The sequence below is a fragment of the Lepidochelys kempii genome, chromosome 4 (genome assembly GCF_965140265.1).
Source record: "Lepidochelys kempii isolate rLepKem1 chromosome 4, rLepKem1.hap2, whole genome shotgun sequence".
NCBI lineage: Eukaryota > Metazoa > Chordata > Testudines > Cheloniidae > Lepidochelys > Lepidochelys kempii.
The window spans coordinates 89,839,854-90,416,569 of record NC_133259.1 but is presented as its reverse complement, the minus strand read 5'-3'; the positions used below and the strand labels follow the sequence as shown (position 1 = coordinate 90,416,569).

The 576,716-nt window shown below is 41.4% G+C and overlaps 4 protein-coding genes, 2 long non-coding RNA genes and 1 other non-coding gene across 14 annotated transcripts; 3 read left to right on the top strand and 4 right to left on the bottom strand.

Annotated features, from left to right (window-relative positions):
- Positions 1-123,357: 123,357 nt before the first annotated feature.
- On the bottom strand, positions 123,358-159,117 carry USP46 (ubiquitin specific peptidase 46). 5 transcript variants are annotated; one of them, XM_073342058.1, is made up of 10 exons: positions 158,586-159,117; positions 157,294-157,415; positions 141,149-141,229; positions 140,076-140,289; positions 138,537-138,766; positions 133,683-133,759; positions 128,527-128,610; positions 127,669-127,866; positions 126,083-126,161; positions 123,358-124,702 (listed from the first exon to the last, which is right to left on the bottom strand). In XM_073342058.1, exons 2-10 carry the CDS (start codon positions 157,372-157,374, stop codon positions 124,601-124,603), a joined length of 1,146 nt encoding a protein of 381 aa, XP_073198159.1. In that variant the 5' UTR covers positions 157,375-157,415; positions 158,586-159,117; the 3' UTR covers positions 123,358-124,600. The 5 variants fall into 5 exon arrangements, with proteins under 5 accessions (XP_073198159.1, XP_073198160.1, XP_073198161.1 ...); XM_073342059.1 differs by lacking the exon at positions 157,294-157,415 and having other exon boundaries at positions 158,586-158,655; positions 158,967-159,117; XM_073342060.1 differs by lacking the exon at positions 157,294-157,415 and adding an exon at positions 154,629-154,813 and having other exon boundaries at positions 158,586-159,116.
- Positions 159,118-175,503: 16,386 nt separating this feature from the next.
- Positions 175,504-175,621, top strand: LOC140911018 (small nucleolar RNA SNORA26). The gene has a single exon (XR_012158811.1). It is a non-coding gene; the product is annotated as a small nucleolar RNA SNORA26 (small nucleolar RNA).
- A 4,061-nt stretch (positions 175,622-179,682) lies between these two features.
- LOC140910626 (uncharacterized) lies at positions 179,683-181,811 on the bottom strand. Its single transcript, XM_073342053.1, has 2 exons — positions 180,882-181,811; positions 179,683-180,305 (listed from the first exon to the last, which is right to left on the bottom strand). Exons 1-2 carry the CDS (start codon positions 181,456-181,458, stop codon positions 179,785-179,787), a joined length of 1,098 nt encoding a protein of 365 aa, XP_073198154.1. The 5' UTR covers positions 181,459-181,811; the 3' UTR covers positions 179,683-179,784.
- A 60,858-nt stretch (positions 181,812-242,669) lies between these two features.
- On the top strand, positions 242,670-247,498 carry RASL11B (RAS like family 11 member B). The gene is made up of 4 exons (XM_073342064.1): positions 242,670-243,021; positions 243,301-243,357; positions 244,645-244,721; positions 245,654-247,498. The coding sequence occupies exons 1-4, from the start codon at positions 242,877-242,879 to the stop codon at positions 246,119-246,121; spliced, it is 747 nt and encodes a 248-aa protein (XP_073198165.1). The 5' UTR covers positions 242,670-242,876; the 3' UTR covers positions 246,122-247,498.
- A 2,578-nt stretch (positions 247,499-250,076) lies between these two features.
- On the bottom strand, positions 250,077-562,618 carry SCFD2 (sec1 family domain containing 2). 4 transcript variants are annotated; one of them, XM_073342054.1, is made up of 9 exons: positions 561,634-562,616; positions 555,072-555,240; positions 515,401-515,528; positions 488,134-488,309; positions 443,985-444,234; positions 288,851-288,996; positions 281,711-281,845; positions 257,879-257,998; positions 250,077-251,874 (listed from the first exon to the last, which is right to left on the bottom strand). In XM_073342054.1, exons 1-9 carry the CDS (start codon positions 562,466-562,468, stop codon positions 251,782-251,784), a joined length of 2,052 nt encoding a protein of 683 aa, XP_073198155.1. In that variant the 5' UTR covers positions 562,469-562,616; the 3' UTR covers positions 250,077-251,781. The 4 variants fall into 4 exon arrangements, with proteins under 4 accessions (XP_073198155.1, XP_073198158.1, XP_073198157.1 ...); XM_073342057.1 differs by lacking the exons at positions 250,077-251,874; positions 257,879-257,998; positions 281,711-281,845 and adding an exon at positions 338,547-338,660 and having other exon boundaries at positions 288,927-288,996; positions 561,634-562,618; XM_073342056.1 differs by lacking the exons at positions 250,077-251,874; positions 257,879-257,998; positions 281,711-281,845; positions 288,851-288,996 and adding exons at positions 407,417-430,908; positions 434,713-434,837 and having other exon boundaries at positions 561,634-562,618.
- On the bottom strand, positions 497,469-499,919 carry LOC140910625 (uncharacterized). The gene is made up of 2 exons (XR_012158674.1): positions 498,841-499,919; positions 497,469-497,907 (listed from the first exon to the last, which is right to left on the bottom strand). It is a non-coding gene; the product is annotated as an uncharacterized lncRNA (long non-coding RNA).
- Positions 530,487-540,662, top strand: LOC140910630 (uncharacterized). Its single transcript, XR_012158675.1, has 5 exons — positions 530,487-530,613; positions 534,351-534,433; positions 538,045-538,189; positions 539,128-539,224; positions 539,936-540,662. It is a non-coding gene; the product is annotated as an uncharacterized lncRNA (long non-coding RNA).
- Positions 562,619-576,716: the final 14,098 nt, after the last annotated feature.

The window sequence follows — 576,716 nt, the reverse complement described above, 5'->3', positions numbered from 1 at the left end:
ATGGTTGGCACTTGGACTGTACTACATAATTCAAGTCTAATGCTTAACAATCTGCCCCAACTTGAATTTAGCTCTGACACTCTGATTTTCTTTCCCAGACCTGAAGAAGAGCTCTGTGAGCTTGAAAGCTTGTACCTTGCACCACAGAACTTAGCTCAATAAAAGCTGTTACCTCACCTGCCTTGTCTCTCTCATATCCTGGGACCGACATGGCTACAACAACACTGCAAACAACTATGGGAGATATGGAATTTTGTGGTTTAAAATGGAAACTTCACAACATGAAGTAGAGAGAAGCCAGATTGGACAGTGACATCTACTTCCTGAGAAAATGCAAGAACCAAAACCTCTCCAGAAGACTCAACATCTATAATCCTCTGACGACTACATACAACTCCAAATATGATGAACTGTTCTGCAGAAGGATCTCTGAAAACATGAGAACCATCTCCTGCACCTCACCTGCTCCAGAAGAGACCACCTTAAAGAAGAAATCATCAGATGCTCCCAGAGATTGGAAAGGAAAAAAATCAGGGAACTTACAGGGAGATCAGGCAAGAAACCCAACACAATTATCAAAAAAACTTAATGTCAGCCATCCAACACAAAAACAAAAAAATGGAACCAACTACAGCAACTCCTCAACCAACAGAACATTGCTGCTGGGGGAAATCAAGACACCACGACCTACCACATGGACACTACATGACACCCCAACATCATCAACCTATCAAGACTACCCCTAACCAGATCTGAAATGTCTGTACTCTCCAAAGGACTGAACTTCTGCCCCACCAGAGAACTTGATATCATGCTAACACTTATAAGAATTCTGCCACTGACTCTGCCTCAAAGAATTATTTCACAACAAACTCACCACCAACCACAACTATCACATCCTCACTGACTGTCATAAGAAAAAAGAATCATCTGACTGGACAACCCTATGATTCTAAGAGCATCCCAATCCCATCCCAGAGCAAGGAGCTCACTGGTATCAGGTAATGAGTTTTGTGACCAGTTCAGTGTACCCTAATTCATTATGTCAAAAACTGTATCTAATAGGTGTCAAGTAATGTAAGAAACAAATTGGAAGACTAATAACTCACTGATTACTAATATTCTTGCATGATGTATGTATATGGTGTGTATTAAAAGTTATGGATATTTGCTGGAATTATGACTAAAGTGTGTTTACATAAGGCATGTCAGGAGAGTTGGTAAATAGGACTTAATAGACAGAGAAATATGTATTTGCTTCTCTGAGCATCCCAGTTGTCAGGCAGAGACAATGAATGTCCATTTGCATATGAGCTTGATAGTTTTGTTTACCTAACAAGTGGGAAGGACAGCTTCCAGCAGAAAACTTTATCTGGGCTATAAAGATGGGGGACAGACCTCTATTGATAGGTAATTGAACTGATTGATTGTATACACTATCTAAATTGCAATTGACCTTGGGTAAGTGACTGGGAGTAACCTGAATATTATTGTGATTTTTGATGTAAGGGACCATCTATCGCAAAGGCAGTCTAACCTGGGTGGCATGATAGATCAGGATACCAAGGGGACTGTCTGTGACTACATGTTAAGGTGGTTGTAATGCCTGTGGAGTTCACATTTGATACTTGGTACCAATTTGGGGTGTGTGCCCTGCTTCTTAACAGCCTGCCAAGGTCAGTACTCACATTTCTGAGCCACTCTAGACAGCTTGACACCCATGTTGGGAGACCACTTAAAATTAAATGGGCAATTAAGGTTAGCAGGCAATGAGGTGTGTTACAAATTGTTGTAATGAGCCATAAAAACCAGTGTCTCAGTTGAATCCATGGTTTTTAATGTCTAGCAGAGTTATGAATTAAACTCCCAAGTGTGCCTTTTGAAGGTGTTGTGCATGTTTCCCTTGAGGATAAGGACTGAGAGGTCAGAGATGGAGTGATTGCAAAAGTGTTTTGCCCATGAGTGATATGGTGTTTTTATCTTTCACCATTTTTCATTGTGAGTTCATTCGAGAGTGCATGGGTTGTCTCATTTCACCCACATAGTTATTTCACCCACATAGTTGGGGCATTTGGTGCACTGGATGAGGTACACTATATGTTGTGACCCATGAATCTTGAAAGGTATAGTGTGGGGAATTTTGATCATAGCATTGGAGATATGTCTGTAGGTTTTGCATCTATTCTGGCAGGGCCTGGCACAGCTTTGAGTTGGTGTGTTCTGGTCTGTGGGGAGCTTGCTTCTGATGAGGAACTTAGTGAGGTTGCGGGTTGCGTGAAGGTCAGAAGAAGGGATTCAGGAAAGATTTCTTTCAGGATGTGGTTCTCATCAAATATGGGTTGTAACTGGTAATTCCTCATCCCAGTTCTAGTGTGGGCTGGTAGGTGATAAGTACGGGTGTACTTCAGTGTTCCTCCCCACCCACTGTATTGAAGTAGGTTCTCCCAGGGTATTTGGTTGGCCCTTTCTATGGTGCGATCTACTTCTCTGGTAGCACTTTGTGGCAAATTCTGTGGTAACTGAGTGCCTGGATGTAGATAGCTTCACAAATCCAGCAACCACCAGATTTTTTAAAAAAAAAATCTAAGTGTGGTGGTGCATGGGTTTCTTGTATATAGTCAGTTGTAGGGCTCCATTGATGAAGCTCTTCATGGTGTTCAGGAAGTTGATGTTGGTATAAGACTGTTCTATAGAGAGTTTGATGGCTGGGTAGTGGTGGTTGAAGTTGTGGTGGAAATCTGTGAGGGTGTTAAGTCTCTCAGGTATACTGTAAATTTCATGGTGCATTTTCCCTAAAATTCTTCCTCAAGATGGCTAATGAAGAGTCTGACATACTGGGGAGCCATCCTAGTACCCAGGGCTGTTTCCATGATTTGGGGGGGGGAAGTGTTTGTTGTTAAATATAAGTTGTTGTGGATGAAGATGAAGTGGATAGGTTTGGCAATGTGTTTAGAGTGGATTTCTGAGCATTGTGCATTATGTTGTAAGTATTTGAGGCAGGCAGCAATGCCATCATGGTGAGGGATGTTGCTGTATAAGGAAGTGACATCTATTGTTGCAAGGATGGTGTTCTGAGGGAAGTTGTTAATGTTGTAACATTTCTGGAGGAAGTTGGTTGTGTCCTGGAGGAAGCTGGCCCTTTGTGTGGTGAGTGGTTTGAAAACAATTTCTAGGAATTCTGATATTCCTTCAGTAAGAGTGCTGTGGCCACATATTGTGGTGTGTCTGGGATTCCTTGTTTGTATATCTTGAAAAGCATGAGGAACATCCCTGGGGTGGGCTTGTGGGGGATCAGATTGTAGAGTTTCTTTTGGAGTTTGGGGAAAGATTTGATGGTAACTTTAAATTCTTGTGTAAATGATGGTGCGGGGTTCTTTGAGTCCTTTATAGTAGGTGGTGTCAGAGTTGTCTGTTGCTCTCATTGACATAGTCATCATGATTAAGTATCACCATAGTGCCCCCTTTGTCCGCTAGTTTGATCACTATCTGATCGTTTGATTTCAGGGACTATAAGTTATCCTTTTGGTGGAAGAGAGATTGTGTTGGATGAAATGTTTGTTGAGGTTTTCACTGTGATTTTTTTTCCTGACGCAATCAGTGTAGTGATCCAACATGTTGTTTCATCTCCTGGGATGCTGTCACACTTCTGGGATGAAATGCAGACCAGTGAGGGGTTATGCCACTGCCTGCCCTGTTACCCTGAATACCTGAAATGCCCTGCTGCAACGGCTTACAGCCTGGACACTAGCAACCAGCAGAGAAGCATGCAAGTCACACCCTGAGTGCCTGGGTTAGCCCTCAGGGACATATTGATCTTGCTTATTATAGAAGCTTCTATCAGCTTTAGAAACTTAAGGGTGGAACTCATCTGTGTATATGTTGACCTGCCTTAACATTGTAAATAACTCTCATTTCCTCTTCCTGTAAATACATCTGTATATAATTTATTATAGTATTGGCTACAAGAGTTGTCTTTGGTGTGAGCTTTAAGGGCAATTGACATGGGGTAACTGACTGGCTCTTTTGGACTGGGATTAACATGAATATTATTGTGATTTTTGGTATAAGGGATCATCTACCACAAAGGCAAGCTTGCCTAGATGGCAAGATAGATTGGAGTACCCAAAGGGACTGTCTGTGACTCTATAGTTAGGCTGTTATAGTACCTGAAGAGTTTACAAATAGTGGTTGGTGAAATCTAAGCATAGAACTCACATCCAATTTGGGGTTTGTGCCCTGCTTCTTAGCTGTCTTCCCTAAGATTGGTGTTCATGCTCTTGAGGACAGCTTGACAGACATAGCTGGGCCCACCAAACCTAAGATTTTAGTGTAGACCTGGCCTAATTTTTTGTGTATTGTATTTTATCCATGCAGAACTTAATAAGCTGTTTGACAAAAAATTGTAAGACTAAATCTGCTTCATTACACCACTATAAATGTTGAGTAGCTTTATTGATTTTCATGCATTTACTTCAGATTTACACCCACGTAACTGGGAGCAAAATTTAGTCCTGAATCTGTTTAATCATTTACAGAATTTAAAACAACACAGCATTGAACTTGATTATACCTACTCAGCTATGCATTATAAATCTAGGCCAAAACCATAAGGTTCAGATACTGAGTTATGTGCAAGCTTCCTCAGTATTCAAAGGGGTGTTTGGATCCAGAGTTCCAGTTCTGGGTCCATCTATCATGCTATGCTTACAGCATGGGCTAAAATGTTACCATACTTACCTGAATTTACCAAATTAGTCTTTTTTAAAAATCCTTAGATAAATTATTTAAGCATGTTTATATTTATTTTAAGTGTAACAAACATGGCTGGCTCTAGGTTTTTTGCCGCCCCAAGCTCCGAGAGCGCAACTGCCCAAGCAAAAAAAAAAAAAGAAAAAAAAAAGGTGGCCGCCCCAAGCACGTGCTTGCTTTGCTGGTGCTGAGAGCTGGTCCTGGTAACAAAAAGCCATTTCACAAAGCATCATTGATTCTAAAATCTCTACTTATAGGTGAAATTAAAATAACTGTGGGCCTGATCCTGTAGCCCTTTATTATGTGAGTCATCCCGTTCTTGACATTCTTGTATTTCAACAGGACTACTCGTGTGAGTAAGGAATGTAGAACTGAGCCTTGAATGGGACACTTTTAGCATTATATATCTTGAGCTAGATGATACTAGGCAAGTAGATGACTCATAAGAATTCATTAAATCTTTTGTGCATATTTTCAGGGAAGGAGGGGTGGGTGGAAACCTGACTTCTGCAAGTGTCTATCCTCATGCCTTATATATTTGTCTTCTACTTGCATTCCCCCCCTTCCCCGCAAATCATTTGTCTGATGGTCGAATAAGCAGTTTAGTGGATTTTGTTTGCTGGCAGATGGAGGTGGTTAATGATCTTTCTTATGTATTGTGGGTAACATCCATGTGCTTAGTTTGGTGATGTCTAGAAACCAAAGCAAGGCGTATTGAATACATTTTTATAAAAATAAATTAGTAAATGATGGAACAATTAGTTTTTCAACATGCTTTATTCAGTACTATTCTTCCCAAATTCAATATGCCTAGCCATCTGATTATCATAATGATATTTACATAGTTCTTTTTTCATCAAAATATCATGAATCATTCAGCAACCTATTACAAACTGTATACAGAACTCCCTTTTATCTGTCACTGAGCGCATCACTGATACGCAGTCATTGCTGGGGTGGAACAGAGTGTTCTTAAAAGAATATAGCGGCACTATGCAAAAGCTTAGAACAGAAAGTGAAGAATATTTTGTTCATTTGAAACTATGGGGGAATTTTAGGTAAAAATAATATAAACACCTAGCTAGAATTTCAGTTGGACACCAGGATTAACGCATACAAAAAGTTCTGTGGAAGTTAAAAACAAACAAACATGAATGGTCAAGTTTTGATTTTAAGTGTCAGCCAAAATACTTGACCTATTACTAAGTACTGTATTTAAAAATACCCATATTATGATATTTTTCCAGCCAATTATGAGATGCAAAGCAAACTCTATTCTACTTCAACTTTTCCCAGACTTTAGAAAAATTGCAAAAATCATCTTGGGTTGTATTAGTTGCCAAGCTTGTCTGAATCACCTCACAGGGTATGACTCAGAGACAGCACATTTCCCACCATTTAAGCAGAGCTAGTTGAGCAGTGTGAAAATGCATTATTAAAACAATTATTTTACAAAAGCTGAAGTGATCACCCAGTGCCCTGAGACCTTTCAGTCAAGGTGAAACTATTTAAAAATAGAGAGGGGGCACAAACTGGAACATTGTATTCACCCCTGAATTTAGATATGGATACTTCATAATGGGCCAAGACACCTTCTTTCTGGAGAAGTTTACACCTCAGGCTGAATCCAGGTCCAAGCTATCTCTGATTGAATTGGGAAGTAGTTATTTCTTTCACAAATAAGAGGGAAAGTTTGTTGACAAACCAAATCTGATTTGATTTCTTGGAAGGTCCAGAATACATTATGGAAACCACCAAATATAGTGGGGCCCCACTAGTCTTTCTGTCTTTCTTTCTTTCTCCCCATGGAGAAGGTTAATCTGACAAGAAGTTCTGAATATGTTTAAGATCAGTCTTCTCCAATCCCATGGTAGCTAGGTTTTTCAAAGGATTTCTTCACCTACATCCCTCAGAGATCCAGTTCCTCTGGGGGGACCTTAACATGGTCTTAGCAGCCCTGATGGGTTCTCTGTTCAAGTCCCTAGCATTTTGTACCTTTCCACTCTTGTGTCAGAAAACTGCGTTCTTGATAGCGATAACATCCACAAGGAGAGTACATGAGTTGCAGGCTCTGATGGCAGAACCTCTTTATACACAATTCTCCAAAGACAAGTTGACTTTATGACCACACTCAAAATCTTTGTCTAAAGTGATCTCTGTTTCATTTGAACCAGGCAGTATACTTACTCGTATTCTTTCCTAAGCTGCATTTGTCTCTGGAGGAGCAACATCTCCATACATTAGATGTCAGGCAATGTCTAGCCTTCCATCTGGATAGGACTAAACCATTTTTTGCTTCACCTCAACAGTTTGTGTCATATGCAGATCACATGAAGGGTCTCTTCAGAACATCTCTAAATGGATTAAATCCTGTATCAAGACTGTATATGAGGCCTTGTCTACACTACGGGGGTAAGTTGACCTAGGTTATGCAGCTCCAGCTATGTGAATAACTTAGGTTGACTTACTGTGGTGTCTACACTGCGCTGGGTTGATGAGAAACTCTCCCAGAATACCGGAGTCTACAAAAGAGTGATCTGTGGTCGATTTTAGTGGGTCTTCACTAGACTAAATTGACCCCCAGTGCATCAATCGCTGCAGCATCAATCCACGGTAAGTGTAGGCGTGCCCTCTGAGAGCTTCAGCTACACTTCCCTCAGCGGATTTGAGCTCATTTGACGACAGGGCAAGCCATGTCAATAGCATTCCTCAGTGACATTTCCATGTTGGACATTTGCAAGGCTGCTACATGGTTGTCCATACTTATATTTATGAACCATTATGTTATTACCGCATCTTCCAGGGCAGATGCAAGCTTAGGAAGAGTGGTCCTGCAATCCTTGTAGACGCCGAGCCCCACCTCCTGGGGTGGGTACTGCTTATGAGTCACCTAAGTGGAATACACAGCTGCATTTACTTGAAGAAGAAATGGTTACTTACGGTTACAATGGTTCTTCGGGATGTGATGCAGACATGTATTCCATGACCCACCCTCTATCCCCACTGCATCGGATTCTCGTTTCATGGGTGTTCCATGCAAAGGAACTGAGTGGGGTTGGGGCAGCACAGCCTCACGTAGCCAGGGGAGGGGCTACGGCCAAGAGGCATGATGGCTGCCCCCCTAAGGGTACTGCTAGGCAAAATTCGCCAGCTCCAGCACGCTTGGTGCACACACACCTAAGCAGAATACATGTCAGCATCACATCTCGAAGAACCACATTTACAGTAAGTAACCATTTCTTTTTGCCTGTGTTCCTGTCTATACTTTTATCTTGGCTGGGATTTTCAAGACAGCCTAAAGAGAATTAGGTACCCAAATCCCATAGGCACCCATAGCTGGGTGCTTAACTCCCTCTAGGCTCCACCTATAACTCTTTTTAATCTGAAAGCCTGCTACTTTTTGAAATTATTGCTGTGTCCTCAATGTGCCCCTCCCCCCATTCAGCTGTAATTTCCATCCAATCCTGTACTTGCTGCAGAAATACTTTTGTCACTAACACAGAATTATCTCTGCATCCAGTACAGGCACACAGGGCCTAATCCAAAGCCTGAATCAACAGGAATCTTTTCATTTATCTCTGAGAGTTTTGAATCAGGCTATAGAGCTGGTGCATATGACAGGCCCATAGAAATCCCATGCTTTGGTTCACTCACCTTGCACTCACATTTTCTCTTTTAGTAGCTTTTATCTCTTTATAAGCTGTTGGCCCTGATTAGAAAAGCCTGATCCTGCTTGGTACCTGAGTTACTTTTTGAAAAGAGATGAAAACTTGAACCTGTTTTAAGATGTTACCTTTCAAAGATACATTATGATTTTACTTCGTCCATAGCCTGACTTTTTAATACAGTGTGTACACACTGATCTTGTAAAAAGAAAAGGAGTACTTGTGGCACCTTTTCTTTTTGTGAATACAGACTAACACGGCTGCTACTCTGAAACCTGTCATTATGCAAGGCACTGATCTTGTAGTTTGTCCAGACTGGAACTGCACAAGGAGGCACCCACACTGACACATCACCAGTGACTTATAAACATGTGGCAGAAAGATGACGAGCTTTATGTATCAAGGAATGTAAAATCCAAGTGATGGAGAAATCCACTTCCCTTCCTCTATTTCTTTGGATATCTTAGCTTCCAAACCAATATGGTGATGGCTGGTAACTTGGAGAAATAAATTTGTTAGTGACAAATAAATTTAAAGTAACACCAACAAAATAAATTGAGCAAACTTAATACAACACACCAAATATCTGAAAATGAACCAAGTGAAATAATTAGGTATGTTACAGTCTATCCCTCTACTGAAGCCTTAGGCTGCTGCCTTATCAGCTCCTTGTCTCATTAGGTATGCCTAATACTAACTCTGTTTCAAAAAGTATTTCATGCTAACAGGGCAGGGTGCTACATCATTACACCCTGTGGGGAAATAAAACTAGAGGTTGTAATCTGTGCCCTGTATTACTGATTAGCCAGTAGAGAATAACATCCCTGAGTCACACTGGGAGGTAACAGAAGATCTACTGTTACTGAAAGCAACCTTTTATTGTAATGAAAAAATTACTCCTACCTTCTGCATCAGATGCACTGTTCCTAATTGAGTATGGTCTTTTCTCACTTTTGTTTTAAGGAAAGTGGAAATGTGTCACTGGATGATGTGGCATGCACATTACATGTAATACCATAGAAAAGTACATTCCTAGCTCCAGCTCAAGATTTCATGCACTATGACCATCTAGAGTGAGCAACCAATATCTCCACTTTAACATTTCTTGTTGTAAAGCATGGCAAAGCGCAATGTGAGTGCTAATTATTATTATGAACTGTTAATAAAAGCAGCAACACCAGGAAGCCAACAGCAGGGAGAAGTCAGTCATAAAACTGTAAACCAAATGATGGTTCTTCCTTTCCCTTCTTCAGGTGAAAACAGACAAAAGTCAGATCTTCAGCTGATTGTAATTGGTGAAGTCAACTGACTTCAGTGGAGCATAATGCTAAACCACACCAGCTGGGGAGTTGGCCCAAAGATTTCCCATGTTGGAGCATGCTGAAATGTCTCAGAGCTTTTCTGTTGTTTTCCAGGGGAGCAGTAGTGGCCCCTTGACGATTTCTGCCCACTGTGGATGCAGGGACTGCAATACAATTGGGCTTCAGAAAAGAGCAGCTGCAATCAGAGGTTGCCGGCCCTTTCACTAGTAAGATAATGTCTAAAAAGGAGACTGCAATGAGTGGCTTTTGAGATTTGTCTTGGTGTAAAGGAGGCCTCAAATGTATCAGGAGTGGCACTGTCTCTCTTGCCATTTCCACTCTGGCTTGGTAAATATTACAGTAAATAATACACATTAAGGTTTTATTCTTAAAACACTTTTTTTCAGTTGGAAAATGATTATGTTGGCACATAACTGACAACTCCTGGCAGCCTATCTGAAATGGGAACCAGCCAGTTCCCTAGCTGAAGTCAAATGTGCTCTTGAAGGAGGTGAATGAAAATTGTGAGCCAGAACAAATGGTTGAATGAAAAGATCAACATAATGTGGAATGTTGACTCATCTTGTAACTGGAGAGAGCCCAAATATCAAACGTAGGCCTTTAAATAGATGAATTGACTAAAATGTTTTGAAGTAGCTGATCTGAGTATTTGAAATCCTTACCTTGAGTAGTATGAGCCCCATCTTGCAAACAGTTATGCTCCTGCACAGAGGCTTAGGATCACCCACTATGCTTATGACAGAGTAAGCTTTCATCCAAGGATCTCAACGTACTTGACAAAAGTATTAGCATTTTCATTTCTCAGAGAAATTGAGTCACAGAGTGGTTAAGTGACTTTCCCGAGATCACAGTGAGTCAGTGGCAGAGTGGGACTAATTCACCTCCAGATACTGATGTGTCCCATTTCAATCAAAGGATTGCTGGAGAAGGTTTTGTCTTTTTTTTTTTTTAATCAGTGCTCTGAGAGCTGTTGAGTGTAATTTTACTGTACACTTGCTTTTAAATGTGCAGCAACAATGATCTAAGGCCAATGTTTAAAACAACAGCAAAACCCTAGTAATTTCTCATGCCTCAGTTTTTGGGTGCCCAACTGGAGACACCTTATAGGGGCCTGACTTTCAGAAGGTGTTGATCACCTAACCTCTGAAATCATGGCAACTTTAAGGTATATGAAGTTGGGCACCCAAAAATAATAACAGAGGAGAAACTGTAAAATGATGCTGAGTTGATTTCCATAACCTATTTTCACAGTCTCTGTTTCATGAATCAACTTTTTTCATGTCCGTAAATTAGAGCTCTAGTACGGCATAACAGCAGCTCATTGAAGGATAAAAGTAAAACTGAAAGGAGGAAGCTCCTTGGTAATGAGGTGTAGAGTTGAAAGATATGCTGAATATTGGCCTTGGAGAATAAGTGCTGCTGATACCAAGTGCTTGCATTTATAAGATTTACAGCATTGTTTATCATTGACCTGCTATGTCAGCAGGCCCTCTAGCAGCTGTAATTGAATCTAAGTCCAAGCACACCATGTAAAAGAATAATTGATATGCAGCTTAAAAAAGAAAAACCTTTGGGAATCCAACATCTGGGTTGGAACGGTCCTGGCAGGCCACCCCCTGTGGGCTGGTGTAGGAGAGGAATACAGGAAGCTTTATGCATCTTGCTTTCTCAGTGTTCCGAGTTATGGTCTCCAGCTGTTTACATCAACTTTGTTTTCTGAAGAAATGACCTTTGTAGAGAATCATAAGTCACAAACTTTCTTTAAAGTAGCCCTTTGTTGAAACCCGCTTTGTCCTCTTTTTAATTCCTGAGTAGTCTTCCTCAATCTTTTCTTCTTTTCCCAAAACAAACATCTCTTACTCAACTTCCTTCCAGTCTGAAAGATAACAGAAGAAAGCAAAGAAAAGAGAGCGAGATTGGAGGAAAGTACGTTTGTTTATATCCAAGAAATGTGAATATGTAATGCCAGACCTGGGGATTCTGCCAGATGTGACAAATGAAAACTCACTAGTGCAACATCTGTTGGCCAGCAGCGAAACTGCAGCAGATGTGTGAGGACTTTTGCCATTGGTCTAAAATTAACAACATTTTACAGACAATATGATATAACATTCCCAGATAAATACAGACTGCAGCATTTATCCTTATTACTTGGAACCATACGTTCCTTGCCTGCATAAAAATACTTAAAACCACATGGATTTTCATGTGCAGAAACTGGGTGCATTCTGTACTTGCTTCCTTTGCCCTGGGGTAGGCAAAGGCTAGGGCCAGAAAAGGCTGCAAAAGCTGGGGATTTATGAGACACCTTGTTCCCAACCCTTGTAGAGCAATTGGCTCCTGACCACCAATTGCAGTCTTTGACACCCCTGATGGAAACACTTAATGCTGCAGTTTTCTCCCCTCTACCTGTTCCTGTTCCTGTTCTATTTTTCTCATGGATCCATGTGCAATCTTTGTTTTTACAGAATATCTAGAAGCATCTATAGGAGGGGTAAAAGAGCAACCTACATAGCTACCTTCTCCTTTTGTACATCCGGTTCACTTTCCTTCCCCCCCCCCATGTTTTTGTTCTCAGCTGTGCTATAGAAGATGAGGAAGAGCATGGGAGTCATCAGCTACAATACTCCACTATTTAATCATCCAGTGTTAGGGCAAAATTATAAATTCCCTTGTATGTGACTTTAGTAGGAGTGCTACACATACAAGTAAAGGTGAAATATGGCCCTTAAGGTTGTATCTGGGTTTTGATGCAGCTTATTTTCATATCTGTTCTTACTGGAGAATGTTTAGATATTGGAGCTATCATGCAAGGATTTATGCCTTGGATTTTTATTCATATTATAGGTAGGGCCGGTAGCATTGTTCAGGTTGCCCGACACTTTCCATTATAGTTGCTTATGGTTTTGCCAAACTTTAATTGTTTGGGCTGAAATTTTCCATGCCGGGTACTTGCCTCAGGCTGAATTATTTTGGGGAAACTTCAGCTAGAATGGTCCAACCATTTCCAAGAATGAGGCTAGGGAAAAGCATGTTTTGCCCATCTTGAAAAATGAAGATCTTTTCTTTGAAAAGCTCTAGCTCTCCCAATGCTTTGGAGCAGGAAGTAGATATCTGACAGGGATGGCAGCCTTAGCACAAATGTACCGTTGACCTCAGGAAAATCCACCTAAATTTGGCCAAGTAATCAGCCTCTGAAAAACTGAAGTTTGTTCATGCTCAGGTTAGACTTGCTAGAGCTTAATAGCTAAAAGTCTCTGAAGATTCCACCATCCCCTCCCAGCTCTTAGTGTTGACAGACTGCACATGCACCATCCCTAAGAGCAACTGCGCATGCTCCCTGCAGCACAGGGCGACAGGAATGAACCCAGACTTTCCCTGTAATTGTTGCTCCCAGTTGCTCTGGGCTGGGGTGAGGCTGGGCATGGGGAACTGACAAGACAGCCTGTCTTTCCTGTATTCTCAGCGATCCTCTGCTAGAACCTGACAGCCTGGAGGAAGAAGTCATCTGGTTCAAATGCAGAGTAGATAAAAAATGGACCACCAGGGAAGAAAGGAGTAGATTGCAACAAGGAATCTGGTGTGAATGGTATTGGGGTGGAGAGAATGCTATGACTGAGAGTTTAGGTGTGTGTGATGGGGTATAAAACCCCCACACTGGGATGGAAGAAGTTAAGGAGCAGTTCTGAGCCCTGCCCCACCACACCTGTGACAGCTGGAGGAGGAGTTTAAAAGAGAGTCAAACTGCTGTGGGTGGTGGTGGAAGAGCACATAGGGTAGGGGGATGGACCTATTCTGATAGTTCTTCAATTAGGGCACAGTGGGAGTTCTTGCTGCAGGGAAGTGGGGTCTGCAAGTGGCAGCTACCCTGGGCCCTGGAAGAGAGACTAGCTTGTTCTTAAGGTTTAAGGAACTCTTTGCTGTATCTTTCCTTGGATTGTTTGTGAGATTGTGACCAGGTCGTGGACTGGGAAAATAGGTAGTAGGAATTAGCCCAGGGATGCAGCCTTAGAGCACTCCTGGGTGCTTGATATTGCTGCTACCAATAGGGCCCAGTAGAGAAGGAGGGCCAGGATGCTCCAGCCAGCCGTGACAGTGACATAACCTTCCCCACTTTGAGATAAAGCTACTTGAAAGCCATGAAGTAAGGATGTGAGGCTTTCAAGAGCTGGGCCAGAAACCCTCTTTTGGAGGACCCTGAACTGCTATGTTTTGTTGGACTCTTTTACCCCAGGAAAGAGACAACTTCCATTGTAACCTGGCTGAAGGATCTAACTACTGAAAGAGAGACCGTTACCATGCTGGAGCAAACACTGGCAAGGGACACTGGAGATGGTGGAGAGTTGTGACCCAGGGACCTAACCACTAAGTGATACCACTGGTAAGCCTAGCTCCATCACAGGAGGAGACTAGGACTGGTTGGACAAAAAAATCAGGGCCAATGACAGGCAGTGGGAAGGGGAATGGGAGCCAGTTGCTTGTGGGGAGGAATACTGAGATTGGATGAAGAGCTGGGGGAGAAAGACTAGGAACCAGTGTTGGGGGAATGGAGTAGGGGGAGGGGAAATGGACCTGACATGGAGTTGTGATAAGGTGGGGGGTAGGAACTGGGTTGGCTGTGACGCTCCCCAGGGGTACCCAGGGTTGTGAGACACCTCAACACCACCTGCCCTTAGTGTGAAGGGGTCCTGTCTGTGCCTGCTGTGGATCAGCTCCCTGAAACCACCAGCCTCTGGCAGCACAAGCACTGCCTTCCAGGCCTCCACAGGCCTCACTCTCTCTGTACAGGTAGCGATAGGCACACAGCAACCTCTGAGTTCTCAGAGCATTCCCTGCAGCATCCAGCCCCTTATCCACTGATCAGTCACAGAGTTACCAGGTCTCCTGTTCCAAACAGTACACACCAGCTTATAAGATTCAACTTATGTAACTTTCTCTTTGAGATCAACTATTTGCATGAAAGTTCTACCATTTCAGGCTATATCCAACCTGAATGAAGAAAACAGATCTTTGTTTTGAATCTGACATGGAGCCAAAACCATATGGGCAGGTTTGGATCCAGGGAGTTATATCTAAATGCCACTACTATTTGGTCAGGATAATGGGGGTGAGAGTCATATGGGAAGGCCTGGTTTGGGCTATTCTCTACTTTTAACAATGATTTGAGACTATTTAAAAAAATTAATCAGCTGTGTATAATCCCCATTTAGGCAGTCTTTGCTTAAAGAAGCCCAAGAGGGGGAAAGGAGGAATGTTGAAGGTCAGGAACAAGGTACCAGAGGCGGATTACAGTTTGGTGGGGCTCTGGACCAGAGCAAGTGAGGACACCTCCCCACCCCTCCGACTGCAGTCCGCTCTGCCCTCCCCCGGTACTCCTGCCAGGGAAATAGGGTCAGGGCATGGGGGCTTCCCCCACCTGCACGGCACTTCTGCCGGGGAGCAGGATTAGGATGCGGGGGGTGGAGGGACTTGTTCTGCCTGCCCTTCGCTCCTACTGGGGAATGGGGTCGAGGTACAAGGGTTCTCAAACTGGGGATTGGGACCCCTCAGAGGGTCATGAGGTTATTACATGGGGGGGTTGTGAGGTGTCAGCCCTCCACCCCAAACCCGCTTTTCCTCCAGCATTTATAATGGTGTTAAATATATTTTAAAAGTGTTTTTAATTCATAAGGGGGTTCTCACACACTGAGGCTTGCTATGTGAAAGGGCTCACCAGTTCAAAAGTTTGAGAACCACTGACCTAGTGCAACGTTGTGCTAATAATCCTTCATATTAAAGAGCCATACAAAACAAATTAACATTACAAAAATAATAAAACATTCTCCATAAAGTCTTCCATTTGCAAAAACATGATACAGAATCCAGGTCTCTTGATATGGTGAGCCTTGACACATCTTCCATGTTTCCACTGTCTTGTTGGACAGAAATCAAGAGTTAAACAGATTCATGACTATGATGTGTGTTTTTAGTGTAAGAGTGCTTTTGGCAGGCATGCTTTTTGGTATTTCTAGTCTAATGTTTTATTGCCTCTCCGTTGCTGTAAGCAAATCTGGAAGGAAAAGGAGAGGCTTTAGATTCTAACTAATGGGCATGAAAGCTAAAGAAAGGAAATTAAGATGAATAGCTGGTGACCTTGCTTTATTCATGCGCTCTCTTATAAGTCAACTGTGAATTATTCAACTGATAAAACTGCTTCATTATATCAATCCCAGGGTGGAATTGTACAGCAGTTGCTTGGGGGCCCACCGTTTCTAGTAACTCGTGGGAGGCCGATTCATGCCCAGCAGTCAGTGTGGCTTGACTCTATCTTGGAATCTTCTGCAATAATTTTAAGAACAGACTTCGGTTAATTGCCCGTTTGGGTGAAATTGAAGGATCTCAGCACTTTGGATGATTGTGTTTGGTTTTGAAATAGAGAAAGTGGGAGGATGAGCATCTCAGCCAAAACACTCTCAAAAGTGGATTTTCACCTCCTGTACTGCATTACAGCTAACTTTCACCACATTATGTAGAGATATCACAACATCTTGTGTGCTTTGTCTAAATTTTATTCACCAGCTGCTGTAACAGTATCTCCTTGTAATGTGTTGATCCAAGACCATAGCCAATGCCCCTTTTAAGCTCTAACTAATAGAATAATGATTAAACAGCGTAGGGACTAATGCTCATCTCAGTTTTGCTGGTGTGAATCTAGAGTTATTTTATTGACGTCAATGGAGTAACTCCAAGTTTACACTGGAGTAAATGCGATCAGGGATGTTTTTGGCCAGTAATTTATTAGTTTGGGTATTTTACTGTACATAGAATGGCTCTACTGGGTCAGACCAATGGTCTGTCTAGTCCAGTATCTGGTCTTCCGACAGTGGCCAATGCCAGGTGCTTCAGAGGGAATGAACAGAATGCACAGTGTTGTCCAAGTGGTTTCTCTCCAGAATTTCAAACCCTTTGTGGATTAAAATGGTACTGGGATTAATTATTATTAATTATATGGCTTGACAAAACAATAAAAAGAAATAATAAATTATGCATCATTGAGGTACATTCTGTTAAATTTCTTTCCCAACTAAACAGTAGATAGTGAAAAAACTGTCTCTGGGCAGCTCCCAAAACCCATTTCCCTTCTGCAAATAGTTGAAGGTCTATTAAAAAGCATTGCGTTTTTGTTTTGTTTTGTTTTTTAAAGAAGTACCAGGATTTCATAGTAGAAATTTAACAAAATATCTCCTGTGTTTACTCTCTCCCTTTGCCATCAACTGCAGTTTCGTTTGCCTTTATCAAAGTCAACTCATGTAAGAGAGTTTTTACAACATTTTAACATACTTAGCTTCGAGACTTTCCTCATGGAGGACTTGCCTAGTAGCTCTACTTTTATGATAAACATTTTGAGTTATTGGTGAGCAAAAAATTACTTCATCTGAAAGTGTGTGTTTGTATGAGGGGGTGTATGTCTGTGTCTCATACTCCAATAACTCAAAATTGGCTGAAGGGAATTTTCTAACAATTTCCACAGACATACTCTCATTTCATCCCTGAACTGTGACCAAGCATGGAAATGTTCATCCTCAAAGGAGAATCTGGAAAGCTTATGAGTAACATGTGAAAATAGAGGATATCTGAACATAATCATAACCAGTAGAGATATTGTTATAGGAAAGTCTGCTTTAGTAAAGTGTGTTTTGGGTTTTTTTAACTGAAACTGTTTTATGTCTAATGGGGAAAAGACCCATATTCCAAAAGCAGTGCTGTCTCTAAGGAAATATATGGGGTAGGCAAAGATAATATGGTACACAATAGTTTGTGACTTAGTTGGAGTGTGGAAACTATTGAGGAATTGCCTTACTGTCTACAGAAGGGAAAATTCTTGTCTGTATCCTCTTAAACCAATTACTTTCCCTTGCTAAGGAAATATTTCCAGAATCTCAGTACGGTTTTAGACCATCCCGTGGGACAACCGACACAATCTTCATTGCCCGCCAAATCCACGAATCTAAATCTCGGAAGCAAAATCAGGACCTATACATAGCTTTTGTTGATTTTGTCAATCATGAAGCCCTGTGGAAGGTGCTGGTCAGATTTTGGCTGCCCTCCAAAATTATTAAGGTCCTAAGGCTTCTCCATGATCAGATGACTGCCATGGTTCTCCGTAATGGCCTTGAGACAGAATCTTTCATCATCAAAACTGGGGTTAAGCAAGGCTGTGTTGTTGCCCCAACCCTGTTTTCCATCTATGTAGCAGTCATTTTGGTCCTTGTTAAAGATCACCTCCCCAATGGAATTGACATTCAGTATAGAATGGATGGGCAGCTCTTTAATCTTCAATGTCTCCACTTCAAGTCTAAAGTCTTCAGGGCATCCATTACTGATCTTCAGTATGCTGATGACTGTGTCATCCTCACGCACACTGAGAATGACCTTCAATTCATTCTGGATTTTCTTGCTCGAAGCCTAGGACTCTCACTCAATATTGGGAAGACTAAAGTGCTCTATCAACCTGCTTCAGGCCTTGCACATGACCCACCACAAATCACCATCAAGGGTCACACTTTCAATACAGTTGAGCACTTTTGCTACCTCAGTAGCCAACTTTCTCAAAATACAAAAATCAACAGTGAGATCCAGCACAGGATCCAGTGCGCAAGTGCTTCCTTTGGGAAATTGCTCTGATGCGTGGTCTCGGTCCGTGACCTATGGCAGGTCACTGAGATCCAGGTCTATAAGATAATTGTTGTTCCTACACTCCTGTATGGATGCAAAACCTGGGTGACCTATTGACAGCACCTCCAGAGAGAGGTATCACCAGTGATGCCTCTGGAAGATCCTTCGTGTCAAGTGGCAAGATCGCCATACTAATGCTAGCATCCTTGCTGAAGCCAATGTCACCAGCATTGAAGAAATGATCCTCTGGCACCAACTTTGCTGGGCTGGACATTGTGTGCGGATGCCAGACTCTCACTTCCCAAAACAAGTCCTCTACTCTCAGCTCACCCATGGTCAGACATCCTGTGGTGGTCAGAGGAAACGCTATAAAGACACATTGAAAGCATATCTTAAGAAAACTGGTGTGGACATCACAAGCTGGGAAGAGCAAGCCACCAACCGACCCCAGTGACACCATATCCTCCATCAGGCAGTGGCTCACTTTGAAGAGAAGCGCCTTGCCCTCGAAGCTTAAAAGAGAAAGAGGAGGAAGGAAAAAAGAAATAACTTTCTGCCAGCAGGCCGCTGGCCTGCTACAGAATATCTGTACGTACTGTGTACGGATTTGCGGTTCCAGGATTGGACTCCTGAATCATCTCTGGACCCATATGTAAATCCGTGGTAGAGATCATCTTCGAATCGAGCGATCGCCAATCAATCAATCACTCAGACCATAGTATTTAAAACATGTATAAGTGATATTGTACCTCACCACATTCTCTTTATTTGTATACATTATGTGTTCTTTTGTTGCTTTTACAGCCACCCCCTGCATTTGGGGTGGGTGAGAGGGTGGGTGTTTGGAGGCAACCTGACTCCGCTGCGGTTCCTAGGGATAGTCTGGCTTTGTGTTTGAGTTTCCTGAGGGAGATACAAGAGCCTCTAAAAGGGTGCAGTGTGCCTGGCCTTGGCTCAGTATCCCAGCCTTGGATCACTGGCCAGTGGCCTTGGCTCTTTTTAGGTGTCACAAGCTACCCCCCTCCCACCCCTGCCCCTTAGCCTTTACATGCCAGGAGAGCAAGAGAGGAGGAGGACAACTCCTTACTCTCTATCCACCCATGTACCCACAAAAGGTTAGCTCTAGTCCAGCCTGGTCTTCCAGTAAAAATAAATGAATCCCAAACACAAAGCAGTAGTAGGAGCAAAAGGGGAAGGGAGTTGTCATAACTATAAAGGGAAGGGTAACCACCTTTCTGTATACAGTGCTATAAAATCCCTCCTGGCCATAGACAACATCTTGTTACCTGTAAAGGGTTAAGAAGCTCAGCTAACCTGGCTGGCACCTGACCCAAAGGACCAACAAGGGAACAAGATACTTTCAAATCTTGTGTGTGGGGGGGGGGGGGAAGGCTTTTGTTTGTGCTCTTTGTTTATGTGTTTGTTCTCTCTTGGGACTGAGAGAGGCCAGATAGAAATCCATCTTCTCCAACCCATCCTAATCCAAGTCTCCATATTGCAACCAGTATAGGTAAACCAGGCAAGGCGGATTAGTTTATCTTTTGTTTTATGTGAATTTTCCCTGTGTTAAGAGGGAGGTTTATTCCTGTTTTCTGTAACATTAAGGTTTTCCCGAGAGGGGGATCCTCTGTGTTTTGAATCTGAATACCCTGTAAAGTATTTTCTATCCTGATTTTACAGAGATGATTCTTTTACCTTTTCTTTAATTAAAATTCTTCTTTTAAGAACCTGATTGATTTTTCATTGTTCTTAAGGTCCAAGGGTTTGGGTCTGTGTTCACCTGTACAAATTGGTGAGGATTATTATCAAGCCTTCCCCAGGAAAGGGGGTGTAAGGCTTGGGGGAGATATTTTGGGGAAAGACGTCTCCAAATGATCTCTTTCCCTGTTCTTAGTTTAAAACACTTGGTGGTGGCAGCATACTGCTCAAGACCAAGGCAAAGTTTGTACCTTGGGGAAGTTTTTAACGTAAGCTGGTACCAATAAGCTTAGGGGGTCTTTCATGCAGGTCCCCACATCTGTACCCTAGAGTTCAGAGTGGGGAAGGAACCCTGACAGGAGCGGAGCTTTAAATGTATTTACCCACCATCCTCCTCCTGTGGACCAAATAGATCCCCAGCAATTGTAAAAAGGAAACAAGTACTTTACAGTGGGCTCTGTTTAAAAAAAAAAGAAAAGTAGTTTCCTATTGGTTCCAATGGGAGGTTTCCAGCATAGTCTGTGAAACTAGACCTAGTGTTTATAAATCAGCATTTCTATTTTCTGTATTTATATCATTTCAGGAAAAAACAGAATGATTAGTATCTTTAGTTTTGCTTGAGAGCATCTTAAGGAAAAGATCCAAGTGTTATAAAGTGTTCTGCTTGATGACTTGCTTCATTTCTTTATCGGTAAGATTCCAGTCTGTTCAATACCATCATAGCAAGATGGATCTCCAGAATCCTGCCCAATATCTGGCCTTTCTGCATTGAAGTACACAGTCTAGAGAAAAATCAGGCTTGTTCCTGAAACAATATTATCATTGGCTTTAATATGAATTATGATACAGGATTGGCTGCATTAATAGTAACAATAAAACCAAAATGATTTTTACCCAAAAATAATTTATGCTGCTAAAAGAGCAATGGAAACAATGAATATAAAGCAACTGATGATAATATGGGATTAGAAAAGCAAATTAAAGTACCTTAAAATATGTATTAAGGAACTTGTATGTTAAAAAGAATGACACATGAAATCACTTAAATTCTGCAGCTGTTTTATTATCCAGGTAGTAGTACCCAAAATAGATATTGTGGCTAACCTCATTCTTACTTTGCAGAGGTGCATATGCCAAGAAGAGTTGGCCAAGATGAAGCAGGTCAATTCTGCATGCAACTTCTTCTTAATCATAGGAAACATTCAGCCAGTGAGCAATGATGCTTGTGCAAATGTGAATTACTCTTCCAAGGATTGTAGTAGTGTTTCCAATATTCTTTAGCAAAAGCTCCACTTCAGCACTTTTCATATAGTGTGTCTCATGCCTGGAAAAAAATATAGGAATGAAACCAAAAGAAAAGAGACTAACAATAACTAGACTGGCATAACAGTATTTTTATTATGTGGTTTTGGTAGTGCTGAGAAGCGAGGGCCCTATTATGCTAGGTCTCATACAAACATATCAAAAAGACAATCTCTGTTCATAAGAATTTGGCTAGTTTGAAGCTTTAACTTTGAATGAATAAAAGGATAAAATAATCAAAAGTCTCTAGTGAGCATGTGCAAACTGCAATTTTTCAAAGGTTTATATCTTGGATCAGTTTGGGAAAATATTCACAGGAACAACAAAAGGCAAAGCTCTGAAACAAAGGCCACCCCTGGCCAAATTTCAAGTCCCTCTTCCAAAGCACAGGGGCACTAATGGTGTTCAAAGAAAAAGTTGTAAGAATTTTTTAACATGGGCAAATGAATGCATTTTCCTCTCACCTCAGTCTTAGAAATGGCTGAACTGTTTTGTCTGAAATTCCCCAAATATATTCAGCCTGAGGCATAGCTAGCATCAAAAATTGTTGCCCAAATGGTTAAAGATTGAAAATTTATAAGTAACTGATATCAGGGTCCTATAATGGAAACTGTCAGGCAACCTTAAGGAGAGGCAGCACTACCAGCCACCCTTACAATAAAATTAAAATAAAATCTTTTTATTTATCATTATTTATATTACAGTAGTGCCTAGAAGCCACAGCTGAGGTCAGGGTCCCATTGTGTGAGGCACTGTACAAACATATTGTAAGAGATGGCCCCTGCTTTGGAGAGCATAAATGGTGGGAGAAAAATAGCATTATCCCCACGTTACAGATGGGATGCTGAGGCACAGAGAGATTAAGTGACTTGCCCAAGGTCGCACATGAAATTGGTGATGGGAAACTGAATCCCAGTCTTCAAAATCCCAATCCAGTGCCTTAGCCACAAGACCATCCTACCTCGTGCTTTTTAAATTTAAAAAAAAAGAAGTGAAGATGGAAAGTGTGTTTCATTGGCGTCCAGCTAACAGGCAAAACAATAATAACTTTCTTGCAAATATTCTACACCTTTGTAAAAAAAATCTAAACATTAGAATGTCTGGGAATGAACATTTTAAGAAACAATTCTCCACTGCCATCTAATCCTTCATTCTTCACTACTACCATACCCAATTTACACTGCCCACCCAAACATCATAAAAAATATACACGAAGGTCAAAATAATAAATTACTAGGCAAAGAAGAAATGTACTTTTTATAATCTCCTCTTGTGACCTTTTTATGTATTTGAGCTTCAGGGCATGTTGTAAGATTCACCTGTTTGCCATGGTATTTTCAGTGAGTGGGGATGGTTGTCTGGTGTGAAGGTGGCGGAGGTCTTTTTCAGGAGATTCTTTCAAATATCTTCACCATGTCGTATATCTGATTATTGTCTCTCTTCTGATGTATGTTTGTATATAGAAAAGCTCTGCTGTAAGCAATATATAAATTGAAATAACCTGAATGTTGCAGGCCTGCATGTATCCCAGTATTTTCACTGTTACTAAAGACTTCCACACCGCAGGTGGGCTGTGATATTTTGTAAGTGTGTGTGTTAGGACACATTTAAAAAATAACATTAAAAAAGTGTACTGCAAAATAGCCACAGTTCTTTACACAAAGTCATTCCAGTCACCAAATTCATTTTCAAAGAAATGGCTTTTGTCAGCAACAAGAGCAAGGTGGTGTCATAGTAAAGGCAAGAGAACTGACTCAACAGGCTGCTAATTGTGATTCTCTGAATGAGGCTGCCATTTCTGCTACCTCTTTGTCCTCTGCTTTGGTGCCACTGAATGCTTCCAGGTATGGCTCCAAGGGGTACACTATGCAGGGAAGGATTGCTGGTGCAGTTGGTTACAAGTATGAAAGGAGAACACAGAATTTGATCACTAGGTGTTTAAATAGATAAATAGGTATTAAAGTTATATTATTGCATTTCACAAGTATTAGTTGATAAATACCAGAAGAAGTTTCAATTTTCCTGTGGGTATAAATTCCTCTTACTGCCTGAACCTTGTGTTTTTAGCAGGGCACATTGCTGATTTAAATCAAGCAGAAACCCTTGATTTAAATTCAGTTTTAATCTTGTTTTGCATTTGTACACTTTGGTTATTTTCCTAAAGAAAGGTTGATTCTCACTGGTTGGTAATGATTAAAACATGTTGATTTACAATTAAATATAGCCTTTAAATGAAATATGGTGCTTTTTTCCACTAACTGTGAATATATATTATATAAATATACATTTATGTAAGCAGTTATATAGCTTCTCACATTTATTCAGATTCTTAGTTTTCATATTTTGTATTATGTTAGAAAATGGTAAATGATGCACTTCTAAGTTAATTGATGAGGACTTTTTTTTTTTAAGCTTATGACTTGATCAGCATGTCCTTTCAGATTTTAGAATTAGTAGATCTCATCCTCTCATTCCTGATTTTTATTCATCGTTGTAAGAGGAAAACAAAATTTCCTGCATTTATTTAACTCTCAATTGCTGTGTTTTAAGTCTGAATGAATTAGTTATTGAACTGAACTAGGTGAATAAACTGAAATGAAGAAAATATTCTTCTCACCTGCAGAAGATGCTACTGCTATCAAAAGCTAGTTTAGCACTTCAACAAATGCTGATTCCAGGTGCTTAGCCAGTGACTTCAATGATTTTACTTTTTCTTTAAAACTACTAGTAAATATGTAGTGCTTAATATTACTTTTTTAAAAATAATTTAATTTTAAAGCGTTTATAGTAAATTTAGTCCTTAATATAGGTTGCCATAACTTCAAATTTAATTTTAAATAGGTTACATACAAAACTGTATTCAATTTAAATAAAAATAATCTGATTTAAATAAACTGATTTTTTTATTTAAAGAATTCATTTTTATCTGCCCTGATTTTTAGCAAGAGATGACTAATCCAAGGAGTTTAGGATGCTGAAAGGGTGCACTTTTCAGTCTTCACATAATTATATTTGCTAAAGAAAAATAGAAAGTTACTTGAACATTTTGTATTCATGTGGTAGAAATAACTGGATTGATAGTGTCGGAAGCATTTAGAAACATTAGCTTCTTAACACAAGACTTAATCCTGCTGCAAGGATTCCTGCAAGGTACTGAATGCCCCCTGCGAGTTCCTAAGTGGTCTTGATTCCTAATGAGCTCTCATAGGATCAGGCCTCTAGACAGCAGTGCTTGCACATTCCATGCAAAACCAAGTATTCAGCAAGAAAAGTAGCATATGCCCACGCAGGAAAATCTTCAGAGCTATTTTATAGTAGTTGTTATTTCAAACCATTTTGCTGGCTTTAGAATCTGCTGATTATTTGGATGGACTCAAATAGTAAAGTTTGTACCTGCAAGTGGATCTGAATCCCAGCGTCCCCAAAGTTTAGTAGTAGTTTGATTTGGTGTTTGGTACCGCACATTATAGAAGGCTGTTCAGAATCAAAGTCTGGATGTGGATCCAGATCCAAACTTCCCCACACTTGAGGTTTTCCAATCTGAGCTCATTTATAAATGAATGTTCAAGTGTAGACAATATGAGTGACAGCAGAGGGCAGCAAGAGACAAAGATGACAATTTTATAAATAAGGTCAAATTTGTTTTCTGAGTTTTGCTCGTAGAAACATTAGAATGTAATAGTTAAAAAAATTGTCCATAAATTCTGGTGCATGTTTACAGTACATTCAGGGCTCTGTATCAGTCAGGCTGAACTGTATAAACTGTGGGCCTGAAGCCAATTTCTTCCCTGGTGCAACTGTTTAAATCAATGGAGAGAGTTTTTGGCTCATTGTGACTATTATCTCAGCAAAAAGAAGTTGCACTGAAAAATAAACCATGTTGAATTCAAAGAATATAGACTTAACTCTGTTACAAAGACACCATGTGGCATTTTTTTACGTTCTCATGCTGAAAAGCTTGTAGAAATCCTAAATTAGCTTTGGATAGCATTCACCTCACAGTAAAACGTATCATTTTATTTTCCCTGCAAACAAATGCTTTCTTATATCATCACAAGAGTTGCTGAATTGCATCACCTTTCTACAACCCTTTGCAAATGTCTGAAAATGTTTTTGTTTGTTTAGTAAAATCCAATCCAGGCATTGCAAAGTTGAGATGAAGGCCCGCTACTGTTCCAAGGTTTTAAATAACAAATTCCTCTGTTCAGAAAGGTTGTATAGTTTGTCATAGTGCTCATGGAAACTGACATCTTCTATTTATTTAGCTACAGATCACACATAGCACCAGCAATGCCATTTATATGTGCCTTAACCCTGACCTGGAAGCATCATCTCTAAGCAGAGGCACCAACTCATTGGGTGCTCTATGGAAAAAAAATTAGTGGGTGCTGAGCACCCACTGGCAACCAGCTCTCCCCTCCCCCACAGTGTCTCCTGCCCACTGGCGGCCCTGCCAATCAACTCCTCCCCTTCCCTCCCAGCTCCTGCTGCAATCAGCTGTTCCATGGTGTGCAGGAGGTGCTGGAGGGGGAGGATTGGGGACGGGGCACACTTGGGGGAGAACTGGATGGGAAGAGGTGGAGTGGGGGTGGAGTGGGGGCGGGAAGAGGTGGGGCGGGGTGGGGGTTTGGGGGAAGAAGGGGTGGAGTGAGGTGGGGGTGGGGCCTGGGGCAGAGCTGGGGGTTGAGCACCCCTGGGGCCTTGAGGAAGCCAGCATCTGTGTCTCAAGTGTGACAGGTTTGAAGGGTGAATCTCCATTTCCCCCATTCAGTTATTGTCCTCTTTGCTGACATAGTACTAATAAAATCAGCAGTTTTCATTTGGGATGACAATTTTTCTGATGAGGGTACCTGTCCACTAATAAATGGACTAAAACCACCAGTTTGTTTCTGCTCCACTCCCTAGCAGAGACCTTGTCTTTATATTCATCTTTAAAGTGTCTAACATGCCAGTGATGATATATAGATAAGAAATAGCACCTCCCCTTAGAGGCACATAAGCTATTTATACTAGAAAGCACCTACGATAAATGGGGTGTTTTTGTTTGTTTGGCTGATTTTTTTTAGCAGAGAGCAGGAATTTGTGCTTTTTCATTTACTGGAGAAAGGGACTAGTAAATGAAGTAGATGACTTCAGCTCTTCCCATGATTAAGCTTTTTTTGCTCAAATAAATTGTTGCACTGAGCAAATATTTATTTACTTGCAAAACACAAGATAAACTGCATGTTATAGACATTGGAACTGACTGTCATAGAATCACAGAATCATAGAATATCAGGGTTGGAAGGGACCCCAGAAGGTCATCTAGTCCAACCCCCTGCTCAAAGCAGGACCAATTCCCAGTTAAATCATCCCAGCCAGGGCTTTGTCAAGCCTGACCTTAAAAACCTCTAAGGAAGGAGATTCTACCACCTCCCTAGGTAACGCATTCCAGTGTTTCACCACCCTCATAGTGAAAAAGTTTTTCCTAATATCCAATCTAAACCTCCCCCACTGCAACTTGAGACCATTACTCCTCGTTCTGTCATCTGCTACCATTGAGAACAGTCTAGAGCCATCCTCTTTGGAACCCCCTTTCAGGTAGTTGAAAGCAGCTATCAAATCCCCCCTCATTCTTCTCTTCTGCAGACTAAACAATCCCAGCTCCCTCAGCCTCTCCTCATAAGTCATGTGTTCTAGACCCCTAATCATTTTTGTTGCCTTTCACTGGACTCTCTCCAATTTGTCCACATCTTTCTTGTAGTGTGGGGCCCAAAACTGGACACAGTACTCCAGATGAGGCCTCACCAATGTCGAATAGAGGGGAACGATCACGTCCCTCGATCTGCTCGCTATGCCCCTACTTATACATCCCAAAATGCCATTGGCCTTCTTGGCAACAAGGGCACACTGCTGACTCATATCTAGCTTCTCGTCCACTGTCACCCCTAGGTCCTTTTCCGCAGAACTGCTGCCTAGCCATTCGGTCCCTAGTCTGTAGCGGTGCATTGGATTCTTCCGTCCTAAGTGCAGGACCCTGCACTTATCCTTATTGAACCTCATCAGATTTCTTTTGGCCCAATCCTCCAATTTGTCTAGGTCCTTCTGTATCCTATCCCTCCCCTCCAGCGTATCTACCACTCCTCCCAGTTTAGTATCATCCGCAAATTTGCTGAGAGTGCAATCCACACCATCCTCCAGATCATTTATGAAGATATTGAACAAAACCGGCCCCAGGACCGACCCCTGGGGCACTCCACTTGACACCGGCTGCCAACTAGACATGGAGCCATTGATCACTACCCGTTGAGCCCGACAATCTAGCCAGCTTTCTACCCACCTTATAGTACATTCATCCAGCCCATATTTCCTTAACTTGCTGACAAGAATACTGTGGGAGACGGTGTCAAAAGCTTTGCTAAAGTCAAGAAACAATACATCCACTGCTTTCCCTTCATCCACAGAACCAGTAATCTCATCATAAAAGGCGATTAGATTAGTCAGGCATGACCTTCCCTTGGTGAATCCATGCTGGTTGTTCCTGATCACTTTCCTCTCATGCAAGTGCTTCAGGATTGATTCTTTGAGGACCTGCTCCATGATTTTTCCAGGGACTGAGGTGAGGCTGACTTCCCTGTCATCTCACTTACACCAGTGTAACTCCATGGATTAATTCCTGGTGTACATTAATATAATGTAGAGGAGAATTGGACCCTATCCTTTCTAAAGGCCTATCTTCTTTCATTTTAAGGGAACAGATGCTTAAAGGAATAAGTTATATAGATCATAATGGAAGAAATAGAATATACAAAACCAAATATGGCATGGTGTCTTACATTCTTTAAAATAATATTGTGAAAATAAAGCTTTTGATTTGTTTTATTGTATTTCTCTGCAGTGCTGGAAACTCTGAAGTAATCAGGCTGTACTAGTGCTTAAGCCTCTGAGTGCAATATTCTATAAGCAGAATGTGAAACTGGCCGTTCTAGTTTTATTAAGCAGATTTAAATGATGTCTACGCTTGCATTTAGGGATGTGATTGCTAACTCCGAAAGACATGTATCGGCTGTCAGTGAGCTAGCCTGCTAAAAATAATCGTTTGGACGTGGTCGCACAGGAAGCAGTGAGCATCAGCACGGGCCGGCTGCCCCAAGTACAACCCCTCTTGTGGGTATGTACTTGGGGCGGCTGCATATGCTGCTGCCAGTGCTACCCTTGCTTTACTACTATTTTTAGTGCACTAGTTCAATGAGAGCTAGTGTAAGTATGTCTATGCGAGCCTGGATCCCCCACCCCAGCTCTGAGTGTACATGTAGCCCGAGTGAAATTCAAGTAAACAAATATCCCTAATCCTTAAAATCAGTACAATTTAAAAATATCTTTCATTTTATGTAATCTAAGATGGCTTTTAGTATGAATTTTTTAATGTGTGCCTTTTATCTCTACAGTTGCTGTCTCTTTCTAAGACATGTCACTGGCACTTTATTGAGAAGGAGCTAGAAAATGTGGACTATAAATAAGTGGATAATACATATTATTTATGTTCCTAGTAAGTGTGGTAATACCATTGTGTTGCTTTGAAAAACAGCATACCAAATCATATTGTCTGCCTTCACGGTGAACAAATGCTTATTGTCTGATCCATATCTATTTTATTTTAATGTGACAGATACCAGATGTTCAATATTGAGCACTTCTGAGATCGGTCTTTGGTTTTGAAACTGCAGCAATCAGATAAGACACATTAGTCTCACTTTCCTTTAAACTTGAAAATTGAGTAAATGTGCAAGTACAAGACTTGGGCTTTATTAAAGGCATCTTTGAACAAACAAGTGACATGCTAGAGATTCAACATGACAGAGCACACGTCAGTGATATACAGAGACTATTTTTGTACCATTACACATGCAAAAGCCTATACACATGCTTACATTGATTCCAGTCTATGGGGACAAATGCTGTACTTACTTACATGGGACCAGATTCTGATAACCTCACTCATGCTAAATAGCACCTTACTCCATGAGTGATGCCACTGAAATCAATATATGTCAGTTAATACATGTTGATTAGCACCTTGGTCCACTCATGAAGAAGTATTCTTATAATAGTACTATACAATAACAGGACTAAAGGTCTCTGTATCTGGCCTTTAGTTTTTATTCCATTCTTACTCGGGGGAAATGCCTATTGAAGTGATGGAAGTTTGCTTAAATAAGGGGCTGTTCCAAGGCCCAAGGGAGTCTCTTCATTGACTTCAGTGGCCCTTACGAATGGAATAAATACTAAGTGGGATTTCAGAATCTGGTCTCTACACTTTATGAATAAGAATCCATCACTAAATATTAATTCATTTCTTACACATCCACATGCAATGCTATTAATCTTTGATCGGTTTCCATATCTCGCTGTTTGTTAAAGATATTGCATGGATGAAATTTACTTTATTAAGCTTCGCCATCAGTGTCTTTAGAGCTCCCGAGATGATATGCTGAGGTCATTACATTCTCTGAAGAAATACCAGTTTTAGAGACTCCATTGCATCCAAGAACTATTAATAATCATAAAGGACCTCTCACAGTGCTATTTACAACACTGGGTCCCTGTCCCAAAGAGCTTGCAAGCAAAGGCAGTTTTGTCATTGATCTTATTAGGAGCAGGATTAGTCCTAAAATCTGACAGTGACTATGCGCTGCAGACACATGGTGATGATCCAATCTTTTAGCTTTAGGATATTGTGTGTACTTTTAAATGTATCTATTATTGGTAGATTACCATGAAATGTCTTTGCAGAACAAGTGAGTGTCACACTGTTACACTAATAAAAATGATACCCACAGGATCTTGTAAGAGGGACAAGGCAAATTGCCACGTTTATTGTAAATACAACAAAATATTCTTATATGCAATTTCTATATAGATCCATTCACAGACACAGACATTCACACACAGGTTCTGCAAAAAGGTTGTTGTAGTTACCAGCCTAGATGTTGCTCGTGTCAAGTTACTGGCCAGGTGGCCTGGACACGAGAGTGGAGCCGAGTCATTGTCAGATGCGCATCCGATGCTCCTGGAGGGTGGTCGTAGAACCAGACTCAAAGAACACAGTCCCTGGACCCAATTTTTATAGGTCTCTGGTTCAATACAAGCCTATGGAAGTTGCTTCATCATGCTGAATTTACAATTGAGATGACCATCAATCAGCTCAATCAGCAGGTGGTACATCCATGATGGCTCCATGATGACTCCATGATGGCTAGGTGTTAGGTCTTGTTCTTCCTTGATGCGTTTTGGATGGATTCCGGTTCGCCCTCCGGGGGTCATCCAATTATCTCCACTTCGAATATTCTTTGGCCCATTGATACCAACGTTGAAATTCTTAGGATTAGGCTAGCACCATTTACTAACCAATTATTTCCCTGCTTCAGGCTCTCAATTCCATGCACTCACCATTCATTCTTTTACTTAACAACACAATCTATGACTCTTGATTCATTTAATAAGTTTTATTCCACTATCTATTTTTCCCTCTTTGGATACCAAGATTTACGGGGGAAGAGCATCAGGGCGTTGTTTTAAAGAACAGCATTGTTTCCTCAAAGTTCTTATCACTTTCTAGCACAGACTCTTTGTCATGTAGGGTCCTGAAATAATTAGCACTTTGGCCTTGCATTTGTTACAGGGTGAAATTCAAGAGCATGGAACTGATGTTCATACCTTTTTACAATACCTATATACTCTTTTGTCTATCTTTATTTCTACTACTACATAATTATAATTCTATCATACTTATATAACTTTGAGGGCAACCCAACATCACACTGAAGTGTAAGGGATGTGACCTAGTGTCTAGAGCAGAAGTCTAGCCTAATGGTCAGAGCAGAATCAGAGGGCAGAACCAGAAGTGTGGTCAGGAGACAAGTCAGTGGTCAGAGCCAGGAGTTAGGAATTAAGAGGAAGGCTGGGGCTGGGGCAGAGCAGGCAAGGGGTAGAGCATGGAGTGGACTGGAAGGCAATCTGGTGCAGCTGTGGGCTTAGAATGCATTAAGCAGCCACTATGCTACTGTTGCTAACCATCTTAAATGGTGATCTATTGTCTCTTCTGACCAATCAGGGAGCACAGTTACTTAGTGAAGGTTTATTGGGCCCAGCTGAGCTCATTGGTAGGTACTGACCTTGGAGGCAGCTGAGTTCCTGACAAGTTTTAAGGAAGAGGTTAAATACAGAGAGGATTGTTGCTTGGTGAATGCAGGTAGGAGTTCCAAGTATAAGTGGCTGTATTTCACATTTTTACCCAAAAACATACTCTTCATGAAATTAACTTTTTTAAAATAAAGAGATAGGTATTGGATACTAAGCATTGCTTAGATGCTGTGATGAATAGGCTATAGAAAAACCCTTAGATGGGTAGATCAGACACTCAAGATATGAGATGAAAATAAATGAAGTATGAAGTGAAAAAATACATATTTAGAGTCACTGTACACTTTCAAGAAGTATTTGACATTTATGCTGTACTGTATGTATCTATCAAGAAATAACAAATAGGGAGTCTCTCTAATATAATGGAGACTTCCTTGTCTTGTTCAGGAACATATTTAGAATGCCAGCAGTGATGTAAGTTACAATCAATTTTACAAAGCTGTTGGTAGAATTTTATGCAGTAGTCTGCAAACAAATAAAAGATGCACTGACTTTTTTTTAAGTTAAAAACCAAGAACAAATAAGAGCTTGAACTCAAATGGATGTTAGATAAATGTCCCTGTCCCCCTGTCCTCCCCTCAAATATACAATGTGTCAGGTATATCAAGTGATCTTACACACACACACACACACACACAAATTTACTATTTTTGCATGATCCTTTTCATTATTTGAGTAAGCCTCACATCATCTTACCTATTGCATTAATATAAATTTCAATGTTCAGCAAGTTTGTGGGGTACAAAATTAACGTTGGAAAGTTAAATACTACTTTTCTATTTGGCTGCTAACAAATGAAGGGGAAAACAAACTAAAATTGTGATTTCATCTTTTTAGACGCTTATGGGTGAATATTTCTCATAAATATGATCTATATGGGCAGAGTTTCTTATACCTTTGAATAAGATACAAGAAGAAATTAAAGAATGGAACTTAATTACTCAGAGTTTCAGGTACATTTCTGAAGACAGCGTTTGGTTCTAGGAAAATGCTCCATAGATTTTAATCCACTCTAATATTTTCCAAAAATGGATGCAAAATCCACCAATATTTCTTGCCATAATTTTCCTTTTACTGAATGTATCCCCTTAATAATGTTTTACCGAGTGATTTCCATGCCTGTCTTTTCACTGAAGTATCTTTGCATGGTGAAAGACCCTCCATGCTATGAGTGAGATGGAAGAAGTGAAGTCTTTCCCTGCCTTGAGGCATAAATGTATAATATCACTCCATGCTACTAACTGCTTACAGAATGTTCCTTGCTCTCCCTGTTCAGGCCATAGATTGCTTGCTGAAATTTGTCTTCTCACCTGAGGCAGGAATCTGCTGCTTGGTAAATCACCAGAACATGTCCCCCGTGTATCAAAATAGATTTATGCCACTCAGCTACAAAAATGCCTTTCTCCAGCTGGAATTTAACAGTGATTGATTTCCTACCTAAAGCAATTAACTCCAAAGTGAATCAGAAATTTGACTGGCCTCCCTTCCAGTTAGAAACCATGTGGAATAGGCATTTTAATAACTAGCCCTTTGTGTCATGCTAGCCTTCTGAACAAATTCAGGTTCTCTCCCTTATTGTGCACATCCTTACCAAGCAGCAATATGTTAAATGCTAAAATCTGCATTAAATCTATGTGAAAGGTCAGACTTAATACATACCAAAGCAAAAAAATTCAGACTAAAGTCAGAGCAGTAGCTTTAACTGCTCCCATTCTGCTTATTGTAGCTCGTGGAATGTGAAAAAACCCACACTTTTCTGGTACCCCCTGGGTATGGTGAGGGCACGGGGCTGTTGTGTAGGAGACCTGGGTTCTAGCTTTAATTCTGCCACTCGCTCACTATGTTGGTTAGTGCAAGTCACTTAGGCCAAAAAAAAGTTAAAGTGACTAATTTTGAATGCCTCCAGTTTTGGGTGCCTAACATGAGACACTTGGGGCCTGGTTGTCAGAGGAGTTGACCAATGAAGCTCTAGGTGCTCAGCATCTCTGAAAATTGAGTCCTAGTAAAATTACTAACCCCTTTCCCAAACAAGGGGGAAAGCAAGGAGAAAAATGTGCACTAGGCCATACAAAGGGCTTTTGGCAAAGCCACATGCTGTCTCACGTGAGTTAAACTGATTTATGTAATGCAATTGGCTTTGTGATTTTTCTGTTGCAAACTGTTAATGTCAGATTGAAACCCGTTCTCCCCTGAAAACTATTCTCCTAAAAAAATTAATTTGCCCTTCTAGATTTAATATCTTAAATGGTGCCTAGCTACTGCAGTGTTGAGTACATTAGAAATATCTCTTAGAGCTGGTCAAGAGAGTCTTGGAGATGGATACAGGAGTTCTGCTGCTTTATCATTATAAACATATCTTAATGGATTACACATCTCAAGCAGGAAACATTTTGCATCTGGACTGACAATTTTTATACAAAGTTTCATTCTGATTTTATGTAAAACCGTTAAGATACAAAACTCCTAAAACAACAATTTACAATAGAAATTATGTATTTATCTATTGGAGCTATGTGCCACAATGTGCTAGTTGTCTGCCTTACGGACAAAAAGAGTTGACAATCTAAGGATGAACATACAGATCAGGGTTGGGATGGAGATGGATGATAGGTGAGCTCAACAGATGAGGGGAATGCTCAAGGTGGTGTTTGGGAAAGCTCTCCAGAACTCAGCATCACAAATTCAGAACTATAATATGGTATTCACCAAGTTTTGCCCTCAGTTACTACCCTTCAGGTTGCATAAGGGATAAATGAGAATGGTCTTTGGCCTGATGTCCGCTCCCAGGTAAATTGCTACACATGCTGGGCCAAAATCTGATCTCATTTACATCTCTGCAATTCCATTGGAGTGAATAAACTGTGTAGCTTTTGGCCCATGATTTTTCTGTAAATTCTATCCCATATCAATGATAGCGGCATTCTCTTCCTACACCGTACAATGCGTACTGTGATCTTTTTCCGTGTGTCATGCACTGCAATCGCTTCTGCTTTTGTACTGGCAGATTTGAATGTATAAATAACCTTGAAGCTGAGTGCTGATGGCTACAAACACCGCTATGTGTGAATTGCAAGCAGTACATTGTTTGCAATTCAGTGCTGAGGCAATCATTCATTTTGGAAATTCTCTGTACCATACATTCCTAAACCACTATAGCATATCCTCAAGACTAATTATATAAAATAACTCCACGATGAAGTGTGGGACTGCAAGGTGTAGGACTCCATTGCTGCCCAGCCAAGATTCCAAAGAAGTCCCTTATTAAACTAAAAGATTGATTAGAAAATATTAGAACTGATTGGGAAATGATTTTTTTCCTGTAATTTTATTTTTCACAGGAAATTGTGGAATGAAATGAAAATGCTTCTTTCAGGGCAGTTTTTGAAAACTTTCAGGTTTTGGATTTTCAAATGTTCACCGTATGTTTCTCTTCCTTTTTAAAATTTACTTTTTTTTTTCTTTTTAAATCTTTTCCTTCCTTTGTTCTACTGGAAAAAATAAAGGGATGGGGAAAGTTTAAAAAGAGAGAGAAATTAGGGGAAAACATTTTCAGACATTTTTCACTTTTTTTCCACTGGAAAAGTGTGAAAAGAGTTAAAATATAGAAGTGAGAGAATGTGTCACCTTCTCTCAGTTTTAAATGATTTTATATATTTTAAAATCTGAGATAAACTAGTGCTTTCCCCTCTCATTTTTTACTTTTTGCACATTCTTGCAGTGGAGACCAGTTTTTTTCCGCCCCTTACAGTAGGGGTTCCCCTCCTCTTCCCCCCCCCCCCCACTGTCCCTGATTTTTACCTTTCCCATACCCATTTTGCTACTGGAAAAAGGGAAAATAAGAAAAAAAAGAAAGGGCGAGGGAAATAAAAAGCCCACCAAAAATTCCAAGTCTGGACTTCAAAACCAAACAAAAAAATTAACATCAAATGATTATTTTCTTTTCATTTAGAAATGTTATTTGTTTTTTTTAATTAATCAGAAACAACATTTTCTCCACAGACAAAAAAATTGTTTAATCAAAAACTTCATATTTTGGGAACATTTTTTTAATTGAAAATTTTTGACTATCTCCTGAAAATATAGCTCAGATTCATGTTAGGCTCTGAAGGGCTGGAAGCCATAACAGAACTTAGCACAGGACCACCAACATCAGAAAATCCAACATGGGTGGTAGGGTGGGGCTAGAATGGCAAAGGTATAAACTGGGTCAGCCCAAGCGTAATTTCAACTGAGTTTCCATGTGATCATCCCATTGGAGATGCAGGTGCGCAACACCAATAAACAGGAAATCTTTTACTAACCAAAATCAATTTGCTAGAAGAAAATTTGACAACTGAAGCATGAACTTCTGAATTATTTTATGATAACATGGAAATTAGTTAGTGTCACCATCCTATGCAGCTTGCATTTAAAAATTGCAAATTCTAGGAATATTTTCTAACTGGTGTGAGTGTACTGTTTTGGTTCCTCTTGGTTTATAAATTCATAATTTTGATAGGTTGCATATTGCTTTAATTGAAAATGTTTGATTCTTTGCATGGTATTCTAAAATAGGTAATAAACTGAGCAGAACACTTAAAATAGTAATATAAAGAAATAATACAGAAAGGAGGAAAATATGTATTTCTGGGGAGGTGAAAATGTAATAAATAAAATGAAAGAAGACAACTGTGCATATGATCTGGATAGGCTGCATGGTGTGTAAATCACATGCCCTCACTGTGCCCTGTGGCTTGCTTCACAGCCCATATGTAATATATGTGGCAACATGATGTACAGAATATGGAGTACATTTATACGCCTTTTTCAAATGGCAAAACCTCACCTTCTTGCTCTTCAACAGACAAAAAAAAGTGAGTGAAACCCATACTGCTAAGATTTCAGAGTAACACCCGTGTTAGTCTGTATTCGCAAAAAGAAAAGGAGTACTTGTGGCACCTTAGAGATTAACCAATTTATTTGAGCATAAGCTTTCGTGAGCTACAGCTCACTTCATCGGATGCTGCTCAAATAAATTGGTTAGTCTCTAAGGTGCCACAAGTACTCCTTTTCTTTATACTGCTAAGAGTCGCTCTCACAATATACCACATTATTTGAGTGAAGCTAATCCCTTGAAGGTAGCTTCCAATTATAAGCCTGATTTAGGGACTCTCTTCTTGTTCTATATTTGTACAGCACCTAGCAAAATGGGGTCCCAGTCTGTGACTGGGTCCCCTAGACACTACTGCAATACAAATAATATATCATTCACTTAATATCAAAAACAATATAGGACCAAAGGGAAGAAGGCGGGGGGGAGGGGGGAGAGGTGTTAAATCCCCAGCTGCCCAAGGGGAAGGAAAGAGGAAACTAGACCACATTGTGACTATGATTTCCATTGACATCAATGGTTGGGGTAGGCCCTTAGCCAGTTGCTCAGATACACTGGTGATGTTCATAGTATAGATGCTTATGTACATAGAAAAAGTAAAAAAAAAAAAAAATGCTTCTATTACCAGCAGGAGAGTGAGTTTGTGTGTGTATGGGAGTGGGGGGAAGAGAAAACCTGGATTTGTGCTGGAAATGGCCCACCTTGATTACCATGCACATTGTAGGGAGAGTGGTCACTTTGGATAAGCTATTACCAGCAGGAGAGTGAGTTTGTGTGTGTGGTTTTTGAAGGGGGGTGAGGGGGTGAGAGAACCTGGATTTGTGCTGGAAATGGCCCACCTTGATTACCATGCACATTGTAGGGAGAGTGGTCACTTTGGATAAGCTATTACCAGCAGGAGAGTGAGTTTGTGTGTGTGGTTTTTGAAGGGGGGTGAGGGGGTGAGAGAACCTGGATTTGTGCAGGAAATGGCCCAACTTGATTATCATGCACACTGTGTAGAGAGTTGTCACTTTGGATGGGCTATTACCAGCAGGAGAGTGAGTTTGGGGGGGGGGGGGGGGCGGAGGGTGAGAAAACCTGGATTTGTGCTGGAAGTGGCGCAACTTGATGATCACTTTAGATAAGCTATTACCAGCAGGACAGTGGGGTGGGGGGAGGTAAAGTTTCATGATCTTTGTGTGTATATAATGTCTGCTGCAGTTTCCACGGTATGCATCCGATGAAGTGAGCTGTAGCTCACGAAAGCTCATGCTCAAATAAATTGGTTAGTCTCTAAGGTGCCACAAGTCCTCCTTTTCTTTTTGCGAATAACAGACTAACACGGCTGTTGCTCTGATACCTTACAAATGTATCTCATCTATAGTAAATAAATATATTTGTATTTCAGAAAGAAGAACTCCAAAAAAGTTGATTAAAAATTATCTTAATCTGTCTCCTCTTCAGCCCATCCCCCCTCCACCAAAATACAACTATAAGAGACAGTTATTTACAATAGCAAACATACTGGATGTGCATGTGGTTGATATTTATACACTGCATAATTTTAGAGTAGTTGGCCCATACTTCTCTGTCCCTTGCCCTCTCCTGCACAAAAGATTTTTTGCTCCTGGAAATTAATCACATCTTGGGTCTTGATATATTCTGGTACACAAATATATTAGGACTGTGTATCAAGGACTGTGTATATTAGGACTGTGTCAAGCATATGACATATAGCCTAAAGCACTCTAGGTTAATGGCGTGTGAAGCTAAAACACTACTCTTACAGATTCATCCTGCTAACCTTGACCAGAGGGCAACATTAGTGTTTTGATGAGTGACTGGAAATAACTGTGTGTTTCTGAGAATGCTGAAGTCATACGTCATCTGCATGCTACGCTATTGCTATGATTTGCATTCTGGAAGAGCAGTAGACAAAACTAGGTCAATAACTTACAAATAGATTTTGATTTTAAGTCCAAAAAAGGACCAATGAAGACGAAATCTAGGACACTTCAGATGTCGGCTACGTTCACTTGGCCACTGTCAATCATTTATGTTTAGATTTATTTTTCCTTCAAGAGATGATGAGTTTGAAGTCAGGGAATGTTTAGAGGGTTATTTCAAAATGTTTGTTCTCTGTACATGGCTGTCTTGTTGTTTCTGATTCTGTTTTTAGTACTAAGTGTTCCAAGACTCCAGTACAGAGGCAATTTGATTGCTGCTTAATGCATAAGTGTAAGTACATTTCAGTGTAGTGTACGACAGATTTCATGATAGATTCAGTACAGCTGAATTAAAATTGCATGACACTGACTCCTGGATACGCAAGTAGTTTGGAACGTTACCCAATCATCCATTAAAATTCCAGCAAAACAGTGGAATCTTATTTCTAAGGCTGTGGCTATAACAAATTACTGTGTATTTTTCTCAAAGGAGAGCCTTTCTTTGCAATTAGAATAAGCCTTTATCCTGAGTAGATCTGAAGATTTTATCACAGGAGATATAAAACAGATGATCTTATATTCTACTCTTTTATTACATTACCATCTAGTCATACCCTAACCAATACCTTAAATAGAGGCAACACTGTGAGCTAAAACTGGATCAAAGAGAGGTCAAATGGAAGCTAATATCACATTGAAATTCAAGATGGAGCAGACCAGTAGTTGTTCTGCACAACCAATGCTAGGGGCTGATCGGATCCAGAACCCATTTACCTGAACTGCCCAGATTCAGAGTAGTTCAGCTAAATGGTTACAGCTTTGTCCCATATCTGTTCCAATAGGTTGGAATTTTAGTTTGCAAAGCAAAAAGCAGGGGATTCTGGTCCATTTCTTTGAATCAAAAAGTCTGAGATTGGAGAAGCTTGGATAAATGGTCCATACATTTGTCCATCACTTTCAAATATAAGAGTGGCAATCTTTTAAGGGTAAGTATGTTTTTATTCAGCAACCACTGTTAAAATTGCATGTACATTGTAATGAACTGGCTGGAGTGAGTGTGCACCACTGCTCTCTATTGAATGGAATCAAAACTGTTCAACAGTGTTTCGTAGGCACCTAAACTGCTAGTAGCTAATGGAGATCCTCAAGTGCTAGGGGGCCATGTTTTTGAAGCTGGCGGGTTTGGGGGTTATGCTCACTGCTGCCAGGAAGTTCTGAGTGGCCATTGTGTTCAGAATGATGACTGTAGCTGCACACATTGCCTATGGGTCAGCCATGGGTAACTTTGCTTGAGTAGACCAGATTTAAATGAATGGAGAGGCCTGTTTTTGGCCCTCAGTGCTTTGCCCCTTGACTTTGAACATTGTTTTGATTTGAAAAACTTTTAGGTCTGCATTATACTAAAGAAATGATCTCAGCAGTTACTCTAGGAATGAATTTGGCTTAATCTCACTATGTTAAACTGCTAGTCAAAAATAAGTGGAACGTCAATTTGGCAACTTTCACTCCCCTGTGCCATACATAAGTAGAGTCCTTACTGGCATGGCAAACTTCCTGTTGCACTAATGAAGAGTGGGAGGAGGAGGAGATGAGGGTTTAAAGGTCCCCTCCCCCACAGTCAGTGGTGGAAGAGGAGGACCTTGAGCAGATTGATGGGGATGTAGCACAGTACCTGGAAAATGGTGGTTAGTGAGGGACACAAACATGCAGCATGGCTAGAAAGTGCTGCCCCCACCACAGGTCTGCTGCCTTTCCATTGGCTGGGGATGTGGGACCAGGTTAGCCAGTAGGCTTTTGCATGTCACTCCTCAAACCCCTGCATATTTGAACTATCCTGGGCTTTTCAAAAGCCTCTTGCTCCTTCTAGCTCCCATGCCCTCCCTCCCCTTAGGCGTAGCATAGGAGCTGTGTTTTTAGAATGTCGCAAGTCTGATTGATTGCCTGTTTCAGGATGAGGAAGGAATTTTTCCAGTTGGACCAAACTGGCAGAGGTCTAGTGTGTTTTTTTTCTGCATTCCGCACAGTATCACTGAGGCAGAATTGGGTTGCATGCAATAGGACTTGAAAGTTGAATATTCGGAAAGATAAGAATGTTGAGCTTGTCGCAACTTGTATCCAGTGTGGATAGAAGCTAAAAAGGCCACTCCCAAAGGAAAATGAGACCTGGGATTTAACTTGTAGACCACATGCCTATAAGAGAATGGGAGATCTGAAGTCTTCATGGTTTGAGGTCACCCTCCCCCCCTGCCCCCCGATTACCCCTAGGTGGAGGGGATTCAGAAATGTATATTAATGCAAGAAGTATGGGGAATAAGCAGGAAGAACTCAAAATGCTAGTAAATAAACACAACTATGAGATAGTTGGCGTCACAGAGACTTGGTGGGATAATACGCATAACTGGAGTACTGGCATAGAAGGGCACAGCTTGCTCAGGAAGGACAGGCAGGGAAAAAAGGGAGGAGGTGTTGCCTTATATACTAAAAATGTAGACACTTGGACTGAGGTTGAGATGGAAATAGGAGACAGGCTTGTTGAAAGTCTCTGGGTAAGGATAAAAGGGGTAAAACACAAGGGTGATGTTATGGTAGGAGTCTACTGCAGACCACCTAACCAGGAAGAAGAGGTAGATGAGGCTTTTTTTTTAACTAACAAAATCATCCAAAGCCCAGGACTTGGTGGCGATGGGGGACTTCAGCTACCCAGACATTTGTCGAGAAAATAACACGGGAGGGCACAGATTATCCAACAAGTTCTTGGAATGTATTGGAGACAACTTTTTATTTCCGAAGGTGGAGACAGCTACTAGGGGAGAGGCTGTTCTAGATTTGATTTTGACAAAGAGGGAGGAACTGGTTGAGAATTTGGAAGTGGAAGGCAGCCTGGGTGAAACTGATCATGAAGTGGTAGAGTTCATGATTCTCAGGAATGGTAGGAGAGAGAACAGCAAAATAAAGACAATGGATTTCAAGAAGGCAAACTTTAGCAAACTCAGGGAGTTGGTAGGTAAGATCCCATGGGAAGCAAGTCTAAGGAGAAAATCAATCGAAGACAGCTGGCAGTTTTTCAAAGAGACATTATGAAGGGCACAAAAGCAAACTATCCCACTGCGTAGGAAAGATAGGAAGTATGGCAAGAGACCACCCTGGCTTAACCAGGAGATCTTCAATGATCTAAAACTCAAAAAAGAATCCTACAAAAAGTTGAAAGTAGGGTCAAATTACAAAGGATGAATATAAATAAATAACATAAGTATGTAGGGACAAAATTAGAAAGGCCAAGGCACAAAACAAGATCAAACTAGCTAGAGACATAATAGGTAACAAGAAAATATTCTACAAATACATTAGAAGCAAGAGGAAGACCAAGGACAGGGTAGGCCTGTTACTCAATGAGCGGGTGGGAAATAATAACGGAAAATGTGGACATGGCAGAGGTGCTTAATGACTTCTTTGTTTCGGTTTTCACCAAGAAGGTTGGTGATGATTGGATGTCTAACGTAGTGAATGCCAGTGAAAATGAGGTCGGATCAGAAGAGGCTAAAATAGGGAAAGAACAAGTTAAAAATTACTTGGACAAATTAGATGTCTTCAAGTCACCAGGACCTGATGAAATGCATCCTAGAATACTCAAGGAGCTGACAGAGGAGATACCTGAGCCATTAGCGATTATCTTTGAAAAGTCATGGAAGATGAGAGAGATTCCAGAAGACTGGAAAAGGGCAAATATAGTGCCATCTATAAAAAGGGAAATATGAATTACAGACTAATCAGCTTAACTTCTGTACCCGGAAGGATTATGGAGCAAATAATTAAGCAATCAATTTGCAAACATCTAGAAGATAATAAGGTGATAAGTAACAATCAACATGGATTTCTCAAAAACAAATCGTGTCAAACCAACCTGATAGCTTTCTTTGACAGGGTAACAAGCCTTGTGGATAGGGGGGAATCAGTAGACATGGTATATCTTGACTTTAGTAAAGCTTTTGATACTGTCTCACATGACTTTCTCATAAACAAACTATGGAATTGCAACCTAGATGGAGCTACTATAAGGTGGGTGCAAAACTGGTTGGAAAACCATTCCCAGAGAGTAATCATCAGTGGTTCACAGTCATGCTGGAAGGGCATAATGAGTGGGGTCCCGCAGGGATGGGTTCTGGGTCGGGTTCTGTTCAATATCTTCATCAAAGATTTAGATAATGGCATAGAGAGTACACTTATAAAGTTTGTGGACGATACAAAGCTGGGAGGATAGGATTAAAATTCAAAATGATCTGAACAAACTGGAGAAATGGTCTGAAGTAAATAGGGTGAAATTCAATAAGGACAAATGCAAAGTACTCCACTTAGGAAGGAACAATCAGTTATACACATACAACATGGGAAATGACTGTTTAGGAAGGAGTACTGTGAAAAGGGATCTTAGGGTCATAGTGGCCCACAAGCTAAATATGAATCAACAGTGTAACACTGTAGCAAAAAAAGCAAACCTCATTCTGAGATGTATTATTAGCAGGAGTGTTGTAAGCAAGACACAAGAAGTAATTCTTCCACTCTACTCTGCATTGATTAGGCCTCAACTGCAGTATTGTGTCCGGGTCTGGGCAACACATTTGAAGAAAGATGTGGACAAATTGGAGAAAGTCCAGAGAAGAGCAACAAAAATGATTTAAAGGTCTAGAAAACGTGACCTATGAGGGAAAATTGAAAAAATTCGGTTTCTTTAGTCTGGAAAAGAGAAGACTGAGAGGGGATGTAACAGTTCTCAAGTACATAAAAGGTTATTAGAAGAAGGGGGGAGAAGACTTGTTCTTTTTAACCTCTGAGGATAGGACAAGAAGCAATAGGCTTAAATTGCAGTAAGGGAGGTTTAGGTTGGACATTAGGAAAAACTTCCTAACTGTTAGGGTGGTTAGGCACTGGAATAAATTGTCTAGGGAGGTTGTGGAATCTCCATCACTGGAGATTTTTAAGAGTAGGTTAGATGAACACCTGTCAGGAATGATCTAGATAATACTTAGTCCTGCCACGAATGCAGGGGACTAGACTAGATGACCTCTCAAGGTCCCTTCCAGTTCTACGAATTGTAGGGGTGGGCCTACACAGGTCTGCACAGAGTGTTCTTGTTTATACAGTGGGAGCCTGGTAACCCCACACTGGACCCAATTAAATGCCTGGTATGTGAAAGCAGGGCAAAGACACAGAGGTCCCCTTCCAAATGTTGAGTTAATAATGTTGCAGCCTGCCTCTTAAATCCATTCCATATGTCTGTCATTTATTCACCTGCATGTCCTGATCAAAAGATAGAAGGGTGACTTGTCTTTTAAAGATACCAGTAGTTTTACAAGTGTTCTTTTTGTATTTTGCAAAACAGTTACAAATAGCTAGCTGAGCACATTCCTCTTGCTCATTTTTTTTATAAAATACAACCATTCATAAGGGCAAATTGTACACCTTTATACAAGTGTCACAATATGAGATAGCTTGGTGTGCTAGAAGGGATTTTAAACATGTTGCATAAGCTGTTGGTTTTTGGCAAACAAATTAGAGTGATCCATGTCAGAAAGGGCTACAGTCCACTTGGGTTGTAAAGTGTTGTGCTTTGTACAAAAGTATTATTAGTCTTACTTTTTATATATACAGCCTCCTAACAGATCATGGTGCTTTACAAAGCAATTAAACTCTGAATTCCTGTTTCAAAGAACTGACAAGAAAAGAACAAGAGAAAATAACAATACGGAGAGAGAATTATGGAAATACTCTTCCCCATCAAAGCACTTTCATATGTTCCCAGTTGATTTCAATAGGCCTACTCACATGCTTACAGTTAAGTATGTGCTTTGCTGAATCGGTGCTAGTGTGGGAATGTGGTCCCTTAAGAGAATAATGCACCTATCTTAAGGGTTACATGTTTTGTTAGGTTTTTTTAAATTATTTGTGTATTCATTTTTTGTACTTAAAATTTTTGAACCTGATTCTGATCCCTTATTATTAAAAATCAAAAATAACTCCATATCAATAGGATTTTGCCAGGTTGCGAGAATCGGAATCAGGCTCAGAGATCGTAAGTCCCCTTGAACAAGCAAATCTTATAATTTAGTGGGCAAACAGCATGCCCACACCAAATCCAGGAATAAAATACTCTACACTTTTAAAAAAAACAAACCAAACACAAAAACCCCAACAACTATGGGGAGTAAATACAAGCAGCTATATAAACAGCAAAACCAATGCAAGCTGGTGGCTGAAATATGAAATTGAGGTTTGTTCCCTTATTTATGCGGGGCTGTTTAAAATAAATTGCAGGATTGCATAAATGTTCCTTTGAGGACATAGTTAAAATGTTAATAAAGGCTTCAGATTGTGTGAAAAACACTTCAATCTCTCTGGTCACTTGGTTACAGACCTAAAAGTGGCAATACTTCAACAAAAAAACTTCAAAAACAGACTCCAACAAGAGACTGCTGAATTGGAATTAATTTGCAAACTGGATACAATTAACTGTGGCTTGAACAGAGACTGGGAGTGGATGGGTCATTACACAAAGTAAAGCTATTTCCCCATGTTTATCCCCCCCCACACTCTCCACTGTTCCTCAGATGTTCTTGTCAACAGCTGGAAATGGCCCACCTTGATTATCACTACAAAAGGTTCCCGCCTCCCCCCACCCCCCCCCGGCTCTCCTGCTGGTAATAGCTCATGTTACCTGATCACTCTTGTTACAATGTGTATGGTAACACCCATTGTTTCATGTTCTCTGTGTATATAAATCTCCGCACTGTATTTTCCACTGAATTCATCCGATGAAGTGAGCTGTAGCTCACGAAAGCTTATGCTCAAATAAATTTGTTAGTCTCTAAGATGCCACAAGTCCTCCTTTTCTTTTTGCGAATACAGACTAACACAGCTACTACTCTGAAATTTACGTAACAAGAAGTTTACTAAGAACTGGGTTGCACAATGTGTTGATGTGTTTCATTGATCTGTTCCTCTTAATCCCTTAGTGCTGGAGCTGGAAGCTTTGACAGTCCAAATGATCTTTATAAATTTTTTGAGCATTACGTCTGAGATTTTTCAAAGGAACCTAAGGTAGTTAGGTGCCCAACATCCAATGAAACTCAATGGGATTCAGGCATTTTTCAGATCTGATAGTTTGCACCCTTTTAACTCTGGATTCAAATGTATCATGTTCACCCAAATGTCTTTTCATGGCACTTAACTTACACTAGTATTACTGTCCCTAGAAGGCAGTATATACATTCTTCAGCTGAAACAAAAGTAAGTAACTTGAGAAAGAAAAAGGTAACAGACACCATATCTACCTACTTGAGCAAGCTCCAGTAGCCCGGCTTGACAAGCTCTGATAATAGAACCAATGTGTGATGTGACATGCATGATAAAAAATAATTATTTGTTCTGTTTTGTATACTTCCTGAATTTGGTTACAAGTCTGTGGAAAACAGGTCATGATTACCTCAGACTTTCTGCTAAATTATGGGAGAATATAAATGGTATAGTGATTTTTTTTTTAATTTTTATTTTTTTAACCATTTGGTCAATGGTTCAAACGTTGTCCCAGGTGGTTGGAAACTGAAAATTGTTAACGTTTGATGTTTTCTTTCATATTTAGTAGCCAATTGCAAAAGGAGTTTGTGGCTTTTTTGTTTTTTGTGTGGCTTTTTTTTTTTAACTCTAATTTTTAGTGGACAAGAATCCACATCACAAAAACTACTAGTGCCTCTAGCACCATTGTTGTGGCAAGTCTCAGCAAAGAGATGGGGGTGGATAAGTGTAGAAATATGGGTATGAAATCTCCTTTGCCCCAAGAGGTGGTCATTTTATGTGAGGATTGAGGTGCACTGCTGTTCCTTTTCTGTTGCTAATTAGACAACTTCATTTTCCTGTACCATTACCTGTGTAGGTTTCATGAGCAATGAGTTCAATGTAATTACTTCTTTTAATTAATAAAGAAAAAAGTTGAAGTAAAATGGTAAGCTACTGTACAGCAAGAGGCAATTCTCAGCTGGTATAAGTTGTCATCATAGCTCCAAATGAGTTCTGACCATTTCATCAACTGATGATTTACCCCAGGCATTTCCATCTGTAATAAAAAGTAGCCTTTTAGTTTTGATGCACTTTAGACAAGTGAAATCTATAATCCCATAATGGACCACAGTGCATGACTAGCATGCAAGAGAGCTTGCTTTGGTTTATGGCTAGTGTTTGATTATGCATTATTTGATGCTAGATTTCAAGATATAGAGGTCTCTCATAGATGAGAATAAGTGTAAACTAATTCAGGTCTTGTTCTCCAGTTTTATTCCTTTGATGTGCCATGGCCTCCTATTGAGAGAGTCATATCTTGTCCCAGGAGATGTGATAACATTTTTTAAAAATGTCTGAAAAGAATATTGCTTCTTGCCTTGACCTATAATCCTCCGCTCCATAGCAGGATTGCTATAATCAGAGGTTTACCATCTTGAAACAAGTACACTATAAAGAAAGTTAAAAGTGATTGAAACAAAGTATGATGACCACCCGCATTGCTAATCCACTGTTTTGCCATGGAAATTGAATGTTTTATACATTCTCATCTTGTAGGAGACCACCTTAGACTATCTGAGATGTAAAAGCTGAAGTGCAAGCCTTGCTTTCCTGAACTGAAAACTTCAAAGAGCACAGAGAAAGTCTTTGAGTATTTATTCATGTGTTTCAGATTCATACCCACAGAGTGGGAGAAGCTGATAGTTTTTGCTGCAACAGACTACTAAATGGCTTCTTTTTCTCTGTCACTAACTGTTCATCAATCAGACCGTCCCTAAAAATTCAACTTGATATGGCAGAGACAGAGATATGATTGATATATACGGGGAAACGCTCCTCTTTTTACAAACAGGAAAAATTTGTTGCTTGGTGCTAACTGTTGACTTTCTTTCAAATAACTGACAGAAATTACTGTTTACAGTGAAAGATAACAGAAATTCCAGTTAAAATACAAAAGAGGTAAGGGAGTTTTAGGATAAGATAGTTTGTAGGAAAGATGAAGTGCTTTGATTCTTTTTTTTTATATTCTCCAACACACTGAAAGTTTTAATTGCCTGTCAACTTGTTTTTTATTGGAGTTTGAATATTCAGATATATTATATTTTAGATTGATTACATTAATTTGGATAAAAAGAAAAGGAGTACTTGTGGCACCTTAGAGACTAACCAATTTATTTGAGCATAAGCTTTCGTGAGCTACAGCTCACTTCTTCGGATACATTCAGTGGAAAATACAGTGAGGAAATTTATGTACACACAGAACATGAAAAAATGGGTGTTATCATACATACTGTAAGGAGAAAAGGAGTACTTGTGGCACCTTAGAGACTAACCAATTTATTTGAGCATAAGCTTTCGTGAGCTACAGCTCACTTCATCGGATGCATACTGTGGAAACTGCAGAAGACATTATATACACAGAGACCATGAAACAATATCTCCTTCCACCCCACTCTCCTGCTGGTAATAGCTTATCTAAAGTGATCACTCTCCACCAACAACCACATACCACACAACAGAACCACTAACCCAGGAACCTATCCTTGCAACAAAGCCCGTTGCCAACTGTGCCCACATATCTATTCAGGGGACACCATCACAGGGCCTAATAACATCAGCCACACTATCAGAGGCTCGTTCACCTGCACATCCACCAATGTGATATATGCCATCATGTGCCAGCAATGCCCCTCTGCCATGTACATTGGTCAAACTGGACAGTCTCTACGTAAAAGAATAAATGGACACAAATCAGATGTCAAGAATTATAACATTCATAAACCAGTCGGAGAACACTTCAATCTCTCTGGTCACGCAATTACAGACATGAAGGTCGCTATCTTAAAACAAAAAAACTTCAAATCCAGACTCCAGCGACAAACTGCTGAATTGGAATTCATTTGCAAATTGGATACTATTAATTTAGGCTTAAATAGAGACTGGGAGTGGCTAAGTCATTATGCAAGGTAGCCTATTTCCCCTTGTTTTTTTTCCTACCCGCCTTCCCCCCAGACCTTCCGGTTAAACTTGGATTTATGCTGGAAATGGCCCACCTTGATTATCATACACAGTGTAAGGAGAGTGGTCAGTTTGGATGAGCTATTACCAGCAAGAGAGTGAGTTTGTGTGTGGGGGGGTGTGAGAAAACCTGGATTTGTGCTGGAAATGGCCCACCTTGATTTTCATACACATTGTAAAGAGAGTGGTCACTTTGGATGGGCTATTACCAGCAGGAGAGTGAGTTTGTGTGTGTGGTTTTTGGAAAAGGTGGGGGGGTGAGAAAACCTGGATATTTGCTGGAAATGGCCCACCTTGATTATCATACACATTGTACAGAGAGTGGTCACTTTGGATGGGCTATTACCAGCAGGAGAGTGAGTTTGTGTGTGTGTGTGGGGGGGAGCAGCGGAGGGTGAGAAAACCTGGATTTGTGCTGGAAATGGCCCAACTTGATTATCATACACATTGTAAGGAGAGTGATCACTTTAGATAAGCTATTACCAGCAGGAGAGTGGGGTGGGAGGAGGTACTGTTTCATGGTCTCTGTGTATATAATGTCTTCTGCAGTTTCCACAGTATGCATGAAGTGAGCTGTAGCTCATGAAAGCTTATGCTCAAATAAATTGGTTAGTCTCTAAGGTGCCACAAGTACTCCTTTTCTTTTTGTGAATACAGACTAACAAGGCTGTTGCTCCGAAACCTGTCATTAATTTGGATGGGATTTGATGCAGGCACAGATCTGATACATGCTTAAGTATTTAGATTCCAAGTATGTATAAAGACAGATCATAGCTGCAAATATGTCATTTACCTGGTACCTGTTGTTACACAGTAGAGGGTACATGAGACGACTGTATTGATGATTTTGCAGATCAAGGAAGACTAGAGTCTAACTTTTGTTTTATGTATTTATTATTTGGTGCAAAATTTCTAAAAAGTAATGGTACAGTGAAACCCACCTTCAGCGACCACACAAATTATCAGCAAAAATTGATTGCGTAGAAGAGGTGGCTTTGGTTAAACAAAATTGTGCTGGGGGTGTAGTAGGTGAGAAAGCAACTGCCTTATAAATTACGACAGAGCCACAAAAGTTAATGAAAAAAGAAAAGGAGGACTTGTGGCACCTTAGAGACTAACCAATTTATTAGAGCATAAGCTTTCGTGAGCTACAGCTCACTTCCTCAGATGCATATCGTGGAAACTGCAGCAGGCTTTATATATACACAGAGAATATGAAACAATACCTATTCCCACCCCACTGTCCTGCTGGTAATAGCTTATCTAAAGTGATTTCCAGCACAAATCCAGGTTTTCTCACCCTCCACCCCCCCACACAAATTCACTCTCCTGCTGGTGATAGCCCATCCAAAGTGATAACTCTTTACACAATGTGCATGACAATCAAGCTGGGCTATTTCCTGCATAAATCCAGGTTCTCACATCCCCCCCACCCCCATACACACACAAACTCACTCTCCTGCTGGTAATAGCTCATCCAAACTGACCACTCTTCAAGTTAAAATCCAAGTTAAACCAGAACATCTGGGGGGGGGGGTAGGAAAAAACAAGAGGAAACAGGCTACCTTGCATAATGACTTAGCCACTCCAAGTCTCTATTTAAGCCTAAATTAATAGTATTAATTAATTAATAGTTGGTGAGTATTTGCTTCAGGTTGCGGGGCTGTCTGTAGGCAAGGACTGGCCTGTCTCCCAAGATTTGTGAGAGTGTTGGGTCATCCTTTAGGATAGGTTGTAGATCCTTAATAATGCGTTGGAGGGGTTTTAGTTGGGGGCTGAAGGTGACGGCTAGTGGCGTTCTGTTATTTTCTTTGTTAGGCCTGTCCTGTAGTAGGTAACTTCTGGGAACTCTTCTGGCTCTATCAATCTGTTTCTTTACTTCTGCAGGTGGGTATTGTAGTTGTAAGAAAGCTTGACAGAGATCTTGTAGGTGTTTGTCTCTGTCTGAGGGGTTGGAGCAAATGCGGTTGTATCGCAGAGCTTGGCTGTAGACGATGGATCGTGTGGTGTGGTCAGGGTGAAAGCTGGAGGCATGTAGGTAGGAATAGCGGTCAGTAGGTTTCCGGTATAGGGTGGTGGTTATGTGACCATTGTTTATTAGCACTGTAGTGTCCAGGAAGTGGATCTCTTGTGTGGACTGGACCAGGCTGAGGTTGGTGGTGGGATGGAAATTGTTGAAATCATGGTGGAATTCCTCAAGGGCTTCTTTTCCATGGGTCCAGATGATGAAGATGTCATCAATATAGCGCAAGTAGAGTAGGGGCTTTAGGGGACGAGAGCTGAGGAAGCGTTGTTCTAAATCAGCCATAAAAATGTTGGCATACTGTGGGGCCATGCGGGTACCCATAGCAGTGCCGCTGATCTGAAGGTATACATTGTCCCCAAATGTGAAGTAGTTATGGGTAAGGACAAAGTCACAAAGTTCAGCCACCAGGTTAGCCGTGACATTATCGGGGATAGTGTTCTTGACGGCTTGTAGTCCATCTTTGTGTGGAATGTTGGTGTAGAGGGCTTCTACATCCATAGTGGCCAGGATGGTGTTATCAGGAAGATCACCGATGGATTGAAGTTTCCTCAGGAAGTCAGTGGTGTCTCGAAGGTAGCTGGGAGTGCTGGTAGCGTAGGGCCTGAGGAGGGAGTCTACATAGCCAGACAATCCTGCTGTCAGGGTGCCAATGCCTGAGATGATGGGGCGCCCAGGATTTCCAGGTTTATGGATCTTGGGTAGTAGATAGAATATCCCAGGTCGGGGTTCCAGGGGTGTGTCTGTGCGGATTTGATCTTGTGCTTTTTCAGGAAGTTTCTTGAGCAAATGCTGTAGTTGCTTTTGGTAACTCTCAGTGGGATCAGAGGGTAATGGCTTGTAGAAACTCGTGTTGGAGAGCTGCCGAGCAGCCTCTTGTTCATATTCCGACCTATTCATGATGACAACAGCACCTCCTTTGTCAGCCTTTTTGATTATGATGTCAGAGTTGTTTCTGAGGCTGTGGATGGCATTGCGTTCCGCATGGCTGAGGTTATGGGGCAAGTGATGCTGCTTTTCCACAATTTCAGCCCGTGCACGTCGGCGGAAGCACTCTATGTAGAAGTCCAGTCTGCTGTTTCGACCTTCAGGAGGAGTCCACCTAGAATCCCTCTTTCTGTAGTGTTGGTAGGGAGACCTCTGTGGATTAGTATGCTGTTCAGAGGTATTTTGGAAATATTCCTTGAGTCGGAGATGTCGAAAATAGGATTCTAGGTCACCACAGAACTGTATCATGTTCGTGGGGGTGGAGGGGCAGAAGGAGAGGCCCCGAGATAGAACAGCTGCTTCTGCTGGGCTGAGAGTATAGTTGGATAGGTTAACAATATTGCTAGGTGGGTTGAGGGAACCATTGCTGTGGCCCCTTGTAGCATGTAGTAGTTTAGAAAGTTTAGTGTCCTTTTTCTTTTGTAGAGAAGCAAAGTGTGCGTTGTAAATGGCTTGTCTAGTTTTAGTAAAATCCAGCCACGAGGAAGCTTGTCTGGAAGGTTGGTTTTTTATGAGAGTATCCATTTTTGAGAGCTCATTCTTAATCTTTCCCTGTTTGCTGTAGAGGCTGTTGATCAGGTGATTCCGCAGTTTCTTTGAGAGCGTGTGGCACAAGCTGTCAGCATAGTCTGTGTGGTATGTAGATTGTAATGGATTTTTTACCTTCAGTCCTTTTGGTACGATGTCCATCTGTTTGCATTTGGAAAGGAAGATGATGTCTGTCTGTATCTGTACAAGTTTTTTCATGCAGTCAAAAGTTAATGAGTTTTCTTAATATTTTGGGCAGTAGGTGGCAGTGCTGCTACAACAAGGGGTCTCTTACAGAGAGTAGAGAAACTTTAAATAGACTGATAGACAATAGCTCAGAGGCATCTCTGTGCTGTCCCTCTTTTTTTTTTTTTTTGGTAAGAAATAGTGAGATGTAATTCACTTTAACTGTGTGTAGTTAAGTCAATTCAGCAGAACCGGCTCCATTGAAGTCAATGTGACTCCTTCCACTGACTTCACTGTGTGTTAGATTGCCTCCAGTTGTGCAAGAGAAACCTTGGATTTACTCAGCTGGCTGCATAAGACAAGAGATACCTGTTAGGAAAAGCACTAGCACAAGGGCCCGTGTTCCAATTTCATTTCATTACCCTGCTCCATCTATGCTCCCATATGAAGAGATCAGGGGCACATTTTGCAACCAGAGTGCAAAGACTGGAAAATGGCTGATTATTACTTAATATATTTCACATAGATCATTGCAACATTAGCTGTTTTTATACAACTGTTTCTCTGATACTTGCATTTGAGCTTTAAACTGCTATAGTAATGATAACAATAGACACAGCAGTGTATCCTTGACATTGATTTTTGCATAAAGCTAGGGCTGTCAAGCAATTAAAAAAATTAACCATGATTAATCGCACTGTTAATAGTAGAATACCATTTATTTAAATAGTTTTGGATATTTTCTACATTTTCAAATATATTGATTTCACCTACAACACAGAATTCAAAGTGTACAGTGCTCACTTTATATTTATTTTTGATAAATAATTGTACTGTAAAAAACAAAAGTAATAGTATTTTTCAGTGCACCTAATACAAATACTGTAGTGCAATCTTTTTATCATGAAAGTTGAACTTACAAATGTAGAATTATGTACAAAAAAAACCCCTGCACTCAAAAACAAAACAATGTAAAACTTTAGGGCCTACAAGTCCACTCAGTCCTACTTCTTGTTCAGCCAATCGCTCAAACAAGTTTGTTTAGAGTTGGAGAAGATAATTCTGCCCACTTCTTGTTTACAATATCACCTAAAAGTGATAACAGGCATTCGCATGGCACTGTTGTAGCCAGCATCGCAAGATATTTATGTGCCAGATTCATATGTCCCTTCATGCTTCAACCACCATTCCAGAGGACATGCGCCCATGCTGATAATGAGTTCTGCTTGATAAACATCCAAGGCAGTGCGAACCGATGCATGTTCATTTTCATCATCTAAGTCAGATGCCACCAGCAGAAGGTTGGTTTTCTTTTTTGGTGTTTCAGGTTCTGTCGTTTCCCCATTGGAGTGTTGCTCTTTATGTTCGTTCCTCTCAGATTTTGGAAGGCACTTCAGATTCTTAAACCTTGAGTCAAGTGCTGTTGCTATCTTTAGAAATCTCACAGTGTCACCTTCTTTGCGTTTTGTTAAATCTGCAGAGAAAGTGTTCTTAAAACAACCGATGTGTGCTGGGTCATCATCTGAGACTGCTATAACATGAAATATATTGCAAAATGCTGGTAAAACTGAATAGGAGACACACAATTCCCCCTAAGGAGTTCAGTCACAGATTTAATTAATGCTTTGTTTTTAGCGAGCACCATCAGCATGTCCTCTGGAATAGTGGCTGAAGCATGAAGGAGCATACGAATGTTTATGAATCTGTCATGTAAATACCTTGCAGTACCAGCTACAAAAATGCCATGCTAATGCCTGTTCTCACTTTCAGGTGACATTGTAAATAAGAAGCGGGCAGCATTATGTCCCATAAATGTAAACAAACTTCTTTGTCTTAGCGATTGGCTGAACAAGAAGTAGGACTGAGTGGACTTATAGGCTCTAAAGTTTTACATTGTTTTGTTTTTGAGTGCAGTTGTGTAACAAAAATAATCTACATTTGTAAATTGCACTTTCACCATAAAGAGATTGCACTATGGTACTTGTCTGAGATGAATTGAAAAATACTATTTCTTTTGTTTGCCATTTTTACAGTGCCAATATTTGTAATAAAAATAACAATATAAAGTGAGCATTGTCTACTTTCGATTCTATGTTGTAATCAAAATCAATATATTTGAAAATGTAGAAAAACATCCAAAAATATTTAATACATTTCAATTGCTATTCTATTAACAGTTTAATTAAAACTGTGGTTAATCGCGATTAATTTTTTTGAGTTAATCACGTGAGTTAACTGCAATTAATCAAAAAGCCTACATAAAGCTTCCATTGACTGTAATAGAAATTCTGCACATGACACATTGGCAGTATATGGCCCTTGGTTACCTTTTTGTATTTTACACAGTATAGATCAACCATATCAGACTTTACCATTTTTATTTATTCTTACCTAAATGCACATCAGCATTGCCTGATTAGATTACTTGATGCTTACTTAATATCCCAATTTGTTTAGGAAGAAGAGGGTTGTGTGGATTGTCACTTTTTTGTGTGTTACATAGAATGATAAAATACTCCAGTCCTATGCATTGTCTACACTGAGATGATACCACTAAGGGTTAGCAATTCTGTATCTATCGTCCTGTCATTCAAGCCTATGATAAATAATCAGCTACTGACATGAAATAGCATGTGGCTCTTATTTAGACTTTACTGCACAGGGACACAGGAAGCTGCATTCAAAATAAAACTACTTGGATTGTGGCAAAAATGCAGATGTGGGAAAGTTTTATGTAAATCCCTGGAATTTCAATTATCATCAAAATCCTTCAGGCAGATAACATTTGTTCCCTCTTTAAAACAGGAACCAGTTTAGCAGACTGGGGGAAATAAATTTAATTCCTTTAAAAACAAAATTTCTCTTTTGAAGTGTGAAGGTTGAGAATGTGTGAGCTCTAGAATGTGTGGACAGTTATCCTGGCTGTAGTTAACCTTGTGCTTCTTCTACACCTAACGATAGGGTGGTGCAGTAGCTTAGAGCTTTCACCTCTGGAGAGCTGGGTGCACATCTTGCCTTAGACCATGTGTGAAAATGAATTTGGTGGTTCCCTCTCACTCTTCATGTATTACTGATGCAGACCTGGACTAGCACGGGTGCTATAAGTCATTTCAATCCAATTCAATGGAAGTCAGTCCACTTTCCTCCCTCCATGGTCTCTTCCCTTCAGCCTCAGGCCACCTGCCTTCTCTTTTCCTTTCCTGTCAGTGTCCCATTTCTGTTCTTCTAGTTCCTTCCCAGCAAAACGCCCCCACAATTTTGTTTATAAAAAACAGATATTGTTCAGCTGCTTCTGTATGGTATCCCTTCCCGCAGCCCTTTGTCTGCCTGGCGTGTTCAGACTTAGGCTCTTCAGGCCAGAAATTGTTTCTTCCGATGTGTTTGTACCTAGCACAATGGGCTCAAGCCACTGCTACTAGTTCCTCATTTCTAGCAGTATTACATTTACAGACACATCCCACTCTGTCTATGTGTGCAATTAGGCCCCGGGACTGCACAAGTCGGGGCTTGCCCAGGGCAGCCTGTTCTGGAGAATGCCAGACAGCTGCCCTGTCTGGGGAACGGTGTTTTGACATGTGGCTGAAGGGCTGTCACTGAGAGCAGTGCAAGTAGGGTGGTATGGTCCCGCACGCCGTACTAGCCGGATAGCTATAGCTGGTACGGCGTACCAGAAAGAGGAGGAGCAGAATACAGGGCCACAGGGTGGGCCCACAACTGCAGCTCCTCCGGTCCGGCTGTACCGCCCCAGCCCTTCCACGCAGGGTCTCCTCCCTCCGTACAGCAGCCCCGCCGGAGGGCCGGGGCTGGGGGGCAGGGCTGGAGCAGTACAGGGGCTGTCGGTGTTGTGCTCCTTTCCCCGCTGCCGCTCCCAGTGGGGCACGGAGCAAACCCCAGCCCCACCCCCTGCCCTTCCACGCAGCTGCCTCTCCCCAGCTCCCAGCAGCAGCCCCACCGGCGGCCAGGGCTGGGGGCGGTACAGCTGCCGGAGGAGCTGCTGGCGTTTCTGCTCCTTGCCTAAGACCCGCAGCCGGGAAAGGAGCAGAACGTGGGTCCACCGGGCGGCCCCGTGCCGGCGGCTCCTGCGGTGCGGCTGCTGCAGCGCCCCCAGCCCTGTCGCCCGGTGGGGCTGGCTGCTGTACGGATGGAGGAGCCCCTGCACGGAAGGGCTGGGGGCGGTTCTGCTCCTTGTGCCGCTGCGAGACCAACGTCTCCAGCGCAGCGGCGGGAGGACAGAGCCCCCCCTCCCCAGGTAAGGGGGTGGATCATGGGGAGGGGACGGGGAGAGCGTGGGGGCCCCGGGCTGAGGTCAGGGAGGAGTCACGTGCCCCCTGTGGGGGGCTGGGGGTGGCCCGTACCGGTGGCAAAGGGATTCCACTTGCTTCACTGATCACGGAGGGCCGTAAGGACTGCAGTCTAAGGCCATTGAGTTTGTTTCGTGGGAGTGGCCAGCAACAGCTAGACAGTCAATGTTTTTCCTGCACTGGGGGGAGGAGGGAAGCATGAATGGTGGCTCTGGAGGTTTCTCAGTGCGAGCACATGGCACAGAGACTGAGTTATGGCTACACTTCAGAGCTTACAGTGGTGCAGCTGCGTCTCCCATCGGCTTCATTACTCCCCAAGAGGCTGTAGCTATGTTGGCAGGAGACGCTCTCCCATCGACATAGCGTTGTCCACACCGGTACGTAGGTTGGTGTAACTTACGTCACTCGTGGTTGGCTTATTCACACCCTATGTGACATAACTTATACCAGTGTAAGCTGTAGTGTTTACGTAGCCCGAGGCCCAATTTAAGAGTGTGGTTCTGCTCTGTGCAAGGGGCCACATCCTACATGTCAGAAGGACGTGCCGGAGACAGAATGTAGGAGGAAATGCTGACAAACTTCAGGCTCACAGCAGCAGTGAGATCAGACTGGGGAGGGGGTGTCTCAGGACTTTTGTTATTTTCACACATCTGTAACTCTCAAGTGCTTTAAAAGGGAAGTCACAGTGGTTAGGAAATTCTTTACTAAGCAGATGGCCCTTGCTTTTCTGCCACATTGTCCCCAAAGGAGTTAAACTAATAAGCCCAGAGAGCCCGGAGCTTAGATGGAACTCTGAGGGACCATGTGTAAGTGACTGGGTTGGCTAGGGAGGTCTGACACTGATTTTTGGGGTGCAGAATGGCTAGTTGATGACGTCTGTGACGAAGTGGGACTGTTCTTAATGTTTCCCCTGAATAGTGTGCGGGTGCCTCACTTTCCCCTATGCAATTCTTAAGTATCTAAGGTTGTGGGATAAGGGTGTATGATCGTTGCAGAGCCCTAGAGGGCAGGTGTGTGCAGGGGTCTGGACACAGAGAATGGCCAACACCCTGTTTCCTGGCAACTGATGGCCTGGACAAAGGCCTGGGCCGCCCCCCCCCCCTGCAAGGACCCAGATAGACCCGCAAGGTGAGAGCTAAAGGGGTTGGAGAACAAAGGAATCAGGTGCCCTCCTGGCCCGGGAAAGGGACAAAGCCCAGAGGAGGAGCGGCTGGAGAGAGAGTCAGTTTGGGGCTGACTGGGACATGGAGTGAAGTGCAGACGTGGTTGTCTGGCTCACTGCCCCCCAAAATGGACCCAGCTGAGGGGTCCTGTTCTGTGCACCTGCAAGCTCTGTTTTAGACCATGTTCCTGTTGTCTAATAAACCTCTGTTTTACTAGCTGGCTGAGAGTCACGTCTGACTGTGGAGTTTGTGTGCAGGACCCTCTGGCTTCCCCAAGACCCCGCCTGGGCAGACTCGCTGGGGGAAGCGCACGGAGGGGCAGAGGATGCTGAATGCTCTGCGGTCAGACCCAGGAAGGTGGAAACTGTGTGAGCTTTGTGTCCTGAAGACAGGCTGCTCACAGAAAGGAGACTTCCCCAGAGTCCTGACTGGCTTCATGGGGAGCAGTTCCAGAGCATCGCCCAGGGACTCCGTGACAATGTCCCGCATCCCAAAAAAGGGGTCTCAAAAGATTTGAGTCTGGGAATGTGTCCTATAGTCCCAAAACTAAAAACAGTGACTAGATTCTGACCATTTAGCTTGGAAGCATGTGGAAGCCAGTGACTGAGTCCACTTGCAACAGACTGGTGACCATACACTGCAGTAGTGGGCCAGTCTGTAACACTCTTAAAATTTTAGAGTCACAAAAGACAGTCCTGACAGGTTCCAAAAAAAGGGTCTGAGCCTGTTCCCAGTGAAGTCAAAACCCTGTTTGAGGCCTCAAATAAATTATCCAGTTATTACAGTCTAAATGTGTACTTATTAGCTGATAAACTACATATAGGTAAAATGAGACAGAGCTTAGAACAAGATGCTTCAAAGCATAGACGTGTGTATTACTCTACACTTGGCTGGTTGGGAATAGGAGGGATTTGTCACCTCTCTCCCTTGCTTTCTCACTGCCAAACACAACACTGACGGGTGTGCTTTGAGCCAGTCTCCTCTCCACAAACAGGGATCAGCATTCGCTGTGGGGAGGAGCTCCTTAAGTCGACTGTTATCCATGAAAAACCTGTTTTCCACAATGTTTTAGGAAGGGGTGTGAAGCTGTTTTTCTTTGAGACATCTGAAACCGGGCTCAAACGTAAAATAAGCAGAAAACCATCTCAAATGAAATTAAAAAAGAAACATCAGTAAAAGGCACATCGTGAATGGGTCAGGAGGGAGGCTAATGAGTAAGCTGAGATTCTGTGTATTTATTTTGGGATAATAGAATTAAGAATTTCTCAGAAGAAAGCAGTCAATCAGAACAGAGTCTCACTGTGGTAAGGGGAAAAGACTAGACTTTGACCCATGCCTCAGAGTTCAGATAGACCCATGTTTCCCCAAAATTTAGCTGATGTTTGGTCTGGATTTAAGTTCAGCCCATAATAGAAAGAAGAGCTAGCTATAAAATTTGGATCTGGATCTAAATTTTGGGGCTGTACAGATCTGGACCATCTCTATTAAAGATAAGTCTAGATTTTCTCGGCCTTGTATTCTGAGCTCCATTGTGCCTAACTGGGACAAAAGAAACTCAAAAGGATCTCCATGAAAACTAGGCATTAGTCACCATCCAGGGAAGAGGAAGGTCTCTGTTTGTCATTTATGGAAACAAATCTTATCTGGGCAGTCTCAAATGCCTATGCCACAAAATCCACACACAAACCTCAAATCTTCTTGCAGTCCATTACACCAAGCTTTCATCTAGCTACTTTTAAAGATAATTTTTTAGGGCTGTTAATTGATCGCAGTTAACTCGTGATTAACTCAAAAAAATTAATCATGATTAATCACAGTTTTAATCGCACAATTAAGCAATAGAATACCATGTGAAATGTATTAAATATTTTTGGATGTTTTAAGATTTTGGATGTTTTGGATTTTAAAATGTATTGATTTCAGTTACAACACAGAATATGAAGTTTACTGTGCTCCTTTATATTATTTTTACTGCAAATATTTGTGTTCTAAAAATGATAAAAGAAATAGTATTTTTCAGTTCACCTCATACGAGCACTGTAGTGTAATCTCTTTATTGTGAAAGTGCAACTTAATATAGGGGTTTTTTTTGGTTACATAACTACACTCGAAAACAAAACAATGTAAAACTTCAGAGCCTACAAATCCTAGTTCTTGTTCAGCCAAGCGCAAAGACAAGTTTGTTTGCATTTATGGGACATAATGCTGCCTGCTTCTTATTTACAATGTCACCTGAAAGTGAGAACAGGCATTCACATGGCACTTTTGTAGCTAGCATTGCAAAGTATTTACAGACATGCTAAATGTTCGTATGCCCCTTCATGCTTCAGCCTTCGTTCCAGAGGACATGCTTCCATGCTGATGACACTCAATTAAAAAAATATGTTAATTAAATTTGGGACTGAACTCCTTGGGGGAGAATTGTATGTCCCCTGCTCTGTTTTACACAGATTCTGCCATATATTTCATATTGTAGTAGTCTCAGATGATGACCCAGCATATGTTTGTTTTAAGAACACTTTCACTGCAGATAGGACAAAATTCAAAGAAGGTACCAATGTGAGATTTCTAAAGATAGCTACTGCACTCGAAGGTTTAAGAATCTGAAGCGTCTTCCAAAATCTGAGAGGGACTAGGAGTGGAGCATACTTTGAGAAATCTTAAAAGAGCAGCACTCCGAGGCGGAAACTACAGAACCCAAATCACCATAAAGACAATCAACCTTCTGCTGGTGGCATCTGGCTCAGGTGATGAAAATGAACATGTGTCGGTCCACCCTGCTTTGGATCATTATCGAGCGGAGCCCCTCATTAGCATGGATGCATGTCCTCTAGAATGGTGGTTGAAGCATGAAGGGACATATAAATCTTTAACGCATATGGCACATAAATATCTTGCAACGCGGGCTACAACAATGCCATGTGAACACCTGTTCTCAGTTTCAGGTGACATTGTAAACAAGAAGCAGGCAGCATTATCTCATGCAAATATAAACAAAATTGTTTGAGTGATTGGCTGAACAAGAATTAGGACTGAGTGGACTTGTAGGTTTTAAAGTTTTACATTGTTTTTTATTTTTTAATGAAAGGTTTTTTTCATAATTCTACATTTGTAAATTCAACTTTCATGATAAAGAGATTGCACTACAGTACTTGCAAGGGGGGAATTGAAAAATACTGTTTGTTTTTTACAGTGCAAATATTTGTAATCAAAAATAAATATAAACTGAGCACTGTACACTTTGTATTCTGTGTAATTGAAATCAATATATTTTAAAATGTAAAAAAATACCATTTATTTAAATATTTTTGTATTTGATTATTGTTTAACAGTTTATTTTTTTTAATCACGTGACAGCCCTCATAATTTTATGTGCCCATAAATACATTATTCCAGCGGGGAATGTTAAGTGTTATGTTGCCATTTTTTAAAACTCTTTTTCAGAAGCTCAGAACACAGGAATGAAAATGAATGGGTGGTGAGGATTTTCTCCATCTGTTTCTTCCAATCAGACTTGGTGGAGTAGTGTGGATTTTTGTTAACACTTTGCTGATGGTACCATAATTGTTAAATAGGGCAGTGAATGCAGAATTTTGTACCAAATTCACATTACAAGGGCACTTATTAAACATGTCAGTGGCATCATTTTTCTTAAGAACAGATAATAAACAGAAATCTCTTCTACTAGGATGAGACAGCTTATAACCATATTCCCTGTAAATAAAAATAGCCCCTGACTTATGCAAGCATTGGGATGTGTCAGGTCAGGCATTCATTAATCTTCTGAAAGATCAGGGAGAACCAGAGGAACTTGGAGAAACCACAGGTATAAATGACAGAAGGGAGAACAAAGATCTTACCAATAGTGAGTGTTACTCTACTACACAACTTGACCTTCCCTCCTCCCCAAATGAACATCGGTGATAGCCATTTTGCATCAGTTGCATTTCGCAACTTCAATGATATTGTCTTGGATTATCTACTGTGGGTCTTTGACCATAAGGCATGTAAAGGGAGCAAAGTAACCATGGTAAATAAGTGTTTAACTGCCCCAGTGTGTTGCCCAGTAGGCACTTCCGATGCATTGTGTAAATTAAAATGCATGTCAATTAATATAATAGTTGTATATTGGAATTCACCTGTGAGACAGGTATTTGTACATTCAAATTTAAAGCATTAAACAAATCTGAAAATGTATTTGTAACTTTTTAAGATAATTTTGTTTTAAATGGGTATTTTCAACTACTGCTCCTTTCCCTGGGGGTCACTGCTGACATTTTTGGTTTACAGCTGGTTCTTTAGAAATCCTGCTCTCACTTTTGCTGATGTAAATCTAGAGGCATACTACTGAATCATGGGAGTTACATCCATGTAACTAGGAGCAAAATTTGCCCCAGCCCCCACCATCACTATAGGCATTTTAGGATCACAGTGAAGACTACATGGGGGTGAAAAACCCTTTTATTTTCATTTCTATTTAAATATGGATTTGTGCCAGTTTAATGAGTTTCAAATGGGTCTAGGATGTGAGCTGCTTTGAAGTTTGTCCCATAGCTGCACCTATATTTACATACTGGGAACATGCATATTTCAGTGGTCACACCCAGGCAGGAGAACATGATGAACTGGAAGCAGGTATATACATGGTCTTACTCCTGTATATAGCCCAGTAAATTGATATAAGGAACAGTAGGTAGTTTTATAAGATTATTACATTCTTCACAGGAAGATATAATTGATCTGACTCTCAGAACCAGGCCTGGAGCAGAATATTTTATGTGGATGGAAAGGAGAATTAGCAGCACCAAGGGATTTTCTGAGCAACAGCAAAAAGAATGACATGGAAAAGGTATAGAGTTGAAGAAAATGAGCAAAGGAGGACTTGTGGCAGTTTAGAGACTAACAAATTTATTTGAGCATAAGCTTTCGTGAGCTACAGCTCACTTCCTCAGATGCATGCAGTGGAAAATACAGTGGGGAGATTTATATAAACAGAGAACATGAAACAATGGGTGTTACCATACACACTGTAACCAGAGTGATCGCTTAAGGTGAGCTATTACCAGCGGGGGGAGGGGGGAAGGAACCTTTTGTAGTGATAATCAAGGTGGGCCATTTCCAGCAGTTGACAAGAACATGTGAGGAACAGTGTGGGGGGAAATAAACATGGGGAAATAGTTTTACTTTGTGTAATGACCCATCCACTCCCAGTCTTTATTCAAGCCTAAGTTAGTTGTATCCAGTTTGCAAATTAATTCCAATTCAGCAGTCTCTCGTTGGAATCTGTTTTTGAAGTTTTTTTTGTTGAAGAATTGCCACTTTTAGGTCTGTAATCGAGTGACCAAAGAGATTGAAGTGTTCTCCGATTGGTTTTTGAATCTTATAATTCTTGATGTCTGATTTGTGTCCATTTATTCTTTTACGTAGAGACTGTCCAGTTTGGCCAATGTACATGGCAGAGGGGCATTGCTGGCACATAATGGCATATATCACATTGGTAGATGTGCAGGTGAACGAGCCTCTGATAGTGTGGCTGATGTGATTAGGCCCTATGATGGTGTCCCCTGAATAGATATATGGACACAGTAGGCAACGGGCTTTTTTGCAAGGATAGGTTCCTGGGTTAGTGGTTTTGTTGTGCGGTGTGTGGTTGCTGGTGAGTATTTGCTTCAGGTTGGGGGGCTGTCTGTAAGCAAGGACTGGCCTGTCTCCCAATCACATTCCCACACTGCTCCAAGCAGTCTGACATGCTGTATTAGTGTCTAATTTGTCCTCTTCCTTTGATAACAATGCAACTATTAACAATAAAAACATGAATTTAGCCAAAGCTTTCTCCCCGGGCCTGGTTGTTCTTGTAGGACTCTTCCCTCTGCCTCCAGGGCCATGCCTACCTCCCTTATATTCTATCCAGGGTGGGGTTAACAAGCCACACCTGCCACAGTGAGGAATAAGGAATCAGTTAGCATTTTTCAGCAGGGCACCTGACCCTGCCTTAGAGGTTGGGTCAACAGAGGATCGCTGACGTCTGGTACAAGGAAACAAGCCCTAACACGTTTTTTTTTTTTTTAAATGGTAAAAGCCACAGAAAATGACAGAAAGGGGAAGGCTATTGAATTGCTTGTAATAAAGATTATGAAGAGCTTGTACTGTGTGGAAACATTGTAGCAAAAATGACTGTACCTATGGAGCAGATACACGGCTACATCAAATCCGTGTCCTCTATAGGGGCCAGATCTTATTTAAACAGAGCTCCTATTGAAGCAGAATGGTTAGTGAGAGAATTAAGCCTGGAAAAAGAGACGGTGATTGAGTTCAATTTACAAGGGAGGAATTGTTGTTAAAGGTTAATTCTTGAATGTAAGTGTGTATAAATAAGAGTGCTGCTACCTTAAATTTCACAGGCATAATCTTTGCTTACTTGACTTCCTTGTGCATCAGCATTTGTTACAGTATTTAACTCCATAAAATATTTTGGGATTATGTGAAAAACTCTATACCAAGCAAAGTTGTGTAGCTCTACTTACCTGAGTTATCTCAGGGAACTTGGGGGGAAAGGTGTCACCTGTGTTACAGTTTGATCCAACTTATAATGATGGCTATGACCCTTTGGCTCTTATTAGAATATTGAATATTAAATAGGCACAGGGCCTTCAGGAAAACATGCCTCAGCCCAGAAGTTAGTGAGCCAAATTCACTCATAGTGTGACTACATTGATTTAATTGGATTCGGCCAAATCTGTATGAAATAATGCACCAGTGTACATACCAAATGTTGTGTTCAAATTTTAAAACTTTACAATGGGTTGAGATATAAATGGTCTCGATCATCAACTTGTGTTTTAAAAGTTATGCCTCCTTTCCGCCTTTCTCAGCAAAGCTAGTATTAATTTGTATCTTAGACACAATAAATATAGCAATTAACTCCATTATGGCATCTTCCAAGGGACTTGCTGTACCATAGTTGACCATAAAAATATTCAAATTAAGTCCACTTATTATTTAAGCAGTACAAAGCATGTCAGAAAGAATGGTTGTTAAAAGCTAGTGTTACACAGTTTCCATGGGGATTTTTCAAACAGCAATAACAAAAGGCTTAGATTTGCTTTTACTTAGAACGATCTTTAAGTATGCTTATGGATTAGAACATACTGTGTTTGAACTGTAATGTGTCCCAAGTGACCAAATAGCATAAAATAACTACATGTAAAATGTACAGGGCAGTGTTCAAATATTTCAAAAGACCACCAAAATAGTTCTAAACGTGATGCTCAATATTGTTTTTCACAGTTAACGCACACGCTAGAGAGGAAAACTAGTTCTGCTAGTTTAATATCTCTTGTAATCTATAGGTGGTGCCATAATTTTTACATTAGGCTACCTTCTGGAATGCATTTTGGCTGTGCCATTTCATAACAAAATTAAGAAGTTTATCATGAGGCACTTAAAGCTTCCTGACAACGAAGACTATACATTGGCAACCACGCAAGAGCCCCAGGGCAAGTTGGAGCTATAAGCTTACCTACCGTGTTAAAGTGGAAAAAAACAAGGCACGCAATCATACTATTTGCTCATACTTAAGGCTGGCTAAAAAAATAATAAATTGCTTCTTGTTTGAGTTTGCTAGCAACCAGCAACTTCAGGCAATAATGTTTCTGCAATTACAAACAAAGGCCAACTTGTACAGGCCATGTGTTATATATGACTTCAAAGATTGAATTTTGAGGCCCCCGGACTTAATCCATCCAGGATAGCCATTTGTAGTACATTGCAGGACGAAGACCTTTCCACACACCCTTGTGAGTTATTTGAACAGATTCTCACTATACTTCCTCTGCATGGTCTACAAAGCATTCAAGCATGTGCATAACTTAAAATGTGAGTAAACCCATTTGTGTCAAAGGAACTGTGTAAGAGTTTAAGTTATGCACATGTTTAAATGCTTTCCTGGATGAGGGCCTAAGTATTGATGGGGCTAGCGCACCATTAGTGAAGTTTATCTTTCTCTCCACTTACAACATGTTGTACTGACAGGGCTTGCTATCCCCAGTGAATCAAAAATTTGGGAGTATTTATTGCTGTGTAATCAGATTTTCACAGGTCTGATTTATCATATACTTAGGAGATTTGGGACTTGATCCTTTAAGGGGCTAATTGTCCTTCACCTCTGCCTGAGCATCTTGCAAGATTGGGCCATTGGGCCCACATCCTCAAAAGTATTTAGGCGTCTAACTTCTATTGAAATTAATAGGAGTTAAAAGTGCCTAAATACCTGTTGAGTATCTGGGCCTTAGTTGTCAAGAATTACCTCAGGTTTGTACCCAACGCACCAAAACCCTAGCAAGTTTCTGAAATGGAACAAAAATGGTTAGTGTTCTTTAGTTGTGAATTACAAATGCTGCAGATGGAGTTTTTTCTACAGCTAGACTGCAAGAAAAGCTACAAGCTTGTACTGAGATTGACATCTATTTTTGTTTTTGGACTGCTGGTGTTAAAGCCTGCTTCTGTGGTCGGCTCCTGCCTATTCCCACTCCTTTGGAGGCTGCTCCTACACAAATTGCACTCAGAACTGCGAGTTGGCACAGAAGTTTTTCTTTTGTTGTATAGTTACTTGTTTACTTTGGATGGCTGAGGTGAGGCTAGGGAGATTACAATACTTATATTAAAAAATTTTCTGGATGCCTTTCCTTGTTGGGAAAAACATAGTATTACCTTCCAACAGAACTCTGGGGCAAATCTTAATCCATTTGGGATGAGTGCATAAGGACAGCAATTCTGCTGCTGTGGAGAGGATACACAGAAAACTCCACACTGTTGTATATTGCAGAGCAGTGCTGTGTGACGGTTTGCTCCATGACTCCACAAAGGAGGGGCTAGAGATAGTAGTATAGCAGGGAGGGATTAATGGGCCATGACTACAGAGATCCTTAATCAGAAACCTCCATATGGAGGACTGTAGAGGCATCTGTGTAGGGAGGATTCTTTCCCCCTTCTGAGCCTGTAAAGATCTCCTTTTGAAAGCTCATTTACTCAGACTTCACACAGAGGGTCAACATTTGGTCCAGGACATTATGTGGGTGGTATGTAGGCCTTAAATCTGTTCAGAAGTGAAAGCCTGATTCTCTAGTCCATACACCCATTTTATGCAGCTGTGTTTCTGCTGATTGCATTGGACTTGCACTTGCATAAAACAGGTGTAACAGAATGGAGAAATTTTGCCAAATCGAGTGTGCAACTAGCACTTGTGTGGAAATTCCCCATTCCCACCAGGAAAATTTCAAGCAGTAAAATATGAGGATTTCACTAAAACTTTCTTTAATTTAAAAAAAAAGGGGGGGGCACATTCTCACCCAGGGAAAGTGATGAGTGTTTGATGACCATGACTGGCTTCACTTTAGTTATCTGCTCCCTCCCTTTCTTCAGTAACTAGTTGGATATAAAATTTGTGCGAAGCCTGGGACTGAAAAAAAATATAAGGGAATTCATGAGACACTTTACATGTGTGTGTGGAACCGTCTTTTGAATGCTGCATCTTCACTTTGAGCTGGCTTTATTGAAGGGCCACCCAGCATTCTGTAAATATTGACACAATTATTTGTCTATTTCATCTATTCAACTGCATTTCTAATACTGCCATGTTCATATCAAAGTACCATACACAGAATTAAAAATTGCATCATATGCGTTCCAAAATAGTCTTAAACTCTCCATTTCTCTCTTTGTAGCTGCTCTCCTGAGATCAGCTTTGATTAAGGGAACTGATACGAAACTCTGGACTGTAAATATGTTGGTCTTAGTGGTAACCATCAGTCCATGAACTTAAACTGATAAATAGTATATACAGTATATGTATTTTTAGCATAATAATCTATGGCTCAGAAGAAAGGTATTGCCTAGGATTACCATATTTGAACATTCAAAAAAGAGGACAATCGATGGGGGAGGGGGGAAATTTGCTTGCCCTGGCCCTGCCCCTACACCACCCCTTCTTCGCCCCCATTCCAACCCCTTCCCCAAATCCCCGTCCTGGCCCCACCTGCTCCCCTGAGCGCGCCACGTTCCCCCTCCTCCCCGCCACACTAAACAGCTGTTTCACGGTGCAAGTGCAGGGAGCTAGGGGGGAAAAGCGGGCACTCTCTCGAGTGATCAACATTCACTTTCTTTCTCGAATGATCAACATTCACTCTCTTTCTTGAATGATCAACTCTTCTTTGGGGAAAAATAATAATGGCAAAATCCCGGACATTTTTAGATATTTAAAAATTCCTCTTAGACGGTGATTTAAGAACCAAAAAGCCGGGCATGTCCGGGAAAATACAGATGTATAGTAACCCTAGTATTGCCATAAGGAGGTCAACTGTTACTTCTAGGGGAATTCTGTGCCACTGTGCACACACAGAATTCATGTCCCCCACAGATTTCTTTGCATCCCTGTAGAAAAATTACTTTCTGATGGGGAAAGCAAAGGGACCCTGCAAAAGCGGTCACGTTCCCCGTCCCAGCAGTGCAGGAGTGCCATTTTGCACAATCGGTGGAGAGGTAAATCATCACAGGGGTTAGGGTGGAGCTAGGGACGTCCTGGCTGGTGGTTCCTACCCTGCGCCAGGCTCAGCTGCTAGTCCTGTCTGGGCTCGGGGTGGAGGAGGATGGGACTTCCTCTTCCCCTGCAAGGAGTGTCTGCGTCTGAATCAGATCTGCCTCCAGAAACCTCCCCCGGCTGCAGGAAGCTCCATGCTCCCCCTGTTGCTTCCTGCCCCCACCTCTCCTCAGCCATAGAGGAAGGGGTCCCTGAAAGGGGAGCTGATCCCCTGCCTGCCCGACCCCCACCCCCACCCTAACCCCCCCACCAAATGCCCTGCACTGGAATCCCAACCCTACTGAGCCTCACTCCACTGCACCTTCACCACCCTGATTAGTCCCTCGCGCCTGGACCCTCACTCTGCTGATCCCCAGCCCCCAACACCCAGACACTTTCTCCTGAGCCCCAACCATCTTCATCTGGACCCCCCTGCAGAGTCCTATTGCCCCTTCACCCAGACCCCCCAAACACAACGAGACCCTGTGCATCCAGATCCTCTCCTCTGGCCCCGCACCCAGACCCCCACTGAGCCACCTGCACCCAGATTTCCTCTCGCCCCATACCTGGATCCCTGCACACTGAGCCCCTCCACACTTGGATCCTGCTGGGCTGAGCTTGCCTGCCCACACCTGGTGCACCTGGCGTGGAGTGGCAGGACTCTTGTGCTGTGTCAGGGTCATCACTGCTGAGTTTCTGGCCTGGGGGGGTGGGAGGGGCTGCAGGGTGATTTTCTGCCTCCATGCAGCCAGTGGCCTGTGCTCCCCAATGCCATGCTGGAGCCTCCACATTTATTTATTGATAAATAAAATTTGCAAATTTTTTTTAAGTGCAGAATTTTTAATTGTTTGGCACAGAATTCCCTCTGGAGTAAACTGTAGAAACGATGACATACAAATCATTGTTGGTTCTTAGAGTACTTAATTTTAAAGTACAGAGGAACTCTCTTCAATTAAACAGAAACAAGAAGCTCTGGATTGTTTATATAATGCAATATGTACAGCCGAATACTGCAGCTAAATTTACCTTGACATTACACCAATGCATAATTGTAAATAGCAGAGGCCAGTTATAATGCCCTGGCCTTGTTCCCTTCATAATTATATGGCAAAAGAGCCTTCTGGTTTGCTTTGCTGTATGTCTATGACACTTCAAATAAACAATGCAAAAATCTCCAAGATTAATTCTTATCCTTTTTGTTCTTATGAAGGTTTTATTATTGGCAGTCATATAGATATTGTTACTCGATACATGAATGTTAAAAGGCGAACAGCAAAGCAAATACAAATAGCATTTATTTTTGTCTTTTTTTTGCTTCAAAGAATTGGCTCAAATGTATTTTAAAATGTTCTGTTTTGTTTTTTTACATTTGAAAGATCAGCTCTTCACATCGTCATTTTTGCCTGAGGACCTTTGCAATTTACACAGAGAATTTGACCCACTACTTCTGATTTACTCCATTATTAAACCTGCAGTGTTGCTCTGCTTTTTTCCGTGTAAAGTGTTGTGCTACCACAGTTTGTCCAACCCATGGGCTTGATTCTCACTTACACTAATGCCCCTTTGCATTGCTGGAATTCTGTAAAGGGAATTTTCTCTTCATGAGAATCAGGCCTAGTGCCAGTTTTTGAGATGAGCACGTGGTACACTTAGCAGTTTGGAAGACAGGCCATAAAACAGAACTCCACAAGTAAATACAGTAAGGTCTTTAAGTAGAGGAGAACAAATGGAAATCATGTAAGTTGTAAGCTATAGTCTTTATGATCATTTATTTTTAAGAAAAAATCTTATTTGAGATCATTGCTACCAGGCAAACAACTTCAGTTACTAATAAGAGAAACAGATGGAAATGAGTTGGCTCATTTAATAAAGCAGCAAAAGTTAGTGATCTCTGAAACAGATGATCGTTTTATTTTACATTAAACTCTCAGCATGATAGAGATCATTGGTTTTCTTCTGAGGACTCAGGTGACATTGAAATGTTAGCAGTTTTTCTGAATGTTTTGTTTTAATAATGCAACACAATAATTACAGTTCCTCTGGTGGTCCCTGGCTCAGTCTAGATTTCCAAAGGAAACAGAGGTAAAATTGGATAGACCTGTCCTTGGCTGGCTTCTGCTGCAGGCAGGAGAGATTATATTCAAACAATTTTCAGATGATATATCCAAGTACTGAACTTGCTGAATGATCATGTTGTGCCTGGAGGGCTGTAGAGAACAAAGTTCTTAAACGTTTTCAAACAAAATAAGGAAAATGTTTTTGTTTTTAAGTGACCTTGTCAAGGTTTTACAGTCCCATCACTGAACTACCTGAAAAATGACAAAAATCTGACTGAAAAAGTCTTTGTTTCTATAGTAAATATCTAGGAGCAGATCTTAAGGTAGTGTAAACTGTCATCACTTCTCTGAAGTCAATGGAGCTATGAGAATTCACACCTGCTGAAGATCCATTTCCTAGACACTAAATCTTCCTGCAGCTGGGGGGAGAAATTTCGGGGTGGGTCTGACCTAGCCCTGGATGCCGTGCAGGGGAAGAGGAAGTCCGTCCTCTCCAGCCCAGCTGGGAGTAGTAGCTGAGCCCAGCACAAGGATAGGAGCCATCAGCCAGGTCTTCCTGAGTCCCACCACCTGTCCCATAGTGATTTACCTCTCTGCCAGCTACCCTGGGCACCCAAAACATACTGCTGGGGAGGGTCACACGACTGCTCTTGTGGCTTCCCTTTGCTTCCCTTTCAGAAAATCATTTTTCTGCGGGGAAATAAAAAAATCTGTGGGGGACATAAATTCTGCACATGTACAGTGGCACAGAATTCCCCCAGGAGTATAGAGTGCATGTGTGTATGAGAAAATCAGAAATGCAAATGATCTTTCACTTAATGTTTCTTCACAACATTCCTGAGCTGCTGTGTCACCTGTTATTCCAGTATAGGGTATCTCTTGAGAGAAATCCTATCAGTTGTGTCATATTGTGCTCTGTTGCTTGTGTACTGTTGTCTGCTGTTAGTGTCAGATCATATTTCAATATTTCTAAAGCTCGGACCTGCATAAGATACACTTGGTAGTGAAATCATATTAAATACTTAAAAATGGAATTGACAATCTTAATCTCCAGTGGACAGACTATTGAAGAAACCTAATTTTTCACTGCCAGTATCAACTACGCTATTGTTTACAAGCCTTATGAATTTTAAAATGACAGATTGTTTTCTCCTTATATGTGGTGTGATTAAAACTTGCACAATATTATCGTCTTTGCTGAATCAACAGCATTTGGTTGGCTACACCGTTGTGATAATCTGAGAAATCCTTAAAGCAGCACTGCGGTTGAAGTTACAATATCCTACATCCATACAGCAGTTACTGCTGACCTAGCAGTGGCATAAAAAGATGTAAAAAAGGGAAAAAGGTATTGTGTATGGGGAAAAGGAGATAGTTACAGAATTTTTAAAGGTTATAAACAAAGATACAACTTTATCCATAAGAAACTATTTGGTGTCATGAAGAAAAATATTTCCAAGCTCGCTTTCAAGCAAGTGAGTGGATGATGGTTCTGTAGAATTTGGACTCCATGCCTCTAAAAACTCTAGAAGGAGAGAGTAATATCACTTAGTAATTTCACTTCTAAGTAGGAGATGAATAGGGTGACCAGATGTTCTGATTTTATAGGACAGTCCCAATTTTGGGGTCTTTTTCTTAAATAGGCTCCTATTAACCCCCACCCACTGTCCTGATTTTTTACATTTGCTGTCTGGTCACCCTAGAGATGAGGAGCAAAAAGATGACAAGGACTGTATCAAAGTGGTAACAGCAGAAGCAGAGAAGACAATCTATGGCCAGTAAATATAGTCTAGGAGACAGTGCATGTTTCATGCTGTACTAAGGCCTTGTTCCTGATCCTTGTGTGAGCAGGAGTCTGCCAGCATAAATCAGCTTGAAGGACCAGGGCCTAAGTCTATGTGTTATACCTTCAAAACAAAGCGAGATTCAAGTCTTCTCCTTTTGTGGTGCTATTTTTTCCCCCTTAGCTAATATATGTTTGGGTGATTTTTTTTTTCCGCCTCAGAAGGAAATGTTTGGGGCTTGTCACAACCGCAAGGCTGCAGGCACTAACCAGGAGGAAAAAGTAGCACTGACTTGTTTGGAGGTTTTTGGAGAAAAAAACATTAAAATTGCATTGAATTTGCAATTGCAAACAGATGTTAAAAAAAATGGGTCAAACTTGGGGCATTGTAGGTTTTTACTAAAAGGGCAGCTAACTAGAAAATATTTCCAGACAAGATATAGCACTGGAGAATAATTTGGCCCACTGTTTTTTCTTAGTAGAACATGGTCATTTCCATGAAATAGTTATTGGGGAAATCAGAAAATCCTACATTAAGATTAGTTTTTTTAAAAGCCCAAAGGTTAGAAAATTTAAAAATTCAGACTTACAGTACCCAAGCAACCTCAATTCTTGATATCCTCCATTTGAGTTATGCATAGACATCATGCTGATCTCATATACCTTGATATTCAAAAGCTATAGCCTCTGTTATACTGTCCCATACTCTACATACTATGCACCCATTACATATAAGTATTATGGGTAAATGGCAATACAAAGAATTAAATATAGAATAAAATTGTGTAGACAGTAGAACAGATTCCATTTTCTTGTAGATGAACTCCATGCTTTTTTATTCTTACTGACAGTGGCTTCCTTGTAATTCATAAAGTGTGTGTAGCTATTATAACATCAAACACATGTTGCATTCCTATAGCTGAGGTCAGAGAGGAGCCTCCCCACCTTGCTGGAATTTTTTTGCTGCTCAGCTGACCAAATGTATGATTTAGGTTCACTTTCCCTTTAAATGTTAAGTATAGCCACAGCTAGAGGCAGGCCAGACTAGATAAACAGTGTCTTGTCTATTACAACATGACAACCCTCATGTTCCTGTTCAATGCTAAGAATTTTCCACTTTGATTCAAACAAGTATCTGAGTGTGGAAATGAACAAAGTTTTAATTTCTTTTGCAGATATCCCAGAGTTATAAACAATAATACATGCTCTAGAAAATCTGCAGTGTACATCACGGACCATAAGGACACTTTCACGCTAAATATTTAAGCTGAGATGAAATTTATTCTAAGCTAAGAGAGAACTTGACAGTAGGATTTGTCCTCATACATGTATTTACCCCTTAATTTGACTCCCTATCTGATTAGTGATGTATTTCTGTTATAGTAGTGCTCAAATACCCCATTATGCTATGCATTGTATAAACACAGACATGATTCTTTCCCAAAGCTCTCACAATCTAGACTTGTGAATTGATTTGCTGTTACTAGCCATAACCTACGAATACTCTCACCACACCAATTCTGGGTTTTAGTGTTTTCTTTTCCACCATCTCCAACTTCACTTCTTTTAGTCTCTCTTTTATACTGATCCCACCACCGTTATCACCTATTCTCTCTCCCCCTCTTTTTCACTCCCCTACTTCCCCACAAATCCACATCCCACCTCCACCCCAGCCCTCCCTTCTCCATCTCTCTCAACCTTCCCCAACATAATCTTTCACCCTCCCTCCAGCCCTTGCCTTTCTTTACCCGCCTTGTCCCTCCTCTTTTCCTGATCCCTCTGAAATGCTTATCCCATTTCTAGCATCCAGGTCCTCCATCTCCTCCGTTCTCCATTGCTAGGGGCTCACTGAAACCTGGTTCCCTTCTCTGGCACTGCCTTTGAGCTGTTCTCTCTCCTGGTGGTCTCTCCTCACAAACTCCTTGCCTTGGCTTCCACTCCTGCCACTTCCAGACAGTCCTTATTTGTTCTTCTCTTTGGAAGAACGTTTCATTACATACGGCTCTCCCCTCTCACTCCATGTTGCTAACTACTGACACCTAGCTGACATCTCCCCATTCTCTTTTCTCTCTGACTGTGATACCTGACTCTTTTCTTCTCTTCACCAAGCTCTACCCTTCACATTGCAGTATGTACTGTACGTAACCAAGAACTAGGCAGTAACAAGCTGTAGAGGGGTTTGACCGGAGCTCATCCCTCTCCAGGCAGTGGGGAACCACACCATCTCGCTACTTCCTTTCAGTTGTAACAAAGAATTAGCCTGGCCACGGGAGTCTCTCTCCACAACAGCAGTAGAGGCAAAACACAAACAGTTATTCATGCCTGGTCGGTGGGCAGTAGTGAGTCACAGGCTCAGGTCCTCAGACAGGAGCTCGGCAACTGTTATATAATGAGCAGGCCCAGGCCATAGATCTGGACGGGGCCGCAAAGAGTCAATGGCTCAGGCCCTCAGGCAGGGGCTGAGCAAAGGCAGGTAAACAGCAAGTCCAGACTCTTGGCTCCGAAAGTCTGGGAGAGGGGGAGACTGCCACCCACAAGTTGGGTGGCAGGGGGGACGCAGGCCCACCCACTCCACTGTGTCCCAGCCCGGGGCCCTAGCAGCGGCAGAAGGCCTGCTGCTGAGTCAGTGGGGATCCTGGCCGCAACACACTGACATAGGCACTGGCGGTGCTGCAGCCAGGCTAGAGTCGTCTGCCCCCGGGCTACGTCCTAACTCCCCCTCTAGAGGTACCTGGGTCCGGACGGTGTCCTCCGGGGGGGGCGGGGGGGGTGTCAGTGTCAGTTGCCAGCAGGTCAGGTCAGTCTCTGGGTCCACCGCTGATTGCCGGGGTTTCCCAACCAGGAACTAGGATGCAGGCGTCTGGCCTCTCTGGCAGCTGTTCCTTTAGTGAGCTCTGGGGTTGGGCTTTTATACTTACTCTCCTGTGCCTTGACCTCGGGGGGCGGGCGCAGGATTCACTGGCTCTGCCCACTTTGGTATCCGGAGAGGCTAGTCCCTCTCCGGGGCAGCGGGGAACCACACTGCCTCACTACACAAGCCTAGAAGAGGACTCCCTTGAGTACACTGGTGTATCGTAAATGTCACCAGAATCCCTCAATGGAATTATAGTTTCCTTAGGTACATTTGGCATAGTTCAAAAGTATTAGAAATGAAACAGGCCTGCTCAGGGTATTCAGTCCAACCTTTTCCACTCCAGGATTATATCCTACAATATCTTTTCTATTATGTTAGCTGGCCTGGTCTTAAATGTCTCACACAATCACTCCCTTTGAGTCTTCCACAGACTAAAAGATCTCACTGACAGGAAAGACTTCCCAATATTCAGTTTAGGTTGCACTGTTATGGACTATTCATAATTAAGGTTGGTTTCTATGCTTGTTTTTAGTTGGCCTTACCTAATTACTACTTGATATCAAATTTTGCTTTTATTTTGCTTCTCTTTGTAATTTGACTTCACTCCTCTCTATCTTACAAGCTTCTCAATCAGCACCATTTTCTAGGGTTTGAGCAACAGGGGCCTCTGGAGAACCAGATATGTTTGCTGTCTTGCTTAACAAAGCACTAGTTGAACAGCAGTGGTATGTTTCCATTGCAAATGTCACTGTTTTTCCTCCACCCACATGATGAAAGAAGGGGGTAATTCTTCAAATCCCAACCACCGCCAGTTGCCACTGCATTTCCTTGAGGCACAGATCCATTAGCAATGGGGAAAAAATGCTTCAGTGACCACAATCACTGGGGATCCCATACTAGACATTAAGGGAGACAACCAATGAATACAGTAAAAAATTTCAAATAAAATGAAATTGCAAAATGCACAGAGGGAAATAATTATTTTTATTCATGTTTTTAGGCTGGACTGACATGGCCCCTCTTGCTACAACGTCTGTTGTAGATTAAAGCTGAAATGATGCTCTGCATCTCTGAAATGATGCTCTTACATAGTGGCCACAGCTGCAGAACTAGCCAAGCCTACTAATCTTTGGTCAGTCCAAAGATGTCTTGACTTAAGATACATATTTTTGAATAAATATTTTAGAAATGGGGTTGAACACCAACGTGCCTTTCTCCTGGTCCCACCGGCTGATGATAATATCACTGCTAACAGCAGACTTTACCACTGCAGTGTCAGGAAGGAGGCTGATACGAGTCTGCCTGGCTGCCTGTAAAGTGTCCTCTTACAATAAAACTGCAATGGATTGTACTTTAGCTTTTAAGCCTTTTGTTGCAAATTTTAATTTAACTACTGATGGGTCCCATCAGATTGGTTTGTGAAAGGGACATTCAGCATGGAAAGTGGGATAAAGCTGTCTCCATGATAGCATATGCACCTTCCCCATCAAGTGCTGGTATCTCAATGAATTACATTCTGGCCCTTTGCATAAGACAGAAGGAAAACTATGGACTGGATCTATGAATGTTGTCATCAAGAAGTTTAACAGTTGTTAAAAGCATATGTACAGGGATACTGTGCACCACTCAGCAGTCACCGTTAAAAACATCTCACAAAAGACACAGCACTGTTACCATTTCCTGTTCTATGAGGTCTGAATAGTGGCTCCCTGTTGAAAAACTGAGGTATGTCAGATACCATCATGCAGTAACTGTTAGGAAAAGCTGCCTTTATAATGCCTACTGCTCCATGTCCAGTTCTGCTCCCACTGATTTCAATGACAAAACTGCAGGACTGAATCTCCTATGAGGAAAGGAAGTAGTGATCAAATAGGTGTATTTATTCATATGACTAGGCAACTAGGTGCACTGCCATAGGATTCAGACTGCTGACTCAAGACACTTAAAGCCACGTCTGAGCCCAGCGGCAGTGCACTTTGTCCATCACTGACCTGAAAAAAAAAAATACACCATGATAACAGAGAGCCACTATTCAGACATAATTTACATGGGCCTCATTCTAATATTGGACTGTCTGCAGGCATTTCCCACCTTTGAGCCCTTATGAGTTGGCAGCTTTCCTCAAATCATCCCCAGGTGAGGGGTTTCTGAAAGACCTAATGCTGTGTTGCGCCAACAGCAGGATCTTCTACACCAGAGCACTCTAATTTGAAAATCTCTGTCTTGCAGATTTTAATGTAACTACTATAGGTGGTACCTAGTAAATGAATTACCTGCTTGGCCCAGAAGTTTCTAACAAGTCCACTTCTTTGGCTTATGAAGATTCTGCTACCTTTGTATGTAAAGAAAAAATGTTCATTTCCTATATCTTACTTTAGTTAGGCCAGTTTTCTATTGCTTTCACTGGAAGTTTACTTTTGCTATTTGTCTGGAAATCTTTCACTGTACCTTGGTTTATGCTTTGGGTTGGAGCACAGGAAATGTCCGGACTCCAAAAAAAAAGAAGACTAAATATTTTACAGTTGTCTAGAAAGCTCCTGGCCAGTGCATTGACTTTATGTCAGTTATAAAACATCCTAATGCATCCATTGTAGTAAGAGAGCATGGTGCAGTTTAGCTTTCTTAGACAGATAAAAAGGCCCATTCCTGCAAACACTTAAGCATATGAGTAACTTTATGCATGTGTGTAGTCCCACTGAAATTAACAGAACTGCTTGTGAGCAAAATTAAGCACATGCATAAGTGTTTGCAGGATCTGGGCCAAGGTTTGGAATGCACACGTAATGTGGGGGGGAACAGATAGCTGATTAGTAAGGTAGAGTCAATCGTGTGTCTGTGCTGACCGCCATGAAACCAGCCTGTCCCCATAGGATTTTTGAAAGATCCTTCCATCAGGCTGTGAGTCATGAATGAAAATGAATAACAGAATAAATTTAATGTAGGTATATGAATGACTTTTAAAGATTATTTAGATGCTTCAGGCAATATTTCGGATACCACTGAATGTTCATATGTATTTAATATGAAATTACTGTCTTTAAGATAGCATTTTGGCATTAACTAGGTAATTAATTTGGCATGATCCTCTTCCCAGTAAAGACAAAGGGAGTAGAATTGGGCCATTATAGATAAACATGTTGAAGTTATGCCAACCCACCATCAATATAGCCAATTTTCTGCACATCTGCATTCTCAGCATGTTCCTCCAGTGTGTGTTTCCACATTTCTTTCCTGTTAATTAAGGAGGAAAACAAAATGTATAGGTTAGTGGATTCGCTCAACATGCCAAAGCAAAACACTAATTCTCACCCTGGAAATTCATAGGCATTTCTCATGAATGCCCTGTAATAACCAATTTTTTTTTCGTTTTACACTGTCATGTACCTGTGGTGATCTCGAACTTTGATTTGTTGTAGGATAAAATGGGTTTGAACATCATCTTGATTTTTCTCTCTCTGCTTCCTGGCGTTACTTGCTTCCTAAGAAGAAAAATAACACTACTTATTGCCGATTCTTCCACATTTCCAACCATGAAGGTTAGTCATTCTAGTGTTCCGAAATTATTCTCAGATTTATCCCTTACGCTTTGGATAGGACTGTATTTATTTCTTATGCATTATCAATCTTTATTATACAAATTCCACTAATTTTCCTTTTGTGTATTTGATTTCTTCCTACTCTTGCTTTTCCATTTAATTTTTAAAAAAATCTAAAATAGTTATTTGAACAGTTCTGTTATGCAGGTGGGGTTTTGAATCTCCAAACTATAAAAAAGAAGACATATAAAAATCAGATCTTGCTTTCTGGATAAAGTAACAAGATTTAATTTAAGAACCATTTCAGAAAAATATATAAATTAGAATGAATGAATGAATGAATGAATGATCGATCATAGGGCTCTCCGTGGGGATGCGAGCAATTCTGAGCATCAATAAGGTGATAAAATCAACATATGGGGTGGGAGGGAGAGGGGGGAAGCAGAATCCAGATTACTCCCCAGGGACCAGTAGCATCAAAGGCAGCATTGGAGGTAGCTAATTTAGTAATGACTGAGAGATGGGGAACAGCTTAACATGGAATTAATTATGAAAGAGAAAACCAGAACATGACACCCATGTTGCAGCATTTAAACAGAGACTCATTCATTCCCAGCACACACCAATATAAGCACAAAAGCAGAGCACCTGGAGCTGGTGTTTACCTTAGTCTACCTTCCCCATGGATAAGTATATTTTTGCCTTGCAGACATACAGTTCTCAAAGCATGGAGAGTTTCGTACATGAAACACTCATTTGTCTATATCTACGGAACACAATTCGCTCAGAGGTGAATAAACAGAGAGAGAGAGAGAGATGATCCTTTTTTGCAATTCTGCTGTGAAGGTCTTTGTCATTGAATGAATCTGGGATGAGTGTTAGCCAATGCTCAAGTTGGCATTAGTTTACTGCATTGCTCAGCAGAGTGGGCCCCATTTTATATTATTCATGAAACATTATGTGTCCAAGAACTTGCTTTTATACAACTGTTTACTACCCTTGTGAGCCACACAGCAGCAGCTTTCTAGAACACATGGACTGTCTCTGAAAAGCTGCCAAAGGCGCATTTTTAAATGTCATAGGAAAAACAGAGCATGGTGGTCGCTGAAAGCAGAGTGAAAGAAATGTATGTGGGGGATTAAAGTTCTTCTCTAACAAGTCATCTATCCAGGTCTGCACAAAATCAAGGAGTGAGGTAAAAAATGCAGCTTTGTTTTCGTTTCCAGTGGTTGCTTTCCATTATCTGTTAATTATCAAATGAGCATTTCCTACAGCTGGGACATTTCATTCTGTGTTTCATGGCTCAGTACAGGAAAGTACCAAAGGCAAGTGATAGACTTTGGTGAGCAGATGGAGGGCACTTCTGCCATCAGATCACATAGAATATGACAAGGACAAGAGTCTGGCAAAGCTGGTGTCTTATGTCAAAGTCCTACACATGGTGTGAGGGAATGGATATCCAGGCATATGAAGTCACCTGAGAACCAGGGTGTAGTAGAAAGTACAAAAACATACTCACTCATAAGATGGTAAAATTATGGCTATTTTTGGCAGCTATGAGTGGTCAGAATAATAATGTGACTCATAATATTAATTCGAGTCTCCCAGATTACCAGGAAGACAGGTATGTACAACATTAGTGGTTTCTAAAAGCTAATCTTGTGACCTCAGCAATCAAGCCCCATAAAGCTTTGTTGTAGGATGGAGTGAGGGCTGGAATGAAGGATTAAAAGAAAAAAACTGTGACTGAACTGAACACCGTCTAGTGTCTCTAGTCACTGCCTCAAGGAGCCAGCGGTCCATTAGGTAATATTAATCGAAAAGACAGTTCACGATAAGACTAAGATGCCTGAGGCCACTTACCACAAAAAGTTTATTCTTCAGAATAAAATAGCTTGATACACTATATCTGACTGTATCCTATTGTCCGTCATATACACCACTGTACAGTTTCAATAAAACATATATCCCATACCCCTCCCCCAACCCAAAAGGTGCTGTTTATGTAAAGCTTCTACAACTCTTTGAAAAAGTAAAGTTATATGAGTGGATTCTAGATATCATCTAGAAATACCTAAGATATGGTACATACATTCGCTAGAAAAAGTGCACGGCACTAGTCTTGTATACATGCCATAACATAAAACACAGGACATATTGTATTCTAGGATGTAAATTAACTTCTGGTCTTTATTGCTTACTTCTGTTGCTCTGAAGATTATGTCAAAACCTAAAGTCCACCTTGTGCTCTTGTAGTGAATGTCTCCTGCCCCAGCTTCTTTGCCATCTCAAACGTTACCTGGAACACAATACCCTTAATCACTAGTCTCTAAATGACGTGTCTAATGAAAGTCTTGCAGAAGCCACCATTGCTCCTCATCCTCCTCTTAAATTGCTCTGTGCATTCTTTGGATGAAGCTGAGGGTCTGGACTGCTTTCTTTTTTTTTTTCATTTATAACAGATTTATTTGTAAAACAGTTCCTCACACCCACACATACAAAACCACTCTTTAGAATACAACAAAAGACTCATTTAACTATCATTTTTTAAACTTTCGTGAAGAAATCCCTAGCCGAGCTACCTATGAACACAAAATACAATGAAACCTGTTTTTAGCAACTACTCAGACTAAAATGTGCTTAAAGGAGATGTCCTTCTATTAGATGTGAAAGAATTGTACACAGAAAAATCGGGGATACGCTGGTGTTGTCAACTAAAACAGAAGAGTGCCTAATAATCATGTATAGGTTTCTCTGCCTAAGAAAGAAGGATGAGATTGTGATTATCATGTATATTTCTTTTTTCTTAACCCCAAAACAGCTGGATTTTTATGAAATTTTAAATTTACAGGCATAGATGTCTAATCTTGAAGTCTATACTCCAGCAAAATTCCTGCTGATCTCAGTGGAACTATTTAGATGCTTAAAGTTAACATGCTCTCAAGTGCTTAGCTGAATTGGGGCCTTAAACGGGCAAATATAATAGCAAAAATTATCTAATTTTTCTCAGTGTACCCTTTAATCTAAAACATATTTTTTTAACAATACCGAGCAATAAAAACTTTAATGAAATTATTTGGAATACACCTTTGTAGATCTTTTTTTTGAGAAGTTTCTTTGTTTATACAGTATGTTACAAAATGCCTTTCAACTCTACAAAATGTTCCTAGAAGTCTTAAAATAAACTATTTGAAAGCTGTTTGACAGAATAGTGCTGAAAGGGGAGCAGAGGTTGAGGTGGAATGTCATTTATTCTAAAAATTTCCAGGCATAAAACAAAACGAAATTGTCAAGTTATATGTGCCGGGTCTAATCCCCAGACAGTATTAATCACCCAGCATGAATTAAACCTGTTACAGAGTGCTACTTGGTATGTGGATTGTTTTTCTTCTCATTCTGATCACCCATCCTGCCATTCTAGCTGGACTCTCTGCATGGCACCCACCACTTTAAAGATGGTGGAAAGTATGTGCTTTCCCCTAAAAGGTCTCATTCTGGAACAGTGAAATAGTTTGGACTGTTGGTAGACTTAGGCAAGAGCTGCCTACAAAGCAGACACTTAGAAATAGAAAAATCAAGTAATGGTGTGGCAGGCTTAAACTCTTGGGAGCCTCCTTATGCCAGTCATCTCTCCATATGAAGTGGAGTGTACCAACGTCCATGTCACCTGAATACAAAAAAATGGAATAGGTGCACACTAGTCATAGCCCATCATCAGTATCATTCTTAGAGCTGCTTGGAAATTTTCTGACATTTTTCCATCAGAAAATGCCATTTTGTCCAAATTGAAATGTTTGTGGAAACACGGCTATTTCACATACATTTCCTAGTGAAAAAAATGAAAGCAAAGTGTTTTTAATCATGCTGAAACATTCTGGTTTGACATTATCCATATGGAACATTTTGATTTCTCATTTCAAAACAACTTTTTTAAAACTTTTTTTAATTTAAAAACATTTACAATTTATTTTCAAAAGTCAAAAAAGGAACAAAAAGTTTTGATTATTATCAAAACAAAACATGCCAATTGACCAGAAACTAGCTTTTAACATATTTTCATTTCGCAGGAAAAAATTGTTTTTGTTCTCATTTGAAATGAGAACAAAATTTGAAATGCTGGAAATTCTGAGTTCTGACCAGCTCTAACCCTTCTAAAGTTCTAGGCTGGTGTCTGATTTGGCATTCTGCAATTTCTGTGGGGATCCACAGTGACGTGAGGACCTAGTTAGTATAAGAAGAGAGCAGGTGTTCTTTGGGGGCCTGTGTGAATTCCCACTGCTAGGAGTTGCCTCCTAGCAGTGACTCCTGCAACTGTGAATGCACAGAGGTGATTCTCAAAGAACCAGCAGTGGCTGGTAAGTGGCTTCTTCTGAATAGACAGAACTAAATTAACTCTTAATAACATACTTTTGAGGGCTGAAAATCACCCATTTTAATCTGAAGAATGAAAGAGAGTGATACAGTATATTTACAGGTGAAGGGTTGGGATGGATGGCAGGAAGCAGGCAATCTAAGGACATGAAGTACCAATGGAGAGCACCCCGATGGACGGTTAATCCATTATAGTATGTACAGAAATATGAAAGGTGTTGGGACAGCTGAAGGATCCTTGGCCGGAATTTAGGGTTTTAGGACACAAATCAATAGTTAGAAATAGCCTGATTAGACTATTGGTCTCTTGTTAGCAAGTGCCAGACAGGCTTTTATGAAATTTGATCCTCCGCACAAAGTCCTTCCTTTACAATGGCTGCCTCAACTTTGCCATCCACAAAGTAGCATTCACAGCTTTTAGCAATCTCCCTCCTATGATGTGAGTTGGTTAACAGTTTAGTAATTTCTGATCAGATAATGGCTTTGGCAGGAAGTGTAGCTTCTGCATGTGTATGCAGAGGGCAGTTGTTTTTCCCTTCTGACTCACTGTAGCTCTGACCTTGATTGAACCCTGAGCTCAGAGAAATGTTCTGGTTCTGGTTCCAGGGGAAGCTTTAATCTTTCTTTCTTTTTTTTAAAAAAAATAACAACACATAATTGTTCAGTAGTTGTTGCAAGAAAAAAGGCAAACATCAACGAATTTCTAATGCACTTATTTTAGTTTTTAATTGCAATTTCTCCTTACCCTGTCCACTGTTTTAAAAACAAATATAAAATAAGGGTTCAAGCAGAAAATGGGAAAAACAGGTATTATCATTTCCCAGCACACCTAGAGCAAGATTTTGTTTGGCCGTATGTCTGCTCCTGAGATGCTGGACATGGAACTCCAACTGAAGTCACTGGGAGTTTTGCACACCAAAGCAACTTAGGATACTCCTCTTTTTCATTATTTTTGGAGGGCTTTTGGTTTTCGTTCTCTGAGCCAAAATGGGCTAGATCCTCAGCTGCTGTTCATCAGTGCAGCTCTATTAACTTTTCGGGCCTCAGCTCTTCAGCTGATGTAAACTGGCATAGGTCAACTGGCTTCTTCGTCCAGATTCTCTGCAGCTGGTGTAAATTGGCACAGCTCCAGCAGAGCCAAGGATCTCCATTTTAAAATGCCCTCTTCTGTTGACATTTGATTGCACCATCATGCCAATCCAAACATCTCAAACTGGGGGGTATTTGAAATCTGGAATCAGAATTTTGTCCCTTGAGCCCATCTCTAAATTAAACACAGCTCTCTGGAAGTGAATTACTTTCCCCATAGAACCATTCCTTATTTAATTCTGATTCTAACTCTTTGTTATTTATCAAAAAAGTCTGACCTGCAGACTTTCCAATGAAATTTCCATCTGTCTCTAATAAAGCACCAACTCCCTTCTGGGGCAGTATACATTTGGGGTTTTGAAACAGAAACTATTTGTTTTCTAGACAAGTTAAAATAAGGTATCAGAACAACAGTGCTTCCCTGCTGCCAGGTCAACACAGTTAAAACTTCCTTTCTAAACTCCGTGAAAAGGCAAAACTTATTATTCTTCCAAAACCATATTACATTGAAAACAACAACAAAAGTATTGCTGACCTTGTTTAATAAAACCCAACACATTCCAGTGGAAAACATACTGAGAAGGATAGTGTGGATTAGAGGAAAGGAGCAAGGAGGGTAAATTAAAGACCTTTCATTTATACCACCTAGAGAAGGAATGTAAAAGGGTGGATTTGAAGGAGGGTTTAATTGAAGTATATGAAAATGTTAAATGGTTTAAGATAAGATCAGCAAGGATAACTACTTTCAACTTTCAACATTCCCAGAAGTCACCTACTACATTATAGGCCCAACAAAGAAAATAACAGAACGCCACTAGCTGTCACCTTCAGCCCCCAACTAAAACCTCTCCAGCGCATCATCAAAGATCTACAACACATCCTGAAAAATGATCCCTCACTCTCACAGATCTTGGGAGACAGGCCAGTCCTCGCTTACAGAGAGCCCCCCAACCTGAAGCAAATACTCTCCAGGAACCACACACCAAAACAAAACACAACAAAAACACTAACCCAGGAACCTATCCTTGCAACAAAGCCCGATGCCGACTCTGTCCACATATTTATTCAAGTGACACCATCATAGGACCTAATCACATTAGCCACACCAACAGGGGCTCGTTCACCTGCACATCTACCCATGTGATATATGCCATGTGCCAGCAATGCCCCTCTGCCATGTACATTGGCGAAACCGTACTGTCTCTACACAAAAGAATAAATGGACACAAATCTGACATCAGGAATAATAACATTCAAAAACCAGTAGGAGAACACTTCAACCTCTCTGGCCATTCAGTAAAAGACTTAAGGGTGGCAATTCTGCAACAGAAAAGCTTCAGAAACAGGCTCCAGCAAGAAACTGCTGAGCTTGAATTAATATGCAAACTAGATACCATTAACTTGGGTTTGAATAGAGACTGGGAGTGGCTGGGTCATTACACATATTGAATCTATTTCCACATCTTAAGTATCCTCACACCTTCTTGTCAACTGTCTAAATGGGCCATCTTGATTATCACTACAAACGTTTTTTTTCCTCCTGCTGATAATAGCTCATCTTAATTAATTAGCCTCTTACAGTTTGTATGGCAAATTCCATCTTCTCTCTATGTTTTTTTTCTCCTGCTGATAATAGCTCATCTTAATTAATTAGCCTCTTACAATTTGTATGGCAAATTCCATCTTCTCTGTATGTGATTTTTATATATATATATATATATATATATATATATATATATATATATAAATATATAATCACATACAGAGAAGATGGAATTTGCCATACAAACTGTAAGAGGCTAATTAATTAAGATGAGCTATTATCAGCAGGAGAAAAAAAACTTTTGTAGTGATAATCAAGATGGCCCATTTAGACAGTTGACAAGAAGGTGTGAGGATACTTAAGATGTGGAAATAGATTCAATAAGATAAGATATATATAATAGATTCATATAATATATATAATAGATTCAATAAGAGATATATATATATATATATAATCTTCTTACTATATGTTCCATTCAGTGCATCCGATGAAGTGGGCTGTAGTGCACGAAAGCTTATGCTCTAATAAATGTGTTAGTCTCTGAGGTGCCACAAGTATTCCTGGGTTTTTTTTGTGGATACAGACTAACACGGCTGCTACTCTGAATACTTTCAACACAGAAAATATAATCAGGGGTATACACAGAAGTTCCAGAGAAACAATTCAGAACAGACTTAGATGGGGAAGAATCCCAAGAACAGTGAAACTGTGGAATCCCTGCTGTACCAAGGATTTTAAGAGAAAAATACCAGTTGCTCAAAAAACCAACTGTCTGCTATCACATGGGAAGAAAGTGAATTTAAATGGGAGCAGAGGCAAAAAGAAAAATGGCTCTTTCTTAAAGAAAGAATTTAAAACACTGGGTGAAATTTATGTTATGAAGATACCTTGATTGTTGTTTAAAACCAGCCACATTAATAGTGAAACTTCGCAACAGTAGGAAAGATAAATACACAGCTCTCATAGAATCATATAATCATAGAATATCAGGGTTGGAAGGCACCTCAGGAGGTCATCTAGTCCAACTCCCTGCTCAAAGCAGGACCAATCCCCAACTAAATCATCCCAGCCAGGGCTTTGTCAAGCCTGACCTTAAAGACTTCTAAGGAAGGAGATTCCACCACCTCCCTAGGTAACGCATTCCAGTGTTTCATCACCCTCCTAGTGAAAATTTTTTTGCTAATATCCAACCTAAACCTCCCCCCGCTGCAACTTGAGACTATTACTCCTTGTTCTGTCATCTGCTACCACTGAGAACAGTCTAGAGCCATCCTCTTTGGAACCCCCGTTCAGGTAGTTGAAAGCAGCTATCAAATCCCCCCTCATTCTTCTCTTCCGCAGACTAAACAATCCCAGTTCCCTCAGCCTCTCCTCATAAGTCATGTGTTCCAGTACCCTAATCATTTTTGTTGCCCTCCGCTGGACTCTTTCCAATTTTTTCACATCCTTCTTGTAGTGTGGGGCCCAAAACTGGACACAGTACTCCAGATGAGGCCTCACCAAAGTCGAATAGAGGGGAACGATCACGTCCCTTGATCTGCTGGCAATATTCCTACTTATACATCCCAAAATGCCATTGGCCTTCTTGGCAACAACGGCACACTGTTGACTCATATCCAGCTTCTCATCCACTGTAACCCCTAGGTCCTTTTCTGCAGAACTGCTACCTAGCCATTCATTTCCTAGTCTGTAAGGGTGCATGGGATTCTTCCATCTTAAGTGCAGGACTCTGCACTTGTCCTTGTTGAACCTCATCAGATTTCTTTTGGTGCAATCCTCTAATTTGTCTATGTCCCTCTGTATCCTATCCCTACCCTCCAGCGTATCTACCTCTCCTCCCAGTTTAGTGTCATCTGCAAACTTGCTGAGGGTGCAACCCACACCATCCTCCAGATCATTTATGAAGATATTGAACAAAACCGGCCCGAGGACCGACCCTTGGGGCACTCAGTTTCTACAACTTTAAATTACTTAGGCTATACTGGATGTTTCTTTTGAACATGTTACATAAAAGAGCTTTTATTGACTCAAATATGCTTTTAATTAACTTAAATGTGAATGCAACAGGGACGTAAAAGAAAAAACCAGGATGACTAAAATTATTTCATCTTCAAAAGAATGTAGTTTCATTAACAGCAAAAGAAGTCAAAGAGAGAGGGGTTTCTACAAAGAATCTCTCTCTCTCTCTCTCTCACACACACACACACACACACACACACACACACACACACACACACACACACACACACACACACATTCTCTCAAAAGACTAGTCCAGACAGTTGCGCTGTCCATATACTCATGCTTCTTGTCAGGAGCACTTTAGGGTGACCAGACAGCAAGTATGAAAAATCAGGATGGGGGTAGGGGGTAATAGGAACCTATATAAGAAAAAGACCCAAAAATCAGGACTGTCGCTATAAAATCGGGACTTCTGGTCACCCTAGGAGCACTGGCAAATCTTTTTTTCCCTCCCTCTGACACAACGAAATAGCAATACCTATGTCCCCAACCTGCGCTACTGCGAAACTCTCATCCGGTCCTCAGATGTGTTGGGTAGAGGAATCTATCTGAGCTTCATGCACATGGTTTAATTCAGGGTCTTGCGAAGCCAAGCGCCAGTCCTTTGGCCCCAGATCCTTAAAGGTATTTAGACACTTAAGTCCCATTGATTTCAGTGGGGATTTAGTACCTAAATGCTTCTGAGGGTCTGGGACTTGGTTCCCATTTGAGCTGTTACATAGTATTTAAAAAACAAATGAACTCTACTACAGATGAGTGAGTGGCTGCAGAACTACAACATTTGTCGTGTTGTGTCTGAGACCTTTTGTGTGAGACATAGAATAATTTCCCACAATAAATATTTTCTGATGATTCTGAAAGTGAGCAACAACCTGAACAGTTAAAAGGATTTTACCATTTGACTGACTTATTGGGGTTTTTTTTGTTTACAGATACTGAAATAATTCTGCCCTTACATTTGCCACTTACCTGATTTTGATATATAGCTGATCGATTTTTCTTTTGACACACTTTAGCATCTGAGATCTTTATCAGCTGACTGACTGATCTTGACATCTGATTATTTCTTGCTGTGTAACTGATTCTGCCATATTAACTGATCCCCCTCCATCTGATTGATCTGCCATTTATCTTTTATTGTGTTTAACCACTTTACACATTGATTATTGCCATTTGATCACTTTTGTCAATGAACTGATTTTGCCATCTATTCTTTAACGCTGCCATCTGCTGCTGTGATAGTCAGTGAAATTGTAGCACAAATTAGACAGTCTCTCTCTTCAACTGGTCCTATCATCAATTCCATATTCTAATCTTTCTGTTCTCACTCCAGCATACCAGCCTTAACAGTCATCTTTAAAAGCCAACTAGCCTGTCCCTATATTGTGCTCGTCTCTATATCCTCTCCTCTATCTTTACTTGCCCTATCCATCACATACCCCTCCACTGTATCAAAAACATTGCAGCTCATGTAATAATCTTTTTCATTCACTGCTTGGACCATGGTTGGAATCTAGACATTTCAAAGCTGGTGTGTAGGTTGCAAACAATCCCCCGGGTGATCTTGAATCACACGAGTCCTATCACTGGAAAAGAAGGGTTGTTGCAGGTCACATTTTAGGAGCATTGGTAGAACTATGTAAGGAAGGTTATATGGCGCCTGGCTGGCTCTTTTTAGTGCACCGGGTCCATTTACTTCATTAGCACTTATAACCTCTTTTAAAGTATTTATAAATCTTTATTGGGTGTTTCCAAGAGACACACATTATATAATTGGTCTTAAAATAAATCTGCTACAATATGTTTATAAATGTTGACTTTAGCTTCTCCGGAAATTTCCTCTTGGATGACAAGAGTTTATATTGAGGTAGAAATACAAAATAAAAGAAGAAGCCAGTTATGCGAGAAGTTCTATTTTGGCTTGAAATAAACTAAACACTGAGTGGTTTAATTAGGAAAGGATTGCTAACACAGTGTTTTCCCTTTTGATTCAAACTGTAACTTAGGCAGAAGCTTATTGATAAACATCATGTGCCTGATTGCTCGGTTTCCATTTTTTTTTCGTCTAGTTAGGCCAATGCCTCAAGATTCACATCTGGATCCTGAAAGACCTTACCACCCTGACCATAAAGCTTAGGGACTTAAAATCAGGGAGTTAGCATAAGCCTGTCTCTAGTTTTTTGTTCTGCAAGCCTAAAAATACACCCGTTCCTAGAACATTTTAAAACAGACAGTTTTACCCAATTCCTTTTTGCCTCTATACGGATATTTTGAATCTGAAAAGTTCTGAAAAGTTGTTTGGTGCAGTAGTTGACAGATGGTCTCAGTTTAAATTACAATGACAGGGGCTTTCAATTCAGATAGCTAGCACCACCCACCACTTGAGCAGGTGGATTAGGTGGGGTGGGAAATAGGCAAAGTTTATCACTGCTGGCCAGCACACCTAAGCATGCTGGTATAGATACCAGCAGTGAACCCCACTACTGTTTCATCTTGCCTCCCCTGAGAAAGGAGGAACCAGGGGAGATATAGTGATTCAGTTTGTGTCAGAGGCACAATGCCTCCCAGGGCTGCTCCTAAAGTGGTGCAATTTGTGCACCACCCTTGCTCAGGGCTGTGCCTAAAGTCAGAGTCTTTCCCAAAAGTAGTTGTAAACTGTTCTTCCATAAAGAAAAGGAGGACTTGTGGCACCTTAGAGACTAACCAATTTATTTGAGCATGAGCTTTCGTGAGCTACAGCTCACTTCATCGGATGCATACTGTGGAAACTGCAGAAGACATTATATACACAGAGACTTGCATAGCTTTTCCACATATAGGCTTGTCCTGCTATGCCCAACCATGACTGAGAGTTTCCTCATCTTCATTAACTTCTATCCCAACCTTAATGTTCTTTCACTGCCCTTTTTTCATGGTAAATTTGTTCTTTGCCCTTGGTTAAACAGTTTCAGAAATTCAGTTCTGAAATTATGGGAATAATTTTTGTCTTTTTCTCAATCACTTCAAATATTCAAACCCTGCCCTGAACAAGAGGATAATTTATACAGAGCACCAAGGGTGCATTGACTATTACAATCAGATAAAAAGACTACTCTGTGGAGTATGGTGTATTCACTGTGAGTAGAGGCATCATGTCCTGGCCCTAAAATGCTGGTAATAGACATTTTATATAGATTAGCGAGATAACATGCCTCTGATCCTGCAAACTCTTATGGGCCAGATTCTGCCATGGTTACAGTGATTCTGCAACTTTAATTTCAATGGGACTAAGTCATGGTGCAAGGTACTACTCATACTCAACATGAGTAAATGTGGCAGACTTGGCTCTGTGTGGTTAGACCTTACACCAGTAGTTCCATCAGCAATTGGGCTGCAGGAGTTAGATCAAGAGCACAACAACAAAAATTACAAAAGACATTTTGAGTAGGAATAGGGAACGAGGGTTGGGAAAGACATCTGTATACACAGTGAGCAGTGATCTGGTCTTGCAGGAGGTGTAGAGCAGATCACTTGAGGAAATTAGTATCACATTTTTTGTTAGTTACTTGGTATTATTAAATGTTTTATTTAATATAGGTTAAATAAATTTTAAAATTCAGTATTTGGTGGGACTTGATTGGAAAGGCCTTATGGTGTTTTAAGGGAGAGTAGCCTGAACTTGAGATGGAAAGCAAGCAGGGACCAGTAAAGGAATTTGAACGGGCATGTGGTATGGTCCTAGATTAGGAGAGAGAGAGACTGTTTTGGTAGAAACATTTGGGTAAGCTAGATGGGAACAAGATGAAAGAGATGATAATGACATATACAGGAAGATTATTCCAGAGTGGGGGCAGAATAGTAAAGCCAATAAAATCTGAGGTTAGTGGAACTCAGAGCCTCCCACAGAGATATCCAAAGATTTACTTTTGAAGAATGAGCAGAAATGAAATCCTGGGAAGCACCATAGCAACTGTCACCAGGGATACCATCACAAATCAGAAACATATTTATCCAGAAGAATTACAAGCTGTGGATGGGATGACAAACTCAGAAACAGTATTTTAAAAGCCAAAACATTATTACCTGGTAATACCTATGGTATGTGAATGTGATGCTTGTGTGCCAGAATGAAACAAAGTTATTTTTAACAAGATACTGCATTAAGCTATTACATGCCATAAAATGTGTCTGACAGAAAAACCAGGATACATATACAGAATTGCCAATGAACAGAGGCCATGTCTGCACTATGGGTGCTACCGCAGCATAGTTGATGGTGCTGTGTATTTTCGTAGGACAGCAAACTTTAGGATTGTATGAAAAAATATAGTAATGATAAAATAAGAGGGTGCATGTACTGATATCATCTCAACTATCACTGCTAATAGCAATCTCCCTAATACAGCATCCAGACTTAAGCAAAACTGAATAATTTTTATAATTATTTTTATTTATTCATTGATTCATTTTGCAGTGTCCTTCCTGAATTATACAAAGACAGGTTTAATCCAAATTCAGCTGCAATTTTTAAAAAAATGAGACATCCCGCTCAACAATATACACATTTATATTAGACTGTTTTCTTTTATGTAAAATATAGTTATGACCTGAAAACCAACTTGGTAAGAAGAATAGTCTCATAATCAACATACTGAATGTTGTTCCCTGTGTCTTTGCTGCTTACTTGATGAACAAAAATAAGTTCTTACTACTCCAGAGCCAATATAGGTATTGGAAACCAAGTGAGGTTCTGTTTTGCTAGAGCACCAGTACATTTTGGTGATATAACAATAATACTTGACACTTTACACAGAGCCTTTCATCTGAGGATCTCAAAGCACTTTACAAAGGCATTTAAGCATTTGGTTCTCATTTTACAGATAGAAAATGGAGACACAAAGCACTTAAGTGATCAGCTTTATAGCACACGGTAACTCAGTCGCAGTTCTGGGAATAGAACCAAAGTCTCCTGACTCTTAATTCTTAGAGGTCTACTTAAGTCATGGAGATATCATACATTTTTCATGGGTTGGTCATGGCATAAATAGCAAATTTCACAGATATGTTCATACCAAGCCACCCTTACTCCTGCACTGCCTTCAGAATTGGGAGGCCGGTCAGCAGCAGCTGCTAGCCAGGCGCCCAGCTCTGAAGGCAGCCAAGAAGTAAGGGTGACAATACCGCAACCCCCTTGCAATAGGCTTTCAGCTTCCTTTCGGGTTGTGATCCCCAGTTTGAGAAATGCTGTGTACTTTTGTATACTTTTACAGCTGCACATTTGGTAGGGCTTTACCAATTCCGTACTCTAACCCAGGGATCAGCAATGTTTAGCCCGTGGCCTGCCAGAGTTTACCTGTCATGTCTGCAGGTTTGGCCGATCGCAGTCCCACTGGCTGCGGTTTGCCACTGCAGGCCAATGAGGTCTGTGGGAAGCTGCAGCCAGCACATCCTTCTGCCCACGCCGCTTCCCGCAGCCCCCATTGGCCTGCAGCGGTGAACCATGGGCAGTGGGAGCTGTGATCAGCCGAACCTGTGGACGTGGCAGGTAAACAAACTGGACCAGCCCGCCAGGGGGCTTACCCTGGTGGGCTGCTTGCCAAATATTGCCAATCCCTGCTCTAACCACTAGATAACATTGCCAATGTTTGTTAAACATTTAATCTTGGTTGAGACCTTCTATAGCAAGTTTCAACAAAAGAGGTTTAGTTTGTGTTCAGGTTATACGCTTCTGATTTTAGGAGTTTATAATGAAAGTGCTGGCACAAAATATTATATCTACTTATAGGCTTCCAACATAATTATTTCATTGCAGAGTTTAAAACTTCTCTTACCTATACTATTAAAATAATCTTTTATTTCCCTCACTCAATTTTCCTTGAAAAACTATTTGATTTTGACTGCATGGTCAGCTGAGATACAATGAGAATCTAAAAGGATATCCTTTAGTTTAATAGCTTTCATTTTATTATCAAGTCATCACTAGAATAAACAAGGAATTGTCTGCAGTCAGACAATTATAGAATCAAAAATATTTTCTAAAGAATTGCCTTTCTGACTATAATTGCATGTTAACCTGTGATTCTCTAATATTTTAAACCAAACCATCGTTTTGGTGAAGCCCACATTTTTGTTAGTGTCTTGAACTCAATGCTGCTCCCACTGAAATCAATTGAAAGCTTGTCTTTGGCTTCAGTGGAAGCACGATCAGATCCATGGTCTTGGTAATTTAATAAAATTACTAGAAATGATGTGAGCAGTGTAAAGATGCTCACTGTGTAACATGGTAATACTGTTAAATAGGGAGATCCAATGATCATATTACTGTATAATGTTTCTCTGTGCAAAAGTTCACTCTTGTCTCTGATATTTAGGTGACTAAGATTTCTAAGCCTGTTAAAACTTTGTAAATAAAGAAATGGTTTAAAACTAAATAGTTCTGGAATATAGGAGTTCTGGGTTCTATTGGTGTCTGTCACTAACTCATTATGTGACCCTGGGCAAGTCATTTATTCTGCCTGCTTCAGTTTCACTATCTATCAAATACTTACTTACCTGCCAGGTCTGAGGTGGAATGAATTAATACTAGTAATATTGATGATCTTGTAAGAAGATCTGCTGATGCAATGTACCTTTAGAGGTACCGTCCCTGCCCCTCAATGGTCTGTAATCCAAGGATTACATCCAGCCCAACTGCCATGGAACCCTTTTGCCTTAATCCCCTTCACTTGAGTTTAATGTGGGGTTCAGGATTTGAACCTCACTGCTTCTCTTCTAGTTGCAGAACCTGCAACAGCTGCTGCCTTTGTCAAAAAAGATAACTAATGAAAGTGACCTACCTAATGTGCTAGCGTGTAAAAACACAGGTTTATACTGAATATACACAGTCAAAACTACAGGTTTGTATGTTGCTATAGAGATGCATACAAAAGACTTTTGCAGAAGACATTTTTTAGTGGTTAGTTTACAGGCTTGTGATTTACTTGGTAATGTGAAAATAGTTATAAGATAACCAGAGGTTAAAGACTAGACATCAATTTCAGTTTAACTATTTGGCTTTCAGATGCCACAGTAATGAAAACTGGAACTTTAAGCAACACGAAAGAAAAATACAGGGCAATAAAACAGAAGACTCAGATTAAGAAGGAATTATTTTTGAATGCATTTATGGCAGTGGAAAATAAACATACGGTCTCAGAACAGAAAGAGAGCTTTGTATATTTTGTGAAAGTTTAATGCCGATTTCCACTAAACTCTCTTCAGCCCTCCCCATCACCCAGACCAAAGGTGATCCCTTCATTAAGCAGATTCTTGACTAAAAGACAAGCTGCTTTGCTTACATAAGACAGGTGAGAGCCAGGCACAAAATGATCCAAAAATACTGACCTCCAAAACCAACTCCTCAATGATGAGCTGAACTGCTCTTTCAAATGACATTTCCTCAAGTATCTTGACTCGTTTATCCTTTTCACACTCCGGTTGTCTGGAATTTGTCATGGAATACACAGGCAGACATGATAAAATGTTTATAACCTACCAAAAGCCATGTTCTGCTGAGGTGCCAAAAATTCTGATTGCATTGTGTGTTTCAGTTTACTACCATATACCAGTTATGAGCTCTCATAACCAGTTCTGGCACCACAATGGGATAAGTTCTGTCCACATTTACACCATTGAAGACAGTGGGGTTGTACTGTGGTTTTGTCCCAATGTCTGTTCACTTGTGTCAAATAAACATTACATGAGTGTAGGGGACTAACTGACTAATATAATTTTGGGGGTATTTGGATTTGAGGTTCTGGTTTGGGCCCTTCTTTAATCATCACGTTTTCATCAAAACTGTTAGATATATTTTGTCCCTTGATTTTGTGAAATTCAGATAACAAAGATAGGGCAAGCTGGCTTTTCAATGGGGAAAAGAAACACTGAAAACAACCTCTGAGGTGATAAAAATACATTAACAATGTGAATTAGTTTTTGACATTGGTCTATCTCCCACTAAGGAAATATGTTGCATTGGATAAATAGGACAGCAGTTTTTCCTACAACTATTGTTCTCTTTTGATTGATATTCAGTTGTACAATCCAGAGGAAACCAAAGCAGTGTGGGAAGCCACCATTAAAACACAATTGGACATACAACAGGCTTTGAAAGTAATCTGCCAAGTATACTCTGATTAGCTCGAAAGAATATTCTACAGTGCAAGGATACATGTCTTGAGGTACATGTATTATGTAGTCATTAATCAGATCTTCCACCATTTCACCAAGTAGTTCTTGAACCTTAGAGACAGGATATTTCTTATTTGTAAAATTGCTAACCACATTGTTAGAAAAAATCTTTTTAATTCAGAGGTTCTTGTGTTATGTGATTTAATTATTCTTCTAAATTTACCTATTATATCACCATTTATCAGATTTTAAAAAGCTGTCTTTTTCTAAGTTTGATCAACATTAGTCCTAAAAGCCATTCAGTTAGATTCCATCTACAGTTTTGGCTTAAAGACACATGCAACAGCCTTACTAATGATTAGCTAAAGGCACAAAATTTGGATTGGGATATGAATTTTTCCAAAGTTCAGGAGTCCTCAGATGAATATTTTGGTTCAGGACCAACTCTAATTCTTAGTTTCTCAAATGGAATCAAATGCTGGGTTTTCTAACAGTACAAAAAAGTCATAAGAAATTCAAAGTACAAACCATTTTCATGTCTCATAGCTGATAGGGCTCAGCACCAACTGACAAAGACTCTCCAACGTAAGGCCTTAGCTTCTTCTGATCTTCTCTATAACACTCCTCTCTGTACAGTAACATATCATCATTTAAGCTTATTTTGCATAATCAAAAATATTAAAAAAAAAAAGTTCTTGCTACTCATGTTAAATGCCCCTTTCTGTCTTTTTAAATAAAGAACCAATTGCCCTCTAAAACCAAAAAACTTGTTCTGGCTAAAATATCTATTACCAGCTATTGGAAGCCCGTTCCCCTGCCAATGTAGGATGGGTCACCACAGTACATTTTCTAGCATTTTGTCCAGTCCCAAGTAATGGGGCTTCTTTTGGAAGGCTATTCTACAGAGCTGGGTGGGCAATGTTTCTCCTGTCCCATGAAAATTTTCTTGAATTGGAACAAAAATTCTTTCCTGGGTATCTGACTGGTGAATCTTGCCCATATGCTCAGGGTTTAGCTGATCGCCATACTTGGGGTCGAGAAGGAATTTTCGTCCAGGGCAGATTGGAAGAGGCCCTGGAGGTTTTTCGCCTTCCTCTGTAGCAGGGGCACGGGTCACTTGCTGGAGGATTCTCTGCTCCTTGAAGTCTTTAAACCACAATTTGAGGACTTCAATAACTCAGACATAGGTGAGAGGTTTTTCGCAGGAGTGGGTGGGTGAGATTCTGTGGCCTGCGTTGTGCAGGAGGTCAGACTAGATGATCATAATGGTCCCTTCTGACCTTAGTATCTGTGAATCTATAAAAAGTCAAAAATTGGGGGGGGTGGGGGGGGAATTGTGATCCTCCTCCACCCTCCAAAATTGGTCTAGGTCAACTGACGTTTCATTTCAATAACTTCAAAATGTTTCATTTTGATATTGACATTTTTTCTCTATAACTAGCTACAAATTCTATACAAAAAGTCATTTTGAACTGGAAAACCAGCATTTTTAATGTAGAAAATATTGAAACAGGAAGTTTCAACAATTTAGAAACTTTTTTTTAAATTTCAAGTAGAGATATTTTTCATGGGAAAGGACTGGTTTTGACAAGTTATGATTTTGACAAACCGTTTTGTTTGAATAATTTCTGACCATCTTTAGTATTCTATGGCCTAATTTATATATTTCACTATCCATCTCTCAGAGACTTTAATTCTCTCATTGCCAGGATAACTTCCTAATATTCAGCCTAAATTTTTCTTTGTAAATTTCATGCCATAGTTCCTCATTATACTCCCATATACCACATCTCTCACCCTGATGTTATCATATTTCACATATTTACAGTCTTACACACATTGTGACTTAGTGTATATTTTATGTGTTATAATATAAAGAATACAACTGAGATTTATCATTTTGAGAAATATGTGCATATTCTTAGCTACTAAGTCAATTGTGACATGACTATGAGGTGAAATGGTAAAATTAAGATATGAAGTGAAATCATAGATCCAGAGAGCCTGAAGGCAGATGCACAATATAGCAAACATCAGTTATTTCTCAAATGAAATGGAGCTAATGCTTACAGCAAATATTTCTTCAAGAGGCAACATATAACAAAGAAATGGTCCCAAGCCAAGATCCTGTAGCCGCTTGACTTTGGGAACTGCTGTTTACTTCAATCCAAGGTCTATGCACAGAGATAGCCATTGTGCAGAGGATTGGGCCATAAATTTGGAACTTGAATTAATAATTAATCAGAAACCTTCATAACAACTTTTAGGGAAGTTCTTAGTAAAGTAACGCTCTCCATGGAGATGTAGTCTTAGAAATACTGCATTTTTGCCCCAATTCTTATTTTACATCAGTAGAGAAAATCAAGTAGAAACCTACCTGAGGTTCTGGACTCTGGCCTCTAGTTCAGGCAAACACTCCATTGTAGAGTGGATTTGATTCTGAAGAGTACCTTTATTTTCCATATCTCGAGGAGATACTTTGAAATCTGAAAGCACAACATAAATTAGTAGAGGGAGCTTCATCTTGTGCAGGATCCTACAAATTAACCACACACATTTTCCAGAAATTTCATAAACATGGACATCACAGACTATAAGATCTCTACAGCATTCTGTGTAACTAATAGTAATAATAATAAAATAAAATCCAGCCATGAGATTTAAAAAAAATAATTTGAAGTCAATATTTGTGAAAGGTGACAATTTAACAGCCCTTAAGGCTAATGTTCTTTACTCATAGAACAGGTAAAGCACTGTGCAGCTATCCAGATTTCCCTGTTGACAAACTGCTTCAGGCTTGCCTCAAAGGAACCATTTCTGCAATGCAAGAGGATCTCTCTCTAGACTCTTCAGTCTTTGGCCTCTCCACTGAAGCTGCAAACAAGCCTGCCAGTTAGTACCACTTCTGGTAGGATTTCCTGAATGGTTTTAGCTTGTCTACTGGGAAATTGGAGTGTGTCCACCAAATTATTTCATCCATGAGATGATAGTAATATGTGGAAACTATTGACAAGCTCTTGATTTCAACTGGCAGTCTAGAGGTGAAAGCTCTCTAACCCATTACAAATCTCTGGAGCCATCCAGTCCCTGCAAACTAACAACTTGATTGCAATAACCTTTTACTAAATTTATAATCAGAGTGGGCTCAGCTGTGAGTCATGCCACATGGCCATGCAGGGGAATAAGGGTGATTACTGCAAATTTTTAGACAGGTTAACAAGTTTGCAGAAGTACTGCCCCTGGTTTTGACTTGGTTCAGAAAGCCCAGCCGATAAAGAACTGAGCATTGTATAAAGTGGACAGCCTACTACAGAGGAGTGGTGACCTTCACTGGAATCAAGAACTGATACAAGACATTAACCAGCATTGGCAAAACCCTGCTGGAAAGGTGTGAAAGACTTTGAAACCTACCAGGTTCTCCACATGGAAGATGGGTGACACCAGGTGGGACAGGCATGCATCCAAACTGTTTATTGTTTTCATGATATGTTTTCTCTGTACTGCTTTTGTCCTAAATAAATGTACTATGTTTTGTGAAAGCTAGCTGGTGACTCATCTCCCTGTCATAGCTCTTAGGAGATAACAGTGCTGAAGTAACATGCTAAAATGATCACTATGAAGAAGAGAAGGAATGGCAATCTAAATCCGCAATCTGCAGGGAGAGGGATGTGAGTTCCCTCCCAGAGAAAGGTGGTGGCCAGAGGCCTAAATAGGGATGCTCTCAATGAGGCCATGAAGAGGTCAGAGGTGTAGTTATTCTGGGACTGTGACAATGTGCATAAATGTTTGCAGGAGCAGGACCATAGGGAGCCCATATATTAGCACATCAAAATGCAATCAGAAAAAGTTTTTAATTTAGGCAGAATAAACAACAGAAGAAACCTATTAACTTAGAAATCTAGATCAGGGTAATCATATTTGGTATTCAAGGCTCTATATAAATGTCATGTAAGCAGAGTCTGAATGAGCTGTCCCCTGACACGTAGTGGTGAGCTGTGGAAAAGACTTCAGAAACTGATCTCATTTGCATGGACACACCCACCCTGCCTAGGTGCTCAGCATGATGGGATTGCTTGCCCAAATTATCACTTGTGGCTGGTGTTGGATCCCCAGTCTTCTTGTTATTGGGGCAGGAGTAATAAAGGGTTGTTATCCTTGTTGTGTGAACCGAGGGCAGCGGAACTGTGCCTGGCATACCGCGATGAAGGGACTCATGCTCAACTGAACAGCACTTGCTAGGCAGGGGACATGGGTTCCAAAGCCCAATGAGCTGAGAGAGGGTGGGTCCTGTTTAAGGGTCTTAGACACAATTTAATCCTTTCTCTCTCCATGGTATAATAAGAGCTAATTTAGATTCAATTGGGAGTTCTGTTACATGCTGTAGAGCTGAAATCACTGATACCTAAGTCTAAGTATTAGACCTACTTTGGGAGAATGTCTCTATTGCAAGAGACTGCCCAATGTGTACCAGCAGTGAGGCTCCCCCACTAACAGCTGGAATCACTGAGAGCTGTGTTAAATTATGGGGGCCCTGAAGACATCTTGGTGAGCAGCCAGCAGGGTGGCTGGTGGAGAGGCGCAGCTAATAGAGCGCTGGTGGAGAGGCGCGGCAAGCAGACAGCGGAGAGGTGCGGTAAGCAGCTAGCAGGGCCGCTGGTGGAGAGGTGTGGCAAGCGGCCAGCAGGTAGTCTGGTCGAGAAGGGCCAGAGCAGAGGCCTGCGGAGGCATGGCAATCAGCCATTGGGGCAATGAGTGAGTGCCTGAGCAGTGGAGCATGCAAGATGCCTCTGTACCCCCACCCCGCCTCCACACAAGGTGGGAGGTGAATTCTGCGGATGAACCTCTGAACAGGACAGCAACTGTGAGTGGGGTACAGAGAAGGGATGATCACGTTAAAGGGACTTTTGGGTTGCTGGACTTAAGAATCTGAGGGGAAAAGGACACTGCCCAACTTACTTGGGGGTGGGTCTTTTGCTCATGGTTTGTGTTTATGAACCCTAGTTGCGGTATTTTCCCAAATTAATGCTGAGTTACTTCTCTCCTTTTATTAAAAGGTTTTGCTACACTCAGACTCTGTGCTTGCAAGAGGGGAAGTATTGCCTCTTAGAGGGTGGTGTGTAATTTCCCCAGGTCACTGGGTGGGGGCTTGAGCCAGTTTTGGTTTGTATTCTTGAAAAGGACCCCCTAGATACTGAACCCAGCCCTTATTGCTGCTGGCTCCACCTGGCAGAAGGGTTACAGTCATGTAATTTGAGTGATACCATACCATGCCTAAAGGATTTCTTTTCTAATTGTAACTCCTGGAGCATTTTCTCCAAACACACTTTTTCTTCATTCCGCTTTCTGGAAAACCAAAACAGATGATATTTTCTTAAAAGGTTGCATTCTGGTTCTTCCTTAGATTTTGACTGAATACTTCCACTATGTCAAATAGACTCAGTGTTGTTGGGTTGTTTTATTTTTCCCTGTTTCTAGACTGCTGTATAGTTTTACTTTGGTAGGATTTACGACAAGACTAATATTAATCAAAAGCCATTGCTCCTACAATGCAAAAAGAGAAACATTCTCCTGGAAGAGATTAAAATGAAAAGTGCACACAATACACTTACTGTCGGATTCTGCTGTTAGTCTTCTAGCCCCTTCAGAGAATATTTCAAAGGGTAAAAACTAGATTAAGAGCAGCAAATTTTGTCTTAAATTACTTTAGAGCTCCTTAGTCAGGATGCCAGTAACAGACTACACAAGTTTATTATGGGATCAAACTATTTTTTTTCTGATTAGTATGTGACCCATTTCTATACTTACTTGCTATGTGGGGAAAGCTTAAAATTTCTCTTTGGACCTCCAAAAAGGTGCTTTCTTCCAAAATGGAAAACTCAATTTCTTTTCATCCTTTCAAGAAAAGACTAGGCTAAATAGATAAGATCTAGTATATCAAAGTTACATAAGGTATCTGTAGAGATCATAAAGAATTAATCATGGGGGTATCAATAATATAAAGTGTCATAAGTAACTTTACGGAAAGCTTGACCAAAACAGATATGTTATTACTTGATCATTTTGACCGTTTGTTTTTTCTTGTCAAGCCGTTAAATGCTTCTCCTGGCCAAAATGTAATCAATCATCCTCTGGCTGGGGAGTGAAACTGCTGTATTTGACTGGTTCCCTAAAGGGAAAATATATATTAAGTAACTTTAAGTTAGTAGTGGGCCTAATGCTATTATATTCCTTGTGCACGCAAAACTCCTGTTGACTTTGCTGAGAATGTTGTATGCACAGACAATGCAGGATCTGGCCCCATTGGTTTGTTTACAGATCTATATGAAAAAGACAAAACAATTGATTCTGATCTTGCATTCTTAGGTGTAAATCAGGACTAACTCTGTAGAGAAGTCAGTGGAGTTACACTGGTGTAAAATCAGCATAGATGAGATCACAATCAGATGCTATAACTCTACAGAGAATAAGTGCAAAACTGAAGAATGGAAAACAGAAGTTAGCACTTCTCATCCTCCAAACCCTTCCTTCCTAAAAATTAACCATTTGTTCCTCAGTACATCCCATAAATTAGCTAATAGCTCTATTTTTACAGCTGTGGAAAGTGAAATAGAAAGATTAAGTGAACTGTACAAAGCCTCAGAGGGAAAAGCTATGCAATATTGTAATGAATTATCTTGTCCTCTTTTGGCTGATTTTGTTATTGTTACAATGATTGCCCTTGAAATCTTGTCTACTGTGTAAGGTAATATTATAAGCAATACTGTAAATAACACGGTAACCTCTCATTATCTAAAGCAAAACCAGAATGCTTTTCAGGGCGACCACTGAAGATTGTTTAAATTAAATTCTACAGACAACTTCTAAAAAGGGCATGAGCTAAGTAGAAAACATAATGGACCAGAAATTACCACAAGAATAGCCCAGTGAGTTTATACCTGTACTTGTGGATACAGCAACAATTAACTGCCTAGGCTTGGGAAGAAATTTCCCTCCATAATGGGGTTTCTTATCCATTCCTCTGAAGCATGTGAGCTGGCCACTGTAGGAAACAGTATGCTGGATTTGATGGACCACTAGTCTGATCTGATAAGACAACCCCTCTGTTGGATTGCCTGTTATTCCTCACTTTGGGCCTGATCCTTTCTCATTGACTTTGTTTGGAATCAAGATTGTAGACCATGGTGCTTAGAAACAAATTTCAATACCACTAACCTTCTAGCAAATGCTCAGAATATATTTGCCTCAGTGAGTCCACTCCTGACAGTCCATAGTGCTTTTTGATCTCTTTTTGTAAAGTTCGTTTCCTGTCAAGTAATGGTCAACTATCTTTGCAGGCTGTAAATCCCCATCACTGAAAGCTGTGTTGTATTTCTGAAAAGAAGGCATCTGAAAAGAAAAAAATAGCAATAATCTGAAAATCCCTATTTACCTTTCCCCTTGTATTACCAGATTTTTAGATTTCTCCTGCCCACAGAAACAAGCTGCAGGTCCCCAAATATTGGCTAACCACTTGGCCTAAAAATGGGTAATACTACCTTAACAATAATATCTTCCACTTATATAGTACTTTCCATCCTGAAGAATCCTTAAGTAATTTATAAACTACCGTATATACAACTGTAGATTCAAATACAATGGGTGCATAGAACTTATTCAGTTTAATGACATTTCAGATAAATGAGGAACTTTTCAGTGCAAATGATTCCAGGTTGACGATGCAGCATATTTTGAGATAGTAGTGCTGTTTGGATAAACAAATTTATTACCATATGAGTAATAAATAGTGTGCAGTGGAATGCTTGTTCCGTCCTCCCTGTTATTTCAGCGTGAGGGATGGGTGTTAGCTCAGGAGAAGCAAAGCAACTAACCCAGTATAACAGGAAAATGTTTGCTCTCGGTGGATCTCTTCCCAATATAGTCACTACTAAATTAGCACAGTAAGCCAAGCTTGTCTATTTCATAGTTCCACTTGCACATAGACCAGGTTCTCCTGCAGAAGTGAGGGACTGGGGGGGAGCTGCCTAATCTTGTGATGGTTCAATTGGCCTTCCTCATCCAGGGCCATTTTGTAATTGCATCAGTGGATGCTAATTGAGTGAGAATGCACATTAACTTTTCTAGCTAAATGCATGTATAATATTGCTGTCAAGTAAAACTGTCATCTTTTTTGTTTGCTGTCTTCTCTGGACCATGGTAATAAACACAAGAGTATAGACCTTGGTGGTGCAGTTGACTGTAGTCTGCACCACATAAAATAATCCTCTTAGCAGTCAAGATTCAATGGCAGAGAAAAGGGGGCAGAGGTGACACAATAAAAACCCAAGTGGGTAAGTAGGGAGGGGCAAAAGGGTGAGGGGCTTGGAAGGTGATGATAAGAAGCTTCAACTTCATGTAATGGAGAAGAAGGAGCTAGTGGAGGCATTCAAAGACTGTGGTGACACAATCAGGACAATGGGCAAGAAAGATCATAGCAGAAGTGTTCTGTTGATGGCAGGATGCCCTGTCGGTGTCAGGGAGGCTGGAGAAGAGGAGGTTACAGACCATAATCAGAAGATGATGCACCCCACCCATCCAGGTCTGCATAGAGTTTTTCTGCTTTCTCTAACCTTTCAGCCTCTACTCTCCAGGTCCTCCTAAAAATCATCTTTTCCTCAGACACTACATCCCCACTTTTTTTCTCTAGCTGCCTCCAGACCTTTTAAAGATTAACTTCAGTCTAGTTTCCTCTGCACTGTATTCTGGTGTGCGCTTCTCTGTGCGGCTGGCCTCCTCCTATGCTTCAAAGATAGGATCCTGAAATGACCAGGGCAAGGTCTCCTCTGGCTGAATAAGTAAATCTTTCCCCTTAAGAACGGGAAGCAACCTTTTGGACCTCAGGAGGGGAAACTCATGAAAAATGGCCCATGACTCATGGGACATCTGCTACAAAGACTGTTTGGGACTGGGCTGTGGCTTCTGATGATAAAATACTGCAAATGTACAGTGATCTACAGTGGAAAGAACTAAAAACTGTCAGGTTACTCCAGAATAAAATACTGCAGGGCTAGGTGTAATGTGTGTTATTACAGAGCTCGTTGAAGCCCTAAGCCTAGTGCTGCAATGTGGATATGTGGTTTTGTTCAGAGAGAGCCTCCTTTATGTAACCAAATGAATTGCCAACCAGTGCTTAAACACTTTAAAAAAATCCTTGCTGTAACGGATAGTTACTTTTAGGTTGTGCTTTGTCAGCAAGGCCAGCTTCTGATAGATGGCTTGGACTCCAGAATGGTCTGGTGGTACTGGTTGGTCTAACTCTCTGCCTGGGTCACTCATCTAGCAGGAACTAGATCAGTTGCTATTAAGGTCACTATACAAGACACCAGAGTACTTGTGCAGATCTAAAAATAGAAAAAGAAACATCTAGAACTGAAAAATATAAAGAAACCAAATAGATTGAGCTAGGCCATCTCATTTAAAATGTCCATGTAGGTGCCTGTGATGTGATTGGTTATTTCAGGGGATACAGAATTCTGAACTCAGGCTTCAGAAAGTAAGGGATTGTTAGCGTAAACTGCCCAGCTGACCTCAACTGCCATGGCAGATTCTTGGGTAGAGAGGTGGTTTCTTGGATAGCCAGGGATCAAGTCACATAGTGCTAAATAGAAACACAATCAACACCTTGAACTATATCCAGCAGCGAATAGGACACCAATGAAGCTGTTGAAGAACTGCTGAAATAAGTCCCTCTTGGCTAACTGACAGGCAGCCACATTCTGCACTAGCTGTAGATATATTAAGACATGTTACTTTTAATACAAATGATATGGTTTCTATGGTTTTGATCAGCTTAAATGGTACATTAATTTAATTACTTTGTAGGCTACTTTGAAGGTGGAAAAATGCTGCATAAAAGCCAAGTATAATCATTAACTCAACCAGTGATTTAACTAAGTGTAAGGTTCTGTATAAACTCTGAGTCTTGAGTTGCATTTTCAAACTGCAGGGCTAACTCCTAGTTTCAGTTTGAAATCTATTCCAGTCCTCACAATGTTACACATATTAGTAAAAAGAAAAGGAGTACTTGTGGCACCATAGAGACTAACCAATTTATTTGAGCATAAGCTTTGTAGCTCACGAAAGCTTATGCTCAAATAAATTGGTTAGTCTCTATGGTGCCACAAGTACTCCTTTTCTTTTTGTGGATACAGACTAACACGGCTGCTACTCTGAAACACCTATCAGTGTAACTTATAATTACATACAAATTAGAACTCTCTGTACCTAAAGCTTTGTGTAGGTTTTGTAAGAAACCATGTGCTAATATCTTCTCTCATTTACCCTGGTACAAATGTATAAGCGTGTATGGAGTTAGTCCAGGTTTACAGTGATGTAACTTAGAACAGAATTTGGCCCCTATCTGCAAATACATTCTTTCCTGGTGATTGATCGCTAATGCAAGTGATGTCTAGTTTGTAGAGCTGAGCAGGCACCAGATTTTCTATTTCCCAGAAAGCAACACAATTTCAATGGAATAAAAACCAAAACTGTCAAAATGTCCCACAAAATGACAAAGTTCAAAATGACAAAGTTTAAAAGTTCAGGTCAGAATGTTTTGGTTTAATAAACATCAAAATGTTTTATTCTAATTTCCACATTTTATATTATATTATACAATTTTTTTAAAGGAAAGTAATTTCACAATGGAAAACAAAAATGTTACATTCCGAAAAAGTTGAGAACAGAACATTTTGACCTTATCACAACGCTCCACTCCATAGTTTTCCAAACAAAATTTACTCAAAATTAACACAGTGTCACAAAACATTTCACTTTTGATTAACTAGCTTTTTCCAATAAAATATTTTTACATCAGAAAATTTTCAACCAGCTCTACTAGTTTGGTTATTTACTCTTTAATAGTTAGACACTTTGCAATCTTTCCACACAAACGATCTCCTTCAACTGAAAGTAAATAGGCATCAGAAAAGTTCACAGTGGTTTATTATTTCATTAGTTAGCTCAACATCTGATGACTAGGTTTTTCTCTAACAAGTATTTTGCATTACCACATCATAAAATCCCACCCTGTGTTGAAACAAGACCAAAACATATAAAACAGAAGCAGTGATGATATGGTATTGCCATCTGTGCAAACAGAAGTGTGAAATACACATTTTTCCTTATTTTTAAGTTCCAAGCTTGAGAAGTCGGAATAAAACTGGGGTTGTTGTTAAAATAAAGACAACTAACATACACTTTGTCAGGAAGGTAATAAGTATCCTGCCTGACTGGGCAGTGTTTAGTTGTTATGGGTGTGAAATGTAACTTTGAGTTAGTGTCCTTGTGGTTCTATTGCCTGAGAATATTTGTTACGATTTTTTTTTTTTGAAATGCATGTAGATTTGCAAGGAAATTAGATGTTGCCATGAGGCTCTTGGCAAGTGTAATCATCATTTCAAATGTTTGGCTGGTCCTGATGTGTGATATTTTAAGTCAGATGTGTACACTTAACTGACAATACTAATACTTTCCCCAGAATTTGTTGCATTTTTTAGCAAAATAACATATTTTTCAGCATTTTGTAAATTTTGCTAATATGCATGAAATAGACACCATAATCTAAAAGATTAATCTAGCTCACATCTGCAGAAAAAAATAAAAAGCCCTCCAAAAACCATTTGGTTAAGCATCACATCATAACCAAGGGGCCAAATTCTCTTCTGTAAGTGACAGCAATTCTATTTATCTCAACAGAATTGTGCCTACATACTACACCAGTGAACTTGGTCCCAAGTCATCTTGTGTGAATTGCTTGGCTAATTTATGTTTTATACTACACATTTGGCTTGTAAAAAGTGTTTCTCTATATTGTTGAGATTGATTCCAGTCCTCGTTCTTCATTAAACTTCAAAATCTCCTTGGCTCACTCAGTTAAAAGTTTTCTTTCTAATAATCTAAAAAAGAAATTTGAGTCTGATTCTAGGTTTTTGTCTGCACAGAATTTCTGTGCCTTAGATGTGGAGTTTCTCACTCTCCAGTCCTTTGATAATCCATAAATCTTGTTGCATCTTTGCTATAATTTTAACATAGTCTTACAGCAATGTTTGAATTTGGTTCTCCAGAAGAGTAACAAGAATCCATGTAGACAAGGAAATTTGCCTGCCACTATAGAAGGTAAATAGTGTTTGCTAATGAATAGTTTCAAGGATATGAGCCAACCGAGAGAATCTTTCACTTCTCTGACATGATTTCAGACTTCATTAGCAAGCACTTTCCCACTCTAGAAGTCGCAGGAAAATGAAGGTGTTTGGATCCTAGTTGCTCCCCTGTTGATATGGGTAGCTTCATTCTGCATGGTTTTCATTCTGTTCAGTTTCAGCTGTTCTCAGCAGCAAATGTTCCTGTTGGCAAGGTCATCATGTGATTTGAACAGCTACTGCTAGGTGATGGAACCGTGTGTGTCTTCCACCAAAACAACTAAAGGGCTGCATACGAAAATTGTTCACTACAGACACTTTACAAGTTGTTAACCCAAGTGGAGTTATATTCTCTCGCAAGGAGAGACATTTAAAAGTCAACAGTACTGCTGAAGGAAATAATTTTTTTTTAAAGTCAGGTGCCTTCATATTCATAACAGTTCATAAACAATCTACATTGAGATTTGAGAAGCATGTTACATCTTGAATAAAGTCCATCTACAGACCCAATTCTACTCCTGTTGAATTCAATGCAAGCTTTGCCACTGTCTTAAATGGAAACAGGATTAGGTCTCTTGTTTAAACATACCTGCAAGAATCCAAGCAAAACTAGCCAAGATAATCAACTTAGGGCGTTCTTTTTATTTACAAATGTGAATACAGTTAGCAAACAGAAAACACCTGTTTTCCTGTGTTACTACCTTGGTATCAAACCGACATGTACATCACACCTCTGAGGATATTTGCAGGTTGTGACACACATGAATGACTAGAGCAAACAGACACAAAACATTAATGTTACATCAGAATTATAACTCTAATTGTTACTCCCCTGTGATGCTTCCCAGAGTTACTCAGAGTTGAGAGAGACCTTGCTGCCACCTGCCCTTAGCATGAGAAAGCCTTGTCTGTGTCTGCCATGCGTCAGCTCCCCAACCCCACCAGCCACTGGCAACACAAGCGCTCCCCTCTAGGCTTTGAAGACCCTGCTGTTACTCTGCAGGTTAGTGATAGGCACCTACTAGCTCTCAAGCTCTCCAAGTGTCCCCCTGGAGTGTCCACACTCTTGTCCACTGGAAACTCATAGTTCAGAGGAACAGGACAGCCCAGCTTACTGGTTCCACCTCAGACCACCGCTCCGTGTAACTCACAGCACTTATATTTGTTTATAGCGAATCATATATAAGTTTATTTAACAAAGCCCAGAGATTCAAGTGACAACAAGTAGAAATATTGGCAACAAATGGATATAGAAAAAATCATAACACATTCTAGAGTCCGGATTTAATACTCTCATGTCTAGTAGGATATTGCTCATCCAGAATCCTTGCAGCACTTTACAGCTTCTTCTTTCATGACACATGCATGCTGTTAGCTAGTCGCCTAGGTGAAGGATTCAATGTGTGTCTTTGCATTCCATATACATCGGACCAATGCTTCATCTTTATTCATAAACAGGACACCCTTCCCCGCCTTTGCTTTGGCTTGTAGATTTCCTCTCTCTTAGATTTTGCCATCTCTCAATTTGTTCCTGGCCCAGTGTGCAAATAGGCATACAGCATGAGGTGGACAATACACAAATGGCCAGACTGGGAGATCGGTGTCAGTTACCGCCTGCCTGAAAGGAACATCTCTGAGGTATGTCACCTTCTGGTGACCGGCCTAAATTCAAGACTTAAGAGCATAATTCGCAGAATAGATACATAACTGTGATATTGCACTCCATATGCTTTATGGAAATATTCTTATGAATATGACATAACTGGAATATGCTTTACGCTGAATACCCCTTGTATGGTTGTCATTAGAAAGCTTGTAATCTACTAAGTGTGTTCATTCTATTTGTTTACATGTATTTCTATATCTGGAGTTAGGAGAATAAGATATAAAATTGTATCACTGATGTAAACATATTAAATGGAGGCCATTAAGGGTGCTCCAGAAACAATCAGTTGTAAATGGCCTTAGATACTTGAAAGCCTTCCTGTGTACAGGTGGGCCACCCCAGGGGGAATGGAGACTAGAGGTCTTACAGTGACATGTGACCATGTCACCTAATAATGAAATCTGTCTTAAATCTGATACTTTTCCATTTTAGAAGGAGGGATGGGGACCAGAGAGACAAAAGATTCCCGCCTTGTGCCAAAGCTATAAAAGGGGGTGGAGCAGAACAAAGGGGGCTGCCAGTCATGAGAGAACCCCTGCTTATCACCTGAGATGGCTGCTGGAACTAACAAGGACTGTACCATGGGAAAGGATTGGGCCCAGATTAGGAAGGAGTCTAGTCTGTGAAACTAGTTTATTGGAACATCTCTGAGGGTGAGAGAGTACCGGTAATCAGTTTCTTAATGTATTAGACTTAGACTTGCATGTTTTTTGCTTTATTTTGCTTGGTGACTTACTTTGTTCTGTCTGTTATTACCTGAAATCACTTAAAACCTACTTTTTATACTTAATAAAATCACTTTTGTTTATTAATAAACTCAGAGTAAGTGATTGATACCTGGGGGAGCAAACAGCTGTGCATTGCTCTCTATCAGTGTTATAGAGGGTGGACAATTTATTAATTTACCCCATATACGCTTTACACAGAGTAAAACGGATTTATTTGGGGTTCAGGCTCACAGAAAGGCTGAACACTGGGTGCTGGAACAGTCCCTGTTAACTGAGAAGCCACTGGGCTGAGTGAATCTCCGTTTCAGTGAACAGCAGAGAGGCATGGCCCAACCTCTTGATCTGTGCTGGAGCTGACTGGAGTGTCTAACTCAGCAAGACAGGAGTGGAGGGGAGCCTGTTCTGGCAGGAGGGCTGCTCTCAGTGGTATCCCAGCTCATCGAGTGACAGTCTCGGGAGCATCTCTGTGACTGAACCCATCACAATAACTCCTTCAATATTATCCATATATAGGTTTTTGCCATGATTGTGACAATCAGTAGGCTACCTGCCCTCAATAGAGACCTCACATGTCACCCTTCAATGAACCATTATGCAGCTATCCGACCCAGGGATCCCTGTAAAACCCTATATACCCCCTGTACCTTTTGACATCAAGAGGTGCCTGGGTCACATCATCCTCCTAAAAATACCTAGCTCTTATATAGCACTTTTTATCAGTAGATTTCAAAGTGCTTTCTTGAGAAGGCACAGAGAGATAAAGTGACTTGCCCATGATAACCCAGCAAAGAGCCAGAAATAGAACCTGCGTGACCTGAGTCCCAGTCTAGTGCTCTATCGAGTAGGCCATATTTGGGTTATGTATGGTCTATTGATGATATACCCACACATGAGGTCTCACCATACTATTTTTAAAGTGGATCATGACTACATGGTAGTACTTTAATACTTCATACTCCATTTATAAATTAGTCAATAAGAAAGCTATAGTACATCAAAAGTATTGTAATAACTTACGGGTACTTTTCTTTTTAAAAGAAAGGAAAACCCCAGAAGTAAATAACACGGTTTCATCCCTGCTACTTTCTTGTCTCTGGCCAGTCTGGATCATTCCCAAATTAATACTTCCCTTTTGTGGAAAATATAATAAAGACAACAATTATGAAACATAAAGAATTGAAGCAAGATCAGTCTTTGAAGCAGCAGTAAATAGTCTCATGAGGGAAATTATCTCTTGATGTGTATCTCCGTTAAGGATTCATCTTGATTATAATAACTAAACCTTCCACATCCTTGAAATAGTTAATTCTGAAAAGTATTATTTCTCTTTAAGTTTGAGATGCTGAATTTTATAATTAATCCTAAAATATCACAAGCATGTTCAATGCCCCAGAGTGTACAGTTTTCTACTGTACACTCTAAGTTTGGTATATTTCCATTGTTAACATTTTTTAGTTTGTCTTTATAGTGTAACACATAGTAATGCTCATGTTCACCACTTCAGATTTGACTAGAAGTTTCCAACATTTTAAACTCATTTTCCTCACGCTCCACCTAAGTGAATGATTTTGGAGTAGGAGCAGCATATACATACCATTCTATAGCCTTCAACAATACCCTTGTCCTACCTCCCTTCTTCCTCTGTATACATACAGTGGCTGAACTCTCAAGGTCAGCTAACAAGGCACGTTGGAGTTATGTAATTTCCATTGGTCAGTATTCTCTAATAGAAGCCACCAGAGCTGAAAGAGTGACTCCATGAGAAAAATCACTTGGGCCTACAATATGCAGACCTCATACTGATGCACTATTGGGGAAGAGAAGCTGTCACCAATTACTAGGCGAATACTAATAAACTATATGGTGTGTGAATACAAACCATATTTAGAGCGAACCGTAACAAAGTTGTAGTGTTGACAGGGTACTGCACTCAGGAATTTTGAAAGTACCTCTAAATAAAGTACCTTTATTGTGGCTGACAAGTTGTTCATTGGAGGACTGCAGGTACCTTCCTAAAAAACTTGCTTCTACCTCTTGGGAGTCCTCTAATGGAATACATAGGACACATTGCCTAGTGGTTAGAGTAAAGGTCTTAGTTGGGGTAGGAGTTTGCCGTGAGAGCCCTGAGTTCCAGGTCCTGCCCCAGACTTGCTTAGTTATCATAGATAAATCACTTTTTAACATTATTACATGTGCAGGAGCTGCCATCTCCAAGAATCCTTCAGCTGAAAAGAAGTGTTAGGCTATTAAATTGACAGTTGTGATTGGCCCACGGATGTTAATTTATTTTACATTGTGTGATCATCTAAGCCCTGCTAGTCCAATGAAGTGGAATGATTAAAGAATTATAGTAACTAAGACCATTAATAAAGGGAGTCAAGTTTGGTCTCGTGTCTAAGCACTCAGGCAAAGCCAGCAAGCAAACCTCCTGGGGGGAAAAGAATCACTAACTTGTAAAAAGACTCAAGATTAGCCCAGATGGCCATACCAGGAGGGTGAACACCTTCTAATAGGTATTACCTGACCTTATATGCAAAAGGAATATGTTTATCTAACTGGTTCCTGTAGCCAAGTTCAAATAATTCCTTTGAAGTACCTCTTGTTAACGGGAAGGATATTAAAAGCCTGTTTTGTCAAAGCTTTCTAAGCATCATTTAGCTATTGACTACTATCTTAAATTGTGAAGAAAAAACATCACATGAAGAATTTACTCAAAGCTTTTGCAATTGAGAAATAGCCTGGTCTTTTTAATGACCACAAAGAGGACTGTCTAAAATGGTGACGAGGTTATTCTCAGCACTGGTATATACAATAAGTGCACACCCATACAAGAGGAGCTTTCTTGACAAGCTTGGTAGGGGCATGTTACAATAACCCAGAGATGCCATGGGCACTGACCTAGAAAGAAATGTAAGGTGTTTACAAGACTTACCCCTACCCAGTTCTCTCTTTCCTTTATATGGGCACAGCAGGTGGGAAGGAGGGAGCAAAGTGACTTATTCTCCCCCCAACATAAGGGCCAGGGATAATTGCAGCTTGAGTACATTAAAGATTGTGAAGTGCTTGGAAGTTATAGCATGGAGGAAGGGGGGCTTACAGGTATGACTCATTGATAAGGGGAGTACAGGAACCAGTGTAATGGGGGAGTGGTGGCAAAGGGGAGAGGTAATCCTTCATTTGGAGAAAAGAAGGAAACGTTTCTGTAGCAGGTGTATTTTTTATGTGGTGGTCATTTATATTCCCAGATGGACCAGTGGGTGGAAGTAGCTGTCAAATGTGTATGACAAATACAATTTTTCATGTAGATGCTACAACCACATATGTGATTTCTACTGTATGTATTATTCATTTAGATTTTAGACATGAAATCAGTTTTTGATTGGCTAAGCAAACCATGCTAAGCCATATGTCAAAAACTTAAATCTCTTTGTATACAATATGCAGTGTACTTGTATCTGTGTTCAGCCCAGGCGCTTAGAGAGACCAGTTGGGTGAGAAATATCTTTTATTGGACCAATTTCTATTGGTGAGAGAGACAAACTTTTGAGCTACACAGCTGACCCAGGACACACCAACTCAAAGCAGCACCAGATCCTGCCAGAACAACAGATGCAAAAGCTGCAGACGTATCTCCACTGCTACACTGATCACCACTCCCCACAACACACCTTTCAAGATCCATGGGTCCTACATGCCTGTCACATGTGGTGTACTCTGCTGGTGCACTAAATGCCCCAACAACAACTATGTGGGTGAAATTAGACAATCGCTATGCTCTCGAATGAACTCACACAGGTTGTGTTTTTTTTTTTTTTATCATTTTCCTGTCACCTGTGGGTGAACACTTTTCACAAAGCAATCACTCTATATCTGATCTCTCAGTCCTCTTACTCAAAGGAAACTTGCACAACACATTCTAAAGATGAGCCTCGGACCTAAAATTTGTTACTCTGCTAGTTACTAAGAAATATGGAAAAAGAAAAGGAGTACTTGTGGCACCTTAGAGACTAACCAATTTATTAGAGCATAAGCTTTCGTGAGCTACAGCTCACTTCATCAGATGCATATCGTGGAAACTGCAGCAGACTTTATATATACAGAGAGAATATGAACCAATACCTCCTCCCACCCCACTGTCCTGCTGGTAATAGCTTATCTAAAGTGATCATCAGGTGGGCCATTTCCAGCACAAATCCAGGTTTTCTCACCCTCCACCCCCCCACACAAATTCACTCTCCTGCTGGTGATAGCCCATCCAAAGTGACAACTCTTTACACAATGTGCATGACAATCAAGTTGGGCTATTTCCTGCACAAATCCAGGTTTTCTCACATCCCCCCCACCCCCATACACACACAAACTCACTCTCCTGCTGGTAATAGCTCATCCAAACTGACCACTCTTCAAGTTTAAATCCAAGTTAAACCAGAACATCTGGGGGGGGGGTAGGAAAAAATAAGAGGAAACAGGCTACCCTGCATAATGACTTAGCCACTCCAAGTCTCTATTTAAGCCTAAATTAATAGTATCCAATTTGCAAATGAATCCCAATTCAGCAGTTTCTCGCTGGAGTCTGGATTTGAAGTTTTTTTTTGTTTTAAGATAGCGACCTTCATGTCTGTGATTGCGTGACCAGAGAGATTGAAGTGTTCTCCGACTGGTTTATGAATGTTATAATTCTTGACATCTGATTTGTGTCCATTTATTCTTTTACGTAGAGACTGTCCAGTTTGACCAATGTACATGGCAGAGGGGCATTGCTGGCACATGATGGCATATATCACATTGGTGGATGTGCAGGTGAACGAGCCTCTGATAGTGTGGCTGATGTTATTAGGCCCTGTGATGGTGTCCCCTGAATAGATATGTGGGCACAATTGGCAACGGGCTTTGTTGCAAGGATAAGTTCCTGGGTTAGTGGTTCTGTTGTGTGGTATGTGGTTGTTGGTGAGTATTTGCTTCAGGTTGCGGGGCTGTCTGTAGGCAAGGACTGGCCTGTCTCCCAAGATTTGTGAGAGTGTTGGGTCATCCTTTAGGATAGGTTGTAGATCCTTAATAATGCGTTGGAGGGGTTTTAGTTGGGGGCTGAAGGTGACGGCTAGTGGCGTTCTGTTATTTTCTTTGTTAGGCCTGTCCTGTAGTAGGTAACTTCTGGGAACTCTTCTGGCTCTATCAATCTGTTTCTTTACTTCTGCAGGTGGGTATTGTAGTTGTAAGAAAGCTTGACAGAGATCTTGTAGGTGTTTGTCTCTGTCTGAGGGGTTGGAGCAAATGCGGTTGTATCGCAGAGCTTGGCTGTAGACGATGGATCGTGTGGTGTGGTCAGGGTGAAAGCTGGAGGCATGTAGGTAGGAATAGCGGTCAGTAGGTTTCCGGTATAGGGTGGTGGTTATGTGACCATTGTTTATTAGCACTGTAGTGTCCAGGAAGTGGATCTCTTGTGTGGACTGGACCAGGCTGAGGTTGGTGGTGGGATGGAAATTGTTGAAATCATGGTGGAATTCCTCAAGGGCTTCTTTTCCATGGGTCCAGATGATGAAGATGTCATCAATATAGCGCAAGTAGAGTAGGGGCTTTAGGGGACGAGAGCTGAGGAAGCGTTGTTCTAAATCAGCCATAAAAATGTTGGCATACTGTGGGGCCATGCGGGTACCCACAGCAGTGCCGCTGATCTGAAGGTATACATTGTCCCCAAATGTGAAGTAGTTATGGGTAAGGACAAAGTCACAAAGTTCAGCCACCAGGTTAGCCGTGACATTATCGGGGATAGTGTTCTTGACGGCTTGTAGTCCATCTTTGTGTGGAATGTTGGTGTAGAGGGCTTCTACATCCATAGTGGCCAGGATGGTGTTATCAGGAAGATCACCGATGGATTGAAGTTTCCTCAGGAAGTCAGTGGTGTCTCGAAGGTAGCTGGGAGTACTGGTAGCGTAGGGCCTGAGGAGGGAGTCTACATAGCCAGACAATCCTGCTGTCAGGGTGCCAATGCCTGAGATGATGGGGCGCCCAGGATTTCCAGGTTTATGGATCTTGGGTAGTAGATAGAATATCCCAGGTCGGGGTTCCAGGGGTGTGTCTGTGCGGATTTGATCTTGTGCTTTTTCAGGAAGTTTCTTGAGCAAATGCTGTAGTTGCTTTTGGTAACTCTCAGTGGGATCAGAGGGTAATGGCTTGTAGAAACTCGTGTTGGAGAGCTGCCGAGCAGCCTCTTGTTCATATTCCGACCTATTCATGATGACAACAGCACCTCCTTTGTCAGCCTTTTTGATTATGATGTCAGAGTTGTTTCTGAGGCTGTGGATGGCATTGCGTTCCGCATGGCTGAGGTTATGGGGCAAGTGATGCTGCTTTTCCACAATTTCAGCCCGTGCACGTCGGCGGAAGCACTCTATGTAGAAGTCCAGTCTGCTGTTTCGACCTTCAGGAGGAGTCCACCTAGAATCCCTCTTTCTGTAGCGTTGGTAGGGAGACCTCTGTGGATTAGTATGCTGTTCAGAGGTATTTTGGAAATATTCCTTGAGTCGGAGATGTCGAAAATAGGATTCTAGGTCACCACAGAACTGTATCATGTTCGTGGGGGTGGAGGGGCAGAAGGAGAGGCCCCGAGATAGAACAGCTGCTTCTGCTGGGCTGAGAGTATAGTTGGATAGGTTAACAATATTGCTAGGTGGGTTGAGGGAACCATTGCTGTGGCCCCTTGTAGCATGTAGTAGTTTAGAAAGTTTAGTGTCCTTTTTCTTTTGTAGAGAAGCAAAGTGTGCGTTGTAAATGGCTTGTCTAGTTTTAGTAAAATCCAGCCACGAGGAAGTTTGTCTGGAAGGTTGGTTTTTTATGAGAGTATCCATTTTTGAGAGCTCATTCTTTATCTTTCCCTGTTTGCTGTAGAGGATGTTGATCAGGTGATTCCACAGTTTCTTTGAGAGCTTGTGGCACAAGCTGTCAGCATAGTCTGTGTGGTATGTAGATTGTAATGGATTTTTTACCTTCAGTCCTTTTGGTACGATGTCCATCTGTTTGCATTTGGAAAGGAAGATGATGTCTGTCTGTATCTGTACAAGTTTTTTCATGCAGTTGATAGTTTTCCACTCCATACGGCTAAATGCAGTGCCTTGCATAATGACAGGTTTCAGAGTAGCAGCCGTGTTAGTCTGTATTCGCAAAAAGAAAAGGAGTACTAGTGGCACCTTAGAGACTAACCAATTTATTAGAGCATGAGCTTTCGTGAGCTACAGCTCACTTCATCAGATGCATATCGTGAAAACTGCAGCAGACTTTATATATACAGAGAGAATATGAACCAATACCTCCTCCCACCCCACTGTCCTGCTGGTAATAGCTTATCTAAAGTGATCATCAGGTGGGCCATTTCCAGCACAAATCCAGGTTTTCTCACCCTCCACCCCCCCACACAAATTCACTCTCCTGCTGGTGATAGCCCATCCAAAGTGACAACTCTTTACACAATGTGCATGACAATCAAGTTGGGCTAAGAGATCCACTTCCTGGACACTACAGTGCTAATAAACAATGGTCACATAAACACCACCCTATACCGGAAACCTACTGACCGCTATTCCTACCTGCATGCCTCCAGCTTTCACCCTGACCACACCAAACGATCCATCGTCTACAGCCAAGCTCTGCGATACAACCGCATTTGCTCCAACCCCTCAGACAGAGACAAACACCTACAAGATCTCTGTCAAGCTTTCTTACAACTACAATACCCACCTGCAGAAGTAAAGAAACAGATTGATAGAGCCAGAAGAGTTCCCAGAAGTTACCTACTACAGGACAGGCCTAACAAAGAAAATAACAGAACGCCACTAGCCGTCACCTTCAGCCCCCAACTAAAACTCCTCCAACGCATTATTAAGGATCTACAACCTATCCTAAAGGATGACCCAACACTCTCACAAATCTTGGGAGACAGGCCAGTCCTTGCCTACAGACAGCCCCGCAACCTGAAGCAAATACTCACCAACAACCACATACCACACAACAGAACCACTAACCCATGAACTTATCCTTGCAACAAAGCCCGTTGCCAATTGTGCCCACATATCTATTCAGGGGACACCATCACAGGGCCTAATAACATCAGCCACACTATCAGAGGCTCGTTCACCTGCACATCCACCAATGTGATATATGCCATCATGTGCCAGCAATGCCCCTCTGCCATGTACATTGGTCAAACTGGACAGTCTCTACGTAAAAGAATAAATGGACACAAATCAGATGTCAAGAATTATAACATTCATAAACCAGTCGGAGAACACTTCAATCTCTCTGGTCACGCAATCACAGACATGAAGGTCGCTATCTTAAAACAAAAAAAACTTCAAATCCAGACTCCAGCGAGAAACTGCTGAATTGGAATTCATTTGCAAATTGGATACTATTAATTTAGGCTTAAATAGAGACTTGGAGTGGCTAAGTCATTATGCAGGGTAGCCTGTTTCCTCTTGTTTTTTCCTACCCCCCCCCCCAGATGTTCTGGTTTAACTTGGATTTAAACTTGAAGAGTGGTCAGTTTGGATGAGCTATTATCAGCAGGAGAGTGAGTTTGTGTGTGTATGGGGGTGCGGGGGATGTGAGAAAACCTGGATTTGTGCAGGAAATAGCCCAACTTGATTGTCATGCACATTGTGTAAAGAGTTGTCACTTTGGATGGGCTATCACCAGCAGGAGAGTGAATTTGTGTGGGGGCGTGGAGGGTGAGAAAACCTGGATTTGTGCTGGAAATGGCCCACCTGATGATCATTTTAGATAAGCTATTACCAGCAGGACAAGTGGGGTGGGAGGAGGTATTGGTTCATATTCTCTCTGTGTATATAAAGTCTGCTGCAGTTTCCACGATATGCATCTGATGAAGTGAGCTGTAGCTCACGAAAGCTTATGCTCTAATAAATTGGTTAGTCTCTAAGGTGTCACAAGTACTCCTTTTCTTTTTGCGAATACAGACTATCACGGCTGTTTATAAGAAATATGGATTGAACCAGACAGTGGATTTTGGTTTATTACAATAATTTGTAACCTACCACTTACCTCTTTTTGTCCTGTGACTGCAGAGAGGTTAGCGGGCCACTCTACCTTGAATGCTCCCTCACAATATGTGCTCACTACTTATCCTAAACAATCTTTTCCACTTTGCATTTTGCTGTGATGCTGAGAGTACCTTTCCCAGACCTGAAGAAGAGATCTGTGTGGCTCAAAAGCTTGTCTTTCTAAAGCTATGTCTACACTACTGATGAAGTGAGCTGTAGCTCACGAAAGCTTATGCTCAAATAAATTGGTTAGTCTCTAAGGTGCCACAAGTACTCCTTTTCTTTTTGCAAATACAGACTAACACGGCTGTTACTCTGAAACCTACACTACCGCAGTAAGTCAACCTACACTACACAACTCCAGCTACGTGACTTAGGTCGAGTTACCGCAGGGGGTCAACAGGAGAAAATCTCCCGTCGACTTACCTTGCTCTTCTCGTCGGGGGTAGAGTACAGGGGTCAACTGGAGAGCAATCTGCAGTCAATTTGGCGGGTCTTTATTAGACCTGCTAAATTGACCTTGGGTGGATCAATCTCAGAGAGTCGATCCCTGCCGTAGTGTAGACCTGACCTCCCCAACAGCAGTTGGTCCAATAACAGATATTACCTCACCCACCTTGTCTCTTTGTATACAATATTCCATAGACAATTCTCCAGATAGGTTTTTGTGTGTGTTTGTTCTGAAAACTTTATTTTAGAGGCAAAGTGTTAAACTGATTGAAATTTCACAAGATTAACATTATTGCTTAAAGTGCTTGGATCAATTTAAAAAATCAAAGTACATAATTAAAACATAAGGTTAAGCAATATTAGCTACACAAATAATTATAGAAATACAGTAAATAGTACAGTTACTGAGAAATAGAAGACAAATAAATTAAAACAACACTGATAAAAGGTACTAGAGTAAAATAGGTATAAAGAATCCCCTAAAATTCTAATACACATTAAATTGTAAAAGATAGTGCTCAAACTCGTTGGCCACAAAACAGAAAACAAGAAACAAAACATTAAGGACCTGTTGCCGAGTGGTGCAGAGTCGCTGGAAGTTGCAAGTGGTCAGCACCACTCAGGATCAAGGCCCCGGTGCACAATATCATAACACATAGGGGTGCAAATGTATATGAAATGAACAGTTTGAAGATAAAAGCCATGTGTAATAAAACGCTAGAATCCATTGTAACCCTTGCATAAATTCCAGTTACATCTTCATTCAAGTCTTATGCTACGGCTACACTGCACCACAGGATGGTCTGTGGGGATATGTATTGTAAAAGCAAAGCATTTTGATGCAATCAATTGATCCTTGTGGACACTGCTGGTGCAAACTAAAAGGTACCAAGTTTGCATAAACGTAGTCATCTTTCAAACAGGAGTACATTAATGCAAACTAGCCTTTTAGTTTGCACCTACAGCATCCACACCGGGCGGTTAGACTGTAGCATTTTGGTGCACTCTACAATTAACACCCCTGTCGGCAGCACTGCAGTGCAGCAGCATAGACAAGCCCTTAATGTCTTTGTTAAATTCAATGCATAGGAAACATCTGCTGCTTTTTAATTTTAACTGCTAAGGGAGTCAGACGTTAAAATGTTAGTTTATTGAACCACATCTGTACCCTATTGAAATTGGATGAGTATTGGGGTGGTTGTGCACATCTTATTTTCAACTAGATATTCTGCTTTCATTGATCCTTCTTCCTCACCGATCCCTTCTTTTGTCCCCATCTACTATGTTCCAAAAATAGAAAAGGTATAATATGCTGACAGCTTGTTCTGTGATGCATAAAATTTGGGTCTGAGCTTATCCTCCACGATACCTAATTTACACAGTGCACAGTAACAGTTCCTTGGGTTTAGCGGAATACCAACAGAGAGTAAAAATGTTCTTTTCTATCAGTAAGGACATGTAATAAATTGTGGAGATGAACAAGTAACAATGTTGCACAGAAAATACATCTCATGCAATGGCACACAAAACGAGTAATGAACTTAAATTGTTCTTGGGACTAATCCAGTTAGAGCTCAATAAACTAAAGATCACATTATACAGGAGCACAGATGATCTGCTACAATTTTTTTCTAAAATTGCTGGCTAGAAAAGTCTTGATTGTCCCAGATTTTCTCCATTCTTTTCATGATGCACTGGCAGTAAAAAATATAAGTATATAAAATGTCTGAAAAATGTACCATGCATATATTAAAAATCCAGGTAAAATAAATTTACATCATCCTGCAAGGTGCTGAGCCCCAATCCAGCAAAGCACTTACAAATGTGCTTAACTTTAACCAAGTGTATAGCTTTATGGACTTCAATGGGGCAACTCAGATGTTAAGGTTGAGCACATGGTTAAGAGTTTTGCTGGCTTGGAGACAGGGTGGTGGATGGAGTCTGAACTGACAATTAGGACTGCATCACGATTGCAATTTTTTTGATTGACAGACAAAACAAATACACAGTAATTTAACTGGTGCTAAAATATAGTTCATGTTGACATATGTACTTTGTAGTCTTTCCATGATTTTTCCTAAGTTGAAATTCCGCCATTGATTTTCTACTTGTGTTACATCATTACTGTAAATCTTTTCCTGAGTTAGCAAAACCCTCTGATTTAACAACCCTGCAGAACTTTCATATAACTCCTCTGGGTCCCCCTAATGTATCAGAGAAATGTTGATGGGCATTTTTTTTAACCCATAAAGTATGAAAAAAGCCTGCCATAATAATTGTACTGTCAAGGAATAAATTGTAATTATCTGAATTTATTATCCAACATAAAGTCTTGTCTTCCAGCCTGGGAAAAACAAAAATGTGCATATGCTGAATCTCAGATGTTAGTGTTTAACTATTGCTGCAATACCCAAACCTTAATAACATAAAAACCATTTCCTAGAATCCGACTCATTTTAAAATAATCTCTTTATGTACAATTGTTCTTTATACAAACATCAGTCCTGAACACTCAAGTTATACATTGCTGTTTTGTTGTAAAGTTTCTCACACATCCTAAAAATGTATGGCAGCAAATTGCAAAGTACAGAATGTTTGTCTGACCTTGGTTAACTTTGATCTAAAAAGTGCATTTATTCACAACCAGAACACCGTCTCACTTGCCAGGGAAAAGATGGCCACATTTATTAAATGGAAAGATGTGAATGTTCAGAAATATTCCAGTAAAGAAAACAAGTGATTTTACTGAATTTAGGGCCTGATCCAGGCTCCATTAAAGTCAATGGACTTCAGAGATTGTTGAAACCTCTTATTAAGCCAGTCTAAAATTAAGAAACATCATAGTCCTCAATGGTGAAACTTCCATCCCACTGTGAGTAAAAGAAAAAAGTGCACTTGTTTGGACTCCAATCCTCCAACCTTTACTCATGTGAATGATTCCATTGGAAACACTTGGACTACTCGCATAAGAAGAGTTGTAGGATTAGATCCTGTGTCTGATCTGTTGGATCAATACAATAGCATGATAAATTCACAAATCTTTGAAGATGAAAATCCGGTTTTGTTTTTCTTCCAAGGTAAAGTGCTATACTCCTTAGGTTTCAAAATGGTCACCGATAATTCCAAATAAATTTCAAACCATGTTATACCAGAGGCTAACATTGCATGCTCACTAAAATGTAACAAAAACAAGTTCACTTTCACAGTAGATTGTAACACAAGTAAGTCGTCCCCCATCCCCCCAGCTCTCCCAGGAGAAACGGAGCTATCAGATTCAACATTGGTTTTAAACAATATTTGTTGAAATAAAAGGCTCAGTGACAAAACTACAGTTGGACTTCTAAAAAAGTACTGAAAGTGACACTTTCTAATAAATATACAAAGTTAAAAACACGTAACAGTAAATATTGTGAGATGATAATGCTTCTTTCTAGAATTCCTCCCCCTCTCTTTCTCTCCTCTCCCCCTAATAGGGCCAAATCCTGATTCTATTGAAGATAACAGTAGTTTTACCAATTGTCTTCAGCGAGATCAAGATTTGATCCTTAAAGTCCATACACTAAATGGTGAAATATTATTGTCAAATCCACCAAGTCAGCTGTCAGACAGAAAATTACTCTCAACACACTATCAATCCCTTCTCATGCCCTATTGATACTTCCTCCTACCCTCCTTCTTTGCCAAGTATTTCCAGTATTCCTTGTATAGCAATTTATTAGCCAAAACATGACCAGTTGCCAACCAACTTTGAAAATTAAAACAAGTCACATTTTGCCTTTTGATATCTCTAGAACCATGTACTTTTTAACCTTTCTGATATCACAGTGATTGAGATGTTGACAAACATGACTACTGATGCTGAGCATGGTCAACACATCACTGCAGGTGTAAACTATGGATTATTACATAACAAGTGTTCTACCTTGATAAGCAATGGGCCTTGTCCTAGGTGCCAAGTACCTACCATTGCCACTGATGTCATTTGGAGCTGTGGGTGCTCAGCACATTGTGGGATTGAGCCCAGTGATAGTTGTTGTATCAATAACATTACTTAACTACACTATGTAATGCTCGCCCTGATGAAGGAGATGTTTTGTATGCACAATATTGGAATATCTGCAAACTCAATAAGCATACACACACATTCTGTTCTTTTTGGCAGAAACATATGATCACTCCTTAGAAAAGGACCTCATATGAGGAACCTCTCCCTCCACTTTTCCCCACAAAACCCTCAGTGCCTCTGTAGCTTTTAGAATCAAAATGACCAGCTCAGCTTATCTGTGCTTTCTCATCAGAATAAACAGGAAGACTGGACACATTGTATCATCTTGCTCCAAAGTGATTTAAATCTCCTTATGTGAATTGTAGTCTTGAAGTTACCCATTTAAAGTTTTTAATAACCCAAAGCTCAAAGGATTTGGGAAGAATGGCTTTCTAGTGGTGGAGAGTAACATGTGACAAAATCCCCGATGAAACCACAATTCCAATGGATATAAAATAGATTTTTTTCTACACCTAAAACGGATAACAATACATATTAGTACATATTTAAAGGAATGCTTCATAAAGAGATATCCCAAAGCTATTTAGAAAGTTTAAACAATTTGTCCTAAATGTAATGCACACTTCCATAGAAAATACTATTCTAGCTCAGCTGGATTTCACAGATGACCCCAAATCCTATTATCTGTAAATGTTAGTCCATATAAATTTTACTAAGAGCTGACTGCAATTCATTCTGAGTCATACTAAAAAACCAAAGTGCTGCATGTCAGAAATGAAGGGTTATAGTCAAGAACACAGAAACCATTTAGTAAAAGAGAAGACATATCATTGTTCAACTATTCAGGATGTGCTCTGTGTAAAAGTCAGTTGACAGTGCTGATCAGTTTTCTCCACTTGCAACATTTCACAGTTCTCCAAGTCACTCTCTTGACTGATAGAATAAAATATAACCAGATTCTGAATTTTTTGATATATCAGAGGTCAGACCATAGAATTCTTCAATAGCTTGAGCATCTATTTTCTGCAAAAACAAACAGAGTTGTTTAAAATGTTTGCTAAGAAAAAAAATTAAGCTTGGATTAAATGAATATAAAAATGTGAAAACACATATGTAGTTATTTGCCTCAGGGTAATGATTAGCAACTTTTGTTAGTGATTCAAGAAGTGAATAGGCAGTTTAATAGTTTAGGAGCCAAATCCTGCTTGCTTCACTCATTGAAGTCAATGGGACTACTTCTCTGAGTAATCCAAGCAGGATTTGCCACAGGTAAATGGAGAGAATCTTTTCTCTGTTACATAATAGCAAACACAGGTAAGATGTGATTTAGTTTTCTAGAAATGTAATGGTAGAACGGTGCTAAAATAGCGATACTGCACTTAACTTTTGCCTTCCTCTAGGGGTCCTCTACTCCCCTCCTTTTATTTTCCTCATCACTGTGTCTTTGGGGACAGATTCTGCTACCCTTATATTTAAGAAGTACCATGCTCTCTCCTTCCGAACAACTGGTCTGATTCTGATCTCGCACCAGTTTTATCCTGCTATAACTGCAATGAATTTACTCCTGACTTACACTAGTGTGAGATCAGAATCAGCCCCTAGTCTTGGCAACATACTGCAGCGATTTTTAGTGTCTGCTTGAGACACTACTGCACTATGAGCAGAAGGCATCTGCACCAACTGTAGGCCAGATTCTGCTCTGATTTATAGACAATAGGTTGTGCTGAAATGTGAACTTTCAGACTGGGGGGAGGTTACTAATGGAGTTGTGAGGCACCATCAACACAAAGGAGTATCTGAACATTGTACATGAAGATCTGGATGACCTTGAAGATTGGAATAACAAAAGGGATAAAATTCAATAGTACAAAGAGCAAAGTCACACAATTAGGGCCTAATAATAAGAATTTCTGCTACAAGCCAGAGATTCATCAGTTGGAAGTGACAGAGGACGAGAGAGAACTGGGTGTGTAGGTCAATCACTGGATAACTATTAGCCACCAATGTGATGCAGCTGTGAAAAAAGTAAATATGATCCTAGGATGCATCAGGGGAGGCATTTCCAATAGAGATAAAGAAGTATTAATGCCATTGTACAAGGCACTGGTCAGACCTCATTTGGAATACTGTGCACAGGTCTGATAAGCCATGTTCAAGAAAGATTAATTCAAACTAGAACAGGTGCAGAGAAGGGCTATTAGGATGATCAGGGGACTGAAGGGCCTAGCTGATGAGAGGAGACTGAAAGAGGTTGGCTTGTTTATCTTTTCTTAAATTGGGGGAAAAGGGAAGAGGGAAATCAAGTCACTACCAAAAGCTGATGATCTCTGAATGGTAAGCCACACCAAATGGACATGGGAACTTACACACCAATAATCTTCTCATGATCATCAGCATACTGACCTCTACAATGTCATCATCAAACAAAAGCCAAAATCCGTGACTTTTCACAATGGTAATATAATGCCCACGATTAGGTCCACTAGAAAAAAAAGTAATTAAAAAAAATCAGATATAAATGGGCTGGTTTTGATAAGTCATATGTTAGATAGATATTATATTTCCACTGAAGTCCCTTGTAAGCCAGCTTGCAGTGTTAAGTAGACATGTGCATTCTTCTTTCTCTTATACTGGGTTATCTAAAATGGGTGGTCAACTGAAAACTGAATGCCCTCTCATTATTTGCATTATGGTAGTTTATAAATCTAACTAAAAAGTAACTGACAATTAGTTGGTGGCAGACATAAACGATGACATATTTTCAAAATTGCTCAATGGAATTTAAATAGGGAGAAAACAGGCTGATATTAAACATGGAAATGCAATTATATATCTTCTTCCGGGTGGGGAGAACAATTGTTCACATTCTTTTTGAGCTTTAAAAATTCTTCCAGTTTTTTCTATGCTTGACAATCCCTCATATCCAAGAACTCCTATTATAGCTACGATTCTTCATTCTAACCAATCATTACCAGTCCTTAAAATCAGCCAGCTGAAGCAATAACCAGTTAGTACAGAAAAAAAAAAATACAACCACTGCCTCCTGCTAGAGGCTGAATACGCTGTCTCCACATACTTCCAGCCCAACGGAAGTAAGACACAGAGGGCCAGATTCTAATCTTCGTCACATTGGTATATAAACAGAGTAACTCAGTTTAAATTACTTGGATTTACACCAGCTTACAAAAATCTGAGTGAGATATAGGTATTTCATATGGCAATGCAGAATAGTACTGCTATGAGTCTGGGCTGGCCTATAATTATATATTTTTTTGTCCTAAGTATTTCATCATAATCCAATTTTAGGTAATCTAAAGTTGGTCTCAACTATGTAAACAACTTGGCACAGGCAGACCCTGGCTTTCATATGCTATCCCATTGACTTCAATGTGACTTTGCACAGTAGTAACCGTCTGTTTGTTCAAATTTGTTGCAAGATCAGGCCCAGAGTCAGCATTCTATATATACATGTATTGGAAGATAGCTGAATTAGACAGCTTGATTGATCCTTTTCCATGTCTCATTTCTGTAGTCCTATGATACCAGTTTCAAGCAGAGGTGGTCAGGAAACGGAATTTGACATCCATGAAGAATTTGAGGTTTTCGGAAATTGTGTTGTCTTAAATTAGGGCAAAAAGTCAAAATGTTGAAATTTTTCTGCAGAATTTAAATTTTGTTAAATCTTGTTTTGGAAACAATGAAATGTTCCCAGGAACCTTTTTGGTGTTTCCCAAACAAGTTGCCTTCCTGGCTCCCGGGGAGCCCTGCCTCTACAGTAGTTTGTAAACTCCTCACCAGGTGGGCAGGCTGGCTGAGGAGCCTGGGTAAAAAGCTCCAAAGACAAAAGAACCCAAAATGCATTTTTAAAATCTTACGATTTTTAAACCAATCTCAATAGATTTTGAAGCCTGACAGATGATTTTTGAGTGTTCCGAATTGGCAATACCACTGGTCTAATAACAGGTTAAATACACCTGAACGCACTTTACCTGCCACAGTGAACGACAACAGCCACCAAGTCATACATGCGATCCAAGTTGACAGCATCGCTGGATGTGTTGAAGAGACGCAGCTCCAGAGGAAACACCACACGGTAAGAGAGTTTGGTGTACCTGTGTAACTGCTCCATGTACTTGAATCTCTTGAGGTGCAATGCAAGGATCATTGGCAGCTTTTTTACTCTCATCCTGTGAAATCATTAATAAGGGTGTATATTAGGAAGTGCTGCTCAGGTCAGTGTCATTCTTTTCTTGCAATCCTAGGCCTGCACATTAGAAATGCACTTTGTAAACAGAGGTATTCTATCAGCAGTAACTGGAGACCTAAGAGATGTATGAAGCAGCTGTTGTGCCACCTCTAGGTTTCAAGGTCCATACGGAGGGTACGTGTGTGGGAGAGGGTTGCAGCCACCAGAGGCCAAGAAACTGCAAACAGGTTCAGAAGGAGGTTCACTGCAGCAACAGGGATATCACAGGCAGGAGACTGGGAAGGTTGTACAAACACAGAAGTTGGAGGACTGGACTGTAGTTTAATGTATCAGTAATGCACTGAGTGAAGCTACACTTCAGCAGTCATTTAAATTTCTACTAAAAATAGGTCTACGCTATGATTAAAAAAAACAACCCATGCCCCAGAGAGCCTCAGACCCTCCGCCCTTGTGGGAATCTCAGAGCCCAGGCTCCAGACCAAGCCCGAATGGCTACATTGCAATTTTATAGCCCCATGAGCCCAAGTCAGCTGACCCAGGGCAGCTGTGTCCATGCTGCAGGTCTTTTATCGCAGGGTAGATGTATCCTAAGAGCTCAGTTTACCTGAACAGGGATTGAACTGCACTATTCTTTACCCACCTTTTCTGTGCCTCTTGTTTACTGCAGCAAGTTTCACAGTAGTACTTCTGTTCACTACATAATGTTTCTGTGTTGCTGAAGTCTCTGTAAATAAATATAACTATCAGTTCTTAGGTTTCAGAGTAACAGCCGTGTTAGTCTGTATTCGCAAAAAGAAAAGGAGTACTTGTGGCACCTTAGAGACTAACCAATTTATTTGAGCATAAGCTTTCGTGAGCTACAGCTCACTTCATCGGATGCATACTGTGGAAAGTACAGAAGACGTTTTTATACACACAAACCATGAAAAAATGGGTGATTATCACTACAAAAGGTTTTCTCTCCCCCCACCCCACTCTCGTGCTGGTAATAGCTTATGTAAAGTGTGAGCATAAGCTTTCGTGAGCTACAGCTCACTTCATCGGATGCATACTGTGGAAAGTTCTTAACGTTTCTTGAAACTTCCTCCAATATCACACTTGGACTGATGAGCTGAAAAGCCAGTAAGACACAATGGGTGAAACACTGGTCCCACTGAAATCAATAGGAGTTTCATCCAATTTCTAAAACATGCTATTTACATCACAGCTTATACTTAGAAAGGCCCTGACCCAGCAAAGCACTTAAACCGTATTTAAATACCTGAGTAGTCCCATTGACTTCAGTGTGACTGCTGGTGCTTAAACTTGAGCATGTGTTAAAGTGCTTTGCTGGTGGAATGTTAAGAATTACTTTTCTTTGTGAGTACAAAGAGTTTTGTGCTGCTACTTGCTTCCTCTGGCAATTACTTCACCAAACGAGACTTTTCAACATTATTCAATTCAACATGCAGGTTCCATCCCATACATGTAACTCACACTGAAGTTCATGCCAGATGTGTGTGCATAAGGTACTCCTGAGGGAATTCCCTGCCAAAAAACATAAAAATTCTGTGCACAAATTTTATTTGTCAATAAATAAATGTGGAGGCTACAGCATGGCAATGGGGAGCAGAGGCCTCTGACTGTGCAAGGTGGGAGATCAACCTCTGCCTCTCCCCCCAACCCTGGGACACGGACAAGGACCCTGACACAGCACAAGGGCTGGGCCTGACCGAGGTGCACCATGTGTGGGCAGACAGGATCTAAGTGGGGAGGGGCTTAGTCTGGGGGGGGATCCAAGTGTGGGCTCAAAAAGGTACTGTGTGGGGCAATCTGGGTCTGAGCAGCTCAGTGGGGGGTCCGAGTGTGGGGACATCTGGCTGCACAGGAGTTTGTTGTGGGGGTTCCAGCTGCAGCAGCAACTCTGCAAGGGGGTCCAGGTGAACGTGTCTCAGCGGGGGAGGGGATGGGTGTGGGGGGATGGAGTTTGGCGGGGGGTGTCTGGGAGAGTGGGGCTTAGTGTGGTAGGGGTCCAGGTGTGGGGGGCTCATCGGGGTTGGGGGCTCAATGGATGGTAGTCTGGGTCTGGGGGTCCAGATGTAGGGGGGTGAGACTCAGTGGGGAGGTCTGGGTGCAGGAAGGTTCCAATGCAGGTGGTCGGTGTGGGGGTTGGGTGGATGGGGGAGCAACTCCCCATAGAGTGACCCCTCTTCCTGCGGAGGAGGAGAGATAGGGGCAGGAAGGGGGAGCGGAACTTCCTGTAGCCGGGGAGGTTCCTAGGGGTGGGTCTGACCCAGCCAGGCTGCTCCTTGCAGGGGAAGAGAAAGTCCTGTCCTCTGACACCTCCAGCCAATCTGGGACTAGCAGCTGAGCCTGGTGCACGGTAGGAGCCACCAGCCAAAGCATCCCCAGCCTCCGCTTGATTTACCTCTCTGCTGGCTGCTACGGGTGCCCAAAACAATGCACCTGCACTGCTGGGGAGGGATATGTGACCGCTCTTGCGGCTTTCCTTTGCTTCCCCATCAGAAAGTCATTTTTCTGTGGGGAAGCTAAGAAATCTGCAGGGGACATGAATTCTGTATGTGCACAGTAGTGCAGAATTCCCCCAGGATTAAAGAGCTCCAGGACTGGGTAAGGTATTCCCAACAGATGCAGCACTTAAGACACTCCTAATTCTCCCTCATGTGACTGAACCAAAAAAGACTTTGAATTCTCTTTGTGTGGTTTTTCATAGGGAGCAGAGGGGAATTTTTAGATACCTACACATGCACACTCCCCACTCCAAACTATTTCCGGATTAGCCCCATCTGGATAATTAAAAAAAAAAAACCTACAAGTTTCTCTGCAAGATTTATCCAACAGTCAGAGAAGTGCCTTCTAAAATAGAAAGTGTGTTGGTGTTATTTAGTCATGTAACCAATATAAATATCTTTTAATGGGATAAAAAAATTATAACAAAGAGATTGGAGTTGAAAGTTGGGATCAAATTGACTGAGTCAACTGGCCTTTATAACTTGGAATGGAAATAAAAATAATTGATACATAATTCATTTTGTTGTTAGATGAATTCCTCTCCTGCTCTTTGCCAGACCTTATACTCAGGAGAGAAAGACTATGCTGGAGGCATGTATTTTTTGGAGCACTTAAACACATAAAGACCTTTTCATCTGACCAAAGACAGAAATAACTAGAAAAGTTTCATCTGCAGTGGTGAAGAAATACGTTTTATTGAAATACTGAACAATTTCTATTTACTTGTTCCTCTTTTCAACATTACAGTATCTACATCATGAAGATGCAGAAAAAGCAGTTATTGTTATAGAAAACAGGCAGTGAAATTTAGTAACATAATTTGAAGTTCCCTGCTGAAAAAGGCTGCCAGAGGCGTTTGTCCATTTTATCATGAGTGACACAGTATAATAAAAGCATCAAAGAGTCCTGTGGCACCTTATAGACTAACAGACGTTTTGGAGCATAAGCTTTCGTGGGTGAATACCCACTTCGTCGGATGCATGTACATGCATCTGACGAAGTGGGTATTCACCCATGAAAGCTTATGCTCCAATACGTCTGTTAGTCTATAAGGTGCCACAGGACTCTTTGATGCTTTTACAGATCCAGACTAACACAGCTACCTCTCTGATACGTAACAGTATAATAATGCAGCTATGTAAGGCCCGTGTTCTAGCTTTACAAATGTTTAATTAAAATAGGGTTTCTCTTTCTTCCAAGGAGGGAGTTGTGGTCCTTCTAAAAGGCCATCACAAAGGATAACAACTGTGGGTTCTCTGCCTTGTGTGTTTTGTAGGTAACTATCTGTAGCCACCTTCTCAAAGATTTGGAGTATTTTCATCCTGTTGTGTTCCTGCAATGGAGGATGGAAAGGCTACTTAAAAGCATGTGGCTGTTATACATACGCTGCTGGGGTTTTAGTTATGTCAGTACTGTAAACTACTGTATGTGTATGGGAGGTTGTCCAGCAGGGCTACTCAACTTTCTAACTTCTGTTCTAGCTGAAAGACATATGATACTGGCAAAGTGTAGAAGGAAAGGAATGGATTGAACAGATTCAAATCACAGCATTAGGAAGGCTCTCAGTTCCAGACTGTACCCTTTATTGAAGAACTATGTAGCCTGGAAGACGAGGGGTCCTTTTAAACAATATATTTCTTATGAGTTTAACAACCAAGAGGTTAGATAAAATATTAAGCTGTTTAGAATATCTAGTATAACTTATTCGTGCAATTTGTTTTTTACATATGGTTGATTGTGATACAATTTTTTGTTTAAATCTCACAGGCAGGCACTCAGAAGTATAGTTTAGGGTACTTTCACATACAGGTATTAGTTTTCTAGAACAGCAGTTCCTGACAGGTTTTCCAGATTTTGGCTGCAAAAGTCAGTGCCGCCTGCCTCCTATTTACAGTCTTTGTATACCCTTCTATTTGAAAGCATACAGCTGAAGGAGAGATGATCAATGGTGGCACATTTGGGCCCCAACCAGTGATGATGGTCAGGAGCCTAAAGTATCAGTGACAAAAGACTGAAGTACCAATACCAATGTGATTACCAGTGGTCAAGAACACTGCTCTAAAAGAATAGAAAAAAAAGACATCCTGTTTTCCAAGGCAAAGTCCTTTACGGTCACAAACTAGCTCCACTGGTGCAGACATATTATGTTGATGCGCATCAGTACAAAACCCTAAAATAAACTGGCCTGAAACTGAAAGGGAGAATTCTCCAGAATCCCGAGTTTTGAAATGAAATGGTAGTTACTGAGCAAAGCAAAGCATAAGTAACATTCCAAAATGCAATAACAATCCCCCATCTCCAATACTCTGCGGAATGGTTTACTTGCATCTGATTCAGGAATCTGTTTATATCCTAGTTGCTGCTCTTTCGGTGTGTTTTTAGGTGTGGTATACTATGTAAGGAGGTCTCTCCGACACTTAGACTTCATTTGAAATGTATTTTTAAAACTTCTAAGTAACTTTAGACCCTGAAAGACTATTTTGGCCTTCTGATATTATTTAATTAAAATAACATTGTTTTGAACATAGATACCTATCTATCGTAGTTGGTGCCAGGACTCATGATATTTTAAATCCATCCAGTGCAGTCAGTCCATGTGAACCTGGAAATGGTATTTTTTTTAAAAATCTTTCAGGAATAATGGTTAAAAAATTGTCGGTTTCTGGTGCACTGCAGCTTCCCTACACAATTGGAACTTGCAATAAAAGTCAAGATTCCTTTCCCTCTATAATTTTAGGATTACAAGCAGAGTAGCAGATTGCAATTTACAAAGCAGAAAATTAGATTTTTAAAACGCCTTGTTTCTAAGGACTCTGGGACCAATTAAGCAAAGCATATGCTTAACTTTTAGTATGTTTAGGACATAAGTCCTAAAGCACTTGAGCATGGGCTTAAAGTTAAACACATACTTAAATCCCACAGAAGCAAACGGGTATTCAGCAGCAACTCTTCCAAGTGAACCGGATGATCAATTTTTTACCCCAATAGGGAACAGTATTCTCTCTCTCTCCCCCCCCGCCCCCCTCACACAATGAATTTAAAGTAAATTTCTTATTAAAGGTTCCATTGCAGCATGAACATCCAAATTATTCCCTTTTCCTTTTGCTCAGCAAAAGCTCAGTTAACACTGAACAGTTTGTCTTGCATGTCATCACTCAGGGATATTCCTAGAACTTTTACTTTCAATCTTTACTGGTCTTAGAGAATCAGAAAGAAAACATGATTTAGGAGAGTGGTAGAAATGTTTCCCAAACAGATACATTTATGAATCTTCCATTCATTTACCTTAGACAGTGCGTAATAGATGTGTTCTGCTCCACGTCAACAGAGAGGTCAAGAAAATCCTCATCTTTGCTACTAACCTGTAGGAAAAAATACGTACGTAAAAGATAAACACATGTCTAAATGCACCTGCATCCCATACACAAATTTTCCACTTTAATCAATCACTACAATACAAATTGTACAAAATAACTAATTTGAATATTTTCCAGACAGATTTCTGGCTTTGTATAAATAGATTCCCCATGTCGGTCAGCAAGTCCATTAATCCACCTTTCACACGATTTCAGTTCAGTTTCTGGCACTTATCCCAACTACCTGACCAGGACCAAGTGACCATCTATCTCTAGTCCTTAAAATGGCATGGCTTTTCACCACCATATATTTGGAGCAGCCAAATGTTAGTTCATTTGTGGTTTTCAGATGCTCGTGCAAGGAAAAATAACTGATGTAAATATAAAGAATAAGGGTATGTCTACACGACAAACCTAAGTTGACCTATATTAGTAATTACTGCAGTGGTGCATGTCTACGCTACCCTTCTTGCATAGGCTCCGGGGCTGGAGCACCCACAGGAAAAAAAAATTAGTGGGTGCTCTGCACCTACCGACAGCTAAGCTCCCTGCCTCACCCTGCCTCACCTCTTCCTCCGCCTCCTCCCCTGAGCACCCACTGGCGCCAGTAGAAGTCAGTGCCTCTGCCACCCTGGGTCAGTGGTGTGCATGCTCACCAGGAGCGCTTTCACCAACCTAAGAGGGGCAGTGTCGGGGCGGAGAGGCCAGCCCCACAGGCTCCCACTAGGCTCCCCTCCCGCCCCCCCCATTCCCTGCACAGAGCATGGGGGAAGCCGCCTGGGACTTCTGGTGCCCTCCCCACCCTTCCCCAGTGGGAGCTAAGGGAAGCCACCTGGGGCTTTCCTGCTGTGAAATTGACAAGGCAGCCGATGTAAGGGGGACAGATGTAAGGGGGGCAGCCGATGTAAGGGCAGACATTGTGTTGATTTCACTACACTGACATAAGCCTTATGCCTCTTGTGGCAGTGGAGTTATGATGTCGGTGTAGTAGGGCACTTACACTGGTGGCAGCAAGGCTGTAGTGTAGACACTGACATAATTAGGGCGAAATAAGCTGCCTTACGTGGACCTAACTGTGTAGTGTAGACCAGCCCTAAGTGTTTCACCTCTTTCCCCTTGAGATGCTCCTATAATTTATACACATTGTTCTGTGATGAATTTTAAAACAATATGAAATGACTTTAGCTGGTTTTAAATTTTTTAAGTGTACATTGTACCAGAGCTTACTTGCATCTTTTACATATAATATATTGCATTATATGCACACAGCTAAAGATCTACATAATTATATTCACCTCCTGTGGACAGGACTGAAATGAAAGTGCAGTGGTTGGTATAAATCAAGAATGGGCATGCATGGAGAAATATTGTGTTCACCAAAATGGATACCATGTAATTTTGTGTTCTTTCATCTTCAGGGACGATCACAGAGGTAAGCATAGCATGTTTGTACCAAATTTCTAGTTGCTATTTTTTTATCTTTAGTCTTGCAGCTAGATCTGGTTGGAAAAAATTCAATAGAATAGTTTTCCCTCAGAAAATGCAGTTCCATAGAAAGTGAAATGCTTTGCAAAATCATGCCTATTTCATCAAAATTTTATTTCAGACAAAAAAAGGGGGAGGGAGGGAGTTCTAATAATATTGAAATGTCCCATTTAATTTCAATATTTTTAATGAAAAATTTCAATTTTTCCTTTAAAACAACTTTGTTTTGAATTTTTTTAATTTTGCATTATACCATACAGTGACATTAAAATTGAAATGAAATGAATCCTGTAATTGCGCTAACATTTTTGATCAAGCTCAAACAATTTTTCCCCTGTCATTTTCTTTCATGCATAATTTTACATGTTCAGGTTTCACTCCAAGCCAAATGAAAACAAAAATTGAAATCTCACAATGCTCTGCAAAATGGAATTTCTGTTCTCTGCCCTGCTCTGCTCAGGTCCTTTATAGGCCACCTTAAAGAATTTCAGTCAATTACAGGATTCAAATTTGGGGCAATTGTTGGAGTGGGAGGTGTTTAGGGCCATGGTTTTAGTTTAGCCTATTTTAGAATTGCCAGCTGAGAAATCTGGATTGGGATCCAGACTTCTCCAAAATTCAGGAATGATCAGGTCTTAGGTTTTAATTGGGACCCATCACCAATCAACACAGAATATGCCTTAGAAGAGACTTGAGAATGACAGACATGAATAAATCTTCCTAGGATCTAAGTTTATTGCAAATAAGAAAAAGACCCCCCCGGCCTTTGATTCATCCCAGATCAGCAACCACAGAGGTTCTTCAGTATATAAATACATATCACATGTTTAAGATTTAAAATATGCTCTTTTCAACTGGTCTCCAATATTCATGTGTTAGCCTCTTATTTCATTATAAGTACAAGAGGTTTAGGCTGGTGGCTGAGGGAAAACTTCAAAATCCAGAAATGCAGCCATGTATTCGGCAGCTCTGAAAAACATTGAGTTTGAAGCAACATTGCCACATGAACTGATTTTGGGCATCTTCATGAAAATCAAATCCTGTTTATTTTAAAAAAAAAAAAAAAGTAGTACACACTGATTGAATACTTTAAACTGTTAGTAATACCACGTGTGTCTGCATCTCATTAGAATAACTTGAGATGGGACTGAGAAGCAAAGTTCAAATCTAGATCTGGATCCAAACTTCTCCAAAGGTGGAGAGGGTTGGATCCTGTATTCTGCTGTGGATCCATATCAGAGATTTGGATCTGAGCTTGGATTCAGATCCCCTAAATTCAAGGGGTTCTGGAATTAATGTTCTGGTCTGGGTCCATCTTTAAAGTAACCACCAACCCCTGAACCCATGGGAACATGTTTTGGGATGAATTTTAATATTCTCAAAGATGTGGTTAGCCATAAAATATGTCCAAATAAAACTAACAGCAACTCTTCAAACAAAAATCCCCTCTGTGACCAACTCCATGCAAAATGACAGGAAACAACAGGACTTTAACAATTGTCTCTAGTGTAAACACACAGCTAGAATTAAAAAAAAACAGAGGAACAAAACTTTAGAGAACATTTTGTCTCTGCTGCTGAAACTAAGAGCCAACTAAAGTCTGTCTGGCTTATGAAATTTTAAAAATTCACGTAGATACCCAGTCTTTTGGCTTGATTCTGTTACCACTGAAGTCACTGGGAATTTTGCCATTGGTTTCAATGGGTGCAGTTTCAAACGATTAGAGAGCCTGGGAGGAAAAAGCCTGTTGATCTGGAAGCAGAGTGATATATACTGTACTAAAATTAACTGGAAAAGTGGATTCAATCTGCATTCATAAGTAAGAATAAGACTGCCTGTATCTGAATAACTCTATGTAGATTGTATACTTGTACCACATCTTTTAATCCATTCTATTGCTTTCCAAAAAGTATGAGACAGTAAATAAAAAAAAAAATACATAATCAAACTAGAAAAGTGTATGAATATATTTTTCCTGTAGTCACAGGAAGCTATAGGATCAACCTTCCTATAACAACATTAGGAATCCTCAGAAGTTAATTTTTCCACCAAATCTTGGACCAACTGCAGGGCTGACAACAGGAATGAGGGAAAGGGGGAAAATTGTACCAGGATCCCAAGCTCAGGAGGCCCTTCAAAACATCTGTAACGTCTGTGTAAATAAAATGAAATGGGAGTGAGTGGGACCCCAGTGAACATGATGTTCCAGGGCCCCAAATTTCTCTCAGTGGCCTGACCCACTGTAAGATTTTACAAATAGGGTATTTTGTAGTTCTGCTCAGCTAGTTAGGGCAAAATCCTGGCTTAAGTGGGAATTTCCCTGAGTAAACACTGAATATAAATTTAGGATTTCATCTCAAAAGTTTAAAGGGACATTGTCAATTTAAAAACCAGCCTTTGGTATTTTTTTTAACCTACTATTGTTACTAGGGTTATTATAACTTAAATACATTAGAGCAAAACACTGTTTTTCAGTTTTTCCCATTGTTTCTTCACTTTGTGCAAGATTCTGATATTGTTACTCTGCAGGTAGTCTTATTTAGTTCAAGGAGACTTTCTGTGGAGTACAATGCTACTCCACATGAACAGGGGCAGCTGAATCTGGTCCTCTATGCATTTGACAGCACTTTATATCAATTTCCACTGTTCTCCCAGAATAGCCAGTTTCCCTGTTGTTTGCATGGGTCTTTCACACAGCAACAAGGGAGAGCAAAACATTTTTTAAATAGGAAAGTGTGATTGAAAAACTACAAAAATTGGCAGGGAACTCACCCTCAGGTATATTAGGTGGAACTATTTTACTCATTTTTCAAACTGACTAGTTTTCAAGTTGACATCCTTTTAAAATACTGAAAAAAAGCCTGATAATGTACAGTGTGTTGTTAGCAAATACTTTGACCATTAATGACATTCTTAGGGATGCATTAGCACTATTTGATCTTAACTTTGCCACTTGTGAGTTATGCAGTTATCCCTAACTCATGGAATAATGAGGCAAATTCACTGTCCACAGTTGCAGCAGCCTCTATATATACTTAACTGTTTATAAATACGATGGCTTGAATGAAAAGGGTGTAAGATTAGTTAATGAGGTGTCTAACTATATACAATAACTGCAAAGTTTGGGACAGGTTAGTCATGTTTACAAAAATGTATTTTTGGAAAATAATATACTCAGTCCAAGAAGTGAAATTATACAGGAATATCCACATTTCTCAGGTGGCAGAACAGATTCACATATTTATACATATCTATCTATCTATTAGCGTGTAAAAATATCAACCACCCCAATGCTTACGGTTTCACAGTTCAAACATCTAGTTTCGTTAGTCAGTGTTCCCTGAAAAATCTCATGCACCCAGGTGAGTTCTTGTTTATTGTTCTCTTCAGCTTCATTCATGATGCCATTTTTTAGTTTCCCATTTTGCTTTTCCTGCTTCTTCTCCTCCTGCAGGATGTCTGCAATGGTGTTTAGCAAGTAATTTAAAAATTCATGTGCATCTTGCTGCATGTAGTTGTCAAAGAGATCTGCAAAGGAGAGAGGCAGAATTGTCTCTTTCTAAAGTCCCTTTGCTCCGTGCAGGAAAGGATATACTGACATTCAGGTTTTGCTCCCAAATACAATTACAAGCCCCAATTCAGGAACGTACTTACAAACGTGCCTAATTTAAACTTGTGAGTAATCCCACTGAGTTCGTGCTCTATATTAGGAACGTGCTTAATTGGGGCGATAACAAACATGGGTGAGGACTGAGGGTGGGAGAGTCTGAAAGATGGGGGGGCTTTTTCAAAGAGATATTGTTTTCCCACAGTAATTTGGTGAGTGCATTGCTCCTAAAAACATTTCCTGAATCTTTGTTTCTGTCAATAAAGCTTAATAAATCATGGGCCAGATGGTGCGCTCACATGCCCAGTCACAAACCAGAAGGAAACTCATGGGAGGCATCTCTGTGGTGATGTCATATGAGATGTTCCTATTTCAGAATTTCCTTTGAATTTTTCCATCAGCAGCTTGGTTTGCCCCTATCCCGCTCTCTGTTGAAGAAGCAGGAACTTCTGTTCCCCAAATATATGTATTTTTATCTCCTACAACCCCCTCCAGCCAAGATGCATGTGAATCCCTTCCCAGGGCGTTCCTTCAGAGGCACAGGGCTATCTGTGTGTAGACCCTTTGCATTGGCTCTTGGGCCACACCCACTGATATGGCGACCGTGCAGAATGAAGCTATGTTACCAGGACTGCCTCCGCCTCTGGTGCCCTTGAACCCACTTAGAAGGGAATCTCCCCAGAAGGAGTGGGCACTGTTTCTCCTGTGAAGTCACTATTTCTGGGAATGGGAGGAGCAGCAGATGCAGCTCACTGCATGCGTGCACATACTGAACCCCAGGATGTTTTGGGCTACTGGATCTGTACTATCCACAAACCTACTGGTCACAGCACATTCATTCTTCTAGCTGCCCAAAATATCCATCTCCATCGTACTATATAGAAAGTCACTGCAGAGCACTCCTCTGCAATGTGCAGAGCCCCTCATCCATACCCAACTGTCTGTTGCTGGCTTTCTACAGCCTGCCCCTCCATGCAGTGGAAATATCAGTAGGGCAGCTGTGCACCCATGGAAGATTTGGCCCTTAATTGCAAATCCTAGTATGGTTATTGCCAACTACAACATTACAGACACACACACACGCACACGTATATGTATACACTAAATAATTAATATTTAGGAAACAGAGAATTAAAAGCTTATTACAAATCTAACCTGATTGACTGATTGATTTGACCACACTGCTAGGTATTACTTGAGTCTCTGAAAAGAATCAGAGTTTGCACTCACCGTTCTCCTTTCGTAACCTTGAAATGAACTTCTTTGGTGGAATCACTCCAACTTTTTTCTTCTGAGTAGCAATACTGTGGAAAAGGTCTGCCAGGCATGTCAAGAGGTTTTCCTTCTTTTTCTGTTGGGCCTTGTATGCCAACACATTCTCCCGAAATGGCCGGCAAAAATACAATGCCTGCAGCACAGAGTTACAGTAGCAGGTGTTCCCAAACTGCCAATGTAAAAGCAAAAATGCCCTGAATCCCTATGCAAGGTAATATAAACTAATCACTTCATCCAGCCTCCGCAATCTGCATCCCCAGTAGAATACCCCACCAATTACCATGCAGCTGTTGCCTGAATATAGGTTCAGTACCATTTACTGTTGTCATGCAGCAAAAACAAACTATAAATATTAAAAATTCTTAACTCGCTAGGACTGACCATAAAAGCTCCAAATGTAGGGCATTGGTTAGATGGTATTCATTGCAATGAGAGTATCTTTGATAAGAGTTCCTATAAACCAATATGCTCTGGAATGGCCCACTCCTGTTCCTGCTGAAATCAATGGCAGAACTCCCAGTGACTGCAGTAGGAGCAGAACTTAGATCAGTTTCATTCGGGACACGAAAAACACCCTTTAGACTGGATGCTTTCATCAGGTGAATAATGCTTTCTGACAGATACACCTAAGCATATGCCAAATTTTAACTCCATTCCCATTGACTTTATGCATCCTGATTTTAAAAAGTAAATATCAAAGTGGGGTTTTTTAGCTAGAAAAAGATATTATTTAACTTTACTTGGGGTCAGGGAAAGAAGTAGTTTATAAAATGTTAAAACTACTCGGATTTCACTAAGCTGTTCTCCTCAAAGGGTAGATGTCCTAAAATGTTTGACTTAGCAGCAACCAACTTTCAACATATTAGCTAAAATTTCCCCTGGAACACTAGGAGCACCCTCCCAAATTCTAACCTTAAATCAGTGCTGCACTGGAGAGCATTGAAATTAAAGCAGCATCAAACCATAAAAGAGTCTATATGTTCCTCATCACAATCGCTCAATATAAAACAGGAAGTATATGTACTTACATTGACCAACCCAAAGTAGTGTTCATTGATTGGAAACTGCTCTGGACCAATGTCTTTTTCCAGAGCAGAGGCATTGGTGCCCTAAAAGGGGGGGGAAAAGCCAATTATCCTCCATTTCAGATTCCAAAATAAAGTTATGAATAATCATCAGATGGAAACCATTTCCCCTTTCCTGGGAAAAGCTAATCAAGCTAAAGCTGGTGTTAGGAATGGACAATCTGGGAGCTGCTCAGGCCAACAAAGATATTTGCATTTCTAGATAATTGCCTGGCTGTAACTGAGGGGAGGGATAGCTCAGTGGTTTGAGTATTGGCCTGCTAAAACCCAGGGTTGTGAGTTCAATCCTTGAGGGGGCTATTTAGGGATCTGGGGCAGAAATTGGGGATTGGTCCTGCTTTGAGCAGGGGGTTGGACTAGATGACCTCCTGAGGTCCCTTCCAATCCTGATATTCTATGATCCTGTAGTCTCAAGTAATGGTTGATTTCAGGTGAGCAGGACACTGTATTGATAGTCTCCCCACCATAACTTCCCTGCATGAAGGAGTTCATGCGGTTTGAGGAGAGGCAGAGGAAACAATGTTCATTAGTTATATTCCCACTGAGACAAGTAAATAAAAAGCAGAGTGCAGGATCCTTCCTTTCTGAGTTGGAACTGACAACCACATAGTTCCCTCTACCCTTATCTATTGATCATTCTATCATCCAAAAGCCCAGTCTATCTCCCTGCTGTATATAACATGCCAATATTTTAAGGCCAGGAGGAACCACTGTGACTGCCTCATCTACCTGCATAGTACAGGCTATGGAATTTCACCAAGTGAATTCTGCATCAAGCCCATAACTACAGCACATCTTTAAGAAAGACATCCAGTCTTGATTTAAAGACTTCGAGTGACGGAGAATCCACCACATCCCTAGGCAACCTGCTGCAACACATAATAACCCTCACGGTTTAAAAATTGCACCTTATTTCTAGTCTGAATTTGTCTAGTTTCAGCTTCCAGCCATTAGATCTCATTGTGTCTTTTTCTGCTAGATTAAGCAGCCCTTTATTAGATACAGTCCTCTAATATCAGGTACTTAAAGATTGTGATCCGTCACTTTTCAACCTTCTTGTGGTTAAACTAGTCTCATTATAAGGTAGATTTTTGTAATTATTATTGTAGTTCTTTTCTGAATCCTTTCTAATTTGTCAACATCTTTTTTGAAACTGTGGACGCCAGAACTGGACACAGTTATTCCAGCAATGATCTTATTAATGCCATATGGAGTGATAATGCCACCTCCCTTTTTCTATTCGATATTCCTGGGTTTATAAATCCAAGGATTACGTTAGGTCTCTCAACCACTGCTTGGCACGTGGAGCTCATGTTCAACTAGTTATCCACCATGGTCCCCGAGTTACTTTCAGAGTCACTGCTTTGCAAAGTACAGTCCCTGGTTCTGTAAGGTGACCTCCATGGATCTATCTTGCCTGGGATCAGTGTCAGGCTAATCAGCCTATATTTCCCCGGGTCATTCCTTTTACCCTTTTTAAATGTTGGCACAACATTAGCTTTTTTCCAGGCCTCTGGAGCTTCCGGAGGGTTCCAAAATTTGTTCAGTACAAATATTACTGCCTCAGAGAGCTCTTCGGCCAATATCTTTAAATATGCCGATTATAGGTTTCAGTGATTTTTTTAATGTTACTTTTTTTTCTAAAAAGTCTGATCTAAATTTCTGTACTACTCCCATCATCAGCCAATTCCTTGTCATACTGGATTATTATCTCCTGTCACTCACTGCAAGAAGCTGTTTCTTTTCAGATGAATCAGCGGTCTGAAAATTGACACAGATGTTGTTGGTGACCCTGAAACCTTCCAAGTAAAACAACTTGCTTGAAGTTAGTAGCTTCCAATACAGTTTCAAATAACTTGCATGTCATATCCCTTTTTCAGACCCTTCCACCTCCCACACCGTTCATCTTAACTCGTGGGGGGCAAGTACATGTTTGAGTGTGTTAATATTTCCCAAATGTGCCACCTAAAAACAAAATACTTTACTTCATTTCTGTCAAGCCACAATGGGGCTCAGTTCTCCAGTTCGTTCTAGCAGAGCTCAGATGTAGAGGGTGTGTGGGTGGAGGAACAGGGAGCCAATTGTGGTTCCTTGATTGTCAGCCACCTTGCCGCAGCAGAAGTTAGAGCAATAGGGGGTGTACTCCAACTTCTGCCACTAGCATGCAGTCACATTACACCAGTAGAGGAACAAGGGAAGTGGCCCCCTTTTGCCCCCCACAATTCCAGACATGCCTTTGTATTCTCCCTGTACTGTGGGGTGTTAAGAGAAGCTGGCACAGGAAATATCAAAATGAATTAAGTAGCTGCAATGCATTCACTGTTGAGACAGACTCCTATCAGAAACTCACATTTAATGACAAAAAAAGAGAAGTGTTCATATGAAATTGTTATTGGCTGCATCTCAAGGCAGAAGAAAATATGACATGCTGCATACATTGCAAACTCCACGTGAGGATAAGTGTACTTGCTGGGAATGACAGCCTCCATTTCTCAGCTACTACTCAACAAAGACACACTGATTTAGCAAAGCACAAAACAGCTGTTGCTGAGAGGGAGGAAAAGGTATTAATCTAAGATATATAAAAGGCTAGTAGGAAAGAAAACTGCCATCATTGTTGGTCGTAAATCTTTGCCTGATTTAAAAAAAGGTTCTCATGAGTAAGTCTGGAAGTATAACGTTTCTTTTGGAACTAAATTGTCTTTGGGTTGATAAGTTACTCAGATCAAAGCACAGGTATAAGGGCTCAGAAAAAACTGGCAGTTTAAGTTCATCTTATTGTCCAATAGACTTTCTTCTGTTAGGTGACTAGCATTCAAATCACCCCTGGACAAAGACAGTTCAGAACATTGTTTTAGCTTTGCAGAAAGTTTCTTGACCTATTAAAAAAAAAAAGTCTAAAAGGCCTTAGGAAATAATGACCTGTAACATCCCACTTTTTTTGTAACCCACTGTGTAGAGGGTAGGTGTATCATTAAACCTGTAGAGGGCAAATGCTATGCTTATAAATTACTCCTGTAGGGTCCACTTGTCAATTCTCAAAGACCTGACTCCATGGTTTCTTATTTGAGAGAATGCCCAATGGCTTGGACAGATCTTCCTATTATTTAAAATATCTCCTAAACATTGTGAGAAACTGCAAGAATGAGGATTTAATAGATGAACCACCACTGAAAATCAAGTAGTCCATGATGTGCACTATCCAGCTGTGTATTGTGCAATCTGAGCTACCCCCTTCTGTTTCAAAAGTAGGCCTTGAACATGGCAATTATACACTATACTCTACATCATCTTTGGAGAAAATAAAACAGGGAGAGCCAAATTTAGCCATCGGGTAAGCTAACACAACATCCACTGATTTCATGGGGAGTTGTGCCAGCTTACATCAAGGGTGAATTCAGCTTGGTAGCTACTACTTTAATGTGCCTGAGAAGGTACTGTCAAAATTACATAGAGAGACTGGAGGCTGTAAACTGCTGAAAAGTCTAGAGAACTGATTTTTAACAGCAGATGCATTTCCCATATAGAGGAAGAAAGATCTATACAGCATACATTTAAAAAAAAAAAAACCTCCGACTTTACATTGTAAATGTTTAGGATAGGAAGGCTCCCCAATAAGCAATGGAGCTCAGAGAAGAAGGGAAAAGTTTTGACATATCTACACTAGGAACATGTATCATATTACAAGCATTTAACCAATGTTTCAACTAACATGATGTTAAACATTATTTCACCCCAGTGTAGAAATAGACAAGTCATGTTTAAAAAAACATGTTAGTCATTGTGATTAACCTACCCTAGAGTTATCCATAACCAATTAATAATTTTTAAATTATTACTGTCCTGGTTACACAGAGTTGCTAACTTTGGTTGGACAAATTCATGGAGATTTCTTTAATTAAAGAAAAATCTTTAATTCTTGGAGACTCCAGGAAAATCCTGGAGGGTTGGCAACCCTATGGTTTATACTCAAAGCAAAATCATATTTATTAATATACTAATTAAACTGTATAATACCTTTTCCCACTGTAAACATGATCCTATTCTGTATCTCCACCAGGAATTTTGGCAAAGTTTTCCTAATATTGCTAATCCAATTCAGTTCCATCAGAAGTAGCAACGGTGGGAGTCCTAATTATAGACAAGGATCCTGCACTGAGGAGGCCCTACAGAGACAGACACAGGACTGGGATTTTAGGGTGTTAATTCCCAGACAGGATTCAGAGGCAACAGATTTGGTGAGCTGAACATATTTAGCTTAAAAGAAGAGTATGTTGCTAAAGGGGGCTGTGGTGACCAGAACTCAGGGCATGGAGCTCTTGGGAAACAGACAAAGTACGCTTATAGTTTGTAGTCTGGATGAAATCCTGGCCCCACTGAAGTCAATGGGAGTTTTGCCATTGACTTCACTAGAGTCAGGAGTTCACCTTTAGCATTTTGAAATTTACTGCTCATAAACCAGCATGGAAGGAACACAACTAGAGACTTTTGTCAAGTTTGTGTCAGTTTGCGTTAAACCAAGACTTCTGCAATAGAACCATAGCCCATGAGTGTGCTTTAATCTTTTCTCTTGTTTTGTCCCTGGCCCTATTGCACTTGAGTTTGCTAAATATCATCTCAACTCAAATGGCTGATAATGATTTTTGCACTGGAGGGCCACGTGAAACAAGAAAGAATAGAAGATTTACTAAATTATGATTGTTCATTCTCAAAATTATTGTGGAAATAATGAAGCAAAGACCAATGTTTAGTTTATTGCATACATAAACCAACAGCCCCAAAAAAACCCAAACTGATGAACAGGATTAAATCAGATTAGATTGTAAACTCTGCAAGGCAAGGAGAGAATCTTCTCATTTGTTTGCAAATACCTAGCATAGTTTTCAGAACTGTATAGTTAATTAGTTGTAATTACTTTGCCTCCTATTTTGATTATGAGTCTTCACATTCTGCCCCTTATTTTATAGATTACCCTGGAACACTATCCAAGTATGGCAAATTTTTGATATGTACTCCTTGGAAGAAGGGCTTATCAGCTACCTCCAAGGCACAAAATACTGCCTTTTGGACAATGTAGTCTAGGTCATTACTGTACATAAGTGCAAGAGGCCAATTAGTTGAGAATCTCAAGAACAAGACTAAAAACTGAATTCTTCTCATGGAAGTATGTGCATAGCTCCCACTGACTTAAATGGCAAAGAACAGCTGTCTACGGAGATACTGCAAGATTTGTGTTATGTCTAGTCTGATTTCTTCGTTAATCATTTAGAATAGAGTAATACCAGTCATGATAGAAAAATGATATAAAGAATCTGATATTAAAAATATGGGCAAAAATATAACAAAATATTTGTTTTTGAAAAATATAAACTAATGTATCTTGGCTAAAATAATTAAAATCCAGATATTTATTGGGAGTTAAAAAATGGAAACCAGTGAATCTGAAAAACTAGGGACAGAGGATGCAAATTAGATATGATTTTGTAGTGTGATAAAGTTAAGCACATGCATATTTGCTCTAAATACATGAATAGTTCTACTAAAGTCAATCCAGAGGGAAAATTAAAAGTTTTTTTAATGTTCACTTCAGGGAGCCCAACAAATAGATATTCTTCTGAGAAAATAATATATTAGAACTGTAAACTCAATATTAATGACCATGGAGAAATAAAAGGGAAGATGAGAAATAGTAATAGGGTTGCTACTGCAAGAGAAATGAAAAGTATAAGAACATAAGAAAATGATCATGAAAGACACAGATAAAAGTAAATTGTGAAAACAAACATTTAACAAATAAATATATAAGGAGCAAGAGATTAATGAAAAGAAACTGCCACTGAGAGGAAGTAAGGGTCAGACATGGCTAGGAACGAAACAACACCTTTTTGCCTTACTGTTCATTAGGGAAAGTGAACAAAACATGCTAGAAGTCAAGAAGTTTCCTGGGGGGAAGAACATGAAAGCTTAAAACAAATGAAGGGTGACACCAGAACTGGTAAAAGAGAAATTATAATAAAACTAGAAATGGCTGCAAGGCCAGGCAGCCCTCATCTCAGAATTTTGAAAATGGTAGTCTATAAGAGGGGAGGAGAAAGAAAGAAAGAGATGTAGACCTTTCTTTCTGTGTGTAGCAAGCCAGCCTTGTCTGCTAACAGCAGTGCAATGTAATAGGGAGGAGAAAGAGCTATTGTGTGTAAAATCAGAGCTCAGCTCCCAGAGTCAACATGAGCAGAAAGGGAGTGCAGACAAGAGAGAAAAGGAGTACTTGTGGCACCTTAGAGACTAACCAATTTATTTGAGCATAAGCTAACACGGCTGTTACTCTGAAACCAGACAAGAGAGAGTGCACCTTACATCCCACTCAAGCTATTCCTCCTAACAGACACACAAAGTAGCACTGACAAGAGTTAGGCCTCATCTACACTCAGGAACAACTCATTTTCACCCATCAGTGACCAGCAATCGGTATAGCAGTAGTAGCACCGATAAGGGCAGGCTGGAGTATAGCTGTTTGAAAAACAGAATTCCCATACCACAGGAAATTCCAAGAGTTCCAGATTTTATTTCATCCCAAAATGGAATGGAAAGTTGAAATTCAGAAATTTTCATTGAACAAAATATTTCAAAAAATTTCATTTCAACTTCAGAGCAATGTTCCATTTTGATAAGATCCAAAGGTTTTGTTTTGACTTTCATTTGGACTTTTATTATACGATATTATAAAATATAAATGTCAAAATTATCAAATTGAAATGAAACATTTTGATAATTTCCCATATAATATTTTGATGAAATCAACACATTCAAACAAAAGTTTTTATTTAATCAAATTGGCATTTTCTGATGGGAAAACACTCCAATGGAAAATTTTCAACCAACTCTACAACTGAGTGATTTGGGGTTTGCCTCTGCTGGGAGAATGAAAAGAGATGAGCCAAACATATTTCAAATGGGTGCAAGGAAGGAAGAAGTGAACTACAGATCTATAAGGCGGGAAAGCTGCAGAAGGAGCTTGATCACAATTGGTCACAGGCAGCTGAACAGTCTCCTGAGCAGCTGTCACTGCCTGGACTCCCCCAGCTCTGGTTCCAACAGGAGGCTGCTTCCCAATGTCTCCTTCCCCATCCTTGATGCCTCTGAGCCCAGCAGAAGCAGGTTCAGCTGCCTCTCCCCTCAATCACTGCTCTCTGATGCTCTGAGATCAGAGGAGAGAGTCTCCTTCTCCACTGCCTACTGCCACTGCTGAGCCTGCAGCACCAACATCCCAGAGGATAGGTAGCAAGCAAGCTCAGAGACCTAAGGCAACTGCCTAAAACTGGGTGGGGAAAAGGGGTGGAGAAAGAAGAGGAGTGTAAGTGTCCATAAGGAGAAGGCAAGAAATTCACACGACAGGGCAGGGAGGGAAGGTGGTCATAGTGGGAATGCACATGCACAGAAAGGTAAGTTAATGAACAGATTTCAGAGGAACAGCCGTGTTAGTCTGTATTCGCAAAAAGAAAAGGAGTACTTGTGGCACCTTAGAGACTAACCAATTTATTTGAGCATGAGCTTTCGTGAGCTACAGCTCACTTCATCAGATGTTTACCGTGGAAACTGCAGCAGACTTTATATACACACAGAAATCATGAAACAATACCTCCTCCCACCCCACTGTCCTGCTGGTAATAGCTTATCTAAAGTGATCAACAGGTGGGCCATTTCCAGCACAAATCCAGGTTTTCTCACCCTCCACCCCCCCACACAAATTCACTCTCCTGCTGGTGCTAGCCCATCCAAAGTGACAACTCTTTACATAATCAAGTCGGGCTATTTCCTGCATAGATCAAGGTTTTCTCACATCCCCCCCACCCCCATACACACACAAACTCACTCTCCTGCTGGTAATAGCTCATCTAAACTGACCATTCTCCAGGTTTAAATCCAAGTTAAACCAGAACATCTGGGGGGGGGGGGTAGGAAAAAACAAGAGGAAACAGGCTACCTTGCATAATGACTTAGCCACTCCCAGTCTCTATTTAAGCCTAAATTAATAGTATCCAATTTGCAAATGAATTCCAATTCAGCAGTTTCTCGCTGGAGTCTGGATTTGAAGTTTTTTTGTTTTAAGATAGCGACCTTCATGTCTGTGATTGCGTGACCGGAGAGATTGAAGTGTTCTCCGACTGGTTTATGAATGTTATAATTCTTGACATCTGATTTGTGTCCATTTATTCTTTTACGTAGAGACTGTCCAGTTTGACCAACGTACATGGCAGAGGGGCATTGCTGGCACATGATGGCATAGATCACATTGGTGGATGTGCAGGTGAACGAGCCTCTGATAGTGTGGCTGATGTTATTAGGCCCTGTGATGGTGTCCCCTGAATAGATATGTGGGCACAATTGGCAACGGGCTTTGTTGCAAGGATAAGTTCCTGGGTTAGTGGTTCTGTTGTGTGGTATGTGGTTGTTGGTGAGTATTTGCTTCAGGTTGCGGGGCTGTCTGTAGGCAAGGACTGGCCTGTCTCCCAAGGCTTGTGAGAGTGTTGGGTCATCCTTTAGGATAGGTTGTAGATCCTTAATAATGCGTTGGAGGGGTTTTAGTTGGGGGCTGAAGGTGACGGCTAGTGGCGTTCTGTTATTTTCTTTGTTAGGCCTGTCCTGTAGTAGGTAACTTCTGGGAACTCTTCTGGCTCTATCAATCTGTTTCTTTACTTCTGCAGGTGGGTATTGTAGTTGTAAGAAAGCTTGACAGAGATCTTGTAGGTGTTTGTCTCTGTCTGAGGGGTTGGAGCAAATGCGGTTGTATCGCAGAGCTTGGCTGTAGACAATGGATCGTGTGGTGTGGTCAGGGTGAAAGCTGGAGGCATGCAGGTAGGAATAGCGGTCAGTAGGTTTACGGTATAGGGTGGTGGTTATGTGGCCATTGTTTATTAGCACTGTAGTGTCCAGGAAGTGGATCTCTTGTGTGGACTGGACCAGGCTGAGGTTGGTGGTGGGATGGAAATTGTTGAAATCATGGTGGAATTCCTCAAGGGCTTCTTTTCCATGGGTCCAGATGATGAAGATGTCATCAATATAGCGCAAGTAGAGTAGGGGCTTTAGGGGACGAGAGCTGAGGAAGCGTTGTTCTAAATCAGCCATAAAAATGTTGGCATACTGTGGGGCCATGCGGGTACCCATAGCAGTGCCGCTGATCTGAAGGTATACATTGTCCCCAAATGTGAAATAGTTATGGGTAAGGACAAAGTCACAAAGTTCAGCCACCAGGTTAGCCGTGACATTATCGGGGATAGTGTTCTTGACGGCTTGTAGTCCATCTTTGTGTGGAATGTTGGTGTAGAGGGCTTCTACATCCATAGTAGCCAGGATGGTGTTATCAGGAAGATCACCGATGGATTGAAGTTTCCTCAGGAAGTCAGTGGTGTCTCGAAGGTAGCTGGGAGTGCTGGTAGCGTAGGGCCTGAGGAGGGAGTCTACATAGCCAGACAATCCTGCTGTCAGGGTGCCAATGCCTGAGATGATGGGGCGCCCAGGATTTCCAGGTTTATGGATCTTGGGTAGTAGATAGAATATCCCAGGTCGGGGTTCCAGGGGTGTGTCTGTGCAGATTTGATCTTGTGCTTTTTCAGGAAGTTTCTTGAGCAAATGCTGTAGTTGCTTTTGGTAACTCTCAGTGGGATCATAGGGTAATGGCTTGTAGAAACTCGTGTTGGAGAGCTGCCGAGCAGCCTCTTGTTCATATTCCGACCTATTCATGATGACAACAGCACCTCCTTTGTCAGCCTTTTTGATTATGATGTCAGAGTTGTTTCTGAGGCTGTGGATGGCATTGCGTTCCGCATGGCTGAGGTTATGGGGCAAGTGATGCTGCTTTTCCACAATTTCAGCCCGTGCACGTCGGCGGAAGCACTCTATGTAGAAGTCCAGTCTGCTGTTTCGACCTTCAGGAGGAGTCCATCTAGAATCCCTCTTTCTGTAGTGTTGGCAGGGAGACCTCTGTGGATTAGTATGTTGTTCAGAGGTATTTTGGAAATATTCCTTGAGACGGAGACGTCGAAAATAGGATTCTAGGTCACCACAGAACTGTATCATGTTCGTGGGGGTGGAGGGGCAGAAGGAGAGGCCCCGAGATAGAACAGCTGCTTCTGCTGGGCTGAGAGTATAGTTGGATAGGTTAACAATATTGCTAGGTGGGGTGAGGGAACCATTGCTGTGGCCCCTTGTAGCATGTAGTAGTTTAGAAAGTTTAGTGTCTTTTTTCTTTTGTAGAGAAGCAAAGTGTGCGTTGTAAATGGCTTGTCTAGTTTTAGTAAAATCCAGCCACGAGGAAGTTTGTGTGGAAGGTTGGTTCTCCCCTCCAACGCATTATTAAGGATCTACAACCTATCCTAAAGGATGACCCAACACTCTCACAAGCCTTGGGAGACAGGCCAGTCCTTGCCTACAGACAGCCCCGCAACCTGAAGCAAATACTCACCAACAACCACATACCACACAACAGAACCACTAACCCAGGAACTTATCCTTGCAACAAAGCCCGTTGCCAATTGTGCCCACATATCTATTCAGGGGACACCATCACAGGGCCTAATAACATCAGCCACACTATCAGAGGCTCGTTCACCTGCACATCCACCAATGTGATCTATGCCATCATGTGCCAGCAATGCCCCTCTGCCATGTACGTTGGTCAAACTGGACAGTCTCTACGTAAAAGAATAAATGGACACAAATCAGATGTCAAGAATTATAACATTCATAAACCAGTCGGAGAACACTTCAATCTCTCTGGTCACGCAATCACAGACATGAAGGTCGCTATCTTAAAACAAAAAAACTTCAAATCCAGACTCCAGCGAGAAACTGCTGAATTGGAATTCATTTGCAAATTGGATACTATTAATTTAGGCTTAAATAGAGACTGGGAGTGGCTAAGTCATTATGCAAGGTAGCCTGTTTCCTCTTGTTTTTTCCTACCCCCCCCCCAGATGTTCTGGTTTAACTTGGATTTAAACCTGGAGAATGGTCAGTTTAGATGAGCTATTACCAGCAGGAGAGTGAGTTTGTGTGTGTATGGGGGTGGGGGGGATGTGAGAAAACCTTGATCTATGCAGGAAATAGCCCGACTTGATTATGTAAAGAGTTGTCACTTTGGATGGGCTAGCACCAGCAGGAGAGTGAATTTGTGTGGGGGGGTGGAGGGTGAGAAAACCTGGATTTGTGCTGGAAATGGCCCACCTGTTGATCACTTTAGATAAGCTATTACCAGCAGGACAGTGGGGTGGGAGGAGGTATTGTTTCATGATTTCTGTGTGTATATAAAGTCTGCTGCAGTTTCCACGGTAAACATCTGATGAAGTGAGCTGTAGCTCACGAAAGCTCATGCTCAAATAAATTGGTTAGTCTCTAAGGTGCCACAAGTACTCCTTTTCTTTTTAATGAACAGACTGACTGACAAGGTAGTTCAGCCCTCGTCACCCAATGAGTTTGACACCCCTGTTTTAAACTAACTGATTAGGGACAACATAGAACAATTGCAGAGGAAAAGTATGGATAGTCTTCTTATCATATGCACAACATGCCTCAGGTGGCACATGACCAGGATTCATCACCAAATTTGATCTGCTGGTTGGCTCATTAGCTTCCCCAGCCTGGGCTGGGTACTGACAGGGAATGTGACGTGAACGCTGATCCATGCCCCCCAGTATGGATAGTGAAAATTATTAACATGGAATTATACAAGGTCTCTTATTTTTCCCTCACCAGCATCCTTCAAAAATGTACCAGTTTTTCCTTTCAGTATCTCCAAACTATATCTCTACCTAAAATGAAGGGGCTGGAGAGGGAAAAGTAAGTTTTTAAAATAAAGTTGTGTCAAAATTGAGGCCAAAGTTTCTAAATGTGGTTGCCTAAAATTAGGGACCTACTACATGTGGTTTGATTTCTCATAGGCGATAAGCATATACGTGTGAGTGTGAGAGAGAGAGAGAGAGAGAGAGACCGACCAGAAACCTGGGCAAGGAAGAAAAGATGCGTAATTATTTGTACTGTACTCTCATTTATAGAGATGGCATTCAGAATAGTGGCAGCAGAAGTATACGAGGAGTTTTTCTATCTCAGAATCAGAATTCATGACAGAGTAAAGTGGACTGTATTATTTACAATCCAGAAAAGAATATAGCAGATAGTGAAAAAAAGTTAATCAACCTTCAAAGTATATCAGCCTGCTTTTTTCTAATGTTATAATAAGTGCATTTTATGGCACTTATTATAATAGCTGCAGCAGCAAAACAACTAACCAAAATAATGTAATTTCTTTTGGCTGAGCAAAGCTCATCAGAAGAAACAAGTCGTATGTATAAAAATTATGCACACTGGAGACCACACTTCTAAAAACTGGAATCTAAATTGTGCCTGCAACTATATTTTCACAACTAAATGTTCACAGTGCTTCATTTATCTACCCATAAATAATTTCAGATAGCTAGTTTATTGCCTAGACAGTGAGAGATTGCCCAAAGTTTTTCTTGTTAGAAGAAATTTCCAAAATTAAAATGGTCACATCATCTGTTCTATAATAATTTTAACCACTATCAAGTATAATGTCAATTTAAAACTCATGGTACTAACCTCTGCACCTCAAGTATACTTGTGTTGCAGAGAGCAGAATCTGGCTCAGAACCTGTGTTTATAGAAATAACTAGAATTTACATTGTTTCCAGAATCTAACATTTTTCAAACTTGTCTCTGTAGCTAAGATCCTGGTATTGCTAACTCCCATCACTCAAACAATCCTGACACTTTTAAAAAATAATAAAATATTGAGTTATTTTTAATCTGACTTCTGGGTTTTGAGCTTTTCATGGTTTCAAGCTTTCCTCCACAACCACAAGGGCTAGAAGCTTAGTTTTTTAATGAAAACTGGGATTCTCATGCATTCACATAACTCCTGGAGCTGGCCTGGGACTTTAAGAAAAGCACCAGTTATTGTGAGACTTGATAAAATCTTGAGTTGGAAAAACTAAAGCCATGCTTATATAGAGTAGAAAACCAAATTAACTTGAAGGGGGTTTTTTGTACTGTAACTTGTTACTGAACTCATATTTATACATTGTATAGGATTACCAAACAAACATGTCAGAGTCTACTGTAACTACAATGTATGTGACATCTGTGATACATTGTATGACAAGAGATCCTCACAAGTTGTGTCATGCTACCAGGATGCATGAAACTGACACATATCATCTTTCAGTGGAGATCAGGTGGTTTCAAACGCTATTGAAAAATGTTGGGAAGGGGATATAAAACCTGCTTTTAGCAGGACAACACAAAGGTGTATTTCTCTTGTTCAGAGCAGAACAGAGCTTGTCAGGTCTCCCTATACAAAAACAAACAAACAAACATATACATTTAATAAATTATTAGATGTAGTTCTTACACAAGACAGCAACATTCTCTATGCTGCAGCCTGAGCTGAACTCAGAGTCCTAGGCCGAATCAGAAGGCCATCAACAGAGAAACGCACTGCAGAGGATTTCAGTAACAGTCTAAAAATTCCAACATGCTTATTCACCTCTGGACCAAACATTCGATGCTCTAGTCACACTGGTTGTCTTCAAGGAGCTTTACAGAAGAGGATTACAATGCAAGTTTAATATGGGTACAATATGAGTAAATACAGGTACTAAAAATAAAAGTCCCTAATTTCACCTGGACTCCCTTCAGCTGGGGTATCATTAAGGCATGGATATTCCCTAGAACCAAGTTTCTCAAATATATCATACTATTCTTCCCCAAGCAATATTGCTAATAAACACTTTTATATCACCTAACATGATTAGAGCACTGTACACACATTTGACTAACAACTTTTCATAGCATCTGTCAGGCATGTAAGAAGAGAGAGTTGGACTCCCCTACAATACATCTGAGCAGAGCGGGTGGATCCCACCAGTCACACAAGAGTCCCATTCACTTCACTGGAGCACCATGTGAATGCAGGGGTACACCTGTGCAGAACAAGTTGCAAAATCAGGGCTTTAGACCTCACCTACCAGTGATGACAATTTTGTTTCTAATTGTGGGGACAGTACAAAGACAAAGCACGTGGCCTTTATTGGTCTGTTTTGGAAGTTGTGGGTTTATTTGTTTAACACCTGGACAGGGATATCTGCTAAGTTCTTTTACTGGGTCACTTCTGCTCAGTTAGTGTTGCCAACTCTTTTGCTTTGGGCTCAATAAATGAGGACTCATCTATTGAATATGCAGTACTAGATTTTTATTTTTTTTTAACAAGTTAAAATATTCTCCTTCACACACTTGTTTCTCTACACCTGTTTTGGCCTTCCTGGAAGAGGTCAGTGCCTCGCCATAACCAGGAGACCAGACTTACAATTTGACATACTATACCCTCAGGCAGCCAATTAAATCATAACAAGCATTCTTCCTGCGACTCTGACTAACCCAAGTTAGATCCAGCCAATTTCACGCTGTTAATTCTCACTGTATTCATTTAATCTAGAGACCAGCATTTAAAAATTTCCAAACAAAAAATCCTTGATTAATAGAGGATTAGAATCCAAAACCTATAATCCATCATTACATGACAAATATTTATAGCAGTGTAGGTGAGCAAACACCAAGTAAGCAAGGGTTTTTATTCCGTACATTCTGTGTACACACCTTCAAATGGAAGGGGAACTAGAAGGATAAAGGGAAAAGAACAGAGTGAATTTTTAAAATTCCTTTCAACTAGGTAATGAACTCCAAATATATTTCTTCTTTAACTGGTTAATTCTTAGGCCAAAGAAGAATTGAGCCATTTGGTGTCAAGCACTGAGATATGGTCTGGGATTAAGACCTGGGCATTAATAGTTCTAGCTGGAATTTATAATAACCGATCTCTAGGGTTGACTTAAATCAATCTTCATTCACCCTTCTCCAATCCCACTCTTAGTGCCTTTTTCTCTCCTTTGGATTTTATGCATTTTGTTCTTGTCTTCCCTCCATTTTATTTGTGTCAGTCTCTCTCCTCCCTACTTCTTACTTCTCTTGCCCCTCTGTTTTGGAAGCCTTTTATGATCCACATGTCTCCCCCTGCAACAGGCCACCCACTGCAGCAGTCCTCCCATATGGGGTTGACATAGCTTCCTCTGGAGTCCATTGATAGAGCTCCTTCGTTCAGCTGAAAGTCATTGGTAGAGAAACAAAGCATTGTTGCAACCCCAATACCATGAAGGGAGCAAGAAACCAAACTTGGTCCTGAACATGAGGCTTCACTAGACCATCCCCTTCTTCTGTTCTTGTGTCTCTTTCCTGTTTGAGAGCCTAATTCTCCTCTTTAGTCCTACACTCGTAGGATGCTACTTGTACAGCTGCCTACTGATGGTGGCAAGAGCAAGTAAAACTGATGCAAGCCTAGTTGGTTTTGCTCTGTGGTTCTTCTAGACCTTGGGGAAAGCACAAATGCATCCCTCTAAAATAATGTGGGTAGGTGGGGGTGGAAACATAGGATTCTTAAGACATCATGCCAATGTTAAACTCTTGTAGCCCTCTAACAATCTCCAGCTTTGTTTCATGCGGTGCTGTAGCATGCAGTCTAGGCGTGATCGCACCCACCATTCATCAAACACTGAAAACTGAAGCCTGCCTATAGGGTAAGGTAAGTAACTCCAGGTTTTCTCCCCAAATACTGTATGGTTTCCTATATATTTCTTTGTAGTATACTTGCCTCCTATTCCACAGGATTCAAAACAAGAACAATGAAAACTTTAGGAAACCACATTGGGGAGGGGAGGCAAGAACTCAGATTATTTTACCCTAGGGATTCTCAACCTTTTTCATAATGTGACCCCTAAATTCAATCCTCCAGTAATGCACCTCAGAACAAGTGCTCCAAAGGTGGCAATGAAGACCTTGGAAAAGTGGGGGTGGGGACATTCCTAGCATCCAAGAATGACTGGTTGCAAGTGACTTATCAAACCGACTTCAGCATAAGACTGGAGACATTGAATGGGAGCAGACTTACAACCCTCACCCCCTTGGACAACTGCTGTTGGCCCCCAAGGGAATCATGAGTCACAGGTTGAGAACCACTGCCTTACCCTATAGGCAGGCTCCATTCTCCAGTGCTGATGAATGGTGGGTGTGACATCACCAGCAAAGGGCATGCTGGGGCACCACATGGAAGGAAGCTGGCAACTGCATGTAACTGTTCTTGCAGAACCTGAAAACAAGGGGGGAAAACATAAACTACAACAACAAAGGGTGTTGAAATGTGTTCTTAGCCTATTTATTTTGGGCATTTATCACCTACCCCATAAATTGCTTTTCGCAGCAGGTCCATTAAAACCTTTGAGCCCTTAAACTATAACCAATCGAATCTTAAAAATCCAAAGACAATGTGGTCTAATAAGCAAACCCCAAAATCTGTAGAGTCAAAATGAAAACCGTATTCAAATGTGTAAAGAAATCTTCCTGTCATATCTTATAGGGGCTAAAAGCAGCAAGACCCAACACAAACTGAAATGAAACAATGTTTTAAATTTATTTTTCTTACCTTTTAGACTGGGGGTGGGGGGCCTTAAGTGTTTCAAAAATATAACAGAAACATCTTGGGCCAAAGCCAATTCTCATTTACTGTATATCCCCTGCAATCCCCATTGGTGTATAAAATCAACAGATTCTGATCCTGTGGCCGTTTTCAAAAATGGGTGCCTACGGCTAGGCTCCTAAATCCACAGTCATAAGCCTAAATAAGTGGCTTGATTTTCAAAACAGCTGAGCACCACCTGCTCCTGTTGACTTCAGCAGGAGTCTTTGGGTGCTCAGTGGATTTTAAAATCAGGCCACTTTTTTTGGAGCCTCAGTATGGATTTAGGAACCTACTTGTAGGAATCCAGTTTTAGAAATATTGGCTCAAGTGTTTAATTTGGGGCCACAAGGTGGGGACACAAGCTGCAAAGTTGTCAGCCTGTGTAAATGTCACAGGACAAAGGATGAGACCCTCCACTGTTCTGAACTCCTTGCCATACCTAGATCCAGTGGGGTGGCTGGACAGCTGAGCTCTGAACTCTCCCATCCTTGGGGTTTGGGGAGACAGGATGAATGTCTCCATTCAATGCAAGGAGTCAGTAGAAGCTCTTCAAGCCATTGACTACCCTGTTTTGAATTAAATCTCATGCTTATCTTTACATGGCCTTCACCCACTCCCAGATCTCACCAGCCTCCAGCGAGGGGATTAGCCAGGAATAGCCATTAACTTGACTCCCCGGTGCACCTGGAGAGGAGTCTCCTCCCTGCCCCTTCCCTCCGCCCATTCTGATGTTGCCCCCTGGGGGTTGTCGAGTTGCGACCCCCGCCCCTGAAGCCAGCCTGCAGGTCAGCGAGTACTCACCATATTACAGATGGAGGCGATGTTTCTGACAGTCATTAGTCTAAAGGTTGCAGTGATCCCACACCGCCATCTTTATAAGGTAAAACCAGACATGCTCGTGGTTGGAAGATCGCGAGGAGGGGAGGAGGAGGACCCGAGGTTACGCTGGGGGGGGGGGGCTGGGAGAAAAGTCGGTGCAGGGGGGTAAACACCCGCTAAACCCCCCTCTGCCGCAGGGAGGCAACTAGCGGAAAGCGCCTCGACTCCTCCCGCTCCTGCCTCAAAGCCCAAGAGCCGGCGGCGGGCGGCGGCGGCTGCTCCTCCGAAGGGCTGGCCGGCAGATTTAACAGCGCTGCCCCAGCAGCATCCCTCCCGCCCCCGCTCCGCTCGCTCCCCCTTTACTGCATGGGGAGATCAGCCGCGCCGCTGCGCCAGCCCGGGCCGTGTCAATCGCCCCCTTCCTCCGCCTTCCCCGGCGGCCGCTGCTGCCGCTCTTCGCTCCATTGCAGCGCGGCGCCCGGTGATCAACTTTGACAGCGCCGGCGACGGGCAGGTCGGCGCTGGTAATTGGCGTGCCCCGGCACCAACCGGCAGAGCGCGTCCCGCGGAGGCGGCTGGTGCGGCAGCCAATGCGGTGCATGGGCGGAGAAGGCGATCGCTCCCTCCTCGCTCCCCGCGGCTCTGGCGGGGCTTCCGGGCGTTCCGCACTCCGCAGGCTGAAGGGGCCCTGGGCCCAGATCCGTCGGTGCTGGAAGTAGGGGTGGGGTGCGGGAGGTGCTGCAGCACCCCCTGACTTGAAGGGGGGTCCAGTCCATACAGGATTTACAGTTTGGTTCAATGGGGCAGAGCGCTCCAACTATACACATTGTCCCAGCGCCCCGCCCAGATCCTTTAGTTCTGACAAGTGCAAAAGGAAATTCCCGCTGAATTGAAAGGGACGAAAGGATCTGGCTGAGAGCCCCAGGAAGGGGAAGAGCGCCCCGGTCCCCATTTGCGTCTATGATGTAACAACATAAAAGCAGAAGGCAGAGCTGCTGAGGGGTATTAGCTGGGGAAAGGTCGTTTGCTTTTATATTTATTTGCTGCTTCAGTTGAGTTGTTTGTGATGTGTGCTAAGAGAAATACAAATTTTATTAAAGCTAATGTTAAAATATATATATATATATATATATATATATATAATACATAGGTTGGGAAAAGTGTCTGTACATCTGGGTATAGTGCTTAGATTATCCACAAATATAAAGTTAGTTTTTAAAAGTCATACAATACATAGAGTACGTAATCAGCAATAACCCAAATTTTAGGTGACTAGATTTAACAATACAGTTTAGATATTATAATCTGAATACTCGGGTACATCACTCATGAGAAGTTGTACAGAGACTTGCTTGTGGAAAGCAAAATATATCAATGAGTGGAGATTGTCCCTCCGTAATTGAGAATTAGGTTAGTTGTCTGTTTAGAAAATACAATCCGTGCCTACTTAGCTGACCTATACAGTCCACAGATATTTGTGTGAAATACAGTAATATGTACCAATGTTTTGAAGGCTTAGGGGGCAAATGTATAGATTGCAATATATAGATGTATAATGATAATTATTAGGGCTGTCAATCACAGTTAATTTATGCCATCAATGCAAAAATATTAATTGCAGTTTTAATCACACTGTTAAACAATAGAATACCAGTTGAAATTTATTAAATATTTTTGGAAGTTTTCTACATTTTAAAATATATTGATTTCAGTTGCAACACAGAATGCAAAGTGTACAGTGCCCACTTTATATTATTATTTTTATTGCAAATATTTGCACTGTAAAAGTGATAAACAAAAGAAATAGTATTTTTCAGTTCACCTCATACAATACCATAATCCAATCTCTTTATCGTGAAAGTGCAACATACAAATGTAGATTTTTTTATTATGTAACTGCACTCAAAAACAAAACAATGTAAAACTTTAGAGCCTATAAGTCCACTCAGTCCTCCTTCTTGTTCAGCCAATCACTAAGACAAACAAGTTTGTTTACATTTATGGGAGATAATTCTGCCAGCTTCTTCTTTAAAATGTAACCTGAAAGTAAGAACAGGCATTCACATGGCACTTTTGTAGCTGGCATTGCAAGGTATTTACGTGCCAGATATGCTGAACATCTGTATACCCCTTAATGCTTCGGCCACCATTCCAGAGGACATGCTTCCATTCTGATGACGCTCATTAAAAAAATAATGCATTAATTAAATTTGTGACTGAACTCCTTGGGGGAGGATAGTATGTCTCCTGCTCTGTTTTACCCACATTCTGCCATGTATTTCATGTTACAGCAGTCTCGGATGATGTCCCAGCACCGGTCGTTCGTTTTAAGAACACTTTCATTGCAGATAGGACAAAATTCAAAGAAGGTACCAATGTGAGATTTCTAAAGATAACTACAGCACTCGACCCAAGGTTTACAAATCTGAAGTGCCTTCCAAAATCTGAGAGGGATGAGGTGTGGAGCATGCTTTCAGAAGTCTTAAAAGAGCAACACTCCAATTCGGAAACTACAGAACCCAAACCACCAAAAAAGAAAATCAACCTTCTGCTGGTGGCATCTGACTCAAATGATGAAAGTGAACATGCATCGGTCTGCACTGCTTTGGATCATTATCGAGCAGAGCCCCTCATTAGCATGAATGCATGTCCTCTAGAATGGTGGTTGAAGCATGAAGGGACATATAAATCTTTAACCCATCTGGCACATAAATATCTTGCAATGCGGGCTACAACAATGCCATGTGAACACCTGTTCTCAGTTTCAGGTGACATTGTAAACAAGAAGTGGGCAGGATTATCTCCTGCAAATGTAAACAAACTTGTTTGAGTGATTGACTGAACAAGAAGTAGGACTGAGTGGACTTGTAAGCTCTAATGTTTTACATTGTTTTATTTTTGAATGCAGTTATTTTTTCTACATAATTCTATATGTTTTTGTACATAATTATATACACAATGCACAGTCAACCTGTGGAACTCCTTGCCAGAGGATGTTGTGAAGGCCATGACCACAACAGGGTTCAAAAAAGAACTATATAAATTCATGGAGGATAGGTCCATCAATGGCTATTAGCCAGAATGGGCAGGAATGGTGTCCCTAGCCTCTGTTTGCCAGAAGCTGGGAATGAGCGACAGGGGATGGATCACTTAATGATTACCTGTTCTGTTCTTTCCCTCTGGGGCACCCGGCACTGGCCATTGTCAGAAGACAGGATACTGGGCTAGATAGACCTTTGGTCTGACCCAGCAGGGCCATTCTTATGTTCTTATATCTGTAAGTTCAACTTTCATAATAAAGAGATTGTATTACAGTACTTGTATGAGGTGAATTGAAAAATACCATTTCATTTGTTTTTTATAGAACAAATATTTGAAATCAAAAATAAATATAAAGTGAGCACTGTACACTGTGTTCTGTGTTGTAACTGAAATCAATAAATTTGAAAATGTAGAAAACATCAAAAAATATTTAAATAAATGGTATTCTATTATTGTTTAACAGTGCAATTAATCATGATTAATTTTTTGAATAATGCGATTTATCGAGATTAATTTTTAAAATTTCTTGACACCCCTAATAATTATACATTCATTGTACTATAAGTATAACATTTAGCTTTATAAATATTAACATTTGGTGAACATGTATGTATATACACATTCATATTTATACAGATATAGATAGATAGATATAAATGAAGATTAATATACAGGTTCACATACTTTATAGCACCTTCTATCCAAGGATCTCAGATCACTTTACAAGCATCAATAAATTAAGGCTCACAACACTCTGTGAGGGAGATTAGCACTGGTATAACAACTTTGCAGATGAGATAACAGGTACAGGATGTTAAATTACTTGCCTAAGTCCGCACATTAAGTCTGTAGGAGAAGCAAGAATGGAATTCAGTTATACAGACTCCACATCTTGGGCTTTAACTCTCATTGCCTTCCTCTCCATTTTTTTAATTAACACACATTGTATAAACGATCACCAGAAACATTTTGCCATCTTATTGTTCCTCCTCTCTGTCGAGGGAGTGGTTCAAATGCAGAAAGAGAACTTTAATAAAGAAACCATACACTGCAAACATCACTATGCAGATGTGAGGACATGTTTTCCCTATGCCCTCATTTTCAATGATAAAGAAATAAAAATCAGGAAATTAAGTATGGCAAATTTGCACTAGGGTGCCTTTTTGACCACAGATACTGGAGTATAGCACCTTCAATCTGTAGAGGCCTGAACCCGGCAGACCTTGCTTAGGCAAAACGTTCTGAAGTCAAAAGGAGTTTTTCCAGAGTAATGTCTTCAAGCATAGCAAGATCAGGCTTTAGATCGTTAATTAAAATCTGACACCAGTCAATAGTGACTGAAAAATTAAATCTTACCATCAAAATGCCATTAGGTGGCCTAAGTAAAATAAGTTGCTGGCCTTAGTCCAGTTTCTAGTGGACAGGTGCCCACGTTACAAACGTCACCATCAAAACTGGCATAAATTGTCAGTCTTAGCCTAGGCCAAGGATTAAGTAATTGTGGAGACAGAACTACCTTTTTATCCATGGTATCTTGAATTAGTCATTCCAAATCATGGTGGATTTACATTTGAAGGGCAGCGTGAGGAAACCTGCACTTCTAATGTCTACTCTGTGGATAAAGAGCCAAGGTTTTCAGGCCACCTTCTTCCACAAGCACTAAATTAACCTCATAAAGAACGTCACATAAAGAAACACTGAAACAAATTCATCTTAAGTGTAATTCCATTGACTTCATGGAGTTACACTACTGATGAATTTGGCCCCATGTCTTGAAGTCCATTAAACTTTGAGGGCTGGATTCTCAGTTGCACCAGGCTCTGATTGGCACAGCTAAGGGGAAGTGGAGGAGAAGCAGAGGTAGCATTCTACAACCCACACCTCAATCCTAGGGCAGTTGAAGCCTGAGTTAGCCTCCAACTCACATTAGAGCAGCCAGTGAGAAGTTCTAATACATACTAGCTACATAGGGGTCATTTCAGCAGCCCAGGATCATTTGTATGCTCTATGCTTTGGCCATGCCTTCCTTCCCCAACCCTCTTTTCCCCCAAGCTGACTGAGGTAATTAGATAGTCAGGCTTGAAAGCAGGGTGAGACAGAACCAGTTAGCCCATCTGCTCAGAAGGATAAAGAGACACAGGAAGGGAGTGCTGGGTGAGAGGAACAGGGCTAGCTAGTCTCAAAGGCCTCCGGGAAGAGACTTCTGCTTATCTCAGCTCCTGATGTGTGGGCCAAAAGTACATAGGCTATATTAAATAGACTGTTGTGTGGGGACTGTAGTGGTGTTGGTGGAGGGAACTCAAATAAGTGGTACAGTGAATGCACAATCAGTGGAGTCTGTGCAGTTTCTGTGGGGCAAGTTGACAGGCGCAAAGGTGCACCCGATTACACACACACACACATGCAAATAAAGTGCTGATTGCCACAAACATACAGCCCAGATAGAATGAAATGTCTTTAAAAACAGAAACTACTAGATACCTGTGCAATTACAGTCATATTGAGCTTAGGTTTCAGAGTGGTAGCTGTGTTAGTCTGTATCAGCAAAAAGAACGAGGAGTCCTTGTGGCACCTTAGAGACTAACAAATTTATTTGAGCATAAGCTTTCGTGGGCTAAAACCCACTTCATCAGATGCATGCAGTGGAAAATACACTAGGAAGATATATATATATACAGAGAACATGAAAAAATGGGTGTTGCCATACCAACTCTAACTAGACTAATCAATTAAAGGCTATTATCAGCAGGAGAAAAAAAACTTTTGTAGTGATCATCAGGATGGCCCATTTCAAACAGTTGACAGGAAGGTGTAAGTAACAGTAGGGGAAAAATTAGCTTGGGGAAATAGTTTTTAGTTTGTGTAATGACCAGGGGTGAAAGTAAGTTGAGTGACTTACCAGTACGCTGGGGCCAGCTCTGGCCCCCGGAAGGGGTGGGGCCTAGGGAGGAAGGGGCAGGATTGAGGGGGAGTCAGAGCCAGCCACAGCCCACCCTGTAAGGTAAGTGCCCCCCCTTCTTCTCCTCCTCCTCCCCAACCAGGGTAGCAGCAGCAGCCCCCCGGCGTTCTGGGGGCTATTTAAAGGGCCTGGGGCGCCCCTGCTTCTACTGCCCCGGTCCTTTAATTAGCCGTCGGAGGCCTGGGGAAGTGGCGGGGCTCCAGCGGCTATTTAAAGGACTGGGGTGGCAGAGGCAGCTGGAGCCCCAGTCCTTTAAATAGCCCCTGCTACCCCAGGGTTCTGGGGGCTATTTAAAGGGCCTGGGGCTCCCCTGCTTCTACTGCCCTGGTCCTTTAAATAGCCCCCGGAGCCCTGGAGTAGCGGCGGCAGGGCTCCAGCGGCTATTTAAAGGGCCGGGGCAGTAGAAGCAGGGGAGCCCTGGGCCCTTTAAATAGCCACCGGAGCCCCGCAGCCGCTACCCCAGGGTTCCAGCAGCGGGCTCTGGAGGCAATTTAAAGGGCCAACCACTGGGGCTGCAGCCACAGGCCCTTTAAATTGCCCTCTGGGGAAGCCGGGCTGCCCCAGTACGGTGCACTGGCTCTTGCCGGTACGCCATACCGGGGTGTACCGGCTTACTTTCACCTCTGGTAATGACTCATCCACTCCCAGTCTTTATTCAAGCCTAATTTAATGGTGTCCAGTTTGCAAATTAATTCCAGGTCTGCAGTTTCTCATTGGAGTCTGTTTTTCAAGTTTTTTTGTTGAAGAATTGCGACATTTAGGTCTATAATTGAGTGTCCAGGGAGGTTTGTGTTCTCCGACTGGTTTTTGAGTGTTACAATTCTTGACATCTGCTTTTAAAAAACAAAGCAAAACCACAAAGCTGAATAACAGCATTCCACAACTCTTGATTTAGCTTTTAACATTCAAAAGAAAAATCCAAAGCCTGCCTCATGTTTCTCCCAATCAGAATTGTTCAGGTGAGGGGTGTTTTTCAGGAACAGGAATTAAGATGGAAATTAATATGAAACATTTAAAAATAAAAGATACTATATTGATATAGGGCCAGTTTTATCTGAAGGTAAAGCAAGAAACATGAAAGAAATCAACCTTTAAAACTTTATATAACAGAAATAATGGGGTGAGGGAGCAGAAGGCTTGAATGAAAGATGAAAAGATCATCTAAAAACCATTTATATGACTGTAGTTGGTACCAGAGAAAAAATCATGGGGTAGCAGGACTGTGAAAGGAAAGAGTGAAATGTTTATCGTTTACTAAGAAGTGATACCACAAAATGGAAGTCCTCGTTATATCTGTAAATTCCTCTCAAACCAAGGCTTCCAATCAAATTCCCCTTTCTAACCTACAAGGCATATTGTTATCTGCAGTGCAGATCTCTATCGGATATTGTATAATCATTCTGTGCACCAAACTTGCAGTGACATCAAAGAGAGTCCTATGGACAGGATATAAGCAGAAAAATAAATAGCAACATCTGGAATATGATTCAGAGAGAACTGTGATTCAGTTGACTATCTCAAAGATTTTAAACAGACATTTCACCCCACGCTCATTTCAGAGTGTAGGGTATTTATTTATTTATTGGTGGATTTAAGAAAATAAGAGAATAGTGCAGATGCTCTTGCTCCACTTTAGTTGCAGGGTATCACTGACTTTATTGCTTTTCAGCTAGAGATAATTTTAAACAAGAAAAAAGCAAGACAATATAGTAGTTAGAATGGTGTTTTTCTGGCAGATCTAGAAAAAAATATTCTTGTGGCTTTTTAATGATAAAAAAATGATGTGAAAAGCAGCCAAAACTAGTTCCTTAACAGTTTCAGAACAGTACAAATAAAGAACAATGAACAATTGTTTCCACTGTATTAAAAATGAAAGTACAAACTGCTCTATCTCTTCATAATGAAAAACTAGCTGTGTTTCCCTTCTGTAGTAAAACAAAGAACTATTTATAACCCAATAGTGCTTACATAATTTATGAACCTCTGCATTTCCTTTAGATCAATCTTGGTCATTTGGCTACAAAACTACTAACAAAAATGCTACCTGAAGCCTCTTTTCTGTATAAAAATAAATGCCAATAGCAAATATCCCACTGGGCTAACAATGCTTTGGACTTATGTAACACTCTCCAGATGACATTTGAAAGGTGTGTTTTACAAACATTACATTAATCTCACAACACCCATGTGTACCAAGTATTAGTCTATTTTACAACAAGGGAAAGTGTGGAACAGAGAGATTAGTGACTTGCCCAAGATCACACAGGAAAGTCTGTGATGACGGCAGGAAAAGAACCCAGATTTCATCCTGTGCTACAATCACAAGATTATCCTTATCCTCTAGAACAGTGGTTTTCAACCTTTGGAAATCTCACACAGAGTCTGCAGAACCCCAGGGGTCCGCAGACCACAGGTTGAAAACCACTGTTCTATGGTAATGACAACTGTCAAAGTTTGACTCAGACTCACAATTTATCAGACCACTCTGTTTTATTAGCAAAGCTTCTCTGCTAATACATTTAGAAGTGAGCCCCCCGAGTGGGGCTTGTGTCTCTTAATTTATACAGCTTGCTGGAGAACAAGTTACAGAGAAGTTACAGACAAAAGAAGAAAAAGATTTTAGTCACCACCCTTCGAGATCCCTGAGACCAGTCACGTATCTTCAATTACCTGCCACCCTTACCAATCTCCTTTAAGAGCTTCCAGTTAACTTAACTAATTGCCTTTCACACCTTCCATTCTGAGGGCCTCCAAATTGTCAAAGTTTGACTCAGACTCACAATTTGTCAGACCACTCTGTTTTATTAGCAAAGCTGCTCTGCTAATACATTTAGAAGTGAGCCCCCCCCCCCCCCCGAGTGGGGCTTGTGTCTCTTAATTTATACAGCTTGCTGGAGAACAAGTTACAGAGAAGTTACAGACAAAAGAAGAAAAAGATTTTAGTCACCACCCTTCGAGATCCCTGAGACCAGTCACATATCTTCAATTACCTGCCACCCTTAACAATCTCCTTTAACAGCTTCCAGTTAACTTAACTAATTGCCCTTCACACCTTCCATTCTGATGCCTGCTTCTTAGACGGTGCTGGCTCTATCTTAATTGCTTCTCCATTCAAAAGCTAACTGTCCCTACGTGTGCTCCCTCAGATACTTTGTAACATATTTTGGCATGCCCTCTCATATACAATGTATCCAGCATGTCCCCTTATACAACGTTATACTTATACAATGTTATACTTCCACACAACCTTTTGTGGACCCCTTGGACATAGTCTGCAGACCCCCAGTGGTCTGTGGACCAAAGGTTGAAAACCACTCCTCTAGAAGTATTAGAATCTTCTACTGAAGGATTTTTTTTTAATTTTTATTACAACAAAACATGGTTCAGAAATGGGTCAGCTGCTAAAAACGTGCTAAACAAGAAGCAAAATTAGCCCCTTTCATACTAAAGGATTTGTTTTCAAGCTGTTAAAAGAGCATTCATTAGGAGTTAGCAGCCAAAATCATGTACAATATTTACAAATTTAAGAGTAAGAGAAAGTGAACATTGACTCGTTACACTAACAATACTGAACGTGTGTTTGGATTTTTTAAAGTTTTCAGGTTTCATATCTTGTATAGAACATCAATGTAATTTCAGTTAAAATAGTCAGGGTTTGTTGGAAGGAGGTGAAATATGTATACTAACTGAAGTACCAGAAGGACTAAGAATACATACATAAGATGAATTCTTTGGAATACAAAGGTTATTTATATTGGAGGCTGACTTTTTTTGCTGGGTGAGATTTTTCCAAAATCCATCTATTACTTTACCACTAATGTTCATAAAATTTGTGTCAGAGGGACCATCAGTGTTAGTGGGGTCTGAGTTGGGTGTGGCTCCTATCACTCAGAGCATCAGTTGAGGGAAGTGGGAGAGGCACACTTCAGCAACACAAGCCATTCACTTATGTCCTCAAATCTAGATTTTTGTCTTGAAATAGAGGAGTATCTAATAGTCTCTTACTAGTCCAAATTAAAACAATCAAAACATAAACCTATATGTTATATAAATATTGGACCAAATCCTTTATTGCCTCTTATTCAGGGCTGTATTATGCCATCAGTTTTTAAGTACATTTCATCATTAATTTCAATGGGAAAGACTACTTAAAAATTATTGGTATGATATAGCTCATACTACTCAGTTTTTAGTCCTCCTAAAGTCAGTGGGAATTTGAGTAAAGGCTAATATAAAAACAGCAGGTGGAAAAATATATGATGTTTTCTTCATGATGTTTCCAACAGATTGTTTTTGGGTATTTAGTCCCACCATGGAGCAGGCCGGGAATCCATTGGAGGATAGGGTCAACTTTATGGCAGTTCCTAATCTCAACTGCCTTTCTTAAAGGGTCTGAAAAGTGAATAGATATTTTCCCAGATGCAAAGGGTGGTTATCTGCTAGAGTTACATTGTCTTTCCAGCTATTGCTACAAAAAAGTAGTAAGTCTTACCACCACCTCTTATAGCTGAATATGATGCACAGAGAATTAAACTCTACTGTTAGAAATATTGGCCCAAATTCATCTCCGAACATGGCCACCTTGGTTAACTGGTGCCATTAAAATTACACTGGGTTGTAGTGAGAAAGTATTGACAGTCTTTTGAAACAAATGTTCTTTTTATTCTTTCCCTTTGAGACTGCTATTTCAGTAAGAAAACAAAACAAAGCCGAAGCACCTTAGTTTTTTGTAGTTAAAATATAACAAGATTTTTTAAAAAATGAAAGATTACAAAATGAAATAGATGCAAATATATTCACGCCAAATATAACCCGGCCTGGCTAAGTCAATAAAGTGGATTTATATTTTTATGGCAGTAACAGTTATCAGGTTTATTCAATAAACAGTCTGTTTTGAACAGCCTTTACAATCAGTTTGGTGCAATACCCTAGGGGTGCGATTATCCAATAATATACCTACTCCTGCTTCTACTTTTCTGCTTAATTACATGTCATAAATCTTTGTTCCTTATGTAAATTAGTAATTTTGTACAAAACATAACAACAAGGCAGCTTTTGCATATGGAACTACGCTTCATCTGTTTATATAATATTTATCTTTAGTGGTGCTCCACTCAATTAAAAATATTCCCTGGTTTCTACCAGGTGGAAGCTTGCATACTGTTGCAAAAACAGTCTCTTCACCAGGTAGTTTATTCAGCAAAAAAAAGCACTGGTGAATTTTACAAGTTTGTTTCTTAGATATGCAAAATGTGCTTTATAAGTGCTAATTATTAGGCATTTTGCACAAAAATCTGAGCCAAACCCTTCAAAGTCATTAAAATATGCAATTTACCAAACAAGAACAAAAATAACATAAAATTAAAATTTGTAACAAAACTGCAAAATGCTGTTTGTCTCTGGAAAGGCCATCCGATGAAGTGAGCTGTAGCTCACGAAAGCTTATGCTCAAATAAATTGGTTAGTCTCTAAGGTGCCACAAGTACTCCTTTTCTTTTTGTGAATACAGACTAACACGGCTGCTACTCTGAATACTAATGTTGTTTGCCCTCTTCTCCTCCTCCAGATTTTTTTTCACTCTAATCTATATATGCTAATTGTAGGGAATATAACTTCTGGAAACAAAATTAAGAGGATATACTGACAGTATGTGGGCTGTAAATGGAACCTGATCTATTTTCAGCATGATTTTAAAATAACCCTGTAGTTGCATGCAAATTGTAATATAAATTCATGAAATCATTTTTTATTACAGTAGCATCTAAGGGTTCAAATCAAAATCAGGGTCCCATTGTGCTAGATCAGGGGTGGGCAAACTTTTTGGCCCAAGGGCCACATCTGGGTATGGAAATGGTATGGTGAGCCATGAATGCTCATGAAATTGGGGTTGGGGTGCAGGAGGGGGTGAGGGCTCTGGCTGGGGGTGAGGGCTCTGAGGTGGGGCCAAAAATGAGGTGTTCAGGGTGCAGCAGGGGTCTCTGGGCTGGGGCAGGAGGAGGAGGAGCAGGATGAGGGACATGCCGCTGCTCCTGGGAGTGCGTGTACGCACGGAGCGGTCCCCGACCCTGCTCTCTGGCTGGAGCACGGGAGCAGCTGCAGCTCCACTCCCCAGCGGGAGCTCGAGGGCCGGATTAATTCGGCTGGCAGGCCAGATGTGGCCCACGGGCTGTAGTTTGCCCACCCCTGTGCTAGATACTGTAGAAACGTATATGTAATAGACAAGGTTCCTACAATGAATGTCCCAGTCCTACAAATTATTCCATGTGGGTATATCCCTGCATTCATCTATCTGAGCATAAGGTTTGCTCACATGGTGCAACTGCCGAGACTAGGCCTAATTTGAAAAAAGATGTAACAAATGACCATGACGAAGTAAGGAAGTAGGGAGATAATGAATATAATATCAAATAGTGGCATAGTTCTTGCACAACTTGGTGGTTCCAACTCATCTGAAAGACTTTTTTTTAAATACATAAAAGTCTGCAGCACTTTCTAATCATCATTTCATGTCAGCAATTAGGACATATATGGGTAACTTTCTAATCTATCTAACTTTTTATACCGTCACTGTAATATCTGAGTGCCTTCCAGTACTGCATTAAGCTACATGACTGCAAATCTGTCACATTGTTTGTGCTCCCAGTGGAGTAGAGTTTCTTGTTTTGGTAGTGGTTTTTTAAAAATACACCTGTTTCTATGTGTTATATTAGAGAAGGTAAGGTCAAAGAAATGTGCTTTGCACATGAAGCAGAAAGTGATGCAGTTTATGATAGTCCTTAATTCCCAGAAGAAGGTTGTTTCCCACAGATAAGCTTTACTCTTATTACTAAGGTTAAGATTTTGTCATAGTTATTTTTAGTAAAAGTCACGGACAGGTCACAGGCAATAAACAAAAATTCACAGAAGCCCACAACCTGTCCCTGACTTTTACTAAAAATAACAGGGGAGGGACTTCCCTGAGGGGGATGGGACTGAAGCCCAAGCCCTGCAGGGGGGATAGGACTGACAGCCCGAGCCCCACCATCCGCAGGGGACTCCAGCCCCCACTGCAGCCATTGACAGCTCCAGCCCTGCCATTGCAATGGGGGCCGAAGCCAAAGAAGTCATGGAGGTTCGTTATGGAATCCCTGACCTCTGTGCCTAAATCATATCCTTACTTATTACTGTTCCTTCGTGCCAGAGGAACAAAGTTTTCAACTGTCTTCATCACAGAGCTTTAAATAACCTTTTAGGCATCCTGAGCCCAGGCCACAGAGTGCTTTGAAGATAAGGACTGAGACCTTAAAGTTGATTCAAAATTCTATGGGAAGCCCATGCAAAGAGTAGAGAACAGGTGTGATGTGCTCATGGTAGCCTGTGTTGCTGAAGAGATGCGCTACAGCATGAATAACTGAGGCCAGATCCTTGTCCTCCAGGATGAGATGGAGTCTCCTAGCTAACCGGAGATGGTAGAAAGTGTTATTTGTGGCTGTTATAGGGTGAGAGCTCAGCTTCGGCAAATCCACGAGTACACCTGACCATGGATTGACCTGACCAATTGTGGATGTGAAAACTTCAATCACAAGGGACTGCAGGATGGCTGCAGACTCCTCAAAATACTTTCCTCTGCTGACCAGCATCACTTCCTTCAGTACTATTCAGCTGGATTCAAATCAGTGACTTAAAGGTGAAAGGTTTCAGAGTAGCAGCCGTGTTACTCTGTATCCACAAAAAGAAAAGGAGGACTTGTGGCACCTTAGCAACTAACGGATTTATTTGAGCATAAGCTTTCGTGAGCTACAGCTCACTTCATCGGATGCATTCAGCTGTAGCTCATGAAAGCTTATGCTCAAATAAATTTGTTAGTCTCTAAGGTGCCACAAGTCTCTCTGCTCCACTAGGAGAGGAAGGCTTGTCCAGTAGTTAGGGCACTAGCTTGGGCCTTAAGTTGGGAGACAGGTTTCAATTCTCTGCTCTCCCACATGCTCCCTGAGTGACTTTGCATGAGTCACTTAAACCCAGATCTTAAATGGTATTTAGGTACCAAAATGCCTCGGTGGATCTGGGCCTCAGTTCCCCATGTGGGGTGAGCGAGAGCGCCTGTCTGGGAGAAGAGGTAATGGTCATTACCCCTTCCTACCCACAAGGGGCCTCTGAGGATAAATACATTGGGAGCCTCCTGCAGCAATGGGGAATCATACATGTACTTTAGATTGACAAAAAGAAAAGGAGTACTTGGGCACCTTAGAGACTAACCAATTTATTTGAGCATGAGCTTTCGAATCCGATGAAGTGAGATGTAGCTCACGAAAGCTTATGCTCAAATAAATTGGTTAGTCTCTCAGGTGCCACAAGTCCTCCTTTTCTTTTTGCGAATACAGACTAACACGGCTGCTCGTCTGAAACCTGTCATTAGACTGACAGACACCGATCCCCAGCTCGTTTTCAGAGCTCTTGCAGCCTCTGCTCCAGGCTGAGGGGCGAGCCTGACCGAGGTCTCTTCCTCAGCGGCTACCCTCGGGCTCTTTGCTGCCAGCTCCCTCTCGGCGGGGAAGGGGAAAGTCCTGTTTTCCCGCCCCTGGCGATCCCCCGACGCCCGACGTTTGTGTCACGCCATTGGTGACCTGGTACGTCCCAGGCCGAGGCCCGGCCCCTGGCCGCAGCCAGCCCCGAGCAGCATCAGCGAACAGCCTAGCCCAGCCCCCCTCTCGGCGGTTAGTGCCGGGGGGGGGGGGGGGGGGGCGAGTCTGCGCGCGCGCGCCCTCTGCAGCGGCTGCCGGGCGGGGCGATGAGTCTGGCGCCAACTAACCCCGCCCCGCGGGTCTCGGCCGCTCAGACTCCGCCAGCCCCGCACTCGCAGCAGCCTGAGACTCGCGTCGGGCGGGGAGCGGGCAGGACCATACTCGCCGGGTTGGCTTAGGTCACGTGCCTCCTCTCCACCAATAGTTGCGCACTAGTGGACGGCGTCTCCCCGTGCCACTGACTGTTCCCCAATGGTTGCCCCGCCCCCAACGCGCGGAGCGACCAGAGAGAGGATGAGAGTGCGAGATCTCGCGGTAACTGCCCGCCAGTATTTAAGCTCTGAGGAGGCATGGGCTCGGTCTCTGTCCTCGCTCCCCGTCCTGGTGGGTGAGGTGACTCCTCGGTCCTGCGGCCCCGCTGAGGGCCGCGCCGGCTGGGCAGCAGGGACCGTGCGGCCTGACTCCTCCATGGGGAGCTGGGCCCGGGCCGGCGGCGGAGCGCCCCTCGCCCCAGCCTGGCGGGGCCGTTCCGCCCGGTGGGGGCGGGGGACGCCGCTCCGGGGACTCGCGTGCGACTCTGCCCCGCCGCCCCGGGTCGCCGGTGGATGCGGGAGCCGGGTGAGGCTGCCGCTCCGGAAGCGCGTCCGACGCGGTGGCAGAAAGGACTGAGCTCTGCGGAGGTAGAGACGGGCCGGCTCGCGTGGGCCGGCGCCTTGCCGCGGTGGGGGGGGTGACGGGGCTGGCGGCGAGAGGCCTCCACCCCAGGCCGGCTCGGGCTGACCGATGCGTCCTGTGCCTGCCCGCGCCTCGGATGGCTCCCTGGAAGCGGGGGGGTTGGCTTGTGCGCTGGGCGTTGTTAGCGGGACTGTGCTGCCCAGCAGGGCCGTGGTCTTTCTCCTAGCAAACGCTGGCGATATTACCGTAACAAACTAAAAATCTTCACCCACTGATCTCGCCCTGCGCTTGGCTCCCTGAACAATTCGTTTCACAAACTGCGGAGCTAACTGTTACTGCAAAGTATTTAGCATCTTTTTTTTTTAACGGAGTCTAGTCCTGTGTCTCTCTTCAGAGAGACAGTGGCACATTGAAATTAACATTTTGATAGATAAAGTGCTCAATCTGCGTTAAATTACTGTGTTGTAAACACTTGGAAATCACGGGGGGAAGCAACTTGCACAATTAATGTTCATTTAACAAATTGCATTTTGTCTCCATGTGGACAATTAAAATTGAGTACTGTAAGCCGTTTCATTTACTGGTTCTTGTCTATCACACGGTGGATAAATTCTTCAGCAAAGCTGTCCATTGATCCGTTTTTGTTTTTGTTTTTAAAAAAAGGATCATTTCTGCTGTGTATTGGGTGGTGGTTTTTTTTTGGTTTTTTACTCCGTTTAAAAGTGTCCCTGAAACCTTTAACAGTGTTGATTCTTGTGTGTATCTATTGCCATGTGCTTTAATCGTAACACTGCTTGAACACTTACATGTATGCTGTTACAATATGTATCTGTGATTATAGTGAAAAGTTACTAAGTTTTGAAAGGTGAACTTTCACTTTTTAGATATTTAATAGCCACATTAAGTATGAATTAAATACAAAATTATCATCTTTAGAATAAGAAATCTATTGCAGAAACATGGCTATGATTTTTTTAACTTACTAGGGCTGACCATGGCTTAAATGGCTACCAGTTTAGGAAAACAGATATTTTTTTCTAAACTTGAACCATTGACTTTTTGCTTTAGAATCTGAATTGATTATTAATAGTTGGATTGTATACAAGGGATTCTATAGAATAAAACCTAAATTATGGCTGGCTGTTATCACTAATTTTAAAAAGTGAACTTACATTACTTATCTATTGAAAATGTTGAACTTTACTATGTTATGTTTAAAACATATTTAACGTGTCCTTTAAAATATTGTGTAGATAAATGGTCACATGTGACTGAAATGCTCATGAAGACACCTCTTAGGAATGAAGAAATTCCTCTGCTGGAAAGTAAGGGATTCTAATTGGATGAAAGTTTGCCTTGATGGTTACTTTGTGGTAGATGGTTGGTTGATAAATTGTAGGAATTTTTATGAAATACCTACAAATCAACACTAAATTACAGTGAGTTTGTTGAGAATAATATGTTAAAGGAATTTTATGATTAGTAATATTTCCCCTTTTTTGCTTTGCCCTCTTAAGGCAGACTGTGCTTTAGGTGGCCAACACAGGGGGGTATAGTAGTTCTCTCTAAAACCCAGAGGTGAGATTAAAACTCTTCTCTGGATCCTGTCGGGAGGAACAAACTCATGAGAAATCCATTTAATGTGTTTCAATTCCTTTTGAATAAAATTGTATCTGTTTTCTTCAGGTTCATTGACTTGAACCATGGGTGCTAGCATCAGATTACCATGCTTAGCTTTACTTCATGGTGTTAGGGAATTTCTTGTGATCACATGAAGCTTTTCCTGGTTTCAGAGTCCTCCAGAATATATCTACAATTATCGGGTGCCTAGATGTACTTCATAGAACTTGCAAGACACTAACATGAATCTCCTTGAACATGAAACTACCCTTAAAGAGTGACAAATTCCCCAGGTATGTAATGTAAATAGGAGCATCACACTGAGGTGGGTGGGGACATATTTGTCACCAGTTGAAGTAAATTTGTGTACCTAGCCAACTTTCCAAGGCGCTTTCATGGAAACTTCTCTGTGTCTCAAGAGAATAAACATTTCAGTGTAAGATTGTCTGGGAGTCCTCTGCATCATAACTTTCTTTTGCAGTGACTGTTTACTAGTAATAGCTGACAGTGTAATTCACTTTAGAGCTATAATTCATGTCACATGACTACTCAATTCAATTTATTGGCATAAAGTAAGCTATAAACTTGGTAGCTTGACTTTCATTCTTGGCTCTCTGAATGTTGTCATAGCACTAAAAGGCCTTGTCTACATTACAGCTAGATTTGCTGATATGGCTCAATTTTAACATGCCTTATAGTTTAAATCCTAGTGTGAACACTCTAAAATTGAAACCTGGCTTAAATTGATTTAGCTGACCTCCACTTTAATTGGAAATGGCTGAGGAAAGCTGGAGGCATGATGACAAATATATTGCAATTGTGAATTATTTTGCTGATGATTAAATTTTTTTTCTTCCACAGGGAAAAACGAACAAAATATAAGGGATTCAAACTTGCAGCTCCTGCTTTGGTGACAGTGTGGTAGTGATTAGAGTACAATTAAATGATTATGGATGAAATCAGTAATGTATAATGTGTAGAAAAACAGTAAGATAAGTAATGGCTAGAAAAGCACAACAGTTGATCACTTCAGTTTGCATGGTTAAATTTTTGACCCAGCTCATGTTTCCATTCTGAAATGGAATAAAACTAGTCATTCATCTTTGAATTTACTTTGAATAAGTTGTCTGGGATTTTGAGACAAAATTAGTGTTTGGGGAATATTTTTTACACTATATTCAACTAATAAAGAATTTTGAAGTACAATGTACCTGGGCATTTTTGCATACAAATGCAGCAGAGCATTTGAAGCATGAAGAGGAGGAAGCGGATGAACCTGAAACATTAGATACAGTTCCTATCCCAGCATCTCATTGCAGATGACTCAGACCTTTTCAGGCATTAGTATTTCTGCTTACACCTTGCATATCTGGGTTACAATCTAGGCAATAGGCCACTTACACACTGAGACAAACAGGTCACTTGTGGTCCACAGACTGAAGCTGGAGTAATTTATCAGTTGGGGCAGATTCCACTAATTAATGACTTGGGGAAACCCTGTGTAGTCAAAATATAAAACAAATTACAAAAAAGCATAATTTACCCTAAAACGCTAAAATTAACCTTTGTTTTAGGGTAGAAAGACACACCAACCTTAGTCACCTTTTGTGAAAAGTCAGTCTTCATAAAACTTGAGGAGACCTTAATGTTTTCGTGCGAGTGGTTTCCTACAGACATTTATGTAGTAAAATAGAGAAATGTTTGCGAAGTGCTGTCCTTACACTTATTCCAGTTAGCAAATGAAGATAACCTGTGCTTCAATCCTGTGTTCTTTGTAGTGGCAGGCCATAGAAGAGTGAGTTACAAGCCTACTCTGTCACCCTATAAAGAAAGGGGTGGAGCATGCTATTGTATTGTCTTCCTAAGGGTATGTCTACACTACGAAATTAGGTCGAATTTATAGAAGTCGGTTTTTTTGAAATCGGTTTTATATATTCGAGTGTGTGTCCCCCCACAGAAAGTGCATTAACTCGGCGGAGCACTTCCACAGTACCGAGGCAAGCATCGACTTCTGGAGCGTTGCACTGTGGGTAGCTATCCCACAGTTCCCGCAGTCTCCGCTGCCCACTGGAATTCTGGGTTGAGATCCCAATGCCTGATGGGGCTAAAACATTGTCGCGGGTGGTTCTGGGTACATAGCGTCAGGACCCCGTTCCCACCCTCCCTCCCCCCATGAAAGCAAGGGCAGACAATCATTTCGTGCCTTTTTTGTCTGCTGCCAGCCAAAGATGTAAAGGATCGATGGAGTGGGTCAGAACAAGAAATAGACCAGATTTGTTTTGGACTCATTTGCCTCCTCCCCTGTCTAGATCACACTGCAGTCAGTCACAGAGAAGGCGCAGCGAGGTTAATCTAGCCATGTATCAATCAGAGGCCAGGCTAACCTCCTTGTTCCAATAACAACGATAACTTTGGTGCACCATTTCTTATTGGAACCCTCCGTGCAGTCCTGCCTGAAATACTCCTTGATGTACAGGCACACCCTTTGTTGATTTTAGCTCCCTGAAGCCAACCCTGTAAGCCGTGTCGTCAGTCGCCCCTCCCTCCGTCAGAGCAACGGCAGACAATCGTTCCGCGCCTTCTTTCTGTGCAGACGCCATACCAAGGCAAGCATGGAGGCCGCTGAGCTCATTTTGGCAATTAGGAGCACATCAACCACCACACGCATTATCCAGCAGTATATGCAGCACCAGAACATGGCAACGCGATACCGGGCGAGGAGGCGACGTCAGCGCGGTCCCGTGAGTGATCAGGACATGGACACAGATTTCTCTGAAAGCATGGGCCCTGCCAATGCATGCATCATGGTGCTAATGGGGCAGGTTCATGCTGTGGAACGCCGATTCTGGGCTCGGGAAACAAGCACAGACTGGTGGGACCGCATAGTGTTGCAGGTCTGGGACGATTCCCAGTGGCTGCGAAACTTTCGCATGCGTAAGGGCACTTTCATGGAACTTTGTGACTTGCTTTCCCCTGCCCTGAAGCGCATGAATACCAGGCTGAGAGCAGCCCTCACAGTTGAGAAGCGAGTGGCGATAGCCCTGTGGAAGCTTGCAACGCCAGACAGCTACCGGTCAGTTGGGAATCAATTTGGAGTAGGCAAATCTACTGTGGGGGCTGCTGTGATGCAAGTAGCTCACGCAATCAAAGATCTGCTGATATCAAGGGTAGTGACCCTGGGAAATGTGCAGGTCATAGTGGATGGCTTTGCTGCAATGGGATTCCCTAACTGTGGTGGGGCTATAGACGGAACCCATATCCCTATCTTGGCACCAGAGCACCAAGCCGCTGAGTACATAAACCGCAAGGGGTACTTTTCGATAGTGCTGCAAGCTCTGGTGGATCACAAGGAACGTTTCACCAACATCAACGTGGGATGGCCGGGAAAGGTGCATGACGCTCGCATCTTCAGGAACTCTGGTCTGTTTCAAAAGCTGCAGGAAGGGACTTTCTTCCCAGACCAGAAAATAACTGTTGGGGATGTTGAAATGCCTATATGTATCCTTGGGGACCCAGCCTACCCCTTAATGCCATGGCTCATGAAGCCGTACACAGGCAGCCTGGACACTAGTCAGGAGCTGTTCAACTACAGGCTGAGCAAGTGCAGAATGGTGGTAGAATGTGCATTTGGACGTTTAAAGGCGCGCTGGCGCAGTTTACTGACTCGCTTAGACCTCAGCGAAACCAATATTCCCACTGTTATTACTGCTTGCTGTGTGCTCCACAATATCTGTGAGAGTAAGGGGGAGATGTTTATGGCGGGGTGGGAGATTGAGGCAAATCGCCTGGCTGCTGGTTACGCGCAGCCAGACACCAGGGCGGTTAGAAGAGCTCAGGAGGGCGCGGTACGCATCAGAGAAGCTTTGAAAACCAGTTTCATGACTGGCCAGGCTACAGTGTGAAAGTTCTGTTTGTTTCTCCTTGATGGAAACCCCCTGCCCCTTGGTTCACTCTACTTCCCTGTAAGCTAACCACCGTCCCCTCCTCCCTTTAATCACCGCTTGCAGAGGCAATAAAGTCATTGCTGCTTCACAGTCATGCATTCGTTATTCATTCATCACACAAATAGGGGGATGACTACCAAGGTATCCCAGGAGGGGTGGTGGAGGAGGGAAGGAAAATGCCGCACAGCACTTTAAGCACAGCACTTTAAAAGTTTACAACTTTACAATTTATTGAATGACAGCCTTCTTTTTTTTGGGCAATCCTCTGTTGTGGAGTCGCTGGTTGGCCGGAGGCCCCCCCACCGCGTTCTTGGGCGTCTGGGTGTGGAGGCTATGGAACTTGGGGAGGAGGGCGGTTGGTTACAGAGGGGCAGCAGTGGCAGTCTGTGCTCCAGCTGCCTTTGCTGCAGCTCAACCATACACTGGAGCATTCTGGTTTGGTCCTGCAGCAGCCTCAGCATTGAATCCTGCCTCCTCTCATCACGCTGCCGCCACATTTGAGCTTCAGCCCTCTCTTCAGCCCGCCACTTACTCTCTTCAGCCCTCCACCTCTCCTCCCGGTCATTTTGTGCTTTCCTGCACTCTGACATTATTTGCCTCCACGCATTCGTCTGTGCTCTGTCAGTGTGGGAGGACAGCATTAGCTCGGAGAACATTTCATCTCGAGTGCGTTTTTTTTTCTTTCTAAGCTTCACTAGCCTCTGGGAAGGAGAAGATCCTGTGATCATTGAAACACATCCAGCTGGTGGAGAAAAAAAAAGGGACAGCTGTATTTAAAAAGACACATTTTATAAAACAGTCGCTACACTCTTTCAGGGTAAACCTTGCTGTTAACATTACATACATAGCACATGTGCTTTCGTTACAAGGTCGCATTTTGCCTCCTCCTACCGCGTGACTACCCCCTCAACCCTCCTCCCTCCCCGTGGCTAACAGCGGGGAACATTTCTGTTCAGCCACAGGCAAACAGCCCAGCAGGAATGTGTCCCTGAAGAAAAGCACCCTATTTCAACCAGGTGACCATGAATTATATCTCACTCTCCTGAGGATAACACAGAGAGAGAAAGAACGGATTTTGGTTGAATGCCAGCAAACATACACTGCAATGCTTTGTTCTACAGTGATTCCCGAGTATGTGTTACTGGCCTGGAGTGATAAAAGTGTCCTACCATGAAGGACGAAATAAGGCTGCCCTCCCCAGAAACCTTTTGCAAAGGCTTTAGGACTACATCTAGGAGAACCGCAAATGCCAGGGCAAAGTAATCCTTTCACATGCTTGCTTTTAAACCATGTATAGCATTTTAAAAGGTACACTCACCAGAGGTCCCTTCTCCGCCTGCTGGGTCCAGGAGGCAGCCTTGGGTGGGTTCGGGGGGTACTGGCTCCAGGTCTAGGGTGAGAAACAGTTCCTGGCTGTCAGGAAAACCGGTTTCTCCGCTTGCTTGCTGTGAGCTATCTACAACCTCCTCCTCATCTTCTTCGTCCCCAAAACCTGCTTCCGTATTGCCTCCATCTCCATTGAAGGAGTCAAACAACACGGCTGGGGTAGTGGTGGCTGAACCCCCTAAAATGGCATGCAGCTCATCATAGAAGCGGCATGTTTGGGGCTCTGACCCAGAGCGGCTGTTCACCTCTCTGGTTTTCTGGTAGGCTTGCCTCAGCTCCTTCAGTTTCACGTGGCACTGCTTCGGGTCCCTGTTATGGCCTCTGTCCTTCATGCCCTGGGAGATTTTCACAAAGGTTTTGGCATTTCGAAAACTGGAACGGAGTTCTGATAGCACGGATTCCTCTCCCCAAACAGCGATCAGATCCCGTACCTCCCGTTCGGTCCATGCTGGAGCTCTTTTGCGATTCTGGGACTCCATCATGGTCACCTGTGCTGATGAGCTCTGCATGGTCACCTGCAGCTTGCCACGCTGGCCAAACAGGAAATGAGATTCAAAAGTTCGCGGTTCTTTTCCTGTCTACCTGGCCAGTGCATCTGAGTTGAGAGTGCTGTCCAGAGCGGTCAGAATGGAGCACTCTGGGATAGCTCCCGGAGGCCAATACCATCGAATTGTGTCCACAGTACCCCAAATTCGAGCTGGGAACGTCGATTTAAGCGCTAATCCACTTGTCAGGGGTGGAGTAAGGAAATCGATTTAAAGAGCCCTTTAAGTCGAAATAAAGGGCTTCACTGTGTGGACGGGTGCAGGTTTAAATCGATTTAACGCTGCTAAATTCGACCTAAAGTCCTAGTGTAGACCAGGGCTTAGTCTCAAAACTCATCTAATGGTCTTGCAATTGTCCACTGAATTAACTAGATAAAGTAGTATAACCAGGCATTTGCCTATGACCAACAGCTTGGGATAAGGGGTTCAGGTTGTGGGAGGGAGCTCTGGGCTTGGGGTGCAGGAAGGGGCTCAAGGCTGGGGCAGGGGATTGGGGCATGGGCTTACTTTGGGTGGCTTCCAGTAAGCAGTGCAGTGGGGGTGCTAAGGCAGGCTTCCTGTGCCCTGGAAGTGGCCTGCAGCAGGTCCAGCTCCTAGGCACAGGGCCCACAGGCATAGGAAAAACTATTCTCCCCCTACTGTTACTTGCACCTGCCTGTCAGCAGTTTGAAATAGGCCACCCTGACTACTGCTACAGAAGTGATTTTTTTCCTCCTGTTGATAATAGCCCACTGTAATTGAATTGTCTCATTAGAACTGATCCCCCCGCCCACTTAATAAGGCAACTCCCATCTTTTCATATATTGTGTGTATATATATATCTTCCTACTATTTTCCACTCCATGCATCTGATGAAGTGGGGTTTTAGCCTACAAAAGCTTATGCCCAAATAAATTTGTTAGTCTCTAAGGTGCCACATGTACTCCTTGTTTTTGCTGATACAGACTAACACGGCTACCACTCTGAAACTGTGACCCCTTTCACACAGCAAGCCTCTCAGTGTGACCTTCCCTACTCCCTCCCCTTATAAATTAAAAACATTTTTTATATTTAACACTATTATAAATGATGGACACAAAGCAGCGTTTGGAAGTGGAGACAGCTCATGACCCTTTGAGGGGTCGCCATCCCCAGTTTGAGAACCCATGCTATAGAGCAAACACATCATTTAGATATGCAGTCTTGACTTAAAGGAATGGGGAAGCCACCATATCCCTTAGATAAATTGTTTCAATGACTAATTAAGCCAGTTTATAAAAATTCATCTCAGATTTGTTGTGCACAGTACAGTTTTGGAGGGCTTGGCTGGATTATATATATTTTTTCTTTTGGGCACATGTTCCACTTTAGCTTCTTATATAGAGTTTCTGAAGAGGTTGTGCACCTGATGAATAAACTGTTAATGAGGGGATAGTGCATTTTCTTTTCATGTCCACATTACATCCTAGGTTATATGCAAAAAGAAAAGACAAATCTTGAATAGTACTTCAAAAAAAATTTTGGGGGGAGGAGAAAGGACCATTAGTAGATGGAGACCATACTAGAAAAAATGTAAATTGTTGAAAGCAGTGTAGGAGAATCACCAAAACGTAACACTTGAGAATTAAGACCTAAATGCTCAAAAATAAGTTTAGTTTTTAAGTTTCAGAGTAGCTGCTGTGTTAGTCTGTATTTGCAAAAAGAAAAGGGGTACTTGTGGCACCTTAGAGACTAACAAATTTATTTGAGCATAAGCTTTTGTGAGCTATAGCTCGCTTCGTTGGATGATGAAGCTCACGAAAGTTTATGCTCAAATAAATTTGTTAGTCTCTAACATGCCACAAGTACCCCTTTTCTTTTTAATTTTTAAGTTTTTTGGGCCCAAAATCCAGACCCCTTCCCTACAGTACTGCTGGGAGCTTTTGGAGCAAGTATTCAGCACATTAGCTAGCGCTGCCATATTGTGCTATAGATTACCTTTGCTGGCTATAATGAGAACTAAAAAGGGAGCTCTAAAATATCTTGTAATATTGGGTTTTACCAGCTTGAATTGATGTCTTCTAGCATAAGATCCAACAATCATGCAAGTAGTTAGAGTTGGACTTTGGAAAAAATACCTTTTAAATGTTAAACTCTAAGATACCAACTCCATAACTGAATGTATATAGACTTAAAATGCGAGTATTTTTAAAACCTATTCCTCTCTCTTTATTTACCTACCAAGACCAGAGTCTTCACCTTTTACAAATGTTTATTCTTTTACTGTGGTGAAAGCATTTTCCGCCCCCAGTTATCTGCCTCCTTTGAACCTTTTTTGCTCTCGCTATAGGACTTTATTGCTACTTCACTAATGTACAAATTTCTGTACACTAATGGTGTACTTAAAGCAGGTGTTTCTCAGTAAGCTCCACTCTACCACTAGCTAACTCTTAACTTTTCAGTAATTACAAATGTCAAATGCAGATGATGTGGCATGAGAGGGGTGTGCAGAGAAATAGTAATCCAATGAAGTGAGCTGTAGCTCACGAAAGCGTATGCTCAAATAAATTTGTTAATCTCTAAGGTTCCACAAGTCCTCCTTTTATTTTTGCAGATAAAAGGAAAACCTTTGTTTCAGAACATACTCCTTCTAGAAGGGATTGTAAGGATAAGAGTAGACAAATATTCCTTTGTAACCAAGAGAACTATAGTTCAGAGAATATAGTCACCCACAACTTAGTTTATTGCTCCAAAGTCTTCAGTGCAAATGAGTATTGACTATTCTTGGAACTAATGCACATGTAAGTTAAATGAAACTGGCCACTTTCTATATACGGAAAATATCTGCCAACACTTGTTTACATGGAAACTAGAGTTTTTTAATGCACAGCTTTTAGAATGGTTGACAAGGTTTACAGTAAAATTGGTTTTATTACAAAATCAAAATAGTTTTAGATTGTAAACATTAAACAGAAATGTCAATTATACAGTGAGCACTTTTAGTGTTCTGGAAAATTAATACTTTACAATACGTTAATATAATTATGAGAGAAATCCGTTAGTGGCCTTTCTATGTTACATGCATATGGTTTATATTTTGTAAGAAGTGCTGTGCATAGATTGTGGTTTTGAATTGGTGATGTTTAAAAGTATAATACAAATTGATTGAAAAAACAGCTGACTTCAGTGAACATCCAGTGTCTTAGACAATTTACTCATTTAATTTTGGAGTAATTGAGATTCATGGAAAGCTGCAAAAAATATTGTATTAAAAATAATGGAATGAACGGATGTTGTTTAATTTTTAGGTACATTTACACAAACAAAAGGAGTCAATGACTTATTCCTATTCATGCAAAATTATAACCCCCACTCTGATTAACTGATTTGGATTAATTATATTTGTATGGCAACTTTAACATGTAGAGCAACAAAGTATGATATTACGTGGATATTGTGACTTGACATCCAGGAATAAGCTGGAGCAAATGCAATCAGTGAGGAAACATAAAAACTGTTGGACTACATAGGCTGTGATTCTGCAGGCAGATCCTTCCAGCTGTATAGTGTGCCAGTGACTAACTGGATAGTGTCTTTTTAAACTTTTTTTTATATATATAGTTATATTTTATATATCTATAAGAATTTCCCAGGCACTATGATAATACAAAAAATTTCATTTTTCTCTAAGTTCACTGGAAGAGATATAAAGGAGAGGTGGAGGGCATACATTCTCAGGTGGCACTGGAAAATAGTTACTCTAAATCACAAAGAGCCAAATACTATTATCAGTCACACAGATATAAATTTGAAGTAATTCAGCTGAACTTAGTAAAGTTACGCTGGTGTAACTAATGGCAGATTTGGGCTTGATATGTGTTTTCTTACATCTTGTAGACTTTGCTAGAATGTATAGCTTGTGCACCTGAGATCACTACTGCTCCTCTCCCTCCCCCCGTTTTCTCTGCACTCTGAGTGTCTCCTGTTTTGAATCTGGTTGGTGATTGCAAATTTAGGTTAGCCCTGACTGACTGCTCAAGCATCAGCTCCTGCTTTGAGTGGAATTGACTGAACATACAAGATTGCTGTGAAATTTATTTAGCAGATGTTTCTCCAAGTCCAGTTTTAGGAGCTAATGGTCAATCAAATAGACATTGAGAAAATGATAGCTGAACATCCATTCATTTGTTTTTTTGTGCTGGCAGCCCATTAATGAATGAAAGCTACTGTGTCATCTGGCCCACTTTCTTTAAATCAGTGGCTGTTACCACCAGTTTGAGAACCACTGATCAAAACCAAAAAGGGTAGATTAAGAAATTACATTTCTTTAGCCTGATTAACAATGCTCATAATCTCTGCAGCAAACATATGGGGCAATTAAAGAACTTTTTTAAAGGAGGTAAACTAAATGGTAGTTCATCTATGCCAGAGGATTTTGCTTAATCTGGCAGTATACTCGATATTGTCTTTTGATCAACAAAAAAAATACAAAACTTTTGAACAACTTATTTATCAGACTAACCATTCAGGCAACCATTTAATTTGGGGCTCTGACAAATACTGTATTGACAACTCAGTTCCACAACTGGGTTCAACCTGTTTTTATTAGAGATGGCCAGAGCAGAGAAACTCAGATACAAACTTCCTGAAATGTGAGCTGGCTTAGGTATGGTGTCCTGGTTAAAGTCTGTCATTAGTGTTGTTTTTTAATGACTGTATGAAAGTAATAAAATATTTTAAATAATATATTCAGTTTGTTTAGTTTTAAACTTTTATAACATACTGAGAAGGATGTTCCAGTTCCTCCTACAGATGTATAAATGTTGCATGAATGTGAATTGTCTTTTTTAGACCTGTAATATACAAAACTACAGGCATGCTTTCAAAAGGAAAGTATACCCCTACATACTGCATATTATGGTGTTTGTGATTTAGTCCTTACAATAATACTTTAATTAGTCCACCAGTTAGTTTTCTTCACGTTGGATACTTTTTGAATTCTGGATAATGGATGTAATAGGGAACTGGTTTCCCCAAAATGTCAAATCATTCCACACATCTCAGTCCCGACTCTGCTTCTTGGCTTCTTTTTTGCACTAAGGAAAAAGATACAAAGCCATGAGGCTTATGATTGTTGATAACACTATGATCATTTGGGTTTCTCACTGTCCGCATATAAACCCTCTTCAAAGCTAATGTTTTGGGGTGTTGTTGGCATCTTGATGTCAAGTGCCTATATTGACTGACTTTTGCTCCTGACCCTGATGTCAAGTTATTCTGGATGTTTTCAAAATCTGTTGCCTATACACCAGCTGCTTTGGCAATGGGTGTGTCAGCCATGAGCTTTTCTGTGTTATTGCCTGGGCATCGGGTATGTGAGCCTCAGGCGCTGAGGAGTTGGGTCCAAGTGTTGACAACTACCCATGTCATCTCTACCATTAAGATAAGCACTGGCCATGGATTGAGCCCCATTGGAAGTGGCTCTTTCTGTACCTCTTCTTAGTCCTATTCTTCCTTGGGCCTGAGTAGCGGAACCTCTCATGTTAAAAGTGCCTAACTCCTGTTGACTTTCAGTGAGGCTTAGGCTCCTAAGTCACTTCTGAAAATTTAGCCTATACCTGAGTCCTGCAGTCTTTATTAAAGTAAGATTCCTCAGACTTTAGGTCCTGGGACTGCTTATTAATTACCTAAAGCAGGCAGCCTTGCAGGCAATGCTTGAGGGAGAATGAGTGGTTACTTACCATAGTAACTCTTTATTCTTTGAGATGGTAGGGAGAATCAATGCAACCAACCTGCCATGGTTCCCCACTATTTTCTAATCTTTCAAGAGATGCTTGAGTTTGTAGAAGGAACAGAGTGGTGGTTGGGCAGTGAAGACATAGGCAGTTGTGCAAGAGTTGTACACTTGTCTGGCCTGTACCATGGCAATGCCTGTAGAACCACTGTTTCTGTGGCTGGAAATGTTTCTTTTGCATACATATTAGATTTTTAAAAAATGTATAATGCTTTGTTCTACATCCTTTTTACATCTCATTTCAGAAGCAGCTAACAGTTGATGCTTTAGCAAGTCAGTCCTTCACTTTTCTTTGTATAGACAAGCAAAGCCTAGAGGCTGAGTGACATTAACTGAAATGTAGTGCTGTGAAGGTTTTTCTGTTTAGAGGTCTTTGAAGTAAAGATCAGAAATGATTCTCTTTCACACATATGCTTCTGATGTTTTCAAATGGTACTGCTCTGATATAACATATGTAAACACTGAACATAAAAAGTACGATTGTTTTCAGCATTATCTAATTAAATGAGAAATCTCTAGAGAATGAACAGAATGATTTGCTACTTCCAGATTAATTATGCATCTAAATATGTATTTTAAAACTCAGACAAGGTTAATTTAGCTGAAACTCATAGCATTGATCCTAATAAATACCAACTATTTTAACCTGTTTAAAATGTTGCTCATAAAGAACTTGCCCTGCTGTACCTATTAAAAAGCCGGGAGGCGGGCAGGTGCAAGCCCTCCTTGCCCTGCTATAGTTGAAGGTAACATAACTATTGAAAATGCAATTTAATGGAAACTGTTAAATTAAGATACGCAAATCCTGAAGTAAGTGAAACTAACTATAGTTATATATTCCATCCAAAAGTCTATGTTAAGAATGAGAGCACATATTAATAATTTGAGTAATTGACATCCTTGGCAATGAAAGTCTGCAGATCTATTACAATGGGTTTTTCACCTGCTTGCAGTTCCTTAGAGGCAGAACCAGACCTGTAAATCAATGCAGACTGGGATTACCCACACCCCTGAAGACTTCATCAGTTCAGTCTGCCTCCAGCAGCTGCAGGCAGGCCTAACTCACCCTCCTGCTCAGAGCATCACCAAAAGGAGATCTTATTCATAAATTTCAGCTCATTGGTTCCAAGTTTGCAACTGTGCAGCAAGCTTATTGGGAACACCTCTTCAGCCACTAAAGTTGCTGGCTGCAGCAGTTTCTAGCCCAGCATATCTAGGCAAACCTCTCTGATGTCAGCCAGGAAACCAGAGGAATAGAGAGGTAATCAGGAAAGCCCCTAGAAACACCCAGGCTACCTTCACCCTGCCAATTACTTACCAGATTATCTAACATACACAAGCCACCATGTCCACCTACTATGCTATCCACCTCAGCTGCTCACCCCACAAGCCACCACATCCCCTTGACTGCCAACTAGACTACCTGGCCTCTGCTCCCCCTGTGAGCCATGATGCCCTTCTGACTGAGCTATCCACTGCACAATCCCACCGTGCCCTGCTAATGGAGCCATCCAGCCTCTGCACACTGTGTAAGCCACTACACCCCACCATTGGCCATAGAGGGAGGAGAGTGAGAGTAGCCCAGAGCTGGAGAAACAAGCAGATGGTAAGGGACCTCTTGGTCCACCATTTACTTCCATAATAGGGGTGGGGGAACTGGATAGAGGTCTGGGTTAGCTTTTATGTAATCTGTTTTGCTTTCTGTGGGATTCAGTAAGACAAAATAGCTGCTCAGTGTGAAGGCTTCCGCTGCCCATCACTCTACCAAGGCCTCTGGAAGCATCTTTAAAATTGAAAGAGCCAACTAGGGTTCATCTCAAAGACTGAATGCTCTGAAGTGTTACATTTTACTGGACAAGCAAAGCAAGGGCCTACGCTTAACTTGATTCCATTTGTCTGTAGGTATCCGGATACCTATCTCCCCCCTACCTGCACACAGGTGTAAATCATGCTTATCAATAATTTCTCAATTCAAGGGTAGCTAGCATGTTTCTAGCACAGTTTCTTCTCCAATGAGTGTGTGGGTACATTTTTAACACCTAACTGTGTCTGCAAAAACATTGTTGGAACCTGATTTGTAAGTGTGCTGGGTGGGAACTCAAGCCTTGTTACAGTATGTTTGGCTATAACTGTTTGAAAACTGTTTCAAACAGGATTACAAGCCCCACCATGGATAGATTCTAAAACACTTGGACACCTTCTCTTGCTTGGTGATTGATCTGGGTTTGCTCACCTACAACCCTCCGGGATGCTTCCCAACTTGCAGTGGATTCTCACCCAGGCACCAACATCCCCATACTACATTACCATGCCTACTGGTGACCTTGTCGCCCAGTGTTGGTGTATACTCCACCCATCCAGTGGCCTGGGTGACTCTAGGTGCATGCTTCCCAGCACCTGGTAGCCTTATGGACCCGTGGTTGCATGCATTTCACCCTCAGATGCTCCCCAAACAGTTATGGTAGGTGCCCCACCTGTACAGTGGCTTCTGCTTCCACAAAAGAAGAATGCTTCACTCCCTCTCATCATCCCATCCTGCATTGGGAGGAATCTCACCTATCTGCTGGCCTCTGTGTCCTAGCTGTTACTCCGCTTAACCCTTTGTAGCCTATGATCCAATGTCTTCATGGATTCTGGGTGGTAGGCAGCTTTTGCTGGCTGTGCTGGGGCTTTGCTGATCATGATGAGTGTACCTCAGTGGTTCAGGGGCTTCTCCCTGTCCAGAGTAATCTTCCATTCCTGTCAGTGCCAGCTACAGGCTCTGTGCTGCCCCTGAAACTGCTAACTGAGGGATGGGGAGAATAAGAAGGTAGCCAGCCAGCAACTCTCATGCCTCAAGATTCTCTGGTGCAGGGTGAGCTCCTCTCAGTTCTCTGCAATCCCAAATCTACACCAGGACAGGAAGGTCTGGAACAAAGAGTGTCCTTCTTCCCTCTGGTGACACAAGAGAGGTACAGCTCTTAAAGATCAGAGCCCCTCAATGCCATCAAATCCATCTTCAGCTATATGTTTGAGAGCTCACTCCAATGAGCACTATGGAATGGGAACTTGCAGAAGTAATAATTTCCTTGTCCTATCTCACAACTCTGACTCAGCATTGAAATGATGGCATAGAGAATTGACACCCTCTGCTGGCCTTTACTTGGCTGCATGACCATGACTTCTGGAACAGGGGCAGAGTGCTTTGTCTTCTCTTGCCATCTCTGTCTCACAGAGTTCTCCTGTCCCCAACCAGACATCTCTGGGATAAGTGGCACTTGTAAGATTCAAATACCACAGTGTGGCTCTGAGCCTCATCATGGAAATGGGTTTGGGGAGCTTTCCTCCCTCTCTCTATGTACTGCATGTATACCCCTCCCCCCGTTGGGAAGTGACAGATGAATGCTGTGCATATAATCAGTCAGCACTAAGCAGAGAGATCAGAACATAGGAATTGTCATACTGGATCTCAGTGAGCTGCTTTTTCAAGAACAGAGTTCCCCTTCACTCAGCTGCCAGTCCCCTCGCCCTCTGGAGCAGGGGCCGGGAAGAAGGAGCTTGGTTTGTTTGCTTGTAAGGCTGATGGACCTTTTTTCCTCCTTTCTTCTGTGACCCAGCATGGGCTCCAGGGTCCTTCCCACCTCGGTGTGGAGCCTAGGGCATCTTGGGATTAGCGTCACTGCCATGACGGAAGTCAAATTCCCTTGGCATGTCACTGATGAAGACCTCCCAGGAACCACTAGCCCCAGGAGGTCATGTGCCACATGTATGTAGAATTCTTGGTGGTTTGTCCCTGCTCCAAGCTCTTCAGCCGGCTACAGGATTGAGGTGGCAATGTGGCAAAGAAATGACTGGTGGACATGATGATAATCATTCACCTCAGCAAATCATAGTGCTTTAGAGAAATGTCTGCTCTAAAGTCACAGGAATCAGTGGACAGGGTGCATGGACCATTGGAAATGGCAGCACCATCATTTCCCTGCTATGTTTTACCAGGAATGCTAGTTAAAGAAATTGCCCCCATAATGAGACATATTGGTAACTTTGTGTAATCATCTTCCCTTCAGTGGGGTTGCCAGAGTGATACACCAGCTTGTTTTCAGACCCAGTACTTCATAGTATGCCAGGTGTACCATGACTCAGGTTAAAGGTACTTCAGCTAGTAGGCCCCAATAAGCACTTGAACTGCCTCCAGAGATCACACTCCTCCCAGGCCCCTCAGAATCCTCATCAGCCATCTGCAGATGTTGTAATTATCCCCAAACCAAGCATTATAAAATGAGGACATTTTGAGATAAAGTTAAAAGTGTGAATGTCTTTCAAGAAGGCTTAATTCATGGACTCATTTTTGGGGAGTCATCAGATGATGCTGTTGCAGATGGTCTTGCTGCTACTAGCATTTATCTGAATGTACAGGCATTTGATCTTGGGTAATTGCTTATTGTGACCTGGGGTGCAGTTCTTTTAAGAAGCTGAGTTTATTCCCTGTAAAGCTTGTTTCCTGCTTGGATTTCTCTTTCTAAATAACTTTCTTAGGACTAGAGCTGCTGCCTGCAGGTTATGCCCACACAAACAGGGCAAGCATAACATTTCATGGCCAAGTCGAAAATCAAAGTGATCACTGATGACAACACACTGTACTGAGTATTTAATATTGGTTTTGCACAGTGAATTGTATGGAAGCAAGGTGTATAGCCACTTTCAAGAGACAGTGTGTGTTTAGTGTCATTAGAGGAAAAAATAAAGAATGGTCCTCGAATCAAACCCTTTAATTGTAAGTAAAAAGCAGGCAGACCTTTTTAAAGTTAAGAATAATGAAAGAAGCTCAGTTACAAGATGATGTCCTGAAAAAACTCTAAGAAAGTTCTGAGGAAGAGAAGGGGGAAAAAATCTTACCTGATAATGCACAGTCACTGTAGGGGGAGATGCTGCTATTACAGTATTATTTCTGTAGGTCTGCACATTTCTGAAGCTGGAAAACTACAACTTACTTAATTCAAATATTTTTGGCATGAACTGACAAAAGATGTTCATAGGATTGTGTGAATGATGCCAAATAATGAAACCGGAAAGCAACAAAGCAGTGACTTCACATAGTTTACAAGAATCCTGAGCACTAGATTTGGTTTCTCCTGACTTCAAAATAAAGGAATACTTCACTGAATACTGCAAACAGAATGTCTAATTTCCTCCCCCACCCCACCCCCCCAGGAAAACTACCTCGAAATGGGATTACACAATCCACAGTAGCTAGTAAATTCCCATGTTTTTGCAACTGACTATAGCCCATAATTTATAGGCAGTCAGTTGGAGAGAGGTATTGTTTGTGATAATCCAAATTGCACCTTCTAGTCCACCCACAAGCTAATCATATAATGTGAATTATAACGTCAAATTCATCTTAAGAACTGATGTGGGTAATCAAAATTTATTCAGGACTAATTTAAAGTTATGTTTGCAAATAACAAAACCATGTATTACATCTTATAATGTGGACTAGACTCTGAATCGTCTTTATTTTTCTTACTACAAGTGTTTCATGTATAAAAAACAAATTAAACATACAAAATCACACATCTTCTTTACACTATTGAGCCCCAGTTCACCAGTGTGTGTTTACAATAGATGGTAAATTCAGTAACAGCAAGAGATACAGGTGATCATTCCCATCCCCAGTTTCAATGAAGTCACACAAATGTGGGTCATTCTTGTCAGTTGCCAGCTTGTGCAGATCAAGGAGTGACTGGTTCACATTCTTTTCCAGGTGCAAGGCACACTCCATTGCTGTCAACCCAGGAGTGGGTTAAAGTACAGAAATAGAGAATCGTGCTTTGTTCACAGCCACAATCTAACAAAGAAATGTATTAAAATATACAAACTATATTCATCAGTTTGTATGTATATAGTCCTCTTTGAACTTCTCTAGGGCATTACATCTTTTTATTCACATAGTATGTCAAAAGTAACCTCACAGTTACATCAGCTCATAAATGTATTTTTCAGGCTCTCCTGTAATTTGAGGTATGACTAAATGAACATCTCAAGTGTTAGCCCATAAGTCCTTTTCTAGGTTCATTTGGTCTTTTTGATCATGGATTTCCCACCCACTACCCAAAAACGTTTACAGTCAGCTACTCCCAGGAAATAAATTTTGATAATTTAAAGTTATTACTCTCAATTTTCCAGGCAGCAGCCACGATAGCAGAACTGCTGCATCTTACAGAAGCCATTTTCACCTAATTCATTAATTTTTTTATCTGTTCTTGGGAAGGAAGAACAATGCCTTTGAGTTTTCAATAAGATTATTTTTCTGGCTGCCTGTGTTGTGTCCTTATCTCACTACTCAGAAGCAGTTGAGATCACAGGTCCTGATCCCCCACTCCTTACTTAGCTACAACTCCTTTTGAACATGATAGGAATTTTACCACAATTAAGAATGCAGGAACAGACTTTTTTCCCCCCCGGCATCAGTTTCCCTGAAGTAACTTGGACTGGATCTGTAATGAGCTCTGCATGAGTGGAGCCCTGCTGATTTGTAGGATTGGCTCCTGAGCAGTGTTCCTTCCAATTTTTTATGTCCATATGGGAATGAATTTTGTTATGTGCACCAACATGGAGGTGATGTGTGGCGGGGGTGGGGCCAAGGGGGTTCGGCATGTGGGAGGGGTTTCAGGGCTGGGGCAGAGGGTTGGGGTGCAGGTGGATGAGGGCTCTGACTGGGGATGAAGGGGCCAGGGTGGGGCTGGGAATGAGGGGTTTGGGGTGCAGGCTACCCTGGGGAGAGAGGAATTCCCCCAGCCCTCTCTTGCCACAGCAGCTCGGGACCGGAGTAGAGCAGCTCTCTCTGGCTATGGCAGCTCTGGCTGGGCTGAGCCGGGTTGGGGAAAGGGCGCCTCTCCCTGGCCACGACAGCTCCAGCGGGGCCAGGCCGGGGGAGGGGCACCTCTCCTCGCTGCGTGGCCCTTGATAGTCTGCTGCGTGGTCGCACAGCTTAGAGGGCACTTAGGTCCTGAATGAATAATGGATTTACTTTGAGGGATTGATATTGCTCCCACTGGCTTCTGTGGTGCAGGATCAGGGCTGAAGATCCAAAGAAATGAAAGAAACATCCAAAGAATTGAAAGAAATATTTCCATAATCAAAATGGTCTTTAGATTCTCCTTCCTTTCCAGGTTTCTCATTAGGCTTTCAAAATATTGGCAAATTGTTGATTCTCAAGCATTTCAATATGCCTTTCCCATGGTAACAGATGTTTAACCATTGTAGTTTGTACACAATCCAGTATGTACAATTTATATATATAATCTCCCTCTCCCCCAACTTTTGCATTTTACTCATGCCCTTATATGATAAGCTCTTAGTGGCAGGGACCAAGTCTTCTCTGTTTGAACAGCACTAGGACTTCTGGTTGAGACCTTTGGGTTCTCGTATAGTAAAAATACTAAATAAATAATTACAAATTTGCCAGTAGTTCCCCATTAATAATCAAACTACCCTTTACTTTGCTCACTTCTGCTGCATTTTCCTCTGCTGTTGTGTCTGGTTGTAATAGTTCCATATTGGGCCGTCAGTTTCCCTTTGAGACACTCTGTGCTCCCAAGGCTCCCTCTGTGCTTTTACTTTTAGAGCTCTGTACGTACCACAGAACATTTTGATTAAAACACTAGACTGATATAAAATGAACGTGGCACACATTAAATGGATTAAAAACTGGCTAACTGATAAGTCTCAAAATGTAACTATACCTGGAGTAACATCAAGCAGGTCTGTTTCCAGTGCGGTCCTGCAGGGATGGGTTATTGGCCCTCTGCTGTTTAACATTTTTAACACTGACCCGGAGGCTGGAAGAAAACATAAAATCTTCACTGATAAAGTTTACAGGTGACACAAAAATTGGCGGAGTGATAAACAATGAAGAGGACAAGTCACTGATTCAGAGCAATGTAGAGCGCTTGGTAAATTGGGTGCAACCAAACGTTATGCATTTTAATATAGTTAAATGTAAATGGACACATCTAGGAAGAAAGAATGTAGGCCACATTTATAGGATGTTGAACTCTGTCCTGGGATGCAGTGAGTCTAAAAAAGAATTGGGGGTCATAGTGGATAATCAGCTGAACATGAGCTCCCAGTGTGATGCTGTGGCCAAAAGACCTAATGCAATCCTGGAGCCATTAACAGGGGAATCTCCAGTGGGAGTAGAGAGGTTATTTTACCTCTGTATTTGGCACTGGTGCAACTGCTGCTGGAATTCTGTGTCCAGTTCAGGTATCCACAATAACATAATCCACATAACAAGCTCAATCTATTTAGCCTAACAAAGAAAACACTAAGGGGTGCTTGTTTACAGTCTATAAGAATCTACAAGAGGAACAAATATTTAATAATGGTATCTTCAGTCTAACAGAGAAAAGCATAACACCATCCAACAGCTGGAAGTTGAAGCTACACAAATTCAGACTGGAAATAGTGTATATTCTTAACAGTGAGAGTAATTAACCATTGGAATAATTTACCAAGGATCGTGGTAGAATATCAATCACTGACAATTTTTATATTAAGATTGAATGTTTTTCTAAAAGATATGCACAAGGAATTATTTTGGGGAAAGTTCTATGGCCTCTCTTATACAGGAGGTCAGACTAGATGGCCACAATAATGATCTGGCCTTAGAATCTACGAATCCATGAAATCATGGTAAGGTCCTCCTGACCATGAAGCCTGATTTCCATGTGTAACATTCATGAGACTGTATCAGTTTTATTTTTATTTTGGAATTGTGACTAGATTAATTTTAAAAAAAAAAGATGCTTGTATGTGGGAACTGTGGGTCTTTTTTTTTTTTAAGTACAACAGCATCCCTTCTGGCCAGGCGGAGGGTTGCACCTCAGTTTGGCAGGGCAGTCGACTCGAGGACTCCAGCTGAGTTCTGAGCTCCTTTCTACCGCCCCTAGTTTTTACAGGCTCCTCAGCCTGTCAGGCCGGTTGTCCCATTTTAGGGTACTCTCTCTGAGCAGCTTTTCAGCAGCTTGCTGGCAGAAGTTCCCTCCTCCAGCCTGCTGGCTCCTCTGGCAGCTGCTCTACCCCTCTGCTTCCTAGCTTTTTTATCCTCGGAGCTGCTGTGAGGCTGCCAATCAGCACGGGCCGGCCGTACTTGCATTAATCCCTGGGTTGCTGGTATATACATCCCATGACAGAATGACTAAGCCATATGCCACTTTTAAAAGAGAAAGGTACAAGCCCTTACAAGAGTTCCATGAACTGATGTCACCTGTGGCAATATATCACGAAGGGATTGTCACAAAAGCACGGTCTTACTGTTTCTCAGGAGGTCAACACTCTGCAAATTGATGCTCATTTTCAATTCCTTCTTCTTAGTGACCTGCCTCTGATACTGACGGTGGCTATTTTCTGCAGGACTCCTCAGAGTGGCCACATTGAATCTTAACAAATATTTCTTGAGTGGGTGTTGAAAGTACAAATGCAACTTGACAATGAAATGGAGATGACCACGATTTCAGAAATAGGCTTGTGACATTAGGCTCCTAAATCTATATTTGTAATAAATGGTCAGATTGTGGCCCATCCTGCACACCTGCCCCAAAAAGTAAGGGACGTAAGGCACCTCTTTATGCTCTTGCATGGGTTATCCATACCATGCATAGCCTTTGTGAGCTGTTACATCCCTACACGAGGGAGGGAGCAGGCAGGAAAGGATGAGGAATGGGTGGAGTCCAGCTGTGCCAGTGCATCGGAGACATATGCTGTGTCACGTAGGGCCGGCGCAGGGTTCATTCTCCCCTCTCACGTCCTGGGCAGTAGGGGGGATTAGGGCTGTATATGTGTTGGGGGAAGATTAGCTTCCTGGGCTGCCATGGCAAAGCTGCAAATGAGCCCTAAGTGACTTGAATTGCAAAAGTGCTGAACACTCAGTAACCGGAAGATACAACAACTGCGCTGTAGTGGAGACTTCAATCCTAAATAGCACCGCAATTATTTTTAGTGGCTAAAGTTGTCTTAATGCAATATGTGCAAATGTGTCTCCTTATCATCCTGCCACTAAGAAGAAGTAGATTTTATCGTGATGAGCAATTCAATTTATTATTGTTGTTACATGAACACCACTGTGCAACTGTCGTGACTACCAAGAGAGGAATATACCTGTTTATTTCTAGATGCACTATGTTCCATTTATATAGGACATCTTAAGTGTTCACTTCCCTGAGTATAATAATAAGCTGCTTCTTACCCAGAGAGTTTTTACAACTGGTTTATTATGATTTGAAGCAACATCAAAGAAGTCTCATCAGGTTCAAGGAATGTAAAATCGTGGATTTCAAGACTTAATGAACTGGAACATAAAAGCTTTTTAGCCTCTGAAAAATATATTTAGTATATCTAATCCACCATATTCATTATACTGCCATTGCCTTGCCTAAATAAACTGTAACACTTAAATCACAGGCTCCAAGATTTTCCTAACATTAATATATTTCTTCTGTTGTGATGACACAACAAAAATAAGAATTAAGTTGTACATCCCTGAAGAACATTCAGCAGTTCACTTGAAAGACATTTGTGCCATAATTTATGGCAGCAAAAGGTGCCAGGTATTTAAAGAACTTTGTGCCAGGGGGTCTTATCGTAGGGTTAAGAGATTGGTTATGAAGCTTATGCCAAGCCATTGGATATGAATTCCAGATGTGCTTCATCTATGACCCTGTTCTTAGAGGATGGCCTAATTTAAAAGACACCATGTAAAACAGCATATTTTGTACTATTACAAGCAAATCTAAAAGTGTTATTCAGTTTACATAAGCTTACACTTGCTGGAACTGAATGTTGCAGTGCTGGAATGTTTGGAAAGGCCTAAGTAGTTGTGTCATGCCCCATTTCTCACCACTGCTGGCTGAAAAGGAGGATGAAAAGTGGTGGGAAGGGAAGAAAAGGGGAAATAAGTGGCAAAAAAAAGCTTATGAAAATCAATGATTTTTGCCCTTAAATAGTGGAATAATAATGAATAAAAAGGGCATAAGAAGGAAGCAAAAATGTTCTACTGAGTAGTTTACCAACCAAGCAAAATAAAGAGCATAATATTGATTGCTTTAACTTACTATAACATCAGTTTTAAGAGGGGAATATTTTCTTTGGAAAATTAAACTTTTAGAATAACACTTGAATTTTTAGTATTTAAAATCTTTTGTTGAGAAATACATTAGCCAAAGTACACATAGCAGCGGGGATATTTTGGAATCTACAGAGATCCCTCGGTGGCCATAAAGCTGAAAGTGATCTATAGCATCCAAACCCAACATTAAAAGCAATTTAGGATTAATAGTAGATTAGCTCAGAGTTTGCAGTGTGATATGGCAGGAAATGAGAACAACAACAAAACCCACAACCCACTCATTTTGCTGTATGCGTGTATATGCAAGAAGCAGAGAGGTGATGGCCCTTCACTCTAGCCCTGGTAAGGCTGCATGTAACTGTGTTAAGGTTTAGGGACCTCAGCACCGAAAGAGACAGATTAATTGGAAGGAATACAGAGAAGAACAATGACAATGATAAAAAGTACTTGAGGGGTTGATTCATGAAGAAAGAGTAAGAGAATTCTATGTCCGCCCCCAAAGTCACCATTTACCCAAGCTATGTAACTAGCTATAAATACTTGAAGGGTATAACCACCATGAAGGGAGAAGAATTGTTTCAATTGGCACAAGGGTAATAAGATGATATAAAGGAAAGGAAAGGAAAATTTAGACTCCGTAGCACTTCAGAGCCATTGGACTGTGGAATAGCTTTCTAAGGGAAATAGTAGAAGCTTTGTCAAGACTAGACAGAGTACTACAATTATTAGTCTAGACAGAGTACTAGAAAACTCACAAAGGAAAGGACTTAATGGCCCAAATTCAGACCTGATCTAGGCAGATGCAGCTTCAGTGAAGTTAATGGAGTTGCAGCTGCTTCAGTTAGGTTTAAACTTGGCCCAAGTAGTCACATCCATATCTAATTTCTATGCCTAACGCAGGGTTGTGAACATCAGGGCACCTAAACAGGCTGGATACTGCAACACTCTGCATTGCAGTGCCTGAGTCCCTTTGTGAATCTAGCTCCTAGGACACAAATGGAAGATTGACCTCTGCTCTTTTCTTATGAAATGTGCTTCCTAAAATCTTATTTTGTATGTTCTATCATCTGGGTTTGGACTCTTCCTCCCTCACACCCTTACCTGTTCTGGCTAGGCCTTCCTGCATGCTGACATCCCCACTTTACTATGGTCTGGTTCCTCTTGGTGAGCATTGCTGCTACTAGAGACTCTTATGGGGAGGACTCCTAATGTCGCCCCCATTTAGGCATCTGATTTTAACTTAAAAACATATCCGGGAGATCTAGTACCATGTCTGATTAAATATAAATTTTACTCTTGCATCTGCTGTCACCAGGGCTGAGTTTCACCTCTTTTGCCTTTGTTTATAGCCCATAACTGCAAGAGCTTGGTGACTGAGGTACTTGGTCAGCATGCTAAATAGTCACTAATAATCTTATCAGCCCCATTTTAGAACCAGTAGGGATTTTCCCTAGACCTTTGTGGTTAATTAGACCATCCCTTTTATTATGTGTTGCTGCCCCCTGTGAACAGGCTGTCTGAATACATGGGTGCTGTTTTCCACTCTCTGTGTCCTGCAAACCCAGCTTAAAATAACCCAGGGAAAGAAGTTACATCTTCGTTCACAGAGTCCCATTTAAAAAGAGGACACAAGTCTCTAGGCCTGGCCCTTTCACTGCGTGAATTCAAGGGTCTATCCTGAGCCAACCTGAGAACTATTTTTTCCCATCCATAACACATATCACTAATGGATGGAAAAAACAATTCAGGCTGTTTTCCTTCCTGCTGTGGCATAAGGACAGGGACCTCAGCACCATCACACTGTAACACTTATGATTATTTTTCAGTTGACATGTTGAAGTATTGAACAATGAAAGTAAGAACTGACTGCAGGGTGCCAATAAATCAGATACCCAAGTCAACCTGTTTTCAAAATTTCTGATGACTTTTCACGTATAATTCTTACTGGTTCAGTAAAGTTCAAATTAGGATTCCATTTTAAAATGATGTCTACTTATATTTGTGACTAGAGTGCTTATAGACTCCTCTGTAAGAGAAATCTCATTTGAACATTAAGGTGAAGGATACATCAGAAGTGAACTCCCATTTGTGTTCTTGGGGCTACCTTCACAAAGGGGACTTAGGTCCTGCAATGGGGAGTGTCACAGCACTCAACTTTTTTAGGGGCCCTGATGTTCACAACCCTGAGTTAGGCACCCAGGTTTCCTATACAATTCTTGGAAAGAGTTAGTCACCTAAGAATGGGATTCGCAAAAGCCAGCCTGCTGAGTGAGGAGCCACCTAAACTACCCAGCAGGAAATGCTGAGGAGATGGGTGTGGCCTAAGGCCAGCCCCTCAAAAGTAGTTAGGTGCCTCTTTCTGCCCTGGACTTAGGTGCCTATCTCCACTTGGGATTCACAGCCATGAACCCTCTCCTGGATTTGGGCACCTAAGCTGTTGTTTGCAGTAAACACTGGAGGAGGCGGTGGTGGTGTACTTCCCACTCTTATATCTTTAGTCCAATGGTTATGGCATTCACCCAGGATGTGGGAGACACATGTTCAGTTTCCCCTTCTCCCTGATGTAGAGACGAGATTTGAGCTTACATATTTTGCCTCTCAAGTGAGTGTCCTGCCCCTTAGGCTATGGGATATTCTAGTGTGGGGCTCTCTCCCTCTCTCCTGCTGAAGCTGTTCCACTTGAAATAAACAAACATGCACAGAGCCAGAGAGAGACTCCAGTGGTTAGGTCACTTCCCTGAAGATCATCAGGGGTGGAAGGCAGCACCACCTCCTTCTCCAGCCATTTTGCTGGATTCACATGTGCTGAATACACCTACTTACCGGGTCCCAAAGGCAAGAAGGGCAGGGGAATGCCTAGTTTGTAAATCCTGCTGGGACTTGAATGTGAGGTAGACGCTGAGTTGCTGAGTGGCTTCAGGACTTAGGTGACTGCGCATGTTCAGCTACTGAAATTTAGGCACCGCGGGAACTTTAATGGTGGAAATGTAGGTGCCTGAGGTGTTTAAGTGCCTATAGGGTTAGGCAGTAGCTGAGGGGGGTTGTGAATCCCAGTGGAGCCTAAAATGTTGGACTTCAGCACTTTGTGAACCTAGCTCTTGGTGATCTATTTTTCTGTCTGACAGGTTTCAGAGTAAAAAGCCGTGTTAGTCTGTATGCGCAAAAAGAAAAGGAGGACTTGTGGCACCTTAGAGACTAACCAATTTCTTTGAAATTGGTTAGTCTCTAAGGTGCCACAAGTCCTCCTTTTCTTTTTTCTGTTTGAGTAACTCTTCTGGTTGTTGGTGTACAAATTAAATGTTCCAAGGGTCCAATTCAACACGCATTCCATTCCAGTGAAGCTTCTTAGACATCTTGTACTTTTTACATTTTTTTTTATTTAAATGTTCAGTTCTTGTGAATGATGTCAGATTGTCAGTGCTGGCATTTGAAACCTTCTGTTTGTCCATAGAACTAGAACAATGTGAGCCTTCTCCTACTGTTCCACAAGGGTATGTGCTGAAAACCTTGACTGGGATGAAGATAAGGAGCCAGTTTGTCCGAAGTGTGTCTACTCAAACTACTGACCAGTATGTCTACTGTGGTGATTTCTGTTGCTATTATTTAACTGTACTACAGCAGTGCCATAGGGACTGATTCAAGGATTGCACTAGATAATGTACAAATACTTCGTAAAACGATCCCAACCCAGTCCCAAAGAGCTAGGTTATGATAGAACACAACAGGTCCATGAAACAAACAAATAGGATGGTGGCGGGAAACAGATGGAGGAAGAGGAAATGCAAAAATAAACACTTTCCAGCCCAATGAGCATTAGTTCTGATGTGGCCAACTGCTGGAGACTAGACTGACCACCAAATTAATATCAGTTAGGCCATTAGTCATCTGCTGGTAACAACTTTTGGCTTAAGCAACTGGAACTGGAAGACTTTGATTTATACTGTGTTTGTCATGAATAACTCTGATTCAGTCATCAAAATAATTTTCTTGCTGGAGAACTGCTTTAAGGTTCACATGGCTGATATCCTAAGGATTGAACTGCGCCTGTGCCCAGAGACTGTCCCTTTACAGAAGAGGGCGCTCGCATGCTGAGCCCTAGTTCCTAGTGCTAATAGTCAGCTGGAGAGGAAAATATATGTTTGCTGTTAATAAAAGACCAAATTATCTTTGGGGGGTTGAGGCAGGAATTAAGTATAAAAATACGATAGCATGACAGGGTAAATCGGATCTAACTTAGTTGTAAAACATACCCGTTTGATGCACAGTGTAATATGCTTAATAATAATAATATTAATTGTAGCAATTACTAATGCGTTGTTATTGGTTCATGGTATATGTTATGACTTTCCAAACATTCAAGAAGGATGAACCCTGCTCTGGGGATCTTATAGTCCAAAGCTGGATGGACAGACAGACAATTAGACAGATGTTAAGGAGAGCGGAACAACAGTCTGCAATTTATGTACAAGTTAATATAATTCACTGAAAACAGTACAAGTGAGTCTTTAAGAGGGACTTAAATGTGGACTTAAATGTACCCCAAATTCAAGTGTCTGTCAGAAGTAGCAATGAGGTATGGTGGGAAAATAAAGTTAATTTTAAAATGATTAAGATTTTGATCTCTGCGTCTGTAAAGTAAGCTTTTTACCTGCTGCTTGTTTTCTCTTTGGCTACAAAGGTTTGTCTGAGAGAAAGCCAGAGGGGGAAAGGCACTACAGAAGTTCCTAGTGTGGAAAAATATAAGGGTCTGATCCTGCAAGGAGGTATTCATGGGGGTGCAGGTTCTCTCGCACGAGTCTCTTTGGATCTCCATACAGCTGTCTGCAGGATATGGCAAGGGAAATAGGCTGTGTGCAATTGTGAGCACCAAAGTTTCCCCCTTAGTTTTTGTTTGTAAATGTGGTTGTTTGTATCCACCCGAAGTGCCAGTGAACAGTAGAACACACAAAATCCCTAATTTTAAAATTGCATTAGACGCTTACAAGGATAGCGCCACCTGCCTCCTTAACTACATTTTTCTGAGCACCTAACCTGTCTGCACTCAGAAAATGATTGGTTGGTAACAGTGATTCTTCCCAGACCCCCATCAGATGGTGTCCGGAATAGTTTGACTGCTAAGGCAGATGCTTTCAATGACTTCCCAGAAAGCATGCTGGACACCATGTTCCACCAGGGCTCTTGTATGCTTTTGGTCTCAGTGGGTGAAAATAACTCTAGTCTGGATAATAATATAGGTAGGGCCAAACTCTGTTCAGCACTGGTTTGGGAATGGAGTGTTCCTGAGATCATTTACCTGGTTTAGACAGGCAGTTAGAGCACTAGACATGCTTTACTGAGGGAATGGAAAAGAGCACACTTGAATCCAGTCCTATTCATTATCTATCCCTATCAGGGGCGCAGCTTCTTGGGCCTCCTTGCTACCATATGAGACCTTACAGGCACTCTGCTGAGTGCTGGTGCACATGTTCCCTCTGAGCAGACCAATAACCTCTTTCTGTCTCTCCTAAGCTATCAGCATGAGGCGTCTTCTCTGCTCCTGGCCTGACCTTACAATGTGATCTTTCTTCTCCGGCCTTCATTGTTCCCATCCTGAGCTGCCAGCAGGTGGGGATGCCAGCCACAATAGGCATGCCGTGGAGGAGAGAGGTAGAGGGTTGGATTGGGTTGAATGCTCTCCTTCCAAGAATCCCAACATTGCCCCACCTCCCAAACAGAAATTCTTCCTATCACAACACCCATTACCCACTCCCAGCAACCCAGCTGAAATAATGGGAAACTGGCTAAATCTCCTGGAGTTAAATGTCACCTGGGAAATCGCGACTGTGCTAAGAATTATCAGGTGTTTTTCCAAACCAATCTTTGGCAGGTTTTGTGAGTAAATTTTAAATTTTGTCTTACTCTGTTGCCTTTGCATCTAATTATAAATCCTTTTTGCCATGGATTGTTCAGCAGTGGAATGTTCCTATTCAAGTCTCTTGGCAAGGGCGAAGAGATGCAGTCTGAGTTGAAAATCATTTCTGTTCACCTTAGAAAATGATTTTATTTGTGGACTTTGGATCAGAAAATAGAGTCTGTTGTGTGTGTTTCTCAGCAATTGCTGTGTAAATTGGGCCATGATATGTGAGAAGAATGCTGCCCCGTCATCGCTGTAGGAGCAACATGTTCTTCTGTGCACCTGCACAATTCGTCTTGATAAGCCTGATCTTAATTCCTTTACCCTATCGCACCTGAAGGAATGTGCATGTCAGCATGAAATCTGCAGTACAATGGTTCCACTGAAGGACTAGAATTAAGCTGTAACCAGTATATAAACAGGAAAAACTGCTTTGCCTTTTCTGTTTGTAACAAGCATGATCAATGTATGTTTAGGGTGAAATAATCCAATTTAGCAATGCACACAGGTTGAAAAGTCTGGATTTAGAGTTTGAAATGTCAGGAATGTTCAGATCCAGGGGTTTGGTTCAGACTTTATAACAATGGGGACCACTGGCAAAGTTTTTATACAGATCTGGATCCAGAATTTGAGAACTCTTGGTTGTTTAGATTTGGGTTATACTGACGGCCCAATTCTAATAATTATTTTAAACGTTTTGTCTCCACAGTCCATAATACACTAATAATTAGAGCTATTAAAGATATAAAGCAAACATTCTTATGTGATTAAGACACAGCAATATTTTCCCTCCTCTATAAAAAGCCGTTTTAATTTTTCAACTCAGAGCCTTATTCTTTAAATTGTTCTGTGCCTCTTCATGCTGAGAAAATACCATATTGAATTTTAATATGACTCAGAGTGACAGGGAGCTTTTCCTGTGTTTCCATTTAGGAACCATTGAAACCAGTATTCTAAAGTCTTATCACCTTTGTTATGCACACTAAAAACAATTATTTATTATTATTTGTAATATACCAGCACCAACTGAGATCAGGGCCCCATGGTGCTAGATTCTGTACGTACTTGCAGTCAGAGACAGTCTCCACCTTGAGAAGTTTACAGCTTTAAATAGAACAGACATATAAAAGATAGGGGCATTTTAGAGGTGGGGAACCGAGACTCAGAGACCCTGATTCTATAAAGTACTTGAGCACATGGGTAACTTAAGCACCAGAGTAGTTCTGTTACATTAATGGGATTACTCTCATGCTTAACTACCTTGTTGAACTGGGGCCAAGGAAATTCAGTGACATGATGAAGATCACATAGGAAGTCCATGACAGAGCTGGATTTGAGCTCAGGTTTCCTGAGTGCCATCTTTTCTCTCTGCAGTCCTGTGAGTGGGCCTGCCCTTGCCCTAATAGAAAGGATGCTAACAAGCTTCTTTGGGCTCAGCCAGCACTAACCGGACACACCTGCAAGGCTTGCTTTGCCTGGAGGGAGGAAGTTAGAAGGGGAAAGCCCCTACAGGAAGTGGAGGGCTGACTGGTTGGGCCTGGGGCAGCTGCTGGCTGTAAACTGGGGCGTGGAAGTCAGGGGCAGTTTGGGCTGGTGGCTGATTGACTGAACAGAGCTGGAAATACAGGCTGAGAAGTTATACTGGAAAATGAGGGAGAAGACATAAGGAATGGCTTCAGATTAGGAAGAAGGAAAAAAAGAATAAAAGTATCTGTATCTGAAGAAGAGGGAGCAGGTGGAGATGAAAAAAAGAGTGAGGAAAAGGAATGATGTCTTATAATTATCAAATCACTGGCTGAAGATGTAAAGATAAACGATGTTAATCCCTCAGAAACAGCAGAATGGATTAGGCGAAGTATCAGAAATATATTAAGAGCTATAAAAATGCAGGGAGGAGATTTATTAGTAGAATACATAAGGAACTGGTTGAGAAACTTCTTAAAACTACAGTACAGGGAAAATAAAAGTAAATTGTCAGCTACCTAAATTTATGAAAGAAGCAAGAAGGGTAATGTATGAGGTTCCACCAGGCTTGACTGAGGGTGAAATTAAAAGGGATACAGGTAAAGGCCTAGTGCTGTTTGTTAAGTGACAAATTTGCAGGAGAAGGGGAGAGTAAAATCATCCAAATAACATTTAAAGATGCAACACTACCCGATACGGTTACTATAGGATATCAACTCTTCTGGATTAAATCATATAGGCCAACCCTGTTGAGATGCTGTAAATGTCAAAGGTTAGTGCATATGGCAGCTGTCTGTCAGGGGAAAACAAGGTGTGGTAAATGTGGAAGAGAAAACTAGTCTGAGAACTATATGGAAGGAATAGAACTAAAATGCAACAAGTGTGGGGATGCAAAGCCTGTGGGGCAGCAGACTGAGCTAGAGAGATACAGAAAATTAAAACTAGCCATAAAATAGCCTATGCAGGAGCTACCAAAAGATATTCACAACAGAACGTGGAGAAGGAGGAAAATGCCAGTGAGGGCAAAGAAGTACTGGTACAACAACACTCAGCTCAGGGCAGGGGATGTACTGTACGACTGTTATATACAGCAGATGAAGACGTACTGCTTGTGGGCAAAGAGGAATGTATAGCATGTATGATAGATGTGATTAATTGCCATTTACAGACTAGGACGAAGACTGAAAGAATAAAAATTATAACAAAAGCAGAAGAAAAGTATTCTTCACACAACGCAGTCAACCTGTGGAACTCTTTGCCGGAGGATGTTGTGAAGGCCAAGACTACAGAGGGTTCAAAAGAGAACTAGGTAAGTTCATGGAGGATGGGTCCGTCAATGGCTCTTAGCCAGGATGGGCAGGGATGGTGTCCCTGGCCTCCGTTTGCCAGAAGCTGGGAATGGGCGACAGGGAGTGGATCATTGCCCGTTCTGTTCATTCCCCCACCTGGCACTGGCCACTGTCGGAAGACAGGGCACTGAGCTAGATGGACCTTTGGTCTGACCCAGTATGGCCATTCTTATGTTCTTAAAAGTATTTGCACATAGGCAATCTTTCAACAGACCACATTCATGCAATTTTAAACGAAAGTAATAATGTAGTTTAAAGGGCATGGTTCTAGCTTGTTTTGCTGGAACACACATAGTTTAACAATACATGATCAGGAATTACAGAAAACCGGTTTTGAAATGGAAAGCAAACCTGTTGCGATATGTGTACAAGAAACATGATTAGTGAGAAAACTGATGTTTTAAACTGATGTAATCAGACGTGACAGAGAAATAACAAGCAGAGGAGGGGTCTGTATATTTATAAAGGAAGGTCTTAGTTACATTGACATAGATGTACAGAACTTAAGTTTTGAGTATAAAGCTGTTGAGATTCCTCTGCAGAATAATAGCACCTTTATACAAATCTATAATGTTTACAATCCATGTAAATAAAACTAGATCATCTAGAATTGGAAGAGTTAGTTAAGGGTGCCAAAGGCCTGCATATTATTTGTGGAGATCTTAACAGCCATAATGAAATATCGGGAAGCAGAAAAACTGATTATAATGGCAAATGCCTGGAACAGTTCATTGACATGCACAACTTGGTATTGATCTGGCGGATGGAACCTTTTCATGTTTCGATCTGGGAATTGCAACAAGCAATGCAGCAAGTAAATGCAGCTGGGAAATCTATAAAGAAGATGGAATGGAAAGTGATCACTTCCCTATGCTAATTATTTATCAAGGCCTAGGTAACATTGGAACCTGGAATCTTAGAAAAACAAATTGGGAACTCTTTAAGAGTCAGTGTGCTGAGTATCAAAGCACCAATTGTATAAGTGATAATCTAGATGAATTTCATGATGATTTAATAAAGGGAATTGTATCAGCAGCCATCCTAGCTATATGTACAACATTGAATTTCCACAAACTCAGAAATCCAGTCTTATAGTAAATGATAAAGTTGAAAGTTCTAATTTAGGAAGGGTGAACATTTTATCAAAGGAGTTCCAAAAAGTTAGTAGTGACACAATTAAAAGGAAAGAGTTTTGTGAACAAAAACTAATACTTGTTGAAGAAAATTGTGAGCTCTTACATGGTTGGGTAGAACATAAAGATGATGTATTGAATGAAAATTTCAGCATACAGGAACTCAAAAAAGCTATAGACAAAAGTAAAAATACATCCCCAGGTAGAAATAGCATATGTAATGCAATGCTTAAGCACCTACTGGAAGGCAGTTTAGCAGTTTACCAGAAGGGAGTTTATTGAAATTATGTAATAATATGTGGGGGAAAGGAATACTACTGGCAAAATGGAAGCAAGTGATGGTTATACTGATAGGAAAACCTGGCAAATTACGAACAAGACCTGATGCATATAGACCTATTGCCGTCCACTGTGTGTGGGCAAAATTATGGAAAGAATGAGAAATGAGAAATTAGTAGCATGGCTGGAAAAATATTAAATTATAAATGTGTACAAAGTGGCTTCAGGAAAGAAAGATGCACAGTTGATCATGTGGTAAGATTAGAAATAGAAATACAAAAAACCATGAGGAACAGAGTTTATGACAGCTGTCTTTTGGGACATTGAAAAAGTGTATGACATGCTATGGAGGGAAGGCTTGCTGTATAAACTGGTCACAATTGGAATAAGAGAAAGAATGTTCTGGTTGATAAAAGGTTTCAGAGTAGCAGCCGTGTTAGTCTGTATCCGCAAAAAGAAAAGGAGGACTTTTGGCACCTTAGAGACTAACAAATTTATTTGAGCATAAGCTTTCGTGAGCTACAGCTCACTTCATCGGATGCATGGTTGATAAAAGACATCTTAAATGATAGAACCATACAAGTCAGAGTGGGGGGCGGCTTTGTCAAATATTTATAAACTTACTAATGGCACACCACAGGGGAATGTTATCAGCCCAACCCTGTTTAACATTACGATTAATGATCTCCCAGAGAGTATAAGAGCAGGCATAGGTATTACTGTATTTGCAGACGACTGTGCTGTTTGGGCCAAACACAGAAGACTTAAGATAGCTGTGGAGAGAACCAATCAGGCACTCAGGGATTTCAGAATGGGAAGATACTTGGGGATTTAAGTTCTCACCTGCTAAAGCAAAGGGAACGATCTTCACAGAAAGGAAGATTGAGAAGAATGGAACTTATATCTCTATACAGAAAAAAATACAGGTAGTTCAAAATTTTACATTCTGAGGAGTTATTTCTGGTAACAAACCAACTTGGAAGGGTCAAAACTAAATGTAAAGATAGGATGAATCTGTTTAAAAGTTTTGCTGGGAACAATTGGGATGCAGATAAGAACAAATTGTTGATGCTGTAGAGGAAATTAATAAAACCAGTTATACATTATGGATGCCACTCCTTTAATTCAGCTTCTTAATTAACACTAAAAAAATTAGAGCTAATCCAGGCCCAAGCTCTGTAAATCACATGTGATGAGAGTATTTTGACTCCATTGTGTGTGCTGCAGCTAGCAAGTGGAGAAATGTCTGTACATGTAAGGGTGAACTGGTTAGATTTAACCTTTTGGGCTAAGGTTAATGGAAATAGTGAAGATAAGAGTATTAGCCGAATATAGAAGGACTGTTGGGAATTAAGTAGACAAGAAGTAACTGGGAGCCACAAACTCCTCCATGCTCCTAACAGGGTCAAAAGGCGTGTAAAAGACTTAGGTGAAGAGCCAGGTCTGGAAGAAATTAAAATCTGTAGTCATGGGAAATCAAACTACAGCTGGACAGCTGTCTCTCCAGCTGTGGATTTGGAATTATACGATAAGACAAAGAGAAGAGCAGGATTGTCAAATATGACGTCTATGATTTGTGAGTTTATATATGACAAATGGGATCAGCATTGCCAGATGTATACTGACAGCTCTAGAAATCTAGAGATGCCAACACAGGCCTTAAAAAATGAGGCGGTTGATATAAAGATCCTGCTGAGTGAAGAGGATTTCAAAGGTTTGGTTAAGAGAGAATTTAAGAAGGAACGGCAAAAAACTATGGACCAAAGAGCAAAAAGGACAAAGGTTCTATGAAAAATGTCCTAAACATGAGGCTAATGGTACACTTAATAGCTATGCTAGAAGAAATGACATAACTGTACTTAAAGTGCTAACAGGTCACTTGTAATCTGAATGGTAATTTACATTTACTAAATAAGCACAAAGATGGGTTTTGCAACACATGCAAAATCCAAGAAACAGTTGAGCATCTGCTGTGACAATACAGGGAGAATTACACAGAAAGAAAGACTCTTTATGAAGAACTGAGACCGCTGCAGTTGAAAGAAAGTAGTCTTAAAGGATTGGTGAGAGCACCGGGACAGGGGAGTAGCATTAAAAAGCATTACTTCCCTTTTTTAAAGACACAGGATTGGCTGACAGGACATGGATATTTACTTATGCAAAAACTGCAGTACGTGGTGGTCATAGCCTCACATGCTGAGACTGCTGTACCATGAAACGTGGAAGGAAGGAAGGAAAAGGCTGTAACTCGGGGGAAGGCTGCTGTGCCTGGGAGCTCAGTGAAGAGGAAGATCGTTTCAGAGCACCCCTTAGACTTCAGGGACCAGATACAGAGCAGGGGTTACCAAAAGGAGGGGGCTTGAAGACAGACCCTAGCCCTGATCAAGGACAATAAAACTTACCGATGAGCTGAGCCCTAACAGGGTGCCTGAAATGCTGCCTGAGACTGAACACCTTTTTTAAATTATTATTTTGATTCTCCCTGGCCCTGGGAGGGACAGAGGAAATCTCTTTTTCTTTGTTTGGAGAACATCTTGTATACCACAAGCAGGGGAAGGACTCTGTGAGTGCCAGAGGAAAGAAGCAACCCCAAATCATGTTCTGGTAAGGACGCAAGGGGGCTTCCCCCACCACAGCCCTGCTTTGGGAATGCAACCCTATTCAGGGCAGCACTTCAGCCCAAGCTTTAAACATCAGCATGTGCTGAAGGGTTGTCTTGACGAGGGGTGGACTTAAGCACCTGCCTCATTGTTTTCCTGAATCAGGCCTCAGAACTGCTTTTGGGCCTTCGTACATCTTAATAAGGGCAAATAAAAGTACAGTTATTAGCATTTATCGCAAATTCACTAAACCCAGGCCTGACCTTGAGTGCTTTCCTGAATAGAGATGCTTTCCTGAGTCGGGCCCAGAGCCGTGCTGCTGCTGCTTGGTTCTCTGTCCATCACCTTTCGACCACAGATTCCTCTGTAGCTGAGGATGCTGCTGCTAGCAGAAGAGAGGAATCTATCCCTGCAAGGGTGGAGAGTTTTGTCACAGACAGAGTGAAAAGAGAGTCTGAAAAAGGCTATCTAGTCTCTAATTTATCTAAGGTTCTTATAAGGCCCCCTATTATTATAGTGTCAGAGAACCTCACAATCTTTAATGTATTTATCTTCACAACACCTCTGGTTGGCAGGGAGGTACTATTATTCCCACTGAGGCACAGAGAAACCAAAATGATTTGCCCAAAGTCACGCAGAAAGCCTGTGACAAAGCAGGGAATCGAACTTGCGTGTCTCAGGCTAATGCCCCTAATCATTAGACCGTCTTTCCTTTTAAAAGCAAGCGACAGCTAATACATTTTTAATCTTGTTTATCAGCATTTTCCTAAGGGGCTGTGTGGACTTCTGACATGTTCCAGTTTGACATGTCTTTGGTGTTTAAAATATGTATGTAAAAGGTTCCTCACAGTTAGAATCGAGTCCCTTGAGTCCCATTTTTAGCTTGTGTTGTTTTAAGTGCTAGAGTACAATTCAAGACTCTTTTATTAATGATTTGTTCTTCTGAATGGCATCTAGAATAACTCATCATTTGAATTGCAGGTATTTGTGTGCTCCCTTTGTGAATGTCTCAGGTGCTCTTTATGGCAGACACTAAAGAAAAGATTTCAATGCTTCTGTTTGGTCTTGTAGGAATCTGTGTACTGCCCAAATATCCCTTTATAGTCCTTGAGCCAGGAGTAAGAAGGATACTTAGTACTTACATAATGTTTTATCTTTAAGAAAATCATAATTGATTTTTTTTATTGGTCTTACAGTAGCATCCAAAAGCTCCAAAGAGGATTAAGGCCCCATTATATTAGGTGCTGCCTCAGTCACTGAGCACTATCCAAACTGTGCACTGAATAAGCCAAGAGTCCTGTGGTATATATATAACTAGCAGAGGTGAAAGTAAGCCGGTATGATGTATCGGCAAGAGCCAGTTCGCCGTGCCAGATCGGACCGGCTTCCCCGGTGGTGATTTAAAGGGCCCGGGGCCTCAGCCGCTGTGGGGAGCCCCGGGCCCTTTAAATCACCGCCAGAGCTCCAGCAGTGGGGCTCGGGCAGAGCTTTAAAGGGCCCGGGGCTCCCCACAGCGGCCGGAGCCCCTGGCCCTTTAAATCACTGCCGGAGCCCTGCCGCCACTACCCCGGGGCTCCGGCAGCGGGGCTCGGGCGGTGATTTAAAGGACCCAGGGCTACCCACTGTCAGAGCCTCAGGCCCTTAAATTGCCCCCCAAGCCCGGCTGCCGGAGCCCCGAGGTAGCAGCAGCAGGGTTCCAGGGGTAATTTAAAGGGCCCAGGGCTCCGCTGCAGTAGTGGCGGCCGGAGCCCCGGGCCCTTTAATTGCCCCTGAGCCCCGGGGCTCCCAGCCGCCTTGGCAGCTGGTAGCTCCGGCGTGATTTAAAGGCCCTGGGGCTCCCAGCTACAGCTGGAGCCCCGGGGCCTTTAAATCTTTTTAAAGGCCCTGCCTCTTCCGGTCAAAGCCACTCCTCTTCCAGTTGAGGCCACGCCCCCGCTCAGGACACCGGCGGACCGGTAAGTCCTTTAAGTTACTTTCACCCCTGATAACTAGTGACTGTATCATAATGCACAAGGCCAGAGAAATAAAGTTGTAGAAGAACCTTAATTCTGGCATTTCTTAGCTCGACTTTGCAACTTCAACAATGTTCTTTTAACAGATTTTTTTTGGAATGGAATTCTCCAGGTTCAAAAAAATCTGAAGAAAAAAGAAGTTCCAGCATATGGCACTGTAACATCCCTCCCCTTCCCCTATGGATCATCAGCGAAGTGTTTACTAGACCCTTCAGACCCACAGCACAGACCTCTACCACTTAAGCTAAGGGAGCAACTCTATTAGCAGGTAGCTGTAATAGGCTGTTATCCTTTGTTTGACTCTCCTGTTAGAGAGGGGCACGACAGACATTTTGCTGTTGGGTTACATAACTATTTGCTAGGAAGCATTAGAAAGATAGGAATCAGAATTCCATGTATGTTCCTGGCTCTGATAGGGGAATGTTGTCTAGTGATTAAAACAGGGGACTGAGTGTGAGGCCTCCTGAGTAACATTTGTTTGTTAGGACTCCTGTGTGCTATTTGTTTGTTAATGATGCTTTGCAGTTGAAGAGTGTGCATTCATATGTGTGTCTCAAAACAAAATGTCAGTGGATGTGCAGGAGTAGCCCCATATTACAGATGCCATAGACAAGCACACAGATTTGGAGTATTCATTCTGAGAGGCTGGATATGCAGACAAGACTTGAGTCTTTCATCCCATGTGGTTATGTCTACACTGCAAATAAAAACCCACAGCTGGCCTGTTCCAGCTGACTTGGGCTCTCAGGGCTCAGGCTGTAGGGCTGTTTAATTGCAAGGTAGGCTTCCAGGCTTGGGCTGCAACCTGAGCGCTGGGACTCTCCGCCTCACTTCCCAAGCCCAGAAGTCTACACAGCAATTAAACAGCCCTGCCGCCCAAGCCCCACAAGCCCAAGTCAGCTGGCATGGGCCAGCCGTGGGTGTCTAATTGCAGTGTAGACACACCCTAAGAAACCTGGGTTCTCTCTTAGCTCTGCCAGAAATAGTCCATTGGCTCTGTGGGGAGGCTTGCACTGCTTTTGCCGATGGTCTATGGATAAAGAGAGCTCCTTTAGTTTCCAGGGCTGTCAATTTGTCACCTTTCACAAGCACTAAATTCCCTTAAAAATATTATATAGTCAAATTGGTTTTAATTGACTTTCTTACCACTTGTACTTCTGTCTATATAAAATTGTGTGTATGTGGGAGGGGCGGCGGGTTCCTTGCTTTCCTTTTGGAAACAATATCCTTCTGTGTGTCAAAACCAAAAAACTTTCACAATACAAGTTTATCTTTAAAAAGAACTTTGAAAAAAGTGGAAAAGGATGCCATATCTTTTGGCTTTTTAACAGAGAACAGGGCAGGGTTAGAAGAGTTGTGATTTAATTTGGGTCACGAGGAATTAAAAAACTGTCATTTAATAAGAACAAATGTACAATGTTTATATGTATTGTACTTATTTATAGTGGTATGTTGCAACATGGCAAAGCATGTATTTCCGAGCCCTAATTATTAAAGCTCATAATGGACTGTGTCTCTCTCTCTCTTTTTTCCCCTGAATGAATGCCAGTAATCCAGCAACAAATGAATGCCAGTAATCCAGCAACTAAATGAAATTATTTTGTACGCTTACTCAAAACAAAAACAGCAACATTTCCAGTTATTTCTATTCAGGGTTTTGCAAGATATGTTACCACCCCTTTTAAGTAACATGAGGCACAAGAGATGAGAGGTGAAGCAAGACAATAGAACACATTGTTTTACAGAATGTTATTCCCCCCATTATGCAACCACAACCAGCTGTCCCAGGCTAGGTTTTTTTAAAGGGGCAGGATGAACTCTTGTTTGAAAGTGACTTTAAAGGAGTCCTGCTGTGAAATGCTCTCTAGGTCACAACCTTTGTGGCCTCAAAATGTGTAACACTGGATTGGATCAATCCAGCCCCCCACAAACTTCTTGTCCAACATACACATCTCTATGGTTATGAGAGTTCAAAGAGATATAAGTGACGGAGGACATGACAGCAAAACTTGTATTCATATGTGACCTATAAGCCCTCCAGAAGATTCCAGCTCAAAATCAGTTTACAAGGGAGATTGGAAGAAATCTTAGGGTCATTTAAAAAAAAACGGGGGAGGGACTTCCTAGAATTACAGGTCCCCTGAAGAGTAGCCCATACCAGACATTTTCTTTTCTTATGATGGGCCTCTGCAATACAAATAATAATTTACATAAATTAGAGTGGCTGCAGGGCTCTGAGACTGCTCTAATTTATGCCAGAGGTTGACCCTGGACTATGAGTAAATGGAAACTCATCTTTGCACACTTCTTTTCCTGCATAAACTTTAGCTTGGTTGGCACAGAGATTTGGGACCCATAAATTGTAAACAAGCACATTCCTTTACCTGGTTATTAATTACATTTGAGTTATTAAACATAAAAATGTACAATTTAAAATTTACTTGTCACCAATCATGCTATTTAGTTGTCACAGTTCTCTCAGTTTGGACAATGAACATTTAAGGGAGTCCGTTTCCATTGTATTTGTAGTCTGTTTCCCTTTCGTGTTCTTAGTGCTGCAATTTTGGGGCTTCAAACACTTCAGGGGAATATTTGTTTTAAAACAAATGCTTTTAAAATGGAATTTAAAACCAACCATGAAAACATTTCTACTGGGCTTAGGTTCTAAAACTTGGGCCAAAGTTAAGTTGATAAATTCCTTTAAAAGATCAAACTACAGCACATATCCCGTACATTACGTACTGTTACCCAGGGACCTGATGATATGACACCCAATATATATCCACTTTCCTGTACCATGAAGTTAAATAAACTTTTAAAAACAAATGCTCCATTAGCTCCTGACTATTAATCTTAGTGTATTAATGGAGGCTGTTTTAAGCCAGATAAACTTTTTTTCCTATTCTATTAAAATATTTACATTGTAATAACTCAGTGAGGTTTTTTTTTCTAAATGGAAAGCCCATAAGTGGGTGAAAGTATTTTAGATCAGGGTGAGACTGAAGGGACATGACATGTTATTGAATTGAGGGCCCTAGAAGGTGAGGTCTGTGCAGTCAGAAATTCCAGGAATGCGGATGTGACTCTCTCAGTGTGTATATGAAGTTGACAGCATTTGACAGCTACCATCTGTGAACAATAATGTATAGAAAAGCAAGGCTGCATGATGCAGACTGGAATGTACCTATCAGACTCTGAGGACTATAACAATTTACTACTCATTATCAGTGACCATAGTCATGATTAGCTTCAGGGCTTGGAATGAAACTTGGAAATTATGAGAACAAAGTCCCCCTTGTTAAAACAGAGTAATTAGTTTAATACATATGATGAGAAAATAGGCAGGAGACTTCATTTCCCCCACTTTTTTATTAAGTGTTTACTATCCATGCCCTTCACAGGAGCCCTAAAAAGCCTGCAGACTGAAAATGGACAGAATGTTGTTCCATTCTGGATCATAAGAAAATGGCTTTTTTGCATTTTGGGACTTAGGGCTACCGATTCAACCCTTTACTGGCATCATGCATACCTCACAGCAGAAGATTGCAAAGAGGGACCATGATGATAAGTGTATTTGTGTCACATTAGCTGATCAGTGTTATTTTCCTGCTTGTCCATGCTTTCCAATGTTTCCTGTGATCAGAACATTTTGGCAGTAATGCCTGCATTGAGGAGGAAGTTTTTGTAAGGACACTCTCAATCCTATGGGTGATGAAGAGATATTTCATATTTTCTCAGTTCCTTATATTATCAATATTTCTATGTTCATCTGCCAGATTGCCATTTAAACTGATATTTATGGAGTGCTAGATACCATGGTAGTGAATGCAGCATGAGCCCCACAGAAAATTCAGCTCACTTACAATCAAGTTTGCGCAAGTGCATTTCCCACCAACACAATCACAAAGGACCAGGTTCTCAGCTGGTATAAATTGGCACAGCTCCATTGAAGTTAATAGAATTTTTACACTAGCTGAGAATTGGGCCCTAAAAATCGAGGAACTCACTAGCTAGGAAACATTCAAGCCAACCACCTGCTCTCTATCTTCACCCCTGAGATAATACGTATGCCCACTCCCACCCTACACAGCATATGCCCTTCCTATACAAATGACCCCAACACACAAATTATACACATCTAATTGTCAATATCAGAATCAAACTCACAATCTTAACTCCAACACAAAGTGCTCACATTTTTAAGAAAGACATTTGATTTTGAAAAGTATCTATTTTGAACTACAAATCAAAAGATTTCCTGCTATTTTTTTAATAGAAAAGTTATAATACATTCTTTTTTAATTAAAAAAAAAGTCAAAATTGGTTTACAGTGAATGTGTGAACAGACAAGAAAAAGTGCAATATGATTCTGCTATTTCAGTGGTGAAGAGATAACATGTCAGACCCTGGCTACATTAGAGAAATCTGTGCTAGCATAACTTTTTCAACTGTGGGACACCAACAGACCCTGGTGGACCTCTGGAGTTAAATGCATGAGCCTCTACTGCATGAGGTAAAAGCCACGTGGCCCTTACCTAAGCCAGTAGCAGACTCCTTAATCTCTAAGTGGTCTTGGAGCTACTAGAAGGGACAGCACACCACACCAGGAGGTGTGTGGGCTACAGTTGTAAAGCCCTTAATGTAGCCTGATGTAAAATGAGGTTTACGCTGATGTGACTGAGTAAGCCACATTACTGTAGGCCTCTTTTTACATTGGTGAAGGACAAACCCATCTGGGATTTGCACATTGATAGTTACCCAAGTACAAATTCCTTTTATGTAAACAGGGCTCTAGTAGTAGATAGGGCTGGCTGAAAAATTTCCACTGAAACTTGTTTTTGACTAAGGTTATGTCTCTACAGCCTATGTTGGCAAAACTTATGTCGCTCAGGGTGCAAATATTCAACCCCCTGAGGAACATAAATTACACCGACATAAGTGTTTGTGTGCAAAGCGCTATATGTTGGCGGGAGAACTTCTCCCGCTAACATAGCTTCCACTGCTTGCGGGGGTGTTTGTTTATGCTGACAGGAGAGCTCTCTCCCATCAGCATAGAGCGTCTTCACCAGACGCGTGCAGCTGTGCTCCTACAGCGCTGTAACCTAAATGACATTTTTGGGGACTGCTTTTCTCAATTTTTCTCACTAGAAAACCGAAACCACAGAAACCAGAAAAAAAGGGGTTTGTTTTTTTCAATGGAAAGTTGAAATTTTTCCATTGGGAACAGAGGGGGACCATTTTCTAACCAGCTCGGCTTAGTATTGTAAAAGACTCTTGGCTCTTAAAGGAAAATTATGTGTCAGAGCTAAGGCTGTCCATTTGAGTTTGATGCTGATATGGCTGGGAATGTGGTGGTGCTGTTTTGTGATTGGGGTATGTGAAGAGCGTTCTAACCTGTGAATTAGCTTTTATATATAAACAGAGTTTTTAGGACAGGCCTGATAGTCCTCTGAACAGGCTCACTTCAAACAGCGAGAAGAGTGTGAGATTTCCCTTCCAGTCCTCTTTATACGCTTCTGCACTGGTCTATGCATGATACGTCTCCATTCACTTGCAAGCCTTGATTTCTTTGCTGAGACTGTCTGTACGGATGCCAATTAGTGCAAACTTGTGGTGGCCATGTTCTCTCTCATCTTACACTTAGGTGTAAGCTCTGTGGGGCAGGGACCATCTTTTTGTTCTGTGTTTGCACAGCATCAAGCACCATTGGGGTTTTGGTCTGTGACTGTGACTCCTAGGCACGATAGTAATGCAAATAATACATAATCAATAGACTACTCAGCAGCCATCAGCTAGTAACAGCTTTTGGTCAGTACTGACTTGGACCAGATTTGAACTTGGTGGCCACAGGTAAAAAGTTCCATTTACCGTTACTATTCCTCTCTCCCATCCAGTGTACTCTGCAATGGTTTTGATTTCCTGGTAGATGTCAATCATAAAACCTCAAACTGACATGAATCCTTCAATATGTATTGGTCAGGGATGTAGAAGGGTCTTTGCATCCCTACTTTGAAAATTGTCCTTGACAGGTTCCATCCTTTTGGCAACACTGTTAAGATGCTTTCTGAAGAGGGATGGTTACTATTGAGTGCTTGAAATATTATTAGATCTTGAAAGAAATCAGTTCTGTCTATATCACACCCTGAAATGTCTCTGCTCAGACTTCACTCTCTTAGAGGGAAGCTCAGTTAAGAAGTTAGCAAGTGATTTATTTCTAAACATTGTTTGAGCAATTTCTATATTTAGACATTAAACTTTTTCAGGCACATAGTGTTTTTTAAGAGAGGATCGTTTTCACAGCACTCCACTCTAATTCAGGTAATATAATGCATTCCCTCATAATTGTAAAGAAAATGGTGATGGGAACAAGATTGCCTGTAATTTTCTTCCCTCCATTTGATAGCTAGTTACATGGTTACTTTGTTGTTTTACCTCATTTTTTTAGATGGGAGCAGTTTTTGAGAGTCCAGGGTCACACATCTCTGAAAATTCCTTCCCTCTGTGCCTTAAAATATTGGTATTACACCAAAGTTTTCATTGTTTCTCACACATACTTTCTCATATACATGAAGATGTGGAAAGTTTTAATAACAAGTTCTAAGGCTTCCTATTCTTATCCTGCTTCTTAAAAAATGAATTGCCTTCCCTTTCCTCCCCCCTCAAACCAATCTGGGTGATCTGACCTCATTCTCTAGTTTTGCTTCTTGCATGGTTCAAAATCCATTAACTGTCAGGCAAGAATTCATCTTTTAAGTTCCTTGGCCTTCCAGTTCTTCTGGGCATTGTAGCTGTCTGGGAGTGATTATCCAATGTATAAACACAGTGGAGAGTCTTTATCATACAATAGTGCTGTCGCTTATCACTGATAATGGGCTTGATCTTGAGAAATGGTGAACTCCATGGGAACTGGGGCTGCCCCACACATCTGAGCATCAACAAAATCCATAACTAACCTGTCTATTTCTGTCATGAGTTTTTTGAGATAGTCATTGATTTTTTTCTAATGTGCTTGATTGCTTTGATTAAGTAGAAAGTCCCAATAAAGTGCATGAGATTTTCAGAAACACTCAGTATTGTCCTAACTCTGCTCAGTGGTAAAACTCCTGTTGATCTTCTATCTTCAGTGACTTTGTTTCCCTTATGTCTTCTCACAGTAATAGGCAGTGGCTCTTGTAGTGGTTTTCCCCCCTGCTCTTAAATAGCAGCCACCAACCCATCCCTTGTCCCACAAAACTAAAGGTGACACATTCTCATCTTTTAGATGAACAATGGAGCTTAATGTTCCAAGATAAGTGTCTTGGTTCATATGAGATTAATAAACTCTGGAGACTTCTCTGGGAGCCCAGCATGTACATTCAAGAGTAGAATTTGACTCTTTGCTTTAGCAAGAACACTGACAATGAAAAAATGACCAGCCTTCAAAATAAGGGCTGCAACAGCATTAAAAGTCCAGCTCCTTAGTTTGGCAAGCTGACGCCCACAATGACAAATCCAGGGTCAGGGACACATATTAAGCATGTTGCCCTGTCCCAATGCTCTCTGTTGGCTCTATTTTCATCCCTGAGAAGGGAATTGATCTTGACCTTAATCCTGCTCTCCAAGAATTTCAGAGGTCCGTAACATTGCCACTTTCAATCCCATGCTGGATCTTGAGAATGGAGCCAGTAGGGGAGAGAAAATGAATGGTGCAAAATGCATGTACATGCCCAGAACCTAATAAATTTGGTCCCCTGCTTGGGTTATTGTTGGATGGCTCTAGTTGGAAGAGTGAAAGTATAATATTTTAAAGCACAAAATTGATCTATAAAAGCTCTGTGTTTGTGTGTGTGTGTGTGTATATATTTGACAGTATGCCTCTCCTCCATCCTGTAAGTTCCTAAGGTCAGGGACCATATCTTCTACATGTTTGCATAATAACCAGCACAGTATGGCTCTGGTCCTGATTTGGGTGTCTGGACACCACCACTATACAATTAAATCATAATATTATAATGATAAAAGCTGACTCAGCCTTAACTATAGAATCATTGCTATAAAAAGAGATAAGAGGCTGAATTCATCAACAGCATACAAAGCTGATATTTTTCAAGTTATGAATATAAATGCGTCATTGGCTTGTTTCTGTTCAGACTGGTTTTCAGACTAGCAGCATTTACGGAATTGTTATATTTAGAGAAAATCTTGTATTTTTCAGTAAGGCAGGATTCTATTCATGCTATTACCCTCACAGCTGGGATGAGAGGTTACAGTAATCAAACTCCTGTTCTCTCAAAGTTAGGAATTGGCAAGTGCCAATGGTTGTGATCTGGGTTTAGATTTAAAGGGGAAAAAGCAACTTCGTAAAACACTGCATACAGATGGATTTTTCGTTGCTTGATATTTAATATTTCACCTATCTCAAAATGGGAACTGCAACTTCAGTACCAGATTGATAAGGTCTATTCTATATTAGTTCTTATCCTGCCCTCATCACTGCCCTGATCTGAGCACCTTCCAGCAGTGCATTAAGTGGTGTGACTAGCATCCCTCACATGTGGTTTGTTATCTCTCTCCTCCTCAGTCCAGGATGAGGATGAGGAAAACTGTGCTTGTGAAGTAACGCTTTGTTTTGGTAGGGTTTTGTTTGGGGGATTCTTTTTGTTTATATGGACAAGCTGCTTCTATATTAAAGAAGGCAGGCGCCTTGCACCTAGACTGGAATGTGATGAGGTTTGTGACGGTCCTTAGAAAACTCTGTCTCCTGCACAGATGAACTTTACCCTTATGGAAGAAAGTTCCTGTAACAGGGCAGGCTGCCCCTTTGAGGGGGAGCAGTCACGACAGGTAGCAATTCTGGACAAGAGCTCAGCAGCCAGGTGCTGGGAATCATCAGATCCAGCTGGACAGTATCAAGTGATTGGATCTGACGATTCCTAGCTAGGGGATATATATATTTTTTTTTTTTGGAAGCAGAAAAGAATTTTATTTGTGTAACACTTACAAAGAATCACCAAAGAGAATAAAGCAAAACTATGCAACAAAACAAAGCAAACAGAAGGTATAACACAGCAGCCTTCAGGAGGGAGAAGTGTTCAGGCTAGCCTGGGCCCCGGGGGGGGAGGGGGGGGCTTCCTCGACACTCATGGTCTTCCACCCTCCTGAGTTACCTGGTGGCCTAGAGCGGGGGGGCTTCCTCGACACTCGTGGTCTTCCACCCCCTCGAGTTACCTAGTGCCGCACCCAGTGTCACCGATTATAGCTAGGGGATATAAAAGAGAGCCCCAGTGCTATCTGGGAGCCTGGAACCAGGAGAGGGCTGGGAGTAGACTCTCCTGAGGCTGCAGCAGAAGACTGCAAGAGGGCAAGCAGGCCCTGCAGAGTCCCTTAGACTGGTGAAGGTCTGAACCATTAAGCTGCCAGAGGGCCCTACAGCCTCAGCTGACAACAGGACTGTTGCTTTTTGTTATTGTTTCAATCCCTCACCCCGCCTGGTGTGCATGCACAAGTGTAAGTAAAGCCCAGAGGTAAGGTCTACAAACTGAATTGGGGGTGGCTGACTGTTTTCCCAGGCTGGTGGTTAGGTCCACCAGCCTACAGTTCTGTTGTGCCAGAGGAGTGAAGTTGTCAGCTGCTGCCATTATCTCTGAGTTTTAGGTGATCTTGTATATACCCTGAGCCCGGGCCATTGAACACCTCCAAGATAAGGACCAAGACTTTGAACTTTATTAGATATACTATAGGAAGCCTGTGTCAAGAGTGGAGGTTTGATGTGCTAGTGGTAACTTGTGTTACTGAGGGGACATGCTACAGCATTCTATACAAGATGGAGTTTCTAGTATAGGGCTGATGGCTTCATGCCCAGGCTGTCATTGTCCACTGTTGATTTGGAGTCTCTTAGCCATGCATGGTAGAAGGCATTAATCATCGATGCTCCTATATAAGAGCTTAGCATCAGTGAGGAATCCAGGGGCACCTTGAAACACAGACTGAACTGACCAACTGTGGGTGGGTGTTTTCAACCAAAGGAGACTGGGCTATGGCTTCAAACTCCTCAAAGTGCTTTCCTCTGCCCACCTGCATTACCTCTCTCTCTTTTTTTGGTCAGGGGAGGGATAGCTTGAATCAGTTGTTCTTTATCCATGAGCTGAGCTCATCCAAGTACTGGGCTGTCTTGATGGTAGTGATATGGATGTATGTGGTGAAGAATAAGTAGAGTTGTGTGTCATCTGTATATTGTGGAGGTGCAATTTCCCATCAATACTCTGTGGGTTTGTCCCTTCAGGAAGGACTTATCACAGTTTAGTGTATTCCCTTGCACCCCTGCCACCTCACTCAGGCAAGACAGCAGTATCTCATAGTAGAGAGTGCTGAAAGCTGAAGAGAGGTCCAGGCGAATGAAAATGGATGTCCGATTGCTAACCATTAACAGCAGATTATCATCCATCAGTGCCACTAAAGTGGTTTCTGTCCCATGTCCTGACCTGAATCCAGATTGTGCCAGGTTTGAGATAGAAGCGTCAAAGAAATGAGCTTGTAGTTGGTCTTTGGGTAGCTTTTCTGTGAGATTGCTCAGGAACAGAAGGTAAGATACTGGGTGATAGTTAAACAGAACCAGTGTATTCAGGGTAGATTTCTTCAGTTTCTGGTCTATTATGTGTCTGAAGGAGGAACGGAAGATTCCTTCCCTGAATTAGGCATTGGCTATTTCAGTCAGGAGTGGCTCCAGCTGTTCATGACTCTTTCACAAGCCAGGAAGGGCCTGGATTAGATTCACAGGTCTAAGGCGGAGATTTCTTGAGGGTATCCACTACTTCTTGATGAGTGAATGTGAACTGTGGGAATGCAGATGCCTTAGCTGCTTGTTGGTTGTTATAGAGGGAGCAGATTCATGCTGTCTGAGAAGCCTTTCCAGTTGTGCATGATCTTTTCAGCAAGTAGGATGATAGTTGTTCATAGTTCTGGGTTCTGTTATGGGCTGCAGGCACCAAGGATTGATAAAGTGGCTTACTACCCTGGGTAGCTCCTTCAGGTGGGGATTAGACAGACAAGCTGGGTGACATAATAAGGGATTCAATGAAGAGTCAATTGAAGGCTGATGGGAAGGTTCTCTTGGCCTGTAATACAGCCTCAGTATAGGGCTTGGAGATGTTCTTTGTTTCCACCCATTGGCACTCAAGTTTCTGCCCCTGTCGTTTCATTGGACCATCCTCCCTCACGCCATAGAACCTGCAGAGGGATCTCCTTGGAGCCCAAGAACCATCTGGGCAAAGGGGGTGAAGCCAGGAGGCGGGAGGGGGAGTAGGCTGTCAGGGGGATTGCACATCTTCCCCACACACTCTGGCCTAAAAAAATGTGTCCAAAAAGTTACTGCAGCTATAGGATGTATTCACTTTCCTGTGGATCCTCCTATCGTTGGGGGAAATTGCAGCAAGAGAGTGGCTCCACTGGAGGATGGTGCTGTTGGGGACCAGAGCCACTTCATGCTTGGTCCATGAAGATTGCCTTGTCCTCCCATGGATCCCCTGGCCTGGGCTCCAGCAGATGTGGGCTGTGGCTTTTCCACAGGGGGCAAATCCTGCCTCCCCAGTGGGATAAGGCATGAGAATCTCTGTAAGGAAAACATGGAATTTCCTTTGCAAAAAGCTCCCCTGAAACTTTTACCCCTGGACAGACTAATCTGATCCAAAGCATACACTAAAAACCACTTATTAACTTTTAAAAATCCACCATTTTAATCATGACAATACATCACACTTAACAGTGTAGTCTCCCACTTTGCAAAGATGGGTTAGGATTAGTATCCTCAGTTTGCACATGGAGAAACTGAGGGCCAAAGCAGTTAAGCTTGATTATTGGAAATACTACAGGATTATGGAATAAAATATTATGAATGTTTTAATACTTCAGAGCAGCTGAAGTCACAAAAATGTTTTAAAGCTAAATGAACAAAAGATGGAGTGTTTGAAATGCACACTCTGCTATGGTCACAATCCACATGTGCTTTTTAAAATCCAACTGCAAAATTATAGGCGGGGGAGGGGGGAAGGAGCCTCTGGAACAGTGAATAATGTGTTTCTGATTTTCCTGAGACAAGGAAATGCTTTATTTCTAATGTTCTGTTCTTGTTTAGTCAGTTTCCTCTAGATTGAGTATTGGGTAGTCAAGCCTCACAAAAAGACTAGCATCTAGCAAAGATACTAGTGGTGTATATAAAGTATATTCCAGGGTACTGAAACTGATCCAAACATTCATATGGTTCTTGTATCATTGGTCTTGTTTGGAATTCCTTTCATTGTCTCACTTATCCCACTGTGGTTTTCTTGAAAAACAAATATATATCATGAAGAAAAAACCCTTGTACATAGAACTTATGATACAACACATGCTGTTTCTATTTGCCTACATAAAGGATCTTGTATATCTTTACCTGCAATTTGTCTTGTCTTTTTGCATATTCTGAAACACTTCAGAGGTCACGAGCTTGCATTAGTTCTGCCTCCAAAGGATGCCAGTTAAGTCTGCTCTTTCTTCCCAAAGGATTGCAAGGCAGGACAAATCAGCTGAATTGGCAGGCAAACAAAAGCTATTTGGAAACGATAAGGAACACAACTGCTACACAGCTTAAAAGCCCTTTCTAGAATGCGCAGTGTGATTCACTACATGTCCCTTACAATTTCACAACAGCTCTCTTCTTTTGTGAGCAAAGTCTAATGCCGAAGCCAAAAATAAATCTTACAGTATGGGGATTGTAATATTGTAACAGATTAATTTCCTAAAAATGAAGTATTCAGCCTCAAGTGTTCGGCCTTCAAGACTTGTGAAGAAATTTAATTTGTACTATATTTTATATTAAATCTTGACACCCTCTGATACATAGCAGCATGGTGGCATCTCTATGCAGGAGCCACCAGTCCTGCACCCTGCTATTCCAATTTTCCAGCACAACACCATATCCTGGCAACAGCCACACTTAAATCCAGCCCCAGTATCCACAAACCATTTGCAGTTTCTTGCAGTAATCACAATTCCATAACCCTGTGTGCCAAGAAACCAGGAGTGGCTTTTGTGTCCGGGGGGAGAAGGAGAGGGGGGACACGAGTTGAGACCCATTGGGCTAGTGGACTAAAACATAGTGCTGGGAACTAGGCTTTCTTGGGCTCAGATCCGGAGTCTACCACTGACTTGCTGTGTAACCTTTAGCAGGTCATTTAACCTCCCTGTGAGCCTGATCCAAAGACCACTGAAGTTAGTGGGAAGATTCCTAATCTGAGACTGTTGGGGAATTTTTTGATGAAATAGTTTTTCATTGGAAAATGCCTCTTCATCAAAACAAACTTTTTGCAGGACTATTTCAGTTTTCAACAAATCCTGAGTTGGGAAGGATTTCTCATGTCCGGTACAGAATTTCAGTCAAAAGGCAAGAAAGATCAAGCCCTCCTGGAATAGTCAATAGCCCAGTGGTTAGGCTATTCATCTGGAAGGGCAGAGACCTTGGTTCCAGTCCCAGGTGTGTATCCAGGGACTTAAACCAAGGTCTCCCACCTTACAGATGAGCGTCCAATCACTGGGCTATTGGCTGTTCTGGGAGGAGGGGTGTTCTCTTTGTTTTTTCATAGAAAAAAGTCAAAAGGTCTTGGTTTCACCCTGATGCAGTTGTGAAAATTTTAGTGGTACAGGAAAACCATATCCTGCCCAGCTTCACTTTTAATGATTTCGGTGGATTTTGGATTAGGTCCTTTGCTGAGATAATATCACTGTATCTTAGAAATAATACAATGTGAACAATATACTTATGTACCTCAGTGATGTCACAACAATTAATTGGTGGTGCTTTGAGGATATAATGCCTGGAGCAAACATTAAGTATTATCTTCCTGGTACAATATTAATTTCTGTAAGAAACCTAGAGATTATAAAATGCAAACAACTATAGATTGGAACTGTCTTTTTCGGGACTCCTTATTTCTATGTATGCTATATAATTTGGACACCTCATTGTGGTCTTTCTTCCCCCGCCCCCAACCCACCCCTGTCAAATTGTTAAAGCAAGTGGATCACTCTTTCATTTGTCAAACATTGGGAAGAGTAGAAAGATACATCTACACACTAAAATACTATTATCCTCTCACTATGACTGTACACTTTGGCAATGTGGTATTTGGTGTGGGTACATCAGAGGAAGCTGAATGCACCAACATAGTTGAAGATGACTCTTGGAAATTCATGGGAGAGACTGTGTAACCAAAGTGGAAGTGGTGCGGCACACAGGTCAGCAGACTCAATAATTAGACAGACAGCTACGGTGGTTTGGCCATGTCATCAGGCTCCCCCCTGGCAGAAGCACAAGGTATGTGTTAGACTGGATTCCATGTGGAGGGAGGAGGTGGTGTGGAGGATAAAGATTGACCTACCATAGGATCGACAAGGATGCCGCCATCATGGAGACAATGTATGATGGATTCAAACATCTTACTTTGGACAGAAAGCAGTAGGGAAAAACTAGTTTCCTCATGTGCTACTAGGTACATGAGACTCTAAGTCTAAGCCCATGCTGGTCCTGGTTTGTTTTTATTGCAGAACTTTCTTTCCATTCCCCAAATTAGATTTGTTGCCCTCGTCTTCCCCAGTGTTTGAAAAGCTTATCCCTGAAAGTATTTTCGAGCACTTTTTCAAATACAGTGGGGCTACAAGCCCCAAAACAAACCAAGGCTTGCATCATCTTGACGTACTTTTTGAGTTTGTATTTGATTTAAAACAATAAAACATGATAAATAAAATATCTTGCTTAATTTTTAAACTTCCTTGCTAACTACAGGACAGTCTGTTCCTGCATAAGGAAAATTCATAATTGAAGACATCATAACTTTGCTGAATATTTGCCAGGTGCTTTTGTTAAAACTCCATGGTTGCTTAATATAACTCACAACAAATCTTTCCATTTGGCCAGTCAGATGATATGCTAACCAAGGAACAAAGGACAATGATTATAAACAATTCAAATGCTAATTTAGAGAATACTACATATGAATTAAAACCAATCATATCATTTTATAATCATGCCCAATACTTTTGTGAGTACTTTCATGCTGGACCCTGATTTTGCAGAAGTTTTTATTTTAGGGCTATAATTTTAACCTTATATTCTGCCACGAATAGGGGGCAGCAGGTAGCTGCATTGCCCCATGAGCAGGTCAGGAAATGAAGTGTAACTTGGACTCTTTTCTGGGTGTATCATGCACCACAAGAGACTGTGTGTCTTTTATGTATTCGGTGCCGTTTGGTATTTTGAAAGAGTACATCTTTTGAAACCACTGAGATAGCACTTACTGTTCAAATATATGTTGGAAAAGCATTCTAGCAACTTTTTAATGTTTTATTCATGACTGCATGCAATATTAATGCAAAATATTTAGCAATACATAATGTATTTTACTACATAATACTTTAATATAGTAATGATAGTACTTTGCACTTCTGTTGACCTTTCATCTTGAACTCAAAGTTCTTTATATTTCAAGATTACAGTTAATTAAGATCACAACTCTACTGTAAAGTATGCATCCCCATTTTACAGAGGGCTAAAAGGAGACACAGAAGTTAATTTGCCCAAGGACAAATAGTGAATTACTAACAAAGTCATTATTAGAATGTAGGAATTGTGACTCCCACAGCCACCTTACAATCTGCTCTAACCACTCGAACATACACAATCTCGGTGGCAGAGCATACTAAGTAGTAACTTGCTTTCATGGATGCTGAAATGAAGCTGTGACATTTGCTAACTTCATCATTCTGCTTGTACTCCAGGGCATTGAATCATAGAATATCAGGGTTGGAAGGGACCTCAGGAGGTCATCTAGTCCAACCCCCTGCTCAAAGCAGGACCGATCCCCAATTAAATCATCCCAGCCAGGGCTTTGTCAAGCCTGACCTTAAAAACTTCTAAGGAAGGAGATTCCACCACCTCCCTAGGTAACACATTCCAGTGTTTCACCACCCTCCTAGTGAAAAAGTTTTTCCTAATATCCAACCTAAATCTCCCCCACTGCAACTTGAGACCATTACTCCTTGTTCTGTCATCTGCTACCACTGAGAACAGTCTAGATCCATCCTCTTTGGAACCCCCTTTCAGGTAGTTGAAAGCAGCTCTCAAATCCCCCCTCATTCTTCTCTTCCGTAGACTAAACATCCCCAGTTCCCTCAGCCTCTCCTCATAACTCATGTGTTCCAGTCCCCTAATCATTTTTGTTGCCCTCCGCTGGACTCTTTCCAATTTTTCCACATCTTAATTAAATGCATCCGATGAAGTGAGCTGTAGCTCACGAAAGCTTATGCTCAAATAAATTGGTTAGTCTCTAAGGTGCCACAAGTACTCCTCTTCTTTTTGCGAATACAGACTAACACGGCTGCTACTCTGAAACCAGTACATTAATAGTGTTTATATATTCTGAATATTTTATATCTATAAATCTCTCCAAGATATTAAGTGTAAGCATTTTTTGGTTTTTGTTTTAAACTAAGATTGTAAAGAGCTAATGAAGTCAAAAGGGAAGGAAAAAATCTTTATCTCTGAGCCAGTCAGGAAGCAGAAATGTACATATACACCTTCTTGGCTCAGCAGTGAATAATAGTTTTTACTGAATTTAGTTACAGCCAATGACAGTGAAGTCACTTACATGTGGAATTGGAATGGTAAATGTTGGTCCATTGTTGCTGACCTCTGAAATTTCCTGGCTGGTCACATGACTTTTCAGCCATTCACAAGCCAGGATTTTCTTTCTGTAAACTGGTGGTTCACTACAAAGTTAATTTTTTTCTTTCATGTAACAGCCTTTGTTGCTATGGAGTATATTAAGAAAAAATGGGAATTTTTTTTCAGTTGTAAAGTCAAATTGAGATATTTACTTAAAGAGCAACTGAGGTTACTCCTATGGTTCAGTGAGTAGGGGACTGCTCTGGTGGTCTATTCCTGCCTCTGCCAATGGTCTGCTTTGAGACCGGTGATAAGTCACTTCACGGCTCTGTGCTTCAGTTACCCCCTTGCAAATAGGGGTAATGATACTTACTTTCTTTGGCAAAGTTCATTGACATATATGAATGAAAAGTGTGATATAGAGTTGAGTGCTAACAGACCATGGAGCTGAATAACTAGGGTAAATGTTAGAGTGACAAGGTGAGTGAGGACATATCTGATCAACTTCTCCTGGTGAGAGAGGCAAACTTTCAAGCTTACACAGAGCTCTTCTTCGGGTCTAGGAAACGTAATCAAGCTAACTACAAGGTGTAACAGATTGTTTAGCATAAGTAGTTAACATATTTCATGGCACCATTTAAGGTGAAGTGACCCATTAACACCCCTCCAACCACAGGGAGAAAAGGAAGGAGGGGGAGGAAGCAACTGCGGGGGGGGGAGGGGGGAGGGGTTGGGTTGGGGGAAAGGAGTTATTCCGTACTGTCCTTTGCTCAGATCCCTCCAGGGGGTGTAACTTACATGAATAATTGTTTGAGAGTAGGTTGAAAAGGGAAGCACTTTTAATGGGAGCTGCCTATGTGGAAAAGAGATAATGTTAATAGACACAGTGGGCCTTACTTGGATTGCACTCTCACCAATTTTATAGTGGTGTAAATTCAGTGATTTTTTTGGAGAGTCAGTCCTAATTTACATTGGTGTAAGTGAGATCAGAATCAAACACCGTTATTGTACTTGGGGGTTTCCGTGTCATTTGTGAAGATACTATTTGGGTTTTTGGACTGTGAATGGCTGGAATTTCTCTTTTGTATAACTCTCAGATTATGTCTACACTACAGACTTTACAGTGGCACAGCTGTACCGCTACAGCTGTGCCGCTCTAAGGTCTCCTGTGTAGCCGCTCTATGCTGGCGGGAGAGAGCTCTCCTGCTGGCATAATTAAACCACCCCCAACAAGTGGCAGTAGCCTTTGCTTTGATCCCTCCAATGAATCCCCTCCTAGGAATATGGGAAAAGGGGAACACCTTGTTTTCAAAGATGCTGAGTATTTGGGGGAGGAGGAAGACAAGAAGAGAACTACATGGAAAACGAATGGTTACGTCTTCTTGTTGTCCTTTTTTCTTTGCTCTATTTACTACTTGCTGGCAATGGAGCAGATGGGAAAATGTCCATGAATTGAGCATCCATCTGATAAGGTTATACCCTGCTTCCTAAAAGAGATAAAGACCATCTTAAAAAAGAAAGAAAAGAAAATGACTAATCTCTTTAAATGTAGTGTTGTAGCTGTGTTGGTCCCAGGATATTAGAAAGACAAGGTGGGTTAGGTAGTATCTTTTATTGGAACAACTTCTGTTGGAGAAAGGAACAAACTTTTGATCTTACAGAGTTCTCACTCACCTTGTCTCGCTCATCTCTTTAAATGTTACTAAGGTGGTTATATTTTATTTGAACTCCTAAATCTTTAAAAGTCTGGAATTTAATATATGGCTGCTATCATGGGGCAAAAAAGTGTGAGTTCTGAACAAGAAAATGAAGATCATAATGTTCATGAAAGTGGTATAACCAGTTAAAACTGGTTCTAGCAAACAAATGAAGTTATACATTGAGACACTTAAATCCCAAGTGGGACTCGATAGCTTTACATTCCAGATGAAATATTAATGGCTTTTATACAATATTCTCAGCAGAGATGCCCTAGCATACCAACCTTTGTTTTTTGGTACTTGGAATTTGTAATTCATCCAGGAGCTGCATTCTTCTAAGTGTTACTTCTATTTTTGGACTGACTCCATGTTTTATACAGAAAAACAGTGCTCTTGTCACACCATATGAGATTATTTGAGCCATGTCTCTATTATAGCACTGAATTACCCTTCTCTGTTATGGTACACTTCATCATAATCACAGAAGGATTTATGGAATACCAACACTTTTGACAGTCCAGTCTCAAGCTTCCTGTGTTTAATTCCTGTTCATGTTTAACTGTCTTCACAGTATGTTGTTCAAAAGTGGCTTGTTTTAGTGTGCTGGATGCTGCGATAGCTCCAATTTCTCATTTTTGCCAATAAAACTGAATAGTGAGGTTTTTTGTCAACTTTTGGCTGCATATCTGTAGTCAACTGCCTGAATAATAATTGTATGAATACTAATGACTGTCTTTGATGAATAGAGACTATTTGAGGCTGTTATACAACCTTGTAGGCAGCAGTGCTGGCTCATTTACATACCGTAAACCGCATCCCTCTCAAATTATAACAATGAGGCTCTTGCCTTAGATGAAAGGGGATAAAGAGAGTTACTGAAGGAAAATGGTTCATATTCATATAAAGCACAGCCATGTTTATCCAGCCTCATTTAGCCCTATCTGGAGTGTAGTTATGTCTCCCTAGTGGGAATCACTTACCCAGTTAGTCCCCGGGTTGGCTTAACTCCTGTTTGTTTGGCTGTTTTTGATTATCCTTGAAATGCTTAATGTGATCTGATTTCTGGAGGCAAAATAAGTGGGCATTTTTCCAGCCATTAATTAGAGCCAATTAGTGGTAATTTTACAAATATATATTTTTGATACAGGGTGAGATTTTCAAAGGTTCCTACAGAGGTCAGAGTAGGTATCCAAGTCCCATTGAAACAGAATAGGAATTGGGCACCTAATTCTTGATTCGCTTTCGAAAGTCTCACTCATAGAGCCATTGATATACCTGGTGCTTTACAACCAAAGGACATGGCCCTGCTCTAAAGAGCTCACAATGCATGAGTTCAACTTTGGAAACACTTCCTCACACGTGTAGTCTTTTCTCACATCAGTGGGCCTTCCATATGTGAGTGGGCAGCAGCTGATTCCTTCTGGAGCACTGCACCCAGGTTTGTGTTTTCCATCAGTGTACCTGATGGGCCTGGGAATATTGGAATTGGTGAAGTTATGGGGTCAAGAGTTTTAAATGTTTTGGTTTGAGCTGTTTAATGCCAGCTTCTTCCCCACTGTTAACTAATCAGCCCCTTCCCACAATACTTACAGGCCTCACAGAAGAGGGTAAAATTGGGATAATAATCCCACCTCATAGGGGTGCTGTGAACGTAAATTGTGAAGAACTAAGATACTTCAGTGAGAACAACATAGAAACCCACCCTCCCCAGAGGAAATTAATAATTCTGTATTCAGTACCAGGTTTGGATGGTGTGTAGTAAATAATGCACAGGGCCACACGTTGTGATGAGGATAAAAATGAACATTGAATAATTAGTTACCCTTTCGTTGAATGAAGTGGGTTCTGTGGGAAAAAATAGCATAAGATCATATAATTATAGAAGTCAGGTCTACACTACAGGCCAATATCAGTATAACTACATTGCTCAGGGGTGTGGATTTTTCATCCACCCCTCTGAGTGATGCAGTTATATTGACCTAACCCCCCATGTAGACATCGCTATGTTGATGGGAGAGCTTCTTCCGTCAAAATAGCTGTCTCTCAGGGAGGTGGATTTGGGCTCCTAACACCCAGAGGGCAGGCCTATACTTAAAACTTTTGCAGCAATAGTAATGTCAGTTAAGAATGTCATTTAAAAAAACCCATTTCCATGCCAGTAAGTGTCCTACTGTAGATACAGAAACACCACCACAGAAGTGTTTGCCCATGTAGCCTTCTTCACTTAGGGAACCAGTATAAGCTATACTGCCAAAACACTCTTACCAATAGAAGCTGCAGCTCCAGCTATACAAGCAGACCTTTTGCAAAGTAGATTCGGCCCTTGGATTTTAAAGGAGCCTAGCCTACTTGACACCAAAAGAGATGAAAACAGGCAAGGGATGGCACTCTAATGCCGTAGTAATACCAGCTTATAGAGTTTCATGTAGACCCCAAGGCATTTTTGAAATAAACAACAGAATGGACTTATTGCTAAGAAAAATCCTGCTTACTGCTCACTAGTAAGTTTTGCCTGAAGGTTAGTCTGGGTTTACTTAGAGGCTGTCATCAGCTTCTTCCTCAAACAAGCGTTCCATGCTCTGAGAATTACGTGTACTGTGAAAACACAAACAAATGCAATAAAATGAGAGGCACATGGGCTGTTCTGGATGGGAAAGAAAAAAACCTTCTGTTTCACTTCTTGGCCCAGAATTTGCATGTACATAAGGAGGGGAGGGGAAGGGGCAATGGGCAGAGGGATGGGACCCAAAAGCATAAGAGAAGATAAAATCTGATTAAAATGCAGACTAATATAACTGCAGAACATTAGTCAGTCTTCCTTGTGGAAAGAGAAAAATGTCTGCTATTATGCTGCTATAGAAACCAAGTAGGGTATGTGGGTGAGTGAGGGTGTGAGTGTCTGTATCTTTCTCTCCTCCTGCCTCCCTCTTTCTTGGAATGAAGATCTTATCTTACTCAATAAGATTTGTGCTTTGTTGCCCAGATCATTCCCAGTATAAAGAAAAGTTGTTTTCCTATTTCTTGAATTTCTCTTAAAATCTCTGCTCTGTCCCTCTTTTGTTCTGTTATTGACAACGATGTATCTCTGTGCCAGAAGAGCAGTTAAACTAGTCTCCATGGTTTAACTGTCTTCCCCAGTGGTTGGAACATGGGTACTCTCCCATGGAGGTACTACTGGACCTTTTGACTGTGGTTACTTGTACATAATTGTACACATGGTCAAGGATGCTTTGGAAAGTAAACACTGACCTGGGAAGAACACACATTGTGTTCTGAACACTCTGTTCACACAGCTTTTTTTGCTTTAAAGACATACGTTAGATGTTAAATGCCACACACATTAGAAAAAAAGACAGAATCTGAGTTATAAAATTAAACTCTGCCTCATTGTCAGCACTGCCAATAAATTATCATCTTTATGAAGCTGCAGAGAATTGCGCATGAACTGTTACTCTGAGTAACAACACAAAATTGTATTTAAAAGACCCTACAATGGGAAGCATTCATAGGAACATAGGACTTGCCACACTGGATTAGACCCATAGTCCATCTAATCCAGTGTCTTGGCTTTGACAGTGGCCAGTACCAGATGCTGCAGAGGAAGGTGAAAGAAACCTGACATTAGACCACTTAATAGCTGGGATAATCTGCCTCCCTAATACTTAGAGATTGGTTTAAACCTTGAAGCATGAGGTTTCATAGCTCTTCCAAAAATCATATTAGCATTAACTGGTATTCTTGTTATCCATAGCAATGTCTGATCCCTTTCCAGTCTGCCGAAGTATGTGGCCTCAGTGACTGGCTATGGTAACAAGTTCCAGAGTTGAACCATGTTCTGTGAAAAAGTATTTCCTTTCACCAGGTTTGAATTGTCTACCGTTCAGTTTCATTGACTGGACCCAGGGAGAACAGCAGCTCCTGAGCTGCCTTCTCTAGACCCATCATTATTGTGCCTTTTGTCACACCCAGTGGCGTTGGAACAATTTGTATAGTGGGGGAGCTGAGAGCCATTGACTGAAACCATAACCCCCATATAGGATGGAAACCATTTCAAGCCAGTGGGTTCTGCTGCATCCCCAGCACCCCTAGTTCCAGCACCCTCTGGTCACCTCCCATTTTAAGCATCCCCTTCCTAAAGGTAAACAATCCCAATCTCTTGAGGGTGGGGTGGCGGGGGGGGGGTCTTTCACTTCCACTTCTTATGCATTTTCCTAGCTCCCTTCTCAGCCTCTGAATCCTTCTCCAAACCCTCTGAGTCTGCAATATCCTTTTTGAGAAGGGGTCACCAGTACTGCACACCTTATTCTAGCTGAGGTAATGTACTGATTTATATAATGGCATTATAGTCTCTGTATTAGTCTCCATTCCATTTCTGATGCACCCCTAACATTCTATTTCCTTTTTTTGATCACCGCTGCATACAGTAGAGGTCTCAAGTTAGCTGGCTACGATGATGTCCAGCTTACGATGATGTGCTTTTCGGAGATGATACAGTACTAGAGAGCCCTTTTCCAAGATGATACAGAATCCTCCTGTAAGATGCATCCGATAGTAGAGGAATGGTAGATTACTTAATCCCCCCCCAATGTTGTACAGCCCCTGAGCCTGCTCTTGCACCAGTTGAAGTCAGTGGGACCAGGATTTTCAAGGTTGGCTAGATGTGTAAATATGGAGGTTTGCACCTGACCACATATGTAAAGGGAACTGATGTAGTCATGGAATTTTCAAAAAGGCAGCAAAGCAAAGTCTGACTTCAGTAAGAGTTAGCTCAGGCCCTAAGGAGGAGAAAGTGTACATTCCTGGGGGGCAGTGGGTGTGGCCATGAGGTTAAGTGCCCTATAGCAGTGGTTCTCAACCAGGGGTATGTGTACCCCTGGGGGTACTCAGAGGTCTTCCAGAGGGTACTCAATGCATCTAGATTAGTGTTTTTCAAGCTGGGGGTTGCAACCTGTCACAGCACAGGTTCAGGAGAGTTGCAAGTGCAGGACTGGCAGTAGGGGGTAGCAAGCAGGGCAGTTGCTCAGCACCCCCACGCCACTGGGGGCTGCGCAAACCTAAGGGACATGCTTCAGGCCTAGGTGGCGGGGCTCAGGCTACAGACAAGGCTCACGAGTGGAAAAACAGGCTCAAATATAGGGTGACCAGATGTCTCAATTTTATAGGGACAGTCCCGTTTTTGGGGTCTTATATAGGCTCCTATTACTCTCCACCCCCGTCCTGATTTTTCACACTTGCTATCTGGTCACCCTACTCGAATATCACACTCAAATGTATATTTATATTTCAATTGATTTATTGTATAATTATATGGTAACAATGAGAAAGTAAGCAATTTTTCAGTAACAGTATGCTGGGACACTTTTGTATTTTTATGTCTGATTTTGTAAGTTTTTAAGTGAGGTGAAACTTGGGGATACACAAGTCAAATCAGACTCTGGAAAGGGACACAGTACTCTGGAAAGCTTGAGAGTACAATGGCAAGAGTAAGCACCTGCACTAGTAGAGACCTTGGTTCAATTCCTTCTTGGGCCTCCTGAGATGAGATTTGAACCATGACAACACTGATGCTTTCATGTTAAAAATATTCTACTTTAATTATCTGTTAATTGGGCCAAAGCAAAATTCCAGTGTGGAAAGCCCTCTATAGGGTTAGGAGCACTCATCTGGGATGTGAAATACTCTGGTTCAATTCCCCTGTCTGCCAGCTGGGGCAAAAGGATTTGAACAGGGAGTGCTGTCTGCTTGCCTGTTGAAGCTGTTCCACTTTAGCTATTTGGCCAAAGCAAAAGTTAAGTACAAGAGGCCTTCGGTAGTAGAGGGGCTAGGGTAAACACTAGTAATGTGGGAGCCCTTGGTTCAATTCTTCTCTGGGCCTAGTATGGGGAGGCATGAGACATCTATGACAGGGTTTCTATATATTCCATTGACACAGAGCTGGCACAGTGCCTGTTGGGACCATGAGCAGTTGAGCAAAAGGATCCCGAACACTACTTTTACACCAGGGATCAGCCTCCTCTCTAGGCAGCCCAACAAGAAGAAGAGATGCATAAAACTGATTTAAAGCCACTGTAACAACCCTGCTGTCTGGAATGGTGCAACGTGCATCTTGGACACAGCCCCTGATGTAAGCCCCCCCAGTTCTATAAACCTCAGCTCTCATTTATCCTCCTGCCTCATTTTTTTCTTTCCTCCTTCTTGTCACTCCATCAAACCCTCTGCACCCCTACCTCCCAACTGGCTCCTATTCCACAGTTATAGTTATTTTGCGGGAGTTGCCTTTTTATCATGAACCTCCAGCAGAAACATATTGTAAAGAACACAGGAACGACTGGCTGACACTGTGTAACTAGCTCAGTATTTCACACAGCAGCAGCCAATGACATTAACAAACAAAAAATGCCTGAAGGAAATTGTGCACTTTGCTGGCTTTTTCTGCCCTCCCCTATGGGAAATAAGTTGTATGGATTTAGTTCAGTTCCCAGTGGACTGATGGTCTGTATCACACATCCAGCTATCATTGCCACATGTTGGCAGTCTCCGCAGACAGGCCAAGAATTGAATGGCTATGGGAGAGCACTGCTTTCTCTCCTGTAGAGCTACTTCCTCCCGTTCTGGTGGGGTAGATTGGCTTCATTGTGAGGAAGCTTATTGCTGCTTGTCATACTCTACTCAGAGGTGGATTCAGATTGACTGGGATCCTGGGCACAAAGAACTTTTGGGCCCCCCCACATTCCTCTCACCGCAGGGCCCTGCCCCCTGTTCCTTCTCTCCCCTCCCAACCCCAAGGCCCTGGCCAGGCCAGGAGCCAGGCCACGGTAAGAACTACCCAGGGCCAGCCTTGGGGAAAATGGTACCTTGGACAAACTTGTATTTTGTCACCCTTGGTCATGTGGACACGGTGCCCTCCCATTGCCCCTGGCCCCCATGGGTGCCTCCCATTGCCTCTGGCCCCTGCAGGCTCCCCCCCATCACATCAGGCCACCATGGGTTCTCGCCCCCCCCCCCCCGAGGTCCCCACTGTCTGCCCCCAGTGCTTAATTTGTATTGAAAGAGGTGCCAGGGCTCAGCCCCAGCAAGGCCTGGTACAAATTAAGCAGTGGCTGAGTGGCAGGAGAGTGGCAGCTGCTGTTTGGGGACCTAGCTCTGAAGGCTGTGCCGCTGTCAGCTGCAGGGGAGCCGTAAGAGTGGCATGGTATATGCTGCATTGCCGTTACTTCGTGCTGCACTGTACCCCCTTTGCCCCTAAGCCCTTCAGCCCTAACCCCTGCACACTCCTCTTGGGCCCCAACCCCTGCGCTCCTCTTCTGCACCCATGTGGGGAAACCGACTGGGATGCACTGCTGCTTGCTCCTCCCCCCCAATGCTGCTCCCCTATAGGTGGCTGTGGGGGAAGGGAGGGGCGAGGCGCAATATCTGGGCTTCCTGCCTCCAGGTCACTTTCCCCACCTGGGCTTTGTAAGGGGAGGGCAGGAACTGGAGAGCAGCAGCTCCTGATGCTCGCCTCAGAACACAGCCCAGGTGGGGACAGTGACATGGCCGCAGGGAGCGCTTGGTGTTGCTCCTCGCTTCCCCCCATCCCCCTGGGGAGGCGCAGAGGAACGTGGGGCGGGAGGCAGTATCTGCGTCACTGCTCCCACCCCATTTCTCCACCAGGAAGAAGCAGGGAGAAATCTGCCCCCCACCCATGTTGCCTCTACGCATTTACAGCATTCCCCTGCCATCCAGCAGTGTGCACCTCTGTGTCGCCGCATGGAGCCCCACTGACCATGGCACTCTGACAGTCACCCTAGTGGCCCACCCCTGAGGCTGTTCCTGGAGCTGCCCAGGGAGCCCTGGCTGCTGTGGGGAGCCCTAAACCCTCCATCTTCCCTAGCTGGTGCGCCCAGGGAGTGGGGACATTGTTATACCAATAAAATAAAAACCAGCAGGATCTTATTAAAGGGAAAAAAGGCAAAATACCACATTTATTGTGAATACAGAAAGAATCATAGTAAGCAGTTAGTTATAGCTATAACATTCCATTCAATCTCATATTTATTCACACATTCATTCATACAAACACACACACACACACATACACACCCACACACACAGGTTCTGCAAGGTTGTTATCATAGTTACCAGCCTTAGAGTTGCTCATGCCAAGCCACTGGCCAGGTGGCCTGGACATGAGGAGGGAGCAGGGCCTGTCAGATGCTCATCTGATGCTCCTGGAAGTTGGTTTGCAGAATCAGACCCCAAAGTTCTCACTTTTTAGAGTCTATTTTTATAGGAATTTCTTCCTATGCCAGTCTATGGGAATTGCTTCATCATGCTGTTGCTGAATCAATCAGCAGATAGCACATTCCTGACGGCTCCAAGATGTTATCTTGTTCTTTGGTTCTCCCATCCTTGAGGCTGTTGGGTGGATTCCAGTCTGCCCTCCGGGGGGGTCCTCTGGTTATTTCCACTTGACGCCTTCTTCAGCCGATGGACACTGGATTCTTAGGCTGGCACCTCCCTGATCATTCAGTTATTATCCACACCAAGCATCCATCCACATACATCCTCTATCTCTATTTTAATCACAATTGTTAATACAACAAAAGGGTGGGGAGTCTCTGGGTGCTGTTTCTGTTGTTAGAGTATTGCTTTGAGTCTCTCTCTCTGTGAATTGCTTTGAGAACAGACTCTGTCTTAGAATGTACTAACACAATTAGCAGCTTGCAAGTTTCACACATAGAGGGAGAGAAACAGTACCAAAAACCAAGAGACCTCTTAATTAGTAATACCCTGGAATTGAAACTATGGGGAATCAAACTCATTTGTGATTTTAATACAGAACTTCTTTAATATGATCCAACAACATGGGCCAGGGGCTGCTCTCAGGTCCTCTGGCCTCCCAGCTAGGGCAGGTGGAGGGTCCAGGGCTCACCACAGCAACCCAGGTTCCCTGGGTGACTCTTACCAGGGCCTGGCTCCGGCTTCTGGCCTGGCCACCAGGAGGCAGGGCTCCAGGGGGAAGGGGAGAAGGGGGGGCTGGGCCACACTTCTTCCTATGTTCCAGTGTTCACGCAGGGGCCCCTGGGCCCATGTGTTAATCCACCACTGACTCTACTTGTTTAATGGGTGAAGAAATGACATTGGTCTCTAGGGTCGTTTCTGACAAATGACCAGGGAAGAGTATGAAAATATTGCTCGGGCATGCAGGAGTGAAATCAGGAAGGCCAAATCACACCTGGAGTTGCAGGAGACATTAAGAGTAACAAGAAGGGTTTCCTCAGGTATGTTAGCAACAAGAAGAAAGTCAAGGAAAGTGTGGGCTCCTTACTGAACGAGGGAGGCAACCTAGTGACAGAGGATGTGGAAAAAGCTAATGTATTTAATTCCTTTTTTGCCTCTGTCTTCATGAACAAGGTTAGCTCCCAGACAACTGCACTGGGCAACACAGCAAGGGGAGGAGGTGACCAGCCCTCTGTGGAGAAAGAGGTGGTTAGGGACTATTTAGAAAAGCTGGACATGCACAAGTCCATGGGGCCGGATGAGTTGCATCCGAGAGTGCTAAAGGAGTTGGCGGATGTGATGGCAGAGCCGTTGGCCATTATCTTTGAAAACTCATGGCGACTGGGGGAGGTCCCGGGCAACTGGAAAAAAGCTAAAGTAGTGCCCATCTTTAAAAAAGGGAAGAAGGAGGATCCAGGGAACTACAGGCCAGTCAGCCTCACCCAGGTCCTCAAGGAATCCATTCTGAAGCACTTAGAGGAGAGGAAAATGATCAGGAATAGTGAGCATGGATTCACCAAGAGCAAGTCATGCCTGACTAATCTAATTGCCTTCTATGATGAGATAACTGGCTCTGTGGATGAGGGGAAAGCAGTGGATGTGTTGTTCCTTGACTTTAGCAAAGCTTTTGATACCGTCTCCCACAGTATTCTTGTCAGCAAGTTAAGGAAGTATGGGCTGGATGAATAGACTATAAGGTGGATAGAAAGCTGGCTAGATTGTCGGGCTCAACGGGTAGTGATCAATGGCTCTGTGTCTAGTTGGCAGTCAGTATCAAGCGGAGTGCCCCAAGGGCTGGTCCTGGGGCCGGTTTTGTTCAATATCTTCATAAATGATCTGGAGGATGGCGTGGATTGCACCCTCAGCAAGTTTGCAGATGACACTAAACTGGGAGGAGAGGTAGATGTGCTGAAGGGTAGGGATAGGATACAGAGGGACATAGACAAGTTAGAGGATTGGGCCAAAAGAAATCTGATGAGGTTCAACAAGGACAAGTACAGAGTCCTGCACTTAGGAAGGAAGAATCCCATTACAGACTAGGAACCGAATGGCTAGGCAGCAGTTCTGCAGAAAAGGACCTAGGGGTGACAGTGGACGAGAAGCTGGATATGAGTCAACAGTGTGCCCTTGTTGCCAAGAAGGCCAATGGCATTTTGGGATGTATAAGTAGGGGCATTGCCGGCAGATTGAGGGATGTGATCGTTCCCCGCTATTCAACATTGGTGAGGCCTCATCTGGAGTACTGTGTCCAGTTTTGGGCCCCACACTACAAGAAGGATGTGGAAAAAGTCCAGCGGAGGGCAACAAAAATGATTAGGGGACTGGAACACATGACTTATGAGGAGAGGCTGAGGGAACTGGGGATGTTTAGTCTGTGGAAGAGAAGAATGAAGGGGGATTTGATAGCTGCTTTCAACTACCTGAAAGCGGGTTCCAAAGAGGATGGCTCTAGACTATTCTCAGTGGTAGCTGATGACAGAACGAGGAGTAATGGTCTCAAGTTGCAGTGGGGGAGGCTTAGGTTGGATATTAGGAAAAACTGTTTCACTAGGCGGGTGGTGAAACACTGGAATGCGTTACCTAGGGAGGTGGTAGAATCTCCTTCTTTTGACATTTTTAAGGTCAGGCTTGACAAAGCCCTGGCTGGGATGATTTAGTTGGGAATTGGTCCTGCTTCGAGCAGGGGGTTGGACTAGATGACCTTCTGGGGTCCCTTCCAACCCTGATATTCTATGATAAGGCGTCATCAGCACTAACTTCAAAAGTAGCCCCCCCCGCATTCACAGTGCTGGCGGCTGGAGCAGGAGCCGGTCCCGCTCGGCGGCGGCCAGCAGCGAGCCAGCTAGCGGCGGAGCCGCGGCGCTGCAGGGGCGGGGGCGGGGGCGGGGGCGGGCGGCTCGGGAGCTGTGAGTGGCGGCCGGAGGAGGCGGGGCGGGGTTTGTAGCCGGGGAGAGAAAAGAGCCGGGACAGCGGCGGCAGCTCAGAGAGCGGCGGGACAGAGCGAGCGAGAGAGACGCGCCAGGCCGCTCCAAGCGCGGACACAGCGGGTCCTGCCGCCCCCACGCCCCGCCAGCAGCAGCGAGCCCCCGGCGACCTCCCTCCGTGCCGCTGCAGCGCCCGCTCCCCGCCGCCTGCTGCTCTGCTCCCGGGGCAGCTGCGATGCGCCTTGTCCAGAACATGTGCACCATCGCCGAGTACCCCCAGGCCGGCAGCGCCAGCGGAGACGGCTGCAGCGGGGGCTCCTCCGGCCGCCCCCGCCTCATCAAGATCGCGGTGGTGGGAGCCAGCGGCGTGGGCAAAACCGGTGAGTGCTGCCCGCCCGGCGCGCCTCTTAGCGCTGGCGGGGCGCGATCGCTTCGGGGGGTCAGCGGGGCCAGAGGCCAGGCGCAGCCAGAGGGCCGGGCGATCGGCGAGACCCGTGCCTCGCCTGCCCCACTCCCCTGTCACCTCCCGCAAACTGGGGTGCCGCCGTCACTGACCCTCTCCCAGCCCCCTACGAGCCCCCGGGCTGCGGGAGGGGGCTTTGTGCGCACGCATCCCACGAGGAGAGGTTGTAACCGGCTTTTCCTTGGGTCCATTGCAGCCCTGGTGGTGCGATTCCTCACAAAACGCTTCATCGGAGACTACGAGAGAAACGCAGGTAAGGGGGAAGTGGCTGGGCGCCTTGAGTCTAGGGCACAGCCTCAGGCTGCGCGGTGGTACATTGATACAGGATAAACGCCCCCTTGCAGGCTCCCCCGAGCACGTCAGGAGGTGGATTCCACTTAGAAAATGTAATTTGTGCAGTAAACAGTGACAATCTAATACCCCTGCCCCCAATAACCACCGAATCTGCCTGGCTAACTGTCACGGTCAGGGGCCACGCATCAGTTTATCAGGGAAGCAAACCGTATTCTTGCACTGTGGTATGCTGAATTCTGGCTAAAAGCAGCGAACTAGGAGCATCCATTCCTCCTGGTATTGTGATGGGGATAGAGGCCTTTCACAAAGAGCGTTTGATCTGAAATTTGACTTGTTAAACCCATAAGGCACCTACTTTAGCTTGTTCAATGTTGTCCCAGCTGAGTGATGTTGGGGGAAATCCAGCCTCATTCTTTGCCCCTTTCAGGGTGCTGGAACTGGGGTTGCTGACACCCCCCTGCTTAAGATGGTTTCCATCCTCTACAGGGTTTACAGTTTTGTTCGATGGCTTTCAGCACCTCCACTATAAAAACTGTTCCAACACCACTGGACCTGTTCTCATTTTTTCTTTTGATTTTAAAAGTAAATGATCCAGGGAAGACAGACAAGCAAACAAACTTAGCCAAACTAGGTAAGAGGTATGAGTGACAGATGGAAACATTAAAAAAAAAAGTGTAGATCCAGGTAATACTATAGAAATAAGGGAATATATCCAAGTGTTTCTAATGACATCACAAACCAATCAGACATTGCTGTTGTTGTAGGGATATGTGACTTTAAACATCTCAAGACTATATAGACTCGAAATGCATCCAATCCAAAAACATTTCAAAGAGAAAATATTTGCTCAAGTGCAGAACCCCTAATTGTCAAAGCAACTGATTTCCTATAATAAAAGTTGGTTTGTCTTTGCCGATAATTAAAATTGTCCAGTTCTCTTGAAAGGTGTAATGAGCTCCAAGTCTTTTATAAAATTAAACTGAAAACTTGCAAGCAAGTCAATGCAAAACTAACTCCTGTGGGTTCTGATAACCACAAACCACTACAACCTTCTCTCTGTCATTATGTTAAAGTTGTCAGTCTCTTATTGTAGTTGCTTACAGTTTATAAATTGAGTGGTTAGCGATAAAACACTTTTACTGTCCTGTGCTCTGAAGTGCTGTCGTACATACCATCCCTTCAGGCAATTTTTGTGTCTGTTCATATAGCTGTGAGTGTATTTGTAACAAAATGATGTTGTTGTTAGGTAACCTTTATAGCAGGCAGATCCAAATAGATGGAGAGATGCTTGCTATTCAAGTGCAAGATACACCAGGCGTTCAGGTGAGCTACACATCCATATATCTCTTAAAATAGTAAAATAAGCTTCAGTCTTTGTCTTTTGCCAGATGAGCTATTCTACCACTTATCAATCTTTATAGAAAATGGTTCACTATCCATTTTAGTATCCAGTGTTTTGAATGGGGGAACTGGTAACCTCGTTTATAAACAGTGAAAGCTCTATCTAGTGCAGGTATATAGTGCATTGACAGTAAAAGTAAACAACCCACTATTTCGATTAATCTTTTGTACTCTTGGAGATACAAGCAATCTTGTATGGGAAGGCTGATTTATCCAGAACGGATTTACATGCTAATGTGTTAAGAACACTAGCTATGAAGAAAGAACATTTTATTTTTGTGTCAACAAGAAATGCATTGGAAAAAAACTTGGAAGGAAAAATGTCATTACTACAGCCCTAATAAACTCTAATATTTCACAAACGTACACAATAGAAACTAAAAACCGTAGTATTGTGGCTGCATTCATTAAGATTTGTTATGACTTAATCTTGTATTATGGAAAGTTTGAGTGTGTAGACAAGAGTAATGCTGGATTTTGCCTTTCTGCACTGGGCAACTCTCCAGGTTTAAATGCTTCCAGCTCATATCTTTGCTTCCCTAGACTTACTGTCTAGCCAGTTAATTTCCCATTCTGTGGAACTACAAAGCTTTCTCTGCGTGCAGAACTACTCAGGTCAATTTTCCACTGGAGTGTGGCAAACTCTAGTGTTGTTTATTCCAGATTTCTGCAGCTGGATCAACATACTTTATGAAGGTGCAAAAATAAAATAAAATTATAGCTTTATTTACAATACAAAATACAAATCTATCATAATATAAAATGCATTTAGCATTACAGGCTTTAAATGAGAGTCAGATTACTTTAAATTTTATGTCATAACCATCTAATTTAAAACAATTCCTCTTTCTCAGATTCATGAACACAGTCTGGACTGTAATGAACAGTTGAACAGATGCATTCGATGGGCAGATGCTGTTGTGATTGTTTTCTCCATCACAGATTATAAGAGCTATGAATTACTTAGTCACCTTCACCAGCAAGTTCGACAGTTACACCCAGGAAACAGAGTCCCTGTTGTTGTTGTAGCAAACAAAGCTGATCTCCTACATATTAAAGAGGTGGAGCCACAGCATGGACTTCAACTGGCGAACATGCTAGGTTGCACTTTTTATGAAGTTTCTGTCAGTGAGAACTACAATGATGTCTTCAATGCCTTCCATGTCCTGTGTAAAGAAGTTAGTAAACAACAAATAACTAGCACCCCTGAGAAAAGAAGAACCTCTCTTATCCCAAGGCCAAAGTCACCAAACATGCAGGATCTGAAGAGAAGGTTTAAGCAAGCTTTGTCTGCTAAAGTTAGGACTGTCACTTCTGTCTGAAAGTAAAGCTAAGTGGGGATTTTATCTTCTCAACCTGTTGTTGTTGTAAAGTTCCAACTTTGGAATGTTAAACACTGGCACTATGGAGTCTGAGGCAGTGTGAAAGAAGGATGGTTCAGAGGTTCTTTTGAACTGCTGTAGAAATAAACCATTGCTTAAAGGAGAAACAAGCATGAGGCTTGAATAAGCTCCTTCAGTGATTCTAGTAAGTGAATGGTAGAACATCTATCTTCATTTTAAAACCAAACTTTTAGTAATTGAAAAGAAAACAACCCACAGAACTTCAGTCTTGCTTTCCTAGAATGGGACACATTGGCTTGATGTACAACCACATCACTTAACTAAGTTTGGTGACCAAAAAAAATACCCTGAACTCCAGCTTACTTACTGGAAATAACCATTTGAGTCTTACAGCTGTATGCTTGTTTTTGGTATTGGATGAAGGACAGCATGTGTATTTTTATTGCTCAGTAGAGCTTGATTTTATCCCTGTATTCTGAAGCACAAATGAGCTTGTTTTGAAAAGTCAGTGTAAAATGAGTGGCTGTGACTGGGTTTCATGACTGTAAAAACAATGCTACACTATTTTTACTTGCTACATTATTACCGGGGGTTTGACCAGAATTTTAGTACATAGAAATATTGTGCACAGGGTCTAAGTGTATTTTATCATTACAAATAACTTTTTTTTTTTTACTGCCTGAAAAATATTGTCTAGATTAATTTTAAAATGTTACACTACTGCTGCTTTTCAGATGCAAGTCCCAAGTTGGAATGATGGTCCTTGGTAACTGCTCAGTGCAAAACCTTTTCCATTTCTCTCTTAGCCCCAGTGTGTGTAGTAAGCATGGAAGGAGCTCACTTTATCAATTCAGTATTGTATGATATACACTGTTGGTTCTAGGCAGTGAAGCTGGTTGGATTTTTCTTAGCTGAGCCCTCTTTCTCTCTCTCTCTCTCTCTCTCCCCAAGTTCAGTGGGATATTCATCTTTAATGACACATAGCAGACTTATGCATTTTTACATTGAGCCAATGGATTTTGAGAATATAGGCTAAAGGCCTTATACAAATGCACTTTAAAAAGCCACTTGTGCTTTTGCTTAAACTGTAACTTATTTATTTTGTGTACAGTAACTCCTTAATTGGAGCAGACTTTTCACACTTGCAGTCTGTTTCAGCATTAAATTTTTTTGAACTACACATTTTCTCATGTAGTGTTTTTTGTTTTAAACAGAATTGGAAACAACCTGTGAACCTTGGGGACAAAGCATTGCTTTACAAGTATCTGTTTTTCTCACAATTTCCTGTGTGGTATATACTAACCACTCTTTAAAAATCAATAGGCAGAAATATGAATTAAGTCCTCCTCCTTTGCATATTTTATGTATTCAGTTCTTACAGGCACAAGGACCTTAGGTATTGGGGGAAGTACTCAGAACCTTTTATGTACCAGATATTGTCCTTCGATGCAATTATGCAGGAAAAAATCAAGGCCTTTCAAACTAGGGTTCAGGATCCATCCCTCCCTCTTCTGGCATAAAAATCCTAATAATGGGGCCATAGTCAGTGAGTGAGGCTTGATGTTACTTAGATATGAGCTAAACACCAGCCTCTACCACTTTCAACTCTTCTGTTAGAAACTGGCAGTATTAGCATAATCTGCACTACAGTTTTGCTTAGCGATAAATACGATGCCTTGAAGAATGGAAGTGAACTTGATCAGTGTATTACTGGGTAAAGTAAATCAGCACAAACCTCTGACTTCATTCTATTCACATAGAGAACTAGACTGCTGAGACATACTGATTGGAACGAATGGCACCTAGGCCCCAACTTTATCACACAATAATAATCATGGGGAAACACAGACTAATTCTTGAGAAAAGAGGTAGCTGTGGCTGATCTAACCACAGACTACCCCGCAGACCCAGCCAGCTGGCTTAGACAATAAGCCAGCAACCATTCTGCCTTCTTAAAAAGGGCTACAGTTTTCCTAGGCCAATCGCTAAGAGCTTATAGCACTGGGTTTCATTGTCCCGAAACATCAAAATTCTCTTCTTCTCTATCACCCAAGCAGGAGCCAGTAACCATTTACCCCAAATTAATTTCCAATTGCTTACAAAAATGTCACCTGCAAGACTAGCCTGCCCCAAGATGCTACTAGTCATTGCTTGGTGGTCACCTGGACAAAGTGTTTGCCTGCAGCCAATCTGCCAACCAGAAGGAAAGTGCTGTGATCAAAAGCCACCCCTGGGAGTCAGGCTCCCAACTTCGCTCCTGACCTAGGGCATCCCCACCTAATGCCAAGCTAAGCTATACTATCTTCCACTTATCACTTACAATAGGGGAGTTGCTTCCCCACCACATCTGCTGCAGTAATGTGCAATTATACAAGCCTGGCCAGAAGGATCACAGACCATAACGTAATCTAGTCTCATTTGAGCTTTAACACAGATGTGTCAACTAACTCATTGTCATCCAAAAGAGTAATGTCCACGTCAGACTGGCCAAAGTGCCATATACAAGCCAAAACCAGGTCAGGTGCTAGAGGGTTGCAAGCATCCCACCTTTTCCCTGATGCTAAATTGGAGCAGGTTCCTGGCATGGTGCTGGTATGGCAAAAGGGGTGGTGGTGGGGCTGATGGAAGAGGATGAGAGGTGCTGGTGAACACGATGCATTACCAACCATCTAACCAGACCGCTGCTTTCTTATTTTCAAAGATCCTCTCCCTTCCATCCACTTCTACAACTGCTAAGATAGGGAAGCCTTCCAAAAGCAACGAGTCTTGTATAATATCCTTTGACCTCCCCATTTCTTTGGCCAGCATCCTACACCTCCACATGCAAAATTCAATCCTCTACTGCAGCAGAAAACGGCCGTGTCTCGTACCATGTAGATGAGGTTTGCCTGATGAAGCAGCAGCATCTGCTGAGCTGTTCCTGTTTGCAGATGACTGGAGGGAACTCTAAAAGGCCCTTGAATCCTGTTGTGTGTGTGTGTGTGTGTGGCTGGAGGAAGACGAGAAAGAATCCACCAAGGGAAAAGCAACAGACACCTGGATATATGCTTGGCCTTCACAGAAAATTTGGGTGCTAGCCATGACCTCACTTTGGGACAGCAAGCATCCTCCTGCAAGTTCACAGCATGCAGTGCCCATACTGACCCCCACATAGGAACTGGTTCTCTGCCTTAGCTCTCTCTATCTCACCCTCCCTCAAAACTTCTGTTGCTAATACAACCAAAAACCACTCACCCTGCCCTCCTCCCCCAAACTAGGGGACATAGTCCCCACCCTCCTTTCCAGAAATCATCCCCAAAGGCCCAAGGTCTGCCTTGTTGCCCTTGAACAGCAGCCAATAATCTTTGTCTCCTTTCAGCCCCTGGCTGCTTGACTGCTCTAGCCTGCTGTTGCATTCCACCATGGCAAACTGGCTATGAAGGTTCCCCCAAGGTGGGTGTAGAAGATTAGGCATCCCCCCTATACAGGGACCCGTGGAACCACAGGAGCTGTGGGAACCTCCAACACCAAAGTCTATTTAAACCCCAACCCTCACTGGTTTGCTCCACCCAATAATTCATGCAGCGTGTCCTCAGATTACCAAGTCAGGGGTCTGAGAGTGTTCAGCTAAGGGGGGGGGGGGGGAGAGGAAGAAGACAGAAACTGTCACACTTGCAACAGCTTCTTAGGACTGGTGACCACTTCCCTGAGGGGTGGAGGGTCCTCTGTGCCAGGAGCTCCTGCCTAGAATCCCTGGGGCAGTTGAAAGACGCGGGAAGGGCCATACGATGTGGAGGAATTGACAGCCACACAGCAGAGCGGACACATGACCGAGTGCCCCTTTCTGGTTATGTTGTGGGTGGTGTGGGATGGGGTGGTGTGGGGGAAGAGCAACAAAATGTATCTAATAAGATGAGGGGTTGGTGTGTATGAAAAAGCCAGGAAGATGAGCCGATTCTGTAATCTTTGCTTTATTGTTAAGTAATTTCCAAAACATCTACATTCTGATAATGTAAACAGTGCAGAAGAAGAAGAAATGTAACCACAGAGACAGGCTGTTTGCTGTCATTTCTCTAACTTGCTCAGTCAAAAAGACTTCATAAGCTTTTAGCATTACATATGTGTTTTGTTTGATACGTTACTTTCCTATCAAGTACAGTGAAACGTAAAGTTCCATATTCATCATCTAAATCTGTTTTCATAAAGGCAACTTTGTCCATGCTTCAGTCTAACCTTTATAATCAGGCCTTTGTTCCCTTCTGGTCACCAAAGTGCACCATAAAAACAAAATGAAGGGTTTTCAGAAAAAAGGTTACATATAACAGAACTTAAACTAGCTAGTGAGCAAAAATTAAAGAACTAGTTTCTATTTAACCTAGCCTCTGGGCATAATAAAGAATGCTAAAATGGGGGAACTTCACTGTATATATAGAAAGAGGGCCTTAAAATGTAACTGTAAATAATCTTCCAGTGTAGAATGTAGTCTTAGCATCCCTGGGATGAACAAACTGAGACAATATGCGGCATCTTTGGGGCACCACTATTTTATGCTGCATTTTTATTAACCTCAATGCTGAACACAGTTGGAATCCTCAAGAACTTATGTTTTTCTCCTCCAAAGATTAAAGCAAAATTAAAAAAATAGAAGTTACATAACTCAGACAGCTTGCCTTGTTAAAGGCTGTTGCCTAATCATAAATTAAAATCAAAAGCTCTTCCTACCCTTGTTATTCAGAAATACAACTTTAAACGAGTGTTCTACTTTTGGAACCCTAATGTTTTTGCAAATGGGAATATGTTATTTATTTGATGTGCCTGAGAGAATCATTCCTCTCGGATTTATAAAGTGAAACATCCAATCATCTCAGCCCACATGTTCTCCTGTGCAAAATCATGCAGAGGAGAATGTCATCAAAGAAAGTGACTTTTCTCATGGGACTATGACTGAGGCAAACAAGAGAGGAAACCAGGGACCTGTGAGAAAGCCAGTAAATGGCTCACCATCTTGATTATGGTGGGATTCTCCATCCATGCTTCCCTCCGCCTCTACCCTATCAGCAGTAAAGCCATCGGTGGGCTTGTAGCTATTCTACTACTGACAGATCAGTTCAGTGCTGTGCTTCATGGCCTCTCCCAGGGGTTAGGGTCACAGAGTTAAACACTAACTAAGGCACATGTGTTTTGCAGGGGGACAAAACAGACCAGGCCTAGGTTCTGCTACCTTTACTCCCACTTTACACTACAAGGATTCCCACTTTGGGAATAGTAGTAAAGTACTACTCCATGAAGGTAAGGTGGCAGAATCTGGCCCTTTGCAGCTGTTCCAGAATTACCCCCTTTCCGGGGAACTACTACAGGCAGCCATCGTTCTCTGGGCAATGCGGTGGGGAGGGCCCATGCTAGCAGAATCGTTCAGCAGGGAGGAGCTGAGTGTCAGCTTGATGTCACTGAACAAATGAACGATTTTTAAGTGTTCCCCCACAATCCATTCAAGTCCCCTTGCAGCCAGCTATCAAATCACTCGACTCAGTTTTCAGTTACAGCCACAATTAGTTTTTAGACAAATTCATTTTTGGAAGAATATCAGAAAGGATGACAGGCAAGAGGGTGGTATTTCCAGTGAAGGCAAATCACTTATCTTCTCTGCAGATCTGCACTCTTCAGAGGCCTATGTCTGGCTGTAGATGGTCTGTTGCAAACAACAACTCAGGAATGTTAAGTGGTGTCAGGAGTGTTGAGGAGAGCACAATTACCTGAAGACAGAAATAAGAGAAATACAATTCAGGAGACTAATCTTGTCTGCAATCAGAACAAGGTCTCTAAACACGTACCGTTCATTTACAGAACGGCAGAGGAATCACTGGCGTCTTACGCTCTCTGTGAGGTGGCCCTACAGCTTGTTCAATGCTACCACCTGCTCAGCTAATAATTATAGTTGAACCCACCAGTGGCAGCACAATGGTGATTACTATCCCACTCCTAATGCATTTGTAGTTTGGCTCATTCATCCCACACACTACTAGGGCAGCACAGTGATTTGTTATGTTTCACATTGCCTTCACTTGTGTTGATCAACCAGCAGTTTCCCTTGCACCAGCACTGAATTTTGTCAACAAGTGACTCAAAATTGCAGCTGTTTCTTCTTTGTTTACGCTGAGGTGAAAATTACAGAAAGCATTGTCTGCCTGCTGTGGCTAGTCAATGAAATACAGTCAACTGTCAAAAACTTGCCACTTGAGACAAGGAGCATGGTGTTCCAGCCAGCAGGATCGTGGTTCAAGCACAGACACAGTTTGGATTATCGTTGTTACTCTTTTCATAAGGAGAAAATATGACCCTAGTGAAAGGCAGCATCACCCATTACTATAGCTGGTCAAAACAGTTTTAATAAAATCTTTTTTCCATTGAAAAATACTGTTTTGTCAAAACCAAAAGTGTCCTGCAGAAATATCTTGGTTCTGACACAATATTCATTGGGAAGGTTTCTCAGGTCAAGGAGGGAATTTCTAGTCAGAGACAGAGGTGTGGAAAACCCAGATTGAAGCCTGTTTTCTGCCTGATTCAGAGCAGGGACTTCAACCTGACAAACGCCCGAACCACCAGGCTTTAGAGTCAGCCTCTCTCTCTCTCTCTCTGGATCGATGAATATTTAATTCTTTACACATATCAGTGCCAACATCCAGCATTGGAACACTTCAAAAACTAGTATTTTTCACAGAGCAGAATTGTTGTTTTCATCCTTTAAGCAGCAGACCATCACAAACGGATTTTTGTACACAACGTATATTTATGTATGTTTTTTCTCCCCTAGGTCCCTAACTAGATTTTATTAGCTACTAAATTCTCAATCCTGCAGATCTAATGGAGTGTCGGGCTTTTCTACCATTAGAGCCAATGGGACTACTGAGTATAACAAGCACTACTCTCAGCAGTGTTTGTAAGATCAAGCCCACAGATTAAGAACAGGACAAACTGGAGGGGAGGGTTGTACCAGACTTAAGAATGAACTCGCTTTCTCAATGTAAGGTTAAGGATATCTAATTTAGAAAAATCCAAAATGAGGAGGCATAAATTATGGCAACTGTAATTTAAATGCCAGCAACATGGAGTGTGCATGTACCTATTTTCTTTTAGTAATTGATCAAATTGTGCACACACTTCATCTGAGGTAAAAAGCAACACGCATGAATGTGTCGTTATCTGAATATTCAAACATTGCAGGTGATTTTAGAAAGAAAGATATTAAATACCAAATGCCCCAGATCTCAGCAGTACTACACGTATGCCTGCTTCACATTCTTTCCCTTTCTTTCATCCTCGCTTTAAATAACGAAAAGAATCTGGACTTAAATTACTACACTTTCTTTTGTGCTAACAACCGCCTGTGCTCTCCCACACAAACTGCAGCAAAATGACACTGATTATCTCTTCTATTTCCCATTGCTTAAGGCCGTCTCTGTAATTCGCTGGTGCCAAAGGCTGCCACTTTCCTAGTTATGTTGTGGAGGAATCAGAGTACGGTACAGTCTGTGCACTCCTCTTCCTGTGTACTCATCTTAAATCTAAGAAATATGAGGTGACATATTACTAATGTTTTTTGTCTATGAATATACAGGCCAAACCACCACCACCACGCACAGATAAAAGCAATTTCATCTTCATAATAATATCACTAAACTAGAAGGATAGATGTGCAATTGATAAAATGAGTCCACACAAACAAATGAGAGTGATGATTGTAACTTATTCTGACATTAAGACACAGTCTTGCTGTCTCCCTCCATGCACATGGATATCAATAGTGGTTTCAGATGTGGATGGAGGACAGCATATGGCCCTCTGTTTCTATGGAAAGCAGATGATCCAGTCTTTTGTACAATTGCCCATAAAATAAATGTCCAAGAAAGTCTCTTTAGGAGGATAAATTTCCTTTGCAGATCCTTACTCATCTTAACATTTGTGTCCTTGTCTGTGGCACTTTAATTGAGGGCTACATTTTGTCATGACAGCCACCATAAAGTGGCCAGAGGGTCACTCCATGATCCACTACAATGTAATGAGTAGCACCACGGTAAACTAAGAGAAGGAGAGGAGAAGGTTTGTGTAAAAAATGAAGAGAATTGTGAAACAGAAACTAATTAATTTGGGAAATTAATCATCCCACAATGCAAACATCCCATGAGATGGTAGCTGGTAATCTTGGACATCACCAGATATCTGGCTTGCAAGGAGGCTGAATGCACATGCTGTGACATTTCAGACTACATTGCTCAGACAATATGATGCAAGCAGCAATACTAATGAAAATGCAGTACAACACTGGGTGAAATCCCCTGCGCAAAACTTCCTTTGAGTTCAGTGGGGCCAGGATTTCACCCAATATTTCAGAGCGGCTAAAGAACACAAACCAGTCACACCCAAATGATAATCATGGTTGCCAGGGGTGATAACTGTACTTCATAAATAACCATGCTGTTTTACAGCATTTCATGTAAGGCATGTGTGAGACCTCACAGAAATAATCTGGGCCAGCAGAAGTAAATCACTGGAACTGAGTTTCTATAAACTGGGCATGTCTTTATATTTCTGTTCTCATCTGTGTCATTGTTTCATTGGCATACAGTAAACAAGGTGCAGGACCCAGGGATTGTCATATGTCACCATGTTCTGCTGTAGATCAGATCTCTGGAGTGTGTGTGTATGCGAACATGTACCAGTACTGGTACGTGTTCAAACATTTGTGGGTAGTTAGTGATGTGACACAGGGAAGGGATTAAAACATCCACTTTTTCCTCTTTCCTCCTCTTTAGTTTCTTATTTTTTTTAAAGTCATTCTCCTCTCGTTAGTTCAGTTGTTCCTGCCTCTTCCCAATTTAGATGCCTCAGAGGTACCAATTCATTACACCTATGGGGTGGTATCTGCGAGGAAGCAGTAGGCAGAGCTATTCAGCTTCATCTGAAAACAAATAATGCCTGAAACACACTGTTCTCTTTTGTGTCTCACAATGAGAAGAGATGATCCAAATGTCCCCATATCTACACTAAAATATATATTTGCGTATGTGGATAAAAATATATGTTTCCAATCTCCAGACTCAATTCTCATTTGCCTAAACTCCAAACAACTGTTGGAGCAATTGGTGGGGAAACCAATCTGCTGACAGGTTGTCTGTTGTTGTTTTATAAAATTCTTTACTTTCACATCCACAGCGCAACTCCGATTTAAAAGAAGTGCCAATAATTAGTGCAAATGTCAGTGTTTTGTTTAAGTGGAATGGAACAGGGAGGCCAATGTTTTCATCTTGCCCTGATGTCTGAAACTGATCGCCTGAACATCACAAAAACAGCTCTGTTAAACACTGGCTTGTGGTAGATGAATGCCTGGCTCTTTGAAAAGAGAATAATCCCAAACAGGTGGTGCATATTCACAGCTGAAATCCAGGTAAATCCAACTAACTCAGACACTTTTATATGTGAGACTCAAACAACCATTTCTTTTCTTCCTTTTACCCCCCTCAGGACTCTCCTCTAAAGCCCATTAGCCCCTAATGTAACAATTTTACACAAAGGCAAGGGGCAGTAAAAGCTGCGTCAACTCTAAATTCTTTGGGAATCTGCCTCAAAGGGTGACCTGCCACCAGGGTCAACAAAAGCAAAGCAGCACCAGATTCCATGTCACCACTGTCAAACCTCAATCCCTTTTAGAAAGTTAGGCAAAAGAATTCTTGCATAGTTTTACACCATCTCCCTCATTAACTCTGTGCTTATCTTTCAAGCTATATTAAAACATTTAGAGTCTGGATTAACTTGTCCATCAGTACGTCACAATTCAGTCCCCGTTCTGGATAGCAAAGAATTTGACTCACTGTGTTAAGGAGACAAGTGAGAAGCTAATTGGAGAGAAACATATTATCAGATGAAAAAGTGCTCTTGGAAAGGGCTTTTAATCTTATAAAAATATTGAGTTCTCAACTCAAAGATGCTGTTAAACTGTGGAAAACATGCTATCAATCAGGCTGCTCTGCCTTGGTTGGCTCCATTTTGCTACAGACTTTTCATTAGTCAGAGCTGTATTCTGCAGGAATTAAAACAAGAGAGTTTACATTTAGCTGTTGGAACAAGACTTGTTTAATGACACAGGCAGCTGGTTATGGAGTGTTTCTTTGCATCTCTTTTGCAGCTATAAGGATCACCCTCTGTGCCTGCTCCACCCAGGAGAAATCCAGCTGCTCCCATACACCTTCCTCCAAATTAACAATTATCTGTATCTTAGACCCTGCCAGAAGTAACCCCTGCCCTCCCCACTCCACTGGAATGACAGTGAATGCAGCCAGGAGCCTGCCAGAGAATGAAAGGGGCAGGGACCAGTCAGATGGACTTTTTATCCCCTCTCCTCGGAAACCCCACCACACAGAGCTACCCCGCCTCTCAGAGGCAGTCAGTGTGTCCAGGAGCAGCAGACCTTCAGATGCTTGCCAACAATCTTCCCTTCCCCTTAACTGACTGAGTCCAAAGTTCTTTTGGAGGGTGGACAGGGTCAATGAATGGCACCTTGGTGCCAGGGGCATGTGGACAAGAGATGGGGGGAAGTTGATTTGGAGAGACAAACCTGGAGGGAACATAAGTACTATTTGACAGGTTGCCTGTGTGGTTGCTTATAGTCTTTGTCTGTCTTGTTTATTCATCTGTAAACTCTTTGAGACGGGGGTTTTTTACTCTGAGGGATAGGATGGCAGCCAGGTTTTTGTCAACTTGAGCACAGCACACTGAACTGCAGGTGGGAGGGGGGACATTTTAACCTAGGAAGTTGGAATAAACTCTTACAGAAAACGTCCTGGGATCTGAGGTCCACACAAAGCAGCTAGGACCTTCCCAGGCTCACTATAAGAAGACTTCCCACAGTGTTCCATTCAGCCAGAATCTGCCTGTGAGTCCTGCCCCTGCTCCAGGGATCCACACTCCAGGATCAACACTCCTTTTGGGCTTACTTTCCCCTACCTTCCCTTCTTCCTAGGGGCTTCTGCACAAGCTCTCCTCTAATTCATCAGGGGTTCCCCAGCTTTGGCCAGTCCTCACCAACAACCTTTTGCTCTACCTCATGGCTCTCTGTAACAGCTCGCTGCTGCCAGGAACTCTCCTTTCCTCCTCAGGCAGCTCTCATCTGCCTCTCTCAGGCAGCTCTGCCTCACTAGATCTCTCTCCCATGTGGCCCAGGTGCCCTCTTTTAAGCCCAGTTAGGAGGCAGCTGAGCAGTCACAGGTGCACAGGCCTTTTCCCTCTTAAAGGGCCAGCATCACCCTGTGACATTGACATGTAAGTCTCTAACACCATCCCTTTCCACCTCTGAGGCCCCTAATCCGAGCCATTTTCTTTCTGGCTGAGGAGAACTGAACATTTTGGGAAGAGTCATTACTGCTCCGCTTGGTGGAATCGCTGCTTGCAGTTCAATTTGTGTATGCAGATTCCCAAGCAAATGCTCATTCACAGAAAACTGCGTGTGCAAATTCTGAGGTCCTATGGAATGATCTGGGTCTCACTGAATCTACTGCACACAACAAACTTTAAATAACTTGCATCTGAAAGCTGCTTGCCTGCAGATGTTCCACAACAGAGACCTGACACCATTATTAACCTTATTTATTTGTTATGGTACGTGTTCTGTACCTGGGCAGTATTCAGCACTATAAAAAGCATTTTCTTTGTTACTCTTAATTTGTCCTGGCTCAGACAGAAATCACAGTACTTAAGGTTTCGTACCTGAATACCAGGTTTGTATGCTGATATTAGGTCTCTCACCATTCTGACCTCAGAGACTGTCACTCCACCAACCATATATAAGATCAGGAGAGGATGATCACTGGGGTGAGGACGACTCACCTATAAAACAACAGAAAGCATTATTCACATTGCTTCAAATTTATTCTGTAACACAAGTGCTCTTGATACAAAGCCATGTAGGGCATACGATTAATAACATAATGCAATGACTATTTATGACTGGTGTCATAAATATAAAGGGAAGGGTAAACCCCTTTAAAATTCCTCCTGGCCAGAGGAAAAATCCTCTCACCTGTAAAGTTGAGAGCGGAGACCAGAACGGACAACCCCAGACCACACCCTATTACCGGGGGCCGCCCAAGGCCCCACCTACCTCCCAAAGAACCCTCCAGACACCTTATTGTCCCACCACCCCGTTCTCCAGCAACCTGCCTTGCCCCAGTGACCCATCAGCTGGACGATGTTTTAAATGTAATGAGCTGGGGCATGTAAAGGCCAACTGCCTCAAGAACCCCAACAGATTACAATTCATTGCACTGGAATCACACCAGAGATCCGCAGGCCCAGATACCTCCCAGATACCCTTGGAGCGGAGGGAAACTGTGAGTGTGGACGGGAAGAAGGTCACCGCGTGGAGGGACACCAGAGCACAAGTGTCAGCTATCCATGCTTCCTTAGTGGACCCCAATTTAATCAACCCAGAGATCCAAGTGATGATTCAACCCTTCAAGTCCAACTCTTTCAATTTGCCTACAGCCAAGTTGCCTGTCCAGTACCAGGGCTGGTCAGGAACGTGGACTTTTGCAGTCTATGATGATTATCCCATCCCCATGCTTTTGGGGGAAGACTTGGTCAATCATGTGAAGCAGGCCAAGAGGGTGGGAATGGTCACCCGCAGCCAGGCTAAACAAGCCGTGACGCCTTGCTCTGTTCCGGAAACTTCTATCAGGACCCGGTCAGAGGAGATGGACCTGTGTTGGATCATATTAAAGAAGTTCTGTATTAAAATCACAAATGAGTTTGATTCCCCAGAGTTTAAATTCCAGGGTATTACTAATTAAGAGGTCTCTTGGTTTTTGGTACTGTTTCTCTCCCTCTATGTGTGAAACTTGCAAGCTGCTAATTGTGTTAGTACATTCTAAGGCAGAGTCTGCTCTCAAAGCAATTCACAGAGAGAGAGACTCAAAGCAATACTCTAACAACAGAAACAGCACCCAGAGACTCCCCACCCTTTTGTTGTATTAACAATTGTGATTAAAATAGAGATAGAGGATGTATGTGGATGGATGCTTGGTGCGGATAATAACTGAATGATCAGGGAGGTGCCAGCCTAAGAATCCAGTGTCCATCGGCTGAAGAAGGCGTCAAGTGGAAATAACCAGAGGACCCCCCCGGAGGGCAGACTGGAATCCACCCAACAGCCTCAAGAATGGGAGAACCAAAGAACAAGATAACATCTTGGAGCCGTCAGGAATGTGCTATCTGCTGATTGATTCAGCAACAGCATGATGAAGCAATTCCCATAGACTGGCATAGGAAGAAATTCCTATAAAAATAGACTCTAAAAAGTGAGAACTTTGGGGTCTGATTCTGCAAACCAACTTCCAGGAGCATCAGATGAGCATCTGACAAGGCCCTGCTCCCTCCTCATGTCCAGGCCACCTGGCCAGTGACTTGGCATGAGCAACTCTAAGGCTGGTAACTATGATAACAACCTTGCAGAACCTGTGTGTGTGTGTTTGTATGAATGAATGTGAGAATAAATATGAGATTGAATGGAATGTTATAGCTATAACTAACTGCTTACTATGATTCTTTCTGTATTCACAATAAATGTGGTATTTTGCCTTTTTCCCTTTAATAAGATCCTGCTGGTTTTTATTTTATTGGTACAACATTTTGGTGGAGAATTGCGAAAGGGGGAATATTGGTAAAAAACCTCAGTTATTGTAAATATTGGTGTGCACACCGCCAGCTCTAGTGAGCTAGGCATTTCTATTAGGTTAACCAGACCTGCTGGCCTCCGAGAAGGTAGCAGGGGACCTGCTGGCCTCCGAGAAGGTAGCAGGAAAAACAGATTAAACCAGACCTGCTGGCCTCCGAGAAGGTAGCAGGAAAAACAGATTAAACCAGACCTGCTGGCCTCTGAGAAGGTAGCAGGAAAAACAGATTAAACCAGACCTGCTGGCCTCTGAGAAGGTAGCAGGGGACCTGCTGGCCTCCGAGAAGGTAGCAGGAAAAACAGATTAAACCAGACCTGCTGGCCTCCGAGAAGGTAGCAGGGGACCTGCTGGCCTCCGAGAAGGTAGCAGGAAAAACAGATTAAACCAGACCTGCTGGCCTCTGAGAAGGTAGCAGGGGACCTGCTGGCCTCCGAGAAGGTAGCAGGGAAAACAGATTAAACTAGACCTGCTGGCCTCTGGGAAGGTAGCAGGGGACCTGCTGGCCTCCGAGAAGGTAGCAGGGAAGAACAGGTTAACCGGACCTGCTGGCCTCCGAGAAGGTAGCAGGGAGAAATAGGTTAACTGGACCTGCTGGCCTCTGGGAAGGTAGCAGGGGACCTGCTGGCCTCCGGGAAGGTAGCAGGGGAAAAACACATAGATTAAGCTATGATTTCAGAATCTAGGCTGTGTCACTTGCTAAGTAATACCAGCAGTGACAAAGAGATTGAAATATCCATGTTAAGATGTTTAAAAGAAAACAGGGTAAGCCAGTACTAGAGGGAGGAATGGAGTCAGAAGGAACTCCAACCTCACCTTTTGTTAAAGAAATTACACCTTTTAAACAAATCCTTCAAAAAAAAATTTGGGCACAGTCCTTGGACTAAACAAGCCCTAGCTGATGTCTGCACTATTTCGGACCTAGAGGATAGATTGGCTCAGTATATCCTCATATACAAACCTTCTAGTGCTGCCAAAAGAGATGCAGCAGCAGTTTGGTTGTTGTGGGAGGCATGTAAGGATTCTTCCCTCCGCTTGTCTTCATGTAAAGAGGAAAAGGCACAAATGGAAAAGGGAGCAGACAATTGGAAGGTGCTGGCTACAAATATCCAAAGCCAGCTGAAAATAGTGAAAGAGGCACTCCAGGAATACAAAAAGAGTGAAAAAGTTAACTCTGCAGAGGCTGGAGGGAGGCAGGTAAAGGGGGAGAAGGTCCTATGTACGGCACCCCCAGGCATAATTACAAAGAGAAAAGAGAGTAAAAAAAAAAAAAAGTTAACTCTGCAGAGGCTGGAGGGAATTAAGCAGTTAAACTTTGTATTTCACCCAAACAACTTTTAACCCAAAAATGTTAAAAAGGAAAAGTGTTAGAGCATTCTTGGTTTCTTTGCAGCCATTCTGAAAGAAAAATGGGCCCTTTTCCAAAGGAATGTCTGTAAATTAGCCAGGCAAAAATAAACTGATTAAAATCATTTGACTGGACAATTTAGTCAAATTTGCTAAAAGAACATAAGAGGGTTCTATTGGAACTTAACTGCCTCAAATGTATAAAGGGAATGTAAGATGTAAAAAACAGAGCAGTGTGGAAGGGATGTTAAGGAAAAGAAAATGTGTATGTATCTGTCTGTGTGTGTGTAAATATGTAAAGTTCTAAGGACCAGTTAGTTTTGTTTTTGTTTTAAATAATGCCACTAAAAATCTATTTGACTCTTTAATTCAAAGTTGCAAAACTGACAGACCTTTTTGCTAGACACAGGTAATTAGTGTTGTTTGGCTTTGGGATTTGGCATTTAACCCTTAAAAGGTAACTCAATGCTTTACAAAATTTAAAATGTTTTTAAGTTGTGGCTGCAGCAGGGCAGTCAAAATCAGGAGAATATAAAAAAAAAAATTTTGGATTCTTTTTGTTTGTTTTTTGTTTGTTTGTTTTTGTAACAAAATAGCAGATGAGAGTTGTAGTAAAAAAAAAAATTAAAAAAAGAAAGTGCCTCTCTGAAGCAACAGCAGGGGTGAGGTGCACAAAACAAAAAGAAGCAATGTTAGAAACACTGAGTCTTAAAATGGCTCTGAGTAATCAGACTGTCACTTTGATAAAGGTACATGAAAACTCTGTAAGCAAAAAAAAGAAATAGTGACACCTTATGTAAAAATGGATCTGGATAATGTTATAGAAGTTAAACTATGGAAGAAATGTGCATTTGCCCCAGAACATGTGCAGGGTATATTGTAGAAGGGTCAAAAGAAATGCAAACATACCATGCTACTTAATTAAAATGCTATTAGGGCTCCAAAGGGAGCCACAATAGGTTGGGTTTTCTTTTTCAGATTGCTGTGTGTTTTGGAAGCAGAAGTTAAAAGTAATCAAAACTCTGGTGAAAGTTGATTGTGTCCCTAAGACAGAGTCTCTGAGCTGCTGATGGCTTTAAATCCAAAAGCAGGAAGTTTCTGTGAAAATGCAAATTACCTAAATGATAAAGGAAGGAAAGAACTAGCAGCACAAAGGAGCTGCAGATAAAGGACATACCTGGTCAGCAAACAAATTATCTAAATAAAAGGCATGGGATAACAAGATAATTTTAATAAATTTAATGATAATAAGTATCCCTGTAACAACGTATAGTGTGTATGATTTTTGGAAAAATCCTTTAAGGTCGTGTGGTAATGATGCTTCTCAGTTATTACCTGTAAATAAAACTTAAAGCTTAACACAGCAGGAAAAACATTATAAACTTGGTCTGCTGTATAAGAAGGAAAACTCAGGGATTTAATGACTAAACAGTGGGATAATTTCCCCATAACCCTTAAAAGATAAAAGCCTTTGAAACCTGGCCTGCCTATAGAACAAAAACAGGAAAATATGGGGGCAATTTCTCTGTTTTGCCTGCAATCAGCAAGGGTATTTGTAAAAGAAATATTTTAAGCAATAATCTGCCACCCCAAAAGGGGTAGAAACATGTTCTTTTTGTCTTTCAGAAAATCAGGAAAAGCTGCCAGCTGAAAAGCAACCCAATACCATGAATCTACTGTCACAATAGAAATTGTGTTCTGTGTTCTATGTTTTGTCTTGTGTTTTGTGTTGTTGCTAGCACTGTTGTGTGTTTAAAAAAAAAATACTGAAGACCTGCAGGAACTTAAAAATAAATTAAGCTTTCTGTCCCAGCTACAGGACAGCCTGATACAAAAACAAGTACATGCCAATGTAGACTTGGTCCAAATTGGTCTGGGTAACCTAAAAGGCCGATGGAATCTTTAGTAATGGCTTAATACTACCACATGGCTTATCCATAAGAAAAAAAAAATATTAGAAATAGGAAACTACACAGCCATAGCTATGGGATGCACTGAAATGCAGATACTTGCACTAGCTACTTTGGAACACAAAATGTTCTGGGTCATACTGGGAAATATTAAGGGTTTGATGCATTTGTTAAAAAAGAAAGAGATCATTGTTTGACACTTATCAATATGAATGGATGCAATATGTTTCCAGTATTGTAAACCAGACTTGTTAATGGGAGAAATTGTTGTCAAAATTGCACACCAACAGTCCCTGGAGGCAAAGGTATTGAAGGTTAACCCACTCCCCATATTACACATGGGATCCTTTTGGCTACCCTGGACCTTGAGCCAGTGGGCTGGGGAGGGAGGGAAGCTATTGGACACTAGAGGTTGTACCGAATGGACTCCTCAAAAGTGGGTGTGCCTCACCTTGCCTGTTGCCCCAGAACCTTGTAGTAAAGATACATCACTAGGATCATGTATGTGGCATGAATTGGAATCACAAACTCAAATTGCCTCACAGTACTTTCTCTTGAATAGGCTACATAGAAAGTGACACTGACGATTATAAATCTTAGTGTCAAAAGGGGGATTATGTTGGATCATATTAAAGAAGTTCTGTATTAAAATCACAAATGAGTTTGATTCCCCAGAGTTTAAATTCCAGGGTATTACTAATTAAGAGGTCTCTTGGTTTTTGGTACTGTTTCTCTCCCTCTATGTGTGAAACTTGCAAGCTGCTAATTGTGTTAGTACATTCTAAGGCAGAGTCTGCTCTCAAAGCAATTCACAGAGAGAGAGACTCAAAGCAATACTCTAACAACAGAAACAGCACCCAGAGACTCCCCACCCTTTTGTTGTATTAACAATTGTGATTAAAATAGAGATAGAGGACGTATGTGGATGGATGCTTGGTGTGGATAATAACTGAATGATCAGGGAGGTGCCAGCCTAAGAATCCAGTGTCCATCGGCTGAAGAAGGCGTCAAGTGGAAATAACCAGAGGACCCCACCCGGAGGGCAGACTGGAATCCACCCAACAGCCTCAAGAATGGGAGAACCAAAGAACAAGATAACATCTTGGAGCCGTCAGGAATGTGCTATCTGCTGATTGATTCAGCAACAGCATGATGAAGCAATTCCCATAGACTGGCATAGGAAGAAATTCCTATAAAAATAGACTCTAAAAAGTGAGAACTTTGGGGTCTGATTCTGCAAACCAACTTCCAGGAGCATCAGATGAGCATCTGACAAGGCCCTGCTCCCTCCTCATGTCCAGGCCACCTGGCCAGTGACTTGGCATGAGCAACTCTAAGGCTGGTAACTATGATAACAACCTTGCAGAACCTGTGTGTGTGTGTGTGTGTGTGTGTGTGTGTTGTATGAATGAATGTGAGAATAAATATGAGATTGAATGGAATGTTATAGCTATAACTAACTGCTTACTATGATTCTTTCTGTATTCACAATAAATGTGGTATTTTGCCTTTTTCCCTTTAATAAGATCCTGCTGGTTTTTATTTTATTGGTACAACGCCTTGCTCTGTTCCGGAAACTTCTATCAGGACCCGGTCAGAGGAGATGGACCTGGACCCCAGGCCAATGTCTGCAACAGCAGTAGTGGATCCAGTCCCAGAGACCCAGACAGAACCAGTCCCAGAACCAGCGGAACAACCAGCACCAGATCCATTGCCAGCACTGAATCCAGTATTTGCAAACTCAACACCAGAGGGCCCCACCGAACCTGAACTGGCAGCAGCCCATAACCCTACACAAGAGGCTCAACCGGAGCCTGAACCCCAACATAATGTCCCAGCGGAGAGCGGTTCACAGTCAACGGAAACAGCCCCATCCCCTACATCGCTTCCAGAGGGACCAAGCATAGGTCCACAAGCCAATGAGGAACTGATGTCTCCAGCATCAAGGGAACAATTCCAGACCAAACAGGAAGCAGATGAAAGCCTCCAGAGAGCTTGGACAGCGGCATGGAGCAACCCACCGCTTCTCAGCTCTTCTAATCGATCCAGGTTTGTTGTAGAAAAAGGACTTTTATACAAGGAAACTCTTTCTGGTGGACACCAGGAAGACTGGCATCCTCAGAGACAGTTGGTAGTTCCAACTAAATACTGGGCCAAGCTCTTGAGCTTAGCCCACGATCATCCTAGTGGCCATGCTGGGGTGAACAGGATCAAAGACCGTTTGGGGGAGTCATTCACTGGGAGGGAATGGGCAAGGATGTTTCTACCTATGTCTGGTCTTGTGAAGTATGCCAAAGAGTGGGAAAACCCCAAGACCAGGTCAAAGCCCCTCTCCAGCCACTCCCCATCATTGAAGTTCCATTTCAGAGAGTACCTGTGGATATTCTGGGTCCTTTTCCGAAAAAGACACCCAGAGGAAAGCAGTACATACTGACTTTCATGGATTTTGCCACCTGATAGCCGGAAGCAGTAGCTCTAAGCAACACCAGGGCTAAAAGTGTGTGCCAGGCACTAGCAGACATTTTTGCCAGGGTAGGTTGGTCCTCCGACATCCTCACAGATGCAGGGACTAATTTCCTGGCAGGAACTATGGAAAACCCTCTGGGAAGCTCATGGGGTAAATCACTTGGTTGCCACTCCTTACCACCATCAAACAAATGGCATGGTGGAGAAGTTTAATGGAATTTTGGGGGCCATGATATGTAAATTTGTAAATGAGCACTCCAGTGATTGGGACCTAGTGTTGCAGCAGTTGCTCTTTGCCTACAGAGCTGTACCACATCCCAGTTTAGGGTTTTCACCATTTGAACTTGTATATGGCCGTGAGGTTAAGGGGCCATTACAGTTGGTGAAGCAGCAATGGGAGGGACTTACACCTTCTCCAGGAACTAACATTCTGGACTTTGTAACCAACCTACAAACACCTTCCGAACCTCTTTAGCCCTTGCTAAAGAAAACTTATAGGATGCTCAAAAAGAGCAAAAAGCCTGGTATGAGAAACATGCCAGAGAGCGTTCCTTCAAAGTAGGGGACCAGGTCATGGTCTTAAAGGCACTCCAGGCCCATAAAATGGAAGCATCGTGGGAAGGGCCATTCACAGTCCAGGAGCGCCTGGGAACTGTTAATTATCTCATAGCATTTCCCACCTCCAACCAAAAGCCTAAGGTTTACCATATTAATTCTCTAAAGCCCTTTTATTCCAGAGAATTAAAGGTTTGTCAGTTTACAGCCCAGGGAGGAGACGACGCTGAGTGGCCTGAAGGTGTCTACTATGAAGGGAAATGTGCTGGTGGTGTGGAAGAGGTGAACCTCTCCATGACCCTTGGGCGTATGCAGTGACTGCAGATCAAGGAGCTGTGCACTAACTACGCGCTGACGTTCTCAGCCACCCCAGAACTGACTGAACGGGCATACCACTCCACTGACACAGGTAATGCTCACCCAATTAAAGTCCAACCTTACCGGGTGTCTCCTCAAGCTAAAACTGCTATAGAACGGGAGATCCAGGATATGTTACAGATGGGTGTAATCCATCTCTCTGGAAGTGCGTGGGCATCTCCAGTGGTTCTAGTTCCCAAACCAGATGGGGAGATACATTTTTGCGTGGACTACTGTAAGCTAAATGCTGTAACTCACCGAGACAACTATCCAATGCCACGCACAGATGAACTATTAGAGAAACTGGCTTGGGCTCAGTTCATCTCTACCTTAGACTTAACCAAAGGGTACTGGCAGGTACCGCTAGATGAATCCACCAAGGAAAGGTCAGCCTTCACCACACACGTTGGGCTGTATGAATTTAATGTACCCCCTTTCGGGCTGCGAAACGCATCCGCCACCTTCCAAAGACTTGTAGATGATCTCCTAGCAGGATTAGGAGAATATGCAGTTGCCTACCTTGATGATGTGGCCATATTTTCGGATTCTTGGGCAGAACACCTGGAACATCTACAAAAAGTCCTTGAGTGCATAAGGGAGGCAGGACTAACTGTTAAAGCTAAGAAATGTCAAATAGGCCTAAACAGAGTGACTTACCTTGGACACGAGGTGGGTCAAGGAACTATCAGCCCCCTACAGGCCAAAGTGGATGCTATCCAAAAGTGGCCTGTCCCAAAGTCAAAGAAACAGGTTCAATCCTTCTTAGGCTTGGCCGGTTATTACAGACGATTTGTACCGCAATACAGCCAAATTGCCGCCCCATTGACAGACCTAACCAAAAAAACAGCCAAATGCCATTCAGTGGACCGAAGAGTGTCAGAAGGCCTTTAACCAGCTTAAAGCGACACTCATGTCTGACCCTGTACTAAGGGCCCCACACTTTGACAAACCGTTCCTAGTAACCACAGATGTGTCCGAGTGTGGTGTGGGAGCAGTTTTAATGCAGGAAGGACCGGATCAAGAATTCCACCCTGTAGTGTTTCTCAGCAAAAAACTGTCTGAGAGGGAAAGCAACTGGTCAGTCAGTGAAAAAGAATGTTACGCCATTGTCTACGCCCTGGAAAAGCTACGCCCATATATTTGGGGACGGCGTTTCCACCTGCAAACCGACCATGCTGCGCTACAGTGGCTTCATACCGCCATGGGAAATAACAAAAAACTTATTCAGTGGAGTTTAGCTCTCCAAGATTTTGATTTCGACATCCAACACATCTCAGGAACTTCTAAAAAAGTGGCTGATGCACTCTCCCATGAAAGTTTCCCAGAATCAACTGGTTAAAATCGTCCTTGAGATGTGGAAAATATTGTTAGTCTTTATGTACTTGGTAGTATATTTAGAGGTGCATGTGTCTTATTAACTCTGTTTTTTCCTAGAACTCCAGGAAGAAATCCCAGCCAGCGTTTCACCCTAGCTGAGATTTGGGGGGCGTGTCATAAATATAAAGGGAAGGGTAAACCGCTTTAAAATCCCTCCTGGCCAGAGGAAAAATCCTCTCACCTGTGAAGGGTTAAGATGCTAAAGGTAATCTCGCTGGCACCTGACCAAAATGACCAATGAGGAGACAAGATACTTTCAAAAGCTGGGAGGAGGGAGAAAAACAAAGGGTCTGTGTCTGTCTGTATGATGCTTTTGCCAGGAACAGAACAGGAATGGAGTCTTAGAACTTTTAGTAAGTAATCTAGCTAAATATGTGTTAGATTATGATTCCTTTAAATGGCTGAGAAAATAGCTGTGCTGAATAGAATGAATATTCCTGTCTGCATGTCTTTTTTGTAACTTAAGGTTTTGCCTAAAGGGATTCTCTGTTTTGAATCTAATTACCCTGTAAGGTATTTACCATCCTGATTTTACAGAGATGATTCTTTTTTACTTCTATTAAAAGTCTTTGTGTAAGGAAATTGAATGCTTTTTCATTGTTCTAAGATCCAAGAGTTTGGGTCTGTGGTCACCTACGCAAATTGGTGAGGATTTTTACCAAACCTTCCCCAAGAAGTGGGGTGCAAGGGTTGGGAGAATTCTGGGGGGAAAGACGTTTCCAAACTACGTTTTTTCAGGAACCCAGATAAAGTTTGGTGGTGGCAGTGGAAGTCCAAGGGTAAAATAGTTTGTATCTTGGGGAAGTTTTAACCTAAGCTGGTAAAAGTAAGCTTAGGAGGTTTTCATGCAGGTCCCCACATCTACATCCTAGAGTTCAGAGTGGGGAAGGAACCTTGACAACTGGTCAAGACAGAGTATTGAAGGACTAGGAGGAAACTCAGAAATGATTTTTTAAAATGCTGGTTTCTATGGAAGTTGGATAGAAAATTAAAGAGATGCTGGCAGGTTAAAAATCACTGGAATGATATTCAGGTGTGGCATATTCACATGTCCCACTGAGGTCAAAGGGAGTTGTGTGTGCTCAGCAGACCTGAGAATCAGGCCAATGATTTTTTAATGAATCAAATGTGTTTACATATATTACCATATACAGGAAAAGCTTTGTTATCCAGCATATTGGGGGAACAGGGGTGCTAGTTAGTCAAAAATTCTGGTTAACTAAAGAGTTATACTTATCAATGGAGGGAGGGAGTTTGGGTGTTGGCTCAGGACTAGAGCTTGGGGTGCGGGAGGTGGTGTGGGCGTGGGCTGTGGGAGGGGACTCGGGGCAGGGGGTTCTGTTCACAAAGATGAGCAATTGTTCACAAAGATGGTAAACATGAATGTTGGCCAAAGTGCTTGGGCTAGGGTACTCTTATGCAGTATAAGAACTATTAGCTTTAAGATGTCAGTCCAGAGGCTAGCTGTGAACAAACTTTACGTGGCTGCTTCCCACTTCCTAATGTTATTTTAGCTGCCACCCAGAACAAAGGTGGTGATCAAAGAGTTAGATTTGAAGAATTTAAACTTAGATATTCGCCTCAGAATGTCCTCAAGAACTTTACCAAGTGACTAAGAAACTCATCGTAAACATGTACGTATAAATCTGGAAACTTATTATAAGGTTACCTAACGTAACCTTTCATGGGTACAGAAAGGGAGAAAATATTTGACAAATCATTTCCATCAGTCAAAATAAGCCTCTATCCAAACACATGGTTCATATATAAAATGTATTATTTTTCAGAAAACTGAAATTCAAACCACAAATTCCAGAAATGCAGATTAAAAAATACCAACCATTAGGCATGCAAGCTCTAAATTAAATTAAAGTTGCCATGAAAAGGGTTTGGAACCTGTAATTTTATTATGCTATGCACAAGTGTTTTGGAGGAGGACAATACTTTGGGTACAAAATATTTGGCTGTGTTAAGAATGTGGGTTTCTGCCAACATATTTCCATTTGATAATACAACCCCCCAAGGCTCTCTCTTTTGAAGAGGCTAGCTCCATGTGGCTAAACACAACTCAACCCTGTGTTACAGAAGAAGAATAAAAGTGAACTGTAACAAAAAGCAACACACATTCTGTCATGCTTCTGCAAACAATGCCTAGTTAAAATTGGAGATTTTTTTCCTTTTCCAAAATAGCACACACTTTTCACCAGTTTGTTTCACAAGGTTTTCAAGTCCTCAAAATCTCATTTTTAATATGAATTGTTAGTGACCCCAAAATGTTTTGCAAATCACCTATCACTTCAAAACATCTTGATTTAGAAATTTTGCCCCAGTCTAAAAATCATTAGAAATTACCATGGCAACCATCTTTGGTAATTTAGGTTGGTGGAGAGAAGACAGGAGAAGACAAGGTCCCGCACAGAAAGTCTCCATTCAGAGGCACATGCCGAGACACATATTTGGTGAGATGGTGACAGACGTGGCCAGGGACACCTTTTCTTTGGCTCCACCTCCAGAAGTAGTGCAGGAACACACACCCAGCCCATGTCTTGCAGACACCATGGACCAGACATATAACTTTACACCACAAGTTTGGGCAGATAAAGTATGAAAAGAGAGATTGACACTGCAAGCATGATGGTTATGGTTGCTGGCATTATTGATATAGCATGGCATCAGAGAAGCCAGCCTATGTGCCACCAGGATTCTATAGTGTACCCAATACTCCTAAGACTAATATACTATAACTACAAGGAGAATAAAATAAACATGAAAATCCCAGCATTAATGTAACCAAACCACAGATAAAGATGCGGAGTGAATCAGCTTCAATATAGCCAGACTTCATATAAAAACACATTGTAAAACTACATCAACATAGCCAAGCTAACAAATAAATCTAGTGAAGGAGGAATCTTGGAGTTTGGATACTTATCTGAACCTAGCTGGTCATGAGGACCTTTGTCCCTACAATCGCCAGTCCTGGTATTTTCTCCTAGGGACTTTAGTGGTTGGAGTGCTTTCCCTTTGGTGTGTTTTGGGGATCATCAGGCAGGGCCAATGCCCCTCGACAACACTGTACGGACCACATGAAATGGGGAGGCAAAGCAGGTTCCCAACTGCAGCAGGAAGTGGCTCAGTTGACAGGTTTGTTTTTACTAATTTAGAGGTCACAAAAATGCAGACATTTCCTCTGAGAAAAATCAGTTAAAATGACTTGTCTAACCCAGAAGGGTCACAGCTCAGGCAACCAGGAAACTAGACCTAATAGATCACTTCTGTGACCATCACAACCAACCAACCCAGATCAAAATTGGAAAAAGTAAAATGGAAATGTGTCATAATCACCTGAAAATTTTAAAAAAAGTTTGCATTGAATTTTGTCCAAAAATTTAAGACTAAGTAAAATCACTTATCAGCTTTGCAAAACATCCATCTATCAGGTGATTTTCCATTAAATGAATTTTAATTATAAACATTTTACCCACTTCTCTATATAAGCATTTCTAATAATTTGTTATTTTTTCTTCTTAATTGAGCTATACAGTATTAGTCATCAGATAGTCAACCAGTGTGAATCAGTGCGGCTCCATTGACTCCAATGAACTTCAGCTAAGGATCTGGCCCAATACCTTGGCTTGCACTGATAATTATGCATCAGCTAGCATGGTGGAAGAGTTAATTTGGGATCTGGATATCTGAATAGCTGAGCCTCTGGTCAGGAAAAACAGAAGGCTGACAGTTATCATGCATGCCCATTTTCTGTTGATATAAAACATATGAGGCAGGCCCCCTAAGAGATATTTTGGGATATGTGTAAGCCAAGAGCCATTTTATTGTGTCCAATGACATGGTTCCTCATACAGAATGAGCACAATTGAAGTGCCATTAAGAACTGATTAAACTGAAGTTATTGACCCTGATTACATATCTACCCATAGACAGCAGCTATTATACCAAACAACATACCAAGATAAGAAAATATCATTAATAAATTAAATAGTTTTACACAACACACCATTACTATTCAAATGAGAACAGACCTCATGCTCTGGCAGGATACAAAGTTCTTTGAATCAACTGCTGAAAAAAAAGCAACTCTCAGAGGCAATAATTTAACACCAAGAAATATAAATGCAGAAAAGGTGGCTGTAGTGGTATAGGGCAGGCCTCTGTCGCAAAACAAACCTGTTATTCTGTCTATCTAATAGCCTTGGGATATAAGGCTTTTCTTTCAGTGCAGCACAGAGGTAAAGGGATGGGGATCCCTGTGTGCACCAAAGGGGATCCCTGTGTGCAGCTGTCCACAGAGGGGGCAGGGATGGGCTGGAGGATACATCACAGCACAGATCCCCCAGACATTCCCCATGACCATTCAGACAGGGGGCCTCTAACGTCATGGAGGCTACTCCAGCCACTGTCCTTTGGTCTAGGAAAAAGCCTCTCCCTCCTTTTCCCAAAAAGATGCTCAACACCCAGCTGAGTAACTGGGCTGGGCACTAGGGATAGGACCTCCCCTTGAAAGCTGTGACTCATGAGATGGAGGGAGGGAAAACATTTCTGAATATCCCTAATAGGAAAAAAAGATGCAGAAGGAGCTCAATTCTGAAAAGACTATCTGTAAGCCTTCTGGGCAGAACAAGAGCAGAGGCAGACAGTGATGTGGGATTGTCAATGCAATGGAGAGAAAAACCCACCCTGAATGGCTAAAAGGGAAAAGCTCCTCTGTAGGAAGTTGTGGAGTGGTTTGGCAGTTAAGAGAATGTATGGAATTGAGCTTTTTCCACCTACACTCCCTCATACCAGTCTTTAAACACCTCACTGGGGCCACACAGCCCATAGGAGTAACCCACTTGCAACGTTCTCTGGGAAGATATTCCCAAGTTCCAGGCCTTGGGAGTACAATTAGAATAAAGACAGCATCTATTTATGAGGGGAATCTCTCCTGCCCATGAATGAAGTAGGGAGGTAGCCAAGGTATACTGTTGTATAAGGCAATTGATATAAATGAAATGGGTCCTCTTTAAATCACCATTTGGTTTGGAGTACCACTAGAAAAGGAGGAATCTTGGACACAAAGGAGCCCTTCCCTGTCTCCTTGGCTGAGCTCCAGAACAGACATGTCAGCCAGAGACACAAGTATTGGGTGAGTGGCATCTTTAATCTTCTCTGGCTGAACAAATATCATTCAGCCAGGCAAGGGGATACACTGAGCGTGGTAATATGTGGTTGGATCCTTCCCTGACTGACTACTGTTGAGTCATCCAGCATGCTTGGCATGTCCCCAGATGTTATGTTCTTAAAAGACGCAATTGAGAAAGCAAGGTCTATGGAAAGTAATTGTCCTAGGAAGACGTGAACTGAATGAAGAACTAGTCCCTTCGAGTGTGGCTGTATAGTCCAGGAGGGTGATGTACTCTACTGGACACGGGCTAGGAGAGGCTGCTTTTGGCTGGACTCTTAACACATAACAACTCAGCCAATTTAAATTTAATGATCAAACTTCACTTGTTTGATTTGTTTGAGTTGTCACACATTTAAGGGACAACAAATTTAAGGCTGCTTGTGAAATCATCACGAAACGTGATAGTCATGCAAAAAGGGGGAAATCTGTGAAACATCTCCTATGTGATGAATACAGATCACTGGCTGGCTCAGAATCTCTCACACTGTAATGCAGCACCCTGCCAACCAGCCAAAGGTCTAAACAACATGCAGAGGAGAAAATATGAGGGACGTGATGACAGTTTTGTGTCCATGAAATATTCATACCTGCACATCTGTTATACATTTATATTTGCTTTATATTACTAGCAGAGTTAGAGGCATTTAAGGTGGTAAGTGTATGTTGCTGAAAGACCATAAAAAGAAAACTTAAAAGCCTAGAATGACTCCAATATAGCAAGGTAGAAAAAGAAAAGCAGAGGAGACAGAAATCGAAGAAAGGAGATAAAAGTGAGAGAAGACAGAGAAAAGTGGCAAAATCTTCTTTTCACATACCCTTGCCTCTTTCTTCTTTTTCCACACTTTGTGAAAGTGGCACCCTTCTGTTTGACAGGAGTGCAATCAGGAGACTGGAGGGTTAGCCTGGTAATTATATTGACCAATGATACGCTGATAGGTAATTTAGTTTATTCATCTACGGGAACTTTTTAAGAACCATGACACAGTCAAGTAAATTTTAGAAGACTGGATTTTGTTAAAATTATGTTTTAACTAACATGTATAGAAATAAAAAGAAAAGGTGTACTAGTGGCACCTTAGCCCTGGTCTACACTAGGACTTTAGGTCGAATTTAGCAGCGTTAAATCGATGTAAACCTGCACCTGTCCACATGATGAAGCCCTTTTTTTTTTTACTTAAAGGGCTCTTAAAATCGATTTCCTTACTCCACCACTGACAAGTGGATTAGCGCTTAAATCGGCCTTGCCAGGTCAAATTTGGGGTACTGTGGACACAATTCGACGGTATTGGCTTCCGGGAGCTATCTCAGAGTACTCCATTGTGACCGCTCTGGACAGCACTCTCAACTCAGATGCACTGGCTATGTAGACAGGAAAAGAACCGTGAACTTTTGAATCTCATTTCCTGTTTGGCCAGCGTGGCAAGCTGCAGGTGACCATACAGAGCTTATCAGCAGAGGTGACCCTGATGGAGTCCCAGAATCGCAAAAGAGCTCCAGCATGGACTGAACGGGAGGTATGGGATCTGATCACTGTATGGGGAGAGGAATCCGTGCTATCAGAACTCCGTTCCAGTTTTTGAAATGCCAAAACCTTTATCAAAATCTCCCAGGGCATGAAGGACAGAGGCCAGAAGAGGGACCCGAAGCAGTGCTCTGTGAAACTTAAGGAGCTGAGGCAAGCCTACTAGAAAACCAGAGAGGCGAACGGCCGCTCCGGGGCAGAGCCCCAAACATGCTGCTTCTATGATGAGCTGCATGCCATTTTAGGGGGTTCAGCCACCACTACCCTAGCCATGTTGTTTGACTCCTTCAATGGAGATGGAGACAACACGGAAGCAGGTTTTGGGGACGAAGATGATGATGATGATGATGAGGTTGCAGATAGCTCACAGCAAGCAAGCGGAGAAACCGGTTTTCCTGACAGCCAGGAACTGTTTCTTATCCTGGACCTGGAGCCAGTACCCCCCGAACCCACCCAAGGCTGCCTCCTGGACCCGGCAGGCAGAGAAGGGACCTCTGGTGAGTGTACCTTTTAAAATACTATACATGGTTTAAAAGCAAGCATGTGAAAGGATTAATTTGCCCTGGCATTCTCTCCTGGATGTACTCCCAAAGCCTTTGCAAAAGGTTTCTGGGGAAGGCAGCCTTATTACGTCCTCCATGGTAGGATACTTTACCACTCCAGGCCAGTTGCACGTACTCGGGAATCATTGTACAACAAAGCATTGCAGTGTATGTTTGCTGGCGTTCAAACAACATCCGTTCTTTATCTCTCTGTGTTATCCTCAGGAGAGAGAGATATCATTCATGGTCACCTGGTTGAAATAGGGTGCTTTTCTTCAGGGGACACTCAGAGGTGCCCGTTCCTGCTGGGCTGTTTGCCTGCGGCTGAACAGAAATGTTCTCCGCTGTTAGCCACGGGGAGGGGGGAGGGTTGAGGGGGTAGCCACGCGGTGGGGGGAGGCAAAATGTGACCTTTTAACGAAAGCACATGTGCTATGTATGTAATGTTAACAGCAAGGTTTACCCTGAAAGAGTGTAGCCATTGCTTTATAAAATGTGTCTTTTTAAATACCGCTGTCCCTTTTTTTTATCTCCACCAGCTGCATGTGTTTCAATGATCACAGGATCTTCTCCTTCCCAGAGGCTAGTGAAGATTAGAAAGAAAAAAAAACGCACTCGTGATGAAATGTCCTCTGAGCTCATGCTGTCCTCCCACACTGACAGAGCACAGACGAATGCGTGGAGGCAAATAATGTCAGAGTGCAGGAAAGCACAAAATGACTGGGAGGAGAGGTGGTGGGCTGAAAAGAGTAAGTGGCGGGCTGAAGAGAGTAAGTGGTGGGCTGAAGACAGGGCTGAAGCTCAAATGTGGCGGCAGCGTGATGAGAGGAGGCAGGATTCAATGCTGAGGCTGCTGGAGGATCAAACCAATATGCTCCAGTGTATGGTTGAGCTGCAGCAAAGGCAGCTGGAGCACAGACTGCCGCTACAGCCCCTGTGTTACCAATCACCCTCCTCTCCAAGTTCCATAGCCTCCTCACCCAGACGCCCAAGAACGCGGTGTGGGGGCCTCCAGCCAACCAGGCTCTCTACCAAAGAGGATTGCCCAAAAAACAGAAGGCTGGCATTCAAAAAATTTTAAAGTTGTAAACTTTTAAAGTGCTGTGTGGCATTTTCCTTCCCTCCTCCACCACCCCTTCTGGGCTACCTTGGTAGTCATCCCCCTATTTGTGTGATGAATGAATAAAGAATGCATGAATGTGAAGCAACAATGATTTTATTGCCTCCATAAGCAGTGATCAAAGGGAGGAGGGGAGGGTGGTTAGCTTACAGGGAAGTAGAGTGAGCCAAGGGGCGGGGGGTTTCATCAAGGAGAAACAAACAGAACTTTCACACCGTAGCCTGTCGAGTCATGAAACTGGTTTTCAAAGCTTCTCTGATGCGTACCGCGCCCTCCTGTGCTCTTCTAACTGCCCTGGTGTCTGGCTGCGCGTAACCAGCAGCCAGGCGATTTGCCTCAACCTGCCACCCCGCCATAAACATCTCCCCCTTACTCTCACAGATATTGTGGAGCACACAGCAAGCAGTAATAACAGTGGGAATATTGGTTTCGCTGAGGTCTAAGTGAGTCAGTAAACTGCGCCAGCGCGCCTTTAAACATCCAAATGCACATTCTACCACCATTCTGCACTTGCTCAGCCTGTAGTTGAACTGCTCCTGACTACTGTCCAGGCTGCCTGTGTACGGCTTCATGAGCCATGGCATTAAGGGGTAACTATAGGCATTTCAACATCCCCTGCTGTAGCTCACGAAAGCTTATGCTCATATAAATTGGTTAGTCTCTAAGGTGCCACTAGTACTCCTTTTCTTTTTCCGAATACAGATGAACACAGCTGCTACTCTGAAACATGTATAGAAATATTTCCTTACTCATCATAGCCGGTCCCCATATCTGGGTGCACATAAAAAGCTCTCTCCTTTATAATTCACTTGCTTCATTCAGTGATGTCTCAGTAAAGTGTTTGTGACATCATAATTTGTTATCATGGGAGAAAGTGTGATACCATAAATGCTGAACTGTAACAGCACTCAATGAGTCATGCTGGGGACCATATTGATTACACCGTCTTATTTGCCTGTAAAATGCCAGGCATATCTTGGTGTTGTGTAACTAACAACAATATCTTGGAGTCAAAGCAACTGCTTGCCCTACTGACATGGGTGATTCTGGCACCAAGAGAGCTTTGTTGATACAATGCATTTTGAAAGACTAACTGGTGGCTGGGTACTGGTTCTTAAAACATTGAGCAGACAGATGAAAAATGTCCAGAGCAACCGACAGAAGAGACCCTTGGCAGAACAACAGAGAATGATTCATGACAGCTACGGAGAGAGTGAACACATGTATGATTACAAATCTCTTTTAGTGTCTCACATTTTTCAGAAAAAACGTATTTCAGGAGATGTCAACTTACAGCTCAGTCACTGGCTGTGCCCATAACTCCCTCCCTTTCCTGCCGTTTCTCAAGGATTTCACTCACTCCTTTTCCCCACCCCCCACTCTTTTCCCTCCCTAATCCCATTAGTTAGTGCCCCCTCAACAAGTTACATCTTGCCTTAAGCAATCCATGGGAATTCACCATTTATGTCAGCATGGAGCAATGGGGCTCTCTGCTTCAGGGTTTGCCTGCACAGGTCCAGCTGCAGGAGTGTGGTCTGAGATCATCCACTCTCTGGAGAAGAGACCGATTTTGGTATATGACTGTACAGCACCTAGCACCATGGGACCCCGACTTAGATGGCATATAGGTGCTAGTGTAACAACAACAACAACAATTGGGTAGACCTAACAATTGGTCAATGTTGAAAATGGCTCTATCTGAATGTTATACTTTCTGGAGACCACACGTATGTTTTTAGAAAAACTAATGATTGTTCCTGCTTCAAAAAAAAAAACCAAACAAAACCCAAGCAAATAAAATCAAATAAATGCAGGTGTGAATTACAGGGAAATCTCCAGTAAATAAAAACAGTCATTTCAAACATCATGTGTGCATCAGCTCGTTTATACACTTTGATAGCGGAATGTCTGTTCTCTTTCTTTCTTTCTTGGAATTACAGCACGGATTGTTTTTCAGACATCACACAGGTGTGGAAAGATCTTCCAGAGGCAAAGAACTGTGGGTCAGTTTTTAGGGCTGCCAACCCTGACAGTGTATCTTTATACTAGGGCTCTTGATTAATTAAAGTTAACTCACACGATAAACTAAAAAAAATGAATCGTGATTAAAAAAATTAATCATGATTAATTGCACTGTTAAACAATAGAATACCAATTTAAATTTATTAAATATTTTTGGATGTTTTTCTACATTTTCAAATATATTGATTTCTATTACAACACAAAATACAAAGCGTACAGTGCTCACTTTATATTATTATTTTTATTACAAATATTTGCACTGTAAAAATTATAAATAAAAAATAGTATTTTTCAATTCACCTCATACAAGTACTATAGTGCAATCTCTTTATCGTGAAAGTGTAACTTACAAATGTAGATTCTTTGTTTCATAACTGCACTCAAAAACAAAACAATGTAAAACTTTAGAGCCTATAAGTCCACTCAGTCCTACTTCTTGTTCAGCCAGTCGCCAAGACAAACAAGTTTGTTTACATTTACGGGAGATAATGCTGCCTGCTTCTTATTTACAATGTCACTTGAAAGTGAAAACAGGCATTCGCATGGCACTTTTGTAGCTGGTGTTGCAAGGTATTTACGTGCCAGATATGCTAAACATTCGTATGCCCCTTCATGCTTCAGCCACCATTCCAGAGGACATGCTTCCATGCTGATGATGCTCATTCAAAAAATAATGCATTAATTAGATTTGTGACTGAACTCCTCGGGGAGAATTGTATGTCTCCTATTCTGTTTTACCCACATTCTGCCATATATTTCATGTTATAGGAGTCTCAGATGATGACTCAGAACATGGTCATTTTAAGAACACTTTCACTACAGATTTGACAAAATACAAAGAAGGTACCAATGTGAGATTTCTATCAGGGATCTGAGTACAGTGGAAGCTGCTGGGTGCTAAGCACTTTTGAAAATCTGGCCACTTCATTTAGGCACCTAAATGGGCTGCTGGCTCTTTTGTAAATGTAGATCCAACTGTGGGGCAGAGACATGAAAACAGGGCAAAAAAATAAAGGCATGTTACACTTTCTGGCTGATAATAATTTACTCTAAACTAACACAACAAGAATCCTCTTATAAACTGATAGCAAGTACAAAGCATTTTTGGCAGAGTTTCTGAGGTCTTACACTCAACTCTGACATTTCTATTTGTCTGTATTTAACACAACAACTTTTGAGCAAAAGTTTCCATGAGCTACAGCTCACTTCATCGGATGCATCCGATGAAGTGAGCTGTAGCTCACGAAAGATTATGCTCAAATAAATTGGTTAGTCTCTAAGGTGCCACAAGTACTCCTTTTCTTTTTGCGAATACAGACTAACATAGCTGTTAATCTGAAACAATAACTTTTGAATACCACATCTAATCAATTCCAAAATTTCAGGGGATGTTCTAGGCAGGGCCGAATCTTTTGATTTGGGGAACATTGGAAAACTGAATGAGGGAAAAACGGAAACACACGGAGCTCTGGCATTTGATTAGCAGAGCTACAGATTAAGCACTTCTGCAATTGTGTATCGATCAAACAACTGGTTGATGGAACCCATTAATACCTTCCAGCATAATAATACCCATGCTCATCCTCCTGTCACAGATCTGGTCGTCCATCAGATGGCTGAGAGGGGAATCCAAGCCTCTAGATCAGGGATGGGCAAACTACGGCCCAGGGGCCACATCTGGCCCTCCAGCTGGTTTAATCCGGCCCTTGAGCTCCTGCTGCGAGTGGGTCTGGGGCTTGCCCTGCTCCTGCGCTCCAGACAGGGATTGGGGTTGGAGGCCACTCTGTGTGTGCACGCCGAGGCTCCCGGAAGCAGCAGCATGTCCCCCCTCCAGCTCCTACGTTTAGGAACAGACAGGGGGCTCTGTGCACTGCCCCTGCCCCAAGCGCCACCCCGGCAGCTCCCATTGGCCAGGAACTGCGGCTAATGGGAGCTGCAGGGGCGGTGCCTGCGGACGGGGCAGCGCACAGAGCCACCTGGCCACACTTCCACATAGGAGCTGGAGGGGGGACATGCCGCTGCTTCCAGGAACTATTTGAGGTAAGAGCCTCCTGGAGCCTGCACCTCTGACCCCCTCCCATGCCCCAACGCCCTGACCCAGCCCAGAGCCCCCTCCCACACCCTGAACTCCTCATTTCTGGCCCCACCCCAGAACCCTCACCCCCAGCTGGAGCCCTCACCCCCTCCTGCACCCCAACCCGATTTCATGAGCATTCATGGCCCTCCATACAATTTCCATACCCAGATGTGGCCCTCGGGCCAAAAAGTTTGCCCACCCCTGCTCTAGATCACTGGATGGTTTAAGACTCTTGGAGCCTGAATGGAGTCCAGACACTGCCCCAGTCTCTGCAGTCCCTAGGCACACTATTGGATTGCAGACCCTGTGTCTGGAACTCCCTGTCCAGCTGCCTAGCTCCTGGGCTCAGTGCTGACCCTTCAGCCTCCCCGATTGCTTAAACACACCCTCTTCCAGGACTACCCCCAAGATGTGAGCCTTCTGGTTTACCATATAACTCTCACAGGAAGCACATTGCAGTAGTGAAGCATGTAAAAAACACACACACACACACACACAGAGGCAGATTCTAACACCACCGCTCTCTTGTACTTAATCATAGATGCCTAAGAAAGAGTACAGATCATAGAGAACACTAGCCCCTCACTAGCACCCCCTTCCTTTGGGAGTCCTTGGAGACCATCTGCGTTTAGGAAGGTAGGCAGGGTCCCCTGCCTCACCCAGGCTTCTGCAGATTGGGTTAACCCTCCCCCATCTTGAGCTGGAAAAAAATGGCCCCCAGAAGAGCAGCTCTTGCCCTTTTTATAACTTTTTGCCCTCTTTGTCAGGTGACATCCTCCTCAGCTTCTCCCAGTGATCACAGCCTCCTGCCTGCTGACTTTGTTGCCAAGACGACCTGTCCACGGTTAACCTAGTTCTGTGGGTTGGGAGCCAGCCTATTGTTTAGAGTTATTCCATTTTGATAGGAGAGCACTTAATGTCAATGGCCCTCTCTTGTTATGCTTTTGCCACCAGCCTTTTGAATTTCAGCCCAACATGGAAGTAACAGACAAGGGAGAAGGCAAAAGGCTACATCCTTCAAAACTGAGTTGTTACGGTTTGGTCAAGATACATACACGGAGTTCATAATTCATGAGTTGCTTTTCTAACATAGTTTTTAAAAACTGAAATAAATACATATGTGTAATAATATAGACCCACATTTATATCGTTTCATATAGATATATTCACCTATGTACATACATATGTATATGTATTACTGGAATAATTAGGTCTTCATTTAATTGAGCATTAGTCTCATCCAGTTATTACAATGACAAAGGCAAATACAGTTGTGTACCACTTCCTGGGCAGCTAATGGAAGTGATACATGACTGCATATAGTAGCAGTGGCTGAGATGTTCAACTATGGACAGGTGCAGATTTTATACATGAACTCGGGATGGTTGCTTTACCTTCAGGAACATGCTGAATCCAGTTTTCAGGAGATCAGTGAGACCTGCAGAGAGGTGCTCAATATCAACAGGGTCAGGTCGATCAGAATTGAATATCTCCTCTACCACCTGCTTCAGCAATGGCTTGTAAGTGGCCTGCAAAAGTAAAACGTGCTGAAAATAAAAGTGCCTGTACTTGTGGCGAGTTGCTTTTCTTAGCGTTTCATTACCATTAAAGGAAACAAAAGCTTTTGTCACAGAATGGAAATTGGACACATTTAGAAGGTTGAAGCAACAACTGTATTTGCAACATTACATAGCAATGATGTGCACAGAATTCTCATCTAATTGAAGAGAGAGATACGTGCTATATTTACCCAGGTGCTGTGTGTACTCCATGTGTAAAGGGAGGCAAGGAAAAAAGTGTGAAGATTCTTGTGGGAGAAGAGGTCAAGCGGCCAGTCAAGGCTGTTATTATTAGCAGAGTAGAGCATATGGGCTTAGGTTTCTCTCCAACCCAAAGCTCCTTTAGGGTCATACAGAGAGGGCAGCGAACTGTCACCATACCTGTAGGTTATCTTGAATCCAGGCATAATTTCAAGGAGACATGTGGCTTTGTTGAACACTTAAACAGAAATGAGTACTATGATTTGTTTATTTTTAAGAGAATTTAGTGCACTTGAAACAGGCTGTCCTGGCAGCTAGAGAAGGGCACATCACTTAAAGTGTGAAATAATAATTCAGCTCCTACTCCTAGGCCAGGAAGAGCTATAGGAGGAATGATCATGTACCTCTAGCTCTCCATCTCTGCACAGCCAGCCACTCCTGCCTCCTAGCTACATAGGAGAACGGGGACAGATTAAGACAATCTGGGGACCGAGGGCCATAATGACATGCATAATAATGACATGCAGCCTCCTGTGGTTCTGTCCTCCCAGCCCAACCCTCCATTTGGAGTGATGGTGGCAGGGCCAGGGGCCCCTTTCCCCTGCAGGTGTTGCAGTAGGAGCCCCCATCCCTTTGGATGCAGCAGGGATCACTTATCCCACACAGAGTCAGGGGGCAGGGGAGGGAACCCCCATACTTCCCCTGGCAGTCAGTTACTTAGGTGGGCATGTTTGCCACACACAAAGGCCTGCATGACACCTAAATCTCAGATCAACCTAGCTATGTCGCTCATGTGAAATTCACACCCATGAGAGACATAGTTAAGTTGACCTAAGCCCCGGTGTGGACACTGCTAGGTTGCGGAAAAATTCTTCCATTGACCTAACTACTGCCTCTCGGAGAGGTAGATTTATTACAGGTTTCAGAGTAGCAGCCGTGTTAGTCTGTATCTGCAAAAAGAAAAGGAGTACTTGTGGCAGCTTAGAGACTAACAAATTTATTTGAGCATAAACTTTTGTGAGCTACAGCTCACTTCATTGGATGCATGCAGTGGAAAATACAGTGGGGAGATTTATATACACAGAGAACATGAAACAATGGGTGTTACCATACACACTGTAACCAGAGTGATCAGATAAGGTGAACTATTACCAGCAGGAGAGTGGGAGGGCGGGGTGGGGGAGAGAGAGGGACCTTTTGTAGTGATAATCAAGGTGGGCCATTTCCAGCAGTTGACAAGAACGTGTGAGGAACAGTGTGGGGGGAAATAGTTTTACATTGTGTAATGACCCATCCACTCCCAGTCTTTATTCAAGCCTAAGTTAATTGTATCCAGTTTGCAAATTAATTCCAATTCAGCAGTCTCTCGTTGGAGTCTGTTTTTGAAGTTTTTTTGTTGAAGAATTGCGACTTTTAGGTCTGTAATCGAGTGACCAAAGAGATTGACGTGTTCTCTTTCTGGTTTTTGAATGTTATAATTCTTGACGTCTGATTTGTGTCCATTTATTCTTTTATGTAGAAACTGTCCAGTTTGGCCAATGTACTCCCCCGCCCCCCCAGCTATTCCTCAGACATTCTTGTCAACTGCTGGAAATGGCCCACCTTGATTATCACTACAAAAGGTTTCCGCCCTCCCCACCCCCACCCCCGCTCTCCTGCTGGTAATAGCTAACCTTACCTGATCACTCTGGTTACAGTATGTATGGTGACACCCATTGTTTCATGTTCTCTGTGTATATAAATCTCCCCACTGTATTTTCCACTGCATGCATCCAATGAAGTGAGCTGTAGCTCACGAAAGCTTATGCTCAAATAAATTTGTTAGTCTCTAAGGTGCCACAAGTACTCCTTTCCCCTGGAGTTAGTGAGTCTTGGAGTGAACACCCTGCTGTGATCCTAAGGCTGTTCACATCCCTTAGAGCTATTATTTCAGGTTGTCTGCAAACTCATAGGTTTTATTCACACACATGATGGCTAAAAACTTAGTTTTGTTTTTCTAAATGGAAGTGGAGATTCTGATGTCGTTTCCCATGTGGGGAAAAGAAGGGAAAGACCCCTTCATCTCTGTTATCTTCAGGGTGTGGACAGCTGGTTCCCTTCCCAGAACTTCAGGGTTAGTTGAGTGACATGTCCTCACTGAAATCTGCTCTGCTCTGCCTTACCCTGCCCCCTGCAGCAACTGCACATGGAAGCACGCCTCTTGCTTCTGCTAAGCTACTCCTTTAACTCATATGGTCTACTAGGACACACAAGGTGACATTGGACCAATGGGAAACCTTGTCTGTTGACTGAGTCTCTAGCACACTCTAGGATGGCCTGAACTTCCAAGTGTTAAGGGGTCAGTACAGGTGGAGTATTTAAAGATGTAAATCACTTCCTGTTCTCCCGAAGATACTTATTTAAATTTAGGGTGCAGTGAGCCTACGGTCATCCCTTGAAAAGGACAGAAAGAGGAAGGGGTCTGCCAGCTGCCTTTGAAGACACAGGAAAAGTCCAGCAAACTATCCCTGATGATCTGAGAGTAGAGGAATCCTCCCCTCAACAGAAGAGAAGAGATCTTCAGCAGAGGTGGTGGGGGAAGTGCTCAGACTCAGCTCTGCTATTTAGAGGTCTGAGCTGGAGAGTATCAGATCCCTCTGAATATGAATATCATCCAAACATCAAAACACCAGACACGAATACCACTCACACTCTGTAAACACGCCCTCAACCATTTTGAGACACTGGGTCTGATTTTCTTTTTATTTGCATCAACATAGATGAGAGGAATGGTATTTTTTGTGACATGGACAGCTGTCAATTAGTGAACGGACTGAGACCACAAATTCTTTTCATGGTACACCAAATAGCTATCAAGTGATAACTTTCAGTATCTATCAACCTGGGCTGAATTTGAACCGGTGATCTAGAGATGAAAGGGTCCATATTCAGTTATCAATGGCTTGAGCCATCCAGTCATCCTAAAGATGATTTCTAAGGGATTGTCCTCATGACCATTTAGTTTGCAGCAAGCAGTAAATCTACCCCACACTAGCCTGCCATGCACTAACTGTCCACGTGGGTCTTGCTGACATGCACTAACTAGTTCTTCTTTTACTGAAAAATCTACCTTACTCAATTTATAGTTGGGGATAGCATTTTTTGTTTTCATAGGTTTGCTGAAGATTAAAACATTAAAAAGTAACTGTAATAGTTTCAGGAATGAGTGCAATGATCTTAGAAAATTAGCTGGTTCCAAATCTAGTACACAATATTTTCCTACTGTGCTATTCCAGGAATGTCACTTCTCTAGTTTTCTTAGAAGATTCATGTGCAATTTCACTCATGCTTTGCAAAGATGAATGACAGAAGCATCATTTATGACACATACAATAAAAAAAAAGTAAAAAATTAGCCATTTACTATGCAACTTGGATCTTTTCAAGTCAATACTATAATTAAAGAGATTTTTTTTGTCCAGCAGTTTACAATGTAAGAAACAAATCTTGCACTTTGGTAAGCAATCACATCAAAGAAGATTTATGTATCTCTTGTAGTTCTTCTACAACAGGTGAGAATTCTTTTAAATTAAACCAAAACCATAACAGACATTAGCTATATTCTTTCCATAGTAGGACATTCCAAGACTTGTGTCAAAGCTAGTTATGCAATGAATAAGTGCCTTAAACACCACTCACAAGCTTGAAGTCCAGTGTAAAACTCTATGTAATATCCACTTAAAGCCACATATAAGCAATAGAAATGCATAAAAAAAGGAAACATTTGGAGTAGAGATCAAAACCAATGTTAATCAGAAACCTATTATATGAAATAGAGGATAGATATCATCTGTATGCCATCAGAGATGAATACTTACCAGCTAAGATTTTCAAAAGTGACTAATGAGTTTGGGTAGAGCGGGTCAAAATATTTTTGAAACTTTTTTCCAAGCAAAAAATGACGTTTTGTGGAAACCAAAATGTTTCATGGAGCATATCAGCTTACAGGAAAATTTCCCTGTGAAGGTTTCTCAGGTCCAGGATGGAACTACTAGAGAGATCCACCCCAGAATTGCCAATGGCCCAGTGGAGAGTGGAGGGCACTTATCCGGAATGTGAGATACACAGGTTCAAGATCCCACTCTGCCTGATTTAGAGCAGGGACTTGAACTTGCGTCTCACACTTCCCAGATGAGTGCCCTAGCTACCAGGACACTGGCTACTCCTGGGACAGGTTTCCTTTCTTTCCCTTATGTTGGTTTGTGAAAAATTTCAAAGGGTCACATTTTTGTTCCACACTGGAACAAAAACAAATGTCAAAACCTCAACTTTTTTTTGCAAAACAGAATTCTTGTTTTCAGGCCAGCCCTAATTCTGGGTGCCTGGATACCCAGGCTCTGAAAATCAGGGCCCTTCGAGCGTCTCAGGCTGGCCACCCAAAAAATGAGAGCCATGAAATTACTAGTCATTTTTGAAAATCTTGGCCACAATATTTACGATGCTTTTCAAAAAATAATGTAATCTCTTTTAATTTCTACATTAGACTGACAATAACAAAACTTATATCCTAACGCCTACACTAAAATCGTGTCTGGAGATTTGACACTGCTAACATTTTTGTATAAAACTGTGTTTAAACACAGTTCTTGCTAGGAAGTCGCTAACAAGTGGACCTGTCCCATATAGACAGACCAGGTTACCAAAAATTGTGTATGTAATCAGGATGAGGAATGACAGGAACAGAGCAGCAGTTACAAGAGCAGGCAGAGCAGAAACATTAGTTGTGGAATCTTGTGACACATGTAACCACGAGGATAACTGATTGGCTAACTTTGCATAAACATTCATTAGCTTATTTAACACAGGACATTCATGGTGATAAGAAAAGTCCTCTTAAAAGTTTCCTAGTAACTCTGTTAGCATCAGTATATTTTGGGATATGAACTCAATCAGAATAACTGCCCCAAAACTTATCAATGCTGACAAAATGTCTATGAAATATCAAGAACCCTGCATAGGTGCTAACACAGTTTCAAATCTCAGTATAGATATGGACCCTGGCAAGATGGGCTGAACACTGGGGACTTTATCTGTACATAATAGAGATTAAACTAGGGGTTTTAAGGCTAGGCTCCTGGCTCAAGAAGCCACAGGCTGGGCTCTGTTTTGTGGCTTAATCAAACCTGAGGTGGTAAACAATAGTCTTACCCAGAGAAGAGCATAATGCTCAAGAAGCCACTCAACTCCTCCCAGTTCATGTTTTTGTCCCACCTGGAAATGCAGTGCCTCCCGATTCCCTGCCGTGGGTTTCTCCTCTCCGACTGACTGACACTGGGAGGAATATATACAGAGCTGTGCACCCCTATTACATCACTCCTTGGTGGTAGCTCTGAAAAATCCCTCTACTCAGAAAACCCAGAGCGCCCCAACTCATAAAATGGCAACTTTTGTTCTTTTCCATTTAAAAGGAGAGGGGCCCTGAGTCCCTGCAGCTCTCTCTCTTTATAACAGCTTTAGCATGGCAGTAAACCAACTAAACACGGGGGGAGAGAACTTGGGATCCATCCACAGAGGGATGCTTGACAGAAAAGGAGAGTTGTTTGTATGTCGCAGCCACCCCACAGCTCCTGACCACAGTGAATCTGCAGATCTCTTCCTAATCTCCTTCTGCATGATCAGCTAGCCCAGTACAGAGCCAGGTTAGGCAGCTGTAAGGATTCTTTACCTCCACAAAAGGTGTTCCAGGACTTGGCCCTAAATGAGTAGAAGTGGGCTAAAAACCAAAGAACATACTGATGCTAACTACATTTCTAGGAAACTTTCAGAAGTACTTTTTTTTATTATGCTGAGTATTCTGCACAGAGCTACCTAATGAATATTTTGATGATATTAGCTATATCAGCCATCATTCTGGTCACAAGTGCCAGAAGATGTCAGCATTAGGTTTTATGTTTTGACAGCCATTGAATTGCAACTTGATCCCTGTAACTCTTTCACTTGCCTCTCCTACAGTTTTTCTACTGCAAGGCCCCTTCAGCAATGTTGTGTAATAGCCAAAGCTCCATTGCTACACAGCATTGTTTGACTCACCACTGGAGTAATTTTATCCATTTGTTAGTCTGCGGTACACTGAAGTTTCAAAGGAATCTTTCTGGCTAAGGACCAGGGACAAGTTTAATGGTCTTTTAAAATCTTAAATTACTACATGTGCTTTCCATGTGGCAAACGTCCATTTCCAACTGAAGAAGTTATGTAATTGGGGGGGGGGGGGGGAACTAACTTTGGCCAGGATGACCTATGCTAAAAGAAAATCACACTACTTTCAATAAACAGAAGCTGTATTATCAGGCAATTTTTACAGCAAGACACTTGCAATTGTGGAAATCTGAGAAAAAATACTTTGAAACACAGTCCCATGTAGATACCTAGACATCATTTCAATATACAGTAGTGGATTCTGGCCCTGTGTAGTCTTGATCTAGCCCTGCCACTCACACAAAATATATACAATATCACAACATCATTGTTAACCAAATCCTGAAGTCCTTACTCAGGCAAATTCCCACTGAAATCCAATAAAATCAAGGGGAATTTGCTTGAGTCTGGACTGACTAAGGACTTCAGGAGGCTGCTGCTGATTAGGTCAGTTCTAAAACCTATTTCCAAAAACATTCCGTGGGGTTGCAGAATACGTTTTGTATTCATACAAAAGTAAATTAGTCACAGCTGTGAAACTGTAATTTTGACCGTATGCTAGAACAATATAACACAGATGGAAAAAGGATTATCTACTTACCTGGCAGGTATTACTTCCTGGGACATACACAGAATTAAACTGTTTCATGTGCATTCGAGCTTTTGTAACATCCCTGAGGGACTTAAAGATATTGTCCACTGCAACCGTGGCCTTCTGAAATGTCAGGTGAAGAGACGATTCACAGCCTGAAACAATACAGAAACACATGGCTATGTGAGTAAAGGTCTTTCATTTTTTGATAATGAGCAGTGGGAAAAAGATGATGAGGAAGACATTTTAAATTAGTTTAATATTTTTAGACTTTAGAAATCAACATGTATATACAACATGCTCCCAGCAATAGAACAGCTTGGTAAAGCAGTCACAAATCCTAGAGAGTAAACAAAGCCAACCATGGCTGAGTTACATGTGTATCTTGGATTATGAAACAATTTAACAGCAATACCATAAATTCTGATTGCTACAGCAGGCAGAAAAGGTAGTTATGTCACTAGATCTTTAAGGGAAAGAACCCTTCATTTTTCAGTCTGCTCACTGTGACACAATCGTGCAAGGAAGTTTACTCACAGCACAGTACCTGAACCTTTGCCTGCAGCCCAGTGACTGAGAAGGCATTTCTTAGCTGTGCAGAACTAACTGGATGACTTAGTGACAAGTATTCTGACTTGCCAAGGAAGATGCATTATCCAAAAGGAGATATGTTCCTCACTAATTCATAATTACTACATTTTTAAAAATTTATTTGCTTAAAGCAGCTCAACCTAAGATGTGAATGTTAATTTTCATAGAGGCCTTACTTTTTAACCCAATTCTCTCCACCAGGTGGAGGCACAAAGGAGTGGATGGTCAAATGATTTCCCCAAGCCATATCCAGTTGTAAGCCCATGACTTAGTAAGGAAAGATTCTAGTCCTTGGAGCTAATCACCATACCATCTGACCTATATTACAAAAAGGAATGGAAACTGTGCTTTCTAAACTTAAATGGCTCAAGTTAGAGAACTGCTGGATAATTTATATTGAAATGTTTGGTTTCAGAGTAACAGCCGTGTTAGTCAGTATTCGCAAAAAGAAAAGGAGGACTTGTGGCACCTTAGAGACTAACCAATTTATTTGAGCATAAGCTTTTGTGAGCTACAGCTCACTTCATCGGATGCATACTGTGGAAAGTGTAGAAGATCTTTTAATATACACACAAAGCATGAAAAAATACCTCCTCCCACCCTACTCTCCTGCTGGTAACAGCTTATCTAAAGTGATCACTCTCCTTACAATGTGTATGATAATCAAGTTGGGCCATTTCCGTTGGAGGAGGTATTTTTTCATGCTTTGTGTGTATATAAAAAGATCTTCTACACTTTCCACAGTATGCATCCGATGAAGTGAGCTGTAGCTCACGAAAGCTTATGCTCAAATAAATTGGTTAGTCTCTAAGGTGCCACAAGTACTCCTTTTCTTATTGAGATGTTTGTCGTTCCTGCCAAATGTCTGCACAACTCTCTCCCTGCCTTCTTTTCTGCTCTCATTTCTTCATTATTCTCTCCACCGCCCCTAATAGTAAAGGACAAAGAGAGTGTGAGACAAATCCCCACTCTCATCCTCACAAATAATTTGCCACTGGGGACTCAGGGTGCATTCTGTTTTGCTGATTTACATCCAGATTCTGCAATATGATCCACATGGGTAGGCCCTTACATCTGCCTGCAATCCCATTGGCATAAGTGGGGCTCCCTCTAGGCATGAAGGACTGCCTACATGCATCAGTCTGCAGGAATGGGCCATTCTTAGATGAAAACTCCTTGGGATGGTGTCTTGTAACAATACTTAATCAATACCAATGTCAGGAAAGAGTTAAAATTCAGCCAGCAGAAAAGACAAACTGCTGAGAAGCAAGGACATCGTTTCTGTCAATACCTGATAACTTAGCTCAGCTTATATGGTCAATGCCTGCCCAGCAACTCAGCTCTTAGAACAATGCTAACCCTCCCTTCACAACCCACTGGATGTCTGTAAGCACTCAGGCCTATCCCCCCACCCCCACCCCGCCTCCTTCCCCCGTAAGGTAGCCATAGACGTTTGATGCAATTAGGATGACCTCTATATGTACGTACTGTTCTTATTTTTATCTTTGTTCAGGGTTCTCTCTTGACTTGTAACAATGTCTGACTCTGTATGTACAGATAAATGCAAATGAATTGATAAGAGAATGTATATAACTGGCCACTATGACACCATATCTTTGAAGCTGCTTGTCAGTCTTCCCGGTACCATGACTAAACCCTCTTCAACTCTGTGCTTGCCTGATTCTGGGGAAAAGATTCTTTTGCCTAACACTAAAGACTTTCGTTTTCCATGAATGGAATAGTGGCCAAATGTTCCTATACAGAAAATACAGACAACAAGAAAAGCAAAACTGTGTAGATTTAAAGAGATGCCTAACATTAAGGCCTTTGGAATCATTACCTGTCAAACCACCAATGACACAGCAATCTTTGTATTCTGCACAGCAAACATTAAGAACTTTATAGGGCTGAAGATATTCCTACAAGATTATTATTAGATATTGGGACTGAAGGATCGGGTTCTTTATTTGTTCAAATACTAGCTGAAAAAGAATCTGGGTCAGATCCACAGCTGGTATATCAGGGCAACACTCCATTGGATTTTCATTTGTGCTACAGCTGAGGATCTGGCTCTAGCCATTGTGTGGTCTAGTAATGCACTGGGACTGAGAGACAGCAACTCCTGCATTCTAACCCCAACACTGACACTCACTCAGAAGTCCTTGGGCATGTCACTTGAAATCTAGTAAATTTTAAAAAAGTGAGTGAAAAGTTGTTTTAGGTACTGTGTTTGTTCAAGTCCCCCTGCAAACTACTGTGATTTTACAATAATGATTTGCTGTTCTTAAAACATGCTTATCTCTCTCGTGCACAATCTGCACAGACAAGGAAACTAATTTAGGCCCTAATCCTTCAATTGACAAGTGTACCTGCCTCCTACCAATCACAGGCCTGGGGTCCCAATCCTTCAGACAGTTATATATGTCCACATCTTTACTCACATGAGCTGTCCCATAGACATCAGTCTACTCCTGTGGGTAAAGTTAAGCATGTGTGTGTTTGTAGGAATGGAGCCTAACTGATTCTATAGTGAAACTACCAAATACACAAATTTGTGCTACTGAATGTACAAAGTAAACTGGAAAAAAAAATAGTTTTTTTCTCTAATATCTGTTAGCTGTAGTAAGTTTTAATATTATTTCTAACAATAGTAGCTAAAAAAATTCAGAGAGATTTTAAATTGACAATGTCCTTTTAATCTCTGTCTTGTTTTCCCAGTGAGTAAAATGAGGGTCCTAATACTTCAGTGGGGTACTCAAAATGTATCTGCCTTGATGGGGGTTGTGAGGGTGGTTTCCCCTCTCTCCGCTATATTAAATTCTGTAAGAGCCAAGCTTTTTCCTGGTATGTAAATGCTAGAGGTAAGCTTTTTCTGACTAGCACAAGTTATTTTTCCTTTGTATAGAGTGCTTTTTTCAACCCTTTTTGAGAAGAAAGCCATCACTTTTGGCCAAAACACATCTGGAATGTTTTCTTTTGCTAGTGAACCTCAGCACTCTTTGTTAAGCAAGGTCAGGTAAAGCAAAACCACATGAGACAAAGTTGGTTGCTTTTGCTTTGGACATTTTCTTTTTTTTCTTTTTTAAAAGAGATTTTATCTTTTGTCATTTCAAAGTTCATTGTCTTGTTCTTATACTTATTTTTCTCATTAGCAGAGATTGCTCTGTATACAATTTCTTCCTTCTTCCATTGACAGCTTTTTTACTTCAAAAACGATCTTCAAATAAGAATTTTTAAACTTTCCACCCTCCACTTCTTCTGAAATGTAATGACCAGTCACTGAGGCCCATTGCCTTGCACTCTGTGCAGCCATTTATGCCTGTGCAAAATGGGCGTGAAATGCTACCACAAGTGTCTGTGAGTGCAGAGTTCTTATTTGGCAGCATATTACAGCTCCATTGCATGGGTGCAAATGACTGCACTGGGGGCAAGGCAGTGAGAATCAGGCCCTGGATGTATATGGTGCCACAGGATAGGGACGCCATATAGATACACTAAGACAGTCACAAACACTATCAATTATCATTTTGTGTTCTTTTGCTTTTAATGAATCTTCTATTTTCATATTTTTTAGCCACAGTTCTTTTTGTTTATTTATTTATTTTTATTTGAGCCTGGCAATTGTCTGTCTGGTTGTTGTTCTCTGCGTTTGGCATATAATCACAGCACATCCTGTTTTGCTTTCTTTGTTGAGATCAACCTTTTGTTAATGCATTTCTTGATTAACTGCATGCCCTTTAATTACTTGATTAACTACCCATGTTATTTATAGAGAAACATTGATTTTACATGTACCATTACTTTTACAGTTTATGTTAACAGAGTCATAGATTTTAAGGCTATTAGATCACTTAGTTTGATGTCCAGTATAACACAGGCCCTATAATTTCATTCATACTTGTATTGAGCCCAATATATATATATATATATATATATATATATATTTTACTAATGCATGCTTTCCAGAAAGGTATCTAGTCTTAATTTAAAGACTTCAAGAGATGGAGAATCCACCACTTCCATTGGTAGTTTGTTCCAATAGTTAATCATCCTCACTGTTAAAAATGAATGCCATATTTCGAATTTTATATTTGTCTAGCTTTAACTTCTACCTATTATAAAGATGGAATTTTAAAGGACCTTATTTTATGAAATATTTTAATTTGTTTAGTATAAATTCCTGTGTACTTTCTAGGATTCACTGGCTTCAAAATTAAAAAGGAAGCATTAATTTTTATACTGCACTTCTGATTCCAGGAAAGGAAATAAGGAATCCTTCTGTTCAGCCTAGAAACAGATTCCAAAAATTCAGCCAAGAATCTTCAAGACAATTTACAGTGACCTAATACGTATGCAATCTGAGACACCAAGAAAACCTTATATTATGAAAATACTTTACATAAGAAAAATTTACATTGTCGAGTTCAAACAGAGAAACTTGCTCATAATAAATATTCTGCTCAGGGTTATGAGGAGTCAGGTTGATTACAAGTATTTAGTGAGTACTTCCATTTCAAGCAATCATTTTCTTCCTCTGACCTTTCCCATTTTAGAGCTATATTCTTTCACATTTAGAAATCCATGGCATACTGCACAGCTGGGTATAGATTATAAACCACTGTAACCTCCCCTGGGATGGAATATAGTCAATTCTAACAATTATTCTAATTGGATTAAAATGCATTTAAGGCACACAGTTATGAAAACCATCTTCCTGACATTCTTTAAACTGTTACAATAATTGTTTTTCAGATCCCACCACTTCAACCTTTAGAGTCCTGCAGACTCCATGTTACAGTCCCTAGCGTTCAATGCATCAGCGTCAGAAGCTTCTGCTGTAAACTAGAACCACAGGCATTCAACGCTCTGGGATAATTTTTTCATTAGCATGTTGGATTGTTGAAGTGCACCATACATATTAGAGAGAGATGAAGAACTAATGTGCAAAGTGATTGATATATGACGTGATTAGTGAGGGTGGTAGCTTCATCTCGTAGCCCTGTGAAGTGGGATGAAATGGAAATGGACAGTGGGGCTGAGGTAAAGGCCTGTGGGCCCTGAGAAGAAAAGAGTGATGAAAAGCATGCCTTGGGAAGGATGGGTACTGGGGGAGTATTTTCTGCTTTCATACACAGAAGTAGAAGCTGGCATTTCCCGGGTTTTGGATCCAGTTTAGAGTCTGAGGGCGCTTGGATCCAGAATTCCAGTTCAGGGCCATCTCCAATCTCTTTCTTTCAGCTATCCTCAATGGTATATATTCCTTCTGTGCCACCCGGAAAAACCTCCTTTCACATGGTAGTAAATCAGACAACTCCCGTCAAGTTGGACTTTTTTCAGATCGTTCTCTCTTTGGAATCAGAGTTTGGCTTTGTCCTTGTTAGCGGTTTGGGCACCTTGGCACCAGCAGGCCATAGTCTTCTAGATAAAAATTGTTCACGCCACCATTTTATGGAGTAACAGGAAGTGCTGCAGGGATAAGAGGGGGTGCAGGCCTGTGCTGGACAATGAATATGCATGTACTCTTGATCTACAGTAAGGATTTGGTATTTTGTTCCAGTGTTCTGTGGCAGAGCCTACAGAAAACATTTGTCTGTCATGCCTTTCTTAATTGCCCCACAGTGGGGGAAGGAGAGACATGGGGCTTAAAGCCCCATGTCCATCAGAAAAGCCCCCCATGTCCATCAGAAAAGTGGCTAGTTTGGGACTCTGTTGATCCAGAAAGCTCAAATGCCTGGGGAAATCAAGTCCTTCTTTTCTCTGTTTGGCAGCATAATAGTTACATTCTTCTCCTTTTAAATGTATTTTTAGTTTTTTAATCCCTTATACTAGGCATTAATAAAAAATCCCAGGTTCTTTGAAACTTGTTATGTATTTGCTGTACTATAATATGTCTGTAAAATGAGAGCAACTTTGCCCTGATCTGTTGCCAAAATCTGGAAAACAAAGGCAGTTGCGTTGTACAAATGACATGCTCCGACAAATCACGTCCTATTCACACCTTTCATGTCAGCGGGAGCTGCGTGTGTGTATGGAGAGAAGAACAGAATATTTATACTCTAGCTTTCCGACGTTATCAAGAAATATGTTCCTTTTTACAATAATGCAGAGGTGGAATGTATTAACTGGAGCATAGCTTATGTGTTAATTAAAACAACAAGGAGTCTGGTGGCACCCATGCATCTGAAGAAGTGGTGTTTTACCCATGAAAGCTTATGCCCAAATAAATCTGTTACTCTTTAAGGTGCCACCAGACTCCTCATTGTTTTTGTGGATACCGACTAACACGGCTACCTCCCCCCCAATACGTGTTAATTAAAATAACCTTAGCTGTTACTGAATTTTCACTATAAAATGAAGGTAATTAACATAGCATATCAAACTTGTTACATGCGGAGGAAGGGGTGTAAAAGAGTATCTACTATGGGAAAGTTTTGGATATTGCCTTATTATTGGCAAATATAAAATAACCCCACTTGTGAAAATGGGAAAATTCCTATTAATGGCTTATGGGATTGGAGATCTTCAAGAAGTAGAATTTGTCTAAAAATTCTGATATTGTACAGGAAAAAGACTTTCAGACTTTGTGCTAATCTGAGCCTGCTCAACTTCCACTGACTTCAACAGGAGTTTGAGGGGGTTTAGAACTACACAGTCTGCATTCAGCAACTAATAGGATTCAGTCAGTGGTTGGCCCATGTGTTGTCCTACTTTTGATTTTCCCTAGATCTCCTTCTGAGTCATATCATGGCTTTTCTTTCGTGAATAGCAGAACTATGAGAACTAGAACCAGTGGATTGCCACAGAAAGCTTAGAACAGAAGAAAAATGGAGATGTTCTTCTTTTTAACCTACAGTAATTACAGAAACCAATCTGTAATATGTTTGTTATTTGACAGATTTCTAAAACAGAAAAAATCAATAAAAACCTACTTTAAAGGAAGACACAACATAGATCTGTACTGTGAACCTATCAGCTTTGTCAGTGGTTCTTTAAGTATGTCACTGTTTTATTTTCCTTTATGGGGATAAACTCCCAACTGAGACTTTAGAGAAGAGCCATTGTGTATCAGAAAATCACCTTCACACATTGTCACTATACTTTGTGTCTGTTAATATATAGTACAGGCATTATAAGTAAGCTTTTGTTTCTTCAAAAATAATACACAATCATTGCCATTTAGCCGATGTTCTTTCTGAGAGATGCCCTTAATAAAGATAATGCTATTTTCAAGGCTGCAAACTCAGGGAAAGATCAAACACTCTTTTAAAGCTCATGAGTTCACTTAGGTTCACAGCGTAGGCCATTGTTCGGAACAACTGAGGCAGAGTGCAGCCATAATCAGAATTGTGACAAGTGAACATATAAAGTACCTGCAAAAAACAACCAACAAAATGCCCTGAAAACCATGCTACGGGGCTGGTGGGAAAGTTAAGCTGTTCTAAGAGCACAAGCAAAATGATGCGTTGAAATAAAAGTCATCACTCAGAACAACAACAAATCCCAGCACCAGGATCTCATTATGAATGTTGCTTTTTTGTACATGTGCAAAGTTGGCTCACTTGGACTGTTATGCATCAGCAAGAGACAAAGAAAGAATAGCAGGTAGAGGGCCTTGGGGGCCAAGACATTGAACACCACACCATTTTTTAAACTAATGAAAATCTCACATTTGTTCTTTTACTCTGTATTAGAGGAATATTATGCCTCTCATTTTCTAGCAGATTAATATAAAAACATACACACACCTCCACTCCCATATGTTTCATGATAGTTATTGTTAGATATTAGAATATGAAAGCTATTAGAACATAATATTAGAACATGAAAGCTATTAAGAAATACGTAGGGAATGTGTATCTAGGTATCCATACTACATGTACGTAGGTCTTTATACCTAACAGCTAGGAGAAAAGAGGCATAATAATCAGAACTAAAGTGGTATTAATGGGATATCACCATCAGCCCTGATGGATTCCAGCATGCTTTACTATCGTAATTATACATAAGAATTAATTCACTCCTTACTGGGGTCAAACCCATAAGCTGTTTAACATTGCACAATGACACTGCAGGACAATTTAGGAGAGGGCAGGGAGTGAAGAATACCACTATATCCCAGCTGAAATTACAGGAGAAATGTAGAGTCAGAATTTAATTACACAAATTAGTACTTAGTGAATTAAGTGCTTGGAAAGGGATCAACTTGACAGCCTGGGAGAATGAAATCATCCATTTTATCTACACAGCACATATAGACAATGCAAGTGTAAGCTTTTCCACACTGCTCACCCTAGCCCTGCCTCTAGGGATGAATGTTGTTCATTCTCAGAGCTCATTCAGCCCTTGGCTTCTTTGCTAAAATTGTCCACAAAGGTGCCATTTAGTGCCAGCTGTGGAAGTAATTTTTGTGCTCTTGACAGCTTTCCCCTAGGAACTAAACTGAGGCCCACTAACTTATTGCACATAGGCCACCGAACAGCCATAAGATGAAAAAGACTGAGTCACTGCCAAGATGAGGGGGACTCGGACTGGGCTTGCTCTTCTCATCAGCGATCAATGATCAGTTGTGATACGACAGCAACCAAGAGTGGCTAGAAGGAAAAGAAAACCAAAGAAGTGGGGGAAAAGGGGAAGATTTTGCAAAACAGGATTTAGCTTTCAAGTGTGAACTTTAAATTCCCCCTACCCCCACAGCTATTTAGTAAACAAGAATCAGATCTATGAGAACACATAGATCCATGCTGCCTCAATATCCAATAATGAGAACTAGGGGTGAAATCCTGATCCTACTGAAGTCAATGATGTTTTGCCATTGACTTCAATGGAAGATTTCACTCTAACTCCAAATGAGGGTGCCCTGACAAAACTGATCACTATATCTTGTTGTAATTAGTATTTGAACATCAATAATGAAAAGAAATCTAACGAGTTAAAAATCACTAATAATTTGTTCCTATGTAACATTTTTCATCTTAGAAGCCATTTTAAACATGGTTTAATTGATTGACCCTCACAACACCGCTTTGCAGGAGATAGGTTATCTACCATTTAAAGATGTGACGCAGAAACTACCCGAGGGCTCTGAAGGGCTCAGTATCACAGTCAGAATTATAGCTCAGGAGTGCCTGGCTCTGAATCCTGTTGTCAGGCCGTTCCTTTCTCGAGTATATAGACTACATTTAAATAATAACCAACAACACACTGTGAATGCTAGAAAACAGACAGATACTGTAAACAGAGTGGATAAGGAAAGGAAAGGAAACCAGGGTACAATGGAGAAAAAATGTAAGAAAAGAGAGAGAAATTGAGAATAGTAATAGATTTGATGTAGAAATGAAAGAGGAGAAACAGTACTTTTTTCTGTTCTGGATTACAAATGAACATTTGACATAAATACGTTTAAAAACTGAAGTCTGTATACAGGCTTATTTATAAAACACCAGTTGAATTACAGCTTTAGAAGAAATCAAATGGGATCACTTGAAAAGCCACAAAATGGAGACAGTCAACTCTACACTTCTATAAATGTCAGTTTCCAGGCTGACCAGCATATAGAGAATGAAAACAAAGTAGCGTGCAGAAACACTTTGGAGCAGTCAACAGTATCAAGGAATTCAAATTAAGGCATGAATGTGGTTTCTGTGACTGGAGGAGGGAGCACGAGGCAGAGTTGAAACCTTGCCAAAACAAACACTGCAACTTTTTGGACTAGCAGCGTGAGCAGCAAAAATGCAATATGTGGTTTATTTTTATCACAACAAACACCTCCCATTTGAGACATGGGCAAAGATTTTTTAAAAATGGGTAACTAAAGCTTCTAAGTCTGTATTTATGCACCTAAATAAGTAGCCTAATTTTCAGAAGTGCTGGGCACTGAGAGGATCTCTTTGTCACCCACTGAACAACACAACAATATGCATAACTTTAAGATTGTGAGTAGTCCCATTTACTTCAATGGAATTACTTGCATGCTTAAAGGTATGCATGTGCCTAAGCACTTTGCTGATTTGGGATATTTACATTCAGTGGGAACTGCTGGGTGCTCAGCACTTTTGAAAATATGGCCATTTATTTAGGTACTTAAATATGGTTTTAGGAACCTGACTTTCGGGTCTGATTTTTTAAAATCTTGATCTTAGCGTTTATTTCTAACACCGTGTCTTATTACAGCAAAGTTTCATCCCCTTCCCAATTCACTGTATTTTAATCTACCATACCATCTAAAATTAACTTTTATGTAGTACTGACAAATTCCATACTGGAGGCTCTTATGTTACATGAGATTAAACCTATCAATTTAATGAACAAGTACAGAAAAGACTACAGTACTTACTAGAATAAATTACATAAACTGATTGCAGGAGCAATTAAGTTATGCTCAAATGGGGTTTCTAAAGAAAATTATTGCAATAGTTCATTAAGGAACAACTGAGTTGTTTCCTCAAGTAGTCTATATCTTAATTTAAAAAGCACACACTTTTAGAATATTAAAAAAAGCAGCTATGGTAAATGCTTTATGTATCTAAATAAAGTTTCTTAATAAGGTTCTTGAAGGATATCAGTAAAACTCCACATACTACAAAAGGCTATAAACCCCAATGACAATGTCGCATTCCAGTTCCTGGACAATTGGTTGTTCTCAGCCTATTGCAGTATAAAAAAATCCTTATTTTCTTGAAAGCTTTGGCCTTTTTGCAGCCCAGTGCATGTATGATATGGTTAGGCTAATTTTTCTTCATCAAGGACCCTACACAGTGAGTGACCTGCCTGTGACAGTCAGTATTGATGGTATAGTTCTGAGGTTCTCTCTGAGATTTGTTGCCTCTGACCTACATACAATAAGGTGGCTGGACAATATCTAGAATATTATAGGGGCAAAATTATGCCTGGGGAAGGGGAAGAGGTGCACCATCCAATTAGCAACAGTGAAGGCAGTATGCCTTATAAGGCATAAGCCCTCTTGGACACTGGCTGGAATGTACAATACAGGAATACGTGACACACCTGTACAACAAGTGTAATTATTCTCCTTTGGGACAGCTTTACTGGCACAGAGGGGGCACAGCCTTAATTCTGCTTTTGCCCCTCCAACTATATCCTCCCTGGGGGTATTAGCACAAAGTCTTGCACTCCACAGACCATCCAAAGGCCACAAAATCCAGTTCTAGCAATTATTATTATTATTACAGTATAACACACGACATCTGTTGAAGAAAACCTTGTGTTCAGGGAAAGAAGTGTTTCTTAGTAACTATGTTAAAAAAAGATCTTAATAAGGAAGACCTGTCATAGGCCTACCCAATCTTTGTATTGAAAAATCAGAACAGTAGGAAAGAAGCTTGAACAGATTTTTTCATTCTGAAAAACTTATGTATGACAGAGCCCCATCCACTTCACCTCAAAAACAATTAAAGAGACAGGTCAAGATTTTCAGTAAGAGAGGCTAGTGATTTTAGGTGCTTTACACAGAACCACATAAAGGGTCCTGATTTTCAGAAAGTGCTGAGCAACTACCTCTAAAAATCAGGACCCCTTTGTGTCAACTTAAAATTAATTTATCTTAAACAAACTAACTTCCTTATCTATGTTAACAACAACACCTCAGATCGCTAATACTAACAAAAATTGTTAATCTAATTTATTATTAATGTTTATTTTTTCCATCTTTTTCAGTGTGGGCAATGAAAATTAATGCTGTCAATTACATTTGTGTTCATAGTCCGTTTTGATTTTACATTGTCCATGCTGGCAAGGTTTGGGTTGCAAGCACAACGGGGGTATATTTATTTTTTAAAACAACAGTTCCACTTGGATTTTTTAAAAATCTTTTTAAAAACTCTACTGTTGTGATGGTTGCGTAGAAATACCTAAGAGAGGCAAGTCTTCCATACAAATCTAAATTCTGAGCCAGATTTGAACTGACAGCATTCTTTAATTAATAGTAGAGCTATGCTCAATAATATAAATGTATGAAAAAGATGAGATCACATTGCTATTTTCCCCACAATAAAAATAAATAATTGTAATCTATGTATAAAGTAATGAGATAAAACATTCTCAACATGAAGGCAAAAATAATATTTTAATGCAGTGCACAACTACCTATTCAAAAAAGCCTCTATCCAACATGTTATACAATCGTGAAAACCCATTTGCAAACTGACAAGGATAACAGGCACTAGGCTCCATTTAATGGGATTTACTTAATAGTAGATAATAATTGTAATTTTGAACATTTTATTTTCCCTCATTCAGATTAATGGAATTACAACAGGTCCATGAAATGCTTTTTTGTCTCTAGTCCATAGCAATGCTGAGAATGATTTTCTTGTTTTTTTTAAAAGCATAAACGGCATTTTATGTGTATTCTAAAATTAAAATTTTATCTGCATGTAGAAACAGTGTAAAAGAGCTCAACATTCTCCAAACACTAGAAGGCCATCCTACAGGAGAGAGAGAGTACTGAAGAGGCTACAAAACTTCTGTGACAGTATTGTATTCTCCTGTGCTGGATGGAAACTAACACTTGGTAACATGTTTACAAACATGATCGCATCAAGAGGTAGGACTGTCAAATAAATAAAAACATCACAAATTACAGTATTAAAATGGTTTGAATTCAGTGCATGAAAAATCTGTTAAGTAACATGTCATCCTTGTTATGTTTTAAGTGCTATTCTTAGTACCATACTTCTAAGCAGGGATAAAATGAAAGAATGAATGCCAAGTTTGCTATGATTAAAACAGAACAAAAAATATGCCTGACATTAATAAACACTAAACCTTTCAAAGTGACGCTAAAATAGTTACTCTAGTGACATTAAAATTTTATACTTTAATAATGTTCTCAAAGGAAAAACTACTGTTTGCTCTGCACGTGCTGATTTCTGAGGCCCAATCCAGGAAGGGTGTTTAAGCATGCATTTAAGTCCCACTGAAAGCCAACTATAATAGCCTTAACTTTTTAGTAGCATTCTTAACTATACAAGAAATAAAATCTTTGCTGTTCCAATGTTGTTGCTGTCAAGTGCTGTACAGCAGTATTTTTATGAACAAAAGGAGACCCATACTAGTGATCATGGCCAAAAGATACCCCCCTATTTTAAGTAACCAGTTTAGCATAATGTTTCCTACAGACATTGGTTCAAATTTTAGCTGAGGATTCCTCTCCTAGATTGTTTGCTGGTTCCCTTATGACACACGGTGCTGATATCTTTTTATTCACAGTATAGTTAACCTGTGGAACTTGCTGCCACAGGAGGCAGACTATTCATACTCTGTGGCTGAATTTCCCAAAGGCTTAATAACTTTATGACCACTGTGTGGCAGGATAGTCTTGTGGATAAGGCAGTAGCTTGGAACGCAGAAGCCACAGATTCAACTCTCAGCTCTACCACAGATTTCTTGTATGAACTTGAGCAAGTCACGCAGGCCCTCACTGGGCAATGAGATATGTGCAGGCAGATTTCTGAACTTGTGTCCCACTGACTTGCAGTATAGTGTTAAGTCAGCATCATGGGGGTGCAGGAGCCAGCCAGCATGCATCCATCTCATTATAGCATTGGAGACTTAATCTCTCTGTCCCTCAGTTGCCTAATGTGGGGATACTAATGCTTCTGTCTTCCCACCCTTTGCTGTCTTATCAGTTTGGACTGTAAGCACTTGTGGGTAGGAGCTCTCCCTCTTTATGTGTTAGTAACACAGGCTATAGCACAGTGAGGCTCTGATCTCTGACAGCGTCATTAGATGCTCTGTAATCCAAGTAAATAACAACAATGCCACCTTTTGAAAAGGCTAGTGGCTTGTCCGCATGGCCCTGCAGTTCAGACTACGGGGCTGTGAACTGCAACATGCAGTGGCGTGCTGTGCTGTAACTCCCCAGTGTCGACCCTGTGGATACAAACTAAAAGGTACCTAGTTTGTGTTAGCGTAGTCCTGTTTGAAATAAGACTATGTTTACACAAATGAAGTACCTTTTAGTTCGCATCAGCAGCATCCACATAGGGCAGTTACAGCGCACACTAACATGCACTGCAATTCACACCCCTGTATTTCGAGCTGTGGGGCTGTGTGGACAAAGCCCAAGAGAATGACAGAATAAGAGAACGAGAAGGATAATGAAATATCATGCTTTCAGGCATAAACTGATTGCTAGAAGAAGTCAAGTTGGAAATTCCTTCCTCATGACATACTGCACTGTGCAATGCTAAGTGCCGGACAAGAGGAGGAAGAAGGGTTTGTTTTTTCCTGAAAGATCAGGTATTTGCCATTGGACTAGATGGGCCAATTTTCTGACACGGCAGATCTTCTTATATTATTTCCTGCTAAGCTTCCATCAGAAGCCTCATCAGAATTTTCAAGTGCTACATTTAATTATATATAAATATAGATATATACACAAACAAAAATGTTGGAAAAATTCCTGAAAGCATTACAGCAGCCAAGTCAAAGAAAAGAGATACATTGCACCTAACTTCCTGCAAATTAAAATCACCCTCAATGAAACAGAGTAACTCTTGGGGGAAAATATTGGAAGCTTTATGGTAGGGGACTGCATTGTGTAAAAAGAAGACTATATCTAAGGCAGCCCACAGTATAGAAATAAATTCAGTAGCCATAATTTTCACACTAAAGACTTTAGCTGTAGCTTAATTGTCATTTACTACAAAATAAGTCAAGTCAATATGACACATGTCAAAGTGTACTGTAGCTATGTTGGATCAAAAACTTGAGTACTACAAATCTTCAAATCTACATCATGACAACTGTCGACCCTCAGTTGAACCCACTAGCTTCAATGATGCTGCATGAGTATAACTGAGGGCAGAATTTGATGTACTGCATCTCCCGAATTCTGAATACAGATCAGGGAAAGTAGCGTACAGCTTTCTTGAGCCTTTGCATTTTATGCTTTTTGCTATTATATTTCATACCGAAGAAGGGTGATTCTTAAATTGTTTTTCATTCAGACTTTTAGAAAAACAAAATTTTCTTCTTTATAACTTGAAGAGTTACAACATTGTCACATAACAGCAGAAAAAGTGCTGGCTAACGCAAACATAGCATACATTTTTAACGTACTAGTGACATCAAGTTTCTATTATTGGACCAAGTGTACTTTATCTTCTGCATACAACACATAGGAGACAAAATTCTGTTTCCAGTGAGGCAACATATCAATCTGACCTGATTAAATGCAATGCCTGTGGTTCGTCATGCTTTTCTATGCACAGTACACAGAGGAAATCAGTCATCATTTTTACAACTAACTGCCTGCCTAAAAAGCAAAATACTGTACATATGGATTCTGGATGTGTCAGTCACTTTTTAAAGATATGAATCATGAAAATTAGCTTCCAGTGTGGAGGAAAGCTGAACTGTCATTCAAGGAGAGTTTAATATTAAAGAGCTTTCTGAAAAGATAAAACGGTAGATGACACATTTGCCTAGTGCATGGGTGATTATGCGAGTTGGAGTAAACACTGCACCTTGATGAGATTACAAAAACATTTTTTGCAGGGGTGTTTACTCTCGTTTACATACATCATGAATCTCAAGAAAATATCCATTTGAGAAACTTACTACACTTTGACAGAGAATTACAAAAGAAGAGGTCTTGTGAAACTCTCTTGACCTTTTGTCTATACCTTTATACTCTTAGATCACTTTCAGTGCAGATACTTCATTTGAATTTATCACTTTGGAATAACTGGATTTTTCCCTCACATAACATTTAAAGCTTCACATGATAGCCTATTGTTCCTTTTTTTTGGGAATTCTTCAGATCAGCAGCCAGAAAAGCATCTCATAAAAATTGCACTGATGGAAAATTTTTGTTATATATAAAATAATTGTCATTATAAAAGACTCGGATAATTCTGAAACAGCTATTGGACACAAATTAATCTTTCTGTATTAATGAACTCTATTAATAACGATAGATTTGCATGTTACTTTACAGAGATTGAAATGATACATGGTTCCAGTCCTCAAAGAGCTAACAATCTACAAACAAATAGGAAATGAAACCATGGAATGGAAGTGAGAGACCGTAGTTAAAACAAATAAATCATGTGTGAATCTAAGTTCTGTGTTAATGAATTTAAGTTCTGTGCTAATTCTAAATGGAGACTAAGGCAGAACATAAGAGTGGAGGGCAATGGTAAAAAGCAAGAAGAAAGAAGAAGATTTTGAGGAGAGATCTGGAGGACCGGAAGATGGGTGACATGGTCTTCTTCAGTCTCAAAACATTACTGTGCCATGTTACATGTTAACCTAACAGAGTGTTATAGGCATTTTAGCTGTGTGCTCATCCATTTCTAAAGACTGTACCCTTTGGTTGTCAATCAGTGAACACAATGGCTTGTATATCCATAGCAATTGTTTTTCCACACGCACAAAATTATGATCCTTTGGTCTATATTAAAGAACAAACACAAGCACAGAAGTGTTTTGGAACTTTATCTTTCTCCTGCAAGTTAGTGGAGAAGTCATTTTAGTTCAGATTACACATCATTTTTTCAAAGCATGCAAACGTCGGGTGATGAAGAAAATGAAACTTCAGTAAGTGCTGTAGACAAGTATGCAGGGGGAGAAAGAGGCCAAAAGTTTTAATGGTCATAAAAGAATTAATGGAATAAGTACAAAAGACATAAAAGGTGTCAATAAAGGCCCCAATTCACCAAGGTACTTCAACACATGTTTAAGTTAAAATACGTGAATAGTCACTGCGAATTAAAGTTAGGCCCATGCTTAAGTATCTTGGTGAATCAGAGCCAAAACACAGACTATAATGTCAGAAGTAATAGTGCTGATTTTATTTCCCTAATGTCTGAGATGGCTGTGAAACCAATTTATAATATTTTATTGTCTCTTGGGGGGTCTTATGAATTAATATTTTCTGGATAAAATAATCAAATATAGCTACAGAAAAATGTACACCTCAGTGGAACTACTCTTTTTCAAATATGCTCAAGTAGAATAAAAAGATGGAAAATGTGCATGATTTCCAGTCAAATAATCATTTACTGTAAATTGTTAATATTTCCAGGAAAAAGTAATAATGAAAACCACTCATAATGTTGTAGTCACATTTTAACACCTGTTTGTTTGTTCTGCCAGAGAGAGTAATGAATAAAAATGATTTACGCGTCAAGTATATTACAGTAGTACAATTAAAAATTTTTTCATCAAATTGTGCTTGCATAATTCCAAAAGGCTATGTGCAGTTTCAATGTTAAAATGGATTTTCTCTGATTATGTGTGAAAAAGCAACAACAGAGCCTGAAGTGCTGGCTATGGTCTTTTAAGGCCAGATTTTGCCCTGTCTTAGACATGTACAACCCTATTGCTCTCAATGGGACAGCAAGAGTGAAACTCAGAGGAAAAATTCGGTCCTAGATTGTAAGGTTTTTGGGGCAGGGACTGTTATTTACAATAGATGTTTGTACAGCGCCTAGCATAAAATAAATTAACAATAACGATAATAAATCTTAATGAGCAAATTCCAAAAATTATTGACAGACACAGGGCCGGCCCTAGACCAAATGGTGCCCCAGGTGAGGAGCGTCTTCAGCACTCCTCCCTATTTGTTAAACTGTTGACTACCTTAATTTTTATTGCATTTGTAGCCCATTTCATGACTTTGATGCACTATTTGCATGCATGATTTAGCCCTATTAGACACTAGGATCTGTAAATCTGTATTTATTCATGCCATATATAAGCACATAAAAATTTGTTTCCTCTAAGGTTACAGAAACTTTTTAATTTTAAGAATAACTGAAATGTACTAACATCAAGAAACTGAACTGTGCACCAACACCAGTATTAAAGTGTGTTACAGTAGGTGAGAGCTTAGAATGTTAACCCTAGTCCTTTAGTTCAGTGGCTCTCAACCTTTCCAGACTACTGTACCCCTTTCAGGAATCTGATTTGTCTTGTGTACCCCCAAATTTCACCTCACTTAAAAGCTATTTGCTTACAAAATCAGATGTAAAAATACAACAGTGTCATAGCACACTATTACTGAAAAATTGCTTACTGTCTCATTTTTACCATATAATTATAAAATAAATCAATTGGAATATAAATACACCGGAACCTCGCTAGAACATGAGTCTATGTAGCATGAATTCGCATATAACGCAGTCGCAGCCACAGATCCCAAATTTAATTACTTTAATTGCAATTCATTTTAACGCGGTCCCTGCATTAACGCAGTACCGCGCATGGATCCCAAATCCTGCATTCTAGCAAGGGTCCAGTGTATTGTACTTACTTATAGAGCAGTGTAAACAAGTCATTGTCTGTATGAAATTTTAGTTTGTATTGACTTCGCTCATGCTTTTTATATAGCCTATTGTAAAACTAGGCAAATATTTAGATGAGTTGATACACCCCCTGGAAGACCTCTGCTTGTCCCTGGTTGAGAAGCATTGCTTTAGTTCAAAAAGTCACTTTTCTCACCTTTGCCCTCACAAACTGAAGCACAGCGTCAAGAGATCCAAAGACTGGCCAATGGCATTTTCAAGCAATAAACTAGCAAGCAATGTCAGTCTCTCATTGGCCATCATCATTCAAAGATATGTTTTAATGAGCCTGAGCTTCAAAAAGCTGCGCTCACCACTCGCAACTGTGACTGGCAGCATGAGCAGAACCCTCAAAGCTATCCATCCATTAGCAAAAGTGTCCTTCAGCTCAACATCATGAATGAACTAGAGAACCTGGAGTGGAGAGTGCTTCCCGTGTTGCAAAATGTGACAGATGTTGTCCAATTTGACATAGAGATCTTTATCACTGACGTCCAAACATTCCCCATATGTCAGCATCCGGTGAAGGTCTGTACAATTGTTCAAGAGTGTTTTTCTGCCTTCCAGCAGTTTACTACGGTCATACAAAACCCCGCAGCTCTTTTCATGGTGCTAAATTTTCCAAACCGTTCTTCAATGGACACTCGAGCACTGTCAACAAGCGAGCAAAAAAACCCTCCCGCTTGAATTTTTCTTCCGAGCTTCCCATCTCTGCTGTTGTAACCCAAGTGTCTCTTCTTCCGATGAATATGAGTTTCCTTGAAGACAGGCTCAACTACTAAGTTTTCTGCCATTTCTTTGGCACCAATGATGGCATCTTCAAATCTGTTGTCCCCAATGAAATCAAGACAGCTTCTCATCAAAGTAGTAGGGGTTGCCATCTCCATCGATTGAGTTTGTAATGCCTTGCTTACAATGTTTACTTGGAACAGGGATATCATGCCAAACCACAACTGAGACCAGAAATGAGAAGTTAGTGATCTGGTTTGCCAGGCTTTGCACCTTGTGTCAGATTCCGGCCTCGGCTTTACTTGACTGAGCCAGTTCCATCAGGCTGTCATAAACCTCAGTTACTTGGTACCTCAGTGGCCTTATGCTGTCAATGTGGCTCTCCCAGCAATTATCACTTAGCAGCTTCATGGTCAGATTTGTAATATCGTCCATGAGGATTTTCCACCTGATAGTTGGTGCTTGAAAACAGGACATATATCCTTTGAAGTACTCTGAAGAGAGATATTGAATCTAAAGAAGATGACGCTGCATCTGACACAATCAGACTGAGGGAATGTCTCACAAGGCACAAAGAAAGCTCTTGAATTTAGCGCAAGGATCCTTGCCTGGACGCCACTGTTTCTTCCCTTCATGTTCATGCCATTGTCATAGCCGCAGCAGTGCTGAAGCTTAATTTTATTCTAATTCACAACTTTTATAAACTGTTCTGTTTTTTCCAGGCTTTTTCCAGTAGAGTCGTCCACAGACCGGAAACAGATAAAGTGTTTCTTTACTTGGATACAGCCAACCTCATTGTCAATAAATCTTACTGTAAATGATATCTTTTCACTGTGTCTAATGTCAGGAGAGATGTCCATTATTACAGTGCAGTCCTTCGCTTTGCCAAGCCACAACAATATGTTATCAAGCACCTTCTTTGCCATAAGGTCAGTCAATTTGTTTTGAATTGTATTGCTGCAGTAATGGTCCATAGCTTCTTTACAAACTACTCAACGTAAGTGCTCAGGCAGGACATTGTTGTATTTCCCAAGGAGCTTTACCAAACTGAGAAAATTACAGTTATGTTCAGTGAACAACTTATCTAACAAGCCCTGGAACAACAAATTATTCTTTGCAAGTGTGATGCTATTGACATAAGCTATGACCGTAGAGATCATTGTTGCAACCACTGTTATATATTTGCAGCAAACATTGTACAAAGGTTGTCATGTAAGGTATCTATGGAAAGGTTATGATTTGCTGGGTATGATTATGCTATCTGTATATGTGTATCATTTTCATAGTTAAAGTTATTAATATTGGCCAGGTACTTGTACACCAATGTGTTTTGATTCTGAAGTAGCCTTAGTAAAGCATTTGGTCAGCTTCTTGAGAAAGAAATGTGCAAATTAAGTGCCCAATCAAGAAACACTTAACTGCCTGGCCGCGACTCTGGCCTGCACGTACCACGGGGACAGGGTGGCCACGGTGGGCTCGCAGCCTGACGCCGGCTCCTCGCTCTACCAGGAAATCTATTAACTGACAATGGATCTTGGAAAACTCCAATCCACATAAGAAGTCTTGCTGGGAATGTGCTAGGTAGCATGTGATCAATGGCTGCTACCTGTAAAGAATTAAGTCATGCATAGACATGTGACTTGCCCATGTGACTCCAAACTCCATTTTGCTGTAATTTTCCACAGTAAGAACAAAGAGGTGTTCTTACACCTTGAAGAGACTATAAAAGGCAGCTGCCTCATCTCCATCTTGTCTTCAATCCTGCTTCATACCTCTGGAGGGACTTTGCTACAAACTGAAGTTTTGAACAAAGGACTGAATGACCCATCCCAGCTGTGGATGTACTCCAGAGACTTGATTTGAACCTGCAGTTTATTCTATCACTGTTACAAGCCTGAACCAAGAACTTTGCCATTACTGTATGTTATTGATTCCATTTAACCAATTCTAGCTCTCATCTATATCTTTTTTCCTTTTATGAATAAACCTTTAGATTTTAGATTCTAAAGGACTGGCAACAGCGTGATTTGTGGCTAAGATCTAACTTGTATATTGACCTGGGTCTGGGGCTTGGTCCTTTGGGATCGAGAGAACCTTTTTTCTTTTACTGGAGTATTGGTTTTCACAACCATCCATCCCCATAATGGGTGGCACTGCTGGTAATACTGGGAAACTGGAAAGTCTAAGGGAATTGCTTGTGTGACTTGTGGTTAGCCAGTGGGGTAAAACCAAAGTCCTCTCTGTTTGGCTGGTTTGGTTTGCCTTAGAGGTGGAAAAACCCCAGCCTTGGGCTGTAACTGCCCTGCTTCAAGCAATTTGTCCTGAACTAGCACTCACAGTTAGGTCTCACAAGAACCAGCATAGTTACAGCAAGGAAGAAGGTAATTGAGATCAGACGCTCGATCACATTCCTCCAATGCTGATTTCTACATTAATAATGTGCTGGTTTTCTGCGTCTATGGATTTATTTAACTTGCGCCTGAATTTGACCTCCATCCATTTGGAGTAGGCCATAAAATGGCCAGGTGACTTTTCATATTGCTTCAGAGCATCAGCTAAATTATGCCAGTAATTGTACCCAGAAAGTGCAAGTAATGATTTGGCATTCTTATCAACTATTTTGCAACAAAAACAGAACTCTTTGTCAGTTGATTTTGAGTAAACTAGCCAATGCCGATCCAAGTTTCTCACCATTCTTGAGCACTCTTTTGCAGTGTGACTTTGAGAAGTCTCATTTCTGCTCATTTACTGGAAACATTATATACTCGATTTTGCCCGGCTCGTTCAAAATTGTATGATCAATATCGGCAGAGTTTAGGATCGCCGGCCAGAAAGCAGGATCTGATATAATGATTTATGGTGTGCAATTTTTTCCTCACTGTTGTTTCTCTCATCATGCAAGGCTGAGTCTTCTTTATCGTGTCTCTCCTTTTCATGTAAACCAGATTTTTCTTTGTCATTATTCTCCTTTTCACGTGAGCCACATTCTTCTTTATCATCACTCTCCTTTACGCTGTCAGGAAAGCTGGACAATTCTCCATCACTTTCCTTACATTTCCGTTCCTTATCTTCAGGTAAATCTGCTAATTCCTTAGTAATAGGACTGCCAACATTTATGCTTTGCTCCTCAATTTCTTCTGCACTGGGAAGATAGCTACTGCCTAAAGCCTGGTCTATGTAGTTCTGTTTCACATATTTTCCCATCAAATTTGCCCCTTGCTGCAAACTAGATTGCCATTGAGCTTTTTGCTTCCTCTACTGAGCTCCTGAAGGCTTCTTTGGGGGCATCCTTTATTTTCTATGGGGGAAAACAGACAGTATTAGGAAGAACAAAACTCTATATTCTGCAGTCTTTGAAAGTAATCAAACATTATGTGTTATGCATGGCAAAAGAAATAATTATATTTCTTTTATATTGTTGCCTAGAAAGGGGTTCAATAGGTATCTCTGGCATCTCATTAAGTATGTCCTTTATTAGTTGCTACTTAAGCTCTTCAAGTCTTAAAACACAAGTACACTTTCACAATTACACAATAAAACAAGATTCACAATATCGCAGCTGGGCTCTCACTTCACTTTGTTCTTATATCTCATTGACTGAGTGGCGATGCCCCACCCGCTACATACCTGCAAACACATGGCTGACAATATTCTAGGAGGTTCAAGGAAAATATAGTTCTCAGAAAGTCTGAAAGGTTCCCTGAGATACTACAAAAATCCAGAACATTCTAGGAGGTTAGTGAAAAATGAATCCACATACAGAATACCTGAAACATTTTACTTCAAACATTCTATTTTCCCTTTTGTTGCTAACAACAAAAGCAGCATCCAGAGCCGGGAGCCCCCCCAAGCCTGGCACACCAAGCAGTCACCTGTGTCACCTGTCCCTAAATCCAGCCCTGGACAAACAGTAACTGACATAGGCAGGCCATTTGTCCAGTTTTAAACTGGATAATCTTCTTTTTGGGTGGTCTATCCCCTGTTCGCTACTGACAAAAAACTGGGCATGATTTTGAAGATTTCTCTGCCCTGCCCCTGCTAGTGTGACCTCACGCAGTCATGCCAGCGGAGGTGGAGTGTTGTGCTCTTCAAAATGGCATCCTCCTCCTTGTGTGTGTGAGGTCATGCTGAAGGGGGGGGGGCGGGGAGAGGGGAGGAGGGATCACGCTGATGGGAGCAGGCCCACTCCATTCCCAAAAGTTCCAGAATGTTTGGTATTTTGGGAATGCCTGAATGGCCACCCTAAACTGACATGGATTAATACAACATTAATTGAAATCATAGGGAGCTTTGGGCATGCTCAAGATGGCAGAATTAGGCTCTTGGATCTGATATACAGATATACGAAGCACCCACACTGAACTTCAGTGGGAGCGGTGTGATGCTCAGCACTTTTGAAAATCAGGCCTTCACAGTCAACTTTTCTTGTAGCAAAGTAAATGTTCATAATAAGTTTCAGAACATTAACCACTTCTTTTATCTTGATTCGATATGTTACCTCACTTTCACCCTGCCTTTTTTTTTTTTTTTTTTTTTTTTTTTTTTTAAGGAGGCAGAATAACTCACTGCTTCTGAACCTGAAGTCCTTACACATGCCCAGTCCCACTGATGTCAATGAGAATTTGTCTGAGTAAGCACAGAGTAATAATTGAAGAAGCATCTCAGGATTATAGTTAAGGGTACTGCATACACACACAGTCAAGACTGAATTTAACATAGACAGTCTTCCCCAGAGTTTAAATTCAGCTGCCAAAGTCAGGGCCAATCTTTCAGTTTTTGCAATGGTTTGCTATTACCTAATTATTTAACACTGTATTACTAAAATGCTTAATTAATTTCCCCCTATGGTCCCTTCCCACATAAAAAACACAGAGGATAACAAATAAATCAGAATTCCATGCAGGTTTTGAAACCAAGCTCTTGGCCTCATTCTTCTCATCTTTGCCCCTGTCTGAGGAACCACTGGAATTGCACAGAGAACAACGGGAAAGGCCAGGATAATAGCAGAGATCAGGTGTCCATGTGCAACCCTGACTACAGCCTATGTGGGTGTTCTCCTGTCATGGCTCCTCTGAGGCCACCTCAAGCAATGGCAGCACAGCCAGCTCCTGGCCAAGCTGCCATCTGCTGTTGATGGGCTGCTCTCCAGACCCTTCATCAGCTTCCTGAGCATGTTCCTCTGTTCCTGGACTGCTCAGACTTGCTGCAGACTTTGATGGGCTGGATCCCCATCCCCCTCCCCCGTCCGGGATGCCATCTGATGTACTGGGATTTCACTGAGCCTGCCTGCTCCACTAGCTTGGGCTCCCTCTCCCTGTTTTGCTGAATTAGGCTCTCCGGCCTCTGGCAGCGCACACACACAGATAGGGACGCACCAACTGTAGAATCACTCAGAATCTGCAAACAGCTCTCTATGAGAAGCCTCAGCTAGGAAATGGCCCAGCACACAAGTGCAGCTCCCCTCTGGAAAATACACCCAAAATAATATTGTCTTCCCCCCACCCCAATTTTGTGTTATAAATTGCACAAACTGGGTTTAATAATAAACAAAACAAGTTTATTAACTATAAAAGGCAGATTTTAAGTGATTATTAAGGATAGAAAACGGACCAAAGCAAATAAAACAAAACATGCATACTAAGCTTAAGATCTTAAAGAGACTGGTTTCAAGAAGTAATTTCTCACCCTAAATGTTGTTTTAGGAAAGTTGCAGAGTTTCTGTAGCTTAGGGTTCCAGTTTTTTCTCTTTACAGACTAGACTCCTGTCTTATTGGACTCAGCCCTTGCCTTTTCCACTGCTCAGTTCCTTTGTCTCTTCAGGTACTTTCAGCAGTCTTTCTTCTTGGGCAGGAAGGCAATGGAGAAGAGTCCTGTTTGCCTTACTCCCTAGCCCTAAATAAGATTTACTAAAGGTGGGAATCTTTTGTTTCCTAGTCTTGACCTTCCCCTTTTAGTGGAAAATTACTAGACGGTGTTTAGTACCAGGTGACAGGACCTGACCTAGGAATGTCACAGCTATGTCCCAGGACGCCTCTCAGGAAGGAGAGAGATTAGTATATTCAAAGTCTTATTGTTTCTTCCTAATGTCCCATCAAGGCTGATGGCCTGTTGTCTGGTGGGTGTTTCCCAAATACACACACAGTTGTAATTGTTACATAGTCAATATTCCTAACTTTAGGTACAGAAATGACACATGCATACAAATTGGATAATCATATTCAGTAAATCATAACCCTTCCAATGATATCTCACATGACCTATCTTGCCTAAAACATATCTTAGTTATGCCATATTCATATTATAATCATATTTCTATGAAGAATATGGGGTGTAACGTCACACAGACATCCTGTTTCCTTGCTATCATGCTATACCATGACTTTTTCCTTTAACTTTGTTCCCCTGGCAGCATGCAGCAAATGAGAAGAGGTAACATCTATCCATGTCTGTAGGCGTAGGTTCTCTTACTGTGCCTATCACACGGTTAGGGCCCTACCAAATTCATGGCCATGAAATACGTGTCACGGACCATGAAATTTGGTCTCCCTCCATGAAATCTGGTTTTTTGTGTGCTTTTACTCTATACTATACTGATTTCACGAGGGAGACCAGATTTTGTCAAATTGGGGGTCCTGACCCAAAAGGGAGTTGCAGGGAGGTCACAAGGTTATTTTAGGGGTAATCATGGTATTGCTACCCTTACTTCTGCGCTGCCTTCAGAGCTGGGCGGCTGGAGAGTGGCGCTTGTTGGCTGGGTACCCGGCTCTGAAGGCAGCGCCCTGCCAGCAGCAGCGCAGAAGTAAGTGGGGCAATGCCATACCATGCCATCCTTATTTCTGCGCTGTTGCTGGTGGTGGTTCTGCCTTCAGAGCTGGGCTCCTGGCCAGCAGCCACCGCTCTCCAGCTGCCCAGCTCTGAAGGCAGCACCACTGCCTGCATCAGCACAGAAGTAAGGGTAGCAGTACTGCAGCCCCCCCACAATAACCTTGCGACCCCTCCACAACACTGTGAATTTTCATATTTAACTAGCTGAAATCATGAAATTTACTATTTAAAAAATCCTACGACTGGGAAATTGACCAAAATGGACTGTGAATTTGGTAGGGCCTTACACACGGTTTTTGAGTACATTTGTTATGCAGGATTTTGGCCATCACTCATTCATATTATATTGCCTACTGCTGAAAAAGTGGATCCTTTATACACCAGGCTTCCATAAGGCAAGTGGAAATGAAACAAAAGAACCCCAGGCATGGACCTTCGCCAAAGAAATATTATTGAGATGTGGCTCTGCTCTTACTCATTCTGAGTCACTGACCTGTGCTTTGTTCCAGAATTTCTGCAGTTCTGATACAAACTGACAATTTTTTTTTAAAAAATCTGTTTTTAGATTTTTTAAGCAAACTTGAAAACATTCTTTGACATTAAAAAATGAGGAAAATGACCTGAAAGATCTTCATTACATTTGACACTTTATATAAAGCACATTATATTTTACAGCATCTTCTGTGAATGGCTACTTGACACACTGTAGTGACTCAGTAGGGAACAGTTCAGCATAGGTCATATGTAAACAATTGCTTGTGTGTTTCTGTTACGTGATCAAACTATTCAGTCACTGTTTGACATTCTGAATAGTAAAAAAAACCTTCCACTTTTACAGCTAGAGGATAAGAGGTTCAAAGAGATACTTTCAAGGCTGAGAGCCCAAAACTTTAATTTCAGATCTTCAGTTAGGTGACTCACCAACAACCCTCACAAGCTGCTGAGTGTATTTGTAAACCTACACAAATATGCAATTCTAGCATACGTACAAAGCTTCCTCCCTGGGATTTAAAGAAATGGTGGGAGTAGAGGACATGTGGAGTTAGTAGGATTGCATTGAGATGGTTTTGGCTGTTCTCCTCAGACCATTCTGAGAGCGCGGTCATGGAGACCTTCTCCTTCGCCTTGACAGCCTTTATTTGCAGAGTCCTCACAGGGATCCAGATTCTCCCTCAGTAAAGATTAAAGCATAAGCAATGTCCCTTACCTCAAGTGCAAACAGCACCATTTCTCAGGTCTCCAAGGGCTTGGCTAAGATCTGTAAATAGATGAAGAGCAGCTGGCTGAAGATGAAATTTGAAATAAGAGAGGTGATCCTGATGACAACAGGGAAGCACTTTGAAGAGCTCCATACCTCATTACCAGATCGTTGAATGGCCCCACAGGGTTTCACGTGGACCTCTTACTGATTCTGGATACCCAAATAGCCACAACTATAATAGAAAACTCTATTTTCCACTTATATCTGGAAAGAAGACGGCACAGGGCACAATACCTACATACTGAACTGAGCACAAAATTCTTAAGTGCCTCATTCTCATAAAAATTTGCCTGGCCTAAGGCTTCCAGAGAGAAGGAACCAGAATAAAAACAAAATGAAATAATGTTCAGCCAAAAGCCTGATGGAACAAAGAAGCCTCACAACGTGATCTGAAGCTCTGATGTACAAGCCAAGAAGGACACAGCTTGACTTTCAGATCCCCAAGGGTGTTTGGAGGGCTAGCAGCTAGAACAAACATATCTGCTGTTGTAAGATGAGCAAATTTTATATGAATCATAGAGGCAATACACTTGGAACCCCCCAATGTCATCTGCATGTCACTTTTCTGAGCATACCCACCTGAATTCAGTTAAAGATCCTTGAACTCTTTAAAACAATTTTTATATCTCAGTTACAGAGAAACAAAAAGTTTATTTAAGGACAAATAACTTGAGCTATCTCAATCTATATAAACACTGCCATAAGTCCTAATGAAACATTTTGATTATTAGAAGGAGTAAAAACATTCTGGTAGCATTTGTTGAAGTCCAGTTCAAACTAGCTGTAGGCTGCTTCTGGCAAGTTTTGTCACATGCATTTTTCTATCTTGACAAATGATTCCATGGACAGCCGTGGGATGGGCAATCTGAAAGTTTTACAATCCGTTAGTGACAAAGCGCTGAATGTTGGAAACTGGTCTCTAATAGAAATGATAATATTTTCCCCATGAAAAGTTATTTCAAGTCTCCTTCCTTCTCTCAGGATATAAAAATAACCCCTCGGGTAACTTGCCTGGCCATTGGAAAAGACTTTGAGTAACAGTAAAGATATCAGAGAGCACAGATATATAGCTGTTTTACTTTTTTAAGATGCTGAACGACTTCAGGGATAAAGAAGCATTAAAAAGGTCACCAATGAAGCAATGTTAGGAAAAAGTCTAGGCTGAAAGGAAAGCATAAGGCTTAAAACCTATCGTGTTCCAGTGGTTCCCAAACTTGGGACGCCGCTTGTGTGGGGAAAGCCCCTGGCGGGCCGGGCCAGTTTGTTTACCTGCCGCGTCCGCAGGTTCAGCCGATCGCGGCTCCCACTGGCTGTGGTTTGTTGCTGCAGGCCAATGGGGGCTGCGGGAAGTGGCGCAGGCCTTACGCTTTTACCTCTGCAGCAGCGAACCAGCCAGTGGGAGCTGCAATCAGCCGAACCTGTGGACGCGGCAGGTAAACAAAGCGGCCCGGCCCGCCAGGGGCTTTCCCTGAACAAACGGTGTCCCAAGTTTGGGAAACACTGCTGTATACTATTTCTAGTAGACAAAGGGAAACAAGAAGTTTCCTTGTCTGAATATGTGGCAAACATGTTATGCTGTTTGATCTGCAATATATTCTCACAGAGAAGGGTTTTCATCAGATAGTCCCATACAGCATGGAAAAGCAAATGCATCAGTTCAGAGCATTCAGAAAAAGTTAGACTGAAGAGAGAAAAATAAATCAAGCTGGTCTGATACATTGGCACTAATACATCCTGACCAAAGGCTAAGAACATGAGGGTCAAAACTTGAATGCCATACTTCACTGCTGACCCAGCTAGCTAGGAATACTGTGGAGCAGAAACTGGGACTGGGTAGGCAAGAAGAATGAGACTGAGGAAAAGACAGGACTGACACAGGAACAAGTTTGAGGGGGACAGGGCAGAAGTGGTTAAGCTTAGGGAGGAATGGACAGAAATGTGTATGACCATTAGATCACACTGACCTCCAGAGCTTGGAATGGAACCCAATGTTCCTGAGTTTCACCATTTCTCTGCTGACAGCAGATATCTGTGAAAACCACTGGGAAAGTGTATGTCTTGTCCCCCCTAGTGCTGGTCCATATAGAGCAGGGGTAGGCAACCGGCGGCACGCAAGCTGATTTTCAGTGGCACTCACACTACACGGGTTCTGGCCACCGGTCCGGGGGGCTCTGCATTTTAATTTATTTTAAATGAAGCGTCTTAAACATTTTAAAAACCTATTTACTTTACATACAACAATATTTTAGTTATATATTATAGACTTATAGAAAGAGACCTTCCAAAAACATTAAAATGTATTACTGGAACATGAAACCTTAAATTAGAGTGACTTAATGAAGACTTGGCACACCACTTCTGAAAGGTTGCCAACCCCTGATATAGAGAATGACAACCTACTAGTGCTACCAGTTTCTCTGTCAGCTCAAGAGGCAGAGATGTGTGGATATAAAGATTCCAACCCCGCTGATGAACCATGTGGGTGTCAATATAGTGCCACATGATGGAACTTCTGTTCTTTTGGTTTGTTTTTTTTAAGAATCTCACACTGAATGAGGCAGGGGCACTGTGGAAAAATTGTATGTGACCATGTAATTAAAGACTACATCATAATACAAACACACAAGGATGCCGAATTAATTCTGTCTAATCATGGGATTGACTCTTTTACACACTAATCTCAGTATGCAAAGGCTATTAAGAAAACAAGCCGTGTGAACAGATAAAGTCCATATAGAAAATGAGTAGCAGAAAATTACTACTTTTTTCAATATGTAGGGAGATTTATTAAAATATAGAGGAACTTTAAAAAAATAAACTCATCAACAAGTTTATGCTGGTGTCAATGAACAATCCATGGTTACAACTATACCAGCCTGCTGTCTACCTTATTAAACCTTTTCCTCACTAGGTTAGCATCACAAAATTTAACATCTTGTTTTTATAGAAGACTCAAGCAAACTCTTCATACTTGAAATGTCTAAATGGCTCCAATCAAACTCTTTGCATTTACAAGGAATGCAAACAAAATGACATGACCTTAGCAGAAAATTGGCTTGACTGTTTCACAAACAAAGGACAATAAACATATGGAAAGAATTAACAGGGGGTCAGAGGAGCCGAGAGAATGAATTAGTTCACGAGAGAAATAGATGTGTTTAAAAATAAAAGACAATTATGGCAGAAAGAGGAAAAAAAGGTAAGAGTAGCAAAATGAGACAAGCATGAAGAATGCACCTTTTCCTGTGGGCACATATTTTTATGCTCTTGCCAGAGTTTTAAGGGCAGCCACTGCAAGAATGCATATTATATTATAGAAAGCAATCATTTATATGACACGTGCAAAGGCAGTGGTTTTTTCAGGGCTCATTTTTATGAAAAGTCACAGCCACAGCAGAGTATAAAGGGCAAAAATCATAGAAGCATTCTAAAAATGTTGAAGTCACAGACATACAAAACACACACAATCACTCATTTAGTTGTAAAATACCCCCCATTGGTTTGTAGAAGTCTAAGGGCCTGATTCTGTCAACACTTGCTACCAGGTGTAGCACTAGTACCATGACTAGTCTCATAGAAGTCAGTCCCCAGTGTGAGCTAGAGCAGCCCGTCACTGGTCTAACTTGTATTATCTAAGATGACTCCCTATGGAGCTATCTGGCAGGCCAGAACAGCCAGAGGGCACTGCACTTCAGCCTCCCTCACAATGCCCTTGTGTCAAGTTTCAGGATGGGCCAGGGGCCAACACAGGGCTGGTTTGCCAGCCCTATGTCACTGGGAAATCCCTCTCAGATTGGGGGATATTCCCTGGCAAGCATTCCTGCTTGTTTTGTTGCCCACAGCACTGAGGTGCAGAGACCCTAGGAAGCCCATAATCAGGGGCACTCTTTGAGTTCTAAGCAATCCAAACAGGATGGAGGGCCTGAACCTGCAAGGTATGGTGAGCCATCAATTCCTACTGAACTCAATGCAATATTTTAGCAGATAGTCTGTCGCGCCAGTGCAATGGAAATTTACTTACCAAAGGGACAAAACACATTAAATGCTATAAAACAGACTGAGAGGGCCGAGAAGGGAATAGTTATTGGATATTGTGAATTCATTTCCTCCGTGGCTAGTATTAATTTGTATTAGCTTGTAATCTTTAATTAGTATCAGAATGTTATTTTTATGTCTTTATGAGAAAAATTCCACACAAAATTGACACCAATTTTTTTAAAAGTGACAACATGTTGGATATGTTTCTGTATCAAGAGATTTAGCAGTAAACCTCGGCAGCGGTTTTAAGAATCCAAAGGTTCCAGGATTGCTAAAGCCAAAGCTTTCATCCAAGTTTTTTAGTGTCAAAGAACTGAATGTATCTACTCAGAAGTACAGACTTAAATCTGGATCAGTAGTTGTTTTGTCTGCAGAGAGTAGGGGAAAACAAAGTGTCTTGATTGATGGGGGATAGATGCTTGAGGGGAACTGGTAAATGACACAGCACTTGTCACCTTTGAGTGCTGCTCTGAATCTGGTCCTGCTTGTTAGTGACCAAAAGTCACCCCCTACCCAACAGTTGTATGATGCCCTATGTGAAATGAGTTGCTGATCTCTGTTCAGCTCTTGGTGCACTGATGTCATCATCACAAAAAAAGACCATCACAACCAGTATGCTCAGTACAAAAGCCAAAGATTGAAGGGGCACAGAGCCTAACCTGATCCCTACAGACACATTGGTGGGGCAGTGCGGTAAAGTTTGATGGTGCATCTATTTTTTATATGTAGAATTTTAATCTGCCATGGTTGTCAACTTGCCGCTTTCATAAGTGTTAAAGTTACTTAAAGCAACAGGAAGACCATTTGAGAACAGCATTTATTTGCTACAATATAAATTTCAGTGTTGAAAATAGTGAGGCAGTCATTTAGCATGGAATTTTCAAAAGCTCTAATTATTGGCCTAACTTTGCTTCCACTGAAGTCAATGAAAGTTTATTCAGACAAATAACTCAGAAGTAAAACTCAAAGGCCCACAAATATGTCCCGAGGCAAGGGTCTTACCTCAGAGCCTGGGTGAGGGAAGTGTTCCTTCAGGATCCTTCTTTTAAAATTAATTCTTAGGGGGTGACCCACCCTGGGGTTCAGCTTGCAGCTGTCCTGACTCCCCTGCATCCTTCCCAGAGTCAGCCCTCTCAAACTACTGCTTCATCTCTCTCATAAGGAACCAGTTGCTTGAGGTTTCCCTCCCTGCAGCAGGTGTCTCTGGTTGGTTTATTTAGCACAGTGCCTCTCAACCTTTCCAGAGTACTAAATCAGGAGTCTAATTTGTCTTGTGTACCCCCAAGTTTCACCTCACTTGAAAACTACTTGCTTACAAAATCAGACATAAAAATACAAAAGTGTCACAGCACACTATTACTGAAAAATTGCTTACTTTCTCATTGTTACCACATAATTATAAAATAAATCAACTGGAATGTAAAATATTGTACTTCCATTTTAGTGTATAGCATATAGAGCAGGACAAACAAGTCATTGTCTGTATGAAAATTAGTTTGTACTGACTTCTGCTAGTGCATTTTATGTTGATGTACCTCTGTGTACCCCCAGGGGTAGGTGTAACCCTGGTTGAGAACCACTGAGAACATGTCTGCTCCAGGCTTTAAGTCTCCTGCAAGGCAGCTCCATCACTCCCTCTGCTCTCTCACACACCATATCGTAACAGATAGGTTGTACACAATATCCCTCTGGTAACTGCAACAATTGCTTACCTAGTAAAGTACTATTAGGCAAAAAATTAATTTATTTTTTAGATAACTTTAAATGATGTATCGCAGGTACGAGCAAGCAAGAGGCACCTGCGGCACATGGTCAGCCAGCTTTCCACAGACCACCAGCATGGGCTCCAAGGACCACCAGTTTGAGAACAGAGGCCCTAGCATAGCGTCTCAAAGTACCTCTTTGATGAAATCCCATTATGTAATTTAATGTAGTAATGTATGTCAGTAAATCACAACAGCTATACTTATGCCTCCAACATCACCAATGTATCTGGGAGGTTGCTAGGTTAATTATCATAACAGATAACTGCCCCCACAGCAAGCAAAAAAGGTATTTAGCACAAGAACCAGTGCAAAACAACAGTGATCTCAAGCAAAATGACAATAAAAACCACAATGCCCCAATAAAAGAATAGGGTTTTTCTAAGGAATTCAACTGACAAGAAAGAAAGAAAGAAGTCTATGCAATTATTAAACACTGACTTAGATTTAGTTGGGTACATACTGCTGTATGTGAGCAGAACTTACCTCAGTGTCTCTTTGTAGGGTCTGATGTTTCCATGCATGGCCTTAGAGAAAAGAGGTGAACTAATGAAAACCAGGCTTTATAACTACACCTGGGTGGCAAGGCATCTTGCTTTGGATATTATAGTGAGTACCATAAATTACTAATTGTGGTGCAACAAGAAGTTTTGGGAAAATGCAGAATAGACAGGAGAATCAGGAAGCATGAGAGTTTCAGTAACAAACCCCCCCCTCCCCAATGGTGAACAGGGAGAGATATTTTGCAGAAAGGTCCTGAGTCAGGAGGGAAGTGCTTAACTTTTAATTAACAGGATTTAAGCACATGCTTAAAGTTAAGCACAAATTTAACTGCTTTCCTGAATCAGGATCTCAGTGCCGTACTCTATATAACTATAAGGGGGAAAGGCACATCCCTCGGGCCACGCCGCTACCTGCAGCCCCCATTGGCTGGGGACGACGAACCACAGCCAGTAGGAGCTGCGATTGGCCGAAATTGCGGACGCTGCAGGTAAACAAACTGTCCTGGCCTGCCAGCGGATTTCCCTGATGGGCTGTGTGCCAAAGGTTGCCGATCCCTGGACTAGATGATCTAATGGTCCCATCTGTCCTTAAACTCCATGAAACTATACATACATCACACTGAAAACGTAACTAAGGATTGTAAGACTTGAAAATGTTGCCCTCAGAACTAAGCGTAAGTCTACACTGCATTAAAAAAAACCCGGCACCAAGTCTCAGAGGAATCAGCTGACTCGGGCTCTCAGGGCTAAAAATAGCACTGTAGATGTTCATGCTTGGGCTAAAACCCAGGCTCTAAGACTCATCCCCCTTGTGGGGTCTCAGAGCCTCAGCTCCAGCCCATACCTGAACATCTATACTGAAGTTTTTATAGCCCCACAGCTTGAGCCCCACTAGCGTAAGTCAGCCAACCTGAGCCAGCCGCGTCTCTTCCAAAGGGCTTTTATTGTATTGACAACATACCCTAAGGTCCAGATTCTGATACCCGTATTCACACTCAGTTATTCTTTGCTCTGCAAGTAGTCCCACTGATTTTAATGGAATTACTTGCAGAATAAGGTGCTACTTAAAATGAGTAACAGAACCTGTCTCTACTACTATATATCTTCCAAAACACCCTCAGACTCAGAAATACTTTAAAACTTTTAAACTATTATACACTATCCAGCAGTCAACATCAGGATCAACATAGATAAGGTGCAGACAGGAAGGTAACATGCATAACAAAAAAGCTATTACAAACCAGAAAAGGGAACCACGGGACACAGTGCTGGTGCAGTGCTGGGGTAGGAGACATATGATTATAAAAAACAAAAGTAAATGTAATAGGCAGCAAAATAACTTTAAGACTGAAATGAACGCTGTAAATGTTTGAAAATGGCCTGAAAATAACCAGGTACTGCTACGTACATAAAGCAAAAATCAATCAAAAGGAGATGCTCTAGGATTAGTGGGGGTGGGGATGGGAGGAAAGTAGAGATGCTACTAGCAGGATGAGCCTGGAAATCAACAAATGGATCCAATTCACTTTATGCCAGGATGCACACATACAACAAAGGCGGCTTTTGTCAGAGGTATTGTTAATGGGATACTGTTCACACTCTGGACAAGACATACAGTTTTTTCAGTGAATTCATAGGTCCTCTTCCAGAAACACTGGTGGAAGGGAACCAGATCAGGTGGACATGTCCCGGGTTACAGAACAGGAGTTGCTGCTATTTTGTGGCATGTGTTCCTCTGACCCTGAGACCATGCGGTCCTTTTCTGCCTCATCTCTGTGGCTTATGAGCTCCACAGATCAGTAAGGTTATGTCTGAATTGACAGGTGGAGGGGGCTGAGAAGCAGCTACACTCCACACTATACTGGCTATCCCATGGATCTTTGCAGGGGATTTAATGCTGCTCCAGGAAGCTTTAACTCCCACAGAAGTTCCTCCACTGCTTGTGCTGTGCAGGTGCATGGGTAGCAAATTGTTCTAAACTTGCTCTATACTTGTTCTAAACCCGGGTCTGTGGGACCCAGGCTTGTGGACTTGCTGTTTCCAGGCCTGTGCTTGAGCGTCCACATTACATTGTAAACCTGGGCTTACAGTTGCTGGACCTGCATTTCACAGCTGTACTAACGCATCCATGCTGCACTATGCATCCATGCTGCACTTCTGATACAGGTCTGTGGCTTGAGCTGAGTCCACACTGCAAAATGTCAGGGCTTGGACCCAAGCCACAGCAAGACTTGGGCTCTGACTCAGCCCCTGTGGCACAGAAGCCCATTTGCAGTTCACTACTCTGTGTCAGCAACTCTTGTCAGGCCTGACACACTCATTCCACCTCACACATGGGTGTCCTGATATTTATTTAAAAGGTGACATGTATCATTTGAAATCTAACAACACACTGTTCATTAGTGTCACGGGGAAATGTTTGTGTAACAACTCAGTAGGTGAAATTATGGATATTCACTGGTATTATGGCTTGGAGACTGTAAACAGACAAAGGTGACAAAACAGGTTCCTTCTAAATAAAGGGGAAAGAAAATACAATGGCAGATGCCCTGTCCAGAAAAGAGGGCTCTGATCTGCTGTCTCTGGGACAGCCAGTGACTAACCCTGCTGCAGCTTTGTAAGGGGGGAGGCGTGACACGCAGAGCATCCCAGTGCCAGAGGGAAAGGAGCTCACTGGGATCAGATAATGAGTTGCAGCTGGCCTGGCCAATTCAGTGTACCCCAGCTCACTATGGTTATAATCTGTATCTAAAAGGTGACATGTAATACGTCACTGGAAAACTAATAGCTCACTGATCATTAATATTCTTGCATGATGTACGCCCAGGCTACGTACAAAGAGTTAATGGATATATGCTGGAACTATGACTAAAATGTGTTTAAACCAAGTATGTCAGGGGGAGTTGATAAACAGGTCTGCCCTAGATAAAAGAATGTGTTTGCTTCTCTAACCAGCTGGGTCATCAGGCAGTGACAATGAATGTCCATTTACATATTAGGTAAACAAAGCTATCAAGCTAATAAGTGGTGGAGAAGACAGTCTGGCGTCTACACCCATCAAGAAAGAGGAACATGGACTGGGTTTTAATTTTCAAATAATACATTGCAAAGGTTTATTAGTTTATAAAGCCGGGAGGCTGAACCTCAAGTGATAAGCAACTGAATCAACTGATTGTATGCAATATTTCTGTACTATAAAAGTGTATTGAGTGAGGTCTTTTATCAAAGCTTATGACATTGGTGATTAATTTCATTGTGAACTGTATGTATTAACATTACATAAGGAATTATGGATACTCATTAATATTATGCTTTACAGTCTGTGACAAACTGAATGGAGAAGCAGGTCTCTTCTGGACAGGACAGCTGTTTACTTGTCTCCAGTGAAATTAAGCAAGGCGTGACCAGAAATAATGGAAGGCCTATTTACAATACAGGGGGATGGGAAGCCCAGAAGATGGGGAAAAAAGCATTAGGTCGTCCTGCCTCTTGAAACAAGGTCATACAGTTCTGGAAGATATAAGCAAAGACTGAAGCCATCTTTGGCATCCAACACTAGACAGACACAAGGGAACAGAACTCTTGCAAGCTGAGAAAGATGGGTCCTTCAACCAAGGCAGGGGGAGGTGAAGTCTCTGGAACTGAGTATAGGCAAGAAACCTGCTTATGCAAAGATTTTTCACCTAAGAAGACAAGGGAAGCCAGTACCTTGTATTCTGTGCAAGACCCTGACTCAGGAAAGTCAGCCATAGAATCATGGACTTTAAGGTCAGAAGGGACCATTATGATCGTCTAGTCTGACCTCCTGCACAATGCAGGCCACAGAATCTCACCCACCAACTCCTGTAACAAACCCCTAACTTATGTCTGAGCTATCGAAGTCCTCAAATCGTGGTTTAAAGACTTCAAGGTGCAGAGAATCCTCCAGCAAGTGACCCGTGCCTCACGCTGCAGAGGAAGGCGAAAACCCCCGAGGGCCTCTGCCAATCTGCCCTGGGGGGAAATTCCTTCCCAACCCCAAATATGGCAGTCAGCTAAACCCTGAGCATGTGGGCAAGACTCACAGACACCCAGGAAAGAATTCTCTGTTGTAACTCAGATTCCACCCCATCTAACATCCTATCACAGGCCATTGGGTATATCTACCACAAGTAGTTGAAGATCAATTAATTGCCAAAATTAGGCTATCCCATCATATCATCTCCTCCATAAACTTATCAAGCTTTGTCTTGAAACCAGATATGTCTTTTGCCCCCACTGCTTCCCTTGGAAGGCTGTTCCAGAACCTCACTCTTCTGATGGTAGAAACATTCATCTAATTTCAAATCTAAACTTCCTGATGGCCAGTTTATATCCATTTGTACTTGTGTCCACATTGGTACTGAGCTTAAATAAGTCTTCTCCCTCCATGGTATTTATCCCTCTGATATATTTATAGATAGCAATCATATCTCCTGGGAAGAAAGAAGACTGGTGAGAGAAATCGTCTTGAACGAAGTCTGTACCTTGCTAGATTAAGTTTTAGACTTTTAGATGCGTTTTCACTTTTATTTGCTTGCAACCATCTCTACTTTTATTTCTTTTACTTGGCATCACTTAACCTATGTCCTATTGCTAATAAAGTTGTTTTACTTTTACTATAAACAAGCTCAGTGCTGTATTTGAAAGGAAGGGTGTATTTACCTCCATTAAGTGAATAAACTGTGCTGTGTTTTTATCTCTTTAAAGCAGCAACAAACCTTATCATTTCTCTGAGCTGTCCAGGTGAGGGCTGGATACTTCAGGGCACAATGTTTTGGGGAGATTCAGGACTGACCAGCTGGTTGTAACCAAGGCTGGTGGGAACCAGAGTGGGCTGTAGAGTGGCTGTTGGGGTGAGAGCTGCTGAACCAGGGCTGTCTAACACACAGACTCTCAGGGTGTAACCTGCCTGCTTGAAGGCTGACAGTGAGTGTCCCAGGCTGGGAGCTATAACAGCAAAACATTGTAAGGCCTCCAGGGTTCCAGGGCAAGTGGTGACACAGCCCTGGCCTTTACTGGTCTGGTTTGCCCCCTCCGGATGTAATAATCCAACAGCAGAGTCCTAGGACCCAGGTCCTGAGCACTTGCTGACCCGAGTCAGACTGATTTGTGTGTGGACACAAGTGGGGCTTGGGCTCAAACCTGAGTTAGAGCCCGGGCTTAGTGTGCAGTATTGACATACTCTCTGGGATCAGTGTTGCCACTGAGGGCCCCACTGCACCTGATCATCTCAGATGGTCAGGCCTTCAATGGAAAGGCTCCAGAAGCCAGGAGTTAAGTACCTCCATTCTTTGCGTTTATCTGGGCTCTGCAAATTTGGAGACTAAACACCTCAGTGCCTTCCACATCCCAAACCCCACTTCCCTCAGGGATGCTCTAGGAGGACACTGAAGAGTTCCTTGCAAAGATTCTTCTGTCCTTCTCCACCAAACACACACACAGGTTTTTCCAGAGGAGAGTTCATGGCCCAGTGATGATTCAAAATATAGCTGGCTTTCTGAAATCTAGAAACATGTCATTGTTAAAATCAGAAATCCCTGTGTGTTTCTCATTAATTGGCTTCTGCCAGTCCTTCACATTTAAAATGTACAAAGGCCTGAATTGTGATGTAGAATATCAAGTATGTGTATATAACACGAATACAATAATAACAACCAGATTTTAGAGCAATCTTACCCATGTAGAGGGACTGAGGTGAAAAAAATGATAATTATTTCAAAACTATGCCAACAGAACTTTTTATTTTAGAAGCCATTTGTATAAATGTTTTTCTCTAAGAAATATGCATAATTTTACACTCGAATGTTGGAGATGTTAGCTGAACTAAGTGGTTTAATTTCCTTCCCGAAGCTTTACCCACATTGTGCCATTTGGGTTTTAAACCTTGCAACTACAGACAGCCCCTGAGATTTCACACCAGGAAGCTTGAGTGTGGGTGCTTCTCATATGCTGTCCAGTTCTACTGATTACTGGTCACCACGTCTCCTGCAGGAACCGAGCTTCCACACTCCACCTAATGTGGCTGCTGCCACAATCCCACTGAAGATGGGTGACCTGGCCTTGGACTGTTTTGATCTTGTCTGACATGGTTTTGAGAGGAAGAATCTAGAGGAACTTCCTTCTGCTTACACCCCAGCCACCTCCATTTGTGTGGTGCTGAAACACTGGAAAGTCAACATGGAAGGGCTTCCATTGGCTGGGAGGTGAGACATAGCATGAGGCAGAGGAAGAATTCCCTTCCTCTGCAGGCACAGTATCTCCTACATGCCCTGACAAGAACACGGGCTTTAAGAACACGGGCTTTTAATTACAATGGGAAGTCGCACAAAAATCCTGGATCCTCATCAATGGGATCACCCAATGGCATATGATTATGGAACCATTACAACACCATTATAATTTAGGGGAACCACATTAAAAGATTCAACTATCTCCCAGTGCCTGAAGTCAAAGATGGGCAGTACCCATTTCAGGTACAGTGTTATAATTTCAGTCACATTTAACTTTGCCTATGAAGGGATGTTCAGATAAGTCTCACTATAGAGCTACAAACTAGCTGGTATATTTATACAGCCCCAGCATTTACTGGACACAGACATATATCTTCACTCAAAAACAAATTTTTGCCTGGTTATCCCTTTGTGGTATTATACTATACCGTTACTCTGGATAGATATGCTAAGTAATTCTATTATCCTGACTTATTCTAAATTTAAACAGAAGTTACTACCACATTTTTTGCATTCCCCAAAGTCAACAGAACTCTATTAGTTAAAATAAATAAAACCAAGATATCAATATAAGTAATGGCATTCTTGACTTTTAGCCCATTAAACAATTTTGGATTCAAATTACAGCATTTCTATAAAACAGAGACCTCTATTTAATGATACAATATGGAGCTTTAAAAGCTTCTATCGCTTTTCTGATAGAAACAAAACATAGTTCCATAAGTGCCTGTATTTTATCTTTAAGTATAGTTTTTTAAAGATTTGTATGCAGTTTTGGTATTCAGAACAATTCTGCCCTCTGCTGTTCAATTCTAAACTCGCTACAGTTAGGCCAAAAATTAGCTGGAAAGTGAAATCTCTTCCTATCTAACCATGTGAAAAAGTGGCATTTAAAGTGTGCTTTTAAACTGTGCTCAGATCTGGTTTAATTTAAGTATTTCTGCAACACAAACATAAAAACATATTCTGGAATATTAAAGTACATACTGTAAAGTTGTGCTACCCATGTAACAAGACTGATTAGAAACTCCTTGAAAAGCTAATAAATATCACGTTCCCTATATTAGACAATATTTTCAGTCTGAATTTCCCACCCTTTCCTCCTCTCTGTTTTAAGGCTCTCTCCACTGCATTTGGTGCTATTAATGCTGACTGCAAAAGGGATAGTTTAGAGCCTTAGTATAAACACTGTCATTAGGATTCCTCAATAACTAACTTTACTCCAGGATAATTTTCCCATGGGATAATTAGCGATCCCTCTGCAAAATTATACTGGAGACAAGACACGATCATTTTACTATGAGGTAAACATGGTGAGGTTAACCAAGCGAAGGGATACTTTTGTTGTTACTTAGCTACCTGGTGATTAGTTATCCCACTGTAAAACCCCCACCTTGTCTGCAGTGAAGACTTAACCTTTGGGTACATCTCTACTGCACACATCTTTTGGCGGTGAGTAGAGTACATACCTGCACTATCCCCCTGGCATGGATATAAATAGCCGTATAGCTGGTGAAGTACAGCTTAGGCAAGTAGAGAGAGTCAAGACACTCCTGAAGGGTGTGAGTAAATATGTGAGCACATACACTCCTCTATCTGCCCAAGCCATACCTCTCTGTCTACACTGCTATCAGCAGTGTAGTGTCCTGCTACCAGAGCCTCTCTCCTCTGCAGGAAAAGACTCCCCCAGCAGGGAAAGGCTCTAGCTGGGAGGAAAGGCTCTGCAAGCTCCCTACCACTGCAGCCCTTCCCCGCTGCAGGAAAAGACTCTGATGGAGGGGGAAGGCTCCATCAGCTACCCATTGCTGGAGCATTTCCTCTCCAGGGGGAAGGCTCTGGCAAGGGGAGAGGAAGTGGGGAAAGGCTCTGTCAGCTCCACACTGTTGGAGATCTTCCCCCACCACAAGGAAACTCTCTGGCAACTCCCCACTGCTGGAACCCTTCCACAGCTGCAGGAAAAGGGTCTGGCAGAGTGAAGAGGGTCTGGCTGCAAGGAGGCAGCCTTTCCCCAATGCTTCCTCCTTGGCAGAGCCTTTCCTTGCTGTGGCAAAAGGCTCCGGCAGTGGGGAGCTGCTGAAGCCTTTCCCCATGCTGTCTCTCTGCCAGATCCTTTCACTGACACAAGTAGCTACACACCACCGTGTGGACACAGCCTGCTTTTCACTTTGGTACGTAGCTACACATACACTACGTGCTGCGGCCAGTGGTGTGCAGTGCAGATGTAACCTTAGGTTCAGTATGCTCCGCAGCTCTTTTCAAACTGGGAATCTGGTAAACATGATTTAAAGTGTGGTTCACTTTGAAAAAGGACAATATAAAAATTGGTTCTTCTTACTTTGTCAATCTGCTCCATGTATGGATTTTAGCTGTTCACTTTAGTGACAAAAAGTATGTTTTTACTACTGGCAGCCCTCCAGATCCAACATACTTCTAGCAGAGTAAACTGAGTTCTTACCTGACTAGCACATTATCACCAGAATTGTTTCCTAAGTTCCAACTGCACAGCCATCTCCACAAACCCCTGCCTTCCAATTCTGTCCTGCGTTATGCAAGTGCAACCCTATTATCGTCAGTGGATGGCACAGGTGAAATTCAGGCATAATTTTGGAACAATAGGCTTGTACAGAGGGAAATGAAGGTAGCAGTGGATCCGAAGTATCTTTACAGTCAGTCATCAGTGAAGATATACAACCCAGACAGAACTAAGCTTGATTCTCTGATCCCAAGCCAAATTTGCAGGGCAGAGAGAAAATAAGACATCTTTTACTTGCACGCTAAATAAGTAAATGTGCACCTTTATCATACTTCAAAGAAAGATATTACTTCTTAAAGAGCTTTTATGAGTTTAAAGAGACTGCATCTCTAACACAAATTCCTGTGAGTGTAGGAAAGGAGGAGGAATGGAAAAAAAAAGATACGGACCTGTTAAAATGATGACTGTCATTAATTCTGTTTTAGGCAGCCTTCATTTTATAATTGTATGCTGTATCTCCTCTAGGATAGCCATTCAGGGAAACATCTGGCTTTAAACTGTTATTATGACTTCACCCACAACTCTACAGGGAGGAACATGATTGTGTCTAGGATATACTACAGTATTTATATTCTGTTATTAAGAAATCAAGGACTCAAAACTGCTAGTGTATCACACAGCCTTCGACACTTTTTCATAATGAAAACAGTGACCTCTGCTGTTTTGTGCAAGATATACTGTTTAGAAAAGCAATAAGCACAACTTAGAGGCTTTCTCCCTTTCTCGGTAAAAAAGCAGCATAATTTTACATGAATTCACTTTCTACAAAAAAGAAAAAAGGAAATAAAAGAATGCTTGTTTCAAATATTTATATGTTGTTTAGGCAGGAAATCTGGCAATTTTGTTGCGCTTGGATCCTAGTGTGGTGATTCTGTTATGAGCTGCATGAGGTGATGATCTGAGAGAACCCTAATAAAACAAAGATGCACTTACTCCTTCCCGTCATATAGTGATTTTTTTTTAACATGGATTGCAACCCTGCCACATCTCACTCACAGCAGAGGAAGAACTGGTCCTTAATTTAAATCCATTCTGGGAATCATAAACAGCTTGTTGACAGAGGTCACAGACACAGGGAAGTTCACAGTTGATTAGTTCTTCTCCACAGAGCTTTTGCAGCCAACAGGACTCACACTATGACAGAGAAGTGCCGAACTAATCAGAAACAATTTGAGATGATTGCTAATTGTTGTGTCTCCCAAGTTCCTAAATAAATGGGAAACTAATATAACCATGGATTCTGTAGCAGCTTTCAATGATTTTGGTGTATCTGATACATACAGATTTTAACCACTATTGCTGATTTGCCATCACATTGTATCTTATAAAACTTAATCTGCAGCAAGAGAGATTTAGGTTAGATAGAATGAAAAACTTTCTAACTATAAGGGTAGTTAAGGTCTGGACTAGGTTTAATGGGAGGTCGTGGAATCCCTATCATTGGAGGTTTTTAAGAACAGGCTGGACACACACTTGTTGGGATGGTCTAGGTTTACTTGCTCCTGCCTCAGTACAGGGGGCTGGACTTGATGATCTCTCTATGTCCCTTCCAACCCTACATTTCTACTAGTCTCCTAGATTTAGGCTGCAACAGTTGGAGTTTAAATTTCATCATCTCTTGATTTGATTTTTGAAAATTAAATTACACATAGACCAAATTTTGGGCCCTGACTAAGGCCATAAGGTGGTACCACAATAAATAAATAATAATAAATAAATAAATAATAAATAATAATAATAATAAATGAAAGCATGGAATGAAACAAACTAATTATGATACATTTGCAATTATTGAGTCGTACAATCACTGATAAACCACTGCAGCCCTGACCCCAGATAGCAGCAAGTGCCTCCTGGTGGGGGGCAGATTGAACTGCATTAACCACCCAGTTTTCCTGCAGGACTCCCATTCAAAGGGATGGAGGGAGATTTAAGGGGCGTGATGGAGCAGATGCTAACGGTCATAACAGGGAATGTCACTTTGCTGCGCAACAAGTCTGAGCCTGAGCTCTGATTATTATTATTTGTCTGGCGTGATACACCCTAGTTCTAGAAAAAATTCTAGGCAAGTATTTTGAATTAGGGAAATAAAAGTAATTTACATGAGGATAAACTTAGTGCCTGCAATTGCATTGGAGTACAGGAGATTTCAGATTGCCATTTCTTTTATCTTCTCTTCTCCCCCCTCCATTTACTTTTTTTTCTCCCTGTTTTCTTTTTTCCTCTACAGTTCCTTCATTTTCATTGGGTTTGTTTGATTTCTCTGTACTTGTCCACTGTAATGTTGCTGTTACTGTTATACTTGTACCCTTTTGTGCAACTCTCAAAAAACAACATAAATAAACTAAATGCTTAAATGCAAGGCATTAGGAACAAACATTACATCTTTTATTAAATGCATATTAAGTTACATTAAAGATGCTAAGGCAGTTAAATATTCCACCTCCCCTTGTTCTGTCAGCCTGCTTACTATCTCCTCACCTGCATCAGACAACTCCTCTGCCAAAACTTATGCATGCTTTCAGCCATCTCACCCTGACTGCTGCCATTTCTTCCTTTCCAGTCTCCTTAAATCCTAGTTCTCTAAACTTCATCCTATTCAGAATGACTTGGCTCTTCTTTTTAACCATAACCCAAAGCAGGAAAAGCTTACCTCATTGTTGAATCTCAGTTGGGTTTCTTATGCACTAGCAAACAGTTTGGCCAATGCCTTTTGAGTGGCTCATAAAAATCAGGACTGCTTATTACCCATCAGTTGACCAAAACCATCAGTTTGTATAAAAATAGATGAATACAATTCAGGATTATTTATGAATATTTTGGCAACATGCTTTTAAAAACAATTAGAATGCAAATAGCAATACCACCCTTGATTTGTTGTGCTTTCTCTTTCCTTTTTACCTTTTTTTTTACTCTTTCTTTTCTTTCCTTCTCCAGTGTACCTTACAGTAGGTTTTCCTCAATACTGGTTAGTAATCTGCTTTGACTTAAGTTTTCCATAAAGTTAAACAATTGTTCCCTCTTTCCTTATCTCTCCCTCAATCTCTTTCCTCCTTCTCTTCCTCCACCCCCACCCCTTTTCTGCATTTTGTTTTCTTCTTCCTGCCCCAATATTTTCTTCGATGTTTCCCTCGCTAGTCTTCCTCTGTGTCCTCATGTCTTCATTTTCATCCTTACTCCCCATCCCACCTAATCTCTCCCCCTTTCTTTTATTCTCTACTTCTCAGCCTCTCTCTCCTTTTCCTGCCCACGTTTCCTCATTGCTGATCCAACAGTTCAGCATTCAGTAAAGTACCCCAGGAAAGTCCTTGGACATGTCACTAGTACAGTAACTAAAGGCAGCAGCAGCAGTTAAGATGGTCATTTATAATCTTTTAAATCAGAGTGCTGGACCAGGGACAAAAAGTGAGAGACTTCCTTGAAAATCTGGGTTGCTCTGTGGATCATGGATGGGCAGTTTTCATATCAACTGAGCTTAAAGAAACAAATGTTCACAACTCAAATACCCAGACACATATATATGAAATGCAGGGGAAATATTAACATAAGAAATGACCTGCTATTGTATAAAAAATTTAAGCCTTCTTATTTAATTTTATATAACCTGATGGTTTAAAATTTTATGCTGGCAATTTGATTTAAAAATGCAGTTCAGTTCAGAAGAGTTGTGCCATTACTCGTGTTAATAGAGAGATGCTGGTGAGCTGTAGACTCACTCGACATACATTATAACCGTGAACAGCATTTTATTTAAGTATTATTTGTTCTAACTTCTTTACAACTAAAAGTTTATTTACAAAATTTACAGAAAACTGACCAAGACCCCAATCTGACTAATTTGGGTAGACTCGGTACCAGTTGACTTCATAGAGGATCTATGTGGCTCCTGGGTCCACCCATGAGCTTAAATTACCAAAATTGGGGACCGATTTAAAACATGCTGTATTTGGGTGGAACTCCTCCAGAAGTCAATGATGTGGCACCCACTTACACCAGATCTGAATTTTGTCCAGCCTTCTGAACACATCAAACTCTGAATGCAAGGAAAATGGGGTTCTACTTTATGGCGGTTCTTTACTTCCACTTTACGTTCCACTTCAACATAGCTGCAGCAGTCAGTAACAGCTACAGTTAAGGCTGCCTGCTTCCATTCTAAAGGCCCTTTTCCAGTTGCCCATAACTGTTAAATGTTAACTGTTGGGCCTGAAATCTTCCACAATTTATTCTTCTCAAAGGGTCAATATTTTTGGAACACAGGACCAAAAATAGTTCAGCCACTTCTGAGAACACAGATTGTGGGAACAAAAATAGATTTTCGCTATTCTAAATTTTTTTGCAACCGTTTTTTGAATAGCTCCAGCACTGAGGTGGTAATAGCTAGAAAGTTTAAACCTGTGCCTTAGGTCAGTTATATACTTTACTGTGGTCCGGTCAAAATACATTTTAAAATTTAATTTTTAGAATGTACATTGTGAAATTTTAACAGCCTAGAGTTATTTAATAAAACAATATTAATAACTTGAACATCTATAGCAATTTCCATCCAATGATTTCAGAGTGCATTAAAACATTAATTAGGGAATTTGACCTCACAGCTCTCACATGAGGCTATTATTTATGTTATACAGATGGGGTAAACCGAGGCACAGAAAGTTTAAGTGACTCGTACGATGAGTCAACAGCAGCATCTAGAAAAGAACCCAGATCTCTTGCTGTCAGACCCTTACTTTAACCACAAGAACAGGCTGTCCCTCACATGACATTAGATGTACTCAATTTGCTAATTTCAGTCTCATTTCATTCTGGCTTTTTTCTGTTTTCACACATGACACATGACTGAGGTCACTCATATTTAACACTAGCAGCCTTATTTTAATTCCTTAATTCTAGAGTTTTAAGGAGGTAACGAGTATATTTCAGGTTTATTTTAACACCAAACATATTCCCCCACAGGGGAGGGAGCACTGTGAAATGTAGTCTCTACTAGCGTGGACAGTGCAACCTGCACCTTTCACCCTGCACCAGCCAATGGACTGGAGAAAATAAAAAAACTTTTGCTAGACCTTCTTACCATGATTCACTTCCATCCACGGACAATAAGTATTAGAAACATTTTATTACATTTGTTCTCTCAAGTTGTCCTGATATACATAACTGCACCATGGTTTTTACATACCAGCACGGCATGTTTCATGCTCATTTTCAGGGGACTTGTTACCCATCCAAAAGGAAAAAAATAGTACAAAAAGACAGACTCTGATTAACTGAGGCCAGCTCAGCAAGAGGAGATCTATGAATTATTACATTTCTGACCCTCACAGCAATGCAGATTCCGGGGCTTGCCAAGAACAAATTAGGCTGTCTGCATTTGTTACTCCTCCCCAGGAAAAAGTCCCTTCTAGGTGGAAGAAATAAGATGCTGTGCCAACACTAGAGAACAAAAAAAAACTAAAGCTAAAGGTTCCCTTTCCAAAGTCTCATTTGGAGAGTTTCATGATTTTTCAGACTGATGATATGACCCAAATATTTTTTAAAAAATAAACATGAATTAAAACCCTGCAAAACCAAGACATTAATTTTCCTCTGAGATGTCTAGGCTTTGAATTTCCATAGCTTTGTGTCAAACAGATGCCCCCTTGTGGTCCCTCAGGGTCATAGTGTGAGAAGAGCTCCTACCTGACCTGCATCTGGGACCTTTTGGGCTCTGAAGGAAGGTAGCAGTCCAAATATGACTCCCAAACACTCTGATATCTTCCCAGTATCACTTCTATTTCCACATACAACTGGCTGTCCCTCCATATAGGAATAAGGTACAACAGGGCACAGACTCTGGGATGCTTTCCTTCTTTCCAAAAGCATCACAAAGCTTGGCACATTAATAGGTTTAAACAAAGGCAAAGAGGAAGCCCAAACAATTTTCTCTGAAGCTTGCACTGGAAGCCTTTCTGGAAGATTGAAATGAAATGGTCAAACTCCCCTTTGTCCTGAAGGCTGCCTTCTTAACAGAACACAGTTCATGTGGCACCAGCAATGGTAGCCTAATTTTTCAAAAGTGGGTATATTATAACTCTGGAGTGAGTGATCTGATTTTCAGAGGAGACGAGCACCCACAGCTCCGAATGAAAATCAAAGGGCTTGTCTTCACCGTACAGTTACCTTTAGTTATAACTCAAGTGCTACCCCTAACTCGAGTCCCATCTACACAAACACCCCTTACCTCCAGTGTGGTGGTACTTTTCACTTGAGTTGGCTGGCCTTTGGAATCTCCATCGTTGGAGATTTTTAAGAATAGGTTAGACAAACACCTGTCGGCGTGGTCCTGCCATGAGTGCAGGGGACTGGACAAGATGACTTCTTGAAGTTCCCTCAAGTCCTACAATTCTACGATTAATTTCTGGATAACTGGCTCTCCTTTTGCTTCGAACATAGTTCATAAGATAAATCAGAATACAGCCTATATAATGGTTATCAATACAAGAAAACCCAGATGAGGATAAGAAAAATGAGTAAATAATTGCGTAAGAATTACAGAGAGAACAGGAGAAAACTCAACAGAAAAAGCATAATAGGCAGGTAAACCACATTTTTGTGAATTTGTCTTATTCTGTGTCCCCTTATTCCTGCCTGTGATACAAAGGATGAATCTTTCCTAAACCTCCCATTTTTAATGTTGAAACAAGCAGTCACTGACTACACACCCTTCACTTAATTACTGGTTTCTCTGCATTTGCTCTGTATATAAACAAGTAGTGTTAAGGGCTTGAGTTTACTCAAGACAGGTGTGGAGTGTTGCACATACAGTATTGGCAACCCAAACCACCCAAAAATCATGAGTCAGGCTGCAAAAATCATGAGTGGCTTAAAAATTATGGGATTTATAAAATATTAAATTGTATTTACCTTGTGGTGTTGGAATATATAGGAGTCACATTTTCAAGCTCTCCTCCACAGCCATAAGGAATAGAAACTTCCTTAAAGAAATGCAGGTGGCAACCTGAATCCAACAACTATGTTCTAAGAAAAACCCAAAATATTGTGAGACTTGGGGAAAAATTGTGAGAGTTGGCAACACTGCGATGCATAAATGTAAGTTGTACGGTGATGAACACGACAGGGAGTGCAGGGGACCTGATCCTCCATTAATGACAGTGCTAGTGACCACCAAGTTATTTAAGCCTAGCAGCAGGGGGAGCAGGTAGCTAGTTAAGCGCCTCATTTGCATGCTGAGGATCACACTTCACATCAGGATTCCTCAGACTTCCCCATTCTCTTGTCTCGTTCTGTGGTTTTCTTACCTTGTACAATTTAGAGATGGGAGTGTGGCTGTCCAAGGGGCTAAGAGTTGTTTCTGATCAATGAGGAGGACTACGCTCAGTGTTGAACTTCGCTTTCACCCAGGCCTAGCCCCACACTCAAACAACTACCTTGCACTCCCCACTGTGTGCTCTGCAAGGCTTCGTGGATTCGTGCCCTCAGTGTATTTTTTGTACTTGCAAGAAAAGAAACCTTCAAGACTTTTACAGTAAGTAAGACGATCTCTTTCCTCTGCGAGTGGTAAACATGCAGCTATTCAATTGCACTCCATAAATATGAACCATATGACCACCAGTAAGGAAAAGCAAAGTTGTTATAGGCTACAGCTTAGGATCACTAAGCACCAGACCTTTTAAATCCTTGCACTGTGACAGCTTTGCCTGTGAACCTCAGACTTGTTCACCAGTTGGGACATTGCCATAACAGATATTAACTCTCCCCTTTAACCCCACCAAAAAAGTGTTTTGCCAGTGCCTCACTAGACATGGATTAACAGACGCTAATCTCTCTCTCTCTCTCTGTGTCCCTTCGTTCCAGGCCCTGGCATGCTTGCCACCATCTCTTTTTTTCTTTTGGATTTTCTCTGCCACTCTTTCTGTTTTCTACTTTATTTACCTTTATGTTTTGCTTTTACTAGTTTTGCTCTTCCTTGGTTTTTGTTCTCTCCCTGCTGTCAGCTCTCCCTCTGTAGGGAGGCATTTCTGCAGAACCTCTCTATTCCATTCCAAAGACTGCCAGAGGTGCTGAATAAGAAACACTAGGGACAAGACTGCAGCCAGGAAGCTCATTTCACTGGCGGCCTCATCCAAATTAGACCCAAGAGCACCCAATGGTGGCTCTGTGGAACTTGACTGCAAGTGTCCTTTCAGCTCAGCTGAATGCCAAGGGAGCAGAAAAGAGAAACGTGGGATGTCTGGCTGCTGTCTGACCGGTACATGTACAGTGCGCCCCCCAGACAGCGACATGAAGGGTGGCAGCAGGAACAGGGAGGAAAGGCAAGTGTCTTTCAAGGAGTTGTCTGCAGGTGTACTCCCAAAATGCAGTGAGCACATGATGGATCTAAGAGCCCTTAGTTTTCTCTGCCCGGGGCCATACGCAAACTACGCAGCTGCATAGGGCACCAGGAAATTTGGGGCACCAAACTGCCACAAATTTCCTGGTGCCCTACACAGCTGCGTGCTGCTCCAGCCTGATCCCCCGGCCGGCTGAGTCGGCCAGGAAAGCTGCCCCCACCCCAGCTCTTTCCACCCCAGCCCCACCCCCACTCCATCCCTTCCTCTGAGCTACGTCCCGGGGGACTCCAGCAGGGGTCGGGGGCGCCCTGCACTCACCGGGCTGTGGGACGTGAAACGACCCGGCCCCGGCTGGCCCCGCTCTGCCAGCTCCCAGCCGCGCTGCAGGTGAGTGCTGGGGGGGCAGTTCCCGCCTGCCCCCCAAGTCCCAAGGCTGGGAGCCAGGGGAGCCAAGCGGGCTGGGACCGGGTCACTCCACTTCCCGCTGCCACCGGGTAGCAGGAAGGGGAGTGACCTGGCCCCAACCCTCTCTGCTCTGCCGGCTCGTGCTGGGGGACAGTTTCCCTCCTGCCCCCCACAGATCTGGGGTGCAGTTCACCCCCACCCCACCCTGCAGAGGCCTGGGGCCCACCCCCGCGGAGGCCTGGGGCCGGCCCCCCAGTGGGGGGCTGCGTAGGGCACCATGATGTCTTAATTATCTTCTACCCCTCTCCTGTCTATCTCCAGAGTCCATGGATTCTACAGTGTAGGCAGGAAGTGTGTGAACAGAAGGTCCTTAATCATGAAAAGTACTCTTCTTCACTAGTATATTTTTTTTCAAAGGGAGTTTGTTACTAATTCCTTTGGCAATAAAAATGGAAAAATTAAAGAAGGTAACGTAAGTTTAAAAAAAAGCTAAGAGAAAAAATAGGAAAAAAATAATTCTCTAGTATATTAGAATTAGAAGTACTGTTAGTCTAGCTTCAGAAGGAAAAACTCACTAGGATCCTGGCAATATGTTAATTTGTTTATTATTACTGGATTGGAATGTGACATAAGAGAGATGGGTAAATCTAGCGATATTTTTCAAATCTTTAAGAAGTTTCTCATCAGAAGAAAGTAAACAAGAGGAAGGGGGAGCCTATTTATTTGAGTAAATACATAGTTCAACAAGTCAAAAATAACCTTGATTGATTCTTAAGTATTATCCTGGACTTCCAAATGAATACTTTGGTTCCCTTTTAATTAGAGAACTGGATAGTTACAGTGTTCTATAAAGAGAAGCCATATTTAGACATTTAGTCTTTAGCCACAAAATGAAATCCAGCAATAACGCACATGCTCAGGACTTGCATATGGCACTTGGTAAATGATTAAACGACTATAGGAGACTGTGTGTCTGACTCAGAACTCCAAAACAAGACGCTGTCCAATCCCCCTCCTGTAAATAAAGCCCTTGTGACTGAAAGTTTGGCATGAAAGAAAATATACTTATAAAAACCTAAAGTGAAAAGCAACTCAACTTATACAATACCAACTGACATGCATGATCTTAAATAGCACACTTCTCAGATTCCCATGTAATATAGGTCAGTTACGTTAACCTTCCACACAAGTTAGAGCAGACTGCCATTCTGACTTTACAAAACTCATATACGTCTTAAGGCAACTTGACGATTGTCACTAGGGAGTGACAGCCTTAGAAATGGTTAAACACAAAAACAACAGGAAGCAGTGCTGAGCAGGAAGTGCAACTTAAATGTATTATTTTTTTCATGAAACAGGTAAATAAATGAATAAATACAATATGCAAGAGGCTCATAATGTTAGAGCTGCCTCTGGAAGAATTAAAATGGCTCTAATGTAATGAAAACTATAGCATATGTTTCCTCAGCCTTCTCCTACTAGATATTTCTCAAGATGGTTTACAAGGCAATTAAATAAACAACAATGATGTCTTTGAGTCCCAGTAGCTTCTTTAAGTAGTTTTGCTTGTGATGTATTATTGGACTACCATATCATAGCAAAGTTTCCAGGAAAAATGCTAAAACATTTTACTAACTGAATAGTGAAATAGCATGCAGACCTTATTAAACATAGGTGTTACTGACGCTCTAGGGATGTTAGTGGTTCCTGACATTTCATAACACATTCCAATAAAGTAAGAGACGCAATTGCAATACCCCAACAGGCAAAACACAATTGCATGTTCAAAACAGAGAAATAGTCTGGTACTACCATATGGGGATCAGAGTTTGCAATTTAACTTTAGCCGCTTGGGAAAGTTTCAGGAACAACACTGGTGGGCTCCAGCGTTGGAGAGCAACTGTGGGAGAAAAGAATATTTTCAAAACAAAGGTGGTTGTACAATAGCAGCCATGAGTTGAATTCTGGGCATTTTTGTTCAACATTTACCTTACCCTATAAAAACAAACATCTTTTAAATAATAGCAAATGATGCTGCATTTGTCAACAGAATTTTAACAGAGCCTTTTCTTCTGGTTAAAATTCACCCAAGCACAGAAGGGCTAAAGTCCACTGCCTTAACTAAGGGTTGCCATGAGGCTGCACAAGTAGGAGAATGACTGTATGCACACTGCAGATGGGGATTCCACACCAGAGTAATATAGGACAGCATAGGAAAGGCTGTTTGAGATGGACTGGGGAAGAAACCTGGAATCTGCCAGCATTATGGACCTTATGCTGGAATAGTGACTCTGGAGGGCTATGTTGCAGCCTCATGGCCAGCATACAACCTTGAGGGGTGGATTTATTCCCGCAATCCCCATGACATACTCTGAACACAGCCAGAGTAATCAGAGTAGGTACATATATAATCAGAGTTTTTCATCCAGTGGGTTTTTTTTCATCCAGTACATGTTTTTTATCCAGTGAGTCCTGTGATGTAGTGAATGGGCCACAAGACTGCAAGAAATCCACTCCTGAGCTCCAATCCCAGCTGTGCTATTAACTCATTGTGTGTGGCCTTGGGCAAGTCAATTACCCTCTCTGTCTGTCAATGTCTCCATCTGTAAAATGAAGATAGTATTTGCCTGCCTCACAGCGGTGTTATGAGCATAAAGTACCTAATGTTTGTACTACACCTTGAAGATGTAAAATATTACAGGCCTGACTCTCTTTACACCAACACTCCTTTATACTACCCAAAATAGTGTAAAGGGGCCTTAGTGTAAATGAGAATCAGATCCTGTGCGTTAAGCATTAATATTAGAGAGGTGTTTACCAAACATAATCTTTTAATCCTTTGTGGAAAGGGTTAGGAATAATGTGGTGGGTTTTTTATTATTATTGATACCACATTCACTTATTGCTCCATATATAATGCAAATCTGCAGACACCTGTTTTATATCTGTGAATATCCACGGACTATGTTTGTGGATCGCGGATCGGATGCAGATACAAATTTTATTTCTGTGCAGGGTTCTATCCATATACATTAGGAGCAAGAGAAAGATGTTGGAAAATGTAAATCCTCCACTTCATTAGCTAGGTTGGATATTAGGAAAAAACTATTTCACTAGGAGGGTGGTGAAGCACTGGAATGGGTTACCAAGGGTGGTGGTGGAATCTCCATCCTCAGAGGTTTTTAAGGCCTGGCTTGACAAAGCCCTGGCTGGGATGATTTAGTTGGGGTTGGTCCTGCTTTGAGCAACGGGTTGGACTAGATGACCTTCTGAGGTCTCTTCCAATCCTAATCTTCTATGATTCTATGACTCTGGAAAGATAATGGAGCAAATAATTAAGCAATCGATTTGCAAACACTTAGAAGATAATGAAAAACTTCCTAACTGTTAGGGTAGCCTGGAATAAATTGCCTACAGAGGTTGTGGAATCTCCATCATTGGAGATTTTTAAGAGTAGGTTAGCCAAACACCTATCAGGAATGGTCTTGATAATACTTAGTCCTGCCAAAGAGGACCCAGGGAATTGCAGACTGACCAGCCTGTCTTCAATACCTGTAAAGATACTGGAACAAATAAACAATCAATTTGTAAATACCCAGAGGATAACAGAATTACAAAAAATAGCCAGCGTGGATTTGTCAAGAACAAATCATGCCAAACCAACCTATTTTCCCTCTTTGACCAGGTTATTGGCCTAGTGGATGAGGGAAAACTGTAGACATGCTATATCTTGATTTTAATAAGGCTTTTGTCACAGTCCCACATGACATTCTCATAAATAAACTTCGGAAATGTGGTTTAGATGAAGTTACTGTATTGCACAACTGGTTGAAAGCCTGTATTCAAAGAGTAGTTATCAATGGTTCACTGTCAAACTGGCAGGGCATATCTTGTGAGGTTCCACAGAGGCCAGTCCTGGGTCTGGTACCATTTAATATTTTTATTAATGACGTGGATAATGGAGTGCAGAGTAAAGCTTATAAAATTTGCAGATGACATCAAGCTGGGAGGGGTTGCTAGCACTTTGGGGGACAGGATGAGAATTCAAAATGACCTTGAAAAATTGGAAGAGAGTTCTGAGGAGAACAACACAAAATGATCAAAGGTTTAGAAAATCTGACCTATGAGGAAAGGTTTAAAAAACTGGGCATGTTTAATCTTGAGAAAAGAAGACTAATGTGGGATCTGATAACAGTCTTCAAATATGTTAAGGACTGTTAGAAAGAGGATGGTGATCAGTTGTTCTCCATGTCCACTGAAGGTAGGAAAAGAAATAATTGGCTTCCATCAAGCACAATTCAGGTTAGATATTAGGAAAAATTTTCTAACCATAAGGGTAGTTAAGATCTGGAATAGGCTTCCAAGGGAGTTTGTGGAATCCCATCACTAGAGGTTTTTAAGAGCAGGTTGGACAAACACCTGTCAGGGATGGGCTAGGTTTACTTGGTCCTGCCTCAATGCAGTGGGCTGGACTCGATGGCTTCTTTAGATCCCTTCTAGTCCTACATTTCTATGATTCTATGACATTACCCAGTCTGATACACTTTCTTAGACAGTTTGTAACAGTAGAAGGAAAGAGAAAAGATACATGTAGGTAGGTTTTGAGGTTGAAGTCATACAGAGGAGTAAGTAGTTACACTTTAAGAAAAAGAAATGGTGCTGGGGGATCGAGCTGTTGATATGACACCATGCCCATTAGGTATACTATTGTTAGGTGAAGCAGTAAAAGCTGATGCTGTTTCACTAAATATAAAGGCTAGTTTTAAATGTTCAAACATGATCAGACCCTCTGGCACCCAAAGAGGAATGATTTTTAACTTGTCCATATTTCATTACGATACATAATTATTCTATGTGCTTGTATAAGCCATATGCCAATACGCATACTACCACTCCACTCTCCCCTGTTTTAAACTGGGTACACCATATACCCAGGTTTGGTGTCAGAAATATCCCACCGTGATTACAGTCCTACTTTAATTAACCAAGCCCTAAAACGTTATTAAAACAGATGAGAATACATACTGTAATAAGTCCACCAAGAGATTTGTCTATTCAGACAGCAGAGTTACATGTGTCATGGGTGAATTTCTCTGAACAATCCGTTATATCTAATCACAAGAATGAGGTTAGAACATCCTTAAAAGACCACACTTTTGGAAACCTATCATCTATCTCTAGACAATGTTTAACGGGTAAATATATTAAGTTAACTCAAGCATAGCCGCTGGAATTAGGGGTGCTGGAGGTGCTGCTGCTGCACCCCCTGGCTTGAAGTGGTTTCCATTATATACGGGGTTTACCATTTACCTCAGCACCTCCACTATACAAATTGTTCCAGCAACTCTGAACTCAAGTCTTCACATTCCTGTTCTAGTGAAGTCAATATTTTATCCTTTTGGTTCCATGTCTAATAACTGCATTTCAGATATCAAAGCAATACACATAAATACCTTCAGGAAAACAAAACTATACGTCAAGATTTCCAGATCACGTCTTGACAAAACATCCATGCAGTAATTCAACAGGAACACATTTTACGACAGCACCAGAAGTCTGACTGAATTTTTAACATTTTGAAATAGTTTGTGACTTTTTGCATTTCATTTCTCCCAAGATAGAGGAAAGGGGAGGAGAGAGGGGCTATAATTTTACATGTTTGCTGTTTTGACAATTAGAACAATTCAGTTTCTATTACCAGAGCAGTATTGTTATGGGCCTTGCTTGTAATAAAACCTTCATACTAAATCTCTGTGCACTTTATGAATTTCACTACATCTTTACATAAAAAAATCCTCAGATTCCTTTAATAATACCAGAAAATAGTTCCAGCTTTCTGCAGCTGCAAAAGTTTGCCCTCCCTAGAGATCTGCAATGGTGCAACTCACGCTTCCAATCAAAACAGTGACATAGTGGATATGATTTACAGTCTAGAGGGGTTTGATTGGGGAATAGTACACTACTGAGCAAATATTAAACTATAGAGAATTTTTAACGTGTAGTCCTTTCTATCTTTGCAACAAAACAAGCCAAAAACAATTTCCTGCCCAAAAGCTAAGGGAAATGGGAACTTGTATTTAAGGTTTCTTTTCCTCTGTTGTCGAGGTTTCAACCAGCAACTTTCACCCATAACTGAGACCGGCTCCTTAAACAACTTTAGCCTTATAATTTTAAATAGAAACCATCTGCACTTTTACACCAAAGGCAACGCAATACTTAGATTGTAACAAGGAACAATATTTATAAGGTCAGCCTCAGACTAAAACTGTCTCTCAGGTAGATCTGGCAGAGTTTTCCTAACTGAATTCCTGGGGATTAACTAATGAAGGGAGCAATCAGAAAAGTGAAAGATTTATTTTGAAAGCATCAATTTGGTATGAAGATGACATTTCAATTTCTGCATGCAAGCAGAATATCTTTGTAGGCTATTCTTTTCTGTCAGTACTAAGAGCATCAACTCTTTTGTGATTCCTTTCGGTTGTTTGCATTAGATTTGCCTAAAGAAGAGCAAATTTGGAAACTATGCACAAAGTCTTCATAAGTTTGATTGTCTAGAACTAAAAAAAGTTTAGAATGGTTTAGACTACAAGTCCGTACTCAAGAATGGCAATGTGTGAACAGTCTAATTTACCGTAATAATATTGCTTTCAGCTCTCAGTATCTTATAAAGTTTTAGCATCTTAATTTTGATAAGCGTTCCAACCTACTTTGTTTTTTGAATAGCTATCTAGCTACATACATTTGCACTTTGTGAAAGTGAACTCAGTTGTCTTTAACAAAATATATATGTACATAAAAAGAGCATAAATTGTGTATTTTAACATTGGCTTTATGGACTTCTGCCACTTTCATCTGACTGGAAAAGTGGAAAAATTGTAGCAGCCTAAAGGTCAATGTTACAAAACCGTCTCACTTACGTATTCATGCATGGCGATTTAAAAATAATTGAAATGCTGTTAGCTATGAGAAAACCACAATGATGCTGTAGTGATTCACCACTTGACAGAGATTTCAAGCCACAAATACAAACTGTACATGAAGTCTTTATGAATTGCAGAGTCTAACTATCAAGGGATATGTCTATTAGTGAAATATTAGCAATTGTCACTATTCTTCATTATAAAATTGCAGAGAAATATCCGGTGAAGAAAGAAGCAATATTGAAACTGTTAGTTGCAATTCTAAGTGTAAATATACGGTTAGAATCTAGTATTATCACATGTGTTACATATTAAGTAGAAAGCCTGGGGCTATTTGTCTGGTCTACATTTAATCTGAAGTTCCTTTTATTCTTTTTTCTAAGAAACTAATTTTTAAAAAGATTTTCAGATTTTCCACCTATTTTTCTAACTCTCATGAAGCAGAATCCAATTTCTCCTATATAATTATTTTTGTTTAGATTTTAGTTTTCAGAGATGAAGCAGTCCTTTCCCAGCCTAGATCATGAGTCTATTTCAGTTATACAGTTAAAAACACATCTGCATTTATGGAGTTAATTGTCATCTTATTAATTTTACTCAGACTTTTTTTTTTTTTTTTTTTTTAGAGAAGCCTAATGAAAACCATGTTTATATGCTCAAAGGCACAGAGGAAATTCATTACTCTGAGGAATAACACACTCCATAAGTTAAATGAAAGTAATCTTATTTATGACAGGAAGAGGCCTTCACTAGACTGAACCCCACCACACTTGGACTGATACTAGCAGTCTGAAAGAAGCTGCAAATTCAGGAACCAGTTTCAAATGGAAACCTCATCACAGCAATAAACACATTTGCAGTTTAGTTTTGAAAACATTCAAAATCCTTAGAAGAGGACATATCCTGCTGTTATAGTCACTAAGCAAATTTACCAAAATATGCGTATCAGCTGAAAACAATAATGAAATGGTAAGAATGTAATCATTCCTTCCCCCACTTTAACATAAAGTGTCCCACAGGCTCCTTCTGTCAGTATTCACAATGACACATACCTGTGTTGACAGCCAAGCTTCCTCATTATCAGTTGGTCATTAGTACTCAGTCTAGTACCATTGCTGGGCATTGCTAGAATACCCAGTGTTCACTACTGCATTGTATACCGTCTTTGGAGTTAACTCACTTTACAATTTTATTTATTTTTAGGTGGGGGGAAGGGACTTGAACCTGTGATTGACTCTGTATGGGTGGACAATCAGTCTGCGGCCCAGCTGTGAACAACACGTTGCAGGACTGGGGCATTAATTTGTAAAATAAAACTGATTTTGAAAGTCTCAGGAGGCACATACCCTACTCTGTACAACTTTTAAACAGAAGAGCAAAAAGTCTCCCTCAAACAACATTACGCATTGATCTACCCAGTGCCACATTCGTAAGCCTAAAAATGAGAGGTGTCTGGCATCCGTTTGCATTTATATATGTTTTGACTAATTTTAGATGTCAAACAAATTCTATTGGGAAGAAGGGGGGAAAAAAAAAAAAAAAAAGGAGAGAGTGCCGGAAGAGCTATTTCTACAACTACTTCTGAGGAATAAGATACAGTCTTTCTTCCAGAAGAAAACAGGAAATGGGATGCTCAGCACCTCTGAAAAATCAGATGCTATGCTGAGCGTTAAAATGTACATTAAAAATACTTCAAAACAGTAATTTTATTAATATGAAGTTGTAATGTGTGAGAGACCTCTTGGTGCATCTCTGTGTGCTTGCCACTGCTTGGTCTTTTAGCCATTTTGTCTGAGAAGAGAAAGAAAGGGGAAACAACATTTATACTATGCAGATTTCATCTAGCAGTAAGACATTTTGTCCACAAGGCGGCACTATGCGTTAATAAATAAAAGATGTGCTGATACGTTCTATGAGTTTATTGTCAGTTTTTGCATTCTTGCTGACTTCTGCTAAGGGCTCACCAAAAGAAGTGTGGGCTTATCTAACAACATGAAGGACAGCTGCCTTTGTTGATATGCAGACATTTGGCCAGTTCAAGTTTAGATGTTTAAGACAATTCCTTATACAAGGCTAAAAAGTTTAACTGTTGCTGTTGTGGACCTCCCGTCAAAGAGGTACTTTTACACTAGAGCAAACTTGAAAAATGAGAACATTTAGGTAGAGAAATGTATTTGGCTATACCTTTTCTATATTCCCTTTGCAAATATATCATGTGAGTGTCTGAATAGATGCTTTCTTCCCTTGTAAGCCAAGTTCTCCTTCTGCTTGATCCCACAGCAAGACTATAATCCTTTGTTTGCAACATCACAGCTGGTTGTCATGGAAATAAATGTGATGTCACAGATTTACCATTATGACCAGTACAGGACCAAATATTAATGGAATAGGTTGGTTGTTTTAAAAATAGCTTGTTAACGACTCAACATATCAGAGACATATATTTTGAAAAGGTATAGAAAATTATTAGAACAGACAAAAAAGAAATGGAGTTTTAAGTTTGAATGCTGGGAAGAATTTTCAGATCTTTCTTTAAATCTTATGTATTTGATTTTTACTGAAACCTTCTCAGTCTTTTTCATCGAGGCTTGGACTTGTTGATGGGGGAAGTGAGATTGAAAATCTCCTTCCCACTAGACCAGTGATTTAATTACTGATAGAGATGAGCAAGCGGTTCTAAGCAGAAGATGTGATCAGTGGCAGTGATATTTTCCTTGGGCCATATCTTATACTTCCCTTTAAATAAGCATTGATGGGACGGAGCAGCAACCTTACAAATATGGACATGAAGAGGTGGTCCCATCCTCTCAGACATCTGCACATCTCAAGTTGCTGGAAGCTGCATGGCATGGTCTAAAATTCCCATGTGAGACAGTGCAAAATGGATGGCATGGAGCAACAGTACATATGGAGACAGCACAGCCTTGCAAGATCTGCATTTGGGGATGATGGTGTGGTGAACTGGGAAATGCAGTGCCAGTAAATGTACCTACGCTACTAAAGGACAGGAGAAACTGCTGTCTCAGCCTCAGGAGCAGCATGATAGATAGCACCAGACACCCACTGAGATAGTGGAACTGCCGGACAAGCTTCAGACAGCCAAAAGATGTTCTGCAGAGAGATCTGCAGAGAGCTGCACTCCACCTTCCAGACTGAAAGTGCTCCGCCACCCCAGTGCTCTCATACAGCTCCAGTTTCACCCTGCTCGCGTTAAATGACTTCCATTGGCTCAGACACAGAGGGAGGGGTGGCTTTGCTTCCTTCCTTCCATGATTTTCAAACCTATTTGAACACTACTGTCAGATTTAAATCCACTCTGTGCTGTGCACACAGGCCCCTCTGCTCAGAACTGATAAAGAAATGGAGATTATACAGAATATTTTTCCAAATGTCTGCTTTGGAGGTTTTTAATCAGCATTTTCCACTATTTTCAGCTTTGTAAGAGTCAGTCTTGCTCTCTCTCACACACACTTTAATGTTAGGCACCTAAGATAAAATGCTGTAAAAGAAGACATTTCTAGGGAAAAAACCTGAATGTTAAAATAATCTCTAGCTCCTTGTAGTGAGAAGTGGCGTCCCACTGACCCAGAGGGGGAGGGGCCACTTGCAAAACCCTGGTGGGTGGAGCCAGGCCATGCTCACCCCACCCACCGGAAGTCAGTGGGAGGAACAGGAAGTACAGAACGCGGGTCTGCAAGCTCATGTGGGCTGCAGCTGCTGAAGGAGCCAGATGCCTCCTACCCGCTCCTGAACTGGGAGACTGCCATGGATCCCTGCGGTGCTGAGGACTGGCTGACGCTGCTGGAGCCACACACTGACCAACCTGAGGAGGAGCTGCTGGGACTGCCGCTGGCCTTCTACCTGGATGATGCGGAGGACCCTGTACAGACCCAGGTACACGCTGAGGGGGAGAGAGGAAGTACCCCAGGGGAATTAGACACCATCTGGTTGAGAGCTGGCCTGTGACCAGGTCAGCATGTTGTGAGAGGATCCCCACTGACCCAGTGGCAGACCCCTCCACCACTGCTAAGGCCCTGGGCTAGGACACAGTGGAGTTGGGCAGGCCTGCGTCCTCCCTGCCACCCCACCCCTGGGGTGGCAGTACTCCCCTTCCATAGGCCAGAGGGCCTGCATCCGCCTACAGTCTTCTGAGTGAGGACACTAGGCTGTACTCCTGCCTGAGCCCCCCTAGATTCTGTTTGGGTGCTCTACCCTGGTCTAAGCCCAGAGGACTTGTTGCCTGCCCTGACTAAGGTCCTGGGCTCTGAAGTATTTGTTTGCCGCACAGCCTTGAGGGCAGGCCTGAGACTCAAACTCTGTACAACCCTGCCCGAAGAGCTTGGCTTACGAACTGTTTATTTGCTGTTTGCCCCTGAGTACAGGTCCAAGCCACTGACCCTTCACTGCCCTGATTGCTGGCTAGAGACTCTGATTGCCGATCGCTCTACCCAGACTGCTGACCAGAGCTATAGGCCAAGAGTGACTCAGCTGATTCCCCGCGAGCAACGCCCCGTTATATAGTAAGGCAGAGTGGCCTCCCTCTGACCCAGAGGGGGAGGGGCCACCACTAACTTATTACACTCCTACATAGCACTTTTCATCCATAGATCTCAAAAGTACTCTACAAAGAAGGGTCAGTGTCATTATCCCCATTTTACAGATGGGAAAACTGAGTCATGGCATGGGGAAATCACTTGTTCAAGGTCTCCTAGCAGGCCAGTTGGCAGAACCAGGAATTGAACCGAGGTCTCCTGAGTCCCTGTCCAGTGGCTATGAGATCCTAAATTTAGGACCTACACCTAGCACTGCTGTAACCTGTTCAATATCCAAACATGAAAGTGGACAATGGTCCCCAAATGAACACAAGAAGCTAGCCACAGAGTGATATCATCTACCCAGTGTATTCTCTCATTAAGGATATGTTTTGCAGCAGTTAGTCAAAAACATTTCTAAAACATTATTTTGCTAAATAATCTAGACAAACTTCAGGACCCAGGAGGGTCTATTTTAAAATAATGATGAATCCTCCCCTCAAAAACTGACAAGTTATATTCACGTAATATTATACAGATACAGCCAAGTAGCAGCTTAGGCCAAAATGTAGGTCTTGTAATAATGTATATTACAAAATCTAATCTTAGCATATCATATAAAATTACTACAAACAGATATTTGTATGTAAGTGTTCACCTGGAACATTCGTACCGCAAACACTACAGCAATATGGGTAGTCAAAGAGTGAAACTGAATATAAACAAACAAGTCTAGTTTTGCTTCTTGGGCTCCAATCCTGCTATTGGATTTGCACGGACAAACTCCTATACAGATCCAACTGTAGACTGAGGCCCAATTCTGTAAAAACTTTGGGGCAGGAACCTGTCAGGATCCTGACATGGGCAGTTAGGATCAAAGGTCAGAGCAGGGTCAATCCAGAGGCTGAGAATAGAGAAGAGTTTGTAGTCAAGTTCCAGGTCGGGGTGGAATCCAAGGATCAGAGTCAGAGTCAGGTTTCAGGGTCTGGCTCAACAGATGAGGTCAAAATCAAGCCGAGATCAAAGCCAGGAGTTCAAGAGCAGAGTTGGTCCTGGTCACAGGTGCTGGCTTCCTCCTTTCCCCAGGGCTGGGGCACCCAGAGTCGCTACCTATGATCCTGGTAGCTACAACACATCCACACTGTTGCCTGGAAACTTCCTGGAATACACATTGGGTTTATATAGGGCAGGAGCCATGAAGCTACTGCCAGTCAGCCCCCTTGAGGCAGGACTTCCCGTGGTCTGTCTGTAGTGGGTTGTGGGTAGTGTTGCGTGAGCTGTCTACTGCAGCTGCTGGGTGGCACCATGGAGGTTTACTGCCTGCCAGCTCTGCAGGCCGAGGTTCAAGAGCTGTGGGGACTTACAGAACTGCATCTACCTTGATAGCCCTAATCCTCCAGAAAGTTCCATGTGGGCAGACCCTTATGCCTACATGGAGTCCCAGCAAAGTCAATGGGGCTCCATTAAGGTTCACTGACTTGCAGGATCTAGGTTTCAGTTTGTAGAGCACATGAGGCCCCTGGTCCCAATCAGGGCCTCTGGGTGCTACCTTCATATTAAATAAGACAACGTGTCTAAGCGCAGTGAAAGGTAAATCAGATTTTCAAATGTGTCCAGTTTTAGTAGAGTTAGCTCTTCCCGGTAACACAGGGAAGGATGTAGGCTTTTCAGTCTGTTGGGCTGGATTTTTGGCTCCCCATTTGCAGGGGAACTATCTGCCAGCGAAAACAGCCGAGGCAGCGCCACCACCCCCCTCCTCTGGTGAATGGGGAAGGAGAAGTCATGTCAGGAGTGTCTATGGGTAGGATGGGGCTTAAGCTCCACTCAGCTGCAGTCAAGAATCTGGCTCATTCACTTTTTTCTTAAACATCCCTTTCAATGTTACTTCTAACTGCAAATTACAAATGCTTCGGAGATTTCTGCCTCTGACTTCTCCAGCCACACAGAGCTCTCATCGGGCAATACCAGCCCAAGTCATTGACACCCTCTTGGGTAGCAATCAAATCGTTCATGCACCAGTAAAGACTTAATCCAGTCTGTGGCCAACAATTTGTATTCACAGTGTTTTCTTTATAGCTAGACAGGCATTTCCTGAAAATAGAACTCTATATTATCTATGCTTAAGATCATATATAAACTTTTCCAAGAATATCCTGGAAATATAACAAAACCGATGCCAGCCTGACCCTACTCATTAATGCATGAGCATGTAACGATAGCATATGTTCATAAAGAACTTGTAGACTGTATGTGTACAATCAAATTAACCTTTGGACTGCTGGCATTTGGAACATAATTTGGGTTTCCAAATGTATATACTGTGCTCTGCTCAGTGCTGTTACTACTACAGAAATAATATCCTCTAAAATAAAGTAGGCTGATAAGAGTTGAATGTTTCAACTTCTAAATCTAGTTCAACATTCTTCGATACTCAACACAAATGTGATTAAATTCTGTTGTGTAGCTATAATTATTTGTGTTTCCATTGAAATAATTGTTCATATTTGCAATCTTTACTAAGAAATGCCTCAGAATAACTTGGGCGGGAAGGCGAGAGCGGAGGAGGGAACAACTTGGTACCTTCCCAGTCATTGATTTAATGTAGATTAATGCAGTAGACTGAGTCATAGCATCCCTGCCCACATCTCTGCAGCTGGTTTCACACCCCTGCTAATTATTACTTGAATGGGATGTGCAGCTCAAAAGTTAAAAGTTCAGTCTCAGAAGCCTCCCTATAATTTTTATTGTCCTGCCAACCAAATAGGAGTGTCACCCCCTGTTTGGTGAGTTAAGATGAAGTATTAAAGTCACACAAGACAAGCATGGGCCATTGTCCATCTGAACCCAATCTTCGATGCCAGGAACTAGCATGCAATCTCCCTTCTATACGTGGTCACCTCTAACATGTCTAATACTAGGCTGACACCAATTATTTCGAACCAGACCTCTCATTTTTAAGCAGGACTGGTTTCTAGGTGCTGTGCCCACATGTTAAAATGTTAAGTCAACACAAAGGCTATATATTAGTCTCATTTTTCCAGAAGTAATTATTTTAATGACACTATAAAGACTTTCAACAGATATGCCTGAAACAAAACATTTTCTAAAAAATGTTCAAATGGCCTTGGGTGACGGTACGAAACAATCATTCATAACACCTGCAAAGTTAGGGCCATGTTTCCTAGTGCTGGAGTAGGGAGGTGTAAATTCTACCTCTCTGCACCAGCAAAGGCCCCTGCTATTTTACAACAAAAAAACTTCAAATCCAGACTCCAGCGAGAAACTGCTGAATTGGAATTCATTTGCAAATTGGACACAATTAACTTAGGCTTGAATAGAGACTGGGAGTGGCTTAGTCATTATGCAAGGTAGCCTATTTCCCCTTGTTTTTTCTTACCCCCCCCGCCCCCGCCCCCCAGACATTCTTGTTAAACCCTGGATTTGTGCTGGAAATGGCCCACCTTGATTATCATACACAATGTAAGGAGAGAGGTCACTTTGGATAAGCTATTACCAGCAGGAGAGTGGGGTGGAAGGAGGTATTTTTTCATGCTTTGTGTATATAATAAGATCTTCTACACTTTCCACAGTATGCATCCAATGAAGTGAGCTGTAGCTCACGAAAGCTTATGCTCAAATAAATTGGTTAGTCTCTAAGGTGCCACAAGTCCTCCTGTTCTTTTTGCGAATACAGACTAACACGGCTGTTACTCTGAAACCTGCACCACAGAGAAATTCAACCTAAGCTGCTGCCTCCCTCAAGGATTCTGTCAGTTTCATTTTAGTTCTGTTTAGTTTGCAGCTGAGACTGAAGTTTACTCAGGAGCAGGTAAAAGTGCACTAGATATACTGAGTCAAATCCTGGGGTGATGTAACTTACACACCAGTAAATTGATATAACTTAAATGCAGAAGGGGATGGAAGGGTGGGCTTCTAGCTTGAAAACCACCCATCATGGCAGAGTAAGATTAAACAGAAGGAGGCTATTTCATCTTACAGCTTCTGATCTCCTAATACTAGCTTTCCGTGCTCCAACCCCAGTTCAACTTCACCCTTTTGTTCCAGTGGTGTTGTGCACACTTACAGACACACTTATTAGTGTGTAACTTACACTAGTCTTTACATAACCTCAGTGTGTTTAGTGTGCTTTTACTGCTTCCTATATTAGGACATTACATTTTTAAAATGTCTGCCACACGTACAATATTGCCACAATGAGATCATAGAATCATAGAATATTAGGGTTGGAAGGGACCTCAGGAGGTCATCTAGTCCAACCCCCTGCTCAAAGCAGGACCAATCCCCAATTAAATCATCCCAGCCAGGGCTTTGTCAAGCCTGACCTTAAAAACTTCTAAGGAAGGAGATTCTACCACCTCCCTAGGTAACGAGATATTCCAATATTTCTCTGAAAAAATTTATGGTTAAATTCTGCTCTTAGTTACACTTCAACTAGGCTTGCCAGGTATCCAGCTTTCAACCGGAATGGCTCCAGTCAGCACTGCAGATCGAGCCGTTAAAAGTCCGGTTGGTGTGGGACTGGCAGGCTCCCTACCTGGCTCCATGCAACTCCCCGGAAGTGGTGACATGTCTCTCAGCTCCTTGACGGAGGGATGGCCAAGGGGGCTCCATGTGCTGCCCCTGCCCCAAGCGCCGGCTCAGCAGCTCCCATTGGCCGGGAACTGTGGCGTAGGAGCTGAGCAACTTGTTGCTGCTTGCGGGGAGCCATCCAAGGTGAGCACTGCCCAGAGCCCACCCCCTCTCCCTCACCCCAACCCACCACCCCATCCTGCCCCCCTGGCCCAGCCTGAGCCCCCTTCCACACCCAAACTCCCTCTGAGAGCCCACACCCTGAATCCCTTCCTGCACTCCAACCCCTGCCCCAGCTCAGAACCCCCTCCCACACTCTGAACCCCTCAGCCCCAGCCTGGAGCTCCCTCCTGCACCCCAAACCCCTCATTCCCAACCCCACAGCCTGCACCCCCAGCCGGAGCCCTCACCCCCCCCCCACACACTCCAACCCCCTTTCCCAGCCCAGATCCCCATCCCGCACCCTAAAGCCCTCATTTCTGGCCCCAGCCCAGAGCTCATGCCCCCTCCCACTCTGAAACCCTTGGTCCCAGCCTGGCAACCCCTCTCAGACCCCGACCCCACCACAGATGCCCTCACCCCCTCCCGACTCCAATCCCCTGCCCCAGCCCAGTGAAAATGAGCAAGTGACAGAGAGAGGGGGATGGAGTGAGAGAGCAGGGCAGGGGGCCTTGGGAAAGAGGCGGGGCAAGTGAGTTCGGTTTTATCTCTTGACCAATAAATCTTAATTGCCACCTCTACAAAAGTGAAAGGCCTGCTTACTCTTTATGAATAAATTAAAATTACTGCGAAACAATGGTGGGAGTTTGCAGTATTTCCTATTCATTCAAACACTGAGCAGCACTTCCTTTAACAAATTGTATCAGCTGACAGAAAAACAAACGTTTCTGGACTCTTCAGTATTTTTATTTTTAGGGGAAGCAGTGTGGCTTAGTGAATTTGGACTCCCCAGAACTAGGTTCTATTCCTACCTCTGCTATGGCCTGCTAGGTGACTTTGGGCAAATCACTTCATCGCCCCTGCCTCAGTTTTCTCATCTGTAAAATGGGGATAATGATACCTCCTTTATAAAGTGCTTTGAGATCTACTGATGGAAACTGCTATATAAGATCTAGATATTTTTCAAAATATATTGATGATTTTTACAATTACTGCACAAGCAGAATTTGCATATTTTTTGCAAAATAAACTGCAGTTTCCCTTTAAGAAATTTTATGGTCAGGCTAAGCATGTGGTGCTAAATATTCAACTTGTTTCAGTAATTATTTTAAAAATAGTGCCACAAACGTTTTGTTTCAACATACCCAAGTACAGTATAGCATTTAAGTTTAACATATTTAAAACAGACGGTAAATAATACTTTGTACTTCTCTTTCAAATAAGATTTTAGTCCTTTGCACAGAGTAAAATGTGTTTGGAGTAAAAAGTAGGGGATTTTTCTTTTTCAAAACAATGCATCACTGCTTGAATGTAGTGATAAGAATGTGATTTTAACCTAGGCATTTGGTGCTGTTTCAGAAACACACGGTGCGCACACACACACACAAGTTCTCAGTGCAAACTTGTGAGGCCTTGGGGGTAAATCCACAACGATTTGTTTTGAGGAAGACAGCTGTTTGCTAAAGCTTAAAAGAATGCAAACTTGGACTCAAATATCATAGCTAAATTCATGCTCATGTACTGTATGGCACAACTCGGAACACGTGCACAATTGATGTTTCTCATTTTGATGAAAATGAACATAAAACATTTTTGTAGAATAATATCTTGCTCCTTCAGTAAAAAACTCTTTCAATAGACGTCTTATTACTTCAAAACTATAATCTCTCTCCTTTTACATAAATCAGCACAATCTTGTTTTGCTAAAATAAAATAAACATTGCCAGGAGATGAAATGGATAGCCTGTTCTTTTGCAAGGCCTCCAGTCTTGGCACTGTGAACAATTAGATAGGAACCAAGTGACACCTTTTGGATAATGGTGCCAAGTCAGCAGATGGAACACATTACAGAACTGGGACAATTCTGTTTAAACAATTGAATGCCAGGATCCCAGGATACCAAATAAAGAGAGGTTAAAGGACAATGCATTAGAAAACATGAATGCTAATGCCACTAGAGATGCTGTTGAGTTTTTCATTTCAAAGCAATTTTGGTGGCTGCTGGAAACCCTCCTCACACTTAACGCTTTTGATACATGTTGTCCGCTGATCATTCCAAAGGATGTCGGGAGTCTGAGTGGATTGCAGAAAAAGATAATGATGGACTAACGTGCTTCACAAAGAACGTGAAGCAGAAAAGATGATATTTAATCACTGGGCCCAATGCAGTGAGCATTCCCAACTCCTATGGATTTCAATGGCAAATGAGGATGCTCAGAGGCAAGATCAGATCCCACAGGAGGGATTAAATTTATTTCTTTTTGTTGAGGAGTCTCAGGCATTAAAAGATGGCTTCTCTCTGCTTTAATGTCCCAATCAGTCCAATAGGGATAGTTTAAGCTTTCCAAATATCCTATTTCTGATTTAATTTAATCTCTCATCTTCTCCTTCCAGTAACTGATCTGAATGGGAGTAGTACCTAACATCAGCCAAGCTGCAATGTTCCATAATTTAGGCAGGAAAGGGTGGAACCATGTATTTTCCCCCAAGAATAATGTAGTCAGAGCCACTTTCCTACCAAAGCTAGTTAAAATCTCTTGACTAGTCCTGGACAACATTTTCTGGCTGAAACTGTTTTCTGTGAGAAATATAGATATGGTGACACTGAAATATCTTGCGAGCTCATGCTGGTTTCACCAAATACCACTGATAAAAAGAAAAACTTAAAACAATTTCAGAAAAAAATAGTGTCTCACTTCTACATTTTGTAAACAAAATATTGTTTTTTTTTTTGTTCAAAATAATTTGGTTCAAAATTGGCTTTAATTTTATTAAAACAGTAAAAAAATGTTCAAAATCAAAACAGGACGTTTTGATTTTGTGAAAGAGAAATGTTTGACCCCAAATGATATTTTTTGGCTTTTCAATTCCCTGAAAATGTAAAATAAAAATACGAAACAAATATTTTTGGTTTGACCTGAAATGAATTTTTCAGAATTGCCAGAAAACCAAAAAGTCATTATTGGCACAGCACTAGTCCAGGGGAGTGTGAGTCTGAAGGTCCCCAGAGTGAAGCCATGATGCTGCTGCTGCTGAGTCCTAACCTGGCAGTTTTCAATTTGTTTTCAATAACAATCATTTAGATTCTAACTACTGTAATGATTACTAATACAACTTCTTACAGCAGTTGAAATTAGTCATTTAAAAAAAGGTTTTGTTCGAAACATTATAAAGAGCTTAACAATGGGAAGTTTTTAGATGACAAGGTAATGTTTGAAATGTTCTCAAAGCAATTCAAAACTACTCTGAAGCTGGTTTGGAACATAAACTCCTCCATCAGGCAATGGGAATGAAAGCCGAGTCCCTGAAAACACTCCAGTTGGTTCAGAATGCAGCAGTCTGCCTGATCTGGGTTCTGCTCTTCATCTACACAGCCTTCCATGTCTTGGGCCTGGACTATCTCCAGGACTTGCTTCTCCCTATGAGCTCAGGCATTACCATGAAAATGGTGGAACTGCACTCACCAGGAGCTAAGGAACTGGCTGTTCCTAGGGTGAAGCTCACATTGTAGGCTACAGGGCATTCTCAGCAGCTCCACAATGGCTGTAGGACTCTAAGGGTGATAATCACCAGAGATCTTCCCCCAGCCAGGATGAAATGCAAAACCCATCTTTTCAACCTAGATATCTCCCCAAATCAAAACTAAGACACCATAAGGAATATAAACCTTACTCGCTGAAATCTTAATACTTGAGACATGTTTTGTTGCTTGTTTACTTTATATAATTTCTATCAGGCAATCAGATATAACAGTACAAACGCTCACAGAGATAGACAGACATTGCTGGCTAGTTTGTACATGTGCATAATAAAAAAAACAAGCAGAGCAATGGAAACCTTCTGTTTTCAGGGCTCGCCAGAAATAAACCAATCCTAATGGCAATATTTCCAAATCCCCATGAATCCCACAGATTTTTAGTTTACTGGACATTTCTGGTGCTGCTGTAATGAACCTAAGTTTTGAAGTTTGACATTTCAACAACAACAACAAACACTTATCCTCATTCTTATTAACCAAATATCTAGATGAGTTGATGTACCCCCTGGAAGACCTCTGCGTACTCTTGGTTGAGAACCACATACCTAGGTATTTGCCTAGTTTTACAACAGGCTACATAAAACATACTAGTGAAGTCAGTACAAACTAAAATTTCATACAATGACTTGTTTATACTGCTCTGTATACTATATACTGAAATGTAAGTACAATATTTATATTCCAATTGATTTATTTTATAATTATATGGTAACAATAAGAAAGTAAGCAATTTTTCAATAATAGTGTGTTGCGATACTGTTGCATTTTTATGTCTGATTTTGTAAGCAAATAGTTTTTTTTAAGTGAGGTGAAATTTGGGGGGTAGACAAGACAAATCAGACTCCTGAAAGGGGTACAGTAGTCTGGAAAAGTTGAGAGCCACTGTTCTAAGCAACACAAGTGACTAAAAATGAGAAGCTGTAAGTCCAGCGGATACTGTGTAGCAATATGGAACATATTCAAATCTACAGTGTCCCAGAAAGCCTCATCAACATATCTCTCTGCTTCCCTTAGCTCCTCCAGTTCTGCCACCCTGGCCTCCAAAGCCCGTACACGGTCTCTGAGGGCCAGGAGCTCCTTGCACCGAATGCACACATACACCACCCACCCACAGGGCAGGTAATCATACATGCTACACCGAGTGCAATAAAACAGGATAGCCCCCACTCTGTTGCTAGGCTTTTGCCTGCATTTTCTCCTGCAGCTACCTAGATTAATGATAGGGTTTTTGTTTAAATCAAGAAGTTTTGATTATAATTTAAAGGTTTTAAAGAATGACAAGTGTACCTCGCCCCCCTCCCACTCCCTTTCCAAACTCCCTCTCAAAACTCCCTTTTAGCGGTCCCTGTTCGCAAAGCTTATGTTTTTATATTAAAGGGCCTAAAATAATGATTGAAATTATTAATTGGAGAAAGAGTGTAACAGGCTGGCAGTGTTATCTGAAACACCTAGTCCTAATCGCTGGTGTTGATCCTGTTGGGGAATATTAAATATGTTCCACTGAGTCAGTGTTGCAGGTGCCTCAGTACCCTACCCATATATAAGGGAGGCAAGAGAAGCTCTCATGAGAGAGAGAGGATATAATGTGTGGACTGAGAAATCCTGAAGGAGGAATTCTAAGAACATCCAGGCCTGAGAAGAAGATCTGAGCTAACTTTTATGTTAGCTTGCTATTAATGTAGGTACCAGTAAAACCAAATCCAGGAAAGGGGAGAGTTTGGACTCTACATATTATGTGGACTGTGTTTGAGAGCAGTTTGGAAATGGCACCAGTTCACATATGGTGGAATTTTTTTAAAACCATTCTGCAAAGGAGGTATCAGAAGGGCAAGTGGCAGAGATCTGAGGTGGATGATGGAACAGCAGGCCCAACATCAGCAGCAGATCTTGAAGGAAGGAACCACAGCTCAACAGGAACAGCGGGCACAGCTACCGGAGCAGATGTTCCGAGCTTCTAAGTCCAGGGATACCACCTAGATTAGTAGTAAGAGTGTCTAAGGGTATGCTTACACCACACATGACAGTCACACCTTCGTTTGTGGTGTAGATGTACCCTAAGCAGGGACGAGACGATGACCCTGAGTCTTTCCCTGTCACCGTTCAGTGGGCAGCCAAGGCCACTTAGAGAGAGGAAGAGCCTTGGGCCATTTACTTAGCTACTTTTCATTAACAGGAGAGGCCCAAGCAGCACATTGGGCTGTGGGCAAGGACACTACCACCAAGGCCATCAAATCTACCATTTTGGACTGGTTGGGAATCTCAAGAGAAAAGTACTGGCAACAGTTATAGAGGTTCCATTCCCCCTTAGGCTTATGATTGGACATTTCTGCCCAGAGGCTGATTGAATGGATGACTCTCTGGCTCAAGTCTTAATCTCAGACAGTGAGAGAATGGAGCTATTTAGTTATCCTAGACCCGTTTCTAGACAGTCTGACTAGGAGGGCAGACTGGTACATCAGTACCAGCTGTCTATGCCAGCAGAAGTTGCGTGACACACAGAGGCTACACGCACAATGAGATGCCAAAGGGACTGCAATGTCTGGGCAGTAGCTACGGCCATGAAGGACTGAGAAACAAGCAGAGAGAAAACAAAGGGATTCAGGGACTCCAACAGGAGCCAGAAAGGACATTCACCCAATCTTTGAGCTGCAGTCAGAATCTCCTATGGCTGAGTTTAAAAAGTCAAACCCCAGGGAGGACAAGTTTGGCTCTCCCTAGTGTGTGGACTGTGTTTGAGAGCAGACTAGGATGCACCTGGTCACACAGCTATCAGGGAGCAAGTGGAAAACCTGGATGGAAGAAAGGCAATAAAATGATATCCACAGCTCTTCTTTCTGTCATTTATATCACCTGGTCTTCTGCAGCTATGAAATGTGATGATTACTCGGACGCTTAGTTAAGAGCACCCTAGGGACCAATCCTGCTTCCAAAAAAGTAAGGAAAAAACTCCCATTGAGTTAAATAGGAACAGGAGCAGCAGCCTTGTTGATCATACACTACAAGTAGTTTAAATTGTTTGAAGTGGATGAACAGTAGTTTTCTCTCCAACTTTGGTTTGTTTTCTATTTTATCGTTGCAAGGGAATTTTCATGAAAGTTATTGTGTAAAATAGTCATTTGCCAATGGGGAGAATTTTTCATTTCCCTCTTAAAAGACAATAAAAACAGCCTCTTTACTTTGTGGACTTATTTATTTTACCTTTTTTTATTTATTTTTTTCTACACTTACATAATTCACGCTTCCCTCTGGCTACATTATGACACAAAGTAACCAATTGTTGTCTTTGATTTATAGTATATTTTAGACTTTGGAAACAGAGGTGTTTACAATCCTGAACACTATACATTCTAAACAATGGTTACGCAGCCACTATTGTTTTATATTGGCATGTTTATAACAAGTTGGGAGCTATATTCCCTGGTGGAGGTGATGATCTAACTGTGAAGCAAAATTAAATTAGGGCAAGAAGTGCTGGGAATGTTTGCTTGTGTCTGTGTCAAGAACTGTTGCAATCAGATCTCACATTTCATGGATATGGTCGATGCCAGATCAGTTTACACAAGGGATGTCAAAGACACCTAATAAAATAGTATTTTTAAATGAAAGTCTTTTATTTGATTGCTCTGAAGAGTTTTTGTAGAGTTCTTATAGGAGAGACTTTCTGGAAAATATGATTCCACACAATCTCTTATTTAAAATAAACCTATCGCCAAATCTGAAAATATTTTACTTCTTCATGGAAAAATATGCACTATCTGCCTTTTACTGCACTCATCACATCCCACACTGTTCATAAGGATCTTCCAGATATTATATTCAAAGATTTTTTAAAAATCTCTGTACTTTAATACTACCCAAAAGAAAAATGTTGAGAATTCTGTCTCTCTATTCTGTACATCTGCAGTAAATTTAGTGGCCAAGATAGCTGGCTTCTAAGTCCTTATTTAGGCACCTAAATAAACAGTAGAAGTTTATGGGTGCTCAACGCTTTTGGAAATTAGGTTACTCAGTTCTAATATTTCTCCTACATTTTGAAAAAGAGACTTCCCTCTCCCACCCCAACTATGCATTAAAAATCGCTGTCCCTGCTTGAGAACTGTTGTGCTATGTTTTTTGTCAAAGACAAAGGTAACAGACAAGGTACAAACCTGGGGAAAGAAAGCAGATTTACAGTAGGAATAAGTCAGAGTTAAGGTTCCCTTCAAAGAAATCCAAAAATGTTAAGGCACAAAATGCACAGTTAAGACACTCCAACAATCTTTAATTCTGCATGATGTCATTTGATAAGTATGTAGTTAGAGTTAAGGTATTTTAGTGTTTGTGATCCCAGATTAGTTTAAACTCTTTTGTAAAGATTTGTTTGTCCCCTTCTCCCTTACCTCTCACTGTGTCACTACCAGGAAGAGTTAAGGTTGTCTGAGAGCCTCAGCTGTGCATCTTACCTGAATATGTCTGGATTTCTTTAAAGCATAAATTTAATTCTGAATTTCTTGAGTTTATTAGGCTTGATTTTGAGATAATTACACTATCCCTGTAATATTTTTTCTTCTTAAATTACTGATATGAACACTCAACCTCAAGTCCATTTTACCATAGTTTTAGCCTGGGAATTCCCTTAGTCTTTAAAATTATTAAGAAGTTCACACACAAACACTAAACAAGATAGATATGAATAATCTTAAATCATTTGTTTAAAATTAACTGTTAAGGGCAGATTCACTGGTACATCAAAGCACCATAAAGTAGCCAGAGTGCACTGGCCACTTCAACTATTTTTACAGTTGCTTGGTAGCACCAGTACAGGCGAACCCGGCCCTTAATTTGCAGACAATTTATTGGTTTCGAGGGCTATGTTTGTGAGATTGGTACTAAAGTGATGGGGGAGGTAGGGAGGACCCAGTCCCTAGGTCCCAGTGTCCCTGTGATTTAAGGGATCCCCTGTGCTCCTGACTCAGTTCCCCCAACAGTGTTGCCATGAGCGCCTAGGCAGGGCAACTAAACCCTATGTAGTCCTCTGTCTTGAATCCCCCTCCCCCAGCACCAAGTGCACAGGAAGGAGAGAAGGGAAAGGAGAATGGGGGCGGGGTGCAGGGGAGGACAGAAAGGAGAAATGCAGCGGTAGGTATTTCTGTTGTGTTTGCACCTTTTCATGCGCTTTTATTTGTTTTGTAAATGTTCTTTTATAACTGGTGTTTGAGTGTTGTAATGACAGCTGATCTGCTTGGCAATGGGTTACTGCTGTACTGTTTAAACATGTTTACAAATAAAGTTTTTTATGTCATTGAGAGTTTATTGCTATCACTGCATCTCATCATGCAATCAGTATTTGAAATAATAAAGCTAAGCATATGATCAGGAACAGTTAGGAATTAGTAAGCACACACTATTCCTCTATACCGGGGTGGGCACAGTTTTTGGCCCGAGGGCCACATCTGGGTGGGGAAATTGTATGCAGGGCCATGAATGTAGGGCTGGGGCAGGGGGCTGGGGTGTGTGGGGGGGAGGTGTGCAGGAAGGGGCTCAGGGCAAGGGGTTGGGGTGCAGGAGGGGTGTGGGGTGCAGGAGGCATGCAGCAGGGGGTTGAGGGCTCAGGGCAAGGAGTTGGAGTGCAGGAGGGGGGCCCAGGGTAAGGGGTTTGAATCATAGAATCTTAGACTTTAAGGTCAGAAGGCACCATTATGATCATCTAGTCTGATCTCCTGCACAACGCAGGCCACGGAATCTCACCCACCAATGTCCTGTAACAAACCCCTAACATATGTCTGAGCTATTAAAGTTCTCAAATCATGGTTTAAAGACTTCAGGGTGCAGAGAATCCTCCAGCAAGTGACCCGTGCCCCATGCTGCTGAGGAAGGTGAAAACCCCCCAGGGTCTCTGCCAATCTGCCCTGGGGGAAAATTCCTTCCTGACCCCAAATATGGCAATCAGCTAAACCCGGAGCATGTGGGCAAGACTCACCAGCCAGACACCCAGGAAAGAATTCTCTGTTGTAACTCAGATACCACCCCATCTAACATCCCATCACAGGCCATTGGGAATATCTACCACAAGTAGGCAAAGATCAATTAATTGCCAAAATTAGGCTATCCCATCATATCATCTCCTCCATAAACTTATCAAGCTTTGTCTTGAAGCCAGATATGTCTTTTGCCCTCACTGCTTCCCTTGGTAGGCTCTTCCAGAACTTCACTCCTCTGATGGTTAGAAACCTTCATCTAATTTCAAGTCTAAACTTCCTGATGGCCAGTTTATATCCATTTGTTCTTGTGTCCACATTGGTACTGAGCTTAAATAAGTCTTTTCTCTCCATGGTATTTATCCCTCTGGTATATTTATAGAGAGCAATCACATCTCCTCTCAGCCTTCTTTTAGTTAGGCTAAACAAGCCAAGCTCATTGAATCTCCTTTCATAAGACAGATTTTCCAGTCCTCGGATCATCCTGGTAACCCTTCTCTGTACCTGTTCCAGTTTGAATTCATCTTTCTTAAACATGGGAGACCAGAACTGCACACAATATTCCATATGAAGTCTCACCAGTGCCTTGTATAACGGTACTAACACCTCCTTATCTCTACTGGAAATATGTCACCTGATGCATCCCAAGACCACATTAGCTTTTTTCACAGCTATATCATATTGGCGGCCCATAGTCATCCTGTGATCAACCAATACTCCGAGGTCCTTCTCCTCCTCTGTTACTTCCAAGTAATGCATCCTCAGTTTATAACAGAAATTCTTGTTATTAATCCCTAAATGCATGACCTTGCACTTTTCACTATTAAATTTCATCCTACCTATTACTATTACTCCCGTTTACAAGGTCATCCAGATCTTCCAACATTCCACACAAAGATGGAACAAGCCATCAGGAACAGTATCCCCAATAATGTCACGGCAAACCTGGTGGCTGAACTTTGTGACTTTGTCCTCACCCATAACTATTTCACATTTGGGGACAATGTATATCTTCAAATCAGTGGCACTGCTATGGGTACCCACATGGCCCCACAGTATGCCAACATTTTTATGGCTGACTTAGAACAACGCTTCCTCAGCTCTCGTCCCCTAATGCCCCTACTCTACTTGCGCTACATTGATGACATCTTCATCATCTGGACCCATGGAAAAGAAGCCCTTCAGGAATTCCACCAAGATTTCAACAATTTCCATCCCACCGTCAACCTCAGCCTGGACCAGTCCACACAAGAGAGCCACTTCCTGGACACTACAGTGCTAATAAGCGACGGTCACACAAACACCACCCTATACCGGAAACCTACTGACCGCTATACTTACCTACATGCCTCCAGCTTTCATCTAGACCACACCATACGATCCATTGTCTACAGCCAAGCTCTACGATACAACCGCATTTGCTCCAACCCTTCAGACAGAGACAAACACCTACAAGATCTCTATCAAGCATTCTCACAACTACGATACCCACCTGCTGAAGTGAAGAAACAGATTGACAGAGCCAGAAGAGTACCCAGAAGTTACCAACTACAAGACAGGCCCAACAAAGAAAATAAAAGAACGCCACTAGCCATCACCTTCAGCCCCCAACTAAAACGTCTCCAACACATCATCAAGGATCTACAATCTAAACTGAAGGATGACGCATCACTCTCACAGCTCTTGGGAGACAGGCCAGTAATTGCTTACAGACAGCCCCCCAACCTGAAGCAAATATGCACCCGCAAACACACACCACACAACAAAAACACTAATCCAGGAACCTATCCTTGCAAAAAAGCCTGTTGCCTACTGTGTCCACATATCCAGGGGACACCATCATAGGGCCTAATCACATCAGCCACACTATCAGAGGCTCATTCACCTGCACATCTACCAATGTGATATATGCCATCATGTGCCAGCAATGCCCCTCTGCCATGTACTTTGGCCAAACTGAACAGTCTCTACGTAAAAGAATAAATGGACACAAATCAGACGTCAAGAATTATAACATTCAAAAACCAGTCGGAGAACACTTCAATCTCTTTGGTCACTCGATTGCAGACCTAAAAGTGGCAAATGTTCAACAAAAAATATTCAAAAACAGACTCCAACGAGAGACTGCTGATTTGGAATTAATTTGCAAACTGGATACAATTAACTTAGGCTTGAATAAAGACTGGGAGTGGATGTGTCATTACACAAAGTAAAACTATTTCCCCTTGTTTATTTCCCCCCCTACTGTTCTTGTCAACTGCTGGAAAAGTCCCACCTTGATTATCACTACAAAAGGTTCCCTTCCCTCCCCCCCCCCCCCACTCTCCTGCTGGTAGTAGCTCACCTTACCTGATCACTCTTGTTACAATCTGTATGGTAACACCCATTGTTTCATGTTCTCTGTGTATATAAAATCTCCCCACTGTATGCATCCGATGAAGTGAGCTGTAGCTCACGAAAGCTTATGCTCAAATAAATTTGTTAGTCTCTAAGGTGCCACAAGTACTCCTTTTCTTTTTCCAGATCTTCCTGTATGATATCTCAGTCCTTCTCTGTATTGGCAATACCTCATAGCTTTGTGTCATCCGCAACCTTTATTAGCACATTCCCACTTTTTGTGCCAAGGTCAGTAATAAAAAGATGAAATAAGATTGGTCCCCAAACTCCCGATCCCTGAGGAACTCCACTGGTAACCTTCTTCCAGTCTGATAGTTCGCCTTTCAGTGTGACCCGCTGTAGTCTCCCCTTTAACCAGTTCCTTATCCACCTTTCAATTTTCATATGGACCCCCATCTTTTCCAATTTAGCTAATAATTCTCCATGTGGAACCGTATCAAATGCCTTACTGAAATTGAGGTAAATTAGATCCACTGCATTCCCTTTGTCTAAAAAATCTGTTACCTTCTCAAAGAAGGAGATCAGGTTGGTTTGACACGATCTACCTTTTGTAAAGCCATGTTGTATTTTGTCCCATTTACCATTGACCTCAATGTCCTTAACTACTTTCTTCGTCAAAATTTTTTCCAAGACCTTGCATACTACAGATGTAAAACTAACAGGCCTGTAGTTACCCGGATCACTTTTTTTACCTTTCTTAAAAATAGGAACTATGTTAGCAATTCTCCAGTTGTACAGTACAACCCCTGAGTTTACAGATTGATTAAAAATTCTTGCTAACAGGCTTGCAATTTCATGTGCCAGTTCCTTTAATATTCTTGGATGAAGATTATCTGGGCCCCCCGATTTAGTCCCATTAAACTGTTCGAGTTTGGATTCTACATCGGATGTGTTAATATCTACCTTCATATCCTCATTCCCATTTGCTATCCTACCATTATCCCTAAGCTCCTCATTAGCCTCATTAAAGACGGAGGCAAAGTATTTGTTTTGATATTGGGCCATGCCTAGATTATCCTTAACCTCCACTCCATCCTCAGTGTTAAGCTGTCCCACTTCTTTCTTTGTTTTCTTCTTATTTATATGGCTATTGAACCTTTTACTACTGCTTTTAATTCCCTTTGTAAGGTCCAACTCTACATGGGTTTTAGCCTTTCTCACTTTATCCCTACATGTTCTGACCTCAGTAAGGTAACTTTCCTTGCTGATCCCTCTTATCTTCCACTCCTTGTAGGCTTTCTGCTTTTTCTTAATCACCTCTCTTAGATGCTTGCGCATCCAGCTTGGTCTACAACTCCTGCCTATGAATTTTTTCCCCTTTCTTGGGATGCAGGCTTCTGATAGTTTCTGCAACTTTGACTTGAAGTAATTCCAGGCCTCCTCCGCCTTTAGATACACAAGTTTTTCAGTCCAATCCACTTCCCTAACTAATTTCCTTAATTTTTTAAAGTTAGCCTTTTTGAAATCAAAAACACTAGTCACAGATCTATTTTTTTTATCCTTCCATTTAGTTTGAACTGAATTAGCTCATGGTTGCTCGAACCAAGGTTGTCCCCTACAATCATTTCTTCTATGAGGTCCTCACTGCTCACCAAAACAAAATCTAAAATGGCATCCCGTCTTGTTGGTTCAGCAACTACTTGGTGATGGAATCCATCAGCTATCGTATCCAGGAAAATCTGAGCCCTATTATTATTACTAGTACTTGTCCTACAATCTATGTCTGGGAAGTTAAAGTCTACCATGATCTCAAAATTCCCATTTGGTTATTTACTTATTAAAAACATTAAAGAGGTCACTATCCATATCCACATCAGATCCCGGCGGTCTATACCACACCCCAAGGCAGGCTCTAGTAGCTTTCTTCCCCAATGTGATTTTTGCCCAGACAGACTGTCTTATTCATTCCATCACTTCTTATTTCTTTACAGTCTACCTCATCGTTGATATACAATGCTACTCCACCACCTTTGCCTTTATTTCTGTCTTTCCTAAACAGCACATACCCTTCAATATCTGTACTCCAGTCATGACGACTATTCCACCATGTTTCTGTGGTATTGTTTCATATTCTCTGTGTATATATAAAGTCTGCTGCAGTTTCCACGGTATGCATCCGATGAAGTGAGCTGTAGCTCACGAAAGCTCATGCTCAAATAAATTGGTTAGTCTCTAAGGTGCCACAAGTACTCCTTTTCTTTTTGCAAATACAGACTAACACGGCTGCTACTCTGAAACCTATAATATCTGGTTTCACTTCCTGCACCAGTAGCTCTAGTTCCTCCATTTTGTTACCTAGGCTCCTCGCATTAGGACACAAACATCTTAATTTTTGCCATTTGGCTTCGCTCACATTCTTTACCCGATTGGGCACAGACATTCTACCACCAGTAATACCTATTAGATTGGTATGTACACTGCCTTTCCGCCTTATGTCCATTCTCCTACCCATGGCTGTACCCTTTCTTACTTTGTTTTCTTCCCTCTCAAAGAGAATAACTGGCGTGGAGATTACCTGGACATCTCCCAACCATCTCCCCCGAATTCCTAGTTTAAAGTTAAAGTTGTGCCATCCTCCATCTTAGAAAACTATTTCCCTCCTTACTCAGTTGAAGTCCATCCTGAGACAACAGTCTTCTGTCCATGAATGCTTCCCAGTGGCCATACATCCCAAAGTCCTCCTTATAGCACCACTGCCCGAGCATCATAATCTTGTCACACCTTTGTTGCCCTTCTCTAGGAACAGGCAGAATCCCACTGAAGATCACCTGAGACTCTATTTCCTTTAGCGTCTTCCCCAGCCTGGCTTAGTCTCCCTTGATACGTTCCAGCAAGAATCTAGCCGTATCATTTGTTCCCACAGGAAGGATAATCAATGGATTTTTTCCCCTTTCCCATTAGGATCCTCTTCAGCTTTAGATCCACATCCTGTATCTTAGCACCTTAGCAGACAGCACACCCTTCTGTTCTCTGGATCAGCTCTTGTTACAGGCCTGTCTATTCTTCTCAGTAATGAGTCCCCAATCACGTAGACTTGCCTTTTCCTGGCGATGGTGCGATTCTCCAGTCTATCTCCTGTTCCATCTGGCTGCAAGTCCTCTCGATTCCTATTGTCCCTTGCAATCCTCTGCAACCCATCCCGTATCCTCCTGGGGCTCATATTTGGTGTTATCTCCATTGACTCTTGCCCTCTTCCAATAGGACTATCTGCTCTTCTCTTTTTCCTTGCCCTCTCACCTTCAATAACCACCTGCTGTGCCCCTTCTTCATTTTCCAACTCCGCAAACCTGTTCCTGAGCTCTATTTCTCCTTCACTGCCCCGTCTTTTCCTCTGCCTGGTTCTCCTAGTCACATGCCTCCACTGTCCACTTTCCTCACTCAGCAGTATCCCCTCAGAGTTCTTCGGTCCTGCTTCCATCTGCACGTCTGAGCTTTCCCCTTCAGCCTCCTCATGTCTTTGCTCCATCATCAGCTCGAATCAGAGTCTCCACCTGCATATCCAATCCTAGGATCTTCTCTTCCATCAGCTCTATCAGGTGGCACTTCATGCAGGCGAAATTCTTTTCAGGTACCCCATCCAGGATCATGTACATGCCACAGCTTCTACATCCAGTCATCTTCATTGTGTCTTCCACTACTTGGGTCACTACCACAGCTGCCTCTCTGTCTGTCATAGCCTTCTGACCTAAGTCCTGTTAGTCTGGGAAACACAAACCAAACCAAAACACCCACCCAGAGCAAAACAAACCCCCAACGAGCATGAAAACACTGCCAGAACACCACACCCTCCCTTCACTAGCCTGTCTGTTCCTCTGCCTGGCTGTCTTAGTCTTCCCTCCAAACTCCTCTTGCAAACTCCCACTCAAACTCCCCTGTTTGCTGGTTCCTGTGTTGCTGCAGCTTTTGGGGTTGGGGGCTCAGGGCAGGGGTTTGGGATGTGGCAGGTGGTTAGGGGGCTCAGGGCAGGGGGTTTGGAGTGCGGGGTGCAGAAGGTTTGGGGTGCAGGCTCTAGCCCAGCAACGCTTACCTCGAGAGGCTCCGGAGTGGCAGCAGCGCGCAATGGGGCTAAGGCAGGCTCCCTGCCTGCCCTGGCCCTGCACTGCTCCCGGAAGTGGCCAGCATGTCTGGCAGTGGCTCCTGGGGGTGGTGTAGAGTGGGGCAGGTGAGTACCATTCCCAAAACTCCCACTGGCTGCGGTTCCCTGTTCCTAGACAATGGGAGCTGTGGGAGGCAGTGCCTGCAGGTGAGGGCAGCGCACGGAGCCCTCTGCCCTCCACCTCCCCAGGGGCCGCTTTAGCCCTGCTGCGCCAGGGGCTGGCAATCCCGTGGGCCGGATTGAAAGCCCTGATGGGCTGGATCTGGCCCACGGGCCATAGTTTGCCCTCTCCTGCTCTATACAGTCAGGTACAGCAATCCACTCTTCAATCACTTCCTTACATGAATCCATACTCAAAGACTAATAGACCTTAAGGTCAGAAGGGACCATCATGATCATCTAGTCTGACCTCCTGCACATTGCAGGCCACAGAATCTCATCCACCCACTCTTGTAATAGACCCTAACCTCTGACTGAGTTACTGAAGTCCTCAAATCATGGTTTAAAGATTTCAAGTTACAGAGAATCAACCATTTACACTAGTTTAAACCTGCAAGTGATCCATTTCCCATGCTGCAGAGGAAGGCGAATGCTCCCCCGCCTCCCAAAGGTCTCTTCGAATCTGACCTGGGGGAAAATTCCTTCACAACCCCAAATATGGCGATAAGTTAGAACCTGAGCATGTGGACAACACCCACCAGGCAGATACCTGGGAAAGAATTCTCAGTAGTAACTCAGATCCCTCTCCATCTAGTGCCCGTCTCCATAAGGTATTTTTGTTACTGGCAGTTGCTGATGGGCCACATGACATAGTAGGCAACCCCGACATATCATCTCCTCCATAAACTTATCAAGCTCAGTCTTTAAGTCAGTTAGGTTTCTTGCCCCCACTGCTTCCCTTGGAATGTTGTTTCAAGAACTTCACTCCTCTGATGGCTAGAAACCTTCGCCTCAACATGTTGATGACCAATTTAGGTCCTTGTTGTTCGGCAGGCTGTATTGGTGGGCTGTTCAAAGTTTCTGTAACATGCAGGGTGGGCAGTAAAGTTTTCCCACAGTGCATCCCAGTCAAAGGGCTAGAGCACTCACATTTCAGGAGGGTGCTAGGGAATCTGAGATATGCTTGGTTTGACTCGGGTCTGTGTGCTGCAGTGTGGATGCCAGAGCCCCAGATTTGAGCCAAGGTTAGAAAATTCTTAACTAGGATTCAGAATCAATGTAGATGTTCAAGCACCGGGTTCTCTAACAGGCCAGCTGACAAGTCCCACTTACCCTAGTTTTACATTGCAGTGTAGATGTACTCATGATGGTCCAACAGCTAAGGAAATGCACCTGTCTTGGATAAGACCTTAAGAGAGCAGGAGTATGGAACCACCAAAACTGACCTGCTATTCTATCACGGATAATGTTAAGAAGTACTTTTAAAAATAACAAGCTCCTCATCTGGCACTTCTTTAAAGACATTAAAAAGATTTTTCTCTTCTTACTATACTATAGATAGCAGAAGCCATGTGGATAATTTCACGATATAGGAGTTTATAACAAAGACTTTAACTGAAGGTAATTTGGAAAAAATAATTGCTACATTGTTAGAAAATGTCCAGTGATTTACATTTGCATTACTCAAGCTTTATAGCTTCCAAGGTTAATAGCTCATAATCATGTATGCATTTAATAACTCAATTTGTGTAACTCCTAAGAGTGTTTCAGTCTACATGACCTACAATTATACTGCTGCTGTTGGTAAGTGTCTGCTAGTGTTGTCATCATAAACCCTGGTTTTCAGGGGTTTATAATGTGATTGTAATAGTTCACTTGGGGTTAATGACTGGCATGCAATACAACCTAGGAATGAACACACCAGGTGAAATCTTAGTCCTGTTGAATTCAATAGACGTTTTGCCAAGGACTTCAAATTGGGCCAGGATTTCACCCACAGTTTTCAGGTATTTTGAAAAAAACTAACTGTACGTTTTTGTTATTTTAAATGTTAGGAGGATAAAAATAGTTCATTGATTTTAAAATCTGATTTTGAACTTGCATAACTCAAAACTGTCTTGATTTAAGAAAAAAGAAAGCTGTACTATCATTAGTCTCTGCTATGATGGACTATGTATGTTGGAGTAAAAAAGATATAGAGCTTTACTGATGAGCTAATCAGCACCTGCAGAACATTTTCTAATGTTTCCTAAGGATTTTAACATGTGAATTCAGAGCAACACATGGACACCAGCTGTGCTGATACAAAAATACAATTCATAGTTTAGAAGGACACATTAAATGAAGCCTCTGAAGCAGGAAAGCTTAAAAGTTCATGAGATTTTAATACAGCATCCTGACAGACACATTGTCAGAACTGCTAAGATTCCATGATGGATACCAAATATCAGAAATTTTATGTGCGTGGAAAGAGAGGTAGAACAGACCTTGGATTGGGTCAGGAACAACACAAAATTGTAGCCCAGGCTTTCAGAAAGAAAGATGAAGAAAGAAGCCAGAGGACTAATTGTATTAGAAAGGAGAGATGCTCTTGTAAAACTTTCTGGTTGGTTAGGTAGGAGGGAGTGAGATATATGGGAAGCAGAGAAGGGAGACAAGACCTTACAAAGGCTCAGATTTATTTAGATAAACGAACTAAATTTTTGGAGGTACTTACCTGAGTCAAACCACAAAAGCTGTTGGGGTTTATATATCACTACATAAAATTGGGGCCTGTCCATACCACGTTTGAAACTGTGTTATTGAAAACTATATTTGAAAACATTTGCAGTCATGGCTTCTATGACAAATCTGGACAGGGTTTTTGTCCCTAGCTAAATAGCATGATATCGTCCTCTGCTTGGTAGTCTATGGAATGGTTTCGTAACATGATCATTACAGAGCTCTGAAAAATCTTTGTCAATACTCATCAAGGAATCTGCATTAGAAGACTGCTATGAGCAACTGTGTTAAAACATTCTTTTTTGCTGTTTTACCAATAATGTGGAGAAGGTCATTGAAACTCAGTATTTCAGATTTAGATACATGGATTTACTTTTCAGCATTCATCTAAGCCAATATATGATACTAGTCTTACAAATTACTTTACCCAGACAGTAATGCTGCCAAATCAGTGCTGAGTGTAAATCAACTCAAGCTGGTGTTGAAAAACAGAACAAAAGGACTGCCAACCAAGAGAACCTAGGAATGAAGGAAATGTATTTTCTATTATTTAAAGAAAGGACACTCCAACACAATATAGAACTACATTCAGAATGTAGCTGAATCAGGACATATTAGATGCGTTTCTCTAGATAAGACAGTTTGATCTCCAGATGTACTAGGGCAGCGCTCGGTAGCTAGGTAGCTTGATGCCACCTTTCTGCCCCCTCCATCCTCGGCCAAGTAAGGACAGTCGCAGGTACACTTTAATGTGTGCCGGTAGATAGTAGCTAGCAGAGACTTGCTCTGTTGGCCAGAATTGCTGGAGCACTTTGTGCTCTGGACTATTCCCCTTTCCAGGCCTGGAACACCCCTGTGCTGGAGAGGGAGACTGTGCAGGGCTGCCTATGCCATCCGTAAAACTGAGGATTTCCTTATGATGGGAATTCTTGGCTGCTGTCTTAACATGGCTTTAAACAACAATTTAATACATACATTTCACCATTTCCTTCCCTGCCTTTCATTTTTAAAATATGAACAACACATGGCCAGATTCTTATTGGTTTGAAGCACCATAGCCTTACTGAAGTCAATTCTAAGGCAAGGCTATGCCCAAATCTTAATCAGGGACTCAAAAAGAGCTGACCACACTATCAATTCTAGAGAAGATGTAATGCTGTCCCATTTATAGGGGGAAAAACTTTTTCCATAATTACAAATGTATGTTAACCATCAAACACTACTTCTATCTCCAGCTCCCTTTTTCTAACATGTCACATCTTGGAAGGAGGCCTATGATTTTGCATTACAGGAACATCCTGTTCAAAGAATTTATGGTCACTTCTCTATTGAAGATTCTTCCTAACAAGCTGTGCCCCTCAGTATCTTTCCATTCACTGGGATGTGTCCTTGCATGTCTCACGGAATCTCACTGATGTATATCTTAGGGGTGCCATGAAGAATGTCATAAAGACTATTCTAAAACAAATCTGTAATGGAACATCTGCATAAAAGAAGAATACCACACTTTGGAGAGGAGCATCATACACAACAGAAAAAACAGCTTTAAAGGACATCCTTTGACCTCATTCTTGAGGAACATCAGTTATTCTGGGAACACTTGAAAAGCATTTTATCATTAGAACTCCATTCTCAACATTCCTATCAGTTTATAAATAAACATTCTCCCCTCCATGAATAGTTGCAAACTTAATATTTCAAGGGTTAATTTTTATAATATTGTGGAGTGAAACATGTTGAGCGTCCTTTTTTCCTCGCAGACTTTCAGTAAGATTTTAAATGTCCATATGCTTCCATAAAGGATTTTGTTCACATTTCCAACTCTGGAAGGTTCATACGCTACATTTTTTATTGCAACATTGCAAAATTCTACTTGCCCACTCAGCTGAAACAAGTGATTTTTAATGTATTTGTGAAATATCATTAGTTTTATCATCATGATCGTGATGGTAAGTAAAGACAACCAGAGTTTGTGAGTAAGCTGCTAAATTTTCATGACAATACTGTAAGGTTGATTTGTCTTTGTGAGGTCTGAGAGATCCACAAAAATATTTTAACAAACAACAGGGTCTATATGCTGCACATACCCTCTATGTATCATTGTGCAAATTAGGCTCTGTGTATTCAAATGCCTAACAGCTGAATGAGTTTGACACTCAGCGTTCAAATCACTGCTATTAACAAAGTTTCCTAGTAGTCACTCAATTCAAACATACACTACAATTCTTAATTAAAGACTGGATTACTTTCTTGCTGTACAGTTCTTCAAAATCCGTTTCTATCATCATTGCCAGCAGACCAGAGTCTTTCTTATGGCTTAAGTCCTTTTAAAAATACTAAGTTACAGAAAATAACTTACTCAGAATCTTTCATAGCCTTGAGTTATTAAAAAATGTGCACAAAGAGATTCTCAGGTCTACAACGTATCCTGAAGGACGACCCATCACTCTCACAGATCTTGGGAGACAGGCCAGTCCTTGCTTACAGATAGCCCCCCAACCTGAAGCAAATACTCACCAGCAACCACACCCCACACAACAGAACCACTAACCCAGGAACCTATCCTTGCAACAAAGTCTGTTGCCTACTGTGTCCACATATCTATTCAGGGGACACCATCATAAGGCCTAATCACATCAGCCACACTATCAGAGGCTCGTTCACCTGTGCATCTACCAATGTGATATATACCATCATGTGCCAGCAATGCCCCTCTGCCATGTACTTTGGCCAGACTGGACAGTCTCTACGTAAAAGAATAATTGGACACAAATCAGACGTCAAGAATTAGAACATTCAAAAACCAGTCGGAGAACACTTCAGTCTCTTTTTGGTCACTCGATTACAGACCTTAAAAGTGGCAATTCTTCAACAAAAAAACTTAAAAACAGACTCCAACAAGAAACTGCTGAATTGGAATTAATTTACAAACTGGATACAATTAACTTAGGCTTGAATAAAGACTGGAGTGGATGAGTCATTACACAAAGTAAAACTATTTCCCCTTGTTTATTCTCCCCCCCTCCCCCCCGTTCCTCACACGTTCTTGTCAACTGCTGGAAATGGCCCATCTTGATTATCACTACAAAAGGTTCCCCCCTCCCCCCCCGCTGGTAATAGCTCACCTTAAGTGATCACTCTCCTTACAGTGTGTATGGTGACACTCATTGTTTCATGTTCTCTATGTATATAAATCTCCCCACTGTATTTTCCACTGAATGCATCTGATGAAGTGAGCTGTAGCTCACGAAAGCTTATGCTCAAATAAATTTGTTAGTCTCTAAGGTGCCACAAATACTCCTTTTCTTTTTACAAACAGCACTGTTCCTCCTGAAGAAGGAACACTGTCCAGAGGTAAAATGGAATGTCCAAATACCTGTGTCATCTGGAGACTGGGGCCTGTTGCTGCAATGACAGAGTTATGGCTTGTCTAGAATGGGTATCTATTTGATGGAAGGTTGACTCAGACGGAAGTCTTCTCTCATGGGTGCATAGACATTGTTGAGACTTTAAAAGGACCTTTTTACTGTATATGCTTCTGCAAGTTAAGCTCAACTTTATTGCCACCAAGGGAGAAAGCATGTCAAAGGGTGCTGGAAAAAGCTAATGTACATCAGGCAAACAAACCTTATCAGAATAGGTGACAGAGTGAGGAAAGCACTGACCATAGGGCTAATGGACACAGGATGCTGTTGTCAGACAAACTAAGATGATATAGTTGAAGAGCCCAAGTGATTCACTAGGGGCGCAGTATAAACCACATGTAAATAATGTATCATTTTCATGTAAGCCTCCAGGGGCTGTTCAATACGTTTGTTCCCTGCATTTCTGTGTGTTTCACAAATAAATCATCATGCATTTGGGAAATGTGTCTGGCCTCTTCATTTCCCTAACTCCAAAACATTTCCATTGCCATGTTACCATATGATGAAAAAAAGCACCATCTGCCACCTTTGGATGCAGCCTCATCCTTTACCGCTTATTCCTTACAACGCGCATTCCCTGCTTGCATCAAATTTTCTCCCCACCCTCCCAATTAAAATTCTCTCTTTCTTCCTTCAAAGTGCAGAAAAAGGCCACCATGCTGAAATGCCACACACCAATCTTAGTCCCAGTTCAGCAAGCAAGTCATTAAACTTTCCTTCTTGCATTTATACACTTTCATGGTGTCAGATTTGAATCCAAAGAAAACCCACAATGACTTTTCCCCTATATTTGCAAACCAACTTTTTGCTAATTCATTTCTTTTTAAGAAGAATGGGAACAAGACCATTATTTAGCTTTCCTTGAACTGAGAGGAACATTTTAGCATTATTGCACCACATTTGCTCTCAGCTGTAGTTTTTTCTGGCTCTCAGACGTACAGATTTTTACAACCACAACTGGCAGCAGTGTAATTCCCTCTAAAACTGGGTGGATTCCAGAATCCAAGACACCCTTTTTGTGATGAAAAAACTGCTGCTGTGTCTGGTCAAAGCAAGCAAGAAATGAGCTTACAGCCCTCTGTCATCTCTGGAAGATACGTACTACAGTGATTTAAGAAAAGTCTTATTTAACCTGGTTTTCTTGTGGATTTGTTTTGGGGGCAGGGGAAAGGGTCTCAGATAACGATGGCCCCAACATTTAGATGGCAAAGACACAGAGTTATTTGTCTTATTTTTTATTAATGCCAAAGAAGTGGTTCACAGGTCACAATATGGAGTCAAAACTATATTTAGTTACTGGCAAATATCTGCGAAATAATGTCAAGCTTTTCTTAGTGCATGCATTAGTACCACTATTATTCTATGTATAGGGTATAGCACCATTTATGTAACAGGGCTGTAGCAAACAAACCATACATCCTCTGCCCCAAAGAGCTATCAGCCTTAGGAGCACAAGCTGGAACAGTACAAAGTAATACAGAATGATATAATGATAACAAAAAGAGTCATTTTAACGGGACTGCATCTTGGAATGGGGGGATGGGTTATATGAAGCAAGAGAGTGATGGAGTTTGCATATATTAATGGAGTGGCTATTTCAAGCATAAGGGCAGCATGACAGGAGGCACAAAATTGAGAGTGAGTAAAAGAGACAAATTAATCTAAATTTTACTTTGAGCAAACAGTGTGAAGAATGCTCCCAACCGATAATAGCAGCCAATTCTTTTTTGATTGGGACACAACTCGTGCATACCTGCACATCTGGGCTTGCCAAATAACAGTACCAGAAATTTTGGTAGCTTTCGTTTGGTTAGGATCAAGAGCTAGATAAAGCTACAGATATGTGCTTGGAACACAGGAACTGCCCTACTGAATTAGACATGTAAACTGGGATTTTCAGAGGAGACTGAGGGAGTTAAGCACTGAACACTCCTGTAAGCGCCTCTGAAAATCCCAGCACAGTCCAGTGGCTGGTCTCCTTATTCAGTATCAGATGCATTAGAGGAAGGTACAAGGAACACCTTGATAGATGATTATGAAATAACCTGCCCATAAGGGAAGTTTCTTCCTAACTTCAGACAGTTTGAGTTTCCCTTATTCCCTGAAACATGACGGTGTATTACCCTTTGAGAAGACACTTTGTTAGATACATTAATACAAGTAAACTAATGCACTGATCAATATATAAATCAAGAAGTAAAAACACTATTTATTTTACATACCGCTCTCATAATCTAGCTCATTAGCATTTACTGGTGTTCTCTCCCTAGCAAGTATTAGAAGGAACAGAATTTCAGGTCATTTCTTTATGTTACGGGTGGAAAAGAACAGAACTTTCAAGAAGCCACACACTGCAGCTGGGAATCTGAGTCAGAGAGATGGCCAAACTGCACTAAATTGGAAAGGAATACAGTCATACACAGGGAAACTTATCAGATCCAGATGTGCTCCCAGTGAACTTGGGTGGTAAAAATCTGCTTAAAATTTGTTGAAGCTATAATCTGAGTTAGGGTCTTGTAGTCTAATAATTTGCACAGGGTGTTCTGGGCCTGCCTTGATATGTCTAGATGAACAAGGAAATAGAACATAGGAGGTTTTCCCACCTGGACAGTGTCCAGTTGCTTGAGGCTGAAAAGAACATTTTAAACTCATTCATAAAATGATTAAAGGATTAGATTAAACTGTGTTGTGGCTGCGTGTGCCTGAGATAGGAGAGGAGAAGAGTAAGACTGAGTAAGGAGCCTGTGAAAGAGGGCAAAGCACAATCCAATGGTTGGAAAACCGAATTGGGAATCAGGAGATTTGGTTGCTATTCCTGGCTCTGCCATTCATCACAACCTCTCCATCATTGTGTCCCTATCTGTAAAATGGGGATGTATGGCTGCCCTCTGAGGACTCCTCACCGTTTATGGGGCACGCTGGCAGCAGGGCTGGAAGGGCCAGGGCCGCATCACATAGTGCTGCAGAGATTGTGGGCAGCACAGTAGCTCACAGTGCAGTCCCACAAGGCTATTGTCACTTACTGTAACAAGGCCCCAGGCCAGGAAGCCCCTGCTATCCCAGTAGCCCAGGAGAAGGAGGGTGCCAGAGCAGCTTGAAACCACATTAGTTGCCTACCACCACCTTACAAGTTTTGTACTGCACCTCTCTACTGATGCAGAGAACTCTGGCCTGGAAAAGGTGGTCCTGATTTCCAAGGCGGTTGCCGTCAGACACATAAGCACAGAAATTAGAGATGGAAAAATCTTATAAGATCAGCTAGTCAATCTTCACTGGCAATAAATATAGCTGTGGGGAGCAGGGAGGCATGTGTGTCTAATCATCAAGGGGCAGGACTAAGGAAGGTGAGGTGATAGATTAATGGACACCTGGGCCCTTCAAAATGACTGATTGAGATCAATCTGGAGTTGGAACCACAGGAAACAGCAGGCTCCTTTGGACAGCCATGAGCCAGACTCTGCAAGGAAAAGGGGTATGTACTATTTCAGGGTAACCAACCTGGGGACCCAGGCTTCTATTCCAGAGCTGGCAAGGACACAAGGCACACAGCCCAGAAAGGGCCTGGGAACAGGGCCCAGAGGACGGACTAAAGAAAATCCCAAGGGCAGAGGGACCTTTTATTGGTTGGGACTTTTTAGTTTGGACCCTTGGTACCCCAGAAGGGGTTATGTTTGTTGTGACTTGACAATCTCCAGCACAGATTGGTGTCTGGGCAGCTGAGCAGACCGACCTCAAAAACTGGCAGGGTGTGCCAGCTGCGCCAAAGGACAGCCATACCCCTATGACAAGTGGGTACTAGAAATGGGATCACTCCGATCTAGGAGGGATTATGGGGCAGAGAGGTACAGATGCTTCCTTTGACTGGGAAATCTCCACCTTCCCAGGCTGGTGTATGTAGGGACAGGGTGGGTCTGATGAACCCCTGCTAACAAAAGGGAAAGACATTTTCAGTGTGCTGGTGGCACAAGAAAAGCAGACAGAGGAAATCCTCCTGAACTTGTTGGAGGGTCAACAAAAGCAGCACTGGCATGGCGTGGCCCAGCACAGGCCAGGGAGAAATGCTTGGGTACGCTTTAGGTGCAGAAAGATGCAGCACATAAGGAGGATCTGCTCCTTGAAGAGGAGAGAGGGAAAGTCCCTTGGGAAGGAATGTTTCTTATGTGGGAAGACAGGATACATTAAAAGTCTCAGTCCCATTAAGAGCTTGAACTTTGAGGAAAAGAACTGTAGCCAGGGGACAGTTAGGGGCCCCAAGAATTGAGATCAGATGGTGAGTCTTGGGACCCAATTGAGGAAGATGGAGGGAAAGAGAAACCACTGTAAAGAGCAGCTGACCTGAGAGACGGAGGGGTCTGGAGAACCAGATTTCTGCCATTCACTGGCAGATGGGGCTCTGGACAAAAAGTTCAGAGGTGTGAATAGAGAAAAACTGCTAATAAAAGGCTGAACACAGAGGCAGTAGAAAGGGCAGACTCTGCAGCTGTGGCAGAGATAGGAACCTAGGCAGTACAGGAGGGCACACCTGGGAAAGGCCCAAATGCTGTAGCGGATGGATGCCAGGGGGAATTGCAGGAGGCACTCCTCAGAAGGGACCAGCTAAAAAAGGACCTATAGGAGACATGTGCTGCACATGAGAGGCCTGTGGCACAGACCAGGAAGAAAGAATGGGAAATTTGTTGGACAATGAGCACTGGAGACAACAGCAGGTGCTACAAAGTCATGCCCCTATGACACTAATGTAGATAAAATGTCTGAAACTTCTCTTTTAAAGGGAGATATATTGCAGGAGTTGGAGAAGTCAATGCATCTTTCATCAAAAGCAGGAATTTTTGGTCCTTTCATTAACAAGAAGATATGACTCTCAGTTACACTCTCAATATGAGCTGCAATTTTTATTTCCAAAACGAAAAACTGAAAAAAAAAATTCAATCCAAAATGATTTTTCAGTTTTTTCCATTATGTTTTGGGGTGTTTTTTTACCTTTCTAAAAAATTAAACAAATCTAGCTAAATTTCTAATCAAAACATTGTTTTAAAATGGAAAGTACTATTTGTTCACTCCAGAATTGCATTTTTCAGCAAATTTACTATTTGACTGAAAACTTTTGCCCAGTTCTACATAAGTACCTAGAAAAGTAGACAGAGATAATGGGCTAGATTCTTAAATGGTTTAAAACAAGATAGGTGCTTCCAAGTCAATAGAACTACACTGATTTACACCAGCTGGGACTCTGCTCACTGTTCCCAGACTGAGAGGTCTATCTACTGGTGAAGCCAAGAGTACAAAGACACCTAGATTCCTATAAGAATCTTGTTTCCTATAAGAATTTAGGTAGCTGGAATGTGTGCAATTTATTTGAAAGATCATCAACATTATCTATTACTTATATAGCATCACTGGTATCCATTATGGGCCTGACCCAAAGTGCATTGAAGTCAATGGAAAGAAACTCACTGTAGTCAATGGACTTTGGGGCAGGCCTCAAGTTAGAGGTGGTTTAATGATTGTATATTTCTACCATATAATTAAAGCTGCAGTCTCTATTTCCAACGTTTGTGTTTACTAGTTTAATTAAATTGGGGAGCAGGACAAGGTAGGAGCATGTCACTTTTAATGCCATATGGCCCAGCTCTCTCCATTACCTGTATGTGATACAACTAAACACACACATAGTAGCACCCTGAAGGGAACAAGCATTTCCAATACCTGTAAGAACCAACAGCCTGGCAGTGAAGAAACCACACAGGAAAAGTACAGATCAGTAAATATCTGCATTATCCACAGAATGAGAGCCAGTCAGGTTTACATGGTCCTTGTAAGAAACGTATGGTACTTAGGAGCCACAACAGATAGAAACAATGGTTAACTTTAGATATTCTGGTGGGTGGAAGTGTATCCTGTATATTTTTGGTAAGACTAGGGAGCTATGTATTTTCTGTAGCTGCCAAGTGTTCTGTTTATTAAAGTGTACCTATCTGTTTGGACTGTCTTTAAACAAATTGCAATGATAATGACTGCTCTGTGGAAAACTGACCACCATCAGAAGAACCACCACCTTCTTGGAACCTCTTTCTGTGGTCCATTTTCAGGCCTGGTACTTAACTAAAGGGAACAACTAATGGTAAGCAGAATCTAAAACATTACTGTCTATCGTCTTCTAAACCTGGCACATTCACCAAATTCTTTTGCCAGATTTTGACAAAAAACACTTTCCAAAACCAACATTTTCAGGGTGTTCTCCTACTCTTAAAAATAGCTGACTTTCTAGCATGCAAATCCAAAAGGAAAAAATTTAAAGCTGACAGGACTATGAAAACAACAATGTAAAATGTGTAGGACACAATAAAGCCTTGTACTCTCACTGTTCCTCTGCATTCAGACATAACCAGTAGACTTAGATTAAATCAATTTAGTGACCTCAGGCAAGATTAAATCAATTAAGTGACCTCGGGCAAGTCCCAAAGGGAATTCAGTCTACATACCACCAGCAGTCTGGCTTTTGCACTGTTTAAAACATCTGGACCTCATCTTCTCTCAGAAGCTAAACATGTAATCTGAATTACCTGCCACTCATAGAGAAGACAGCTCCTCCAAACCAAGGATGAACTTATTATTAGGTCTACGTACCAAAGCTTGTAATACATACATTTTCATCAGATGATAATAGGTTGGTTGGCAAATTTCAGTTCTAAATTCAGCTTATCTCTAAATATTTACCAACTTAACAAGACACGGTCAACTTAAAAAAAACCCACACACTTCTGTCTGAAATGTTTTACCTTTTCTCACAAATGACATGGTCTCTGTAACTGTAAGATAAGGGAAAAAATATTTTCTCGGCTTTTTCAATGCGTTTACTTGATGGATTTTATAGCACTTTGTGTACAGTCAGTTCCCTCAGCTGATTGTGTGGGTCTTTCACACAGCAACGTGGGAGGAAAAAAGATTTTGAAAATAGGAAACAATTGTAAAATTCACAGAAATTGGCAGGGGATGTGAAGAAGTACAACATAGTACTTTCACCAAATTTTTTTACAATGAACTAGGGAATTGATTGACAGCATCACTTTAAATGTAAAATAAGGAATGAATTCTAAACATTATTCTGAACATGGGGAGAGGTCACATGCAAGGAATAATTTGTAGGGCCAGGGTCTAATTTACAAAAAGAACCTTGTTTTTAGAAATTAATTCATTATCATGTTGTTAAATGATTACAGGTTTCTTGATTTTCTATATCCTCCCATAATCTTCATAATTTCCTGGAGTTTATTCTACATGCACCAATGCTAAAAAGGCTGGTGTACCTTTTAATAATAGTTGACTACTGTAGCAATGGATACTGTAATTTTAGTCACACAGGCATTCACCCTTAAGCCCTTTATATTCTCCTTCTCAACTGTCACAGGAAGGGGTCCGCTTCATTTTACTGCAAAGTTCAAAAGTAAGATAGAGGGGTTTGGAAACAAGGGAAAAAGGAGAAAAAAGAAAAATCAGGAATGAAGAGGTGGAAGGGGTTGGGGAAGAAAAAAAGTGAGAAATTAACAGAAACATGGAGGGAAGGTCAGGAGGAAAACATTATCATCAATAAAGGGCAAAGAAGTGGAAAAGAAGAAATATGGAAGTGCAAAAAGTGAAGCAGAAAATATAGGTGCATGTCTTGGAGTGACTGGCCCCTTTAAAAGGAATGAGGGCCAAGTCTGCCTGTGAACGCTGTCTGAAGGTCCACGGGGGGCAACAGACTGGCCAGGGGCCAACTTAAAGGTTAATTGGTAAACAAGTACTTGGACCTAATAAAAAAAATATCTGAGATTAGGATAGGTAATTTTAGAGCAAAGACTCTCACAGAGAGAAGGTATGCTCCTAGGGACAGGGAGCTCTCAGGAGAGCTTGATCAGGACAGCTCACTAAGCCTTGAAGGAGATCCCTAAAAGGAGAGCTACAGTTGGTAGGCCACAAGGAGCCAGAGAAGGGATCTCCCAACAGTGGCAGGAAACCCTGCCTGTCAGGAACTACAGGGCTGTCCTAGAAAAGAGCTACAGCTGGCAGGTCTTCCCGAGCTCTGAGGAAGAATTCTTCCCAGATAGCAGCAAGAGACTGGATTCCAGGAAAGGGACCTGAGTTGAGAGAATCCTGCTAATAGAGGGCCTGGACAGAGGTGAGCAGTGGCCTCTGGACGGATCAACTAAGAATGACTCTGTCTCCCAGCTAAAATGCTGGGATGAAGGTTTTGCTTACGCTACGTGTTGACTTTTTCTGATACTAAATGAGAACCACCAAATGAGGTGCTCTTTATATCTGAAGGTCTTCCTGGACTTGTTTATATCCTGGGTGAGGGGAAATCAAGGTAGGTCTCACCCACAGTGCCATGCCTGACCCTAAGAGAGTATTCCAGGATGGCCAGTATTATAACAATGGACCTCTAGAAATGGAGCAACTTGAGAATACCACTAAGGAACAGCAAAGGGGCTTTGCCAAATTAATCACTGCTCAATCCAGCTGAATTGCCTCAATTTTTTTGCCATAAATTGCAAAGAATCACAGATTAAGATGCATGATGTCTTGTGCACTTCTAACTCAAAAGAAAAGAATCCCTAGGGTGGGATAGTAATATGCTGATCTGGAAAGAGCCACAAAATGCTCCTGGCTTTAACATATACTGTATATCATGGAGGAAGAATAGGCTATCTAACTTGGGTCGCAATTGTGCATCCTCTTCTATGTGGACCCACTGGACTTACATAGAGGCCCACTGACTTCAATGTTAATGGGTTCTGCTGTGGTGGAACAGCTTGCAGAATCAGTGTCTAAAGTGTAACTCAAGATATTGAGACTAGGATAGAAAAAGACAACCTGAAATTGTTCAAGTTGTAGCAGTGAAAGAATAGTGTGAGTGCACACATGTACTCATGTATCTGTACAATATAGGATTAATTTGCTTTAATATGTTTTGCTTCCCCCTCTCTCAAAGGAAAGTGGAAATAACAAGCTTATAATTTTAGCACATATATCATTTAAACTGTTCCATTTATTCTGTGTTTTTACTTGAAGTCCTGGTGATGTGAAGAACCTTTACTGCACTTCTTAACAAAAAACCAAAAAGATTACCTGTGCCTTTGCATAATACAAAATAAAAGTCGGTACCATCTGAGACTCCTCTGATATTCTAACAACAAAGGTATACCAGAATACATTTTATATTAAATATCACATATTTCTACATATAATGTTCTACTGTGTAGTGAGAATTCCAAGGAATTTATTCCACAGCTACTCTACAGTACCTAGGGGAAAAAGGAATATTGATGGAAGTTCAGTAAGTAACCTTTCAAAAATCTATCCTAACTGCGATAAACAAACAGGTTGAGAGGCTCAGGTAGTCAGATGTGAGATCACCTAACAATTTTAAATGGACAAAGAATTAGTTTCTTATAGAACACGCTAAGGTATTAGAAACATTTACTGTAGTTTTCCCAGCAGCCATCAGGCCTATTTTCTCCTGTCTAGACAACAGCTGATTTGACAATTTCACTCCGTTTCTGCATTCTCTAAAGCAGGGCCGCTTCCAATTCACTGTGAACTAAACTGTGAAGACCTTACTCAGACAACATTAACAATGACATCTATTGAAAGTTTTGCTTGACCAAGAAATAAATTAGGGGGAGAAAAAGAAAATGAGGGGGGAAGAAACGGATTATGCCTATAACCTGTTCTCTTTGACTTTCCCCTTAGCCTTAGTGATGCCTTCCTCAATGCCTCCTATGTGTCTTTTCGCTCACAAACGTCTCCAGACTTTCTTTCATGCTTCCCTTTATGCCTGGAATGTCCTTCCAAAATCTATTTGCCAAGCCTCCACCCTCATCTCATTCAAATCACTCCTAAAAGATCCATTTTGGCAGCATTACTTATATTAGTGGCTTTTACACTTAATTTTTTTTAAACCAACAAGACTGTTGGTTGCATAAAGTGACTAAACATTTTAGCATATATCCATAACCTGTGACTCCCTCTCTCCTCTGCCCCCTTCCTGTTATTTATTTTTAGCACAAAATTACTTCCTTTTACTTTTCCACATTTGTTGCTAGAAAAAACTGAGTAATACACATGTCTGAGCTAATAATTAGCACATGCAAACAGGACTATGGATGATTTATGGAACTATTATGCTTTCTATTTGTGGGTGGGCCTGACTCAATAACCACTAAGCACGCATGCCTCTTGTTGAAATCTGTGGAAGTTATGTGCATGGAGCAGCTACAGAACGGAGTCCAACAATACATGCACACATATTCATAGACTAATAAAGAAACTTCTATTGTTCTCCACTCTGTTATTTAGAAACTGAAAATACTGGTATTGTATTGTTCAAAGCCACAAAATGCTCTTTATTTTGTTTTCATGCATCAAAACTACGTAGGGTTTTCTAGATCAATATACACTATTTAGTGCAACCTTGAGGAACACAAAGACATGAGGGGGAATGGACATCATGTTTAGACAAGGAAGGGAATTGTCGGCATAATAAATGCTTGATGGCATGACTCTGCTGTGGAACAAAGGGAGTTTCTTATAACTGAAGCATGGATAATAAACATTGGATTGTATATCTTGAATGGTGCCCCAAAAGGAAGTGGAAGCCAGTGTAAAACAGGTGCACTCTGACTCAGCTCTGACCATTAAGTGAACAGTCATACTCTGCACTAGATGATACTTCCATCTGGGCTTCACGGGTAGCCCCATGTAAAAGCATGTTGCAGCAATCCAATCTGGAGATCAAAAAGCATTTGATAACCCATCAGAGAGGAATGGTTGCAACTTAATGACTAACCACAGACGAAATAAGGCTCTTCTAGCCACAGTTACGAACAAAAAAATCAAGGAGCAGCTGGGATCCAGGAGGTTCCCCAGACTGCAAACCTCATTGACAGAGTGGGCATATACCACCTCTGCCATATCCTCTAGATATACTACCCACCTATACATTTTATTATTTTTTAATTTAATATAGCCTCTTCTGGTAGGAGACATTCTTTCTAGACTTTCCAGGGTATGAGTTCTTTTAACATACACTAGTTAGACTGTGCATGATATCCATTAAATTACTATGTTTATATTTCATAAATCTATGGGGTCCAAGGTGCATTGTTTTATTCTAATAATAAAGTCTGCCATTTGGAACAATATAGAATCTTTGTACTACATGGGATTTTCACATGGCTTACAGAATTTAGCACAGCAAGACTCAGAGGCTGTATCCTTCTTTTCTTCTCCAAATTACTCAAATTCTAGTTATGTCACAGAACTTCTGCTGTGCCCAGAAGAAAATGCACCTCCAACATTTCCTTGGTGAGGAAAAAGCTGCTTGTCATTAAAAAAAAGTGATTTAAATAAACTATGAGATGAGCAAAGTTAAGGTAAATTAATTCTTCTTTCCCATTTGTAGCAGTGACAGGGGGAAACAGAAGGGTATAACCCTCTCCACTCCTTAGGGCTTCTAAAAATGCAGGTGGTAAAGAGATAATTCACTGGATCAGGGTGGCTGTGTAGTAGTTCTCATCAAGAGAGAGTAAAAGGAGTGGAAACACTGGGTTTCACAAAAGAGATCTTACACCCAGCTATGGTAATTTACATGGCATTTACGCATACATTTATCAACTAACTAAATTTGCACAGAATAAGGTCCTGAATGGAGTTTGAATTCACGTAACGTGGAGAAAGATACAAAAAGACAGCACATACAAGCTTTAGTCTGAGAAACAGAGAGACCACAAGAGAAGCTATACAATACCACCATTATAATAGAGAGTAGGTCATACTGGAAAGAAAAATTGTATGTGCTTTGTAAATCTCCTATATTATAGAGTAAAACATTTCTAATAGTTAGAATCACTCTTCTTTGCTACCATATCATATCTTATATATTACAATGACCCATTCATTAAACCACATTACAATATTTTCACAGCTCATGCATTGTCCTCTCACAAAGTCTCATCTCTTTTGTCTGTTTCAGATTATCTTTGCCCCTTTCCAGCATGAACTGCAAAATATTCCACCTCCTTTATACTGTTATTCTCTTTGTAAGATTCTGAATCATTTTATCTTCTTATAATTTATATAAAAACATTATTTGTTTTTGTTCCTATACAACCTTTGCCTCAATAAAGATCACTCTGGTTATTTTTTGTAAGATCCTGCTATATTCCCTTTATTTTGAATGTTTTTCATACTAAGAGTACGATTAAAATACAGATAATACTATAAATGTGTAAGACTGATGAATTCAGATGTTCACAAAACTTGATTCACTAAACTCCTGAGTAAGAACAACATATGTTTTTCATTGCTTTCATGCTACTGTATTTATTTAGCTACTCTTGTAAGAGTAAAATTCAAAGTAAAAGAGACTGTATGGCAAGACCAGGAAGCAAATCAAGAGAACTGGATTTTTATCTGAAAATGTTTCCTTTAACATGAGTAGCTTTAATACTACCGTTTCTTCATAAAAGAAAAACCACCACACATCAAAGCACTGACTAAGACTAACTCTTAAGTCTTGAAGTTCTTTAAGTGCAAGCATTAAAACAATGGTATAAAAACAACACTTTCATTTTCATTTTAAAAAAAACAAACTATGGTGCGGTTCTGACACACTACTTCTGTGTTTTTAGTTTATAGCAAAACTAACTTCAGGTGAAATTAATTGATGCATCTTTGGGGTGAAATCATGTTAGCTGAACCAATGTGCCCTAAAAGAAAAGGAGTACTTGTGGCACTTTAGAGACTAACCAATTTATTTGACCATAAGCTTTTGCGAGCTACAGCTCACTTCATTGGATGCATACTGTGGAAAGTATAGAAGATCTTTTTATACACACAAAGCATGAAAAAATGGGTGTTTACCACTACAAAAAGTTTTCTCTCCCCCCACCCCACTCTCCTGCTGGTAATAGCTTATCTAAAGTGATCACTCTCCTTACAATGTGTATGATAATCAAGGTTTAACAAGAACGTCTGAAGGGGGGGGGTAGGAAAAAACAAGGGGAAATAGGTTACCTTGCATAATGACTTAGCCACTCCCAGTCTCTATTCAAGCCTAAGATAATTGTATCCAATTCGCAAATGAATTCCAATTCAACAGTCTCTCTCTGGAGTCTGGTTTTGAAGTTTTTTTGTTGTAATATCGCAACTTTCATGTCTGTAATCGCGTGACCAGAGAGACTGAAGTGTTCTCCGACTGGTTTTTGAATGTTATAATTCTTGACGTCTGATTTGTGTCCATTTATTCTTTTACGTAGAGACTGTCCAGTTTGACCAATGTACATGGCAGAGGGGCATTCTGGCACATGATGGCATATCACATTGGTGGATGTGCAGGTGAACGAGCCTCTGATAGTGTGGCTGATGTGATTAGGCCCTGTGATGGTGTCCCCTGAATAGATATGTGGGCACAGTTGGCAACAGGCTTCGTTGCAAGGATAGGTTCCTGGGTTAGTGGTTCTGTTGTGTGGTATGTGGTTGCTGGTGAGTATTTGCTTCAGGTTGGGGGGCTGTCTGTAGGCAAGGACTGGCCTGTTTCCCAAGATTTGTGAGAGTGTTGGGTCATCCTTCAGGATAGGTTGTAGATCCTTAATAATGCGTTGGAGGGGTTTTAGTTAGGGGCTGAAGGTGACGGCTAGTGGCGTTCTGTTATTTTCTTTGTTAGGCCTGTCCTGTAGTAGGTGACTTCTGGGAACTCTTCTGGCTCTATCAATCTGTTTCTTCATTTCCGCAGGTGGGTATTGTAGTTGTAAGAATGCTTGATAGAGATCTTGTACGTGTTTGTCTCTTTCTGAGGGGTTGGAGCAAATGTGGTTGTATCGCAGAGCTTGGCTGTAGACGATGGATCGTGTGGTGTGGTCAGGGTGAAAGCTAGAGGCATGTAGGTAGGAATAACGGTCAGTAGGTTTCCGGTATAGGGTGGTGTTTATGTGACCATCGCTTATTAGCACTGTAGTGTCCAGGAAGTGGATCTCTTGTGTGGACTGGACCAGGCTGAGGTTGATGGTGGGATGGAAATTGTTGAAATCATGGTGGAATTCCTCAAGAGCTTCTTTTCCATGGGTCCAGATGATGAAGATGTATGCATCAATATAGCGCAAGTAGAGTAGGGGCGTTAGGGGACGAGAGCTGAGGAAGCATTGTTCTAAGTCAGCCATAAAAATGTTGGCATACTGTGGGGCCATGCGGGTACCCATAGCAGTGCCGCTGATTTGAAGGTGTACATTGTCTCCAAATGTAAAATAGTTACGGGTAAGGACAAAGTCACAAAGTTCAGCCACTAGGTTAGCCGTGACATTATCGGGGATGGTGTTCTTGACGGCTTGTAGTCCATCTTTGTGTGGAATGTTGGTATAGAGGGCTTCTACATCCATAGTGGCCAGGATGGTGTTTTCAGGAAGATCACCGATGGATTGTAGTTTCCTCAGGAAGTCAGTGGTGTCTCGAAGGTAGCTGGGAGTGCTGGTAGCGTAGGGCCTGAGGAGGGAGTCTACATAGCCAGACAATCCTGCTGTCAGGGTGCCAATGCCTGAGATGATGGGGCGCCCAGGATTTCCAGGTTTATGGATCTTGGGTAGTAGATAGAATATCCCAGGTCGGGGTTCCAGGGGTGTGTCTGTGCGGATTTGATCTTGTGCTTTTTCAGGGAGTTTCTTGAGCAAATGCTGTAGTTTCTTTTGGTACCTCTCTGTGGGATCAGAGGGTAATGGCTCGTAGAAAGTGGTGTTGGAGAGCTGCCGAGCAGCCTCTTGTTCATATTCTGACCTATTCAGGATGACAACAGCACCTCCTTTGTCAGCCTTTTTTATTATGTCAGAGTTGTTTCTGAGGCTGTGGATGGCATTGTGTTCTACATGGCTGAGGTTGTGGGGCAAGTGATGCTGCTTTTCCACAATTTCAGCCCGTACACGTTGGCGGAAGCACTCTATGTAGAAGTCTAGTCTACTGTCTCGACCTTCAGGAGGAGTCCACCTAGAATCCTTCTTTTTGTAATGTTGGTAGGGAGGTCTCTGTGGATTAGTATGTTGTTCAGAGGTGTGTTGGAAATATTCCTTGAGTCGGAGACGTCGAAAATAGGATTCTAGGTCACCACAGAACCGTATCATGTTCGTGGGGGTGGAAGGGCAGAAGGAGAGGCCCCGAGATAGGACAGCTGCTTCTGCTGGGCTAAGAGTATAGTTGGATAGGTTAACAATATTGCTGGGTGGGTTGAGGGAACCATTGTGGCATGTAGCAGTTTAGAAAGTTTAGTGTCCTTTTTCTTTTGCAGAGAAGCAAAGTGTGTGTTGTAAATGGCTTGTCTAGTTTTAGTAAAGTCCAGCCATGAGAAAGTTTGTGTGGAAGGTTGTTTTTTTATGAGAGTATCCATTTTTGAGAGCTCATTCTTTATCTTTCCCTGTTTGCTGTAGAGAATGTTGATCAGGTGGTTCCACAGTTTCTTTGAGAGCGTGTGGCACAAGCTGTCAGCATAGTCTGTGTGGTATGTAGATTATAATGGATTTTTTACCTTGTTACAGTTGTTAAAGCAATTTAATAACTTGAGGATGTTGCCCAGTCAGTCAGTCATTCTGGTAAGAACTGGCAATAGATTTTTTCCCTCCTCATGGCAATTATGGTTGCCAGCCCTCTAGGATTGTCCTGGAGTCATAATGTCCTGTGATGGATTCCTCCAGGAATTCATTCGACCAAAGTTGGTAACCCTAATGGCAATTCCATGAGATATTTTCATATTTGGATACAAAATAAAACAGCTATAGTGCTAAACTTTTTCTATAAGTGATACGTTAAATGTATTTAACAAGTACAGAAGATCGTGAACATAAATATAAATGTGCTGTTTCCATAACTTAAAAAATATAATGTGTGTTTACAGTTTTGATTGTATGATGGATTTTTGCTCATACATATGAGTCTGCATAAATATATTTATTTATTTTGATTTAAACGTGCATCCATTTAAAGCTCTGGGCACATGTGCAAAATATTAATACTAATTCCATACAACACACATACCGTTCCAGTGTCTAACATTAAAATCCATCCCTACATCCCCCTGTCCAATATTCAGACTCTCTTGTCACACCCTCAGCTCCACTCAACCCTTCACCATTGCCAACCCCTGGAAAAGGCCTGGGAAAACAGCTAAGTTTTGTAGAGTGACTGGAAGGTCACTAAATATGTGCTCTTGCAGAGAAAAAGGGTAATATGGGGAGGGAAGATTGTTTCCGAGTACAGTGCCCTGCTCCCAGGCACCTCTACTTTAAACAAGAGAGCTATCAATTCAAGTGGCTTGATCAGAGTTGAAGAGAGAGACAGCCAATATCCAAACCATTTTGAGTTGATAGGCCAAAAATAACACCTGAAACTTCTGTCAGAGAGCAGCTGGCTGTGAAGGCCGATAGTAAAGCACTGGTATCATATGCTACTTCTGCGAAATATCCCTTAACAGGCACACAGTTGCATTTTGTACTAGCTGAAATTACTGAATTATTTCAAGGTGTACCCTCCTGTGGAGCGCAACGCTGTAACCTAACCTCATAGTGACCAAGGCATGTTATATCTAAGTGTTGTCTTATAATTCAAACGCAAGTTCTGTGTAGCAGGGGTTGTCATTTTAAAAAGTGTCACTGCACTGCCTAGCATAATAGGGCAGTCACTAGAGCTGGCTGGGAAGTTTTTGTTGACGCATTTTTTGTTGGGAAATGGTTTGACAAAATCATAACTTTTTTTGGACTTGACTAAATCTTCAGTTGGAAGGTTTCTGAGGCCCAGGACTGAATTTTGGATTAAAACCGGGGGCGGAGGGAGGTGGAAAGAGAGAGCGAGAGCGTGCATGCTCAGAATAGCCTGGTGGTTAGGGCACTCACCGAGGATGCCCAGCTTCAAGGCCTTGCTCTGCCCGATTCAAACCAGGGATTTGAATTTGGGTCTCCCACATGCCCGATGAATGGCCCAAATATCAGGCTATTGGCTATTCAGGGGTCTTTCTCTGTTGCTGGCTTTCACAGTAGAGGGGTGCTCTGCCTGATCTGAAGCAACGACTTGAACCTCAGTCTCCCATACCCCAGGCAAGTACTCTAACCCCACTGGGCTACTGGAATATTTGTGTATGGGGGGTACATTCTCTCTCTCTCTCTCTCTCTCTCACACACACACACACACACACACAAAGATTTAGAAAGTTCTTGCTTTTGTTTTGCAGAAACAGAAAATGTGCTCAAACCTTGAAATTGTTCACTAAACAGAATTCTTGTTTTCCAGCCAACAGTGACCTTTAGGTGCTCCCACAATACAAATAATAATAATAATAATATTGGATAACTGATGAGGTGCACATCTACTTTTTCTGTGCCAATGTGAGAGATCCTTGGGCTGTGATGTGGATTTTGGTTTCTTACTCTGATTATTCTGTTTAATAACCCATTGATCACAAGTAGTAGGAGGCAAAAGTAAAATGTCTAGTTTTGTGCAATAAACAAACGTTAGAAAGGGCAAATTCCCATTCTACTGTAGGAAATATCTTCAAGAGTATCCTGCTCCATGGTTAACAGAATTACTACAGGGTTTAGCTCGAAAGCATTACCCACAGCTCTATGATCAAGTATATCTCGCACCATTTTTTAAAAATTTTCACTTTATTTTCCAAGATTTAAAATGAGATTCCACAGACAGGGAAAGCCACTGATTACTCTTGCTGTCAGAAAGGGTAAGTAGAGTAAATTAGGTTGAATAGAACAGGATATTTGGACATTTTAAATAAACCTAAAATATGTATGAAAATAGTCAAAATTCTACATAAATCTTAACTGAGTTTACATGGATAATATTATACAATCAGCTTAAAAGCTTCCATAAAAAGTAAGTGTTAACTTAAGTCAAAATTTACTGGCTAAAAGCTACTTTTTCTCCTGAAAGACAGATTGATATTAGTATGCTCTCAGTAGTTGCAAGCATCTGAGTGCAAACTATATCCCATCCACCTTCTTTTTAGAGGGCTGGGAAAATCTAATTGGTAAACACTGAACTTTTATTTTAATCTTTATGCAAGATACTATCGTTGGCAAAGCTGAAGAAAAGAAAACTCTTCTTATAGCCCCGTTTAACTTCAGACGGATGTGCGTGCTACAAAGCCAGTGAAGTGATAAATAGGTTCTGGCAGCATATTCTTCCTACCTTGAGTAGTATTACAGTTTATCATTGGTGTTGGCCATTCAGTACAGGAAACAGGGGAAGTAGTGTGGTGTTGTCTCAGTGTAAATTCACAGATACTTCATAGAATTCTTTGGCAAATACTCAGTATGGACTAAAAAAGCATAAAAAGTGGCTTTATTTAAGGAGAAGATTCATCTCAAAGGATCTGCTAGTGAACTCAGAGAAGGGGAAGCCCAGGCTTGGGTTAAAATAGCTAGTTTATTCACTTCTTCACAGGGCACAATAGCTTTACTGATTCACTCCACAAGTCATTTGCTAATTTTGCACCTTGGAAATGGTTAGACACACATACAAATTAACATCATTTACCACTCTTAACACAAAGTAGGATCTTTTCAAACCAAATCATAGATAAAATATTTTCACAAATGTTTTATAACAGCTATTTATAGCACCTTTTCCAATAATATTGTAGTCTAAGGGCCCTATTTCCTCACTCTCAGTAATTACTCCTCCAAGCTGTGTTATTGGATGCAATGGAACAATTTACATACGTTCTACTCAACTAAGGGTTGCAGAATCAGCCCTTCGTGATTTCCAAAGCTCTTTTTTGCGAATGAAATCTATGATTCATAAAATCTCTTTTTAAATTAATCCTATACCAGATTTCAAAACTCTCAGCTATCAACAAAATATAAACTTTTAGCTAATTCTTTTGCAAATAATTCTAGAAGTAGAAATAGAGCCCACTCAATACACTTTCCCTAAATCCTGGGTTATTTTCCCTTACCAAAGGGTTTTAGACGACATCATTAATTTGAGAAGTTAGAAAAAAATTGTTTCAAACTAACATTTTGGGCCAAATTTATCCTGACGTAACTCTACTGAAATTAATGCAGAGGCTCCAGCAATTAATTTGGCTCTATGTGTTTAACACTTGTCATTTGATTTAAGAATAAAAAGGTGCCAAATTCCTTGACACTTTATTTATATTTAATCCAAACAATAGCATGAGCATTTACATATGCAGGATTCTTTGTGGGAAGAATAGAGTATATACACTACAGTATAATGAACATCACATGTAAGGAATATAATATGTAGCAAAATATTAAAAATGCACAAAGTTCTTTGTAATGCAGAATTTATGAGCTGGCTATTACTTTTCTTTTTGCAAGTGAACAGCACAATAAATTACAAATTTCTTACATTCAGTATACATTCTGTGCTGCAAAATATGATAAAGATGAAGTAGAAGCATAGGAAAAATATTTTACTGTTTCTGAAATTAAAAAAGAATAACAAATTTTAATTCCTATTAAAATTAAGGAAGAAAAATGTAAAAATCGAGCCCAATTTCATTAACATGTACAGGGTTATAAAATATATTGTATAATACTGACGTAAAATCATTCATATGACTTATGTACTTTATTCCTCTCTGTAATAACCTTGCTGAATTTGGGACAGTGTTTTGAAGTGTATTGTTATACTGGGGCGGTTTAGACAGCCAAAAAGAAGGCCATGACAGGGAAAGGTCTGGGAACCTCAGATACACCGGAATGAAGGGGAATTGTGTCTGCACTTTCAATTTGGGGCATAGTTCCAATTCTTCCCCAGTGTAATAATTCACAGCTCTAGGGCCCTTTTAGATCCTCTGCTGCCTCTGGGTATGCAGATTGTAACTTCTCTAACATGCAAACTTTACCACAGCTATCCATTCTATCATAACCTGTAGGCTGGTTTACTGAATGAACTTTTGGGGCAGTTCAGAAGCTTCATGTGGGCAGAGCACAGCAGCCTGCTTTCTGAATGGGATAGGTCAAGGTAAGGCCATAACTAAAGCTGGCTAGAAAACAGCAGTACTGTTTCACAAAACATTTTGTTTTTGTTCCAATGCATAATGAAAACAAGATCTTTCGAAAGTTTCACAAAACAGAGGGAGAGGGGGAGAATGAGGTCAACAGAGGAGAAACCGCTGATTATGCTTACCGTCAGAAAGGGTACGTAGAGTAAATTGGGTTGAATAGAACAGGATATTTGGACATTTTAAAAAACAGAGTATGTCTGACCTACTTTCTGGTCAATCCTGCGTTACAGAGAGTTAGAACATGGGCAGCAGGTATCATAGGCTGGGGGAAACAAACAACCAGGCGTGGCCCCACCCACGCTTCGCCCCCAGTCCCGCCCCTGCTTCCTGTTCTGCATGGCTCCAGTCCTCCTGTGCCATGGCCCCAGCTCAGCCTGGGGCCGCACCTCCCGCCCTCCCAGCGCTCTGGGTCTGGGGAGGCTGCGGCCGCACCAGCCGCCCTCCTGGCGCGGGGGGCATGGCTGTGGTGGTGGGGCTCTGGCGGGGATGGTGGTGCAGAAGGGGCGGGGCCTCAGGTGGATGGGGTAGGGCTGTGGCTAGCCTCCCCAAGCTGGTAATTCACATGCTGCCCATGAGCCAGAGTATCTCGCTCTGAGCATGTTTATTAAATGACAGCTTTGAAACTATAACCAGAAATTACAAAAGGGACAGTATATGGATACAAAAAGAAAACACCCAAACCCTCCACACCTCAAACACATTGTCCTGAGAACTAAAAGTGAATTTGACATCATAAGCCCCCATGCCAACTGCCATTTTGCTGAACTCATCAGTTTTTTCTCAGTCATTACTAGTAACTGAATGACTGTGCAAATAGTTCCAACTAAAGTTTCAGGTGAGTCTTCCTGTGCCTGAAAACAGGCCAAGTAGCAGGTCTGCCATAGGTAATATAAAACTGCTGCATTAAGAACTGTGAGGGTCTCAAAGAAAATACTTGGCAAAAGTCTATCCTTCCTTATCAAGACAGATGCAGAATATTCTGAAAAAAATCCAAAAGCCAATTGTCCATAAGTCTGGCCATGCAACAGGGAAACTCTCAGTTTTGAGGACAGCAGATCCCTAATAATGACATTAAAGGAGCAGCAGAGTAAAAAGTGTTCCATAATCTCCTCTGATCCAGAGCAGCCTTCCTCAGGCAGCCTCTGTCTACTATGTGCGTCCCTCGTAGGTTGCCTCTGACATACAATTTACCATCAAATACCTGCCACTATATATCCCTATTCTTGAAGGGAGCTCTTATTTCAATGATATAAAAACAATCTTCTGGACAATTCAATATTGTCATCTGATGTTCTGAAAAACATTCCTTAAGCAATCTCTGGGATAGCGCTATCCTCAACTGTGAGCCACCATGCTGGAGTGCTGTTACCTGAATTTGCCAATGGGAAATACATCTTATATCAAGTTTATATAAGAAGAAGCCTGCAGGGCTGTTGTGGGCAAATATACCTTTTATGCAGCTGCATCCTTGTGATGGGGTATACAAACCCTACACCAAGCAAGAAGGGGTTAAGGAACAGTGTTGGCAGGCAGCCCACCCCTACTGCATCTGTGAGGTGTGCCAATCTTGGGGGAAGAGCCTTGAAAAGGGAGAATCCCAGGAAGGAGCATACCAGAGAACCAAGCTATCTTAGGTTAACCATGAGCACAGACAGCTGGAAAGTTTTTCCTGATATCTAGCCTTTCTTGCTGCAAATAAAGATGATTACTTTTTGTCTTATCGTTGGTGGACACGAAGAACAATTGATCACCATTTTGATTAAAAAAAAAGGTAAATGATAAAGAATGATACAAACCACACATTAAAAGGTTTAAAAACTGGCTAACTGATAGGTCTCAAATTATAACCGTAAATGGGGAATCATTGAGTGTTTCCAGTGGATCCTGCAATAATCAGTTCTTGGCCCTATACTATTTCATGTCTTTATCAGTGACCTGGAAGAAAACATAAAATCATCACTGATAAAGTTTGCAGATGACATAAAAAGTGGGGCACTGGTACAGAGAGATCTAGATTGCCTGGTAAACTGGGCACAAGAAACAATATGCATTTTAATATGGAATAAAGAATGTAGGCCATACTTACAGAATAGGGGACTCTACCCTGGGAAGCAGTCACTCCGAAAAAGATTTGGGGCTTATGGTGGATATCAGCTGAACATGAGCGCCCAGTTGTGGTGATGTTGTGGTGAAAAGAGCTAGTGTGATTCAGAGATGCATAAACAGGGGAATCTTGAGTAGTAGTAGAAAGGTTATTTTACTTCTGTATTTGGCACTGATGTGATTGCTGCTGGAACACTCTGTCGAGTTCTGGTGTCCACAATTCAAGAAGGATGTTGATAAATTGGAGAGGGCTCATAGAAGAGCCACAAAAATGATTAAGGATTAGAAAACATGCCTTATAGTGATAGTAGTTTGATCTATTTAGTTTAATAAAGAGAAGATTAAAGGGTTATAGGTAAGATTTCAGTCTGTAAGTACGTACATAGAGAACAAATATTTGATAATCAGCTCTTCAGTCTAGCACACAAAAGAATAACATGATCCAAAGACTGGATGTTGAAGCTAGACAACTTCAGACTGGAAGTTAGACTACATCCTTAATGGTGAGAGTAATTAATCATTGGAACAATTTCCCAGGTGTCATGGTAGAGTCTCAATCATAGACAACGTTTAAATCAAGATTGGATGTTTTTCTGAAAGATATGCTCTAGAAATTATTTTGGAGAAGTTCCGAGGCCTGTGCTATACAGAAGGTCAGATGATAATAATGATCATAATGATTCCTTCTGGCCTTAGAATCTATGAATCTTTCAACCATCCTCTTTTTTACAACCCTTTACATATTTGAAGACTGTTATGTCACCCTGTAGCCTATATATCTATATCAATATATCTATATCCAAAAGAGGGCTCATCATGAACTGTAAATCCTCTGGCAGAACAAAGGAGCATCCTGAAATCCCTATCCACAAAGCCTTGCTCTTATTCCTGTTGACCACTATTCTGGTTGTAGCTGAGTAATTGTTTAAGGTGTCAAAAATACATCCTTATATTCTGTACTGCCCACCAGCACTGTGACATCCTCTGCATGAGCAAATATTTTCACTGATGCAGTAAAATTCTTCTCCCCACAATCCATACTTTTAAGATCTGAAATCCTCCATTACCATGCACTGTCCACAACAAAGGGTCCAGAGGGAAAAAAATACAACAATGGATTAAAGGGACAAGAGAAGGTTACTCACCTTGTGCAGTAACTGGAGGTTCTTCGAGATGATTGTCTCTGTGGATGCTCCACTTTAGGTGTCTTGGTGCCCTGTGCTTCTAGTCAGAGACTTGTGGTAGCAGTGCCCCAGTTGTCCACCCATGCACAACACCCCCGGTCTTGCGCCACTCCGAGCAGCTACCACATGCGCGCAGCCAACCTCCACCCAGTTCCTTCTCTATCCCAGAGGTTCGAGCCAAAACTCCGAAGCAGAGGGGAGGAGGGTGGGTAGAGTGGTGTGAGTGGCATGAACTGCCTTGTCATATGTCAGTGCTTTTAGCAGACAGTCGTCTAGATAGGCAAATATGGTCACACCCTGCTTGCGAAGATGTGCTGATGCAACGGCCAGTACTTTGGAGAAAATCCTTGGAGCCGTAGACAGGTTGAAGGGAAGTACCTTGTATTGATAGTGTAGGTTGCACAGAGTGAATTGTAGGAATCTCCTGTGCATTGGGTGGATAGTGACGTGAAAGTAAGCGTCTTGTAGGTCAAGGGCCAAGATCCAATCTCCTTTCTCCAATGCTGGAATTATGGTTGCTAGGATTACCATCTTGAAGCGCTGTGTTCTCACAAACTTGTTCAGTTTGCCTAAGTCCAGAATGGGCCTCCCTCCACCTGTTTTTTTCAGAGTGACAAAGTAATGTGAGTAGAACCCCCGACCCTTGTGCTGAACCGGTACTGGTTCCATAGCACCTAATTGCAGGCGATGGTGTACTTCCTGCTGTAATAGGTACTTGTGAGATGGGTCCCTAAAGAGGGACAGGGAAGGGGGGTGGGTTGGTGGAATGGAAAGAAAGGGATGGAATAGCCCTTTTGGATAATTTCCAGAACCCACTTGTCTGTGGTGATGGTTCTCCAGACTGGGTAAAAGGGTATAAGGCACTCCCCAAATGGGCTGGAAATTAGCGGTGACTCTGGAATTGGAGAATGTGGGGCTCTCATGTCCTTGACCAACACTTCAAAATATTTGCCTAGAAGTGGATGGCTGAGACATAGACGACTGCTCCTGCATCTGAGGGTGTCTCGTCTGGTGCTGCTTGTGGCATTGATCATAATGTTGTTGAGGTTGAGTGTATGGGGCAGGACGGAATTGTTGAATCTGCCCCGTTTCTTTTTGTTCTCAGGGATATAGATTCCAAGTGTCTTCAGTATTGCATGGGAGTCCTTCAGGGTGAGTAAGGAGACATCCGTGCTCTCTGCAAACAATTTTTGCCTGTCAAAAGGTAAGTCCTCTACTATCACCTGAACTTTCCTGGGAAGCCGGAGAGATGGAGCCATGAAGCCCTCCGCATGAGAATGGACGTGGCGATGGAGCAGGTCACCGTGCCAGCAGAACCCAGAGAAGCCTTCAGGGCACTTCTGGCAATGCGGAAACCTTCTGCTATATCAGCTTTATAGTGTTCTTTTTTGTCAGCTGGGATGTGCTCAATAAAAGAGGACATCTGAGAAAAAATAGTGTGTGTGTACTTGGCCAGTAATGCAGAATACTTTGCTATGCAAAACTAGAGGGTCGCCAATGAATAGGCTTTCCTGCCAAAGAGGTCTAGGCGTTTCCTATCTTTATTATAGAGCGTGGTTTTGGTTTGATGTTGCTTTCCCCTTTGATTAACTGCCTCTACCACCAGTGAGTTTGGAGTAGGGTGGGTAAACAAAAACTTAGCCGGCACATAGTACTTCTTGTCAGATCGCTTACAAGAGGGTGGGGCCATGGCTGCAGTCTGCCATACGGTTTTTGCTGGGTCCAGGATGGCAGCATTAATGGGTAGTGCTATCTTGGCTGACAAAGAAGCTTGCAATATATCTGTCAGCTTACTCTGAGTCTCTGGTAACTCAGCCAGTGAGATGTCTAATGAATCAGCTACTCTTTTAAACGAATACTGAAAGGATTTGAAGTCATCTCCCGATGTGGGGGGAGGTGGCATTATTGTTTTGTCCGGAGACGAAGTCAGGATGTGGGTAGGTGGGAGGGTGTCACCCTCCGGCCTATCCACAGATTCTTCAGCTTACTCCTCCAGCAGTTCTGGGGAAGCTGGAGCAGATGGCGGAGGCAATCACTGTGTCCTGGACCTAGGTGGATTCAATGGCTGGGTGTTTGGGGCTCTGTATAATGCCCAGAGGTCCCAGTATGCCCACTGAGGTGGGAAGGCCATGGGAGGGGGCACCCATTGTGGGAGTTGCCAAGTCATGCCCTGTGACTGAGCAGGTCCAGGTTTAGGAGAGGGATGGTGAGGTGTGCCCACTCCTGTCTCCACTTCCTCCTCTTCATCCCTGGAGTCGGGAGGGGCCAAGCCAGCCGGTGTAGTGATAAAGCTTGGCCCTGTCCTGGTGCCATCGGTGCCAAAGAGCAGAGTTAACGGGGTGGAAGCAATGAGTAGGTCCGCATGGCTGACAAACTGTTGTGGTACTGGGAGACTCGGTGCCGACAGCGCAGGCAAGCTCAGCCTGGGAACCAGAGTGAGCGTTGTCGGTGCCGCAGACTTGTCAGATTGTATTGGTGCAGCAGGCAGCGCCATAGTGCTGCTCTGTGCCTGAGGTTTCTGTTCCCTCAGTGCCGAGCTATGAGGCTTAGTTTTGCTGCTATGAGAGCGAGACTGCATAGGGTCTTTTGCTCCTTGGGACGGTCCCGGTGCCTCATGGTTCGGCACTCTGGGTGCCATCAGTACCAGGGCAGTTTTTGCGGTCAGGCGTTGCTGTTTTTGGAGGCGAATCCCAGTGTGGCAAGGAGTGGGACCGCTTTTTTTATGGTTTTGGTAGGACCAGGGTCCTTAGCAGCCATTTTTGCAGAGGACCCCATATCTGAGGCAGCTGCAGGTGAGGACTAGTGAGGAGGTGTCCTGGACTCGGGGTCGGAGGCGGGTTGGAGGGATCTCTCCATCATTAAAAGTTTTAATTGGAGGTCCCTGGCCTTTCTTGTCCGCGCTGTGAGTTTCTTGCAGCAGGGACACATTTGGGTAACGTGCATCTCCCCCAGGCAACTGCAAGTGGCTGTCTGTCACTGGTACTGAGAATCTGCACATCAGACAGCGCTTGAAACCTGGAGAGCCAGGCATGTCCGAGAGGCTAGCTGAATGAAGAATGGGAATAGTCCCGGTCTAATGCCTCTTCAGCGGTTGCCCGCCAGAGGCGAAGAGAAAAACGGGGAAAGTTGGTTTTTTGTTTAATGTGAACACAAAAGAAAAATGAACGGAGAGATGAACAATGAGGAAAATTAACTGAGAAAAGGGCAGAGATTAAAGGAATATGAAAGTAGATAATGGCGCTGCTGTCGTTCCAACCGAAACCAAAGGTGGTAGAGAAGGAGCTGGCTGGCGGTTGGTTGCCACATAAGTGTAGCCACTTGGAGCAGCGCAAGACGGATGCTACACGTGCGCAGCCAACCAGGGCACTGTAACCAAAAATCTCCGACTAGAAGCACAGGGTGCCAAGACACTTAAAGTGGAGCACCTGCAGGGACCCTCCTCAAAGAAGAACCTTTTCCTACCGCAGAATGTATCTGTGTAACCTATCCCCTCTGTCCATGTACTACAGCAATGTATAGTACATGAACATATAAGATCTGTAGCCAGCTAATAAACTGCAGAGGAATACACTATTAAGACAGGACCAACCGTATGTAAGGTAGATTTACACTATTGACACCTCTGGCCTGACCCAAGGCCAAAACGTAACTCTCCCATTCTTCCTGTTGCTCAATTTGAAATACGTCCTGCAAATTACACTGTAACCCTGCACTGCATAAGACTGACTGGGATAATTATCTTGCTATTTTCTCCAATCTCTTGACTAGAATGGAAAACAAAATTTTGTAATCCTTGCGCAAAGGGGCAATAGGCCTCCAATTCTTGATATCTTCAAAACCCCCTTTTTTGACCAAAAAATATCAAAATGCCTCCAGAAAAGGAAGATCCGAATGAGCATCTAGTTAAGGGTAATTGCAAGCCCATGAAAGTACCATAGAAAGGGGAATCAATGAACTTCTCATAAAATTCTGCTGTCAACCCATCAGTCCCCGGGGAAGTCTCCTCCTGTAATGACTAGATAGCTGCATGAAACTCCATCTCCTCTATTGGCCTCACAAGTTAGTCCTGTTTCTCATCTACCAAAGCTAGAAAGTCCACTGTACAATTCAAAAACTGCTGCTATTGAAAAGGAGGAATGGTCTGTCCCAGAAAGAGCTCACTGTTATATTCCTGAACTATCCTCAACACACCAGCAAACCTCCTGCAGGCCCACCCAGTAATAATACTACCACATCCCACTACATTCCCTTTTCCTTGCAACCTCAAAATATACCAGAGAAGGCTGCCCTACCTTTTGTCCTAAAGTCCTTGGCAAATTTAGGTGAATCTAGCTTTCTCCTTCGATACTGAACCATTTCCTTCTTAACTTCTTTTCAGACCTTCATATGTCCATGCATTCCCTAGCTTTCAATTGACTATGAAGATCTCTCAAGTGACTTTGCAATCAATTATATAGAGATGCCCTGAAAAGGAACATAGAGAGACCACCAGGCTCTACCTGGACAGTTCCCACCATTCCATCTGGGATGCCAAAGAGTCCTGAAATGTTTCTTGTTCAATACATATGCATACAACTTTTGTAATTTCAACTGTATTATCAAGTAAACAGGTATTCAATTTACAATAACTCTGGCCAAAAGTCCATGTCCTGTTCTCCCCAACTTCAATTTAGACCAAGCAGCAGTTAGAGAACTCTACAGGCTGTTCTCCACATTGTCCAATTATCGTCCAACCGCTGACCCAAGAGCCCTCTGAAAAATGTGAAATCTCCCTCTCTTCTTAAACAAGTGTGCCCCAAAATGTCCTTTAACCCTGCAGCATCACATAGTGCTTGTAAGTTTCATCAATTTGCAACCATTCTGGACGTTTTGCTCTGTTGGTCACTGCAGCTAAACAATTAAAATCGCCTTTAAAAAAAAAAACAGTTGTTGAGCCATCGACAAGAAAGCAACAACCTCTTTAAAAAGATTTTTCCTCAGCTTCTGACATGGTGGGTGGTAGATAATTACACAATACCTTACATCCAAAAAGAAATCAATTTGTAACCCCCTTCCTGTCTGCTGTTCTACTACCCTCTGAACCAGTACTGCATAAGTATTAAACAGTACCTCTCCATCATAAGTAGCAGACCCAGGAGACCAAAAAGATACATGTTCTTCCTCCAATCTCACCGAGCTCCCAAAATGTTGCACCTAGATGCCCACTAGATCTAATTCATGCCCTTTCAAAAACTTAATCATCTGCCTCTATTGCAAACTCAGAATGGAGACCATGTTCCAACTTGCTATTTTCAGTACCATTTTAAAAAAGGCTCAGGTCTGAATGGTCACAAATAGTTGTGATCCTCACCTACTTGACTGCCATGTTGATGCTCTTAATTCCTCCAATTTACTCCTCTCTCTCTCTCTCTCTCTCTCTCTTTCCTTTTGCCACTTTTTTCTTGTTGACTGGTTCATTACTCTCAACTGGAGGAGCTCCCCAAGTCCCCAGATCCTGATCCCAACTCAGAGTTTTCTTTCTGAAGTTGCGCAAGCCTGGTAATCGCCGCAATCCCCATCCCCCAAGAGATGTGCTTCTCATGTGCCCAAAGACTCCTCTTTACTCTCCCTCGCCTAAGACAGTACCTAATACAGAAAATCCATTACCTGTTTGAAGTGTGAACATGCTGTGTGGTTCAGATAATGGGGGCTGCCCACATTTAATATAACCCCACCATTCTCCTGGGATCCTGTCTTTCCCATTCCAATTTCATTAAACTCTCCTCTTCCTAAAGTTGGGCAGAGTAAAACCTGCTCTCCAACTAGAAAGTATGCCATATCTGTAGCATATCCATCCCTGGTGAGATTCCCGCATAACCAACTGTGCCTACAGATGTTCCCTCTCAAGTTTCATCTTCTCCCCTGCCCCTTTGGTTCTATCTGATAGTCTCCCCCTTCTTACGAGAGCTCATCCCAATCTGACTCTCAATGGTTCTTATTTACTCTCCCTGACCCCTTCTGAATCCTGTATCAGGAAAGGACAAAAATCAGTCCTTTCCCCAAACATAGAGAGTCAATGACATTCAAAAAAGGGCCCTCATCACTTCTTGTAGGGCTGCTCAGCCTCTTACCCCCTGGCTCAGAGAAGAAGAAATGTTTGTACAAATGGGAATGAAATCTTTCCCTATTGTGCTATGCCTCTAGGCACTGTTTATAAACACGTCCACACCTCTCCCATACACATTGCAGCTAATGAAATCCCTGTTGTCCTCAGTCTTCTGGGCATGTGATCCACAGTGCACACATTGCCTCACCCCACAACCAGCACTCGGTAGAACCACAGGTAAAACAAGAATGTGGTTGCCTGGGATACTCACAGTAACTCCAGTCTCAACCTGTCCCTCCATCCTGAATCCTTTCCTGCTTCCTCTACCACAGAGTTCCCAAGCCAGCCTCCCCACTCAAGATACCTTTGACCTGGGAGCAGAAACCCCCAGATACCATAGGAACAAGGCTCAAAATATCAGCCACTAATCCTCTGCTAGCACCACAGGATCTACCAGCCTGTGCAAATTTCTGCATCAGACTCCATACAAACAATTGATGATTCTTCCACCATTACATCCACAGGACTCACTGGAGGAATAGCACCTCCTCCAGCTCTACCACCGCAGGCTGCAGCCATCTTGGCAGGAAGAGGAAATGAAAGCTCTCTCTCATTTGACCCGTGGTTGAAATCTATACGTTTCTGAGAAACATTTTGGTTTTGACAAAATGGCATTTTTTGATAGAAAAGTCTTTTTCGTAAACATTTCAGTGAGCTCTATCTGTAAGGTTTGCATTACATGTGCTACACTGGCTATCTATTCAGTTCCACTTACAAATCAAGGTGTTATTCTCAATTTAAAATTCAACATGGGTCTAGGATCCTGTGGTCGGATACTGAGTATCCCAGTATCCGACCACATTAGCTGAGGTCCTCTAGGCTGTCAATGCCTGGAATTCAGTTTTCCCAGGTCAGCAGAAGGGCATTCTTAGCTGCAAGCCCTCAGTTTCTGAACTGATTCCTCCATGACTGCCTGTCAGAGCTTTACTTAGGCAAGAATCAGATCAGGATGCGAGGCTTTTTTGTTCGGTCAGGCCTGTGGCTGAACAATATTTTATTTTCTATTCTTTTTGTTATGTTTTGCTCTGGTAGATTGGATCTCCTAGGTGTGTTTTACTGAAGGGCACAGTTGTAAGTTTGGAGCTCTGTATGTTTTTAATAATTACTGTTTGCTGCCTTGGTACTTTTGTTTTAAACAGTATGAAAGGTATCAGATAAAGAAATTAAATGAACAACAGAATGAACTGAATGAGATAGATTCAAAACTGTAATAAAATATGCACATAAAAGTGCCACAGATGTAACAGGAAAGGGAGTAAAATCAGAAAATAAAAAATTTTCAATATATTTTTGAATTAGGGAAATGCCTCCAGCTATCAGAAGAATACCGCAACAATTTGTAAAAATGGCAGCACATTGCTCCATGCTATTAAAGTCAGACAGTAGACTAGCAATGAGATAACAACAGCTGCAATATATATGAATTAGTGGTAACTCAGCATACATAGCAGCACGCTGTAGGGTGAGAGAGAAAAGAGCAATGTTTTTGATAAATCCTCTAACACGCAATGATTCACAAATTTCAAAATGATGACACAATTCCAGACTCCCTCAAACAGTGGAAAAAATACACAAACCCTGTCTTGGCTACAACAGCATCTATGCATATTTCAGCTGATTCTTTTGACTCCCAGATTTCAACAGTGGTTAACTTGAGAAAGAAGCAGAGTCATCCTTATCACGTTTAATTGGTCCAAAAGATGCACATGTTCGAAGAGAACAAGGAGTGCTTTCACCGACCTCAGGACTGGAACTTTTACTATTGGCAGACAAAGAAAATATTTCATTAGCATACAAACCAAGGCAGCTCCTGTAACATGAAATATAATCATGCAGGAGTATTGCATTGAAATGTCATATAGTGCTGGTGAAATCCTGGCCCCACTAAAGTCAATGGGAGTTTTGCCATTGACTTCAGTGCTGCTAGGATTTCACCCTGCATTTCTCTCTCTCTGTTTATTTTTACAATAGCTTTTTAAAAAATTCTTTTGAATCTTTATTAGTGAAGGTAACCAACAGGGTCACTGGCTGATCAACGCACGTTCTCCCCTTTTTTCCTAATACTTCAGCAATTTGTTTCAGTAACACCACTGCATGTGACAGTTATTAGAGCACAAATCTATGTTGGATACTTGCTAGCTCATCAGGTCCAGCAGTGATGAGTCAGCTTGACAAATGGCCAGAGTTCAGAGTCTTTCCATAAATAATGACTTCGTCTTGTCAGTTGTTTTGGCCTCCACTGTACAGTAATATGTTTCCAGAGCAGATGGGGCAGCTCTCGTCTGCCATTCTGTCTTTAGAACTTCCTGTTCAGTGGTATGGTTCTCATCAACATTGATTCTGCAGAGAACACCTACTTTATAAGACTGATTTTTTATTTATTTATTTATTTTTAGCCAAAAGGAAAATGGCTGAATATTTATGTAGGTTAAAAGACTTAAAAAAATAAAATTAAATTAAAAAAAAAATAAAGAACTCTGAGTGAAAGTTTTAACTATGATATTAGTTTCAATTGACAACAGTTAGGCCTTGTAAAAGCAGTTTTTATCAGGTCTGTATTTCATCATACATCATTAAAAACTATATGTTTTTGCTGTGCAATTGCCTTTTTATGATTTTCAACTCTTGCTCATATAAATGTATTTTCAACCACATACACCTACAAATCCTACAGTGAAAGTCATTAAGATATGTATTGGTTCCTTCTGCCTTTTAATGTCTGGGCCCAATTTTCAAAGCAGACTCTAGCATTGCTCCTGCAATATTTATGAATACATCAACATGCAATCACAAAACACTATTTATTAATGTATGTACATTTGCCTGTGCAGTTGTCCAGTCTGCATGCACAAAATGCTCATAACTCTGTAGATGCATGTTAGAGGCCTCCTTAGAAATGTGCTTCTTTGCATCCATATGTCCCTGAATGTGAGAGATCTGGGGAATGGATTATAACAGGAATTTCTGTGAAGTTATTCCTCAAAGCAGAATGCAGAGTTTTGCATTTACAATTTTTGTTGCTTATGGAGATTTAAAATTACATGCACATAGTCAAACCCTGAGAGGACCAGGACAGAATTAACTTGAAAAAAGAAAATTACAAAGATATATATATTTCTAAAAGCTTACGAACTTGGGGCTCCATGCTTGTCTCTGCTCCGCAGTGCAGAAGGGAGCAGCAAACTGGAAATAAGGGCATAAAGAAGTCTATACCCACAAAAGGCGGAGAGCAATGTCGACATGGCAGACTACCCCTCTTCCTTCACAGAAGCCCATTTGACAGTATATGCTCCATGGGATTTCAAGGCACGTGCCAACAGGACAGGAGACAAAGGAACTAGAAAGCATCCTCTTGGAATCCCTGATGGAGAGGCTTTTTGTGGAGATGTAGGTAATGGGTCTCCTACACTGAGGGACAGGCCAAGCAGAACTGTGGAAGATGCCAGTATACAGTGTGCAGGCCCAGGGATCTACAGGATTATGCTACAGAACCTCCGGCTCCACTGAATTTGGAGACTGTGCTCCTTTTCTGAGCCCCAGAGTGATGAGTGCAGGATAAATGCATAGATAGGCAGGGCTTCAAACTCTTCCCTCTTCAGAGAAGAATCTGGCTGGAACAACACAAGTGTGAACTCAACGAGTTCCTCATTCACTTTCCCCCCACTCCTGTGAGCTGATCTGTGGAAGAAGAGAATTAGGCATGTGACGCTTCCCCTTGCTTCCTGCCCTTTCCCCTGCCCTTCAGTCTGTTAAAAGCGTGTGTCAGATAGTGAAAAATTATTGCATTTATGATATGAGCAATCCAAACTACGGAGTGCTGACTGTACTCAAGCAGACCTGTTAGACCTGCACATCCTTATTTGTCAGACTTACAATGGAAGTCCCAGTGATCTATATTTTGACTGCAAGGCTGCCTCTAAGAATCCATTACTGACTGAAGTTTGAGCCACACAGCTACTACCAGAGATCTAGCTTTGCAGGAGGGGAGTCTGTCTGCGCAACGATCTCCTGTCTTGGGTTCATTTGGCTTTGCAGTTTCAGCAAGCAACACATATTGCGGTAATCTAGTCAGGGCTTCCAGTTTCTGGGGAAGGAGCATTAGCAGCTGGCTGAAGCCATGTATTTCCAGCAAATAATGATACTATGAAATACCGAAATAAGACATTTTGCCTTGTAGTCTTACAGGTAAATTGAAGGAGAAGGGAATGTGTATGGTTTGAGAAGCCCCTTCCTGACTTCTGACAGTTTCATTTTGCAACCTTAGCATTCTTGTGAAAATTATTTTAATAAATATTTGCAAAAAAGTTACAAATGGAGCACCGCTCCATCTTGATTAAAAAAAAAAAAACTATTTCACTTGTAGGGTACTAAGGAGTTGCAAATAGGGGTGTGCAAGATGTTCACAACGGAACCTGAAATAATGTGTAACTTGTCTGATTGATAAGTGTGCTAATGTTCATAAACTCACATCAGTTAGTGGATTTGCATGAAAATTCAGATAAGCCTGAACTAGAACTTCATTACTGTGTGTCTCCTCTCAAATATCAAGAGGATTCAGAGTGAAAATCACTTTTAGACTGAGATCAAGCAGGGAAAATTTCAATCCAAAAGGAAAGCTTTTGAGTAAGTTCTAAGCATCTGAAAACAGGGCTTCAGAATGGAACAGCCAGTACGACCTAATTAAGTAAAATTAAGTTTGTATGGTACAGAAGTAATTCTATATTTAAAATTAAGGACAATATGTTCCACATATATCTCCTACATTTAGCCAATTGGCTTCGTAATTTCAGTTTGAGAAAGAGAAAAAATTTCCTCTCCAGATTTTTCAATGACTATCTTGCTATCTACAGTGAACTACTAGGCACAATGAACTTTTTATAATGCAGTTTAAGTTTCTAAAAATTATATTTTTGGCCCAAATAATAGAAATGTGTGGAAAACCAATCTTGTTTGGCAAACGGGAAAAACTTCCCATGCATATTGCCCAAAAGGATATGAAAATATTTGTCCTGTCTACTGGATGGCTAAACAGTTTCCCAGAGGAAGTTGCATGACCTGAGGTAGGGTAAACTTATAAAGCATTGATACTTAAAGATTGCTTCAGGTCCATAATGGAAAATGGCTTTCTGAAACCATCTACATTGACAGTTGGCAATCTGCAGTCCATCACAGAAGCAGAGGATATATCTGCACTGGCAGACAAACTCTTTGACTTCAAATCTATAAGTTTCTGAAAAATGAAGATGCTCAAACATATCAAAATATCCTGGAGATTTCTGGTGTTAAAGAGGGACATTCATTTCCTTGCACCTTTCAGGAAAGCTCTGTTTAGTATTTAATACCCGCAATGAGAGTTCCAGGAAAAAGTGCTGACTTTCACACTTTCCAGGGCTAGGTATTGGAATTACCATGAACCCTAAAGTAAGGGGCAATGCCCCAGGAGTACACTGGGGACTAAGCTGTGACTAGTATCACAATTCAGCCCTTGCTTCCCCTTCCTCTTGGGGGAAAGTGAGGTAGGCCACGCAAGCTGCACTGATCGGTGCATGGGGAGAGGCGGTTTGGGGCTACACACTGCCCATCTGTGCAGGGGGGGGAGCAGCAGCCCACAGAGGCTGCTGCACAGGTCACAGGCAGCTCATAGTCAATCTCTGTAGAATTTAAGACAGCCACAGGGCATGTTTGCAAATGCTCTATAGGATCTCAAAACACATGTGTATCTCCAGCACTGACCCAGAGGATATATTTTTTTCCACACTTGCTTATGACACTGATATAGCCACTGTAAATTGCAGCATTATGTTATATATTTATATTAATGAGCACCTATCCTTGTAAGTTGGCAATTTCATGCCCCAAGAGTTCTAACAATGAAATTCCTTAGTCTGCCATATATCTGGAAACCTCTCTTTCTGCTGTGTAAGCACGACATATTCCCCTTAGCTGTTCTGTTCGCATGCAGAGACATTCTTGTGGCAATCAGTGAGAAAATACGAGGGGACCCTGGTCATTCCAGACATTGCTTCTACCCATCTCTCAGAAAAACAGCCACTAAACAGAGGCAATATTTCTTTGGAGAATTTAATTAGCTAGTATCCTTCAGAACATAATCAACTTTTGTGGCCTAGCATTTCTCATTGCCCAAACTGAAACTAGGCCAGAGTGGGCTCGGAAGCAGGCACTTATTTAACAGAGTCTAAAACCACAAGACATAGGAGGACTCCAATGGTCCTTACTTCTTCCCTTGAGGCAAAGGGAATGGAACTGTTATTGAATGTTCAGAAAACAGGAAAGGGATGTGGGAAGCTCTCATTTAACTCTCTGAAACTATTTTTGATTGTCAGTAGATATATCAATGTCCAGTTTTCAAACACGCTACATGAACTTACATAAGGCATATCTAGGCAATGATCTTTTAATGCAAACATTTCTCCTGAGTATATTAAAGCTGGCCCTGTGTCAAGCAAGAGACCTGGGAAACCCTTTTCTCCTCCCTGATGAATGAGTTAGCTATGTTTGTAAGTGAAGGAAATACCTACGGCAGTATTCTTTCATGTCCATTGATTAAATGCTATCTGTTACTGAACTAATTGGAAAGCTTTGATACATAATGTGCGCAAGACTATGCTCTGTTTAACTGCCTATGAAACAGAAATTATACCCACCACTAAATCTGCACTTGAAATAATATTTCAAACTGCTATTTATCTTAAAGCAGGGAGTGGACAGAGCCTATTCATATAATAATGGTCTGTCCAGATGGAGATTTCTGGATTTAAAATTTCTTCTGATATTTTGTGGTACAGATATTTGCCATCACCAGAAATTCATATAATCATCTATTCTCACCTTTTTACTAGCCCGAAGGGAAAATGCATTTTTGTGATTAATTTCTCAGTGTTTTTGTATTGGAGCAATCCCTCCTTTTGGAATGTTATAATCCATGATATACTTTCCCCCTCCTGTTGCTGGAGCTTTTATGTACATGCAGTGCTGTCACTTTGTAAGTGTGGAAGCATGGTTTCCCAAATCGTGTCACATTAATTTGTAGCCACCAACATGGGATCCCTCCTTTTGAAGCAACGTGTTGCTATGGCCACTTTCAAAACTTGGTTTGGTACTGCAAAATCATATTTTTCCAATGACCAATACAGTTTTGTAAAAGAAAACCTATTAGAAAGTGCTTTAAAAAACGTCCACAAGGAGATAGCAAGAGGAATTTTATAGCTCTTCTGGAGCCCTAAAGATAATGCGCTTGGAATTCTAACACTTTTCAACTGGCAGAAATCTTCAATACCATGGGCACTTGAGAATTCATTAGGAATGTGTACGTTTGTATGGATAATCTGCTCAGTGGAAAAAACAAATACATCTATCATAAGATTTGTTCATGCTACTCCTCATTTATTCACATAAAACACATTTTATTGTGCTTATTGTAAATCATGTCTGATCAATTGACAATGATGCAAGCTTACAAACATGCTCACAAATGGTTTGCAGGCCAACCTTTCTTGTCATACATGCTTGCAAACTTCAAATAATTCTTTATCCGTGCCTTACGCCTTCCCCCGCTGCCCCAAATACTTTCATGGGTATCTCTCTGAAAAACAAGCAACCAGTAGAGTAGTAAACATGACCAAACTTAAAATAATAAACCAACCTTGTACATACAATGGCATATGAAGAAACTACTGTATGAGAAATAGTTTGACTAAGTATTTTTTTATTAATTATGTTACCTGAAAACCATACAGGAGAACAAATCATTCTTTATCTAATGGATTGTCACAAATGGTACCTGAATATTCTGATTTATTTTTATATTCAGCCAACACATATAGTTTTATATAAAGCCAATGTTTTTGTAGTCAGAGAATCTCAGCAGTCATATATTTTCTTATATATCTTTAAGCCGCATGTAATAAAACACATGAAACCATGCCTCTTAAGCTATAGTCTCTGCTGACAATTTCTACATCTAGATAGAGTGACTAGTGCTACAGGAAAAAGACCAAACGACTAAGCATTTATTGCCAAAGGCCTACCAAATTTCTAATGTACATAATCTATTTTAGGTACTTATATGACACTCTGACTGTAGTAGGTGAGCACGTCTCAGTCTTTAATGTACTCATCCTCAAACATCTCTGTTAGATAGAGAAATACCATTATCCACATTTTAAAGATGGGGAAATGAGATACAGAAAGGCCCTGGACCCACAATGGGTTTTAGGCATTGTCATGTTGAATGTTGCCACATCTAACTTTTAGGTGCCTAGAAAATCACTGGAATCTACAAACCCTGAGTTAGGCACCCATGCTCCATATACAAAACATGGGGAGAGACAGGCACCTGAAAATGGGATTCACAAAAGCCAGCACAACAGGTGGGAGACACCTAAGCTAGCCAAAGGTATAAAACAATGAGAGGGGTGTGTTCTAAGCTCCGCCTCTTACAGATTTAGATGCCTAAATCTGGGCTACAGGGAAGTGCCTATTTCTGCTTGCAATCCACAGCAGGGAATCCACTGCTAGAGTCAGGTGCCTTAGCTGTTTCTTGAGAGAATGGTTCAGGTGCTTGCCTAACTCCACACAAAACAGCTGAGGGGGCCAGAGCTGGCATGGGGAAGAGGCAGCCACCCTTATAACTCAGTGCTTGGGTAAACTCACCCGGGATGTGGGAGACACTGGTTCAATTCCCTCCTCTGCCTGATGAGAAGAAAGAATTTGAATAGGGATCTCCCACCTCTCCGGAGAATGCCCTAACAACTGAACTAGAGATTCATTCTCACTCTTTCCAACCCACTTAATATTTTATTATTAATTACAAAGTGGAATGATTTCAACAAGAAAGATGGAGAGCCCCACATCAGATTACCTCATAGTTTACCAGTTAGGGCTCTAATCACCTCTGACATCAAAGGCTGTGATTTTCAAAAGCTGCCTAAATGGATGTTCTTGTTCAGAATTCACTTTGAAAGTGAATTAAGCTAAACTGAATTAAGGTAACTTTAATTCTGAATAAGAGTGTCCACACGGGGGTTTAGTGTAGTTTAATCTGCTTTAAAAACTAATTTGGATTAATTTTCTGGAGTGTTTGCATTTAGACAAACCCTAAGAAAGTTAGCTGCCTGACTCCCACTGAAGTTAAATGGAAACCGGGCACCTAATTCCTTCAAAGTCTCTTGAAAAATCTAGCCCATGTCCTTAGTTCCAAAAAGACAAGCTACATTTTTCCAGTAGCAACTCTTCAAATAAAGTATCAAATGTATATTAGTATATAACTCTTCAAAATACACTATTACAACAAAATGTATTTTTAAATCACACTGGTTTTCTACAACACAGTGTTTTCTTTTTCAAACACCATGTACAGATACCTACTTTCTCTGACTGGCTTGTTGTGTAACAAAAATCACACATAAATAAGTCAAGTCTGAACAGACATGTCTATGAAGAAGCTGTCCTCAAAACAGATCTACTTAGCAGATACCAAAGAATCAATAGTACTCTGGATGGTAAAAACAAACAGAAAGGAATCCACATTTCTGGAAACTGATATAAACTAGCAGACTGCTATTAAGAAAGATGAAAGAAAGTTATCTTCTTAAGTTAAAGTCATTAAAAGAGAAACTAGAAGATAGCGGTCGATAACAAACTTAATATGAGTTCTGTTCCAACATAAACTCATTCCATTCAGTTAGATATCCAAGGAAGAATCTCTTGCAGGGCAGCTTATATTATTCCCACTTTAGAGTGCGCCTGAATTACAGCCGAGTGGTTCTGGTTTCCAAGCAGAAGTTTTATTTCACTTTGGCCCTTTCATCCTGAATGTAGAATTTTTAGAGAGACAAGGTGCGGGAGGTAATATCTTCTATTAGACCAACTTCTGGTGGTGAGGGGGACAAGCTTCTCTCTCACCACCAGAAGTTGGTTCACTAAAACAGTGGTTCTCAACCAGGGGTACATACTCGGAGGGATATGCAGAGGTCATCTGGGGGTACATCAACTCATCTAGATATTTGCCTAGTTTTACAACAAGCTACATAAAAAGCACCAGCGAACTCAGTACAAACTAAAATTTCATACTGACAATGACTTGTTTATACTGCTCTATATACTATACATTGAAATATAAGTACGATATTTATATTTCAGTGGATTTATTTTACAATTGTATGGCAGAAATGAGAAAGTAAACAATTTTTCAGTCATAGTGTGCTGGGATATTTTTGTATTTTTATGTCTGATTTTGTAAGCAAGTAGTTTTTAAGTGAGGTGGAACTTGGATGTACTCAAGACAAAACAGATTCCTGAAAGGGGTATAGTAGTCTGGCAAGGCTGAGAGCCACTGCAATAACCCATCTTGTCTCTCTAATATCCTAGGACTGAAACAGCTACAACAACACTGCATGCAGTATTTTTAGCATGCCATTTATTATCTTTACAGTGCCTGCAAGTATGCCCAGTTTTTAGGCTGTGCAAAGTGGTTCTGCTATGGCAAAAGTTTACAGAAAACTTTAAGTGGTCCAGAGACAGTTAAAACTATCACTCTTTCAGATAGGTAAGATGGATTTCTGGAAAGAGTAAAGTAGTACAGGGCTCATCTTATTTAAAGAAAGGGTTTGGACTGGCCAATATAAGAGATTGCAAACCTCTTTTTTATTACTAGAACACTTGAAAATATGTATTTATCTACAGCCAAGGATAATACCCAATATGGGCCTGAATTGGGGTCTGTGGTCAGAATTCATTGTTGGATGAATACCATAGGTTTAGTCTTTTGGTTAATAACAACTGGAACAAGGACGTAGAAGTTTTATTTTCTCTATCTCCCATCCCTCCTAGGAGAGAGAATGTGCCTCTAACGTCTACATCATTCCCTCCTGGCTGTGGGTAAATTTTGGAGAAGTTTCTCTCCCAATTCCTCTCCTCTCATGAGTGCTGGGGGTCTGAATAGCTCTTTTCCCCTTTTTCAAGGCTGAGTGTGAGGGAAAGAGAATCTCCATCTCTTGTCCCATGTTCCTGGGACAGCTGAGAGAAAGGAAAGCTCCATTCCGTCCGTATCACCCCTCTGCATGAAAGATAGAAATTAAAATAGCTTTGTGTTGAGCACATAATTTCATTATTACTTAGTGAGTGACATTTTTAGCTCTTGGCTAGTTCTGAATAATTTTCAGGATTAAAAAGAACAGAGTTTGTTTATTTGTTTCAGCAAAGTAAACATCTAAAGGAAATAATACTTGTCTTTTTTACAGAGCTTTCCATCCATTGATCTCAAAGTGCTTCCCAAAGGGGGTGTTAATAGAAAATTATCTCCATTTTATAGATGGCAAAACAGACTCAGAGAGGTGAAGGGATTTGCTCAAGGTCACACAGCAGGTCAGTGGCAGACCCAGGCATAAAACCAAGGTTTTTTGACTGCCAGTCTTCATCCCTATTCACTGGACCATGTTCAGAGTAGAACTGTAAACAAAAATGTCTCAAGAGAACATCCTATGAAATTTTAAATTGTGAAGAGGCATATTTATAAAAATAAATCTAAATGAAAGTTAATTATGACGTACTGTTCTGTAAAATATCAGTGCACTTTAACTTTTAACATCTGAAAATTACAAAACCTTAAATCTTAAATAAGTGCCTCAGTGAGGAGATTTGTAAACACTGCTAAGGTGACCTGTGATACAAAACAGAGCTAAGGATTACTACCAGAGAGGTATCCTTTGAAGTGTCTAATTGTGATATATTGCATTTTATTTCCCGTTTATCACTACCACATCACCACTACTAATAGATCATATCTCACCCATATCCAATTACTATTACTTTCAATTTTCAGCTCTTTGAGTGATGCTTTTGGTTTTCACTTTGCCTTTAAAAATGGAAGAGGCTGGGCAGCTAATATGTACAAGCTTCATATACACTGCAACCTTGGGTATTTGGGTCCCAGTCATTCAGAATTTCCTCAGGCAAAAGCCTGAGAAAGGAGTTCAACTTTATTTCATGCCTTTACACCAAAACAGATTCTAGCTCTGGTAGAGTGTAAGGGAAACATGCCTATACCTTCTCGGTATATCCTAAAAAACAAACTAAAATTCTGGTCTGACATCAGAAAATTGATGAAAAGGTTATTTCAGTGATACACGCCATAAGAACCCATATTAAATGTGTAGCATATTAATTTCACAGGGCATCTCCATACCAAGGATAAATAAGAAAATTTGACTAGGTTTCTCTGTGCAATTCATATTTCATCTCCTTTTTCCTTTCTATACTATTGTGAATAGGCCTGGTTTCTTTACATGGACTCCATTCCTTCAATCATTTTCACTCCTTCTCTAGATCTTTTCTATTACCATTGTGTTTTCTTTGAGCCAATGTGACCAACACTGAATTTAATATTCTAGGTAAGCACATTACATCCGTTTATAAAAAGGTACTATAATATTTCTCCCATGATTGTCTATTCTCTTCTTAATATAACCTAATATTTCTTTAACTGCTGATGTGCAAGCATAGAACAGATATTTTCAATGGACAGTTCACATTGTCTTCTAGTTCTTTCTCCTGAGAGGTTACAAATAATTTTTAAACTTACCAGTGTATATGAGTAATTTTAAGTGTTCTTTCCCATGCATACTACTTTGCACTAGTTTAAAGTGAAGTTCACAAGTTATTTTGTCACCCAGTGTTTAAGTTGTGTTAAATTCCTCTAGAAGTCATCACAATCCTCCCTCATCTTGGGCAACATAAATAATTCTGTGTAGTCATTATATTTAGACCCCTACTATTCATTCCCTCCTCTAGGATGTTAAGATGACCCGATACGGATTCCTGGGGCACCTATTCCTAAGCTTTTTCCACAATAAGAACGAGCAATTTATTTATACTTCTGACTTCATCTCTCAACCCCAGCTTTTAATCCATGACTAGACTTTACATCTCCTGGATACCAAGTTTTCTTAACAATCTTTTACAGGGGACTTCAAAAAGACTTTGTCAAAAGACTACATTAGATTAAATTGTGCCCAGGCCTAAATGCCCATTTCTTCCCCAATTTGCGTGCCTGCACACGGAACAAGAACATCCCCACAGGGGAGCAGGACTCTGTCTCTGCTGGCACCTCTAGCAGTGCTAGCTCCCCAAAGAGTGGCATGGAGAAGCAGAGCTGTCTAGGCATAGATGTGGAGCGCATGCTGCATGTGCTGGAAGGGTAGCAGAGCTGTCATTATACCACATGCTCCCCTGGGGCTTCCAACCGTAGCAGAGTTTCTCTACATCCCTCCAACATGAGGCCAGGCTTAAAGTCCACAATGCAGCAGCTCACAATATCCAACAGTTCTTTCTTTTCTTCTACACTATTCAACCTTTCAAAGAATTATAACAAAGCTTGAGAAGATGCTCAACCCTTATGAAAGCTGTGCTGGTTGGCTCCTATCAGATTATATTCACATAGCCCAACGTTTTTATTTTTGTCTTCAATACTTATCTATATTGTTCTTCCTGGTAGTAAAGTAACATTTATAATTCCATCCGTTTTTTGAAGCTGGGTGTGTGACACTGGCCACGCTCCATTTCTGTGCTCGAGTAGCTGTTTTTAATAAGTTACATAGTATTGTTAGTAACTCTACTTCATTCTTAAGTCCTGTCAGAATCTTGGATGTACGCCATCCATTCCTGGTGATTTACTGCAATTGCATTTCTCCAGCTGATTTATCAACTCTTTTATGGATACCTCTGTCTCACCTTCACTACCTGTAAAGAGCAACCCCAAGCGAGACACAGCACTGCTTGTGAACACAACACAAAACCTCAGTGCCTCAGACAGATCAAAAATAAAACAGAGAGCCTGATGTTAGTTAAAATATTCACAAGAGAAACTCCCAGCATAGACACTGCTTCACAGAAGAAGCAAAGTCATTTAATAACATTTCATAAAATACACTCCACAGAAGCCTTTGAAATTACAGACTGTACTTCAGCTGTGAATAACTACAGTTGGTCACAATAACTTGTGACAATATGGCAAGGGCTCAGCCTGGCAGACCAACACCACAGCATAGTGCAATAGAGAAGAATCCACGTCTGGAACCTCAACTCCTGAACCCAAAATATGAAGTACATTATATCATGTCACATTGGTACATTTTGTAGATACCGGACAAATTCCTAGTACTGTAAGGAATGTCTATTTGTGTACCATAGGTGACTAGTCATCCTATGCTGTATTTCTGAGTGTATATATTGTACAATATAGTGTTTCACATTACAAAATACAACATAATTTGTTTTTAGACAACAAACACTGCATAAAAAGCAACACAGAAGATTTTATTGTAAAGGTACATTAGAGAGACACCACTCAAGAAAGCTGCATAGTGGCACTCATGCAGGCAGAAAGGGAAAATGATGTAGGAAGATGGAGAAGATTAAAGTGAAATAAATCAGAGAGTGAAATGATACAATCAAGAGCTTTTGCAGACCAATTGCACTGATCGAAGAATGGGAAAATGTGGAGATGGGAAAAGGAGTGGGATTTAGTGTTAATCATTTCATATAACTGACCATTTATAATGAAACTAAATGAAGGTAAAATGCACAGGGTGGTGAGGACAGGAACTGGGTAACTGAAGCACCCAAATTCAGCACTCCCCTACTGATTTCCCCTGCCACAGGGAGGGTAGTCTGATACATTGTTCCACCAATGGGTTTAATGACTTGGGAGAGGACAGGCAGAAACAGAAGTGTCCATGTGCACGTAGCCCATTTATTTTAAAAATGGAAAAGCCATGAGATCTGCTATCATTGTTTATAAAGTGCTAGTCACCTGTATTAAAGCTTATGGGCCAGATTCTCACTTGGCATAAATAGGTATAACTTCTTAGGTATGTTCTGAATGTGGCCCAAAAAGCAAGCAAGTTTTTTCACTGTTTACCATTACAGTGATGTTCAGAAAGAGCTTTTTTCCACTGAATGACATTACATACTGAAATGCTTTCTATGCAATTCATAGACTTTAAGGGCAGAAGGGACCATTATGGTTATCGAGGCTGTCCTCCTGCACAGCGCAGGCCACAGAACCTCACCCACCCACTCCTGTAGTAGGCCTATAACCTCTGGCTGAGTTACTGAAGTCCTCAACTCTTGATTTAAAGACTCCAAGTTCAAGAGAATCCACCATATATTCTAGTTCAAACCGGCAAGGGACCTGTGCCCCACTCTACAGAAGAGTTGAAAACTCTCCAGGGTTTCTACCAATCTGACCTGGAGGAAAATACCTTTCTGACCCCAAATATGGTGTTACAAAATGTTTAAGAATATTAGGCCAGAACTTCACATTAATTTATTCATAAATGTCTAAGGATCTAATTGTCAAATTGACCTGCATAATGGCACTTACAAACTGTATATGTGCACATATTTGGCTGAGCAAACTGGGCAATTCTGTGTCTGATGATCATATTTGCACAAACACATGAGAGTATGTGCTGTAAGTCTGCATGCATAATTTCAGAGGTCACTTGAAACTGGCCCATACTTGGCCCATACTGTTTGAAACCATGTAAACGCCCGTAATCAAGAAAATTTTAAAAAGAATAAAAACAATATGTTCCAGGATGAATGACTTCGAGAAATACGCCATCTACTTCTTCCATGTTCCTCAAGTGGGAAAAAGAAAAGAATAAACTTCACATTTAAAGAATTCAAACAGATCATGTAGAGGAAATGGTGAGAGAGATGAATGCTCAAGAAAATGCTCTCCTTCCCTTCTTCCTTCCATGCAAAAATTCAGATAATAATTACTTCCAGCCCATAACACCCACTTCGGTGGAAAGACTATTCTTAAAAAGTACCATCTTCTTTGATAAACTGGGTTGATAAGCAAACCTGGTATTTATATTTTATGCATCTTCTTCACTTTAATCACCGGTCATGAGCCTGACATTCCACACAGTACAGACGCAAATGAGTAAAGAACATACCTTGCAGATTAACTTTTCTCTTTGAAAAGTCAAAGCTGTACATTTTCTTGAAGATGCATGGTGCCTATATTGAGCCTAGTTCTAGTACAATAAGCAGTCAGAAACTTGATTTAAATTTTTCTGCTGTTTACGGAAAATTTCATAGCAGCAATTTCTACTGATACTGTGATTATATGCGAGTATTTTCCACACAATGGAATTGGACTACAAATTGTATTGAAGTGCCCTCAATTTTAAATGATTTTTGTTGTATCAAATGTATCAGGTTCAGCTTTCTGAGGAATGGTTCCATTGTCTAAACCAGGGGTTCTCAAACTGTGAGCCGTGGCCCAAAGGTGGGCCACGACACAGTCCCGGGTGGTCCACCAGTGCAACTGCATTCTCCAGTCAGACTGTTTGGTTTCAAAGATCTTGAAGCATTTCTTTGAGTGCATATTGCTAGGGATTTCTAGCATTACAATTATTTACATTAAAATGAAAAGGAAACATGGTACAGTACACTGTTAATTTACAGCATTACCGTTCATATGTACGTAATAATTAAAATTAATAATTTTCCTCAAGAAGTGTTAATAGTGGGCCACAATGCTTATTGCAGCTGCACAGATGGGCCTCTGGGGAAAAAAGTTTGGGAGCCCCTTGTCTAAACCATGACAATGATTAAAAAACTGGATTTTCAAAGTGCCCAACATTGGCCAAGCTCTCCTCTCATACTGAAGGTGATGGTATATGCTGAGCGCTTTTGAACATATAAAGCTAATCTCACACACATCACCTACCAAGTTGTGATTTAACATAGAAATGTCATTGTCATTGCACTGTCCAATGTATAGCTAAAGGAGTTCATCTAAACAATACATTGGCAAACACTCCACATCAATCACACCCAGTTTCACGCTCTTACACCTGCTCTGATTTATTGTGTTTGGTATACTCCAAAGGAAAACTGATGCAATAGAGGTGGGAGTTTTTGTACACTCAAAAGTAAGATATTTCAACTACATGCTGTATCTTTGGGGGAACACTGTACAAGGTTATGAATGGTGTATATATTTCACTGAGGGGCAGGGACTGTATGCAGCTCAAGGGTGGAAAAACAGTGAGGGATGACTAAGGTGAATCACTCAGGCTGTAAACAGCTCCAGAGAGGTAGCACCCCCTGGGGAAGCTTGTATAAACTGGTTCAAACTGGGTTTTCCAGAGATCAATAGACAAAGAAGGGGCTTTTGGTATAAAAAGGCTAGGTTTAAACTGACTCAGGGCCTTTTTTCTGATCCAGCAAATGGACAGGACTTTCTATCCAAGAGGAGGCTCCAACCCTTGAGGAAGCAATGGAAAGACTTTGGCCTACTCGGGCCCCATAAAACTGATGGGCAACCACTGATAAGCCTTCAGCATGCACATATGGACTTTTATTGTTTTTATGTGCTTTCTCTGTAAGGCTTTTACCTTAAGAATAAATGGGATTGCTTAGAAGGAGCTACGTGCTAACATGCAACTGCTGGCTATACACTGCTCAGGGCCCTTGGAGAGAAAGTGGCCATTAGGCAGAGTGGCTTGGTGGGGATTATCACAGTACAAAGCAGGGAGCTGTGCAGCCTTAAAAATCCCTAGTCAGAAGGGAGTGGGTCACAGGTCCCTGTCCAAAGACAGGTGACAGCTGGAGGTCTGAGATCAGATTGGATACTCCCAGAGTGGACAATAGAGGGGGAGGGGAGTAGGTAGAAATACAGGCGCAGTTACCCTGAAACTGTGACAGCATACACCAAAGGAGAACTGATGTAATAGAGGTGGGAGTCTCTGTGCACTTAAAAGCAAGAACAGCTAGTTCTGCCCCTCAACAGCAGCTTTGTTTTTATTAATTGAAACTCAAACATAAGAGCTGAAGAACTGCAAAACGTTTGATGTAGAAATAACAAGCTATGCCCTATTTGTCAAGGAAATAGTTTTAGCATATTATAAAAACAAAACTGGAAAATAGACACACACAGCTGGAGTTTCCTACTCCTGTTTCAAATTTTTCTATTGATAATTCAACAAAACAGCTCATATTTTACCAATTAATAATGTTAAATGAGCAGCTCGTGCTACTCCCAGCTGCATGGCTAAAATGCAGCATCAAACAAATGGAAAACCACTATCATCTTCCACAAGCTTGGATACTGTGCTGTCATACTACACAAATGAGCAGGGTTTTTTGGTTAGTTGGTTGGTTGGCTGGGGTTTATATATTACCACACTTTCAAACTTTCTGGTAAAGATCTTTCCATTCTTATTTGTGTCATCTTTCTGTTCAGACTCTTCATAATTTCTCTGTGTTTTTCACTCTCTAGAAATACTTTCTTAAGTGATGCTTACAAAAAAAGGCAAGCACAGTCCCATCAAATTGTAATATAATAGATAAAATACTGCCATTTGAAACTTTTCTCATAAGACAATCCGGAAGTTGCTTGTTCCTGTCACTCCTGAATATCAGTGTTATATGTTGCCTGTATAAAAGTGTAGTAAGACATGTTATGTGGCATATGTTTCACAGCTTCATCACATAAACTGTACCAATGACGGTGTACGTTTAGTTATACTGCATACAGTTTGTCCTGTCTTAAATACTGACTCATTCTGAGTATTTTTGATTGCAGGGGATTTTCTCTTCTTTTCTTGGGCTATTGTAGTTGATACAGTTATTTTGGAATTAGACTGGATTACATTGTTATTAATTGATGTTATGTTGAATACATTCATTCACTAAGTACTTACCACAATAATCTTCTTCATAAAAGATTATTAAAGAATTACTGCATTATTTTAAACAGCTTATCTTTTCTCCTTTCTTCTTGCTATAGATGTTGCTTAGAGTAACAAGGGTGATTTATTAACTTTCAGCCTACTCGTCTTTCTTTTGTAATTACATTTCTTTTGGACACTTGCTTTAGGTTTTTTGCTTTTTCACTAATTAATGTGTATCAAATACACACATAATCCAAATATTATTTTTCAATATAATTCAATAAAAACCCTTAAAAATAATAAATCATTTTTATTTCAAGAATGAGCATTGTTTACCTGAAATAAATACTGAAACCCTAAATCCAAACCGTATTCTCTGTTGCAGAAGAGCAGAAGATTTGTTACTTGATTGCTAATGGTGGCTGGAAACATAGAATTAGATTCAGAATCTTTTATTAGTCATAATTAGTCAGATCACTTTCCATATGTTCACGGAGTTTAGATGTTGTTTGTTTATATACATCACACAATTGTTATATTCTTTTCTCAGGTAGACTGCAGTGGAAGCTGTGTGCACACTTCTGGCTATAGTTTGGCCTATTTTGTAAGTTGCATCGCAGCAATACAAACATTTAAAGCATGCTATGTTAAGGTAGGACAGCAATTGGAGTCCAAGCCAATCAACAATGGAAGGTTAGGCTAAAAAGTGTACTTTCAGGAGAGATTTGAAGAACATATAAGTTTCAACCTGATAATTCCAAGCTGAATTCATAATCTACACCAAAGGGAAATCAGGTCTGGGTGTAACACATTTCCCCGTCTGAAAGAGAAGGTCAAGCATGATTGTCAAAAGAAAGAGGCCTCTATCAAGACAAATCCAGAGACTGGAATCCCAGAAAACTGGTGAGGCCACAGAAGCATTACTGTATGAAAATCTCCAGACAAGGCTTGTAAGGCACCTATGGCAGCACAGGAAAGGAAGAATGTTTTTTCCCAATGACATTGAAAGATGTCTGAAAGAGGCCTCAGACCTATGCCATTCTTGGCACAGAAGCGTGGACACTTGACACTGACCTGGGAAAAGAAGTTATTCTCTGGATAACTCTGCTTGCTGAACAGGCAGCAGAGATGTGTGCTTATCAGTATTTATCAAAGGCTATATAGTGTATTAAGGGTCATGTGGCTAAATCCATGCACAAAATTAATCTATGTTAACTTTGAACAGAAACCTAATCTAATTATAATTTGCAAAAATTGCTACGGAAAATGTACCTCTAACTTACAAAACATTGCTAAGCTATGAAAACTAAAAATGAAGTTATACAACACTAAAGTAATGTTTCCTAATGCATGCCCTGACACACCAGAATCACAGATAGCATGATAGATACGTGTGTGAAGGGGGGGAGGGGATCTGCACAAAACAAGGAGTCTATGTGATCTTTACCCCCTTTTTTCTCACTTTAAAAGAATTCCGCATTAGTCAACCACATCAGTGTATTGTTTTTCATTATATAAACATGCCTAATCGGTTATGACTGGCTGCTGCCACTGATCATCAGACAAGCATTTCCAAAATAATGTTACTGTCATGAAAAAGGAAACTAATTTTTAAAACAAGACTCATACATTTGCTTACATAAATAAGGCATGTTGCTTTCTAAAATTATGAAGTGTATAAACACTGCACTCTGTTATTCACATGAAAATGTTACGTAAGAGAACTGCCTCTGTCTAACTGTGCAACACTGTCACTCACAATGAGTGCCAAAAGAAAATCCAAGAAAGAAATCCTGCACTGTGGTCTGTGAACTTTTACATCTTGACAGACGCCAGCCCACATGCCCATAAACCAGAGTAAAAGGGTCAAAGCAAGACGTATCTTGACCTGAACTTTAACTACCAGAGGTGACACTTATGCAACAGCTAAAACTAAACAGAACAAATAGGGAAGGAGGGAATGCAGGAGCCACCTAGTCCATATTGAACTAAAATACAAGACAATTTAGTATGTCTCTCAAAAGATACTCCAGAGACATTTCCTGCTCTGCAGTCTTGGGTATGGAATAGGGAAGAGAGTATATACGAAGATGTCTACAGGACAATATTTGAGTAAATCCAAATAAGAGTAGTTTATTTGATCATTTGTAATAGATTAGGAAATGGATAGTAGTATTTTAAATGGTACTAAAAAACAACAGCAACACTATGTAGTATATACAGAACACCATATGCTATATTAAAGTGTGGGATAATTGTTAATTTATTGCATTTTTAGAACAGTTTTTAAGTAAAGGTAGTAAAATATCAGAGCTGTACCATCAAGTTTCAGAGATCAGCTGAGGTACTAGTCTGCCAGCTTATGCTCATAGGTCTGAATAAGTTTATAGTCCATATCAGAAAGGCCAAATTTGATCTCAGCCTTTTTTTGAAATAAAGAAGCACCTCATCAAATGTATATTTGCATATGGATCCAAAACTGGCCCTTAATTATGAGGGACAGAAGCCATCTTGGCCAACACTGGGAACTAAACTGGAGTCCTCCAGAGCTAAAAGTATGAGTGGCTACACCCTGACCTAAAGAGCCAGGGGCTTTGTCATAAGGGTCTATAGGAGACTCAGACCCTCTATGGATAGAGCACAGAGGGGAACACATAACACTCACTGCATCTGCAAAACTACACTTATTTGAGTCCTAAATTATTAATAAAAATAAAAACATATTACATTATTGATAGTCAAAATATATACCAGCTTTAAGAAAGGTTCTTGTGTGTCATTTTCAGGTTCTTAAATTTTAACTCCACACATACTATTAGACTCTAAAGGCACAAATGGGCTTATGCAAAAAAAATGATTATGATCAATAATTCAGGACATTTATTTGGCTTTGCACATAACCCTGTGATTATGGACCCTTGTGATTCTTTTTTACATCTGTGCCCAGCTGTACATTGAAATATTGTATTTCAATATACTGTATCCATAGTAAAATCTGTACAGACTGCTACCTTGCTGTAACTGCCATAAATTCAAAAATTGCCCTAAATTCAAAGGCTCAAATTAATCTCTGGTTTAACTCCACTGAAGGCACTGGAATAATACTAGAGTAAATTTGACCCAGTAATTATAAATGTCCAGTTCTGTCCAGTAATTATTCCTGTTTGCCTCAGATGATGCATTGTTTTCTACACTTGTGCATTTCCACTGAGAACAACCTGAAACAATCAAGAACACTGTGTGCAATTGTTCAGAGGCGTTCAGAGGCTTGTGCTATAAGGGTTAGCACGTACTGGTAGCACTGCTTCCTGGCTCCTAAAAATATACTAAATTTGAAAGAATGGTAAAAGAAGAAGAAGATATTTGCTGAATAGTTTAGTACCTTGAAATTCTTGAAAGATGGTTACTGACACAAAACAAAGAGGCGAACTTCTATAATCATAAGCAAATATCCTAAAATTTGTTTTGGTGTACAAAAGAGAAACAAAAACAAGTGCCAGATTTATTTTATATGGGTGGTGACCACTAAAAGAACATTTTTAATCATATTATCTAACATCTCCCTGTTTTTGTTTTGCCAGGCTTGGTGTGCACTGCAAACTAGCAAGAATTTACTCATATTTTTAAAATTAGTAAGATATATCCTACCAAAACTTGGAACCTTCGCAAGGAAGTGACTTGTATGGAAAAGAAGGAGAGAAAAAATAAGATTTAACTTCACCACATATATTTTCACAAGTACCTTTTAAAAAATGTCACCTAATTTTAAAAAGGAGCTTTAGTTTCCATTCCACAGCTTACTTAAACAGGAATACTTGATGTCAGAATGTCCTCTATATGCTACTGCATCTGCATGCCGAAAAATAATATAAATGGTTAATGAATATTGCACCATATCAGTTTCCTGTTCCAGTTGGCTGTCTTGTTATGTTGGCAGTGATTCAGGGGCCTGCAGAGCTGCAGGCATATGTCTCATGTTAAAAAGTCTCATGTTATAAACACTTCAATGAAAATTACCATCCAGTTTGGAGCCAACTCTGACCAGGTGCTGTAGAGAAAATAAATAGGTTACATATGAAAGCAGAATGAAAGTTGGGCTTCTATGGGGATTATGTTCTATGCTACATTTAAAACGTCAGTTTGAAATCTGAACTAAAATATCCCCGCCCTGGACAAAGAAGTCTAATTCTTTTACTGTTGATACTGACCAGTTTTTCAGCTGAGTCTTTTGTTATAAGACATCCAACAAGAAGTTTGTAAACAAATACTTTATTATTTCTCAACACTAATTTTGAGTTAGGCTGAACAAAAATACAGATAAAACTGTCTCCCTGGTGGTCCCCTACAAAAATTCTCCAGGTATCCTGATTAGACAGAAGCAGAGGTTAATTCTGAATCTGCTGAGAAACTCTCCCATTCTGAAGCCAGAGAAATCTGAATAGGACATTCCACACCCTCTCATTTTCAAGAGCAGAGTATTATTTCCTGATTATCATGTATAACTAGGTTCTAGGGAACACAGTCTGGGTTCACTACTAAGAATGCTCAGGGAAACCAACCAGATATCATTATGGGGTTGGATTCTACCACAGCTGACACACGGTTTGATCCTGCACCATCCAAGTCAAAAGGAATTTTTCCAACAAGCCCTTAAAAAGACCATAGTGAAAGTTACTGGGATCTTAGAAATCTGCATGTTCCTGCAGAAAAGGCAGGAGACTGGGCGTCAGGAGTCCTGCATTTTGTTCCTGGCTCAGATACTGACTGAAGTAAGTCACTTCACTGCCTCAGTTTCCCCATCTGTAACAGTGGGTATGATAACACTTAGTTACAATACAGTGTGAGGTGCAAATTAAAACTTGTCAAGTATTTTGAGATACTTGGGGTAGTATGAACTCCCAGTTGCTGCACAGCCATGAGAAGATGGACTGGAACACCCAGTCACTGAAAATGGCAGGCAGCTAATTTGCATGAGCTCTTCACCTCTCATTTAGCACCATAACTTGGCCATGAAGCAGCTTTGTTTTATGTCAGATTCACTATCTTCTGGGGCTTCTTGATCACAAATATTTTCAGCTGAATTTTGTCCAAAATGTGTCAGGTAAATGCTTGAAAAGTAACAGAAGATCATTATTTATGCTTAGTTTTATATGCACACATTGCAAGGCAGAGAAAGGAGCATTTTAAGTTTTGCTAATATCAACTGGTGTTGCAGGAAAAAAACAGCATCCTGAACTGGGGTCTTTGCACCTAAAAAGGATTTCAATGCAGCTTTGAACAAAGTAATCTGGTTTTATTTGGTCCTGCTGTAATGATTTCAGCACTGTGGCAGCACAACTAATTAGCGAGATCAGCAAAGGCTATATTTTGACATTAACTATAAAAAGAGAAATCGTGCCAATAAACTCTGTTATCTCTATAGGACATAAATAGGGTCTATGCTGACCATGAACCAATCTCTTAGCTACTGAAAAAAAATTGTTATAATCTATGAAGGGCTTCAGTTTATAATTTGATTGTGGCCAGTCACTAACCAACATTTTCTTCTATTTTAATAAAAGCATTATGACATTCAGAGACATCATGGCTCCATGACAATGACATCCTTCCATTCAAATCACATCAGGGTGGTCTACACGGACCCTGCCCAATGGAGTCTTCAGAGATTAGCTATCATTACAGAGGAACATTTATAGCAAGAGGCTTGTGCAATAGAGTAGATTCCTGCAACAATACCACCTGCAACTGAGCATGTTTGGAGCATAACCCAGTGGAACGAGATCTTCTTAGCAATATAAATTGATGTGCCATCGTCTTGCTTACATCAGAGAAAAAAGTAATCTTTTACTCTAAAAACAGGGATTGGAGAAAGCTAATCTGTATTTGAGAGAGCAGTGCTCCTGGAAATTCAAAATGTTTTGCTGTTTGATGCTTTGAGGCATTATCCCACCCCCTGTAACCACACTATGAACTTTTAAAATAAACAGTTTAGTTTATAAATCTTAGCTCTGGCTTGAATCAGATCTGTATCTAATAACCCCATCTATAGGCAGTCCCCCAAACATGCCTGAAATCAAGGAGCAACCCTCAATACCAGGCCCTTGCATCCTGGCCATTCCAAATTGCCCTGACAATAGTCTAATGAGTTATTTTTATATTCACTTTTCCAAGCAGACAATGTGAATGGGGACAGCCAAGCCCCCAGGAGTAGACAGACAAAGTGGAAGCATTTGGGGAGGGACTGGAGGGCAGAAGACCTAGTTAAGATATTCCATGAGATGCAAATGCACAGTCTAAGGATCACAACTTTACATTTCCTGGTTTCTGTGTGTTTATAATCTTAAATACTTAATACTTCAACAGGCATTTGTTCTAGTGTCCCAAATTTCTTCCTGTGTAATGTAAAAACTTAAAAATATACTTCACCTCTAACCAGATTCAATGCCAAATGGTTTAGCCTTTTCATGACTCTCACTTAGTAATGCATTGAAATAAAAGTTTCATCCACTAGAGCAGTAGTTCTCAATCTTTTTGGGCTGGTTTTCTATGTCTCATAACTAAGGCTATGTTTTAGTCACGGGTATTTTTAGTAAAAGTCATGGACAGTTCACGGAGAGAAAACAAAAATTCACAGCCTGTGACCTGTCCATGAGTTTTACTATATACCCCTGACTAAAACGGGGGGGGGGGGGGTTGCGGCTCAGGAGGGTAGCCCGGGGGCGCCATGGGTGCTGGGGAGGGGGTGTCACGGCCCAGGGGGGAGCCGCGGTTGCTCACGGCGGGGGGTGGGAGGGCGGACTCCATACCCAGCTTCTAGCTCCACATGCTGCTTCTGCTCTGCGCCAAGCCCTGGTTCTGCAGCTCCCATTGGCTGGGAACCGCAGCCAATGGGAGCTGTGGGGGCAGTGCCTACAAGCAGCCGCAGCACGTGGAGCTAGGAGCTGAGGGAGGGGAGTTGCTGTCACCCTTCTAGGCAGACCTCCCCCTCAAGGTAAGCACCACCCCGCACCCAAACTCCTGTTCTGGAGGACGGAGGGACCCAAGACTCCCCCAGCAGTGGCCGGTGCACCTGGCCCAGGGGCTGCCCAAGCTGCTGAGGCTGCCCCCAGACCAGGGGCACCATCTGCTGCAGAAGTCACGGAGGCCACAGAAAGTCACGGAATCTGTGACTTCTGTGACAAACACAAAGCCTTACTCCTAACACAAGATGAGGGAACATTCAATGAAATTGAAAGGTAGCAAATTCAAAACTGATAAAAGGAAATGCCTTCTTACACAACGCATAATCAGGCACTGGAGCTCATTGCTACAGGTTGGTGGTAAGGCCAAGAATTCAGCAAGATTCAAAGAAGCCTTGGATGGTTATACGGCTAAAAAGAATAAAATAGCTAATCGTAAAAAGCTAATGGGTTCAGGGTTTATGATAATCTCTGATTGTTAGGGGTTAGGATGATGCCTTCCTGGGGCAGAATATCCTATACCTGCCTACTCTGGGGTTTCTTCTACCTTCCTCCAACACTTCTGGTTAGAGACAAGGATACTGGACTAAAGGGACCATGAGTATGATACAGTGTGGTACGTCCCATGTTGCACGACACACAAGACAGCAAGACAGAAAATAGTCCTGCAATCCACCATACCCCAGTCTTTTGTGGCTATAAAGAATTGTGAAGTTGGGTCACAGAGAGACACAATAGGAAGTTTTTAGGTGCTGTGGAATAGAGCTGCTGATGTGACTGTTGGAGGAAAATGCATTAGGTACCCTTGTTAACCCAATCACAGGTGATATCCCACAAGTTTAGAATTACTACACTAGTGTATCTAAATTGGCTTGCCCTTCAGTCCAACAGACCTTACAGCCTTTTGGTCTTCCGAGCACACCATAAAGTCACATCTGTTCTCCAAGACTTTCCCTTCCAGGGTTGCACTGTGAAGCGGGGGATGGAAGACTTGTTTGTGGAAACTGGAAAACATATTCTGGAATTGTTTTGTGGGCATATTGGTATTTTTTGCACATTTTTACTGTGTACAGCTCTGGATGGGTGCTAAAAACCTAAACAAGCAAACAAATAAATTAATAAATAAAAGAGCGTATTTTATATCCCATTTGTCTACATCTGCCAAAGAAAACCCATTTGTTGAAAAGGATCATTTTCCATTATAGTTTAAATCACTGTTTTGGTCTAATCATTTCCCCCCTGATTTCCAAGATTTCTGTAGGAAACAGTGATGAAGAACTTACGTCTGTTGTAAATTACACCCCTGAAAAATATTGGAACTGTAACCTTCAGTTTTATTATACAAGGTATTAAAATAGTCCACAATCACACATATTATTGAACAGCTACATTAAAACACGCTATAATTGTATCACAGTTTAAAATGGATATCATGTACCAAGCATATCAGATTTGCCGTTTGATTTAGGTAGGCATTATCCCATTATGTCTTTAGTTTAATTAATGATTTCAGCATGTTTTGAGCTTCGCTGATATAGGATGTTATAAAAATACAAAATATTATTATCATGCATTTTTACATGAAAAATGTTGTGTTCATGCAATGTTAAGGGTGGAAAATTAAGCATTCAAAAGTAAGGAAATTCCACATGTCGAAGTTTCTCACACAATGTAAACTTAGACAAGTGGTGCAGCCTAATATATTTTACAGTATACACTAATAACTCAGGCCCGTCCGCATTAAGGAAATCCACTGCAATGTACCTATGTGGGTACAGTTACACCCATGCAAATCTCTATTGTAAATATGCTGCACAACTGCAAAGAAAGGCTTATACCAATGCACTTTAATTTGGTAACATACTACTCCTAGGGGAATTCTGCACCAAAAATATAAAAATTCTGTCCACAATTATTTTAAAATTCTGCAAAATTCTGCATATTACATTTGCCAAAATAACACTATATAATCACTCCAATTTCAATTATTTTGGTAATTTATTTCAAAATACCTGTCAGCTACTATGTCTGTAACAATACAGATGCCAAAAAAAAATTTCCCCCCAGGAGTAAAAAGAGTTAAACAAACCCCTACAACAACCAGTTCCTGTTTCTCTACCCTCTACCCCCAAGAGCCCAGCCACGGGGTGCCCCCCAGCCCAGATACCCACACCTCCTACCCCTCAGGCCCCAGCTCTTCCCCCCCGCAGCTTAGACACTCACATCCACTGCCCAGAGCCCAGCTGCAGCCCCCCCCAGCCCATAAATTTACACCCCTTCTTCCCCCAGAGCCCAGCAGCAGCAGGATGCCTCCCAGCCCATACTCCACACTCAGACCCACTACCCCCCAGAGCCCAGCCACGGGGTGCCCCCTAACCCAGACACCTGCATCCGCTACCCCTCAGAGTCCAGCTGCAGGGCACCCCAGACATTCTCACTCCTCCCCCAGAGCCCAGCTGCGGGGTGCCCCCCAGCCCAGATACCTGCATCTGCTACCCTCCAGAGCCCAGCTGCAGGCCATGCCCCCACCCAGACACTCACATGCACCCTGTAGCTTCCCAGAGCCCAGAGATGCAGAGGGAGAAACAGCCTGATGCTGGGTCCCAGGCATGTACAGAATTTCCTGCACGCCACCTCCTTCCTTCAGGGCATGCCAGGAACTGCAGCTCCCCGGAACCCTCTAGCTCTGTCTCCCTCCTCCCAGCAATGTCTTCTATTTGCAAGCTGGGCTCTGTCAGGTCCAGTGGGCCCCAGTGACAGCCAGAAACTACAGCCCATTTCTGGGGGCGGGGGGAGGGAAGAGAAGGAAAATCTGTGCGGAACATTAATTTCTGTGCAAATTCTGCATTGTGCAGTGGCACAGAATTCCCCAAGGAGTACCAGACCAAAAGAAAACACTGGTACAGTGCAATGTATCTGTTAGGGGTTTACTACGTCAATGCAGTTATACCATTACAAATTTTGGCCTCACAATATATAATAAATGTACATTTACACCTTAAAGGGAAAACAGGAATAGACAATAGAATGACAAGAGTTATTGTTGTGAGAGAATTCCAGATTTTTGATTACTTGACCTTGCAATCTAAATAAAGGACATCAACAAAATGCTTTAACACTAGGTTCTGGTATTTAATTTCCCTAGTGCTTTGAAGGACAGGGAGAAGACAGAGAAAGGAAAAATGTGGCTCTCTTCAGCTTGCAGATCTTACAAGATCTGCAAGCGAAGGGGTGAACCAAGGAGGGTGCAATTGGGTATCTGCCAAGGTTCAGAATCACAGTTAAGGTCTGGGTTATGATTTCAGCTTCAACCAAACTAGAACCAGAAAATAAGCTTAGTAAAAGTTCGTATCTGGGGAGTACAGCACAATGCCCCTGAAATTCAAAGGCTTCTGATTAATAATAAGAACACAGGAATGGCCATATTATGTCAGACCAATGATCCATCTAGCCCAGAATCCTGTTTTCTGACAGTCCAGATGCTTCAAAGGGAATGAACAGAACAGTGGGGAGGGATAGCTCAGTGGGTTGAGCATTGGCCTGCTAAACCCAGGGTTTTGAGTTCAATCCTTGAGGGGGCCATTCTGTGTGACAGTTGTTTTGGGGAGGGATAGCTCAGTGGTTTGAGCATTGGCCTGCTAAACCCAGGGTTGAGAGTTCAATCCTTGAGGGGGCCATTTAGGGATCTGGGGCAAAAATTGGGGATTGGTCCTGCTTTGAACAGGGGGTTGGACTAGATGACCTCCTGAGGTCCCTTCCAACCCTGATATTCTATGATTCTTAAGATTCTTAAGGGCAATTATTGAGTGATCCAACCCTGGTCATCCAGTCCCAGCAGTCAGAAGTTTAGGGACACCCAGAGCATGGGGTTGCATTCCTGACCATCTTGGCTAATAGCCATTGATCCACCTATCCTCCATGAACTTATCTAATCTTTTTTTTTAATCCAGTTATACTTTTGGCCTTCACAACATCCCATGGCAACGAGTTCCACAGGTTGACTCTGTGTTGTGTCAAAAAATACTTCCTTTTGTTTGTTTTAAATCTGCTGCCTATTCATTTCATTGGGTGACTCTTTGTTCTTGTGTTATGTGAAGGGGTAAATAACACTTCCTCATTCACTTTCTCCACACCAGTCATGTTTTACAGGCCTCTGCCATATAACCCTTAGTCATTTCTTTTGTAAGATGCACAGTTCCAGTCATTTTAATCTCTTCTCATGTGGAAGTTGTTCCATACCCTTAATCATTTTTGTTGCCCTGCTCTGTACCTTTTCCAATTCTAATATATCTTTTTCTGAGATGGGGAGATCAGAACTGCATGCAATACTCAAGGTGTGGGTGTACCACGGATTTATATAGGGTATTATCATATTTTCTGTCTTATTATCTATCCTTTCCTAATCGTTCCTAACATTCTAGATTTTTTTTGACTGCAGCTGTACATTGAACAGATGCTTGCAGAAAATTATCCACAATGACTCCAAGATCTCTTTCTTGAGTGCTGACAGCTAATTTAGACCCCATCATTTTGTATATATAGTTGGGATTATGTTTTCCAATGTGTATTACTTTGCACTTATCAACACTGAATGTCATCTGCCATTTTGTTGCCCAGTCACCCAGTTTAGTGAGGTCCCTTAGTAACTCTTCACAGTCAACTTAAGACTTCATAATTTTGAGTAATTTTGTATCATCTGCAAGTTTTGCCACCTCACTGTTCACCCCCTTTTCTAGATCATTTATGAATATGTTGAATAGCACTGGTGCCAGGACAGATCCTTGGAGGCTCCACTATTTATCTTTACCTTTAGTCCAAACACTTGTTTCTGATCATTTAACCAGTTACTGACCCCTGAGAGGACCTTCCATCTTATCTCATGACTCCTCACTTTGCTTAAGAGCCTTTGGTGTGGGACCCTGTCAAAAGCCTTATGAAAGTCCACGTACACAATATCAACTGAATCACCCTTGCTGACTGCCTCAAAGAATTCAAATAGATTGGTGAGGGATTATTTCCCTTTACAAAAGCTGTGTTGACTCTTCCCCAGCATACCATGCTCATTTATGTGTCTGATAATTCTGTTCTTTACTAGTTTCAAACAATTCTTGGTACTGAAGCCAGGCTAACTGATCTGTAATTGCCAGCATCACCTCTGGAGCCTTTTTTAAACATTGGCATTATGTTAGCTGTCCTCCAGTAATCTGGTACAGATGCTGATTTACGCAATATATAACAAATCTTAGCCTTCATATAGTGTTTTTCATCTATAGCTCCCAAAGTGATTCACAAAAGATTGGTATCAATTCCTTTTACACACTGGAAGCTAAGACACAAAGAAAGTAAGTGACTCACACAAGGTCGCACAGTAAGTCTGTAGCAGTCAGGAAGAGCACACATAAGTCTTGACCTCTAGTGCCATGCTCTGTTCACTGGAACATGCTGCTTCTCTTCTAGTTCATAGTTTTGGCCCTGTTTTACTTATAAGTAAGACTAAGATTTTGTCAAGGTTATTTTTAGTAAAAGTCACAGCCAGGTCACAGACAATAAACAGGTTTCAGAGTAGCAGCCGTGTTAGTCTGTATTTGCAAAAAGAAAAGGAGTACTTGTGGCACCTTAGAGACTAACAAATTTATTTGAGCATAAGCTTTCGTGAGCTACAGCTCACTTCATTGGATGCATTCAGTGGAAAATACAGTGGGGAGATTTATATACATAGAGAACATGAAACAATGGGTGTTACCATACAGATTGTAACAAGAGTGATCAGGTAAGGTGAGCTATTACCAGCAGGAGAGTGGGGGGAAGGGAGGGGAACCTTTTGTAGTGATAATCAAGGTGGGACTTTTCCAGCAGTTGACAAGAACATCTGAGGAACGGGGGGGGGGGGGGGGGAATAAACACGGGGAAATAGTTTTACTTTGTGTAATGACACATCCACTCCCAGTCTCTATTCAAGCCTAAGTTAATAGTATCCAGTTTGCAAATTAATTCCAATTCAGCAGTCTCTCGTTGGAGTCTGTTTTTGAAGTTTTTTTGTTGAACAATTGCCACTTTTAGGTCTGTAATCAAGTGACCAAAGAGACTGAAGTGTTCTCTGACTGGTTTTTGAATGTTATAATTCTTGACATCTGATTTGTGTCCATTTATTCTTTTACATAGAGACTGTCCAGTTTGACCAATGTACATGGCAGAGGGGCATTGCTGGCACATGACGGCATATATCACATTGGTAGATGTGTAGGTGAACGAGCCTCTGATAGTGTGGCTGATGTGATTAGGCCCTATGATGGTGTCCCCTGAATAGATATGTGAACACAGTAGGCAACGGGCTTTGTTGCAAGGATAGGTTCCTGGGTTAGTGGTTCTGTTGTGTGGTCGCTGGTGAATATAAACAAATAATTTATAAACAAATAAACAAACAAAAATTCATGGAAGCCTTGGCCTGGCTGTGACTTTTGCTGCTGCGGGTCCATGGTTTCCCCTGCCACCGTGGTGGCACAAACCTGTTGCCCGTAGCTGGAACCCTGAGGAGGGCCCCCAGTCACTGGAACCCTGCCAGGGCCTGGCTGGCTGCCAGCTCCAGAGTTCTGCAGTCCGTGGGGCTGAAGCAGAGAATGTCATGGAGGTCTCTGGAAGTCACGGATTCCCTGACCTCCGTGACATAAACATAGCCTTACTTTAACTTTAAAGCTAACTTTGCTGCAAACTTAGGCAGCCTATATAGACCACCTAATTACCACTATTTATTTATGACGTTATACTTCATTGTTAGTATGTTGTATATAAATAATTAATTCTACACTTCCCAACTCCTTTGTGCATTCATCCTGTGCACTGAATGAGGCGGTGTCCTGTGGAAAATCTAGTATGTGATCATGTAATTAAAGACTGTCTCATAATTCATACTCAAGGGAGCTGAATTAAGCTTGCACAGGCAACCTAAATACTGGCATTCCCTAACTTTCAAGTGCTTCACTTAGCAAACTTAGTAACATTATTTTAACACAGCCGTTCGGTATGAAATTTCCTAGGGTTATTGTAACAAGCCTCTGATCATGAATCATCAGCCGGCTCTGAATCCTGAACCTTCAGCACTGCTACTACTTGAGCTTCAGGACTAACTTTGGTAGCTGGCAGCAGCAGAAGACTTATCTCAGAAGGTGGATGCACTGGGGGGGGGGGAGGGGCAGGTTTAAGGGGCCGTTGGGGGAAATCTGTTCTGGTTGTACCTCCCCACCTTGGGAGTCATAGGAATTCCAGCCCCTTCTGGTACTCCCAAGGGGATAAATACCGCAATGTGCTGGGTCCATGTGTGTGTGTGCGTAAGGTACAAACAACCTTAACTTTGTCTTTTCCTGACTTGAATATTTAACTATGCAATTTTAATGTTCTCCCAACAATTTATTTTTCTGGAATTTTCAAATCAGAGATAAAAAGAGTTTTTCCCTTTGTTCTACTAATGAAAACCAATTTATTGGTTGGAGTTTAATTAAGTTTTGCAGCCACTCAAAAGCAAAACATACTTTTTAATTTAAAAGAAAATCATGAGACATTATAATTGGAATATTCCAGATCCTCAGTTGGTGTAAACCAGCACAGCTACACTGACTTCAAGGAGAGATACCAATTTACAGAGCTAAGCATCTAGACCCACTATTCTCTTTCACAAGATCCTTCTATGTCTGTAGGCCAATTTTTGTTCTTTTTAGTTAGTCCAATAAAATGTCACCAACAGTTTGTTGTTTTGTTTTTCTTTGTGATTGGGGCAGCAGAACTGACACTTTTAAATAAAATACAAACCACAGAATTGCACCAAGTCAAAAAACATGCCAGCAAGCAGACAATACATTATATAGTAAGTCACAGACAGACATACACACAGATTGACCAGCATTTCATCCATATTTCTTCAGGTAATTAAGAAACTGCAGGAGCATAATATAACTAATATGTCTACTAAGAAACAGTTCAGCCACCTCTTTAAAAATAGACTTTTACACTCACAATTTGTCTCCTAATGATGTGTTTGTAATGTTTCCTACATATCAGTAGTTCCATGGGCAACTGGCCTTCACGATCCACAATTAACTTGACTGTGAATGAAACCCTTTATCCAAAACAAAAGTCTTTATAATACATCAGCATGAACTTGTCATAACTTTTGGTAAACAGTTAAAACGCTCCAAACTAGTCAAGGTATATTATGCAGACAGAGAGCTCAGTTTTCAAATGTGCCTAAATTATGAGATCCAACTCCATACTAGTAAAAAAATATTTAGATGATTAGGAGCACATCTCAAACTCCACTGTTCAAAGATTACGTCTGCAATGTGAAAACAAAAAATTGCTTTTTCAAAATACAATTCATTTGTACTTAGACTTTCATTTACCATTTTTTATTTGTTTGTTTCCTTGAAGATCCTGACATTTGCTTCTACTTAGCAAACCTACAGACACACAACACTGGAAAAAAGTAAGGAAATCTATGTATAAAATATGGAAATACATACAAGTTAGAATTTAACCTAACTTGGTGAATACTGTGAAGACCTTACTCCAGTCCAGTGAGCTATGTAATCCAGTCTCTAATTGTACTAGCAACTTTGATGGACTGTGAGACTGTAGAGGGCAATGAACAAAGTTTCTGTGAAAATCAGAAAGCAGTTTCCCTGCTGAGTCTTCATGAAATTAAATGTTAAATAATTCAACACCTCCCCGTTTTCTTTCTTTGTTAGTCACAATTAAGGAAAATTATAAAACAGTGATTCGAAACATTGATCAACAGAAGAAAAATCTAAACATGAAGATGGAGCTCTGCACAGCAGGGTTCGGTCTGCACAATATCCAACAGTGAATACCACTGAGGTCATTTGGAAACATTATATGAGCACAAGACAATCAGCATGCACTGAAAAAAGTGTCATAGAAATGGAATGCAAGAAATATAGAACACACACATTCTCTCTCTGTCACACACACACCCCTACTTAGAAACTAAAGGGCAAAATGAACAAACTACAAGCAGTACGCCACTAACAGCAATATCATCGCTAATCCAAGTCCCAGTGAAATCAACGGAAAGGCTCTAACCATCTTCACTGGGCTTTGGAGCAGTGTGTGAGTAAGTGATTCTTGTGATGTACATTAAGGTGGAACACGCACCTCCCATTCCTGCACTCACAAAAATAATCTTAAAAGCTTCTATACATGTGGAAATGTACTGGCATAATTATATTGGTATAATTATACTGCTGTAGTTATAGCAACATAAATCCCAGCGTGGCCATGCTTATTCCAGAATAAGAGTGTCATTTTATGGTTAATTTATACTGTTCCCAGAGTAACATAAGCTAAACATGGAGAACTACACTAGTATAACTATAGTAGTATAATTATGCCAGAAACTTAGACTGTTAGTACTTTGGGGCAGGGACTGGCTTTTTGTTCTGTGTGTCACCTAGCACAATGGTCTATGACTGAGGCTCCTAGGCACTAATGCAGTACAAATAATAATTATACCTGCAAACAGGCAGATGAACCCATGGTACATGGGCAACACAGCCCCCCTTCCATTCTGAAATACTATTCTTCTGCTACAGTTCTAGTGTTTACAATCTTTTTGAACAATTTTTAAGTATGTGGCAAGGACAACTGCAAGTTATTACTTGGCTATTCTACAGAAGGCACTAATAAGTTATAGTGTTGGCCAAAAAGGACTCACTATGCTTATTATTTCAGTTAAAAATTCAATATTAGTTTAAGACACAATTATTTTTTTATGACAGACTGGACAGTTTCTAGCATTCACAACCCTGTGGTTTGCTGAACATGTTTCCACGATTAATTTTGACTTTCCAAGGTCAACTTTACACTGATCAATGTAAGAAAATTGGGGAAAGGATTACTTTATGAAAACATACAAACTTAACTACTCTTTAACAAAAAGAACAAATTACAGAACTTTCACCAGACTCGGCACTATTCAGGATAACCCGTCAGCATTTGGCTTTTGTGCACATCAGTGATGGAATAATCTACAGGAAATCCTCATGCTTACTCACATAACCCTAACCACCCCAGACAAGTCATGCTATTTCAATGCTTTTTTTAGGTACAAATTTCATACCTACTGTTTTTTCATTGCACTGAAATATAAACTCACCTGTTATTTTTTGCAGTAAGGAAGATAGTTCTGGTTCATCACAAAAAGTCCGGACTAGTGCCTTTTTCACCTCTCCTTCAGCTTGATCCAGCTCTTTTCCAGCTTTGATTTCCCCAACCACAGAGTAAATATACACCAGCAAGACAAGGAAGTCCTCAGAGGTATAGTCATTAGCTGTCCTCTCATTATGAGACTTGATCATAGGCAATAACTGGTTCAAAACACTGGGTATTTCTGACTCACCAATATTCTGAAAACAGAGAAGAGAAGATCTTGTTTAATATAAACAGGTAATTTTTGTCACCATCAGACAGACACTGCTACCTATGTGTGGGAACAGCTCTATTGAGTTCTTCTGCAAGGCTGCCCATCTGTTCTCAGATTCTTCCTGAAGACCTCTTCTTCCACACTACCACCAAAAAACAAACCAAGTAATTTATTTAAAACAAATCCAAGCACTGTCTCCTCCATTATGCCATGGACTAACCTTTATGGAGCAAGTGCATAATCTCATTAATGTTGCCCCTCTCCTTCTGTTATTCCCTTCACTGCATCAAATTTGTAAGCTCCTTGTGGCAAGGATTGTGTCCTCTCACCTGGACTGTGAGAAGCCTAGCACGCTCTTGGGAGTACTTGCAGAGCAATACACTCCTCAGCATAAGTAATGGTGATGGACTCGGGCCCTAGAAGTTTTTCCGTCTACGCACTGTTACCCTATCTGAATATTTTCCAATTGAGAGTTTCTTTCAGAAACAATTACTATGTATTATACACACACAAAACCTTAAAGAAGCATTTATTAAGGTTGCAAAGTCAAGTACTCGAAAGTTAGGAAATGTCAGAATTGAAGTTGCCTGTGCTGCTTTAATCTGACTTCCTGTTGCGTAAGTGTTATGACAGTCCTCCTCCCTGTCCCCCGGAGCATGTTCAGTCGCCCTGTGAGGATAACTCATATGCTGTCTGGTCAGCACTATGAACCGGGAGAGGTTGGGGCATGCTCAGTAAGGACAAACTCTTTGGAGATTTCAGCTTCTAATACTGAAGAAGTACCTGTGTGCAAACTACAATTTTTCAAAGACTTATAACTTGGACATGTGTGAAGCTGGATCTGCCTGACTCTGTTCAGGCACAGCAGTGTACCTGGAAAGAATCTCGCCCATGGTGTTTTTTAATTAGCAGCTTAGCTTTAATTTTGTATAATTCACTGTGGTTTTAGAAAGCAGTATGTTTTTGGTGACACACATTATTTCACATGGATGTATACACTGTTGTTATTATTTCAGATCACTATTGATCCTAAAACTGAAGATAACACAACTGAAGAAAAACAGTTGTAAAGAGCTGCACGGAGGAAGCCATCTGCAGTGAACAACAACAAATTTTTATTGGTCCCATAAACACCGATAAAAAAAATCAGGAACAAATTCTCAAACAGGATATGTTCTTTTTTGCATACACCCTGTTTAAGTGTACATGTCCTCTAAAACGGATGTGTTGCTTGGGAACATACAAAATAGAGCATGCTCACCTCCTAGTTGAGAGCACACAGAGGAACCGAAAATAAGTTTGTGTGCAATGTTGCACATAAACTTGACTGAAATTTTGGCTCAGACTTTTAAAGGTATTTAGGCATTGCGGTGCTCAGCATTGCAACAGCTAACTAATTTAGGAGCCTATGTCTCATGTTCAAATGTGATTTAGGTCCCGAGAGGCCTAAATCCCATTGACTGTCAATGACTAAATGCGTTTAAAAACCTGAGCCTTTCCACCTATATTTACATAACATTTACTAAAGAAAGGGTATAAATTAAATTTAAAACAACAACACGTCTTCAAAGAAAAAGGAAAGAAAATAATAACTTAAGCAGCTACAATCAACTGTTAAGTTAAAAACATGCATTTGGATTTTTGGGTTATGGTCTATTTTGAAATGTTTTTCTCATCTCTTGGGAAATAGTGTTACAGTGGATTTCAAATTTAAATGCCAAACTTAAGCAGCTATTTTGTGAAAACAGGCCAGTTGGACTGTTACCTCCATGAAATAAGGGCCAAGCCACCTCTTTTCCAAGCAGAATACCACAGGGAGATGGGAAATTTGTCTCAAACAAAACCCTTAGCAGTTTGTCATTATCTAACCACCTCTAATGATTAAGGAGCTCTCTGTGCCTCATTACAATCAATCAATTACGCTGATTGAACAGCTCCTAAAACACAAGTTTTAAAAATGCAACTGCCCATGACCCAGATTTCCTGCTGGCAATGTTGGCCTCAGGTTAGCCCTGTTTGTCTATCATCAAGGGAGCCAATAAAAACAGGTCAATCCTAAGCTTTCCAAAGCCTCCATAAAGAACATTCACAATGTTCAAGTCGGCACCAACGTAGAATCAGACTCTACCACCCCCTCCTCAATTGCACTGTTTGGACATTTTAAGCCTATGATTGAACATTCTTCAGACTCCAGAGAGAGTGAGTTAGTGATAGATTTTTTTTCCCTTTCCCGTCACCCCTTCCTTTCTCTTTCTTTCTTTTTTTAAACTTGAGCTGAGCAACAATATACTGTCCCTAAAGGCAAATGAACTGATGTCAGTTTGCTCACTTCTGCTAAGGGTCTGTTTTTGGCAGATTGGAGAATACAGAAGAAAGTAAAAATATAATTTTCAGTTTGTAAAGAGTGAACACGATATTGTGCTTCAAAAATTACATTTAAAACTGACTTCAAGAATCTATAGTATTGAAGAGGGAGTATAAGAAATAATAAAAATAATAATATTTTGCCCTTCTGTAGAACCTTTCAACCAAGGACAATTATTGTAAATATTAATTAAGCCTATGTAAATCTTGTTCAGTAGGTATCATTACACACTTTTTATAGTTTGGGAAGCTGAAGTTCAGAGGGATTCAGTGACTTACTCAAGGTCACAGAATTAAGAAGAGAACTCAGGAGCCTGAATTCCAAGTCCATGGGCTCACCAACAGACCACACTACAGCATTAAAATTATTTGGGAGGGGTGAACACAGAGACGAGAGTTTCATCTATTTTCTGTAAAAAATAGATGCATATTATTTAGATAAACTGCTTTATTATGCAAGTGATTTTTGATTTAAGATATAAAGAATATTTTATTCTTTTAGTGTGGCATCCAGCAAGCTTGCAGTGGCTTGAGGACACCGGGGTGGTAGGTGCTGCTGAAAAAGGCCACTTCCAGATAGAAAGACAGGAATAACTAAGAGCGAAGGCAGAGATGGCACTGTATTCTGCTATGGAGAGGATTGGGGTTGTGACTGATTGGCTTGCTGCTCTTGGAGCCAGTAAAGAGAGAATGCTCCTGGTGAAGGGCAAAGGTTCTAGCACGATCCTCAGGCTTAGCCTGACTCCTCTGTCTTTACTCTTATTGTCTTCTCCCCCTGGAGGCTGCTCCTTAAGTTGTCAGCCTTGCTTTCCCTCCTAAAGCTGGCTGCTTACTGGCCATTTCATCCCTTTAAATGCTAGCATTCGGTAGCCATATCCTCAAAACTTCTGAGATTCTGGTTTCCCCATTCTCATCATTTCCTCTATGGTGAAACTTTGCTGGGGGCTGCCCATTCCAGCATAGTTTAGGGCCTTGCCTGTCAAAAGATGCTGGTCCCTGTCTCTCTCCTGTTATCTCTTCCCAACGTCACCCCAACCCCTGATAATCCTACACACAATCTCAAATTAAACTGGCACCTGGCATTTAAAATGCAAACAATCACATCGATTGGAGGTTTAACTAAAGAAGGGGAAATGTTGATTGGAGCACAAAGAAAATGTTGACACACTGTAAAAATGAGGTTTTAGTACTAAGCCAATAACTCCTGAGATCTATTCCCAGCTCTGCCACTAAATCACAGTACTATACGAAATTGAGCACGTCAATAAACTAATTTGGGCAGAATTTTCAGAAGGGGCCAGCAGCTCCCAACGAGCACTTCTGAAAATCCAGCCACTTCTTTAATTACCTAAATATGAGCTGAGAAGATTTGAAAATCTGGTCCCATATGCTTCAGATTCCACATAGAATCATAGAATATCAGGGTTGGAAGGGACCTCAGGAGGTCATCTAGTCCAACCCCCTGCTCAAAAGCAGGACCCATACCCAATTAAATCATCCCAGCCAGGGCTTTGTCAAGCCTGACCTTAAAAACTTCTAAGGAAGGAGATTCCACCACCTCCCTAGGTAACGCATTCCAGTGTTTCATCACCCTCTTAGTGAAAAAGTTTTTCCTAATATCCAACCTGAACCTCCCCCACTGCAACTTGAGACTATTACTCCTTGTCCTGTCCTCTTCCACCACTGAGAATAGTCTAGAACCATCCTCTCTGGAACTACCTCTCAGGTAGTTGAAAGCAGCTATCAAATCCCCCCTCATTCTTCTCTTCTGCAGACTAAACAATCCCAATTCCCTCAGCCTCTCCTCATAAGTCATGTGTTCCAGACCCCTAATCATTTTTGTTGCCCTTCGCTGGACTCTCTCCAATTTATCCACATCCTTCTTGTAGTGTGGGGCCCAAAACTGGACACAGTACTCTAGATGAGGCCTCACCAATGTCGAATAGAGGGGGACAATCACGTCCCTCGATCTGCTCGCTATGCCCCTATTGGCCTTCTTGGCTACAAGGGCACACTGCTGACTCATATCCAGCTTCTCGTCCACTGTCACCCCTAGGTCCTTTTCCGCAGAACTGCTGTCTAGCCATTCAGTCCCTAGTCTGTAGCTGTGCATTGGGTTCTTCCATCCTAAGTGCAGGACCCTGCACTTATCCTTATTGAACCTCATCAGATTTCTTTTGGCCCAATCCTCCAATTTGTCTAGGTCTCTCTGTATCCTATCCCTCCCCTCCAGCGTATCTACCACTCCTCCCAGTTTAGTATCATCTGCAAATTTGCTGAGAGTGCAATCCACACCATCCTCCAGATCATTTATGAAGATATTGAACAAAACCGGCCCCAGGACCGACCCCTGGGGCACTCCACTTGACACCGGCTGCCAACTAGACATGGAGCCATTGATCACTACCCGTTGAGCCCGACAATTTAGCCAATTTTCTACCCACTTTATAGTGCATTCATCCAGCCCATACTTCCTTAACTTGCTGACAAGAATACTGTGGGAGACCGTGTCAAAAGCTTTGCTAAAGTCAAGAAACAACACATCCACTGCTTTCCCTTCATCCACAGAACCAGTAATCTCATCATAGAAGGTGATTAGATTAGTGAGGCATGACCTTCCCTTGGTGAATCCATGCTGACTGTTCCTGATCACTTTCCTCTCATGTAAGTGCTTCAGGATTGATTCTTTGAGGACCTGCTCCATGATTTTTCCGGGGACTGAAGTGAGGCTTACTGGCCTGTAGTTCCCAGGATCCTCCTTCTTCCCTTTTTTAAAGATTGGCACTACATTAGCCTTTTTCCAGTCATCCGGGACTTCCCCCGTTCGCCACGAGTTTTCAAAGATAATGGCCAATGGCTCTGCAATCACAGCCGCCAGTTCCTTTAGCACTCTCGGATGCAACTCATCCGGCCCCATGGACTTGTGCACGTCCAGTTTTTCTAAACAGTCCCTAACCACCTCTTTCTCCACAGAGGGCTGGCCATCTATTCCCCATGTTGTGATGCCCAGCACAGCAGTCTGGGATCTGACCTTGTTCATGAAGACAGAGGCAAAAAAAGCATTGAGTACATTAGCTTTTTCCACATCCTCCGTCACTAGGTTGCCTCCCTCATTCATTAAGGGGCCCACACTTTCCTTGGGAAGAAGGAAGAAGAACTTTCTTCTTGTTGCCAACATATCTGAAGAAACCCTTCTTGTTACTCTTGCAACATGCAGCTTGGCTGGGGAGCCCCAGCCCACAGAGAAGAAAGGGGAGATGAAGCAACTGAATTACAGCTCCCATGAGGCACTGCAGCAGCATAGTCAAATCCAAATAGTTTGTTTCTGGCTGAAATATTTCAGTTTTCAAGTGTTTTGTTTCTCTTTAAAAAATAATGTGGAAAGCAAAAACTTTTAGCAAAAAAAAGTATTTGGTCAAAGACCCAATTTTCTGCCAAAAAACTGTTTTGGTGGGAAATTTTCAGCCAGCCCTACTAGGCACAACACTCAGAGTCTAATATAAGCAACAAAAGAGTTTTTAAAAATTCAGCTTTACTAATAAACTCTGTTCTTAACCTGCCCTGCCACGTCTGAGTTTGCCACCTGACATAACTGGTGATAAATGAGTGGAATTCTATTGACTTCTATTGACTTCTATGGAGCTACACCAATTTACCTAATTTCCAGAGGCCATACCAAACCCTTTTTGAACAGTATAATTAATACTGCCCTTTACTTCCTTTCTCTCCCACCTTGCTCTCCCTGACTCTCCTGAACTCCCCAATTGTTTAAGTGGCAATTTCCTGCTTTCATTAAACTGACATCATCTTCAATCATTTCTTGTTTCTCTTTAGTTATATGCCTGTCAGATTCAGTTGTTAATTGTTATACCATACCTGCAAGGCTTAAACATGTGTTCTAATAAAAAATTAAATACCCTTAGTTGTCCAACACAAAGGCTCATAATAAACTTACAAATAACTAATCTGCTAGTGGACGCAGTACAAAAATCAATCCACGTCAGGGAGTTATGCTGTCTGGCAATGTATCATTGTATCACAATGTCCAGTTTCTCTTGGTCTCTCTTTGGAAAACAATATAAGTTTACAGCTGTGTTAAGATATTTTAATGAGTTCATGGGGGCCCAATAGCAACAGGATGCTAAAAAAAAGGAGATATAAAATAAGTCTGGATTTTATTAGGCAAATCTCTGCTAGCATAAGAACAATTTTACATAAAACCCTGAGGGTATGCCTACACTGCAATAAAACACGCATGGCTGGCCCGTGTCAGCTGACTTGGGCTCGTGGGGATCGGGCTGTGAAGCTATAAAATTCCAGTGGAGACATCTCAGAGCAGGCTGGGGCCTGGGCTCTGGGATCCCATGAGGGGAGAGGGTCCCAGAGCCCAGGCTCCAGCCCGAACTTGGATGTCTACATTGCAACACTATAGCCCCACAAGCCCAAGTCAGCTGACAGAGGCCAGCCATGGATGTTTTATTGAAGCATAGACATACCCTGAATGTCCAACAGAAGAGAATCACCGACCAAGAAACAGTTAATGTGGGCTTCAGTCCAACCCTGCTAGGTCAAAAGCCTTTAGCCATGATGGCTCTCCATAGGGCATGCTTAGAATAAACATGAATCAGCAAAGTGAGCAAATCTGTCAGAAATATTGGAGGAAGCAACGTGTGAACTACCAGCTGCAAGGGGGCTACAGATTTACGTGATGAGAATATGAGACCAACAGTGAACTGCAGCCAAGGAACATTAGGCTAAGAGTAATGGGTGCTTAGATACTACAGTACAGGCTCATTATTAGACAGAGCTGGTAAAAGAGAAAGAAGAGTTACATAAATATTTCTGTTTTGTATTTGGAAAAAAACAGGATGATGTACTTGTACCACATGAGGACAATTAATTACTTTCCAGTACATTAGTAACTGAGGAGGAGGGTAGACAACATCTATTAGGGATAATCATTTTTTAAATCATCACCCCCAGGTAACTTGTACCCAAGAGTCCTAAAACATTTGACTGAGGAGCATCTCTGGCCTACAAAGTTAATTTTTAATATATCTTGGAATACCGGGGAAACTCCAGATGACTGAAGAATGCTAATGTTGTGCCATTATCAAAAAGGTAAAGCGGGGTGACCTGGATCACTATAGACCAGTAAGTCTGACATCAGTCCCGGGCAAAATAATGGAAAAAGCTGATACAGTATTCAACTGATAAAGAATTTAAGGATAGGAGTATAGTTAATGGCAGTCAGCATGGTTTTATGGAAATAGGTCTTGTTCAACAAACCTGATTTCATTCTTTGATGAGATTACACTTTCAGTTGATAAAAAGTAATTACGTAGATGAAACATTCTTAGGGCGTATAAGGTGCATAAGGTGTTTGACTTAGTACTTCACGACATTCTGATTAAAAATTTAGCACTATACAATATCAGTAGAGCACATATTAAATGCATTAAGAACTGGCTAACTGACCAATTGTAAAAAGTAGGTGTCAACGGGGAATTATAATTGAATGGGAGTGTTTCTAGTCGGGTTCTACAGAGATCAGTCCAACACTAGGCCCAATGCTATTCAACATTTTCACAGATGATCCTGAATTAAATATAAAACATAAGAATGGCCATACTGGGTCAGAACAATGGTCCATCTAGCCCAGTATTCTGTCTTCCTAGAGTAGCCAATGCCAGATGCTTCAAAGGGAATGAACAGAACAGGGCAATCATCAGGTGTTCCATTCTCTGTTGTCCAGCCCCAGCATCTAGCAGTCAGAGGCTTAGGGAAACCCAGCACATGGGATTGTGTCCTTAACCATACTGGCTAATAGCCACTGATGGTCCTATCCGCCATGAACTTATCTAATTCTATCTTGAATCCAGTTATAGTTTTGTCCTTCACAACATCCTCTGGCAACAAGTTCCACAGATTGACTGCATTGTGTCAAGAAGTACTTCCTTTTGTTTGCTTTAAACCTGCTGCCTATCAATTTAATCAGGTGACCTGGGGGTGGGGGGGAGGGGTTCTTGCATTATGTGAAGGGGTAAATAGGTAAATAACACTTTCATATATACTTTCTCCACACCATTCATGATTTTTTTGACCTCTATCACATCCCCCCTTGGTTGTTTCTTTTGTAAAATGAACAGTCCCAGTCTTTTTAATCTCTTCTCATATGGAAGTTGTTCCATGCCCCTCTATCATTTTTGTTGCCCTTCTCTATACCTTTTCCAATTTTAATATATATTTTCTAAGATGGGGAGACCAGAACTGCATGCAGTTATTCAAGGTGTGGGTGTACCACGGATTTAGATAGTGGCATTATCATATTTTCTGTCTTATTATCTATCCCTTTCCTAATAGTTCCTAACATTTAGACTGCCACTGCACAGTGAGCAGATGGTTTCAGAAAACTATCCACAATGACTCCAAGATCTCTTTCTTCAGTGGTAAAAGAAAATTTAGACCCCATCGTTTGGTATGTATCATTGGCATTATGTTTTCCAATGTGCATTACTTTGCACTTATCAACACTGAATGTCATTTGCCATTTTGTTGTCCAGCCACTAGGTTTACTGAGAGATCCTGTAGTAACTCATTGCAGTCAGCTTTAGGCTTAACTATCTTGAGTAATTTTGTATCATCTGCAAACTTTGCCAGCTCACTGTTTACCCTTTTTTAAAGATTATTTATGACTACGTTGAACAACACAAGTGCCAGTACAGATCCCTGGGGCAACACTATTTACCTCTGTCCATTCTGATAACTTACCATTTATTCCTATCCGTTGTTTCTTATCTTTTAATCAGTAACTGATCTATGAGAGGACCTACCCTCTTACTCTATGACTGCTTAGTTTGCTTAAGAGCCTTTGGTGAGAGACCATGTCAAAGGCTTTCTGAAAGTCAAAGTGCAATATATCCATTGGACCCCCCTTGTCCATGCTTGTTGACGCCCTCAAAGAATTCTCATACATTGTTGAGGCATGATTTCCCTTTACAAAAGCGTGTTGTCTCTTCCTCAACAAACTGTATTCATCTATGTGTCTGATAATTGTGTTCTTTACTACAGTTTCAACCAATTGACATTCAACCAATTATCACTGCTGATAAAATTTGTGGATGACAAAAAGATTGGCAGAGTTTCATGAAGATGATAATCATGAAGATAGGATTGCATGGTAAACAGCCATTTTAAACAAAATGTGTTTTAATACAGCCAAATGCAAAGTTATCTATTAAGGAACAAGGAATGCAGGCTGCGTTTAAAGAATGAGGGACTATATTTTGGAAAGAGTTCATGGTTCTAAGGAATGGTAATGGGGAAAACAGCACAATAAATACAAAGGATTTCAAGAAGGCAGACTTTTGTGAACTCAGGGAGTTGGTAGCTAAGATCCCATGGGAAGCCAGTCTAAGGGGAAAAACAATTCAAGTGAGTTGGCAGTTTTTCAGAGAGACATTATTAAGGGCACAAGAGCAAACTATCCCACTGAGTAAGAAAAATAGGAAGTATGGCAAGAGACCACTCCGGCTTAACCAGGAGATCTTCAATGATTTGAAACTCAAAAAAGAGTCCTACAAAAAGTGGAAATTACAAAGGATGAATATAAACAAATAAGATAAGTATGTAGGACAAAATTAGAAAGGCTAAGGCACAAAATGAGATTAAACTAATTACAGACATAAAGGATAACAAGAAAACATTCTACAAATACATTAGAAGCAAGAGAAAGATGAAGAACAGGGTAGGCCTGTTACTCAATGAGGGGGAAAAGCAATAACAGAAAATGTAGAAATGGAAGAAATGCTAAATGACTTTTTTTGTTTCAGTTTTCACCAAAAACGTTAGTAGTGATTGGACATCTAACATAGTGACGGTCAGTGAAGGTAGGATCAGAGGCTCAATTAGGGAAATAAATTAAAAATTACTTAGACAAGTGAGATGTCTTCAAGTCACCAGGGCCTGATGAAATACATCCTAGAATACTCAAGGAGCTGACTGAGCAGATATCTGCGTCATTAGTGATTATCCTCAAAAAGTCATGGAAGACGGGAGAGATCCAGAGGACCGGAAAAGGGCAAATATAGTGCCAATCTATAAAAAGGGAAATAAGGATGACCCAGGGAATTACAGACCAGTCAGCTTAGCTTCAGTACTCGGAAAGGTAATGAAGCAAATAATTAAGCAATCAATTTGTGAACACCTAGAAGATAAGAAGATAAGTAACAGTCAGCATGCATTTGTCAAGAACAAATCATGTCAAACCAACCTAATACCTTTCTTGACAAGGTAACAAGCCTTGCGGATGGCGGGAAGCAAAAGATGTGGTATATCTTGATTTTAGTAAGGCTTTTGATACTGTCTTGTATGACCTTTTCATAAACAAACTAGGGAAATATAACCTAGATGGAGCTACTATACAGTGGTTGTGTAATTGGTTAGAAACCCATTCCCAGAGAGTAGTTATCAGTAGTTCACAGTCAAGCTGGAAGGGCATATCAAGTGGTGTCCCGCAGCGATCAGTTTTGGGTCCAGTTCTGTTCAATATCTTCATCAATGATTTAGAAGTAATGGGCTTAAATTGAGTGAGTGAGGTTTAGGTTGGACAACAGAAAAACTTCCTAACTGTCAGGGTAGTTAAGGAAGATCAGGAATGGTCTAGATAATACTTAGTCCTTACTTGAGTGTAGGGGACTGGACTAGATGACCCCTCAAGGTCTCTTCCAGTCCTATGATTCTATGATGATTCTATGATATACAGATCAGACTAGATGATCTTATGATCCTGACTGGCCTTAAACTCTACAAATCTATGAAACTACAATAGTAAAGACCTTAGAAATATTTGTTAAATATATAAACAAGAAAAAAATATAGCCCTGCAAGTTCACAAGCAGAATTTTAAGAAAACTTTTGTGAGTTTGCATCACTGACCCTGAATTTTTGCATACATGTATTTTAATTTAGGGTAGATCTTGAATCCACTACTGCTTCCCCAGTTTATTAAGGTGGATTGTGTTTTTTGTTTTTGTTTTTAATTTTCCCTTAATATATAGATGGGACTATGTTTTGGGCAACTTGCCATTTGGAGTTAGTTGAAGAAATCTTCCCCAAGCAAACTCATGTAGTGATGTAGGCTTCTCTCTTGTGAACTCAGCATATGTTTTCCCATTTCTATCATATGGGAAGATACTTTAAGAGGCTTATACAATTCAGCATTCAGCACTGTCAGGTTACCGTTGGTTAAGGACAGAAACAAGAAAAGAGAGCATAACCTCACTAATACATGCAATACAACACTAAGCAGGAGAAGCACCTGGTGAATAAAACTGTAAACCCTTTACAGTGCTTAATAGCGGGGGCGGGAGGGGGAGAACAAAACAAAAATTGTGGACTGCATAAGGGAAATCACTTAGGAACTGCACAAAGGACCAGGGAGGCCACTTTTGAAATATTGGAAATGACTCTTAGGGTTGTCATGCATTAATAAATTATAAGGGAGACTATTCATAAATACAAATGGCCCCACCTTTTGGCCCTACATTGTATTTCTTCCTCCTGCCACCCTGTGTTGTCTCCCCCCGTCCTTCCTTTCTCAGCCATCTCCACTGCATTGTCTCTCACCAATACTCCCTATCTACAATCTCTCTCCTCTGCACCTGTCCAACCTCTAGCTTTTGAGGGATTTCTCAAACTCTCAGGAATACCTCCAGACTTTTGGCAGTCATTACTGTCCGAGCCACAGGCACCACAAATAGGAAAATGATGCTGATTAGAATAGAGAGGAATGGAAAGATGTATCTTCTCCAGGCAGGCTGCAGACAAAATAGGTCTTGAGTCCCTTGGTTCTTTGGAAAAAGAAAAGGAGTACTTGTGGCACCTTAGAGACTAACAAATTGGTTAGTCTCTAAGGTGCCACAAGTACTCTTTTTCTTTTTGCGGATACAGACTAACGCGGCTGCTACTCTGAAACTTGGTTCTTTGGGTTTATTAAAGCAGGTTACCTATTTGTGCATGCTGCTGAGAGGAGAAGGGTTTGGTGGGGGTTAGATCTGGGGAGAGAAGGGGAGTTTGTTAGTGAAGGATCATTTTTTTGGGCTGTCAGAAGATAAGCTGCTGTTTAATAGCTAATTGTCCTGTACAGGAAAGTATGCTTGGACCATAATGAAGCTCAGGATGCTGTTTTGATCACAATCATACCAAAACAACAGGGTGTCTTGGTTAATTTGCTGTTATTATTTTGGTCCCAATTTCTCAAACTAAAAAAAAAAAGCATTATTCTTCCTTTTCCTTTGCAATACTCAACTGCTGTGTTTTGCTTGCCTGCTGTGTTTTACTCACCTATGTTTTGCTTATCAAACTTTTTAACAAATATACCCAAGACTAATATTTCAACCACTGAACGTTTAATGTTGCTAGATATTATATATTTCCACAAACACCAGTGACTAGCCAATTCCCATCAGAGAAATGTGTAAAGGATCATTTTATCTAAGGCAGGGCCTAATACACACTTCAAAATAAACATCAGCAGTTTCCCAGACATGACGGAACACGTTGCGCATTATACCATAAATGCCCATTTTTGACTCACTCACACCCCTCTCCAGTTCTACCACCTGAAACTTGGCAGGCATACAGGCAGATCAGGATCAGAACAGATTTGGGAAATATGGAGGAATCTCAAATTATACCAGTTAGGGTACAACCCAAAACAGTCCTCCCTTAAATTACTCCTCAAAGATACAACTGTGCAGGATCTGACAGCAGAATTTGGCCCTTCAAGTAGGTTGCTGTCTATAGACAATAGTATTAGCACTAATACTCATTGCAACTTCAAGCTGTAAATTTTGTAAATGGCACACAGATATCCTGAGGAATATGTAGAAAGGTTTGTCTTATCATTCTTACCATTCCCCTTACCAATACCCCAAGGAATTCGGGGGGAGGGATAGCTCAGTGGTTTGAGCACTGCCCTGCTAAACCCAGGGTTGAGCGTTCAATCCTTGAGGGGGCCATTTAGGGATCTGGGGCAAAAATCAGGGACTGGTCCTGCTTTGAGCAGGGGGTTGGACAAGATGACCTCCTGAGGTCCCTTCCAACCCTGATATTCTATGATTCTATGAATTCAGTACAAAACCAACAAGAAAAATGCACCACCAGAAACTGTAAGAATGAACCATTACATTTGGGAACTGAAATTCACAGAACTCAGGAAATTCACGGATCTATTTCCTGTACCAACCCAATCTCTGCATCTTTCAAAGTAAGCATTTTTATGATAGGGGCTTTCATTAGATGATCACAGAACACTATGCAGTGGGATAGATGTGTCCACATTTTACAAGTATTGACTAATATTAACCAACTTTGAAATATTTTAAATACTTGCAGAAACTGTTACATGTCTACACAGTGTATCTTCTAAAATACAAAGAAAGTCTACACTGTATTTGTGCGTGCAGGAAAGTATTCTAGTTCTCCCACAGTCCCTGCTCAAACCACTGAAAGGAAAAAGAATGGCAATACAAAGGCATGTTGAAGCCTCCCCTTGCAAGAGGGGGAGGGGTCCCAGGGCCCGGGCTCCCACCCAAATGTCTATTCCGCAATTAAACAGCCGTGTAGCCCAAGCCTCATGAGCCTGAGTCAACTGACATGGGCCAGCCATGGGTGTTTAATTGCAGTGTGTTTGCAGCATGGGTGTTTAATTGTATCTAAAATTACCAATCTGCAGTGTAGTGCCAAGCCAGTTAATTAACAAAGTAAATGTTATCACAGAGAAATATTGACATCCATAGCCTCTGTATAAGATCCACCATGCTTTAAACAGGACTTTGGCTTTCAGTGTGATTATGTATGTATCAGTAGTCAGTAATTTAAGAGCACCTAGTTCATATTTTGTCAACAGGATCCTTCATCTGTGGGACATGTTTTATTGGTGGATGCCCAGTCCAGTATGATTTTCATCAGGGAGCATATTTTCCTTCCCCTTTCCCCAGGCTAGGAAAGATAACACCACCTATAGTATGTGTCCATATCAGATTTCATCCTGTACTTTGTATTAAGTTAAAGATCCAAATTCCCCACCACTAAAATAAGATCAGTTTAGTAATCTTTTTGGGAGTGTGAGGGAATCTAGAGTGGTATGTCAAATGTGCTAGTATTATTCTTTTTTCACATTAAAGTAGGAAAATGACAAGAACAATAGGATACTGAGTTATGAATATAAACAAATGTAGGTATTTAAAGAATAATTATCGTTTTGCAAGGTGGCACTTATGTTAGAGGCAGGGGTTAAATCTCCTGAGACCATCCATTTTTTTCACTTCTCACCCCATTATGGTGACACTCTCTCTAGACAAGGAGAGCTAATTATTCTCTCTTTTCCTTAGCACAGATTAATTTGTTCAAATACACATTTTGTTTAATTGTTTAACAAAGTAGAAATCCTCACCTCCATATATTTTATATGTGGCTACAGGACAAGAATGACAATAAAAATTAAAGTTAGCCTACGTTTGGTTAAGAAAATAATTTCTTATTTAATCAGCAAGTAAATGAAGGCCATTGTTCTCCAGCCACACTCCTTCCCTGTTCGTGTCTCCAATAAGCAGCAAAAGGGATACTTTCTATAATGAGATAACTGGCTCTGTGGATATGAGGAAAGCAGTGGACATGATATATCTTGACTTTAGCAAAGCTTTTGATATGGCTCTATCAGTAACTTGCCAGCAAGTTAAAAACGTATGGATTGGATGAATGAACTATAAGGTGGATAGAAAACTAGCTAGATTGTCGGGCTCAGCGGGTTGTGATCAACGGCTCGATGTCTAGTTGACAGCCGGTATCAAGCGGAGTGCCCCAAAGGTCAGTCCTGGGGCCGGTTTTCTTCAACATCTTTATTAATGATCTGGATGATGGGATTGACTGCACCCTCAGCAAGTTCGCCAATGACACTAAGATGGGGTGGAGAGGTAGATGTGCTGGAAGGTAGGGATGGGGTCCAAAGTGACCTAGGCAAATTGGAGGATTGGGCCAAAAGAAATCTGATGAGGTTCAACAAGGCCAAGTGCAGAGTTCTGCACTTAGGATGGAAGAATCCCATGTACCGCTACAGGCTGGGGACTGACTGGCTAAGCAGCAGTTCTGCAGAAAAGGACCCGGGTATTACAGTGGATGAGAAGCTGAATCTGAGTCACCAGTGTGCCCTTGTTGCCAAGAAGGCTAACAGCATATTGGGCTGCGTTAGCAGGAGTATTGCCAGCAGATTGAGGGAAGCAATTGTTCCCCTCTATTCAGCATTGGTGAGGTCACATCTGGAGTATTGCGTTCAGTTTTGGGACCCCACTACAGAAGGGATGTGGACAAATTGGAGAGAGTCCAGCGGAGGGCAACAAAAATGATTAGGGGGCTGGGGCACATGACTTATGAGGAGAGGCTGAGGGAACTGGGCTTATTTAGTCTGCAGAAGAGAAGAGTGAGGAGGGATTTGATAGCAGCCTTCAACTATCTGAAGGGGGGTTCCAAAGAGGATGGAGCTCGGCTGTTCTCAGTGGTGGCAGATGACAGAACAAGGAGCGATGGTCTCAAATTGCAGTGGGGGAGGTCTAGGTTGGATATTAGGAAACACTATTTCACTTGGAGGGTGGTGAAGCACTGGAATGGGTTACCTAGGGAGGTGGTGGAATTTCCATCCTTAGAGGTTTTTAAGGCCTGGCTTGACTAAGCCCTGGCTGGGATGATTTAGTTGGGGATTGGTCCTGCTTTGAGCAGGGGGTTGGACTAGATGACCTCCTGAGGTCCCTTCCAACCCTAATCTTCTATGATTCTATGACACAGATACAATTATGCTGGTTCTATGCCTCCTAGGAATTTCCTCACACTCAGCTGACTACTTAAGCCAGCATTATGGTCCTTTATGGTGTCAGATTTGTGAAAACTGTCCCTAAGCCACATGGTTCTGAATTACAATATTTATGTATTCAGACTTTTAAGAATAACCAAACATTTATGAACACACATGTACAGTGTGCTCCATAAAAAAAGTCAACTTTTACCCTTCGTTTCCACATGCTGGACTCTGAGATGCCAGAGTATTTCTTCCATATTTTTGGTGGGAAAGTGCGGAAGGACGGTGCAGTGGTTTAGGGTGCTTGCCTGGGAAACAGGAGACCTAGGTGTGATTCCCTGCTGTGCTGCAAACTTATTGACCATGGGCAACTCACTTAAACTCTCTGTGCCTCATTTCCCCATCTGTGAAAGAGGAACATTACTACTTTCTCAGCTCATAGGAGTGATGTGAGGACAAATGCACTAAGGATTGTGAGGCACCCAGATACTATGGCAATGAGGGCCAGATGAATATGACCTGTAGCTAGTGCAGTAATTTCTACCTCAGACACCATAGAATGGTAAATGTACATAAGTGCACAGCTACACTAGAGAGTTTACAATGGTGGAGCTGCACCGCAGTAAACTCTCTAAGGCCATGTCTACACTACCCGTCAGATCAGGGGTAGTGATCGATCTATCGGGGATCGATTTATCGTGTCTAGTGTAGATGCGATAAATTGATCCCTGATTGCTCTGCCGTCGACTCTGGAACTCCACCATGGTGAGAGGCGGAAGGGGGGGGGGGCAAAAGGGGAGCGGCCGCTGTCAATCCCGAGCCACGAGGACGTGAAGTAAGTGATTCTAAGTCTATCTAAGATACGTCGACTTCAGCTACGCTATTCTCGTAGCTGAAGTTGTGTATCTTAGCTCGAACCCCCCCGAGTGTAGACCAGGCCTTAGATAGCTGCTCTAAGCCGATGGGAGAGAGCTCTCCCATTGGCTTAACTACTCCAGCCCCTGCAAGTGGCCATAGCTACGCTGGCGGAAGAAGCTCTCCCACTGATATAGCACTGTCTACACCATAACTTATTGTTAGAGAGCTTATTTCTTTACTCTCCCATTTCCCTGGTCCTTCTTGCATGAACAGACAGCAACAATACCTGAAGTCCAAAGGTGCAAACAATTTGATGTTTATTGGGGGTGAACTTCCAGCAAACTTAAATCCAAGCTCCTTTTTCCTTATTTTTGAATCCCAACTTACTTCCTGTTTGCCCCTAATTTATATAGTAATATTCTTAGCTATACCTTAACCAATCATTCTACTGAAATTTACCTAACCAATCCCAACTGTAACATGATTAGCTAACCAATTATATCCCACTATCTTAATTAGTTTACACCCAGCAAAATTAAGTATACGGCAGACAGAAACAATCACAGAACCAGAGACCATGCAAATAAACCAATAGCAAAGTGGGAACTATAATGACAAAACAATACAGAAGTGAGGATTTTACAACTATACCTATGAAGACATAAGGGTTTCCCCAGCTGTGTCTATTGATAAGTGAGTTCTTACCAAATAGAAAACTATCGAACTAAATTTCCTTTCTAGGCTCTTCCCTTTCTCTGGAGGTGGTAGATCAGATCACCTTCCTAACAGCCCCGAATTGCCTTATTTCAATATAACTAGTTTGAAATGTGAGGATGTGACCGTACGCCTCCCAGCTTATGGCTGCCCCTACTGCTTCATAGAATCATAGAATATCAGGGTTGGAAGGGACCCCAGAAGGTCATCTAGTCCAACCCCCTGCTCGAAGCAGGACCAATTCCCAGTTAAATCATCCCAGCCAGGGCTTTGTGAAGCCTGACCTTAAAAACCTCTAAGGAAGGAGATTCTACCACCTCCCTAGGTAACGCATTCCAGTGTTTCACCACCCTCTTAGTGAAAAAGTTTTTCCTAATATCCAATCTAAACTTCCCCCACTGCAACTTGAGACCATTACTCCTCGTTCTGTCATCTGCTACCATTGAGAACAGTCTAGAGCCATCCTCTTTGGAACACCCTTTCAGGTAGTTGAAAGCAGCTATCAAATCCCCCCTCATTCTTCTCTTCTGCAGGCTAAACAATCCCAGCTCCCTCAGCCTCTCCTCATAACTCATGTGTTCCAGTCCCCTAATCATTTTTGTTGCCCTTCGCTGGACTCCCTCCAATTTATCCACATCCTTCTTGAAGTGTGGGGCCCAAAACTGGACACAGTACTCCAGATGAGGCCTCACCAATGTCGAATAGAGGGGAACGATCACGTCCCTCGATCTGCTCGCTATGCCCCTACTTATACATCCCAAAATGCCATTGGCCTTCTTGGCAACAAGGGCACACTGCTGACTCATATCCAGCTTCTCGTCCACTGTCACCCCTAGGTCCTTTTCCGCAGAACTGCTGCCTAGCCATTCAGTCCCTAGTCTGTAGCTGTGCATTGGGTTCTTCCGTCCTAAGAGCAGGACCCTGCACTTATCCTTATTGAACCTCATCAGATTTCTTTTGGCCCAATCCTCCAATTTGTCTAGGTCCTTCTGTATCCTATCCCTCCCCTCCAGCGTATCTACCACTCCTCCCAGTTTAGTATCATCCGCAAATTTGCTGAGAGTGCAATCCATACCATCCTCCAGATCATTTATGAAGATATTGAACAAAACCGGCCCCAGGACCGACCCTTGGGGTACTCCACTTGATACCGGCTGCCAACTAGACATGGAGCCATTGATCACTACCCGTTGAGCCCGACAATCTAGCCAGCTTTCTACCCACCTTATAGTGCATTCATCCAGCCCATACTTCCTTAACTTGCTGACAAGAATACTGTGGGAGACCGTGTCAAAAGCTTTGCTAAAGTCAAGAAACAATACATCCACTGCTTTCCCTTCATCCACAGAACCAGTAATCTCATCATAAAAGGCGATTAGACTTTGGCTTCGCCAAAGGCATTAGCTTAAGAACAGGGCCGCAGACTGTCACAGTAAAAGAAAGCCTTTACACAGATTCTCTCTTTTATACCTTTATAACTAGCTAAACAATAAACATATACCTACATTCTTAAAGTATAGGCCTTTACAGACAGACCTCAATATCTATATCCTAACACTTATGTTGGTGTAACTTATGTAAGGGGGGTGATTTATTCACACCCCTGAATGACATAAATTATGCCGACATAAACTATAGTGTAACATTGCCTAAATATTTACTTCTGCTTGGCAATCATTAGTAAGCTCCCAGCTCGCCCCATACTAGTGAGTTTCTGACTCCTGAACAGGCCATTTTAACTCATTCTAAGGACAGAAGAATCAGATTTTAGTGCCATGCAAGGATACAACAAAATCTTTTGGGTAACCCATACTCCCTGTGGAGATCAATTACCATCAATAAGGAAGAGGCAAGAAACACTATATGGTGTCTGGGAGAATCCAGTGGATCTCAGTTATATGTTACAACACACAATATACTTTGAAGCATTTATTTGAAATGTGCTTAGCACCTGTATTCAGGAAAGCGAGTTAGTAATATTCATGTGCTTTGAGGAACCATAGTTTAACAACATTGAAACAAAATATTAAAAAGACTTTGTTAAAACCAGGATCCAGACAACATGTTCAACAAATATATTAAATAAACAAAATAAAATGACCTAATAGCAACTAGACATTACTAAAGAGGACTGCATATTACCTGTTAATATTAAATAAACAAGAAAAATAAATTAAATTCTGCTAGATTGACGTATTATTGTATGCTTCCAAAAATAAACTTACAAACCAACATCAGCACATAATAGTTATTGACTTGAAAATGTCTTATCAGAGTAGCTACTCTAGTCTTAAATTGTGATCTTCATATCCAAGCCTGCTATTTTATTGGAGCAAAATTTCCAGAACTAGCTGTCAGGCTCTGATCCATGTTCTTCTGGTCACAACAGCAGGATTTCCACAACAGCATTTAAAAATATCAATAGGTAAAAGCAAAGAAATGAAGGATATAAATTTGGTCACAGCTATTTTTTATTTTAAAAAAATGTACACAATTTTTACAGTAATCTCTACAGAAAAGCAATTAGCTAAACTTGTCTCAGAACAATAAGTTTTTTCCCTTCTTTGCATGTTTTCCCTCACCTTGATCAATGCCAATATTTTCAGCATCCAAATAAATTACTGGCTGGTGGTCTGGTTATTCCACACTAAGATGTACTTTAATTAGTCAGAGCATTGAAAAAAAATTATTGTACAAATACTGGCGAATTTTCAAACACAAGGTCCATTTTATTCACAATGAGAAAGCTCTTAAAGAGTTTTCGATAAAGATTTGTCTGCTGCTCGCAGCCCACGTTTGTAATGTTTATATAAGTGGGGGATATAAATCTTTTTCCAATGAACCCCACAGTTTTTAAACCAGACTGCTTGTTATAAACTGCCTGTTTCCGTTGTGCCTGCCTAAGCAAGCAATGCACAGCCTGCTCTGGATAGACTGGAACTAATTTAATGTGCTCCAGGTTTAATCCCCCATCTTCCCAGCTTTTACGGGTAGATTTGACACAGAGGATTACTGCTGACTTTAACAATGATTCATTTGATAAGTGGGTTTTGATTTGTTTTTCCACATCAGAAAATATACAACAGAATTGCCACCAACTTCACTTTAATAAAAATACTGATTCAAAGAAAAGAAAAAAAAATATGCAAGGAGTTATACTTTCACATGAAAATCACTCCCATATAGTAATCAGGACTATGAGTTTTTCCAAGTGAATTCCTAGTTTTCTTTGTGCTAATGACAGTTGTTTGCAGACTCCTACATTTGGTTTGGAAGGAAGGTAACATTTTATTACATAGATACACTGTACCATAGGACTCGTTCTTATTATTAAAATCAAAGCAGCACAGGAGAGAGACAAAAGTATCATTCTTTTTCCAGCCCTAAATGATATCCTGTATTGTTTCCCCAAATAATACTGTTCAATTTCAGACTACCAAAAAAAAAATTCAAGGATGATGCCACAGTATCTTACTCTATCATTATGAATTAAAAAAAAAACATTAGTCATATACTGGGACTCTTAAGTACCCCATGTAATGGTTACAATCATTGCTAGCTATTATTAACTTCTTACAATCATACTTTGCATGTGTAAGTTTTATAGTGCACAGACGATACTGCAGGAAGTGAGATCTCTCAAAACACAGCACTACAGTAGGTGGCAGTATTGCACTATGCTTGTTGACACAAAAACAAACTGCCATCTGAAATGATGTAATAGCCTTCAACATTACATTTCAGCCATTTCATAGTAATTTCCCACACAACAAAATTGCTGGTGAGTTACTAGTATGAACTTATTTTGTTCTTTTTAATTTATAGAAAGAAAATGTCAATTAACTCTTTAAAACTCAACACAGAAAAGCATGTTTTACAAAATTGGAACAAAAATTATAATTTTCATTTTCACATTACATATGGCTGAATGATGAAAGCAGAGCTGATAGATAATATTCAGAAATCATCTTCTAAAATGCAGAATTTCCCAGTGGTTTACACACTTCAGATGTTTCTTATTACAAATATAATTCCTCTTAAAAAAACACCCTGCATACTTCATATCTGACAAATATTTGTGACAAGTGCAGCAATTTTCTTCTATTTAACTGAACTTTTCTGTGTCTTAAAAGACCTTGGCAGGAGTGTTCAGAAAGGAAACTGAAACTGCTTGTATTACATGCAGTGCCTTCAATAGCTTCCATTTCCTTTGGGTAAGCCAAATACAATCCTTTGCCAGGTCTTGACACTAGAATCAGTCCACTGAGGAGTCTTTATAATGGACAAAGAGTATATGTTACACTGGGAACAGTCACTCTTAGTCTTCTTCATTTCTGTAGAAGTAACTGGCTGATGGAATCTTTTTGTCACATCTGATTCCCTGAAGGTCACTGAAGAAGCAGGAAGGAGAATGACTGATGATTAAACTATTAAAGTAACAATCTTATCTTCACAAACTTTTGGTATATGTGAACAGGCTGAAAGGACACAGGGGAATAAAACAACAACAGAAGGAATAACAGATTCCATACGTTTCTTTGAGCTACTAGTTGATCTTAATTTTTAGCTATTTACGTAGGGAATGATCATGACCAAATTACTACATTACATACTATGAAACACAAAAGCACAAAAATCAACATTTTAACTTTCATACTCTGGAATAGCTGATTTTATGGATGTTAGAATGGGGGCCAAGGACCTCTTATTTGCCTCCTATATGGCCATGACATATGATTTTTAATTCATCCTGAGACTTCTTCCACTATAGGGGTCTTCAGTCTTGTTTAATTTGTTGCTAGTGATGTGTAAATGGTGAGGCTGCCCGAAAGCCACCTACTTGATGGGGTCCATAAAAGATTATCTTCTCTATTGGAAGGATTACATTTTCTATGAGGCCCTTCTGAAAATCATCTTGTTTCATTAACTTCTGAGGTCGAAACTCAAAATCAGAAAAAGAGAGTCCTGACCTCAAAATGCAGGAAGCAATGATCAGGTCATGACAAGAGCAAAACTTCCAGGCTTCCAACCCCAACTGAAACACCAGAATAAGAGCATGGCTTACTGGCATGAGCTGAATTTACCCTAAGCCTCCTGAGAATGTGCCATGTTTATGACGATGGCCATGAAATCCTGAGCAGAATCAGAAGTAGCAACACCTATGTGGATATTGAAGCCACACAGCCTTGGTGACTCCAAAGACATAGTAGTTACAAATGTCATCAGTTCATGCAGTGACTTTGGGAGACAACTGGGATGCCAAAACTAGCTCTATGTAACTCCATCTTGGGACTCAAATGTCAGATGGATATTGACTTGAAAATGTCAATGTCAAAATGAAAATGTCAAAAGCTGCATTCAATCAATCTTAGGTTGAAAACATTACATCATACGTAACAACACAGCACCACCACTTTCTCAACCATCCCTTTTGGTTTATGTTGCAGTGCGTTCCTGGACTGAATAAACTGAGCCAAACTGAGCCCTGCAGTATCATTCAACCAATTATTCATGATCTATGCACAGTGTATAATATGTAAGGCCTCACCTTTAATTAAGCCATAAATTTTACTGGCCATCAACCTAGATTACAAAAAACAAATCTCAGTGCCCTGTCCTCTTGAAAAGTCATTAGAAGACAGACAAGCCGCGATAGAATTAAAACTAGACATTTCAGCTGAGCTCTACACTTCACCCTTATCTGTGTGGTCACCTGCTGCCCACTATCATAAGAAGCAAAGGACCCAAAACATCACAGCTAACCCTGAGGCCCTGCCAGGCCTCCCTATCCTCAACATACGGCAGGATCATTTTATCCTCTTGAAGACCATAAGATGTCCCTCCAAGTGCTGCAACTGTCATACCTAGCACCTGAATAATGACTGTGAGTTGTTTGTCACACCCCAAATTATCTAGAATTCTAAAAAAAGCCTCTGAAAACTCTCATAATCTACGTCCCGCAAATTAGGATCTCAAATGCCCATATTAGGTACTCTTACCTTCCCCAGTCCTCCCGTCTTTCCTTTCTCCAGATGCTTCTCCACACATTCCTATACCCCAAGATCTCTCAGCCCTTTTGATTCCCTCCCCATCCCCCACCGACCACATTGACCCTGTCCTGAAATAGACAAATCCTCAAAGTGCTGTGAGGCTCTCACTCCCCCAGGTGAAAGGAGAACATTTCTAATGCCAACCCAACCTTCCTGACTCCACAGATAAGATCTGAACATGATTATATCTAGGGGAACAAATATCACTCCCTTCCTATTTCAAGAGATCTCTCAACCCTTTGTCATTCTCACCTGCCATTGGTTTGTATTTTTAAATCCAACCCTGCTCTACAGACACTAGAGAAGTGTACAGGTTTAAACAGAGAAGGAAAATACGTTTCCTTGCCTTATCCTAAACTGCTGTGAACAGCAAGCCAAAAAACACTCATTCATAATAAAACTCTCATCCCCTTAAGAACTTTCTCCCAGCCTCTCCCACTGAAGCTGAATTTATTAACACAGTAGTACAGAGAAACAACCATTTATATCCTTACAAAAATCAGCCTGACCAATCTCCCATTTCAACTGCTAATACCCACTGCAACTCACAAACTACGTGTTATGCTGGGCCAGAAAGGGTTAAGCAACTAGCAGGGTAAATGACCCAAAGTCTACCTCTGAAGACATATTAGGAAAGTATGTAAGTGGTAATTAGGGCTGTTCCTTACAAGCAGTTAGCAAAGCAATGTTAGATGCACTAGAGCTTTGAAGTGCAAACCTGTACTGTTATAGAATTAGAAAAAACAGTAATTTTATTTGTCTGTGTTTATCTGTATCTTGTTAGAGGTTAACAATGTAACCAGACAATTCCTATCACTGTATTCTATTAATTCAGAGATCAAAAGGGGATATTAACATTTAAAAGAAACTTGGGTGTAATAATACCATTGTCTATATGTCTCTTAAAAGTTTGTGGTAAACTGTCTATGAACTGCTTAATGAATAATTACCTTATGTTAATCGAGGTAGTTAATTACTGGTGATGTTTAGGAAATAGGCTACTTCAAAAGCCTATTGTTCACCCAAGGACTGCATGCTGCCCAGGAACTGTATAAAGGGCTCTTGGGACCTGATCCGCTTTATCTCAAATCTGCTTATGCTTCATTCAGGGGGAGCAGGAGCTGCAAGTCTGAGGTCTCCAAATTCATTTGGATCACCCTGGTATTGGACATTGGACTAAATCTGTGGGCTAACTCTAAGAAATCTTTGCAACCCCAAAGCTCACCATCTCTACTATGAAACTGATCTCAGAACTGTATTCATGTCTGTATGTATAATGATTTTTTTAACCAATACTCTCTCTCTTTTCTTCTTTTAATAAACTTTACTTTAGTTAAAAAGAACTGGTGGTAAGCATGTATATGGGTAAGATCTGAAATATTCATTGACTTGGTGGGTAATGTGTCCAATCCTTTGGGATTGGTAGAACTTTTTATATGATAAACAAAATTTTCTGTAATCTTTATTATATTTAACTTGGCTGTCTGGGTGGAAGCCCAAGCTGAGTTGCTTTAAGGGAGTGTTGTCGGTAGCTACCGGTGTGGTGCTCTGCTCTTGTTCGATAACAGTCAGCTGCGTGCATGTTCCCTCTGTGTGCTGCCCCAGCTCTGCGCAGATAGCTGATACAGCAGACCCAGAAAACCCCCAAAGACCACAGACTCTAGTAAGGTATGAAGGCACCCGGTCAGGTTTATTGTCCAACGAAGCACAGTAAGTTTCCTATAGACTCTACAGGACATACTACGAATATGTGCCCCCTGGCAATGGACACAGCTCAGTCAGTGGTGGGACACTCTATTGCCCCCTAGTCTGGACAAAGATATGCACTCTGGGACCTATTTTTACAGAGTTGCAGGACAGATTACTCATCCCTACTGACGTATTGAGGTACAGCCCCTTGACTCATTAGGGTGCTGTCTCCCCCTTTGATCACGTTGGTTCAAACAAACAGATCTGTCCACCATACTATCCTTTTGACCCTGTCTTTGGGATGGACCTGGCTGTTCCTTGTTATCTCTGTGAAGTGTCCTCGTATCAGGATGTCCAGGTGCCATCTTGGCACACATTCCTCTTATTACTACTTATATCATTAGCGTGTGCTTTCTAGGAGCCCTTTTCTTCCCAAGTTCTGCAATTAGGGCCTGCCTCTGGCTCACAGCCCAGTTTTGCTTAGCAATGCCTGGAAGTACTTTGGTTCAGGCTTTAGGCCTCAGACCAGACCTCTGATATAAGGGTTTATGTTTCAGGGCCTCTTACTACAGGGAACTGTGGTTTTGGCTTCTGGGTAACCAGTAAAGTATTGTAGAAGCTGTTTTGTTGCTGACTTGGTAAATCTAAGTATTGAAATATCCACCAGTTTGAGGGATTGTCTGCTCCATTCTTTGCACTTTGCTCTAATTAAGCAATCTCAGCATGGCTCCCCCTGGGAACCCCAGTCACACCACCTCTACTCCCAGCTTGTGGGATCACTTTAAAGGAACCATCACCTTTGCAACTAACAGACCTGGAGGGATTGGGGGGGGGAGGGGCTGTAGAAATGGATCTAGGAATGTCAGCTCCCACTTCCAGTCCAGGCTCTGTTTTTAGAAATAAATGTTTAGTGCTTATGAAAGCCAAACTGGTAGCACTGTGAAGCATGCAGAAGTATTAGGGGTTAGATAGAAGGTACTTCAAACTCTCTTCCTATTCAATCCTTGGCCTCTGCCAATTTGGCTCCAATTAAACCTCTAAGAAATGGACTGATATCTGCAACTCACAGGCCACAGCACAGTTGGGATATGATAATGACTTTCAATCAACAACAGCCTGGGTGGAATTCAAAGCAGTCACCTAGAAGTGAAATGTTTCATGGTTGTTAGCTGCCCTGTATGTCTTTTTGGAATATTTAAAGTTTTAACGCCTCTGGTCTTTTTGGTTAGAGTTCTGTGAGCAAACCAAATTTTTGACTGCTACTTGTTGACCCATCATAACCTCTGTTTTTCAGACAATGGCCAGCAGTTAGTAGAACTCTTTACTCAAAATATGAGGCTTCGTCTTTTACAATGGTCTACAAAAAGATGAAAATAGACTAGTAAGGTTTGCCATTTCTTAAGCTGATTTTTCAATGTGATGATTTAACTGGGAATTGGTCCTGCTTTGAGCAGGGGGTTGGACTAGATGACCTTCTGGGGTCCCTTCCAACCCTGATATTCTATGATTCTATGCTTTCTACTTGTAGACAGAACTCTTGCGTTCAATGTTAGTCCCACTACGTGGCATCTAACTTCCCAAGAACCTATCTTTTAAATATAAAGTAATCAGCTAATGGATGATGAATCCCCATGATATAAATTAAATCATTACAGAAATTAGAATTTCTAATCAATTTCCCTGTCAATATAGGATTACTCCCTAAAGTACATATTTTGTGCATGGGCTAGTCAGCTTTTTAAAAGACTTGAGAAATGGAAGTCAGGAGTCTATTCCACAGTCTAATAGATCTCTGTTTTAGAATGGTTTTCTTGGTATATAGCCTAAATGTAGTATGCTTCTCACAATCTGGGCAAGGTTGCTACATTGTTCAGCTGATGACCCTGTAAGTTTTAAGTTTGTGAATACCAAGGATATTTGGTGTTTAAATACAAAGGCTGTATAACTAAACAAAGTTTTGAGACAAAGGCTAAAGCAATTAGCTTCTCAACAAAACTTGCCAACATCTGGTTCCTGAAAAACTAAAAGCATGCTTTAGGACAGATGAGGAAGAGTAAAGGAATACATCTATCACTAGTGAACAGCTCTTAGATGTACTGGAATGGAGGTGGGAAGAGAACATTAGAAAGGTTATTTAAGAAGAAAATATGTGTACTGGATAAAATTTTTGTTGAAAGTTGATTTTTACTGTGATAACTTTAATTTAGCTTAAGTTTATTTTTCTTATTCAGTTTATGCTCACATTTGGTCATGTAGGATGATTAAGGAAGTTTTAGGATCTGGGCATTTGTTAGTTCCATGGGAAAGGGAGCTGTTTATTCATGTTTAGCCCTAATTTGCTGGTTTTAGTTTTATCCTTCCCCTCTCTCTTTACATCATGACACTGAAGCCACAGCTTTATTTTGCAGAAGTATAAACCTTTGTTTGAAATTGATGCTGGTGTCACTGTGAATCATCCAGTAGAGGGCACTGAGTAAACACAATGGAAGTCACCTTACATATAAAGAGCATGTACTTCACTTCTGAAATGTACCCAACCCTCCAACAAATGTAGACTTAGGCTCAGGTTTTGCAACTGGCATGCTCATTTTTCCATGCAATAAAATTACTTTAATCACTTTTTTCAAGAAAAGTACTTTAGCCTTTGCCAGTAAGGTATAAAGATCCTGACTTTAAATGTGCATACATTTCTGGTACATGTTAACTGTGTCCGGCTGAAATAGGTCAGATTCACATACAATTAGGAAAAATAGGAAAAAGGGAAACCAAAGTAATTAAATTTTCATGTTTATTAATATCAAAGCATTTTGAATTGGCATTAAGTTTTAAACTGAAACACACAGTATCCTAAGAGGGGATGATAACTGGAAAGGGGAATGGCCTTTTAAGTGAAAAACATAGACCTTTTCACTATACAGAAATGTTTGCTTGAATGTCCCAAGTTTGGCTCCTTATAAGCCACAGAGGGGTTTTGTGCATGAACTCTTCAACCTGAGAGTTTTAGCAGAAAAGCTCCTTTACAAAGCCTAATTAAAAGCAGGTTTATGTCAGGGCCCTCCCTCACTCTGGTTTTTATTTTGGCCTTCTCTCCATGTCAAAAGTCAAGTCTCAAAAGAGAAATGAAGTTCATTATTAAGTCAGGAGCATTTTTTCTCCTTCTTCATTCTAAGCCCAACTAAACATGTTTTAGGTTTTGGTTTGGCATTGTGCACCTCCAAATGAGATTTTATTTTATATGCACCTAAGGGTGAAATGTAAGAAGATACCGATCACAAGTCTGAACTTTGCCCTACACAATAAATAATCTGCGAAAAGTACAGTGCAATACCACTTACATGCAATGGATTTGATATTGGGAACCAAATATTCTCAACAGATGGTGTTCACTCTGGAAATATTTACAGCCACAAGAAGTTCACAATAAATTCAATGTCATCATCATGCAATATGGTAAATGTTTATGTAACCACATTATAAAAATGCATGGAATTGTACCACACAGATATGTAAGAGAACCTTTCAGTTTGGAAAATTTTCTTCATTTCTAACTCCATGTAGCACTAATGTTGATAGTTTAACATACTGATTACTAAGTGTTCCTATTTTTTGAGGTTACTGAAATTTTATAGTTAATAGTTGTATCTATTTAGTTTCCTTGCCCATCTCTCTTTTTTAATATTTCATACCGTGCTAGCAGTTTTAATGGAATACTCCCATCAGAATTCATTTAGCATCAGTAATACAGGATTTACAACAAACAAAACAAAACAAAACTGAAATGAGGGGGGAAAAGCATAGATTGCTATAAACATAGCAGGATTTTTTCCCTCCATTCTTAGCCACTTAACTCATGCCTAACCTACTAGACGTGGCCAGAAGGACCACTTCTCCAATGCTGCCTGAAATGCCAGTATAGTCATTACAATCCATTGTGATTTCAATGGAACTTCAAAGAAGCATTATCATACACAGATGGAAGAAAGGAGGACCAATAGTGAAGCAGCTAATCTCTTGAATTTATTATGGTTATCCTTGGTGGTACTATAATTTCGCAATAGTTGCTTTAGACTTCAGTGTGCTCCGCTTGCAGCCAACAGAAGAAGCAGATTAAAAAGCACGATATTTGTAGTACTCATTTCCAAGCAAAGTGTGGTGGAGCTTTTCAGAAGGCCCTGAATGTTCACCAGATGTGAAGCACATATGGCACTTGGACTCAAGAGAATAATGCGACAATGAAGTTTAATCTAATCAATTCAATATGTAATAGTAATTGCACAAAGATGACATGCAAGTGTTTTAAAAACAACAAAAAATATGTAAATTGTTTTATAGTTCTTCAGGCCAGAAAAACAGGTCACCTGCTCATACGTAAGTTTGAGTTTCCACCCTTCTTATAGAGTTGATCCGCACGAAATATATTACTCCTTCAGTGAGATAGCTGTTTAAGATGATGTACCTCTTTTATAAAATATGGAATTCCTTCTTCATTATATACAGCAAAACCTGTATTAAAGAAAGTCATCATCATCTGCCCCAACAACTTTCATGCAAGTGGAACCCTTTCCCACTGAACATACTGATAACACTGAAGAAAAAGCAAGGCAACTTTAGTACTCACGAAGGATGCTTGACTAACAAATCTGGAGATTATAGTTCTCCTTTGATTTACTGAACAAGTACAGCCTGGGAAGTAGCAGTACAAGCTTTCCCACACTGCTCCATCTATGCGTCCCAACCAGGAAGCGAAAAGGTAGTTCAGTTTCCATGATCAATCTGTCCTTAGCATCTCTGCCAAAATTGCCAGCAGAACAGAAGTAGCTTTTGTTTTGTGGAGAGCTGTCCAGTAGGAAACCCCCAATTTCACACAGGACTCCAAACCATCTTCAGGTAGTAGTATTTTTGGTCCAAATGTGATAGCCCTGTGTGGACTGAATTTGCATGGAGTTCACAAGGACTTCTGTCAGCACAACTACTACAGAACTGGTTGAAATCTGAACCTATGGCCCAGAAGCCAAAGGTGCAGTATCCCATTATTAACTTTCTCAGCTACCCAATCCCCACAAATGCACGGCAGCTCTCTGGGGTATAAATTCATAGCTGATGTGTATATTAAACCCTCTGCCAATTAAATCCAGACAGGTACACCATCAATACAATGGTAAATCTCTGCTCCTGAAATAAGCAAAAGGGGAAACAAAAATAATATGGTATCAACTTCCTTACCTATTTCAATCACTGATGTTCACTTCAATAGTTAGCAGCTTTTTTCCCCCTTAGGCTGCTGCTGCCATAGATGCAGTGAAAAGTAACTGATACTTTTTCAGCAACTTTTACTAGAATATCTACCAACCAAGTGTGAACCAATGGGATGCTCTTAAAAAATCTGTTCTTTTCCTGTGGAAAAACAGAAACTCACATCCTTCAAATCCGTAAACAAGACAGGCTCTTAATAAGACAAGCTGAAACAAGGTAGTTGGAGCGCCCACACAGTAGGAGAGCCTCTAAATCAATGAGAATGTATTACTCCTGTGTCTTTCTTAACTATTATAGAATGCAGTTTTTGCAGGGATGAAATAATTGAGGCACATGTTACCCACTAATATACATGGGGCGGGGGGGGGAATCTATCTCAAAGGGTGCCTTAAGAAGTTCAGAAGAGGCTCTCGAGACATTACTACAAATAAAAGAAAAAAAATATTGCTTCAAGACAATGATTCTATTGATATGTATCTTCCCTCTCTAAAGGAGAGCAAGCAATATTGAAAAAGAAGTGGACAGATGAAGACTTTCTTCAGAGTTAACACTACTATACGTCTGAATGCCTTTCTACCTAAGGCCTAACAATTATGTTAATTTCTCAAGCCTTTTAGAAATAAGTCTATAGACATGCTAGAAAAAGAAAATAATGGTTGAAATTAACACTATCATGCTCTGACCTTTCGTGAACAGAATTATATTTGGAGAGTTTCTCATCTCTAGCACATTGCCTTTTCCTATTCTCTTACTAATATTCCTAACTGAAGATATTCTGAAACCCTTTTTTCTTCTTCCCTAGCCAGAGACCCAGACAAAAGGCTTTTTACTACCATCATTTACCTAAGTTTTACTCCCATTAAGGATAAATCAAACATCGACTAGATGCTTCTGGTGCATGGTAGTGTTTTATGGACTAACTCATCTATCTACTGTCACTACAACCATACATTTTAACCAGTCAGAAAATGACTTATCATTAGTAGTCTAAATTAGAAATGAATATAAACTCACTCTAAGGAAGCAAGATTATTACAGGAGTAATCAACAAGCTACCCTTTCACAAAAGTAGTTTGCGTAAGAGTAAACTTTTGTCAACTCCTATGCGCTCCAATCTGTGAGTATGAGGGTATATATGCCAGTCAACTATCTTCATGATTTAACAGATACAGCTACACAAATGAACTACTGTCAGACTTTGTTAGAATATATGAGTTTTACATCTCAGAGCGTCACTATATTTCCAGAGCCGACCTGGCTAATCAGAATCTTCGAACACTCATGGAAGCACACTGTACTTGTTCTAAAGGTACTAATGCACAAAATAAACTAAGCACAATTCCTTTAGAGGTAACCTGCAAAGAGGAAATTTGATTTTTTTTCCCTTTCAAATTTGTTTCATTTTTCATTCTTACTAAAGAACTGAATTGAAAGGTAATAGGCCAAATTCAAAAGCAGCTACAATGGCCCAATGAAGTTAGGTGAAGAAAATATCAGTAAGGTAGCATCAGCCTAAATATTAGAGGTCATATCCAGGCCTAGGCTAAGTCTTCCCCTTTGTGCCCTCCGGGGCTGTTACCAAGTAGCTTAGATCAGCCCTAACATTGTTCTAAGTTGCACTGAGACCACACTGGCCCACAGTCAGCCTTAGACACAGAGCCACCTTTGTCCCCCCTGAAGTGTGCTTAATGTAGTTCTCATGCATCTCAGGAGTAAGCCAGGCACAGAAGGGCTGCAGAGGCGTCTTTCGCACAGCTCAGGAAAGTTCAGAGAGAAAGTCTGAATGCCTTAAAGTGCCTTGACTCACTATAACAAAGGAAGCTGCAAGGACAGGAGAGTCTCTCAGGAAAAGACAGACAGACAGACAGAAACAAAGAAACCTCTCTCCATTTCCCCAGGAAGTTCAGAAATTCTCTACTTTGGCAGATCTAGAAATCAATCCATAACACTGCATGTTGTTTGGCTTGTTTTATGTATTAGCATGTGTGTGTGTATATATATATATATATATATATATATCAATTATTCGTGTACTAGCAAGAGATACATTTGTGCCTGGCCACCATTCAGATTATTTAAATCCTCATGTTACCCCTCTCTGAGATAGAGGGTTTTCTTTTGTTTAAGCAGCGAAGCCTCCAGTAATTTGTCATGGGGAACAGAAAGTGGAAGCCTGGCTCCCCCAGAAATAGGACTCTGGCCAGCCAAATTTAGTTTGAAACACTACTTGCCCTGTCTACACTAACTGTATTAAGCCCTGTTTAAAATCATGTTAGCTAAAGTGCATTAAAACAAGACCTATTTTCCTAGTCTAGAGATGCCAAATTGAGGAATCCAACTTGAATGAATTTGGCCTCCAGAGAAACATCACCCAAACATAAGGGATGGATCTTTGGGAGGACTGTTGCAATGTGCACAAAGAACAGTACTGCAAAGAATGGAAATCTGGCATAGTAGGACTGAAAGCCAGTCACTCTCTTTATGCTACCTTTGCTTTGTGTGGACTCTTTTTTTTTTTTTCCTTCAGAGAACTCATTCCACAGAAAGTGTGCCTTTCCAGTCCTCTTTAGGTGTGTCTTCACTAGGAAGATAGGTGTGTTCTTAACCTGAGGTAACTAAAACACGATAAATTCTAGTGAAGACAAGGCAGTCTGTTTTCACACAAGTTAGCAGGTCAAGGTAAACCCAAGGCTCTCCCACAGCAGGCCGAGTTTAAAACTATGGGAGAATCTAGGGTTTATTTTGATTTCCTAACTCATGTGAAAATTACAAACTGCCTTGTCTTCTCTAGGATTTTACTTGCAGTTAACTCAATACTGTGAAAAACTTTCCAAAATAACTGTTTGACAAAAAGAAAAGGAGTACTACTCAAAATGAAGATTAGAACGGGTGTCTTCCTTTGGGCATTATGTTACCAGGAGGCAAAAGGAACAACAGGGAATACTTTATAGTTGTGTTTGTTTTTATGGGACCACAAAGGCCACATCTAAAGACACCATTTCTTTTCCATATTATACATTTACAAGATGTAGCTGGCCAGGGGTTTGGAATCCATCACTTTGTTAGCTCTGAAATACATCCAACTCCTTTTTCTGTACATTTGGTAAGCCAAAAAACCTGGGTGGCACATTGGACTCATTTTTCCTGTTTTCTGAAAAGTTTCTGTATTTTTGACCACTCACTACAACTTGTGGAATTCGTTAATTTTATACGAAGAAAAACTGTGCCGAAGTTTACAATAATCTGTTTAAGAAGGTAGGGATTTTGGACCAGATTCTCCCACCTTTACTCACATTGAGAAATACTTTATTCATTAAATAGAGCCATCAGTGGGATTACTCACAGAGTAATAGACTACTGACACTGAGTAAGGGTTGCAGAATCTGTGTCTTTGTGAGTAAATTAATCTCTATAAAAATTTTCAGATTATATTTTAGAAAACAAATGTTTTTAAAAAGGTACATGGCAATTAGCTCCCAATATCACTGGTGTTCCCATATTCCTTACCCCTGTACTTCACACAATCACAGTACTTAGCATTTGATCCCTATTAGTGAAATATTTAATCAGAAGTTAACAGTTAATAATACATCTGGGGGTGTTGGGGAAACAGAGCAAGAGTGACATGTGATTGACAGAAGTTTATAGACCTGTAACTCTCAATAGACATTCCCATGAAGCTGATAAATGTCTCCAACAAATCTCAAGTGACTAATGCTCTTATAAAACTGAATCTTATATGGTACTACTAGACAGCAAGCCATATCAATTGCAATATGATTTTCTTATGTTATTCAGGGGAATACTGACAAGAAAAATCTGTTAAATGCTTATTCTTATTATAAAATAATGTATGTTATGTTCTTAAAATAATGTATGTACTGTTCTTAACAGTTAGCTCCCCTAACAATCATTTATTTAGTAAGATAGTAATATTTCAGAGTACATGTCCTGTGTTTTGGTACACAGGAAATTCATGCAACAGCTCCAGTTCGCTTAGTATAATCAGCGCTCTTTTCCCAAGGCTTTTTAAGTTTTATTGCTGTAAACAATTGTTCATTTAACAAAGTTGTTTCTTCACTAGGTGTTCGCTTTAAAGGCTTTGTATGAATTTTATTTGGCTGCATAACATTTCTTCTTTTAAAAGAGCGTCACAGCCAGAATACTTTTCATTTTCTCGAGAGGATTACAAACAAGCTGCTGCTACATGGGCATAAAAGGACTTGCTAACATCTCATTATGATTGTTCTAATGCTGCATAATGAAAGATATTTTCAGCCTTTGTCAAGTAGTTTTAGAAATCCTTAAAACAGTTTTCTTTAACCCTTTTATCCATAGAAACAGCTGCACTTATGCTGGCACTAAATATGGAGGAGTTATAATTCCTACTCCTATTTTTTTTTCTTCAAGTTCAAAAATCTAGCAAGAGAGAAAAACAAATTCTTCTAAAGGTGGGAAATTAATTCATACCTAATAAAATTCTATATATGGCTTAGATTTTCAAAAGCGACTAGTGATTTTGGGTGCCTCAGTTTCTGGATGTCCAACTTGAGATGCCCTGAATCAATACATTTCTGATTTTCAGAAAGTGCTGAGTATGAGCTCTGGTGTGCATAGCTGGGCACTCAAAAATAAAGGCACTCCAAGTATGTAGTGACTTCTGAAAATTTAGGCCATTATTTTATTATCTCTGTTACAGAAGCACTTAAGTAGTCACAATTAACTCAGGGCCCTGTTTTGCTGGATGCTGTAAAAACACATAGTAAGAGAGGATTCTTGACCCGAAGAGCTTACAGTCTAAATTAACATAAGATATGACAGGTGTGTGTAATAAACAAGCAGAGGAAATCTGTGTCAGGAGATGAGAGAGTGACAGGATTGTGTGGGTCCTGTACATTGGTTATTTGCATAAACTGCAAAGTTTTTTTAAAAATCCAGCTATAAAAAGAATAGATATCAATGAAACCAACAACACTGGAAATGCGGCAGAATGCAAAATGGTTTAAATAAGTCTAACAAAAGTATGCAAAATTCACAACATAAACCAACATAAGAGTTATAGATATAAGAAGCTGAGGTAAGAACTTACAGTAAATGGCAAGGAACTTTAAGTATCTGATTGTTGTAAGGACTATTTTCTTTTCAGAAGCTATTGCCAAATTTGACAAACTTGTACTTTTTTTTTTATCTCCAGTACTAGACTGAGTCAGTATCAGTGCATGTTATTTCTTAATCTGATTGCCCCAGTCTGCAGTTTAGCCAGCAACATGCCAAACTCCAGAAAAGGACCTTTATAATCAATATGACAGAATGTAATATTGCTGCACAGCAGATTCATTCCATATGCAGTTTCATGGTTGAAAAATTATTGATCTAATGGCTACTCTCCTCTTCTCAAAATCAAGGTCAAATCTCACATAGCTGAGACATTAAAACTACAAAGTGGATTTTTCTAAAGTGTTTTTTAGAATGGAGATATTACTAGTTAAGCTACATTTGATAAAACTTCATGGTGATTACAAGTGTAGAAGACATAGTGGGTCAGTGACCCAAATAACAGAAATCTAAACTGCTATGTTTAACCAGGATGTAAGTATTGACAATCAGGTACTTGTCAAATGCAAGGATCTGGGATATTGAATTCTCTTAATCTTAGGAAATATATTTTATATCGGGTTTTTATAAATCCAAAGGTCAAGTGCAATAAAAGGTTATGGGTTTTTTTTCCCTTTAGCAGCGATATAATATTTTTAAAGATACTTATTGGTAAACATTGCAGGCTATCATAAAGGCAACTTGTCACACTGAACTTTATTATATTATTATAAACTCCTTACACTGATTCTACAGAATAATAATGAAAGGCAAATAAATGTAATCCTGCCTCAATGCATCTGAGTCCTACAAGCTACTTCATTCACTAACAGAACAAACAGATTCTGCATGTTACTATTTTCTCATGTGTTAGCAGCAACTTTGTATCTATAATTGATTAATGAGACGTGCCATGGGCCCTTTAAGGATGTCAACAATTCTGCACCCTAAATAGTGCTCCTGAACACTGCGCTCAGGCTTTGGACTGGTATCCAGAGTGAATACTGTCACCAGCAAATGGTGAATACCACTTCCTTCAGGATGTACTGTAATAGAGGTGTGTAGGTCCCAATCTTATAGTGAGCTGCACACAGGTGGAGTCCTATGTCCATGCAGCACAACAGGCAGGATCATGCCCTTAGTTTGCAAATTCCTTGGTACAGGAACAGTGTTTTCACGTGTATGTGCTGCCTACACAAACAAATAATAACCATGTCACCTGTTTAAGGACTGAGACAGCCAGACCCTGTTTCATCTTACAAGATGGGACAGAATCACAGCACCAGGTGGAATCACTGCATACCCATACTTCAAAGTTATTACCTTTAATGTTAACTTATATTTGTTACTGAAACATAAGAACAGCCCTACTGGGTTAGACCAATGGTCCATCTACCCCAGTATCCTGTCTTCTGACAATGGCCCATGCCAGGTGCTTCAGAGGGAATCAACAGAACAGGCAATCATCAAGTGATCCACTCCCTGTCGTCCACTCCCAGCTTCTGGCAAAATGGAGGCTAGGGACACACAGTATGGTGTAGCATGCATTTAAACACTAGTTGTAATGTAAAATGTTCATCTGTATTAGAGTTTTTTTTCCACTCCTTTTTCCTTAGCTTGCACTATGGCATTCATGGGAGAGAGAATGATGTAATTTTATTAACCTCATAACTTTCCTTTAGGAGAGGAATACAAACACTGGAATGACCAGCTGGCATTAAGTTTCTGTTTTTCCTTTTTCAAATATATATGCATAAAATCTTATTTTTTCAAGAAGCTTGGCAGAACAAAAAGCTCACTATTCTGCCTTTCAAAACATTTTGTGAGATAAAGAACAAAGTAAATAAAACAAAGGTTAAAACAACTAATTATGTTGTGGACACTGAGACCATGAAAATATTGTACTCTGCCAATATTTATCTGTTTAGGTACTTCTCTAGCTCCCATCACCACAGTATTTGACTCACTCACATTACCAGGAGACACTAAACCCTAAAACACTACTAAAATAACCTAATTCCTGAGTTGGCCGGGAAGTTTAACAGCCTCATAATACAGTGTCAGACATACAGAATAAGAGTTTTGGTTACAGTCTTGGTCCACTGTTCCTGGTCCTCAGAGGCTGGAGGTACCTTGCCTCTCTGATGCCCCACTCTTGCCAACTAAATAACTGGCATTGATAGATTTTGAAGAAAAGCAAGCTCCAAGCTCCCTGATGTCACTTCCAGCAGTGAATGGTAGGTGGGGAGAGGCCAACAGTTCTGGCACCAGGAATCTATTATTAATTGTTATTGAATTATGGCGGACTCACAATATGCCCTGTAATGTCCACATACAGCAAGACACAATCCCAGCCCAAAGAGCTCGCAGCCTAAGTCGGGTGGTAGACAAAAGCTGGGGGAGTTTTAGTTGGTCATGGATTCTAAGGTTAGCCAAACCAACCAAAACACTTGTGTCCTTGGCTATGCTAGAATTTTCAGAGTAATGAATGAATGACAATTGTTAACATATTGAAATAACGTCATGTTTTAAGTGTAGACAAACCCTTAGATTACATTACTTACACAGTAGTACACAACAAAACCACTGACAGAACTGAGATCAGACCACAGGAGTAATGGCCCCCTAGTCCAGGGTTGAGCCTACTAATCCATGTTGACTTTCCAAGTGCTTTGCAAAACAACGTTATTGCACTTTTAACTATTTTGTTCCCCATTTTACAATAGAATAAAGCATATAACAAGGCCCAGTATTATGTAGTGATTCTTAGACAAAAGGACTGGGTTAAGGGAACTTCCTTTCCTTGTTTTGGGCAGTTTAACTCTAAATGTAATATTGTTTTAGTTTAACAGTCTTGTTATGTTGAATTTTACACTTCTTACCATGAGTTTATCCCAAAGCTATTATAATAGAGAAGAACAACCTCCTACTAAAGAGGGATCTTCCTTTAAAAAACAAAAAAAATTGTGAGAACAGCTGTTTGCTTTCAGTATCTATGTCTGCCATCTTTGAAAAAAAATTCAATAATCTCCCGCTAATAAAATGTTTCCTTCCAAAGAGTAACACAAAAATATCAGGTTTCAGAGTAACAGCCGTGTTAGTCTGTATTCGCAAAAAGAAAAGGAGTACTTGTGGCACCTTAGAGACTAACCAATTTATTTGAGCATGAGCTTTCATGAGTCACGAAAGCTCATGCTCAAATAAATTGGTTAGTCTCTAAGGTGCCACAAGTACTCCTTTTCTTTTTACAAAAATATCAGAGATATATTATAGAAACAAGAAGCTTTGCTTTCCCAATTTAAATTATTTTCCAAGCATTATATTTTTAAACATCATAGATGACAATCTGTCTTTTCCACTGTATGAGACCAAATATGGGAAAACAATCATAGGTGAGATAGATATCAATTTAAATCCACTTTATTTACTAGATATATCTACATAATAAAATCTGCACTGGATACTTCTGGCTCAGGAGAAAGTGTGAAGAACAACTATATGTCACACAATGTCAGTAGATTAAATGCATTTAACCTGTTGTTAGACAGAAATTATGCCAGTAGGAGTAAAACTATTTTTATGACTCAACAAAATTTATTTGTCAAGCCAATCTATATTAATTTGTGGTCAAATTACATCTGCCCTTTTCTAAACTTTGTTCTAAATACAGCAGTAAAATTTTAAATGCTACCAGGACTGTATCCTAGGACTGTATTCTTTGCAGGAAAAAATAGATATTTTAAGCCGTCTCAATGTATTTATTCACCTATGATATTTTAGAACAAGTTTCTGCAACCCTTGCTCATTGTGAACAATCCTTCCCTAGAACAATCTCATTGAAACAGATGGGACCACTCATGATTAAAAGTGCTAGTCACTGTGAATAAGGGTGGCAGATTCTGGCCACTAACATATACTTTAGAACCTTTTGGGCTAGATTGTGCCAGATGAACACAGTCCATAGTAAGGGGTAGTGTTTAGCTCTGCTGCCCCAGGGGCATCCCACAGAAAGAATTAATAGAATCAAAGAAATGTGGAGCTGAAAAGGACATTGAGAAGTCATGTGCTGAGGCAGGACCAAGTAAACCCTAGACCATCCCTGACAGATGATTGTCCAACCTATTCTTAAAATCCTGCAATGATGGAGATTCCACAATCTCTCTTGGAAGCCTGTTCCAGAGCTTAACTACCCTTATAATTTAAAAGTTTGTCCTAACTTCTAACCTAAACGTCCATTGCTGCAGAGTAAGCCCATTACTCCTTGTCCTACCCTCAGTGGACATGGAAAACAACTGATCACCATCCTCTTTAAAACAGTCCTTAACATATTGGAAGACTGTTACCAGGTCCCCACTCAGTCTTCTTTTCTCAAGACCTACCATACCCAGCTTTGTTAACTTTTCCTCATAGGTCAGGTTTTCTAAACCTTTTATCATTATTGTGGCTCTCCTCTGGACTCTCTCCAATTTATCCACATCTTTTCTAAAGTGAAGCACCCGGAATTGGACGCAGTACTCCAATTGAGGTCTCCAGTGCCGAGCAGACTGGGACAATTACACCTCAGAACAATATTAGCCTCTTAAGCAACTGCATCACATTATTGACTCATATTCAATTTGTGATCCACCATAACTCCCCCCACACACATCCTTTTCAGCAGTACTACCTACCACCTAGCCAGTTATTCCCATTTTGTAGCTGTACATTTGATTTTTCCTTCTGAAGTGTAGTATTTTGTGCTTGTCTTTATTGATTTTCATCTTGTTGATTTCAGATCAATTCTCCAATTTGTTAAAGTCATTTTGAATTCTTATCCTGTCCTCCCAGATGCTGCCAACCCCTCAACTGAAAATTTTATAAGCATAGTTTCTACTCCATTATCCAAGACATTAATTGTGTGCTCACTCTGCAGTGTTCCAGAGAGTGATAATTTGCAGAGGGCCTGTATGAGTTAAGCCACCCACTTTACACTGCCTGCTGTTGCTGGATACTTTTATGCTGAATTTAAGAGACAAATTCCTGTCCTATAAACATACATTTAAAAAGACAAGCTAAGGGCTCATCTACATAGTGCATTAGTGCACACCAGCTGGGGTGTAAATTGTAGTATGTCATGCACTAATTGTCCATATGGACCCTGTTGATGCACACTAAAACTTCCCTACAGCACTTTGATATACTATTGTTTGAAACGGGACTATGTCAATGCATACTAGGAAATGTTTATGGTGCACAAGTAGGGTCCACATGGAAAGTCAGTGCACAACAGGCTGGTGCACAGTAAATTTACACCCCAGTTGATGGGCACTAATATACTGTGTAGACAAGCCCTAAGTTTCACATGAAGTGTTTTTGTCTTTCAGTTTTCCAAAAAATACACTTTGTTTAAGCTCTGTCGAGTGCTCTTTTTCCTGTGTTTTGCTTCTACTGCTTGAAAAGCCTCTAGGTATGGGCATAATTGGGACATGTCTGAACCCAGGATGAAAACTGGGGACACACACAACACTGTTTTTCACCCTCTCTCCCTGCATGTTTAAGCCCTCACTTGGAGGGAAAGGAGGTGGCAGAGTATGGAGCAGTGGGGAGTTTGAAGCCTGGTCTACACTTAAAAGTTTTGTCCACATAGCTATATCAATTAGGAGTGTGAAAAATAATCATACCCTTAACTGACATAGCTATGGTGGCACAAGTCATAGTGGAGATGCAGTTAAAACAATCCTTTTGCCAGGATGTTTTATTTTGTTCAGAAAACTGGCATAAGCCGTATTAACAAAAGTACTTTTTTACCAGTGTAAAATGAGTCTACACTAGGAGGGTTTCCTGTACACCTGTTTGCCTGTATAACTACACCAAGAAACAATTTCTAGTATGGACAAGGCCTGAGACTGCTTAGTGCACACCAGTGCTTGGCACTCCCTCCCATCCCAGCAATCCACCTTAGGGTGGTGGGGTATAAAAGGAAGGAGGGAACTTACACGGTGGGGAGCCTCTGAGGATCTGTGTTCTCTCTTCACTTTGCTTATAGGATATGTAGTTTAAATTGACAGCACATACTAAACACATCTCCTGAGTAATGATAGTTCTCAGTTCTGTTTAACACACTACCTGTCGGAAAAGCAGCACAACACAACACAGTAAAAGGAGTCACACTTATAATACGGGAACATTACCCTATTCTGAATCAAGGGTGTGATCCTCTTTGCATTGAAGTCAAGGGCAAAGTTGCCAAGAATGCCACTGGACCCTAATTCTGTTATATTATTTAAAAGCACCAAGCCATCATAAATAAAGAAGGCCAAATGCAGCATGGAGTAAAGTACACAGCTGCACTGATTTCAGCAGAATTCAGCAACTCATACCAAAGATGAAAGTGGCCTAGAGACCGATAAGAAAAAATGCCATGATACTGTAAATCTAAAAACAGTAGTTAATTCATTTTAATCCTGATAAAGATCTGGAAGTAGGCTGCCTATTTACAGTGTTTACCAGCATGTTCTAAGAACACAGAAGCTGAAACAGTAAGTGATAGTGGGAAGGAGCATAGCTGTGAAGCTATAAGAATTGTCCCCAAAATAAACTACACATCTCAGTCTCTGACTTCAGAATATAAGATCTGTACAGATGTGCACACATTATGGATTGTGTAATTCAAAATGATTGTTATTTGAAGTGCAGAAAACGTGCTTAAACAGTGGTTATAAATATTGATTCGTATAGCCACAACTGTTTTACCCAAGTCATGTTACTTATTGGGAGTATATGTCAGTCAGTATATGTTATTGAATACTTCAGACAATGGGCACTAGTAAAAAATAATTAAACGTTAAGAAGAGTGAATAGTTCAGTTAACTGCTAGCACATACTTGCCTACACTAATTATTTTTTGTCTTTCTACCCTCCAGGAAACATTTGTTGGTATAAATGATGGCAATCTGCATAGGCCTGGATTTTCAGATGAGTTGAGGACTAGATCTTCACTACCCAATAAAGGTGACGTTTTATTTGGTTTGTTTTTTTATAGCAAGGGAAGTAGAGACAAGCCACAGTTAGTTCTCACTTTGATGCAGGTAGCTGAGGTCACGGTATGCTTCCTCCCCTACCCAGGGTTGATCTTGACTAGCTACTTTAAGATAAAAACTACAGAGCCTTGTCTCAACTAGGATTTTACAGTGAGACAACTAACTCATCTTCTTAAAGGTAGGCTGTCTTCACTGTCAAAATAGGTGTTTAGCTAAAGGAGTGAGTGCCCAGCTCCCACTGAATTTCAATGGGATTTTGTCACCATTTTGAACTCCCAACTCTTTTGAAAACCCCTGTTGTATCTAAGCTAAGCAGGATACAGTCTGTTCACTACACCATCTACTCTGAAAGTTCAGTGGTAGCATAGATAAAAATATAAATTACATGTTGGTTAGAGTGTCACTTCCAACAGGAAGTTGTAAGAAGTTGTCAGTGAGCGTATGAATGTGTGAGGGAACAAAATTAATATCGCGTGCTCCTAATGGTGGCTTTCCCTATTAAATCTCACCCATTCAATATGTAAATCAGACAAGCTTACACTCACATAAAGATATACAATTTACCACTTTAAGTTATCTCTGAATTTGACCATGTCTTGGCTCCAGAAGCCTATTATTTATCATTATTATTTTAAAGCTTAATAGTGATCCTAACCAGTGACATGAATCTATGCGGTCATCTTGCAATTTAGTATGCAAATATTCCAACCCCAATTCAGATTTTATGTACCTTCATCTGTAATATTTAATTTTGTGTCTAAAATTATTAGACTAAAAAATACAAAAAATATTAACTGTGTAGTTTCCCATTCTTTTAAATAGTTTGAAACGTATGAAAAACAAAAGTTCAGGAGGTAGCTTTTTAACAATATCACACAGCCCAAACAAACAATGCAAAATAAAATTGCACAAAAATATTTAAAACTAACTACTTAAAAATAACAGTGTTTACTTAGTATAAAGTTAAGTAGGCTCATATAATATTGTACCTGCAAAAGTAGCCTTTCAAAGGCTAAGAAGCTGTCCCATTTGGCATTCTGGGGGTGTTTTAAAGCCTGGATTGTGGCCAGCACAAGCTGTAGAAGTCCACAGTGGTTCCTGAGAGCTTTCAAATTGTTTTTGAAAAGCTTGATGTGAGAACCGAGCTGTTCTGGGGTGACTCTACCTGTTAAAAGAAAAACAGGGCATATTAACAACATTTCACAACAGTGAATAATCAAATATCTGAACAAACATTTTTAATAACGATGGATTATATTTATGCAGTGCTTTTCATTCAGAAAATAAGCTTCACAACTATGAGCCTGTTCCTGATTCCATTGCAGTCAATGGGAGTTTTGCCCAGCATGTTAACACCAGCAAGTTTGCAAAAAGAAAAGGAGTACTTGTGGCACCTTAGAGACTAATCAATTTATTTGAGCATAAGCTTTCGTGAGCTACAGCTCGCTTCATCGGATGCATACTGTGGAAAATACAGAAGATGTTTTTATACACACAAACCATGAAAAAATGGGTGTTTATCACTACAAAGGGTTTTCTCTCCCCCCACCCCACTCTCCTGCTGGTAATAGCTTATCTAAAGTGATCACTCTCCTTACAATGTGTATGATAATCAAGGTGGGCCATTTCCAGCACAAATCCAGGTTCTCTTTCTCTCTCTCTCTCTGTCCCTCCCCCCCCCCCCCCAACACACACACAAACCCACTCTCCTGTTGGTAAAAAGAAAAGGAGTACTTGTGGCACCTTAGAGACTAACCAATTTATTTGAGCATGAGCTTTCGTGAGCTACAGCTCACTTCATCAGATGTTTACCGTGGAAACTGCAGCAGACTTTATATACACACAGAAATCATGAAACAATACCTCCTCCCACCCCACTGTCCTGCTGGTAATAGCTTATCTAAAGTGATCAACAGGTGGGCCATTTCCAGCACAAATCCAGGTTTTCTCACCCTCCACCCCCCCACACAAATTCACTCTCCTGCTGGTGCTAGCCCATCCAAAGTGACAACTCTTTACATAATCAAGTCGGGCTATTTCCTGCATAGATCAAGGTTTTCTCACATCCCCCCCACCCCCATACACACACAAACTCACTCTTCTGCTGGTAATAGCTCATCTAAACTGACCATTCTCCATAATCCAAGTTAAACCAGAACATCTGGGGGGGGGGGGTAGGAAAAAACAAGAGGAAACAGGCTACCTTGCATAATGACTTAGCCACTCCCAGTCTCTATTTAAGCCTAAATTAATAGTATCCAATTTGCAAATGAATTCCAATTCAACAGTTTCTCGCTGGAGTCTGGATTTGAAGTTTTTTTGTTTTAAGATAGCGACCTTCATGTCTGTGATTGCGTGACCAGAGAGATTGAAGTGTTCTCCGACTGGTTTATGAATGTTATAATTCTTGACATCTGATTTGCGTCCATTTATTCTTTTACGTAGAGACTGTCCAGTTTGACCAATGTACATGGCAGAGGGGCATTGCTGGCACATGATGGCATAGATCACATTGGTGGATGTGCAGGTGAACGAGCCTCTGATAGTGTGGCTGATGTTATTAGGCCCTGTGATGGTGTCCCCTGAATAGATATGTGGGCACAATTGGCAACGGGCTTTGTTGCAAGGATAAGTGCCAATTGTGCCCACATATCTATTTGATCTATGTAAGATCAAATTGGGAGAATACTTTGGTATAATATTGGTATTATAGTCATAGTTAGGTACGGCTCCACACCCTGGATCATGGTAGTCAGCTGAAACGAAGGTAAGAGTTTTCTCTTATTAATTATTATTTATGTTATCTTGGTTTTTTTTATAATCTATACTTTTCCTTAAGAAAAGCCCCTAGTGATGGCAACTGTATTTTTTTTTCCTGGTTTGGCCACTTCACCAATTTACAGGGCCCCTCATCTCTTTTATTCTCTCTAAGGCCTTATCTACACTGCACAGTTTTGTTGGCAAAAGGCAGCTTTTGTTGACAAAACAATGGAGGCGTACACACTACAATGTTACTTTTGTCAGCAAAACTCCTGTTTTGCTGACAAAAAAATCCCACCTCAACGAGAGGCAAAATCTTTCAGCAACGAAGTTAAAGCAACAAAGCGTCTGTGTAGACGCTGCCATTCATTAGGTCGACATCACTGGCTTCCCCCAGTATCCCACAATGCCCACCATGCCCACTCTGCTCACTATTTTGAGCTTGGCTGCCCTGCATTCCAGCTACACAGGCACGTGCCCCTCCCCTTTCAAAGCTTTGGGAAGTTCTGACAGCTGAGCATGTGGCAGCAAACAGCAAATTGTTAACATGGAATCCTGCTCTCTCTGGCACTAGGATCACAGTGGCAGGTAGGCAGGGATTGCGCGTGTGGGGGGTGTGCTTCCAGCTGCTGTCCAAATTTAAAGAGACAGCATGCTGACACACTCCTCCTCCCCCAACACACATTCTGTCTCCCCCCCCACCCCCGCCCACACACACACTCCCTGTCACACACTCCCCCCCACTCACCCCCTACACTTCAGTTGAAAAGCACCTGGCAATATAGTAAGAGGCTTATGGAATGATGGGATTAAGAAAACTGCATCATGTGATGCTGAACCTGCCCCATGAGGCATTGCAAACCCTTCCCAAAGCTCCCTGCGTCTAGTTGCACAGTGGAATAGCTACCCACAGTGCACTGCTCTCTGTGTTGATGCAAGAGCTGCTAAAGTGGATGCATTCTGCCGCACAAGGAGCATAGTGTAGACAGTGGTTTAATTAAAGCGGTTACTGTATGTCAGCATAACTTTTGCTGACAAAACTCTGTAGTGCAGACAAGGCCTCAGATTTCTTCACAAAAATACAATCTTTTAATCCCAGTGATTCTAAAGAACAAGCATTGGAGATACAGCTCTCCAAATGTATCTTTAAAACATGGAAAGCCATTAAAACAAAAAAATATAAACTCTTTATAGGAAACTTAACTCAAAGCATCAAGACAAAAAGTCAGCAAATTAACACATTACTCATGCTGACAAGGCTTTAGTGGGATGAAAAGCTGACAAGACTTCTACAGCTTCAGTTCACATAGCCTAAAACAGCAACCTCAGCCATATGTGTTTTTAGACTAAACATTGGAACTTTTAGTTGTGTTTTATTTCTTTTAAAGCTGTGTCAGGCAGATTTAGATAGTGATTGGAAAATGTCACTCCATGATGCTTTGCAACATACCTTTGATAAAGAAAGCATTTTTACCTTTAGCAGTCATGATATATAGTAGCTCATTCAAAATCTGATAACTTGCTACAATTGAGAAAACATGAAGTTGCAAGTCCTCCTCTCCTCCCCCACAATATAGTCAAATATGGGGATCATCAAGACCTCTGATTTCAAGTCAGAAAAAATAATTTCATCTCATTCTATTATTTATACTATTCTTTATAACAAATGAATCCAGATGCATTATTGGGTCTGTTCCTTTGCGATCCATTTAGCATTTGTTATGTATAATATCTCTGTTAGCTCTAGAATAGTAAAAAGGGAAAGTTCCATGGCATATGAAATCGTAGGGTGAAATCCTGGCCCCATTAACTCAATGGCAAGAGTTCGACTGAATTTAACGGAGCTGGGATTTCACCTGTAATATTTACAATTTCCATACATTTTTCTCTATACCTGCCTGAAGTGTGTGTATCCCCCTCTGACTCCTCCTCCCCCCGCTTCCCTTTCCGCTCTTCTTTGTCCATACTCAGCTCCAGAACACTGGACCTACGCGGAACCTCGCTGCTTTTTGAAGGGGTTCTGTATGGACACAGGGGTCTGACCACAAGGAATGAATTGCAGGTTCAGGGCCTATATTAGGCTAGCAAAGTAGCTGCCTAATTCTAAAGTCCTCCTATACAATGGAGGTAGAGTCCATACTGTCTTTCTAAGGGATACAAATAAGTTAAGAATATCCTTTCTTGCACAAGAGTTAAAAACTAAGTAGAGATTAGGAAGTGAACTTTGACAAGGGATACAGCAGGAGGCAACCATTTATTTAGGTTTGTAAAACAAACAAGCACTCATCTCAGACTCTGGCCGCCACTACATTCAGATATTTATTATGAAAATTAATAGACCGGATTAAATCCCACTCCAGCAATAAATATACAAACATGCCCTAGTAAACATGGTAATAAATGAAAATGTCTCTGCAGAAGGCAAAATAACAAAGACAATACCTCCAAACCTCAGCCCACCCACTTTCCAAATGCCTGGGAAGAAAAAAAAAAAGGGGGGGAGGGGTTTGCAATATGTCTGAAATGTTAACAGATCCAAGCTCTGGCAGAACAGGGGGAGTGAATTCCAATCTGAGGACCCCTCTCAAAGAACATCTTAACAGCAATTTTGTTGTTTGGAGTGAAGGAGAATCAGCTCAAGAACCTCTGCTGATCTCAGCTTTGGCTGTATGTCCAAAGAAAAGAAGCTATTTCCCACAAAACTGGGCCCCAAAACTTTTAAGACCATGCAGGCTAAAACCAACACCTTGAATTCCACCTGGAAATTACTGGGCATCAAATAAAGATCCCCAAACTACAAGTTATACAAGCCTCGTAGACAAACAATAACTTCTGTTGAAATAATTGATTTTTTCGTTTATCAGAGTTGTGTTCAAATAACTTTATAACAGCTTTGAAAACTACAGATGCAAGAACACACATTAAAGATAAGAGTATTAAATGCACAAATAACGACCTACATTAGCTTGAGGTGGAGTGAAAAGGGGGAAGTGACTTGTCTTCCAGGAATAAACCCTTGTACAAATTTTTTAAAAGCGTTATATTAAACATATTTGGGCAATACAAATAAAGTAATGACAATGTTGGAGGCTTGATCTAAAGTTTATGGTGAAGAAAGCCTAGTGGAAGGGTAGCAGATGATTCAGGGAACTCATAATGGAACAGAAAGACTTTTACTTCAAAGTTAATAGTTTGAATCCAGTTCAGCTTAACGACAATGAAAGTCGTAACTTCTTAGCTGTTCTGTGAATAGTCTGTGTGAAGTTAGTTCATGTATTCTAGAAATATCTACCAGGTCTCTACAGAGGCACCTCGGCTTATCAGCCTTCCATCAATTAAACAAAATATAACAAACCCTTCTGCTCACTTAAAACCCCCCTCCTATTCTATATTTCTGCTTAAAGGTCTATCAAAAATACCCAAGTAATTCTTATATTGCCCTCAAACTCTGGTTCTTCTAGAGTTGTGGCGGGAGTAGGCTCCAGAGAAGTTCACTCTGAAGTCCCTAAGAATACTTTCCTGCTGAGGAAAATCTCTCTCTTCCCCCATAACAACAGTGTTCCATCGGATACAGGAACACAGGAAGGGAGACAATCCCTCGGATAACATGTTCCCATACCAAATGGAGGATTAGAACTAGAACCCCAAGTTCCCTCACAAGTTAGCAGGAATCCAGTACAGAAAATGGAGCACTCATGTTCCTTGCTCAGAACGCCTTACTCAATCTGCACTGACTGACAATTCTGAATCCTCTTCAAGGGTTCCCCTTAAAGTGCAATGCAGCAATTTAGCCTTAAAGTTACAAACACATGGCCCAGTGGCAAGGTCCCCATGAAAAAGGCAGTCACAAGTTTTGTCCCATCAAAAGAAGCACTGTACACCACAACTATCATCCAAATTGTCTAGACACAGCAATGGGCCCAATAGCGACAGAGCCTATGGGACACAGAGTTGATCTCAGTTGGTGTAGTTGTAGTGGATCTCAGTGTGATTCCTAGCAGAAGGCATGCATATCAAAAATCACTATCAAAACAGGCATTTGTTCTGCCATCTCAGCAGAAAGACCACGAAGTGACAGGGCAGAGGGACTGTACTACTATTTCTTATCACTCAGATGAGTGTCTGAAGCACAGAGCTGAGGCACATTGGTAGGGCAGAGTGGGAAAGGATGCAACTTTACAAATTTTTTAAAAAATCAAGTTATACTGCTCCATTCAGGAGTATGGAGAGATATACAAAGTAAAACAGGGGCATGCATTAATGGGCAATAAGTACACAGCTTTAAATTCTGAGACATGAAGCTGAAGCTCACATGTCTTCAATCATATTAAAAGTATACAAATGAGTTATTTAACAGAAAGTCCTATCTTAAAAGTGAAACTTAATTTCCACAAAAGATTTGTAATCATGTTGCCTAGTTTAATTTTTTCTTCTTCTTAAGTTACAGCTGCAATGTTGTTTTGTCTTTTCTGTGATGCATGCTGTTATGCAGGCTTCACTTCAAGAGGGTGATTATTTTTCAAGAGAGATTTAGTGCCAGAAGTGACAGGTTTTTAAAATTCAGGCTCCTAAAGGAGCAAGTTATTTTTTACACCAAAAATGTATGGATGAATGCGGTGTTTGAACAGCAGAGATCAGAAATATTGACAGATTGTTCCAAATACATACACAGTAGTACTTATTTTTGCATCTAGCATCTTGTTAATGATCTCTACAGAAACCAGCAAACAAGTTATTACGGGAGTAAGCTTTGGGAGGAATTGACTAAATAAGTGTATACTTTCCTGAACATACAGGTTCTGCCAAATATCTGCAACTTTGAACTTTGTTATCTTGCATAAAGTGGAACTAACTGAACTTTATTGACTAGTGTTAGTAAACATTTGCTGAGGTCCATATTTCACTTGACAGAACCAAGAAAAAGGAATTTCTTGTGGTTGTCTTGGATCACTTATGTTCACAAGGAGGATTTTGCAATGCTGTGGAATATCAAATAGAATGTTTCTCCCACCAGTGTCTTAGAAATATAGACCTACCTCATCCACTAGCTTGCATGTAACTGTGCCTAATGATGGATGCTTCTGAGGAAGGTGTCGTAATTCATCTAGCCAATTGTGTAATGGCATTGCTGGGGGAGCAGAATTTGTGAACTGAGGGATAAATTTATGCCTGAAAATATTAGTACTGATGGCCCTTACCTCTTTTATCCTAGCTAGTGTAACTTCCAGATGTTATTCTTATTTATGTAAATATGAAATGCTTTCATGCATCTTAGGAAGCTTTAATAAATATTCTTTGCCAGCAAGTTCCACTAAAAAAAAAATCTGTATTATTTTGTTATCATTTAATTTCAAAGACATCTTGTGAAAAAAAAAAAGAGGAGGAATGCAAACTGACAATTATTTTGGGAGAGAAGGTGGCTATTACAGTTGAGTTCTCATCAAACCGTGAACTGTGTAGAAGTATGATTCTGGATCTGAACAGCGCTGAACGTTATTAACAGTTAGGCTACAGAGTTTGCAGGTTCATTTCTAGTAGAACAGAGAACTGTTCTACTTTGAGCTTGGCTAATTCTTGCTCTGTGATCTCAGTTGCATGTTATCTTCCCTCAATTGGCTTCTGTTTCCTTACTTGTAACATGAAGTTAGTAGCTTAGCTACCCCATATGGCTGTTGTATAGCTTAAGAACATAAAAATGGTTAAGAAAGATGCTGGGGAGACGCAGGATGGATCACTCGATGTTTACCTGTTCTGTTCATTCCCTCTGGGGCACCTGGCATTGGCCACTGTTGGAAGACAGGATACTTGACTAGATGGATCTTTGGTCTGACCCATTATGGCTGTCCTTATGTTCTTATGCATTTAGTGGGCAAGCTGAGGGGCATCTTCATCAAGCAGCTGAGGGGCACTTGGGGAAAGCAGATATTTATGTATGGCACAAAGAAGGGTGGCTGGCCCTTCTAAAGGGAGATAGGTCTCACCCTACCTCTGATACAGCTGGTTTGCCTCCCCAAGTGAATTAAATCACGTGCCAGACAATCATGTGACTAAACCAGTCTTCTGTTGGGAGAGGATGGAGGAGGAGGGGGAACAAAATAGGTGTGTGGATAGCCAAAGGGTGATTGCAGTGTGAAGCTAGAGGAAGTCTCCTGCAGTGGTCCCTGAGGAAGGCAACTGTGGCTAGGTAGAAAGATACAGCTGGAAGTTTTGTTTTCCTTCTGGGGAGAAGGCAAAAAAAGGCAGAGCAGACCTTGTATCTTCTTTAACAGCTTACAGAACAGTTATACACGGTACCTCAGGGAGGAGGGGCTGTGCCCATTTTAAGACGAGAATGGATGATCTTTCTGAGCTTATTTTGAACTTTATGTTAATAAAACTAGACCCTAAGAAAGGCTATTAGACTTATGAAAGCCTTTTTTCAAGGAACCAACAAGGGGAAATGAACCAGGCTGCTGCAGAGCCACACCTCGCCATGAAGAGACATTCAGAAGGAGGCTGTCCTGTTACATGTACATAAATAAAATTTTACACTTTCCTCCGCATGTGGTTTTTAATCATGGTTTTAGAAGCAACTGAAGTGGAGGAGCCAGAGCTGCAAAATTTAAAGTGAAATTAAGTACTTACCTATGTCTATAAAATGACTGGCAATCTACAACTTTACTTGGCTGAGCCATCTCTAAGCTTGTTTTGACCTCTAGAGAAATGAGCTGTCTGAAAAAATATATGCCCAGAAGATTTCAGGTGGCTTTTTAAAATGTACACATCCTCATTTAGCTTTAAGTCGTGTGTTTTCAGACATTCTTCAGTGCTTCATCGTGTTCTTGGCAAGTTGTTCCAAAGACAAGCAGGTCATTGCAATAGGTCAGTACATTATTCACAGGACTGATTATCTGTCTGATAATGCTTTGGACAACTTCTACAGCTGAGTATACTTAAAGGATCACCTTGGGCATGTTGCAATCCAAGATGAGTGGAAATCATGATGATGTATATGGATTAGGGGTACAGTTTATGTTCTTATAACACTTTTTGAAGTAGGGTCTTGATTCCAATTCTATTAACAAATGCCGTGTGCAGGTCCACCTAGATTCAGTGTCATACGATGGTCCACTTTAAATGTTATGTTTGGAGAATGTATGACCACACAAATGTGTATTGCATCTTCGTTTTGTGCTTTGAAGATATCTACAGCTTTAGAACCCCACAGGGTAGATCTTTTCAATAATGTCCTGCTCTTGTACTTTTCTTGTTCCTTTCAGATAGTTCTCTCATGGGAAAGAGAATTCTTCTGTGTTCTGGGCTACAGGTGTGGCTGTCTTACCTTTGTGTTAATAAATCTGGAAGTCCTTTATTTTCTCCCCAAGTTATGAAACATGGTGAGGTACTTTACTAGGAGACTTAATACGAACATCCATAGTGTTTTGGCCAACAAAGGTATTTGCCACCCTTTTTATTATGTATAAGGAACAACCTGACAGTGGTATCACTGTTTCCAAGCAGGTTTCCATAGGATCATTTGGTCATGTAGAGTATACGTTTTGCAATTGATCCTCCCCTTTGTCACTTATTTTGAACAAGCTCAACATGGGACGCAGCTCTCTGCAGAACATGTTAAATCTTTGTCTTTGTAACTAGTATGGTTTTGTTCTGCAGATAAAGATGATGCATTTCTTATATTAGATTTACAGTTGACCCAGATTATCAGTGACTCCATGCTTGTGTCTAATAATTGCATATTTGTTTTGGGACATTAGCCCTTTGATCTTGGTAGGCTGTTAACACAAAGATAGCTGCTGCTTCTTCAGACTTTAAGTCAGTCCCTACATAGTTAATTTTTCTGAAACTCCATTTTCTCTGTGTCTCCTATGTGAAAATCAGAAGTTTGAAAATTTGTGATGACATGACTGTCAGTTGGCTTCTTGCTGTGACACAGTGACCCAAGGTGTGCTCTCTCTCTCTGCTAGGCACTGTACATTGCAGACAGGCAGACACAGCCTCTTACCCTGAAGATTTAAAATAAAAATAGATAATGAATAGATAATGGGGAGTGGATGGGATGGAATGTATCAAAAGCAGATGTCAGAGGAGCGATGGTGAGAATGCATCTACATTATGGGTTTTTTTGTTGTGTTGTTTTTAAACAGGTGTTATTTACAAATAGTTCTTGAAAACCAGGCTAGCATTTGTAGCCCCTCAGAAAAACATTTCCTTCCACAAAGGCTACAGGTTCACTCTCATGTGGAGGGCCCTACCTAATTCATGGCCATGAAAAATGCATCACAGACCGTGAAATCTGGTCTTTTGTGTACTTTTGCCTGCTACTATACCAATTTCACAGGGGAGACCAGAATTTCTCAAATTGGGGGTCCTGACCCAAAAGGGAGTTGCAGGGGAGTCACAAGTTTATTTTGGGGGGGGGCACTGTGGTATAGCCATCCTTACTTCTCTGCAGCTGCCTTCAGAGCTGGGTGGCCAGAAAGTGGCAGCTGCTGTCTGAGGGCCCAGCTCTGCAGGCAGCAGGGCAGAAGTAAAGCTGGCAACAACATACCATGCCCTCCTTACTTCTGCTGGTGGTGGCTCTGCTTTCAGAGCTGGACTCCCAGCCAGCAGCCGCTACTCTCCAGCTGCCCAGATCTGAAGGCAGAGCCGCGGCCCGCAGCAACGCCGAAACAAGGGTAGCAGTACCGCAGCCCCCCTTACAATAATCTTGCAACCCCCCACAACACCTTTTTGGGTCAGGACCCCGACAATTACAACACTGTAATTTGCTATTTTTAAAATCCTCTGACCGAGAAATTGACCAAAATGGACTGTGAATTTGGTAGGACCTTAACTCATGTGGGATAGTCCCCTTTGTGAAGATATGGTTAAGCAAAATTATGGCAATATTGTCTCACTTCTGACTAGCAGGTGTCTTCCTTTTGCTGCGTACGTACACTTAATAAACATCGGCAACTAGAACAGGCCACCATTTCTTGGGCGCATAAGGCAAATATTTCCAGTCCTCTATCATGTTGCAAGAGTGCCATAGGAGCCATTTCTGTTTCTTCAAGCATGTCTTGATAGTCACCTACATATAGGTCACACTATTATTTATTGTACAACTCATCTAGAACACGGAATCTAGCCAAACCAAATTTGCACAGCCTTCAGAGGGTTAACATCTATCTATTGTGGTGCTTCGTAAATCTAAAGACACAGTTTTTGTTTCATAAGTTACATTTCGGTGCAAAATTTTTAGCGAATCTTTTCTACATTGAGTATGTTTGATTGCTCTGTATCTTCTTGCAGGTTATTTACCTCATGTAGCTTTAGTACTATGCTTTTAAGATCAGTGCACTATCCTCTCATCATTGGTGTTGTCAGTGGCTATGTAGCAGTCAACATTTTCAAGCCACCGATGCCACAATTCAGCTGCCTCCACCTACATGGAGGTATTTGTTTCAGTGCGTTGTCCTTTTTTGCTGTATAACAAGATTTTTCTTCTGGTGAGAAAATGTAAAATAAAAATAATTACTACAAAGATGTAATGGACTTTTCTTGATCCAATGAATAAATAAGTATCCATGTGTACTTGTAACGACATTGTGCCACTTTCAGTAGAGACCAAAAAGTGGCAATGCACCCATTTCCTTTTGGTAGGGCACAGTGGTGCCCCAATGTAGGCAAAAAGAAAAGGAGTACTTGTGGCACCTTAGAGACTAACCAATTTATTTGAGCATAAGCTTTCGTGAGCTACAACTCACTTCATCGGATGCGTTCAGTGGAAAATACAGTGGGGAGATTTATATACACAGAGAACATGAAATAATGGGTGTTACCATACACACTGTAACGAGAGTGATCAGGTAAGGTGAGCTATTACCAGCCGGAGAGTGGGGGGGGGGAACCTTTTGTAGTGATAATCAAGGTGGGCCATTTCCAGCAGTTGACAAGAACATCTGAGGAACAGCGCAGGGAGGAGGTAGGGGAATAAACATGGGGAAATAGTTTTACTTTGTATAATGACCCATCCACTCCCAGTCTTTATTCAAGCCTAAGTTAATAGTATCCAGTTTGCAAATTAATTCCAATTCAGCAGTCTCTTGTTGGAGTCTGTTTTTAAGTTTTTTTGTTGAAGAATTGCCACTTTTAAGGTCTGTAATCGAGTGACCAAAAAGAGACTGAAGTGTTCTCCGACTGGTTTTTGAATGTTATAATTCTTGACGTCTGATTTGTGTCCAATTATTCTTTTACGTAGAGACTGTCCAGTCTGGCCAATGTACATGGCAGAGGGGCATTGCTGGCACATGATGGCATATATCACATTGGTAGATGTGCAGGTGAATGAGCCTCTGATAGCATGGCTGATGCGATCAGGCCCTATGATGGTGTCCCCTGAATAGATATGTGGACACAGTTGGCAACGGGCTTTTTTGCAAGGATAGGTTCCTGGGTTAGTGGTTCTGTTGTGTGGGTGCTGGTGAGTATTTGCTTCAGGTTGGGGGGCTGTCTGTAAGCAAGGACTGGCCTGTCTCCCAAGATCCGTGAGAGTGATGGGTTGTCCTTCAGGATAGGTTGTAGATCCTTGATGATGCGTTGGAGAGGTTTTAGTTGGGGGCTGAAGGTGACGGCTAGCGGCGTTCTGTTATTTTCTTTGTTAGGCCTGTCCTGTAGTAGGTAACTTCTGGGTACTCTTCTGGCTCTGTCAATCTGTTTCTTCACTTCAGCAGGTGGGTACTGTAGTTGTAAGAATGCTTGATAGAGATCTTGTAGGTGTTTGTCTCTGTCTGAGGGGTTGGAGCAAATGCGGTTGTACTGCAGAGCTTGGCTGTAGACAATGGATCGTGTGGTGTGGTCTGTATGAAAGCTGGAGGCATGTAGGTAGGCATAGTAGTCAGTAGGTTTCCGGTGTATGGTGATGTTTATGTGACCATCGCTTATTAGCACCGTAGTGTCCAGGAAGTGGATCTCGTGTGTGGACTGGTCCAGGCTGAGGTTGATGATGGGATGGAAATGGTTGAAATCATGGTGGAATTCCTCAAGGGCTTCTTTTCCATGGGTCCAGATGATGAAGATGTCATCAATGTAGCGCAAGTAGAGTTTTATATCTACTATTGGTTAGTGGATAATCAGTAAAGACTGATGGAGGTATTTTTAGCACATCTTGCCTGTCTTATATCTCAAGATATGTGGCCTCAACATGTTATATGACGACCTGGGGGGTCAGAAGTCTCTTGCAGATATTGTCATGTATTACCCCTCTCCTAAACATTAGAAAGTGTCATCCTAATTATAAGGGGTTGAAACTATGTATTTCTGATCACCAAGAACCAAATATTTCATTATTTTTAAATAAGCAGTCTAAGACACTATTTTTGTCAGTTTCTCATACCACAAAATCATAATCCTCCCAGTTTTAAAGCTAATCCAAGTTTCAAAGCAATTATATGAAAAGATTTACAATACGTGAAAGATAATGCAAGTTTAGTTTAAACCCTTGGACTTCCTGAAGCTAAAACGTGATAAATATGCATCAGTGCATTAATGTTTACCATAACTGATCATAGCAAAACAGGCCACTAATTATGTAAAGTAAGAGCAAATTAATAAAGAGCTAATACAATTTTATTTTATTAGTAGACAGACTTCTGGCCTTAAAGTCTATGAGTCTCTGATGAAGTTGATATTCATTATTTGCAATTTTACAACAACAACATAATAAAACTGGATTTAATTGTAGCATTCTTACAAGATCAACAAACTTCTGTTTTCTTTTAAATTTTTAGAATTACCTTTAAGCTGTAATAACAACCAGACATATAAAGAGACCTGCCCATGAATTCAAATCAAGTACTTTGAGTTTTCTGTCTACAACAAAAAATGAGATTAAAAATACAAGAGCTTTATCCAAAAACTCCAGACTCACAAAGAGGCTATTGTCAGCAAACTCCCTTGTTAAAAGGAATAACAGTAAGGTTAGCCAAATAGTACTGTTTCCATGTGCCAACTATAATTTAATCAAAGATAACATACTACCAGTATATTGCTGTTTCACATCACTGCACTGGATTCCAATAACGTCTCACTTCCATCTGCTAACAGTTTTACAGCAATAAAGCGCAAAGTAAGTGAGCTAGGCGGCACAAGTATGATATGCCTTACAATTTTATTAGGGCTTGAACTGTTACCCATTTTACACCACTGAGATTATAGATGCTGTAAGGTTATTCACTGAGTAAAGACAGGACTAAAATAGTTTATCTGAAACCCTGAAATACAGTTTAGCCTATGAGCTCTGCAAAAGACGAAGCAGCACAATAAATTATATAGGCTATATATATAGTATGCACTTCTTGTAATACAAGCACAGAACTGGAATTTTATTGTAAACTGAATTTTTGTATCTTATTTTCTTATAAATTATAATGGACCTTAATATCGCCTCTTCCAAGGTAAATGAACACAGTTAAGCAACTATTAAACATACTTACGTAAGACGAAGAAAAAAGGCAACCCCAATATTTACCCACTACAGTAATATCATCCTAAAATATCAGGGGCCAAATTCTGCTCTCACGTATGTGTCTTCAATTACATTTAGCCTATGAAGATTTTATAAAGATTTTAAATGTTCAAGATACATACTTTTCTGAACAGGCTGAATTCATTCAGTCTTTGGTTCATCACCACCTCTTCTAAAATGTTCCTGCTAACTTGCACTGGTTAACATAATTTCATTCAATTATGAATAAACTTTCCCTTTACCTATTTTGGCCTCCCGGCTATGTAGGGCAAATTTCCTTAAATAGCCTCTTCTCTGTAGTTAATTTTTTTTTTTAAATCAGTGAGAACATTTCCAGAACTATTTCCACCACCTCCCATATGACCTATATCTGTTGCCCCACAGAACACAGTGGCTGTGATGCCAACTCAGGACCAGCACTCTGCTTAACACCACAGCACTTAGATAATATTATAATGAAAACAAGAATAAATTTATTATCAAAGAATAAATATTCAAGTGATAGTGAGTGAAAATATTGGAAACAAATGACTACACATAAACCAAAATCATAACACATTTTCTAGAGACAAAACTCAACTAAATCGGTTAACCTACTGTCTAAAGAAGTTTCTCACCCAAAGTTCTCTACAGCATTTCCAGCCAACCCTGGTGGAGACGCCACTTTCATGAAGCAAATTTGCTGTCCAGTTGCTTCTGAGGTGAGCGATACCAGGGTATCTTTACCCCCAAACATAGTAGAGCAAATCTTTGAAGTGTTCTCCCCTCCCACTGTTTCTCTCTTCATTTTAGTTTTTTTCTGAAGTTCTTACAATCTTTCATTTGCATTCAGTTCAGAGTGGTGACAGGATATTCACTGTGAATGAGACTACACTCAATTTACATGTAAACAGGTTGATGGCTAGACATCTCTTCTCTGACACAAAACTTGTTTTTCAACTTTGCTGGTAACCAGTACCTAGACACAGACTTTAAGAACATATTTTTCGTATCTCTTTACACGACATCTATACATGCGTGTTGCGTGATGACAATTGTGACACCAGTTTTTATCTGAGACCACATATGACATTCATTGGTGAATCAGAATGTGCATGCCAGACTCAGGAGATTCCTGTAACCCCTGTGCACCTGCTCCGTGCCCCCGGCCAGGTGGCACAAAGGGGTTTCTGGGTCAGAGTGGCATGGTCCACCATGCTCTGAAGACAGTTCACATAAAAGTTAAACATTTCAAGGCACTTTTCAGATAGGGTATGTAATGACGCAGATTGTCTGATCAATAGACCAGACTTTAATGTCCAAGGCTGTACATCAGCTATGATAGACTTCAGCAGGAATTTTGAATGAGGAAGGTCTGCTGTGTATGGACCAAAATTGGTACCCTACCTGCAAAAAGCTTCCAATATTTGGGGTTGCTGTTTTTCCCTGGTCTGGAAGAGAACAAAACCTAGTGAATGACCAATTAAAGAACCCCCTGCTAAAAATCCCTTAATTTAGTAAATCTATCAATTTTTAAGTCCTCCAATTCAGATTTGCTTTCTTAATATCAAGACAATTACCAAGTTTCAACCAAGCCAATTACAATGTGCTGAAGCCTTGATTGAGGGAGAGCTAGCTAGTCAAAATTAGAATTCAACTCTCCTTTCTTCTGTAACTACCACAACTGTCCACCATTTTTGATGCAGAGAACTAAGAGACAATCTCCTTCACAAACAGCTTTGGAGTAGAAATTTGAATCTTCATATTTAGATGCCCGTAGACAAGGAAGAATCTTAGAATCATGTTCCAATAGCTATGTTTCAGCCTCTTCCTCTTGTTCTGGGCTCAACCTATGAACTTTGGAGAAGAAAGAAGCCATGTTGGCTATGTAATAGAAGTGTAAAAATGTGTTTTGTGTTCTGATTGAAGTCCTTACTATCAGAGTAAATTTTAAGACAGTTTTCCAATCCAACTTTTTGAATCAAATCAACAAACCAACCAACCGACCATTAGTCTGATGGGATCTGCAAACAAAATTCTGAACTTCCACAATGTGCTTTAAGATTGCATTAGGCATTGCTTTTTTTTCATGACATTTGAACAGTGTGCCAAACCTCTACCCATACTAATGTTATTTAGACTAAAAACTCTTCGAGGCTACTATTTTTTTGTGTTTGTAGAGTGCCTATCACAATGGGGCCCCAATTTCTGGTTGGCATCTATGCAACACCATAACAAACATTAACAGTAAATAATAAATATAATTGCACCCAAGAAATCCTCTCATCTTTTTTGTTTATTTTCACTGTTTGAGCAAATGGCAAGGTCTTTATTGTTATATTTTTCTCTGCATTATTGAGTGGTACCTTCTACCTCTTGGACACAATATTCTGTAGAATCAACACATTCTTCCCTGTCTGGATGTTTGCAGCTATTATCTGGTCATTTCTCATGTCTGAGCTACCATCTTGTTGATCCTTTTAGTACTTTTAATATTTCCTATGTTTCTTCATTTGCAGCATCTAGTAAGGGACCTGTGAGTTTAAATCCATTTAAAGTAGTATATTCAAGATGAAACGTTTCAATCCAATTTTTTAACACTTCCCATTTTATGCTATACTGAAGACAGTCATCATAAAGGAAGGTTGCAAATTTATTATCAAGTTCAAAGTCTTTGCTTTTTCAGTTGTCTTTATGACAGGATCACTGGTTGATCTTTGTCTCTCAGTCCTATGCTCAACCCACTAGCCCACACTGCCTCTGACTACAAGACATAAAACAGGAAAGCTACATCTACAATTTCCAGACACCTCTGATAGGAACTCTAGGGAGCAAAACATGAAGTAACCTACTAACAGAAATAGTGATGTATGTCTACCTAGAGTTTAAGGTCAGAAGGGACCATCAGCTCATCCATTCCAACCCCCCACATATCACAGGCCCCCAACAACATCCAACTCCTGCCCAGTAAACCCAACAAACAAAATCAGACCAAAGTATTGCAGCCCACAAGAGACTAAACTATTATATGCCACACTCGGAGACCAGGAAAGACCAATATGCAAGGCCCCTGCAATGGCAGGGAAATGATTAAGTGAGATATCTCCAGGTAATCCTCGCAAGTGTCCCCAACACTGCAGTGGAAGATGAAAAAAAACCTGAGGTCACTGTCAAGCTAACTGGGGAAAGTTCCTTCCCAACCCCACGTACAGTGATCAGTTAGATATTGAGTATATGAGCAGGAATCAGCCAGATAAGTTCATGGTAAAGAGAATGCTCAGTGCCAACTCAGACCACTGCCCAAACCCATCTCCCACCATGGCCATCTCTGCTGCTTCAGACGAATGAGACCAAAAAACCTCTCACTCTAGAATACACTGAGGGGAGAAGAGAGAAATTCTTTACTGACCCCTGTAGATGACCACCCGAAGCCAGGAAGCATGAGCTTTAGGACAAACTGGAAGGGATCCCAAGGGCTGCTGAGCCCCGCCCCCACCATCACAAGCAATACCACCATATAATCCCACTCATAAATTTGTCCAGTTTTGTCTTAAAACTAATTACGCTGTTTGCCCGCACAACTCCCATAGGGAGACTATTCCAGAATCTCACTCCTCTGATCATTAGAAACCTCCTTTTGGTTTCCAGCCTGAATTTGTCCATGGACAGTTTATTCCCATTTGTTCTTGCGCCAACATTGTCCTTTAGCTTAAACAGCTCTTCACTGGAAATGCCTTGCCTGGATTACAGTTGCCTTTTTCATAGCCACATGACATTGATGGCTCATCGTCATCCTGCAATCGACCAACACACTCAGGTCTTTCCTCCTCTGTCATTTCCAACTAAGTAGCCTGGAGTTTGTAACAGAAATTCTTATTATTAGATCCTATGTGCATGACCTTATACTTCATACTATTGAATTTCATCCCTACCTGAACTTTTCTAAGCTTTTCATGAAAATATAATAAAAATTACAATAGCAGCTTGAAACTGAATGAAGCTAAGAGAGAAGCCTGACATAATGACCTCTGCCTTTTTTAAACCCTGAAGTTTCTAAGAAACCCACCTTTTAAAAAGAAATTGATAGTAGGGCTTTTCTTGTCACAATTTTTGATAAAGCCTCGATTAAAATAATACATTTCAAGCAATTGAAAGATCCAGTATAAATTCCTGAAATCAGTTTTGACAGATTATCATGCACTGATTCTGAAAAGCACCAATAATTTTCTTTTATACACATATGCAAAAATTACTTTAGTTCTTATGCTCCTCTAGAGGGCACTGGTAATTTATCAAGCCAACTATCAACATGCAATAAGAAGTCACTGGAATACATACCAAAACAGGGCACACATACCAAGGGAAACCTTTACAAAAATAAATATTTCTGTGTTTTTAAAATTAATAAAATAGAGTCCAACCACACCAGTGAGAAAGAAGGACAGCCTCACTAAATTGCTAGGACGGGGCCAGTGGGATAGGAAGGGCACAGTGGACTTGGGAAGCCAGGCTGTGCAGATTCTTGTTGGGCTGCATGCATTAGTACATTTGACTTTTGTTTAACACAAACAAACGAACAAACTAAAGCAGATGCTGCTTTAGTGTAAGCATTGCTACAGGACCTGCACAGATCAGGCTGTGAAATTACAAACAAAAAACAGGGACATTTTAAGTAGGAAAAAAATTACATTTCAGGGCAAGACAGACCAAGATTAGTGTTTTAAGCTCCAAGTGAGCCTCACAAATTGTAGACTTTGAGACAGTGCGTGTAACCTTAATGCGAAAGAACAGATTAAAAAAATACTTCATCATTTTGCTTCCCATACTTTTTACTTTCTATTCTCTACAAATCTTTAAAGTAAGCACTTCAACTTTAAACTGTCCTTTACTGAAGAAATGAGCTGTTCGTTTGCCTTATACAGATGAGCTACTCAGGAGAACTCTACATTTATAGGTATATGAACGTATGTCTACGAAAGTGTGACCATATATATTTCGGCTATACAAGAAAACCATTAGTGAAGAAATATATACGAAGTCTTATGTACAAAGGCTACCAGAAGCATAAGAAAAAGATCAACTGAAAAAAATAGAAGAAGATTTGTATGGAAAGGCCTTTAGAGGAAGACATAGACAAAATCTACCAGTGATTGGGAAAATGAATTATTAAGGGTAAGGCTCTCTAAATTCTATTTCCATATGTATCTTGGGTTGGGAAGGAAGCACTATTTATATTTATATAATCACCAACTTCAAATGGGAGGAGATTATGACTAAGATTCCACGTATGTACTGACATTCTCAAAGAACACTGTATCTTTCGTAAATCTCTTCCAAAAGGGATCTCTGCAAGGGGATCCTTTTGGAGATTTCTTGCCCCAGAGTCCACTTCAATGAATTTTAACACAGAAAGGAACAATTTGACCCTAAATATAGTTGTGTGCTTGCCACCTTAAAGGAAACAAGGAAAGGCGCCAGCCACATGCATGGAGAAGGCTGCCATAATCACCCTAGAACTGTGCCAAAGAAGGTACTGTTGTGGGCCGAATTAGCACAAGGCCACTCAGGCTAAATATAAATGCTGATGCTAAGAAATAACAGACAAGGAGCGGTGTATTTGTGAACAGTTATATACTGCATGCAAAGCTAAGTCAACACTGTTAAGGTTTAGATTTTAGGCAGAAGGGTGCCAGGCAACCAGAATTCCCCTTCACAAGAATAATTTGCAATAGGGTTGTAATGCTATGATACAGTAGTCAGGTAATTTTTGTGAAAAGTATTACAGATATTTCTGAAGTTTATTTGATCCCTCCACTTGATAGTATTGAGTCTTTAATACTTTTGGACTGATGCTGTCTCTAGAAATAGCACATTAATAAATGTATTATTATTTAGAATATCATGCAAGTGATTTTTTTTTAAAGTCTGCTTCCTATTCTATATCTGCTTCCGATTTCAGATACTGCATTGCCCAAGCATATGGAAAAGTTGTTGGTCTTCTCTCTATAAACAGTATTCCAGATCAGTTTTCCATAGGAAAAAAATCCTCCAGGCTAATGCCCACCCCCAACCTTCTCTAAATTACTTCACAGGCTATTCTTTCATGCTTCCTAAAGCCAGGCCAAACCTCCAGGCACACCCCGGCTCCTACCCAAAATTTGGAAGTTCTGTTCAAACTTTACTCAGGGAGTTACCACACTACTCTGGGGAGTTACAGTGTTCTTACCCCCACCATCTTTTACAAAGCCTGATGCTGGGCTAAGTAGTTAGGGTAGGTCTCTCCTGGGATCTTTAAAAATTTAAAGACTAAGACTTTCAAGCTGCATTTTGTATACTTTAATAGAAGAAACCGAGAAGGCTTTCTTCCCATTAATGAGGATTAAAGTAACAGCAGAGAGCACTTTGTTTCTGTTACTGTACAGGTGTTTCAACTTTGATCATTCACTACATCAATAAGGGAACATAATAAAGGGATTCAGACTCAAGCTAGATTTACCATCCTCTGTTAAAACTGCCAAACAAGTCTGTTTTTAAGACAACAGAAAGCTATGTGTAGCAAGGTTTCTATTACTGCCAGGTAATATGTTAATAGCACAGCTTTCAACAACAGACTCAGGGACAGTCACATTCAGAGGATCACTAAGAGATACACAAGAATAGAAAGAGTCAGAGGGGAAGTCAGGACTGGATAAGCAGCAGCATGTGGATAAAAGAAAATCCCTTTTCCCTGATCTAGCAGTTCCTAAAAAACACATTTGGCTCCCCTATGGAGAAGGGAGGCCAACTCATACTTTTGGCCTCTAGTAGGCCTTCGAGTTTAGTCTTAGTTCTTTGTCTAGTTCTTTGAGATGGTTCCCCAGGCCCTCAAGTTTTCCGTTGACAATATTATTTCAAGTTCATCCAGATGCTACTTTGAAGCACCAGTATGTTTGATAAACATTTCTGAAGTGTTTTCAAGCAAGTCAGCTGGACAGGAATCTCACACTGAGATTGTAAAATTATGGCACAACACCTGTGTCTTTGACCATGTTGCTGTTACCAGCAGCTTAAAGAGGACAATTTTCCTTTTGTCATCTTTCGGGGGGGGGAGGATCATCTTAAAATGGCACATACTCCACAGAACTCTTATCCTCACCTGGAAACCACAGCACAAGCTGACTGAAGAATTCAGAGGAGAAAACAGCACACTTACAGCAAAATTCCTCCTCAGTAGACACCAGGGAGATCTTGCCACCTTGGAATTGTATTTATTTCTTAGCTCCCAGAAAATTCAGCCAGTGCTGCTCTCCCCATCCTGCTACACTTTCCTTGACATCCAGGCCTCTCACAACAGCCTCCAGCTGTTCCAGAAGCTCTCTCATCAAATCTGATGATAGTTTTGCCAGCAATAATGTTACACAGCCTAAAAGAACCTACAAGCAACACTCCACACCTTGCCTACTCAGCTCAGCATTATGTCTTCAAAGTTGTTTCCCACCACTTCTCTAAAGCATTAGTCCCTACAGTCCTGTTAAAACGGATGAGTTCAGAGGGGGGATTTAACCTACCCCTCCACTCCTTTCAACTAACAAACCACTGTAATTCACTCAGCTGAAGCCTGGAGGCAGTTTGTACAGGTGAATCATAATTCCCTACAATTAGGGATTTGTAATGGAACCACAGTCAAGCCCTTAACAGTAAGGCACCATCCATTTAGCTCAGTCCAGTTTTGAGAGTTCAGAAGGTAAAAGTCACCACAAATTTTTAAATGAAAGCTTAAAGGGACAGTAATGAGTCTCCTGCAGCTGGTGAAACTTTTGCTGAAAAACGACATCATTTGGGACATTGGCAGTACAGGGGCCCTATGTCTGCAACTGAAAAATAGTTTCCAAAGTTCTCCAATACGAGTCACACAGAAGGGACCACCAGATAATCTAGTCTGACCTCCTGGATATAACCAGACACCAACACCACATAGCACTTGCACAATAAACCAAACAACTGAAATTAGACCAGAGTATTACAGCCCACAGATTACACTATTGTGTGCCACAGACAGAGAACAGCAGGAACTGAGTCCCACCAATGCCCAAGGCGCCCCAATAGCAGGGAATTGATATGCAGTAGGTGCGCAACACAGAAAGGTTAGCAAGAAGGGGTTTACCTGACAGCCAACAGGAAGATATTCAGTGGTTAATAAGGCATGAATACAATTCCACATTTATTTATGAATTGTGATTTGTATGTAGCCTTAAAATGATGCTGCTGCTTCCTGGGCTTCTCCTAACCAATCTTCCTCTTTACCATTCATTGAGTGTGTTAATGCTTAAAACTTCATTTGGGTTTAAATATTAAAATGAAACTCAAAGTTGCATACTAGTGAAGGCTGACCACGGAAACGGATCCCAGCACCAGTGAGGTTCAAAGGCAGTGCCCAAGTGGTGAGATCAGACTTCTGTCTTACTCACAACCCCCTCTTGGCTGCTGGAAGGGCAAGGAGCACCTGTTCCCTCGCTATCTCTCCTGGCAGCTACTCAGAATTCTCTCTCTCTGTTCATCCTTGCAGCTTGAAGACTGGAGAAAATGGAGATGCCAGCAGATGTGAGGAAAACAGTTACAATGACGACTTTTCTTCTTCCACAGCTGGTATCATAAGCTCTCTCACTCTCCTCCCACCCCAGGGTGGGAGAGCTTATGCATTCTTCAACACCCCGCAGAGGTGCTGAGCACCCTGCAGGATACACGGGTGTCACACTGAATAAGCTGTGCTCCTATGACAGGTGTTCTGCTCCTGTTACATAAGACCATCAAAGAAAGGAAAAAGCTGGTCCTTAGTATTTGTCTGTCTGGGAAAAACATGCACCACACACGCACGCGCGCGCACACACACACACACACACACATACATTGAGGAAGGCAGGAGAGCGATTTGATTCATTGCAGTGAGTGGTTAAGGATATTTTAGTACACTGAAAGAAGCAGAAGTTTTTTTACTTTCTTTACACATATTACAGGAGGATAGAATATGGTTTATAAACTCTGAGACAGGACTCCCATGCTGCCACTGTCAAACATGATGCAGTTTTTCAGCCAGCTGCCCACAACAGGAGGTCTCAGAAATACCAACTGGAATTTTAATCTTTGCTTCCAAATGCATTTCACTCCTTATGTCAAGCATAAAAACAGTTTTCACCTAGTGACAGCTGACTTTAGTAAAAGTGTTAGAGATTTTCTTCATGTTGGAAAATGATGCTATGATATTTAATATGAGGCAGGGCCTAAAAGTCCTCAAAACATTCCCTCTAAATATTGGAGAGACCGAGGTGCTACTCCTAAGCAGCAGAAAACAGTGCAATATCCACTGAAATACACCAATATCTGTAGAGCCCAAACTATGACAGTGCAAAGTTAACCTAGGCAGAGGGTGTGGAGACTCAAATCACCTCCATCTTCTCTCCAGCCTTCACTGCCCCATATCTCCATCATATTGGAAGCAGGTGGCCTTTTGACTAAATAAAGGCATCTGTCAGAAAAGAGGTAGCTAGAATTGTTTTGTCCCAGGCAAAGGAAGCAACTGATAGGCAACATGCTACTTAATTTCTTGCTGTCTTAAGGGGCTTTAAGTGTTCTGTAGCGTGATAATTTGGCACTGCACACTCAAAAGACACAGTATAGTTTTAAAGTTTCATTCAACAGTTATGCATCGTTGAACAATTTTAGTTCCTGACATGAGGAGCAGTTTCCTGCATTTATTAGCCAATGAGAAGCTATGGTTTCTAGAAAACCAGACACACACACTTCTGCCCTCATTTCTAGCTTTTGCTTCTTATTTCTTCGTTTTTTTCATTTGCAAGATTGTCCCAAAGCTTTTCTTTGTTGCTCTTCTAGTTATGGGTTGATGAATCCACAGTTTAAAAAATAAATAAGAGATGTACAAATAATAGTAATTTATATCCATGCTTCAAACATTATTTCAAGCACAAATAGCATTTCACACACCTCCACTGCCAAAACAAAACAAAAAAACCCAAACAATAAAAGTAAATACTATGGACTCAACAGAAACCACTTTTAACATGAATCCTTAAGGAGGAAGAGTTGTTGTGGCTCTACTTTGGCCTAAATCCAGAAAATGCTTCTCCTTGCTGCTAGTCTCATTGAAGTTTCTGGTCACTTGAGTAAGAGTCTACAGCACAGGACCCTTAATTTGAAACCGTGGGAATGGAGAACGGAGCACAGGATGGAGGGTTATTGGTTTATTAGCAATACAAAGCAGCAAAAAAACATTTTTAAAAGCAAAAATTAAATCCATTATAAAAATTAATACTTTCTATCACACAAAAATGAACAAGTCATCCTGGGGGATGCTCTCACACACATCATTTGAGGTTATTTAAGCAAATATTCCCAATTTACTGTACCCTTTTTCTTCTAGGTAGATTTGTGACAACAGCCCTGCAACACTTGTCAACTTCCCACTCTTTCAAAACATCCAAGACTGCAGTGTACTGTTGGTATCACCAACACTCACAAACAGTAACTCTGTTTAAGGGTTCAGAGTAGCAGCCATGTTAGTCTGTATCCGCAAAAAGAAAAAGAGGAATTGTGGCACCTTAGAGACTAACAAATTTATTTGAGCATAAGCTTTCGTGAAGTGAGCTGTAGCTCATGAAAGCTTAGGGGTAAAGCAAGTCCGTTTTTATTCCCTATTCAGTGTTTTCTATTCTTGATTTACACACGAGAGTAAAATAAAAATACAAATTTTGCTTTTTAAAAACAAACACTGAGGGAAAAAAATCTACATATTTTCCTTGTAAACAGGTTTGCTGCTTCATTTGCATCTACTTGTGTTAACGGCACATTGCATGTCAGGATGTCTTGGAGCAGAGCTGTGTCATGGCCCTAAAAAAGATACATTAGAAAAAAAAATACATTAATGGTTATTACGGCTCATCCAACAACTTCTATTGAAAGAGATCTGTTTTTTCCATCTCTGATTAGCACACTGATCAAAATACATTAAGTTCACTGAAAAGCAAAACACACATTTTTAAACTAAAAAGTTGTTCAGGAATGTTTTAACTTCTAGTCAGATCAAAACGGAAAAAAAAAATCACATCCATCCTTAGACACGGTTCAGTGTCAACATTTTGGAAAATATGAATATAAACAATGAAGCGATCAGACATTTGAAAAAAGTGTCACTGCCAGGTACACACAACAGGAGAGTCCTATTCTATAACTGAAACACCCAGCAACAGCATAAAGCCATGCAAAGACACAGGTCTAACACTTTATAGTCTCACTAGTATCTAATGTATTGATCAGATGCCCTGAGATATTTCATTCATTCTGTGCTTTCCCTCCAGCCTCGAGGAAGATTTGGGGACTGCCATAGCTCTTCATCTCCTTGATCTACGATCTGATAATATCTTCTCTTGTCCTCCGCACTGGAGCTGTTCCCCCCAACTCCCCACCTAAGTTCCAACCCCTTCCCACCTAGGCCGGCTAGAGACAGGGTGGAGATTCCAGTGCCCTTCCTCCCCCTCCCACAGAAAGGTCAGATGGCTACCAATGATGCTTCTCCTACATATCTTCAGGATCTTTAAGGAAGTCCTCAAGACATGAAGGTTTTCTTTAACATCCCTAAAATATGTCCATGTGTTCAGAATTAATGGGGTGTGTGTAAAGAATCTCTAGTTGCTCCCCAACCTCTCCAAGAACTGGAAAAGGACTTAAATCAGTCTCCTCCATTTGCTGTCTTCACCTGTTCTATTTTTCCCTAATCTCTTTTTCTTTTCTTTAAAACAAAAACAAACAAGAAACACACACAACTAAGTATGTTAGTAAAATGTTAAACATAAATTACACATGAAGTGAGAATGTTAATATTTGCATATTAACATTGCATCTCAACATAAATGTAGTATTTCTGATTACTAGTCTATTAATGTAGACTTTAAGTGTATCAGGTGCATAAAGAATATAATAGGTAAGATGAGTGCGTTAGTTTTTTTTTGTATTTCATGACTTGTTTAAATATGTAAGCCTACCATTAACTTCTTGAATTTCAATGTATTTTTGTTTTGTTTTTGTCCAATTAGAATAACATACTCAAAAAGCTGTAAAACCTCTATATCCCGCAGCTAGCATATTTCTAAGGACTCTGACTCATATTAAATTTTGTTTTCAGCTTTTTGTGCGGTGGCCTTGCCTCACAGAAAGCTCAGTTAAAAGAGAGAGAGAGAGAGAGCGAGAGAGCGAGCAGCACAGATTCCAACAGTCCCGCTCCTAGCCAGACTGTCTGCTTGTCGAGAACAGAAGCTCAGCAGACTACTCTCTGTAAACATGCCCCAAACTGTCATACTTCATAGTACAAAGGAAAGAGGCAACACTAAGCACTTGCATCAGTATATTTATCATCCTCCACGTAACTCTACCACTTTATAGGCTTTTGAATCTTTAAAAAAAAAAAAAAAAAAGCAAGCTCCAAAAACACAACTGCATCATGCTTGAGCAGAAATTGTTCTCATGCAGCCTCAAAGTTCACCAGAGGCCAACTATGGTGGGATAAGAATTTAGAGAATAATGTAAATGCTTTAAATTAGTGGTCTCCAAACCATGGGACGTGCCCCCTTGAGGGTGGGTGTGGAGAAACATCTGGGAGGGCGCAGTGGGGCACAGGCCAGCCTGCGCAGGGGAGCAGGGAAGGAGCACCACCCAACCCTGCTCTGCCCACAGCTCCGCTCTGGCTCCATCTCCAGCTCCAGCCCCTGGCCACAACTACAGCCCCAGCTCCACTCCTGGCCCTAGGCCGCCAGCCCCCAGTCCCTAGGCCACAGCTCCCGGCACCCGGGCTGCTGATTCCACTCCTGGCCAAGGGGGACATGGACACATGCCATTACTGTTAAGGCGGGGCATGAGAGGAAAAGTTTGGGCATCACTGCTTTAAATGCTTGGGACTGAAGGAAATATGGATGCTGAAATATTCCACATTATAGCCCCCTGGTGAAGGGTATATTATAACGCTTACCCATGTTCATCTTAATGGGCAAGTTTTCTCTACTTGCAGCCTCCACTAGGTGTCTCCTAACTTCCATCACAGCTTCCTTTTGTCTGAGATTCATTAAGGACTCCCAGAGAGCTTTGGCAGCTGGATCACTGTAAAAAAAACAAGAGGGTTACACTAAACATCTGTTGCATAATGAAATAAGTTTAAGGCAACATTTACAGTTTAAACTGCGTGTTCATATGTAGTAACTTCTATGAGGTGGACAGTATATAGACTGGTTTCAGAGTAGCAGCCGTGTTAGTCTGTATTCGCAAAAAGAAAAGGAGGACTTGTGGCACCTTAGAGACTAATAAATTTATTTGAGCATTAGCTTTCGTGAGCTCCAGCTCACTTCATCGGATGCATTCAGTGTTAACTTTTAAAAATGGTTACTGTGATTCTATATTAAAAGCTCATACTAGCTTGTTACAAACTGGCATTACAAGTCACACACCAACATTTTCACAGATACTAACAAACTAAAACAAACAAGACAGCCCAGATGTAACCACTATTGTTCACTTCGGAAATATCAACAATACTCTGAAGTTTTTCAAATACTGCAACTGAAGTACAGATAGGCTCGAACTCCAAAGTTTGGGTCTGAATCTTGGTGCAAACATTCCTAAAATTTGGGAGCTGGTGTGCTGATTTGATACAATGGGTATCTTGGGGCTTTGTTTATTGTCCTCATATTTACATATAAGAAATGAACAATCTGCAATAAATCTTAACAGTTCTTACGTTTTTGGTATCTACAGAACATAAAAATGATTTATAGTTAGCTTTTAATAAAAGACACCTAGTATTTTATTTGGCTCATCTGCATTCATTTCCTCATCAGTATTCTCTCTCACCCAAGATACTGTAGTTTATATAATGAATGGCTCCAGTGTTTTCTCTGGAACAAACTTGCCTTAAGCTAAGTCCACGCATATTTTATTTACTGGGTTGGTTTTTTGCTTGTTTGTTTTTTTAAAATAGCTTCCTTCTGTTTTCTCTCAGGAGATTTTTTCCTCCTATTTTTCCTCTAGAGACCCGTACCACAAGTTTACTGTATGCCAGAAATAATTGTTTTGTTTTATGAAATACTCATAATTGAGTTGATACCTGTGTTGTGCTGTCTCCACTGATACGGTCTGGTTATGTTAAGTCCACCATATCATCCTCCAGTGCAGGTCAGAGTACTTTATAAGCCCCTCTATTAGTAGCCCAAGAATCCCATAATCTCTATTTGGATTTGGCAGGGGGCATGGGGAGAAGTGGAGGACGGGAAGGAAATTAAACACCTCCCTCAGCTAACCAAGGTTGGGGGAGGGAGTGTATATTTTATGTGTGTATGAATGAGAGCGCAAGCATTTCATCCCATTAATGTGCTCTGAGAAAGACAATCCAAGCTAAATAGCAGAGAAAAATTGGAGTAAATTGGGGAATAGTCTCCTCAGGGAAATGGCAGGAGACCCATCACTTGAGATATTTAAAAATTAGCCTTGATAAAGTACTAGAAAAATATCCTGCACAGCACGATCCTGCATCAACAGAGGAACTGACTAGATGACCTAAAGCGTCTCTTCATTTCTAATTTCTAGGACACTTATTACATCTCTCTCAGGCCAATGAGGTCTGGGGGGACAGCTCCTTCCAGAGACCACCCAGCCCACTTGTGATGCAGCCACAAGCAATACAAGTCACTCCACTTGCAAGGATGGTCTGAGTGCACTGTCATAATGGCCAGCCAGCACCATACTAATCTCTTGTAACATAAAATGGAGTACTTTTTGATACAAGGACTAGAATTCAAGACAAAGCAGAGGTTCCAAGAGTAACTGTATGCTTCAACACAACTTCCTTGAATTAATGCACTGCTATGTTACTTTACACTTATGAATCTTGGATTGTTTGGGTTTACTGCTTAAATTCCTTTCTAGTTATCATCATCATCATCATACATCTGACCCTATTCAGACCACTCTTATAGGGCATTGTCTACACTATCATTTTAAAATGTGTCTGAGGGTTAGGTTCCTACATAGTTATCCCTTGTTCTAGTTACAACGCTTGTACACTCTGCAGCATACATGGGATCCTAACCAACTTCCCAAACCATGGTATAGCCTTGGACGTGATTTGCTCAAGACTCTGTCTGGACCTTAGCTGTATCCCCATCACACTACACAATGAAACCATGCTGTAACTGGGTCCCTGACACATAGCATGATGGGGAATCTTCCGCGGTGATAATTTACAATGGTGCTTCAAGGGTGAGGGGGAAGGAGTAGCCCTGGTTGGCTCTCATCATTCTCCCGGCCCTCCTCTGAATGTTTTCCCACCGTCCCCCACCCCACTCCCTGCCACTGCTTTTTCTCATGTCTGTTTCTCCCTTATGCCTCAGTTATCTATGGACCCATCTAGAGTGTACATCATCAGATGGTTTTACACAATTTTTATTCTGAACATTCTTTCTCTTCTGCTGATTGACTATTTTCTCCAATAATCCCGATCCTCACAGTCTCTTCACTGGAGCACCCTCTCCCATGCTCTTCCATTCTTTGTCCCCCTTTCTCTTACCTCCCTTTCTTTGTTTTTATTCTTTTAGCTAATCCCTTTCAGACTCTCTATTACCAACCCCAAATTTGCAAATATTATTAATCTGGCTCAAAATATCAGGAAATTGCCTTAAGATCATCTATTTTTTAAAGAAGATAATAAAGTTTGACAGGTTTCAGAGTAGCAGCCGTGTTAGTCTGTATCCCCAAAAAGAAAAGGAGTACTTGTAGCACCTTAGAGACTAACAAATTTATTCGAGCATAAGCTTTTGAGAGTTACAGCTCACTTCATCAGATGCATGCAGTGGAAAATACTGTAGGGGGATTTTATACACACAGAGAACATGCAACAATAGGTGTTACCATACAAACTGCAAGGAGAGTGATCAGGTGAGGTGAGCTATTACCAGCAGGAGAGGAAAAAAAACTTTTGTAGTGAGAATCAAGGTGGGCCATTTCCAGCAGTTGACAAGAACGTGAGAGGAACAGTAGGGGGGAAAAATAAACATGGAGAAATAGTTTTTACTTTGTGTAATGATACATCCACTCCCAGTCTTTATTCAAGCCTAATTTAATGGTGTCCAGTTTGCAAATTAATTCCAATTCAGCAGTCTCTCATTGGAGTCTGTTTTTGAAGTTTTTTTATTATAATATTGCCACTTTTAGGTCTGTAATCGAGTGATCAGAGAGGCTGAACTGTTCACCGACTGGTTTTTGAATGTTATAATTCTTGACGTCTGATTTGTGTCCATTTATTCTTTTACGTAGAGACTGTCCGGTTTGGCCAATGAATTTTGACGGTCTTTTTGGCTTTCTGGTTTTCGAGAAAGCAGAATTCTCATTTTCCTGCTTTTCTTCACAACCACAAGGCTAGAAACTTTTTTTTTTTTTTAATGAAAGTAAGCTGAGGTTTTCACACACATGCCTCCAGGAGCTGGGGCTTTATACATAGACATTAAAGGTCTGAAGGGACGAAAAGCACTAAATATAGCAGTGCTCCTGACAAAATTGTGAGAGTTGGAAGAACAGCTGTCTTTCCTTCTCTCCCACCCTGGGCCTACAGTATATTATATTTAAACTTAAATAATCAAATTTAGAAAACCCACCAAAAAGTATATACATTAAAACAGCAAAACATGGAACTTCTATGTTCCACTTGTATGTTATATGTTTTTCCCTCACCCTCTGTCTACCTTTACAGCAGTGTGGTCTAGTGGATAGAGCACAGGACTGGAACTCGGGAGACCTGGGTTCTATTCAGGGGTCAGCCCCCACCATGTTGCACGACAGACACTTGACAAAATTACCGGACTTAGTGACGGACATTGGCGGAGGGAGCTCTGGGCTGAGGCAGGGGTTGGTGTGTGGGAAGGGGTGTTCAGGCTCTGGGCTGGAGGTGTGGGTTCTGGGGTGGGGCCAGAAATGAGGGGTTCGGGGTGTGGGCAGGGGCTCTGGGCTGGAGCAGGAAGTTGGGGGAGTTTGGGGTGCAGAAGGCTGCTCTGGGATGAGACCAAGGGGTTCGGAGGGCAGCAGGGGGATCATGGCTGAGGTTGGGGTACAGGAGGGGGTCAGGGGTGCATGCTCTGGGCGGCGCCTACCTCAAGCAGCTCCCGGAAACAGCAGCATGTCCCCGCTCCAGCTCCTATGGGGAGGCGCGGCCAGGCAGCTCTGCGTGCTGCCCTATTCCCTGCAGCTCCCATTGGCCACAGCTCCCGGCCAATGGGTTGGTAGCCATGGAGTCAGCATTGGGGGAAGCAGGATAGAGGCAGCGTGCCTGCAGAGCCGCCTGGCCGCGCCTCTGCAAGCAACAGCACAGACAGGGAGCTGCCTGAGGTGAGCACCCCCACAGACCTCAAAATTTTTACCACGGACACTTGTGTTCGTGTATGGACACATTGCCGACCCCTGGTTCTATTCCCAGCTCAGGCGCTATCCTGATGTGTGACCTTGGGCCAGTCACATCCCCTCTCTGTGTTTCAGTTGCCTCATTTGAAAAATGGGGATAATTATAATGACCTCCTTTTGTAAAGTGCTTTGAGATCTACTGATGAAAAGTGCAGTATAAGAGCTAGATATTATTACTTAAATAACAGATTTTTTTTTAAAAAACAAAACAAAAAGAAAAACCACCCAGACTTATGGCTGACTGTTGTACTAAAACAAAAAACTCTATTTTTTTTCAGCTATTTCTCATAGCTTTTGACCCAGTGGGTTTTCTTTACTCTTACTGGCTTACGTTGTGGGACTGAGGGTTGTTTTAATGTGCTAAAACAGCAAAAAAAGACAAGTGTGGTGAAGTCTTAGAGCTGACTGGGGCCTGCCATATTCCCATGTGCCTGGAGATTTGCACAAATTACAATGAGTATTTCCAGACAAAATTCTGGTTGCTTGAGAAAGAAAAACAGCAAGAAGGGTAAATAACAGTGGAGATACCACAGATGATATTTTTCTTTCTGCAGATGTACCAAGAAACAAATACCCAAGCTCTAGGTCTCTGTATACAACTATTTTAAAATACAAAAAATGAAATAAGAATCCATAATCCAAAATATTTGATTGCTCAAGGCCAACGCTCTCAAAAATAATTCACTTAACAATTCAGAATGCCTCATCAATAATACTCCACAAGCAGCAATCCCCAATCCCTCATGTTACCCCTTCCTGAAAAGCCTGAGAAAGCAAATAAGCCGTGCAGCATGCCCTGACAGTGAACAAATATAGACACTATGGGTATAAGCCTGGATCTGAGCCCAGGCTCAAGCCAAACCCCACTTAGACAATCGCATGCAAATGTGCTAACCTCGGGCTCATACCCCGGGTCCCAGGACCCTGCAGGGCTGGAGAGTTCAAGCCCATGATAAGCTGGGATCTAAGGTCTGAGCCCAATTGCTTTCCTGTATGCAAACAGCCCCAGCTTCACATGGGTCCTGAAAGTCCTCCAGATGTATCCCAGAATGCCTGGCAGCAAAGGAGCAGTGCTGCAGGCAGCCAGCCCAGTGTCCGAGTACCATTACTGCCTGGCTGAGAGCGCTACCCTTTCCTGCCCCAGCTCCTCGTCACTGCTGTGTGGAGTTTGCCCCAAGCAGGGAACAGAGCTGACAGGTGGGAGGAGGCTCCCAGGCAGCGGGATGCTGGGGGAGGGTCATCCATCTCCTGGGCATGCTGAGCCGGGAGCCCTGCCACTCCCCATCCCTGCAGGGTGGTGCTTGGTTCCCACTCTGCTCTCTGGCCCTTACTCCTGGGACCTGCCTGCCTTCCATGGGGTTGCGTGCACTGTCACACTGGCGAGTGGGAGCCATCCCCAAAACTTCCATGCAGACTCCTGCAGCAGTGGCCCTGGTACCTCCTCAGTGCAGGGAAGTTTTGGAGCTGGCTCCCACTCACTGTCCTCACAGTTCACACAGCCCAAAGAGGGTGGGATCAAGTGGCTGCCCTGCAGGAAAGGGTGCAGCAGAGCTCCCAGCTCAATACAGCTGTGGGAGGGATGACTCCCAACACCGCAGCCACTCCCCACCCATACAGAGCTGCTGCCTGGTCCTGCTCCACTTTCTGTTCCTTACTCCTGGGTCTCCCCTACCCTCACCGGGGCTGCATCTGAAGGGGCACCTGGGCAGTGTGCACTGTGAGGTCAGTGAGTGGGAACCAGCTCCCAAACTTCCCCATAGACTCCCAGGGATCCCATATCCCTGCCTCCCAGGGTGTGGCAGGGGCAGGGATAAGGGATCCCTGGAGGGTGCTGGAGCACACAGCAACCTAAGCTCAGGGGTGCACTTCTCCACTTCATAGCTGGCAGCAGCCAGGCTGGGGAGGGAGAAGTGTTTTTCCTCTGATGCCCTCATTTTATGTCAAACTTCAAAACAAACAGAAAAAAATTAATAAAAAAACAACCAAACACACCTGCATTGCACATTCCATCTTAAACATTAAGAATAGTAAAGTTTCACTTTAATAGTTTGACAGCCCTGGAGACAGATGTCCTAATTATCCTCAGAATAGGGGCATTTTCCTGCCAATGTGATTCAGCCTAGAGGTGTGGAGTCCAATTCTCAGATTAGATGATAGTTCAGTATAAAGCCTTCTCAAGCTGCTGTTCTACTGAGACAGCCACGAGAGGAGCTAATTATGTGGTCATCTATTCATGTGCTCCTTATGGACACGTGAGTCCTATCAATACCATCATCACAGCTGGGAAACAGGGAAGGCAGTAGAGATTTCCCACAGTGGCAATACATTCCTAGGGTGAGAGTGTTGATACTGGGGGATGGGAAGAGGCACTAGGCACTCTGGGATACATTTACTTAGAGTTGGGTCAATGCACTGCAGTGTGGACGCCAGAGCCTTAGGTTTGAGCACAGGTTAGAAAATTCTTAACCTAGGGTTAAAATGCACGGTAGACATTCAAGCCCAGAGTTCCCTAACACGGGTCAGCTGACTTGAGTCCCACTAACCCTGGACTTACATGGCTGTGTTGACAAAGCCTATGAGACCAAGGGTGCAGGGGGAAGTCAGCTCCAGACCCTAGGATTTCTGCAAAGAAAACTCCTCAGCGAGCAGCCCCTTCCATTTTAACCCAACAGCAATTAGCTCAGGCACCTCTGCTGATCACAACTGCCCTAATATTATACATGGTGAGTGGCTGTCTTTCAGGGCCTCCAACCAGTTAGGGCTTTCTATGTCAAAAAGAACTTCTTAAATTCCATTTGGAAGCTATCCTGGATCTGACGTGAATTTTGGATCACTGATGTAACATGCTTTTCAGGTTAAACACTCTTTAATAAGTAGGTAAATATATGCGGCATGAACTTAACAATTCCAAATGACGTTAAGGTGCATCCTCATGCAGAGTATGTTGAAACAGTCAGACCTCAAAGAGATATCATCAGTCGTCTCAAAATGTGTGAAACCAAAACCAGGAAGGCAGAGTCTTTTCCATTCCAGTTCTCTGGGCTGGTCAACTCAATCTCCTGGTTTCAACCAATACCTCTCAGTGTTTTGGATAGCCAACAGGATAATTCAATTTACATATCTAGAGATGCTAAATAAAAGAAATCAAGTATTTGCAGTAGGCCCTATATTTCCCTATATAGAGAGAATACTGCAAAACCTGGGGTAAAGTAATTTAATTATTTACGGTAAAATTGGCAAATTTTTAAGGGTGAGCAGTGTATTCTTTCTCCCCGCTTAAAGAGAGATTAAAATATTACCTGATATCCAAACAGGGAACAAAACAAAACAAAACAACAGCATCCAAGAGTAAAACTTTGAGGGACAGAGGCGACACTGAGCAGATTTGAGAGATTTTGGCCCAGATCCACAAAGGTATTTAGGTTCCTTACTTCCAGTGAAATCAATAGAAGTTAGGAGCCTAATAAACTTTCAGGATCTGGGTCTTTGTGATTAGAAAATTTTTGGGACGATAAAAAAGCAACTGTAATGTTTGCTACTGAAAACTGGAGTACGCTGTGCTGCTTTCCTAATGAACAGTTATGTGCTATGCTTTATGGCTGAAAAGCTAATGAAACAATTAACCAGGAAAGCTAGCAGAGGCAAATGTGCACACAGCAAAAATGTGCCAGTTTTTAAAAATTATATGGCCAGCAAAAGAATTTTCTCTCTCTCTCTCTCTCTCTCATCCCTTCAGCCATACATAAAGCTATACGGGGCATTGCTCTGTGGCAACTTTGCATAAAGTGAAATACTACATTTTTACAGTGTTCTCTTACAGCTGTAAAATCCATAGATATACCAGCAGACTGGCATCGTCCTGGGAAAGTGGACTCCACCCAGAATGTATAGCTTTACCAATCTATGTCAAAAGGCTCCTCAAGATTTTAAACTAGACCTTTATAGATTAAGAATGTTCTATCAGTGAACAGCCTGGCACCAAGAGTAAATCCTGTCTTTCACCAGTGCTACTTCAATCTGGATAAAGCACTTGAAATAGTTATGGCATGCAATAAAAGTCAACTGGAGTTTGCTAGAAACTAACAGGAAATGCTAATCATAAGATAAAATGTGAGTCTGTTTTCATTTATAAGAAGGTTGTTAAGTAGTGAATCATGGGAATGACTCAATGAAGTGCAAAGTAGAAAAATGGAGTGAGTAGAGGGAGAAAAGAAAACATATCCCATGGGTCACCAATACCTGATCTTCCAAAATGAATCTGCTAATACGTATTGTTTATTCATGGCACGAGACCAATTTACTCACATATGTTTTAGTAGGTCACATCACTTTTTGTTAGCACAACCTAGTGTCCTAGTGTTAGGACAAACTAGTTATTAAAATAATTTAAACAGAACAACTCAGTCGCAATTGCCAAAACCACTGAAAAATAGCCTGTTTTTGCATTGTGCATCATATTGCAGCAAGTGCTAGCAGCTGATTGATTTAAAGAGTAACACAAAAATGTTAATAAGCTATGTAAGATAAGCTATTACCAGCAGGACAGTGGGGTGGGAGGAGGTATTGTTTCATGATTTCTGTGTGTATATAAAGTCTGCTGCAGTTTCCACGGTAAACATCTGATGAAGTGAGCTGTAGCTCACGAAAGCTCATGCTCAAATAAATTGGTTAGTCTCTAAGGTGCCACAAGTACTCCTTTTCTTTTTGCGAATACAGACTAACACGGCTGTTCCTCTGAAACAAAAATGTTGAGATGTACCCTTTTGCAGTTCCTCTCCCCCATTGCAGCTCCAGAGAATGGTTTCAATTTAAAAAAGAATTAGCTCCACAATTTGTCCAGTGAATATACATGTAATGAGTACAATAGTAAACGTATTAGAACAACATGGAGAAGGGTTTCTTTGCTGCCTGTCCCCTTTGTAACTTGGACAAAGTTACCAAGTTGTGTTTTAGAATCCCAAACTAAATGAAACACAGAGATAGGATCATCTTATTTGCCACTATTATTCAAAGCAAAGAATGGAAGAGAAAGTCCCTCTCCGCTCACTGTCTTCTTATTCCCTCCCATAGTGCTCTTACCCTCCTCCTTTTTCATCTTTGGTTCCTGTACTCTCAGCCCAAGTAGTTTATTCTGATCACACACACACACTGATTTTACACTTCTGTACCTCTACTGACTTAAATACAGTTCTCTCCCCCAGCTCCTCTTTCCCGCCATCTCCTGCTGCTTTACATATCTGTATATGTTATCAGAGGCATTTTGTGAACCACAATATTCACAACGCACTTACCTGTGGCTACAGTGGATTTTACTTTTAATTTTTTATTACAAAAGCAAAACAAAATATAAACCATTACGTTTTAATATTCTTAAAATTAACAAAATTCTTTACACTCATAGAACCTTACATTCAAAGAACCCTAAATCACTTTAATAATATTAACGTTCACAACAACCCTTAAGTATTACAACACATATTTTACACAGAGGAAAATGGGAGGAACAGAAGTTAAGCAACTTGCCCAAGGTCAGAAAGAGAGCCTGACAAAAGCAAAGAATAGAACTCAGGGTTGAAACCTTGGCCGCCTCTGACATCTATCAGTGTTTTGCCAGGGATTTCACCACAGACATTTTTAAGGCTTGCGTCTTATTTTTACCATGTAGTCTCACTACCTAATAAACCAGTACAACCACCAGCTATCGCTAATGTGCTACTATTCCACATTTGTGCTTTTTAAAAAAATTGTACACACAACAAGTATGTAACATCACATTCATCATTAAGGTTAAGAAAGATAGACATATATAACAAGACTTCTCAGTAAGAGCGATGCCATTTGATCCTTGTAGAATAAGTTGTTTTTTTTTTTTAATGACACCCAATTTACTGCAGATTCCTCTTTCTTTCGTAAAGGGCTTCATACATTTCATAAAAATGAGAAGGGGAAAACATCATTCTGTATTCTAAATTTTTGATTGCCTATCCAGTGTAATTTTACACGTAAACAAGTTTTGTTTAAATCAGAAAACTCTTGTATGTGACACTATATCCTGAAAACAGGGTGGTTTGTAACAGAAGTTAAGCTGCAATTTTTATACTTCATGCCAGAGGATGCTATTGTTATCCTCTAAGTTGGGGGCTCCGCACATTTGAAGTAGCAACATGAACTTAGAAGCTGACATGTAATTAGACAAGGAAACTTATTACCAAGGTAACAGGGGGCATATACAGAAGGTATTGTACTGAAACATACTCTTCCTCATCCCGATTACCCCTGCTTAGAAAGGATTGGCCTGTATGTAAATTTACATATATATATTTTTTTAAATTCCTTTCCCCTTTGAAAGAGCATTTGTCCCTGTTCTTAGATTATGAAGGGCCAGATAGGACCACTGTGATCATCTGATGACTCTGGTTTGCTCTCCTGCATAACACAGGACATAAGGCTTCCCTAAATTAATTCCTGTTTGAACTATAAAAAGAAAAGGAGGACTTGTGGCACCTTAGAGACTAACAAATTTATTTGAGCATAAGCTTTCGTGAGCTACAGCTCACTTCATCGGATGCACAGTATATATTATAGAAAAAAATCCACTCGACTTAAAAATGTCCATTGATGGTGAATCCATCACAACCCTTGGTAAATTGTTTCAATGGCTCATTACCCCCATTGTTTTAAAAGTTGCACCTTACTTCTAGCCTAAATTTGACTATCATCCACTTCCAGCCATTGGTTCTTATACCTTTGTAAACTAGATTGAAGAGCCCTCTATTACCAAATTTCTGTCCTCCATGCAGATACTTACAGATTGTGATCAAGTCACTCCTAAAGATTCTTTCCGATAGATTGAGCTCCTTGAGTCCATCACTATAAGGCCTATGTGACAGAGTACTGAGAGCCAGGAGCTGACTGAGCACTGATCACTTCAGCATTAATTAGTACCCCCAGATTGGATTGGGGTCTGATGAACTACAGAGCTAATTATCCATTACCTGAGAAGGTAGTTAGAAAGCCCTGGAAGAGGCTGTAGAGTCCAGAGGAAGTAAGAGCTCAGGGCAGTGAGATCTCTTTCTTTCCCTTCCTGGAGAAAGGGTGGACCAAAGAGAACTGCAGCGTTGCTGCACAGGGTAATGATTGTGGTTTGGTGGAGGTAATATAAATAAAACTCAAAGAACTGTTAACAAAAAGTAGAACTTGCCCCTTTACAGCATGTTTTCCAATTCTATAATCATCCTCGTGGCTCTTCGCTCAACCCTCTCCAAATTATCAACATCCTTCTTCAAGTGTGGACAGCAGAACTGGACACAATATTCCAGCAGCAGTTGCCCAAGTGCAGTGGCTCTCAAATTTTTTTTTACTGGTGACCCCTTTCACACAGCAAGCCTCTGAGTGCGACCCCCCCCTTATAAATTAAAAACACTTTTTTATATATTTAACACCATTATAAATGCTGGAGGCAAAGCGGGGTCTGTGGTGGAGGTTGACAGCTCATGACCCCCCATGTAATAACCTTGCAACCCCCTAAGAGGTCCTGACCCCCAGTTTGAGAACCCCTGCCCTAGCATCTAACACAGCGGTAATGTAATCTTCCTATTCCTTCTCAGTGTTCCCCTGTTTATAATACACCATAACACCTATATCCTTTTCAGAATCACTACTTCCCAGAATAGATTCCCCTATCCTATAAGTATGTCCTACGTTCTTTGTTCCTAGATGTATGACTTTACATTTGGCTATAGTGAAACACAGTTTGCTTGCGCCCAGCTTACCAAACAATCCCGAGCGCTCTGTATCAGTGACCTGACCTCATCTTTATTTACCAGCCCTCCTATCTTTGTGTCAGCTGCAAACTCTGGCAGTGATGATTTTGTTTTCTTCCAGGTCATTAATAAAATGTTAAATAGCATACAACTAAGAACCAACCTCTGTGCGATCCCACTATAAACACACCTGCTCAGTGATTATTCCCCATTTACAATTGCCTTTTGAGACCAATCATTTAGCCAGTTTTTAAATCCATTGAATGTGTCTTATGTTTATTTTGTATACTTCTAGTTTCTTAACCAAAATGTTGTGTGGTACCAAGTCAAATGCCTAACAGAAGACAAAGTATATAACATTATATCAACACCATGATCTTTCTCAACCAAACATGTAGTCTCATCAAAAATAATCAGGTTAGTTTGACAGGATCTATTCTCCATAAACCCAGGATGACTGGTATTAATTATATTAACCTCCTTTAATCCTTTATTAATCCATTCTGTATCAGCAGTTTCATCAATTTTGCCCAGTATCGACATTAGGCGGACAGGCCTATAATTACCCAGGTCAACCCATTTACCCTTTTTAAGTGTTGGCACAACATTAGCTTTCTTCCAGTCCTCTGGAACCTCCTCACTGTTCCAGGACTTATTGGAAAACCAACAGTAACAGTCCTGCCAGCTCCTCGGAGAGCTCTTTTAAAACTAAATTAGGAGACAGTACCCGTGGCCCTTGCTTCCGCATCGGAGCTCTTGTTACTCAAGTGGAAGAAGAAGGGGAAGTTTTAACTTTTTTTCTTTTTTTTACTGTTTAAATTGCTTATTATGCACAGGAGCAAGAAGTGGAGAAGAGGGTATGTGGAGTAGTATGAGTGAAAAATGATGGGGAAGAATGTGGCACTCATGTCTGCTCCTGGAATCCTGAAGGTGACAGCTGGAATATAGGGGTTTGCATAAGTGAGAAAACATCTGAACCATTGGGAGTCAGTAACTGTACAGCATTCCTGCCCTGATTAGCTCACACAATTGCATTTCAATATAACTGAATATAACCATTTACCACTTTTTTAATCATTTCTTTTATATATAAAAATGGAAGGACCATGAGACATATTGCACAGATTCTGTGGTTTCCAAGTCAACAGAACTACTTCACTTGATGTTTATGAAGCTCAGTTAATTGTGTATATTTTTGCAAAAAGGAAAAAAGTCAGTACGGATTAAATTAGAGCTTCATGAATTCTTCATCGCTGCCCAAGACCGAGTGATTGCTCAGAAAATGACCAGGTAGCCAGAGTATCTTTCACAGAAATGATGCATTAACTCCCAAGTTTGTTTTAAAAAGGAGGAAACAACTTCCACATTAATTGCTAAGTAGTTCAAAAAATAATAATGTGATTGTTAGATTTTTTTTCTTGCTGTAACTATCTTCTATGATCAACAATGTGTCATTTGAACCCTGATGAACTGTGATAAGCCCAAGACTGTGACTGGAGGTACAGAGTTTGACTACAAGCCCTAATCAAGGGCCAGTGCACAGAGAGTCACAATTTCCCTCCTAGTTCCCTTGCTACTTCAGGGAGCAGTAACAGTACTCAATCTAAATCTAGTGTAGTATATATATTCCAAAAAAGCAGCAAAGAGTCCTGTGGCAGACGTATTGGAGCATGAGCTTTCGTGGGTGAATACCCTGTGCAAGGCTCTCATCCTCCCAAGTGCATGATGTAAGAACATATCAGCTCTGCAGAACCCACTTGCCTTATCATGCAGACAGCCATGATGCTGGTAGTTAGCACAGGAGTGTAACGGGGGTCCTGAGTCACTGCATTATCCAGGTCACAATTTGGTCCTGACTTAACTGCACTCCTTTATTTCATTTTTATGAAAGTGACAATAGGTGGCTCTCATACATATATAATGTAACTGGCTCCAGAAAGGGACAAGTGTTAATGTTTTTAGATTTTGTTTTTCAAAAATAAATCCCTGGCATTACTGTATATGCATCAAGAGGACAAATGTACACTTTGCCAGATACAATTAACTAGGATTTATTTAACTGAGTGCATGGCAGTGATTTCGCCTAAAGAAACTAAAAATAAGAACAAAACATTTAATTCCCGAACTAACATAATGGCTAATCCAGGGTTTGTAATACTAATGGGACTATTTCTAAGATAATCGAAGACAACTTTTTAAAACCACTAAGATGGCTCATGTTAGTTGGCTGAACTTTTAACTTGAGGGAAAAGTCCACTCATGATGATTCACCTTGTTGATTACAGGAAGAGTTAGTAGTTAGAGGCTCAGTTGAGCCATTAACTACAACATGTAACACTTATTAACAACATCTGTCTCACAATCACAGAATTATAGTACAGGACTTTATCCTCATTTGGATTTACTGTGTTTAAACGCCCTCAATGCATGGATTTTTCTAAAATCACCACATGCAAATGGATATATTTGGAAAAAAAACAACAGATATCCAATATTAAAGAATATATATGTTTTCCTGAATAAATTAAGCTTATTTCCCAGTCATTCCAAACCCTCAAGCCACTTGGTTGGTGTAATCTGCTCTAGACTCAACTGTGCCTGTGTATTTTGGCACAGTCTCAAAACTTTGAGGTTATTGTTTGATTTATGTGCCAAAAGTCCACAGATAAAGAACTAGTGACAGGCTGCTAGCTTCAGCCTTTACATGGGCTATTTGGACAGACTTGCCCCTCACCCGCTTTCTGCATTTACTCAAGGAAGACTGTGTCACATCAAGATCAAGTTATCCAATTAGCCTATTGTTAGCATAACTAGATTGATAAGTCTAGCAATTCACTGAAAGTCACTGAAAGTGCTCTTGCCTTTGTTAAAAACATAACTTTTCTGTGTCTGAACCACATGAAACATTTTTCTTAAATTTGCATTTTTCTACAGAGTGAAAAGCAATGTTTAAGCAATAATCACATGGCAGAAGACTGAAGGTAAGACTCAGAAGAAGAAATCACAAGTTTGTTTTTAATCAAAATGAAATAGGAGCACATCAGAAAAACAGCAACAGATTTTGTATGAAAAAACTAAAATGGTTTAACATAGGCCAATGCAAACCATGAATATGGGTATTAGCAGCAAATGAGCCCTATAGTCTTTTTATTTTAAATGAAAATGTATCTGAAAGTAGGAGCCTTTTATAAGATGACTTTGATTAAAGTGGAAAGTCCGATAGTTCTGAATCTTCAGCCAATGTGTTATAGAATGAAATTAAAGAAAAAGAAAATTCATGCTGAATATCCAGAAAGTTTCCTGAGAGTGAGGTCTATTAAACTGTGGAATGTCTCTTAAGAGAAATGGTCGAAGCATCTTTTGCTTGAATCTTTTAAAACTAGACTGCCTAAGACTTTAGTGAATACACAGTAAAGGATCATTCTTGAATTGACAGGGAGTGAATTAATGTAAATGACCTCATAGACCTTTTCCAACACTGGCTTCTATGAGATACAGAAGAGACTTATTAGGTGATTAGGAATTGCCAGAGTTGTTGGGCAAATGGTCTTTGTGCAGTTCTAGTTTCTAGAATGTTTTGATATCCTTTTATATTAAAGGCATTATATAAATGTAATGTTATTATTTGATTCGGTTATATTCATTATGTTATATGTCAAATGAGAATATCATTTGAAAATTAAACTAATATGCTGGCTCTATTGGTTAGTGTAGTTTAATTCCAGTTTAACTATCCATAGTAGCAAAGAGAGCTTATACTGAGAAAAATGCAATAAATCTTATTTCCAGGAAGATAACAACAGATCTATAATAAGCTGACTCACACCAGCGTATCAGTTTGATGAAGGACTTTAAGGAGGACCTTGCATTTTAGCTCCTCTTACTGCTGCACCACTGTGTGGCTGAAGGGGACCAAAAAAGAAAAAATATGCCTCAATTTCTTTAAGAGAATAAGTTTTTTGGTACAAACGGATTAACTGGTTTAGGCATACATTTCAGGGGCATGGTGTATTGGAGACAGTGGTTTTTCAATTGGAAACAGCTGTGAATAACCCAAGGCTTTAACATTCCTGGAATTCTTCCAAATTCTAGTGGTGACCAGGATTTGGAGGTTTGAGACCAACTAGTAAGAATATTGTTTTATTCAGTTAATTGATGATGGAAGAAGGTTTCTTTTGGGGGGGGGGAAGGAGACAATCTATCAGCTAAAGTGTGTTAATAGTTTTCAAAATATGTTATGCTACAACATTTTTCAAAACACCACACTCTTAAAGCAAACAGGAAAAGTCACTCAGAAGACCCACCACTTCCTCTCACCAGTGGTGCCAGTTCCATTCAAGATAAGTTTCTCTTCTTAATCAGATGAGAATGACTAACACAGTAGTTATGTGCAAGGAGTAAATGGTACCTATACATTTTTTTTAAACACAAAAGAACAGCTACAAATTTCCCCAAACAAAAACCTATATATTTGTTACCAGCCTGGGGTTCACAAGCTTCATTATTAGTAAATATTATTCCAAGTATTCTTTAACAAGACAAAAGATCCAGCTAATATTTTAGCTTTCTGTTCCAGAAAGCATTGGAAAGACAAACCAAGATCTGAATTAGTGAATTCTTAAAGATCCAGTACAGATCATTTACTTTAAAATGTATTCATAGCATTTAGTAGATAAAATCAGGGCTTTGGAGCTGTGCTCCAGCTCCGCTCCAGCTCCAGGCAAAAACCTGCAGCTCCACTGCTCCGGAGCTCTTCCGTGGGCTCTGCTCCAAAGCCCTGGATAAAATACAAAAAATTATAATACAGGCTGCCTGTCAGGCCTCTCTTGGGTACCCACAGCTTTAGAGGTAGCTGAAAGAACAAGGAAGCCTTTTAGAAAAAGTTCTGTATTATGGTCAAACATGAGCTTGCACATAGGTCTGCACTGTGACTCTCCCCAAATGAAATGGAGTATTTACAAATGTATGCTGGTTAAGAATAAACAAGCAAATTTTCAAATGACCAGTAGTGGTAATTTGCTGTAAGAATCTTGACAGGTTTCAGAGTAACAGCCATGTTAGTCTGTATTTGCAAAAAGAAAAGGAGTACTTGTGGCACCTTAGAGACTAACCAGTTTATTTGAGCATAAGCTTTCGCGAGCTACAGCTCACTTCATCGGATGCATAAAGGGGAAAATGCAGTGAGGATGTTTTATACACACAGACCATGAAAAAATGGGTGTTTATCACTTCAAAACGTTTTCTCTCCCCCCAACCCTAGCAGGAGAGTGGGGTGGGGGGGAGAGAAAACGTTTTGAAGTGATAAACACCCATTTTTTCATGGTCTGTGTGTATAAAACATCCTCACTGCATTTTCCCCTTTATGCATCCGATGAAGTGAGCTGTAGCTCGCGAAAGCTTATGCTCAAATAAACTGGTTAGTGTCTAAGGTGCCACAAGTACTCCTTTTCTTTTTGTAAGAATCTTGTTCTCCATATACCAAGAGAGTATAGGAATGCAGGTAATCAGACAGACTTTCATCATTTGACTACAGAATAGCATCTTTTCTCTTGGCTGGTCTGCTTGCATTACCTTTAGCTGCATGTTCAGAGAACCTATAGACACTGGGAAGTGCCAGCCACCATCAGAGAATTTGAAGTTTAAAGTAATTTATACCACATTTTTTAATTGTTTTATTACATCAATGTTTTGAAGGAGTTAATTTTGTAACTAACTGCCATGCACAGCACAATGGTGAAAATTTACATGTATGGAGAAGCATGTACATTAAAACATACAATGTACTTAATCGTAAAAGAATTAGGCATGATAAAGGGGAAATTATTTGCTTAGGAGCGAAGAAAAAATATTTAGTTTCATAAGATGTACTTAAAGATAACTGCATTGAGAGTGAAATCCTGGCCCTGCTGAAGTCAATGGAAGTTTTGCCAATGACTTCTACTAAGCCAGGATTCATCTTGAGTCTTTTAAACGGGGAAGTTATTTACCTTTGTAACTGGAGTTCTTTGAGATGCGTGGTCCCTATGTATATTCCAGTGTGGGGTACGCATGCATGCTCTCGAGACTGGAATTCTTGCAAGCAGTGCCAGTTGGTCCGTGCCTTCCCCCTGCTCTCCTTGTACTCTACACAGAGGATACAAAGGGTGAGGGGGACCAATGGCTTCTTCAGTTCCTTCTCTAATGCAAATCTAGCCAAGATCCAAACCAGAGGGGAAGGAGAACGGGTAGTGGAACGCACATAGGGTACATACATCTCAAAAAACTCCAGTTACAAAGATAAGTAACTTCCCTTTCTTCTTTGAGTGCTGGTTCCTATGTCTATCTATTCTACTGTGGATGACTGACGAGCAATACTCAAAGAGGAGGAAGGTGCAAGGATGCAGATAGTATAGCTACTTGTAAAACCGCTGCCCCAAAGGATGCGTCAGCAGGGAGTCTTGAACTAAGGCTTAATGTCTCCATGAACTTCAAGTAGCTGCCCTGGAAATGTCAAGCAGGGTTAGCTCTTGAAGTAAAACCACTGAAGCCGCTTCTGCCCTTAGAGAGCGCGAGCCCTCACCCCATGTAGGGGAGGAAGCCATGTCAACTGATAACAGTATAGGATACAGCCAGAGATCCATTTAAAGATCCTCTGAGATGGGATAGTCTAACCTCAGACATGTTCTGCCACAGCAATGAAAAACCTACGCGACATTCTGATCGGTTTTGTTCTTTGCAGATAGAATGTCAATGCTCGTCACACGTCAAGGAAATGAAGTCTCCTCTCCTCACTAGAGGTATGGGGCTTTGGAAAAAATACAGGTAAGTGACTTGCCTGGTTTATGTGAAATTCCGAAACTATCTTAGGCATGAATTTCAGGTGTAGGCAAAGTGAGACTTTGTCCTTATGGAATATTGAGTATGGTCATTCAGCCATTAGGGCCCTGAGTCCACTACTTGTCTGGCTGAGGTGACAGTAATGAGGAAGGCATCCTTCACTGACAAGAGGGACATGGAACATGTAGCCTGTGGTTCAAAGGGTGACTTAATGAGTGCTGAAAGCACTCATTTAAGGTTCGCAATGGGGGAGTTGGTTTCTTTACTGGCAGAAAAGTTCTGATCAAACCTTTTAAGAAGCAGGCTGTCCCTGGGTAAGTAAAGATCGAATGACTGTCTGACAGTGGGTGACAAACGCTGATTGCCACGAGGTGAACCTCTACAGAACTAAGGGAAAGACCTGCCCTCTTGAGAGTAAGGGAGCCGCGCTGCAGTTGGAGGCCTGGGCCCCGCCACTCCTTCCTGAACATTCTCCCTCTAGTGGGGAACGCTGCACAGTTTGTGGACCACTGAGGTAGACTTTTCCATGTTCAAACAGGGCATGTCTACACTGCAATTAAACGCCCATTGCTGGCCTATGTCAACTGACTCAGGCTCGCGAGGCTCAGGTTAAGGGGCCGTTTCATTACAGTGTAGATGTTTGGCTTGAGCTGGAGCCAGGCTCTAGGATCTTGTGAAGTGGGAGGGTTCCAGAGCTCTGGCTGCAGCCCAAGCCTGAGTCAGCTGTGGGTTTTAATTGCAGTGTAGACATACCCACAGACTCCTAGGGATGATATAAGATGAAATAACAACAGTGCAAGGGCTTCTAAGCATGTCCTGCCCATGAGAAGCCAGCCATCTAAATACAGGAAGATGGTGAAGCTGCTCCATATGAATTCTGCTGCTACTATTAGAAATGCTTTGGTGAAGACTCTGGCCACAGTTGCTAAACCAAATGGATGCACCCTGTATTGACAGTGGTTGGGCTCCACCATAAATCTGAGGAATTTTCTGTTGGCAGGGTGAATCTCCATGTGAAAGTATGTATCTTTCATACTGAGAGCTGTGAACCATATGCTCTTCTCCAGGGATTGTATTATCAATGACAATGTAACCATACAGAATTTTAATTTATGGAGAAAAAAAGTTGAATTGTCACAGGTGAAGAATAAGCCTCCACCCTCACTTCTTGGGAAGTAGGAAACATTTTGTATAGAACCCTTTTCCTTGATGTTGAAGAGGCACTCACTCTATCGCTCCCCATTGGAGGATAGATTCCACCTCTTGGAAAAGGATCTCCTTGTGAGAATGTCCCTGAAGTAGAATGTGGAAGGGGTTTTTTGAGGGAACAGGGTGAGGAACTTGATGGAATAACCAGAATGAATTATATCCAACACCAACTTGTCCATTGTTATTGCAATCCAGCTGTGAGAAAAGAGTAGACAGACACAAAACGATGTGGGAAGATTGGGTGGAAACAGCATCAACAGTGGTTCATAACTCCCGAATGCTAACGGCATTGCTACCAACCTCAATGCAGTGTCAGCTGCAGACTGCAATGAAGGTCTAGCCACCAACATGCCTTCATTGATAAAGGTCTGAAATTGAGCCCTGTCCTGCTGAGGTAACTTGTTCTTAAAATTTTGGAATTTTGAGTAGTTTAGAAAATTGTATTTAGTCAACAGCATTGGATAGTTCTACATTCTAAAGTGGAGTCTAGGACATGTAAACACCTTTGTTGGTATTGGCAGATCCAGTGCATAGTCTTCCTCTTCTGTTGGGTCAGGAGGAAGCTCTAGTGGCTCTCTTGATGGGCAGAGATGGTATGACTCCCTATTAGATCACACAGAACCTGGCTCTGACTGAAGCCTGATAGCTTTTCCATGAGGTGCTTTTTAAAGGAGGAATTCCTGTGCCTGTCAATTCCAGCTAAGGAAGGAGTGACAGATACTGCACCTGCTGGAGATACGCACTTTCCCACGCAGTATAAGCAGCACTGACCGAGAAGGTGCAAGAGCAGAAGACTGTTTTTGAAGCCCGATGTTCTGGGCATAATCTAATTCCCATATCTGGAACGAGAGGGGTTCCCCGGAGTGAAAAATCTAACTAACCACTAACTTTACCACTAAAACTATTAACAATATAATTAAAGATAAAATTTTGAAATATTTACGGGTGAGAAGGCTGGAGAGAAGGGAGATGACCTGGACACTGGAGGTTCCAACACAGGCTGTGTGGTGGTAAGAAAGAACAGGAGCGGGGAATGGTCCGCTCCTCCCCTTATGTCCTCAGTGCAGAGCATAAGGAGAGCAAGTGTGCAGGCACAGACGAACAGACACTGCTTGCAAGAATTTTCCTGTCTGAGGTGCACAGAGCATAGGTGTACTGCACAGCATAATACACATAGGATCAGCTCGAAGAAGTAGCGTATGCCCAACACTAAGGCACCCTTCCCCCGCATATATTATTGTACTAATTTATTTATTTTGTATAATCTTTAAAATTGGCTTAAATACAGACCCAGTTAAAATGGTTTCTATCACAGTTTGGCCAGAAAATATGAATGGAGTCAAAAAGTTTTAAAACTATGCTCTAGATTAGTTAGGACAACAGCCTTCCAAATAGCCATAAAAAGCGTTTTAGGTAGAATGCCTTCAAATGCCTTTCCTAGATACAGTACAATATATAGTGAAGATGGGGGCCTTACTTAAGTTAGTTATATTGGCATGTTTAGTCACTCATCTCGAAGATGATTGATGGAAAATAAAGAAAGTTAATTCCCCCAAATCATCTCTACTGTTAGAGGAAGATCACATAGGCTGCTGAATATCATTGGAGGGAGAGTGGGGAAGATCACACACTCCATGGGTGGGGCCAGTGACTTTTTTTTTTTTTTTAATAAAGTAAAAGGCAAATATTGTCTCACTTTGTTGAGGATCCTCTACAGAAGACTTAGGTCCACCTTGTTATAAGCAGAGTAGCCAGAGTCCACTCATACTAGCTGAGGAGATCCATTTTCCACAGAGGTACTCGCAAAACGTTTAAGTGATACCGAGAATGCATAAAACCATAATTGTTTTTCAGCCAGATAAGGACTATGCAAAGAGTTATGGTGTTGTTTTAAAGTTACTTTGAGATAACATTAAGTTACAAGATTGTTCTGTTTTGTGTAAAATATTGTGTTCCAATAAAACTGACCAGTGCACTCCAAAAAAAATGCATTCCCTGTCATCTATGGAGCGTGGGAGAACTTGAAAACAAACAGAATTCAAAAAGTTCTTACAAGCACAGCAGAGCAAGAAATCCTGAAATGCCCTAGAAACATCTCTGATTAACACAAACCCCACTGCAGAACACCAATAATTTCTTTAATTCTTGCTTTACAGGTAACCATTACTGAAGTAATTTTACTCCATTTGGCATATTTTTGTCCAGAGAGTGAACTGGAATGTAATAAAGTAAAAAACTGAAGTTTTAACTATACAAAAAGATTGGCTATGATTCTGTGCATATCAGAGATGACCCCAGAGGGAAGAAAAATATCACATAGCATGGTAAGGTTTACCAAGTTCTTAGAAAACTGATTGTATCAGCTGCCTCTCAAATCTGTATTACAGATAGATGCACGTATGAGGTAGAACGTGTGTGCCGTCTCGTCTGCTGTGGTCAACCAACATTCTAAGAGAGTTCATAACTTGCCAAACCACCAACAAAAACAGTATCTGAAGTTTTAATCAATCATTTCCTGCAACCCAGCATCTTGTAAGTTTGCTAGGACAAGCATCTTAACCACAGTCCTACTTAATGCTGATCTAGAAGAGTGTGCTCAGACATACAAACACACATGAAGTTCCTAGGCTTTAGAATGTCAAAGTTTAAGATGTATTTTAGTCTCTGTGACATGGAACAACTTTACATGTTAATCGCTGTATGTGCAAGATATAACCCAGCTGTCTAGGGAATAACAACATATTTCAACTCAGCTCACTGTATCCTCCAACTTCACTAGTAACAGTGTGAGACTCAATGTAGTTGATCTGTGCTAACCCACAACAAGAAAAATATCCAAGAATCCTAGAAAAATTATCTTTGGAACCATATTATACATTCTAACAGTAGTCAAAAATGCATATTATTCCTAAAAAGAAAGGGCAGGCACAAACTAAAAGCTAGAATTTGGTTCTAAATCTGGGATTATAAACCTCTTTATTTGGACAGACAAATAAAGCATTTCTGTTCAGGCAAAACACTTCATTGTTCAAATCTAACCACAAATATTAAAAAAAATGCATAACGCGCACTGAATGCTGTCTGAAATATTTCTTAAAGAGTATCCAAACTTATTTGTATACAAATTCTTCTTTTTTTTTTTTTTTTAAAGAGGCATGGTCAAGTTTTTGCAATTCCTTAAATAAAAGGTGAAACACTGTAGACAATATAGTATTTTACTATGTTAAACAGAAATGAAATTGCACAGTTTAATGACACCATATGTCAGACAGTAGTTTAGTGAGCTATGAGCTCTCGCCGCCTTTCTATTCTGTTTAGTTTAGCTGTTCCCAAGGCCATTAATATTCACTTGAACCTGTAAACTTCAAGGTCAAACGAAGGTGAAACATAAGCAAACCATATGATGTGAAGCACTTAACACATGAGCCATTTTGGCAGTATTTGTGGTCCTCTATATTCTTCACTTTCAGGAATGTTGAGAGACAAGGAAGAAGACAGCATACAGTAACTGAAGCAGAATTTGTAATTCAGAGGATTTGGACTGTGTTACTGGCACCTTTTAGAGAGGTACATTTTAAGACAGATGACAGTAGCTCCCTAAAGAAATTAGACTATTCAGTGTGGTTTTATATCAGAGCAAATGGGTATAGTTCTTAAAGAATTCTACCAACAGAACTATATTTTACAGGAAGAAATATAGAAACAACAGTGAAAATATGTACTATGGGGCAGGAATGTTCTTATTTTTTGCATGCAAAACACCATATTTGGCTGTAGCGCCATACAAGTAACAATGAAGTTGATCTGCCAAGCAAACAAACAACAATGACCAATGTACTACCAGTAGTTCGTTACTAACAGTAATTAATACAATCCTCCAGCTGAAAAGAACAAATTGCTATGCTTAAAGAATAATCTGGACCGAGTGTCACAAGAACCTTCCTGCTTACCAAAGGCTGCGTACATATTTTTAAATGATTGCAAAAGAGATTGTAAGCTCCCTAGGGCAGGGACTGTCTCTTATTATGCATTTGTGCATGACTAATACAACAGGACTCCCTTCTCAGTTGGGGCCTCAAGGCGACAGTGTAATATAAACAAAGTACAGTATAAAAAAAGTATCAATTACAAGGAAACATCATACTTTAACTCTAATTTCAATGTCAGGAGCCTAGGAACATTTAATATTAGGGCTTTTAGGATCTTGTGATATTCAGTGGAGACAGGGAGAGGGAAGGGCTTTGTTTACATATCTGAGTGTCTTTTCTTCATCTGCAGTCAAGAAGTAAGTCTTCATTGAGTAGCAAGAAACAACAACAACAAACGCTAGAAATAAGGAATGATCTTCACTTGAGACTGAAATGCTTTCCACATCTGAACCTCACACTGCAAACTCCTTGGAGAAGCCTGACAGATACTGCTAGTTGGCCTTTTTTGGAATTTCAGTAGAAACCAGTCATTAAGATGCTTTTTGTATAAAATACCAGTTGGAGGATACAACTCATCTTTGACAGTACACAGAGGTATTTAAAAGTGAACTTCAAAGGAAGAAGTAGGGTTTTTAATTTGCACCCTTTATGGATGTAAAAAAATGGCCTTGGAGATTTTAAAAATAAATTGTCTAACTTTAGAGAGACACCTCCCTACTTATCCATTCTTCTCTTTTATCTTGTCTGTTCCCCACATATCCACTGCTCTACTAATATTGCTTACTGTGATTTATCTGCTTCTTCCACAACCATCTTTGCACCTCCTTCTGTGCTGCCTCATGCATGGAACACCTTTCCTGAACTGATCCATAAAGCCACTACCTTCTCATCCTCCAAAACTACCTTCTCATCCTCCAAATTCTTCCTCAAGACTCACTTCTATGATAACTAAAAGAAATTGATTAACTAATAACCAGTGGACTGAAGGGCACTCAGGTACAGGTGATGTGTATTTGTTTTAATAATGTATATAAAAGTTATGTTCATACCCTGCTTGTCTTCTTATATGGTATACTGACCACAGGCAGGGACTAAGTCTTCCTGTGTGAGGGGAAGGTGCCTTCCACGTTATGGGCAGTACAGACATACTAATAATTTTTTTAATTGACTTTCCTGTTTCTACTGGAGGTCTGAAGTGCAAAGTGAGAAACGTTCTAACCTCTCAACTGAATCTTCAACAAAGAAAGCTTTTCTCTCAGGTGTTCATCAGGCATCTGAATTAAATTGGTATAAGCAAAAATGGATAGAACAAAAAGCTTAAAAAAAATCAGACTAAAAATTCCTTCTTCTCTTAGATGTCAATCTCTTGTGATGCCATAAAATCCACTAGTTCTCTAGACCATGGAATTCTCCCTCAAAAAGAGGAAGCGTAGACAGGATATTTCTAATGTTTAAAAACAAACTGTAAAAATCCTGAGGCCTACATTATTCAGTAGAGAGTACACAGCTATTGCAGTCCCTCCCTACTCCCCCACCTTTGCAATATCTTTCAGGACTATATGGTATTATGTTTATTTATCACTGTGGGACAGCGACTGTATGCAACTCCAGGAGGGAGGGTTATCACAGCTCCTCCAGAAATCAAAAACACTAATGGGGGGTTAAGGTGAATCACTTAGATTGTAAAACACCGCCCGAGAGGTACCACCCTGTGGAGATGCTTGTATATATTGGTTCAAACTTGGTTTTCCAGAGACCAACAATAAAGCAAGGGGTTTTTATTTTTTTTTTATTTTTTAAAGATTGGGTTTAAACTGATTCAGGGCCTTCTTTCTGATCCAGCAAATGGATAGGACTTTCTGTCCAAGGGAGGCCCCAACCGTTGAGGAAGGGTTAGACTGACTATGACCTACTAGGCCCCATAAAATTGATGGGTGACCCTTGGTATGTTCTGCATAGTTTTAAAACTGTTCATTGTTTTTACTATGTTTTCTTTGTAGTGCTTGCTCAAAAAGAGCTGTGTGGTAACTTGTAACTGCTGGCAATACACTCGGTTCGTAGTCCTTGGAGGGAAAGCAAAGGACAGGCACTGGGCATTAGGCAGTCACTGGGTTGCTGGGGATATCACGGTGTAAGGCCGGAAGCCTTGTTGTGTGCAGCCTTAAAGCCCCCAGTCAGAAGGGAGTAGGACAAGGGTCCCTGCCCAGAGACAGGCAACGGCTGGAGACCTGAGAGGCAACTCCTCTCCTGGAATGGACCACAGAGAGGGGATACCCTGAAATTGGGACAGCCTACTTTATTCACTATGGAGCAGAAAAAGCCAAGGGCACAAATCATCATCATTGTTTAAGTACTGCAGTTCACCTTTAAATGAGTTAACAAAAAACACAAAAATTGCCACACCAAATCAATAGTCCAGTTCTCTGTTCTCAACAGTGGACTGTACCAGATACTTCAGGAGGGAATGCAAGAAACCCCCCACTGGATGATTATGGAATATCCTGCCCATACCGGATTTTTTTTCCGATGTCATATTGGCAATGAGCGTATACTGTGACAGTAGTCATAACAGATTCCCCTTCCTCCTACTCTGAGGAGCAAGTGAGCAGCTTTTTTCTACAACAGTTGGGCTGGAGGCTACAATTTGACAGACATTAAGCAATCTAGTCCCAATGTGACTGAGCATGGTGAAGTCCACATGCAAGAGAAATGGGCACATTTTCTAGATAAGCAGAACATAATAGCCACTCTTACCCACTATAACAATACAATATGGGCCTTAATACTGAGAGATTATGCCAGCATAACCCCAAAATGCCACACCTGTTTCTCTAGTTATGGCCAAACTCCCTAAAAAACAGTATGCATGAGCACGTCAGCAAAACCCTTTACTCATAAGCATTGCTGCAGACCTGTCCAAGTTTCAACTAGTTGCCTCTTATCCCAGTTAAATTATTCTGTAAACATTTTACTCATACAAGCTGCGAGAGAATTTTATAGAGAACACCAGACTGAGTTATAATTGTAGGAATCTAGTTAACCGAAAGCTAACAAGTCAGATATTTTGCACAATACAAGACATATTAAAACTCTTGCCAAGTAACTCTTCACAAAGTGCATATTAAAGAATCACTTGTCAGGGATTTTTGGACAAAGCAAATGAATTATGCTAAAAATAAATTTTGATCCTTACAACATATGTATTACTTGGGAATTCTACATGTAACATAATAATGATTTAAAATAACCTCTGTTCTTGTCACAGAAGGCTATTTTAATAAAAACAATTCCAATGAAAGAACAGTTAATAATGAGGTGCTGACAACTGAATCTACATTCAGGGATTATATTCAGAGTGCCAAGTCCATTTTTACAGATACACTAGCTAGTTATTCAATACATGTCCTTGATACATGTAAAAATAATATTTTGGATCACTTTTTGCAGGAGACGTGGATAATATGACTGAAAATGTTCATCAAACACTAAAATTGTATTTCCTTCTATTTGTATAAAACAAGAAATGGAAATTCTGATACATGGAATGCCAGGAATCCCCTTGCCTCTGAATGTTTTCTATTTGCAAGGCCACCTTTTGGTACATGATCCTCTGACCTCTCTCTAGTTCTCTGGCCTTAAATACAGTTACCGAAGCAACCTCCCAGCTAGGAATTCATTCCACTGTAGGCTGTGAAGCTGCTGTGTGTGTAAATGCAAGGGGATGTTTTTTCATCACAGAAGGCGAAATGATCCTTTAACTAAATGACACAGCAGCCACAAACTTTATATGAATTTTGATGATACCGATCTGTTACAACACTTTTTCTGCAAATCCAACTATTCTAGTAATAGAGACTTAGAGCCCCCAAAATTAAATAAATAGATGCATTAATCTAAGGCAGGTTCCACATTAGCAAGGTCTACTATTTTAAATTTGTTAAGTATCAGTGTAGCTCCCCACTGACTTCAATGGAGCTACGCTGATTTACACCAGTTGAGGACCTGGTCCTCTGGGCATAGAACATGCGATATTTATTTTCTTTCCTACTTCAAAGTTGTATATGTCATTACCTCAGTACAAACTAGGACTGCAAAGCAAACCATGGTCTTATTTTTGACCTCATGCAAGCCTAATCTGGCTGATTGTACCCATCCAAACTTAATAAAGCCTAAAGCACTAACTTCAGATTCTGTTTCCATACTCAGAGTGATCTTCCAACAAGACAGAGGTAACCGTTCCTACCTTGCTCAAGATCATCCACTATTCCGGAGTTCCTATCACAAAGGACCAGATGTATAGTGCCTACCACAGGTTGACTAAAACACAGAATTTTGACCTACACCAAGATATTTGGATTTTATTTGGGTTTATGCAAGTCTTCAACACTGGCAATCTATGTTGGAGGAGATATTTCCTATTTGAGCAATTGTCTCCTGTGCCACCCCCATGCATATGTGCTTGCATGCATGTACAGACAGACAAGAAAAGGCAATGGCTTTCACACAAAAAAGACAACTGAGGGATGTTGCTACTTCGCCTCATATCCACTATCTCCTTGCTATGACTAAAGCATAGCTCCTTTTAATCAGCATTTTTGAATTTTCTAGCCTCTGTAAGAAGTTTTTGAAGCCAGGACATGGCCCCTTGTCAGTAATATGACCTACAAGTTTCACTGTCAAGTTTCATTTCCTTCTTCTCAATGGTAAATCTACAGCTTGGACTAAAAGTTGAACTACCAACATTTTATATTCTATTGCTGTTTCTAATAATTAAAAATGGCTTAACACTTATTTTTTTTAAATAAATACATTAGGGGAACAACTTAAGTAAGGCCTGAAATATCCACTTTCCCACAGTGAATTGGAATCTTTCCTGGTTGAGTATCAAACTTCTCCAGAATCTATGTTAAAAAAAAAAAAATGAAGAGATTAGCAAATATCATCCAGAGATGGAACACTGGATGTGGAGGGATCTGAGCTACTACACAGAATTCTTTCCTGGGTGTCTGGCTGATGAGTCTCTCCTTTTGCTCAGAGTCTAACTGATCATCCTGTTTGGGGTGAAGAAGGCATTTTCCCCCAGGTCAAATTGGCAGATGTCGCGGGGGGGGGAGGAAGGTTCGCCTTCCTCGCAGAGTGGAGCAGGGGTCATTTGCTGATTTGAACTAGAGCAAATAGTGAAGTAAATCTTTAAAACAAGATTTCAGGACTTCAGTAACCCAGCCTATTACAGGAGTGAGTGGGTAATGTTCTGCAGCCTGCCATGTGCTGAAAGTCAGACTAGATTATCTTGATGGTCTCATCTGGCCTTAAAGTCTATGAGACTAAAATTCTGTTCTTCATGGAGCCAATTAAAACCTTCCAAACATGAACTGAGTACAAACCAATGCAAAGCTGTCTTCCAAAATCTGAAGACAGACAGGTCTTGTATTTCTGCTGCTGCTCAGAGCTTTGCAAGCAAGTGAAAACTGACCCACTTTGTTAATTTTCACTGCTGTTACTGGGATCTGGCAGAGCAGCTATGAAATTGACAAAAATCATGTCAATGGGTATGTCTACACTACCCACTGGATCGGCGGGCAGCGATCAATCCAGCGGGGATCAATTTATCGGGGGTCGATTTATCGCGTCTAGACTAGACGCGATAAATCGACCCCCGAGTGCTCTCCCGACGGCTCCTGTACTCCAGCTCCACAAGAGGCACAGGTGGAGTTGACGGGGGGAGCGGCAGAAGTCGACTCACCGTGGTGAAGACACCATGGTGAGTCAATCTAAGTACGTCAACTTCAGCTACATTATTCACGTAGCTGAAGTTGCATAACTTAGACCGATCCCCCTGACCCCCCAAGTGTAGACCAGAGCTCAGGCACCCTGGTATATCTTAGGAAGGCAACCAGCACCACCAGTAGAGCAGGCAGTGGAGCTACTGACTGGGAATTAGAACCCATCAGAGACTGAAGGACAGTTAAAGAAAGGTCCACAGCCATCATCATTCTCACCGAACTGGGGTGCGAATGTGGTGAAAGAGAGGGAAAACGTTCCTTCTCCCTTCCGGCAGCCAGAGGGGATGGGGGTTTCAAACTGAACAAAAACCTACTAGCCAGAGGCTACAAAAGATGGCATCCCTGAGAAATGTCAAGGGGCAGCTTCCCAGTAGGAAGCCCACAATGCAGCCCACTCCTAGAGGGTGGGAATGGGGAAATGACCTGACTTGTCACTGGACAGAGGGACCCCTCATTTTATAAAACAGAGGATTAAATTAGGTGCCTAGTAAAAAGGATATGAGGTACAGAGAAGGCAGAAAAAGAGAGAGACCAATTATTAAGTATTTTATAGTACCCGCTAGTGTGCTAAGCGCTTCACAGCATACAAGTACCTGCCCCTTACAAGGGTCTTACAAATTAGAAATGGGAAGCAGGGAGAAATGAATGCTTTCAGGGAGAACAGTGGAGGGACAGAAAATACAAAGGAAGAGGCAGAAGAAAAAATATGGGGAGTAAAGATGATAAAAGAATGGAAGGAAAAAGAAAAAAAATGAGGCACACTGAAAACATCACTTTGATATATTACAGGAACATAAAAAGAAAAAAGGTGTGACGCTACGGAGAGAAAGAAGACCTAACAAAAACGTGAGAGATGTAGTAACCTATGTATTAAACAGAAAGGGATTGCCAATGCTTTGGAATTAAATAATTCTTTTTAAATGTAGGAGTTGTGGCATTACAGTATTTTGCTGCCTGGCTAGTAGACTTAGTTTTCAAACCGCTAAGTGCCAGATAAATGTTTCATGCCTTGAACTTAGGTTTTAGCCTGTATAATTTGCAACAGCAGACACGGAAGCTTTGGTTTGTAAACAAACAAAAAAAAAAAAAAAAAAACCACCTTGACAGACTCTTAACCATACTTCAAAAAACTGCAACAAAATGAGTTGCCAACCATGAGGAAGACCCTTGTTTTCCTTCCCAAATATTGCTCCCTCCTCAAAATAAGAAGCTTTTGTGTGTTCTTCCCATTAGTTTATTATATCATCTTTTTCTCTTTTGAGAGAAAGCAGGTTTATTCTACTGTATTGGCTTCTGAATCACACTTCCACTCATACACAGGCTATTCTGGTACCTAGCAGAAGAGCCAAGGAACAATTCCACAGTGTGTAATAAGGCTGATATATACAACTGCATTTTGGAATTTTCATGTCAACCTGAAGGCAGCATACAAAGTAAAGTGGAAACTAGTCTTTGAAGAGTACCTTACAATATTAGCCAAAATTACACAGATAGTAACATTACACAAACACTAGTGCCCATGTTGGCTGCTTAGAGGAATTTTGTAAGGATATGAACCCCTCCTGTTCCCTAAAAATTATGAAGCGGTAAAGGAAAGCGTTGCCACACCTGAGTAACGACTGAAAATATAAAATATCTAAGGGAAGAACCCTAAAGAACTGACAAACGAAACAGAATTTTCAAGTCAGGTTTACTAGTAATAAACAAGGTTGAGTCTGGTTAAAGATGGATGAACAGATCTTTTCCACAGCTCTAGAAGAAATGCTGCTACAGTCCACACACAGTAAGAAGAGTCTTTAAAAGCTTACCATTTCTTTGAGGATGGAACAATAAACAGGCTTTTAGCAGGGACATAATTTTTCTTTATTTTAAGTCAGAAAGGCAATTCCATGACATGCATTTTATCAAATGCGGGGGAACGAGGGACCACCCTTTCCTCAGAGTGACCAGATAATTCCTCGTGGAAGGCATCTGACTTCTGATAATTGGAGAGGCAGGAGAAGTTGACAGAGAAATCCTAAAAAACCAAGTCCGGTCTCTGGAAAAGAACCCCAAATGGTCCACAGAGTCATCCTCCTGCAGGCAGGAGGGAGCAAGGAGTTGCAGGAACATAGATCTGAAAGGGCAAGCACCTTTGATTTTAAGTATTGGATCTGCTGCAATTTCTGCTACTGCTAGGAAGAAAGAGCTAAGGGAATTTTCTGCTTTCTATCAATCCTTCAATAAACACCCACATGCACTCACCAGAACTGTTTTTCAGCTAGTATAGGCAGGGAGGCTAAAAAGCCCATTATCATGTCTGGAATCAGGATAGTCCTGAACTCAAGAAAAACCTTAAAGTTGAGGCAGGACGCTGGTTTCCAAACATGAGTGCAGTACCTCAAACCTTACAGCAGGGGGAACTGTCACACAACTGAAAAAGAGGTTTCAGAGTAACAGCCGTGTTAGTCTGTATTCGCAAAAAGAAAAGGAGTACTTGTGGCACCTTAGAGACTAACCAATTTATTTAAGCATGAGCTTTCGTGAGCTACAGCTCACTTCATCGGATGCATGCCGTGGAAACTGCAGCAGACTTTATTTATACACAGAGAATCTGAAAAAATACCTCCTCCCACCCCACTGTCCTGCTGGTAATAGCTTATCTAAAGTGATCATCAGGTGGGCTGAAAAAGAGTCACAAGACGAATCTCAACATGCCAACGCATGGGACAAAGGAAGAAAATCCAAGCAGCACTGAACTGATGAAGTGCAAGTCTGCACAATGGATAAAAGAGGAAAAGCTCAATACAGAGAGAGATACAAGAATACACATACACATATATTTTACATTTAAAGGAGCCTCACCCTCCATCATCCTGGGATATTTTCCCCCAGTCCTTCAACAATACTATTCAATTAAGCACAATCTGGATTTTATTATACTATCATCGAAGGAAACAAGATATCATCAGCTTGCTAATGATGTAATTTAGTTATTCTAATTATGAAACACAAATTTTCATTCAAAAACGCAACCGTTCTGATTTACCTTCTAAAAACCAAAGTTCTCTCTCACATGCCAAAAAAGAAAAATACAAAAAGAATTATTCAATATGACTATTATAGTTCAGTGTGTCATATTTATTCAGCATTAAAGAGAAACAGTGCTTCATATTTTTTAAACTGTGTTCAAGAACATATGTCAAAAGGACAAAGCATGTATGTACAATATCTGAATCAATGCCCTGCCACTGGAAATAAGCTTTCCCTCCACCCCCATTTCATTTTTCCAATACAGGTAGAAATTTTTTTTTTCCTTTTAATGGTTGTGCTGGTTGCTCTTTTTCTTCACCATGCAAGAACAATTAAGCCTATCTTCATTAATTTGCATTATGTGTACTGTCAGAGTTGGCAGCAACAAGGGCCGGGTTCAGTATCTAGGGGTTCCATTCCAATAACACAATGCAAAACCGGCTCGAGCCCCCACCCAGTGACCTGGGACAAATATATACCACCCCCGCTGGGCGCCTTCAAGAGGCAATACTTCCCCTCTCGCAAGCACATAGTCTGAGTGTAGCAAAAAGCCTTTTAATACCAGAGAGAAACAATGTGGCATTATGTTGGGGAAACACATTCAACAGGATTCATAACACAACCCATGAGCAAAAAATCCACCCCAAGCAAACTGGGGTGTGTCCTTTCCCTTTGGTTCTTGAGTCCAGCAACCCAAAATCACCCAAAGTCCCAAAAGTCTCTGTCCCTGGTCAGGGCAGCCCCAGAGTTCAAAAGTTTATCTGCAGAGTTTTACCTCCCAATCTGGGTGGAGATTGGGGGGGTGGGTGTGTTAAGGGGCACCTTACATAGTCCAAAGCTGATGGCCCCACCTCTCCATGGGGCTCCGCTCTGCCAGCTGCCCCATGAGCTACTCTAGGCATCCAACAAACTGCTCTGCTCCACCAGCCGCTCCGCTCGCCATCCCGCAAACTGCTCCACCGTATATCTTCAGGCTCCCTCACTACTTAACACAACACTCAGTGATTTCAGCTCTGAGTAAGTTTAACTCTTTTGTGATTTCAGCTTGTAGTAGGGGAGCCTCAGTGCTGGTGTACCATTAGCCCAAAGTGAATTCAGCTCAGCAGCCTGTAACTAGACTCCTAATGGAATCAAAATTAGCTCTGATATTCCACAGTGGAGAGAGAAGGAAGTGCAATTAGCATGTAAGGCCCTCACCAGGGGGCCCATGCCACCAAGTATTAATACCTGTCCCCAGCCTCTCTCAATTCACAGTTTTGGAACCCATGTCCCTTGCCCAGCGACTGCTACTTAGTTGATGGTGAGTCCCTCCATCATAACAAAAGGCCACGTACAGTTCCACTGTCCTTGATTCCCATAATCAGGGTAATAACAATTTATTCTTCCTGCCCCAATAACAGAGACACTGGGGATCCCACAGCACCTAAAGTGACCATTTGGGCAGCTATGGCCTCATTCTAGGAGGAGTGGGCGTGCCTATGCAAATGAGATCAGCCCCTGAAGTTCTTTTACACAACTTGCCACACCTCACCACCAGATGTCAGGATGGAGCTCATCCTGACTCTGCTTACATCTGTATGATTGTTGGATGCTTACATCTAAGTATCACTGTAGCTCTAACATAGTCTTTCATCCTTCCAGCAACAATAAGAAGTCTAATGCATTAAAAACAGCACACAACTAAGATTTGCAGGTTTTGTAGGTGATGCAATGTTAAAAGGAAGTGGAAAAAATAAACATAGGCAAAGAGAGTTTCAATAACTTACTGTTAATTATGTTCATTAGTACTATTATTTATTAAACCCCAATTGAGAACAGGCACCCTTTTTGCTATGCACTGGACAACCACATAGACAGTCCCTGTCCCAGAGAGCTTACCATCCAAACAGACAAGACAGACAGTGAGGGGAAACAGGCACAAAGAGATGAAGTGACTTGCCCAAGGTCACTTAACAAGTTGATGACACAACTGGGAAGTAGTACCCAGGTCACCTCACGCCCAGACCAGAATCCTATTGACAAGGACTATCATCCTTATTGTGGTCAAAGCTTTTAACAAGACACTTAAAAACCACCACCACCACCAATACTGACCATAAGCCTCTAAGATATTTTGGAGCCACATTCTGCCCCAGATCTGCACTCAAACTGCCTCTGAGGTTATGGGGAGTTCCATATGTATTCTGCATAACTCTTATAACCACATCAGCTGCAAGGATGTAAATATAATGGAAGAGCTGGATTTTTTTAGGATTTTTTTTCTTCCTAGTTTAAATTGTAACAAGTCAAGTATTTTCTGAAATGTGAAGATTTACAATTACAGTAAGATCAGAGTACATACCCAAACAAAAATGCTAACTGTTTAAGACCAAATGAACATGCATGTGTGCACCCACACTCCATTCAAAGATAGTATGTGCCTAAAGTTAAACAGGTGCATTACTGTTTTTAGGACTGAGGAAGAGACATGCTTTCAGCTTCAGCGTATTCTTTCAGTATGAGGCACTGACTAAAAAAAAAAAAAGTCTACCAAAAGTTTCTCAATGGATGATTAAGTTTCCACTGCCAATGTTTTATATGGGGGAAAATAATAGAAAGTTTTGTCGTGTATTGTATTTTAAACATCTGGTCTGCACTTCAAGGTTTACCGAATCACAATCCAATGAACAAGATAACCACATTTTCAGCTTGTTATTTTTACCAATGCAAACCCAGATGATTTAATAACTCTAATTGCTTTGTCAAAAATGTCTAGACACCTTAGCTACTATTGCCAATTGAATTACTGTAGGCACAGCAACCCAAATGTGAAATGTATTAGAGTATGGTTTTGCATTTTCATGGACAAAATGTTTACAGTAAGTAGCTAATGGCCCGTTTCATGTTTTATAAAAACTGTTTATCTTCTGCATACATGTCTGGCCCTTTACTGAGTTGTATATTACCACAAAGCTGGTCCAAAATGTATACACAGGAGATATTTACAAGCTCCCAAGTGTTTTGGAGGGATAAGAAAAACAAGCTATATTCAGGAAGTCACTTATATATGTCTGACCAACATGATTACAATTTGTCTAATTTGATACTGAAAACACATGATATAAGATATGGTTGAATAATAAAAGGTACCATTTAAATTTACCACATTTCAGCACCATGTTAGTCAGTATTCTTTGTTCTTATTTATCATGATCCAGTGATTAGGACATTAGCCTAGGACTTGTGAGACCTGGGTGCAAGTCCCTGCTTTCCCCCATACTCCGTGTGACCTTGAACAAATCACTGAGCATCTCTGTGCCTCAGAATACAGCTCATGATGATGTGAGAATGAATAAAGGTAAAACTGTGAGGTGATCAGATACTACGGTAATGGGGGGCCACAGACAGACTGACACCTTTTTTTCATTGAGATAAATAGCCAAATTCTGCCATCAAGTGGCCAAATGGTTCACAAGTCAACAGAATCCCAGATATTCATCCAAAGCGGGCATAAAGCGCCCCCCAAAGAACTGCCATTGTCTTTAATGAGAAAAGTAACTGAAATGATTTGAATACAAACTCGACTCCGAAAGTCTACAACTCATCTAAATGCCAAGACCAAGGTGCCATCAATATCAGCCATTCATTTTTAGAAGTGTCTACAACTGTTTCCATCATACCATTATTTCGCTCATATTATACATTCTTTGTTTGGAAGAGCAAGGTTTTTCTGCTTAATAAATATGGAGAAGCACACAGTACTGATCCAACATGGATGTCTTTAGTTCTCATTCCATAAACGGTTTCATTCTTTAAATCATAACAGACTCTTGGGCTCTTTTCAAATATTTCTTGATTAGCAGCCATTCATGCTGGAACAGCAATGTGTCCGTAATTACAGTAATGCAACATTTGTTCCTCCAACTTTTTTTTGTACTGCTAACACTATTAAAATTGAAAATTCTAGAAAAGCAATTCTTGAACTTTTTTCCTCATCAAGAGATCACCTTCAAAGTATAACAACTTAAGCAGCATATGGCATTTAAATTTTCATTTAAATCTTTAAAGAAGCCCATTATTTCCTTAGGTTTAAGAAAAGAACCCTGCTTTATTTCACCACACCAGCCATAAATTATTCATTAATTCTGTTTGCTAACCCCGTAACTGAGCCCAGATGTTTCTGTTAGAGAAACATTCCTTTAAAACGTTAAAGACAGCAAGCTGTGTGGATAGAGCTGACATTTCTCCTCCTCCCCACCACAATAAATATTAATATTAACTCAGGGGAAAAAAATATTTTTAAGTATTTGAAAATATTCTGAATATAGAAGTCAGCATTTGTGAAATGCCATTGCATTTGGCACAACCGTTCCAAAGCCATTGTATAAAGAGCCGCTGTGCCACATTAAATTACTAGTCCTTTCCCTGACAGAGGTCCTGCTACCTTCACTCCATACAGTAACTGGAAAATTTACAAGCAGAGAAACACTTCTTGCCATGCATAAACTGTACTTTATATCTATATGCCAAAGTTTTTAATTACAACTAGCATTTTTGAGCTTGCTACCACTGGCAACAGCCATTTTGATGAAGCATGAGATCACTCACAGCACTATCAGTATGGAAGCTCATTGTAGGGATTATAAATCAATTTCAGTATTGCAAATGAATTTAGGCATTTCACACTGGTCAATGTTTGTAATGTGACAGTTAAAACAGACTTGTGTTGAAGAAGAATGGAAACTGGTTTACAATAGTTAGACTTCCATTCTGATAATGTCACAGATTCTGCTACTTTCAGCATAATGGAAATGCCAACAGTAATTGAAAACTGTTTTCAAACATTTCATAGTTTATAGAAATGATTAAATAAATTGGGCCTGAATGATCCAGAACAGCAATCTGATTTGGGGATGTGAACTTTTTCAGGCCATATAGTACTTCTCCAGTTGTGAGTGATGTGGAGATATAAACATGGCTGTACAAATAACACAAGCACGTCCAGCAAGCCAAAGAACAAAGACAGTGTGAAAGGTGCTAACAGCCACTCTAGAATCTGCTTTACAATAACTCAGCAGAGTGGAGCTGTTTCCTAGGGCTTGTCTACACTGGCAACGTTAAAGCACTGCCGTGGCAGCTCTTTAACGTGGCTTGTGTAGTCCTGGCAGAGTGCTGGGAGAGAGCTCTCCCAGAGCTCTAAAGAAACCCATCTCCACAAGGGGGGTGGCTCCCAGCGCTAGTGCACTGTCTACACTGGCACTTTACAGCGCTGAAACTTGTTGCGCTCAGGGGGGTGTTTTTTCACACCCCCGAGCGAGAAAGTTGCAGCGCTGTAAAGTGCCAGTGTAGACAAGCCCCTAGAGTCTGAGGAGGCCACATTCTTAAAGCGAGGCTCAAAAGACCAATTAGCACCTTGGAAAACGGTTGGTGAAGATTCAACAAATGGTTTATTTTTGCTAACCCAGTCATCAGAGCAGTAAAGGTAAAGTTCACCTAGCTGAGCACATGTATCCCCCCCCCATGCCCAGAAGAACAGACTGAAGAAATATACAGCTGTACATTGCTTCAGAAGCTGGACCCAGCAGCACCTAGCTAGTCTGGGGTGGGAGTGGGGAGAGGGTAATGGGCACAGAGGACCCCTATGAAATAAAGGTTATAGGATGAAGCGTAGGAGATCGAGAAATTTTCTGCAAAATCTCGGGGGCGGGGGGAGGCAGGAGCCAAAAGTTGTCAGCCCAGAAGGAACAAAACACACTTGATAGCCTCTCCCAGAAAATCATGTTCCAATATGAGCTGGGGATGTGGTGGAAAAGGAAATAACCTAACATACTGGTTCCCTACCCTAGAACTTTCAGAGCACTATGCTGAGCAAGACTGGTATAACTCTGTAAGATAAAAACAGTTAATGAGCTTTTATTTTTATTTTTTTGAACGATTAGATAGATATTTTATGTTCTGTTTTCACACTGTAACGGAAGCTGTCGTAACACAGCAATTCACAGACACACAACTACATCTAAAAATTGAAATTTCAAGTTAGGTGCACTGTATACACAAAAATAAAATATTAGTTCTGAATTAAACACAGGCAAAGCAAAGTTATTTCTTTTAAATATCATTGTTATTTTTATGTGTTATCACAGAGTGGGATGGCCTTTAAAGAAAGGTGATCTTAGCCCCACCTGTGCCTAATTAGCTCCCTCTGCCAGTGAGGTGTTTGAAGCCAGGGATATGGTGATAGGCTGCAAGTCACCATGTCCTCAGGTAGAAGGCCAGCAAGCAGCTCAGTTAGGGAGAGACCTACAGGAGCAGGAAGGTTCCTGTAGGAGACAGAATCTGGAAGCAGGCTCTCCACCCCAGCTAGCTGGAACACCTGGCTAGAGATACTCACTATGCGGGACAGAAGTCTTGTGAAATAGAGGCTTTAGGAAGGGCAGGCCACAGGACCCGGCTTATCTGTTCTGATTTATTTTGGAATGTTTTAGGTTTAAAAAATAAACTTAACCTGAAGAACTGAAATCCTGCCTCTATCAGGAGCTTATCTCACCCACTGCTGTACATGTGTATGTATGGATTATTATTTCAGAATTTATTTCAATAGCACTAAAACCATAATCTTCCTTTTTTCTGGGCATAAGGTTATTGTTCTCTTCTCCTGTACCACACAAAAAAGTCTGTAATTTAAAAAGAAAAGAAAAAAAGCAGTTTTACTTTGGTTGTGCCAAGCAGCCAGGTGCTACAATATTGCAAGTTTCATCTTTAGTCTGCAGTGCAGTGAGTTCCACCATATTAACCATCACATCGTTTGTGTGGCCAGGAAGACGGGGAAGCACAGAGAATATCTTCTCTGCTAGACTGTCACCATGATGACCAACTGCCCCTGGGAAAAGATAAGGAAATAAGGAATCAGATACAAACGTGGAAAAAAACCAGAGTATTGAGAACAAAAACCCATTAGATTACTGGGGAGAGGAGATTGTTAGTCTTGTTTTAAAAGATAGCACACACATTTTTAAAGTTACTTTGCTATAAGAATCTGGGGGTATATCCAATGTTAAATTAGAAAGAACAATACTTTTTTGAAGAACTTATTTTAAAAAGTAGGATTTAAATGGACTTTTATGATTTTAGAGATGCTTGAGATTTTTTTCAAACAAGAATCTAAATTCCTTATCTAAGGAAAAAAGTGGACAAGAAGACTTCCAGTGGCTATTTAAGAAACAAAAACAAACAAAAAACCCCAAAACACTCACCACACTTTTCTTACCTAAATGAACAGTGATAAACTAAAACTTCTCCTCTTATACAGGCCACATGCCTCCTCCAGGAGTGTGGCTTTGCATAACTCCTAATGTGGACCTGTCTCTTTCTGGCATAATGTGGCTCTGAATGTCTTTTCTTGGGTTATTTCTGACCAGTTATATTAGCTTGCATTTGTCCAGAAATAATCTCATTTTATTATTCCCTGGCCAGGTTCCTAATTTTCTTTTTTCCCCTCCCTTCAGATTATTTGTGTTCTTTCTGGTATTAGTAGCATCTCTCAATTTAGTACCATCTACATATTAGTACATATTTGGAGGGAAAATGTACAATTTCATATAGAAAGGGCAAGGACCATATCTCCTTAGACATGTGATACAAATTATGATTTGTAACTCAATATTGTAATCATCCCCTTATTCTGACAGATGGCTTCTCTTTGAATGGCAACTACCTCACAGTTAAATTATTACAGTTAGTAGTAGTTTTAGACTTCTACTGTAGGGATTGACAGCAGCTGAAAATATTTCAGACAGGATCAAACACAGTACTGTCTGACAAGATGTGGGCTGTGTTCAGATATAGTTTGTGAGGAATCTGGCACTTATTAATTAAGCAAGCTGCTATATTTAGAGCTTTATGGAGGCATTCGCGAATTCTTCAGCAGTTAGTTACAAAGTGCTATAGCAGTTTCAGAGAGATCATCAAAATATGATGGAATAATTTGAATGTTCTTTTGATGCTTAAAAGAAAGCAGCACCCAGATAGTTTAGCTCAGGGATTTGACAATTCCCATGCTTGGAAGCAAACTTAAATAATAGCTCAAACCTTTCCCATCATCCAACATACTGTATATTTGATCTACACTGCTAGCTCACAATGCCATATAAACAAACAAGGAGAGTTGCTGGCTTTTTATATAAAAGAGACTACAGCTGTTAAGAACACTATTTTGAAACAAAATGCATAGTTCATCTTGCATGGGTAATCATAGATTTTAAGGACAGAAGGGATCATTAAATCAGCTATTCTGACCGACTGTACACCACAAGCCATTAAATTTCACCCCGGTACCTTTGCATTGAGCCCCAATAATTTGTGTTTGTTATGGAAAGACTTTGCTGGACAAATGTGTGTTTTTAAAAGGTGATGATTTGTTGCATAAGGAAGATGGTAACCATTCCCAGCGTAGGGCAAGCCATGAAAAAATGGAGCAAACTTACCTTGCAGAAAAGTGGCATCATTATGGCGGGAATCTCATGTCAGACTATACATTAGCTTTCTTTTCTGCTTATAACCAGACCCTATTTTCTTGGTTCTACCTCCTCTCTCTTTGAGTAATGCTACATTTACTAAAAATACCAGTGACTAAAAAGTCATGGACAGGTCACAGGCAGTAAACAAACATTCACTCCCTGTGACCTGTCCATGACTTTTACTATACAGGCAGTCCTCGACTTTCCAAGGTTCGACTTAAGACGAACAGCACTTATGACGTTTCTGAATTGACACCGATTCAACTTACGACCATTGGTGTTGACTTTACAACACTCGGTCCTGCAATGGAGTGTCTTGCAGTTCCAAGTGACAACGTTTCGACTTATGACAAAATGTTCAGGAACCAATTGTGTCGTAAGTCCAAGGGCTGCCTGTATACTCCTGACTACAAGTTGGGGGAGGGGTACCTCCGGAGGGGGGACCCGGGGGCACCACGGGTGCTGGATGGCCTGGGCCACCCCCTCCCCACACCCACACACAAGTACTCGGGGGTGGGGGGCATGGGTACTTGGGGGGACGCTGCTTCAGGGGGCATCATGAGTATTCGGAGATGGGGGAGTCGCAGCCCTGGGGTGCGCCATGGGTGCTGAGAGGGGAGAGGCCGGGGTGCTTGAGGGGGAGGGGGAGGTTGGTGGGGCTGGGGCAGGTTCTCTACCCGGCTCCTGGAAAGTGGCAACCTCCAGCTCCTAGCTCCATGTGCTGCCTCTGCTCCACCCCAAGCCCCAGTTCTGCAGCACCAATTGGCTGGGAACCATGGCCAATGGGAGCTTCGGGGGTGGTGCCTGCAGGCGGAAGCAGCACGTGGAGCTAGGAGCTGAAGGAGGAGAGTTTCTGTTGCCCTTCCGGGGAGCCCCCGCACAGGTAAGCACCACCCCACACTCCAATCCCCAGCCCTGAGCCCCCCAATGCCCAAACTCCTGCTGCTGGAGGGCGAGGGGTCCTGAGACTGCCCCAACAACAGCTGGTGCGACTCGCCCATGGGCTGCCCAAGCTGCTCAGGTAGCTCCTGGGCCAACTGCGTGGGCCACTGCAGAAGTCACAGAATCAGTGACTTCTGTGACCTCCATGACAAACATGCCTCAGGCATGAGCACTGTGTTCTCAATTCAAACATACAAGTGAGGAGCAGGCCTCAAATGTATTACAGAAGAGACCAGGATGCAAGCTCAAAATAAAATAGTAACTAATTTGGAACAAAAAATCATTCATAACCACATAATATTAATAAATATGTTTTTCCTGTCTTAACTGCTAGTAGACAAGGGGAAGAGTTGTGAAGGGGTGGAAGGAGAAGGAACTCTGAAAGCCACTTTAGGTTGCCATCACTGCATGTTACTTGGCTTTGAGACTCTCCTCTTGATTCTAACCACCATGCCCCTCTCACCCTCTCCAATCCCCATCAGCATAATTAGCAGGGCAACTATCCTTCAGACAACTGTGATATCACCTTCCTCAGCTTGTTCAAAGTTGACTATGAGTAAATAGGATTTTGGATGATACTTTGGGCAAGATACCTGACCTTGCTTGTTACCAAGACCTGGTTTAATGCACCACCAATCCTCTGCTAATCAGTTAGTCCCCACAGACGAGTTAAGACAGCTCACACCAGAAAATATTCAACAATCCAAAATAGCGGTCCTGTCCTTCTCTCACATGAGATGCAAGAGATGCCCCACACCTGAAGAATTCTTTTGAGTGGCCTTTGGTTCATTTTGATTAATGCAAGATCAGTGGTCAGTAAATTACAACAGCACGACTTGATTCAAGGCTTCAACTTTGCACAGATTTCTGAGATCTGATCATCAGATTTGTTTTGGGTGCTGGGATAGTTTAATCAACCTGCTTGTGTTCAGTGGCTGATCTTAAGTTCTTGCTACTGTGAGAATTCTTATTTTGCAGATTTTGTTCAGATGGAGGCAGACATGTCTGCTTCTGTGGAGATAAGGAAATGTATTTAGGGGACAAATGCCAATTCTTCTGCTTTTGTGTCAGCCACTGCTGCTATCTGAAGTACTGGAGGTGGTAGGAGAACTTTGTTCGACAACTTCTGACCGTGACCTACGCTGTACCTGGCTCGTGGAAAAACAGTGAAGAATCGTCATTGGCGGAGTTTGTTTCTGGAGCAGCAGCCACATATGTACTTTATAAAAAATATTAAAAAAAAAGAAGAGCAGCCCTAATCTCTCTCTCTCTCTCTCAAGAAAGCATTGACAAATCACTTGACTTTGACAATATCTTTCTTTTTTTTTTAAGCTTATCGAAAAGGTGGTGACAAAACAACTCTTGGTACCTTGTTGCCTCAAATCTCCTTGATGCTTGGTAGGCAGGGTGCTAAACTGGCACAGACATAGCTGTTTGCATTCGTAGTTGATTTTCTCCTGCCAATGGATGCACATCAAGTACCATGCCAATATTGTTAAATATGTATACTGCCTTTGATTATTAGATATTGCTGAGTTGCAATGGGAACCATGGTTAGAGTGTATGGGGCTGCTCTTGCATAACTTTGTTCTTTTCTCTTCTTAGCCAGTTTCAAAATGTGGTAATAAGCAATTGCTCCTTTTTTCTTTCTGAGTGTGCTCTCATGCAGTTCTCTTTGAGACATTAAAAATATAGATGAAGTATTTGGATGCCTGCTGTCTTTTAAGTTATCCATCAGAGCTTCAAAAATTCAACAGCAAGTAGGAAACTTTCCCTAGAAAGTACAGGACTCCTACAGAAATTGATAGTTTCATCTAAACTTTTATTAAAGAATATTAAGTTTAGCACATGGTTAAGCATATGACCTACTCAATGTGAACCAGTGAACTGCTTGCAGATTTCCCAAACATCAGCATGACATTAATATCACTCAGGTCAGTTTCACATTTGCTGTTCAGCACAACTGTGAACAGAGCTATGAAACTGACCATAGTCAAGCAAGGATACACTTAGAAGGACACAGAATTGTACTGAAAATATTATATCATAATGTATATCTATGGTGTACCCTCACCTTGGATACTGAATTAAGTTTTGATACAACAGAAATAAGATGTATAGAGAAGACTAAGAAAAGTTATTGCTAGCATAGAAAGAGCTCCATAAATGGAGAGCTTTGAAAGATCAGCGTTATGTAGTTTAGCGATGAATAAAAGGGTAGACTTCAGAAGTTTACAACATAATAAATAGCATATAGAAGGTAAATTATGTGCTTCTATGTACGCTTCAGAATACAAGAGTAAGAGGACAATTAAATTAATAGGTAAATGTCAAACATAAAAGAAAATCCTTTTTAAAGATCCCATAAAATTAATCTGTGAAACTCATACTGCGCCAGAGATCTTAGCAGGACTAAAAAAATTAAACATTTATAGTTATGATACTTAGGATTTAAGGGTCAGATTTTCAAAAGTGCCTGAATGATTTAGGAACACGAGTCCCATTGAAGTCAAATTAGGACTTGTTCTCCTAAGCTCATAAACCAAGCACAAACTGCCTGGAAATAGGAAGAAACATCGCCTCAGAGACATGTTATCATAAAAATATCCGTTAAGGGAGTGGGTTGTATATACCTTCCACCAAAGCCACTAGTACTAGCAGCTACTGTCACAGACATGATTCTGAATGTTTATCAGATTCAATATGGCAGCTTATCCTCTGCTGCTTCTTGGGAAAGTTCTGGGATCCACTGAAGCTATTTATGGGGAAGGAAAATTCTCACCAGCAGCCAGGCTGCTGTGAGGTGGATAGGTCCTACTCTTTTCCTAGCTTTCTTCCCCCCGACCCTCATTTTCCTTTCCATCTCCCAAGGGGTGAGGGCTAGTGTATCACTGTCCGTCTCCAGAACAATCCCAAAACCTTGAGATAAAATGGAGTGGGGGAGAAAAAGAGAAACATCCTTCCCTTTCCATCACTGGTGGGAAGCATTCAAACTTATCAGACACACAACCTGCAGATCCTGATACAAAAGATGGAAGTTTGGCATTCTCCCGGGTCATTGTCCCTAGAGCTTGCTGGTGACTCCCCTACTCAAGTCTTTCATTTCTGCCTATCAATATCATTTTTTCCAACATCTCACTCGAAAATGTCTTGTAAATTTTTCAAGCACTGGGCATTTTATTCTTGTTCTGTTCTTTCCTATACAGGTTCTTATACTGCCCTCATCACTGTAATATTTAAGCACCTTCCAGGAGTGCATTAAGTGACATGCCTAACATACAGCATGTATGGTTCATTATTTCGTCCTCTCCCCAAGCTGAGTGTTTTGTTTTGCTACTGTATTTGCTAAAATAGCTTCTATCAGGACAACTGACATATAAAACCTGAAAACTAAAAGTTAAATAAGATACAACTCAGGTTCATCTCTCATTATAAAAAAAAAACTGTTTTCCCTTATGTTGGCATTTGAAAGTACTTTACAAACCCTGATAAAATAAACTTCACCGCACATTTCTCTCTCCCTTCTGCACTCCTCTCCCAGGATTGAGAACCGTGAGCAACAAAGATGTACACAGACTCTCTCTAGGTCACAGGGTCAGTGGCAGAACCTAGAACTTATGAATCAGTCTCCTGCTTTAAACACTAGCCCATGCCTTTGTAGTCACATCTCTTATTTCCACCACTCTCAACGGGCCACTACAGCCACATTTGTATGTGAGCGCCTATCTGCACAGGCACTTCGAAATCCAGTGATCACCATAATAATGTAAATGAAGCATGGCTCACAATTGTAATATTGATATTAAGCTTCTTACCTGTCAGATCCAGTGTCCTGTCTATGAAGATGACAGAGGCTCGGTTTTGTGCGGTCTTCCTCCTGTTTTTGGCCTGTGAGTAGTTCGCCAAATCCCCTGCAATAATCTTGCTCAGGGTCCCAATTGCAAAGCACTCCTCTCTCACATTTAGGCACTCAAACAAGGAGTTCAAGCCAGACACCAGGGTTCTGATCTGAAGCTGCAGCTCAGGAGGCAGAGAGGAGAAGTCCAGGTCGTTCAAGCTGCCAAACTTTTTCTTCTCAGGCCTGGAGGAGTTGATGCGAGCCAGGTCCTGGGGCGTCATGGGGAAGAGCGAGGCAAAGGCCGGGGTCACGAAGAGATGAGGCGAGATGGGCGCCAGGAGCAGGGGGGCATGCCGCACCTCGGCGGTGTAGTTCATGTTGCCCATCCACTGGCAGAGCTTCTCCTCGAACTGCTCGAAGACCGCCTGGCTGCCCCCCTCCGGCTCGGCGCCGCCGGGCGCCCCATGGGCCAGCAGGTGCACGGCGTGGCTGACGGCCGTGAACACCACGCAGTACTGGAAGCGGCTGAGGCTGACGATGTCGCGAATGATGTCCACCGCCCTGCCCTTCAGCAGGCTGCTCACCACGAACACCGCCTTGGGCTGCTCCGCCGCGCCCGCCTCGAAGCTGGAGAACTCCTTGACGGCGAGGGCGCCGGCGTCCAGCAGCCTGCCCGCGCCGCCGCCCGCCCAGTGCAGGCCCTCCGCGCACGCCGCGTCCACGAACACCACGGCCCGCTTGGCCTTGGCCAACACCTGCTCCCAGGCCTGGCGGCAGGCGGCGAGCGCGGCGGCGGCGGGGCAGCCGGACATGCTGGGGCGAGGGGGGGCGCGCGCGCGCACGCGCGGCGGAGGGCAGCCCAGTCCCCGCGGAGCGAGCCAGGCCCCGGAAGAGCCGCGGCGGGACAGGTACTGTCGGGGCGGCTGTGACAGGCACAACACAGCACACGTGCCCGGGGAGGAGCGGCTTGCCGCAGGAATGTGACGCACCAAACCGGCGAAGGGCGCTGATTGGCTGCTTGAAGGCGGGAGGGGTGGGGCGATGCGATGCGCTGCGCCGGTTCCGGCGTCGTGGTCCAGTCTCCAGCTCGTCTGGCTGGCGGTGGCCGCGGCTGGGGCCGCGAGCGGCGCTCGGGAGGAAGCAGAGGCGGGTGTGTGCTGGGGGGCGGAGCCCTCGCGGTGACTTTGCTTCGAGCCCTGAGCCGCTTAAGGGGGCCCTATATGGCTTTTTATTGTGTGCTGTGTGTGTGGAGCCCCCCCTCGCCCCCATATTAATGTGTATGGGCCCCAATGGGACAGCAACAAGAACAGGAGGACTTGGGGCAGCCTGGAGACTGACACATTTATTAGAGCGTGAGCTTTCGTGAGCTACAGCCCACTTCATCGGATACATAGCATGGAACATATAGTAAGAAGATATACTGCTTTTGCCCATGTTTTCAGTCCTCTGTACGGTTCACATTTGGAAGCGTTTCTGTGCAACAGGAAGGGGAAGAGAGTTTTTTAAAAAAAACATGGCATGCACGTGTAATCACAGGACTCCAAGAGCTGCTGCTTTGTGACTTGGACTACCTTAACCCTGCCAACATAACCCTGTAGCTTAGCCACAGTCAACAGCTTGGGGGTATGTCTACACTGGAGCTGGAAGGTGCAATTTGCAGCTCCCTAGACATATTTGCACTAGCTGTAATTGAGTTAATGTGCTAAACAGAGGTGTAGCCTCAGCAGTGCTGCCTGAGTACTTGGGGTGGCTAGCGACTCACAGCTCCACTTCTCTTTTTAGTGCACTAGCTTAATAAGAGCTAGCACAGGTATGTCTACTCAAGCTGGAAATTACACATTCCAGCTCCAGTGCAGGCATACCCTAAATAGTGTGAGACTTGTGATAAAAGGCAGAATAAGATATAATGATGTGCAGGGGCTTCAACTAGATGGTCAAGCTAGTTCATTCTGGTCTAAGCATCTGAGTCCCCCGTTCATCCCCTTCTGTCATGGGCACAGTGTGACCTTGTTGCCAAGAAGGCTAATGGCATATTGGGCTGCATTAGTAGGAGTATTGCCAGCAGATCGAGGGAAATTTGGCACTCGTGAGGCCACACTTGGAGTATTGCATCCAGTTTTGGGGCCCCACTACAGAAGGGATGTGGACAAATTGGAGAGAGTCCAGTGAAGAGCAACAAAAATGGTTAGGGGGCTGGGGCACATGACTTACGAGGAGAGGCTGAGGGAACTGGGTTTATTTAGTCTGCAGAAGAGAAGAATGAGGGGAGATTTGATAGCTGCTTTCAACTACCTGAAGGGGGGTTCCAAAGAGGATGGAGCTAGGCTGTTCTCAGTGGTAGCAGATGACAGAACAAGAAGAAATGGTCTCAAGTGGCAGTGGGGAAGGTCTAGGTTGGACATTAGGAAAAACGATTTCACTAGGAGGGTGGTGAAGCACTGGATTTGGTTACCGAGGGAGATGGTGGAATCTCCATCCTTCAAGGATTTTAAAGCCCTGACTTGACAAAGCCCTGGCTGGGATGATTTAGTTGGACTAGATGACCTCCTGAGATCTCTTTCAACCCTAATCTTCTATGATTCTATGGGGAGAATAGGATTGCATACATTTCCCTCTACATGCTCATAATACTTGCAGCTGTCTTCCATCAAGTTTGGTGGAACACGTTTGGCTACTGTGTGTGTTGTGTTTTGAAATTTAGTTTTGATAGCTGATTGTCCTGCGGTTAGGTGAGTTAGCAGGGCTCTTTGAAGGGCTCTATCAGGGAACTCTGAAGTCTGAGCAGTGCAGTTTTTGTTTAAATAGGCCAGTGATTAGAGAAGAATGAGTAAGAGAGTTTGTCACCCATTCCAACTGTGTGTGGGGCCCAGACTTTAAAAAGCACGCAGATGCCCAGTTGCTGGTAAGATGAAAGCAGCTGAAAGACTCAGCCTTGGTCTACACCTAAAACTTAGGTTGACATAGCTGTGTCACTCATGGGGATAAAAAATTCACAACCCTGAGAGATGTGATTAAATCAACCTAAGCCGCAGCGTAGACACTGCTAAGTCAATGGAAGAATTCTTCCATTGACCTAGTTACTGCCTCTCGAGGGGGGGACTTACTGCATCAACAGAAGGGATTTTTCTGTCCACACAGATAATCCATCTTTCCAAGAGGTGGTAGCTAGGTCTCTGGAAGAACTGTGTCAACTGGGCTGCATCTACACCAGGGATTAGGGTGACCTAACTACAGTGCTCAGGACATGAAATTTTTGACAGCTCTGAGCAACCAATGTAGCCAGTTCAATATAATTTTTAAGTATAGATCAGGCCTTAGGACAGTGGTCCCCAAAGTTTTCATGACACGCCCCTGTTTATCCCTGTCCACATCCTCCCCCCAAGCTGGGGCCAGGAGTGGGGTCGCAGCACTGGGATGAAGGGGAGAGGGACATGGGCAGGGGTAAGGGGGCTGAGACTGAGGCCACAGCTGGAGGTAGGGCCAGGAACAGAGCCCCAGCCAAGGCCAGGAGCCGGGGCCCTTGTCCCGGAGGTGGGGCCCCAGGTCTAAGGCTGGGAGCAGAGCCCTGGGTGTGGGGCTGGCAGCCAGGGCTGGGAACAGACCCCTGGGGCCAGCAGCTGGGACCGGGAGCACAGCCCTAGGGCTAGCAGCCAGGTCCAGGTCCATGGCCAGGAGTGGAGCTGTGTGGTGCTTCCTCCATGCCCCTCTAGAGGGGTGCACCCCACAGTTTGGGGACCTCTGTCTTAGGGAGTTAACCAATGGAGTTCACCAGTGGAGGAAGACAGAGACAGGATTTTGAATTTCCTTAATTTGAGGTACCCTACAAGGAAGACCTGACAATGGGAGGGAAATGACATGACAACATCACTGCTAACTATACCTGTGCGCCACCCCCCTCTGCTCCCATCAACCAGGCATCCTGACCTTGGAGGCTTCCACCCTGGTCTTGACTTGCTGGGAATGTGGCCTTCATGTCTCTGTCAATGAAAATCAGGCAGGGGGAACCACCTTCTGTGAGAGGTGTTTGTTGGTGGAGTCCCTCAGGAAGCTGGTAACAGAGCAACAGGAGGATGAAAACTTCCCTTTGTCTGTTGTTGTTGTTCAGGGAAGAGGAGAACAGGGCAGCAGTTATGCTCTGAGAAGCTGAAGGCCAGGTATGAAAATCATCAGAATCATACCTAGAAATTGCTTATTTGGAAACCCAGATATGTAAGTAGATCAGAAAATGTGTAGGAAGATGCGATTAGGTTTATTTTGTTTATTTCTTATGGCTTGTAGACTCCTCTGTGCTAACCCAAATGCTTTTGTTTTGCTTGTAACCTTTAAGCTGGACCTCAAGAAGCTTATTCTTGATATTTAATTTTTGTAAGTGGGTTTTTAAAATCTAGCAAAAGTCTAAGTTCCAGATGTATTTTCTTTCTTTTTGTTTTTAATAAAATTTACCTTTTTTAAGAACAGGATTGGATTTTTGGTGTCCTAAGAGGTTTGTGCATATGTTGTTTAATTAGCTGTTGGCAACAGATGATTTCATTTGTTTTCTTTCTCAGCTCTTCCCTAGAAGGGGGGTGAAAGGGCTTGAGGGTACCCCACAGGAAGGAATTCCCAAGTGCTCCTTGCTGGGTTCTCAAAATGCGGGGAGGTTTGCACTTGGGTGGTGGCAGCATCTGCCCATCCAAGGTCAGAGAGAAGCTGTGTCCTTGGGAGTTTAATACCAGCCTGGAGTGGCCAGTATTAATTTTTAGAATTCTTGCGAGCCCCCACCTTCTGCACTCAAAGTCCCAGAGTGGGGAATCATCCCTGACAGAGCCCCTTGAGTTGAATAGGGCCTCTACATGAATCTTGTCACTTACCAAAAGTTGAATCAATAGAGGTATTCGGAGTTGCATAGGAAACTGATTTGGGGGTCCTGCTGTGCCAACTGTGGCCCGTCGGTGCTGGGAACTACTGGAGTGGGGAAGACCAGCTCTGCCCTTGGGGTTGAGGAGCTGGCATTTCCTGGCCCTAGTTCCGCCTGAGTCTTTGCTGAACACATCAAGGCAAGATGGCCAAGTTACCCACAATACAAGCACAAACCTAACACCAGATGTCAATGTTTCTTTGAGTCACAGAATCAAACTAGTTGGCTTGCAAGAGCTCAAATGCCAGGGAAGACCCGTACGGATGGGGTATTGCGGACAGGATGGCTCGCAACCGCCAGAGAATCAAGGTATGCTTGCAGTGCTGCTCCTTGAGGGGTTATTTGATTTTGATGTACAAGTTGATCAGCTTGTTCAAACTGGGCAGAGGCTCCACCCATGTGAGCTCATCCTTTATAATCTTGTTAACCCCAGGCAGAACTAGTGGTGCTCTGCCATCTCACTCCACCCAGTGTCAGAAGCCAAACAATGAAATTCAGTGGTGTATTTGGTGAAGGGCCCTGCCATAAGGCTTGAAGGATTGTCTTGGTCACCTGTGCATTGTTGGGGTCATCAAAGATAATGCATATGGCTTGAATGAATTTGTCTAATTGTTACAAGAGCGGGCTGGACTGTTCCAGGACAAAGCTTAAGATGAGCCCCACATTGGCTTGTTCTGGGGGGAATGATCTAAGGCATAGTAAGGACAGGAGCCAACATTGGTTCAAGAACCCCTGAAACTTGTCCTGATCGCCATCAAATTAATCAAGCAGTGGAATCTTCAGCTCTGGGAGGGGTGGGGGCAGAGTTCAGATAAGCCAGCAGAACATCCTGCACCTGCAGAGCTACATTCTGTGATTGCAGAATGGTTAATTGCACCCGCAGATTCTGGACAGTGTCCACCAGTCCTGATGGGACCTTGCTCTGAAGACCCTTGTCCTTAATTTTTTGAGGCTGCTCAATCTGTCAGGCAACTGGGATGAGGGCGATCTAGCCTAGTGGTCAGAGCAGGCATCAGGCCTAGTGGTTGGAACAGGCACTGGGAAGCATGGATTAGAATCAGAACCAGAGTCAGTAGTTGGAAGCTGAAGTCAAGGGTCAAACCAGAGGAACTAGAGCAAGCAGGTTGTAGGCAAGGAGGGTGTCACAGTCTGGGATGCAATCCAGACCAGTGAGGAGTTGTGTCACCATTAGCTCCATAATCATGAGTGCCTCACAATGCTTTGCTGTTGCAGCTGCCAATCTTTGCCACTGACAACCAGCCTATGAGCATGCAGGTCACACCCTGATTGTCTGTGTACTAGACAGCCCTGGTTCAGCAGATCTGACCCTGTGATCTGTGTACAGCCCCACAACACTACTCTGGCTTCTACCAGCCTTAGTTACTACTAGCAGGATGACCCCAACACACTCCCAGTCCCAGATTTTCCCCAAACTACATGCTCTGCACTGTCCAGCCCTATCCTGGTCAGTTGAGAGAAATAATATGATTTATTTGCTCCTTTAAAGACACAAAAACACATCACAGCACATTAACTTAACTGGGAGTGAATACACCCTTTCTTTTAAACACAGAACTGAGTTGATTTACAGTAAAATAAAACACATTTATTAACAATAGGACATAGGTTAAGTGATGGTAAGTAACAGGAATAAAGTTAGAAAGGGTTACAAGCAAACAAAAGTGAAAACATGCATCTAAAAGTCTAAAACTTAATCCAGCAAGACACAGGATTTGTTCAAGGTAGTTCTTCTTACCAGTCATTCTTTTTCCTAGCCATGGCTGACTTTCCCTCATGGAGAACCTTCCGCAAAAGTACAAGGTGCAGGCTTCCCTTGTCTTCTTAGGTGAAAGATTTTTACCTAAGCAGGTTTCTCACCTATATTCAGTTCCAGAGACTTCAACCTCCCTTTGGTTGAAGGACCCATCTTTCTCAGCTTGCAAGAGCTCTGGCCTCTTGTTTGTTTAGTGCAGTGGTTAGCAACTTGTGGCTCCGGAGCCGCATGTGGTTCTTTGCCTGCAAGGGGGCAACCAGCCGTTTTTTGAGGGGGTGTGAGGTGCAGGCTCTGTCCGGGAGGTGCTTACCACAGACGGCTCCCAGCCGGTGGCACAGCAGGGCTCCAGCAGGCTGCCTGCCTGCCATGGACCCACACCACTCCCAGAAGCGGCTGGCTGCTGGCACGTCTCTGTGTGCCGCTTGGGAGTAGGGGGGCAGCAGGTCGCCGTGTGCTGCCTGCCCCTGCAACACCGCCCCCTCAGCTCCCATTGGCTGTGAGGATGGTGCTGGGGGTGGGGGCAGTGTGTGGAGCCGCCCCCCCCACCAGGGGCGCACAGAAATGTGCCAGCAGCCAACCGCTTCCGGGAGCGGCGTGGGGCCAGGGCAGGCAGGCAGTCTTCCTGAGCCCTGCTGCCCTGCTGGCTAGGAGCCTCCTGTGGTAAGCACCTTCCAGCCAGAGCCTGCACCTTGCACCCCCTCCCGCACCCCAACCCCCTGCCCCAGGTTAGAACCCCCTCCTGCACCCAAACTCCCTCCCAGACCCCGCACCCTCTCCTGCACCCCAATCCCCTGCCCCAGCCCAGAGCCGCCTCATGTTTATATTCAAATTCAATTGGCTTATTACCAAGGCAACTGTTGTCTACCAATAAAACTCTTGGAATTTCTTGTGAAAAGGAAGCGGATGTGCTCTGTCTTTATTAGTATGTTCCAATGTCCAACAGTTTGAAAAAGTCTAAAGTCAGAAATAAAATAGATCAAATAAATACCTTCAATCAAAAAAATAACAACCGAAAGGAGAAAGATAGAAGATGAACATCGAGAATTTCAAAATGGTTGGAGTGAGTCTTACGCTTTTATATATTCAGCCGGACTCCCGTTGTGCTTCATTTGCAACGAGAAACTATCCAACAATAAGAAATCAAACCTAGAAAGACATTTTGAAAAGAAACATTGGAGATTTGCTGAAACCTATCCAGCTGGCGATGCGAGGAAAAAAGCAGTAGAGGAGCTCCAACGCAAAGCAGAGCAAACAAGATGTACGTTTGCTAAATTGATGAAGGTGCCAAGTGGAACTACTACTGCTGGTTTTGTGGCAGCTCAAGAAATCGTTAAACGAGGGAAGCCATCCACAGATGGAGAATATGTGAAAGAATGTTTCATTAAAACATCTAAGTACCTCTTCGGCGATTTTAAAACAAATATGAAATCGTTAAGAAAAGATAAATGCCATTATCTGCAAGACCGTAAAGGACAGAACTATTACAATGGGCACAGACGTAACCAGCCAGGAGGTTAGTGACATTAGATCAGCACCAGGTTTTTCTATTGCCTGCGATGAGACATGTGATGTGGATGACATCACTCAGGTTGTCTTACTCGGCAGATACTTTAATGATCAAGGTCTTCAAGAAGAGTTGATCACGTTATTGCCACTGAAAGCACAATCTCAGGGTGAAGATATTGCATCTGCTGTCACTGCATGTCTGAAACAAAAAGATATTGACATCAACAGAATAATTTCTATTACTACAGATGGAGCACCAAGCATGAAGGGAGCGCACAAAGGTTTTGTTTCTTTACTTAAAATAAGTATGGAGCATGATGTAATTTCATTTCACTGCGTAATCCACCAGGAGGTGCTGTGTGCACAAACCTTTCCAGAGAAAATCTCAAAAGTAATGGAAATGGTCATGCAGATTGTTAACAAAATAATGGCAAGTGCTCTCAATCATTCGTAGTTTTGCGAGAGTCTTCAAGAAGTTAACAGCCAATATTCTGATCTTCTCATGTATAACAAGGTAAGATGGCTTTCCAGAGGTGCAGTCCTGGTGAGGTTTGCATCATGTCTTGAGGAAATTAGGGTGTTCCTCCGAGAAAAGAGCCTTAAATATGTGGCGTTAACAGATCCTCACTGGCTGCAGAAATTCAGTTTTTTGGTGGATTTAACTTCTCATTTAAATGTGTTGAATCGGAAGCTACAGGGAAAAGGAAATACTGCAATTTCGCTTTTGGAAGAAGTTCTTTCATTTAAACGAAAGCTGTCTTTGTAAAGGACATTGAGACGGGCATGTTAGTGCATTTCCCAACACTGAAGCAATAAAAACAAACAAATGACTGTGACATTGACATTAGGTTCCTTGCAGAAACAGTCATCAGAATGCAAGCTGCATTTGTTGTTCGATTTCAAGAGTACAGAAGGGAAAAGGCCACTTTGTAATTTCTGTTGAAACTGCTTGAAGCTGACACTTCTGCACTGAATTTTTCAGCATTTGCGGGAATCGATTGAGCGCAATTTGAACTTGAATTAACGGACTTGCAAGACAAAGATTTATGGAATTCAAAATTGAAAGATCTTGTCATTGAACTTGAAAATCTGGAAAGCCAGAAATCCACCCTGGGGCTACAACACAAATGGTCTGAAATGGACAACCTTAAATGGCAAGACCAGATTATATTCCATGTTTGGAATTGTCCACCAGATACGTACAGTCAGCCGAAGAAATACACATTTGGGCTTCTCTCAATCTTCGGTTCAATGTACTTCTGTGAACAAGTGTTTTCCAACATGAATTTAATCAAAAACAAACTGAAGAGCCAACTGCAAGATGTTAGTCTTGAGTCCTGCTTGAAAATGAAAATCACAGCATATTCACCGAACATTGAGCAACTCTCTAAAGCTATCCAATAGCAGAAGTCGCATTAAAGGTATTGGTCAGTAGTAATAACTTTATGATTTTCAATTATTATTAGTTGATAAATTCTAACTCTACAAGTAGCTTTGCATGTGATGTGGCTTTGTAAATATTTTGGTCAAAGACAAAAACAAAAAAGTGTCTCTTCTTCTTTGAAAGGTCACCGACCCCTGGTCTAGTGAGAGATGCCAAAGATGGCTTCTTTTCTTGCTGATATCTCCTAAAGTTCAATGAACTTGTTTCAAGTGGCAGGATGACTTTGTGCTGTTCTTCCCTTTCTGTAGGCTTCCCATCCCCTGCATGATTTCTATGTAAATGGGGCTTCCCTTGCTTGATTCCGTCATGCTTAATTTATATAGGAGACCGGTAGAGAGCTGTGACGTTCACTCTTGTCTGGGCAGACCGTAGAGCCCTAATATCAATAAGAATCTATAATTCCTTACATAGTGTTAATACATACTTTTTCACAATGATATTAATCACCAGTGTGTCACTAGCTTTCAGAAAGACCTCACTCTATACACTTTTATAATACAGTTGATTCAGTTGCTTACCACTTGAGGTTCAGCCCCCCCTGTCTTTATAGACCACTAAACCTTTGAAATGGATTCTTTGAAAAATGAAACCCAGACCAACCTTCTCTCCCTGGCTGGGTGTAGATGCCATGCTGTCTTCTCTTCTTGTTAGCATGAGGTTTGCCTCCACCCCTGATTAACTTGATGGGTCTCTTTACTGCTTATATGTAAAGTGAGGTAAACACACATTCCTTTGTTTAGGATAGATTTGTTTAACAATTCCCCTGACATACCTGGTTTGAACATATCTTAGTTATCATTCCAGCATATATCCATTACTCTTAATACCCACCACATACATCCATGATGGAAGATTATTAATGATCAATGAGTTATTAGTTTTCAAATGATACCTCACAAGGCCTATTTTGTACAAAGATTATTACAATAGTGTGTAAGGTGTGAATACAGCGGTGCTTAATGTCACAGGGGTCTAAGGGTGGGGGCAGGACAGAGGCAAGGCTGGGTACAAGGCAGGAACAACAGGGACAAGGTAATACAGAAGCAATCACAGTGGTAGGCATGAGCATTGTGTAGCCATTGAGATACTATTGCTACTTGTCCCTCCATCCAATCTGCTGCAGGCCGCCTGTACTGATAAGGCTGCCTGGAAACTAGCTCTGCTGCAGGCCCTGGTTCCTGACATTTACCATTAAGGTCCCAAGACTGCAAACACAACACATGCAAGTATTCCTATTGGAATGTAAGTAGGTCTAAGGGAGTCACAATGACTTTAAGGTAGCCTAAATTGGTAAACTTAGGCCTTGTCTACACTGGCAAGTTCTTGTGCAGTAAAGCAGCTTTCTGCGCTGTAACTCCCGAGGTGTACACACTGCCAAGCCACTTAGTGCGCAGAAACTGCACAGTTGTAGCACTCTGAAAAAACCACCCTAACGAGAGGTTTAGAGTTTTCTGCACTGGGGCTACAGCGCTGCGGTGCCAGTGTAGACACCGTGGTGATTACAGCGCTGCGATTGGCCTCCGGGAGGTGTCCCACAATGCCCGTTCTCACCTCTCTCTGGTGATCGGTTTGAACTCTACTGCCCTGCCCTCAGGTGACCAAGCGTCATCCCCACCCCAGACATTCCTTTGCAAATTTGACAGTCCCCTTCCTGTTTCCTCAGTGATGCGTGCAGTGGTCTCAGCGCATCTTTCCAGGTGTCCATGCCTGCCCATGCACTAGGTGATCCCCCACTTGGATCAATGCTGAGCTGCTAGACCTCATCAGCATTTGGGGAGAGGAGGCTGTGCAGTCCCAGCTGTGGTCCAGCTGTAGGAATTACAATACCTATGGACAGATTTCATGATGCATGACAGAAAGGGGCCATGATCGGGACACATTGCAGTGTAGGGTAAAAGTGAAGAAGCTGTGGAACGCCTACCAGAAGGCGCAGGAGGCAAACCACTGATCCAGTGCTGTGCCCACAAGCTGCCGGTTCTACAAAGAGCAGGATGCAATACTCGGTGACGGCCCCTGTGGATACTTCATTGGCTCACATGCCAGTCGAGAGTGGACTGAACCAGGAGGAGGAAATCTTGGATGAAGAAGGGGAGGGAGACCCAAAAGCAGAGGATGACTCAGAGGCCAGAAATGCATGCAGTCAGGAGCTCTTTTCTACCCTGGAGGAGCCTAGCCAGTCACAGCATTCGGAACTTGGCGAACTGCAAACAGGAGAGGAGGCCCCTGGTAGGTAGATCTCATTCTGTGAATTGCTGAAGCAAGTTGTTGGGAGCAGGAGGGTTGCAGAAAGCAGGCTTGTCTCCCACCGTATGCCTAGCCTGAGCAGCAGAACAGGCTGTTGATAGACTCCCTCACTTCACAGGGATCTCCCTCAGAGATCTACAGGAAACTCTTGTGGAGATACTGGGCATTCCGCTGCCACAGGTTCCTCTGCAGAGCTGGTTTGTTTCTTGGCCCATTAATGGTAACATTCCCGCGCCACTTTGCCATCACGGGGGGAGGGGGAAGGGAGCGGGGAGGGGGCGGGGAGCTGACCATTGCTGAACACAGGCGAGCCACATACTGCTTCTGTAAAATGTTGCATTTAAACTTCACAGAGATGACCTTGGGAGCCCAGCCTCCCTCTTTGTTATCGGCGGCAGAACGGTTGCACAGAATTAGAAAGCGGCCAAGAAGAACTAGGGAGGACTTTCTTCATGAGGTTATGAAGCACTCCTCCGCCAAGAAACAGGAATTGAAGGAGTGGTGGGACATTGAGAAAGGAGAACATGGCACACCAGAAAGAAGCCACGGAGCGGCTCTTAATCATTATGGATCGCCAAGTGGATACACTCCAGGTGATACTAGCTCTTCAAACCGAGCAGCTCCGCACCTGCCCTCCCCTGCAGCCGCTTTCGCAAAACTCTTTCCCATGCACCGCCCACACACGGTTATCAACTCCTGGCTCCATTCTCTACCAGCAGCATTCCACTCCTCCTTCGTCACAGTCCAACACTGTGGACTCCCAGTACCCACTGTACTCAACACCCATCCCTCTGCAGTTTGGCCCTGCTGAAGTACAGCACCCTTTGCATTGTACTCCAAAGGAGAAGGTTGGGCATGATCCCTGGACGTATACAAATCTGTAGCTGTCCCGGGACTCCTCCTCCTCCTGAGACCTTTCCTTCCCCCATTTCCCCTCCCTGCTGATGAATTTTTTCATTTAACTCTCTCCTCCGGTTGTTGTCTTTTAATAAAAGAATTGTGTTGGTTTGAAAGCAATCTTTATTCTACCAAGTGAAAGTAAAAAGGGCACCGTAAAGCAACATACAATTATGGTAAGTTTCCTTCTTGCATCATGTGCACCAGTCACCTCCTAGCATTGCAAACACTGCAATCCCAAGCATAGCAACAAATATTAGTGGTTTTCAGCTTCAAATTGCTGCCTCAAGACATCCCTGATCCTTATGGCCCCACGCTTCAAATTGCTGCCTCAAGACATCCCTGATCCTTATGGCCCCACGCTGTGCCCCCCTAATAGCCCTGGTCTCTGGCTGTTCAAACTCAGCCTCCAGGCTCAGAGCCTCTGTAGTCCAGCCCTGAGTGAAGTTTTCACTCTTCCCTTCACAAATATTATGGAGTGTACAGCTGCTATAAGTATAGGAATATTGTCATCTGCAAGGTCCAGCTTCCCATACAGGCATCACCAGCGGGCTTTAAAATGGCCAAATGCACACTCAACTGTCATTCTGCACTTGCTCAGCCTGTTGCTGAACCTCTCCTTGCTGCTGTCAAGTTGCCCTGTGTATGGCTTCATAAGCCACGGCATTAAGTGGTAGGCAGGCTCTCCCAGTATCACAATGGGCATTTTGACTTCCCCTATGGTGATCTTCTGGTCTGGGAAGAAAGTCTCTGCTTGCAACTTCTTGAACAGGCCAGTGTTCCGAAAGATGCATGCGTCATGCACCTTTCCGGACAAGCCTCCATTAATGTCTGTGAAACACCCGCGGTGATCCACAGGTGCCTGGAGAACCACTGAGAAATGTTCCTTGCGATTAATATACTTGGTGACTAGGTGGTCTGGTGCCAGAATTGGAATGTGCATGCCATCTATCGCCCCTCCGCAGTTAGGGAAGCCCATTTGTGCAAAGCCATCCATGTTATACCAATAAAATAAAAACCAGCAGGATCTTATTAAAGGGAAAAAGGCAAAATACCACATTTATTGTGAATACAGAAAGAATCATAGTAAGCAGTTAGTTATAGCTATAACATTCCATTCAATCTCATATTTATTCACACATTCATTCATACAAACACACACACACACACATACACACCCACACACACAGGTTCTGCAAGGTTGTTATCATAGTTACCAGCCTTAGAGTTGCTCATGCCAAGCCACTGGCCAGGTGGCCTGGACATGAGGAGGGAGCAGGGCCTTGTCAGATGCTCATCTGATGCTCCTGGAAGTTGGTTTGCAGAATCAGACCCCAAAGTTCTCACTTTTTAGAGTCTATTTTTATAGGAATTTCTTCCTATGCCAGTCTATGGGAATTGCTTCATCATGCTGTTGCTGAATCAATCAGCAGATAGCACATTCCTGACGGCTCCAAGATGTTATCTTGTTCTTTGGTTCTCCCATCCTTGAGGCTGTTGGGTGGATTCCAGTCTGCCCTCCGGGGGGGGGGGGGTCGTCTGGTTATTTCCACTTGACGCCTTCTTCAGCCGATGGACACTGGATTCTTAGGCTGGCACCTCCGTGATCATTCAGTTATTATCCACACCAAGCATCCATCCACATACATCCTCTATCTCTATTTTAATCACAATTGTTAATACAACAAAAGGGTGGGGAGTCTCTGGGTGCTGTTTCTGTTGTTAGAGTATTGCTTTGAGTCTCTCTCTCTTGTGAATTGCTTTGAGAATAGACTCTGTCTTAGAATGTACTAACACAATTAGCAGCTTGCAAGTTTCACACATAGAGGGAGAGAAACAGTACCAAAAACCAAGAGACCTCTTAATTAGTAATACCCTGGAATTTAAACTCTGGGGAATCAAACTCATTTGTGATTTTAATACAGAACTTCTTTAATATGATCCAACATCCACAATGTCATGCACGTTGCCCAGAGTCACGGTTTTTCGGAGCAGGATGTGATTAATGGCCCTGCACACTTCCATCAACACGACTCCAACAGTCGACTTTTCCACTCCAAACTGGTTTGCGACCGATCGGTAGCAGTCTGGAGTAGCCAGCTTCCACAGTGCAATCGCCACACGCTTCTCCAGTGACAGGGCAGCTCTCATTCTCGTGTCCTTGCGCTGCAGGGCTGGGGCAAGCTCATCACGCAGTCCCATGAATGTGGCTTTCCTCATACGAAAGTTCTGCAGCCATTGCTTGTCATCCAGACGTGCATCGCGATGTAATCCCACCACTCAGTGCGTGTTTCCCAA

What these genes read in the sequence shown, in the direction of transcription:
- LOC140910626 (XM_073342053.1), bottom strand. Translation starts at nt 181,458, where the DNA reads ATGCAGAGCTCATCAGCACAGGTGACCATGATGGAGTCCCAGAATCGC. An exon ending in AGGCGGAGAAGGGACCTCTG is followed by an intron (nt 180,306 to 180,881) that starts GTGAGTGTACCT and finishes TTTCTCCACCAG; the next exon opens with CTGGATGTGTTTCAATGATC.
- USP46 (XM_073342058.1), bottom strand. Translation starts at nt 157,374, where the DNA reads ATGTGGTGCCCCAGCATGCCCTTTGCTGGTGATGTCACACCCACCATT. An exon ending in GATGTTTGAACTGTGAAACC is followed by an intron (nt 133,760 to 138,536) that starts GTAAGCATTGGG and finishes TTTTTCCTACAG; the next exon opens with GTTAGTAGCAAAGATGAGGA. An exon ending in TCTATTACGCACTGTCTAAG is followed by an intron (nt 128,611 to 133,682) that starts GTAAATGAATGG and finishes ATTTATTTACAG; the next exon opens with AGACTTCAGCAACACAGAAA.
- SCFD2 (XM_073342054.1), bottom strand. Translation starts at nt 562,468, where the DNA reads ATGTCCGGCTGCCCCGCCGCCGCCGCGCTCGCCGCCTGCCGCCAGGCC. An exon ending in CAGGAAGTAATACCTGCCAG is followed by an intron (nt 281,846 to 288,850) that starts GTAAGTAGATAA and finishes TTACTTTTGCAG; the next exon opens with GCCACTTACAAGCCATTGCT. An exon ending in GATTCAGCATGTTCCTGAAG is followed by an intron (nt 257,999 to 281,710) that starts GTAAAGCAACCA and finishes GTTGTTTTATAG; the next exon opens with GTGAGTCGTCCTCACCCCAG.
- RASL11B (XM_073342064.1), top strand. Translation starts at nt 242,877, where the DNA reads ATGCGCCTTGTCCAGAACATGTGCACCATCGCCGAGTACCCCCAGGCC. An exon ending in AGACTACGAGAGAAACGCAG is followed by an intron (nt 243,358 to 244,644) that starts GTAAGGGGGAAG and finishes TGTTGTTGTTAG; the next exon opens with GTAACCTTTATAGCAGGCAG. An exon ending in AAGATACACCAGGCGTTCAG is followed by an intron (nt 244,722 to 245,653) that starts GTGAGCTACACA and finishes CCTCTTTCTCAG; the next exon opens with ATTCATGAACACAGTCTGGA.